This window comes from Pleurodeles waltl, chromosome 7 (genome assembly GCF_031143425.1).
Source record: "Pleurodeles waltl isolate 20211129_DDA chromosome 7, aPleWal1.hap1.20221129, whole genome shotgun sequence".
Lineage (NCBI taxonomy): Eukaryota > Metazoa > Chordata > Amphibia > Caudata > Salamandridae > Pleurodeles > Pleurodeles waltl.
Genome location: NC_090446.1, coordinates 1,194,300,695 through 1,194,877,410, shown reverse-complemented (window position 1 = coordinate 1,194,877,410; position 576,716 = coordinate 1,194,300,695). Strand labels below are relative to the sequence as shown.

The window sequence follows — 576,716 nt, the reverse complement described above, 5'->3', positions numbered from 1 at the left end:
ATCCAGGATATTCAGGCTACTGATGTTTCAGCCTCTAGCCTGGATTTCTGTGAGATTGACCCTGAGGGTGTTGGGCCTCCTGCATCTTGCTTTGCGACACATGCCTGTTGGCATATGCAGGCTCTGCAGTGGGACCAGAAGTCACAGTGGGAGCAGCATCAGGGGAAACCTCTACAACATGGTCCAGATTTCGGAGGGAGCTGCAAAAGACTTGCAGTGGTGGTTCACAAACCACATTGGGCCAGTGGCAGACCTCTCTCTCTTCCCCAACCAGAGCTGACTGTAGTGACAGATGCATCACTCCTGGGTTGGGGTGACCATCAGGGGGAAGTCAAAATCAGAGAACTCTGGTCTCTGGCGGAATCTGGGCTCCACATCAATCTATTGTAACTTTCAGAAATACAGCTGCTGTGTGCATGAGGGAGCATGCAAAGCTTCTACCTGCGCTGTGTGCATGAGGAAGCATGTGTGCAGCAGCTACTTCCTCTGTGCTGTGTGCGTGAGGGAGCATGCACAGCTGCTACCTGCACTGCATGTGTGTGAGGAAGCATGTGAAGCAGCCACCCGTGTAGTACTTGTGCTGTGCGTGAGAGCATGCACAGTAGCTACCTGTGTTGTACCTGTGCTGTGTGTATAAGGAAGCTTAAGCCGCTGATAGGTATTATACGTGTGTTGTGTGCTTGAGAAGCATGCACAGCTGCTACCCTTGCTGTGCATGCATGAGGAAGCATGCTTGGGTGTTAACTGAGTTATACCTGTGCTGTATGTGTGAGGAACCATACATCTGAGGTCTACCGGCTCTATATGCCTAGAATACACATGTAGTTTTGTGTGTGTAACTTAAACTGCTACCACGTTCCCCGTATCTGATATTTGGGTGAGGGAATCTTGCACTGCTGCTGTCCGTGCTGTGCCTGTGTTCTGCCTTACTGCAGGTTGGTAAACTAGTCCCACCATGTTAAAACAAAAGCAGGTTATCACTGTCAGTTCGTGCCTAAATTGTCTCCTTAGGCGAGCTGTTGGAATAGTAAATGTGGTTGTTTTAAACAGTGCACTTTTTTTTATTCGGATGCGTTGAAAAAGAGGATTTGACAAGACATACAAGGAAAAAAACACTGGTGATGGCAACAGCAATTTATTTTTATTTTCCAGAGGTTTCCTTGAAAACATTTTATTGTGCAGACCCTGATGCACAGAGAGCAGACCTGGGAGATTTACCATCTGAGTATTGTGTGTCTGATGTCTCCTCAGCGGTCAGACCACAGGACTGTAGTAGTCAGTGCAGGGAAGCGCACGTTCCTCCAGAGACGATCCAATAATGAGCTTTCAGGGAAAGGTCTCTAATACTATTAGTGCTGTGGGTTTAGATCAAAACTGCACAAACGGGATTGCTCTGGAAATGGTCTCTCTGAAATCCTTTCAGAAGTGGATTGCCTGGACCTAGGAGCTGCAGAGTGAAAAACCCTTTGTTCCCGAGGGTGGAGGGCACCTCTTCCAGCTCCCTTGCAAGGTCGTCTGTTATTCAGCGTGTGTTCCCTGAGCTCCTCTGTCACCCGCTTACATTAGGGCTCAAGCTGTCACTGGCTGCCGGTAATTTTAGGCAGGAGGGTGGCAGATGGGACACATGCACACAAACACGTTCATTCATTCACACACACATCCATTCACAACACTTGTTTCCAAATATTCAAACATACATGCATGCACGAAACAATAATAAAAAAACACACACTTACCTGTGGCTCTGCCTTGGAGGTCCCAGGTGGGTTGGGACTGCTGCCTTCACTCACTGGCTGACCTAGGATGCACCAATGAGGGAAGGCAGCAGTCCCAACTTCGTCACAAAGTGGGATGGGTCAATGAGACTGCTGACCCCCACCCCACTCTGTGACGAAGTGTCACTGATTGACACGCCGCCCGGGCACGTGAGGGCTTAAAACATAAGTGCCCAGGGTGGGGGCAATGAGGGAAATCCCTTGTCCCCGAAGGGGAGGTCCTCGAGGACCTTGCTAAGCTGTGGAGGTCACACCTACAGGAGCTCAGCAAAGTTCAGCTCAGGCAGCTAGGAGCCTGCTTGCCTAACTCTTGGCTGCCTGACCTGAAAGTGAGGAGTTTCTGTCAAGTTGACCTTTGCTCAGCTTGATAGACACTCTTGTTGAAGAACAAAAGGTAAGGGGGAGTGGACCCTCAGCCCCAATGGACCGGTCGTGGCTGCAAGCGTCTGTCGTGTGGTGCCACTATCTTTTGCTGAAGGCAAACACAGATGTCCATCTTTAACTGACCCTCCCACTACTTTCTTTTACCAGTTGGGTACTAATGGTGCATTCCGTCAATGCAATGCAACAGTCCTTTTTGTTGGTGCAATTTCTGCGGTCAGAAACAATCCCTACTTACCTCGTACATTTATTCATTCTTTTTAGGTCCCTGGGTATCTCTGAAAGTGTCTCTTACCAGTCCGAGTCCCCTTTAATCACTACCAGATGCCCACACTTGCCCCTGTGTGCCACCTGCAAACTGCAAGCACTCTTTTATTATAGATACCACCGCAAGTTTACAGGGTTAGACATGGAGGTCGGACCTTTTCAGTCAAGGCCTCAGCCTTTTGAAATTTAGTGGCACGTTTAGTTTGAGCTTCATAGGCACCCTCCTGATGTACAAAGTTATAGAAAACTTGGCTTATCAGTTTGTTACGAATCACAGAGAAGTTTACGCATCACAGAGAAGTTTACGCATCACAGAGAAGTTTGCACTCATTTGTTTTCTCTTTAGCACCAGTGGGTGGTAAACGTGGACTGTATAAGTTTAATTAAAATAATCTTTCATTCCATCATGGTTGCTCTAGTAATGTTTTCAGTGCTGCGACCTCCTTCAGGTCAAAAAGGTCAGGTCTGGGGTAGTCCATATACCTTGGACCTCTGCTGAATTAAGTGAGAGCTTATTTAGTGTGTCTGTCTCCTAGGTCAAGGTAGTGCTATATTGTCAGCTCAAGCACCACCAGCGTGTGGAGGGGCTAAATTGCCAATGCTTTCAGCAAATGCCATTCAGCTGCTAGAGAATTTTGTCAGCAAAATTTAAGTTATCTTAGGAAGCAAAAAGCTTTGCACCCTATCATCCTGTCTCATTCAAAGTGGAATTCTGCCATTCTACATGCTTGTTCTCCAACATAGGTTGCCATGCAAATTAAATATGTGTGTTATGAAGGGCCACTTCTTTGTTCAGTTTTTCATCTGGAGTGATTAAACTTTAGCATCTAAACTTCCACTAACTATGGTTAAAGTTCAAATTAATCCCAACATTTTGATTCTGGTCGATTTTGGTAGGGTGTGTAAAATGAGTTTGTAGAAGTTGGGGGAGATAGCGCAAAAGAAAATGTTCTCAGACAAGTTCCTAGTTGTTTCCGATTCTCAAATGGGTTTGCCGTCTTAGGAGAGAGGCATAGTTTAAAGTATGTGGAAATATTATCCCCTAAGCCTTCACCAGCCACTTTCAGGATGAGGTGATTGAGGGCATAGAAGGACGCAAAAATCCAGGTTTAGACTTGATCGCTGGGCCACTGTCTGGGGGCATTGTGGTATGTTCCTATAGAATACTGTGAAGCTACTGTTGCTGATTAGGACATACTATAGGCTGGGCTAGTAATGAACTTTAATAGATTTGGAAAAGATTTCTGAATATGCATGGTTTTTTGCAATGTTCTCAATTCCAAATTAGAGATCCTTATAGAGTGAGAGTTCTGTAATCTTACTGCTCTTTACTGATGGAGAGTTAGACCTTTAGATTCCTTCCCTTTTGAACAACCTCAAGCATTATTCTTGACCTGGAAAACGTCAAAGCTTTTGCATCACTGGTAGGGGGCGCAGGCTTTGTAATGATGCCAAAAGCAGTGTCAGATGACATCACCAAAGGCATATTGCGCCCACCGCAGCGCAGTTCCTTTTTTTTTTTGCAGCTTTGGCACAGACTTGGAGCTACGATCTTTCTGAGCAACGTTTTCACATAAAACAATTTATCTGTGCAGTACAATTTCTCCACCTAATAAATCAGCAGTTAAACCCTGTAGGGACTGCAAGGGACAGATGTCTATTACGAACGTCCATTCTGACTCTGGTGCCTCAGTTCAGACCACGTTTCTCACACCTACGAATCCTGTTGCAGTATGCTCCCGAAGGCCATAAAAGAACAGGCAGTAAAACTCCTTTTGGCCAGAGATGAACAACAGAATTGGCTACATTAAAGACCTTGCATCAAGTCACCTTCCTTGCCTTCTTCTGGGGGAGAAGGGAGAAGCACAAAAAGCATGCCAAAGGTAAGGCACCTAATTTCCCCTCCAGTCCCTCAAGACTTTAATCATTGGAACTAGAGCTGGTTGACATGTAGCCAGTTGTTCCTCCTCTAAGCGGCCTTGCTCTGGCGACTCCACTGGAACTGGCCCTGGAGCAGCCTCAACCTACTTTGGCACTGATAATTTCAAACCCCTTCGTACCCCGAGTCCCTGATGTCGGCTCCAGCCTTCCCTGAGTTTACAGCTCCCAGCTCAGATCCAGAAGCGTTATTAAAAGCTATGTGTTTCATTTTTGCCAGAACATAAATGCCATACTGTGTTCCTTCGGGCTCCTTGGCTCCGTACGGCTTCCAGTTGCTCATGCCTGTGTGGCCCTGGCACCATTCTGTACCGTCCCATCTAAACCTTTGTCAACTCTACACTGCTACAACCTGGTACTCTGTTACATGACACCGCCACCTTTAACACCAGGGAAGGCTCTATTTCCACTGGCTTCTCCTCCACCTACAGCTTTGGAACTAACCCAATGGCACCATTTCCCAAAGTTATTTTTATAACCGACTCAGATCCCCTGAATCTTTACTTTTTTGGGGATACTGCTTGTGATGGAAATCAAGGGCAAGACTTTCAAGGTATGTCTTCTGTGAGTGGTTTGGACACTTCTCTGGGGTTAGCTATGAATTTGCCAACTCGTCCACCAACCCCTGAAGTGATCTCGTTCCACAAGGTAATGCAAAAGGCTGCTGTGGTGTTGGATCTACAACTACCAATAATCAACTGTAACACTAATGTCCTTTCAGAGGCCCTCTTGCCATCAGTACCAACCGTGGAACCTTTGCTCGCCTTCAAGGATGCAATCCTGAATCCAGTCATGGCGGCATGGTAGAAATCATCTTCTGCCTAGTGGTAAATAGACTGGTGGCACGTCGGTATATCCCCTGCTCTGGGTGACTCTCCCTTTCTTTCAACACACCCTTTGCCTGAGAATCTAGTGATACAAGCCTTCAGCTCATTATATTAGTTATTGGGAACCTTCCTCACAGTGTCTTCTGAGAGAGACTCAAAGCACCTGGAGGTTTGGAGGAAGAAGCCTTTCTTAACCTCTTAGCTGCTGGGCCTTTTCCCCCCAGTGCTGAGCCCTTTTTTGGCTATTTGTGGTAGTTTGCACTTAGGCCTTCATAACTTTTTGTCCACATAAGCTATCCACGCCAAATTTGCGTCCTTCTTTTCCAACATCCTAGGGATTCTAATGGTACCCAGAGTTTGTGGTTTCCCCTGGAGGAGACCAAGAAAATAGCCAAAATACAGTGAAAATTTCGTTTTTTCCAAAAAAATGGGAAAAAGGGCTGCCGAAGAAGGCTTGTGGTTTTTCCCCTGAAAATGCCATCAACAAAGGGTTTCTGGTGCTGAAATCACTATCTTCCCACCTTTCAGGAACGGGCAGACTTGAATCAGAAAACCACATTTTTCAACACAAATTTGGCATTTTACTGGGACATACCCCATTTTTACTATTTTTGGTTCTTTCAGCCTCCTTCCAGTTAGTGACAGGAATGGGTGTGAAACCAATGCTGGATCCCGGAAAGCTAAACATTTCTGAAAACTAGACAAAATTCTGAATTCAGCAAGGGGTCATTTGTGTAGATCCTACAAGGTTTCCCTACAGAAAATAACAGCTGAAATAAAAAATATTGAAATTGAGCTGAAAACAACAGCCATTTTTCTTTATGTTTTACTCTATAACTTTTTTCTGCGATGTCAGATTTCTGAAAGCAATATACCGTTTTGTCTGCTGGACTCTTCTGGTTGCGGGGATATAAAGGGCTTGTAGGTTCATCAAGAACCCTAGGTACCCAGAGCCAATAAATGAGTTGCACCCTGCAGTTGGTTTTCATTCTATACTGGGTATACAGCAATTCATTTGCTGAAATGTGAATAGTGAAAAAGAGGTATCAAGAAAACCTTTGCATTTCCAAAATGGGATCAAGATAAGGTTTTGAGGAGCAGTGGTTATTTGCACATCTCTGAATTCCGAGGTGCCCATACTAGCATGTGAATTGCAGGGCATTTCTCAAATAGACGTCTTTTTTACACACTCTCTTATATTTGGAAGGAAAAAATTTAGAGAAAGATAAGGGGCAATAACACTTGTTTTGCTATTCTATGTTCCCCCAAGTCTCCCGATAAAAATGATACCTCACTTGTGTGGGTAAGCCTAGTGCCCGCGACAGGAAATGCCCCAAAACACAACGTGAACACATCCTATTTTTTGATAGAAAAAACAGCTGTTTTTTCCAAAGTGCCTACCTGTAGATTTTGGCCTCTAGCTCAGCCGGCACATAGTGAAACCTACCAAACATGTGCATTTTTGAAAACTAGAGACCTAGGGGAATCCAAGATGGGGTGACTTGTGGGGCTCTGACCAAGTTATGTTACCCAGAATCCTTTGCAAACCTCAAAAAGTGGCTAAAAAAAAAAGTTTTCCTCACATTTCGGTGACTGAAAGTTCTGGAATCTGAGAGGCGCCACAAATTTTCTTCCACCCAGCGTTCCCCCAAGTCTCCCGATAAAAATGATACCTCACTTGTGTGGGTAGGCCTAGCGCCCGCGGCAGGAAATGCCCCAAAACACAACCGTGGACACATCCCATTTTTTGACAAAATACAGAGCTGTTTTTTGCAAAGTGCCTACCTGTAGATTTTGGCCTCTAGCTCAGCCGGCACATAGGGAAACCTACCAAACCTGTGCATTTTTGAAAACTAGAGACCTAGGGGAATCCTTGATGGGGTGACTTGTGGGGCTCTGACCAAGTTATGTTACCCAGAATCCTTTGCAAACCTCAAAAAGTGGCTAAAAAAAAGTTTTCCTCACATTTCGGTGACAGAAAGTTCTGGAATCTGAGAGGAGCCACAAATTTCCTTCCACCCAGCGTTCCCCCAAGTCTCCCGATAAAAATGATACCTCACTTGTGTGGGTAGGCCTAGCGCCCGCGGCAGGAAATGCCCCAAAACACAACCGTGGACACATCCCATTTTTTGACAAAATACAGAGCTGTGTTTTGCAAAGTGCCTACCTGTAGATTTTGGCCTCTAGCTCAGCCGGCACATAGGGAAACCTACCAAACCTGTGCATTTTTTAAAACTAGAGACCTAGGGGAATCCAAGATGGGGTGACTTGTGGGGCTCTGACCAGGTTCTGTTACCCAGAATCCTTTGCAAACCTCAAAAAGTGGATAAAAACAAGTTTTCCTCACATTTCGGTGACAGAAAGTTCTGGAATCTGAGAGGAGCCACAAATTTCCTTCCACCCATCGTTCCCCCAAGTCTCCCGATAAAAATGATACCTCACTTGTGTGGGTAGGCCTAGCGCCCGCAACAGGAAATGCCCCAAAACACAACGTGGACACATCACATTTTTTCATAGAAAACAGTGCCTACCTGTGGATTTTAGCCTCTAGCTCAGCCGGCAACTGGGGAAACCTAGGAAACTAGCGCATTTTTGAAACTAGAAACCCAGGGGAATCCAAGATGAGGTGACTTGTGGGGCTCTGACCAGGTTCTGTTACCCAGAATCCTTTGCAAACCTCAAAATGTGGCTAAAATAACACGTTTTCCTCACATTTCGGTGACAGAAAGTTCTGGAATCTGAGAGGAGCCACAAATTTCCTTCTATCCAGCGTTCCCCCAAGTCTCCCGATAAAAATGATACCTCACTTGTGTGGGTAGGCCTAGCGCCCGCAACAGGAAATGCCCCAAAACACAACGTGGACACATCACATTTTTTCATAGAAAACAGTGCCTACCTGTGGATTTTGGCCTCTAGCTCAGCCGGCAACTGGGGAAACCTAGCAAACCAGCGCATTTTTGAAAACTAGAAACCCAGGGGAATCCAAGATGAGGTGACTTGTGGCGCTCTGACCAGGTTCTGTTACCCAGAATCCTTTGCAAACCTCAAAATGTGGCTAAAATAACACGTTTTCCTCACATTTCGGTGACAGAAAGTTCTGGAATCTGAGAGGAGCCACAAATTTCCTTCCACCCAGCGTTCCCCCAAGTCTCCCGATAAATATGATACCTCACTTGTGTGGTTAGGCCTGGTGCCCGCGACAGGAATAGATCACACAACGGTCAATGTTGGTCCTTACGTGAGGCAGCTGTTGACCCTGGGGTGATCCATTCCTGACACAGGCACTAGGTGTAGGCACTCAAGTGGGGTAGTGTTTTTATCAGGACAGGTGAGGAGTCACTGGGTGGTAGGAATGTTGTGGATCCCAGCATATTCCTGTAGTTTGTGTGACAGAAATGCGAGAAAAATTGAGGTTTTTTTCAACATTTCAGCTTTGCAGGGTATTCTGGGTAAGAAAACTTTGGGGAATCCACACAAGTCACACCTCTGTGGACTCCCCCGATTGTCTAGTTTCCAGAAATGTTTGGGTTTAGTGTGTTTCTCTATATGGCCGCCGAATCCAGGACCAAAAACACAGGTGCCTGCCTTACAAAACCAGTTTGTTTTGCCATAGAAAATGTTGATGTCTCCACAATATGATTTGGGTGGTGGAATTTGGGGCTGAACTAAATTGGGGAGCTCCCAAGAGAGCACTCTCTCTCGCTCTCTCTCTCTCTGCTTGCCGCCGCATTCACCTGCTCTCTGGGTTGGCCTAACCCACTATTACCCAGTTGCACGAACAGCTTGCGAAGGGACAGCAGGACTGTCCTCATCACCTCCCTCATAATGTACTGGAAGAGGAGTTATCGAATGGGACTCCTCTGACTGAAAAATCACTCCCAGAGTCTGCACCATTGTCCTATCCCTCAGATGCTGTCCAGTATCTGATGTCTCAGCCTCTGATCCTATGTCAGAGCGGTCCTCTATAACCCGAGTGCAGGCAGCAGTCATCCATCAAGATGCCATCTCTGCTATTGGCTAAACTGTTGCTCTAAAACACTAGCCTACGTAGACAGTCACAAAATCGATGGTGTGTGTGAGATACGTGCAACAGTAGAGGCCACCTTACCTGCGCTTCTTCCCTCAATCAGCACATACTTTCAAGACACTCAAAAAACACCTTGTCACATACCATTCGTCACAGTCTTTAGCACCTCCTGCGCCCAGTCCAACAATCATTATTGGTGCTCCCACTCCCTCCTCCTCGGATTCCCTCATTACCACCCAGCAAAAGTGCCCTTCATCTCTCCATAGCCGCCCTCCACCCCGCACATACATTTCATTGGTATTATAGCGCAGGTAATGGCTGACTTTACTAATGTACTCAGCTATTTACATAAAATACAGATTTGCTCTTTGCAGTAGGCATATAAACCTTCTGCGCTTCTTTATGGCACTAAAACTGACACTGGACAAGTCGGACCCTTTTCCCCCCAGGGAAACCACACACATATTGACAAAAGTGATATATATATGACAGCCAACCACCTGGAACTCAACTGAAGCAAAACCGAAATAATCCTCTTTGGCCCACACAAAAACACCTGGGACCCCTCATGGTGGCCCACCACGCTAGGCCCTGCACCCACCCCCGCCAACCACGCACGCAACCTCAGCATCATCCTAGACTCCTCCCTCTCGATGACCCAACAAATCAACGCTCTCACCTCCTCATGCTTCAACACACTCCGTATACTGAAAAAAACATTCAAATGGATCCCCACAGAGACCAGAAAAACTGTCACTCACGCACTCATCAGCAGCAGGCTTGATTACGGAAACGCCCTCTACGCCGGCACCACTCTAAAACTCAAGCGCAAGCTACACGCATCCAGAACTCAGCAGCACGACTCATCCTCGACCTCCCCCGACACAAACACATCTCTCCACACCTCAAATCCCTCCACTGGCTCCCCATTGACAAAAGGATCACCTTCAAGATCCTCATCCTCGCACACAAATCACTCCACAACACAGGCCCTGCCTACCTCAACGAGAGTCACCTTCCACACCCCCACACGAAACTTCCGCTCAGCTGACCTCTCTCTCGCCTCTGTCCCCCGCATCAAACACACCACCACCGGGGGCAGATCCTTCTCCTACCTTGCACCCAAAACCTGGAACGCCCTCCCAACCCACCTTCGCAAGACCCAAAACCTATTTCTTTTCAGGAAGGGCCTCAAAACCTGGCTTTTCGAACAGTGAACCTCCCAGCCCCTTTCCCTCCCTCCATCCCCCCCCAGCGCCTTGAGACCCTCACGGGTGAGTAGCGCGCTTTATAAATCTCTTTGATTGATTGATTGATATATATAGATCTACCTCTATATATATCTATCTACATAGATATATCTATAGATATATCCATGTACATAGATATATCTATCTACATAGATATATATATATATAGATCTATATATAGATCTATTTTTTTTTAGTTGTTGTATGGTTTCCTTGGGGCCAAAATGGCCCCCAGGGAAACCCTACAACATCTAAAAACAATATTGCCCCCACAGGGGGTCGCCCTGCCCACGTGCGACCCCCCTGTCCTTTTATTTTATTTTTTTATTTTATTTTTTGGAGAAAAAAAAAATTCCCCTGGGGGGGGGTGCGATCGGGGGCCAGGAAACAGTTTCAGAAGGCCTCGTAAGAAAGGGGAGACTCTCCCCTTTCTTACGAGGCCTTCCCGAACGTGGGGAAGGCCGTTTTCCCCATCGAAGCAGGAAGCGGCCGCAAGGCTGCTTCCTGCTTCGATGGGGAAAACAACTTTGTAACGTCAGCGCGCCTCGCTGATGGCCAGAAAGCCTCCTGTTACATTATCAAATCTGGTCCGGACACAGTGGATTCTGCTACCTGAGTTATTGGCACTTCCATCTCTATCTAGAATCATGCCTAGCTCCAAACTTTGAACTTTTCTTCTGACATCTAGACCAATCGGATAGACCTATCTACCTTTTGATGGGTTGCAGCTGTTTGGCAATAAATGCTGATTCCGCATATGAGCTCCCCAAATACAGCTAGCATCCCCCTCCAGAAATTATCACCAATTTCAGCATTTCTGTAGCTTCTCAAGGATAGATTCTCCTTTCAACTGTAATAGCAATACCAGCCACAGTTGAACCCTCTGTTTTGACAATGCCAGAGGAAGGAGCTGTGAATCTGTCCAGCAGCCCTGCTCCTCCTCCTCCTCCTTCCTTGCACCACCACGAAAATAAACCTTGTTTCCTCCCCCCAATAACTCTTGTCCTACTTTCTCCTGGCATGGAAGATCATACTTTTGGACCAGTGGGTCCTCCAAATTTTAGAAAGAGCTTACAACCTTCTCTTCCTTTAGGCCCCACCCTCTATCTTCTGTCTGCCCTCCTCCAGACCATCTGACCATTCTATAGCAAGAGGTGGTGGTACTGCTACAGAAAGTATCAGTGGAGTTAGTGCCGTAAAAGAAAACAGGTCAGGGATTGTATGCATGTTACTTCCTGGAGCCCAAGAAGGATGGCAATCTATGGCCGATCCTGGATGTCAGAAAATTTAACATCTTCCTCAAGAAGGAAAAGTTCAGTAAGCTGACTGGTCTTACTGGCTTTGGAGCTTGGAGACTGGATGGTGTCCTTCAACCTGTAGGATGCATCCTTCCACATCCCTATCCAGTGGTTGCATTGGAAGTACTTGCTGTTTGGGGTGGGTTGTACACACACAATTTACAGTACTAGCTTTTGACTTGACATTGGCGACTCAAGTCTTCACAAAGGTGATGGCAGTGGTGGCCTATTTTAGAAGATTAAGCACTCCCATCTTTCTGTACCGGGATGACTGGGTAATCACAACTGGATTGCCAGAGGTGGTTTTGCGCCATCAGCAGTCAACAGTATCCATGCTGTTCGACCTGGGCTTTTTGATCAACGAGTCCAAATCCCACCTGCAGGCCTTCCAGTGACTTCTGTTCATCAGGTCAGTATTGGACATCACCCTGCTCTCTGCCTTCCCTCCACCCCATAGGATTACTGACTTCCATATTTCCAGAAAGGTGTGCGAGTCCCCAGTCCTGAAGGTCCTCAGATTCCTTGGTCTGCTGACTTCCGGCCCTATGGTGGTGCCTCCACAGGCAGTGGCTACAGTGCGAGGGAGACCTGTTGGACTCCATTGTAATCTCCCTGAGCACTGTTGTGGACGTGGTTTGGTGGTGGAACGAAGTGAATGTGAGCTGCGGGGTGTCCTTTACTCCTCCCTCCAACAGTGACTATTGTACTGATAGATATTTCCACTTGAGGGTGGAGAGCCCACCTGGAGATCTAGAGATCAGAGGCCTCTCGACTCTGGAAAAACAGGTTCTTCACATTAGCCAATTGTAACTGCGGATAATTTGTCTGTCTCTCAAAGCCCTTCTCTCCTCCACCCAAGGTTAGTCCTGCCAGATCCTGACTGGCAATACTATAGTGATATGGTAATTCAACAAGCAAAGGGAAATAGAGTCTCGCCTCCTGTTAGACCTGGCATCTTTTAGCGTGTTTCCCAGGACTTTTTGCCTCCTGGCCCCCTGTTTTTATGGTATGCTGGGTTCTGTTTTCGCTGGTTTATTGTCTCTGCACACTTTACCACTGCTGACCAGTGCTAAAGTGCAAGTGCACTGCTAATTTGCCTTTCCATGACTGGCATACTTGATTTACTAGCAAGTCCCTAGTAAAGTGCCCTAGATGTGCCCAGGGCCTGTAAATCAAATGCTCATAGTGGGCCTCCAGCAATAATTATGCCACCCACATGAACAGCCCTGTAAGCATGTCTCAGACCTGCCACTGCATTGTCTGTGTGTGCAGTTTTAAACTGCCAATGCGACCTGTTACGTGTACCCACTTGCCAGGCTAAAACCATCCCTTTTACTACATATAAGTCACCCCTAAGGTAGGCCCAAGGCAGCCCCAAGGGCAGGGTGCAGTGTGCCTAAAATGTAGGACATGTACTGGTGTGTTTTATATGTCCTGATAGTGAAATACTGCTAAATTTGTTTTTCACTATTGCAAGGCCAATGTCTCCCAAAGATTAAAATGGGGGCTGCCTTTAAATATCCTTTAAGTGCAATTTCCCATTGGGAGCAGATAGCGATTTGGAGTTTGTGGTCTCTGAATTCACAAATTTAAAAATACATCTTTTGGTAAAGTTGGGTTTTAGATTGTCTGTTTGAAAATGCCACTTTTAGAAAGTGGGTATTTTCTTGCTTAACAATTCTGTGCCTCTGCCTGCCTGTGGAATCCACGTCTAGGTCAGACTGACAGTTGAGCTGTTTGTGAATTACCTCTAGACAGTGACACAAAGGAAGCTGAGGTGTGGCCTGCATATCCTGAGAGAGAAGCTGACATCTGCATGTGAAAGGGATGTGCCTGTCCTCAGACAGTGCAGTCCCCAAACCCCTGGAGTGTGTCTGGAGCCACGCCTAGGTAAGATAGGATCTTGGTAGGACTTTCCTTTGAAGTTTGCCTACTTCAAAGGCAGAAATGAGTAAAAGTAGTGGACCCAAAAACCAAGTCTTTTAGAACGCTTCTGGATCAAGAGGAACCTCTGCCAAGAGGAACAGCTGTGAGGAGGAGGACTGCCCCCTTTGCTAAGTGTGCTTTGCTGGGTTGGCTTGCAGCTGTTGCTTCTGCCCAAGAGAGAGGACAAAAACTGGGCTTTGCTGTGTGTCCTGCTTGTGACGTTTCTCCAAGGGCTTGGACTGAGCTTGCCTCCTCTTAAGAAGTCTCAGGGACAGCAAAGACTTCACCTGCCAGCACCTGGATACTCCTGCTGAGGACCCTGACATGCCAAGTTCCTGGGCCCTTGGGAGTGAAAGCTGGCCTGAAAACCAAGAAAAACCAGGCACACTGACTCCGGACGACTACCAGAACCAGCTCCGCTGTACGAGACTGCGCTGCTGCCTGCAACCCGAACCATGGTCCCCACTGGAGTGCCACAACCCCAACCGATGCTGCAGACCTGAAACTGCTACAGGCCCGCTGGATGCCCGTGACATCGTCAGTCCTGAGAACCATGTCACCAACGTCTGTGACACCTGACTCTGCCAAAGCAAAGCGCCTGTAGCCCCGTGGCATGACCACGACCTCTAGAGGTCGCCCCACCGCATCTTGACCTGCTGGATTCATCGACCCTACCGGATTCATCGACCCTGACGGATCGTAAGGAACTGACGCCTCACCCCAACGCCACATAACCTCCTCTGTTCTGCAGTAAGGAACTGGCGCTGTACCGGATCCACCTCCCCAACTCCGTGCTCCTGCCTGTTTTCCTTATTATAAAGGCACTGTACCTGGGGGTCCATGTGACTCTGTGACTGATGCTACCCTCCCCGTGAGTAGGTCGGACTTTTGGGAATGACTCTGTCAACGAAGTTGTGATAGCACCAGTTGAAGCTATTGTGTTTTTAAGTGTTTTTATTGGGATGTAATCTTTTAAAATTCATATCTTTGCTTATGTATTTTGCATTTGTGTCGTTATGGTCTTGTTTCATTTAGAGAAATATTGGCTATTTTTCTAAACTGGTGTGGTGATTTTACTGTGTTATTGTTTGTGTTTGTACAAATACTTTACACATTGCCCCTAAGACAAGCCTGACTGCTTGTGCCAAACTACCGAGGGGGTGAGCAGGGGTTATATGAGCTGTTTATCTCCCTTACCCTGACTAGAGTGAGGGTCCATACTTGGACAGGGTGCAAACTGACTGCCAACTAGAGACCCCATTCCTAACACTGAGAAAAAAGAATCCTTTCAAGATGGTTCATTCTCTGCATCAAGATATTCTACAATTTGGCCACAGAGGGCCTCCAGAAGGGATCAGAGCCCATCCCACCCAGCCCACACCAGTTCTGCTCTCACCCCAGGGTTCTTATCTCAGACATCTGCAAGGAGGCGACATGGGTGTCCCTACACACCTCCATTAAGCTTTACTGCCTTCTTTTCAGGGTGCGTAGGGATAATCACTTTGTCATATTTATCTGTTTGAAAGATTTCCTTGTTTAACCATCCATCAACCCTCCTCCCAGGGCAAGGTGTTGCTCTGAATCTGTTCAACAGGTGAGAAATCTTCGGGTGCAAATATCGAGCAAAAGTTTTAAAAAAAAATACCTAACTACAATAACTATCTTTCTGATAGATACTCTGTCTTCCTGCAGATTCCTGTTGATGCTCCAGTTGATGCCTGGGGTTTTTCTACAGGTGAGCAATCTGTAGCTAGATAAAGGGTCCACCAGAAAAACTGTTACTGAAGGTAAGTAACATTTTCTTATGGTGTATGGAACATTGGTTGAGGTGTGCCTAGTGATCAGTCGTGATTCTGTCCACAGTAAAAATTACTTCTTTATGAATTAAGCAGCTCTAGATTAGATACCCGTAGCCTGACAGCGAAAATAAATGTGACCGAAGAGCAACTTAGTTAGAGAAGAGACACATACGTAGATGTATTACAACAGTGCAAAGTCAAACTGTAGTTCATTATCACTGTAGTACGCACTTAGCATGAAAAAAAACAGTTTTTTACCTCACTGTTAGAAATTGTCTCTAGTTGGCAGAGGTATGCACCTTGTCCAAGTAGGGACCACAATCCTAGTCAGGGTAAGTCATCTACATGCAATAAATTAACCTGTGCTCACCCTATGGTAGCTTGGCACATAGCAGGCAGGCTTAATTTAGAGGCAATGTGTAAAGTATTTGTGCAATGTTTAAAACAGTGAAAACACCAAGCAAAATATACCACACCTGTTTAGAAGAATAAAGCTTAATTTAATTAACAACACAAGACCAAAATGACAAAATTCCAATAAGCAGAAGTCAAGATATTAATTTTTAAAGACTAAAATGCAGTATAGTGCTTAAAAGGATAAAAGGCCACCAGGGCTATCTGGTCGCACTAGACATGGTGAAATCTGAAAAGTCAGGCCAGCCGCGATAGAGCACAGGTCGTACACAGATACCAACCTTACGCGCTGAAAAGTGTCTTGTTGCACTGTTGACGGGCCAAATGCGCAAAGCAGAGGAGGCGATGTGTCGCGTTGTTCCTGCTGGATGTAGGCGATGAATCAGTTCTGAGCCGCGCAATCAGATATGCTTTTTTTCTGTTCCTTAGCGATGTGTTGTTGTCAAGCTGCGCAGTCTGCGATGTTATTTCTTTGTCCTCAGCAGCGATGCACCAGCATTGAGGGGGAGGTGCTTCGGTTCCGACCGGCGCATCAACAGAGATGCATGGATTTTGCAGTCCTTCCAGGGGCCCGGGACTTGCAGCAAGCAGAGTCCAGGTACTATTGCAGGATGAAGTGAAGTATTTTATGTCCCTGAGACTTCAGAACAGGAGGCAAGCCAGAAAGCCCTTTAAGTCGCTTTAGTTCTGGGGATGTAACAATGTGGGCAAGGAGAAGCTGGCAGCAAGGCACAGAAGAGCAGGAGCTCAGCAAAGTCCAGAAGGGTCCAGCAGAGTGACAGTCCCTTCAGCAGCACAGCAGTCCTCCTTCCTGGCAGAATGTCCTCATGTCCAATAGTGTAGTGAGTTGGTGGGATCAGAAGTCCATTTCTTATACCCAGTGGTGACTTTGAAGTGGGGGAGAGGCCCTTGAAGTGCACAGTGTCCCTGTTCTTTCTGCCATAGCTCCAGACTCACTAACAGGGGGTTATGCAACCCTTTTTGTGGGATCAGGACACTGCCCATTCAGGTGTAACTGTCTGTTCCACCCTCCCATCCTGCCAAAGGTGGGCCATCAGGATGTTGATGGTCCATCAGTCACACCTATGCTCCCTTTGTGTGTGGCTATCTGGAGAAAATGCGCAAGAGCCCAGCTGTCACCCACCCAGACGTGTATTCAGAGATGGACAGAAGGCACTAGATGATTTAAGATAGGAAAATGCCATCTTTCTAAAAGTGGCATCTTCACAATTTCAATTTAAAATCCAACTTTACCATCCATTGTGATTCCAGAGACACCAAGCTTGAGGGTCCAGCTTTTGACAATTGGAAGTTACACGGATAAAATGTAATAAGGCAATCCCAATGGTAACCTGTGGGAGATATAGGCCTTGCAGGAGTGAAAAACAAATGTAAGACTTCATCACTACCTGGGTACATAATACTTAAAAGTAGATGTCCAACTTTTTAAATACACTGCACCCTGCCTTTGGGACTGTCCAGGGCCTAGCTTAGGGGTGACGTATGCACTAAAAGAGAAGGTTCAGGCCTGGCAAGAGGTTTAACTTGCCAGGTCGACATAGCATTTGAAAACTGCACACACAGGCTCTGCAATGGCAGGCCTGAGTCATGTTTAAAGGGCTATTGAAATGGAAGGCACAATCAGTGCTGCAGTTCCACTAGTAGCATTCATTTACAGGCACTGGGCACAAGTAGTGCACTTTACTAGGGACTAGTAAGTTAGTTAAATGTACCAATTGTGGGTAAGCCAGTTTTACCATGTTTTAAGTAGAGAGCGCCTGCACTTTAACACTGGTTAGCAGTTGTAAAGTGCCCAGAGTCTTAAGGCCAGCAAAACAAAATAAGCAAAACAGGAGGTCAGATGGCAAAAAGTTAGAGGAACAACACCAAGTATGCTAGCTCAACCATCACACATTGCATATTACAATTATTTTACATGTGGAGACATTTCTTGTATTGATCACAAGGCCTCTTAAGTATGATTATATCATACTGCACAATTTTAACCCCTTGCCTCCTGATTTTGCTTGAACATATTTTTAAAAATAAGTACAGATAATAAAATGCAATGGCATATACCTATATGTGCATAGCTGTATAATGTAATATGCTATTACTAATATTGGAGGAGGGGCACTATGAGCCACTTTATTCTACATTGTCTTCTGTGATGTTTTTTCTGTGCTTTCCAGTAGTGGTTACCCGTGTTTCCTCCATTGTGCTCTATAAAAATTAGGAGATTAGTCTCTTGCCATACTTTTAAAGAATTTGGCTTGTATATCTTTCCTTCCCTAGTTGATTTCTATTATCAATCCTTCTTTATTGCTCCTAACTTCACTCTCTGTACCTTGTCCTTACTCTTACAGGTAAATTTGTATCCTTTTCATCACCTTTTTGCCCGTCTCATTTCCCAGCACACAAGCTGCGCTTTCCAACAGTCCAGTACCACTCCTTGTCCAGGTTGTGCATGGATGGAGGATATGTTTGCTCCTCAGTAACATTTGATAACAGACATAAATAGTTACACACCTCCCTGCTTTTCTGTTATTTAGACAAATAACAAAGATTCACTGAATGAAGATTTTCTACTTAAGACAACTCAAGAAGTTCACCCTTCACACCGAGGAGAGAAGATAGGTATTGCACGCACCACATGTCCTCCCAGAATAAGACTAATAAACACATATAGTGTGGTGGGAAATAGGGTTATTACAAAACAAAAGGTTTGTTAAAAACGTGTAAATGGAAAATATGACTATAATGGCTCAAACCGTCTTATGACAAATCAACATGTTTCTGCCTTCACTAGGAGCCTATATAGGTCTGGGGCATTCTTCCGTCGACACGTTTTTAACTTTATACACCAACACCGCCAATAAAGGTAGTATTTGAAAGCCAGGGTAAGTAACATTAAGCATCGATTAATACCAAGCAAGTGGATGATTATTTATTTGAAAGCAGTGCACAAAATATGATCTTGACTGGAATAGGTGGGAATTTCTGAATGCATTTTACTTTTGTGTTATTTTTAGCATTAACTCTTCTTGTGCATTTACCTTCTTAAGGGAAAGAACGACCTTAGCTCAATGTATTTAAATTAAATATGGTCACTGTGGTCATTTTACCATATGTCTAGACTTGTTTAAGCACCATCTGTTCCAAGCTTCATTTTGACATGCAGTCAGTAGGAATGAAAGCCGAAGTTGGCGATCATGGTGCTGTATCATGAACATATTCTACTTCTGCACGCAGGCACAGAATGGGTTCATGCAACTGTTTTCACTCAAACTGGGCTGTCTGTGGCATACACTAGGAATCACTGAACAGTGGCTGCTTCTTGTTTCTGTGCTACGCGGTTTGCAATTCATACACTATCTTATATATTTACTGAATTGATGTATGCACTGTAAGCAGCATAGTTACTGCAAAACTGTCACATGCACCCATTATGGGGCTGTGAATTGTTGCTGATGATGTTTGATATAGCCCCTGTCCTTATGTATGAGGAAATGCAGCTCTAATATGTATGCTTTTCACCCCATCACAATGTAAAGCTATGAACAGGCTTGTTTGGTGCAGCGTTTAACTGGAGGACACCAATAGGCACACTGATCTCTGTTGCCACAACCTTGGTACTTGAGCTTTCAGAAAGCAACGCTCCCTCTCACTCTCCATGAAGGAAGATGACACCAAGGTGGTGCCTTTTGTCCTGGACCTGCTTATTGTTCAGCTACAAACCTTCTAGCCACTATACAGCACTGTGCAGTGAACAGTGAGCTGGATCCACATTAGTAAGCCATGCTTCCAAGATGGAGTGAAAGTAGGTCCAGGGACTCCATGTATCCATGCACTTTGTGGATGGCCAAAGGGCATATTACGCAACTTACCATGACCAAACTGGGTTATAGAAAAGTGAATAGATTTAGAGACTGCCTATAATCTATAGTACTTTGATACCAGAGGGGACTGAGGTTGTAAATGTGCAGCAAAATCCAGTGTTTTCTAGTTAATACTGAAAAGCAGAAATCACCTTTAGTGGTGTTGTATACATATTTATCATAATATTTGGCAAACAAACGCATTTGGTCAGCTCTTTTCCACCATTAGTCTGCTCAGGCGCCATTCACATGTTGCTTCCACCCACCACAGGATACAGCAGTCAGCCTGCTTCAACCATTGGGTCTCATAAACATCCATCTAAAAAGAAGTACACTTCAGTGCCAAGACGTGTGGGCCAATTCTGCTGTCATTTCTACTTTCGTTTTTTCTTAATAAACACATTTTACTTTTTTTTATTTATGCCAACAATACACACCATGCTCAATACATCTTCTAAAATACATCCTATATCTGGGAGGCAAGGGTTATAACGCCTATCAATAATATGCAAATGCATTATATTATTTAGGCACTGAACATAGTGTACTAGTCCCACGGTTATCCCCTAACCTTTATATGTTTGTGCTGGTACTACATTGCTCATTTTTTGGCGCTTCTGCCTTAGCACAAAGATCCATAGCGCTCTCACATTTATTTAAAGGTGGTGCCATCACGAGAGCATTCCATTGCCCACTATTGATTCTATCCTCTCCGCTCTCTCCTAATTCATCCATAATAAACAGCAGTGCATTTCTCGAAGTGGGTTCAGAGGGTTGTCTTTCCATCTTTAATTCAGTTCATTTGTTCTTTGCTCTGTAGTGGCAGTCCAGAAGTCTTTGTGACCTATTGTTAGCAATTCCTTAAAATGCTCTTGGTTACTTTGTGTATTATCCCAAATGTTTTTTTTAATGCTTGAGGGACATCACAAAAGTAAACTGATTCATAATCCAATAAATTCTGTATCCCGTAGATGCATTGTATATAGAATGCAATAATTTCTCTTTTTTTTTTTTTGTAACATACATTTGACGTTTTGAATGTTTACGGATCTCAAAAAGCAAGGATGAAATTTTGGCTTCACCATTGATTAAGTTATTTATGGGAAGGTTCTTTTTTACTTTTTCTGCAAACGTGCATGCCACCTTTAGACATGCTTTTTTAATTTATATTATTTTGAATCCCTATTACATAGATTTGCAAAAAAACATAAACAATAACAATACAGGCTTGCAAACCTCAGTATTTTGGCTTTGCCATTGCTTGTTTTAATTGGTAATCGGTGCTTATACAGTTAGCCAGATAGCAATTGTTAAAAAAATAGCCAAAAGTTTTAGTGCTAAGCTTTGCACTTTTGATTATTATTATTAATAATTAGCTGTTTACAGAAGGATTGAACCAGCGTGGACTGTCTAATTCATATACTGAGGAATTCCACAAATGGCTAAGAGCCTAAAACTGCAGGTGCGTGGCAGTGAAAGCGTCTTCAACTATGGTGGAGCGGTGCTTCCATCAGCCCATTTCTTGCACTTTAATATGACAAGGGGCCTCCTGGCCGTGGCTCTTTCAAAAATCCTAGCACTCTCTCTCCTGTTCCCTCCTTCAAACACACGCATCCACAACATATACTCTTTCTTTCTCATTTTCTGTGACTGACAGTAGGTGCATTCAGAACATTGATTAGTACCAAAGCGGCCTCCAGCAAGGCGCACAGAGGTTGGCCAATAAGCTGACGCTAGGCTGTCAGTGAGTTTGGGCATTTATATGGTCTGGCTTGACAGTGCAGCTGTTGCCAAACATTTATGTGAGCATTACTAGAGAGGGGCTTTGGATCCACCCACATGTTGGGAGCCAGAAGTACCTGTTTTGATTGGGTAGTAGTGGTGTGCTTCCACAGAAAAATGTTCGTCCTCCACACAGCTCCGATCATTTTATTTATCCAGCAGCTGTGGATAATTAGCACAGCATGGTAAGGGTGTGTGTTATAGTTACCTTAGGGTACGAGTTATAGATTAACAAGACATAGTAAGTGACCAAGGACACTGGACACTAGTCACGATGGGTTCCCTAGCTACATGATGGCTTACCTGAATATAGGGATGTTTGGTATCAAACATCTCAGATTAATAAACCCTCACTGATGCCAGTGAGGGATTTATTAATAACAACACCCAGAGGGCATCTTAGAGGTGCCCCCTGAAAACCTACCAGCTACTAGTGGGTTGACTGGCTAGTCAGGACACCCACTATAAATGGGTTTCAACCCCCCCCCAAGGTGAGAGCCAGCGCTTTGGAGGGCCAGAGACAAAAGCCTGCACTGGGCAGGGGTGTTATTACCTCACCAAGGCAGGATGGACATTCCAGGCTGGGAAGCTTCAAAGGCCTAGCTGCCATTGTAATGCGACCCTGGTTTGTCCAGATGGTGGAGATGACCAACCCCCCTATCTTGACCCCACTTGTGGTGGCAGCACAGGCGAGAAAGATAGGCGGGCGGATTAGAAGGTACTCCCACTTCACTCCAGTCCCACCCCTAAGGTGGACTAGCTGAAGTGGACACAACTTTCTAAATTCCTCCATATTGTTTGGAAGGGATTAGACCACTAGGGTTAGGGTTATGCCCACTTCCCTGCGGAAGTGGTCATAGAAAGGGTGTGGTCACCCTAAAGGTGGGCAGTCCATTGGCTACTGCCTGGCACTCCCTATAATGCCCCTAATTTGAGTATTTAGGTGGCGCCACTGAACCCTAGAACTCAGACCCTAAGAAGCAAAGGACAAAGAAGATTCACACCTGTAGAAGAGGAAAGGAAGCAGCAGCTGACTTGGAACCAGACCCACTGGTCTGCCTGCTGATCTTGATGGACTGTGCCCAAAAATACAACTCATCCTTCAGCTGAGCTTCCAAGAAACCCAGGAGGGACTGCCTGCCTTCTATAAAGACTCAAGACTCCAGTGAGCAGTGGCTCTGCTTTGCAACAAAGTCTCAAGAAAGGACTCTGCAGCTGCCAGAACAGTAAAGACCCGACACCCGATGTAACTGCTGCACCCGACGTTCGCTACCCAAGGTGAAGCCAACTAACGGTGCCAGCAAAGTTCCCAGTTGCCCAGAATCCGAGCCCAGTGGGGTCTCTCCCATCTTGAACTCCCCCAAGTCCCCTGCAGCCCCTGCATGAAGGCCCCCTCTCCTCTCTCTCTCATATCCGCAGCCTTGTGGTGAGAGAAAGCCCGACCCCTTCAGCAGCTACTGCACCCGTTGCCCCGAACCCATCTGAGGTGGGTCACTGGTGCCAAAGACGTTCCCCGGCTCCCCTGAGCTTGAGTCCAACCCAGGTCCCTACCACTGGACTCGCTGATGACACCTGCAGCCTCAACATGCAGGACTCCCTGACCGTGTGTGCTCCCGTACGAAGAAACCCAAGCCTAAGGACACCCCTGCATCTGTCGCCCCTGGGCCCTGGAGAAAAGGACAAAGGGTGCACCTGTGGCCCCAAGCATCCTAACTCTACAACCTACCTGTTTGTTGTCCCCGACTGGCTTCCTAGCCAGAACCTGCAGCCTGTCTTCATGAGGATCAAACTCCCATAGGAAACCATTGGGCACCTGACGCCTTACTGCACGCAGCCGCCCTAGTGCTGCCGGGAGTGACCTGCTGGTGTGGTTCTGATCCGTACGCAATACTTACCTCAAATCCCTGAGATTGGCCTTGTGAGTCGTTGTTAACCCTGTGTTTGCTGAAATTGTTTTTCTCCATAGGTTAACATTGAAGAATTCTGAGATTTGCACTGTGTTGATTTTTTAATCTGAAAAGTATTTATGGTTGAAAAAGTGCTTACCTGATTATGCAGTTCTTGGGTATGAAGCATACATAAAAAGAAGTATTATTTTTCTAAATTGGTCTCAGATTTATTCTTTGAGTGTATGTCTCATTTATTGCTTCTGTGAGTACAACAAATGCTTAGCACTACCCTCTGATAAGCCTAACTGCTCACCCACTCTACCAAAAAATAGAGCATTGTTCCTATCTACTTTTGCCTCTGTAAGCCAACTTGAGATCTGCTGGACTCTCTGTACAGTGTACTTCTTTTTAGTGTATCATATAGAGAGTCAGCGTCCTACATTCCCCAATTAAAATAAAATTAATTAATTGAAAAAATTGTGGGGTCTCCTCCAGATGCATGGTACATGTAAGCAATGTAAAAAAATGTGTGACACAAGCATGCGTTGTAACATTGTAGAACCACTCAGAGCGATTATAAGAAGCATCAGTTAAAAAAAAAATCTCCTTTATAGAACAGACTCTGCATGATTTAAAAGGAAAGGTGGTATAATAATCCAGGATTTGTAAAGTGCGGCAAATTACCCATGAGGGTCTCAAGGCTATGAATTGTAGACATGGAGATTACGTGATTTGCCCAGAATCACAGTGTGTTGAGTGGACGCCGAGACTCGAACCTGGTTCTCACTGGTTCCGAAGTCTGCAACTCAGGCTATTGTGCCACTATACCACCAATAGACCGAGGCCAGTAAAGAGTTCAGCATTTGGAAACCCGGAGAGTGACACAGTGGATCTCTGCAGCAGCAGAACAGATTTGATACCTGCTCAATACCTACTACGCTTGGAGCATTAGATGCAGAGGTGCAAAACTCTTGTTCCTCAGTATACTGCCATTCACTACCTCAGAGGATTCTGGGTGTTCAAGAGGTGCTTAATCTTTTTGAAAAAGGGTACCACTTACCTCATTCCCTGTCTGTGATCGTTCTTGGCAATGCACCTGTAATACTCTAAATAGGATGGGCACCACAAAAAGTGCCCAACCTCCCCAAAGGGAATGGAGAGTTTTCTACCTGCGTGGAGGAAAAATGGGATACGTTCTCCCTAAATCATACAAGAGATCCACAAAAGCAGGTATCCCCCACCTAACACCACTACAGGAAGAGGTTTGGCCCTGTAGTCCCATAGTTGTCAAGGGTATATTAACCGCCCTTGTACCTATTTGGTCCCACCTGCCCCGGCTCTTCTTGGGAGCTAAACTTTCTCCCACACCCTGTTGTGGTATGACAGTGTACCACTGCGGATACTACTTGACAGACATTTGAGTAAAGCACTGAGATTGGGTGAGTATAGCACATACTTTGCATGCCTAAGGATTAGCATGCAGCTGTGGGAAAAGTTTCACAGGTAGTCATTTAGAGTGATATATTGTTTTTTCTCATCCTGATGAATCCCCTGGACCTGTTAGTAGGCCAATAGGTGTAGGTCAAAAACATGTTGACGTTTTAAGGGTCATAACCTATGCCTATTCACCCCGCTAATAAAGGGATACCTGGATGTGGATGAGACATTTTTAATTATTTATGCCCCTGAACACAAGTATATTCAAAGTGCTCCCTCGATCATGATTGAGTCCATCCTGGCTTTTAGGGGATGAGGTGAACCCGATGATGAACCATGCCACCACTACTGTAGGTGAGGTTTACATATAAAAGAATACCATCTTTCTTGGGTGGCAGCCACTAACCATATGCACTCCAAGTAGTGATTGTGGATCGTCTTTGGCAAACCTCGGATCTTCTTGACAACGAGAGGCAGTCACTTGTGCTGCCTCCAAGATCAGAGACCTGACTTTCAGGTGCAACAAAATACTGGTATTCGAAGACCTCACTAGGTTTGGCTAGAACAGGAAGCAAGAGTTCTAACTCTTGAAGAAAACTTGCTTGCAGTAGCTCATGAAGGTTTGTTTGTTATCTAGTTAAGCTTTGGTTGGCATTTAAGGGGATGCACCTTTATGGACCTCTAGGTGGCGAGGAACGTTGTGTACAGCAAGGGCTTGCGGCTTGATAGGATGAATAAAGAATGAATTCTGGGAACACTTGTCACGATTGCAATCTAGCAACTGGCAGAGCTGCCTAGTTCCGTCTAACGTGGGAGATGTTCCAAGAATTTGACTATGGATTCCTAGGCTGTAACTTTTTTTTCTCCTGATGCCATTCCTTTATCTCACTCTCCCTCACAGTAAATGTTTCTGCTTTTTTATTTTATTTGTGGAAAATACATTTTTGAACCAGGGATTGGCTCATTCCCCTTGGAATGTTATATTTCAAATAAAGGCGTGTATTGTGCTGATAATGTGTTTCTTGCTTTCCGAATGCCAAGTAAAGATTTATCCAAAATGGTTCTCTAGCTTTCACTACCATTTTCTTGATGGTTGAGGATACCCCTAACCTCTACATTGCTGTGGAGCATTTAGAGCAATAAACACACCGTAAACACATTAGAATAATTCACAAGTGCCCCTTCAGAATAGCCTACAAAACCTATTGCCTTTTAACCAGTGTTTTTAGTAGTGAAAATGCACTTTTGGGCTACAAAGATCCTCCAAAAGTGGCTTGGTTAGGCAGTGGTTTGCCTTCTGCACTTTAGAGCATGTGGCTGTAGCATGCAGAGCCACAGCCAAAGCCCTTTCCCTGCAGACCTAGGAGGCACGAGACAAGGGCAAGGGTGACTAATGGCTGCGTTGTGAGCCCAAAGCTACTGGGCATGACAAAAGACTATGGACATCAAAACATGGTACATAGCCTGCTGGGCACAACCATACACAGTGGGTGCTTGTGGGAGAGGAAATATACGCAGATCATGGCTAAAGGGCATGCTGCTCACCCAGAGTTTGTTGGTCCTATTATCTTGTGTTCGAATTTTGTTCAGCATTAGTGTGGCCTCGCAAATTAAGGTATATCGATACCCAAAGTATGATTTCTGATTGTTATATTGGCTCATCAGGAGTGTGGTGTGCCTAATATGCTGGTTTTCTTTTTATGTTTGGTAGTGTGCGAGTTATAATGGTTGGTGTTTGTTTGATGTATTCAAGAAGCTGTGGAAACTAGTTTGATATGTTCCCGAGCAGGAAGGGAAAAAAATACATCAATTGTGTCCATTTAAGTCTTTTCCCTCTGTGTCCTGGGATCAGGTCCGTACTTCGACAGAAAATGGGCCTGGGCACCAAAATGAAAGTGGCCCCTGTTAGTGACTCAAAGTTTTGAACTTCTAAAGACATGCTGTGTAGATATTTTGCAAAGTAGAAGAGAATGCATTAATTTGTGTTTGCTGCAAACAAGGTTTGTGGCGATTATCAGGGAGACCAACAATAAAAACCGGCCCACCAGACCACTAAACAGGCCCATAAACACCCAAAGAAACGGCACACACTGACCAGTTAGGCCAGCCCGTATGGCACTGCCTGATTCCCCTATAGTCCAGTCCAACACTGCCTGGAACAATCTTACTGTTAGACCCAAAACCTAGCACCAAGTATATGTGGGACAGGCTTCTATCATTAGGGCAGAGGGCGCAGGGAGTTTAGGGTACATGAACACACATAATGTGAGATATTTGGGTTACATGGACAGAAAGTGTAAGGAGCTCACTGTCAGGAAAGACATAAGCCTCCAGCCTCCCTAATCTTTGTCCATAGTTGGCCCTAAAGCCTATTGGTCTTAGAGGTGATTTGACTCAGTTATGTGCACTCACTCTCTGTACTGCACTGCAGTTCCTCTTTTTCTGATAGAGACTTGTAGCTGCATATTTATCACCTTTTGAATATTCCGTAGGCATCAGACTGCATCTGGAAACTTTTCAGCAGTGCTTCTGCATGCTGGTAGGTGGCACTGTGCTGCCCTGCACTGATGCTGTTCTGGCCCGGAAATGATCTGCAGAGCCTGGAGTCTATGTAGGCACCACTCCTGTGTGCTGTCAGTTTCTGTCTTTCTATGCCTCCTAATGTGAATCCGGAGCGCCGCCTCTTCTCTCAGACACTTTACTTCAATATTTTTCCAAATTTCAAAACGTGTGCACGGGGTGTCTCCCCTTAAAATGGCAGGTTGTAAGCACTGTATGGAATTTTGCAAGCATATGTCTGTGACAGGTGTGTCTGTGGTTTCTGGGATTGAGTCAAGACTCCAAGGTCTGCAGTGACTGCACACCATCTGGGACTGCAAAGTGAAACTAAGGAGACTCCTCATCAGAAATCACTCCTTGAGTTGCAGTACAAGGTTAAGTCCTGGCCCTGTCCCGGCTCCAGGGGTTGCCGAAGTCACTTGCAAAGCCAGTCTTTGACACAATCCAAATTGTCAAGTAAGTCTAAAAGAAACATAAGGACTGAAAAGCAGGACTTGGTCCCCTCTTGCTGCTCGCATTCGCATCAAGCAGGTGCATGGGCGGCGCCATGGATCTAGATCCTGCTCCCAGAGTTGTCCGACTTCAGAGCCAATCCCCCAACTGGTTCCACCGCAACCTGAGTTGCTGCGGCCATCTGCCACTCAACAACAGACTGAAGAGTGGCCTTGCTCTTGCTTTTCAATACCTCCCCTGAAACAGGCCTTCTCTCACCCCCTGGACCAGCCATAGAGGAGTTTGCTTCCTATGCCATGGTAATGGTTAGGGCGGCTGAAGTCCTTGACCTCTAACTCCCCACCTTGGAGGTAAAGACAGACTTATTAACAGAAATTCTCCAGTCGTGGCAGACATTTTCTGAGAGTCTCCTGCCATTTAATAATGTCCTAACAGACACCTTATTGGGTTCCTGGGCTAAACCTTGCTCTGATCCACAGGTCAACCACCAATTTGCGCAACCCCATCTCCCTGCCGTGGGTGATCCCACTTTTCTATCTCAGCACCCCTTTGCTAAACGTTTGGTGGTGCAAGCGTCTGCAGGCAAGACCAAGACCAGCACATTACCAGCTACTCCCCAAGACAGAAAGTCAAAACATTTTGAACTCTTTTGCAAATTAGCATTTTCCTACATCGGCTTGATGCACTGGTCAGTGCATGCCAGCTGCTTTTTGGGGCACTTTTCACATGCCCTTTGTGACTCTGTGGCTCAAGTCCTTGCAGGTGTCCATTTGAGATCTCTGATCTGTCCTTGCTAAGGTCATTCAGGACAGCCGGGATCCTGCCAAGTTAACAATTTTCTTTAGCTTGGACACCACTGAATGCATTGTTTGGGCCAGGAGTTCCAGTGTTGCCATTCACCGCCACACCTCGCTGCGGTCCACTGTTTTTCAGGCAATGTCCAGTCATCCCTTGTTTATATGCCGTTCGATGGGACTCACCTGTTTAGGGAGAAGCCAGACTCAGCTGTTGAGCGGTTCAAGGAGAAGAGCATCACAGGCACGCTCCCAGTGCTTATCTGCCCCACCTTGCAGGCCACATCAGCCCAACCTCTCCATTTGTGGTTTCGACAAAGGTAACCCATACTGCCAGACAATCTGACCCTAGCATGATGCCCAACAACTCTCCAATTGCGGCTGTGGTGCCCATCGTCCCCCCGGCCAAGGTCAACAGCCTGTCCATTCTAATACCCTACTCCTCCACTGCCCCACCTGAAAACCTTTTAGCATGCCCTTAGTGGAGCACGGCCACCTAGTAGGTGGCAAAATCCGACAGTTCCAGCTGAACTGACAGAACATAACATCTGACAGATGGGTCCTGGAAATTGTTCAGAAGGGCTATGCCTTCCTCTTCCTTTCTGCCCGCTACACCTTCCAGTGCTTCCCCAATGACTGAAAGGGGACCATCTTTAATTTTGCAGCAGGAAGTGCAAGTCCTTCTGGTGAAAGGGGCTATTGAGAGGGTGGCTGCCCCAGAAGTAGGATGTGGTTTTTATTTCCGCTACTTTCTGGTGCCCAAAAAGAACAGAAGTCTCTGGCCTATTTTAGACCTGCGCCTTCTCAGCGCCTTCCTCCAGAAGGAAAAATTCAAAATGCTCACACTGGCAGGTTCATTGAGTACCAGATAGACTAGGTCATCCATTGGTGCCTAGTGGATCACAAGTGGCAATAACACCTGGTGGTGGCGCAGGGTCTCTTTCAAAAATTAGAAGAACCTTGACTCAATCAGTGCACCATCGCACAGAACGTGCAATTTCAGCACTTGTCCATGTTGGAGTTTCAAAGTATTTCTTACTCTGAGACGTTCCTTGAATGGAACTCTGGATTCCTGCATGCCTTTCCACATATACCACTCCTGCCCTGAGTTCTCCAGAAGATCAAGACCAACCAGGTCCAATCGATCGTAGTGGCCCCTAATTGGGCACAGAGAGTACGGTAGCCACAACTCCTGCTTGAGCATTTGTCCTCTGATCAGGCTGCCCCTTAGGGAGGACCTGCTGTTGCAGCAGTAGGCAGGGTTCTGCACCCAAGAATTTGCAATCTCCACCTTCACGCTTAGAGATTCAGCAGCAACAGCTTAACATCTTTGACCTTCCTCCGGAGGTGGTTGATGGGCTTGGCCGTCAAGCGTCCCTTGACTAAATCACTATAGTGCTGTCATTGTGACAGATTTGTGGCTTAGTACGGTATTCAGAAGATTGATCCCTTAAGGCCAAGTTATCTGACATTTTATTATGTGTGTTGTCCTGAGCACAGATAAAGGGTATCTTTTGTCTCTTGTGGATTTTTACAGTTGCCTGACCAGCCCTCCTTGTTTATGTCTCCCATTGTTAGGAGATTTTCGAAAAGGTTACATTTGTTTCTTCTGCTTTTGTAATGCGAGAGCGACCTTAACTTGCTCCCCTTCATCTTACTAATATACACTCCATTTGAGCTGCTTCACAGCTGTCTCTTGCGGCTTCTCACCCTTAATACAGTGTTCCTCATCACCACAACATTGGAGTGGCTTATGAGGGGGATTCAAGCACTCTGTGTCAACCTGCCCTACACCACCTTCTTCCCAGGCAAACAGGTTCTGTAGAGCTGGGCATCCTTTCTGACAAAAGATGTGACAGCGGTCAGTGTTGATCAAACCATCACCCTGCTGGCGTTCTATGCTCCGCCTCACCCCTCTACGCAGGAAGAGAAGCTCCATGTGCAGAACTTATACAGTAATCTACCAAAGACCACCAGGTGGACGATCAGCTGCTTGTGGGGTTCAGTGGAGTGAGAAAAGGTAAGGCTGTGAAGAAGAAAACCATCACCTGCTGAAATGCTATATATTCAGATCTGGTACGCTTTCCCCAAATGCAGCCTCTGGAGGACTGTGCTCATTCTGCCTGAGCTAAAGATGCTACCCTTGTGTTAGCATTCAGAGTCCCTGTCCTAGACGTTTGCCAGGCTGCTACGTGGGCACTCCTCCATACTTTTGCGAAGCACTATTGTCTGGACGGTCAGGTCTGCTGAGAATGGCAGTTTGCTTGCTCTGTTCTGCAGGACTTTATAATATGAGTCCATTCAAAGCACACCTCCAGTTAGGTACTGCCTTGGTATCTTTTCAAAGGGTGAGGAATCTGCCGCTAGAATTCTCCATCAGAAACGTTACTTATTTTAGATAACGCTTTTTTCTAGTAAAGACGGTATCTAGCCACACATTCCGCACTGACCCTACCATCCTCCCTGTTCTGTGATTGCACTCTATCCACTAATAAGTTTAGGAATCTTCACACTGGTCACGCCAATTTGCTTCTGAGGATCTGCGTCTGGGGCATGGACAGTCTTGAAAGTAACTGACGTCAGCACGCATAAGTGGCACCTGTGTAGGCTCCACACTTCATTTCTGGAGTGGATCGGTGTCCATGCTTCACCGACTGGCACGCAGAGGTACCCTTGAGAGGTTTCCATATCCAATCTGACATGTGGGGAATATTCAAAAGGGACATAAGTTTGTAGTGGTCCGAAGAGGAGCGAGCGTTAATGTACTATGTTAAAACTTCAAGTGCTAATGAGACTAATTTGACTTACGCAACTATCCAAAATGAATGAAAATTACAGGGGGACAATGTGTTAGTAGCTAAATGAATGCAACACTGATGGGTCATTCTGGGGCCATATATTGGACATATGCTGCAGCGAAGACAGGAGCTCTGCGCCTCTTTCTGAATGTAATTGCTCTGCCTGAATTGCGTACATTAACTTGCAACTCTTCGACTCTTCTAGTAGAGGTAAGAGCTAGAGAAACCACATCTCCGTGTCTCCTAGCTGTGCATCCTGCAGTATGCTCTTGGCGGATGGTGACGGGGTATATTTGCACCCTTTAGATACCGATACTACTCAGTGACGTAATTATTAGGTGCAGTAAATAACTGGTCGTCCGAGTTTAATCTTGGAAATTGAGGTTTAGCATGCAGAACCCATATGAATAAGCATTTACCATGCATTATCCCTCCCCTGCCCCATCCCAGAATCACCCCGTATAAACTGCATTGACTGCTGTAAAGCCCGCTGAAGGTGTGGTAATTCGAGTTACCTACACATGCCTACATTTTCTTGGCATATTTGGTCAGTTTCGAATTACACATGCACAAGCAGGCAGCATGAGTTCATGCAAAACATGCACATTGCTTCGATCTGCGCCTGCGTGGCGTGTTCATTGCGCGGCCCCAGGAGTTTACAAAGTGAGACCGCAGACCTGGCCTTCCACCCCAAATTGTTCAACCACTGTAATTAAAGGTTCCTCGTTTCCCCTCTTTTGTACTGAGCTCCGCTGCCAAAAATCACAGCCCGTCCTCTTACTTTTGGTCACAAATCAGTAGATTAAAATCGGTAAATTGAACGATAATCCGACAACGAGATGCAGTGCTCTCCCCGGGCCTCCAGCTCGTCCACACTGGTTTTACGTTGAGAAGGGGTAACACCCCACTGAGCGACCGCCTGGACTTTGTTTGCTTTAACACTTTAGCGCTTTTGGCTCGTTCAGTACAAAAGCGGCCTTGGCAGAGCTCATCCTCACTTAACCTGCCAGTGAACATGGGAACCCATCAGGCCTTCTGATACGATTAACTCGCAGCTAGCCCCATTGAAAGCCTCCTACAGTCGCGGGCTAGTTATCATGCAAAGAAACCAGGAGGCTCTTTCTCCCCGTAATGCCGGAGGAGTGGCGCACTACAGGGCTAAGTAGCTCACGGGGAGAGGGGGAAGGAACAAGGCACGCTCGTCGGCCCTGGGAAACTCATCCTCCAAATCCCCGGGCTCCAGGGTGCACATTCATTGCGGGCTTCGGGGGCAACTGCCAATCAAGACGCTTCTCTTCTCGGCATTAAGCAGGCGATCTCCAGGGCAGCCTTATTGTAGGGACATGGATAACCCTAGCCCCACGCTGACAGGCACATTTTGGGCCTTTCTTATCCTGACAAAGGACGGGAGGAGGGTGGAAGAGGCGAAGAAGGAAGGAGCAATGTTGGTGGGGGATGCGCACGAAAAACGTCCCATTCAGCACTGAAGACAAAACTTCGCGCTTCAGATCTTAGAACATGCTAAAGTTAAAGGGGATCCTCGGGAGTAACTATCTGCAAGCAACCACAACTCCAGGTGTGTACATTTAGGAGCGGGTGTAGCGTTACGGCCTGAGCTGTCGACTTTGGCACTGGGGAACCAAGTTCGAGTCTAGGCGTTGGCTCAATATCCTGTGATTTTGGGCAAATCACCTAATACTGTGGGGTCGAGTTCACGCCATATAACCACCCCCCCCCCCAAAAAAAAATACATTTAACCCAAAAATACCTCACGAGAAATGCAATGCAGTACTGTGTCCATGGCGTTTTCTGCATAATTATGGATTTCCACATAATCCATCACCTGCTGCATAATCTTCAGATTTTAACAAAAAATGTTGCTCTTCAAAAGTAACAAATGTTCCTGTACAGTGCTTATTGGCTGCATTTAGTTGTTAAAGGCACTGAGATGACATTTTTGCCCAGACAGTATTACCATGAAACAAATGACCAAATAATTAAGTAGTATTCTTACAAAATGTACCGCATTATGCCACATAATTAGCTGTTTATTTCTGCATAACTTTGTCAACCCCGCTGCATAATTTAGTCATCTCCTTGCTTTCCATTGTTGGCTTTTTTGACAACCTTATTTGTTTGCACCTTATTCAATGGCTTCCCCCCCCCCTTCTTGTTTTTGTCCCTCCCCTGAGCATAGCTTTTTTTTGCCATCCTTGGAATTGAATTACTTTTTATCCTTCCACAGGATCACATCAGGATTTTTTTTTTTTCTTTTGCTGCCTGCACTGTGAGTAAAGGAATATGTGTTTTCTATCGCCCTCTCTTTCCTGTCTGTACTTCCCTGCACTCACATCACCGCCCCCTGTTGCTCCCACAGAGCTCCTTTATTGCTTTTCCTGCCCTTACCCGTCCTACTCAGCTTTGACTTTTTTTTTTTTTTAGACAGACAAACAACCCGTACCCTGCCCTTCTGTTGCTGCCCTCCCCCGTAGTCTATTTTTTCTGCTTTTCATACCTTTTTGCAGGGCCCACTGCCAACTTGGGTGTGTGTATGTGTGTGTATATATATATATCATAGTGGGGTCGCTATAGTTAGGACCATGTTTCTGTAGAAAAAGTGTTTTTTGACTTGCCTATATTTTCGGCACCGTTCAACAAATCTTCCCAAAATTTCCCCCCCAAAAAAGTGTCCTGGTGATTCTTGTTGCGCACAGAAAGTTTCAGAGTGATCTGTCAAGCGGGGACTGAGAAAAAGGTGGGGCGGGAGTGGTCGAAAAAGTTGCATTTGCCTTGTTAATTCCCATAGGGCCTTTGACCAAGGCTACAGCCTGAACCACTGAATGGAATTACACCAAATTTGGCAGAAAGCTAGCATTGAGTATGCAGATTACGCTTTCGCATATTTGGTGTAAATCTGTTCCGTAGTTTTGAGAAATTTAATTAAATCCAAATTTGTACATCTCTGGCCATGAAACCTTTGCGAATAATGACAAGCTGGTGCAGGGAAATGCACAGCTCTAATTGGCTGCCAACATTTCTACCAGGAAGTGTTAGCAACCATCTTGGGACTCGGCTTCAGCCGATTCCTTAATTTTTTTAAATAAAAAACGAAAAGGGGCATGGTAGACTTTTTTTTTAAATTGTGGCAACCTAAAAAACACAAGCACATGCTCCCACGCTTGTTTATTCTGAAGCCCCTGGGTGGGCCAATTCCTGGGGGGCATTGCTATTTTAAATGGTGGGGCAAGCTGGCAGCCCCTGCATTCCCTGGGGCCACCACATCCCTGGGGCTTTGTAGTGATAGTGTGCAGCCACCTTGCAGTCCTGGGGACCGCCACCTCCCCTGGGCATTTTGGTAATTGTGTGCAGGGAGGCCACGCCCCCGACAGCCCAGGGAACCACCACCACCCCGAGGCATTCATGTAATTGTGTGTGGGGGCCCACTCATCCCTCCTGCATCCCAGGGGACCACCACCTCCCCAGGCAAAGATTAAAAAAAGAAAAGGAGGTCCATTTTGGAGCCCGGAGGACCACCACCTCCCCAGGGCTATTTTAGTAGGAGGGGTGCCATGTGGCCCCCCCCTTGAGGAGCCCCTGATGGCTCTGGGGACCGCCACACCCCAGGGCCAGCTCCTGATATGTCCCAGGGTGCCCATGCACAAGACATAGCTGTTTGCTGTGGCTTGGCGGAAGCCACAGCAAACACTCTGTCAAACAGCACTCCCTCGCTGCGAGCAGAGATTTCCTTTGTCTCCTTGCCTATGGAGATGCAGTTAGGGAGACAAAGGAAATAATTGCTCTCACAGAGAGGGAGCTGCTTTAGCATGGCGGGTGCACGAGTTATAGTTACCCTAGGGTGTGAGTTACAGTTAATTAAAATAATTCTAACAGCTGAATCTCTCTGGTTTTGTACGAGTAAATTCAGAGCCTAACTATAACATCCATGTAACCTTTGTTTTTTTTTATTGAATTTCTAAGTTTTTTTAAATTCTCTTTATTCTCTTTGCTAACTATAACATCTCCATAACCTTAGGTCTTTTCAGTGAATATTTATACACAATAGTTCATATATTATAATAGTTTTATATATATATATATATATATATATATATATATATGTGTGTGTGTGTGTACACCTCTATACTCTGTAGACAAAATGCTGTCATATAAAAATAGTTACAGTCATTCCCAAAAACATGCTATCATTATGATCTAGTACTTTAATACCCTTGAAATGCACTAGTTATGGTTAGCTACTGTTCATGACACCAGTGTTGTCAGAAATCAAATCAACGTAATCAGTGGTGAGGCACGGATGTAGAATTGCTGCTTACAAGGGAGACCTCAACTTAGTGCCTTACTACTCCTAAAAAGAACATGGATTCTAACTAGTAAATTGTGCAGAGAAATTAAGAGGCATGGGGAAGTCAGTGAGTTGTGCATGCTCTGTATACATTTGACCAACTCAGTTGTATGAGGTTGATAATAATTTGGGGTACGCATCCTTTCCTAACCTGAAGATAGAATGTTGCATATCTTTCAGAAATTTTGGTCATCTCATCAGGTTTTGTTCACTTTTATTCGGAATTAATTTTGCGTTACCGGAGCTTTCCGATCTCTTTGGTCACCTTGAGTATGATGCAAAGTGTGTTGTGGGAGGGGTGTGGCAACATCTGGCAGTGGTGGACTCTGACTTTTCACACTTTTTCATATTTGAGCCTAGTCAGGAAACCTGTCTGCACAAAACACTGATGTTAAAAGCTATTATCGGTAGTAACTGACGACAAGTAATCAATATTCGCATTATATTGTTGAAAGTGGCGATACAGGCTTGTCACCTCGTATGGCTGAGAGCAAATCATGCAGTTCCTACAACAATAAGGGGCCAGAATGTTATAACATTGATCTTTAGTTTAACCCTCCACCACCTTTTATTAATACTAATTCCTTTAAATTCGGTAATATTGACATGGTGTTTTTTGGTTGCGATCCTTTTGATACTGCCAGCAATTTTAATATACTAGTTAATGTGATAAATATTAAAAAGGTTGTTACATTTTAACCCATACATGGTTTTGTCTTCTATCTATACAAAAGTTTAAACAATTGAGCATCTGATAAGGATCAATCAGAAAGCGGATAGAGAGGCCAATGGTGTGCCTGCTTGCCCCATCCCATCGCAGTTGAAACCGAACCTGGAACTATTTATTTACGTATTTTATTGGAAAAAGTGGATGAAGTGCAAATCTCACCTGTAGCGACAGCAAAGCTCTTAAAAAATTACAGTGAAAGTACACAGTTATTAGTTAACGCCAAAGAGAAAAAAAGACTGCCCACTGCGTAATTGTGCAAAGATGCATAATAACTCTCTGAGCCGTTGTCAGGAAGGGACAAGCTAACTATGGACTAAATTGAGAGTGAACAAGTGCATTTTAGTTTTGTCTGAAAAAGTAGCAAAGATTACACATAAAACCCAGAGATTCAAACGGCTCCAAAACCAAGGACTTTCTACAGAAACGTAATCTCCGAGTGACAAATGGTTGCGCACTCCCTAAGTGATTCATCGACTCCATTAGAAAGAGGGCTTCATTGAAAGAGCTCACCATCTCCCAAGCATCAAGGCTTCTTTAAGAATGGAACCAACATTTAACGCAATTCAAATATATAGCGATGTGAAGATAAAATTGGTGCAGTGTCATTGAACTCTCCTCGCTCCAGCTCCCAAAGATACTGCCAAGTGAAATAAATAATTCCAAAACAAATACATAGGGAAACATATAAGGAGGGCATTTGCTCCATCAGTATGGGATGAAACGAGTACCTGATTTTAAATCTGTCAATGGAATTAAAGGTATTCTCTGCCACAAGAAGTATAGCTGATAAAAGGCAAACTAGGTTCTTGTGGTTGGGCAAGTTTGAAAATAAAGATGAAGCTGAGAAATCCAGTCTAGACCGAAACAGCTACAGCAAACGGATAGTATTGAGTAAGTACATCAAATATATTAGCTGAAAAAAGAGCACAATTTAAGTTTACCTTCACTAGAGTCATTCAAAGTCAGTAACGGAAAAGCAACCCCTAGGGTGGTGAGCTTCTTCAGTGATGGGACTTTAAGGAATAACTACTTAATCATGATCTTGGTGAATAGGAATACCCACTCAAACAGCCAGCTCTCCTAGTAGTTTCATGTACATATTCAAATTGTGCTCACAGGATAGTCTCTTGAATCTCACGTTCGATAATTAATTAAGACATCATGGGACATTCACAAAAAGATTTTCAAAGAGGACATTCTGCTTGAAGAACTCCTATGAGCTCGCCTCCAAAACTAGTACATACTATATTTCTTCTCCATTGATAATTTTTTTCACAATATCTTTTTCAGAAGGGAAATGTATCCACTAAAAACAACAGGTTTTAACACTTGTAGGGACTTCCACATGCAGTGGTCTGTGACAGACCCCCACATGGTACGTCTCTAGTGTCTTCACAAGACTATTGGTCTTGTGGGGAAGTGTTCCTGCATGAATCCCAAGGCAATCCCGGACCACAAAGCCAGCCTCTGTCACTGAACACCGCCAAAAGGTGCTTAACAACTGTGCCTGATTAACGTCTAGGACGTAGACCTGTTTCCGCTCTCAAGGTCCTTACCGCGAAAGATCTTCCTCACACTCTAGGTAAGACCAAGTTGAAGAAAAAACATAAGAAAGCAAAGAAGGATTCTTTCACATCCCACCACTCTCAACCAGAGAAATTGTGGAGTGTCAGGGTGTCTCTCTGCCTGTGACAGACCCCCACATGGTATGTCTCTAGTGTCTAGTGTCTTCACAAGACTATTGGTCTTGTGGGGCAGTGTTCCTGCATGAATCCCAAAGCCATCCCGGACCACAAAGCCAGCCTCTGTCACTGAACACAGTCAAAAGGTGCGTAAGAATTGTGCCTGATTAACGTCTAGGATGTAGACCTGTTTCCGCTCTCAAGGTCTTTACTGTGAAGGATCTTCCTCACACTCTAGGTAAGACCACGTTGAAGAAAAACATAAGAAAGCAAAGCAGGATTCTTTCACAAACCATCATTCTCAACCAGAGAGATTGTGGAATGTCAAGGTGTCTCTCTGCCTCAGTACCAGTCTCCTACTGAGGATCCAATTCCACAAGTTGTACCAATGCACCACAAGTTTTCAGATCCACCACCGACACCACAACAAATAGAGGCTTTCAAGGGGGGGCCGTGTTGCAGATTTTCGGTACCCTTTCAATGCCATCTGGCATGCTTTTCAGCCCTAGTGATCCAAGGAGGCCACCAGGTGGGCAGGTTTTAAAACCTTATAAGGACAGTAACAAGCAAATGTCTGAGTCACATCTACCTCAAGTTTTCCTGTGGTGCCTGGGGTTGATCCATAAGTCGTAAGGCCTGCACTGACTCTTCTTCGAAGAATCTGCCGCCGCCATATCCCACCACTCTCTTGTAATTTATACCTTATTTAATATTGTATTGTATTAGAGTATAGTAATGTGTAGATAGTAAAGTGCCACTGCGCCTGCTGTACCATTCAAATCATGACAACAATTGTGACTGCCTGTTTTATAGCAAAATATAGCACTATTTGGTGTTTAGAGGAGCTTGACAACTTTTGGCCCTAGTTGCACCGTTTAAATCATGGCCTTAATACCTGCAAGATAACTGCCCTTGTGACTGCCTGTCTAGAAGTAAAATGTATTAATAATTTAAATATAGTGGGGTTCTTAGAGGGTTTGGGCATGGTGCCACTGCACCTGCTGCACCATTCACATCATGACCCCAATGCCTGCAAGGTAACTACACTTGATACTGCCTGTTTAGTAGTAAAACATAGCAATATTTAGTGTTTAGAGGAGTTCTGACAACATTTTGGGCCTGGTGCCACTGCACCTGCTCCACCATTCAAATCATGACCCTAGTACCTACAAGATACCTGCACTTGAGTCTGCCTGTTTAGTAGTAAAAGATTGCAATATTTGGTGATAAGATGAGTTCTGACAACTTTTGGACCCAGCACCACTGCACCCGATGCACCATTCAAATCTTGACCCTAATGCCTGCAAGATAACTGGACTTGTAACTGCCAGTGTAGTTGTAAAATATATCAATAAGTGTTTAGTGAGGGACATAGAGCTTTTGTTCCTGGCGCCGCTGCACCATTGAAATCATGACCCTAGTGCCTGCTAGATAGTTGCACTTATGACAGCCTGTTTAGTAGTAAAATTGAGAAATAATCTGTGTTTAGAGGGGTTCTGACACCCTGTGGTCCTGGTGCCGCTGCACCAGTCAAATCATGACCCTAATGCTTTCAAGGAGACTGCACTTGTGACTGCCTATTTAGTAGTAAAATATAGCAGTACTTAGGGTTCAGAGATGTTCTGAAAACATTTGGCCCTGCTGCCACTGCACCTGCTGCACTATTCAAACCATGACTCTAGTGCCTACAAGATAACTGCCCTTGTGACTACCTGTTATTAAGTCAGTGAGAGAATAACAATTCCAAATAAAACGTTGCCCAGTTATACCAATGACTTTTCTAGAATAATGACTGAGTGGTAATTTAAGGAACAAACACACAAATAATTTTAATGTGTACAACTGTTATTCATCAGAAATGTAGTTATCAAGTAATGAAACGCACAACATAATGAGCCCACTCCCTGCTTACCTTACATCTGCACTCGATACTCCATTGCAAGATGGCCAACATGTTTACACATATTTCAACGCAAATTGACTTGCATTCGGTTCACCAGGTAAGTAAAGGGCAAAGTAAGGGCGGGTTCTTAGTCCCTTTAAAGAATTTTCTTTAGTTACATAAGACTTCACAAGCACAGCACAAGCGCTGTGCAGGCGAAACCTAAAAAGGGCTTATGCCAAGATCCTACTACAAGAGTTGGAACAATGGGTCTCAGATAAAAGGATGATCCCCCACCCCAATTTGCTGCATTTATTGATTTCTCTACAGTTTGATTGTGGGAACAAGGGAAGGCTGTGGCTCAAGCTCCATAAGTTGGGGGGGGGGGGGTCCAGCCACCCTACTTGATGCCATTATTAGCCTCTACTCCAACATATGGGTAAGAGTGCGGATTACAACCAATTGGGTAACAACAGACAAGATCCTGACATCGAGGGGGGTTAAACAAGAGTACATCTGGGCTCCCCTCTTCTTTAGTTTGTACCTTGCAGATATCAATAATCAACTAGCTACTGTGCGTTTCCACCAAATTAGCAGGGGCCAAGATCCACCTGCTTCAGTGCGCCGACAATGCTGCTATTTTTGATCAAACTAACATAGGCTTTTGGCGTTTTTTAAAATGCCCTGAATGAGTACTGTCAAATGAATAACATTGAAATTAACAGCAGAAAAAGCGAGTATCTTAGTAACAATATCAGAAAAAGGTCATGGCACCTGGGCAGCAAAAAACGGGAAATGAATAACATTAAAATTAACAGCAGAAAAACAAGTATTTTAGGAACAATAGCAGAAAAAGGTCATGGCACCTGGGCGGCAAAAACTGGGAATAACATCAACTATCAAATACATGGGGGTACATTTTAACAGCCATGAGGACCATCTGGCCTCCTAGAAGCAAGCTGCTGTAGCGCTAAAAGTTACGTTTTGTAAACTGATGCTCAGGATGAATGGAACATAGGTATAGGAACTGTGCCAAGTGATAAACTCCAAATTAATGCCAACTTTATTGTATGGGGCCTTTACATTTAAAGATCACCGAGAGGTTTGGCTAGATCGAGCCCAGAATTGCTGTTATCTCTTAGTCTTCTTGCTTCTCAACTGTGCACCATCAGCATGCCTGCGCCTTGAATTCAACCTGCCCAGACAAAGTTTAATATTAAAACCTCGCTTTATTGTTTACTGTGCAAAGGCAAAGAACACCGAGATTGGCACAATGAAGCACCTGATCTGGCAGTCAATTTCAAGTGATCACCCGAAGTGGCATCAATATCTTATATATGCAGTAAATACAAGGAACAGAAGAAATCTGGGACAGTAATATACCAGCTAAACTCACGTCCAGAGTTTTGTCAAAGGAAGTTAGATTAATTTCTAGATTAATAGATATGGAAGCCATCTGTGCTATTGTTCGATCAGGATCCTATTCTCTCAGTACATCAAAACTGGAGTTTCCGGGTCTTTAGATCTGCCCTGGAAAATGTCACTGAAGCAAAGTTTGTTGTACCTAAGGTTTTGCGTGATTCCACTGAAAGAATATCAGTGCGGGCGAATTAAAGGCACAATGGGACTCCCTTGCTGACTCTGTGGTGTGCAGTCAGTCTCTTTACTGCACATAATCTGTATCTGCGCCCCTCAGATGCCACTTAGAAGGGATTGGCTGCAGCCAATTTTCATGCTATTAAATTTGAGAACGTGTAAAGTCGCTGCCTACCCATCAGGGAAATTCTTGCAGTTGTCAGCCGCAATTTTAAATTTACGTGACAGGCAGTTAAGCAACTGAATGATAAATCCCTGTAAGCAGGTAAAGGCGGTCAGCGATGATAAAGACTCAGGCTGCTAGTGGATATTGGTGTATTAATCCATTTATTAATCAATGAAGAAAACACTATTGGCTATTAATTTCGCATCACGTATTACAATTGATATTTGTTAGAAATGGGGTCTTTGGTTGACAGTCAGGTTACCCCCTGTTCAAGCAAGGACCCTCACTCTAGTCAGGGTAGAAGAGAATCACCCTCAGCCAAACCCTGCTTACCCCCTTAGAAGCTTGGCAAAGCAGAAGGCTTAACTTCAGAGTGCTAGGTGTAAAGTATTTGTGCCAACACACGCAGTAACTCAAGGAAAACACTACAAAATGACACATAGGAAATATTTATCTAAACAAAACAAGACCAAAACAACAAAACTCCGACATACACAAGTCAAGTTATGAATTTTTAAAGATTAAACTCAAAAATAGAACTTAGAAACACAAAATGCTTTGATGAGGTGTCGTCATGACAGTCGTTCCCAACAAGCTGACACCAGCGGCGCCGGACACGGAGTCGTGTAGACCCCCAAGTACAGTACCTTTGGTGAAGAGTGAAAACAAGTCGATGCACGAAGTCGGGGATCGCGGCATCTGTGCGAAACGTTGAATCCGCGCACTTCGAGCAGCGTCGGTCACAACGTGGTGCGGCGACTTCCACGGAGTCGCAGACTTTAGCAGGGCTGCATCGATGTCGGGCCTGCAATGGTCGTTGCGTTCTAGCGAAGATCACGGAGTCGGTTGCAGGTGGCGTCACTGGATTCAGCAGCGGTGTCAGTCCGAAGTCACTTTCCTTGGATTTCCACGAGCTTTCCTTTTAAGGGCCCAGGGACTGGATTGGGCACCACTTGTCAGAGCAGGAGTCTCTCCAGAGACTCCAGGTGCTGGCAGAAAGAAGTCTTTGCTGTCCCTGAGACTTCAAACAACAGGAGGCAAGCTCTCAATCAAGCCCTTGGAGATTTCTTCACAAGATGGAAGGCACACAAAGTCCAGTCTTTGCCCTCTTACTCTGGTAGAAGCAGCAACTGCAGGATAGCTCCACAAAACACAGTCACAAGCAATTTCCCCTTTGAAGTAGGCCTACTTCAAAGTAAAGTCTCTTTTGAATGTGAAATCCTGCCTTGCCCAGGCTAGGCCCCAGACACTCACCAGGGGGTCGGAGACTGCATTGTGTGAGGACAGGCACAACCCTTTCAGGTGTAAGTGACCACTCCTCCCCTCCCTCCTAGCACAGATGGCTCATCAGGAAATACAGACTACACCCCAGCTCCCTTTGTGTCACTGTCTAGTGTGAGGTGCAACCAGCCCAACTTTCAAACTGACCCAGACAGGGAATCCACAAACAGGCAGAGTCACAGAAATGGTATAATCAAGAAAATGCTCACTTTCTAAAAGTGGCATTTTCAAACACACAATCTTAAAATCAACTTTACTAAAAGATGTATTTTTAAATTGTGAGCTCCGAGACCCCAAACTCCACATGTCTATCCGCTCCCAAAGGGAATCTGCACCTTAATCAAATTTAAAGGTAGCCCCCATGTAACCTGTGAGAGGGACAGGCCTTGCAACAGTGAAAAACGAATTTAGCAATATTTCACTGTCAGCACATATAAAACACATTACTATATATCTTACCTTAACAATACACTGCACCCTGCCCTTTGGGCTACCTAGGGCCTACCTCAGGGGTGTCTGACGTGTGAGAAAAGGGAAGGTTTAGACCTGGCAAGTGGGTACACTTGCCAAGTCGAATTTACAGTTAAAACTACACACACAGACACTGCAGTGGTTGGTCTGAGACATGATTACAGAGCTACTTATGTGGGTGGCACAACCAGTGCGGCAGGCTCACTAGTAGCATTTGACTTACAGGCCCTGGCACCTCTAGTGCACTTTACTAGAGACTTACTAGTAAACCAAATATGCCAATCATGAATAAACCAATCAACCATACAATTTACACAGAGAGCATATGCACTTTAGCACTGGTTAGCAGTGGTAAAGTGCTCAGAGTTCAAAAGCCAACAGCAACAGGTCAGAAAAAATAGGAGGCAGGAGGCAAAAAGATTGGGGATGACCCTGCATAAGCAAAAAAGTCCAACACGACCCCCTACCAGCCTAAAGCCAGGGGAGAACAATCAATACCTTGATGTAATACCCTGATTGGGGCGATAGAACAAGGACCCAGGCCCACAACAGCAGGGGCATGTTCTACTCCTTCCTGACTCCCGTTGAATCCCTCTGTCCATACTCTCAGGGCCCACCAAGATAACCCATGGGGAACCCTTCTCCACATCTGCAGACACCATCTGTGCAGCACCTAACTTTACTTTGCTCACAGATGTATCCCAATGGGCAGATAGTACCTCCAGGGCCAACACAGTGGTGTTGCCCACTCCACCCCCGGGGGGTGACTCCCCCCCCCCCAGGGGCACCTCTGTCCACTAGGACAGCAAGCCACAGTGACCCCTGACAACTGTCAGGGATGAGAGCCCGTCCTCAGGCCTCTCCAACCACTGTGACTGTGGAGAGTGCGGGGCGGTAGCCCCAGGTGCCTGGTACCCTTTCACCACTCTCCCTTCCACCAAGTCAGGGATGACAACCTGACCCTGGTCCTCCCCTCTGGGACTCTGTACCCTCCCTCCAGGAGCGGCACCCCCAGAGACAAAAATTGTCAGGGTGCTTATAGGAGCAGTTCTGCACAATTCTTACACCAGTGCAGGGCTGTTAACCTGCAACTGGTCCTCCAACCTGGGGTCCGTACCTTCAGGTTAGACCAGGGCCAGGGGTGAGGCTGCCCTCCCCCTTCCCTCTCTTCTGAGGTCAAGCACCCCCCAACTAGGAGTGCACCCCCCCACCCCCCAGAAGACAACATGGTAGGGGCACTGTTGGCAGTAGCCCCTTCCTCCAGATCAGGGGGGACACCCTGAACCTGGCCTTCCAATCCAGGGTCTGTACCCTTACATTGCATTGGGGTCCGGGGTGAGTCTCTCTCTCCCCTTCACCTACTCTCAGGGTTCTGCACCCCCCCCTCAGGGAGAGTACCCCTTGAAATCACACCGGGGGAGGGGTGATTGGGAAAACCGACCCCCCTTTCAGGTCAGGGTTTACCCCCTGCACCTGATCCTCCAGTCCATGGTCTGTACCCTCAGACTGGACCACTGCCTGGCAACGCAGGACTTCCTGGGGGGCATACCTACCCCCTACCAGGTCAGAGTTTACCCTCTGAACCTGGTCATCCAACCCAGAGTCACCACCCTGCGGTTGAACCACTGCCTGGCGCACCAGGACTTTCTTAGGAGCACTCCTACCCCCCATCAGGTCAGAGTTTACCCCCTGAACCTGATCATTCAACCCAGTGTCACCACCCTGCGGTTGAACCATTGCCTGGCACACCAGGACTTCCAGGGGGGTACACTTACCCCCCCCCCTCAAGGGACCCACTGTCCCCAAGGGCCACACAGGAGTCTGGCTGGTGCAGGTCTCCTGACCTCTGCCCATCTGACAGAGTCTGGATTCCCCCCACCCCAGAAATGGTCTCACCAAGGTCATTCCTGGGGGGCTCTGCTCTCAGAGCTGACCCATGACCCTCCAGGCTCTCCACTGGGGTCCGCAACCCCCTCTCAACCCTCTGTCTGGACTTCTGCACCCCCTCACTAGGAGTGGTACTGCCAGACACCAGAACTGGTGGGACCCTGGCTACAGCCACTGTGGGGTCTCCCTCAACAGATGGCCTTACGGTAGAGGTTAGGCTCCCCTCCTGGTGTTCCCTAATGGAACCCTCCAGGACCTGGGACCGGATCTCGGGCACCTTGGGCCTCAGCCCATCCCCATTCCCGCTCCTCTGTGACTGGACATGGGGTCCCTCACCCATCCCACTACACTGGGAGCTACCTGGGACACTACAATCCTTCCCTACCTCACCTAGTTGGGAAATACCTAGACCACTCGTCTCAGGAGCACCCCCAAATGCCTCTTCAGACTATCTGGTACTCACCCAGACGTCTGCTTCCAGTGTAAGTTCCCTGGGGTCAGATAACTCACACTTCACCTGGTGTTGGCGTAGCTCTGGAAAATAAGGACTAGACATATGCGCTCCAGCAATTACATCCCTCAGCCCCTCACATGAATTAACCAAAGTACCCTTCACCCAACTATCCAGTGACTCTGCTTTGAAAAAGCACCCCACATCACCCTCCTGAGACTGGTGAGACAGTACCTGACTGTCCCTGACACTCAACCCACACTCTTCTGGGATGTCTTCATACTCCAGAACCAGGACTTCTACCTGGGGGGAACCCCTCTCCCTGTCACTCTCACCTAGAGTCAGTAGAGTGTCCCTCTCACTAGTAGGAATATGACTCCCCGTACCAGTTCCCCAATCCACCTCAGGGACTCTGCGCATAACTGGAGCTACCTCATACCCCTGAACCTGTCGTAGTTTGGACTCTTGCTCTAGGCAAGCCTGCTGGTTAAAGGATGACAGTACTTTTGTTTGTAGCGACTATGTCTATCCTACAAGTCGCAACTGTTGTCCCAACCTTACCCGCTCACTAGCAGCACCGCACCAAAAACACAATAGTAAAAACGTGATTTGTGGCAGCCTTTACTCATGGACTCGAGAATAAGACATCTCAGGGAGTGTTGTGGTTAAACAGAGATTACCCCTTTCTCACAGATATATCATGTCTCATACAAACACAGGCAATGACAAAGATGCAGTAAAGTTTAAATAGTTTTTATTTAACACAACTGCAATTTGCGATATGTTGCATGGGCTGCAATGATTAGGATAATGAATAATGCAAGAAAAAGAATTGTAAAGACGAGTCATTATTACAAAGACCCCCACCATCTTGCAATGCATGTAAAAGACATACGAGATGTAATATGCCCTAATACCCTAATGTGATAGGCCTAACCTCCTACCTAAAGGAGGGCTGGGTTTGCTAAACCTAATCTGCCAATGCCATGTCCATGAGAGGAGCCCCCAACCCTCGTTACCTTGGAATGAGGTCTCTATCTCAGACTCCGCAGGGACACGAAGACTGGGTCAGCGTCAAGACGACGTGCAGCATCGATATCAGCGATGGTGGCGATGCCCTCTGGTCGGAATCCCTCTGATTATCTGTCTAAAGTGCGATGTATTTATACAGATCTACCAGGACCCCTGACGTAGGTGTGTTCCCAAACAATAGATAACAGACATGCTTGGGACGGCAATTATTATAAACAATCCCTCGAAACTATAGAGAGGGAAAATCCCTAAGTGTGAACACTTCCTGTTTGTTTGTCTTTATTGCTTGATATTGACGCCTTAGCGCGGTGGCACTGATAATGCAAAGCATAACAAGTGGCCTAACTATTAACAAGGCAGCCATCTTAGATGAATTAAATAATTAAATGGGCTAAGACAGAGCAAGCTAAGTAGGTTAAAAGTCAGTAGGTGACAGGGGCACGAGTCTGCAAGCCAGAGGCTAAGCTAACTCCTGTTATCCCATTAAAACAAAATAGGATTTACTACAAACCTCCTGGTGTGTGTTAACTCCCTCCTTCAAGTAGGGCACCACATCTCTGGGCATGTGCAATTCTTCAGCAGCACTGGATATAAGAATTTTGCTGCCACCATCTGAACTGGACTCAGCCCTCATGGCTTCCAGTTTCAGCTCTTGAGTTGCCAACCTGTCTTTTGTCAGGGCTAAGGCTCTCTTCTCCTCAGCCCTCTCAAGCTCTGCTTCTAGCTCTTCCAGACTCCGGATTCGAGCTAGGAGCCAATCATCTCTTTCTTTTCCCTCCTCAGGGCCTCTGCCCTCCTCCTCAGAGTAGTTCTCCTCCTCAGACTCATTTGGTGGTGTTGCCTGACAACGTTTCAACTAGTACTGAAACAGGGCTGACTCAAGATCCTCCCTTCTGAATTTCTTGTTCACAGCCAGTCCCCTTTCCATGCCGAATGCTTTAAGCTGCCACTTTTTATACATAAATAAGTGCCAGAAAATGACTTCCATTCTGCAAAGGCTTCACAACCAAAAACCAGAGTCCAAAAATATTAGCAATATTTCCAGGAGGACATCAGAGAAAAAAAAGCAGAATCACAAGACAAGAAGTATGTGGTCACGTAGTGGTCTGAACTCAAACAGTAGTGTACACTTAATCACTGTATGTCGAGTACAAATACAAGTGCAAATCCCAACCACTGATCACCAATGTTAGAAATGGGGTCTTTGGTTGACAGTCAGGTTACCCCCTGTTCAAGCAAGGACCCTCACTCCAGTCAGGGTAAAAGAGAATCACCCTTAGCTAACCCCTGCTTACCCCCTTGGTAGCTTGGCAGAGCAGTAGGCTTAACTTCAGAGTGCTAGGTGTAAAGTATTTGTGCCAACACACACAGTAACTCAATGAAAACACTACAAAATGACACAACTCCAGTTTAGAAAAATAGGAAATATTTATCTAAACAAACCAAGACCAAAATTACAAAAATCCAACATTCACAAGTCAAGGTATGAATTTTTAAAGATTAAACTCAAAAATAGCGCTTAGAAACACAAAATGCTTCGATGAGGTGTTAACGCGGGGTTGTGACGTAGTCATTCCCAATAAGCCGACACCAGCGGCGCCGGACATGTAGTCGCGTAGACCCCCAAGTACAGTACCTTTGGTGAAGAGTGAAAACAAGTCAATGCGCGAAGTCGGGGATCGCGGCGTCTGTGCGAAACGTTGAACCTACGCACTTCGAGCGGCGTCGGTCACGACGTGGTGCATCGACTTCCACGGAGTCGTGGACTTCAGTGGGGCTGCAGCGATGTCGGGCCTGCAAAGTTCGTGGCGTTCCAGCGAAGATCACGGAGTCGGTTGCAGGTGGCGTCACTGGATTCAGCAGCGGTGTCAGTCCGAAGTCGTCCGAAGTAGATTTCCTTGGATTTCCACCAGCTTTTCTTTCAAGGACCCAGGCACTGGATAGGGCACCACTTGTCAGAGCAGGAGTCTCTCCAGAGACTCCAGGTGCTGGCAGAAAGAAGTCTGTGCTGTTCCTGAGACTTCAAACAACAGGAGGCAAGCTCTAAATCAAGCCCTTGGAGATTTCTTCACAAGATGGAAGGCACACAAAGTCCAGTCTTTGCCCTCTTACTCTGGCAGAAGCAGCAACTGCAGGATAGCTCCACAAAACACAGTCAGAGGCAGGGCAGCACTTCTCCTCAGCTCTGCAGCTCTTCTCCAGGCAGAGGTTCCTTTTGTTTCCAGAAGTGTTCTAAAGCCTGTGCTTTTGGGTGCCCTTCTTATATCCAGTTTCTCCTTTGAAGTAGGCCTACTTTAAAGAAAAGTCTCTTTTGAATGTGAAATCCTGCCTTGCCCAGGCTAGGCCCCAGACACTCACCACGTGGTCGGAGACTGCATTGTGTGAGGACAGGCACAGCCCTTTCAGGTGTAAGTGACCACTCCTCCCCTCCCTCCTAGCACAGATGGCTCATCAGGAAATGCAGACTACACCCCAGCTCCCTTTGTGTCACTGTCTAGTGTGAGGTGCAACCAGCCCAACTGTCAAACTGACCCAGACAGGGAATCCACAAACAGGCAGAGTCACAGAAAGGATTAAGCAAGAAAATGCCTACTTTCTAAAAGTGGCATTTTTAAACGCACAATCTTAAAATCAACTTTACTAAAAGATGTATTTTTAAATTGTGAGCTCAGAGACCCCAAACTCCACATGTCCATCCACTCCCAAAGGGAATCTACACTTTAATCATATTTAAAGGTAGCCCCCATATTAACCTATGAGAGGGACAGGCCTTGCAACAGTGAAAAACGAATTTAGCAATATTTCACTGTCAGGACATATAAAACACATTACTATATGTCCTACCTTAACCTTACACTGCACCCTGCCCTTGGGCCTACCTTAGGGGTGTCTGACATGTAAGAAAAGGGAAGGTTGAGACCTGGCAAGTTGGGTACACTTGCCAAGTCGAATTTACAGTTAAAACTGCACACACAGACACTGCAGTGGCAGGTCTGAGACATGATTACTTAGCTACTTATGTGGGTGGCACAACTAGTGCTGCAGACCCACTAGTAGCATTTGACTTACAGGCCCTGGCACCTCTAGTGCACTTTACTAGGGAATTACTAGTAAACCAAATATGCCAGTCATGGATAAACCAATCAACCATACATTTTACACAGAGAGCATATGCACTTAAGCACTGGTTAGCAGTGGTAAAGTGCTCAGAGTTCAAAAGCCAACAGCAACAGGTCAGAAAAATAGGAGGCAGGAGGCAAAAAGATTGGGGATGACCCTGCATAAGCAAAAAAGTCCAACAATATTTATTTGTAGATTCTTTAACTTATCTACTGTGTTTTGGGCACAAGCACTGGATACGCAAGTTAAAAACATATGCTTCTTATCGGACTCCCTTGAGTTTCTGTTAATATACCTAAATGAGGGATAGTAATCGGTTATGGAGGTGAGCACAAAAGAGCCCTAGCCAATCCATACATTTGATGGAACTGTGCACATTGCTGGTGCAGTCAGTCACTTAAAAGATACACGTTTTCTAAACACTTAATAGAGTCTCATGTTACATATTATGCATCTGCCAAGTTATTTGTTGCTAAAATTATTGCAACTTCTATCTATATATGGAAATGAGATAATTTGCTACTTTTAAAAGTTTTTACCTCTTTTGTGAAGGTTGTAATTAAGTGATGCAAATAAAGATTATTTACTCTTACTCTTGTTATCCAAATTGTGTCCCATGATATGTAACGTGTGTGAAGTCTAACATGCAGATCAGGGATCCTATGAAACGCAGGAGTCAGGAGAACACACGCCACCAATGCTGCAACCCTCACCTATGCTACCTGTGACAGGACATTCTAAGAAAAATGTACAATGTTTCTGAAGTCAGAAATCTGTCCACTGCTTAATAAGCATTGGCAAAGCCAGTCAGTCTCTCCTTTGGGACCTTTTGGCCTTTACAAGGAACTTGGCTAAAAAGACGTAAAAAATGCTTTTGATGCAGCTGAAAAACCAGAAGAAACGCAGCTGCTTCATTTTGAAGGCACATAAATGGAAGCAACAGGGAGGACCCAGGGGCAGAAGTAGCGCTGGGGACTCAGGGATGGAAGGAACATGAGGAGGAAGCAACACGGAGCGTATGGATCGTTGGAAGGGACCAAATGTGTGACAACAACAGCGTGCATCTGATGGGGAGAAGCACACAAGCAAGAAGGCAATACAGGGATGTGGGAGAGAAGCACAAGGGAGAAAGAGGAACACAGAAGCACAGGGGAGGTGGGGGAGAAGTATACAAGAGAGACAGCCGAAAAACAAATAAATTCTCATGCAGTCATTAAACAAAAAGAAAAGAGAAGCACCAGAAAAGTTAGCAGTGGAAGGACACAAGTAATGAATGCATCCATGCTCTATGGGAGCCACGAATACAAGAAGGGGAAGGAGAGCCCACACATGCTACCGAATGTGAAGCAAGCAAATGAGAGTAACAGTAAAGCCAACCAGTGGTAAGCAATGGACGGGCTCACTGTAAGCTAACAACACATTCCATAACAGACAGCTCATGCACTGTCTAATAGGCGAGACCTAAACATGTGTTTAGTTCTCATCTTTTAGTTTTACCAACACGCAGGCATGTTAAGTTACAGAATAGCCACCGGTTACATAGTGGTACAAATGTGAGAAACAATACATGTTTGAATGCACGTTTTAGTACACTTAGAACATGCCAGTTTTAAAAATGTAAATGTTTTGTTTGGGTCGTGCACAATGAAAAGGGCAGATCTTGTTTTAAGAAATCGTATGCAATTTACATTTTGTTTAATTTTTTGGAAGATTACCACCTTCTCTGGGTACCATTTTGAGCACCGTTTTATTATGAGAAAAGGATGGCATGTATTCATTTCATATGGGTTATCATGGAAGGAAAATTATTTGACACGCTCACACAGCATAATACCTTTCACTGATTAATTCATTATGAATATATTTAATATTATCGGTCATTTTTGGAATACACCTCTCTTCATTTTGTACTTTGGTATTACTGCCCGGCCTGTTGAAACCGACCGTGAGACGCGTGCGAGTGGACCAATACTATGGCCCTGTTGCTGTCCTCTGATGGTGTGCCAGACACAGGTACTCCAGCTCTCTGCGCGCTATCAGATGTTTTTATGTGTATTGGTAAAGCCGGAAATCCCCACTGGGACTAACGATCTCTTTGGTGGTGACATTTGGCGAACACACTTCGTTCATTAAATGCTGCATATTAACTCCCCCTCCTCTGTGGCTTTTCTGCACTGGTGGTTGAAGAACAGATTCAGAAAGCAGCAAGAAGTACCTCTCACTCCATGTCTGAAATGAAATGGATCTGTGGAGTATTGTGTCTAAATGGTTTGTTTTGAGGAAAACACTATTGAAGATAGGCATCCATCTTGTTTATTTACTTAGCCAGTTGTGAACACCCTCTGAATTAAATAATTTAAATTATTTTGTATTGAGGAACACCTCATTGAAACTCTGATGTAATTCGGCTTACATCTTCAAATAAATCCCTCTGAATATCTTATCATAGACATTACCTTCTTATATAAGTTCACAGCACTGTACAGACTAATTTTTACAAAATTACAAAAAAACATTCTATCAGTTTTTAGGTTCTAAGTTCTAATACTAGAGAAAACTCATTAAAGATACCATGAACCTCGACATACGTATTTATTGTGATCAAGTAATGTAGTAAGATCTATTTAATCATCTTCAAATAACAGTCAAACAATTTATCCTAATTGAGAGCGTCTTATATGGGTATCTGTTCTACATATTTGTTTCAGCACTCAACCTCCAGTAATCATGTAACTCTATGTACTTTGCAACTTATTTCATTATTCAAAAATCTGTACACATAGAAGCGATAGTCCTTAGTTAATATTACACTGACCTTTACGTCTAACCTGACACAGTCTTTACAAGTATGTTTGCAGCAGAAAAAAAACACGATTCCCAAGAAACTTCTGTTCTTCACCTCCCACCCCACTGTTTTCCTACATGTGTATTTATTCAATATGTGTGTTGAGCGGGCATCCTACTAGATGACCCTTTGGAGAGATGGTAAAATTAAAACATAAAGACAATAGAGAATGTGTCTAACGGATTAGCAAACAATAAAGAGATGTTGGAGATTGTATTTAGGCACAACGTCAATATACATTAGGGAACGCAGAAGAGATGGGCGACAACCATGCTTACCACTCAGTACACGTTGACCACAAACATATAGGTATACCCAACTCACCCACTGGATCAGGCTAAGGCAGGAGGAGCAAACTAGCCAAGTTCATTCCACCCTATTCACAACTGGTGGTTGTCCCTGAGTAGGGCGCTTGAAGCTATCTGCTTTCTACAAGACTAACTTTAAACAAGACAAGCCTCCTGATAGCCTAATAATCAGAAAAATAAGAGAATTGGGAGACGTAAGAGAGTCTCTTTCTCAGTGAGACCTGCTGACAACAAAACGATTATTTAATTCTCCTTCAGGTCTTTAGGTTGTCTTTCTGAGTCGACCAATAAGTGCTGACTCAGGTGCAAACAGGGTTTTGGGGCCACTTCGGCATTACATATGTTGTGCAGAAATTGTGCACTGACGCAGCAGTTTCTTCTCACATGAATTTACCATGATAATACCAAACATGATTTGGGTTAAGAAAAATCTTAAGATTGAAAGTTTTACATCCTTGGAATAGTAAAAAGCATGCATTATTATTGTGTTGACCTGCAAAACGTGTAATTGTGAGGTAATACCTTACCAAAGAAGAAACGCATCCTGTAGTATCTTCTTTTCCCTGGGCGATATTACTGCACCAAAGGACTAGCCAACTGGGAATGATGGTCTAAATGTCTCCCACATTAACATTAACAGCCAATAACTCACAATGAATCACACACCTGCACTGGTTGGCAGAAAGATCGCAAGGCTGTCCGTCACCCACCTCCTCATCACATATCTGCTTTGAAAACCCACACTGGGGTAGGCAGCTGCTTCTGGTAGCCAGTAATGGACAAATGTGCAAAAATGGAGCAAATCATTTTTAACGTCTGGGGCTACCGCAGGAAGTAAAGCAGAGTCTGGGGCCATTGGTGGGGTTCCTTTCACATCTCAGAAAATGGAACTGCACTGTCAAATGATAATGCTTTGAAATGTGGTATGCCACAATGTTAGGTGCTGTATGCTTGACAGATGTACTTGCCTGTAATCTTCGTGGGTGTTTTTTCTCACAATTTCTTATTGAAATTTTTATAACATTACAAAAATATTCAGGCACAATTACAAGTCAGTCCAGATAAATAATATTATGTTAATAAAAGTAATATGAAATAAAACAGAAGAAACTGAAGAAAATGAAAGAGTAAATGAGGATCACTAATAACCAAACAACAAAGTAATATAGTACCATATTCAAACATTGGTAAAATAGGTAGCATAGCAATAGGAAAATATATATATTCGTAAGTAATGTAAAAACATATACATCCAAAGCTAGATTTCTAATGTAAACCCGTATTTATCCTAAATAAAATAATAAAACAAAAGGGAGAAAGAGAGAATTGTGTCTAATTAACATGAATCTATGAAGGGAATCCATATATAGTTAAATTAAATCAATTGTCATTCAATTTATAAATAATTTTTTTTAATGTACCCACTTCAAACATATCTGCAAGCCAGGACTAAAGGCTCAGAACAACCTTGGATCTAAAACGTAGAATATTAATTCTTGCTAAACTGAGTGCAGTGGATAACCACTTAAAAGCGTGAGCAGACATAGGTGGCAATTCTGAAATATCATGTAAGAGTGGCAAACGATTTGAAAGAGAAACATTAATAACAGTTTGTTTTTAAATAATTTTCAATTTGAAGCCAGAATGTACGAATATTGGGACATTCCCATACTTAAATGAACAATATGAATATCACCACCTGAGGTTCTACATCGCCAACAAAGGGAGTGTGGACTTAATTTAGCTGAATATAATTTAGAAGGGGACCAAGGCCAGTGATGTAATATTTTGAAATAGTTGAATTTAAGGCCAGAGTCCCTTAGTTCTTTATAGCAACTCTCTAGGATTGTATGCCAGTCCTCTTCATCAAAGACCACATTCAAACGTGTAGACCACCATGATTTTAGATTACAAGAAGTTTCAGTAGAAAATTAGTAGTTGAATAGAATGATTAATAAACTGGACACTGTTCCCTTAAAAGACTTCCAAGTATGAATACATGTGTATACCATGTGATTGGTGAATGGGATAATACATCAGGAGTCTTTGTCAAGCTTGAAGTGAGGGCTGAGAGTAGTTGAGGGTAGTTATGGAAGGAAGAAGACAGTATTTCATATTCCTGTTGTAAACTGGAAAAACGTATAACAGAATGGGATGCTGTAAACACATCTGATATCCGAATAATTTTGTGTTTAATCCAAAGGGGCCAGTTGAGTTCAGATCCCCTCAACTTAATATCTGCATTATCCCATATTGGTGCTTCATAGTGCAGGTGAGGGTGATTATTTGTGAGTTTGTGTGCTTTTTGCAAGCTAGTTGTGAGGTGTAAATAATAGGATTAGTAGAATTCTTATATTTTACTGTTTTAGTGTAATAGATTGCTAGGTCCAAATCGGATTGAAGAATGGATCGTTCCATCGTAACCCATAGCGGTGTGTTCCTATGATTTGGTAGCATATAAATATAATGTGCTAAACATTGTGCAGTTCAATAATATTCGAAGTGAGGAAATCATAGACCTCCCTTTTCAGATGTAGAATGCAATTTGGAACTGTTTAAATTAGGCCTGTCACCGCCCCATACAAAACGGAAAATCATGGATGTCAGTGATTTAAATAAAGATGGGTCTCCTAATAGAAAGTGGAACCATACTGAAAACATAATTGAATTTAGGAGTTGTGATTATTTTTATGATCTGTATTCTACCCTATAAGGATAAGTTTAGAAGTGTTAAGCGTTGAAAGTCTCTTTTAGTTTGGTAATTTCTTGGGTTTAAATTATCTGCAACCATATCCTTGAGACCACAATAAAAAATAAAAAAACACGCTATTTTAATTTCAAGTCCACATTTGAAAGAAAGTCAGTCGATAATAGCTATAGTATTAACCGGGGTTATAGGTAGGGCTTCTCATTTATACCAATACATTTTGTAACCGGAGAATATGTTTAATTGTGAGATTAATGTATTTGCGGATGATTTAGGATGTGATAGGGTAAGGAGTATATTGCCCATGTAGTAAAAAGTTTTGATTTCTCCAGCTATAGTGTTTGTGCCTTTGATGTCATTATTAGATCTTATGATGATAGCTAGATGTTCAAAAGCTAATGAAAATAATAATGGAGAAAGAGGGCAACCTTGTCAAGTTTTGCGTTGAATGTTGAAATATGATGATTTGAATCCGCCACAAGATACGGAGGCAGAGGGTGAGTGATACATACCACTTGTTAATGTGTGGAAATCCCTACGGAAACCCATCCTTTACATCCTGCAAAATGAGTATCCCCATTCTACTCTGTCAAAAACGTTTTTTAGCATCTAAAGAACGAAAAATATTTTCCGCTCTACCGTTTCGTAACTGCAACAATAAGCGTGAGATGGTGCAAAGGTGTTTAATGGAAGATCGACCAGGGACAAAGCCAACTTGGGGAGGATATATAAAAGAGGGGATTACTGAGCCCAAACGCTGTGCCAGTATTTTAGGCAGAATTTTGATATTCAAATTAATTAATGAGATTGGTCTGTAACTTGAGCATTCCAAGGGGTCTTTGCCCAGTTTAGGGAATACAGTGATCCGAGCTCATGAAAAATCGTGAGGTAAGTGTCCCAATTTCAAAGCTTCATTAAATACTGACAGTGGGTCTATATGCATTTTAGTGATTTTATAAAAGTCAGTCGGAAGTTAATCTTCACCCGGTAGCTAAAGAGTCAATTGCTTTTAGTGTCTCATCACTAGTAATCTCCCCTCTAATTTTTGTTTCTGTTCTAATGTCAATTTCGGGAGATTAAGGTTGGAAAAGAAGATGTTTTCTTCCAAGTGATCCGAGCAATCAATGGAAGTGTATAAAGTCTCATAAAACGTTTGAAATCTAGAAAGAATCTCTGAAGGGAGTGTTAGTAAAGTACCGTCGGAGTGTCTAATAGCGGGAATTGTTCTTGAACCTTCATGTTGTCTTAATTGATAGGCTAGTAATCTCCCAGCTTTTTCCTACTGCCCATGATGACTGATGAATTGGGAATAAACATTTTTCTGTGTAAGAAGTATAACCGTTATTAAGCTAAATTTTTATAGATCATTTCTGCAAGAGTATTTGGATTGTGTTTGAGAATGGATTGAGGTGAGATGTATGATTTCTTTTTCTAATGCAACTCAAGTAACATTTGTACGTTTTTAGCAAGTGAAGTGTCCCTCATTATACCTCTTCCTAATGCTGCTTTTCCTGCACCCCAAAATACATGTGTATAGGACACCGAGTGTTCATTCGCTTTCAGAAATTGTTCCATGTATGAAAATAATATTTGCTTCTCCTGTGGTGTTTTAAATGAAGAGAGATTAAGTCTCCTCTGAGGTTTTGGAGTTCGTAAGAGTTCTAAATCAATACTAACATAAATAAGATTGTGATCTGATATACTACAAGGGATAATCTGTGCATCAGTCACCAGTTGCAAAACAGAAAACGGCAAGAAGTAGTCAATTCTTGTGTGAATAGCATGAGGACAGGAGCCTAAAAGTGTAATCTCTCTCAATTGCATGGTTCTTGCAAGCAATAGTCATTAATTAAATATTTCAACATATGCCTGTCTTTGTCGTGTTGTGTGTCTGGTTTACCAGATCTGTCAATAAATAGATCGCATGAAATATCGCCATCTCCTCTATCACTACACACGTGTTTCTGAATATTGTTAATAACTTACTGAGTTGGGATATAAAAGTAAGTTTGGAATCTGTAGAGGGGTATATTGATCCCACTTTCAGAAATACATTGCGTATTTGGAGTTTAACAAAGAAATAATGCCCCTCTTTATCCTACCAGTTTTGTAGTATTTTATAGGAGAGGTGTTTATTGAAGAGAATTGCAACTCTACTTTTTCTAGATATCATGTTTGAATCATTAGGGGGTAGGGAGTTAATACTCGCATGAATGACCTGACCCACCCAATCACGTTTTGATTTTTCACGAGGGTGTCTCTTGTAATAACATTTTTTGTAAAATCATGAACATTTAAGGAGATTATTTTCAAAGGTTTCGTTGACGTGGGTCACATACAGGAGATATGATAATAATAGAATAATATATAGAATGAAATTATATGTGGAAATACACTAATATAATGTTACTATGAATATAAAATAAGTTTAAAGCAGCAATACTCAATGTTGAAGTGATTTAAAAGGAAGAAAAAAATTATGTAAACCTTATACTATAATAGAGAAAGATTAAGAAAACAATGATAAAGAATAAGTTCAACAACAATTGTTCAGACTAAGTAGTACAACCTTCAAATTCGTAAGCTTTCAAAACATTTAACTGGGGTAGAGTGCGTGAGGTAGTCTTCACGTGCAGTTCCGAACCAACTTCCCGATCAGCATGTACCATGTTTTTCACTAGAGGTATTATGTGTGAAACATTTACCCAGTACTTGCAAAGTTCAGATTTTTCTTCACTTTCTTTGAGAAACTCTACAAACTTGGTTTTCTGATTTTAAACTGAGTGCATTGAACATTGCCTGGCTTTGCATTATGCCTTTTAAATGAAGTGCACCCTGTGGCTTGCTCACTTCTGAGATAAGATATGCAAAACATAATTTGTCATTCTTGTTCCAGAAAGCATTCCAACACAATGTTTCTATAGCTTTGAATATGAAGAGCATATCTTGTAGCAAACAAACATAATGAGTTCCGCTTAATACTGACTTGACAGTTTTGCTTCCAAAGATTTCATCCTCGGTAAGTGTATCATCTGTGCCACATCCACTGAGATAACTTCCTACACACCCCAACACAACTTTTGTCATGTGGAAAACGCCCATCACTGGATAAAGAAATTCTACTGGATTGCTCATAAAAATGTCAGCTACAATACGGAAAACACATTAATCAGAGAAAATTTGCAGGATAGGCTGGTCTTCAAGATGAGCATGCACATTTTTTAAATTTTTTAGAGCTGTGTATACAGTTGCATAGTTTGTGACTGGAGGTGGCTCCAGTCAACCTTATTCAGTGGGACAGTATTCTGGGAGATCAGAGCATGAATTCCAGCCCACGAAGTAACTGGCTTTTCTTCATCCTTTAGTCCGCAGCAAATACATGATATGATAAATTCAGTTAAATCAGCTTTGCAGACCGCAGCATCAGGTAGAAGAATATCCATGTCCTCAGCCAATTTGAAGCTTTCCAGTAGACTGAGACGTATTGATGGCTTGTAGTGATTTCACACACGTTGGCAAGGCAGTTGGGTCATAAGTTGGCAGCTTTGTTTGTTTATGGCTACAACTGACACAGCTTGTTTTCCAGCAGCTACTTTATTGGTACAGTCTTCAAAAAGCACCATGGCAGTATCATGTGTGCTGGGTGTTCCAGACAAATTAGTGCTGTAGTTGTAAATCCTTTCCTGGTAAATTGACTTAGAAGTGGTGTGCTGACGGATTCGCAAGGTTTTACAGCATGAGCTGCTAACAAGTTCCTGCTCCGTACTATGTCATTATAACTTATTGATACACCAATCCTATTCACTGACGTGATTAGCTCTCTACTTTTCCACCATTCATAGATTGTGTGGGCAGTCATCATGTGTAGCAGAGTTTTCTTTTTGCCGTGATGTAATTCATAAAACATTATGTGGAAAAGACAGAACAGTTTCACAGCCTAAGCTTGTCCGTTCATGGGATTATCTTCCACTTCTTCACTTATATCTTCAAAGCCATCATCAGTGTTGTCGGCTTCTGTTCCAAACTCAAGAACTTTAGTTTGTAACAGTTTTGCTTTGCTGATATTAAATAATGATGTAAAAATGTTACGACCGCATTAGGCATTCTTATTGTCCCCCATGATTTGCGGAACTCTGGGGCATCACATTTGTCATTAAGTCCAAAATCTTAATCTTTCAGGATGTTTCTTTAAATGGTGCCTGCTGATTTTACTGTTTCCTGTGATGTTATTTTGGCAGCAGGAACTTCAGGAGTCAAATCAGCTGCGAACACCATAAGTGCTCATTCTTTTTGTTAGATTGACAAAAACGTATTCTGTCATTGTACATTCTCACCAGAACAATCGCAATTTCATTATTATGGATCACTACAGTTTCATCAATGTTGACCATTATTTCTCTGATGTCACTGAGTGTAAACCCGTAGCCATCACTCAAGAGTGGCTTTAAAACCTAATTTGCTTTTCCAAAGAGTTCAAACTTAACTGAAGGCTGCTGGTTACACTGATGCAGTGAGCACATTGTACATTCATATTTTTGAATGTATGTATGCATGCATGCAGTTCGGGTGGGGATACAAATCCAATGCAGGTACAGTCATATCGCTGTTTAGGTCAGCTACTCAGCTAAAAAGAAACTTCATCTTGAAAGAAACTAGCTTCAGATAAAAACATGTTTGCTCTTTGAGACTTACATACTCTGTACTTTGTTCTTTCGTCTATCCCTTTGGCCCTTGTTCTGGCTAAACCACAGATAACACAATGAAGATTCTCTGCTTTCTGATCAGTTGTTGGAGGTGGATGAGGGGGTATCCATTGATCCTCTAAGTGGATGGGTATTGGGTTTGGTTGTCGTTGCTTTCTCAGAAGACTCCTATTCTTGTTGTGATTCACTAGTTTCTGCAATTTTTTGTTTTTTGACCATTTTTTTCCATGCTTGTTTTCTTTGTGTACGACTTGTAGCACTTGTTGTTACAATGATAAAATATTTGCTCCTCTTCACCCATGAGTTTCAATCTTTTGTGAACTTCATCTTGTATTTCTGCATCATCTCAAACTCTCTTCTGTCCAGCCGCAGTTGAGGTTTGCTTTTCTTTAACATTAGTTTGGCATATGACACATTTTTCTTTGTTGAAGGAGTCCTCAGTCTTTGTAGTTAGCAACACTGTGTCAGGAGGTAAAGATCCTCTGCTACCACCTGCTTCGCTCATGTTTACGAATTTGAATCAACAGAAAACCTGAAACAAAAACAATATTAAAATAAATTACCAATATGACTGCTAAAACATATCATTGAAGTGCCGCAATTTTGGAAAATGGCAGAAGGGTTGCTCTGAGGAGTTATTTTCTGTCTCTATAAGACTACTTGAAAACCTGTGTTTTGACACCAAAGTGAAGTATATAGGTCTCATGGTTCCTGAAAGGGAAAGATCCGGAACAACGCATCCGGAACCACGCCTGCGTTGTTCATGCAAGTGGAACAACGCTTCCCTGAATAACGCAGGGCTTTTTCTCTGCCTTAACCACGCATGTGCTGAACAACACACATGCGTGGTTAAGGCAGAGAAAAAGGAAGATCCATCGGGAGAGGACGCGGTCAGGTAAATGGGGCTGGTGCAGGGTTGGGGGTGGTTTTTAGGGGTGAGGGCTGGGGGTGAGGGGGTTGGGGTGTTTAGGGTATTTTTTTAAGGGGTCGGTACTATGGTTTTTAGGGCGGGTGGAGGGATCAGGATTATTTTGTTTTTTGGGGGAGGGGTGAGGGGTCGGGTAATTTTGTATATAGGGGTTGGGGGTGTCGGGTTTTTAGGGGTGGGGTAATTGTGTATTTAGGGCGGGTTGGGTTTTTAGGAGCGGGTGGGGGTCAGGGTAATTTTGTATTTGGGCATGGGGTAATTATGTTTTTAGGGCGGGTGGGGGGTGGGTTTTTAGGGGTGGGGTCAGGGTAATTTTGTATTTCCAGGTTTTTAAAAATCGCTGTAAAGGCATGTGTGGCAACAACCTAGTCGTCATTTCAACCTTGTTTTTCTGGCATGTGTGGTTGCCACATGCGTGGTTCCATCATACAACCTTCCTGAAATATTACATCATCACTGCAACACATCCACCATTTTTTTAAATGTGGCCCAGAACAAATCGGCCCGGATTAGCAATGTCTAAAGCTAAATTACTTCTCTAATGATACAAAAACTCATACTAAAAATGAAAGTCTCTTGACAACAATTTTGTGTGTGGAGGTATATCCAGGGAGCAGGACTATATGTGTTTAGGAAGGCTGGAAGAGGATATTATTAAAAATGTGACCATGCATTAGAGTTCCCTGGATGTTCCAGTGTTATTCATGTGTATGGTTACTTGGCTTTTAACCCCCTAAGTGTGTCTGTCGGCCACTGGTTGATTCTTGTGAGGAGTATAAAGGAACCTCTGGTGCTTTGCCACCAGATGGATTCCTTTATTTTATTTTATCTATGCTCCAGATGAGCAACCCAAGGCTTTTTTTTTCTTTAATGACTCTGAGCGTGCAGGGCGCCCGGATGTCATTACTGGTAAGTGAAAGTAAAACAAGCTAATGGAATCATTTTACTTCACTGCTCCAGTACTCAAGGGGCATATCTCAGCCCCCCAAGCCCTGATGGAGGAGAGAGGTTCCTAAGAAGGGATCCACCTACTAGACACCAGGGATATTGGGGATTGGTCCCATAGGCTTGGGCTGACACCTCAAGTCCCCCAACAAAATGTGTCTTTCTGCCCCCCAACTCCCCTTCTTCCTGAGGGTGGATGGGAGTTATGATCACCAGGGTAGATTTACTTACAAAACATAGAAACCACAGTAGACACCCAGGAATTCAGAATGGCACCAAAACAAACAAAAGGAGGGGGGTGTCTTACCTGGAATTCAGCCATACCCCAGCTCCAGAAGGGGTGACAATCTGCCGCCCCCAGAGGGGTGTGGGGTTCACTCCTAATTAACCCAAGGGGTGGCAGAAAGCCCACTGGGCACCAGGGAGTTCAAAATGGAGCCAAAACAAAATGAGGGGAGAGACCTACACTGGCATCGAGCCATACCCCTGCAGCCAGATAGGAGGTTTGTCCCAATTGTGAAGGTTGACCAAAGTCTGCCCCGACACCAGCGATTTAGCATTGGGGCAAAAGAAAGGGGTTCAGGCATTGCACTCTGGCGACACCCCCACCCCAAAAAGGCCAAATCCATTTTCTGTCCCTCTATGGGTATGGGTGTTTGCCCCCAGTTTTCTCCAGGAGGGGGCAGAAAGCCCTGTGTGCACTAGGAAATACAAATGGTGCCGAAATAAACTAAAGGATGGGGCAGCCTAACCTGACATTGAGCTATACCCTTTCCCCAGAAAGGATAATAGTGTCTTTCTGGCCCATGGGGCAGATTGGAGGTTTGTTCCAGTTGAGGAGGTTGCCTGGCAGAGAGCCCACTGGCATCAAGCATTTTGCATTTGGGGCAAAAGCAAGGGGTGCGGGCATAACATTCGGGCATTGGCTTCTCCCTAAATGGGACAAATCAGTCTTTCTAGCCCCGTCGGCACACAGGAGGGTTGCCACCAATTTGGTCCTGGGGCAGGGGGTGGAGGAGGAACGAAGCCCACTGTATGGCAGGAATATATTTTTGTATATACAATAATGAGATGAGGTGCGTATAAGCCATCCTAACATCAGGCCCCACCCTCAACCCTAAAACCTTCAGTCTTTCTGCTCCCCTGTGGACTATAATATCCCAACCCCAATGGCAAGTGAGAGGAGGTTTGATTCTGTTGGGTCTATTTTTACATATGGTCCAGGAGAGTGGGGCCAAATCCCAATGGCTTCCCAATTGCCATGGTGGTGAAGGCTGCACTTTTTAGGCTTTGGTAGGGTGCCACCTGGGGACACCTACAAGACCAAGACATTTCTGAAATTAGACACTACAGGGAGTCCAGAGTGGTGTTCTTTGTGTGGATCCCACAACATTTTCTTACACACAGTGCCCTGCAAACTCAAACTTTGCTTTAAAGTCACACATTTTCCCTATAATAATGTGATGTAAACAAAATTCCTACCACCTAGTGTCCTCCCACTTGTCCTGATAAAAACTTTACCCCGCTTTAGTGGTTGGGCCCAGTGCCTTCGACAAGAATAGCTCAAACCAATATTCCTTGCAGGGGACTTCCATTGACCTTGGCTTGATTTGTTCCTGCTGTGGGCCTTAGGCCAAACCATGCAAGTGGGGTTGTTGATAGGTTTGTATGGTTGGCGCCACAGCACGGCCCCAAAAATCACAGCTACTCTTGCCACTTATCTCTCAACGTAATGCTTTAGGGCTTTTTGTGTAGCGGTCTCTTGAACTACCCACACAAGCAGGATACTGTTCTTATCAGGAAACATGTGGGAACTCAAGGTGGTAGGAAATGTGTGGCTCATCACAGATTCCAGACCTTTGTGTCACAGAAATGTGGGGAAAATATGTGTTTTTTGACAAAGATTGAGGTTTGCAAGGGCTTCTGGGTAACATTACCTAGTAAGAGCTGTGCAAGTAACCCAACCCTGGATTGCCCAGGTGTCTAGCTTTTACAAATGTACATGTCTGCTAAGTTTCTTTCAGGTGTCTGCTGAACTAGGTCCCAAAATCCTCAGCTTCCAATGTAAGTAAAAAGGTTCAGTTTTTAGTTGAAAAATGTGATACATGTTCGATGGCATATGTTGCTGCAGATACACATGTTTAGCACAGTCCGCTGCCTGGTGTTGGGCTCGGAGTATTACAAGTTGTTTTTCTTCGAAGAAGTCTTTTTTGGTCACGGGACCGAAGGACTCCTCCTTCTTCGGCTCCATTGCGCATGGGCGTCGACTCCATCTTAGATTGTTTTTTTCCGCTGTCGGGTTCGGACGTATTCCTTTTCGCTCCGTGTTTCGGTTCGGAAAGTTAGTCAGAATCTCGGAAGAAAGCGTCGGTATTGTTCCGTTCGGTATCGGGATAGTTAGGTACATCGACACCGATCATCGGAAGACTTTGGGGTAGTTTCGATCCCCCATCGGGGCCTGGTCGGCCCGACCGCGTGCGACATCGAAGCCGATGGAACGGACCCCGTTTCGTTTCTGCCCAAAATGTCACAGTAAGTATCCTTATACAGATCAGCACTTGGTCTGTAACTTGTGCTTGTCCCCCGAGCACAAGGAGGATACCTGTGAGGCCTGTCGAGCCTTCCGGTCCAGAAAAACACTCCGGGACCGAAGAGCCAGGCGTCTTCAAATGGCTTCTACGCCGACAAAACAACGTTTCGACGAGGAAGAGGAAACATTCTCGGTTCCGGAATCAGAATCCGGAGACTCCGACGTCGAAGAACAGCTACAAACAGTGAGTAAGACGTCGAAAAGTAAAACCATTGAGAAGACAAAAGCCCAGGGGACGCCACTGCCAACAGGCCATGGCTCGACCCATTAAACCGGCGAGCCGCCGAAGGCGCCGAAAAAGGGCACGCCCATAGCGAAGACACCCGACTCCGGTCGAGGGACCGCCATGGAGCAACCTCGGAGCCGAGATAGCGGCGCCGAGAGGCAAAAGCAAGATGCCGGCACCGAAAAACATCGGCATCGAGACACACTGCCGAAAGCCACAAAAATCCTGTCGGCGCCGAAGCCGAAAAAAGATCTCTCGGCGCCGAAAAGTTCCACAACTTCATCCTACACAGAGGAACAAGGAATAAGTGGCCAGATGCACAGATTTGGACAAGAGCTCCAAAGTGTAGAATCGGACTACACACAAAAGAGACTGTACATCCAGCAAGACACAGGGAAGATATTAACCCTTCACCCAATAATGAGGAAAAGAAGGATCGGACTTCCAAAGGATGACGCACAACCACAAGCCAAAGTGGTTAAAAAAGTCACGCCTCCGCCCTCTCCACCACAGGCATCGCCGGCACAAACACCGCCACAAATGCACTCACCAGCGCAAACTACCATAAGTCATGACGATCAGGATCAAGACGCTTGGGACCTGTATGACACCCCAGTGCCGGACAATGATCCCGATTCATACCCCACAAAGCCGTCACCGCCAGAGGACAGTACCTCATACTCGCAACTGGTGGCTAGGGCAGCAGAATTCCACAATGTCCAACTGCATTCCGATCCTATAGAGGATGATTTTTTATTTAACACCCTCTCGGCTACACACAGCCAATATCAATGTCTCCCAATGCTACCAGGGATGTTACGGCACGCAAAACAAATTTTTGAAGAGCCCGTAAAATCAAGAGCCATCACCCCAAGGGTGGATAAGAAATACAAACCACCACCCACAGACCCAGTGTTTATTACTTCGCAGTTACCACCTGACTCCGTGGTAGTAGGGGCAGCTCGCAAGAGAGGAAATTCCCATACATCTGGCGACGCCCCACCTCCGGACAAAGAAAGCCGAAAATTTGATGCGGCAGGAAAAAGAGTAGCATCACAGGCAGCCAACCAGTGGCGCATCGCAAATTCACAAGCGCTGCTGGCCAGATATGACCGCGCACACTGGGACGAGATGCAACTTCTCGTAGACCATCTTCCCCAGGAATACCAAAAAAGGGCGCAGCAAATAGTTGAAGAGGGACAAACGATCTCAAACAATCAAATCCGCTCTTCACTGGACGCAGCCGATACTGCAGCAAGAACAGTCAACACTGCTGTCACCATAAGGAGACACGCTTGGCTACGCACTTCAGGCTTCAAACCTGAAATCCAGCAGGCTGTCCTTAATATGCCCTTCAACGAGAAACAACTTTTTGGCCCTGAAGTGGACACAGCCATTGAAAAACTTAAAAAGGACACAGACACGGCCAAAGCCATGGGCGCACTCTACTCCCCGCAGAGCAGAGGCTCTTTTAGAAAAACACCATTTAGAGGGGGGTTTCGTGGCCAACCCACAGACACCACCAGCCAACAAACAAGAACCACACCATATCAGGGTTCATTCCAAAGGGGAGGTTTCAGGGGATATAGAGGGGGTCAATTCTCAAGGAGTAGGGGAAGATTCCAAACTCCAAAAACACCTCCACCTAAACAGTGACTTTCAAGTCACACAACCCCTTCACTCAACACCAGTGGGGGGAAGACTAAGCCAATTCTACCAATCTTGGCAACAGATTACAACAGACAATTGGGTATTAGCAATAATCCAACATGGATATTGCATAAAATTCCACACATTCCCACCAAACATCCCTCCAAAAACACGCAAAATGTCACCACAACATTTAGAACTTTTAGGACTAGAAGTTCAAGCACTACTGCAAAAGGATGCAATAGAGCTAGTACCAGTACAACAAAAAAACACAGGAGTTTACTCCCTGTACTTTCTAATTCCAAAAAAAGACAAAACATTAAGACCAATATTAGATCTCAGGACACTAAATACCTACATCATATCAGACCACTTCCACATGGTCACACTACAAGACATCATTCCACTGCTCAAACAGCAGGATTACATGACCACATTAGACCTAAAAGATGCGTACTTTCATATACCGATACACCCTTCTCACAGAAAGTACCTAAGGTTCGTATTCAAAGGAATACATTACCAATTCAAAGTCTTACCATTCGGAATAACAACTGCACCAAGAGTGTTCACAAAATGTCTAGCAGTAGTAGCAGCACATATCAGAAGACAACAGATACACGTGTTTCCCTACCTGGACGATTGGCTAATCAAGACCAATACAGTAAAGAAGTGCACAAACGACACCACATATGTCATACAAACCCTTCACAAACTGGGTTTCTCCATCAACTATACAAAATCACACCTGGAACCGTGTCAGACACAACAATATCTAGGAGCAACCATCAACACATTAAAAGGAATTGCCACTCCAAGTCCACAAAGAGTGCAAGCATTCCACAAAGTAATAAGTGCTATGTTTCCAAACCAAAAAATACAAGCAAAATTGGTGCTAAAACTTCTAGGCATGATGTCATCATGCATAGCCATTGTCCCAAACGCAAGACTACACATGCGACCCTTACAACAGTGCCTAGCATCACAATGGTCACAGGCACAGGGTCAACTTCAAGATCTGGTGTTGGTAGACCGCCAAACATACCTCTCGCTTCTATGGTGGAACAGCAACAATTTAAACAAAGGGCGGACATTTCAGGACCCAGTGCCTCAATACGTTATAACAACAGATGCTTCCATGACAGGGTGGGGAGCACACCTCAATCACCACAGCATTCAAGGACAATGGGATGTACACCAAACAAAATTTCATATCAATTACCTAGAACTGTTAGTAGTATTTCTAGCGTTAAAAGCCTTTCAACCCATAATAACACACAAATACATTCTTGTCAAAACAGACAACATGACAACAATGTATTATTTAAACAAACAAGGAGGAACACACTCAACACAATTGTGCCTCCTAACACAAAAAATATGGCAGTGGGCGATTCACAACAACATTCGCCTAATAGCACAATTTATTCCAGGGATCCAAAACCAACTAGCAGACAACCTTTCGCGACACCACCAACAAGTCCACGAATGGGAAATTCACCCCCAAATTCTGAACAAATACTTTCAAATTTGGGGAACACCCCAGATAGATTTGTTCGCAACAAAACAAAACGCAAAATGCCAAAACTTCGCATCCAGGTACCCACACCGCGAATCACAAGGCAATGCTCTATGGATGAGTTGGTCAGGGATATTTGCATACGCTTTTCCCCCTCTCCCTCTCCTTCCATATCTAGTAAACAAGTTGAGTCAAAACCAACTCAAACTCATACTAATAGCACCCACATGGGCAAGACAACCTTGGTACACAACTCTACTAGACTTTTCACTAGTACCGCATGTCAAACTACCCAACAGACCAGATCTGTTAACACAACACAAACAACAGATCAGGCATCCAAACCCAGCATCATTGAATCTAGCAATTTGGCTCCTGAAATCCTAGAATTCGGACACTTAGACCTCACACAAGAATGTATGGAGGTCATAAAACAAGCTAGAAAAGCTTCCACTAGACACTGCTATGCATCTAAGTGGAAAAGATGTGTTTGCTATTGCCATACCAATCAAATCCAACCATTGCATGCCTCTACAAAGGACATAGTGTGATACTTACTACATTTGCAAAAAGCAAACCTCGCTTTTTCATCTATAAAAATACACCTCGCAGCAATATCTGCTTACCTACAAACTACTCATTCATCGTCTCTATTTAGAATACCAGTTATTAAAGCATTCATGGAAGGGCTAAAAAGAATTATACCACCAAGAACACCACCAGTTCCTTCATGGAACCTTAACATCGTCTTAACAAGACTCATGGGTCCACCTTTCGAACCCATGCATTCCTGTGAAATGCAATATCTAACGTGGAAAGTCGCATTTCTCATTGCAATCACATCCCTCAGAAGAGTAAGTGAAATACAGGCATTTACCATACAAGAACCATTTATTCAAATACACAAAAATAAAATAGTTCTAAGAACAAATCCAAAATTTCTACCAAAAGTCATCTCACCATTCCATTTAAATCAAACAGTAGAATTACCAGTGTTCTTCCCACAGCCAGATTCCGTGGCTGAAAGGGCACTACATACATTAGACATCAAAAGAGCACTAATGTACTACATTGACAGAACAAAGCTAATCAGCAAAACAAAACAACTGTTCATAGCTTTTCAAAAACCACACATAGGAAATCCAATCTCTAAACAAGGCATTGCTAGATGGATAGTCAGATGTATTCAAACATGCTATCTTAAAGCCAAGAGAGAATTGCCTATTACACCAAAGGCACACTCAACCAGAAAGAAAGGTGCTACAATGGCCTTTCTAGGAAACATTCCTATGAGCGAAATATGTAAGGCTGCAACCTGGTCTACGCCTCATACATTTACTAAACACTACTGTGTAGACGTACTAAATGCACAACAAGCTACAGTGGGCCAAGCTGTACTAAGAACATTATTCCAAACTACTTCAACTCCTACAGGCTAAACCACCGCTTTTAGGGGAGGTAACTGCTTTATAGTCTATGCTAAACATGTGTATCTGCAGCAACATATGCCATCGAACTGAAAATGTCACTTACCCAGTGTACATCTGTTCGTGGCATTAGTCGCTGCAGATTCACATGTGCCCTCCCGCCTCCCCGGGAAGCCTGTAGCCGTTTAGAAGTAAATCTTAAATCTTAAACATTTGTACATTTGTAAATAATTATTATAAACCTTTTATGTACATACGTATTCACTCCATTGCATGGGCACTATTTATAGCAAACAACTCCATCCTCACCCTCTGCGGGGAAAACAATCTAAGATGGAGTCGACGCCCATGCGCAATGGAGCCGAAGAAGGAGGAGTCCTTCGGTCCCGTGACCAAAAAAGACTTCTTCGAAGAAAAACAACTTGTAATACTCCGAGCCCAACACCAGGCAGCGGACTGTGCTAAACATGTGAATCTGCAGCGACTAATGCCACGAACAGATGTACACTGGGTAAGTGACATTTTCAACATGTTGCATTTTGGGTTGTTTCCTAAAAAAGGTTCAGTTTTTAGTTGAAAAATGTGATACATACATGCTGCACTTTGGGTTGTTTCCTGTTGTGGGCACCAGACCTTACCCACACAAGTGAGCTACTATTTTTTATCAGGAGCGTTGGGGTTATCCTAGGTGGTAGGAAATTTGTGGCTCCCCGCATATCCCAAAAGTTTTCCTCTTAGAACTGTGAGGAAAAGGTGTGTTTTTAGCCAAAGTTTGAGGTTTGCAGGGGCTTATGGGTGAGGAAACCTGGTGAGAGCCACACAAGCCACAACACCCTGGAATCCACCAGGTGCCTAGTTTTCAAAAGTGTACAAATTTCAGATTTGCTAGGTTTCCCTTGAAGCAGGCTGAGCCAGGGCCCAAAATCGACAGCTAGCGACACTGTAAAAAAAAAAAAAAAGTCAGTGTTTTTGTGGAAAATGTGATTTTCCCATGTTGTGTTCTGTCGCTGGCAGTAGGCCTACCCACACAAGTGTGGTAGCGTTTTTATCAGGAGGGGTGGGGGACTCCTGGGTGGTAGGAAATTTGTGACTTTCTGCAGATTCCAGACATTTTCCGCACATAAAACAGGTGTGTTTTTAGAGAACTTTTGAGGTTTGCAAAGGCCTGTGGGTGAGGACAGCATTTGAGAGCTGTGCAAGTCACCCCACCCTGGAATCCACTAGGTATCTACTTTTCAAAAATGTACTGGTTTGCTAGATTTCTCTAGGTGTATGCTGGGCTAATGACCACAATCCACAGCCACCAACACTGCGAAAAAAGGGTCAATTTTCACTGATAAAATGTGAATTGTTCTAGTTGCATTTTGGGCTATTTTCTGTTGTGGACACTAGACTTACCCACACAAGTGAGGTAGAATGTTTATGGCGAGAGTTGCAGGGTAGCCTGGTTGGTAGTAAATTTGTGGTTTCCTTCAAAATTCAGAAGTTTTCCTGGTTAGACAACGTTTGAGGTTTGCTAAGGCCCCTGTGAGTGAGGAAATTGTGTGGCAGTCATGCAAGTCATCCTACCCTGGATTCTCCTAGGTTCTAGATTCTAAAAGTGTGCAAGTGTGCTAGGTTGCCCCAGGTGCCGACTGAGTTAGGGCCAAAAAACCACAGCTACTGACATGCAAGAAAAGGGTCATTTATCAGTGGAAAAATGTGATGTGTGCATGTTGCGTTTTGTGCCCTTTAATGGTGCAGGCACTAGGCCTACCCACACAAATGAGGTAACAGTTTTATTGTAAGACGTGTGGGAACACAGAATAGTTGAATATTTGTTATTTGCAGTTGGTTTTCTCTGCATTTGTTCCTTCCAAATTTAAGCCATTGTGAAAGAAAGAAGTCATTTTAGAAAATGCCCTGTGAGTGACTTGCTAGTATGGGTACCCACAAATTCAGAGATATACAAATAGCAACTGCCACTAAACTCCATATCTTATGCCCATTTCAGAAAAACGTAGGTTACTTTGATACCTATTTTTTACTATATATATTTTACCATATGAATTTCGCACTACTCTGTCCACAATGAATCCCGTTTTAAGGTGCAGCTCATTTGTTGGCTCACAAACCCTATATATTGCTGAAACCAGAAGGGTATAGTGGACATAATGATATATAGTTTCTCTAAATAGGCCATTGTGACAAAAAGTTACAGATGAAAATACCACAAATGTCAATTATTTCCTGTTCATTTTCAATATGGGTTTGTTTCAACAGTTAATTTCTTTGGGAAAACCTTGAGGGATCACCACACATGATTCTTGCTAAATTCTGAATTTTATCTGCTTTTCAGTTCAGAAATATATAGCCTTCCTGGATTAACCATGAGTTTCACATCAGTTTCCACCACAAAATGGAAGTAGGTTGAAAGCACAAAAAAGAGGTAAAATAGCTATTTGAAACATACCAGTTTTTTTCTGTTGTAGCTCTGCCTGTTCCTGAAAGCAGGGAAGATGGTGTCTATGATGCAGAAATCCTTTCATTGATGCCATTTTAGTGACAAAACAGACACCTGAATTGCCCCAAAAACCTCACAATTTAGCTATATTTTGGCTATTTTCATGGTTTCCCTCCCGAGTAATCCACAAACCTTGAGTACCTTTAGAATGCTTATGATGATGGGGGAAAGGGGCAGAAATTTGGCATTGGTATCTTATGTAGTAAAGAAAAATCTAAAGAGGCCTAAGTGCAAAAATGGCTCAGCACTGGTGTGAAAAAGCCTCAGAAGTTAAGTGGTTTACATAGCTTCATCCCATGTCCGTTTATTTCTTGGACTTTTGCAGCACTCTGTCATAAGTTTAATGAAGACAGTAGTGCATTTCCCCTTTTTAAGTACATTGCTTACCATGTTGAGTCTAACAATTAGCTCACTCGTCTTCACAGCCTGATTTCACAGTTGCCATCTCCGGTTCTTCAGGATTTTCTCCATTCCAGTAAATCTAACATTTTTATTGTGTTCATGGTATTGCAGGAAATGTTTCACCAATGGCACATTGGTGTCCAATTTGTGGATGTTCCTGCAGTGTTCCTGGATACAATCCTTTAGCTGGCTGTTGCACTGCACACTTGTATTTTGTGGCAAGAGAATTGGATCATATAGATTAAGTGTGCACTGTTGCAGTTTTGCAATTAACCCATTCTTAGATTTTGTGTTTGTAACCATTGGTAAAGGCAATGTCCTTTACTTTATTCTCTCCCAGTTTGCAAATGGAGAAACTGTGGCATGTATAATAGCCTCTGGATTTGTCCAGAGCATTTGTGTTTGGGTTCCATTGTCTCTAAAGAAAGATGCACTCAGCTGTTGTCTAAGGTTAGTTCCATGTCTGAAGCCAACTTGGGGATATGAACTGATTCCATCTTGTATTGCAGTGTGAAAGCTTAATGAGTGCCAATCAATTCACAATATTCCCTTTAATTAGTGACAGCCATGATTGAAATTCGTGATAAACTTGATTGGTTCTTCGGTTGGTGGGATTTCATGGTGTATTGTTTTCTGGAATAGTGTGGTTTGGTCCATCTTAGGTACTTCTGCCATTGCCTTTTGCAATAGCTGTGGATTATAACCTCCATTCTCAAGCTGTTATCATAAAAGTATAAATTACAGTAATTTGTCAATTTAACATTTTTTTCTCATGCATACAATTAGAATCTTTTTACTAGTGTGTCACAGTACACCATCTCAAGCTCTCAACACTAGTTCAGTGAATCACAAGAGTGCCACTCACCTTTTACAATAGATACATTAACTGTGATTCTTGGGGCTTGACATACTGTCTGAATCGTTATCATTGACAGCCTTGAAAAAGCCCAAGGCCTGCGCTTCAACAAAGGACAAAGCATGTGCTGGCATTCCTTCTGTTCACTACTAAGCTATCATCAACATAGACAAAGATGGAATTTAAAACTCAAGCATTAAATGCTGTTTACACTAACTTTGTGTGAAAGGTATCTGTATTAAGATTGTCTAATGGTTTACAGAGGTTTAAATGAACAACTATGTGCAACTTAAAAATCAAGTTAAAGCAATCCTACTTATAGATACATTTACTGTGTATTAGGCCTCACCATCTCCCTAGAGTGCAATATTTCACCACCATATGATTAGAATTACAAAAGAAACTTCTAGTGATATAGAGGCTGCCGGGCCTTAACATATAAGAGAGCCCATTGACTAAGAGAGAAGGTATGTTACCGGTCTGTTGGCATATATACAGGGTAGATGAGATGTTGCTTTAGCATTGGCACCCCATCATGCTCTTGACCTCAAAAGGTTTTCTCTATGCAATAAACTGGTGCTTTGGATCAGAGAACCATGTGCTTGTGATAAGCAATTCATTGATGCTTGGATTGGAGGATGAAGGTAGTCTTTGTACTGGAACTCTGGTTTCCCTACCACATTTCCCATCTCAACCCTAAGCATGGCCTAATGTGGTTGCGGACTCCAGTGTTTCTCACTTAGCGAAATGACTCATGAACTCTGAAGCTGTGAGCAGGAACTCTTTACTTTGCTGTGTTCCCTCAGAGAACGACCGGACTACAACTCTCAATCCTGTAGGACTCTCCAAGCTTCTCAACAGTGCACCAAGGGCCATATTATGTATATGGCGCACTTTTCCCATTTGCGCCATGCCACACCTTTCAAAAGGTGCACCGGCTGTGAACAGGGACAGTGTGCCATATTAGAAAGAATGTGCTGCCCCCAAGGCAGCCACAAACTCATGCTGCCCTGAGGGCAGCACATTCAAGTGACATACAGAGCAGCTGTTTCAAAGCTGCTCAGTTTTTCTCAGTGCAGACGGTATGCCGCCTTCATTTTGGAGAGGGCAGGGAAATCGCCTTGCACGCAAGTCAGTGAATGCCTGCACCAGTCTGAAGGGGGATGTCTGCGGGGTCCATGGGACCAGCTTCCTTCCCCTCTCCAGAGGGCTGCCTTTAGGAAGTGCACTGAAAGTGTGTCACCTTTTTGTGGCGCACTTTCAGTGCACCTCTTAAGGGCATGTTTGCCTCTGCACCCACATCCCTAATATGATGCAGGTGCAGAAGCAAAGTGATTCCCTCATTTGCATGGGTCCATGCTCCCATGTGAATGAAGGGACGCCCACTCATAATAGCTCTGGTGCTAAATGCGCACAGGCGCTATCAGTTTTACAGAAGGGAGGCACAAGCATCTGCAGCCACTTCTGTAATACCGTTGTGCCCCAGTGACGCACAGAGCTGGCACTCATACCTGTTGCGCCCTCAGACACAATGTGTAAACCGGCCCTAGGTGCTTACATCTGAGTCGTTCATTTATCAGAAGGCGGGTCATGAGAGGCCCAGGCCAAGTGAAGCAGCAAATACTTGGAAGCAAAGATGACAGTTTGTATCCAAGCTATCATGAGAGCAGAGCATAAGGTGACAGAAGAGGGGAGAGCTAGTTCACACCCAACCATCAAGCAGTGACTTGTGAAGTGGACCACAAGTATCACTAAAAGAAAGTGGAGAGAAGAAAAAACTGAGACCCTCCTCCTCCCTCACTCTCAGGAATGATGAGGTAAAGAAGGCCAGCCAAAAGAACAAGAGAAGGTACTGCTTCCTGAAAGGTCACAGGTGCTAAACCTTTATTCCTTCCCCACTCTTACTGTTACAGAAGGCATTACTAGTTGACTGTAAAAGAGGATGCCCACAGACCTGTGAAAAGCAGGCCCATAGGAAGGGCGAACCTCAGTGACATGGCCAGTGTAAACAGGAAGGAGAAAGTAAGGATGACCAAAGGAGCCAAAATATGCAATCTCGTCAAAGCTGACAGTGTCAGCTCTGCAAATTGTCAGTATTCTACTGATTTTATGGCAAATTTACACTCTACAAACTCGTATGAATCATTCTACTGCTTTCACAGGCAATATGCATTGAACCCTGTAACATTGTCCTTCATGGCATTAAATATGTATTTAATATTCCAATTTATGTACTTCAGAAACAAATAAATATACCGGACTTCAAACAAGTGGACATAACTTCTGGACCTGAAGAAATGGGCATATGGTCACCTTAAAAACCCCCAAACTGTACATGGTTCCGATATTCAGTTGCATTTCTTTCCAGATTCTTGGTTCCAAGCAATGCCTAGCAGCTTGCAACTTCTTACTGCTGAAAATATTCATTAGAGAAAGGTGCTTGAGAGAAGAGTCCTTATAAGGCAATATGAAGGCATCAACTCCGTGGGAAACAAAGGTCCAGGTTTAAATTATACAATAAATGGCTCAGACAGGCTATTTTGAGGGTAATCCCCTTGTTTAAGGCCAGTCGGCCTAAGCTGCCTCTTACTGTTGATACATGATCCATTTTTTTCAGTCTAATCACGATTCTTACTGCTGTATTTTGAAAGCTTGTCACCTTCCCCAAAGGTGTTATTAGGCGGACCCATATCGATGGTAGTACAATAGTCAAAGTGGCAAAGAACACAAGGGCAACCAACTTAGTTAAACTTCTCCACAGGGGCAAACTGCTTTAAGAGATTTCAAAATACTAAAGCCTGTAGACCAAACATTTTGTACTTGGAGAAGAAGAGTTAAATGCTGGTCAAAGATAACCCCCATTGTTTTTTTTTACTTTTGAGATTTTCACTAACAATCAAGACTTCTTTCTTGTCCCCGATCAAATGATGAAACGTGTTTGCCCAGTGTCGTCCTTGATGGTGCTCATTGTTTTCACCTTGCATTGATAAATTGTTGCCAGCAATATACGTGTGTTGGGGGGCGGGTCGGGACTTCTTTTGTTATCCACCAGTAGAGTCTGTGATACAGAGGCAGCAGCCCCACACTGGTATGTTAGTTAGCCTCAGTCCAGCAATGTATGATGGTGCCTTATGTGAACGTACTTAGTGCTCAGCCTCTGTAGCAAGACTGCCAACAAGATTACCATGTAGGTTTAGCTGTTCTTTTATCCCCAGGTTGACACCTGTCAATAGAGAAATAATTTAAGCCATGAATGCATCTCTGTAAGGCCACCATAGATGCACTGTGGCCACTGTGAGTGTGGGAAGCACTTTAAAGACTGGCGAGGCTGGACCTAAAATATTTAACAAAGTAGACCCATTTTAATACATACTGAGCCAATGCTAGGATTTAAAAGAAAGTCATATTTTTCTGAAACTGTTCCTAAATTTGACTAGGTAGCCTGGGCGTTGGACTGCTTTAAGGAACACCTTTATTGTTAAAACTAACTCCCAAAGGTTTGGAGCCTACTCAAAAAAAAAATCTTTGTTAATTTGTAGGCCCACCCTAATAACCAACTCCTTATCAGACTGTGGAAGCCTACTCTAAAGCAACCCCTTGTTCAGTTGTGAGCCCACCGTGTGCGAATTGCATTCAGTCGACTGACACCTTCTTGTTTTCAGGCCAATAGGAAAAAGAAAGTTGATGGAAAGTGAGAAGAACTCTCCACCGAAGTGTGAAATGGTGGAAATCTTTCAGGCCGAAGAAAATGGCGCGATGCAGATGAGCGATGGACGAATGGGATTTTCAAGGGGGCCGTAATAAATCTCCAGGCAGAAGTGAGTTCATGCAAATGCCGTCTTTCCTTGATCCCCTCCCAACAGAAGCGGCCTGACCTCGCGGGGTGTGTTGTCATACTGCGAGTTTTCATTTTTTAATAAATGAGTAAGTTGATGGCGACCAGAGAGTGGGCGACCAGCGACTCGGAAAAGAGCACCGGGTGGCGAGTATGATTAATAAACGCTTCTCCGGGTTACACTATCGAAACCGCAGCGCTGGAAACGCATCTGCGGCCGTGCTGGCAGGCAGTCAGAGGCGCGCCCCGAGGAAGGCGCACAGCCGCGCGCTTGAGCCCTCAGAGGCGCGCCCCGAGGAAGGCGCACAGCCGCGCGCTTGAGCCCTCAGAGGCGCGCCCCGAGGAAGGCGCACAGCCGCGCGCTTGAGCCCTCAGAGGCGCGCCCCGAGGAAGGCGCACAGCCGCGCGCTTGAGCCCTCAGAGGCGCGCCCCGAGGAAGGCGCACAGCCGCGCGCTTGAGCCCTCAGAGGCGCGCCCCGAGGAAGGCGCACAGCCGCGCGCTTGAGCCCTTAGAGGCGCGCCCCGGAGCCCTCAGAGGCGCGCCCCGAGGAAGGCGCACAGCCGCGCGCTTGAGCCCTCCAGCGATCGCAGAGGATACTGCGAGGATTACCCTGTGAAAACATTACCACAGCTGCAGATTAGGGGAGAGGAGAAGTTTTAACACGACGCGTTAAATCTCGGGCGCTCTAGTCCATTTGCAGTCGGTTCGGTTCTGTTTATTAATCGAAAAGGTCAGTCGTACCCATGTGGAATGCGTACAAAGAAATAGGTCGAATTTATTGCCAACCACTGACCTTAAAAGCTCGTATTCCCGCGGAAGTTGAGAAAACTTTGGATAACCTATGCCTTTGAAAGGTCGCGGAGTACTGCTGGTGTTTGTGATGGACTACACCTGTTCCATCTTTTCCCAAATCCTTGATGGTGTAGACCTCCACCGAGCAGTATCAAAGTTAAGGCCTCTTGATTCACCTTCTGACCGGCACACCGGCTACTTCGTTTTTGGTGGCAAATTGGGCCTTCAGATCCTTCTGTACTCTGCTAGGTACCTTGGTTGGGCTGTCTGGGGAGTGGTGTAAAGCTTCAGCCAGACACAGTGCTAGAGATTTACTACACACATAGTGAATTTCCGCTGTCTAATTGGTCATTTCTTACAAAGGCACCGCATTTTAATTTAAAAAAACGTAAAATTACAGCACAGAAAAGTGAATGGTAATCGTGTTGGTCTTAAGTCTTTAACACTGAACGTTCAAAACAACTTTAGATTTAGGGTCATTTGCGTGTTTCTTATTACTTTATGTTCTCTTTAGGGACTAAACATAGGAGAAGAGACCATTACTTTCTCCATGTTGGTGTTCGGGAGTCCCGAGGCTTGAGCATCACATTGCTCTGTCCGATTGCGGTTACCACCTGGGGCCAGCCATCCTGAGTTATGAAGGAGTCAAAGGGACCTGTTCAGCACCAAACAACAGTGTTCCTTGCAGCCTGTTTTCATGAGCTATGGGGCATGGGCTCATTTGGCAGGGGCAGTTGGAGGCCCTTGCGTGCCACGTGGATGCTCTTTTGAAGGCAGGGCCGAAGGTTATGCTATGCTATGCCAGATAGAGTAAGGATAGTGTTGGGGAGGGCTCCTCTTTGTCTTTACATTCCTTGCTAATACCAAGTTCCTGTGAAGGAACATTTTTCTTCTGTATTTTGCCAGCAATCGTGTAGTAATTTCAGTTAATGCTATATTTGTAGCTATTGTACTTCCAGGTATGTTTTTTTTTTAAACCAAAGCCCTAAAAAGGTTAAAAGGAACTGACACGGAAATCCATTCCATAATATTGCCCTGTAAAGGCTGCCAGCAAAAAAAACAGAGTAATTATCCAATGCAACAGTTGAATTTAAAAGCGTAGCTGTGACACAGGACTAGTATTTGGCAAGTATTGAGAAAGGCGAAAGCCGAAACGTGTCTACGTACATTAAAACTATAGAAATTACTGCCCGTGAGTGCTCTGTGTTTGTCCTTGTTGGATTTTGAAACGTATATATGTGTGTGTGTGTGTGTGTGTGTGTGTATATAACTTGCACCCTCATCATGCATTGCTAATTACCCCAGATATTACGTCACTCATGACATCATTGATAGTATCACTGTAACATTTACAGTAAAATTATTGATGAAAAAACTATGCATGGTGAGGGCGCGAGTTATACTTACCTTAGGGCACGAGTTATAGTTACTTGAAATAACAAGAACAGCTGAATTTCAATGGTTTTGTGGATGTAAAATCTGAACCTAACTATAAAGTCCCTGTAACCTTTGTTTTTTAGGGGGTGGGGAGATATATATATATATATATTTTTTTCCCATATATTTGTAGCATCTTCAATGAATTTCGTTTGATATATGTGGATTTGTGTATATACATGCACTTGCTGGAAAACTTGGATTAGTAGACATATTTTGATATATTTCTATATCACTCTTTTGTTCTTTTTCTTTTTTTAGTTTTTATTAAGGTTGCACTTTTTCACTAGTTATTTTTATAAATCATGGCCGTAATTTTATACTTTGACATCCCAATGGTTAGCAACATGTATCAGCGAAATGTGGATCAGTTTATGACTTATTTATATTTTGAGGGACTCTTTTAGATAAATTGCTGCTATTGAACAGTGTGTTCTACTATCACTATTTATGTAGATAAATTAAGCACTAGCACTTTAATTGTGACTGATAGACTATTTTTGATAGTATTTGATAACATTGAGTCTTAGGTTTGAACATTTCTTATTACCAATTATAATGTATTGTTATATATGATTTGACCCAATCATGCTTTAATATGTATGACCATGGTTATAAATATTTTATAAGTGGTTTAAGTGCTTTTCTTCTTAAACAAATGTCGCCTCAATCACATTCAGGTGATTCCAAAGCAGTTTTGTTAACCGTTTGTGTGTTTTACCAATGTCAGTATTGACGTTTTAGGATGTCCGCCACATTATTTTCACTAGTGTATCATTACAATAAGTGAAGGACTTCGACTGTATTTATAGATGGGTAAAAGATGTCTGCCATTGTCTAGTAGAAGGCGGTAGCCGAAACGCGTAGACATTTTTGTGGGGAGACAACGTTGTAGTGATTATCACAAATAAAGCAGCTGAATTTTATTTGCTGAAATGTGGTCTTCTCTGCCGTGTTTGGACCTGTACTTTGACGTGGTGGGTGCAGCCGTTGGATGAGTATCTTCTCATCTTTTGCGGATATTTATATATATATATATATATATATATATATATATATCTTAGGTTGAGGAGTCCATAACATGTAATGCTACGAACACAGCAGCGTTTGGAAACGTGCACTCTAATGCGATGATACTGTCCTCATAGATTTACAACAGGTTTAATCCAGTGCAGACATGCAGAAAAACAAAACCCTATGTGTTTTGGTGTCTGACACGCCTTGGTCCCATGTGGGTGAATCTTGTTACTCACACCATTTAAAGCATACACATACATCGAGAAAAACAAAGGGTGAGGCATACACAGTTTACAACTGAATGAAGTTGGCTATGCTAGAACACATAAATCATGAGTAACAGCCTTACGTTAAAGGGTATACTGGCACAATCGGACAAGATCATAGCTGAAAATAACAGTCTCATCTAAAAATAAAAAAAACTCACAACTAATAGATTTTTCTCATCTTTAGATTATTACATTTTATTGTGCATATTATCACATAGTCTGACCCCTGTATTCCCAATGCATCTTGTGGTCCCACATCTTACACTAATTCCCTGGAATGCTATGTCTCGCATACATGTTATTTGAGAAAGTTAAATAGTGTTACAGCGCCAAAATGCACATAATTTATCAGCATTGCCTACATGTGCTGGCTGTAGTGACTTGTGTCCCATCCTGCAAATTCCGCCCAAGTGGGCCAACACCTGTCAATTAACTAAGACTCATTTAATATCAATGGACTGTTTCCCAACTCTAGTCAATCTTCATCTGGTCATCAAACATAGTGCCCAAGTGGGCAATGGCTCCCATCACACATCACTCTGCACATATATTGGGACTGCTAAGGTAAAAATTACCTGCGGGTTATGAGCAATTTTTGTTAACCCTATGTCATAAATGGGCACTTTGCTAAGTATGTGTTAACATTGTATCTCTCAAAACTGTCCACAAGGTTGACCTCCATCAATCACATCCCCATAAAGAAAAGAAAAATGAGAATATAGGGTATAGAAAGAAGAAAAAAAGAAACACAATAGAAAAATCTCAGCTTGTTCGTCTTAATCTGTTACTCGGACTCAAAAGAAGCTAAGCAGAAGAAATGAATCCAGCCCCACAGGCAACCATTGACAGCATTAGATGCAGCTAAGACATTAACAATAAGAGAAAACACAATATTAAAAAACAATATTAAAACCAAGATACTATGACATTGACATACATCATCCGAAACACTTTGAATTCTTCATTAGAGACAGAACATTGAAAATGTGTATTCTCATCACCCAAATGTATAAACATTTGCTCATCAGAGTTGGGGGTACCTGGGTATCTAATCCAGCATATACTTGGATTCCAGCTGTCTTGCATATACTTTTGCCACCTCTCATGGAAATACGCATTTTATCTAGGGTAAATAACCATTGTAAGTCTCTATTTTCTTTGTGTTTGTTCGCAAAATGACACCCCACTGGATATTGTTTAACTCCATTCTTTATTGCTCTCATATGCTCTAGCACCGCTTCTTCACTGGGTGTTTGGTGCTCCCTATGTAAAGTTTTTCACATGTTCAAATCAGGGTGTATACACAGAAATCAGACTGGCATGTGAGGTGTTTTTCAATGTGATTGTGTGTATTACTATGTGGGGAAAAGTATTGCTTGACATTGTTATTATAGTTACATGCTTTACAATTTCTATAGGTGTAAAGCCCTCCAAATGCACCTAGTTTGTTGCTTGTTTCGGTAGCCTCATTATTGCAGAGCGTGTCTTTCAGTACAATAGTCAATGTGGGAAAGAAAACAAGGGGCAACCACTTGGCCAAACGTCTCCTCAGGGACACGTTTATTGTTTAAGTGTGTTTCTTACTTACCTTGATATATTACTAATTATAACAATAAATCTGGTCACGGTGGGACTCTCAGAGCTGGGTGCAAGATTTAGGAGATTAGAGTGTCTCCCTGCAGGTGCTGTGTACTTTTTTTTAGTGCAGTCTTGAGCACTAACTCACTGTAAGCCCATTCTCTAAATCTCAATGTAATCACCTTGCGTTCTTCTTGAAAAACAGTATCCGAGCTGTAATTCCTGTGAACCTGCAGGTTTTCCCCTTACAGAATGCTGCATGTAACAGTGTATTGCCTGCCATACTTTTCGTATGGAGTTTGGGTAACAGTTTATTACCATCCACCAATACCTTGACATCTAAGAATTCTGAACTTGTCTTGCTGATGTTACCCCCAGATCTTAGACTGTATGTGTTGTCATTCAGTTTGGCAATACAATTTGATACCTGTTCTGCCTCTCCTTTCCAGATCAGAAACAGGTTGTCCATCTAAGGTATCCACAACACCACATTAGACTTCCATACCATCAATGCCTCGGACACCTGCTGCTTCCACCACCCCAGCGTAAGGTTGGCGTATTTGAGAGCAAAACAGGTGCCCATAGCCATACCCTGTGTTTGTCTGTACCATTTGTTATCGAAAACAAAAAAGTTGTTCTCCAGGCAAAATGCTACCATGTCGAGTATCATTTCCGTGTGGAATAAAAGTGATAAGGAGCATGCCCTCAAAAAATGTCTACATGCCTGTATTCCATCACTGTGCCTAATGCTCGTTTAAAGGGTACTCGTGTCTAGAGTAATCAGTAAATGCTTTACTCTCTATTTCTGCCCCGGGTAGGTGGTGGTTCCTGGGGTTCTCTTGGGCCACAAAAGGTGGTCCGCGCAGCCCCCCTCCATTTTACTTTTAAAGCCCCGGGTAGGTGGTGGTCGTCCCCGAAGCTTCTTAGATCCTTTGGAGGGGGGTCCGCATGGCCCCTCTCCTATTTCGTTATAAAACCTTGGAGAGTTTGTTGTCCCCAGGGCTCCAAGTAGCCACTGGAGAGGTGGTGTCCACGTCCGTGGCTCCCTTAAAACATGTTAAATGAGCCCTTGGGAAGTGGTGGTCGCCGGGGCTCTTAGGAGCTACAAGAAGGGTGGCCCATGCGGCCCCCATCCATTTGGGTTTAAGCTGCATGCCCCGGCACCTGTCTCACATGGGTGTACGTTTAAGCACGGGAAACCATGCTTGTTTTTTTTACAGAGAATTGTGGATCCTTCACGAATTTCACCACAAAAAATTTAATACAGTGCTTTTTTGCCCTGGGGGGAACCCCAGCACCAGGGTTAGGGGGAGTCATGGTATTCCTACCCTGCCCCCTTTATGTTGTACTTATTTTTTGGACTTGTCTAAGTCAGTCGTAAAATGGCTGCCAACACTTCCTGGTTGAAGTGTTTGCAGCCAATCAGATCTCAGCATGAGATCTATGGGCTATCGTTCTGGTGGTCGCCAGTATATAGTTAGGACCTAGTTTCCATAGGAAAATCGTTTTTTTGTTTTGCTAATAACTTTGGAACTGTTTGACAAATCTTCACAAAGTTTTGAAACCTAGTTTGCAACTCACTTCAGCTGCTGTTTGGAAAGTTTTAGGGTGATTCATCAAGGGGAGGGGGGGAGTCTCAAAACATGTTTTCCCCATGCAATTTCCCATAGGATTTTTTTAACATGAATACAGCCCGAACTGTTGAACAGAATTACGCTAGGCAGCCTAAAATAAATAATGTGACAAAAGGCCAAGCCAGTGGTAAGCAATAGACGGAATGCATTTCTAGGTCAGCTTCCAGTATGTCCCCTAAATGACTATGCAACCAGTAGTCTGGTAGGCTTTAACTTTACAAGGGTTAGGCACCCCTGCTTATCTGGCTCACAAACTTACCATCTTCTGTGATTATTGCCACAACTAGGACACCATCAATCTGAAGACAATGAAGTGTGAAAAAGCAAGGGAACAGGCCTTCTGTAGGAAAACACAATGGGGTGGCATTAGCTGCATTGTGTCCTTAAGTGAACATATTCTGCATTTTTTTCCAAAATGTCCTGACCCCTTATCTACATTGACGAACTGGGTACTGTTTACAATGTCCTCTAAATCATGGGGGATACATTAGGGCCACTGGAATTATGCAATTTTGCGCTTGCTGTGTTTCTGCAAAATTATGTACTTGCCGATATTGCCTCATAATGCATCAACTGCTGTAAAATCTGCTGATTTTAACAAAAAAAAAATCTATCTCACACAAATCAATTGTTACTAAAAACGCAACAACATCGTATTGCCACGCAGTGGAAGGTCCATTGCAAAGGTTAATTTCCTCTTTCTGTTGCTTCTTGATGTAGTTGGGCGTTGTGCTGGTATTAATGATGTGAAACCTTTACCAAGACGGTGTTACCCTGTGTAAAAAGAAAGAAATAATACCATCACAAAATGTGCCTCATTACGCTGCATAATTTAGTCAACCCGTTTGTATAATTTGGTCCTTCCCTGCCACATAATTTCAGTGGCCCTGGTTATAAGTGGTGCACTTTCATCTAGTTTGTGGCACTCTGTATGACATGTGTAGGTAAGACATGAAGTACTGCAGTGTGGGCTGTGTCAGACTTTTAAGCAGGCTTCGAGTAACAGACTGAAATCGTTTTCATTGTTTTTCTCCTCTTTTTTAAGAACAAAAATCTGTTTCTCTGCGCTATGCCACCAGCAATCGTATTTTCGTTACCCGGTTCTCTTCCTGTAGTTTTGGTGCATGTGCTCTTGCTACCCGAGTATGATTTCTCATGGCAATTTTTTTATTTATTGACTTGGCCATTGAAGAAATATGCGTTAGCCGATCTCACTTGCTCTACTATTTCCTTTGGCCTTTTTCAAGAGGCCTTGTGGTTTATTAACATCTGTAAAGTGTACTAATAACTTACAAAATATTTAGTTGCTATTTTTCCAGAGTGTTTGTGCACTGGCTGGGATCCCTTGCCAAAGGGTGAGGTGACCAGGTTGCTAAAAATATTGTTCCTCTTCGAATTATTCATTAAAGCAGTTATTTTCTTCAGCGTGCCAAAGTGCTGTATATGTGTCACGCAGAGAACACGGAAGCAGTTATATTACAGCGAGCGCTGTGGGTAAAGGCTTTATATATGACCAGGTTACAGCGTATGATCAGAGTTTGGCCAGTGACTTTCTCAGTTGGCATTTGTTAGTGTTGCTGGCTGGCTCAGGAATGCAGCGGGCAGCAGTTTAGGCACCACATTGCGAGAACGCCACACTATAGTGTGTAAAGTTGTACACTCTTCTGTGGGAAGATAAGGTTTTGTGTATGCAGCATGGATATTATTTTAAGGATGCGTTTCCTGGCTACTCACACGCACCTCCTAAGGCTTCGGGTAATTAATTTGACTTCGGATGGCTCTTCTTCCAAGAACCCCAGAAGAAAAACATGGTTGCATTAGAAAGGCTTTTTTTCTCAGTTTATCTTTTTTATGTAAACAATGTTTTTTTTTTTTCTACAGGTAAGAAAATATTTGTTATTAATCACCCCTCTAATTTTAGACAAAAGAAGAGTTAAACAGGCGCAGATTGAAGAATTCGATAAGAGGATTTACAACATTTCTCCATGATTTACCAATATAGGTTTACTTATGTTGGGCAAGATTCCGTAGTCCTTATCATCAGTGTCTTGTATCCGTCTTAGCTATTGAGTGGTTGGACACAGGAGAAAAACAGATGGCCCCAAACTTTGACTTAGAGTTCCATAATTATATGTACAGACAGAATGGAGGTGGGCGAGACACTGAAAGGTAGAGTCTGAAGTATGGCTCAGCTTAAAGACCGTTTGCAACCTCGAGCCCATAACGAGCCGAGCTTTCATGTGTCTTTTGTCTTCCACCCTTCCTCTACTCAGGATGGGGCATTATGGCCAAAGGTGCTACTTTGGAACTGTGGAACCAAGTTTATGTTTGGGCATCTTGCTCACCAACTTTTAGTTCTGGAAAATCACTTAATCTCCTCATGCCTATAAAAATGGAATGTGACCTTGTGTAATCAATCAATCATAGCATTTGTAAAGCGCCCTACTCATATGTGAGGGTCTCAAGGTGCTGAGGAGTGGAGGTGCTGCTACTGCTCGAACAGCCAGGTCTTAAGGTCTCCTGAAGGTAAGTATGTCCTGTGTCTGTCGCAGGTGGATAGGAAATCCACGTCTTGGCGGTGAGGTGGGAGAACGTGTTATGTAGCTGGTGCTCATGTAAAGTGCTCCAGTATCTTCAGGTCGACTTCGCCCTACATAAAAACGACAGAAATATGCACAAAGAGATAAAAACAAACAAAACATGAACATAAAGGAAAGGCAAATAGATACCTAGTTAGTTGCGGATTTGTACAAAGTAAACCAGGAACCCTAGATAAATTCCAATTTTCTTGCTTAAATTGTGGGTCTTGGGTAAATATTTTATTTAATCAAAATTTATTTTTCTTCATTATCGTTAATGAAAGCACTTTCAAATGTGTAAGTTCAGAATATCAGTTGTACAAAAACCTGTTGTCTTTGACTTAATAGACTATAATGTTGCTATATAAACTGTCTTGCCTCTTAGTTCACTAATGGTTCATGTTTAAATGCTATTATTTTTAATAAGTACTTCTTATTAAAGAAATACTTATTTAAATTTTAAGATGCTCAATCATATTTTACGTGATGTTTGTTATGTGGTTTTCATAGCAAACATTTTCAGGGCTCAGCTCATGCATGGCCTATAAGAGCCAAGCCAGACCCCTGGCTCTCCTCTCCCTGTTAATTTGTTGGCTCGCCTACCTCTAGTACGGACTAGAGAGCAACATGAGCAAATATAAACTTTTTGCATTGCCCTCTTTAATATATTTGGCTATAGACGTGAAAAACATGAGGTATTTAAAAAGGCAATTTACTGTCAGGTAGGTGTACTATACCCACTATCTGCCTGCTATTATCAGATGAAGAGGCTTGTGGATTGGAAGTGTGATCAAGCAGCCTGAGTGGTTACTTAATCTCATTATTTCAATTCCTTTAACATTAGAGCAGGCCGAGTTCAGAGAGGGTCTGCTGAGATAAAGCTAGGGTTTCATCTGTTAAAATAAGAAGTGATTTGGTTTAAAGGAAAACAGTGTCCAATATAGATTTCAGCAGCATGCCACGTTAATAATAATTACTCATTCAATAACAACAAAACGTCATTATGTTGAGCCTCCTGGATTCAGTGAGACAATTTCACTGAATCAAATCTTGGATAATAATTCCTTCTTGAAATTCAACTTTTAAATTGATGTTGCCAGATGTTTCAAACAAATAATGTACTTAGGAAGGCAAGAATGTCTCAATACGTTAAAAGATAAATATGATATAGCAAGGAAGGCAGGAACTGATGTATACAAGCTGCTCTAATAATAGGACCTCAAGTGCTAAAACAGTTGTCTGTTGACTTGAGCTCTACTCCTGGACTCTGACAACTGAGGCAAAATGTTGTGTTAACATTTTAAGTTTCCAATTGACCGAAGTCCAATCATAATACAAAAGTAACACGTTCTTCATCCATAATGGCCCCCTAAGCAATATGTCTGCTTTTTCCTCAATGAATGAAGGCATTTGCAATGATGTAGCTTTAGGTGGGCATTTATTGCATACAGTATGCCCTGTTTGTGTGAAAGTTCTGAAGATTATTTTTTGGCAGAGATAGTCTGGCCAAGCTGCATATAAGTGAAAGAAGAGCTTAAATCTTACAAGCAACACTAGTTGCAAAAGCATATTCGGAGGCCTTGTAAGAGTAAACTCAAGACAAACAAATTAATGCAGGAGCTCAGTCAATCCACAATGCATTGGAATAGTGAATGCACAAAAAAAGGTAATCATTTATGATTAAAAAATGGAGATGCTTTCTTTAAATACATGTTTGGCCATCCATTAGCCACAATGTTCACATGATACATGCAAACATACTTTAAACTTGCAACATTTAGTCCACTTTTTGTACATAAAAATACATTGCAATTCATTTCGGAATTCGGTGCTTTTTAGAACGAGCTGGCCTAACGACGCACAATATAAGTTGTAGGGTATGTGAGATCCCTATTAAGGTAATATTAAGACACATGGGCCATCATTATAAGTGGCCTGATAATTCTGACAGGAGTTACCAGCCCCATCTGAATTATAAATTTTGTGAGAACACCGTAGTTCTGTGGTGTTTCCTCTGGATAAGTTGGCTTTTGCAAGTGGACAAATACACTGGGTGGAAAACTGAGGGAAAACATGCGAAAATCGGCACAGTTAGTCTGATTTCTGCAACTAATTTCCCCATACCTCATAATTCCCATTATTCCCTCACCCCCGGAAATCCCAGGACCACCCTTCTCGTGCAAGGAAAAATTATGGCCACTCACAGTAAGGGCTTATATGTGCTAGTTGATAAGAAGATGTTGCTTGACACTCAACCTAATTTTATAGCTTTCACAAGCTACTGCATCAATGTACTATACAGGATTAGACGACTGCTGGAGGATAACATAGTGCAGCTATTGGAAGAGGATTGTGGTTGCCAAACTAGGTTACTGCAGCTCTCTTTTTGATGGTGCATCAAAGTCTGCTGTTGGGTAACTGTGTGTGTCACAAAACTCTACTACCAGGAAACTGTATGTGTCACAAAACTTTACTACCAGGGAGACTGTAGGTCTTTCTAAGACAGATCACTTCTCCCAGATGCTCCAGGAGATGCTTTTGCTACTAGCCCAGCCGAGAATTTATTTTAAGATTCCTGTCCCACAAATCTATCTATGTTGAAACTCCTATGTTCTCTTTGTGCCTGATTATTCGAGAGTTCTTCGATCAATGTGCAAAATACTGCTCAGATCACATAAGTGTCGGCGAGCTAGAGCTGGTGACAGAAACTTTCAGATCAGAGTGACTTCCATCTGAAAACTGGCTCCGTAGCTTTACAATTATCCTCGTTGTAAAATCCTTTCTGTTCTAAGTGCGGGAGACTTGCTTCCTTTTGGGTCTCACCTTTGTGCCCCTGGTTTTCTTAACTTGATGATCATCATCATATAGCAGATATGATATGTACACATACATTGAGCAACCGCATTACCCAGTCACTCCCCAGTGTCTGTTGGTCATAACACCATACCTTGTCGCTTTCTTCACTCAACAAGTTCAAAATTGTTAGAAAAGCGCCCCTGTACTTTCATGAATTTTCATACACTTACCCTGCGTCACCAATAATGTAGATCGTTTTTTGTGTTAAAATGCACTGAATCCTGCTTCTAGTGTGAATTTATGGTTTTTGGAAAGTGCCAAACTGAGAGAGCACTGGTCTGACAGGCTAAAGCAGACTATGACCCTCAGTACGAGTGGCCTCTTCGTTCTGATGGGTCAGGTAACATTACCACCCCATCAGAAGTACGAGATCTGTGGCGTTTCCCCGGATCGCTTTATTTTTGCTTCATTTTAGTTATCAGCTGCCGGAATCTCTGTGTGAAAATCCTGGGGAAACTGAGTAATTGCAGGGGAAATCGGAACCTGGAATTACTGATTCCTTTGGTAATTTCTTGCTTATACTGCCCTGGAAACCTCAGGCCATTTTCCAGGCCACTCACAGTAAGAGTCGAAGTGGGTATTCAGTCCTCGATGACTGTGATGAAAACGCCAACAAAGAGATGGCAATGTGTCGCATTAGTGATGGAGGTTTTTTTTTTTTTCTCAACAAAGCTGTTGTCTAAGTGAACTTGCATTTTCTAACTTGCATCACATTGGCTGATGAATTTTCATACTCGTCACCCTGTGTTACGAGTAAAAGGCTTGACCTGGTGGGAAAAGGCTTTGAAACCCTTACCAAATTTTGAACTACTACACCTTCCTCAAATTTAGATACCCCCTTCCACCTTATTAACAGGGCTTCTGGACTGAAAATATACCTGATAGGCCGTGATAACGACTCATGCCTGGTGTTCCAGCGCCTGTTTTTCCAAGATTGCGGGAACACTGGACTCAATTTTACAATCAAGGAATTCTGGTCGTTAATATCACATGAGGGTTTGGCTGCAATAGCAGAGCCAAGCCTTATCCCCCGGCCCATGTCTTCGTGTTTCTCTGGCAATGCACCAACATTACAGCATGGAAACAGCCACCCTACAATTCATAAATGATGCTCTCTTAACCACAGATTAAGATACTGATACTTCTGGACCTATTAGCCCCCTTCAACGCTACGGACTATCCCATCCTCATTTACAACCTGAAGTCTCAGGTTCGGTTCACTGGCAGTGTTCTATACTGGTTCTCCTACCTCCTCAAGTGACATCAACTCCTCCACACCAGTTTGTTCATATCAGCACCTCAAGATCCTATAAGCTCTCTGTATCTTGATGAGTCTCCCAGCGGCCCAGTCTGTCTCTTGTCCTACTTAACTTATAAATGTTGCCCTTGGAATTATAGTCACAGGCAGTGGCAAAACAGTTACCAAAATGCTGACTACACACAACCATACAAGAAAGTCTCTGCTGCTCCCGGTATCCAACACCTCGAGCATTACTTACACCTGATCCACTCCAGGATGTACAACACATACCTAATACTCAACCTCACCAAAAACTGATTTCTTAGGTTCTCCAAGAACAATAAACAGGAACAACTCCAAACGTTGCTGAACAACATGAATTGGGACGGATTCAACCCCCCACTATCACCCTATGCAAAGTTACTCAGATTTACCCTTAACACAGACCTTAACCCAGAGGAAACGTTGCTAGGAATACCAAGATGGCTGGTGCCAGCACTTTCTACTAAAGAAAAGGAAAATGTTTTCCGTAGAAATACTTTGCGAACATTTCATTTTTGGCCCCCCGACTGCCCCTCCCACTAACCTGCTGCCCTTCCCACCTTGCCCACAGACATTTCATGACGTACAACCGCAACACTTTTTAAGCTCTGCACTGCAAGAAGCAAAAGGTCCATCGGTGTAATAAATGCAGGACAGAGTCCACATATCGTGCAAAGTGACTTCAGAATTGCTGTCCAGGCCCTTCTCCTCCTGTATCTGTGCCACACCATGGTCTTCCAGGCATCACACCGAGGCCCACTTCAAAGACATTACCATTGGCCATCGCCCTTTACGAAGGGCCTGAAGAAATTCAACCTATCGAACTATTCCCCTTATCGTTTTGCACCAACTTCAAGACTAGCTGCATTATATTCAATTAATCCATCCCCTACAAAACAGTTAAAAGGAAATGCACGCGATCTCAATGAGCATGCACTCACGTAACAAACCACAACTAATCCACCAGGAAGAAACAACATTTTAGAGTGTATGCGCTGCATAAATTTACAATTACATTTACAAAGCAATAATGATCATCATTTAATACCTATCTGGCTGGCAAGGCTACCATCTCTGGTGGCATCTCAACATACCCTCAGCCAGGATGCTCAACCCGGCTAAAGAAGATAAGTAAAGTGTAAAAAATAAATAAATAAAAAAAGTGCTTCTCCATCCACATCCCCAGGACCTGGAACAACACAACTTGTCCACCAGGACAACTGAGCTGATCCTTCAATTAAGGAAACAGATGAAAACCTGCTGTTAAAGGTACTCGACTTGATACTGTAGAAAGTCATCTTCCCCCTCCGAATTCAGCAGCCATTTCACCTGCCCCGGAAACACGCTGTGATTGTATTTGCCTTTTATATTAGTGTTTTGCTTTAACTCAGAGATCTCGCTATTGCTACTTAAACATAGTTTGCACTGTGCTTTAGTGATGGGGAGAGGGTCTTTGAAATGCAACATATTACGTAGTGTTGGGCTTTTTATAGGAGGGCTTAGTGTCTGCTTTAAATGGTAGGACTTGGTGGTGCATTTTCAAGGATGAAGCTTGGTGTTGCGCATTAATGCAAGGATGGGGTAGATCCTTATTACTTTGCTACATTTCATCCCTCTTTCTTTGTCTATGTTTCTGTGTGTACTTGCTCTCTGTCATGTCACTCAGTCGGTCTCCATTGTTTTGTCAGAGTGTAGTCTTTTATTCTCTCTTGTATTTGGTTTTGTCTATCGCTGTGTATGTGTTACTATGAAGTGACTGCCTCTCTCTTTGTGGCAACTGCCCTCTGTCTCGTTTTCTCTTTGAGTTTGTCTGTGCATGTCTGACACTATTTCATTCTTTGAGCTGTTAACATTTGTAAAGAATTCAGGTGAGGGCAGACAGATGAGGGCGGACAGATGTACAAACCACATCTCTGTGGAACCCGTGTGATAAAAAGCGAGTCACAAGGAAATAAATATGAATTGTATTTTGAGCCCCTTTGGACTGGAAATTGAATTTGTCACTACGGTAACAGCGCCTGGGAATGAGCTAGAAAAGCATATGAAGTCACCTCGGAAAGACGGAAAAAGGAAGCCTTTTCACAGAATTCCTGCTTCACACTTCATGTGATGTGGTTGCATGTATAAACCTTTCCATTATCATATGCTTCCTAAGGCAAACTGCAAACTCTTGGCAGACAAACAATCAAAGTAAGTAGCCAGATCTAACAGTACAACAGTCCCGGCGTTCTCGGAGGCCTTTCTGTGAGCAAAGGGGTGATTCAGGCTTAAACAAAACTGTGCATCCAAGTCCAAAGTCTCAGTGAGATGTACTAGGAAGTGAATTCAAGTCTCAGAAGTAGACTGTTCAAATGTCGATACAAACCACAGAGCTGAAGAGCGGTAGAAGGTCAGTTCAACCCACAAAAATCTACCAATTGAAAGTCATTTCGGTGAAGTGTTGATGAATTTGAACCTATGAGGAGGAAATCAAAGGAGAACTACAGTTGCAAAGAGTGACTGACTCAGTGATAAACACCAACTAATGGGTCAATTCAAACCTTACAGTTAGACTGATTGGAGACTTATTAAAACCTTTGTGTGAGGTTAACTGAACACCGACTCCAGCCAAACAGCAATAATGATGCAGAAGACTTCTGCAAGCGAAAGTGATTTAAAGTTAAACACTGACCGAAGGGCAGAGTGCCTATGACAGTCCAATTCAACCTTTGAACGATAATGATGGTAGGTTCATTTGCAGTGTCAGAGTGAGTGAAAATGGAGTGAAGACCAGTTTTGTTGTGTAGATAATCTGAAAGTCAAATCCATCCTCAAATTGACTATAGTGCATATGTGACCTCTAACGTCATAGTAAGAGTGAATCAAAATCAACTTAAAGCACTACTGTTTGCAAAGGCAACTTAACCTCGCAGTGAAAGTGATGCAAGGGTAATTGTTATTATCAGAGAACCACATCCAACTTAAAAGGAGGTGTAGTTTAAAGCTCAAGTATAACTCTAGAGTGAGGATGATGGAAGTTGAAATAAACCTCCATAGGAAGTATAATCTGAAGATTAAGGGGGTCATTCTGACCCTGGCGGCCGGTGACCGCCAGGGTCGCCGACCACGGGAGCACCGCCAACAGGCTGGCGGTGCTCCCAAGGGCATTCTGACCGCGGCGGTTCAGCCGCGGCCAGAAAGGGTAAACCGGCGGTCTCCCGCCGGTTTACCACTGCCCTACAGAATCCTCCATGGCGGCGGAGCGCGCTCCGCCGCCATGGGGATTCTGACACCCCCTACCGCCATGGATGGCGGTAGGGGGTGCCGCGGGGCCCCTGGGGGCCCCTGCAGTGCCCATGCCCATGGGCACGGGCACTGCAGGGGCCCCCGTAAGAGGGCCCCACAAAGTATTTCAGTGTCTGCAATGCAGACACTGAAATATGCGACGGGTGCAAACTGCACCCGTCGCACATACCCACTCCGCCGGCTCCATTCGGAGCCGGCTTCCTCGTGGGGAGGGGTTTCCCGCTGGGCTGGCGGGCGGCCTCCTGGCGGTCGCCCGCCAGCCCAGCGGGAAAGCCTGAATGGCCTCCGCGGAGCGGCCATATGGCGGTTCCTGCCAGGCGGGCGGTGACCGCCGCCCGCCGGCCTCGGAATCAGGCCCAAAGTGTACTTTGAGTGCAAGGGTGTTCTAAGGTATGCTCCAGCTTTTCAGCACTGTGTTACTTATGATTAATTCCATCCTGTGAGTGAGAATGAATTATAGATCAATTCCTGCTTCAGAAAGCATGATTAAATTCCAGATCAGTACCAATCTACGAATGGGATTTATTTAAAGGGAAACAAACCTTAAGGCTAGAGTAATACTAAGGACAATTCCAACCTCATTGTTTGAGTGATAAGAAAGCACATTTCCCCATCAGAACAAAGGTGATCGAAAGGTAGACCATGAACCTCAATGAAAAGGTGTTGAATAAAAGGTCAAAGTCAACCTCCAGTTAAGCAACTTCATTGTGAGAAGGATTGGAACCCATTTCTCAACTACAAGCTCAGAGCAAGGATGATAAAAAAAAAAATCAGGGAAACCAGGCAAGAGGACTTCATGATAAGGCAATTCCACCACAGCAGAGGAGTTAATCCTCCACTTGGGTGAATGACAAGGGCCCTTTTTTTAGATTCTCCCATGCCAGCCTTCTTCTGGGTCTGATTATTAGGTTTAAAGGTTTAAAGATAATGCAGTCATTTCCAAAGTGCACAACAAATCCATCGAGAAAAATAGCCTTCTCCTTTTTGACAGCTAGCTTCTCTGTGCCTGTGGGAAAATCTCCAGTTTGGTCATTTTTCAGGTATCAGACGTAGTTTCATGGACATCAGTTTGTCGGACGATCAAGCATCTGATCTTTCTACAAAATTGGCTTTGCAGAACTACGCTTGCAAGATCCTAAAATGTGCAAGAAAAATGAAAGATTGGAAGATCCTTCATAGTTTAGGGGCACAATGTGAACAGCTCTTGTTCTTTTTTTAAGTGACACTAAAACATTTGTGACATAATGGTACATCTAAAGCACACCAGAGACAGAATGATGACTACAAACACTTTGGGGTCTGCCCGGTGTTGTGAGACTTTAACCTTATGGGAGATGTTTTGTGTGTGAATTCACTGATTTATTGAATGTAGACAATGGTACAGGTATACCATGGGCGGTCAAATCTTTCACCTTTTGCAACAGTGAAAATGTGATATATGTGATAACACAGCTTTATAAATTCTTATACATAGGTATGACTATACATAAGATACATAGCCATATCAATGAGCAATGGCGCACCAGTTGTATGAGGAGCTCTATAAAAAGGACCAAACATTAGCTTGAAAAACACCACACAGTAGATGACGTCAAATGGGTGATTTTAGAAAGTGCTACAAAAATCAAACTAATATTACCCACAGTATAGAATTACTGTTGTTTGCCAATGACAACAAACAAGAAACGGGACAAATCTGGCTTAATGATGGGAACCGTGCTGAAAAAAACAGACAGCCTGGCACCAGCTGTCTCTTCCAAAGAAAGTGAAACCGTTTCTTCCAGGAAGTGACTTCAGAACTGCTGTTCAAACCTGCCTGTTCTTGCATCTAGATGGTGGTAATCAAGGGCGTCTCCTCCGTAATAGCGGGGGAGCGTTCTCACCTCCCCAACTCAGTGACAAATAATTATTTGTCACTGTCTGACTAAGCCATGGGAGTCTAGGGCAGGTCACTGTCTGACTCAGCCATGGGAGTCTAGGGCAGGGCGGGACAATGGCAGGGAGGAAGAGTGGCGCCCATGTGTAAGTGGGCATGTCAGTTTGGCGTGCCATCTTAAGCCGGCCAAACTGACATGTGCACTCATATTTCCTTTTACGCAGCCGGGTTGGAGAAATGGCACAGTCTCCCTATGCCTGAGAGAGGGTCAAACCAGCCAACTCAGGCCAAGCCCGTGCTGCTCTTATGCTTGCTTTAGCATGAGAATAGCATCTGGATTGGGAGCCTGTTTTGTGCCCCAGTGCCAGGATTCTGGAGGAGAGTAGCGTCACTGAAGCGGCAACAGGTACGTTTTATTTTTTTATTATTTTTACACTCCTTGCCGGGGGGAGGGGGGGTGGGGAGGTCAGAGGTGATTGCTGCATCTGTACCAGACTCTATGTGGGGCTCTGTATTGCCCGCGCCAGTCAGGGCTGCTCACAGCATACCTCACACCGAGAGAAGACTGGCACCCTGCACCCACTCTGATGCCCCCCCCCGGGGGGTGAGAAACCATGTCAGAGGGCTGCCACTGAAGTGTGGGAGCATACCAAACAAGCGCCCCCCTGCACTGCTGATCTGGTGGCGTGGCCGAGCTGCCAGCTGTGATCTCTGGCGTAGCCTGACTGTCGCACGAATGATCTGGCCTTGAGACACCTGCAGGGCGTGGCGCTGGTGATTCCTGGGCATAACATCTACACGCTAACACAGACTCAGAACCAGAGTCTCAAAACAGTCTACATCCACACCGTGTCTGCCCACCCCCCAACATCCAACTGTGTGGACCTGGGCCCCACGAGGTTGCACACCAGGGCCTCACTCACAGACACTGGGCTCAAAGAGTTTCTGTTTCTCCGACATCAGATTAGATTGCTTGACCTGAAGTTCTAGCGTAACAGGTGGAAGGCCAATTTGCTAGAAAACAAACCTAGTTGCTTCCTCTAGAGACACTCCAAATATCACAGGCCCAACATCCAAATCCTGAGCCTGGCCAGACCATCACTCTCTCCATATAAACTGCAGCTTATCGAACAGACGCCACCTCACGCCCAGTGACACGCTGTTTGATTTGACCCTAATAAGTGCACTCCTGGCTTCGCACAGTGCAGAATGTGAATTGGCACATGAGAAGAGATGCAACAACTTCCATCATAACCAGATGATTTTTATGACTTGTCAGTAAGTGCCCCTCTGCCCTGAGCCTGTGGACTAATATAATATCACGCCCCACTGCTTTCCCTGGTGACAGCCTTGTCACCACGACACTGGGGTTGTGCCCCACAATCTCATAATACATGATGGGGCATACTAAAATTACCAAATGGCCTTGTTGTTTGGCACCAGGAGAACACGCCAAAGCAATTCAGAAGCCTCCTCTTCTCTACTACTGAAGAATGCTTTCCACTCAGAAACATGGACCCCTCTAATGACAAACCAGACATAATCCTACAGGAAATCCGCAAATCCAGATCTGCAATAGAACAGCGAATTGGCACACTTTTCCACGGACCAGGGCCTGCTACAGGTTGACCACCGGAAGCCCTCAGAGAAGATATGCATTGCAGAATCCACGTTGGCCCCCAGTCGGAAACAAGTGACTGCGCTGGAGGGGAGGGCGGATGATGCAAGAATGTGCGAAGTGGGTATGCCAGAGGGGTCAGAGGGCACCAACCCTACGCATTTTACCGAACACTGGTTCCAGACGGCCATAGCCCCTCAAGGACTTTTGGCCATGTTTGTAGTGGAATGTGTCCACAGGGCACAGACCAGAGGGCCCTCCCCGGGAGCACCCGTACGCCTGATGCTTGCATGCATCTTCAACTATAGGAATTGTGATATGTTACTACAGAAGGCCAGAGAAAAAGCTCCTAACACCATGGACATTGCCAATCTCCTTGTTCCCCGACTGCACTCTTGAGATGCAGCGCCATCGAACTTCCTTTCAAGCAGTTAAACAACAATTGCATACTGATGGACTTTATGTGCTGATCTACCCAGTCAAATTGAAACTAATGCACAACCAGACGACTCTGTTTTTCGACTCACTGGAGGCTATGTGGGACTGGCTGGAACAGAAATATCCTAGTGCACGTCCCCCTCGTTAAATCATTCACAGAGGAACACACAGAACCTACCCCGATGTCTTGATCATGAAAAGGCCGACGCGGCGCCCTCCAGATTGATGCCTACTCCACAACAAGTGCTGAACGGACAGAGGGCGGTCCTGGATGACCTCACAGTGCAGTCAACCCTCTTCTAGTTCTTTGACAAGTGCTGCTTCAGACTCAGACTCTAATACCAGTATAGCTCTTTTCCTATCAGTGACACCACAAAGTGATTTGACCTGACGTACAGTCTAATGGTGAAGTGAATGGTTTGGGTCAGTTGGGGGTGTAGGTAAGCCTTCCTCATTTGTTCCTCACGCCTTTTTCTTCCCCCTATTCCTAGCACTCTATTTTCCCCCCTCCACACCCCTTCCATCTAACCAATCCTATTCTACCTCCTCCCACCTTCCTTTTATCTCCCGACCTTCATCTTCCCTTTCTCTCGTTACTCCCTGGAAATGCGAAGATTAGAAAACTCTGTTGTTAAATGTACCTCTACCTCCGTTTCCTATTGCTGTTGATTTCTCACACTGAGAGTAGGTCAGATGTCAGCCAACATACCTGCTATTCAGTCATTCGTCGGCACTCAAGCCTCTTCGTGTGGGATACTCTTTTTGAGGCAGTTGCAAGTACATGCATAGATATGTTCCCTTTTAGTGGATTCTTTCCAGTGATTATGACACATATATATTAGGCTTCCTTATGACATGGTCCAACTCGAAATGTTTCACTTTGAGAATGCTAGTACGAGGTAGTTGGTCCCCCCTCATAAGCGATTGCACCATTTCTTGTATTGATTATGTTTGTTGTTTGTTTATGTTGTTTTGGTCGAATGTGAAGTTTCCGTTGTACCCAGTATTTGATCTTACTTTTACTGACTGCTGTCTGCCGTCCCCTGTATGCCATACTATTGCAACCATAGGTGGGAATGCCCTGGTAGACGATAAGTATAGATTATTGCTATGCCTACAACACCTCTGTTTTATAAATTGCTGACATGGAACGTCAGGAGTCACTCCACAACCACCACAGATTCTTGTCGCAGTTACACCAATGTAAAGCCAACATAGTCTAGATGCAAGAGATGCACTCAACAGCTGCAGAAGCCAATAAACTGTGCAACAAATGGAGAGGTCAACTGTTTGCCCCTACATATTCTGGGGGTGCCCGGGGCGCTGCCATATGGTTGCATGCTGGCGTCCCATTTGCGGCACAAGAAACAAAAATGGATGTTATGTTTTTGTTAAGGGCTTGCTTGATGGGGAATCAGTAGTACTGGGCAATGTATCTGCCCCCAGTACTGACCAGGATGTTTTCCTCCTGTACATTTCTACATTGGTGGCTGAGTGGGCACATCTACCTTGGGTGATAGGAGGTAATGGATACGGACTTGGAATGCCTGCATCCTCCCTTACCAGGTACTGGGGTAGTTAAATACTTGAAGGCCCTCTCCGGCTGGGTGTCCACTTGGTTGCTGACTGATGTAAGGAGAGCACGCAGTCATGTTATGAGGGAATACTCAATCTTTTCCCCACACACACCTTGCACACTAGGCTAGACTACTTTTATTGTAGTCCACACATGGCCCACAAGTTTATCAACACCACATAACTGGATAAAACTCATTTAGACCATAATCCCCTAGAGACGGTTCTGTCCTGGGGTCGGGTTCTGACTCCAGTCTCCACATGGCGACTGCAGCCAACTCAATTGGAAGACATAGTATTCCGATCACACTGTAGGTACTGAAATTGATACCTATTTCACTGAGAATGAGAGTACATCCTCTACTCCACTTGTAGAATGGGAAGCTTTCAAAGTGGTAATTCATGGAGTCTCCAGAGCCACGGTCTCTGGGGCCCAACAGACCATCCTACATGAGCTGGGTGACACAGAGGACCAACTGGGAGCACTGAAACGCACACTTCTGAGTGATCCATCTTGCTTGGCAGGACGCCAGGGTGTACCACGCTGAGCTGCTAAAACATCTGAGTATCTTGGATTATCAAGAATACTCCCAATGTCTACACTCATTCAGCCGAAGCACTGCTTGCCGAAATGATCTTTCCTCCACTTTTCCCTACCCTGATCCTATCGAACGTGACACCATCTGGCACCACATAGGCGGAAATCAATTAAGCATTCCGCTCGTATTACACTGAACTTTACAAGGTATGCACAGCCCAATCACCTCCTATTAGACAAGACTTCCTCAGTGGTCTGCACCTCCCCAAAATATCCTCCTCCACTAGTAAATCATTAGATGTCCCACTAATACCCACTGAACTAAAATAACCTATTGCAGATTTGGCATGTAACAAGGCACCCAGACTCTACAGGCTGCCCGCCGAATTTAACCCACTTTTACACCCCTGCTAATCTGCAGTTGGAGAAACTCTATGCAGCCTCTCTAAAAGCGGGGGCTCTACCCTCCCCCTGCACCAGGCTGGCGCTGTTCACTTCTTTACTTAAACCAGGACGTACTCTGTCTGACCTCTCCTCATACTGACCACTGGCTATAAAATCCTCAGTAGAGTATTGGCAACACAGCTACTACCTTTACTTCCTGAGTTGATTTACACAGACTAATGCAGTTTTGTTCCTTGTCAGAGTGCCTCCCTGAATATTCATAGACTATACCAGATTATGGAAATTACACAGGATACATTTCCAACCGCCAGTTGCCTTTCCTTGGACCTTTAACAGGCCTTCGATTCACTAGACTTGGCATATATGTTCTCAGCCTTCAAAGCATAGAACCTACTCCACTCTTTAATTTACTGGATCAAACTGCTCTATGCTGCTCCCACAGCAAGAGCAAAAACGAGTACACACATCTCGGATCAGTACAATTACCGGGGCACCCGTCAGGGATGCATGTTAATTCCACTGCTTTTCATGCTAGCAATGGAACTTTTGCTCAAATGGTTAGGAAAAAGTCCACACCTTGGGCTATCCTGAATGGTCCTCATGCATATGCTGTGTCTCTTTATGCGGACAACATGCTCTTCTACACCAGGGATTTTCAAGGTTTCCTCAAAACAATTTCTCAGTTATTGCGCTTATTCAGAGACGTCTTGCCTGTGTGTTAACTCCTCCAAATCCTATGCATTTTTTTTCATGAAGTCGTAACTTGGGGCACAGTCACCATGAGAAAACGGATTATACCAGTAGCACACACTACGTTTCGCTATCTCAGAATGCAAGTTTACAGGATGTCGAGAGACCTACTAAAGCTATAACTAACTGACGCACTCAGGTGAAATTCTGAGTTGATCTTCCATTGTCCATTCCGGGCCGGCTAGCATTGTCCAAAAGGGTCATGCTGTCAAAAATGATTGTCCTATTTTGTCAACGTGCCCATCATAATCCCCAGTGTGGTCTTCTTGACTCATATGGGGCCGGGTGGCGCCAGGTTCGCCTTTCAGAATTACAATTACCAGCAGTGAGCAGCAACGTAGGGGCTCCGGTTTTCCATTCCTACTCCTTTTGGCCCAACTACAATGGCTCTCTCATTGCCTCTCCGGGCTCCATCTGACACTATCACATACACCCAAAGTATTCCACTATGGGCATACCCACCTTTTCGGTGCTCTTACTTCCTGTAAGCTGGAACTATGGGAGAAGAGAGGGCTCAGCGTGGTTGGTGACCTGTTTGATGATGGTCGACTAATATTACATCACGATTTCATAAACATGTATGACCGTCATGGAGTTCATTTTGTGACACATGCCAATATATTATACTACATTCATAAGCACTGGGCACCATCGAGAGAGGAACCTGCCACACACCCGTTTATTCATGCAGTGCATGAGATGGGAGCTGGTAGACACTTAATCAAATGGTTATACAAATGCCTTTGGACCCACCTGTATATCTCACTTGTCCCCTTTACGCACACAATGGGAAACTGAAATGGACCGCTTTCTCAGTGATAAAGAATGGACTTCCGTGGTTGAATCCCCTAGTACGATCCCTCGAAACAATAGGTTTAAATGTATCCAGTTTATGCTCCTCCATAGAACATATCTGACGCTGCTTAGACTGCACAGAATATTTCCTAGGGCTCCAGCAGCATGTCTATGGTGCCAAGTTAGGGAAGCTTCCTTAATACATATGCTATGTTCTTGCCCATCATTAAGCACATACTGGTCTCGGGACCGAACTTCCCCCAGATCCTTGGAGAACACAACACACTGGGACACGCTGGAACACTTCATATTGGGCCTCAATCCCAAGCCTAAGACACTAAGAGTGACAAAACGGTTTGTGGACCTGGCACTACTCCTGGCCAAGAGACAGATAACAAGACACTGGAAATCCCCTACTGCACCCCTAGCAGCAGCTTGGAGGGATGAGGTGTTGTGATGGGCCTCAGCCAAAAACCAATCACTCTGCTAAGAAGAATACTGAGGACTCTGTAAGCACCCCATTGCAAGGTCCTGGGATACCTTGTTAGAGCAATTCAAAGTGCAAGAGGGAGATGAGGATTGACCTCTCCATGTCTGGAATTCACCAATGGCTCGGGACGACCTTCCCTGCTGTAGATGACTCAGGTGCTCTCATTTCTAGCATACAATTACCTACCACAATCACTTTGCCATTTATCCTCTAGGAGAGAAAGAATAGCGAGCTTACAGAACTGGGGAGGCACTAAATTACATCAATGGGGGACTACACAGTCAGAGTATTTTTGTTCATAGTTCTAACTTCTTACCTTTTTAACAGAATTGTTCTCATTATTTTAATGGTTGTGTACGTGTTAGGATATAATGTCACTATCTAACTGATCAATCAATCCTCCTTTGCTTCACCTGATACATAATTCCAATGATCTAGGAACTGCAATGTTCACTACTTGTAGCATAATACTGTTACTTTAATGCTCAGATGAGAGATCACAGCCTCAAAGGTCATATATGTAGCTGTATCATATGCTCATCACTTTCACTGATTACAATAAAATTTGTTATTAAAAAAATACAAAGCCATCACAAACCGCCCCGCTTATCTTGCAGGCAAGCTCATTATCTCTTGTGTTTCTTTGTGCACCAGTAGCCAGGAGACCATCAGACTTCAGAGTAAAAAGTGTGAAAAAAACAAAACCAAGGCAGCAGGCCCGTATGTCCTTTCCATCTATGCAACAAAGATCTGGTACAACATCCTCTACTTCATCACATTGCAATCTACTCCAATTGAGGAAAGAGTTACAGACACACCTCTTTAAAGAACACTACATCGTAATGCATTAACAGTCCAGAAGCCAACTACCTCTCTTATGACTCCCAGACTTTGTTTGGCTTTGGTCTGTACAGCGCTCCACAGCCTTTTGAGTAGGATTGTGCTTTAAAAATAACACATACATACATACATACTACTACAGCCTAAGAAAGAGGTTGATCCAAAGGTCTGTTCAAGATCTGTCAGATGGTGGGAGGTGGATAGACGTCTTTAACCTAAGTGAGTAGATGATGCAGAGGTTAACCTCAACCTCAGACAAGGGACATTTGAAAGGCCAACTCTGATATATCCGCAAAGGTGATTAAAAAGCTAACTCTGTACTAAAAATGAAAGTAATTAAAATTCAGTTTAAACCTCCGACCTAAAATGATTCAGAGTTTAACTCTTTCCTCTGAAAAAGTGTCTTAGGATCTAAACATTATCTTCATGAACAGGTTGATTGTAAAGATCCGTCCAACGTCAACAGAAGAAAACCCAAAGAACTTCATAATGGAAAATAATCAGAAGTTTTACTTTAATTACTGAGATGTAAGTTTGAACATCTAGCACTTTTGTCACAGCTCTCAACCCGCCCTTCTTTCCTTTTTCTGACAGGATCCTACTGTTTATTTGGCACTTAATGATACCCACCCCTAGGACCCTTGTGATACTCCTTTAATGGCCTGCCAGCTGATTCACAGGCTCTGGTCAGCTAGGAAGATAGGTAGTGTCTCTGCTTTAATCTTAAGCAAGTAACATATGTTGTCAGCTTACTGGGAGGCTTCTTAGTTGGTAGCTTTCTGTAAGAAATTGGGGGTACAAGCTTTCCCTGAGTGTGAAGCCTATCAACTGCGTCTCCTGTGCAAAACCCATACATTCACCAATAGATGGCCCCCGCTCATAGTTTTTGATTGTCTACATCTTGAGGTGTTACCAACTTCCATTGTCCAAATATGAGTAATGATCTAGATCTGGAGATGTCTAGCTAGAGTCTGGAATACACAAGCATGTCTTCCTTGTTTGTCCAGAAAAGAGACCATAGAAATTGTCTGTCTCTCAAGAAGTTGTTACCTAAAATGTCAAAGAAAATTATTTACTGATAAGGAGATGGACCCCTTTCCAGCATCTCTAGCCATTGTATGTAATGTGTTCCTGTGAACAATACTTTGGGAAATTACACCCCGTATAGCTGTATGAATATAAGGACTGCTTACTGGACTTCAGAGCCGTGTGCTGCCCATTTCCCAACTGCTGCAACCAAGCTGGGATTAAGATCTGCCTCTGGATCTTGACGTGAAGTACCTGCCTGCATGAAGTACTTGTCTGTAGCTTTGAAGCACCACCCAGCAAAAGGAAGACACAGGAACCACAACTGGCCGTGCCATACAAGTTATAGTGTGGATGCTGAAGACGGGATAGCATGATTCGTAGGCCTGGCTGCATAGAAAGTTACATTACCAACACTCCTTGCTCCATCCACAAAGGCAAGAACTTGTGTCTTCAGTTTGCATCATGCTTCTATGCTGCTCCATCACACACTGCTTCAGAGCAGACACCAGTGCACAGGTCAGGTGCTAACTGATGAGTGCACACAGTCGCAGTTGTAATGTGGAAATTGGATTCAGGTGCCACTTCGCAGAAAATCATTGGTGACCAACACTTAAGGGTGTCCAAACACAGACCAGCCACATTAATTGGAGGACAGACCTAAAAAAAACAGTGACGATGAAGTGCATGTGAGCTATCCTTAATGATTCTGCTTTGTTGTACACTCGGTCTGAACCAGTGAATATTCATCCTTATAAGGCTTAATCGTCCGTCTGCAGGGCATGTCTTCGGACTGTTTTGTCATGGTTTGGGTTAATTAGTCTGACTGTATAATATGCGGGTTCTCAAGTTACCAAAATCCAGTTCATAATTCTAGGTGTAATGGAAATTGTGTTCTTTGGCCTAGGAGTCACCATTGTTTCTTGAGACATGGTAGGTGGGCATGAAGCAGGAATAGATTTTCAGACTGGCTAGTCAAGATGCGAGCATGGAGGACAAGTTTGAAAGTGATGGTTCCAGCAATGCATTTCTCATGAATCAGTGGAGTTGAGGATTGAAACTGTTATGAGAAACAAGAATTTTAGGTTCTCACGAGAACACTTGTTTTCATCAGCCATCTTGGAAATGGAGTACAGACTTCATGCAAACTTTGTCATATTGCTATGCAAGCCAGAGTATATGTGCTGCTACAACCTACACTTGAAGATACTTCCAGATAATGCTAACCATTGTTTCTGAAGCCAATTCCAAGAAAGACTCACATGATCACGGCTATGCAAAAAAAAAAAAAAAAAAGGAAGTTACACCAGTAAACTCAGTTCATGTGGGCATACATCTTAAGCTATTTAGAAATGAGTAGAAGTCGATTAAACTCATAGCTTACCTTAGAATTCTTAAATCTAAGTTGCAGAGGTTTTGTGGTGAATAGCTACCACAAAACTCAAAATTGGTCTTCAAATAATGATCTTAAAGAAAGCAAATATATTAATGTACTTGTACCAGTCAGAGCATTCTTGAAATGTTTAAATATTTTAAATAGTCTTGCTTTGGTTGAATTGTATTTGCCCAAAGAATGTAAAAATTGGAAAGTAAGGTACTGAAGTATGATATGCGAAGCAGATATATGCCTATAGATACCCTGGGTGAATTGCTATTTCTTTAGTAAGCCTTCCCAGTTGTCTTGACACTTTTTTGGTGAGTTAGTAATCTGCTTTTAACAAGAAGATGAAAGTTAAATAACTACACTAAATGTGAGACTGCTAGATGTATTTTGTATATAGTTAAAGGGCACCAAGTATTGAGAACCTAAGAGAGTGTATTATATAGAGTTAATTAATACATTATCATTTATGTTACTTAGAAGTATTATCTCAAGGTCATGACATATTTTGAAGTAAGGAAAGCCTATGAAAATCAGGTGAAATTGGAAAGAGCTGAATCCAGTGTCTCCATTTCTCTTTATTTTTCCATTCCCTTTATTATGGGGCTTACAGCTTGACCTTAACATTGTTTTAACGTGGCAGGTTGAGAAGAGAGCACAGGCAAGCCCATCACTGCTACCTGATTTGGGATACAAGATTAGTCCTTTCTGACAGTATCCATTGAGTCCAGAGACGCCTGCGGGAACAGGAGAGATTTGTTTTGACTGCCCACTGATTTTGAATATTGACGGCCCCCTGCTAAAATCCCAGGGTCCAGTCCCACTGTACGAGCAGCCCCCACCAAAACAGTGACTAGGATATGAAAGATTCTAAGTAAAACTCTGATCCCTAGATGGTGTGATATTGACCAGAAAGTCATCCTGGTATGTCTAACTGTAACTCTTGTTTGTCCAGGGCACCTCTAACGATCCAGAAAGCCGTGCCTGCGGCTAGTGGTTTTTGTGAAACCGATTTTTCGTTGTTTACAGTGCCCATAAACCTTGACTATTTGTTGCCCAGAAAGCTGTAATCTGAAACCCAGCTAGTTGATTTCATGGTGCCAACAAGATTCAGGACTGTGTTGTTCCTATGCCCAAGTGGCCCGAACATACTGTTTGGAGTCATGTACAAAACGTTTTAATGTTTATTTTGTCCTTTTGACAAGTAAGCATCTGCAGAACAAAGCCTTTAGATGCCAGAGTGTAGACCCACTGCTGTTGGAAAGAGGACTACCTGCTGCTAGAATGAGAAAAGCATCTATTTGTGTAATTTGTCCAAAAAGGTACACAGTGTTTATTAAGGGAAACTTCTACTGTATGGTCGAGCTCTTTCATTACTGACAGTGGTCTCAATATTAAAACTTGTACACATTTCCAGAATGTAATAATTTTTTGCCTATTTATAATACACCCAGAATTCCTTTACTATACGCAAATATATGCAGAAGAATAGAAGCAAGATTGCTAATTTTATTTGGAAAAACAAACCGTATAATGAAAACTATTTGCAACTTAAGTAAGACAGATGTTGCTCATGGTTTGCTGATAAATCAGTGTGCAGTTTGTTTACTTTCAAAATAAAAAAGTACTCAAATAACTTTGCAACTTGAAAAAAATTGACTGTTACCATTTTGCTAAATTACTGCACAATTTGTAAGATATCATTTAGTGAAATGTGTTAGATGCATGACAGTATGTTAAAGAAAATTACTCTCCCACCTGTTTTGGTAAGGTGTAGTCCCTTACTCCTGTCCTTGTTAGGAGTAGATTTCTAGCCTTTTGCAGGGTGAGAAGTGGCTGAAGAGTTTTTGGGTAATACTTTTAATTATGGGGGAGGTAAATTATGATCCTCCAACGTGAGGAGAGAGATACATTTTCTAAGGGTGGAGGTTACGTTCTCAAAGTACCATCAATCATACACTAGTTGGTGTCCTCACTCCCTGTTTTTTCATCAGGCATTCCTAGTTTATCACTGCCTGCAACAGAATTGCTATGATTTCTTTTGTTAGTCCCTCACCCACTCTAGTAGTGGCATGCTTCATCATCGGGTCTCATCCTGGTCCCTAAAAACCAGGATGGGCTCAACCATATTCCAAAGAGCCCTTCAGATATTTGATAGCGGGAGGCTGGAGGGGGTTCTTAAGGATTAAAAATACCATGAGTGTACCAGGTTTCCCCTTTATTGGTGGTTGTTTGGGTATGTTTAAAAGTAAAAACTGGGATAATTGGGGAGTAATGGTGGTTACCCTACTCTCTTGGCAACATGTTTTAGCTCTTAAAGGGTGGCTACTAAGGGTCCTAGGCTTTTAATAGACATACCTCAGATTGTTTTGCTCTCTTCTCTGTCACTTTTAGACGGGGGACAGACAAACATATAATACGTATACATGTAAAAGCAGGCTTTCTAACCTGTGTACTGGGATAATCTCCACTCTTTGTTCCATAAGCAAGTATCTCTTTAGACAGCATGGTAGGAGGAGGGGGCGTGCCCCTGTAGTCACATTCATCCAGGGTGTCAAGATGCCCATGTATCTACTTTGGCCTCACTCCTGCTGCCTCCGTCCTTGGGTCGGGAAGAAGTTAGCAGGAGTGAGGCCACAGTAGGTACACTGGCAGTACTCTTACCCATGTAAGTTTGTGGGTGGACACAAACACGAAGGGGATTTCATCCCTTGTAGATAACCCTTTTAGCTGACGTTCAGCACCCTGAATATATTTGCTCCAAAAATCTTCATACAGGTAACTCATTTTGACTGCAAACCCAACTTCTATGGCATTTTAAATGTGGCAATTTACATTGATTAACTATAAATAAATTATAAATATCCAGTGAATGGCATAGCACCGGCTATATGCTCACAATGTTGGTAATCAAGGGAACTGTGGTGTGGTGAGATTAAGTGATCTGCCGAAAAACTAATGCTAGACGGTCAAGTTGACAAAGTCTCACTGGAGCAATCTCCTTGATCCTCAAGTTGACAAATTAAGCACTGGACTGCATAAAGAATCAAAATATATCTACAGTAACATCTGGTGAATTGTAGTGAATGTTGAAAAGTATGTTTTCCAGAGCTATTCGTAAGATGCTTGCTGAGAAACTAAAGTAAAAAAAAGTGAGCAATCTCACACTTAGATCAAATGTGTATCCTGAACGGTTTCATACTTGCAGCATTAGCATTATCTGAAACCCAGCCACAACAGAGTTCATTCATAAGAAGAGCCTCAGAATATTTAAATATTTGACATGGCTGTAGTGCTGGCATGTTCCTAGGGCAGCATAAGCAGAAAGGTGGCACAAACAGAATTCATACCCTGACCTAACATGGCATCTGGCACAATCAAGAGGTTATTATCAAAGCTATGATATGAGAAAGTAGCCATAATTTGTTGCCTAAATGAATACATGAGGATTTTTCCGTTAACCAGAGTGCCTAGGGACTCGGGCATTTTATGGTTAGGTTTATTGGTACTAGACAACAAAGCTGGGAAACCTCTTGCCGGAATCTTTTATTTATTTGTTTATTTTCTTTCAAAAGGGGTCCACTGAGTCTTTCCCAGATTGCAGTTGTGTGTAATTGGAAGACTGTGTCATGCTTTTGACTGTTCATAGTCTAGTTTTTTTTTCAGCTGGGTGCACCTTCTGATTCTATGGCCTCACGTTGTGATCGGGGGACTGCAGGGGATCTCAGGTGTTCTGTTTGTCAGACACGCTGCTTAACCCTTTTGGATGTTTGTCCTTTCAGCTCTCTCATCACAGATTGTAATGAGTTAGAGGACTAACGGCCATTCCCAAAGTCCTCATCTCCTAACAAGTCGAATGTCTTTTAAATTCTTTGATAAATCCCACAGAGAGAGTTCTAGCCTTATGCTCCATGTTGAAATGTAGCCACTGGAAGGTGATTTACCACTGTAATAGCTGTAAGTGTTTGATATCCTTTGACACTCCTCACCCTGATGACCACTTTTAGGATGCTTCTTGCAAGTCGGTACAGTCATGGGAGACACTAAGGGGGTTATTACAACTTTGGAGGAGGTGTTAATCCGTCCCAAAAGTGACTGTAAAGTGACGGATATACCACCAGCCGTATTACGAGTCCATTATATCCTATGCAACTCGTAATACGGCTGGTGGTATATCCGTCACTTTTGGGACAGATTAACACCTCCTCCAAAGTTGTAATAACCCCCTAAGCCCCCAGATTGGTCTTCAAAGTTGCAGTTATTTTTCTGTGAGCCACAATCATGTACATAAAGGAGGCTGAGTCATAGTAGAAGCCCAGTCAAGAATCGGTTGAATCTTGTTCAGGCTTCCATTCCTCCTTGCTCACCCCCAGTTAACTGAGAGGCAAGGCCCACTGAAAAGCCTGTGTCTGCCCCCTCGCTGTATACACAGAGATATTTAAGGCATGGGCAAAGTGGGCTCTGATCCAGGACCCCAGCCTTTCAAGGTGGCGGGTTGATAGAGCCAGCTCTGTTCTGCAGAGTGTCTTGCCCTGATGACCTCGAATCATTCTTAAACAGATTACTTTAAATACCATTTTCCTTGAATTTATTTTTAATGTGGATGATGTGTGACCGTCTATTACAGGCATTTAGCAGAGCAATGCTGTGTTTGTTTCATGCAACATTCATAAAAAATATTGTAGATCAAAACAGAAAGTTGAGTGATGAGAGGGTGTCACAGAGAATATTTGCAGTCATATTAGGGAGCTGCTACTATGTTACAATATTGAAGAAAACACCTCACTATCTGTAAACACATTTAGAATTTAGACAAATGTGTCTGCGCACTTTCAGTGACTTAGCCATAGAGGGCATGAAAGAGCTGGCATTGGATCATAAACTCAAAGTTGTTCTGAACAGGGCCCCCCAAAATACGTTTGGCCTTCGGCCCCTAAAATCCTCAAGATGTCCCTGTGTAAGTGGCTGAACCTGATGCATGTCACACATGTCCCATTGTAATTTATAAGCCTATTACTGTACCAACTAATTGGGACCATATTAAACATACGCTGCCCATGCAGCGGGAACGACTTTCAGTGGTAAATCAATCGGCCGATGGAAGCAAAGCAGAAATCTTCTGACACTTACCCAAGAGGGGCTTGTCAAGGCGAGACATATTTATGTCAGATTTCCGGACTGCCTTTTCAAAGGCACTTGAACTCCTTCCAGGCTTTAAGCTCGCTCCGGTTCCCAGGGGTTCTCTTCAGCACAATAAGCAGATATTTCACAGTAAATATTGGCGTGTCAAAAATACAGGCTCCGGCCATCATAGCCTGGAAGGCAACAACTGCATCTTTGTGCGCGCCGAATGAAGGATGGCCCTACCTCTCTAATCCGGCCGTGCTGTTTCCCGGATATCTGAGCACCCCAGACCCATCTCACGAGCTTCTTCGCACCGCGCTTTCTCACGTCCAGAGTGCGCGCCTTTGAAGCCACCGCCATTGTGCGCCTTGGTAATGACATTGGGAGCTTGTTATAAGCTAGAATGCAGGACCCTCTGCACTGGAGGGTCCTAAGGGGCAAATGTCTGTGGGAAAAATGCTCTGTTTTGTTTTAAATACCCCTTCTCTGATCTTTTGAAATTTCACCGCTGTCCGGCGGTTTAACTTTCCTGGCGTTTCCCATCCTACGCTCGAGAATCACACATGGCCCACCTCCCTCCTGTAGTTGAATGGAAATGGAAATATATGAAAAGGCGCGTGTGGACGCTGCGGTCTAAAAAACACAAATAAACAAGGCGAGAAAGGCAAATGTTATTGTGTTGCCCCGTTTTCACCGAACAACTCGGCGTTTACCTATGAGATTATGCTTAACGTAACCTTTAACCAAATCAGTGACGTCACATCTGCGAACTCGGGCATTTTCACGTATGTTGATGACAGCACGCATGTTTGGAACAGTTAAGGAGTGAATCAGCGTGTGCATCTTCTTCGCCAAGGCCTCACTTCGGTTTGCAAGACGGGGATTTGTGAATATTCGTCCTGCCGTTCATCCTTGGCTTGCGTGCACGCAGCCGCTGCAGCCCGCTAGTCTCGGAAGGAGGTCCCTTCTCCGTCCAGGTGGCTGGGTGTAAATGTACTCCTGCATTACTAATGGAACTATATTCCGTCCTATACTCTATATTTTTTAAAGAATCAAATGACGCTGACAGACGTTGCTGAACATCAGATGGAACAGTCCGACCCAAACATGTCCACAGGGTAGTCAATACCACGACAAATTCAGTCACCATTACTTGCTGTTTACGTGATGGCCCTGCTAGAATAAAACAAGCTATGGCAAAACAATGTTTCGCCTTTGCGAATTTTTGTGAGTTTGTCAATGTTTAGTTAAACATGTTACACAGCAGTGGGAGCTCCTGTACAAATTGGCATAAAATCTTTTTTTTATTTAAAAGCGCTATGACGGACCATCGTGGACCGCGTTTAACTTTAAGCCACAGCAGCTCACGCCGCTGTGCAGCATGTTCTTTCTGCGAAGGTGTTCCTGTGAAGTGTAAGTGGTGCTCATGTAAAGCACTCCAATACCTTTGGGTCGAGTTTGCGCTATATTGCGTCATTATCTAAGTAGGACTATTTTACTGCATGTTGTCATGGTATTATAGATTGCACTTGTGTGATTAGTATCTTGAGGGTTTCACGAAAAAAGATTTTCAAACTACTTTTATGTGAAATTCGCGTTTATAAATCTTGTCAAAAGCTGACCACCATGTAATATAAGCTGGTGCAAAATTTATAACTCAGGGATGTGTTCAAGGCAGTGAGTGATACTGCAACAGTTTTCAGAGTGGGGAGTGCTAGCTATGATATCACCTAACTTGCTTTGTAAGGCAAGCATCTCTTTATTTGCATGTACCAGCAGATCTCTGGAATACTGTGACCTTCTCCACTCTCCTGTACCCTAGAACGAGTAAAACTGGTGAAAATAACAAAATACTGGAAACAGGCAGAAAGGAATAGCAGCAACACAAAAGGATGATGGACGGAGTGCTGAAACTTTTCAAACACTCACCCCCAGTCACAGATCTCGGTTAAATCCATTGCTCATTTGCTCACAATGCCACCTCAGTTCAGACCCAGCCATATGCAAATCCGTCTTGACCCTGTTCCCCGTGGCAATAGTCCAGCCCAATCTGCCAAGCCAGGTCCTCCCTGGACCGGAAACAAGCATCCTGGGACCAGTTTCAGGGTATCACCCTTCATCAGCCAGGCTAGCTTCATTCCACTGGCACAGTAAGCAGGGGACCCACGTCTGGGCATACCCTTCCCATTTAAGGCAACTTTAGCAACACAAAAGGGTGATGGGCAGAGTGCTGAAACTTTTCGAACACTCGCCACCAGTCACATATCTGGGTTAAATCCAGGAATAGTAAACATAGCAACCCATGCCGAAAGAATTAGCAGCACTTTTCACACAAAGTTGCCTGACATGACACAGTTTGTAGGCCTCGTTATTGGTAATCCTCGACCTGAAGTTCATGAGCGGTATCTGTGGGAGCTTCATCACCCTTCGCACCCCTACTTCCAGATTTCTCCTATCTTGTGAGTTGCCTTTTGTCTCCCTTGCTTTTGTCATCTTGTTTATGAGAAATGCTAGTACAACGACGGTGACAATGCATTTTTACACGTCTATTACCACAGCTTGAAATACTCTTGAACCCATGACGCACGGGGTGGCTCTTTGGAGTTGATTGAAGGCAACTTCCCCTCTCTCTCCAGTCATAGAGCACCAGCGGGCCATTAGCGTCTCTGTGTGGCATCAGTGGCCTCTGCTTATTTAGCACTTGTGGTGCCTTAATTTTTTTTCTTTGTAAACTCGTTGGCTGTTCTCGGGGTGTAATACTTTGGTGAATTTTTGCCTACTACATGTGAACGTCGTGACTATGCTAAGAATTCGTCTTAATTGTCTGTTGCTTTTAAAGTCTGTATCAGCACTTCTACTGGCACTCAGCTGCGATCTTGTATGTGTTGTTTCAGAATCAACTACTGCACTAAAGACGGGGCGAAATAACATTTTGTCTTGCGTTTTGTCTTGTGGGAGAGTGGGAGGAGGATAGGAGTGCAGCTGGAGTGCTCATATGTAAATTTAAAAAAGTACCTTCACAGTGAAGTAGCCAGTGGAAGGCGACTGGCCAATAGCGAATGGCAGTGACCCGGAAGGAGTACTTGGTCTAGAATCCACCCAACGGCATGGATGGCAAAGCAGAGAGAAGGAAGTGAAAGCAGACAAAGTGCTGGCCAATCAGAAGGATGTAAAATAAAGCAACGTTGCACTAAGCCAATGGTAAAGAAGGGGTGGGTCCTAAGCGTGCAGGCAAAACCTAAAAAGGCTCTCTGTAAAACCCTTGGTTTCTTCTTGGTTGTAAACTTGCTGTTTATCAAACCTCTAAAATGCAGCAAATCTACACACATACAGAAGCTTTGTGGCCATAATAATATATGTCTGTTGAAGAAATGTTTTTACTTTTTATTTGCTCCAAGAAAAAGGCCTCTTATAAGCTGTCGGTAATTCCTGATGTGTCCTACCATACAAGTGTCAGTTAACGATTTGGGGCGAGGTTCTGCTCTAGCCAAGATTAATAGATGTTCAGGAAACTTGCATCTTCGCATTTTACCCTGATTTGTTTTACCTATGAAAGCAGGCATGATACATGGGGAGGGGGGAAATGTCATAAATGTGAGGAAAATCTGCGGAAATAGGTGCCCCAACCGTTGATTGTGTGGTAATACGTGACTGAAGAATTCCATCACCTGGCAGTATCTGTAATTCTGAGTGCGGTATTACTATTACTACTTTTGTTTTCCTTATCACCTGTTAATGGGGGCTTAAGACTGGAGTCAACCCACCTGTGGCTTACAGTTTGCACACATACTCTTCACTATTACGTAGCCGGCCTGCTATATGCGTCCACAGCTGTGTTTCACCAAAGCGTATCTTTTCTAGGGCTGTGCAAACTCCGTGAAATTTGCTTCCGCCTATTTACGCGAAATGCATATTTGACATTTAGCCCTAAAGTTTAGTGCACAATGCATCCTCGTATCAGTTTTTAATGCAACCATGCATATTGTGTTAAAATTAGTGGAAAAATGAAAAGCACCTTGAACAACAGCCAGTTGTGTTCTGTTGTTCCTATGTTTGCAGTGTATTTTTAGTGAAAATGGCACATTTGCCTGAATGTTTACCTCAAATGGTGCTTAATTATATGCCATGGCACAGTGGCATCATTTCAGGAATTTCATGTAGCGCGAATTAAGCTTAGTAGGATGACACCTGCATGGTCCTTTATCTCTGTTCATTTTCGGCATTGGGCCCTGAAGGCCTGTCAGAAATGTTGACTGAAATGAGAAGAAACCGGTTTAGAAGCGTATTTACGGTTTCTTCCTGTCCTCCCTCCTCTCTAGAGCCTCTGCACATGACATGTCACTAGATCTTATAATTTATAGAAAACTCCATAGTTCAGAATTCGCCTGAATTTTAGCTCCAAGCACTACTCTTGAAATGCATTGGCAGCACTCGTCAGGCAGTAAGCTGGCCCTAGCTCATCTCTGTCCATATTCTAAAACTCGTCACGTGAAGGACCTGCATTAGATTATTTGCCATTAAGGGAGCAAACTTCGTATGTACCAGCTACTTCATCCTGTTCAAGCAGAAGATGTCTTTCAGCAAAACATTTATTGAGTGAACCAGTCTTCCTGTGGGTGAAAATTATACAGATTTTTGTAAAACTATTTTTTAAGAAATGTTGCAAATTTGGCATAACACGTAATTTGGGAATTTTGCAAACTTTGTCTGGCAAATTTAAATGTGACCGTGAGTGACCGTGAGCCTCTAAGTGATGGGTTGTTGGTAATGTCTTTTTGCACTCATATCCTGGCTGGAAGTAGGTGTCAAAGTTGGGTAAAGGGGTGGGATGACCTTTTTTTAAACGAGAGGGTGCGCAGCATTAAAATCTTTGAAGACCACTGTTTTACGCCAAGTACCAAGAGGAACCCAGTAGGCTCTCTCCCCAGCTTGAAATAAGTCTACTTTTCACCCCTCACTTCCGTAGTAATTGTGAAGAGCGAAAGAAAACAAGCCTTGTGTCAAGAGATTCGAGCCAGCAGGGGGCGTATTTCCCATTCTTGCATCGCCACAGGACTTCTCATAGCCCCAAAGTGCGATGTGTTAAGATGCATACGGAAGACCGAAGCACTTAACACAGAGGTCGTTTAATCCCACAGAGGCAATATGTTGCTGTGCTGCTGAGTGAAAAGCAAGAGCGATTTTCCAGAACCCCTCTCCATGCCAAGTTTTAGATGAGGTGCAAGGAAGGGAAGAGAGACAAGGAGATGCCGAGGCCGCTCATTTGCAGGCAGAGGTTTCATGGCTATGACTAAGATTTCGACTATCTAGATCCGCCTACAAAATATGCTTACTCGATCCTGATGTGATCTCGATAGGGCGGTAATGTCATTAATGTAAACGAAATACGATTTGACTGGTCATCCAAGCATAGGTGTGATTCCCAAACTTAACCATGAATATCCTGAATGACTCCGATTTGGTGTAGTTTTTATTTTCTATTCTAAAACACACTGTAAGCAATTGTGCAGAAAGCAAGTAGATGCATATAGTTTTGTCGGGCTTTGCTCTGTTTGGGGGTTTTATAGAGGGCCATTAGTCACATTCTGGCCACTTCAAAATTCTAGGTAGGACTACAGCTGCTCAGCAATAGAGAGAAATCGACCAGAGGTAAGTAGAATCCAAATGGGTGTGAGGCGTGTTTCCATCTGTTACATCTTTCATTGCATTTCTTCATTCATAAGAACAGTCATTAGAATTATGCGGTTGGGAGGGTTAAAGTATACAGCAGGAATTGTGCACCTCGGAGAGGTAAATTATTCAATGTACTGCAGCAAATTTTTCAGCAGTATTATTTGATTATTTTGTCAATTTTAGGCCTTGCCTAGGAGATAGTTAAAATGTCTGTTGGCGAAAATACCTGTTAGCTATAGTGAGCTTACAGCCAACCCATTGCTTACCATTGGTTACATTTACTGTCTGTTTCATTTGGTTGAAATTAATTGGCTAGCTTGTGTGGGTTTTCCTCCCTTTTCTGGTGTTTGTCCCTCTACTGAGCTTGTATGCATTACTTGTGTCCTGCCACTACTTGCTTTTCAAGCACTACTTTTTTCTTTTGGGTTAGGAACTCCATGAGAGTGCGTGTTCTTTCCAGCTGGCTCCCTCACATACTTTTCTGCTGAGTGTTCTTTTCAGCTGTCTCCTTCGTGTACTTCTATTGCACCGCTCCATCTTGCTGTGCCCTGGAGAGGAAAACATCTGTGATAAATGCCTCTGTTCTTGTTTTGAAATACTTTTGCTTCAGGTAAACTTCCCTACGACGTCCTACCCTGCACTCGAGAATCAAACCCCGTCCACCTCTGTGGTGTGTTAGAATGGAAATGGAAAATAAGGAAATGTAACACGTTGATGCTGGTTTCAAAAACATATATAAGCCAACGTGCCTGTGCCATACAGCCGCCAAAGGTCATGTAGAGTGAAGGTGGTGCATAAGTTCCCCAGAGCCCTAAGGGAGCGAGGCTTGGACATCGGGGCCCGGGAGGTGGTATCTACCCCTTGGTCCACAGCTAAATCAAAGTCCCCACCCAGCAGGACGCACTCTTTATCAAAACTATCAATGTGCGAGTGGACATCATGGAAGAATTCAGAAGCGTCAATGTTAAGGGCATTCACATTTACAAGTAGGACCTCACAGCTATCCAAACACCCCACAACCATCACGTATCTACAATTGTTATCCACTTGGGTCAACATTAGTTTGAACAGAAGATACACCCCCCAAGAATATGAGCTGTAACTGGCAAAGTATTGATGTGTGTGCCATGCACCTGCAAAGGAGGGTGCCGCACCGGCAGTGAGATGCGCTTCCTGCAGGAAAGCGATCTGCACCAATCTTCACACCATGCCTGTGAAGATACTGTAGCACCATTTTACCTTTCCGGGGTTATTAAGTCCACGTATACTCCAAGAGAGAAATGTGAGACCCAGTGTGTTTTTCGTCACTGGAGCGCCAGCCCTAGAGAACGGAATCTGTGCAGGCATATGTATATAGGGTAGATGTGTATCGAATCTGCATTGCATAACTAAACAGCATTACAACACATAGCCCACGTAAATGAAACAACCTACCCGCCACCCACACCCGGCCCAAACATGCCAAGCAAATCCCATAATACCCTAAATCCAGGCCATTGCAATAAAATAACAATAACATGATATCAACCGTGGGAGCATGACGACGCAGCCGCAGAGCACTCCCAATTGTAAAAGGGATTGATTGTATGACATAGGGGAATACAACCCAACTTAAAGAGAGAACATGAATAATAAACAGTAGGTCAGCACACAAGCAACCCTTTTTTGTAGGTATTGCAGGAGCACCCATTCTGTCCACTTGACCGTGGTCACGATCCAGGCAACCTCACCTAATCTGGCAGAAATAGTTCCATGCTCGAAGCAGGCCCAGCATCCTGATCGGTGTGTCCCTGCAGAGAGACGCCAGGTGACCCACCCGGCTGAGGGTGATGTTTGCAGAACTTCATGGCATCACCAGGGGTGTCAAAGTATCGAGCTTTACCGTTCACCTCCACCCAGCCGGATAGATCATTCCATAGCGTATGCCTAGGGAACAGAGTGCTGCCATGACCTTGGCAAATTTCCATCTGGCTTCCTGCACCGTGGGCGTGAAACCGGGGTAGAGGGACATAACTGCTCCCTGATACTGTAAGGGACCTTTCTCCTTAGCAAGGCGTAAGGCGGTGTCTTGGTCTCTATAGTTCAATAGGCGGGCAAAAATCAAACGGGCAGGTGCCCCATGGGAGGCCTAGGGCCCAGCAGTCGATGTGCCTTCTCCTCATGAAAGTTGAGGTGAAGTCTTGGCACCGCAGTAGATCCACCAGCAGGTTCTCAACAAACAAATCTAAGCGGCCAGTGTTGGTGGACTCCGCTATTCCGGCTATGTGTAAGTTGTTACGCCGCCCCCTGGCCTCCGAATCTTCATTCTTTATCGCCACTATCTTTAACCGCCCCTCGACCTTCTCAAGGCGTTTTCTGAGCGTCGCTGTGTCATCTTTGATGGTGGAGATTCGACCCTCCACTCCCTCCAGACGCGAATGGTACTTGTCCAATCTGCTACTCATGTTGTCTAGTCTGGAGGTCAGCCAGCAAGAAAGTTGGTATTTGTGGGACCTCACTGCAGGCTGATGTGTGACTACACCGGTCACTCCATCGTGTGTCCAAAAAGAGTGGGGGGGTACAGGCCTACCCCACGCCATCCTGTGGACTCCCCCGGGGCCGTCCAGGTCCGCATCACAAAACAGCGGAACTTGCCCCCGAGTCTGTGGTCACGGAAAGGGCCGCTCCAGGCCTAACTGCTACGCGGCCGGACTGTCAATTGTCTGGGGGGGGCACTGGAGACGTTCCCCTCGGTGTTGCTCTGGGCTTGAGGGGGAGGTTACAGCTATCGGCCGATACCGGCAGAACCGCACCACCCAGTGGCCCACCCACCTCAGGCTCACCTGAGGCCCCTGTTGCCTCGGCGCCTCCAAGGAGCGCTGCCGTTCAAGCGTGGGCCACAGCAACAGCCTTGCCCGCGCGCAGCGATGTCAGCCGCCACACCCCCGTGATCACCCCCCCCCCCCCTTCTCACCGTTCCGACATGTGCGCTGGGCGGCCTCTGGGTCCCAGGTGCACTCCCCAACTCGATTCTTGGGAGCCTCCTCAGGAGCTTCAAAGCCACCCAGCCATGCTGGTCGGCGGCTCACCCACGCATCCTGGTTATGATTCTAATTAAAATGACCCGTATTCATTGTATGGACTAATGAACATGTTGAATGCAAGACTGTAGATGACCTTATGTCGCTGTAATGCTCATGTTTTTATACCCTTATTTTCAGATTCATAGTACTTGTGCAGAGCTCTTGAAGTGGGTGCTTATTTTTAATATAAAGTGCTGAGCTCGATAAAAAGAATACTAATCATGTCCAGTCTCTATCCTGATGATACTAAGGGCCAGATGTACGAAAGGATTTTACCCATTCTGTGTCTATGGGAAAAAGCTTTCGTACATATGGCCCTAAGTTCCTTCAGTACTGGTTTTAAAGTGCATTCAACTTTATCTGATATTCTGGGCCTTTATGAATGACATTAAGCTTGACATCACCATTAACCAAGCCAATGTCATACCATTTGACTCAGACTTAAACTCAGAGTTATTAAAATACCTAGGTAACAGCACACATCTTTAAAATAGTTATGAGAACTGATTTATCACATTAGTTCAGACGTGGTTTTCAGCAATTTATTTGAGAGTGTTGCAATGCATATGTTATTTTTATCTCCATAATTGTGTTAAGCCAGATGCCACCACCTTGTGACTTTTGGTCTTTGGGAGTAGTTAGGTCTTACTTACCAGACAGTTTTTAGCTGTCTCGTTGTGTAAGACCATACCAGAAAATTGCATTGTCCTTACAAGTCTGTCCATCACTTAGAACAGATTGGCTTTATTGTCACTGCAATTTCATTGCTTTATACTTGGTGGCTTGCTTTCCCATTCTTGTGCTTGTCCCTCCACTGGAGCATAGCCTCTTTACCATCCTCTTGATTGACTGACTTCTGCCCTTCCACTCCTTACATAACAAAACTACTTTGTTTTCTACAGCTCTCTGAGAATGTGCTTTTTAGCTCTCTCCTTTATCTACTGCTTCCCCTTATAAACAGTTGTCTTCCCATGTGTGCTCTGTGTTGCTCCCTCACCTCTAGATCCCTCCAAACCGATACAGTGCTTTTTCTACCCCCCTTGGCTTTTTCTTTTTTAAAATATTTTTCTTCCACAGCCACAAGCACCTTTTTGACAACCTTTTTTGAGGTCTACTCCTGGTGTGTAGGTATGTCACCTAAGAAACCAGTTGGTTTCAAGCCACATGGAGCCTGTCACAGGCAGATGTTTATGACATAGCCCCACTTGATGTGTTTGTGGTGCTTGGAGTGGGACTATGACTCCAAGGCCTGTGAAGGCTGCCATGCCATGCACCTCAAGGTGCTGAAGGAGCTCTCCCTTAAGCTCCTTGCTGCCATACATTAGTCAACTCCATGACGTTCGAGGTCCCATTCATACAGAAGGTCTCAGGACTGTTTGCGGAAATCATCCCGACGGTCGTCGTCACACTGGAAATTGTTTGGTAAGTCCCACAAACAAAAGAAGGCCAAGAAGTCAGAGAGATCATCGACTTCACCAAGTCTGTCAAAGTCTTCTGACGAGGCGCGGGACTGTCGGCATTCCAGGCCCAGCGAGTCGGCGGAACCTGAATCTGGTGCATTCTGTGCCTCCTAAATTTCCCCAGAGCCGGAGCAACCCCTGCCCAGCTGAAATAATTTTACATTTTGTGAGCCTCACATTAGAGTAGCCTGCCCCTCAGGTAGCGCCTTTGGGCCCCAGTGGTGCAGGAGGGACCGCTCTAGGATCCATTCCGGCAGGTTCGCCCTCGGCACTAGTCAGGTCCCATGGATCCCTTGCTGGATCCGGAGCGAAGCCTTTGGCGAGATTGAGACCTTCCTTGATGCCCGCTCCACTGCCAACACCCCTGCACCACCGACAACTCTTGGCAGAGCTGCTCCCATCGTTATTCCTAACTCTGACATGGAGCTGGGGGAGACAGTGCCTTATTTATTTGATAGACCTGAAGAGGGACACAAATGACTTATGGTTACTAGTTCCATGAGGAAAAGCAGAAACAGGACAACTGGTAGGAGGAGCTGGAAGAGGCCAGTGGACTAGACATCTCACCTAAAGCTAACCTGTTCTCTTCTCCTGCCATGGCTACAGAGGAGGGAGCCTCTTTTACTATAGCTGTGCATAGGGCACCTGAGATCTTGGACCTTAAGTTGCCCACAGTGGCAGTCAAGACAAATGTCTTTACAGAGGTGCTTCAACCAGTAGTCTGCTTTCCATACCCCTTTTACTATTCAATTAAGACCTTACATATGTCCTACTTGGTGCGTGGTCCAAGTTGATATGCCTTTTGATGGCTCTTGCCTCTTTGGCGAGAAGACAGACTCCGCACTAGAGTGGTTTGAGGACGGCAGAGCTACAACGAGGTCCTGGGGCTTGTCTATGGCCCCAATCCACCTTTCACCCCTTTTGTGGCTGCGGAAGGGGTCTCCAGCCATGCCCTTACTCTCCCAGCCACCATGGCCAACAGACATACCAGCCTTTACATGGCCGAGTTTGCGGGTCCCACAGACAGCGTGGGACAGGTGGCCAGTCGTTGAGTCAGTCCCCCACTCCTCTGGCAGCAGCTGCCTCAAAGCCTCTTTAGTTTGCCCTCTGACCACCATGGATGTCAGGTGGGAGACAGGATTTGCCGTCACCTGCCCCGCTGGCGGTCAGGGACATCAGGCGCTGGGTCCTCCAGATCGTTTAAAGGGGTTACACCCTCCACTTTGTGACTACCCCACCACCCAGGCAGGCCACCCACATACAATTAGCTGACGGAAGACCATCTCTCTTTTCTCCACCAAGAATTGCTGGCCGCCTTGGACACGGGAGCAGTAGAGAGGGTGCCTGCATCAGAAGCAGGTTATGGTTGTTTTTCCAGCTATTATATGGAAAAATTCAAAACACACACCCTCTGTGTACAACGTGTAGTGTCTGCCCTCTGACCTGGAGACTGGATGGTAGCGTTGGACTTGCAGGATGCATATTTCCACATCCCTTTCCTGTCTGCCCACAAATGTTACCTGCAGTTCACGGTGGGCCTGAAGCATTTTCAGTTTGCTGTGCTCCCCTTCGGCCTTACCAGTGCTCCTAGGGTGTTCACAAAAGTGATGGCGGTCGTTGTAGCTCATCTGCAGAGGTTAGGGATTCCAGTCTCCCCCTGCCTCGACAATTGACTGTTTAAGATGGGCTCGCACTAGGCACTTATCTCCCACCTTCAGACTATGCAAACCTCCTGCATTCTCTGGGGTTCACTATCTATGTGCTAAAGTCACACCTGATTCCCTCTCACATGCTCCTTATCATTAGAGCTGTTCTGGATATAGTGCAGATTCAGGCCTATCCTTCCGAGTGACGAGTCCAGGATATTCAGGCTATGATTTTGATGTTTCAGGCTCCGTCCTGGATTTTCGTGACACTGAGTCTGAGGTTGTTAGGCCTCATGGCCCCTGTATCCTGCTTATTTCTCATGCCAGATGGCATATGCAGGATCTGCAGTGTGACCTGAAGGCCCAGTGGACACAGCACCAGAGAAATCTCTGTACCATGGTCAGATCTCAGAGGGAACTGCAAAAGATCTACAGTGGTGGCTAATGAACCATGATTGGGTCAGCGGCAGAACTCTCTCTCTTACCCAAACGGAGCTGACTGTAGTGATAGGTGCATCAGCCCTGGACTGGGGTGTCGACCTGGGAAAGGTGAAGATCAGAAGCCTCTGGTCTCTGGTTGAGTTTGAGCTTCTCATCAACCTGTTGGAGCTCTGGGCGATTCGCTTGGCACTGAAAGCCTTTTTTCCTTCGATCAGAGGAAGACTGGTGCAGATATTCATGGACAACACCACTGCCATGTGGAATTGCAACAAACATGGCGGGTGGGGTCGTGGACCCTTTGTCAAGAGGCCCTGCGTCTCTGGACATGGCTCGAATGTCAGGGCACTTCCTTGGTGGCTTTCCCAACACCAGAACAGACAAACACAGCCACAGATGCCTACCAAATTGCGAATGGCATCTCCATCTGGAGGTGGTGCATGGTGTGTTTCAGTAGCCTTGGTTAGATCTGTTCTCCACTTCCGAGAACACGTAAAGTCAGCAGTTTTGCGCTCTGGATTTCCAAGGCGACTCTCACTCAGAGATATTTTTCATCTCAAGTAGCGCTCCAACTTTCTGTTCGCATTTCCGCCAATACTACTACTGCCCATAGTGCTCACGAAGATCGGGAATAACTAGGCCCAAGTCATTGTTGTGGTTTTGGATTGGGCATGGAGAATCTGGTATTGATCTATTGAGCATGACCATTGTTCCTCCAGTCAGGCTGCCTCTTCAAGGTGATCTCCTGTTGCAGCAATAGGGGAGGGCACTCCATCCGAACCTGTGCACTTTTGATCTTCATGCGTGAAGACTGAGCGGTGAGAGTTGACAGCTCTTTACCTTCCTCTCAAAGTTTGTAATGTTATTCTGGCAGCTGGACACCCTCCAGAAAGTCAGCCAGCCGTTGCGACAAGTTTGTGTTATGGTGTGCCTCCCACAGCTTGACCCCCTTCCTGCATCCCTTTCTTAAGTTCTATTGTTTGTATTATCTGAGGCCCAGCAGGGCTCTACTCTGGGCACATTTAAGGGTCAACATCACCATGCATACTTTCCTTGCTCCACTTCATCCCTCCAAAGAAGAGGAGAGACTGGATCCAGAAAGTGTTGTCGTTCAGCCTGGACTACACAAGAGAATTCCGGGTTGACGATGAACACTTGTGGGAGCAAATAAAGGGAAGGCAATAGTGAAGAGAACCATCTCATTATGGATTGTCCTGTGCAGTAAGATCTGCAATGAATTGCCAAGAAGAATGCTTCTGAGGGCTTGCAGGCTCACTTCACCAGAACCAAGACTGCAACCATTGCGTTAGCATGTGGCTTCCGAGTCCTGGGTATCTGCAAGGCAGCAACGCAAGCATCATTGCACATGTTCACCAAACACTACTGCTTGGACAGTGAGGTCCATCATGATGGGCACTTTTCCCGTTTGGCTCTGCTTGACTTTCTATTCTGATCGGTTTTGCAGTCCCACCTCCAGGGAAGTATTGCATGGGTATCTAATCTAAGGTAAGGAATTTGCGACTAGAAGTCTCTATCAGATGAGCAAGTTACTTACCTTTGTGAACGCTTTATTTGATAGGGACTCTATCTAGCTATAGGTTCCTTACCGATCCTCCCCACTCTGTGAAAGAATTATGTTGTAGGGAACACCCTTTCAAGGGCCTTAGTCTGCCACACCAGTGGTCAGTGCTCATTGTGGCCCATGCTCATGGAGTGGAAAGTTGTGAAAGAAATAGATGTCAACACTCCAAAGTGGCGCCTATATAGGTACCGGACACATCACTTCTGATGATGCCACGTGGAGCCAAACGCCATCATTTACTGGCATGCAGGGGTGCTGCTTGAAAATACTCTTGTTCCAGTCAGATTCCTGGGGATAATTCTATGGTAAGGATTCTGCAACTAGATAATCTCTACCAGTTAAAGTGTTGCCGAAGGTCAGTAAGTTACTTGTCGTGCACGTATGTATGGTGACACATACGTGCATTTGCCAAAATGCATTCACATGCTTGTGGAGTGACACAACTGCATCATTACACCATTTTAATGTTGTGATTTGCAATGCTGCGCAACATTGGCAAAAGCATTGTCAATGCCAATAGGTCACAATGGTGTGACCTCTTCGCATTACCAGTGCGTTTTTTGTTTTGCCGACAGCCTGCTCCATTGAGGCTCATGCCTTAAGTTTTGGTAAGTGGTGGAAGCAAGCTCCAGTTCTTTTTTTAGTACTCAAGACTGCCCTGTCACCTGAGAATTTTCATGTTTGTGTGTTAAAGGCTGTTCTGCTGCCAGTAGCATGCTCCACCAACAACCTACACATGCTGTCAAGTGCAGGAATTTTCCCTTATGTGATAGACGGGGGCTGTAGTTCGGCAGGAGATTGTTTTTTGGGGTTTTTTTCATCGCTTCCCCCATGATGGCTTTGGTGCAGTTTGCTCATGGACTTATGGGATTGGCTCATATTTTTCGGATGGTTAAATAAAAAGGAAATCCAAAGTTTTAATTTATATCTGTCATGTATTTCATTTTAGGCACAGCTCTGCTGCCGATTCTCTGGTCTCTTGCCACATTGCTTTTTCCTGGACGTGGGTATTTTCATTGTAGCTTTTTAGAGTTGCTCTTAAGGTGGTTCAATACGAACTCCTTTCTGACCAACCTACTTGATTTACAAAGAGAGACTGGACGCTCTGAGTCTTCCTCAGATAATGAAAATGTTTTGAGTGTACATAGGAAAACACTACGAACAGTTTCTATGGATAAAAGCAAACATTCAGTCCTAAATTTGGCATTCAGAAACACGGAATATAGCTTTGGCTTCTCTGTTGCAGCACCTGTGGAAAGGTGTATTGCTGAACAGCAAGGGAAGTCTCAGGCTCTAGCGCAGCTTTATAGATGAAAGGGTTTAGAGCGTGCACCACAAGAGGTTGATCTGGGGCAGAATAATTAATGTGTAATAGGAAGCATATGGAGATGTGTCATACTTTAAGGCAGCAGGTTCTTTGGGGCAGCACGTACTTCATATCCTTAGGTTTTCTCTCTGTGTGCTGTTAGAATCAGTGCGAGTTCCCTCAACTAGAAAGAGAAGGTTTTGGGTGAAGAGTTTCTTAATTCTTTTTTTTTCATCTTTGTCTTCAAGATAATCCAATCCATTAACCCTCTAGCCATCTTCCGATTCATTTCCCATTCCTGCTTAGGACAATTAAGACTTTGGGCCTGATTCTAACTTTGGAGGACGGTGTTAAACCGTCCCAAAAGTGGCGGATATACCACCTACCGTATTACGAGTCCATTATATCCTATGGAACTCGTAATACGGTAGGTGGTATATCCGCCACTTTTGGGACGGTTTAACACCGTCCTCCAAAGTTAGAATCAGGCCCTTTGTGTCACTGGGCCAGAAATTCATGAACAAATCAAATAAGATTAAATTAATATCACAGTTTCACACACTGGCTTTCACATAAACCCTTGAAATAAACCAATTGATGGCTGTCATCTTGTTTAAGAGAGGAAATACCCAAAACGTATCTCAATGTAGAGTGTGAAACCAAAGAGGTTATGCTAGAAGTTCCTCCATTCAACCATTTTTCCTTCTAAGAAAACTGGGTGGCAGACTTGCTCTATTTTGGTCCAGTGGATGATTGCAACAGACCCGAGTGCAGTTCAGGCCGTTGGACCAAGCATACAGAAGAGAGTTGTGCTATCTCCAGTTAAAATAGCTTCACCTTGTCCTTGTATGTAAGCAATTTGTTGATCAAGGAGTGAGATATTTGCTTGTTTTTGGTCAGAAAAGTCTGCAAAGATTTTAGTCTGTGATATATAAGAAGTTTATGCTGGTGTTCCTGTCATTTCACAATAGAAGGGATTAATTGTCTGAAGGGCTTTGTCTTTCAAGGGGATTGGGTGGTAAAGAATGCTTTCTTGTTGGTACCGGTACAGCTCCTGCGCACGCAGTTTGGATACCAATCTCTCCATTGTATGTTTTATACCTTGTGATAAACCAAAATAAATCACTTCTATCGCTCTGACAGGAAATACTGTTCTTGTGTTTTATGGTAGACCCAGTATTGGCTTTGTGTGCTTTTACAGTCAAAAGTTCAGAGATAAAGTAAATGACTCAAACTGTGTTAAAAATGAAGTTACTCTCCCTCAGATGGTAGCTTGCATTGTAGATTTACTCTCAACTTTCAGTTAGGCTATCTTTTGACCAGCATTGCTTGATACAGCAATTAAACAGCTAAAATGGTGCACCTCAGGAAGTGCCTCCATTACTCAGGATCCATCTCCTTTTTGGAAGGTGCAAAGAAGGAATTGCTATGGCGGCTGCCCCTAGTACAGAATTAGAATGGAAGATCTATTTTTTTAGATAGGCCATAGAGATCATATTCGAGTCAAACAAAACCAAGGCCAGCTTGAGAATTAGGCTTTGCAAGATGCAGAAAGTAATCAACAAAAGAAAGTCAACAGCATATAAACCTAGAGCTTCGCACAGGTTCATGTGCCTTAAAATGTTTGACAGAGACAAGTTGAAGTTTGTTATGTGTTGTTCCACAGGGACATTTTGTCCACCGACCATTATGTAAATAAGTTAGGTGATTGGGGGTTAAATGCTTTCGCAGGTTTGGTGATGGAGTTTTTATATTTTTGCCTAGGCAACAGATTAACAAATCCAGGTAGAATATCTTTTGTACAGTGCAGTTGCTGATTGGTACTCCACATTCCTTGAGACAGGAGTGAATCCCTCTGAATCAGAGATGGACAGTGTGGCTAGGTTGTGCTTTTTATCCTTTCTCCGTGGCCCATAGGACTCTGAGAGGAGGGACAGAGCTGTAGTAGAGCTAATGACTCCTTTGGGCCAGCAGAGGTTTGGTACTCTCAATTTCTAGAGATTTTCCTACAGTGATTACTATATGTTTACCATTGTTAAACCTGTTGTAACATTTAAAAACTGATCTTTCAAGGGCACCTGATGCTGCTAGTTTGGAAGACTTCAGGGTGCATTTTGGAGTCCTAAGTCTTTTGGAAGTAGCATTATCAGTTATAAGGGATTCTTAGGCTCAGTCTACTCAGTCAGAATAGAGATACATGTGACAATCATGAGTTGGCTTGTACCTGAATAGACAACTTGATCCTGTATGAACATTTCCAGTTGATATGATAAACTTTGTCATTGATCCTTTGGAAGAAGGTAAGGGGAAGTCAGTTGATATTTATACATCAACATTTATTGGTCCATGCATTGGTAGATGGAGATACTCTTGGTATGTGCTTTCTGGAGAACTGTGGGGTTGAATGAAGGTTTCTTGGAGACCTAAGTATTTACATTTGTGGGATATCTCCTTAGTTACTAACCATTTTGCCTTGAACTCACCGACTTTAACATTTATCTGATTGCTTGTAAAGTTGAGTACACTGCTGTACCATATGTCATTTCTTAAAGTTTTGAATTTGAAGGAACTTAATGGGGACACTAGATCATTTACTCTGTCTACTACTGTTTTGTACCCGTGTTTTCGACATATTGCACATTTATGTCTTGTTCAATGTCTGCAGTGTTATGACCAACAGACTGTTGCTTTTAAACCGTTTACAGCTTACAATTTATTTTAATCGTTATTGTATTACCAGTTTCAATTCCCACTTTCTCATTCAGTTCTTACATAGCAGCTTGGTACACTGAGTACAGTACTGCCTTACTTCACAGGTACATTTGGTGGTTGTTGCCGGTAATACCGGATTGGGAATGGTGGCAAATCATTGCTAATGCTTTTCAGTAGTGGATGATTGTCCTCTAGGGGTGGCAATTCGTGCAATAAACAGGTACTTATGTTGTCAGGGTGATAATAGGCTTAACAGGCGGCTCCTGCTTGTGGGGAGAAAGTAGCTTACACCTTTTAGGCAATTGCTGGATAGTTCTAATGAAACAACAACATTATAAACTTTATTTAGGGCTGTCATTTATGGAGGTGAAACACCTATGTATTGACCACCTGCTTGGGGTGTCCAAAAATAAACATTGGACAGTTAACTACCTCAATCTGAGCTTTTCAAAATTAACATAACATTGAATGCACTGGTTCCTTTATTTGTTATCCAATTCTTACATAGTGCTGCCTCTGTTGCAAGAGCTTATGCAGATGATCTGCTTCACAGAATCTTAACCCATTATCGTATTAACTGTGTAGAACATGTCCAGGACAATTTAACTTTTATGGTCATTTTGTTTATAACAAGAGACAATTGCAATCACAAATAAATTCCCTGCTGAGCTGGTATTCTAGCTGTACCACTGAAATTCCAAATAATCTATTGGGATTTTCACCATTCTTCTGGGTGAAATATGATGATTTTCTTCTTAATGCTCTTCCTCTGCCTTATCCCTCGTCCCATGTTTTATGTGGACACTTCTTTGGTTCTTACTGACCTCTGGCTCTGCTGAGTAAGAGAATTGGGAGGGGAGTGAAGACAGGAGAAGGTCAGAACAGTAAAGACAACAGAATAGCAAAAGAGGGTACAGTTAAAAAAAAAAAAAAAAGGGTGGTAGATCTAGAGACTTGAGAGAGATGAAAGGTATAGAGAAATGTAAGGCAAAAAGAGAAAGGCAGAATAGCCAAACAAAGACACAGAGAGGTGAAAAGAGGAAAGGGTAGCTAGCTAAGGAAAGAGTGGCAGAAAGGTAGGAAAGGTTTTACAATGAGCTAAAGATAGTATGAAAGAAATGAAGACGGAATGGTGTGGATGTAAAGAGAGTAGTGAGAAAGAAAGAAAGATTGGGCTAAGATAGAGTGTGAAGGGAAAAGAGATGAAGTAGAGGGATGGAGGTGAGGTATAGAAAAAAGGTGTGTGTTACAGTAGTGGAGAGAACATTGACTAGGTAGAGAGTTAAGTTGGGAAAGATAAAGACAAGGGAGGTAGAAAGATGTACAGAGCAATGTAGGGAGAAAGAAGTGAGGAAGATAAGTGAGTTGAAACAACGGATAGGCGCAGAGATGTGAGAGAAAGAAGAGGTAGTCATAGAAGCAATAGATGCAGCAGAAAATGAGTTATATAGTGAGTCAGGTGAGGTATAGGGAACGGTGACAGAAGAGATATGGAAGTGTGGAAGATAGGATGAGTTGAACTAGAACGGAGGGGCAGAAAGAGAGCAAAGATAATCATAGAAAGGGGTAGGCAAAGAGGTAGCAAGTGAGGTAGAGGGAGCGGGGAGGTTGAGGGATGGTGGTAAGATACGGTAAGAAACAAATGAGGAGGTAGCCTGATAAAATAAATAGTGAGAGAGAGTTGGGATAGGGAAAGATGACAGTTAGAGAGAGAAATGAGTTAGAGAGTAGTTAGACTGAGAGATGTGGAGATAGATGAGGCACAGAGAGAGGGAATGAGAAGGCCCGAGGAGCTTGAGAGATGTGAAGTAGAGGGAGGAGAGTTTCAAGTCAGCATTTAGGTGCAGAAAAAAGGGTGAAGTAAAAAGAGATTTGAGTTGCAGTGAGGGGATAGAGTGCTAGAGATGTAAGTAGGACCACAGAAAGTGTCGAGGTCATGAGAACAATGGGGTATAAACAGGTCTGTTGAGGAATAATTGATATAGAGAGAGTGGCAAGGTACATAGGAATGTAGAGATGGATAGAAAGAGAGGTAATGAAAGAGGGGTTTTCGGTACCAATGAGTAAGACATAGTTTTTTGATTTCACTGCCATCCACTGCCTGATAGCACAAATGTTTAGGACACCATAAAGCTGTGAAGTAGTCATACCTGGCTGCCAAATTTAAAAAATGCATTTGTGCGCATTATTAATTTCCCTGGACATCTTAGACAGTGGTCCACATATGAAGGAAAACTTTGAAGAACCTGGGGAAAGCATGGGTTAGTATACCAACACACAACAAAGTACTACATATTTGACCCTCTACACACAGAATATGTATTGTAAGCCTCCACATGTCTGAAGTAAGTGCCGTTGATCACAGTCCTATGAAGAGGAAATAGTGTGCGCTCCTTTGCAAGTTTAAGCCATCTATCCTACAGAATGTTATCTGTCATAATCTGGGTCAGGGGGATCTATGATACAAGAATTTGGAGCAAGGCTAGTAAGAATGATACAAAAATGAGAAACCCAGAAGAGTACCTAAAATGTATCCTGTTATGATGAAACCCAGTAATGTGCTGCTTGTTCTGATGAAAATGTTTTAATTCTCACCAGAGCACCAATATAGTAATGGATTGAACTGATTTTATGCGTGTAATACATTTTTCAGTTGTTCCTTTGTATGTTTTCACTTAGAAAGGTTATCAGGTCAGTGATTATGATCACATCGCCAACCACACTATTATTGATCATTATTGTCTTGGGTTTGCGTGCTTAAAATCGGCTTCATGTGAACCTGGATAATCTAACATGCAAATATAATTTTCTACCATATTCTATATTGTCCCACCAAATTTTCTATGGTCAGTTCTTTTGCAGAGCTGCCCTGTATAAATATTGTAAATAACAGTAAAAAAAACAAATTTTGGTGATCTTTTTGCATCATATTCTAGGCTGACAATAAGCATCAAACAAGTAGAAGCAGCTTTGCTCGGAATGTAAAATTATCAGACTTTAGTTCCATGTACCACACTGATCTATGATACCAGAGTTTTACTGAGACTCTATTAATTTCCGACATTATGAGAATGATCTTTGACCACAGAAGCCCCAGCATTAAAACATAGGTCAAGAGCAATCAAGTAATATCAATGAAGAATGGATTTAAACCAAAAGATTGTTAAATCAGCAGGCATTGGGGCTTCCAGAAGAATGTCTTTGACCTTGTGCCAAATATTCCCTGAATAATCAACCTGTGAACCTTTCTTTATTGTTCTTAACTAGAACGTTGTCTTTACAGAAAAACAAAACCACAAAATTACCATTGGCTAACTGAATTAACATTGTCCACTTTGCTGTTTGTTTCAGGCATGCTAGTTGTGATCGTCTTACTTCTAATTGCAATTGTGGTAGTAGCTGTCTGGCCGACATCTTAACCGGTGATGGAGAACTCTACAGAGGTCCTGTCTCACAGCCAAGGAGCACCATAATCTGTCCTAAAAGAAGACCTGTCAACATCAGACGTCTGCATTACCAGAAACTCAAACCTAGTGGCACCTGATCCTTCCAGCCTTATTACACACTTGCGGAGAACACAGAGGCTATCTGGGAAGCTTGATTGATCATCACGGAGAATAAGCCAAACACAGTTATGCACTGAAGGTGTTTTAACCATTTTCCATGGCTGATGATGGGAATTCTCCAATTCATTAAATCACTATTTTAATCACATGTTCACTTTCACCCTTCCCTGCATATTTTTGACCTGGCCTTTTGCGTCTTAGATTTATAAGTATTCTCACCTGTTTTTTAACAATTGAGTAGTTGGTATGCAGGGTTTTCTTTCTTTACTTATTGCAATTGAATCAGCTATTTGGGATTGTGAAACATCTCCTTACTTGCCATAAGATAATGCCAGTTTCCTAGTCGTGCGCATTACTTGCCACCTACTGTCAGATGGTGCTTCTCAATGCTTGTTCATAGTATGTTGTTTCCTATAAGCCTCACTGTTGCCAATGTTGCACATCCTTTCCAAGGCCCCTAGACCACATTTTTGAGGCTTTCCCACCTCACATGGGAAATCCCAATGCCATCCTGTCAGGAACTATTAGCAAGAGTTTGCATTTAGTCGTGTCACATTAACATGAAAATGTGTTGATTTATGACTGAGACAGAGCAATTTTGAAGTGTAAAAACTATGTGCAGAGCGATTGACTTTATGCTATTCAAGCGCAAATCCACACGTGGTACTGAAGCCACATTAACCATGATTAAAACAGGACATGTTACCATTGTGTAAAGCTGAGTGCTCCTTCCTTCCAAATGGCCCCTGATTAAGATTCAAACATTGCCGGACAGATTTTGAACATGAACTCTGCCATTTATTCCGTAGGGTATGTGCTCCTGCTTAGCAGAAATTAACTTGATGCATTATTGAGAGATGCCATTGTTGATCACTCCAGGCTTAACATGAACAACAAAGCTAGGAAGGTGCAGGGTAGTGAACAGAGGACTGCTGAGAAGAGTTGCCTACTTGACCTTTCGATAAAAGCTGCTTTTGACAGTATCCCCGATCCTTTCTTTCATCTCCTTATGTTTTATGTGTTTTGGAAGGGTACTTTTTAGATAGATTTCTACTCCTTCCTGAGCAGGCTGTCTCATCATGTATGTCTTCTATGATATAGGACTCTCTTTGCCAAAACTTTTCAGGTTGCTGTCATTGCTTACATCAGGCTTAATGGAACCTCTGCTCGCCTGTGTAGATTGTTATAGTAGGTTAACTGATTGTAGTTCCTGTGTGAGGAATCCTGTCCTCTTCGCCCCCACACATAAAACCCTGTCACCATTGCCTTTGCCAACTGTGTTCGATCATTGAGTCTGTAGACTGAATTGAGTTGGGAACTGAAGTACCTCTGTGAGAGGGTCCAGGTTTTCTTTTGATCATTTTAATTGAGTTTAGAGCAGCTTGTATCTTATGTGAGTGGTCTTTACTGTGAGTTTCCATTGCAGCCAGTTAAACTCTTTGGATGACCTAACAGGTGGGTGGAGGATTTAATGAATGGTCCTGGAACTGACCCAATTTGAACATTCAGTCTTGAGGTTGGATATTCAGACTTGTGCTGTCCCACGCTGAGTCTCACCAGTCTGTCTTCCCCCGTAATTTCCTGAAGGAGCCCCACTAACAGCAACATTCCATTGTTTACTCTTTTGGAGCTGACAGGTGGCCAGAACAAATTGTATTTTGAAAATGTGTGCCAAGGCTGAATCACAACTGTTCATTGTGGCAGTATTTACCCTTGACAAAGTTTTCAGAAATCATTCAAAGTGCCAACTAAAGTTTCAGGTGATACAAGGCAATAATAAATAAAAATGTATCTCTACTTGGAACTCTACGAGTTTGTCCTTATGTTTTTTATTGGTGATTTGATGCATTCTCTAAAACCTCCATACTTATTATTAGCTACTTAACTAAAAGAGGGGACAGTGACTTGTAACTGTGCCCTAATTAAGCCAAAGCCACCTCATGATCGCTCTTACAAGACTGTGACCAACATGAAAATGTCCGGCATTTCCACACCAAAGAGGGATCACAGTCTCACCCACCTGGACCACTTTCACTGGGTTCATATCTGAGAAGGAGTAACGTTGGGAATGATAGGCCCTGCGGCCCCTGCCCCACCCCCCACAAACACATTTATTAGGATAATCACACAATACACACTCAAAAGACTGTTCTTATCTTTTTCTAATGATGACTTATCTGCCATTCAACTTCTGTTCTTCGGTTTGTCTACTGACGCTGAGAATGTCAGTTGAGCCTCATTCTTGATTGTCCAAATAAACAGCGATTCCTCCCAGTGGCCACTGTGGCACGCTGCATAGAATAGTTTACTTGAAAGGTTTTGAGTGCCTCTTTAGAGGACCTCAGAGGGAGGAAAATCCCATTAACTGGAGAAAAAAAAACTCCTTGGCAATCTTATAGCTCTGAAATGAAGAATAAGATTACAAGTAAAGAATTCAGCAAAGCACCAAATTTCTCCTGACATCAGGAATGAAACAAGAGCAAAGCAAGAATCAAGGTGAAGCAATGTATATCCTGAATGTAAGATAATGCAGGAACTGACATCACAAGAAAACCTGCAAACTCCATCATAGATTGAGAATTTCAAATTATGTTCTATGGTCAGTCACCCATCTTGAGGAGGATGGGTTATAAGGCTTTGCCCATTTTCAGAAATTTGTGTCATTCGTTGGCTAATTGAAGACGTCTGAGTTTGAGACCATAGGTTCCACGCTGGAGTCTAGGACCCACTGCCATTACCTTTCATGCATGGTGCTCCAAACAACTCACCCCCTTCTGGGTGATCACAAACATGGAGATGCCGAACACGCATGTGAGGCTTCTATTCAAACCATCAGTGAATTATTAAAGGAGCAATTGAAGACAACATTGAAACATCCAAGAGTCACACATTTCCTGGACTTCATGCATAACTGCTAGAGGTTCAGATGGAAAACCATTAATAAGGATCAGGAATAAATGGTCAGATGAATGAAAAACAGAATGAATCTTCATAGTATGAGACTTCTTCAAAAGAAAAAAGACCAAAGGTTTGATTTGATGAGTTAACACACTAGTCACTAGTACTTTTTTTTTTGTTTTGTTTGGTAAGCAGCCAGTGGGTGACTGTTACTGCTGGTATAGCCAAAGTAGAAAAAGGTAATGTAATACTGGCTGGCGGCGAGTTCTTCATTGATTTGTACAGCAGCAGAAGCAGTTCTTGTACTGTGATGGTGGTCAATGCTAAAAAGCAGCTTTTCTGTACCAAAACAAATTCTTAACAGTAAAAACCGTCATGGTTTTGATCTGCTGGGGTACAAAGCGGGCTTGCACCTGAAAAGCAAGTTGTTTCATTTGAATTTACCTGCTGCCTTTGTGGTATCATGTGATCCTGGCACTTTAGAGTCTCGAAACTAATCAGCAATGTCTGAAATGTTTAGGTGTCCCACAATTCTTATGCATCACTAGTGTTTGTAGTTAGGGCCTCTATGGGATCTTTATAAGCTGAGATTTAAAATCTCCCAGTCATGCTTGAGTTTTTCTTTGCTGGAGGGTAGCTGTGGTTTTGGGGACTGCTTTGGATAGGAATCTTCAGGAGGACTAGGAAGTTCAATATGGGGCATTCAGAGTTCATGATCACTGTACATGTATCTTGTGGACTTCAACTCCAATACAGGGACAGGCCAAAGAGAGGCTTTGGTGTCTACAGATAATCATGCAGCACAGATGTTAGTGTAACAAGCTCCAGCTACGTGCCAGACAGAAGGACTGTGTTGCAGTACAGATGGCAAGAGAGAGAGGAGGGACGTATCAGCCTATCATTGTCTTCAGCATTTCGTGGCTAGTCATTGTTCCTTGGGGCACCTCGGGCTTGTCGTTTGACGTAGATCTGCTTACGTCAGGTCAAGGGTGCTTCTGTTCTACTGACAGTACTCCAGACAAGAAGTCTTGAAACTTCGACCTGTCTGTGAGGTTACCTGCACAGAGTCAAATCATCAGGAATACTCTAAAAGACAAGTGTATCTATCCAAAATATAGGTTGTAGTCTTCTGCTTAGTCTTTTGGTGCCAGGTATGGTTTCAGCTACCAGCCAGTAAGGACCTTAATTTGAAACCCTTGCCATTTAGCATCTGTGGAAAGGGGGCATTTTTAATGCCCCCATAAGCAGTGGAAACTGGCTCGGTCCCAAAGCCCAATATTGCAACAACTCTTTACAAAGTCATAAGATGCTGACCTTAGACAAAGGACAAACGAGTCAGGTCAAGCATGCTAGCCCTCTAGTAGTGAATTTCAGTACTGCAAGTATGCATCCTTCAAGTAGAAATGCTATGCATACTATATCTTACAATCACTATGGCTGAAGAAGATGCATCAGTCACGGGGACAGCTTGCAATTTACCCAGTAAGCTACCACTAAACAGCTAGTTTTTCCCATACATAGACAAGGGAGATTGTCCCCTTGAGATTGAACCATGGGCACTCTGGGTGTCAATGTCCTCCCTTCCAGTCAGAGGCTAGAGCTTAGCTGGCAAGCAAGGACCTAGGCGGTTAGAGGCAATCAGATAAAATAACTCCTAAGGGGAATTGTTAAGGCTAAAAAGGAAAAAAACACTATACAGGAAATCTGCAGCATTAAAAACTGCACTGTAGTCTTTAAGGATCACCTATTCAGAGCCCCATCTCCAGAGATGCTTAGAGTTATTAAAACTTGATTTGTGTGTTGTGATTTTAGTTAAGTAAAGTGATTTATTTTATAATACATTTCTCCTTTTGGACATTGTTGAACTATCACCTGGAATGATCTGTCCATGCTATGTGATGGAACTGGATTGAGGGGTCAAAACATAAGCATGGAGACCTGTCCAGTTCTGAAGTAAGACGTCATCACAGGTGTGTGCATCAGTTTTGGGTAGCTCATTGTACCAACCTCACACATCAGCCACATCATTGAGAAGTTGTGAGAACAGCATGAGAGCTCTCTTCCTTTGGATGGTTTATTTTCTACACAGTGTGGCCAGTGGCGTAGCGTGGGTTGTCAGCACCCGGGGCAAGGCAAGTAATTTGCGCCCCCTAACCCGTGGATTTTAGCACTCGCGAGTGCGAGCGCCCCCCCCCTCCCCCAGATGTTGCGGCCGGCCCCCCCTGCACCTCCCACGCTACGCCACAGTGTGGCCATAGTCAATGTTTAGAACAACTGCCAACTAGACACGTTATAGTTTCATTTACCAGTGTTATTCATGTTTACCTGGAATCTTATAATTTCAAATTCAGTTTCGAGCCTTGAGACTCAATATATATATTGATACATTCTTCTTTAATATATTTGGATATTATGATTCCTTACATTTCTTTATTTCTGGTGGTGGCTTTTATTACTTATTATATCACCACTGTGTTGATAAAGTGAACCTTGTGTTAAAATGCAAGCAGCCACCACCAACTTTTCTGCAGATGCCTGGTAAACTATCCATCGGGTGGAGTGAATGGTTCACGGCATTTGGTGCCTCTCAGTGAGCAATCAATGGACTTAAATGTGTGGCTCATAGAAAGCATTGGATTTTGGTGCATTATTTGGCATCTAAATATTCGAGCACAAGAGGATGTTGGAGAAACATTTTTCCAACCTAGTGTTCAGAGAACACATTTGTTTCTCATAAGAACAGTCTCCTTTTGAATCAGTTGATATGTACATTGCTGCATCAAGGAACTTCACAGAACAACTGATTAACGATCAGTTGGTAACCAGGTGCTGCAAAACCACAATGCAGGAGAAACTTCTTACCTGCAAGAATATGTCATGGGAATAGCCTGTCAACATAGGCAACAGTTTCGAAAGTTATAAAGAATCTACCCAAATAATGTTAAGTGGCAAATTTACAGCCAAACATGAGAGGACGAGAATCAATAGTAATGACTTCTTTCAGGTGTTCAAAATGTCATGTTTCCTCCTTCAAGCTTTGCCCTTGCTTAGGGAAAGAGTGTGATACGTGTTGGCCAATTTGCCAATGTACAAAATGAAAGGTGGTAAAGTGAATACAGTAGTGGATGAGTCAGACCTAGCCATAGTAATTAGAATGTGATGTTGTGTATTAGACTGCATGATTGAATGAAAGCTTTCTAAAGTGTGTGGCTACTCCACAGAATGTGCCAGAGAGGAGGACGTACAAGTGTCTAAAGATCCCATAGCAAGTGGAGGTGTGCCTTTACCACTTTTGACCGATACAGGTTCTAAAAAATCACCATAATATCCAGATAAGCATTAGACGAAAGAGGTCTTTCACATAACTTGTTCCCACAGGATGTCAATTCTGGAGGATATAATGGTACTACAGTAGATTTGGAAGGTTATTTTGAGCCACAATTTAATTTACAGAGGGTGTGCACTGTTTAATAAAGTGTATGTCCTGGTATGTGGACCAGATATTTTTGGGTGGCATCGAGGATGTCTGCATCTAGTTCTAAGGCTGGAGTGTCGTTAAGTATTGCGGGTGGAAGACGTGGGTGAGGAGTGTAAAGGTGCAAGATTGGGAGATGTTCTACAAAGAAATAGGAGATATCTGATGATTGGTTGGGAGAATGATTTTCACCGTGTGATAAGGGTGAAAGAAGGCTGTTAAACCTGTTAAGCATATGTTGAGATATGTGCCAATGAGTGTTCAGAAAGAGTTGAGTGAATTTCTGAGCATATTATGTGTCAAAGCGGTCATTGTGGTTATTTCCAATCCTTGCAACCATAGGAAAAACAATGAGTTGAGGATGTGTATTAATCTGTGGAGTCTCAACAAAGTGATGTGGATGGATGGCAATCTCTTGTCAAAGATAGATGAAATGGTGCTACTGTGGGGAGCCTGATCACTTTTCAGAACTCTATCTGCATACCATCGGGTGCTGTTGGCTGAGGAATCAAGGCACCTTAAAGCTTTTGTGATGCCAGATGTTGTCTTTCAATTCTGCAGAATGCTGTTTTACCTTACATCAGCTGCTGCTATGTTTCAGGGTTTGGCATCGATCAGGGATGTGTTGCAAGGGCTGGATGGTCTGCTGGGTTTTCAAGATGCCATTCTTGTATATGGTGGGAGTGGGAGTCAGCACAATAAGAGACTGGATGCAGCCTTGCAAGCTTTAAGAAAAGAGGCTTACGACCAACAAAAGACAAATGCTCTTTTGGTCCCTAGAGGTGGAATATCTGGGACATGTGATTTCTGGTGTGCGCACTGTATCATGACATGGGATATTGAAATCTATTTGAAATGTAACAATGCCTGTGATTCACTTTGTTTGCTATTTCCGAATTCTGTGCCACGTTTATAGAAAACCTTTGCTGCCACTGTTAACCTGTTGCAGCATTTGCTCAAAAAATGTTATGTTTATTTGGGCAACAGAGTGAGAAGGATCTTTTGTACAAAATAGGAAGTGTTTACTCAATGCACCTTTACTTGGCCCTCATGTACCAGGTAACATGGTGTATATAACTGTTAATGCAAGCAATGTCCGCCTATCCCAGGAAACAGTTAGCAAAGAACTCATACTGGCTTTTGCCTCATGCATGTAAAGACCACATGAATGTCAATATTCTGTCATTGAGTGGGAAATGTTAGCTTGCACATGGGCATTTAAAAAAGGTCTTATTTTTTAGGGGACTTCTTTTGTCATCAGCTCCAAAGACAAACCTCTGGTGCCACTTCTGAATGGGAGTATTGTCAATTTGAGCTGTCATTGCTTGATTTATAAGGTTAAGTTCTAAATTGGCAGAGCACCATTTTTAGGGTGAGCAAAGAACAGGCAATATAAAAAGAAGGCTGATTGTTTTTCTTGTCCATCTGGAGTTGAGGAGGAAGGAGACGATGATGAACAGTAGGATGTTGAATGTTTGGAGGTGAGTGTAAGCCGACCAGCTGGCAAGTGTGTTGCTGAAGTGGAGTAGAGAAAGGAAATACTTGAAGATGGTGTCTTGGTTAAGCTTCCAGAGTATGTCACGAGATACTGGCCCAGAGAGGAAAATTTGGCAGTGGAGTTACAAGTGTACAATAAGGTGCCATTAGAGTTTTCTCTAGAGGATACATTGATTTTCCAGGATGATAAGTTGATGCCACTGTGCTGTTGCAGAAGTAGACTATAAAATATTAGTCATGAAGGCATAACATTGAAAAAAACAGATTTAGAGAAGAATTTTTGTTGTCTGCTATGGATAGGGATGTGGAGATGTTTGTTGAAAGATGTCACTTGTTCCTAGAGTGGCAAAGGCCTTAAGTGCACAACACCACCCATAACCGTTTTGGGATCTCCTGAGAGGGTATGGGAGAATCTCTGTATTGATTTGTGGGTCTTTTTAATTATATACCCACTAATCAAAGGTTTTGCTGGATTGCATGTCCAAGTGGGCTGCAATGAGATTTGTGCGATTGCCAGATATCAAGGAGTGTTATTGTTTTCATGATGGACATATTTGCTAAAGAGCTTGTATCCAACAGCATGGTGCAGTTCATTTTTTTAACGATGAGGTAATTTTTCAATGGAGCTGGTATCAAGCATTAAGAAATGCAGCCTGACGATCATCAAGGGAATGGGGTTGCTAAGGAATGAATAGAGCTGTGGGGTAATCTGTTACAAGGGCTGTACTTTCTGGAGCCGATGTGGAAAATGCTGACCGTTCAGTGTTGTGGGCATACCTTAATACTCCCCATAGTGTTACTGGTGGGACGCCTTTTAAGGCTTTTAGAGATTCGACTCCACAGGATTTGCTACGTCCTGCTCGGTTTAAGAACGGGAGGGAGAATGTGCATGCACCTGGTGGTCCTTGTCAAAAGAGATTTCTTAGACTATGAGGGCTAGAATTGAGAGCAGTCAAAAGAAAAGTGAGAAGAGATATGATTGTATCAAAGTCGAAGTTTTGTAGGTTTGGACTTGATTCGGATTAAGTTACTAAAGTCGAAGGTACAAAACGGGTTGACAAAGTTTGGTCCTTGTTTGTAGTGAATGTGGTCATCAAGTGTTCCAGTGTGGTAAAGCTTTCCAGTGGCAAGTGGTGGAACTGGGAATGTGTGGTCAGCGTTGAAGGGAGTGTAAACAGTGGCTCTTTGTTGAAAGGGAGCAAGGAGGGAAGAGTGGGGAAAGCATCTGTTGGCAAGAAATGTTTGGAGTTGGGTAATAAATTTCGTGTGGCACGTCAAGTGTAGCTGTGGGATGCCAAAAATGTGTGAAGGTTTTGTGTTAGACTACAGGCAGTGCCTTCTCCCTTATTCTCACATGTTTTACCTCATTTGGTTTTGAGAGTGCACATGACGTTTTTACATCTTATATAATATATCATGTTTTACTTTCTCTTTGTTTTGTCTTTCTTTTTATTACACTTCTTTTCTTCTTTCTGTGTTAACTGCTGCTATTTGTTGTTTGAGTTTCTGCTTTGTGTTTGTGGAAACAAGGTGGTGTGTTATGTTATATTCTATGTTAATGCTCTCCTCCTGACTCATGTGTACTAGAACAGTGATTCCCAACCTGTAGTCCGGGGACCCCTGGGGGTCCGCGAAGCCTCCTCAGGGGGTCTGCGAATTCTTAGAAAATTAAAATTACATTATCAGATTAGGTCCCCAGCTTTCAGTAATGACTCAGTTGGGGGTCCCCGGATTCTAATAATGATTCAGTGATGGTCTGCTGGTTCCAGTAATGATAAAGTGGGGGTCCGCAGAAGTTAAAAGATTGAGGACCACTGTTCTAGAACATAGAATGTGGGGATGGCTGGGCTCAAGGAGATCATTGGGAGCTGTAGTGGATGTTGGTGGGCACTAATCTATCTCATACGTTCACCTGCCTTCTTTCATTCTGAATAAACCTCTGCTCTGACTTTGACTGAAGTCAAGCCTCGTGTTTTGCTGCGACCTAATAGATACACGTGATAGGTTGGTTGTATGCATTTATCTCCAAAAGATACATATTGTAAATAAGAGTCAAAACAAAATATAATGTTTACAAGAGTTTATTCAAGTGGTCTGTGAATTTAAGTCTACCTGGTGCTCAACAGTTAACACATTCCTTCTCGTTTAATTACAGTCTTCTAATTATACAGCCTCTTCAACTGGAAAACGAAAACAAAATAAGAAAATCCACAACTTTTCACATGTCATTAAATATATTCATTTATAATAACCATAATATATTAGTATGCATTGTAAAGAAACGTTGCAAAAACCCAATAACAAAACAAAACTATGCAGTGGGTAAAACTACATGTTTAGAGGTCAATATATTACCCTAAGTCACAGGTTTTGGCAGACCAGTGCGGAGGAAAGTCCTGAAAGGTGAAAAGTGTCTCTCCAGGTCTACTTAAGTTTAAAAGCCAAGATTAGATTGGCTAAATGAATACAGCTGAAGGTTTAAGATCAGAAGGTGATGTTTTTCACAGAAAACAAATTCAGTTTAAAGGAGTGGGACTCTGAAGCAGACTGGCCTTTCAGAGTCACCAGCCTATTGAACAAGTCTTTCTCTTTTCACTGTATGGCATCTGGTCTCTTTTAGGACAGTAATAATTTCTATAGGGTTGAGAATAGCAAGTCATGAGGGAGGCATGAAGCCAAGTAGTGATGATATTGCTTCAAAAAATTCAGCACGATTGAAATCTGTAACCATTAATGCTGATTGTGACTTCATGAATCTTTTTGAAAGTTTGGTTCTCAGTGTCACTCTTCGGCCTTCGAGGCTGGCTGGGAGTGAGACAATGTGAAGCCAATGAGCCTGGCTAACAAGTAAGCCTTTTTGAGTGAGGTCTTATGGAAACTGGAAGCTATTAAAGGAGTTACCAGCAAGACTGGATGTAAAATGTTGTTGAAGTCATGGGTTCCCCAAACCATGAATGTGTACGAAGCTGCTAATGCCTGAAACTCCACTTACATTTTTGTCACAACTGCCTCTTGATTTAAATGAAGCCATTGATACTTTAGACAAAACCAATGAATTTGGATGAATTGAGGCAGCACTGAAGTTTATGTGACCATTCAGAGTAGCTTGTCAATAATCAGGAAGCAATGAAGTTATTACCATTGAGTCTGGCCTTGTCTAAGATGGATAGGTAGTAATGACTTTGAAACCTCTGGCCCCATTGACAATTGTGAATAAATGAGATGCCATGAATGATCTGGTATCATTTATATTGATTGTATTTTAAAATGCAACATAATTGAAGTCTTGGTGCCAAGGGACAAGAAGTTTGCAGTTAAGGGAGACCCACATCTATGTGGTAAGATGGACTTTTATGCTGTACAAACCTTGACCTATCAATTATCCAAGAAAAATACCTTGATGAATCTCAGTGTTTCTGTTATGATGAGTAACATATTCTTGATTATCATTGTGAGCGCGGCCAAGTTTCAAGCCTCAAAATGGGCACATGGCTATTCGACTATAACGTGCTTCAGCAAAGCACTTCAAGCAGTCACTCACCCGGCAAATAATTTGAAGTGCAGGATAGAAGACTATTATAAATGTTGGCAGGAAACAATTTCAACTTGGAATTGAAAAAACTAACTGGAGAAGAAGACAATCGACATGAGCTGCATAAATGCAGATCTTGAAGGTTCTATATGATTTCTGTGAGTCACTCTGGATTCTGAATTTAATGCTTCATAACAAAACCATACAGTTCTAACCGAATGTTTCATATGGTAAAGAAAACAGAGTCTTCGGGCACCTGTGTAAAAAAGTGTACCAGGGACCTCAGGAGCGCTGATAGCAGTGTACAGGTGAAGGGAAGCTTAAAGAAGGAAGAGTATCCGCTTGCCAGAGTCTCTCCACACAGTGCATACGTATCAGCATCACATTAAGGTGTGCCATCTCGCTGCCAGCTTGACCTTTTGAAGCATTTTTTCTCATATGGATGGTAGGGTGTCTTCTTAACATGCACTGCTTCTTTGAACTACTGCAACGTTAGGACCTAACACTGACTAAGTAAGCTGAAGTCGCTTTGGTTGTGACATAAAGTTACCAAATTGCACCCTGGAACCTCTTGTCAGAAAAAGCTCGCTGGGGTAAGTGCTGTGTTCTCTTGCACAGCTCCTTAGCACCACGTAAAGTCTCGCTGCCATGTGGTGTGTCTCTTCAGGCTGCCATTGAAGAAGAATGTATTTATAGACCTACATATTATGAGAATGATGGTTTGTGGCCATTCAAGTTAATTCGAAAATTCATAACATGAACATGTTTCGTGACCAGACAAGGTAATTATTTTTGTGTGTGTCCTGTTAAGTCGCAGGAGAACATCAACAGAGATGTAGCTTGCCTTTCTAATAGAGAGTTCCCCTGTGCTTCAAAATCTGCTGTCGTCCTTGTTTCACAGAGCTACAGCGTATTCATGCCAGTCCTTCAAGAATCACAGGATTTTGAAGGGTGTTACTTGTTATTTGAAATGCTCGATTTTAAGTTTATATCAAAACTGATGTAAAAAGAGGGTCATTAAGTAGTCAAAAGGCCGTACATTCCAAATAATGGCCTGTAGACAGTCTTAATTGGACCAACCCAACCCCACCCCTGCCGTGTTGACGCCTCCTCTTTTACAACCATATACCGTGACTTTCGGTTTTATGACAGGTGAGGTCATTCTGTAAATACAATAAATAGGTGCACAGGTTGCCAAACGTTGTAAAATGTCATTAAAAAAACGTGTTTCCAAATTTCCTTACAGGGCAAGCGTCAGAAATGATTTGCAGTGAAGATCATGACTTTTTAAGCCAAGTTCACATATAGTATTTCAGCATCTCAGTCATTCACTTCCATGTGCTCTCAAAAATATCAACAACCACTCATTTTCTCCTTTGATGGACACAGTGCCTAGAAGTGTGCTAGCTAACTGTCAGTGGACATCTGCATAAGAGTGTGATGTTACTTTAAGGAGACAACCATTCCATCCCTTACTGGTGGGGGCATCACGTTGATGAAGTAGTACAAATGTTCTCAGGTATCCACAGTTAAAAGGCTGAAAGCCTCCAGGGAAGTTTTGGATGTTCCATACAGTCCGAAGCTCCTCAAAGGCTGGCATTGTTGGGACATAGACCTTCTGCAGTGTATAGGCTTTGGGAGGTCTCCTGATTTCCTTGTAGCACGATTCATCTCTGCGGTATGGCACAGTTTATCTCTGAGGAGGACACCTATAGATGTCCTCCTCTGAGATCTGATATGAGTCTGCCCACGCTGAATGAATCAAACCGTCATGAAGGCGCAGATCCTCATGTCCTGTTTCCTGTTACATATCTGTGCCAATGGACTCTCCAACTTCAGTATTCCTGCTGGTGCCAGAAGATGAAAAAGGAGAGGCTGGCTAGAAAATTATAATTTTTTCTTATCTAGCAAAGACGTGATTTAATCTGAGAAAGAGGAGGATATGCTTGGAGGACGAAGAGGCAGCACGTGCACAGCACAAGCAAGTTGTTTGTTCTTCTCCAAATTTTGCAAATAAAAAAGTGCACAAGATAAAACTCGATAATAAAGCATTGCATAAACCGGTTTATTTGTGCACATGCTAAATGGGTTATTGTTACTCGTGATTACTGCTATATTGTGGTTGTCACTACCTAGGTATTTCTTTCAATACCAGAAGCATCCCAACACAGAGGTTACATTTATCCAGGAGGACTTAAAAAGGCCAACCTTTAAGCAGTATCTACTCAAAACTTCTGCGGAATTGTGGGTTTATTAAGAAAATGGGACAATGGAGAGGACCAATTGCCACTCGTAGAAAGAGTCTGGTATTTGTTGCAGATCCTATCACATCTCTCAGTTATTGAGGCACGATGACTTTCCTGCTGAAAAAATAATAAATTAGAAAGATGCATTTAAACGAGGACAAAGTTCAAACGAGTTGTGGGTGAAGGCCTTCCTCAAATACGAATGGCTAATAACTGCAAAGTGTTATTACTCAAGGTACCAGTAAAAGAACTGGGCAAGACATTCAAGTCAGTGGAGGTTAAAAATAGTTAATGGCAATGATGTCCAGGCATGGCTCCCAGTTCTGTGATGTGCCAGGCGTGTTTGTGACTGAAGACCCCAGGCACTAAGTGCCGAGCAAGGCTGCCCCTCACAGCCGAGGCAGGGTTTTCAATCATAATCACTCGAATGGCATCCCAACTACAGCATCCCTAGCACTGGTCTCACATATGGTTCCAGACAGGCAGTTCTAGGGAGTCATTGCTTCCATGCAGACAAGCTCACCCCACAGGGTGGATTGTCATTCATGGTTCAAGACAGGAAATCTCTGGGAGTGTGTTCCAGACAGTGTTATCACTCATGGCTTCCACTAGGGTTGTCTCTCTGAGTTCGAAGCAGGCGTTACCAGACTTAGACATCACATACGGTACAAACACGAGTCCCAAGAACTGATATCATTTATGGCCTTTGCGAGTTTCAGGCAGGGATCATTAGGAAATGATGGTCCATGAGCTGCCCATGCAGGGAACATGAGGATATGCAGTCGATTGAGGGCCTCGTTGTGGGGTGCTATGCAGAGCTTGAACTCATAGCCCAGGCAGAAGGGACAAGATAATGTTGTAGATAATGTTGTCAATTATGGCTCTAGATAGGAAATTACAAACGGAAACATCACTCATGTCCCAGGATGAAAGTCCCAACCAGTACTATCATGGAAACCACCCTGATAGGGAGGATAAAGAAGTATCTTCACTCCCGGCACTATCCACGAAGCCAAAGGCATCAATAAAGGCCACTTGGAGAAAGTTTTAGGCAGAACCTTGTGCCATGGTTTGCCGCTATTACAAAGCAAAATTGGAAATCCACTGATGGCTCGCCAATAAGGAATATGGGATCACGAGGAGCTTTTGAGTAAACAAAGAGACTTCAAATAAAACATTGACAGAACCAAGCCTTCCATCTCCTAGCTCATGCACCATTCATCCCCAACTTAAAACAAACATTGCAAATCCCGATGTTGGACTGGGGAATACTTGTTACGTCCTGAAAAAAACATGAAGGCAAAGGAAGATGAGATGCTAGGGAGCCTACTTACGCCAGATGACCGTTGTTGGCGAACAAGGATGCATTTAAATTGGATTAAAATGAGATTAGGGGACCAAGTAGTTTTCTCCTGTGCTGCCATACAGTGATTATATACAGAGAAGATGTGATACAAGGAAACAGATAAACACAAATCCGATACAGCCCTAAATATACTGTCAGTGGAGTTCGGCAAGGTCAATATTATGAATTACGGAGCAAAAAACAAGTAATCAGAAAAAGGTTAGTTTATATTGGCCATACTTAACATATTAGCGTTCTTTTGTACAGATTAAGCTTTTTCTCTCTCTAGGCTTCACACCCAGCAGTCTTTTGACATACAGCACTACCACCTGACAGTTCGGGAATCTCTTTCTCAGCTGTCGACAGCTCTTGATGAAGGAACCAGCCGGTGAAGAGTAGCCGGGGACATGGTTGGCTTCAGAGGGTCCATTGTCATGTCTTTCCATCAGAGTCCATTGTACGTCTCGCCATTTGTAACGCTTGTGTGAAATATTTCTAATATTAGGTGCAAACTTGGCAGTCCCGTAAAAGTGCCCTCCCTCACCCAACCCAATCCCTCCCGCCACCCCTCCCTTCCCCCGAAACAAACGAACTGCAGAGTGAGGTCCATCTCCCTTCACAAAGTTCCTAAATCGAATCCTATCTGCTCCAGATTCTACACAAAGCAGCATGCACAGTCTGGTTCTTGCGCTCTCTTTCTGAATGACTTCATTTTAGGCCTTCTTGCACTTCCCTTTTTTTTCCCGCTGCTGGAATTTCCTCAGCCGCCGAGCCCACGTATCCCGCCACTGTATCACCAGGCTGGTCTTATCTGCAACAATCCCGTTCTGATCAGGTGAGTCCTCGTCGTTGCCCAAAAGCAAGTACTTCTTCATGGGTTTCACCTTGGGACATTTGCAAGCGATGTCCTTGGATCGGATCCACAGAATCTGGTCACCGCGCCGTATCCGGTTTGTCCCTTGCTTGTAGACGGAGATGATATTGACAGTAAACTTCCACCATTCTCCAGCCTTGTCAGCTTTTAGTATGTGGATCTGCACAGCTGGAAAAGTTGAACGAGAAACAAAGAGGGTGAGTGAACAAGAGTAGGTTGCTTTCATGCAAAAAAACATATCCTTTCTTACTTGAATACCAACGAGGAAAACCAGGATGCTTTCTTCCCTGCATAATCCATGTTTGCATCACAGAATTTATTAATGGGAACCAAATTGTGATAATAGGTTCTTTGTAGCTGGTGGCATACTTCTGAATAAGAAAGTTCTGGCTGAGTTCCTATATCCTGTATTTGCATGCCTTAGTAAAGCTTTCTTTTCGTATCCAATTTACCTTCCAGCAAGGAATAAGTGAGCTGATTCCTGGGATTCTACAATTTTACTGTAGCATGTTTGGCACAAATGGATTTCTGTATCAGTATTAACATACTTTAGTGAATTCTGGGGTCCTAGACCCTTTGTATCAATGCAGCCGCATGAATGAGAGGTACTACTCGTTTAACCTTCAATTCCTCCTGTATATGTATAGAAGAGTTATAAGAAATTGAGGACATAGATTCCTGGTATCTGTATACTCGCGTGCCTGAGAGGTGCAAGATGTGCCTTTTGTTTCCTTATGATACCATGTGTTATTAGGATATACTGTTGTGACGTTTATCATATATGGCCCTAAATAGGAAAACCCAAACAACAACATCACTCGTGTCCCAAGATGAGAGTTCCAACCAGTGGTATGATGTAAGCCTCCCTGACAGGTAGGATAAAGAAGTATCATCACTCGTGGCATTTTCCACGAAGCCACAGGCATCACTATAGGGCAGTGGGAGAAACCATGTGCCATGGTTTGCTTCTATTACAAAGCAAAATTTAAAATCCAATGATGAATGTACAAGAAGGAATATGGAATCACGGGGAGCTTGAGAATTAAACACACACGCACACGCCCATCCACCCACCCCCAAAAGTGTCCCCCTGCCCACCGGGTGTGTATATATATCTGTGTGGTTAGTTATGTCATAGTTTCCATAGGAAGAGAATTGTTTGTTCCGTTAATATTTTTGCGTTGTTTGTCAAATCTTCACAAAACTTTTTTTTTAAGTATATCCAACTCTTCCCCTTCCTGGAAAGTCTTGGTGTGATCTGTCAAGCAGGGGACCAAAAAAAGGGGGAGAGGTGAGGGTATGATCACAAAACACATTTTCCCTGTGCAATTTCCAATATGAATTTTGTGAAGTGATACAGAAAAAACAGTCCGTAATGTCACTAATGATGTCAATCAATATGTCATGAGTGTTGTAACATGTGAGGTCATAAGTGGTGCATGGCGGTGCCGAAAGTTAGAGTTACCTCAGTAAGCTGTTGAATTTCAGAAGTTTTTTAGTTTTTAAACTAAACTAGTTTTTATATTAATACAAGATCGAACTATAATGTCACTTAAACCTCTCGTTTTTTTCAGTGTATATATGCATGTATATAGAAAATGGTACAAACCTTTTAAGCAACTGTTTGTACTCTGCTTAGAAAGGACGCCGCTGCTTGTGTATGTGTGAGAGGCAATGCGGCCTGCTCTTGATCAGCCAGTCATCGAGGTAGGGTAAAAATGTGGATTTCCCCCTACGAGCTTGGATGGAGGCTTGGTGGCCTCTGAAGGCTTTTGTCGGTGTCATTAGGGCTCGATGCCTGACTAATGGGAGCGGTACTCTGCCTTAGTGTGAAGTGTAATCGTTTTGGGAATGACCACTTAAATACCTGTGTCCAGGCAAAACAAAATAAAACAAATAATGCTCTTCCTGTGGAAGCTTTGACCTAACTATAACTACAGCCACTGTGTACATTATATTTACACACACACACACATATAAATATGTGTGTGTGTTCACACACCCAGGTGTGTGAAGAGTACAGTACATTATGCCTATCTGTATGAGGAATAGACTGTTGGAACCCATCTATGAGTCTTCATGACATGGTAGTGAAAATAAATGTGTACTGAGGTCAACTTCCTGCTTATTACCACAGTACAGCAAAAGGGCCAGAAAACTATTTTACTGCCTCACAGATTGGATATATAACAATTATCTTACACAAAGAAACGGTGCTCCAAATATTTATATAGCTTGAGAGTGATTTTACCTTGCTGCAGAAATTAGCCCCTTGCATTCGGATTTCGATTTAATACGTGTTAAAAGACATACACATAAAAAACACCATGACATAAACTATATGTGTAGATGTGCAAAGTATAATTTTTGTTTATTACCGTTGAGGGAGTAGAGGGGTATCATGTCTCAGTCTAGGTTTGGCGTCTCGTGATTCATGGTCCCTCCCTACACTCAATAATGGTAAGTAATTGCACATTACACTCTGCGCATCTGCATGTATAATATATATATGGAGGTGTGTGTGTGTGTGTGTGTGTGTGTGTGTGTGTGTATGTATATATATATATATATATATATATATATATATATAGAGAGAGAGAGAGAGAGAGAGAGAGAGAGAGAGGGAGAGAGGTGTGTGTACATATATATATGTGTGTGTGTGTGTGTATACATACATATATATATATATATTTTTATATATATATATATTTATATATATATATATATATATATATCATAACATGCCTGAGAGGACATTAGGTTCCTTGTATCTGTACAGTTGATTGTTTTATACTAACAGATTATTGGGGCTGGACTCCCTGTGTACATATAGTAACATGCCTTAAAGGGACAAACTAGTCACATCTGACTTCTGTATATATGCAGTAGTATGCTGAGTGGAACAGACTCTTGCAGTTTGGATCCCATGTTCATGTACCAACATCCCTGACATGGACAGGCTCGGATCTTTGCAGCTGTTTAAAGTAGCATGCCAAGAGGGACGGGCTCTTCGTATCTGGAGTTCATGTATATGTAGTAGTATGCATGTGCATGACAGGCTGTTGAGACCTACATTTCCTGTTTATGTACAATATCATGCCTGATAGAAAAGGAACAATCTGTTGGGGCTCGCATGTGTATTGCAGCATGTCTGAGATGCAGGTGAATAACAAACACCCCTTCTTTATAAAAAACAAAAAAAACAACAAAAAAAAGCCACTGTAGTGAGCGTGGGAAGAACAGATACTTCCTCGGGATGCATGGTTTCACTTACTCCCCAGTACTCTAGACACTAGCAGCAGGCCATTACCCATCCTTTAAAGATAATGGCTACAGACATTGGCAGGCGGCACCCCTCGGTCATTTAAACAATGATTTCCCCTAGGAAGGGCCTTGCAATTTTTGCTTCACTGAACTGCTGAGACGGGCATACTGTTGGTATATGGACTGCCTGTTTTTTTAGCTTTTTGTGATATAAACATAAGTAAACAAACGGCCAACAAAGTACAAGCCAAAAATAGTTTTAAGTTCTTTGGTTTTTATAATAGATAGCAGTGTTATTCCACTCTGGCATTTCTCCTGCGGCCTGTAGACAAGGGACTACTTTCAGTTTAGGATAAGCTGCCATAACCCAACCATGCCACAATGGCCCCATTCCAGTCATCGCCTCCTGCAGTGTGGTGCTGGTTTGTATCTTTTTACGTGGGGTGATTCTGGCCTCCAATCTATCCTTGCTGGGAGAAGTGTAGGTTTACCGGTTCTAGTTGAGAAAAATACTGGGCACATACAGTCTCCGTGTGCAGTTCCCCAAACTGCATTAGCAGTCCCACATTATATCACTTACTTTCAAAAATCATAAATCAAATCCCTCCTCAAATAAGTTCAGTATGACACATGTTTTGACACTTGTGGGTTTTGTGCTCTTTTCTCATCCTCTGTCTAGTTCTCCCTAATGTTTGCATCCATGTCTTGCTGAGACTTTGGTTAACTTTATACGGAAAAAAGAAATGCACTGGCGAGGTCTGCCATGCCCTATGCAGGTTGGGTCACTCTGGCGTATCTGGCAATCAGGCGATGCCTAATGGGCTGGTCTGATAGGTCAATATGTGGGCCAGTTTTGGGCTATTTTTAGGCCTGCTTTATGGTCAGCTGGGCCGTATTTTACTGTTGATTTCCCTGATATTAAAACAAACATTGTCTGCTGCAAGCTTAAATCCATGAAATCTTCCATAACTTGGATAATACATTCAGTGTGTCTTTACAACAAAACTTCCCCATTTTGAAAAACGGGGCCACTTTTTTAGCTATATAATCCATTAATGGGGGCTACTTTTGTGTTGGTACCCGGGCTTATATTATATCCAGGTCCTACCTTGGCTATAAGGCCAGTATCATTCAGGGATGCCATAATGGCCATGTGTGCTATTACTTTTCCCACCTCAGTCACTGGTAAAAGGCTGAGGGCGCGCAGAGAAATGCCAATTTTCACCTCCCTGAATAGAATCATTGAGAATGCGTGGCTTGCTAATAATAGCGCTGTCCGACCCACATCTCCAAAAAAAAAATCTTTCTTAATAGCGGGGACAGTCACAGTGAAGCAACAGGAAAATGTAAGGGTTAAATGCGCAAACACTAGCGACGTCACGGACCAAAGACGGGTTACAAGCTCATTTCACGGACGGCAACGGACAGGTGGTCACCCTAGCTAAAAATGAAACATCATCTTATCCTGCCCGGTATTGCGCGCTCGAAGGCGCTCGACTGGGGCTAGAAGTTTGGCACCGCTCACGGTGGCACGTAGAAGAGCAGCGCCCCCGCACAGGCCCGCGGCAGCCGTGACGCTAGGTGGTTATTAACGTAGCTGACATTTCCGCTGTCACGTGACCCACAAGTAGCTCATTTGGACTCAAGCGAAATGACCCTGAAATCTGGGGCGCAATCCGGTGCCAGAAATGTACGGAACGATTATCCGCTCTCCTCGTGCAAAAATTGCCGGCAATTATAAGGCAACCCAAGCCTGCCGGGCCTTGACAGCCGTCAGGGTATCAGGTGCCAAGACTTGGCACGGCGGCCTGGAGAGCTGGCAGCACTGTCAGGGCCCTTAACAGCACCTCCTGAGGAACGGCTCTTGAGGCTGACACCTGGGGACCGAGGTTCCGGGGAGAGGGGTGGTCCGGAGGCACTTCAGTGCTCACTGGAGAGGAGTTTAGCGATGTCACCAGTACACTGAAATCCCCATCGGTCTGGGGCAGAGTCAGTATGACACGTGGGCAGCTCACACTGCCCCAGCCGACAGGTCTTTCAGAGGTAAGGCTTCTTATTTATCAACAAGCCCATGTACCACGGTCTGTTTCGGGACATCATTTTACCAGGGAAAGAGAATGCATTGGGGAAATCTAGCGTTTTTTTTGTAGTAATGTTTTAAAGGTACCCAATGAAACGCTTCGATCCAAGCATCATTTATCTGACGGAAAGCTAAAGGGAGTTGGCCCGCAGATGACTATCTCTGTATCTCTCTGTCTGTGAAAAACATGTCATAGATGCTTCCATTTAAAGCAAAAATCCGAGCTCTGACCCCTTTGTTCCCCTTCGCTCGACACCCAGTGGACGCATGTGTCAAAAAGACAAACTTTGGAGACAAACTCTTACTTTAAATCTTTTGACCTGCCTTGTACCCCTGACAAAATGCCCCAAATCAAGTGAGTGCAGCACCCATATTTTGTTTTTGTTTTTGTATTAATGGAGTGAGTGGGGATAGGGCAGTGCGACTGGTGCAGCCGCACATTGGCGCTGACGTTGGTGAGGAGGCGCTGTGTTTAAAAATAATATGGGTTTAAAAGTAAGTGAATTTCCTCGTGCGTCCAACAGTTTCAGGCAACAATAAAAATGTAAAGTTCACTGGTGATAAATGTTATTGCTGGTGAGAGATTGGAATTTTGTCTAGTGGCAGTTTTCACTCATCATAAAGTAGCACAGAGGGATGATGTGCCTGCTGCAAAGAATGTGTACCATGTAGATCGCAGAACTAAGAACTATGAGTAGCGCTTTAAAAAAAAAAAAGAAATGTGTGTCATAGAAGGGAGGGCACTGTTGAAGAGTGGTGTGTGGGAATTTATGGAGAAGGAGGTCATTGGAGGGGCGCCAAAAAAGACTTTCCCACTGGGCGCTACCACCGCTAAAGCTGGCCCTGAGTGAGGACACAAGACTGAAGCAAGTGGCCAACACAGCTATGAGCTTCTCATTCAGTGAGTTTTATGTTCCTCGTGTGTTTTTTAATTGCTTTATGCTCTGCCTTGTGAAAGCTAGCCACTTTGTAGCACGAAGGTTGTGATAATGAATAATTAGAGAAATCCAAAACCCATTATAGAGGTTTTCACAGTCCGATGTAGTAACAAGCATTGGCAAAGCCGATAGATCTCTCCTTTGGGACGCATTGGGTGTGTCAATGGTTTTTAGCCATGCTTTTTAGCATGGCTAAATAAAGGGGAAAAAGCCTATGGCCATGTCACCAAGATGTGGCCCCTTTTTGTATTTCCTTTTTATTTGCTGATCAAAGTTGATCAGCAAATAAATAGAAAAAAATGTGTGAAAGCGTTTTTTTTCTTTTAAAGGGACTGGGTGAAGCAACATGTGGTGCAACATGAGTGAAAGCAACCTAGGGGTCAAAAGTGACACAAGGTGTGGGAAAGCAACACTAAAAGTGAACTTGGAGGGAAGCAACATGGAGGGCGCAGGGGTGAAGGGAAGCAAACTGGCAAGAGCAATGTGGAGCTGGGGGGAGAAGTAGACCAGGATAAACATATCACGGAGGGAAGCAGATGAGAAGCACATGGGCAACAGACAGCAAAATGGAGCGCGGAACTGGGAAGAGAAGTACACAAACTGGAAGGCTGGAAACAGCGTGCACTCTCTTGGAAAGATTAAACAAAAAGAAAGAAGTAGTGCTTGAAAAGCAAGCAGTGGATGGGCACAAGTAATGCATCTATGCTCCAGGGGAGGGACAAAAAGAAGAAGAGGAATTAAAGCTCACATAAGGTAACAAATAAGAAGCACTCAATTAACAGTAACAAAGCTAAGTTATGGTAAGCAGTGGACGGATTCCAAGACTACTGTAAGGTAAAAAAAATGTCTTGCACAAGACAGCGCATGTACTTTCTAGTAGGTAAATAAAAAAAATGCTTTTGTGTGTTAAATTCTAGAGTATCATGTTCACTATATAGTAAACATAATTAACAGGCTTGTTAAAAGAAAAATAGAAAAATCACTATTTTTTTTACATTTCTAAATTTGCCAACATTGTTTCTGAAAAAGGGATGATTTTTCAGTTTCCATAGCAACTAATTAGAAGGATGCCGCTGTAACTAGAAATTACATCAAGTGCTTGTAGGCCTCCTTATCACACGAAATCATATCACATGAAATTCCATTAACATTAGCAGAATTTAGTGTGGAATTAAAACCAGATTACATCATGAGACACAAATGGGCGACTATGGCGCCTCGTGGAGAACCTAAAGCATACTAAAACGTATATTCACACGTGAAATCTATAACTGCCATACTATCAGACTGCTAGCTCCATAGTGGCTGTTAAGGAATGTATGTCAAGATAGTATGCAGCATTTGGAGGAATGCTGGCCATTCTCTTCATGCTGTGGGAGCTGGCTCTCAGGTGGCTGCTCTGACATGATGTGCTAGCAGCCTCAGGGAGAGTTCAGTCTATGGCTGTGAAAGCGAGGTAGGTCTCACACACAGGTTTTATGTTATGGTTGCTTTGAAGCACCATTCTATTCTGTACACAAGCTGTCAATGGCTTTCAGGTTGGACAGATTCTGGGAGATGTACAGGAAGCGGGACCTGCATCCCAATATGGCTGTCTTGTTGCTGTACAAATCTAAACTGTTGTCTATAAGCACTTATAATAATACCCATAACCTTTAAGTTCATGTGAAAAGGGTTAGGTGAGACGTTAAGCATTCGGACGATTTAATAACATGGGCTGCAATCATGGACGTCAATTCACCGAAATGCCAGGGGTAGCAGAAGTGACATCACACCCTTTGACCTCCACTTTCACTCACACACATACAAACACACAAATTCACACTTACATATACTCTCTTTCTCAAATAAACATACTCTCGCCCGCAATCATGCACACAACTACGTTTAAAAGCATTTTTTACTTACCTCATCTGGCATGGAAGGGGATATTCCAGCCAACTGTACTCCTTTCTTACTACACCAGTAGTGAATAGTACATTATTAATCACTATTAATTGTGATTAAAAAATTGACAGAAAACAAAGAGTGAAGCCCCAACTGACATCCATAAGGATGAGCTGCCCCTGGGTTCCTGGCACTGAATTTGCCGACTCTGAGGCCATGGGTCGGAAAGGCAGTGCTAGAGGTAGCAAAGGGCAAGCGACCCCCAAAACGACATCCATGCGGTGGTGTAAGCGCTTTCCAAGGGGCGCAGGCCTCCCTGAGGGGACAGGAAGCGGAGCCAGCGTGGGGAGAGTAGTGGGCCTATGGCGAGTCGACCCGGTCCGATGTGGTCTATCAGAAATGAGTAGTTTCACCGCAGTGCTACGCCCTTCAGGTGGGAGAGGAGAGCGACCACAACTTGGCCTTTACTAATTGTTATCGGTGAAGCCACGGAGGATATTTTGAGGGCCACCTGGTATTGGAAGCTGAACAAGTGTACACAGTGACACGGTCTGAGTCGTGTTACACGGGGCACATCAAGAAGGGGAATGAAGGTAACCTGACTGAGTTTAAAAATGTTGAAATGGTGCAGAGCAACGTAAAGCTGGGATAGGGAGACTGTATGCACGTCTGTATTACTTGCAGCTATTTGTGCATTCCAAGAAGGATGTCGTCGCCTGTATGTTCCTTTTCATGTTGGGGAAAGTCAATAAAAAAGAGGTTTAAGCTATGCATAATTCCAAAGAAACTTTGGAATCCTAGTTCGGAGCCCCCAGTCCCCCCCACTACATTATTTTATGCTGGATCGGGCATACTGAATCTCCAAGCCAGATTTGTCTGCGAGGCCTAGCTTATTTCAAACATGCATACAGCTCAATTCACAAACCTACAAGGAGCCATGGAAGAGCGAGCTATGGTGCTCTGAGCCAGTAGCACAGAGGGATAATGTGCCTGCTGCAAAGAACGTGTACCATGCGAGCTGAGTGAACTGTGACTGGTGCTTTAAACACATGAGATGTATGTCAGAGAGGGACTATGGAGAGATGAAAGGCACTGTTGTGCTAGCAAAAGCACTCTCCCAGCCGCACAGTACCTGTGTGAGGCAAGAGCCACTCTTTGCAGCAGGGGAGGGCCACATTATGCAGTAGGGTTGAGCAAATTGTGCAGTGGGAAAAGGCAAATTATGCAGCTTTGTCATTTTTACACTTGCTAACGCTGCCTGGACATTGGTTGCACCCTATTGGTACCGGTTTAACACCCATCTATAGTAATAAGCAACAGAAAGGTGACCAGTTAAGCTTTGCAGAGGGCCTTCCACTGCGCAGCAACATATGTTGCTGCGTTGTAATAACTTTTGAGTTAAAAACAATTTTTTTTTTTTTGCTAAAATCTGCAGATAATGCGCAGATGATGGATTCTATGGTAAAAGCAGCAAAATCATAATTATGAGAAAAACGACGCGGCAGCACATTTGCATAATTCCAGAGGCCCTGTAATACCTGTGGCAGTGCTGACTGGTCTGAACTTCACTCCAGCAGAAGTGGTCAGAGCAGGAAACGCCCATAGTGGAACATAGTGTTCAGCTCTGCAGTAAAGGTCTCTGGCATTGGAGACCTCAGAGCACAGCCTGGAAGGTCAGAGGCATGGGCAAATTGGGCTATTGCCCGGGGCCCCTAGGTGGCCCCAGGCAACGTGAACTTTCTCTATAGTTATTTTCTGTGTATATTTGTATATTAACCCTTAATGTGTAATTCAATTCTGTTAGGGAATATAGGGGTTTAAAGTTACAAAAATGGTCAATAAAAATCAAAGTTACTCTGAACACGGCCCCCAAAATATTTCTTGTCCGGGGCACCCAACATCCTTAAAATGACACCGAGGAAGACTGACATCACAGGCACACGTCTGTTACACTGACGCCATGCTAAACCGTGAATAGTGATTAGTGACGGTGATGGCAAAAATTACCAATCCACCACCTCAAGCATTGGTTTACAACGGCTATGCTTCGTAACTGAACACGCTGCGTGCACAAAGAGCATACCTCTCTTGCCTTAATGATGTTTGTAGTCCAGAGCATTGTTTGAAACAGAGTGAAGGAGACGGCCTCTGTCTGTAGGGTGACCAGATTTTGAGCAAAAACAGGGACAGGCCAGACATAAAAGAAGGACTAAAGAGTTTACTCTCACTTTTATATTTGGCCTGTCCCATTTTTTGTCGTATCTTTGTGTGTGCGCGTGTGTGTGCATGTGTGTGTATGTATATATATATATATATATATATATATATATATATATATATACAGGGAGTGCAGAATTATTAGGCAAATTAGTATTTTGACCACATCATCCTCTTTATGCATGTTGTCTTACTCCAAGCTGTATAGGCTCGAAAGCCTACTACCAATTAAGCATATTAGGTGATGTGCATCTCTGTAATGAGAAGGGGTGTGGTCTAATGACATCAACACCCTATATCAGGTGTGCATAATTATTAGGCAACTTAACAAAAAACAAATATATACCCATTTCAATTATTTATTATTACCAGTGAAACCAATATAACATCTCAACATTCACAAATATACATTTCTGACATTCAAAAATAAAACAAAAACAAATCAGTGACCAATATAGCCACCTTTCTTTGCAAGGACACTCAAAAGCCTGCCATCCATGGATTCTGTCAGTGTTTTGATCTGTTCACCATCAACATTGCGTGCAGCAGCAACCACAGCCTCCCAGACACTGTTCAGAGAGGTGTACTGTTTTCCCTCCTTGTACATCTCACATTTGATGATGGACCACAGGTTCTCAATGGGGTTCAGATCAGGTGAACAAGGAGGCCATGTCATTAGATTTCCTTCTTTTATACCCTTTCTTGCCAGCCACGCTGTGGAGTACTTGGACGCGTGTGATGGAGCATTGTCCTGCATGAAAATCATGTTTTTCTTGAAGGATGCAGACCTCTTCCTGTACCACTGCTTGAAGAAGGTGTCTTCCAGGAACTGGCAGTAGGACTGGGAGTTGAGCTTGACTCCATCCTCAACCCGAAAAGGCCCCACAAGCTCATCTTTGATGATACCAGCCCAAACCAGTACTCCACCTCCACCTTGCTGGCGTCTGAGTCGGACTGGAGCTCTCTGCCCTTTACCAATCCAGCCACGGGCCCATCCATCTGGCCCATCAAGAGTCACTCTCATTTCATCAGTCCATAAAACCTTAGAAAAATCAGTCTTGAGATATTTCTTGGCCCAGTCTTGACGTTTCAGCTTGTGTGTCTTGTTCAGTGGTGGTCGTCTTTCAGCCTTTCTTACCTTGGCCATGTCTCTGAGTATTGCACACCTTGTGCTTTTGGGCACTCCAGTGATGTTGCAGCTCTGAAATATGGCCAAACTGGTGGCAAGTGGCATCGTGGCAGCTGCACGCTTGACTTTTCTCAGTTCATGGGCAGTTATTTTGCGCCTTGGTTTTTCCACACGCTTCTTGCGACCCTGTTGACTATTTTGAATGAAACGCTTGATTGTTCGATGATCACGCTTCAGAAGCTTTGCAATTTTAAGAGTGCTGCATCCCTCTGCAAGATATCTCACTATTTTTGACTTTTCTGAGCCTGTCAAGTCCTTCTTTTGACCCATTTTGCCAAAGGAAAGGAAGTTGCCTAATAATTATGCACACCTGATATAGGGTGTTGATGTCATTAGACCACACCCCTTCTCATTACAGAGATGCACATCACCTAATATGCTTAATTGGTAGTAGGCTTTCGAGCCTATACAGCTTGGAGTGAGACAACATGCATAAAGAGGATGATGTGGTCAAAATACTAATTTGCCTAATAATTCTGCACTCCCTGTACACACACATTCACAAGACTACTTATATAAAATTAGCTATGGCTTGACCTCCCACCCTGCACCCCCAACCCATCCCCACCCACCTCTCTCTGCTCCCCACTCCCTCTGTCTGCTGGGAGCAGACAAGAGACTGTGTTGCCTGACAATAACAGATAAATTACTTTAATTGTTTCATACTTTGTAGGGGTCTTTAATTTATGCTTCCCTAGATGATTTGACCTTAGTCCCAAAAACCGGGACATTTATTTAATGATCTGACCTTTGTCCCAAAAACCAGGACATTTACTTCAAATTAAGAGAAGCGTCGGGACACTGGGACAATCCTCTAAAAAACGGGACTGTCCAGGGAAATCCGGGACGCTTGGTCACCCTATGTGTCTGTCACCCTGTCCTGTTCACCTCTGGTTTTCCTTACAGGATTCTGTCACTGAAGGCTCCGGATCATTATAGCAGTGGCTTCTGAGACCTCTACTCCCCTCCTTCTTCAAAATGCCTTGATCATTTATATTATGTGCTACTCATGGTTTTCAGTAGTCTTGCCATTTACAATAAGTTCTAAAAGCATTGGCAAGGACAACAGAGCTCGCTCGTGCGATCTATTGGCAAGGCCAACCGCAGAAACACAGTTTAAAAAAAAAAAATTTGAGAAGAGGAAGTAGGGGACAGAATCAACATGGAGGGAGGGGGACAAGCAATGGAGGGGAGGGCAGATAGAGAGAAAAAGCAACGGGAAGGGAAGGTGGCTGGGGAAAGCTTGACAGAGGGGGTGAGCAGCACAAGGGCAAGAGAGATGAACACAGAGAACTGGCAGGGGAGAGAAGGCCACAATGAAACGAAAGAGCACGCGGGTAGAGAAGAGCAGCACACTGACGCGAGAGATCAACATTGATTATGGATTGGGGAGAGAACCACATGAGGGAGACAGCTGAAAAACATGTTCACTATCATGGAATGCTTAATGGCAAAAAAAGTAATGCCTGAAAAGTGAGCACTGGAAGGACACAAATAATGCGTCCATGCTCCAGTGGCGGGACAAACGCTTAAAGAGGTACTAAAGCCAGGGCATGCTATCAAATAACAAGTAAGCAAACGAGAGTACAATAAAGCCAACCAATGGCAAGCAATGGATGGGCTCTAAGCCCACTGTAAGCTAACAATATGTCTCGCAAACAGACCACGCATGTGTGTCTAGTAGCAGGACCTAAAAATAATCCAAGGTTTCATGTTTTTATCAAATCAGATAATCAGCGCGTTCAAACTGGTTTCAACTGGCCAGTCCATGTTTGGTTGAATTGAGAGAAGGGGATGGTAGTCCTGATGACCTAGGGAAAATATTTATAACACACTGTCCTCAATTAGACGGCATCTGACAATGCGTGTGGAGGTGCACCAGCTGGTAGAAGACTCGAGATTAATCCAGCAAGCCGATGACACTGAAAGACCAGCTGGGATGGTGTAAAGTCAATCCACATATAAGAAGAACTACCTTTTCATCATCTTGGATGGAACGTGCACCCCTGGTGGTGTTTATGAGAATTTGGGTCCTGAAGGAGATAACTTAGCCCACCCCAGCAAACAAGGCTTATAAAAGTCGAGTGATGGAAGTTGGACTGGCTTTGAAGGGCAGCCATTTGTAGTTAGAAGTGGAAGTGATAGAGTAGACATCCATGAGTTGCCTAGTGCAAATCATCCTTTAGAGTTTGTGGCCCATTGAGATATCTCCGGACGTATTATTGAATATAATGCTCTGGCTCTCACAACCTATTGACTTTTACAGAGGTTCATCCTCATAACTTCAAACATCGCTGTTGTCATGTTTCTTCCTCCTTTTGGCGACCTGACAGTTGCGACCCCCCAGGAATGGCGTGCTCTGGCTATGACGTGGCCTCCAGATGTTCTGGACCTAGCCATGGGTCAGGGAGTCTCCGGTTCCAGCGATCAACTTGGGATCCTGCACATGGCGCAAGAGTGAGAGAAGTGCGTAATGATATCCTAGTTTTGTGTCTCGCTAAACAAACAGCCAGAGGGCCTCGATACTATCTTGAGGACTTGGACTGCATATAAAATAAAACGCTTGAAGCACTAGACAGTAAATTATGAGATGTGGAAATTGATATGATGCATGTGGCTAAACAATAATTCAATATTGTTTTTGGAGCAAATCCAGAGATATGACAAGGACATTAAATGTGTCTTTTTTTTTGCTTTCTTCTTGAACTGCTAGTACATACATGATTAAGCAAGAGGCATACTCGATGTAAGCAAGAATAGAACACTGGATACGTTCATTAATATATAGAACTATCTCTGAAAAGCAACTGAAAACCCCTTAACTTCTTTCTGGGGGACTCGTAATGTGTTAGAAAATAAAAACCTATGATCAGAAAGCAAATTAGGGGTCCACTTTGACCTCCGTTGTGGAATCTATGCAGTTTGGGCCAATCGCACTAGCGCTTCTAGTGTTAGAAACCAAGCCCGACATGTTGTCCAGAGTGCATAGTGAAGAATTGTGGTCAGCCTAAAAAAGCCCTCCAATTTAGAATGGATGCCAGGTATGAAAGGTGTTTTTTGAGGCCAGTAAGGGTAGCTGCCTTACTCATCTTTGATTCCAGGGTCATACCCCTCTGACACAACCCTGTATGAGGGCTGCGATGCTTGCAATCACCGGGACATTTTGGGATATTTCTATGGAGAGAGGAAAGGGGTGCTTCCGAGGCACGACAAAACACAATACACCAGTTTGTGAATGAGTTTTAGGGTCTAGCGAAGGGTTTACTTAACGTCTAGTACTTCGACTGGGAACTGAAGCAACAACAAATAACTATGTAGAAAACAGGGTTTCCATAGGTCTGTGTGATTAAACCACCCTGAATTAAAACTTATTCATAGACTTGCTCTATGTTTCAATCTTAATTTTTGCAGCACCTGTAAGGGTGTTTTTTCTTGGTCATTGGTGAGACAAAAAGGGATGGTGAAGGCTCACCCCAGTGTTTATAAGAGGACACAACAAGTACCTGATATCTCCCATCGCCCACCTTTCTTGCATGGTGTTAACATCTCTTCTCCCCATCTGCCCTACTCCCTCTGCTGGTATCTGTGTAGCGCCAGGAGCAGGCTAGTGCCTCACTGGCCCTTCAGAATGCCTCAGCATTGAACAATGTGGTCCTTCGGCCAAGTTCTGGGGACCTTCTCTGCTGTAAGATCCAAACTGTTGGTGCCTGTCACAATAGGGAAGGAGGTGCACATCACAGAGGCACTGTCTCTGACCTGTGAGCTGACGTTTGTTTGCAGGAGGGAAAATCGCTATCTACTTATGCATTATATAGGAGAATGAAAAACTGAGCCAAGCCTGGAGACACTAACCCACAAGTGCACTGCTGCTGCATGCATAGGACAGGACCACTCTCTTGGGAGATCCCTTATGACTTCTTAACATCATTTTAATTGCATCACAGCTCCGTTTAAATCGCATTACTAGACCTGCTATTTGCGGCAGATGCACCGGCCCCCCATGTTGTTGTGAGAGGGCAGAACGTGACTGCCAACGTGTGGCACCGGCCATGATTTACTTTCTTTTTTCTGAACATGCCTTTGAGTGATCTTGAATGAAGAATGAGCCAATACTGTGTGACGGGTGGTGAGGCTCAGCGTTGTCACTGCTACTATTAAACACTGAAATACAGAGAGCCTTGGGCTATTCTTTGGCTGGTTAAGAGACACGCTGACCCATGCCCAGCAGACGAGCGAACCTCCCAGTCACATCCCAAACTGCACTCAAGTGGTCAATGATGCATCTCTAACCCTCAGTTCACTTTGTTATTTGTCTTCTGAAAGCCACTTCCAGGCCTGCTGGAAGCTTCTCGAGTAATAAACCCGTGGGCGTTTTCCTCTTGCAGCTAGAGCAATTCCTTGCAGGCCAATATTTCCAGCTGGTAGACCAGGTCTCACTGTCAGCCAAGCTGGCTACTACAATTTGTGTTGGAGAGAATAAGTGGCTCTCCCCTTAACAAGCGTCAGATGCAGCAGGACGCAGCTGCAGGCATAGTCTGTCCGCATATCACGCACCTGCATATGGCGCTGGTTCAGAATGCTCTTCATTGGCTGCCAGTCAAGCTACGAAGGCAATTTCAATTATGAAGCATTGTTCCAGAGCCCCTGTGTGTTTGAGGATCCCTCCCCCCGTATCTGAAGGACAAGCAGTGTCCTTATAGGACTCAACGCTCTTTAATCCATCGACAGTTAATGTCCAATGAAAATGTAAAGTCTCAGATATAAACCCCCTTTCAAGCAATATGTCCCTGAGATGCGATGCGAGAAATGAGTGTCCTTCTACCATTTAGGAAAGGTTTAGCACATGCCTCCTCTTTGGGGTTTCTTTGGCTAAGGCATGAAACCAGTTCTCGTCGGTGACGTGTCTGCATTTGTCACCATGGTACTCTAGATGCACGTTAATCTATATGAGGTCTGCCTATGTGTGTTATTGCATGTTTTGTTAGCGAAGCTTCTAGGTTGTGCTTACATCACACTGTTGCCTACACAGCTCTAAAATGATGGGCCTTACAGTTTCGGAATGTTATAGGTGTTTGGAAAATACAGATTTTCAATTGCCTCCTTAGGGAGATGGTTGAACAAAAATTATGCTTGATAGGGCAAAGTAAGAGAGGGAGAAAGATAACTTTAGAGTGTTAATATTTGGGATTCAAAGACAAGAGAATGTCAGAATGTGAGCTCCAGACCATGAAAGGAGAAAAACATTTCAGATTTTGGGTTCTGGAACTTGAGTGAAAAGAGAGACAACTTCCTAGTTTGGGTTCCAAAGAATGTAAACTTTTCGTTCCCAGAATTTGAAAAAAAAAAGCTGCAACTTAAGCAATCAGAACAGTACTCACAAATGGCATTGATCCCTCTCTGTATCATAATGAGCTGGATTTTATCTCATGGAAAATAGGACTCTACGACAAATGGCTTGGTGAGTAAGATGGGGGAACATGAAATCAACTCTGAGCACCCTGGATACAAGGTTCTTACAAAGATTAGGTGGTAATCAAGCCAAAGCATTCTACAGCTGCTGGAGATATGCCAAAAGAAACTGAGGGAGACAATACCCTCCAGTACAAGTTCAGGGCTAAGGACTGATCTCTGTGCCAACAGTGATTGGAATTCAAAGCTGTGTTATAATTATCACCCTCCCGCAGTTTTGCCCTGTTATATTGCAGCAGTTCAAACCTGCTGAAAGTTATTGTAGAAGAAAGGCTCAGCAAAATGTAGAATATTGTGTATTAAGAAACAATTCTGTGTATTATGCTTCTTTTTATGTTGAAAACTTGTAGTAGGAAGTATTTACCACGTCTATTAAGTACCTCAACTTTGGGTTATGGTACTTAGCGAGCGTGGTAAACACCCCTCCGTATTTTGTCAACCTTGGAATGAGGGCCAAAATCAGGTCTTTTGGCAGTAGTTAAACTCCTTCAAACAGGGGTGTTAGCAGGAATGCACTAGCGTTATGTAAGCAACAGGAAGTCATTTTCACAAGCTTCCTTAGATGCTGACACTGATCACTGTAGTTATTTTTTTTCAGAAATAGAGATACATGGTCTATGAAAGAGGGATACATGGTCTCGGTGTGAAAGAGTTCATAATGTAGAGTTTGAGACTGCACTAAAGATGTGGCCTACAGATCTGAATACAGTCCCCTAGGTTAGGCCTAAGCCTAGACACATTCTTTCATGCTTTACATGCTTTCTCACTTCTAAACTGCTTATGCAGATGATGTGTGACCCATTTAACCAACCTGCAAACATAAGGCCTTTCAGAGGCACCTGCCAGTTGTGAGCCTCCCAATGCCCCTATAGGCCAGTTAGCCTCTGCCCATCATGAAGATACATCTGCACAGCCCTCCTGGAGACCTCTGTTCTCCCTACCCTCAGACAACTCTGCAGCCCGTGTGTGCTTTCCCATTGCCTGTTGGAGTCTTTTCCTTTGGTCTTCCCACCCAAACTACCCAAGTCGATCTTGAGGCTTTCCATTATCACTCAATGTAGGATAATGTTTCACATCTTTGGAAATTATGGACATCTATTCTGTGTAGGTACTGAAACTTGAAATGGCCTGCCTGCTTCTCAGACAACTCCTTCCAGCTCTCACTCCCTCTTTTTCTCCCACTCAGTTATCACTTCTTACCTAGATATGATCTCTTTCCCTGCCCATTTCAATAAGGCACTTGCACTAGCGGCATAGTGACAACCTTCAATATAATAACAACGTTTTCAGTATAGCACCTCGTAAAGCGCTTCTGCTGCCTCTAAGTACCGTAAATAAGAGGTCTTTCCTGGAAAGGATAGCATGCCTTGCCGAAATTAAAATGTAACTGCATGTTTCAGCTGGAAACGTTCAACTCACGTAGCCATCCTGCTGGATCTCCCTGCAGTCAGAATGCACGATGACCAGACTTTCAAGCCAGCATCTCCAGACTGCTGTGCTACAAGAATCTACAGCGAAGCTGCGTTGCCCATTCTCATGCAATGAACTCTCCCTCCATCCTGCAAAAACTCTCCAGTATTATTTAGTACCAAGGAGCAAGATTTGAGGCTACAGGAAGAAGTAGCATAAAAAAATCAGTTCTTACGATAATCTTCAACCACACGCAATCCCTCTGCAGCCCTTTACTGAAGGATTGCACCTCAGTGGCAGGCCAGAACCAAAAACTGTGGGTGGTTACGTTCTACTTAAGTGTTGTATTGTGCTGTAACATTTATATAGTACTTATTACCCCAGTGTGGGTCACTGAAGTGCTTGCCTGGATGGGTAGCATGCTGCACCACATAGGGTATATGGTTGGAAGTGTGTTGTCTTTGTTTTGATCATTCATGCAAAGTGTTTCCGATGACCACCGAAGTGTGTTTATCGTGTTTAGGAACACAGTGCTTAGCAGTGGATAAAAAAGTGTGACAGGTGCACTGATTGTGATTTTCAGAAAGCTTTGAGTAGCTCTGCGGGTCCCTATGTTGTATGGTCTTATTATCACAGTCCACTTAGCTGTACTGGAGTGTCCATTCTCAAATATTTTGTTTAAAGTTTATGATGCTGAGCAGGCTTAGGTTGGAGGGAGAAACTGTTGAGAGATCTGCTGGAATACGCTTTGTTAATATCCACCTATATCTGGTTGTCATTTTGAGATGTCTAGAAGCTTGTTGGGACCTGCAGTGGCAGACTAAAAAAAAGTCCTTCATTGGTCAGCGGCATGTGGCAGATTTCTTCAAATTATTCCATGGCTGTTCAGTTAGTGATGGATGGTTTAATTGCTGTGTACTGGTGTAGTACTAGGAGATGGACACGATCCCTAGCAGTTTTATCTTATGTGAGTTCAAGAGTGTCAAGTGGTAAAAGGAATTGTAATGCAACATGTATGAGCTACAATTGATGTTGTGGAATGTTACGGTATTATAAATAGTGTAGGAGGATTTTTAATTGTATTTTAACTAAATGTGTGTGTAGCACTTACTACTCATGGTGGGGCATTGAAGCACTTTATGGCAGGCAGCACACGCCTATGAAACTCACGGTAAGCATTTTTTTTCAAGTGGTTACTGTTAGGTCTTGTGCTCTTAAGGAAACCATTTCATGCCTTTTCTCCAGTTTCTATGTGGTAGATTAAATTAATAGGAGTTACCTGTAATATTTAGTGGGTACATGAATTCATGCAAATGGTTAGCTGTTTTAGTAAATGAGCTGGCTGCAGTAGACTAGATGTTGTTCAGTTTCAGGGATACAACTTTTTAGGGAGAGGTTGTGATTTTTAAATGGGGTGTGGGCATTTTGCAGCGATGCAATTGTATGGATTACGGAAGACACACATGTGATTTAGAGTAGTCTATGCTCAGAGAGAGGAGGTTTGCAAAGGATGGAAAGTAAGGGGAGGTTCATGTGAAAGACAATAGGAGGCAAGAGTTTTAGGTTTTTCAGTCAAGGTCCATTTTCATCAGAATACAAATGAGACTGCATGCAACAATCTGAGGATGCAAAACTGTGGAAAGAAACATCACCAGCACATGAGATAGTTCTATACCAGGTACCCCTGATTAGCACCACAATCAGGCTAACAGTCTGTCCCTCGAAAGACAACAGCTAAACCATCACCCAGCAAGAACAGCTGACCTACTCAAGGGCCAGATGCACAAAGTAATGACCAGAAGCATATTAAAAAAAAATACAAAACGGTCTCAGGGCCAGCGACAACCCCCACAATTATAGCAAAACCAGAAAGTACCCAAGTACCCATATTTTATTTTCAATATCTCCAAACAAAAGCTTAGAATAATATCACAATCTACAGATGGTGTTTAATTCCACATGGTTTAATCATCCCGAAACACACATTTCTCAAAGACTTTCAGCAATCCAAATCGCCCCCTCTTAAGTGTTGGAAAAAGACAGACATCGTTTTTTATTTTTGGAAAGGGGAGGGTTGTGTTTTTTTATTCCATTCCTTTCAAAACAGTCAGTTCAGGTTTCCACGTGGAATGCTTCAACACATCTGCTTATAAAAACATATTTTGACATTCTGCCCGTCCTTGCCAAGATATCTATCAACAAAAGGGCCACAGGAAAAAAAAAGAAAAAATGAAGAAACTTTTTTCCCAAAAAGAGTGAAGCCAGAAAATGATGTCACCTTGCATAAATAACTACATGCCCCCAAAGATTTTTTTATTTCTCTGGTATTGCAGAGTGGAGACGCGGGGAGGGGGTGGGTCAGTCTTTAGGGAACGTATGGCATTTCATGATAGACCTGTTCTTTGAAAGCCTTATAAGACTTATCCAAAATTTGCCACGTGTCCGGACAGGCCAGTGGACTTGAAGCATGGTCGCTCACAAATCAGACGAGAAAGCAGAAGCATGGTTAGTCATAAGTCAGGCAAGAAAGCTCCTGACCTGTTGGGATATCTCCCCGTTTTCCGCATTTTGATAAAAGTCAATCCACATATTTTTGTCAGACTCCTTTCTATCCTGTTTTATTATTTATTCCAGTAATTGTATAGTGTGGTCCTCACCACAGGCATAGTGCAGCACTTTACAGGTATGAGTAATGGGATACATCATAATGTAATTATACTGTAGGTACCAATGGGGGGGTCATAGCGGACTTCACAAGATGTACCTAAAGGTGCAATCCTAGAATGAAAATGGGGTAACAATACAAGTGGAATATAAAGATGTAGGCTTTAGTGCCATACAAAAGGTGAGCACTTTCAGGGCTTGTTTAGTGTATCCAATCGTTACACAATTCAAGCAGCCATGAAGAACATGTGAAGACCTAAGGATGGCAGAAATGTGGTCAGATTCATTTTGTTACAACCACTGCTTGTGCTTGTCCTCAATGGAGGTTAGAGGCTGTATTCTTATGTGGGCATCTAGTAGAAATCCAAGGATTTTTACTGCAAATGAAAACACTAGATGCAATATTAGGGCTTTAATGGAGTAGAGACAATCTATTATGAGTGGGGGGCAGTTGATCCAGGGTGCAAGAAGATAAATTTGGTCTTCAACATGTTTAGTTTCAGTTAACGATGGACAATTAAACCCTCTATTGTGTGCTTCGTGTTCCGAAATACAGTCATAAAACAAGACCCTCAAGTACAGCCGGGTGTCATCTGCATGTTGTTGCGTGTTCAGGTTCTATTAAACCACGAAGGGGGCAGCAGCTCCATGTGCATTTTACACAGCATGCAGTACTATACTAGAACCCTGGGGTACTCTTCACTAGACAACATGCGGATGGGCAAACTGACAGCTTCTGTTTTCACAAATTGTGGTTGCTTGCTGAGGGATGAGGAGAGCAAGTTCAGAACAGTCTCACTGCATCCCATCCAGTGCCATGGAGACTACCCACTTCCCAAAACATATTTTCAGTAGGATAAACTAAAAACCCTGACACTTCTAGCTGCCTATAGTATCGACTGCTAATGTAGCGTTTTTCCTTCTAGTTACAGGCAACATCTCACAGAAGGATCTGATACACCTTATGAGTTTACCAGCGTCTGTTGTCATCATTTTAATAATGCAGCTGGTGGGACGGTCGATTTCACTCCCTATTTGTATCTGGAAGCATCACACACATTTGTGTCTACCATTTTCTTGAATTTAGCCACTCGTTACATTTTTAGATGACTATTTTCCTGTTAACTGATAGTCATAAGAGACACTTCAAGACTGCATAGTTAGTTCTGATTTATCTGCTCCCGAACAGGATGTGTGCACTGTTTCTAGTGTCCAACATAAGAGGGCCCATCAACCCTCTGTGGTACAGACGCCACTGGTGTGGCACCCACCATCTTTAACAGCTTGGTCGGCATCCAAACCATCTGCATTTCCAAGTGGCCAGGGATTTCGCAGAAGCCCATTTCACAGTGGGCACAGCATGGCATCCTTTTTATGATGGATAAAGGTCTTCAGACTATTATGGTGAGGTGCAAGAGACCGGGGCAGCTTTTTTGGATGATTGACCAGGCTTGGATGTGAGGCTCTTAGAATGTAGAACTTCTACGTAATTGCATAACCAATTTGGGTGGTGTGCGTGTTTGAGTAAAATTGATTCCCAGGGATGCGGTCAAGATAGAGTATGCCCCCATAAGAAGGTTGGTGCTGCTGCGTTGTTTCATGCATGCCTGTTTGTGCTCTGTGACCTCTTGCAACTGTCACTTGTGTCTTCAGGGGCTGCTTCTTAAAAAGGCATACTCTAAAATATAGCAACAAAGTAGTGATTTCTTATGGCCTTAAAAACAACAAGCTAGAAGAATATAACCAAAGCAGAGAATTTAGTGTGTGCAGTAGGGTGGTTTTCATTAATTCTGTATGTTGTCATGAAGCTAGGCCTAGAATACACCGGAAGCTTGGAGATGGTTAATTGATTATATAGTATTTACCATTGTATTTCTCCATCTTAGGAAAATGTTAAGAAACACTTGGTATAACATGCTATGAATTTCCCAGCCCAAAAGCTCGGGCATGATCTATAAAGATAAAAGGGAATCATTGAAGAATTCTCAAAATATATATTTCTTTTAATAAGAAATTTGAAAATGCCAGAATCCCTCGTGAGGAAGGGAGTAGTTTCACCAAATAACTGGCAGTCTTGAAACCTTCATTAACATGCATGAAGTTGGAGACAGAATTCTAGGACGTCTATTTTAGTCTAGTTGTGTGAGAATAATTGTACATTGATGGGCTATAAGAGATCATCATTTATCAGTAAACATTATGTTGCTTGATTCTAAGATACCTTAATGCGGAGAAGTGGAATTGTTAAAAACCTCTCCAAATTGATAAATTACAATTTTTAATGCTTTACTAAGAACTGTATTAGTTATTAATATTCTGCATTTGGTGATACTACACATCACAGAAGTATAAGTGTGTTCATATGATTTTTACATATGCAGACTGAACTATCCAGGCAGTGGCTCTGGTTCCACAGAGGCGGTGGTGCGGTCACCAGGCCCAGTATCAGCTTTACTCTTTATGAAAAGTCCTCAGATCTAGCACAGCGGGAGGATTCATCTGTTTAATGGAAGTCCTCAAGATGGCATTGGCAGGGCCACAGCAGCCTCGAGTGTTTACTGGACTGAGGAGTCAGAAGAAAGAAGATGTAACAAATTAGTTTTTCCTTCTTGTGCCTGCCATAGAAGAGCAACGCCTTTTTCCTGAGGAGGAGGGCGTGGTTAACCTTATATCCATTCTTAACCAACATGGTAGTCATTCCAGTTTAAGTTGCCTTTTCCTGTGACGCCATTTCCTGACTAACTTGTATATAATGAGGTTTCAGTCTGACAAGTAGAGCCACAATGCTTTTGAATCGCCCTTTTTCGTTGCATTCATTGCCCACCTTAGATGTTTTTGTCCCTGATTTTTGTTCTTTCTGTTGGATTCTCCTGCTTGGAAGACTATGTGCTGGATTCCATCTCTACTCTGTCTCAGGATAGGTTTAGTGTCTTTCTTTCCTACTTCTGTAAACCTCGTCATCTTCAACAAGAACCTTTAGTATTTCCAAGGAGATTTTTTCCTGTCCTTTATGGCTTTTCCTCCTAACCAGGACTCTCTTAGGAGTCACATTTTTCTGAGACATAAAGATAGGACTGAGCGAGACCTTCAATGTGCCTTGCTCATCACACTGACTTAGATTACTTGGCTATGGATTGCATACTCATATCTATTTTTGATAATCACTGTCTATATTCCAGCCCCCAGTTGGCAAATTCACAAACTCTGACAAACCTCTATCCTGGCCCAGTAACATTAATTCCTCTTTGAACCAATAACCACATTCAACTATTGTTCCTGTACCATCCTTTAAAATCTAAAATCCTGGTGCTATGAAATCAAATGTGAATCTTATGGTTTCTATATGTGCAAGAAAGCCGGGTACTGGATCTGAGATGAAAGGTTAGGGCTGCAAAGCCTCCTTAGCTCTCCTCTGTAGCTTGGCTAAGCAAATAAGACCTAGATCACTAGATTTGGCGTGAAGTTTAAATAAGATGCCGTACAGCACAATCATTACTCTAACAAGTATGGAAGTCTAATCAGAGAAAGAGATCGCACTTTCATAAACGTAGGCCCTCGTTGCGAGCGGGTGGAATATCCCTACCCATGGATTTACTGATCGCAGGGGTACGAGAAACCCCAGCGGAAGGGAAAATACAGCCCTTTAAGTTCCGGACCCTGAAGGTCCACAAAGGAATAGGTTAATTGGTAATTCTGGGTCCCATCTCCCCTGCAATTCTTCATTTTAGCCTAGAATTTCACTCAGAGAGTTTGGTTTCGAATATACGTTGGAACAACACATGCTGGAACCACACATGCCTGAACAATCCAGTCGGAACAACGACCCCCTTGTGACCACTAATACCTTTACCACAAATGCCTTAACAACGATTTTTCGTTGTAAAGGCATGCCTGGTAGAGGCATGCGTGGAACGGCAGGCATGGTTCCAGCATGCGACCCCCCTTGACCTCCCACCCCTGCCCCTAAAACTACCTCGACCCCTATCCCCACCCCTAATACCTAGAACTACCCCAATCCTCCACCCCTCCCCTAAAACTACTCCGACCGCCCCACCCTGCCCCTAAAAACTAAAATTACCCCACCCCGCCCCTGAAACTACAGGGACCCCCCCATCCCCACCACTAAAACCTAAACTACCCCACCCCCCTGCCCCTAAAACTGCCCCGACCCCCCCACCCTGCCCCTAAAACCACCCCAACCCCCCCACCCCACCCCTAAAACTACCATGATCACCACCCCTAAAACCTAAAACTACCCGACCCACCCCTAAAACCTAAACTACCCCATACCCCTTTCCCCCTTTAAAAACTAAAATTACCCCAACCCCTGCCCCTAAAACCACCCAACCCCTCACTCCGCCTTTAAAAACTAAAATGACTTTGAACCCCTCACTCCACCCCTAAAATTAGCACGACCTCGCCCCTCAAACCGAAAACTACCCCAAACCCCCACCCCCATACCTAAACTACCCCACACCCCTGACCCTAAAACTACCCCAACCTTCCACCCGCCCCTAAAACTACCCGACCCCACTCCACCCCTAAAAACTAAAATTACCCCGACCCCCCCACTCCACCCCTAAAACTACTGCGACCCCCCATCTCCGCCCCTAAAACCTAAAACTACCCCAAACCCCCACCCCTAAAACCTAAACTACCCCAACCCACCATCCCCACCCCTAAAACTACCCTGACCCCCCCACCCTGCCCCTAAAACCTAAGACTATCCTGACCCCCACTCCCGCCCCTAAAAACTAAAATTACACAGACCCCCACCCCTGCTCCTAAAACTGCTGCGACCTCCCCGCCCGTGCCCCTAGAACCATCTGACCCTGCCCCTAAAACCTAAACTACCCCAACCCCCACCCCGTCCCTAAAAACTAAAATTACCCCGACCCCCCAACCCATCCCTAAAACTACTGCGACCCCCATCCTCTCCCCTAAAATCTAAAACTACCCTGACCCCCCCACCCCGCCCCTAAAAACTAAAATTATCCCGACCCCGCCCCTAAAACTACTGCGACCCCCACCCCGTCCCTAAAACTACCCCAACCCCACACCCCTGTCCCTAAAAACTAAAATTACCGCAACCCCACACACCACCCCTAAAACCTAAAACTACCCCAGCCCCTAAAACCTAAATGACCCCAACCCTTCCCCTAAAACTACTGCAACCCCCACCCGCCCCTAAAACTATCCGAACCCCCAAACCTCCCTAAAAGCTAAAATTCCCCCGACCCCCACCACTAAAAGTACCGCGACCCTAAAAACTAAAACTACCCCGACCCCCCACCCTACCCCTAAAACCTAAACTACCCCAACCCCCACCCCTAAAACTACTGTAACCCCCACCCCACCACTAACAACTAAAATTATCCAGACCCCCGCCGCTAAAACTACCGCGACCCCCACCCCATCCCTAAAACTACTGCGACCCCCACCCTGTCCCTAAAACTACCCCAACCCCACACCCCATCCCTAAAAACTAAAATTACCGCAACCCCACACCCCACCCTTAAAACCTAAAACTACCCTGACCCCTAAAACCTAAACGACCCCAACCCACCCCTAAAACTACTGCAACCCCCACCCTGCCTCTAAAACCTAAAACTACCCGAACATCCCAAACCTCCTTAAAACTAAAATTACCCAGACCCCCACCTCCGCCCCTAAAACTACTGCGACCCCCCCCACCCCACCTCTAAAAACTAAAATTACCTAACCCCCACCCCTAAAACCTAAAACTACAGTGACCCCCCCACCCCGCCCCTAAAACCTAAACTACCCCAACCCCCATCCTGCCCCTAAAACTACTGCAACCCCCACCCCGCCTCTAAACCCTGAAACTACCCAGACCCCCACCCCCAAAAACTAAAAAATTAGCCTGCCCCCACCCCAACCCCTAAAACTACTGCGACCCCCACCCCTGCTCCCTCAAAACTAAAATTACCCTGACACCCCCACCCTGCCCCTAAAACTACCCAGACCTCCACCCTGCCACTAAAACCTAAAACTACCCAGACCCCCACCCCGCCCCTAAAACTACCCAGACCCCCACCCCACCCCTAAAAACTAAAACTACCCCGACCCCCACTCCCGCCATTAAAAACTAAAATTACCCTGACCCCCGCCCCTTAAACTACCCTCCAACCCTACCCCAGCCCCACTTACCTTACCGTGTCCTCTCCGATCCTGAGTCTGTTTTCCTCTGCCTTAACCACGCATGTTCATTGTTCAGGACATGCATGGTTAAGGCAGAGAAAAACATGGCTGTTGTTCACGAAAGCGTTGTTCCGCTTTCGTGGACAACGCACCTCGTTGTTCCCGAGTTGTTCTTTAGGCTGCTTCCCTTTGGTTTCTTTTAGCAGTGGAAATTTCTTGGTGAAAGTAAACGAATTCACGGTATTCCCAGTTAGCTGTTGTTACCAACTCCATCGGAATTCAGTGGCAACTTGTATTGAGGAACGCACCATCATATTACTATAAAAATGAAAAACAATGGTTGCAGTCTCAAGTCTCTAGTCCTAACTTCTCACATTATTTTTCAAAAAAACATGTAGGTCAGGGCCCTGCTCAACTCTTTAGCTGTCTTCTTTTGTTGTTTTTTTTTTTTAGAATAAATCCTCTCATATAAAATAATGGGCCATTGTTATTGTAAGAGTCCAGCTGCCATGGAAAACCTCGAAGCTATGCAGAATGCTGATAATCATTAATAACGAAATCTATAGAGGTGCCATGGAAGTGTTGCAGATAGAAGACCCAGTGATCAAGGTCAAAGGGTCACATTACTAAGCCAGACTACTAAGAAAAACTCCATATCTGCTTATTTTAAGATATGGGCATTGCATAAAGTTTAGTGTTCCCTAGTTCCTACTGGGTTCCGAGGGTTGTATAATTCATGGTTGTGTATAATTAACAGTCAGGGGCGCTGAGAAAGGAGGCTGGGCTACCACTGAGGATGTGTATTCCCAATCAATATGAAGCTGTTATTTGGAACCCCGGGTCATGTTTGGACGATAACACAGTTTCGCTGGTTGGAGTATCTCCTCCCTGGACTTTGGGTCCAGGAGCTCTCTACCTAGGGCACAAGGGCTACTCCATTGCTGGACTTGTAAAAATACCATGAAGGATCCCTAGTGCGGCTTCTGGCATCCAGTCCGAAGGATGTTGAGGTGTGCTAAAACCCATTGCACTCAGAAACTGGGTAAATACCAGAGAGTGTTTGACAAAGATTGGGCCCATAATTAAAAAAAAATAATAACCGGTCACGTCTATGATCAGGCAATAATCATCTGCTCTCCCACAGTAGTTGGAAAGCTTTCATTTTACTTTACTGCATAAAGATATGTGAAAAATGGCTAAACATATGTTCGCAGTTCTGTGGGAAATTCAAGAAAAAGCTGCAGAAATAATGGCGGAAGATAAATGTTAATGTTTGTTAGGCCAATGCCGAAAGCAATAAAAAGCGCAGATCGCACATTTTCAACAAGACTCAGCTAATTGCACATCTCTTTTCAACCACATTTGGAGGTCCTGGCGTGAAGGTTCCATCTCCCTTGCACATTCCCGGGGCACATCTCTCAGCAGCCTTTCTCTCTGCGCATGCTTCACCCACTCGTCTTGGATGGCAGTCACAAAGGGCATGATTTATATGCTAGCGGTATGTACACTCTGTTGCAACAGCGACGGAGTATACTTACCGCCAATATAATGGTCCTCTCGCCAAATCTATATGTGGGGGGACCTTAGTTTGGCCCCAGAAGTGACCACTCCATCACCACCATAGCGAAGCCTCTCCGATGGCCGGACAGGGTAAGCGCCGTCAGATAAATGAGCATATGTCCACCCACCCAATCAGGATGGGCAGATACATAGCCATGTTTTTTTACTGTCCGCCACCGCCAGACAAACCCTTGCGGTGAGGAACAGTACAATGCAAATAATGCTCCCCTCACCAGAGGAAATGACTCACGTGGCGAGGGGAGCATTACTTTTTTATTTTAAAAAGAAAATCCTAAAACGGGATTTTATTTTCTGAAAATAACAAAAGAAAACTGTTTGGGGCAGGACCGCATCATGGTGGCGCAGCCCTGCACCAGACAGCGATAAACATTCGTAGAACTGCCTGATGGCGGTTCCTGCCCAGTGTTTAATTTGTGCTTGTTGTTTCCGGTGCTGAACACCGGCACTTATTTGTGAGGGCCTGGGCTTATTCTTATGCCTCAAGCATTTGTTGCGAGCAAAAGACATATTCGAATGACAAGGAAGAGAAAAACTAAAAAGCGTCATAAAGGGGGAAAGTAGAAAGTTGCAGGATGAGCTGAAGGGGCAGGGATTGGCCGTAAATGGATTGAAGAGGCCCGAGATGGCTTCAGGATTAAGCTGCCTCAGTATTCAGTGCTGGCAAATTTAATTACAGCAGTCTCGTGTTTAAGAGAAGGGCTTTGAGCACCTCTTTATTTACAAATTAAGCACTGTATCCCAATACACTATAAATGACCGCCTGCTTGGCGGTCATTTATACATTTGGCGGGCGGTCCCTCCTCAATGGGACAAAGTCATTTACTCCGTCCCGATGGAGGGACTTCTGGCTGTCCGCCAAAACTCAAGTCAGGCTCTAAGTAACTGAGCGGTGGGCTGGGCAGGTTCCCTTCGTAACCTCGCTATACAGAGTCCTATTGCCCGGCCTGGAGCTCCACTGCTGACAGTGAATGAGCACCTCAGTCAGTGTCAGTGCCCGCAGCACCTATAAACTTTGTTTATATGAACCGCTGCAGCTCAGCCTCCTTTAGCCCCAGTAATTCTGAGTTTTTGATGATTCTGAATTCTCTCTCTCCTCATAAATTCAGACAGAGACCGAAAATATTCAGGTAATTAAAAAAATCTCTGCATCATTTACAAAATGCCAAACAGTTGCTAAGAAATGAGAAATATGCCAGAAACTAATAACGAATGTTCTAATGATTTTTCCCCATTCATTTGTGTATTAAGTGCTATATAAAACGAGACCTTTCACGTTCATGGACGGAAATCTGTTTCTACCGTGGGAAAGACACAAGTAACCCATAACATCACTACTGTGGCAGCGAAGAACCCTTTCCTCCGCAAACGTCTGCGAGCAGCATCACTTTTTTGGTTAACAACAAATTCCCACAAAATTGCAAGGTATACAGAAACAAACAAATTATAATACATCTTTGAAAATAACAATAAATAAAGTAAAAAGGCGAGACAGCATCTTTTAAATGAAAACTAGCCTAGACTCAGTCGTTCTTGCAGAAAAAAAAGTTCAGAGAAGTGAAATATTAAAAACAAAATTGTGCCAGAAACGTAATTGTATGTATTTAATTCTCCTCATGCCTCTGCGTATAGATTTGCCCTGGCTTCTGATAAGGTGGTTTTACAACCAAGAAGAGGACCCCCGAGCCCTTCAATGCATTCCTAAGCGGCATAGCACGATGGCTTGCAGCTTAGGCATGCCTACGTAGAGATGGTCAGATGCATTCAAGAGAGTGCAATTCAGAACAAGTGCAGAAGCCTTGTAAGAGAGGTGGGAGCCGGGGTTACACGCAAAGCTCTGCTGGTGGGCACAAAAATCAACAGGTGCAGTACGGGAGACAAGGTCTGGAAGGTCTCCAGAAAGAAGAGGAGAAATGGGGCTATCAAAGCGGTTGACCTCATAAAGAGTAGACAGTCACTAACTTTTACCAGATTCCACCTAACAGCCATCATCATCCGCTGCGTTGTGGGTACAAACGGACTGCCTGACCCTTCCACCCTGTTCCATCTGCAACTGGCACACTGAGCACACAAAGGCACTCTAAGGACACATGCTGCACTCTATAAACCTTCCAAAGAAATCATGACAGTCTTAGGGAGAGCAAGGCGAATTCCGGGGATCCGAGGGAGGTGTGGAACAAGGAGAAAGCAGGCTCGTATATTGCATACTTCAAGTTTGAAATATTGTGTTTGGTTCTGGAGACCGTGTTTTGTGTTCAGTTATGGATTTAACAGGTCAAGCATTATGTTTGCCAATATAGGCCTTCATTCTCTTCCTTTGGGTGCAACCTAAACCATCTCCTGCTTTCGGTGCTTATCCTCATTTTTATTCACTTGTGTGTCTCTTCATTCATTCCCTTTCCTGGTGGCAGTCTAGCCTTTCTTCTTGCCCATCTTGTGGGGGTCTCTTATTCCCTGCCTTGGACGCCTCTGATTAGTTCCCTCGTCTTTAATCATTCTTCTTCACTTTCGTTTGGAACCTCTCCTTCTACTCCATCTCCTTGGGTGTTTTGCCTTTGTTACCACATCCTGGTGTAACTCCATCTTTTCCTTTCCATGGTGGTCTTTTCTCCTCTTACCATGAGTTCCTTTGTTATATTCCCTATTCTTTGTGTGTCGAATTCATTTCCACCTGTAGTTGTGAGAATGCATGAGTAGGTTATGCAGAGGGGTATTAACCCCTGCATCCTTGCATAGCTATGAAAAGAACAGGCCTCACTTGCATTATCCATTTTTGGTGATACCTCACACATTACAGCAGCCAAGCAAGTGGCGGAAAAAGATGAGTGACTTCAAAGCATAGCAGTGCCTCTTTTGGGAGAGGTTCTGGGAGGGGTTTGGAGGGGGAGCGCGGCGAGGAAAGAGTAAAAGAAAAAAAGAGGCTCCAGTATTGCTTGTTGTGTGCTTGCGAGAGTCCAAGCTGAGAGATAATTTGCATTTCAAGGAGATCTGGCGAAGTGACAGGCCTCTAAGGCTTAATGAGATGCAGAACCCACAAAGCTAGAACATCTACCCTGCTGATCATTTAATTACAGGTCATCTATGAAACAGGATGTCCGTTGTTGGAGACAGGGCCGAACTGTCAATGGGCGAGGACTGGCTCATTCAGTCCACATCTGCCGACATCCGTTCCGCCAGTTCTAGGTTGAATTTTTCCAAACAGCAAGAACTGAAAGACCAGGGCGGGGACCTTAAGACTCTGAATCTCGATGGGGAAGGCCGGAAGATACCAATGTAAGAGCCAAATTACCATTTAATCTTACTGAACCCACTCCACAATATGTGGACAGTCCCTACACTAATTAATTTGCAGAAAAGACACAAGATTGTGACCTGTGAAATCAGCTAATCGAATATCATCAACAAGTTCCCTTACGGAGACATCATTTTATATGTTTCGTTTCACTTACCGTGGGACCTAACAGCGAAAGAGTTTCCTTATATAACAATATTTTATAGATTATTCCAAAAGATTGTACACAGCTTATTGTTACAGACTGTATACAATGTTAACCAAAAATAAATTATAAGAAGACAGGCATAGCACTTTTCAAATTAAATAAATTGCAGCCTTCCTTAGATGGAAACTAAACAGCAGGCACGGATATAGAATAGACCCATACCCCAGTACACGGATGAGGGGCCTCTTCTGCTGCATTTAGGCAGTCAGTAGTCAATTAAGATCTCAGTACTCACCCAAGCCACCAACCCCTATCAAATTTGTTTGGCAGCCTTTCTCAGTAGATGAACACCAATCCATATCAGACTTCCATATCTATATTAGAGTGATCAACAGCCCTCCACTGATGGGCAGTATAACATCTCACAACTGTCGGGCCTACATCACAGAAATGTCCCGTATATTTAGCAGGCGGATCAGCACTCCAAATCCCCAATAGCATGAGTTTCTTCTTACCGCCTATGAGGAATTTTGTCACTTGCAATAGACAACATTAAATCCCTTATTCATGAAAACATCAATGTAACAGGGAAGAAGGTTCCCACCTGCCCACACCCACTAAGGCACATATTACATTGTGTCCTACCTAATAACAGCATTTTAGTTCTTGCTGAATATATGCTAGACAGACTCTTCACGTGGACCAACAGGAACCCAGCCATGATAACCTTGTTTTAGTACTGAAGAGCTTCCTCCCAATCAGTATCGTTTCACCTTCTTCAAAAGACTTTTCTTCACTGCTAACTATCTTTTGGCTTATTTTCATGTATGGTGCATAGATAGGAATGTGACGGGCTGCAGAGGGGTGTAGGACGTTTGGCACTGGATGGGTCTGACCAGGAAGAGTAGACGCCACTTCCACGGGACCCATCTACCCACTTCTTGTTGTTGTGTTAGGAATGATTTAAATGTGTTCCGCAGTCCTAAGATCATTGCTGAATTAGACTGAGAACATGCACAGGAGAACTTCTCCTAAACAGAACCTTCGCTGAAGGAATAAGAGGCAGAGAGATGTTCAGGGCCTGTACCACTTTCAGATCATGTTCTATAAACAGGGCAGTCCAAGCCACAAGCCTTTGCCTTGCAGAATGGACCACACCTCAAATACTCCTGGATTAAGATAGTTCCTTTTTCTGCAGAGCAACTTAAAGGCACCTTTGTTAAGCAGAAATACTTTGGAGTCTTATTCAGCTGGTGATTAGTGAAGCAGATGAGAATAGCTATGCGAGATATTCAGAGATACAGCATTGACCGCGTAAACAATTACGAGTATGTTTAAATTGCACTTTACAGTTAATGGTTAAGCAAAGTTAATACTGCTTGTGTTTGTCTCGGGTGTACAGCTCTAGAAAGGATCAGGGCCCCAACATCTTTGGGTGGAGTCCTTCCAGCCAATGTGTTTGTTCTTGTGGAATGCTCCAGCCATATTGTGGCGGGACCTTCTACTCCTGTAGTCTGAACATTGGCACTGGGTGTTCACAGCGCATTAGACCCTGTGGAGACAAGACAAACCAACAATTCGAACGGCGTGCCCCTAGGTTTGTACCCAAACTGCTTACTAGAGGCTGCATCTTGAGTTAGGCTAAATTATATGACTTTCACTGGCAAGTTTCACATAAGGTAAGGTAGTGAAATGCCTGCCCTGGAGTTGTATGTTTTGAAGGAATGCCTCAGTTCTGTGGTGCTTCACCCAGAGATCTCACATGCTACAAGCAGGGAAAGTCTTTGGGTGAAATACCTTCAAAAACCATGGGGAAATTGGAGTGAAACCCCGATTCCCACGTTTTTTTTTCACCAAACACTTGTAAGCCATGTAATCCCCCCCTTTACAGAATTCCAGCGAAGCCCGGGTACCAGTCACCCAGGGGGAGGTAAATAAGAGGAATATTACGAGTCACTCATAATGCGGCCTTTGTGTTTTACGACCTGGAGACTCTCAAACCCTAGTTCAGTGTATTGATAACACATCCCTGACCTTACCTATGCACTGTCAAGGTCCAAAATCAGTGTATATTGCAGTCATATTTCGCTATTTTTTAAAGAATTTTACTGACCCAAGTCCCAGCCACTGGGGTGCTCTGCGTCGAGACCCATTGCCCTTAAATTCAACTAAGCAATTAGAGTGGCGCTTTTGAGATTCGACCCGTAGAAGCAGAGTAGGAATGGGCCAAAAAATAAAAGTGGCCCCTGTTGGCGAACCAGACTGCTAAAATAGTGGTTCACATTGCAGATCAGGGCAGTTTTAAACTTGTAAAAGCATACTGTCTGAATATTATACAAGGTACGGGAGACGGCATGCATTTGTGTTTGGTGTAGGCAGTGTTTGTTGTAAAAACCGCACCAGCTGACAATGAAAACAGGCCCACAAACTCACAAAAGAAACCACCTACACACTGAGCCCATCTACCACTGCCTTATTGCCTTATTTATTGCCTTATGGACCAGTCCAACCCTGAGTAGAAGCTGCCTACATGCTTCACCCTCCAGAACAAAGGTGGTGCCTCCCAGAGACCCCTAACCGCAGGGTATCAGTCACTCCCAGCTCTGACCATCAGGAACCATGGGAGCAAGGTTTACAAAATTATTTGTAGGGCCTTGGTTACATAAACTAATTTTGAATATTAATTTGAGAATAAATATAGGTGCGGGAGTCGAGCAGGCTAATCAACTTGTGAAAGGTGTTTCATCGCCAATCCCCCCTCTGGGCGCACACTGCCCACACAGCTCAGTCAATGCCATCTCTCCTCCCTGACACTTCTACTCACCAGTGGTAGCTGCGAATCTTTGAATGTGGTGGGCATAACACGTGCCCTGAGTTCCAGTGAGTCAGTCTTAGGGTGCTGAGAGGGCACTCTTAAGATATCTTATTCCAGTACTTTCAAGGTGTACTAATAAAGCATGACTCTCCCCAGAAGTTTGGGGTTCACCCCATATGTGGAAGATTACATCCAGCATGCCAGAACCTGCAGAGCACTTGCAAGTGTAACATACACATACTCACATATGCTTGCTTTTACACACACACACTCCCACTCACATATACATTTGCGTTCGCATATACACGCACAGTCACACACATTGACTGTCACATGCTCGTTCACACACACACTTGCTCTAACATATATTCACTCTCTCACACATACGTTGAATCATACACTCTCTCTCATGTATATTTGCTCTCTTCACACTCACCTCAGCACCACACGTTTTGTTACTCCCTCCCTCACTCTGTTACTCATTTTCTGTCACTCACACTCCTATGTTGTTCAATCCGCTTAAGTTGGATTAAAAAAGCTTACACTACTGTTGCCCCTGCTACACCTGTCATGCATGATAGTGAAGCTTTGTAAAAAAAAAAGTTGTTAATAAACTATTTAAAAGTAAAAACAAATGGCATTTTTAGTGCTTTCTTTCATGCATGGTTTAAATTAAATAGTTCACTTCCATCTAATAGATGAATAGAATGTATATTTGATTTAACATGCAGTTCAAACAGTCGCCAAAATGGAAATAGAGTAGACCACTTTGTTAAAATTACAAAAAATAGATTAATAGTGACTCCTTCACGCCTCCCTGGTTTTCAGCTAGGAACACTGTGAATGTTGGGATTAGCAGCCCCTATTTACAATGTTAAGACAAAACTACAAGCCCTAGAATGAAGTACTTTGGTGCTGAAAAGCCAGACCTGGCAGGAGGTGTCAAACAAGACTATGGGCCACTTGGCAACTTCCCAAAGGTTCAAACAGGCTTTGGCAAAGCCAATAGGCCACATCCATGCAAGTGATATTGGTTTTGTCAATGTATTTTAGCCATGTTGTACAGAAGCGTACATCATGGCTAAACAGTAGTGGTGTGGAGTGGAGACGAGTTGAGTGGCGTAGAGTTGAGTGGATTGGAGTAGAGTAGAATGGGATGACATAGACTAGAGTACCATAGAGTATAGTGGAGTGGCGAGTGGAGTGGCTTAGAGGAGAGTGGAGTGACGCAGAGTAGAGTTGTGGAGTGGAGTAGACTGGAGGGAGGTGGTGTAGAATTAAGTGGCATAGAGTAGAGTGGATTGGATTGGAGGGGCATAGAATACAGTGGCAGAGAGTGGCATTGTGAGTAGTAGAGTGCCATCGACTGGAGTGCTATAGAGTAGAAAGGAGTGGCATAGAGCAGAGTGACGTGATGTAGAGTAGCACGGCATAGTAGAGTGTCACAGAATAGAGTGGCATGAAGTAGATTAGAGTGGCATTGAGTGAAATGGTATGGTGTAGAGTAGAGTGGAATGAAGCAACGTAGAGTAGAGTTAGTAAGAGTAGGGTGGATTGGTGTGGAATAAAGCGGCTAAGGGTGGAGTGGGATAGCACAGAGTAGTGTGGAGAAGCGAAGAGTAGAGTGGCATAGAGTAGTACAGTTCTGGGAGTGAGTAATTTAAACATGGATCTGAATTTCAAATCAACACAAATGTATGAGGTATAAAGGGGAATGGAGAAAGCAGCACGAGAAGTGGAAACAGAGAAAGAGTCCTGAAACATTTACAAATAAAGTGAAGAAATACAACAAATTTCAAAAAGATGTATATAAAAGTACACCAGTGAAAGAAATCGTAGCTCAATCAGTGCAATTAGTGGTTGGACACTAATCAAGAGGAAACAATCTTTGCTTGGTCCATGTTCCACCGAAAAAAAGAAAGGAAGCCACGTCCTGGCATGTGCTAACCAATTAGGAGGCAGCAAAGAAAAGTGGCAATGAAGCCAACAAATGGTAAGCAATATGTGGGCTGCAAGCACTTTATTGTAAACAATACCCCTCGCATGCAAGAGTGCATCAATGCGCTGTTGCAGGGGAGCCCTAAAAAGCAGAATTCAGATAGTGAGGTTATTCACTGTGGTTGCGAGGACTGAGATTGCATTTATTGAGCAGATATTAGTATTCCCGTGCAAATGGGCAAATATTTACACTCTCTAGTAACAATACAATTTGTCACCCATGTCAGAACCAAGATAGGGACCTGTTGCTTTCAGTGCACAATAACCAAGAGGTGCGAGGCCTCAAAGCACCCTGGAGGCACCAGTGCGGTCTGACTGCATTCATCAAGAACCAAGATAGTGGACATTTTTTCTCCCTGCTGGCTCCTTACCGTGAGCTCCCCGAAGCCTAGGGACCCTAGCTTCACCAGAAAAGCTTAAAAGCAACAGGACATCAAAGTAATACCAAGAGATAGCTTATTTTAAAAGCCGTTGAATTGTTTTTACCAATTGCAAGGTTTCAAGAGCATTAAAAGCCAAAGATATGACGAAAGGTTGAGCCCTGAGGCTCATAAATCCAAGGTCTATAAACTCCCATCCTAAGGAAACTCGGCCTCAACGACGACTTCATTCCTTAATATAGAAGCCAGATAGAGACCCACTTTTGAATCATCATTTACATTCTCTAACACATCTGGAAAGTTAGGTTCTCGTAATCTGGAAGTTATTGAAATATAGTTGGTGATGTTTCATTTATGCATGCATTTGTATTTATTATAACTGTATGGGGCTGCTGTTAAACACTAAGATGTCCAGGTGTACAAACGCTGAAGCATAATGCCTGCCACAACTGCAGACATCTTAGAAGTTGGTGGCCTTGGCCACGATGGCAGTTTAGAGGCCGGACAGCCAACAACCCTATTTATCCTTTATATCCGTTTGCTCTAAGTGTCTGCTGGTCACTCAGCCTCTTATGTTTTTCAGGTCCCTTCCATGAGTTCTAACTGTAACTTTTGACTTAGACTTCTACTTCTAAAGGTCCTTTTTGGTTTCTTTGATTCATGGACTTGAAATTGACTTTTAAGTCTTGCAGCGGATTTTCATCCATTTGAAGGGTCTAAGTGAATTCATCTGTTCTTTTGAATTGAATTTTAATGGCATTGCATGTTATTTCGTTATTGTGTTCACGGTATTCCTTACTGAATATCTGCTTCTCACACACCGTACGAAGGAGCTCTGTGCATCCCTTCCTTTTAATGCCTTATATTTCCTCCGTCCTTTTCATCTCCTCTTCTAATTTCAGTGTTGCTGTCTCCTTCCAGCCCCTTCCTTTGGAGGTGCCTTTTCCTCTATGTTTTCAATATGTGTTTTGACTCCCTCTCTCTCCCCTTTCCTTTTATTTGTTCCCCCGTGCCTTACACTTAGATACCCCCGCCCCGTTAACTAGGCCTTTCCTTGTATTTGTTGCCTTCTACTTCCCTCCTGTGCCTCCTTTCCCTTCTTATGTATCTGTCATTTCTTCTCTTTTCCATGGGTGTGTCCTTACCTTATCCTTCCACTGGGTGTCTTTCATTTCCCTTCCCTTGTGGTAACTCTTTTTTCTTAACTTTACTTTGGAGTGTCTTTATTCTCTTTTCTATGGCTCTCTTTCCTTGAACTTTTCTTTTCTGCCCACTTCATTCTATAGCTTGCTTTCCTTTTCCTCCTGGTGTTTGCTTTTCTTCTTTCTTTACCTGCCCCTTTTTCTAGGTGTGTTTGTTTCCGTCTCTTCCCAGCCTGGGAGCCATAATGCTATTGTGGTGTGAACCTGTAAAACATAAAGCACGCCTATAACTATGAGTCACACTATACTGCCAACTCTACACTCTTTAGGTTGATTCTTTATAAAGAGTAAAAATAGAAATTAAAGGCTTAATGGCTTCCCAAGCATCAGCTGTATGCTTCAAAATAGCTTGTACTGCTCTTACCTTTGCTTTAACTCGTCTTTGAGAGCTGGAAGCTTGCGCTGCTGTTTCTTATACTGTATTTTAGGTGTGTGGGTGTAATGGAACCTTGCAGTGCCGTGCCCTGCTATACCTCGTCAATAAGCATGAAGGATATGTGCACCGTTGCTTCCCGCCTGCATCTGTTGTGTATTTCAAAGAAGCTTGCACTGTTTTTGTCTTTGCTTTAACTCTTCTTAGAGACCTGGAAGCTTGCACTCCTGTTCCTCATAACATGTTTTATGTGGGTGCGTTAGGGAACCTTGCACTGCCGTGACCTGCTATACCTCGTCAATAAGCATGAGGGATATGTGCACCGTTGCTTCCCCACCTGCATCTGTTGTGTATTTCTAAGAAGCTTGCACTGTTTTTATCTGTGCTTTAACTCTTCTTTGAGAGCTACAAGCTTGCACTGCTGCTTCTTATACTGTATTTCATATGTGTGTGTGCAAGGGAACCTTGCACTGCCGTGCCCTGCTATACCTCGTCAATGAGCATGAGGGATATGTGCACCATTGCTTTCCCACCTGCATCTGTTGTGTATTTCAGAGAGGCCTGCACTGCTTTTACCTGTGCTTTATCTCTTCTTTGAGTGCTGGAAGCTTGCGCTGCTGTTTCCTATACTTTATTTTAAGTGTGTGTGTAATGGAACCTTGCGCTGCCGTGCCCTACTATACCTCGTCAATAAGTATGAGGGATATGTGCACCGTTGCTTCCCCACCTCATCCGTTGTGTATTTCTAAGTAGCTTGCACTGTTTTTGCCTGTTCTTAAGCTTCTCTTTGACAGGTAGAAGCTTGCACAGCTGTTTCCTGTACTGTATTTTACGTGTGTGTATAAGGGAACCTTGCACTGCCAATCCTTGCTATACCTCGTCAATGAGTATGAGGCATATGTGCTCTTTTCCTTTCCCAGCTGCATCTGCTGTGCATTTACAGAGTAGCTTGCACTGTTTTTGTCTGTGCTTTATCTCGTCTTTGACAGCTAGAAGCTTGTGCTGCTTTTTCTTAAACACTATTTTGTGTGTGTGTGTGTGTGTGTGTGTAAGGGAACCTTGCATACACACACACACACACACACCATGCTATACCTTGTTGATGAGTGTGAGGGATATGTGCTCCTTTGGTTCCCCAGCTGTTTCTGTTGTGTATTTCTAAGAAGCTTGCACTGTTTTTGTCTGTGCTTTAACTCTTCTTTGAGAGCTAGAAGCATGTACTGCTGTTTCTTATACTGTATTTCATATGTGTGTGTAAGAGAACCTTGCACTAATGGGTGGTGCTATGCCTTGTCGATGAGTGTGAGGGATATGTACTCCGTTGCTTCCCTAGCTACATCTGTTGTGTATTTCAGAGTAGTTTGCACTGTTTTTGCCTGTATTTTACCTCCTGCTTGACAGCTAGAAGTTTGCACTATACTGTATTTTTGTGTGCGAGTGCGTGTGTGTGACATCCTTGCACTGCTGTGCCCTGTTATACCTTGTCGATGAGTGTGAGGATATGTGCTCCCTTGCTTCCCCAGCTGCATCGATTGTGTATTTCCAAGAAGCTTGCACTGTTTTTGTCTGTGCTTTAGGTCTTTTGTGAGAGCTGGAAGCTTGCACTGTTGCTTCTTTAAGTTCACCTGTTTTATGTCTAAGCGACCTTTGCAGTTCTACAGCTAGACGCTGGTATACATGGGCGGAACTGCACCTCTTCTGCTTTACCTCGTCTGGAAGTTGCCACTACGGTTTCTCATACTGCACTGCAGGAGTTGTAAGGGAAGCTTGTTCTACCTGGCTCATGGGCATAAGGGAACACTTGCACATCTGTATCTCAACCAACACACGCAGTGTAACTGCTTGCATATGAATGCATTAGGCGGAATGTGGAATTTTCAGCATTTACAGCCACTAAATGCATGTAACATATTTCCTATCATTTTTGGTGTGACCTTTATAAATTTTCATGGCATAGGACACGCTAGGCTAGTTTCATCAGTGTTCAAAACCACCCGGTGGATATCTGAACCAAGGTGCACTGACACCCTCATTGAGTTACAAGGAAGACTTTCCAACGGTTTCCTGATCTGCTTGCTCTCGGAGATGGAATATGTTCAGAAAACACCTAAGTTTATCAGGGGTAGGAGCCGGAGTCACAGCCAGATCAGACTCTGTAGCTTGTTTCCGAACCACTTGACCACGTTCTTCTTCAGCACCTTTGGCTAGTGTCACCTTATGGACGGACTTTGAGACTTTTTTTTAAACAACTTTCAATTTACTACCCATGTTCGGTAAATTCAGGCCCTCGGGATGAGAAACAAATGTATTTGTATATTAGACTTTCAGAAATGTGGGACACAAAACAGTTGAACACTCAGGTTGCCAGGCATCCTCGAGCCAAATATTACCAATGAGAAAGCATTAGTAAGCACTGATGAAGCTACTTTAGGCTGGTGTATCTGGATTTTTTTTTTTGTATCTTGCAACAATGTTGTTAAAACTTTGTAAGGGTGGCTTGGTAGATGTGTAGCGGATGGACGGATAATATTATAATAAGCCATACACATATATTACTTGACATTGTAAGTTTCATTGTCATACATACCTAATAAAAAAAATAAATCCCCTTTCACAATTGGCATTCTTGCTCCAACTTGGAAACTCAAAGCAGTGCACTGAGCATTGTCTCTTCCTTTCCTTGCCCTTTCGCTCCTCTTTTTATGTGTGCACCTTTGTGGCTAGACAGGGACCTCTGGCGACCAGGAGAAATGGGAGCGGGCAAAGTAGCACAAAGAGGTGAACCAGAGGGAGAAGAAAGGGAGAAGTAGAGACATGTCACAGAGAGATGTAAGGTAAACAGAGAAAGACGAAGAAATGTGAGGCCATACAGAAAGATAAAAGTAGAAAAGGTAAGCGGTAGGTGGAGATGTAGGTGGGGCTGTACAGTACAGGAAAGCAGTGGAGAGAGAGCTAGTGATACGTAGAAAGAAGTGTCGCGGCAGAGAAGGATGGGGTACACTGAGGGGTCAGCTATAGAGACTGGTAAGGCAGAAAGAGAAGTGAGTGCAAGGAGGATCAGCTGGAGAGTGGAAGACACGGACGGGTAAATAGTTGAAATAGTGAGAGACATATAGAGAGATGCAAACTATATAGAGTGATGACGTAGTGCAAGAGGCAAAATGTAAAGTCAGGTATTGAAAGACAGGTGCGATAAAGAGAGGTAGAGAGTGGTGAGGTTGGGTGGTAGAAATAGAGAGGGGAGGCAGATTAAGAAAGAAGAGATGGTGAGCTGAAAAAGAGAGATGGGGTAATGACAGAGGTAGATACAGAGAAACAGAGGTATCAAGAAAATAGTAAGGTATTGAAAGAGGTGATGTGGAAGAAACAGTTGGAAACAAAGGGGAGTTTAAGAGGCTAGGGTGTGAATGAAGGGAAATAATGGTGAAGTAATGTGAGGGGTTAGGTAGTGAGAGAGAAAGAGAAAGTAAGCAAGTTAGGGTAAAGAGAGTTCAAGTATTGCTAGAGATGTGAGTTACAGAGAGAAATGAGTTTGAGAGATGTGTGTTAGCAAGTGGTGAGGTATCTGGGTGAGAGTAAGAGGTGTTGTTTGGAGAGATATAAAGAGGGGAGGTAAAGAAAGGTGAGATTGAGAAAAAGATGAAGTAGTTGGAAGAAGCTACAGGGATGTGAGATGGAAACAGAGCAGTGAGGTTCAGCGAGAAAGGAGAAGTACAGAGAGCAAAGCTAGAGTGGGAGAGATAAGTATAGGGAGAAGGGAGTTTGTGTGATAAGCAGTAAAAAGGAGTGAGGAAAAGAGTAGAGTATTGGATGAGAAGTACACAGAAGTGAGGTTGAAAGTGTACTGACAGACATAGAGGTAGGGGTATGTACGCTGAGATGTCTTGCTAGGTATTGAAGGAGAAAAAGAGGTAGAGGTGAGGTAGAAGAGAGGTGAATCAAGGAGAGAGGTATGAGAAAGAGGTACCGTAGTACATCCAGTTAGAGGGTGGTAAAGAGGGCAGGGTGACCAGATTTTGAGAAGCAAATCTGGGACAGGCCAGACATAAAAGTAGGACTAAAGCCTTTAGTCTTACTTCTATATCTGGCCTGTCTCATTTTTTGTATAGCCTTGCAAATATGTGCACATATATACACACGCGCGCACACACACAATAGGCTTGTTAACATGTGTGTATGTTTATATATGTATATATTGTATAAAGTACACCCACACACACACACACACACTAGGGTTGTGACTCTTTATGTATATGTATACTTTTCATGACCTCCTTTATCCTCAGCTCTCCCTGTCTCCCCTCCACTGGGAATACTGGGCTGCCTGCCAGAAACAGATAAATGACTTAAAGCATTTCAGTCTTCAGAGGCGCCTCTGAACTGAGCATATAACTTTCAATTCTGCTTTGCAGAATTGCCTCACCTTTGTCCCAAAAACCGTGGCATTTAGTTAAAAGTAAGAAAAGTGTTGGAGACAGTCCTCCTGAAAACCGGGACTGTCCGGTGAAATCCGGGATGTCTGGTCACTCTAATAGAGAAAGTCAGAGATAAGGGTAGGTAAGTGAGACAGAGAGAGAAGGGCATGGGTTTAGTGATTGCTGGGTTAGAGACAGATGAAATACAATAATATAAAGGAGGAGAGATGAAGTAAATGAAGGTAAAGGTGAAAGACAGCAGAGGTGTGCGTGTGTACATATATATGCAGAAAGAGGGGCCATAGTAGACAGGAGGACATAAGAGTACGGCAGAGGGAGGAATACAGAGATAAGTAAACAGGGGAGAGCAACATATGGCGAGAGATAGGGCAGAGCCATTCATGGGTAGAGTGGAGGTAGGCAGCGGCGAAGTACGGGTAGGCAGTGGTGATGCAGGTATGATGGGGGGACAGAGCACGGTGCAGAAGCGAGAGGTTGGCTGAGAGAACGAGATCGAGGGGGAGAGATGGTTTTCTGACTTTCCCCATCACTTTACCAGGGGGCACCTTCAGGTATTGCCCATGCTGTTTCACATAACGGGCCCTCTTGAAATGGCCCTGATGCCCCAGTCAGCCTCTGCGCGTGCGCGCTCTGGAAGGGGCGGGGGCAGCCGCACTCACCATAATCCTTCCTGCAGTATTTCTTCATGTTGATCTTCAGCTTGCCCTTGGACGCCTTGCAGTACGAGTCACAGTCTGCGGGGTGGGTGGGAGTGGAGGAGAGAAAGGAGAACAGAAACAAATTAGCATTCCGCCCTGTTTACATTTTATTTCTTCCTTCCTTATAAAGCGGGCGAGAGCAGGACTGGACCCAAGGCTCGTTCCGACTGAGCGGCGTGCCGCCTGTGATATCCATCTGCCTGGGCCCAATTGTGTCCCGCCCTGACCTAGTGTCTGTTTGGGCCTTCTGAAAAGTGCTTCCTTTCTAAGGAAGCCTGTATCACAAAGCCGCCCTGCCCCCACCGCCCACAAAGACCCCATGAATCCTGTCGCTGTCTGTGGGCCACCCTCGCCTCTCCCCCGCTCATTGTGCCACCCAAGTCTTCTCGGAGGCCTATGCCTTGCCCCCACCCTCTGTTTTTTACAATGAGGAGGGGAGCCTGTCTTGAAAAGCTGATAGAGGCCTCATTGTCAGCCCCCAACCCGGGCCTTGGCATTCATTGCAGGGGGATTCGGACAAGGGTCAGTTCCACACAAAAGGGTCATGGAGGAAATTAGCAATCCATGAAGCATTAGCACAGTCGCTTTTGGTGACCACTCCGCCAGAGTGTGCAAATAGAAGGTCCCCCGCTAAGAACATTGCTTTTTTTAATATGGCACAGCCTGACATCCCCAACGCGAATTCCCGGGTACCTACATTGTCTTCTGTCCACTGGGCACGTTGTTGATTCTCATGCTCTTACCAAGTGGTGGGCAAGCAGCCCTCCTAACCTTTATATGCCCACTCCTTCCCCCGGTGAACAGCAGTACTAGGCTGTTTACTTAACTGAGCAGTTAACTGAAGTAAATGTAACGCAAATAAGTTTAGGAACACCTTTTTTTAAAAACATCTAGCAACAAACGTACAAATATAACATATCTTTGTTTTAAAGTGTATTTCATTAACATGCAGAAGCTTCTAACCTTAGTACATCAGATGTTATCACTGCAATGAGGAGCATGTTTTATAAGTGATAGTTTTCAAACATGAACTTAGAACCATTCATGCTGCCCCCCCCCCTCCCCCCACCTTCTTCCTGGCAACAATGCTGTTAGTGAACCAAGAGGCAAATGAGTTATCATTTCCCCCGTCTGGGTGGGCTGTGTTGTTGTTATGCATGAAACAATGTTATAGTTTATTAAATCAAACACAAGAGAAGGTTTTGCGCAGTGCACACTCCAAAGTCATATTTTACAAGTTGCTCTCCTATGTGATAATTAAGAAAAAAAGAGGCTAAATAAAATAAAACAATTGCCTAGGTTGACACGATTTGATCAAGTGGTAAAGTCAGGGTTGATCCCAGGTTTGCGGGTTTCACATTGTGCAATTCAGCCAATATATAGGTATTTCTTTTCTCTATTGTTGGATATCATAAGTTAATGCTTTGTCTTTAATTCCTGGTGCATGAGGTTGGGCCAAGGATGTCAGACAGAAGCCACATGAAAGCTTGGTTCATTTCGGGTTCTAGAATCCAAGAGAACCTCAAGCTAATTAAAAGCCAAGCATGTAGCAGGAGCTTGGCTCAAGCTTTCAGTGGCATGTCCACCTCTATCACATAATGACAAGGTGATAAAGCCATTGGAAGAATATGATTTGACCATCATCAAACAGTTTGGTGAAGTAGGAGTGCCAACACCACAGTGTTAGAAACAGCTACTCCTACCAAAGAAATGCCTCAATGCTGTGGAACCTGCCCAGACTTTAAATAAAGAGGTTAAAATTAGCATATTTTGTCAAAATTAGGGTAAGACGGAAAGCTTCATAGTGCTACGGCTAAAACATTACTACTGTCCCATATTTAGTTGTGGAGGTTGCATGTTTATGTCTGCCCACCTCAGTGAATTGCACACCTTGTTGGAGCATCTTTGAATGAAACCCTCAAAATAACTCTGACTCACTATCCACACCATGTACATGCTTTGTGTCCCTCATTCCTATGTTAGACCCTCTCCTCCGCACCCCTACATTGCTGACATCAGTGCAGCCCTCTGTCACCACACAGGCCATACTTTTTGACAACAAACTGAAAACACAGCATAAGAAATATCTCAAACCAATTTATAGAAACAGAATAAAGTTTAATGAATACATTGATGCCATGGTACTAGAACGAAAAAAATCCATCAGTAGTACTGGAAATGTTACATTTGTAATGTTTTAGGTAAAAATAGCTGCAAAAATCGACATATGTGGTTGTTTGGTCTCACTGAACCAAGGTAAAGTCATAAGTTCAGGCCAACCATGATGGATGAAGGAACCAGGTTAGCACGCTAAAGAAATACCTTCTCAAATCTGGCACAAAGAGTTCTGTTTGGGTTGAAGGAGGCCGCAAGAAGGAGGTTTTCGACATCAAGAGCAGGTCAACTGGAACTTCCCATTGGCAGTCATAATGGGTAGTCAATCTTCAGTGCAAAGAGGTCACTTTGCGGTCAGGAAGAGGTTTGCACCTCTTGGGGATTAGGACTCAGTTTAGCAGAGGCCAGCAGCAGGGTTCAGGCAGTCCACTTGGTGCAGGTCGGCTGGGCATTTACAGTGTGTCCTCTGGAAGTTTAGTGTCTCCCTGCAACTCACAAAGGAGGTCAGCCATCCAATCTTGGAGTCACTGTGGGTAGCCTGGGATCATGCCAAGACGGCCCAATCTCCCTTCAGACAGCAAGGCAGTCCTTCAAGCAGCAGGGCAGTCCTTCTGGCAGTAGGGCGGCCCTTCTTCATGTTCTTCCACAGATACAGAAGTGTTGAGATGAGTGATTCTGAAGGTCCTCTTTTTACACATGGTGCTAGTCTATGTGTGTAGTATTCCCCTGACCTAATGTTTTGCCTACACTAATGACCGAGCTGACAAAAATCTCTGGAATGCACTTCTTAGTTCAAAGAAGACATTTATTATTACTTCAGCACGGTCAAAAGCACATGTTTAAAAATAGTCACAGCAATGAAAGGAAATGATATATCAAAAATGATTCTCAACTGCAATGTACACAGTAAATACATGTGATTATATTATAGCATAATTGCAAAGCAAAGAATAAAGTACAAATTAATCACCATAGGGCCTGCCAAGCTCATCTTTCTCATGCCAGCAAGAAGATGACCCCGTTCAACTGCGAGAAAGAGATATCCACCCTCACGGGACAAGTGTCAGGCATTTGACGTACAATCCTGACCGAGGTCTTGGAAATTCCCGCACTACTGAGCAGGGCCACCCTTTTATATCTTTAAAGAACAGAAAGGGATTCCTAGAGGAAACCCCTCCCATGAAAGAGAAATATTCAAATGTGCTGGCTATTGTAGGTCAGAGTTGGAAGAAAAACATTGAAAACTGGCCAAATTCTCAAGGCTCTCCTCCCAAGGCAGCACCGTTCCCTGCACTGTGCTTTCTTATCATGTTGACTGACTAACTGTTGGTGAGAAAAATACAAAAAAACAAGTTCAGTTTACCATGTGGAAAAACACAGCTCAACTGCAATGTCTGATGCCATGATAAAGTCAATAGGCAGCTAAACTGAATACAAAATGTAATCTGCAACTGGTGAACACTGAGCAACTAACATGCAAAGTGGTGCAACACAAAGTCAGTGGTCAAAAACCTCTATTTTCATTACACCTAACCCCAGGACCCAAAACAATGTTCTGGTCAGTTCTTCCTCTTCCTCTTCACCTGGTCCTGGCTCCAAACTGTCTCGGTGATAAAGGCAAGGACTGGCCTGGTGTCAGGTTCCTATGTGTGTAATGCAGGCAGCACCCTTTGAAATGTAATACAGGCAGGGACCAGCTCCTCCCCAGCCATCCTGTCAGGAAGACCCTCTCCCCTCAAACCTACGTTTGCTTTGTCTCACTGTTTGGAAGCAATACACAATCCCCAACAGCAGAGCCATTCACAGTCATGTGACCCAGAACACTGGCAGAAAGGCACAGATGGGTGGGACAAGAAAATGTCAGCTTTCTAAAAGTGACATTTTCAAAACTGCAACTTAAAATCCGACTTCACAATGAAAGATAATTTTAGCTTACAATTAATTTAAATGTGAACATAATTTCTCTGGGGGGCGTCACCAACAAGATGTTGTGTCAGGGGTTGTGTCAGGGGTGCCGCGGCTCTCCCTGGAGGTCATGTACCACCGCTACTCTGGCTGCAGGCCCTTGCCTGGGAGGTACTTGTGGGGGCTCTATGGCGAAGGGGGTCAGTGGGAGCCCTTCTGCTTGCTTCTGCCTCCGCCGGGGCCATGAAGACACGTGGGTCCCCTTTGGACCTGGCTGTGCCCTGGTGAACCGGGTGGGGGAGACTTTTTGACGTCCTGTCCTGGTAATTTGGGACAGCAAAGGACCAAGACTGCCTCCTCTTGAATGGTGGTGAGTGTGGGAGATGCTGGGAGAGCAGGGGCCTACCTGACTGACCTCACCCTATCCTGGGGTCTAGGGAACTGATCTGGAGACCTCCTGGCTGACCAAGGGGGCGTGGACTGGATTAGCCCTGCTTTGCAACTTCGTGACAAGTGTATCCCTGCACCTGCATTTGTAATTGCGATCATCCTGCTTATTGCGCTTTACGTCGCTGCACTGAGGTCAGGGGCCTGGAACCGTGGACTTGACACCCAGGGCCTTGGGTGGACCCATAGGAAACTCTCCCCTCGCCTCATGGTTTCGTTGCCAACAAGGTTGGCCTGCATTGGGAATTTGGCCTCACGTATAGTGCTGTTGTAGACTGGGCGCTGGCACTGCCCTTGAAGAACTACATGGACATACCCATAGCGCTGTTGTTGAGGTTAATGCCACAGTTTTGTTCCTGATTGTGTGACCTTTGTGATCTGGAATGCTGGTCTTGAGCGCCTGTGAGGATCTTGCATTGGCGCCCTACGTCGCGCCACCTGGAAGGTCGGGCACCACTGGCTGTGCAGAAAGTGGTGTGAATGCACAGATCAGATTGAACACATTGGATCGAGGTGGGTGGGGCCCGCTGTAAACCAGGGAATCCCTGTTGCCTCTTGCTGTGAGGTGGGTAAAGACAGGCAGCCCAGGGGTACCAGCAGACAAAAATGGACCCATATACTGCTCAGGGTGTGGGTGGTGGCCCACTGAAGGATGCTGTGAGGGGTCATGAGATTGGGGCGAGCCCACTGGGACCCAGATACTGGCCGCGATCGAGGCCTCCAGCCTGGCAGTGCAGTCCAAGATCGAGACTATGGTCACTGATGTGAACTTTCTGAAGGCTGACCTATGAAAGGTAGCAGAAGGAACCGTGGAAACAGAGGCTAAGGTCACAGAGCTAGGGGAAGAAGTCTCCGCATTGAAGACTGTGGCCACTGCCCTTGAAGTCCATTCCAGTAAACTAGAGTCACGAATGGAGGGTACAGAGGGGAGATCTTTCAGATGCAACCTATGGTTTGTGGGATTTCCTGAAGGGGTAGAAGCTGGCGCCCCTGAAAATTTCCTTGAGGAATGGATCAAAACAACACTCCTGCATGCCAATCAGAATTTTTGTAATGGAGAGGGCACATAGGCTGCTAACTCTGCCATCTAAACTGGGAGCTCCACCTGAGTACATTAGAGCTGTGCAACTCCAAACCCAGTCCTTCACTGGTGTGAAGCAGAAATTAAGATTGATGGCTCTGAAATATATGCTGCTCTACCCTGCCAAGCTGAAGGTGACACAAGATGGAAGTTTTCACTTCTTTATGTCACCCGACAAGACCTGGGACTGGTTATAGGTCCGTGGTGAGGACCGGCCCTCAGCATCATCTTTGGAATAAGATTTGGTGTGGGGGAGGCCCGAGCCCACGCCAAGGAGGAGAAGCAGACGCAGATACCGCTCGATGTCCAGTGCCAAAGTGGTGGTGCAGTCGGGTGGTACCCTGAGCCTGGAGATGCAACAACAGGAACAAGAGGCGGCCAGAGCCTTGGTAGAAGTCCTGGACCTGTGGGATGAATATGGTCACCCAAGTGGCGATTCCACTGGGTCTTAGTGAGTATGTATAATTGCCCTCACTTCTGAAGGTGATGAAGACATCTTCCTGCCTGCAGATGCAACAGAATGGACAAAACGCACACACGGGTGGGGTGAGTCCCGAGGCAGGGGAGAAGTCGGACTGTCCCTCCTGCAGGAATGATGAAAGTGCTCTGGCATGAACCTACTGCTATAAGACTGAGTGGGATAATAATTGTGGCTGGCACTGTTTGTAGGGGCACGGACACTAACTAATTGAGAGGCCTCGTCCCCTTCCCCCTTTCCCCTTTTCACTCCATTGTCTTTACCTCTACATTCTTTCTTCCTTGTTCTAGTTCTTCTTCTGTCTCTTATTACTTTGGTGGGTTGTCCGGTTCACTCAGAGTACGAGTGCCTTGGGGTACACGGGTGCAGAATTGCGGTCTGATCCCACCTTGTGCGGGACCCTGGCTGTACTCTGCCCCCTGACTATCATCCTAGCCTATACCCAACACTGGGTGCCTGCACACTCTATAGATCCGCAGTGAGTGTTGTTTGGGATGGTGGGACGTATACTATCATTGGGTAGGAACTAGTTAGTTATAGCGGTGTTGTGGGTAGCTGAATGTTACTTCTGTTTCCAGTTAATGTTAGCACAGCGTCTACTGTGGTAAGGATTGATGCATGGATTGGGGGGCAAGCGGGTGGGCGCAGGGTTGAGAGGGGGCAGAAGAATGCCTGATGGATGACTTTGTGAAATTGCTCACATGGAATGTGCAGGGTTGAACTCCTTTGTGAAGCGTTATAGAAACTGTACATATCTTAGAAGGTTAGGAGTACACATCGCCCTTCTGCAGGAGACCCACTCACTGGAGGCAGAAGCCCAGAAGCTTCCTAAAAAGAGGTGGGGACAATTGTATTCCTCCACCTACTCCTCCTCTGCTAAAGGAATGTCTGTATGGGTAGCACCAGGAACCCCGTTTCAGCTGCTGAGTCAAATAACCTACGTGGCAGGCCGTTATGTGCTTATTCATAGTCAGCTCAATGGCCGTGAGCTCTGTCTTTTAAATGTATATGCGCCCAATACGGGTGATGGCGAGTTTTAAGAGGCCCTGGAGTCTAAATTACTACCATATGCCGGGACTCCCATAAGCTGGGCAGGGGATTTTAATTGCGTACTGAATGGCAGACTGGATCGCCACCCACCACGGATGGGCACTAAACTCTGCATGGTGGCTAGTCTACGGGAGACTATGGATAGACTACAATTGTTAGATATATGGAGAGAACTTCACCATATGGATAGGGTTTTCTCCTGCTATACCCCTACCCACGGGGCTTACAGTCGCCTAGACCGTTTCCTAGTAACTAATGATGGTGATCTCAATGTCTAGTCAGTGAGTTATCAGGTGTGATTCTTGTTGGAACATGCCCCCGCTGTTGCTGGAATGTGGTATGTAGTGCTGAGGACCTCACATTATACTCGGGCCGCTGCGTCCTGAGGTGCTTGGAGACCATGAATATGCTGCTGTCAAAAGCCATTCACAGCTATTTTGCCACCAATTGGAATTCTTCCCAGACGCGTTGCACTGAATCGGGGGCTTTCAAAGTAGTAGTTTGGGGCGAGAGCATAGGCAAGGTTTATGGTATATGGAAAAAATTGGAGCGCAACCTGCAGGAGAGCGAGGAGTCACCTGCTGCCCTGCAGCTTAGAGAGGGGGATCTGGATGAGACAGAAGCAGTGGGGGCACACAGACGGGTGGCAGCTACATGGCATAGGCTGGACTGTTATGTTTGTAAAGACTACCATCAATGTCTACACTGAGACGGTGATAAATCCGGCCGCATATTAGTGTGGCTGCTCAAAAGAGAACCGCCGCCACCACTCATTCTGGGACTCCTCCACCCTGATGGTACGCTGACAGCTGCCCAAGCAGCAATCAATTTAACACTTTATGATTAAGTCAGTTTATTCTGGTCTGGCGGTTCCGGAGCTGGCTGTGGCGGATACTTTCGTGGACATTATTACCCTACTTTACCTTACAGTGGCACAGGGAGATGGGCTAGGGGTCCATATCGCTTTAGGGAAGTTTCAGGGTGCCCTCAAAGGCATTGTTAGAGGAAAGTGTCTGGGGCCTGATGTCTCCCGTTGAATATTTCCAGACCTACTGGGTCTCCCGGCCCTCCTCGAGACCCTTAGTGAGGCACACGGAGCTGGCATGTTGCCATCTCAGATGTGTGAGGCCCTCATCATCATGCTCCCCAAGCCAGATAAGGACCCCACCAACCCGGGATCATACCAGCCCATGTTCATGTTTAAAGTGGATGTTAAATTGCTGGCAAAAGTGCTGGCGGTGCGCTTGGGCTATGTGGTCACAAACCTAGTGCAGGAAGACCAGTGCGGGTATACGCCAGCTAGAGGGACACATCTGAATTTGAGCCTTCTCTGCATGCAACTCGAGACACTGGTCTGAGGGCAGTGCTGATAGCGCTTGACATCGAAAAAGCCTTCAACTCCCTGTCCTGGCACTAATTGTGGGACGTTTTCCGGGGCATAGGGGTGAGTGAGGGCTTTTGGACATTGGTGCAGCTGCTATGCACCAAACCGACTGCATACTTTTGTACTGGAAGGGAAGTCTCTGAGATGTTCTGTATTGGCAGAGGCGCTTGCCAGGGTTGCCCAATGTCACCGCTCCTGTTTGCTCTTGCTGTGGAGCCCCTTGCCATCTACCTCTACTGAGCTGAAGTAGCGGGGACATGAGTGGGTGACACCACGCACATCGTGCCCCTCTATGCAGACAATGCATTGACATATATGTGACGGAGCCAGAACATTTGGTCCCGCGCCTTCTGTAGCTGATGGGGCGTTTTGGAGTAGCATCAGGACTCTGGATTAACCACCATGAGACAGTGCTGTTCCCCTGGCGGCACTGGCTCGACTGGGTGCCCGTGACATCCCCAATGTGGGACTGTCATGGGAGACCAGCAGCTTCCGCTACCTCGGGATGCAGATAGTACGACACCCATCTAGGATATGATTTCAATATAGGAAAGGTGTTCGACGGCCTAGTTGCTTTGGTGTCGTTTTGGACCGCCATGCCGCTGTCGGTCATGGGGAAAGTGGACCTTAGCAAGATGGTCTTGTTGCCTTGCTGCTTACATACGATGCAGAACTCATTTTTGCATGCTACCCTCCTCGCTGTTCCGGAAGATTAGTGGGCTCTTAGTGGCACTAGTGTGGGTGGGCAAAAGAAACAGAGTTTGTCTTGACCTCCTTAAATTGGACCCTAGTTGGCGGGGTCTTGGTCTTCCAGATCTTAGGCTCTACTATTGGGCGGGTTTTCTGTAGTACGCAGCTCTGTGGTGTGGCGACGTGGCCAACTGGGAAAAGAGACTGCTCTTGGGCTCTGTTGACATAGAGGAGCTCCCTAAGACGCTTACGAGCAGGAGCACACTGCCTGCGGAGGACCCTTTTGTGGCCACAGAGGTGGTGCAAGCATGGGAGAGAGCAGTGCAACAAGTATTGCGTCAGGTGCGCTTTTCCAAAACTCCTTCATATTTGGTGGTTGTGCTCATTCATCTATATCCGTGAATCAATTAATCTTTCCAGATGGTTAAGTGGGGGATGCCAGAGAACAGGAGACTTTTACTTCAATGGAATTTTTGTGACTAGGTAAGACATGGAAACTCATTTTGGTGTCAACAAGATGCAGTTCTTACAAAATGCCAGTATATCACGTACGACCTGAGCCATCTGGTTGTCAATCCCAGAAGAGCCGAGGGAGACTCGGGTGTTACAGATGTTATTGGATCCTGGGTGGCCCCAACGGTATTACCTTCCAGCTGTGCGCAGCCCCAAAAAATGACAGGACTACAGATACGGCCCCTCAGCGAGCCTGGTGGGAAGGAGACCTGGAGACACTGCTTACGGATGGTGAAGGGGCAAGGGTCCTGGCGCAGGTACAGAAGGTGTCTAGTAACGTCAGATTTAAATTAACACAATTCTACTGTGTGTATAAAGCCTACTTGAAGCTGCAATGCCTGCATAGGATCTACCCAGAGAGGTCTGCGGGCTGTGCTAGTGATGGTGCACGACAAGCAGATTTTGGGCATGTTGCGTGGTCTTGTGCGCTGTTGCAGCCTTTCTGGAGTGTAGTGCTCTGCAAGGTACACACAGTAACCTGGGTGTGAGTGGATCTTGGACCCAGACATTGCCTCCTTTCGATTCCTGCCGCTACCATGGAAAGGGAAAAATTAGCAGAATAAGTTTGCACAGCATAGTTTTCTTTTTGGCCGAAGACGTATTGTCATATACTGGGCTAGCCCGACACCCTCTGACCAGAGCAAAATAGGCGTCCGATTTCCTTGAATGGGCAATAGCTGAGGAGTGTAGAATCCAAAGAGTCTACACTGACGGCAATGCACAGCGTGATCTCGAGTTCTGGAGTAGTATGATTGGTGGCTTGCAAGGCCGTGGTATGGATGGGGATGCACCTTTGAATGACAGTTTAACCAGGGACGGGGCTGCAGATCTGTCTAGGATGTCGAACAATCAGGCACAGTAGTCCTCCACCTGTGCACACACATATCAACTCCTTGGGTCCTTACTTGGTGGGAACCATAATAGCGATGCTGGGGCTTGTGCCCGGATTGCACAGATGATGACAAATTATTGGGCATGCTATTGGACGCAGTACTCAATTATAGTATCTAACCCCTTGGGCACGGGTGAGCTGGCCTGCTATTTCCCCCCCTGCACCCACTATAAGTGTGTAATAAATATTTTGTACTGGTACCTCTTCTTCCTGTTACCTGTCCCCTGTTACCTGTCCCCCGGTGTTGTAGCTGCGCTCTTGTTTTATAAATTCTCTGTTTACTTTATCTAGACCAACTATAGACATATGACCAGTGGCTTCCATGGACGCACTATTGAAGCTGTATATTCTACTGCATGAAACTGTGATATATGACCTGTACACTGTTAAACTCAGAAAAAAAATCTTTAAAAACACATAATTTCTTTGCTTTCAATCTGGTTAGCACTTATTAAGTGTAATAAGGTGACCCAGTGTTAGTCTGTGGGAGAGTTAAGCCTAACAACAGTGAAACACAACTTTAGGGGTTTGTAAGGACATGTAAAACTTAAGCACACGTCCTAATTTTTTAAATACCATACATTCTCCCCTTTAATTCTTTAGGGTATACCTTATTGCGGACTTTTAAGTATTAAAAAAAAGGTTTTAGGCCTGGCAGAAGGTTTATTTTGCCAGAATGAAATGACAGTTAAAAACTGTGCTACAGGTTTCAGTAGCAGGCCTCAGACATGTTCTGCAGTATTACTTTAGTGGGTGGCAAAATGATTGTTGCTCCCCATTAGAAGCATTTAATTGACAGGCCCTGGGTACACACAGCACCATATGCTTTTCAGTTAAACATAAATTAAACATGCCAATTAGGTAAAGGCCAATTTTACTATGTTTTAAGTAGCAAGCACAATCACTTTAGTACTGGTTAGCAGGGAAAAGTGCACAGAGTCCTAAATGCCAACACAAATTGGTTCAGTAAGGGAAGGCAAAAAACGGTGGCGACCTTGCAGGAAGGGCCACGTTCAACATGACCCCACTGTAGCCAAAGCTAGAGGAGACTAATGAACACCTTGATGGGCTTTCCTGCTCAGGCGATAGAACGTGAACAATGGCTATCTTCTGCCATTGTCAGTTTGATGGACTTTTAAACTAGTTGGATACCTCTGTCAACACTCTCCTGGGCCACTGGGCTCCTGAGCCTCTGTGAGGTTCCTAACCTTAGTTTGCTCACAGATACATAGTAGTAGGCAGACAGTACCACCATGGCCAACAAAGTGATGTGGTCCATTCATGCACCCTTGGTTCAGACTTCTACCCCCAACCCAAGGAAAGCTCTGCCTATAATGGCAACAACCAACAGAGGCCTTTGGCAGCTGTCAGTGTCAAGAGCCAGGCCCTGGGCCATCTACTGCCAGGTGGAGGCTTCCATCAGGGGTCTTGGGCAGGCCTCACTTCTAACCTGGGGACTGGCAAGGAGTTCTCAACTTTCTTCTAAGGCTTCCCTGACCTCTGAGGTTTCTTAGATTGGAGGGCAACAGCCCTGGATATTAGGCACCGTACTTCAACTCTCCTCCCCGAAAGCTCAGGGGTGGTATCCTGAAACTAGCCTCAGCCCAGGGTCTGTACCCTGGGGCTGAACAGGTGCCTGACCAGGCAGGTCTTCCAGGGGTACCCTCCACCCCCTTTGAGGGTGACACTCTCTGCGTCATGCAGGGGTCTTCCTGGTGTAGATAGCTAGCCCTCTGTCTCTGTGACAGCACAGGAAATACCCCTGGGCTCGGCTCTCCTGTGTCATTCTGGGGGTTCTCATCTGTCAGACCTAGCAACCCCTGATCTACAGTGTAGACTGTCTACACCTTCTGCCCCTCTATCTCACCCTCCGTACTTTCCGTTTGGGAGTAGTATCCCCAGAAACTGGAGCTTTTAGGGTGTCATAGACAGCCAAACCTCCCACCTCCACTGACACAGATGGTAACTCATTTCCAAAAACTCAGGGCATCTGGGGACTGGATTTGACCCTCCTCTGATTCACCTCCCAACCCCATTCCAGGGATACCAGAGCCATCAGCATACAAAGTCCTGTTCCTGGGACTGGGGCTACCCTACTCACTTGTCCAGTGTTCTCACGTAGGGAAATCAGCCTTTCTATCACCATAGTCTGGCTGGCACCACTATCCCTCAGAGCAGTGACAAGGATTCCATTTAGTATGATCTGATTGAAGTGACAACTCCCATGCTCGGGGATCGCAAGCACACTGCCTGAATGTACCTTCAACTAAGGGAGAGCAGAACATGCTCTCCTCTCTGCACCTGGAGATTACCTCAGCTTAGGTTCACATATGCCACCCTGGTAGAGTTACCACCAGTAGGTGTTTTTTTAGTCCAGACAGAGTCCCCCTGCTTGTGTCCTAACTGAGGACAATCAAAGCACCAGGGTTGAAAATGTGGTGCCCTGGGCCACCACCCACCAGAGCGTCCCCCTTGTTTCTCAGAAGGGGCAAGGAGCCTTTTCCCTGTACTCTACTCTGGGACCTGTCAGTGTCACCTTGCACCTCCCTCCCACTCTGATGAGGAGAACTTGAACCACACTTATTGGGGTCACTCCCAAGTACCTTCTTTCGGACCATGGTGCTGAGCCAGTGGTTTGTTTCTTTTGCAAGCTTGGCGCAGCTCTGGAAAACAACTACTTAATATGTGCTCTCATGCAGTCAGACAGTGGCGGCCCGTCCTTTAGGGCGGAGGGGCCACGCCCCCCCACCCCATGAAGAGTGTCTGTCAGGCTGAACAAAGGTCAGCCTGACAGACACTCTCCATGTTCAGCTCAGGCAGCCAGGAGCAGACATGCGCGATTTGCGCAGACTCCTGGCTGCCTGAGCTGAACTTTGCTGGGCTGATGAGATCACGACCCCTATGGGCGTGACCTCCTCGGCCCAGCAAAGGTGCCTCGAGGCCCTCCCCTGGGTGACGAGGAAAGCGTCACCCATTGACACTCTCCCTGGGCGCTTCAGGTTTAAGCCCTGAAGCGCCCAGGGAGAGTGTCAATCAGTGACACTTCGTCACAGAGTGGGGTGGGGTCAGCAGTCTCACTGACCCCATCCCACTCTGTGATGAGGCTGGGACTGCTGCCTTCCCTCATTGGCTGACCTAAGGTCAGCCAATAAGGGAAGGCAGCAGTCCCAACCCTCCTGGGACCTGGAGGCTAAAGGTAAGTGTGTGTGTGTGTGTGTGTGTGTGTGTGTGTGTGTGTGTATATATATGTATGTGTGTTATGTTTTAAATTGAATGTTTGGTGCGCGCGTGCATGTTTGAGTGTTATGAGTGTTGTTAATGGATGTGAGTGTGTGCGTGCGTGTGTGTGTGTGAAAGAATGAATGTGTGCGATCTTGGAAAATGAATGTTTGTGCGTGCATGTATGTTTGAATGGAATGAGTGTTGTTAATGGATGAGCGTGCATGCGTGTCTGTGTGTGAAAGAATGAGCCTGTGTGTGTGTGTTTGTGTGTGTGTTTGTGTGTGTGCCCCGCCCGCCCCCCTCCCAAAGCTGCTGGCCGCCACTGCAGTCAGATTGTACAGCTCGAACTGTAGCATTTAACATACAGGCCATAAGAACATATAGTACCACATACTAGGCACTTACAAATAAATTAAATGTACCAATGAGGTGTAGACCCATATGAAACCATGTCACAAAAGGGAGAAAGCAGGAACCCGCACTAGTGAGATAAAAGGGGAGGGAGTGTCTGTTAGTGGCATCAAGTGGATTGAAGACTGTGCAGCTTTGGTATTCAACGCGCTGATATTTATTAGCACTGCAGCAGGCTTCTGTGCAGTGCTTTTGGCACCGCCACTCATTTTATAAATTAAGTACTGGTTAATGGGCAAGTTTTGCTCCTTTAATTTCCAAACTCATTTTATGCACATCAAGAGTCCTGGCCTCGGTATAGCCTCTGTGTTTTGCTATGGTCAACAACGTGGTTTGCTTGCACAAACATGTTCCTAAAATCCACGTTTTCCGTGGTTGGCTTTGTGTACCGTACTATACAAAATCAGACACTGACATACCTTTCAGTTTATCTGTTGTTTACCTCCCAGTGCCTGAAAACAACTTTAGAGACTTCAAGATGACAAATGTAATGCTCCTCTTGGATTCAACATCATTTAATTATGCCTCACGGTTTTATGATATTTATCTTTTTCAGACTTCCATCTGTATTTATCAACGCTTTCTTTTTGTTAATTTTACGGATCATCTACGGATGATCGGCCGTTTCGAGTGACTTGTCACCACAGATACTCATCATCATCTCTACGCATACAGCAATGCAATAACTGTCATCCCGTATAGTACATCCCCATGTCAGGGTTGGAGTTTTGTAAACACCCAGTGATAATCAATAAACATTTAATTACGCAAATATTTTTCTCATGCATTAGTAACTACGCTTCTGTTTCAAGTTTTGAATTAAGTTTTGTGTTATCTTTATAACTAAGCTTGTATTATGGGCCAAAAGGCACCTTACATTCAGATGAATCATATACCATCATGCATCATGAAATGACAACATATTTATGATTTATTTGTATTGTCATTTGGTTTCTGGGATTAGCACTTTCCCCTTGGCTCCCAACAGCTTTACTGCACAATCAGCGCCTCATCTGAAACAAGCAAGTCTGTGCAAGCTACGACATCTATACGACGTTACTTATGTCTCGAACCAATGAGAGTCCGGCGTCCACCCTGAAGAATTTCAGGTTCGGCCATGAACTCAGAGAGGAGGGTCAGATGCTAGGATCAGACCACAATACCTACTCTGAATACAAATTCCCACATTTGTATTTAAACCTTTTATCCTAAAGATGAGACAATAACCTCTAAACGTTTGTTAACACTGTCTCCCTATATGTAATAGTGTGTGAAAACAGAGAGTTATTTCCCATCCTTTTTGTTTTTTGGAATAAGGTAGGGCAGTATGTTCGTTATATCCTTCCATTATTCACACTTTTACATCTTAACAATCACTTCTGTGCAACGCTTCACTTGGGTACCAAATTGACCAGTGACTGGATACATTGACCTTAACTGTATTTTCTGTGTTTAGGTCTCAATGATTTGGCATCCTTAAGAACCAAAAATATATTTATTATGACTAACAATTGTTTTTCATCCTACATTGCAACAGGTTTTATATACCAATAGAGTAAGGCCAGCAGTAGGAATCCAAAGTACTGAAAAAGGCTATCATTCCAAGATGTGCTTCATCTATGGCCAAAACATGTTGACACATCTTGATTGATGCAGGAATAATTGGGATTCTCTGCATCATGATAGGGTTTTAATTTTATCAATGACCTTTATGAAATGAATTCACCAGAGTGATTATTTAAATAATTGTAATTGCTTTCTAATGCAAGGGCTCCCAACACACACTATAACTTCTCCGCAAACTCCTAGTCTCGGTTCTATTGAGCCCATCCTGGGACCCGATTCTACCCGGGGTGAAGGAGGGAACCATATAATGAAGCATGCCACTATTGGTGGGTGAGGGTTCCATGTCCTAAAACAGATACCCTCTTTCAGTAATATGTAGATGGCATAAAAAGGCCTACTAGGTCATTTCACTATATTGTATTGGTGTGCACTCTGGTGGGAAGATGTATAGATTGCACCATAATCTCCTTTCACTTCTTCTGTGTTTTTTATATGCAGTCTTGGCAATAACCATTGCAAAAATCCTTGGCAAAGTCAGTAAGTCTTCATTAGCAAAGACAAAATGTGATATATTTTGTCATTGCCAATGCTTGTTTAGCTCCAAATGAGGTCAGTCTGCACACCTGATCACCAGACTGTCAAGAATGACAGTGTTGGTAGTCTCTCTTAATACAACTTTCTTTCAGTTTTATCTATATATGAAATCACTACAGAAGGGGGAGAATATAGTTTTCTGTCTATATTTATGTGTAAAAATCAGTAAGAAAAATGGAGTGTTTCATACTGTTTACAAAGTCCATCTATCACCACATGTACAACATGTATATAAAGGTATCGGATGCCCCATTTTGAAATTCGATATTAGTATTATTGGTGATATGTCGAACCTGAATTCTATCATGTTACTAAATAGAGTATAAAGATTCAAGATTACTTGTGGTTTGTAAACAGATGGTGGCAGTAAAAGAATATACATTGTATTTCTGGGAGAACATGCAGAATAACTCTGATAGTATGCTTAGAAAAGCTGATTTGTGTGCAAATATGCGGAATGTGTATGTCCCGAGGAAGGTGGATATAAAGAATCTGTGTCAACTGGTTAGCAGGGGATTGGTGTGTACACTGTGCATGTATATTTGATAAACTATTTTATCACAAATGTCTCACTGATGTTTTACCACAGAGTTTAAATAATCAATGTGGATATTGTTTTGAAATTACTGTGTTTCTTGTGGGGATAATGAATGTTCTTCACAATAAATACATGTGTATTTTTTATGTAAAAAACTGTAAAAAATAAAAGAGGAACTATATAACATATTAATAATCAAAAACAATAATACTTCTGATTTAAAACATGGGTTATATGGTATTTTTTATGCATACACAGTACATACTATAATTAATTAGTAGAATTTAATTGGAGTTAAGAGGAGTGTCTTTGTTGTTGGTGAAAGAACCTTGTCCTGTCCCCTTTATTATCCTATTTGGTATTTGCAGAGCACAAACCAAGCTAGAGATCAGCAGAGCTCAATCTGAAAGTCAGAGCGGCATATATGAATGTTAAAATAAGTTCTGTCTGAAGGAGCCCGTCTGCAGGCAGACTCTGGTGGAAGGATCTTCTTTGTTACACCTACGTCAAGCATCCACCAACCACCACACAATTCTGGTTCTACTACTGTGGCTGTCACTGGCGTTAACAGTGAGGAAGAACAATATACAGCCAAAAATACAACCAGCCAAGATGCTTTCCCACCTACCAGTCCAGCTTCTCTGTCTATCCAGGCAGAAGCACCCTTCTCAGTCTTCTTGCATCAACCATAATAATATTTGAATAATGGAGCTGAAGCTGTACGTGAAGTGGTTTGGGCAGAGTGTACCACAATGTGAAAATCCAACAGTGAATAAATCAAAGAATATCAAGACCAAATATCCCTCACGGTTCTTGACAGTAGATCTCAAACAGTTCTTTAACAGAGATGGGTGACAATGGGGTAATGACGGAGCTGCTGTATCCTAAATAGGAAGAGTTTTAATAATCTGAATTTTGCAGTTCTCTCCAGGGTGCTTGAGTGTAGTCTGTGGGTTATCTAGATGAACAGCACCTTACAGTTCTATCACAGGTGCTGAACAAAGCCTCTGTAAGGATTACAGACCTTGTATTTTAAAAGTACTATAATGTCTTATAGAAACCACGACTGAAGAAGGGGCTACTGTGCCTAACGTGCAGCATGCATTCCAAGACGTTGTTTTGCAGATCAGAGCAGTCTCCTCAGAAGGACGTGTACTTATCCAGGAACAGTGTTCCTGGGTCTTAGATCAGTGCAGGCATGTACTGCACTAGAAACGCAGTCCTAAGCTCTTGTCTCATGAGCCATGTTTCCTACTGTTTCTCTAGCTGGCTGGATCCATTCAAAGACTGAAGGGAAGGCTCGTCAGCCCACTGGACTATTGCTTCCTCCAAACAGAGAGCTCTAGGCGGCAGAAGGACGTGTTGCATGACAATGTGTTCAGGTTATTTGAAGGTAGGCTGACAGGCTTTGATGGGCTCTTCATCCTGCTTTCTGGTCGGTGACAGAACACATCATAGTCCTGCCCGCAGGTTCTTTTAGATCCAGAAGTGAGGTAGAGTAAAGCCTGTAGCTTTCAGGCAGTACAATTCTTAGTAAAGAGGGGACCAGCATTTTTGCTATTTGCAGTAACTTCACAAGACCAGTGCCTTAAATTCTAGGCTGCATGCCTGTTGGCTCACTCAATCAGACACAGCAGTCTATTCTAATTATGTAATGAGTATGGCCATCCTCATTTGCAAGGGCTTCCAGTGACGAACAGACACATCCATATGCTATAAAGAGGACATATTTGTGGTTCTCCAAGGTACGCTCATGAGCCGCTCCTCTACCCTAGCCTGTATATATGGGCCCAATGTACATTGCCCTGACCTTTACCTAGAACTTTGGCAATAGATCTGAAATGTCAGGCCGAAGACTATCTTGGGTGCTGGGGTTGATAGTAATGTGGTGCTTTTCCGTGCCTTTGATAGATCTAGTGATGCCAGAAGACCACACCCACACGCAATGGTTCAATTACACCTCATAATGATCTGTAGAGACACTGAAAAAAGAGAGGGAACCTACAAAGGAACCACACACAAGGCGCGGTCCAGAATACACTATTGGTTGGCCACAAAAGATGTGGTCCCCTGGTTGACATCTATTGAGCACCTCCCTGGGACACCCTCAGACTATGCATCGGTCCTTCTTAAGGTGGCACTCCCTCTCATGCAAGCGGGTACATACCAGTTGCCTTCCTCTCGTTGCCTCAGGGACCCTATATTTCATGCTGAAGTCTGCTCCAGCATTTTGGAATATTTCTCCCACAACTCTCAACCCGGGACCTCTACTTCTGCACTGTGGGAGTCATTCAAGGCGGTTATATGGGGAGTACACATCGCCAAACAGGATAGGGTACTGGCAGTGATACGAGCTCAACTGGCTAAACTTGAGTCAGAAATCCAAACTCTTAAGCTGGCCTTCTCTGAATGTGGTGACTAGCATTCTGGTCTCCATTAGGCAGAAGCTAATCAAATACCATGAGGAGGCAGCCCGTTAAAAGCACTATCCATACAAAGACTCGCTAGTGCAGCGATACAGAGAGGGGGACAGAGTGGAAATGTACTGGCAAGAATGTTCCACCAGCCCTTGGCCAGTGACTATGTCACAGAATTACTTGATGACTGGCAAACCTTGCACTCTGACCCGGAGGGCATTGAGCGCATCATGACTACCTTGTGAACTGACCTCTTTAGCTCTACCAAGCCTAACAACCCAGCACAATTAAGTGACTACCTAGACTTTAACTTCTCTGGCTCAAGAATGCCTATTGGCAATACTTTGGTATCCCCTTCACTGCCAAGAAATAGTTCAGACAATCCGAAGAATGCATGGTAACAGGGCTCTGGGACTGGATGGCTTGACTGTTGCCTTCTATAAGGAGTATGTACAAATCCTTGCCCCTTACCTCTTGGCTGTCTTTGATGAGACTCTCCAGTTGGGATGCCTCCCCCTTACATGGGAGATGTTGATCTTTACCATTTTGAAACCGAGGAAACCACCCAATATATATGCGATGCCTATTTTCCCCGTCAGTGATTAATGTGGATAATAAGATCCTATCCAAACTGCTTATGACCTGGTTGACACCTCTTATGCCTTACATTGTACGCCCTCATCAATCGGGGTTTGTGCCTGATTGTAACATCTCACATAACTTGTGCACAATGTTTTCACTCATGCAGCCCTTAGATCCTCAGCTAAAGGCTGCAGAGACATTTGCTTGATGCCACAAAGGCGTTGGACTCCCTAAAGTGGCACTTCCGACTCCCATTGTTACGGAGACTAGGCATCAGTCCCTGTTTTATTAATTTATAAAACTCCTCTATGAGTCACCACACTCTAGGCTGTGAATCAATGGTGCGGTTACGGCTCCAGCAAGGTTGTCCCCTCTCACTTTGCTCTGGAGTCGTTGGCGGCCCGCCTATACCAACACCACTCCAATAGGGGCCTTGCCTTTCAGAATAGGGTTATTCTAGTCCAGTATTCTAGTCTCCATGCATGTGGGTGGTGTTACTGTATATCTGTGGAACCTTCAAATCAACATATCCCCTCTAGTACTCAAGGTTGTTCATTTTGGTAGCCTCTCTGGCATCCAAGTAAACTGCTCAAAGTCTGTCTTCTTTCCCCTCATATCCGTGACAGACAGGTTCACCTCAGAAATAACCTGCTTCAGTGGACCTCTGTTTGGGAATATGGCTCAGTAGAAACATTGATGATTTGTGGAGGGCTAATTATGGCATCTTGATTACCTGAATGGAGGACCAAATACCGACTTGGACTAAATTGACACTTTCCATGGTAGGGCGAATAGCCATTGCCAAAATGCTTATCCTCCCCAAATTTTGATATCTCTCCTAACATATTTTCTCCAGAAACTCTGTATACATCTTGTCACCCGGGCTTAGGCTGGCAAACAGCCAAGGCTCTCTTGGAATACTCTGACCCTCCTTCTTGAGCAAGATGCCCTCTGCCCCCCGACATGGAGCTATATGATTATGTACTTCACGCACTACTGGATCGGTCCACCACCCTTCCAGCCACCTTTAGCTGTCGAGGTGGATGGTGCATCCCCCGGCCCTCTGGCGGCACTTCTTTAAGGGTCGCTCTGTGGGCTGAAACTGATTTGGCATTCATGCTCACTTATACCACTTGTACTCACCTAGCATCCCTCTGAGAGGCTACCTACTGCTCCCGACGTCCACAAACGATTGACTTTTCTGGCAACTAGCCCACCTGTGGCTCTTCATGATGGGTGATCTATATCCGATGGGACATTTTCAATGTATCTGTGACCTCCAACAGCATACTCTGCTTGACAGCTTCACATACTTTCGGCTCTGGGAGGCGCTCCACATATTGCATGATATATTCCCCTTAGAACTCCTTTATTCCTTAAGCTAGGCTTGTTCCTGACCAGTACATCTTCTCAAAAACTGATTATACAACTAGACAGTAATATGCAGGACAAGTCACCCATATCCACACCTTGTGCCCGCCTTGGTTGGGAAGTTGATTTAGATAACCCCCTGACTGCTGCACAATTGAAATACTGCTGTGAACTGTCGGAAGCACTCTCTCCCACTTACAGACTGTGCTTGGTCAACATTAAATTTCCGCACAGATTGTATTGGACTCCTAACCAGATGCATCACATGGACCTTACAGCTGATGCACGCTGTTGCAGATGTCGGCAAGACAATGCATAATTTCTCCACTTGGCAAGAGAATGCTCGGCGGTAGCCCAATTTTGGTCTTCCGTATATGAGACTATCACTTTGGTCACTGACTGTTGTCCCTAAAATTTCCCACTGGTAGCTATCCTGGGATATGTAAAGGATGTTCCAATGTTAGTCCAATGCCTGACAGCAATGCTACTATTCACAGTGAAGTGCAGAATTGCAATTCACTGGGGCTTTTGCCCTGCGCCCCAAATCGACAACTGGTTGCAGGATGTAATGAACTGCCCAGAACAGCTTACAGCACACTGGCAGTTGATGCCCCTGGGATCCAGGACTGGCCCCTTTTGTTTCCTACCTGGCATCATTTAAAGTCTTGATGGATACTCAAGATACCTCAAGTTTCCATCCCAGAGAGGGATCTTCCTCACGATGGTCATCATCTCTACCAAGTTAAGCACCTGCCTACTCGCTGGGGCTATTCCCCAGTAGCTTCAGGACCTAACGGACATAAGATGCATGTTGCTTTATTTCTGGTGTCCCCTTGCACATTTGATTGGTTGAACCATCCAGAGGTTGTATTGTGTCTTGTGACTGTCGGCAAGCTTCTCCTGTAGTACACCAGCTTTTCACATTACTTAACTGGTTTTGTCTTTGTGCCTTTGTTATATGGTTGTAGCTTATATGTCTCGAATTACTTATTAAGCTTAGACAAATAGACAAATAAAATAAAGAGGGGACCAGCATTTAAATGCACAAACAGTGTGAATGTGCATCTCTGTTTGAAGCCTTACACAGCACGCAGTGTTAGTGAGAACCTGCTATTGGGAGCGGAGGGTGAGCTGCTTGCTGTCTATCTCAGCCGATCGTTTATGGGCAGGGTCAGCTATCCCTAAAAAAACAAAATATCATGAGTGGAAACAAACTATTAGGTAAAGACACAGTAGTTGGGATAGTAGTACAAACATAATTTATGGACCCTCCAGGCCTACCCATAGAAGGCAACAGAAGATGCAGGGGTCCATGGATCTGCGGGTCACCAATAGGTTGCCAGGGAGGAAGACAAGGTAATGTCCTCAGCCCCTCCAGCTAAAATGCTGGTCACTTGGCAGCCCTGCAGCTCACCCCTGTTGCCCAATGGAGTCAAATAAAAGTAGTACCAAATGTCATGCAAAATAGTTGACACCAACCATACTACAAGTCGCTAACTGGAAAGATTACCTTCCGGTGAGACATGATAGAACTTGTATTTCCAACAGACTTTGAATGAATCTCTTTGGCTGCATATCGGAATTACAAAAATGCTTCTGGAAACAGCGATAAAGTATAAATTAGGACCTTTCACCTCATTCATATACCTTATGATGAGGGCCCATTGGATTCTGATGGAAGCATCTATGTTCTACTCCTGGATGGAACAAATCATTGCATGTCATTTGTTCTTGTGACAATGGCCTGCCTTACACCCATGGCAAGGACCCACCAAACGTCATCACACTTTGGTGCACAGATCTACACCCTTACACTTACTTCAATTAAGTATCATATTTTATTAGTTTCATGTGAAAGAGCCTACCATCCTAGCCCAAAAGCATGATGCCTTGGACATCGTCAGTCTCTGGTATGTGAACACACTGACTTAAACCCTTACTGCAATGTCAATCGAAACAAAGCCACACTGTGACGACAATGTCTACTATGTACTCTGGAAATTATCCAAGGCAAGCTTGATATGTGGCTGAAACAAACATCTTGATCTCCAAACTTGGGCTGTGTTGTCAGCTGAGTTTCACTGTGCCTGTTCACTAGAACTGGTCTAACAACTGAAAGATTCTTGTTTCTCTTTCACAAAAATATATAACATGTTTAAAAGTAACACACTCTACAGTAGACATCTCTGCTGCTAGTGTTGTAACAGGTAGTAGTATTCTCAAACTAAATGGTAATTATTTGATTATCTTTTGAAAGACAAAAGGCAGAGTATGCCCTTCTGTCTGCACACAGGTTTTTGAAGGTGGTGCTTTAGCCCACTGAACCAGGTTACCAGCTCACTTGATCATTACACTGACTGGCATGATTTCTTCACACAGCTTTGGGCATGAGGCTCAGTCAAGTCAGGATCATGACCACAGAAATGAAGAGGAATGTAGATGCAATTTCATGGACAAGAAGAAGCAACGGGTTACAAGATTAAGATGCAGGCATGATGTCTGCCAACTCCATTCCTTTGCCTGGGAGGAGACCCTGGCTCAGAAGCTAAGTTCTGGGTTAAATCATGTAGAGATGAGGCCTGAGATTCTCCTGCACTTCTTATAGCCTATGCTTCAACTGTCATGGTCGGTGCCCAAGGAAGCTTGAAATTCTGTAATATGAAGAACAGAGGTGGTGTAGCTGATGAGTAAAGTGTAAGATATGTCAGAAGATGTGGCGATGTAAAAGGCGAAAGAGACCTGCAGAGTCAAAACCGCTCAACTTACCCTTGAGTTGCTGGTAACAATACAATTAATACAACTATGAGAACGCATGGCAGCAGTATTGAAAAGGAAAGCAGGTTCTAATTCCACCCTGCTTGTTTGACTTAGCTTTAGTGTATGAACCAGACTGGTATAACAATTGATGTAGCAGACATTTTAGTATTGTCCGTCGTGCCACATTAATCATCTATGAGTGAAATTTTATGCATTATGTTAATCAAAGTACTAATAGTTTGATTGGAAGGTGATGCACTGAGAAGCCATATTAGTGTGCATTCACGCTAGACTACCTGATGAAACCCATGTAGTATAGATGTTAAATTACATATTTGAAGAAATAATTTGTCATTATGTTATATTTTAGAGTATGATCTAATAGTTTGCATTAATATATTACATTATGATGAGAAATGTTTTAAATTTGCCTGCAAAAGTACAGAAATTGAGTTCTAACATTAATAGAAATGTATTAATCGAGTATTTTCTATTTAAAAGGTACTGTAACATGAATGCTAATGGAAGTTTATCAACGTTGAATTCGTACTTTGCATGTTATGCATGTTTTATTTGTATTAATGTGATGTTTTAATTCACTTGCATCAGTCTAAGTGAGGCCTGTTAGGCCCTGTGTTTATGATTATGCAGACAATGTCTAGTCAACTTGCTAATGTGAATCTTTCTTCCAGATGTCATTCTCATGAGAATGCTAGCTCGGTAATAGATGCCTATTGTTTTACACGTAGTTAGCCTGGGAAGTTGTCCTTGAAGAAAGAACATTTAGGACTGTGAGCTTGCAATATATACAATTGTTACAATCTCACGTGGAAGAGTACAGATGGAAAATGTTCTCATGTCAAAACTGAGAACCTTCACCAATGTTTCAGTTTGAGTCGCATGATCCTTTTTTATTGGATGTTACACCTTCCACATCAAGTTGAACAATGAACTGATGAATCACCTTGCCCTGTGAACTTTAATTTGCCGTTCCCCAGCTGGACTTTGGTCAGAATCAGAAAAACCTGATGTAGGAGAGGAGCTGTCCTTTTCCAGCTGTCTGCCCCATCCTATTCTGCTTGCTGAGGTGTATTGTCCTCTCTACCCTTGCCCCTTTGAAATGCCTTGCTAAGATTTAAAGATTTTTCCCTTCACCCAAAGAAGAAGACTCTTGACTGAGCTTCTAAAATGCTGACGCCTTCCCGTTTTACTTCTCTTTTGCCTACTTTAGAGACCTGTTGCCCAATATTTCCTTTTTTCTAAATTATTTTTGTCTGCTTGTGTTCCGCCCAGAATGTTAATCCCTAATTGGCTAATCTGTGGGGTTTGCCCCTTGGCCAACCAGCTGTACTCAAATGATTTAAACTCCCCAAATGCTTATTAAATCTGAGCAATGCTTGTTTTCTGTATATCAAGAACCCTTCTGATGTTTTGTATTGTATTTGTGGAGTGCTTAGTTCGTTTAATGCTAGTTTGCCTGAACCTGTTTTGTTGCCTTGGTCAACCCTTTGTGATTCTGTATCTTTATAACTTTGTCTTGAGAGTTGTCTACATGACTTTGAGTCTAAGCTTGTAATAAAATCCCTTAACTTTATTCCTGACTGGAGTTTTTCTTGTGGAGCCACATTGGTCATACTGTGTAGTTGAATTGGTTTGTATTGGAATTTGATGACTTATTCTCCACACCCTTATGCTGGGTCCAAAAATTAATTGACCTTGTCAGGCGTTGATTCTTGCGAAGGAAGAAATGTGCCAACAAATCCCTTACAAAGTGTGTGCAGGACATGTCTGGCACTGCCAACCAAACCAAACCAAAGTTTCTGCCCGCCAGCCCAGCGGGAAAGTGGCAGCAGCATTGTCAGCAGTTCATAATCGAGCCGGTGGCAATGCTGCCGCCCACAGGGGGCAACAGCACCCTCATAATATGCACTGTCTGCATAGCAGACAGTGCATATTATGAGGGTGCTGGAAACGGGCCCCCTGCACCTGTTCTCTGCCAACCTTTTCATGGCAGTGAATGGTGAAACCGCCATGAAAAGGCTGGTGGAGAACCAAGTTGTAATCAGCAGGGTGTTGCTGAGTTCAGCGCCACCCTGACTGATTCCAACCTGCACCACCGTCAGCCCATCAGTAACATTGTTCCCAGGGAGACAGCGGTCGTCTGGAATTCCAACCGCTAAACTCTTAATTTGGCGGTCAGACCGCCACTGCGAGTCTGGCGGAGTATTGCCAAACTCGTAATGGTGCCCCAGACCCGTCCCTTGCTTCTGAATAGAGTTCGAGGCCCTCCACCACCCACAGGCACTCGCCTGCGCCTCATCCCTGGTGTCTAGTAGTAGGCATATCTTCTATATATTGTATTTTGTATTCTGTTTTGTATTCTGTTTTCCCTGTACTGTTGTGCTAATTTTTTGACCCACTGACCTTTCGCATGTCACTCATGCCACTTCTCCTGCACTCAAGCCAACAAACACCACAACAACACCAAACACCCCAACCACCTCACCTGCATCCTCCTCAACACCCGCTCTGTCCACAAGCATGCTATCGAGCTTTGGGACCTACTCACGACAGCCTCTCCTGACATTCGCCTTCCTCACTGAAACATGGATGAACCCCTCATCGGATCCCAACATCGCCATAGCCATCCCGGAGGGATACAAAATCACCAGAAGAGACCGTATCAACAAACCAGGAGGGGGAATCACCATAATACACAGAAATTCCATCAGGATTTCCACCAACACCAATGACACCCTGGAGGCCGCAGAGCACCTACACTTTCAGATACACATCAACGCCAACACCACCTTGAGAGGAACCCTTGTCTACAGACCACCAGGCCCCCGCCCCCTATTCTGTGATGCCATTGCCGACGCTATCAGTTCCCACGCCCTCGCCTCCACTGACTACCTGCTCCTCGACGACCTAAATTTCCACCTGGAGAACGCCAGCGACTGCAACTCCATTGCCCTGCTGGACAACCTCGCAAACCTCAGCCTCAAGCAACTGGTCACCTCGCCCACCCACTCAGCCGGACACATGCTTGACGCCATATTCTCCTCCAGCAGCCACATCGCCTGCACTCACACCACCGAACTCCATTGGACTGACCACCACTGCGTCCACTTCTCCTTCCTGAAGCCTGCCACCAAGAACATCTTATCCCTCACCGCAAGTGGAACAAGATCTCCAACCTCGCCCAATCTACACCACCCATTACCAACGACCCCAATGCCGCCGCCCTCAACCTCAAACGATGGCTCGACGAGTGCGCAAAGTCCCTCGCTCCACTCGAAAAAAACAGCAATACCCGCACCAACAAGACAGCTCCCTGGTTCACCGCAGAACTTCAGACCTCCAAACGAGATTGCAGGAAAACTGAGAAAGCCTGGCGCCAAGAACCATCAGTGAGCAACTTCTCCGCCCTCAAATCAGCCATGCGCAAACACCACCAGCTCATCTGGAACACCAAAAGATCCTTCTACAAAGAACGCATAGACAACAATGCACACAACAGCAAGTAACTTTTCACCATCATCAAAGAACTCACCAAACCCAAATCCTGCGCTCACAAGACCTCTGCAACTCCCTCTCCAGCTACTTCCACCGCAAGATCGCAGACATACACAAAAGCTTCATAACACCGCCACCCACCATCACCACCACCGACCTAGCCACACAGCACCCTGCCGCACCAACGTACTGAGCACCTGGACCCACGCCAACGATGAAGAAACTAGCAAAACCAAGAGCTCCATCCACTCAGGCTCTCCAACAGACTCCTGCCCCCACCACGTCTTCAACTAAGGCCAGCCAAATCATTGCTCCCCAGCTCCGGTCCGTCATCAACATCTCCTTCGAGACCGTCACCTTCCCAGATATTTGGAAACATGCTGAAGTCAAAGCCTTGCTCAAAAAACCCAAAGCAGACCCCAACGACCTCACAAACTACCGACCTATCTCTCTACTCCCCTTCCCCGCGAAGGTCATAGAGAAGATAGTCAACAAACTGTCCCGCTTCCTGGAGTACAACAACATACTTGACGTCTCCCAGTCTGGATTCCTCAAAAACCACAGCACTGAGACCGCCCTCATCGCCTTCACTGACGACATCAGGACCAGACATGACAACGGTGAAACCGTTGCCCTCATCTTTCTCGACCTCTCCGCAGCCTTCGACACCGTATGCCACCAAATCCTTCGCTCACACCTCTTCGACGCCAGAATTCGCCACAAAGCCCTGGACTGGCTCACCTCCTTCCTCTCCGAAAGAACCCAAAGAGTTTGCCTCCCTCCATTCCGGTCTAAAGCCACCAAGACCATATGTGGAGTCCCCCAAGGATCCTCACTCAGCCTCACCCTCTTCAATATCTACATGGCTCCGCTTGCCAGCATCGTCCGCCCCCACGGCTTCAACATAATTTCCTGCGCTGACAACACCCAGCTCATCCTCTCCCTCACGAGGAACCCCTCTACCGCCAAGAACAACCTCCACGCCGAACTCCTCGCTATCGCTAACTGGATGATAGCAAGCCACCTCAAACTGAGCAAGAACCGAGATCATCATCTTCGGACCCAACAAGACAGCATGCAACAACTCATGGTGGCCTGCCACCCTAGGACCACCACCGACACCCACCACCCACGCACGCAATCTCGGCTTCATACTAGACTCGCCTCTTTCCATGACTCACCAAGTCAACGCCATATCATCCTCTTGCTTCAACACCCTATGCATGCTACGCAAGACCTTCAAGTGGATTCCGATAGAAACCAGAAGAACGGTCACCCACGCCCTCATCAGCAGAAGACTGGACTACGGTAACCCCCTCTACACGGGGACCACAGCCAAGCTTCAGAGAAGACTCCAGCGCATCCAGAACGCCACTGCACGTCTCATCCTCAACCTCCCTCGCCACGAGCACATCTCCGCCCACCTCAGATCCCTACACTGGCTGCCCATCAACAAAAGGATCGTCTTCAAAATCCTAATCCACGCTCACAAAGCCCTCCACGACACCGGACCGGCTTACCTCAACGAAGGACTTAACTTCCACATCCTGACCCGCCAGCTCCGCTCCGCCGACCTCGCCCTTGCAACAGTCCCCCGCATCCAACGTACCACCTCCAGCGGCAGATCCTTCTCCCACCTCGCCTCCAAAACCTGGAACTCCCTCCCCACCAACCTACGCAAGAACTCCTAGCCTTCAGAAAGCGCCTCAAAATGTGGCTCTTCAAGCAGTAGCACCCTCCCCCCAGCGCCTTGAGACCCTACCAGGTGAGTAGCGTGCTTTTATTGATTGATTGACTGGGGAGAAGGGTTGACCAAAAATTAAATAAGAAATTCCCTTATGGAAACAAGTATTAAAAGTTGATATGTATGGAAAATCCCCGTGCTCAAACACCAATGTGTAGGGCGATAAGCGCTCATTTGTCAATTTCTTACGGTCACCTTTCCCATGATGCTGCCTGAGAGCGCATAAGGAGCAGACAAGGCCTGCAAGGCGCATTCATCAGGTGGTTCGTCTATGTTAAGACTGCTTCAGGCCCGCTTCAGCGGAATTATTATATTTTACGAGTGTGGTGCCAGGTCGGAACAGGCTGGCACAGTGCCCGTTCTGTGAGGGAGCGCAAGGCCGCCGCCCCAGGGGGCGGAAGACGGCGCGCGCGGTACGCACGCGCGGGTATGTCGACCATTAACCCTCAGGCCCTGCAACAAGGAAGCGCGAGCGAGACCGCAGGGGCTGCGCTTTATTCTGCTTGAGCAAGATTGATTGAGAAACAAATTGGCGTAAATAAAGCATGTAATTAGATTAGGATGAATGCTGGGGGGCCTTCTGCCTGCAGCGGTCTGGGGGTGTGCCCAGGCGGCAGACTGCGGTCTGTTACTACGTGACTTTTTGCTAGTTGTTATAGAAAAACGAGCCACAGAGATGAATTACGTATTTAACATGCGTATGTGTATATTCGGTAATTAAAGACAAGCGGTATCAGAGTTGCGTTGCCTTCTTTCTGGCGTGATGCCTTATGTTGGGTAATCTTTGGTAAAACCTATACACAAAAACGAAAGACTTGAGTAGCGAGCGCTGTTACAAATTGTATTATTGTTTATATTGTACCGTTTACTCGGCTTTTTATTCAAACCTTCCCGACAACGTGTTATTTGGTGGGAGTTTTTAGGGAAAACCTAATTTGTCCCATATGAGGGTTTCTGACTCCGCACTGACTGGCATGCTTTGTGATCTTGGGCGAAGCTCTTCGGTTCCCTATTACCCAATAGAAAAGTTCATGGGCCCGCTGAAACCCTTACAAGTCTATTGTGAAGAAGAAATCCATAGCTTCACAGGCGGGAGGCCGAGTGAAATAGGTCAGTGGCATTAGTGCACAACTCGTAGGCCAGAAGTTCACATCTCCCGAGGGAGCCATCTCCAATTTTAATCCATCCGAAATCTATGGAGCAAACATTTATTGTCACCATAATCGCTTATAATATTTTGCACTACGTGATAGCTGTGAGTTAAACACTCCAGAGGTCCATATGTCACTTGCATGTCCTTTTGTGAATCACACCTCCTGCGCAGCCAGTTGTTCTTCGATGCTGTTATAATTGGCACCGTTGAGCTGTGTAACAATCACACCGGTTATGTACACTACTACAAAGGCCAAACTGCAGTAGTAAGCAGCATATACGAAACTAGTTATTATTATTGTCTGTGTCTTATTATTGTCTGTGTCGTTTTAAACATTCATTTTGCTAAAAGTGTATTTGCTGTGTGCCTCCAAAGCTGCTGCTTTTATGCGGGTGCTCAATAGTCCTAAAAAGGTCCTTCGAAAACTAATTTGAATTTTTTATATGGTTTTATATAAAAACCGTCCGATCGTAAACTTTCACTCAGACACAGCATTGTGTAGTGTTCAGTGTGTCTCCTCTGGTGCTCTCCTGTGAGGACTACACATCTCTGTGCCAATGACTTTTCTGCAAAGTGGCAGAGGCTCTCTGCAAAGGGGAAGGATGGGAACAAGGGCCTGTTAATGGCCTGTGTTTTGTGCCTCAAACTCCTGGTGGATGTCCACCTTCTCTCTTCCACTCTTCTGCTATATGGCCTTTGCCACCTCTGTTATGAGCAGCTCACCAAGGTTGTATTGTTTTTGAATGAAAGGAGGAAATGTGAGTTACATAAAGTGGGCTGAAGTACAGGCTTCTCTTTTTTGAGAAGCTCTATAACAGCGGATAGGCTGTAGAAATAAAGGAGATCTACTACTTCAGCAATTGGCGGCTTAATTTGGAAACCTAATTTCTAGTATAATGTAGGTAGATTTCAAACACTTTCTAATTTATTTCTTCATAGTTTACATTTACATGTGAATGAGGACATTGTGCCATATTTCACAAATGTCTGCATTCTCTTACTCACCTTGACTTAAAAGTACTGGCCAAGATGCTACAACACTGGCCAGGTGACAACCCTCATCGCTTCTTCTTTGAAGCCAGTTCTCTTCTTCACTGGAGAACGGCTCTGGTGGCCTTTGCATATTACTTGGTACCAGACACAGCAAGGACTCTCCAATTTGGGATGACTGAGCAGTTAGGACGGGGATGCTTATCCCTAACCTCTAGCCCTCCCCTGCATTTCTGTGTCAGAAGGTGTGAGATTTGGGAATCACATGGGCACCCAGTGGTGTGATTCATCTTCTTCTGCCCCATGCCTGAATTTGCCAGGCACACAGGACAGGAAGTGAATGGCAGGAACTTTGCATCATGTGCTGTTTGGAATTGTCAAAGGAAAAGGTTATGTAGACCAATGCCATCTTAGCCTCAGTCTATTCCTTCCAGTGATTCTAGGCTAGCAGGATGGCCATTCCCTGGGAATAAGAATGAGCTGCTTACTTGTGGTTTTGGAATTACAGGGCTTTTGGGATTGCAGGTCGTTTTTGGCAGGACAGCGGGCCATAGCAGCAGTTAAGTAGAGTTTGTCCTCCCACATTCACATGAAGGCAGCTCTGAGGTTGGCTGGCATCAGTGTTTCATTCCGTGAGGACTTTAACACTGAGTTAGGGGTGAAGGCTAACCATTCAGACAGAACTGTAGGACATGTGGCCGTTATCACTTGGTGTCCTGCCAAGGGAAAGACTCCCAGTAACTTGATGATTGGGAACAGTGGGTCCATGACAGGCTGGGCAGATGCCATGGGCCATCCCTTGGGATGCAGGTGTTTTCACATGCATGGTTTCATGAATGATTTGGAACGGAGTACTGTGTAATTCAAACATGCCCAAAAAAGTGTATATATAGCACAGAGCAAAGCTTTTTTTAGATGAAGAAAATCGTGAATGTTTAAAATGTTTTTGAGTTGTTTTTAAAAATTGTAATTTGAATAACTAAACCTATACAAGATGCCTGGTGTCGAACATGGTTACTGTTTAGGCAATTTTACTTATTCCATTGCCTACAAGTAGGGATTAACCATGCTCTGAAAGTAAAGCTGCATGGAATTCCACAGTAGCTTTTAGTTGTCAGTTGTTGGGATAAGGAGGTTCCATGAATGGTTTTCGAAATGTGCAACACTGCCGAAGTGCGTCTCTGGTATGTTTTGATCTGCTTTGTCCTTGACATACACAACCAATGTGTATGTGCTTTGATCTGCTGTTATGATTTGCAAACTACAGCGGGGCTCTGTAAGCCAGAGGGACCTCATGTAACCTTTCATAGTATGACTACTGTCAGTTTTCCATGTTACCCAGACAAGCAGTGATATCAGCATTCAGTTCGAAGCAGCAGGACACACCCTTTTCCTGTCGGTGGTGGAGGGTGAGTGGCCAACTTGCATAGCCTCTGCCGTATTTGGCAACTAGATTGATTGCAACATTGCATGTGCGTGGATACCACACATTGTGTGGTGGTGTATATGCATAGCTGGATGTATCAGGAGCGTCAATGCAATGGATGACTGTGGGCGCAGCAGAATCTATTTTGGAATCTCCACTGTTGAGGTGACGTCCAAGATTAAGATATTTGTGTATTAGAGGGCTGAAGACAATGGTCTCCTTAGAAGCATGGCGCAGACGTTTTGCCATGTGCTGCTCCTTTGTCCCTTTCAGTTGTCACCTCAATCAGTTTGGTAGGTGGTGTGAGATGAATGGAGACAGTGGTCTCTCTAGAAGTGCAGGGCTAGTCTTTTGCCATTTCCTGTTCTTTTGTTACTCTAGAGGCGATTCTTCCACAAGGCTGACGAGTGTAAAGTGTGAAGGCTTCCCTCCTTTTTGTATCTTTTTTTGGGTCTCAGAGTAGGAGATTCCCAGCCTATAACCTTCTTCCTGCTGACATGAGAATACAAAGACTGTGCTCGTAGAACCTATACTCGTTGTCTGGAAATAGGGCATAAGAAGCATTCTGAAACATCAAGTCATTGTTCCAACCCTTCTCAATCACCGTAGCTAGACAACAGCCCGCAAGGTAAAGGAGAAATGTCTGAGATCCAGAGCTGATGTCACTGACTGCCAGCTTCCCAGCTAGTTGAGGGCACATCACCTGGGAAGCTAGTTGGATGGCTCCAGTGGTGCTTGTGTGTGGTGTGATACCATGCTCCCCACCAGCAGGGACTGGGGTTGCCTCAGTTTCCATGGGCAAGGACGTGGCGGTTGTTTTACCTGTTGGTGGTCACGTTGACTCACGCCCCCCAACCAAATGAATGCATTACCTGCACACAGCTCATTGCCCGACATACAGCACCCTACCATCCTTCTCACCAGCTCCTTAGGTCTGTGTAACCCTTCAGCTCATCAGCAGGGCACATCACTGGGCCACTGTAGAGGAGGCAATGCAACAAAGCCCGAGGAAGCTGCTCTTCCCCATTTTCTTCCTCCTCGCTTCACACCACCTGTCATGACTGGGCAGGAATTCCATAGGATGAGCTTTACTCTGTTTGAAGCCTCACCCCCTCCATTTGCATCACGCGCAGCGGTCTTGTGGCGTGATGAAGGAATGTGGATGGCCCCTAAACGTGAAAGAATGTCTTGTCTGAAGCAGAGGCCTAACCGCCAGAAAAAGGTTAAGGGACCAAGACAGCGCTGCTGATCTGAGGGCTGTTGATGAAGGTCAGTCCATGGTCCAAAGAGAGCTTATGCTCATTAGGATGGTAAAGCAAACCAAAGGACACTAAAGCCGGAGAAGTAGGTGCCCTTTATCGCTCATGATAAAGTCTGACACCGTAGATTTTTGAATTTATCAGGCATGGTAAGTTGCACCTTTTCTGAGATTTGGGTGAATAAAATGTAGATTTTTGTGGGCATAGTAAAAAAATCTTCATGTTACAGTAAATATAATTTTGTTTTTTTCCTATTTGCTCCAGGTTGGCCTGTCAAAATGTAATGAAGGGAGAGGTATTTAATGCACCAGGTAGTTACCGGGTGCGGTAAATACCACCCAACTTGGAATACTGGCCCCTGCCCCAACACAGGTTTGTGCAGCAATCAGAAAACTCCGACCAAGTCAGAATCAGGGTCCTATAATGACCAAGGCCCGTGTTAAACGAAAAGAAGTTGGCTGAACACAGCCTACTTCCTCAGTAATGGATCCCATAAGCAGGACCAGCTTTTTGTTCTTTTGAACATTTTTCAAGTATGTGTCCCATTTGAATTATGAATTTAATATACAATACGCTGTATATATTGTAATTGGTTTTTCTTTGACCTGTTTGAGCTCAGGCTGTATCCCGTCCATGTCATGCTATGCTTCCAGTCACTGGATTGTATTTCTTACATTCATGTGCTATCTCTCCACCACTGAGCCTACTTAGCTTTGCCCACCTCTTAGCCTATGCACTACCTCCCCACTGTGAGTCCTAGTGATGCCTCCCCACCTTTGAACCTCTGACCTCTGAGCGGGCGTTCTCTCTCTTCATCAATGAGCCTTTCCCTTACTTCTCCATCCCAGAGCATTGGTTTACTTCTCTACACTAGATCCTGTTTGCTACCTGCCCATCTCTGAGCCTATAAGCTGCCTCATACTGTGAGTGTGCACAGAAGATCCCAGTCACTTAGCGTGTGTGCTACTTGTCCACATCTGAGTTTATGTGCTGTTTCCCTACACTTGTGCCTGTGTGCTAATTGCCGGTCACTGAGCCTACGTGCTACATACCCACGCCTGAGCTGACGTGCTACGTGCCCAACCTTGACTCTGAGTGCTACTTGCCCTGTGTGGTACTTGCCCACACCCTGTGCCTGCGTGCTTCTTGTCTACTCTTGAGTCTGTGCAACTTGACGACCTAGGTCCCATGTGCTACCTACCCACCCATAATCCTATTTGCTACACACCCACCATTAGCATTTGGGTTATGTATGATGAATGAAGAGTCAAGAAAACTACAGATAAGTTTACTGTTTAACCAGCACATAAACTCCACCCTATGCCATTCCTTTCACATCATATTTCCAGTCATTGGTGTTGCCATTTTACCCATTAACCTTAGTCATTCCCAGTGTCCAATCTCAATATGGCTGTCATGTCACACAATATGTATTAAATTATGTATTGTCTGTCCCGTTTTCCAAACTTTTCTTCACGTTTTATTCACTGCCAGTACAATCCTACCAAAATTTTGTATTTTAGGTGTTTGTTCCAGTTCTCTTTGTGAAAGCCTTCATAGATGAAGGCAGTACACTACTACTGCTTTTGGCCAGAGGGAAAGAAAGAGTATTGCATTTTACAATCTGACTTTACCAAGAAAGTCCCCGGACAAGAGATTGGATGAATCAGGATATCCACACACTAAAAATAAGCAAGATCGTGTAGTGTAAGAGGAGCAATGTACGCATAATCTTCTTACCACGGAGAGTGCGAATGGAGCGAGCATTCCGCCGGCAGTGGCAAAAGTAAGGCTGACTGCATGAATCGGCTGATCTGGCATTGCACACTCAGCAAGGACATTCTCTGGTGGTTTAGTGCCAGCCAACATTGTGCACATGATAGCTGTCTCAGTTTATAGGCAAAAACGTAGGTCCTTCCACCCCCAACTAAAGCAAGAACTGAGAAGGCAGCCCTTTTTCAGGTCATGTCGGAAAAGAAGGTGCTGTTTACCCCTGCAACTCAAGAAGTGTGCACCTATACAAATGGAGTCCGATTAATTAATTTATCTAAATGCAGAGGTTGAGTGTTTTCCTTACTTTGAGTTTAGGGGGAACGGGGCGCATGTGGTTGGAACCCTGCCTCCCATATTGCTCTTGGGAGTGGAGATTGGTCAGCTCAGAGGAGCAGGGGGTTTCCCTCCTCAATTCACTAGAATACCAGGAAGCTTGCACATGCTGGTTTTTGCACTGCCAGTTGGAAGTGCTCTCTGCCAGCTGGAAGGTGGTAAAGCACTCTTTACTGTGAGGAATAAAATCTCCTCTTGCATGATCAGCTACAGTTGTATGCCTGAGTGGGAGCTGGATGCCAGGCTGAGAAGGCAGGTTTGCTAGCATAGGACAGTAAGTTAGCCATTCACCAAAGAAATCCCACGTTCTTCAGAGATGAGGCTTGTGACAACAGAGGCTTCTTGTGACTGTCTCGAAAATGCTTTTCTTTTGTAGGACAACTTTTATTCCTGTGAGCTGTTTCCACAGGCACATACAAGAGATGACCGATCTCTTTGGGGAGTTTGACACACTTTGTCTAAAAGAAGGGGAGAGTCGTTGGCAGTGAGAAGATTCTGCCTCTCCTGGGTGAGTTTATCAGATAAACCCTTTTTCCTTAAATCCTGGGGACAATGAGGAATCGGTTTATGTGCAGTGCTGAAGGTTCGAATTGAGAATTAGCTGCATTCTCCGGTACATTTCAACCCAGGTAGGACAATGTAATCTCTGCCCCCTGCTTATATTCCTTCGAATGGCTCTTTTATTCGGGATTCCTTTTGTATTAATAAATAGTATTTTTGGCCTTTGTTGAAATCCATGGGCGTGGTTCCTTTTATGCCTAAAATTAAAAGTGTCGCTTTTCACCCGATCTCAGAGTAATATGTGAATATTGTCAATTGCACCAAATGTTGTTAAACTTACTGTTGGAGGTACTCAGCCTAAATATGTCTAGCCTCCTAGCCCCTTCTAAAGTGAAAATATGAAAAAAAAGTACATTTTAATACACTCGATGCTAACATATTGCTTTAAATAATTAGAACAAATTGGTAATATTGGGCCAAATGTATGAAACTGTTCTCCTGTCTGCATGCCTATGACTCACAAAATTAATGTTTGGTACCACAAAACATAAAATTGCAATGCACAGTGGGTACCTGTGAGTCAGAATTGTCTCATTCTCATTGTGAATCGGTAAGTGGAGGCGCTGTGAAAGAAGATTCATTCTTCTGAATCGAAATACCACTTATCAATGGTTTGCAAGCAGAATTGCAGTCACAGACCATTGATAACATGTTGACTTCCGGAAGGGATGGAATCCTCTTGGAAAGTGGAAGCTGTCCCCATCGGGCAACTTCCATCTTCTGAATGTTGCCGGCTTTAGAGGGAGCAGATAGCAAGCTCACATAGTGCCATTTACAGAATACCATCTTTATTATTTGCACTCAAAAAATAAAGTAGCTATTTTGTGAATGCAATTGAAGAGTTGGAGGTCTGCTGTCCCTCAGAGGCTTCCATCCCTGCACTCGAACCCTGTTCGATGGGATTCACAAGCAGAATCCTGTATCAATATCAATGAGGCGGGGCTCTGAAAATGCTTCTGAATGAATACGTTGCACCGAGGGACTTGTATATCTATTGCAGTGCAAAATGAAGATCGTGTTGCAAAGTAGTTGGTGTGCAAACAAAATCTGCTATGCAGCCTTGCCTCCGATACGAAACCCCAGTCCTAGTCACAAAAATGTAGCAATTGTGAGAATCACCTTTGTCAAAATACTGATTGCTGTAAAGTAATTTGATGAATTTTACACATATGACTTTGATGAAAACTTGTAGCATCCCTCAGCAACTACCCTCCCTGTGATTTTATTTTCATTTTTTGCCCTTTGCAAGTTCTGGTAAAAAGTTTGTATGTTAACTGATGGTCTCTGACTGGCTTGGACCACTGAAGTAGCAGCTCATGTGCTATGATGTGGAGTTAGACTTTCTGTGGTTATGGAGGACCCAAAATGAGCTGCTTTTCATCCTCCAGGAGTAATCCCTCAAACTCAATATGGGATGACAGCCAGGTTGGTGGCAGTTTCAATTAGTGTCAAGATGCAGCCCTTTTTACTACCCACTATTAAAATCTAAGTAATTGCATGCAACATTTTGGAGTTGAGTGCATGTGTTTTTGTGTGGCAAGACTGGATGCATGCATGCCTTTCATTTTAGATAGTTGGGTTAGAACCTGGTGGCTGTGCTTCCTCACCTGAGACACCCCTTCTCCTTGTGTGCATTTCCCCATGCATACCTACCCTACTACATGGCCCGGTGCATGTCGCTCTGTCCAGATATCCTCAAAGAGGCCACCTAGCTACCTGCTCTGCCAGTGATGGAACACATAAAATGGAATTCTTTTTAACATTTTGGCTTGGGAGATGGAATAGAACACCTAGCTGTAGGCCAAATGAATCAAATATATTCTCCTAATAATTATTTCATAGGAAAAGCCAGGTAAAAAACCGCCCCTTACCTAGATATCGCTGCTGCTTTTTTAATCAAGCAAGCACCTCAGTTGATTTGGACTGGACCCTTGTCCTGCTCCCCAAAAAATAAAATACGGGACTGATGATTAAGTACTTAAAAGCAATATCAAACCTAGGGGCATATTTATACTCTGTTTGCGCCGAATGTGCGTCAAAAATTTTGACGCACATTCAGCGCAAACTTTGCCTCATATTTATACTTTGACGCCCGACCCCGCGGATGTCAAAATTCCTCCATGTGCGTCATTTTTTGGATGCGGGAAACTGCCTTGCGTTAATGACATGCAAGGTAGGCGTTCCCGCCCAAAAAATGACTTTAAGGCCTATGCGCCTTATTTATACTCCTGCGTCATTTTGACGCACAGGAAGAGGCGGGCCTTAAAAACCGGCGCCCAGCCTGATGTGCGCCGTTTTTTTAACGCCTGGGTGAGGGCAGGCGTTAAGGGACCTGTGGGCTCACTTCCATGATCTCTGACCATGGTAGCAGTCCACAGGTGCCCTTCCCTGCCCCCAGGGACACCCCTTGCCACCCTCGCCCCCCCGGAGGACACCCATGGATGGGGGGACCCATCGCAGGTAAGTACAGGTAAGTTCAGGTAAGTGTAATAATTTTTTTTTAAAGTGGCATAGGGGAGCCTATTTTGAGCCCCCCTACATGCCACTGTTCCCAATGGCCATGCCAGAGGTCCCCTGGGCATGGCAAGGGGGCATGACTCCGGTCTTTGCTAAGACAGTAGTCATTTCAATGGGGGTTGTGCGCCAAAAAATGGCGCAAGTCCGGTTAGAGCCATGATTTTTTACTCAAACCTCACTTGCACCATTTTTCGATGCACAACCCCCATTTTTCCCTACGCCGGTGCTGCCTGGTTAGTCATTTTTTTTTACTCTGACCAGCCCGCAGCGCCAGCTAACATCAATCCTTAAATATGGTGCCCGCATGGCGTGTAGGAATGGCGTTAGCCGGCGGTAAAATTTTTGACGCAAACCAGCGCCAGCACTGGTTTGCGTCAAAAAGTATAAATATGGGCCCTAGTGTTACCGGTAATTCCACGTTGTTGAAGGAGACGCTGATTATACACACCAATGCCCAACATAGCTGAGATCAAGCTGGAAGACGTGTGCATGAAGGCACTGGCAAATGTGCCTGCTTGCTCAACATATGCTTTAAGGAGCTGATGCTGTCCAGCACAAGGAACAAGAATCAGTTCTGGACCACCAGAGATCATGGACAACTGATGACTACAAAGACCAAAGTGCACATGACTAACTCGCAAGTTGTGATTCTGCCTAGTAAAGTTACTCCCCACACTGAAATAAGATAATTCCTTGGCAAAGCCCCAATCCTACTCCATAGCTCCTCTTCTGCCTGTGCCAGACCAGTCAGATTCGTAAAGATACATGACATATCCTCATTGGCTGATGGTAAAAGCAAGCACAGACGTAATCCCAAAAAATCCAAGATTTCCCTAACTTGGTCTCCATATGATAATATTGCTCCAAAAAAGAGGAGGTGGTAGTAGGCTTCTTAGACTATGGTATGTCCTATTATATAAAATCTCTTTGGGGTTGTATCTCAGCAAGCATTACTGCGAAGACATTGCAGCTTTCGCTATGAATTATTAATCACTTGTTATATTAAAGACACATTAATTTTAAAAGAAAAATAGTTTACTGGATTTATTTAGGTCGATTTTTTAGAGTGCAATGACTGTTGTGTTATATCAGCTCTTTTCAACATCCAGTTATTAAGCCTTAATTGCTTGACCATAGCTACCATCAGTGATCCAAAGAATCTAAGAGTGTCTCGGCTGACCTTTACAAACAACAGTGCCTGAAGTGCTAAACTTAGAATAGTGCAGATCTTACCAGCTTTTATAGGGCCCAGTATTTTCTGCGTGCCCAGGAACTGGTAAAAAGAGTCAGATGGTCTGTTTTTGTTGTTAGTATGTTGGCTGGATTAGGGTACTAGTTCATGGACAGACTAGTGACCTATAGATAATAACAGTTTAACATAAAGTTGTAAAAATGTATCCTTCTCCTTAAAGACAATTAATGGCTTGATATTACCTCTTCTGAGATACCCTAGCTGTAGCTTGTAACCACGGCCAAGGAGGGCGCCTTCTCAGACTCTCAAAAACAAGTCAGAGGAAAAAGGTTTCTTCCACATTATGAAATAGATTCTTTCTGGCAATGGTTCTGTGGCAATTAATAGCCTTATTTAAAGTTTGGCGGACAGGGTAGTCCAACATAAATGGGGCGAAATACTCTGTCTAGCAAACTGTCTCTCCGCCCGCTCTGTTATGAGTTTGGTGAACTGCCACGCTTCCCAAAGCAAAATCTCCACTGTCTCTGCTGGTGGCAACAATGAACTGACAGCCCATCATATATTGGGGCGTCAGTATATAGACATTAGACTATGGTGGACGTTCGTATGTCTTTTTCCCTGTTTGAGACTGTAATGAAATGCTTGGAAAAAATAAAAATTACCCCTACACCCTGGAAGAAAACTCCCAAGGTGTCAGCCACACTAGTTGTTTTTCTTCAAAATTAAACTTCCGCATTGAGAGTTTATTTTTGAATAACAAAAAACTTTGCTGAGCAGTATAATCACAACAGCAGTGGTCAGCAAAGCTAGAGTGCCTTCAGAGGAGCAGCTGTTCAGAAGGCAGAGATTTGTACCAGGGATGCAGGAATCTTTAAATATGGTGGACCGTCAACTGCCATTGTGGGGAAGGTTATGACTTCAGCCACCATAGCAGGATGGCACTCCACCCAGCAAACACTAGTTAAGGCTGTAAGACTGAAAGAGGAAATGCATTAACAGAGTACATTTCCTCACAGATACTAGCTGTGTTTTCCAGTATTATTTTGTTCAACCCAGAAATAAACCAAGATACCCAGGGACATATGAGGTCCATTGGTCATCTCGCCATCTCCTACAAGGGAAATCTGTGTGACACACCTATACCCATACGCCACCTTGCAGTGAGGCTGGGTTTCTTCAGCCCAGCCCTTCTGGCCTTAATTTTGTTCTCTTCAAGAAGGCTGGTGCCATAACCCTCTTCAAACTTTCATTTTAGTACTTACCTATACCCCATATAGGTAAGTATAGAATTTCTATAATTAACTCCACATCTATGTACCATGACAACATATATATTGAAATGGTACTTAGATGTGAGGTTAAGCATAGTAACTATATAGTTACCCATATGTAGCTAACTTTGTGATATTGTGGTAGTTGATATTCTGGCTGATATTTTAGTAGCATAATATTTTTGCACCCGATCTTCTGACATACATTCTACAGGCCAACAAACTTTATACCCCTTTGCCATTATGCATTTCCAACTTTCGACCATCCCATTCTACATTCATTAACTAAGTTATCTCTTCCTATGTCCTTGTGTCCTTCCTCAACATTATCCTAACAGATAACTTGGCACCCTTCACAAACACTGGACATATAGAATCTGCCTCAAGAAACCTCATTTTTCTGATTTACAATTACCACTTACAGTCCTACCACCCACCTTCCCCTTCTGAGGAAAGTAGAAGGCATTCAGCATCTCACTTCAGCAGCTTACTGGAAGCCAGTTTTACTAGGTCCAGTTTGTTTGCTTCCTTGGCACTGCACTAAAACAGCAACTATCAGGGCAGAGAGTTTACAAAGCAGTGACGACTTAGATTGCTGCCACCTTGTTTTCCTAGACCCAGCACACACCAACACACCACTGACTACTGCGCCCTCCTTGCAGCCTTCTTGACACTCATGGGCATCGCCAAGATCATCCTGGGCTGGCTCTGCTTCTTTCTCTCAATCAGACATCAATTTATGCAAATGGGATCATAAAAATCAGTCACCTCTAGTTACAGGTCCTTCCTGTCTATCAACAACACCTGCTTCACCATCTAACGCTTTGTCCTGTGCCACATAGATGGTGGCAACGTCCTGCTCACCGGCCTATTGGACACCATCATGGCCCTGCTGAAAGCAATCCGCAAACTACCACATCATGTCCTGTTAAAAGAACTATATTGGTTCTCTCAACCAGACCACAACAAATTCAAATCATCCTCTACAACCTTCCCCTCTCGAATATAAAACAAAAGACCACCGAGTAGAGAAGGTTCTGTGCTATGAGGACTTTGCACTACTCACAGCTCATACAATTCAAGACTAGAGATCCAAGGGAACCAAAATAAAAGAAACCTCAAACAAGTTTTCATCACCTACAACCCAAAGCCTTGGAATTAGCAACCCTGAATCTGAGGCACTCTCCCTGCAACGCTTCAAGAAATAACTTAAACCTTACTCTTAAATGATAACTTGCCCCTGCATCCCAGAATATCCCTTAGCAGGACCAAACATTTGTGATATTCAAAACCCCTGAACCTTCATAAACATCATTATATCCACCCTGTAACCTCACCCAATTGGTTCATATCTGTTACAGGTCAAAGTACACAGCTGGTCTCAGGCCTGGGCATTGCTGTTTAACTAGCCTCAGTCAAATATAATTTATAGGTGACAAATATAGAGATTTTCCAGCTTGCTGTCCCACCTCTGCCTAGTTAGGATATCAGGAAATATGCTGACGTATTGGATTGTTTTTATTTTTGTATTGTTAGTGTTGTAAATATGCCAAGTAGCTGTACTGCGAACTGCTTGCACTTTCTTCTGCTAGCTCTTCTGCATGCCCCCAAGACCTCTGCCTGAGCCTCCCCTTGTCTTTCTAGATCATTAGCAGGCTGCATGTTTGAAGAACACCTCATAAGAGTGGGCCAGCAGGGATATCCTCAGGAACCAATCAGTTCCCACCTCATTCCACTTCCTGTCTCTTGTCTGACTTCTTTATCTGAGCAATTCCAGCAGCCAGGCCTTTTGAGACTTCACTGAGGACACAGCAGTGAAAAGATGGCTGGTTGCCCGTTCCAAATTCATGCCTTGTGTCTCTTTAAATACTTCCTACTTACTTAAGAAATTGGGTTGGTGAATTGTTTCATTTTGTATTTTTTATTTATTTGTGTCCTTGTCTACCTCATCCCTGTTACAATTAATAATCAATTCTGAGAGACGGGGCGGCTCCCGATGCACAAACAAGGATGCCATATTGCATGGAGGGAGTGTAGTGCATTTTGGGTTCAAAAGTGGATGTTTGTACTTTTTTTCTCTGCCTAGCTAACTGAGATGGGCATATCAATTCTTAGAATGTGCAATGTAGTTTTATTTGCTGTCTTCCAATCACCATCGGACTCTTATGCCATTCACATTTTTCATCCTCCCACTACAAGAGACTTCATGGAACAGTAGTTCAGCCCAGTTTTAGGCTAACTTCATTGTGAGTGATGACATTCTGTCCTTTTCCAAGAGTATAATCACAGAGAAAGTAATTCCTTTAAGTGATAAATACTACTATGGCAATGTGTGCTTTTTGAGGCAAAAAAAGTAGATTTTACATTTAGCTATATTTTTTGTTAGATTGATGAAAGCCTGGCAGCTTCCCAAACCACAAAGCTTTGCAAAAACTGCGACAAAACAAACTCCCAAACAACAAAGCTTTGCAAAAACCTTGACAAAACAAAACGCGCATTCTCAAAGCCAAAAGGCTGCCTGCCAATGCCCAACCTATTGCCTTTGCCAATGCCTATTTATTTCTTGCTCTTTCCTTGCCAATTAGCATACCAGCAAGACGGCTCAGAGAATGAAGTGCTCGCTAATAACCTCGAATCCTGTTAGCGCTAGCTCAGCCTTTTGTCCTGCAGAGGACGATAGGATGATAAATTGAGTACTATTGAAATGGGTAGTACTAATACCCACAATGTATAGTACTTACAAAAAGAAAAAGTGCAGTATCAAGCTCTTTAAAAACCTTTTAGGTAGGCATATCACACGTATCCAACCTCCCCACCTCAAAATGCAGTGCATCATTTCTCCACTAATATGGCTGAAGATTCACATTTATTTTTTGTGACTTATTTTGCATTTGGCAAGTAAGCCTATTGCTGGTGAAGAGGCAGCATAGTGACACAAGATAACTTCCTGAACAAAATAGTTGTTAATTTGTGCCACTTTCAGGAATTACACTGCAGCCTGGTACAGTCTGTCCTTGTTGATTCTTTACTATAAGAAGTCCTGGCCTCCCTTGTCCCATGGCAGAGCCTTTGTCTGTGGTCAAAATGGAGACACGCAAAGCAAAAAAAATAATCTTAAAACAGATGCCTTTCCTACCAAGACAGAATAATCCTGCTTGTGGACATGTTATGTAAGGGCTATCACCTGTTCTATACAGATGTCCTTTCTAGTGGATCAGCACTCCTACATCAGAGTCCTCAGAAAGGAAATGCACAGAAGCCAGTTCAGGTGACTTTCCCTGCAGTTATGTCTGGAGCTCTTACTCCCTGCTCCCCACTTTAGAGTAGTGTTGTGATGCACTATATTTTCAGAATAGAGATGCCAAACTGATATTTTGCCCCAAAATTATATGAAATGTCAGAAAAATTACTAAAATGTATGTGTAAATTACATTAATTGCACTTTTGGTTATCTTGAGTGAAAGTTGAACGTAAATGCAATTACAACTATGACATGAAGTCACTATATATTGGCAAGAGGACTGGTTCATGGAGAAAACGTCTCTCGCAACACATTTTCTGCTCAAGCCAGTCCTCTGCAGCAAACAACTGGCGAAAGTTCACAGTGACTTAACTTCTGACATTTCATAACGTGAAATTGTGCAAAAATACAGAAACAGCGCAAGCATAATGGAAAATTTCAAACAGCCCTTTCTGAGAATGATTGTCTTGTATTGTATTGTAGCAATTACATAGCGCTTACTACTCTTATGTGGGGCGCTAAAGCACAGGCCTTCAGGAGTAGCACACAACACCATGCAGGGTGCCTGGTTGGAAGGATGTTGTTTTTGTTTTGATCCTATGTGGAAAATGTTTCCATATTACGCGTGATGACCACCGAGGTGTGGTAATCATGTTATGGGATGCACTGCCTGGTGATGAACAGAAGGTGCTTTGACATACAGTAACTCTGGCATAAGAATAAGGTTTGGGAAACAGGAAAGATTGCCAGTGGGTTGATTGTTGGGGAGCAGGAGCATTAGAGTGTTCAAACTCTTAGGTTCTCCTGTAATGTATTTCTGCCATGGTGAAGGCCGGCTGCTTTTGGATCACAGTCATTTGTTCCTGACCTCATACAATGGACAGTACCAACTAGGATGTGAGCAGCCAAACAAAAGGTATCCCCATCCAATTATTTTCTTTTCATTGTTTTTATTTAAGTGAATGCACTGTTGCTCTTACTATAATATTTTGCACCTTCTTTCCCAGTACTGCACGTATTTGAAGAAAAATGTGGTTCCTTGTATTTACTGTTACTTTATCTAACTCTGTTGTCGCCAGCCCTTTCTGCAATACGAGCTACTTATGTTAAATGAAAACATCCTGAGTTACTATTATTAGTGTTGTAATAGTGACCGCTATGGGCAAGATTACATTTGTGGCCACCCCATGCAAGATTATCAGGAGTGATCACCTCAGTGCATCAGCCAGGGTTGCCAGCAGTAATGTTAAAAAGGCTCAGTCAGTTTTGAATGCTCTCTACGTGGCTAATAAGTAAAAGTCGTGCAATCCCCCTGACACCAAGCTAATGATATTAATAATAAGTTTCCCCAATGCCTCACGATTTATCCTCAAACATCAGCTATACATAGATTTGGAAGCTCTCCTTTTTTTCAAAACTTCAATTTATGTTTGATTCTGAAAATACTAACATTTTTTACTTGAATACACGCTCTCAGTTTTGGTTTATTGATTTGTTGCGTACATTGTGCTGAAGCTGTTGGACACAGTTGCAGTCCACATGGGTGGTATTGGTCATAACATTTGTGATCTGTCAGTTCAATTTTTTTCTTTTTTGGGGGGGATTGGTATATTTGGTTGACTTTATAGATAATGGATGCACATATGGAAAATTGCAGCAAAATCGCTAAATGTATGATATGCATATCTCAAAATTTATGGGCGAGTCCACTGGGGCATAATATAGCCTTCTAGCCTGCTGTAGTGGGCTATACCAGGCATTAAAGGTCTGCTCCAGCATTAAATGCCCTTGCCGAAGGCGAGGGATTTAACAAGGGAGTGAGACTTTAATGCTGATACAGCACAGTTATGGAGGGCTATAAGGCTATTAGAACATTTTGCCACTAGAGGGCAGAATGTTCTAATAAATCAAATAAAGGCCTCATGGAGACCAAGGGGACTGAAATCCCCTTGGGCACCATGAGGCTATTGTTTCCAGAACATTCCAATGTTCTATTGTGTTTTAGAAAAATGGTTTAATTGTGAATGCATACATGTAATATAAAATGTGCATATCTGATGATGGAATGAATTTGTGAGGTAAGCCCTCTGAAGCAAAATAAGTTTCGACAGGATAACACATGAAATAGTTGTGAAACTGAAGCAGTATGTTGGCTGTGTATGAGAAGGAGACCACTATTAGGGGTATATGCCTTATGTTTAAGTTAGTGACAAGTTATGGTAAGATGGCCACCACGTTTAGGTTTTCAGGTCTTTTGTTTACTTTTTGAATTTTTGAATTTGTGTACCATGGATATGTTATCTACTGTGGGCAGACTGATGCCCGTAACCGTGATCAAGGTCCAGCAAGGACTGAAAGACACTGGGAAGCACTTAGCTAAATAAATACAATCTGTGCACACAGAAGCTGTGTGTGTGTGTGTGTGTGTGTGTATATATATATATATATATATATATATATATATATATATATATATATATATATATATATATATGATAATTCAACCAAGCAAATGCTTCTAATTTAGTAGGCTAAGCTGCACACAGGAGAGCTACTTATAGGAAGATGGATAGTTACCAGTAGCTTACGAGGTATTCGTGGAAGAAGCTTGATCGAAACATGGTCAGAATGTGCTCCGACTGGCAAGGCCTGTTCCTCATAGAAATGTGGTTGTTTTGAGTCTAGGTTGCTATGGGATCAAAGCTGTACCTCCAACCTCCTGTCTGTACAACTGGAAGCACTTGGAGTTAGAATCAGGCCACTATGTGGAAACCTTCCATGATCCTGCGTGCAACAGGCAGACGTAACCAATGTCAGGCCTTATCATGCACAATACCTAGTCTAGAAGTTGAAAGGGGTGATGAGTGGGGCGGAGGACACTCTTCTTACTTACAACAGGTCCACGTATGACCAGAAACCCCCTGGTCAGATAGAGAGGTTTGCTGGATGGGTTGAGAAGCAGTCTCAAGTGTGGTTGACTTTGTCTGTAGGTTATCAGAGTCCAGTTCTGAGCCTGGGCGCAGCAGGATTAAAACCCTGCTGGAGAACCTAAGGGGGTGACTCAATCCCTGTGGAAGTTGGAGCCACAGTTAAGCTCTTACATACAATATTTTCATAGACTGCATGTGTAACCCTCACTTATATATTAGATTTGCCGTTTGTATTTCCTCGGACTGAATCTATTCTCTACTGAGGCCCCATACCTATTGTGCAGTGCAATAAGGCAATGCAATAAAGCATTTGTTCCTATTGTGGACAACGCCTAACCCCGATTCAGGGTTTCTAATACCTTCACATTTCATACATATACATCCTCATCAACTATATAGCTAATTAAATCGTAATTTACCCATTGAGCTTTTCTAAGTAGTTTGATTAATCAATAACTTCAAAATCATGCAGATGTAAATATTGCAAATGTAAACACTCAGCATTCGTCAACACAATGCTTGTTCTAACCATATACTTTAGTGATGCGGAGCATTTTATTTTTCCATTCTCTGTGTCACCGCCAAGCTTATGTCAGATTTCACAAACTTGTTCTTTGCCCCTTAGTTTAAATCTCCCATGTAATTAAGCCAATACTATGCCAACTGTGAACGCATGAACAGCCACAACGTGCCCCTTCCCAAAAACATCTGGAACTTTCCCAAGTAACACATTCCACCTCTCTTCATCTGACGCAGCTAAACATGGGTAGATGCTTATAGCTCACAATGAATGGAGATCACTGGGGTGGAAGTCAAACACCCAAGGTTTTTCTGAATGCCAATCTTTTGAAAAGATCTATGGAAGTGATGCCTCAGGTTCAGCTCAATGGGACCCCAGGCTTAGGACAGCGATAGTCATTCCTCTGAAGGCTCTCAAATTAAGGCAAGTGACCACTTCCCACCACATATGAAGTCAATACACAACGGCTCTACCTTTTTTATTTTGCCTTTCACCTTCTGTAAGAGTTAAAACAACCTCAGCTGGCACTGCATAGTGACTGTACTAAAATCTACTCATTAAACCCACATTTTGCTTCCCAGAGACTTGAAACTCTAGTTGTTTTTACCCATGTGCATCACTTTTGTTTTTACTTCTATTCTCTGGCTCTTTCGTGAATAACATTTTTTCAAACAACCGTAGCAAATTAGCAGCATGCACAATATAGACACCATTATGGTTTGCACACATTATCTTCTGTTAATTTAAACATGGGTGAAAATCAGCTAAATATAATTTGCATCCATCAATAAATAAGCTTTTTTAAAATAAGGTGCTCAAACCTGTCTGTGCATATTTTGCTCAGTGAAAAAATTAGGATGCTACTAGTATATTTAAGTATTTATTTGACTGATTAATATACACAAACGTGATGTGTTCAATGCACTTAGTAGCCTTGTCCAATTAAACAATCACAGAGAAAATCTTGCACTGTGATAATGGCACATGTGCTTATTTAGGCTTCATAAAGAAGTTTCATTACTTTTTTTTAACCATTTGTCCTAGAGCCGGTGTTATCTGTCTTGCCAGACTCCTATAGTAAAAATACATTCATACATACATAAATTGAGAGGCTTTGAGTCACCCCTCTTCATCCATTGGTGTGTTCCAAGATAATTCACATTTTGCTACCGACCACCACAGCACTTCTGCTTTGGTGGTGTTGTACTGAGAATGACAGTATATTGTCTCATAACGCGCATGTGAACGTTAAGTGCCACAGCTGGTGGGCAAATAATTTGACTTGCAAGTGTTTTTTTCATAGGGTCCCCAACCTTTTCTTTAGTAAGAGCTACTTATGTTCATTGAAAACCATCCAAACCTAATATAATTAGTGTTGTGATAGTGACCACATCTGACAAAACCGCCTTAGTGACCACCATATGAAAGATCACCAGCAGTGGTCACCTCACTGCATCATGCACGGTTGCCAGCAGTAATGTAAAAACATTATTTGTCATTGTGGAATGCCTCAATGTGTAATGCACAACAGCCATAACACCATTGCCCGTGCACCAAGATAGTAATGTAATACGTAATCGTAGTCTCCCCAATGTCGCATGATTTATCACTTAGATACCCACTTTATATATATTTTAGAAGATCAAGTACCTTTTCTCCAAATATTAGTTTGTCGGTTATGAAAATGCTCAATTTTTCATCTTGAATACTTGCCTTTGAGTATTGGCATATATGTTAATTAAACTAAGCAAATGCTTCTAATTTAGTATGCTGGGTTGCACCCTGGAGAGCTATTCACAGGTAGCTGGAGAGCTTCCAGTAGCTCAAGAGGTACTCGTTACAAGAATAAAAAGCTAAAAAGGATGAAGATGAGAGCCTATTCTTTATCCTTTTTGATTTTTTTCATCCTTTTTATGCTTAAACTACATTTTAAGATTAGAGTAATTAAAAAACAGCTGTACATTTTTTGAACCGGAAAGAATCATGCATTCCTGTTATGTGCTATAAAACTAAAGATGGTTTCTATAACTGTCCTTAAGTACACTTGCTTGCCATGATGCACCCGTACTCTTCCATTAAAATTATATGTAATGATTACTGTTAAATAGATTTTTTATTGCAAGAACATAGCTGCCATATTTAGGTAGCAGCATTGTTTCCTGTTTTCATCTTTTCTTCTGTGACATATGTAGGCAATTCAAAAATGAAAAATAATGTAACCATAGTGCCAGCTTGTCAAGGCCATCTCTGTTGGCGTTGCCAGTGCTTTTTTAACTTCCCATGCTGCTGTATGTAGAGCTTTTAGCCTTCAAGTCATGATTGAGATCATGGAGAAATACTCAAATTAAGAACTGATTTCTGTTTTTTTCTGTTTTCAAAAAATAAACACAGCCAGGAAAACAGTTTTTTTCTGTATGTACGCATATCTAAAGAAAATCAGTAAAAACAGGAAACAGGTACCTTAACTACTACGTTTTTTTGTCCCTGTTTCCAAACTAAACCATTAAACCTAGGCTTTGTACATTCAGGTTTATAAGCTTTTCAATGTCCTTTGGAGAAACACTAAAACTAAGGTAGCAAAGGAGACTTCAGGCCTTATTTAGAGTTTAGCAGGCAAGTTACTCTATTACAATTCTGCTGCATTTACAGTGCCTTAAACTATAATGCAGTGGTAATACAGCAGACAGAGCACCACCCTCATGTTTTTTCATAGAGTACCTTCTCCTCCAAACTCTAGATAAGCCCTTTAAATCTGATTAAAGTTAATAGAGGTGGTTGGAAGCTGGTTTGTAAAATTTTATCCTGTGTGTCTAACATCCTTTAAGAAACAGGATATGACTAAAACATCTCAAATACAGTTGCTTTGGATCCGGAACCTACTGGGGGAATACCGAAATAGGTTGTTACACATATTTGGTATATAAGTCTTTTTGGTGAATACAATCTAATGAAAAGGTAACAATGACTGTTTGTGTCATGGGGGCATCTCATGTTACATCTATGAAGTCATGCAACTCTCATAACCCCATACATGCTGGAGACATTGTTGGAAAGCAGGGGTGTTACGCACATCTGTCAGTGCTTGTTAATACCATATTGAGAAAGACATATCTAAATTAAACTAATCAATTAGTAATAAAGTAATCAACAAAATACAAATCCAGAGGACCCACTGAACATATTGATTGGTTCACTAACTGACCGATATGGCTCAGATGTAATTACTTATACTTTTTGTTGCAGGTACTAGAATATGGAGTAGGCAAATGTGAAAAAACGATCCTAGGTCACTGCAGTAAGGGCGGTCTAACGCAAGTTAACTCTTTCAATGGAGAACATTTCAGCAGCATTCATGAATGAATTACAGAAGTAAGTAGAGTTTAGTTATTACATGTATGGATTATTTATTTATCAGAGGCCTTTATACTGAATAAACCGAACACGATGACTGCTACACTTTCTAGCATTTCCCTTGTTCGTCTACCTCTAAGACCTAAAAAGGTGTCTAGAAGGATGTACAGATCTAGTTCTTGGTTAATTAGTTGTACTATGGAGCAGTTTCAACCGTACTTATTCTGTTTTGATAATCAATTTATGTTGGTTATCAGTGGACTAAAAGGGCAGTTACTGGCAGGTGCTGAATATCTGCTCTTCTTTCAACTACAGGCGCTTCTTAGAACGGGTGCAGCTCTTTTAATGGGAGAGTAGTGACACTTCTTAGCAACAACGAACAGTGGGGCAGCGACCACCTACACTTCCATTGTTCCATTTAAGGCACTGTGGCTTCTCATGGGACCACTGTAGCCTCAATTATCTCAGGTTTGGATCAGAAGCCAGCAGATAAACCGGTTAGTGGCCATAGAAGCCACGAGACTCCAGCGAGAGGAAGGTGTGCTGGGCTTTCATAAAGAGAGCCGAGGGCTAGGAAATATGATCTGGTAGTTGGTGCAGGAGTATTGAGACTTGGACTCTAAAATGTCTCCCTCTCCACAACACATGCCTCTTGATGCAGGAGTGTAGGGAAGGTGGTATTTGGAGTCAAATCCTTTCTTTGTTGTGTGTACGTTGATATTTTTGTACTTGTAGGTGTGTGGAGTGATCTTATGCGGGATGTGTATTTTAAGATACTCAAAGTTGAATGCAGCCATCACTGGAGCCAGTGAAGGCTTTTCAGCACACTCTAGCATCTTCTAGCCACATGTGCTCTATCAATGAGCAGCATTTGGTCTTGGAGCACGAGATATATCACTTAGTACAAATCTTGACCAAAAAACGCATAAGTCTCATCATGGTCACCTTCACGCTTGAAAGAATAGGTTGTTGCTATCCATCTAAGAGTCATTTTTATGTTATGTTTGTTTATTTTTCTTGCTGTATTATTTTCAAATGGAATTCTCGATGAACATGAGAAAATATATTTAGAAATTAATGGTATTATATCGCTGGGTAGGTTTTTTTAACACCTGGGATTCACGGGAAACCTCCTTTAAATGTGCTCCCAATCATGTCTAGTTTTGATTTTAGAAATCCATCACGTTGGCATGCTGGCCCATGAACGGCAGTGGGCTGTCCCATCTACACAGTTGTGTCACTAAGATGTTGTTCTATTTCACTTATGGTGGAAGGTACTTACCTGCTGGTTCCTCAGCACTGCTGGCTGCCGTAGTGGGCGGAGCAACCGGAATTTCTGCAAAGGGTGACAGGGAGGCAAGAGAAAGAAGAGAAAAGAAAAAATTAAGACTATAATTTTTTTTAGAGGCATGTGCGATCAGGATGGGCACATTTTTCAAAACTATTTTGTCTGCGCATTTCTGGAAATTCTTGTTGCTCCTATCCAGTGAGTAATAAACCCAAACACAGAGCACTGACCAGGGGTCGTGAACATAATGGCCTCCTGGTCAGTTGCAGTAATTATTGGAACCCACAATGGCCTTGATAAACAAAAAATAAAGAAATCTGATTTGTCCATCTTGGAGGAGGCTCAAAAAGTGATAACATATGCGATAACAAGATATAAAGATGTATACAAACCATCATATCTGAACCTTATCAGGTGTGCATGCACTTCCAGAGACACAAGCAAACCTGTGCAAGGGGCAGTTTTGTAAATATTTACTGAAAGATGGCGGGATTGGGACATGTTATTCCAAGTGTCCCATCACTTCTTAGTCACTTCTGCCCCAGTGCAGTTCTACACACTTCATACATGTAAAGATGCCTGGTATACATGTTCAACGCATACAGGCAGCAGTGTTGACTTTGGTGTGGTACTGGGAAACAGATTTTCACTTTTAAGTAGCATATGTACTATTTCACTAAATTAAAATGTTAAGACCTTCAAGAGTCTAACAAAACATTTTTCGAATATAAATGAAATTAGAAGGTATGCCCCGGTAAGTATGCTTCCAATTCTCCATCGTTCCTTTTCTGTATTGTGTGTGTGTTGCGGAGGGGGGCAATTCAGAATCCATTCAGTGGACCAAACCGACTCTTGAGTATTCATGAGAAGGCCAGTAGGTGAACACTGTGCTCCCAGCACTCCCACATTCTGCAGGTGTCCTTTGTGGATAAGTGGCAAGCACAATATGCACGTGTTTATAGTTGAAACGCAGTTGTGTATTCCTGCACTAACTTTAGTGAATTTGCTCCCTTGGCTACTGTGATGGTTGAAACCCTACTTGCTCCCTGACTTTGTCGCTGATTTCTCACTGTTATGTTCTTTCAAGGCATAGCAAAAGGGATGTACCGCCAATGTATTTTTTTCTCTAAATCCGAGTCTCACCTTTGGACGACAAGTTTTTATTTAAGGAAATGCCAATTGACTTGGTTTCCGTTTTGGAATAATCACATATTATATATATTACAATATAATATGAAAATATTATAAAAGAACGTGTATAGTGCTCAATATCACACCTCTGGAGTTTATTAGCACTGTAAATAATGGGAGCCACTATTACTCAATTACATGGTACTCAGTTTACTGGCCTCAGATGGATGGAAGGCTAATGGCTTTGCCAAAATTGCATATTTCAGAGGCAAGCATTACATTCACTTAGTCGACCTGGAGCTGGTGCCTAATGTTGTTGTTTTTTTCTTGATGACTAATTGTGGCAATCGGTTTCAGATGATCTTTCTAGCTGAGAATCAGAATTTCCCTTATATATCTAAATGGTCATCTGTAAATGTCAACAAATCCACATCTTGCCTCTGATGCCAGCACAAACCATTTCAAAGCTGTTACCTATAATTTCCGGGGTTGGCTTCCTGCTTCCCTCAAATCCTAGCCAGTCCTGACAGGTGTTGATAATTTAAAGACATGCTGACATTTCCAGCTTCCTTATTTTGGTGGAGAAGATGCCTCAGAACCCGTGACCGTGACAGATTATCACATCTTTCTTAGTCCCACTGCTATTTTAGAGGGTTTATCGTGTTTTAGGAGAAATATCTCTGTCAAAACTAGTTCAGTGGTGCCTTAAGGCCCACTAGAATTACAGAAAGCTGGACATATATTGAATCGCAGTGAGAAAGATAGACAATGTCTTAGTAAGCTCAAAAAAGCATCTTTTAAGGACGACACATAAACAAGACACTTCCTTAATACATTATGCAAAGTCTGCAGAACTGTTATTAAGTTTAGGATCAATTGCACATTTGCATCAGTTTTACTATTTGCCTCTGCCACTCTCTGTCCATCCTAACATTTGCTGTTCACGTTGTCTAATCCATCCCTGAAGCTGCCACAATCCTGCCCTCCACTCGCGTCAAGCAAAGAAAATCTTTCCCTGTAGAGAATCTGAACATATCTTAGTCTTGTCTCTTGTCCTACTGAAGCTTGTAAACGCTTTTCTGCAGTCTGATTTCTTTATCCTGCTTCCAGTCATGTAAATATCATAAAGCCAGCAAGCAGTTCTTGTCTCCTCCTCAACTCTCTCGTAGTTTTAGGTCTGACTTGATAGTCAGCTGTTGCCTGACATTATGTGATCAACAGAAAGGGAGCTTTAAAGAACACTAATGAGAGAGGGCTTCGTCTCTCTCCAAATGCTGAGTTTCTTTTGTAAAGATTTTGAGTGGGCAGAAGTTTACTTTCACAGAAAATGACAGCTAGTATTCAGCGGCGTCTGCCGCATAATGCAAAGGGGGAGAGGGGGGTAGGGAGATGTGGTACAAATAAAAAAATAAAAATAAAAGAATTTACCTCGAGTCCTTTCTGCTGCCTGCCGCCTCGCGCTCCTCTTCTTCTGGTGTCCCAGCATTCACTGCTGGGACACCAGCACAGGCTCCCCAGCAATCCTGGCACTGCTGGGCTGGAGAAACCTAAGTGTGCATGTGTGGTTTGCCGGCCTCGGACGGCTGGCCAAATACACATGCGCACTTGGGTGCACTCTCCCCTCACCCCCCCACCTCCTGTGGCCCATCCCCGCCCCTCCCTGCACTGCATCTCTGTGCCAGAAGCAGACAAATAAAACAATTTATTGTTTTATTTGTCTGCTTTCTGGCACAGCCAGTGGGGCGACGTCCCTTCGCCATAGAGAAGGAGCCGCCCCTGCTTGTATTTCACTTTTTGCCTAGTGAAAAATCTGTGTTCAATCGGAGATGGTTATTCTGACATAGTTTATCAAGACTAAACGCCTGATCTGTAAATTGTTATGAGAAAGGAAGTGGACGTATTTATTGTAAAAAGTATGTTTAACATATGTTTAAAACCAATAGGCATTTAAGGTTGGATTGTCACTACACTGTGGTCAAAAGTTGTAGACCAGTATTTTGTTACAGGGGACCTCACAGATTACCCACATAGGCTATGGGTTTGATGTTGGATAACTATGTGAGAAACCCTCAGGATACAAGATTTCACTGTGAGGTTTGATTTGATTGTATAAAGATACGTGATGTCCAGATGAGGTTTCAAAAGATACTTTTTGTACAAAGATAATAAAACAACACTCAGCCAATTGCTGTGTAATTCAGCTTGGTAACTGGAAGGGAGCACATTCCTTTTTGGTCACGTATGATGACTTATTGAGTGCCTAAATGTATCACTGACGGAAGAGGTGCTTTCAGTTACAAGCAGATGTAGTGACACTGCCAATGCTTGTTTAGGTCTGCCATGACAGCTCAGCGGTCTGCTTGACCTGTTGTTACCTATTCTTTAGATGATAAATGCAGTGGACTTTGGCTCTACCTAGAGGACTATTACTGTTGCACCTTCTGCTTTTGACTCTTTGATATATAATTCTGTCTTCTGCGGACGGCTTGTAATGTATTGCACGATGGAATTTTTTTCCATCTCAAAAGGATACTCAAACATCACACACAGAATTCTTTATTTAATATCTTCATTATCTCTAAAAAGCAATCCTTTTTGTAATTGTTCTGTATTGCAGACGGCTTTTTATAGTGTTTGTCATAACTTTAATGTAAGCTCTTACCACCATCTTTTCTACAACGAGTACACCACCATGACCGTTTCTTCCATTACCAGCACCAACATTATCACAGTATTTCTGCATGCCTGTAGTTGCATGCTTTACCACATGAAGAAAACCCATTGGTGTTGCCAGCAGTCTTTTTCTGCTTTTATGTTCTCTTTATTCTCCTCTAAACTCAGCTCCCTACTAAAACCAAACAGTGCGCTCTTTTAGACGCTTCTGTCTTGAAATCATCGAGTTTATCCTGTCTTGGTGCTTCTCGTGTATGTCCCCATGATTTGTGTGCTTGTGGCTCAAACACCGCTCTTAGCCAATCTCATCCATATTGGTAATCACCTTCCCTGGGCCTGACCATCTGCATAATCTGAAGATGGTTCCCAAATCTCCTTTTGATTAGTACCTGCTCTCCATCTCTTTGCTGTCTTCACTCCAGTTTTGTGTGTTCACACCTGCTCTATAACCTATTACTTTCTAATATTTAAGCCTTTCTTTATTTCTCATCTTCTTCTGCCTTCCCCTTCTCCATGCCTATGCACAATTTGAGCATCACCTTTCATCCCCTTTCCTTTTTAGGGTCGAGCCTGCGTCGATATCGCAGCGAGACGCTTTAGGTATTAGAAAAGGGCTCGGAGCCCTGTCGACGTCACATCAGTGTTTTTCATTGGTTCGTGGGCTTGCCTATTAAAATCTGCTTGCTTTCATTAGTCGAAGGCATGCATACGTCATGCCTTTTCCGGTGGCTAGCCCTCCTCGAGCGCATCGACCAAGTACAGAAAACATGCGAGGCTCGCTGTTTTCTGTCCGCCTCGTGGACTATTTTTTCTCTATTTTCCTAGCACGATTTCGCTTGGCAGAAGTCGATCGCTTGACACAGTTAATTGCACTTTTTCGGGTTACGTACATAAATGCACTTTTGCCGATAGGTGAAAAGTCGGGTTAGGAGTTTACAACGCTATCAGCTCTAACATGAGTAAACGCGAGACCTGTTGCATTGCAAATGCTTGTTCTCTTTTGATATCTCGATTCCCCTGACTACAGATTGCAAGAATGGAAATTTCACAGTATCAGTTTTTTCCTCCCTATTGAAACTGATCATCTTGTCTCGCTAGCACTTCTTCTCTTATGTGTCGACAACGGTAATGCTCTCCTAGGTCTTCTTGCCCACTGTCTTCATCCCCACCAAGCCCCTGAAAATCTACAAAATTCATCCGTGCTCCCTTAAAACAATATTCTTAATTTCTCTCACTTTTCCTTCTTTCTCCCTCAGCTTTACTGGATTCCTCTCTCTTGGCATGTCTGCTTCTGATACCTTTGCATCATCTTTAAATGCGTGCGTGGCCTTGCTCCAGCCCTCTTCATCCCCCTTCTATGGAATTCCGGTCATAAGCTTTTCTCCACGCTTGCCTTCTTCTATAAGAGGATAAACCCCAAATCTCTTTTCCATCTCTTCCTCCCCTCACCTCTTTATCAAGCAGACATTTGATCAACCCTTATGGAATGGTTTCGGTTCTCAGATAAGGATGGCCTAAAGTGCAATAAATAAATACATTGAAAGAGATGGTGTGCACCAGCTACCGTGCAAAAGGTGGCTGCTGGTCACCAACAAACTCCTGAAGACATCTACTAATTCAGTATGTTGACAAAATGTTTTGAATTAACCCATAAACTCGGGAAAAGCAAGCATTGGTTACATGGAACATTTCACACGTCTTTTTCTGCTAAAACAATAAACGTGTGTTATGCCCCCTTTTCACTGAAATGAGGGAGCAGCCGCTTTCGTCTGATCTGAGTGTGTAGTCTCAGCTCCTCCAAGAAAACTAGTTTGTGCAACCTGAAGCAGCAGTCAGTGTGCGGCTTTGTCAAACCTGTTGCTCGCATAAGGGCAAGGTCAGCTATACTGAGTACAGTGACACATTAACATTTCCAGGAGCGGTTTACAATGAGCAACAGATTCCAGAATATATCGTTTGTTATTACACTCTCTGCCAAGAATTGAATCCAAGAGTTTAAATCCATCATTTAGTAACAAATACATCATTTTAAGGCTGCTCTTGCTCTGGCTTTTGTCATTTGTGGAACTGACAATGAAAACAACTTCAAATCTGTGATATCCCCATATCAAGTTAGATGGTCAAACCTGCAGTTTTTTGTTGGGGCAGTTTAAAGCTTTAGATCTACAATGTTGACAATGAATGGGTAAGAGCATCTGCACATGTTATCTAGATGGAGATGATAGTTCTACTGATGTATTTAGGCCGAGATGTACGACCTCAAGGAGAAACTTGAATATAGGCTGTCTAGCCTCTACACAAATACGTCAAATGCACCCACAACATTGCCAAATGAAGGAGAAGTAATATGTGGTCACGTGGTAATAGTTGCAGAGATATCCCCCTTTCACACCCATTTCACATGTAATACCATTTACAATGTAGCAGAACAAACTTTTCCAAAGATATAATACATCTAACTAGATATCTGATTGACAGACTTCATGTGGATTAGCAAAGAATTTCTTCAAATTTAAGACTGGAGAGATGGAAATGTGCTACTTTCAGTTTAAACTCCCATAGAATATCTCCCATCATCGACTTCTCTGGGTCATGGAATTATTTCGCCGAATTTGGTAGAAACTCAGAGATTACTCAAAACAGGCACCTTTTCAAAAAAAGGTTCACTGAATTTGAGAAAAACAGCAAAAACGTGACACATATGCCAACTATCACAATTTATTTTTTAAGATTTGTTTCCCAACAAACTATTCTATTGTTAGGCTACCTTGGCAGTGGTTTCTGAGAAACGTCTACAATAATGTACACCAAATTAAAAAGAAACGTATTTCTTGGTGAAATGCTGGCTTTCAATACCAGTGCAAATTGGTCCTGTAATTTGTAAAATTATAATTGTCTCGTCCAGTTATACAGACGTGTTTATCTCACAAATAGTTGGTACAGGGCAGCGCTCAATATGTAAAAAAAACAAAAAGGTGCCAGAGCCCTCCTAAGGAGGCGACTGCAACATGCACCACCCATTGTCCTTGCCAGAGCTGCCAATGACTGTACTAACCCAACAACTAACCATCAAACACATACAAGTGTGATGATTATGGCTATTCCAGGCCCCCAAAGTTATAACAATGGCTTGGCTGCCGGGTATTAGTTATATGTAAAGTATATTGAACTAATAAACAGCTGTTGTCGTGCCCATCTCGAAATTAGATAAACCGCCCCACCATGTGGCAGACTGTCATAAGTACTGGTGTGTGCTGGTGCTGAGCACCAGAAACCACCGGCTCAAATTAAGCAGTGGTGTAGAGGTTGTGGGTGTTTTTAGAAGTTTTCATAATTTTCTCATTGGAGAAGATTAGTCTGTGCTCGGATTTATAGTAAGGGACTTGGTTTGGTCAGGAGCTGTAGAAGCAAGAACACAGATGTCAGCAGCAGAGAGGCCTCCGCAGAAACAGGGCACCACCGTCGCTTTTCCTTGCTGCAGGTACCGCTTGTATAGAATCAGCCGCTGCTCCATGAAACACAACTGAGAGGCATGGTCTGGAGAATTAGATTCTCCTATTCTTTCTCCGTAGAATGTAAGTGCTGCTGTACGGGGGGGGGGGGGGGGGGGTGTGGAAGGGACGAAATGGTGCCAAACCAGTATATGAGGGACATTGTGCATACTTGCCAAAATATGCTTTCCTGAGACATTGGCCCTCATTCTGACCCTGGCGGTTCCCTACCGCCAGGGCCAACGGGGGCGGGAGCACCGCCGACAGGCCGGCGGTGCTCCCTTGGTCATTCTGACCGCGGCGCTTTGGCCGCGGTCAGAATGGGAAAACCGGCGGTCTCCCGCCGGTTTTCCCCTGACCCTTAGAATCCTCCAAGGCGGCGCAGCTCGCTGCGCCGCCGAGGGGATTCTGACCCCCCCTACCGCCATCCTGTTCATGGCGGGCACGGCAGGGGCCCCCTAACAGGGCCCAACTAGGCTTTTCAGTGTCTGCGATGCAGACATTGAAAAGCGCGACGGGTGCTGCTGCACCCGTCGCACGCCTTCCACTCCGCCGGCTCGATTCCGAGCCGGCTTCCTTGTGGAAGGTGCTTTCCCGCTGGGCCGGCGGGCGATCTGAATCAGATCGCCCGCCGGCCCAGCGGGAATGTCAGAATACCCCTCGCGGTCAATTGACCGCGGGGCGGTATTCAGGCGGATTCCGACGGGCGGGCGGCAACCGCCGCCCGCCTAGGTCGGAATGACCACCATTGTGTCCTAAGAAATACACAATTTACTAAGGCATTTCTCAAATAAATTAAGCATTGTGTATATTGCTATAACGTTGTGCAAACATGCTTAGATGATGTGATGTGCAGGGTCATAGTGCAATCTGTGTAATGTGTCCTCTATTTGGACATTTAGTTGAATTGTGCAGTTCGTGCTTTGCTAGGGTATTGTGCAAAAGGAGTAATGGAATTTGCTGGGTAATATGGAAACTGAGCAGATGTGTTGTACTATTGCCGTATGCCGACATATGAAGAGATACCTTATGGCGGTATAATTAAATTATTGGTGCATTGAGTAATCTGGGCTCCAGATGTTTTACCCAAGGCACAGTGCAAACTGAGTGGTAATTACTTCTTAGAGGCTTCGTGCAGACAGGAACATCTCTGCTTTTGCTGAAGCCTTGTGCAAACTGCACAATTTGTGATTTTCTTAGAGCATTGTGCTAAGTGGCAATTGAATGCTTTACTGTGCAGGTGTGAAGTTTGGGCAAAGTGCCCTTTACCTGGGCACTTTGCAAGCGATGCTGTGTGTACCTTAGGTAGGGGGGTTACATTGAACTGTATCTTCTTTTTGGGGCTCTGCACAGACTGTGCAGCCCGAGCTTTGCAGGGGTCACCACAGAGACCAAGTAGCAAATACAAAACCGGCGCACTGTGCAAACCATGTAATAAGAGGTCTACCCTTGAGTAGTTCAAAGAAAGCTCCCTTGTTCCACTACTAAACAACCCCCCTGTGATATACTCAGCTATGACGCTGGCACAACTGTTTCTTAATCCAGAGGCTTAACCTTTTGTGTAAAATATGTTCCCTAACCTAGATTACTCCCAAATGAATCCATATTCTCTTCCCTAATGGTATCCGTTGTCAAGATCCAGGGCTTTTATACAATGTGACCTGAAGTGCCTGCAGCACATTATGTCTGATGCGAAGGAAAGCACAAGAAAGAAGCACCTGGGCTTTAGTGAGTCACCCTTCCAGTGAGACAGTGTGTGTGTGTTACATCCGGGTATTTCGTTGCCGGGGTGCTGGACGCTTTAACGAGTCGTTGTACAAACCCGGAAGTGTGCGGCTGACAGAGGCATGGTGTGATCTGATCATGTGTGCTTCGTGAGGGCTTTAGGTCAAACTGCACACTTGTGCTTTACTGGGGTCTTGTGAACTCAGGCTAACATGTATTGCTTTACTAGGGCATTGGGCAGAGTGAAAATGTATACCTTCCTGGGCAGGGGCGTTGTGCGCAGTGGACAAACCCCGCTTTTTGCATCCTTGTGCAAACGTAGATATGTGTGCCTCCCTGGGGGATTTTTGGTTTATTGTCAGAATATGACTCTCTGCCACCTTTTAGTATAATCCTAAAAATCATGTTGAAAAATAGTTTTGGTGCCACAGTAGAATTTATTTTCACTTTAAGGCCAGGGTGTGACCCACGACTGGGCTGCAGAATGCTGGGCAGTAATACCTCTGCATGCCTATGGACCTCCCAGGTACAGTCTTCCTGCCAAAGTCATTCCTTGGTGACTGCCAAGGCTTTCACGCCTTTCCTCCTACACGAAACATCTCATCCTGGCAGGATCTTCTTTCTGCCAGCTGAGGTGTCTCTGTATGCTTAAAGTGCCAAAACACCCTCTGGCCACGATGCCGTACAATGAGACTTTTTTGTGTTCTGCAAAAGGCTCTGGCCATTACCTGATTAAACCAGAATCATGAAACATTGGACAAGGTCATCCCAAATCTCCTCAGAGGTGGCGAATTCTGCACCAGCATCGGCACCGGAGCCAGGTTTTGAGTGTGAATATGGCCAAGATTGTGGCAAGCTCCCAATCTCACACCAGGAAGATGCTGGAGCAACTCCATTTTAACCACCTTGGGTTTCAGACACTTATTTAAAATTAGAACTAAGGCAGTAGTCGGGATATGAAAACTGGGGACATGATTTAAGGGCGACATCAATTTCCGTTCCGGACCAATTATGCTCAACACTGATAGTTTCGTACAGTAACCTACCACATTCAGCAAACTTGTGGGTCAAGGATAGTCCCTGAAAAAATGGTACTCTGCCTGGAAAATGGGGGATCTATGTTACAGCTGTGCCAAATGGAGGGTCAGGAGCTTACCGGAGGCCCTGTATGGGCAGAAGGAGGAGAGCAGTTTGTGTTTGCAAGCTGGATGTTCTGAGATACCGCATTCAGCATTGGCATTTGTGTCATCTGGACCTTTCTGAGGTGTCTGCGCCCTGAGTGATTTTCCGCACCCAGAGGGATGTTCCACGAGCTGTCAGTGGTGTGAAATGGGAATGGAGGTGGCAGGATCAGGTAGGACAGTGCTGAGATAAATATGTCAAACATGGGCTTCTTCAACATTTGCCAAGCAGTCCCTATGCGTTCCAGATTGGGGGTGTGATGTGAGTTGGATGAACTTCTGAGCCATAATCAGAGCTGGGGAAAGGCATATTTAACGCATTGGTCCCTATGGGCTTCTGTGTTTGGCCATTGTCCAAAAAGCAGGTAATAGGTCCCCAGAGCACAAAGAGAAGGGGTATATTTTTGAAAGGAGCTATAGGATGAAGATAGGGGAGAGACGAAGAAAGAGAGCGAGACCGCGGATTAACAGGATGTTGTCCCTTTTCTTTATTTTCAGTGATTCTCTGTCCTAAGTTTGTCTCCTGTCCAAGTGTTCGTGTTTCTCTGTCTAAATATTTGGGTTTCACTTTCTCCAGGTGTGTTTTTTCTCCGTCCATGTAGACATGCTTTCTTGTCCCCTGATGCCGGTGTTCATGTATTCTTATTCTAGTGTCTGAACCTCTCTTTTTCTTCATCCAAAGTCTCCTGAGTCAAATTGTGAATCTCACTCTCTAAGCATCAGAGTCTCACTGTCTAATATTTAGGATGATGTCTTCAAACTCCATTATCATCATTTCACAGACCTGTGTCCATCTAACTCTATTCCGGCGTCTATTTCCCCTGTCCCAGTGCCCAGGTTTTCCTGTCTGTGCTTCTCTATCTGTGACTATACATTTCAGGTATCCATACCTGTACCCTGTCACCACATAGGGTTTCCCTGACCCTGTGGTCATGTTTACATATGGACTGGGTATCATGTCTCACTGTCCCAGTGCCGTGTCTCCCGATCCTAGTGCTCTAGTGCCCATGTCCCTATGCCCCAGAGTCCATGTTCCCCTTGTCCCAGTATCTACTCTGCCTGCCCCAACATTCATATTGGCCTGTCCCAATGTGCAAACATTCACGTGTCATCATCCGAATCTCCCTGCCCTGGTATTTATATCTTACACTGTAATAATATTTTCCATGACTGCTCTCCCAGTGTGTATGTCTCCCTGCCCCAATGCCTCTGTACACTTATAGAAGCAAGGAGTAGGTCCTCTACTAGCTCCAAGAAAAACTTCTACTTCATCAACTCCTCAAACATACAGCAGTAAGCATTGTGCATTGCCGAAGGAGCCGCTCTCATCTACGCTCAGAGCTCCAAAGTACCTCCCTAAGATTGCCCATCCATGAGCATGCCATTCAAGGAAGACCCAATCACAGAGCTGATCAATAAGCCTGCATTTTACGTTTTTTTATACTAAATTTCTGATGTCAGATGACTGAGATGCTGGTGTTCTTTTGACATCTTATCTTATGGTATTATAAACTCATCATGACAGACTCATTCTTTTGTCAACATTTTGGTCCTTGCTGCTTCTCCAGCTCGGATTTCAGTGGTAGGCTTACAATCCAAATTTCATATTTTAGTTATGACATATTATGGTCTTGTAAGGGAATAAACAATTTGTAAACATATATATTTAAAAAACCGTGTACCTGATATATTGTCCACAAGTCTTGCATGGTGAGGCTGTGAGAGTGTCCTATCATTTTGGCAATAATTGTAGAAATCACAAGTCCACGCTGTCAGTATTAACATGACAAAAATGTATTTGAAGATCTGCCTCACTTGAGGCACACACATAAAAGACACCTGTGATTGCCGCTGGGCATGCTCTGCCTGTCTGAATTTATTCTGTGGATTCCTTAGACATGACTGAAGTGCACAAAGGATTGCGATCCCTTATGGAAACAGGTGTTAAACTAACAGGTACTTTGCTATTACAGCTCTGAATGTGGAATTGCATTCGAATTAATTCACGTGCCGACGATTATCAAACTTAGAAATTATGATGATGAAGTTAGAAGATTAAATTATAATAACCACATTGACTGTAATGAAACAGTAAATACAATGTAGATAAAAAGGCTACTTAGGCTCTGCCCCATTGAAGGTTGGTACCTGAAAGATATCTGTGATTGCTGATTTATTTGAGTGCGGATATGGCTTGTGTTTTCCAAAAAAAGACGTTTCTGTTGGTGTTCTAAACAAGTACACAAGTTAGTTGTAAGACATGCTGTATCTTGTATTAGTAAGTGCTGAATGTGTTAGGAGATTAGTGGGTGATAATTTTGGGTTAATTTGCACCATGCAACAGATTTCAAAAAGATTGGTCAACATACTTATGCAGGGGGCAATGGGCGATCGGCTTTGCTGGTAGCCCTTGGCACATCGATTGCAAGTGATGCCAGTCACGCCATCTTTACAGGGGCATTGGCCCGTGGTCTGATTACAGGTTTTGCCAGCCGCACCCACGGGGTGACAATCACATGCTGCGGGGGGAACAGACAACAGAAGGGTAAGAGAAAAACAGCAAACAAGAATAAAAAAGTACATTAACCATCTTTAAGGAGACTTTGTGAGAGGGAAACATCATAGGACAGAAATCACAAGATCTACACAGGTAAAAGCAGGACAGATCTCAGAGAGGGGGAGGCCAAGGCAGTATTAGGATCATCGGATGTATATATAAATTGCCACTGATACCGTCAATGTACTGCATTTCTCAATGACTGATTATGTTACTCTAGAATAAAAATACCTCCAACTCCTTGTAACCCGGAAATGGCAAGTCTTAGAGGAGTACTGAGTAGAATTATGCTTATCTGCTAGGAAGCACCATGAGTAGGCTGGCTTGACGTAGGACTTGTATACTGCCTATGGTCACCAGAAGTAGGTCCTGCCTTAAATGTACTGGTCGCGGATTCTGGCTATAGATCAACTGCAATGCCTGTCGGATCTCAGCTGTAAGTGACCTCAGTTGTGTAGCTGGCATTCCATGGTAATGGTGAGGTCTATGGCATGACGCCCAGGACAAGGAGACGGTTGTCTTCTTTCCCTTCACTATCTCCAGAAAGTATAAGCCTGTGACTATTGTTCACAGAAACATTGAAGGCCTAATGTCCCTATTAAATCACAGTATTAATTCCAAGGTGACTTGCATTTTCCTCATTACATATGTTTAAGAGTAATTTACTACTTGCAAGGCACGGGCACCTCTCACAATCCACTTTCACATGCTCCACCTCTCCCAAATCATGCTGTCATGTCCCCAAAATGATTGTGTTAGAGTCCAGGTCTCCCAAAAATTCTTGTTGCAGGTTCCCTGCTGCCTATCCCCAAACCCTGTTCTAATTTTCAAAGTCATTGATGACCCCACTGTCAAGATAACTATCTCCCCCAATTCAAAAAATCAGAAATATACTTTCTACATCTGGAGTAAATTTCTGACTTATAGGGGATTCATGAACGCCTCCAGGAGTAGTCCTGGAAATAAACCTGGTCCTATATTTCTAGGAGTACTACACTTTGACAAATATGTACTGCTTGATTCTCACTGGGTGTCATTTGGAAATTTTCATGTGTATATTTAAAAAAAAAAATTCTCTTCTTCAATTTATTTGGTCTCGCCAACAAGCAGCTTTTAGTTGTCTGTGGTAGAAAGACTCTTGGCGACAATACCTAAAACTTACAGTGAGCTTTGAGCCAGCCCATTGGTTACCACTGGTTGGCTTTCTAGTCACTTTCATTTATATGCTTTTTATTCAAGGACTTTCCTTCTTCTTCTTGTATTTGTCCCTCTCCTGGAACATAGCTTCTTTACCATCCTTTTAATTGGGTGACTTGTATCCTCCACTACTCACATTCAGTGAAGTATTTTTTTTAATTTTTCTTGCATCACTCTATAAGAGCACATCTATTTTCTTGCCCCCTACCACTTCAAATACCACTACTTGTGTGCTTGCTGTTGATTCCTCCTTTCCCAACCAGCAGCTTGTCCATTGCTTATCCAACCCTGTTTTGAAATGTTTTATTTATTTTTTTATACTTTCCCTCTTCAGATTCATCTGTTGCTCTCCCACCTACTTCATCTTGCATCCCTGTTACCACTCCCCCTCCAGTCCATCCAACCCTCCCACTGATGTCCATGAAGAAAGTTTCATTTTATATTTTTTTGAGGTCTTGGCAGCTGCAATTTACTACAAAGTAAGCAAAATGATGCGTGTGTCATGCGATATGTACACACATACATGGTCACACATGCATATGTCATCACATTAGGCCCCTATAGCATCATGTCACGCATGTGTACCCGTTTTCCCTTTTTAGGGCTGAGTGCACAAGCGCTCTGGCCTGTTGTAATCTCTCTGTGGGGTTTTAACCATGCCTACTCTTGCTATTCGTTTTTTGTTGTCCATGCTTCATTTTTATTGGTGCATTTTGTGAAATGTCCCTACTTTGTGTGCTGAGTTTCTCCCAGGCGATTTCACTAAGTGAACATTTTTGTTGGCCATTGCACTACGTCATGCTTCCTCCTGTTACAGCGTTTGATGGCCCCTCCTCCGGTTTGCCTGTCATCCCGGCCGCAATCCTTTGTAAACATTCATGCAGGGAGCCAATAACTCTTGCGCTCACACTCATGGCAGCCGTGGCGCTTAGAATTGACTTGCATAGGTCAACTATTTTACTTTTCATTTTCAATTTATGTGGCAAGAAAGGTCCAATTAGGAATTTGCAACGCTAATAGCTCTAACTCGATCAAACGCGAGACCCATTGTATTGCACATGCGTGTTTTTTATTTTGCTGATTTTGCACAGCATCAGCAAAAAACATTGTTGATAGTTGAAAAGGCGAGATGTACTGGCTTTGCGAATGTTCATACTTTTTCTGATTCCCCCACAACCAATGAAATTTTGGGGTCTTTTCTACCCATTCTGTCCCTGGACACATTATTATCCCAAATTGTTTTAGGAGCCACTTTACAAGTATTTGAAAGGAGCGGCAATGGCAATGCAACATGTTTTGAATAACCCCAAACTTGAAGCTTCAGGTGTTGCATGGATTTTTCCTGCCTAACACCCGCCCAGCAGTATTAATTACTAACTATTGAAAATCAGTCATAACGTGTAAGCTTTCCACTGTTGTGTGATGTATAATTCCAAAATTCGACTTATGGTTTTTAGAATTGCAAATGCATTTTTGCACAACTAAATTACAATTGGGTGCAAGGGTGTAGCTATCAGCAATGCTGGAGGTGCAGTAGCACCAGGGTCCCCTGGACTGAGGGCCTCAGCGCACCCCAGCTGTATTGAGTGTTTTACTACTAAACCAGGAAGGGGGGGCATTTTTTTCTTGCTTGCATTAAGGCGCTATGTCACTGCTTTGGTGCCGAAAAACTTTCATAGGTATGCATCAAGATACAACTCGTTTTGTGGTACGTGTTATAACAGTGGTTCCCAACCTTTCGACTTCTGTGGACCCCCCCCCTTTATCATTACTGGAATCTGGGGACCCCCACTAAATCATTATTGGAATCCGAGGACCCCCCAATGAGTCATTACTGAAAGCTGGGGACCTAATCTGTTAATTTGATTTCATTTTCTAAGCCGTCGCAGACCCCCTGAGGAGGCTTTGCGGACCCATAGGGGTCCCTGGAACACAGGTTGGGAACCACTGTGTTATAACATTTATTTATATGGCTGGTCAGTCCGTGAAATTATCGGTTACTGCAATGTAACATGCTAGGGCGAGGCCCCAAGAACACAAGTGCTGCCCAGCAGTGGTTATTGCCCAGTTCTTGAATTGGGCACTCGCCAATGTCATCTCCCTCTTATCAGCTGAAGATTACAACCCCTGGAAGGTCTTTCTAAGGGCCTTATCTGTGGGCTGCTGTCATGGTCTTGGAGCGCTGTGACCTGAAAAAGGGGAGGGGAAGATAAGGCCTGAGGTCCGTATGTGCATCCTTAAGTAGCTTTTTATTTTGTTTTATAGCACTACTCCTACCAAACCTGAGGCGTCAGAGCACTTTACATGACACACAAGTTATACAGAGGGAATGAATCTCACGTGTGTAAATCAGTTTATAGGAAATATTAAACGAAACAGTGAGGATTACTGGTCTCTGATCTGCAAGGCACACGTTCTTTGCAGCAGGCGTATTAGCCCTCTGCGCTACTTTACAGTGAGCCCAAACTGTAGAACTGCCACTGTACAGCACTTAGATTTCTCGCCAGCAGAAACATTAATCACCTGCGTTGCCATTTTTATTGTTGCCTAAAAACTTTCAAGGAAACAGCAGGTGCTTCTAAAACCAAGAGTAAATTCTGAACACAGCGCCTCTTCCAAGGTCAGCGCCGGGTGCGGCTGCACCTGTCGCACTGCCCTAAAGCCAGCCCTGGTAATATTCATGTCAATTTGTTGGCAGCCAGTTTATTTTTTGAGCACAACACTGAGCCAGAAAAAGATTCAATTTACACATATTTCGCACACTACCCTACACATCTTTTTTTTTTTTTTTTTTTTACCAAATTCAGAGACATGGGTACATGTTGCTGAAAGTGCTGATTTGCGAAAATGGCGGAACTTAGCTAATTTGCAAACCATTGTCTTGACTTCCTTGAAACACACCAAATCCCAAAAGTCCTGTAGGTGAGTATACCAGTATTTGAAAAAGAGTACCCCTTCATTCATAAGCGGAATCACAATAATTACCACCTTTCATTAGCGCCCAGAGGCCAGCCAAAATGATACAGTGTGCTGTAGACGGTGTAACAATTATTACCAATAATTATTGTGTGCACTGTGATGTCTGCTTGTCAGCTACAGTGACTTCAACCAACAGCTGACGGCCATTTTAAATCTGGCGTTCTGTAGAAGAGAGACATCTCGTGTAGAATAGTCGACAGTCACAGAGAGAGCGTGCCGTAGTTAGCGAGCAAGGAAAGGTAACACCAGACAACCTCAGTGACGCTGCGAGGAAAACCTGGAAAAACATCCTCTTGTGAAACGCAGCCAATACAAATATTTTCCAGCCCTTCACAACGCAAACACAGAAGTGGAGAGTATGCACATTTTCATTGGAACACAGTTGTACTACAGTGCTAGAAATAGAAAAAAATGTACTCCGGATCCCATTAATTGGGGATGAAGGTATGGCAGCGGAAAGGACACAAGTGTAGGAATCATAAAAAGCAGCATGTGTGAGAGTGTAAATACATGAGGCAGGTAGATATTGGGGAAAGTTAACAACAATCGTCACTACTTTACCACTTTTTTTTTTTTAACTCTTCCACAAAGAAATCGCCAACAAGGATAAACGTGGGAGTAAATCTGTTCTGGCTTACTTCAATGGTCGCAAACAGACTGCATTTTTAAAATATCTTATAGGGTCAAGGCACCTGCTGTCGCGATGTTTGCGTGCCTTGCGTCTTTCAGGAGATAATAATAATACTAATAGTAAGATAACTCTTGTGGTTAATGCACTTCCTGCAGTGATCTGCGTTTTGTCTATTCGCAGTTTTGACTGTCGAGGTAGCATAGAGGGTTAAAGGGCCTGCTACAAAGCACATTGTGTAACACACAGGTCGCAGATTTCTATCTTATGTAAATAGGTAAAGGGATTACTGCTTTTGACCCAGAAAGCCTTCTGTTACTTGCAATTCATACATTGCAATTTGTCTGCTGTAGCACAGTGAGATAAGAACCGACATCAAGGAGCTGCATGCAAACTGCAAGGCATATGTTTGGACCGTTGTTGTTTTTTTCTCAATCTGTTGTTATTCTAAGGCTGCTAAAAAGGGTTCCTTTGGGTAATAGTAAAGGGCCTGATTTAGATTTCAGCGGACGGGTTACTTTGTCAAAACGGTGACGGATCTCCCATCCACTGAAATATAAATCCCGTAGGAAATAATGGGATTTATATTTCGGTGGATGGGATATCTGTCACCGTTATGACGGAGTAAGCTGACAGCCAAAATCTAAATCAGGTCCAAAATCTTGTTAGTACAGAAAACTCCAATCACCTTGTTAAATCCTGACTTTGTGTTTATCCATTTCATGCACTATTAACACATAATGGCCACCACAATAGCCACTATGGCCCTCATTATAACTGCTGTGGTCTTTTCCCAAGACCACCGCAGCCACGGCTGCCGGAAGACCGCCAGTGCTGGCGGTCTTCAGACCGCTGTATTATGACTGCCACTGGATATCCACACTGCGGCGGTCGGATATCCGGTGGCATTCACTACGGTGGTCGGCGGCACTTAGGCGGTCCCACTGACGACACTAGCACACAAGAAAAAGACCGCCCACAGAATTACGACCAATAATTCTGTGTGGTGGTATTTTTCTGGCATGGCGATGTTGGAGGTGGGAGCGCCGGGTCCCTTCTTCTTACGGAGGAGCACCTTGTTGGACGAGGTAAGTGTCGTCTGCAAGGGGAGGAGGGCGGGGTGTGTGAATGGGTTTGTGTGAGTGTGTGTATGCGAGTGTGTGCGTGCAGGTGCGTGTATGTTTGTATGTGTATATGGTGTGTGTGTGTGTGCGGTGAGGTACGATTGGGGGTTGTGAGAAGATGAGTGGGGGGGTGGGAGTTGTGTATGTATGTATGTAGTTGAAGGGGTTGGGGGATGGAAAGTGTATGTGTGTGTGTGATGTGTATGGGTATGTAAGCATGTCTATGGGGGTGAATGTTGTGAGTGGGGGTGTGATTGTGTGTGTGTGGGTGCATGCGTGTGTGTGTGCGGAGGTGTTTGGGGGGGGTAACCCGGTGACAAGAACGCAAGTTCCTGTTGTCGTGATACCTTTCGACCAGCATTTTGTGGTGGTGAGACCACCAGGAAAATGCTGGCAGTGTTCCTAATAAGAATAACCTCAGCGGTTATCCGACTCCCCCTGTGCTGCAGGTGAAAACCTCCAGCCTGGCGGGCCGCAGTAAAGCAGTGGGACAGGTGGAGACGCGGTGGTTTGGGAGTGGCCAAACTGCCACAGTCGTAATATAGCAGTCTGCACCGCTGGTCCCGCAGTGGTGCAACCGCCACAGCAGGGCCAGGGTCATAATGAGGGCCTATGTGATTCTTATACTTTGTAACCCTCATTTACTTATCTTATATTTCCTACAGGCTGATTTTCACACTTTTATGATTTATTGTCTCCGTATAATGTGTGTGTGTGTGTGATGTGAAGAGCTCTGATACAGTAAGTGCTATTTAAATCATTATTTGTATAATTACTCAGACAGATACATCTGACCCTCGCATAGTGCATGTATGGTGCATACATAGAGGGGTTGAACAAAGTAAAAAACCAATCTCCAGATCACTGTTACTCTTAAGTACTTGTCAGCTGGAGGCCTTTGTTTCCCTCCATTGCATTGGCATCTAGGTGTTAGATTCGAGATCGCTCCCAGCTAGGATGATATGAACTAAAGAAGGGCTGATGGCCTTTCAAAACAGGCCTTTGTTTTCGGTCCAGCTGGAAAGAACTGAAAATAAGAAAGCCCCTCACCGCCTGCAGGTTGCTGTTCCAAATGGAAAGCAGACAATGTGCAGGCGCTGCTAAATGTGTCCCATTGTTGGCAAATAACACACAGACAAATTCAGCATATTTCAGTGAAGCCAGTCAAGATCCTGGATCCAGCTCAACAATAGCTACCTGATCCGATTTGATTCCCCTCATTTCTTGCACTGATTGTTTTGTACTTTGCTTCAACCCAAGATAAAGTGCCAGCGTTGTTTATAATATATCAAAGCACAGACTCAAAGCGAAGCTACCTATAGAATAAACATTGTGCAGATATTTTCAAGTAGTCACCAAATATGATGACAAAATACGAGTCCCTTAGGCACACACTCACAACATCTACGCAGGATCCGTCTCAGACAGAAAACAGGCCTGGGCACCAAAATAAAAGTAAAGCCCATTAACGATTCAGATATCTATAAAAGTGGCCCACATATTCAAATCGGGCAGTTTTGAACTTGTACACATTCTATGCATAGATGTTTTTCAAAGTATGGGAAACGGATGTATTTGTGCTTGCAGCAGGTCATGTTTGTGGTTAAACATTGGAAATTAACAGAGAGACCATAAAACAGGCCAAGAAACGGGCCAAGAAACTGACCCATGCTCTCACCTGTCAAAATAGCACTTTTGGCTCTGCCTGTAGGTCAGGCAGACCCGCTCCTGTCTGTGGGCAGGGGGACAACTTGCAATGGAAGCCGCATGGAGAATGCGTGTTATGTGGTGCAGGTTCCATTCTCAGGGGTGGACTGCAGCACAGTCGCCGGCCACCCTTCACCTCAGACATCTGTAGCTTAAGTGATTTTTTGGCCAGGCCCCACTTCCGCTGGGAGGGCAGTACGCAGATTTGGGCAGAACGTGTGTGTCATGTGACTGAGAACAGGAACCTCTGAGGATTATGTTTTCATTTTCCGGACCCAGTTGGGGTGTGAAAGCTGTTAACAGATCCTGCCGCCAAGAACATGTGTTCTCGACGTGTTTAACGAGAGATGCGAATCAACGGGAACAAGATTGCCTGGAATTAAGGGACATTTTTAGGTCGGTGCTAGAGAAACCGCTCTAGCTTTCCTCACTAGCTTCATGCAATAAAAATACATGCACATACATACATACATACATGGCCTAGAAACAGATTTGACTGGCACATAAAAAATATATAACAGGAGACAGGTTTCAGAGTTAGAGGAAGGCGAAGTGCCGAAACGCGATGCACGTTTGTTTGAGGGCACAATACATTACTGATTGAATATAAGATGTACGGATACCAATATATATAGGGGTTTAGGTCAGCCTTTTGAGCCATTGGTTGGTTCAACTGTCATTCACAGCTTGCTGCTTCTCACCAACGCATATGTTTTGAGTCACTACCTTTGGATCTCAATCACTTTGAGTGACAGCTTTTCCCCTAATCACATTTACACATTTTCCTAAAAAGACGTGCACATCTGTGTGAAGTCTGGTGGGTTAATGTCATTGCTTTTTTGTTTCCATTTTCATCCTATTTAAAAAAAATAATAATCGTGCGTCTGTGAGAAAGTAGCCTCTTTCTAGCCTTGTTACCCCCACCTTTGGCCTGTTTGTGAGTATATGTCAGGGTGTTTTCAATGTCTCACTGGGATCCTGCTAGCCAGGGCCCAGTGCTCATAGTGAAAACCATATGTTTTCAGTATGTTTGTTATGTGTCACTGGGACCCTGCTGGCCAGGACCCCAGTGCTCATAAGTTTGTGACCTATAGGTATATGTTCCCTGTGTGATGCCTAACTGTCTCACTGATGCTCTGCTAACCAGAACCTCAGTGGTTATGCTCTCTCTTTACAAATTGTCACTAACAGGCTAGTGACTAATTTCACCAATTCACATTGGCATACTGGAACACCCTTATAATTCCCCAGTATATGGTACTGAGGTACCCAGGGTATTGGGGTTCCAGGAGATCCCTATGGGCTGCAGCATTTCTTTTGCCACCCATAGGGAGCTCTGACAATTCTTACACAGGCCTGCCACTGCAGCCTGAGTGAAATAACGTCCACGTTATTTCACAGCCATTTACCACTGCACTTAACTTATAAGTCACCTATATGTCTAACCTTTACCTGGTAAAGGTTGGGTGCTAAGTTACTTAGTGTGTGGGCACCCTGGCACTAGCCAAGGTGCCCCCACATCGTTCAGGGCAAATTCCCCGGACCTTGTGAGTGCGGGGACACCATTACACGCGTGCACTATACATAGGTCACTCCCTATGTATAGCGTCACAATGGTAACTCCGAACATGGCCATGTAACATGTCTAAGATCATGGAATTGTCACCCCAATGCCATTCTGGCATTGGGGAGACAATTCCATGATTCCCTGAGTCTCTAGCACAGACTGCCAAACTGCCAAACTACCTTTCCCGGGGTTTCACTGCAGCTGCTGCCAACCCCTCAGACAGGTTTCTGCCCTCCTGGGGTCCAGCCAGGCTTGGCCATGGAAGGCAGAACAAAGGACTTCCTCAGAGAGAGGGTGTTACACTCTCTACCTTTGGAAAAAGGTGTCAGGGCTGGGGAGGAGTAGCCTCCCCCAGCCTCTGGAAATGCTTTGATGGGCACAGATGGTGCCCATCTCTGCATAAGCCAGTCTACACCGGTTCAGGGATCCCCCAGCCCTGCTCTGGCGCGAAACTGGACAAAGGAAAGGGGAGTGACCACTCCCCTCACCTGCACCTCCCAGGGGAGGTGCCCAGAGCTTCTCCAGTGTGCTCCAGACCTCTGCCATCTTGGAAACAGAAGTGCTGCTGGCACACTGGACTGCTCTGAGTGGCCACTGCCAGCAGGTGACGTCAGAGACTCCTTCTGATAGGCTCTTACCTGTGTTGCTATCCTATCCTCCTTCCTATGTAGCCAAACCTCCTTTTCTGGCTATTTAGGGTCTCTGCTTTGGGGAGTTCTTTAGATAACGAATGCAAGAGCTCATCAGAGTTCCTCTGCATCTCTCTCTTCACCTTCTGCCAAGGAATCGACCGCTGACTGCTCAGGACGCCTGCAAAACTGCAACAAAGTAGCAAAGACGACTACTGCAACCTTGTATCGCTGATCCTGACGCCTTCTCGACTGTTTTCCTGGTGGTGCATGCTGTGGGGGTAGTCTGCCTCCTCTCTGCACTAGAAGCTCTGAAGAAATCTCCCGTGGGTCGACGGAATCTTCCCCCTGCAACCGCAGGCAACAAAAGACTGCATCACCGGTCCTCTGGGTCCCCTCTCAGCATGACGAGCGTGGTCCCTGGAACTCAGCAACTCTGTCCAAGTGACTCCCACAGTCCAGTGACTCTTCAGTCCAAGTTTGGTGGAGGTAAGTCCTTGCAGCCCCACGCTAGACTGCATTGCTGAGTACCGCGTGATTTGCAGCTGCTCCGGCTCCTGTGCACTCTTCCAGGATTTCCTTTGTGCACAGCCAAGCCTGGGTCCGCGACACTCTAACCTGCAGTGCACAACCTCCTGAGTTGTCCTCCGGCGTCGTGGGATCTCCTTTTGTGACTTTGGGTGAGCTCCGGTTCACTCTTCTTAGTAGTGCCTGTTCCGGCACTTCTGTGGGTGCTGCCTGCTCCTGTGAGGGCTCCCTGTCTGGCTGGGCGCCCCCTCTGTCTCCTCACGCAAGTGGCGACATCCTGGTCCCTCCTGGGCCACAGCAGCATCCAAAAACCCTAACCACGACCTTTGCAGCTAGCAAGGCTTGTTTGTGGTCTTTCTGCGTGGGAACACCTCTGCAAGCTTCTTCACGACATGGGACATCCATCCTCCAAAGGGGAAGTTCCTAGTCCTCTTCGTTCTTGCAGAATCCACTCCACAGCTTCTACCATCCGGTGGCAGCTTCTTTGCACCCTCAGCTGGCATTTCCTGGGCATCTGCCCAATCTCGACTTTGTCGCGACTCTTGGACTTGGTCCCCTTGTTCCACAGGTACTCTCATCCGGAAATCCACTTTGGTTGCATTGCTGGTGTTGGTCTTCCTTGCAGAATTCCCCTATCACGACTTCTGTGCTCTCTGGGGAATATAGGTGCACTTTACACCTACTTTTCAGGGTCTTGGGGTGGGCTATTTTCCTAACCCTCACTGTTTTCTTACAGTCCCAGCGACCCTCTACAAGCTCACATAGGTTTGGGGTCCATACGTTATTCGCATTCCACTTTTGGAGTATATGGTTTGTGTTGCCCCTATACCTATGTGCTCTCATTGCAATCTATTGTGACTGTACAATGCTTGCATTACTTTCTATTGCTATTACTGCATATTTTTGGTATTGTGTACATATATCTTGTGTATATTTGCTATCCTCATACTGAGGGTACTCACTGAGATACTTTTGGCATATTGTCATAAAAATAAAGTACCTTTATTTTTAGTATATCTGTGTATTGTGTTTTCTTATGATATTGTGCATATGACACCAGTGGTATAGTAGGAGCTTTGCATGTCTCCTAGTTCAGCCTAAGCTGCTCAGCTATAGCTACCTTCTATCAGCCTAAGCTGCTAGAAACACCTCTTCTACACTAATAAGGGATAACTGGACCTGGTGCAGAGTGTAAGTACCCCTTGGTACCCACTACAAACCAGGCCCGCCTCCTACAGCGTCTAAACCATGTCTTCAGGGAACAGTAACTGAAAGCCAATGTTACGTTTTTTGAGCCATTAAGAATCATATTTCCCTGTGATGTACATTAAAACTCAAAGGGTCCTCTATACCAATCCTAAGTACTACCTCTTGCTTGGAGGCACGCACGACATGATTCTATTAAATTTATAATCCATGGTAAAGTTATTTTAAATGTAGAATCTTTATTATAAGCATAAGGCTGCCACATGTAAATTGTGGCATCTTTCCCCTTTTTTATGTGTAACATATGCTTGAAATACAAAATAAAAAGTGACCAGCTTGCCAAGGCTAGACATAAGTGCTTTGCTGATGCTTGTTCTGGTTTGATAACAGAGCAGTCATTCAGGTCATTTGGATTAAAGGTACTGTCTGGAATTGGACTTCTCTAAAAAAGTTTTAATGTCCCTGGATGGCCTCCAATGATGTCAATACTGAGTTGCTCCTGACAGACAGACCTCCAGCATGTAAACATTGCCAGGCCAACGGCAGCTCAGCCTTAGCAATCTACTTCTGACCTCCCAAATACACCACTGGATTTGCCTATACCTCCCAGGAGCATTGACCATTCCTAGCACCTACTTGCTGGTTTTTGCCCAGTCCCACCTGCCTCTAGGTGGGTCATTGCTTCTAAGTATGTCCTCACCAGAGCTTTTAAGTTTATGGTCAATCGAGTTCCTATGCGTGTGATCATCAAACCTCCTGTGTTAGAACTTCTAGGTATGTGGTCACCAGAGCTCCTAGATGAGTATTCTCTAGAGCTCTTATGTGTTTGGTCACCAGAGCTCATCTTTTGTGTGGGTATCAGAGCTCCAAGATGTGTGATCACTAGAAATTCTAAGTGTGGGATCACTAGAGCTCCAAACTGTGTTATCACCAGAACTATGAAGTGAGTAGTCATGCAAGCTCTTTTGCTTGTTATCATCAGATCTCCTAGTTGTGTGGTCACTAGAACTCTTAAGTGTATGGTCATCAGACCTCGTATGTGTGTGATATCAGAGCTCCGATCTGTGTGGTCATGACAGCTCTTAAGTATTTGGTCACTTGAGCTCATAAGTGTGTCGTCACTCCTAAGCGTGTTGACATCAGAGCTCCTATGTGTGTGGTCATCAGAGCTCCTATGTGTGTAGTCATTAGAGCTCCTTTATGTGTGGTCATCAGAACCCCTAGATGTCTGGTCGCTAGAGCTTCAAAGTGTGTGGTCACCAGAGATCCGAGGTGTGTGATCATAAGAGCTCTTATGTGTTGATTGGAATTATGTAGTGTGTTGAGCAGTTTGCTCCTGTTGTTCCTTGTAAGGGTATCCAGCCACAGGTACTGCAGCATGACAAGGAGGTATCAATTTTTCATATAGCATTTATAGTTTTGTCCTGCATCACTCTCATAGAGAGCCTCTATCGTTTACTTCAGTTTTTGAATCTCGTAATCCACTGCTATAACTTAACAACAGTTGATAACTAAACTGTTTACCGACTCTTGTGATGTCATAAAGGTCGTCCAGGCCAGGCTGACACGCCTTCCTGGGAGATAGTCAGAACAGTGCTGCTTGTCTGACTTGACTGAAAGCAGAAAGCAAAGCTACAGGAAGATGAAGGAAGGCAGGGAAGGTGGTGGGCATTGATCAAGGATGGCAGATACGTTTTTTTAATCTTTGGGACAGGGATACATAACAGAGGCCATGTTACGTATGTCTCCCTCCCCCATTATTTCTCTGCCACTAAATATCAGTTAAAAGCAGGGGCAGATAGCTTTGGGGACCATACATACATAACATTATAGATGGGTAAAAGTGAATTACAGTGATGTTTTTCACCTCTTGGGTCCTGAGTGACATCATACACGAATTGAGCTTCACTGTTGTTATCTACTTGATGTCACTCAGAACACGTCAGTGAAAAAAATCCCAGTAATTGACTGTTACCCATCTATAATTCTATATCTCTAAGTTCAGAACTGTTATGATTGCCATTGTCTAACAAATAGCTCATAGCAATCCATAACACAGTTAATAGAAATATACATGTTTTGGGGAATCCTGCTTGCTATTTAATTTAAGATTTGAGCATAATACATTAAGTATATGCAGAATGGCATGTATCGGAGTCAGTCTGCTGCCACGTAAAGGAGTGTTGAGTGGGACCCACTGGGTATTGCTTTTAAAACAAGCCAGGGTAAGAAGACTCTTGTACATTAAGAGATGTCCAGCTGGGCATCTGTTGTGGTGCAGCATCCCCTCGTGAACATACACGACGTAGATGCTGCGCCCCAGTATGTGTACAATAGCCTGTGTTGCCACGTGTATAGTTGTATAGTACACATACGGTGCAGCAGAATGCCAGTATTCGAATCAGACACGTACACATTGTAAACTTTGAAGGAATTTATTTTCTCCTGCACATACTAGCCTAGTGGAAACATTGGCTGTTGAACATTTGCATCAAAATGGATAGTGCTACAGTTTTATTTTGCTGTTTAGCATGGGTCTCGCCAGTTAAATCCCAGCCCTCCCAGCCACTGGTGTGTCTGTCCATTTTGCATGACTCTCCTGGAGATCACTGTCCTGCTCAGTTTTACAATTGTCTGGTGCCCAGCAGCTCAAGCACACCAGCCCTGACAATGATGGGAACTTTTTTCAGATGGATGTGCAGTTGTTATAACCTCCCACCTAAAAAAATAAATTAGGCCACGCTCTAGGGATGGGGTCCCCGGGGCTGAGATTGGCCTGGGGAGGAGGGCCGTGGCCCCCCCCAAAAATGTAATATTCAGGCCCGGGTATGGGGTCCCCAGGGCCAAGATCGTCCTGGAGAGGGAGGCCATGCACCCCTCCCCTGAAAAAATTTAATGTTTTGGCTGGGCTATAAGGGGTACGGTCTCCAGGGCTGAGATCAGCCTGGGAAGGGGGGCCACACGGTCCCCCCTTCCCAAAAAAATGTTTAGGCTGGGCGTCGGGGATGGGATCTCTGGGACCGAGATCGGCCTGGGGAATGAGGGCCATGTGGGTTTCGGTTAGTATAGGGGTTGGCCGCAGGGACTGGCCACAGGTCAGGCCCTGTGGCCAACACCCGCTGTGCACAGCCAAAGGCAATGCACAGCGTTGGGTGGTTATAGGGGTTGGCTGCAGGCCAGATCCTGTGGCCAACCCCCGCTGTGCTCAGCATGGGGTTGGGTCTTTATAAGGGTTGGCTCCACGTCTCTGTAACCTTTGGTTTTTAAGTGAATTTCTTAGTTTTATTAAATCTATTTCCTAACTTTTCAGTAAAATTATATATGTGTGTGTTTGTTTGTATATTACCTAGTCGCCACTTGGTATTTATTATTAGGACCTAGTTTCTATATAAAAAGCATTTTTTCACTTGTTTATAGCTGTGGGGCTTCTCGAGGAATCCTCACGAAACTTACCAAAAAGATTTGCCTGTCCCGTCAGCTGCTGCCTGGAAAGTTTCGGGGTGATCCGTCTGGGGGCAGGGGATGCAAAAACTACTGGATGGAATTACACCAAATTTGGTAGGAAGGTAGGTTGTGGTCCAGAAAGAGTGCTTTTTTGTTTTGGTGTAATTTCGTTCAGTAATTTTAGAGAAATTAATGAAAGCCCAAATTTGTATATCTAAAGACACAATGGATTTGTGACCCCTCCTGATCTCATGCAGAGATCTGATTGGCTGATAACACTTCAACAAGGGAAGTCGTTGTAAGTCTTGTCAGCCATCTGGGGACTCCGCTGAAGCTGAGTCCCAAAATAAAAGTAAAAAATAAAGAAAAGAGGCCAGGGTACGAACACCATGCCCCCATAGCTCTGGTGGTGGGGTTCAAAAGGGATCCCCCCGGACTAAAATGCATTTTTTAAAATTTTACAAGCAGAGTCACAGTAGATCCGCGATGCCACTCATAAAATAATTTTAAAAAAGAAGCGCGATCTTCAGAAATTCGTTAGTGTAATGCCCCTGGGTGGACCAAGTCCTGGGGGATTTAAAAAAAAAAGTGAGCGGGCCTCCTGGGCCCCTCCTGATGCCCCAGGAAGAGCCACCTTCACGGGGCTTATATATTTGTATGTGGGTGTGCCTGTGGCCCCCCTGCTGCCCTGGGACGGCCCCCTCCCCAGGGCTTTGTTTTGATATGTGGGGGGATGCTCGCCCCCTCCCACTGCCCTGGACACTGCCACTTCCCCAGGGCTTATGAGTTATATGTGGGGGGCCTGTATCCCCCCACTGCCCTGGGGACCCCCACCTCTCCAGGGCTTTGTTTTGATATGCGGGGGCGCTCTGTTCCCTCCCGCTCCCCTGGGGACCACCACCTCCCCGGAGCATTTATGTAATATAATGGGGGGGTCAGTGGCCCCCTTGCTGCCCCAGGGGCTAATCTTCAAAAAAAGAAAAGGGGTCCTTATGGTACCCCCACGCTCTGGGGACCACCACCTCCCCGGTGCTAAGTCCTTGATGAAGGGGGGGCTACACGGCCTCCCTCTTGGAGCCGCAGATGGCCCTGGGGCCAGCTCCTTCTATGTCCTGGGGTGCCCACCTCCGGGGGCATAGCTGTTTGACAGCAGGACCTTTATAGTAGGTCCCGCTGTCAAGCAGCAGAGCTTTCATCTCTGTCCCCTGCACGTGTGCAGGGGACAGAGATGAAATCCTTCAGCAAGTACCGGCCTGCTGTCAAAGCAGCTCCATGCTTCCTGAAGCAGTGGCACCGCAGGCAAAGCCTTAAGGGCTTTTCATTAAAATCAAAAAATAATATATATAAAAATAAATAAATAAATAACTAAATAAATACATAGGGACCCTGGGGAAGCCTTTGAGGGTGCCCTTGCGGTCCCAGAAAGCCCATAAAGGGCTTAAAAAAACACAACCCCCATAGCTCAGTGTGAAGGTTACAGACCTTGGCACTGAGTTTTGGGGGTTCGAGTCCAGCTGGACTAATTTTCCTTTTTATTTTTTTTAAATAAAAAAAATGTTTAAAAAAAAAAATAAACACATTTTTTTATTTACGTTGAACACAAATATCTCATTCCAAGTATATGAGATATTAAAGTCTAAAAAAACTCTATCTCTTTCCCTCTCACTTTCTTTGTCTCTTTCAATCAATTTCTCACAGTCAGACACTTAGGCACCCACTAACAGACCCACTCAGACACTCATGCTCCCACTCATGGACCCACTCAGACACTGACACACTCACTCACTCACAGACCCATTGATACACTCATGCACCCACTCATAAACCAATGCACACACTGACGCACCAATTAACACACTGTTGTATGCGCCCTCACATGCAGACAATCTGACAGCCACTCTCACCCTAAGATACATCCTCTCACACCTATTCTCACACCCAGATATGCTGCGGTCCACTCCTGCGTCGCATTGCCAAAGTATTATGCACATCGTGGTTTTGGATGGTTAGAGGGTGTAGACTGCAGGCCCGTTCTTGCGGGCAACCTCCCCTGGGCGCGGGTAAAGGCTTTGCACGGTGCAGGGTTGGGTGCTTATAGGGGGTTGGCCTCAGGACCTGGACGAAGGCTGTGCGCGTCAGCGGTTGGATTAACGTTTAGTAATTTAAATTACTATACATTAAAAAAAAACATAGAAATTCACTGAAAAAAACAAAGGTTACAGGGACGTTATAGTTAGAAACTAGAATTAAAAAAAACATAGAAATTCATTTGAAAAAACTCCACTCGCCATGCACTGCTAACTACCTCACAAATAACTGCAATCGTGCCATCATTCATAACATCATTGATAATATCAATGTAATATTTGCAGTAAAAAAAAGTACGACAAAACTGCGCATGGTGGGGGCGTGAGTTATAGTTACCTTAGGGCACGAGTTATACTTACTTGAGGTAGCTTTAACTATAACTAGTGAATTTCTATGGTTTGTTATGGTTAAAATGTGAGCCTAACTATAATGTCCCTGTAACCTTTGCTTATATATATATCTGATACTTTGTAATTCTCAGCACTACGTTATTAAATGCATTTTCCTTGCAAGTTTTGGAGTGCTGTTCCCTTATTTCAAGACAAGTGGGGAACAGAGAAGAATATAAATATATATTATACCCAGTGATGGTCACCACTAGGTAATTATAATTATGATTTGTTTTTGCATAGGAAAAGCATTTTTTGGGTTGTTTATAACTTTAACTCTGTTTGACACATCTTCACAAAACTTCCCAAATAAAAAGTCTCATCCACCTCAGATCCTTGCTGGAATATTTCGGGGTGATACATCAAGGGGGGGGGGGGCCGAGAAAAAGGGGGTGTCCCAATATGCATTTTCCCTATTTATTTTTCCATAGTAAATTTAGACACAGCTACTCCCCAAACAACTGAATGGATGTACACCAAATATGGCAGAAAGCTTGATCTTGGTCCAGAAAGTGTGCTTTGATGTAAATGTGTTAACAAGTGTTTGATAAATAAAGCCTCAAAAATGTTGTATATATCGTGCCACAGAGGATCCACAGAGCCAACAGATCTCAAGATGAGATGTGATTGGCTGCCACCACATTAACAACGATGTAGTGACAGCCAGCGCAGGACTCGGAACCAAAATATATATATTTTTTAATTTTGCTGCACACTTGTAAAGGATCTGTGCTTTAAAAAAATAAACTCTGGGTGCACCAGGGCCCTGGGGGGGGAGGCTAAATATGTTTAATTGAGGAGGAGGGTGTGCTGCCTTCCTCCTCAAGCCTCCTTGAGGCTCATGGACCCCATCCCTGAATACGTATAATTAAATGGAAGGGCATGTGTGGCCCCCATCTTGAAGCCTCTTGGAGGACCTGGGGCCCCATCCCCAGGACAGGCAAATATAATTAAAGGGGAGAAGGGGGCGCATTACCCCCACTCCCCAAGCCTTAATCTGGCCCCGGGGACCCCATCCCCTTGGGCCGACACATATAATTAAAAGCGAGGGAGGGAAGTGTGCAGCCCTCCTTCCCTGAGCCATATTCAGGACCCAGGGTCCTATCCCTCGGGGTGATACATATATTTAAAAGAGAAGGAGGTGCACAGCCCCCCTCCCCTAGCATTCTGGAGACCCCAGAGACCCCATCCACAGGACCATCTTTAAAATCATGGGGAGAGAGGCAGCCCCCTCTCCAAGCCTCTTTGAAGGCCCGGGGACCCCATCCTCCGGTGTCAGCTCTATAGTTGTGTCCTGGGGAGGCCACCCCCAGGACACTGTTTCCTTGCCAGCAAGAGCAAGGGCAGGGAAAAAAACACGTGCTTCCACCTGGCGGGCTGCAAAAACGCTGCAGCCAGACGGGAGCACACATTTTTTCCCCTGCCTGTGCTCTTGTGGCCAGGGAAACAGAATTGCTCCCACCCAGGAGGAGCAGATAAAGAAACGTGTGCCCACTGTGCTGAGCAAAGCCGGCTCCAGCTGCACCTTGGATGGGTATATGTGGGGAGCAAGTGGAGCCACGGGGTCCCTGGGGTTACTCCCACAGCTCCCAATGTTGTGTGTTGTGGGTGCCCCCAGTGAGCCACGGGGCACCCACAAAAGTCCCCCGGGATAGGGTCCCAAGGGCCAGTATTGGCTCAGGGAGGGGCCACAAGCCTCCTCCCCATAATTAAAAAAAAATCTGAATTTTGCTGGTGCCCATCAACACTCAGGGTGAGTGCTAGCAAGGGGTCCACAGGTGCTCTTAGGCTTCCCTGCGGCCAACAACAAAAATTAAGCATCTGGGTGCCCTGAGTGGGCACTGGGACCCCCAAAATAAAATTACAAAAAAAATGAATAATGAATGAGCAGGAGGAGCTGCTCATTATTATTCACTACTTCTTGAAATATTGCCCCATAATGCCCATGTTAGGGCTCTTTAAACTTCTTTTCTGGAGCTTTGTCATGTCCCTAGATGGTGCAGGGTCACCACCAAGCATTTATTAATGTTGTGTGGGGCTACACTAGTGGAGAACCTCCTCCACCCACAGCAACATTAAAAAAATGAAATAATTAATGGCCTGATTTAGATCTTGGTGGGGGGGAATACTCGTTCACAGATGTGACGAATATCCCGGCCACTGTATTATGATCCCATTATATCCTAGGAGATTGTAATACGGCGGATGGGATATCCGTTATATTTGTGACGGAGTATTCCATCCGCTAGTTCCAAATCAGGCCCTAAGTGTCCTGGATCATTAAGTCCATGACCCCAAGGCAGCTTACCATTTTCTTTAAAGCACTCACAGTAGGAGCACTGTGCTCTTTAGCTAGAAGGCAGAGGCTTGTTGTGGTGGGTTCTAGGGCTGCACTTTGTGGCTTGGCAAATGTTAAAAAAGACTCAAAGACATGTGGGTGGCTTTTTTTTTTACTAACCCTTATTACTTTTTGATGACAATCATTTTTAGTAAACAGTGCACTGTGTGACTTATTAAATTATATATTATATATTTCATTCTAATTATTGGTCTTTTTTTTAACAAACACAATACATGTGCATTATATATGTTGATATTCTAACCCCTTCATAAAGACTTTTTACATTTTGGTGTTCTGATCCATTGACAAAGTCAGGAGGTGTGCCATACATAAAATGATGCACAAGCCCAGTGCTCAACCACCTATTAACCATGGTTTGAGCACAAGGGGGTAGGGTGCTGAGCACCAGTGGGGTTTGGGCACAGGGCCTGAAGCCAACTCCATGCTGCACATGGCCGAAAGGCATGTGTGTCTTGGTGCTGGCTGCCAGCAAGGGGTTGAGGGCAGGGCTAGGCCCTGACACCAACCCCCATGTGTGGCATGGGGTTGGCTTTACCTATGGCAATAAAATACTGCTTTACGTTAAAAGAACACTAGAGATCCACTGGAAAAAAACAAAGGTTAATGGGATGTTTTAGTTAGGTGAAAATGTCAGTTAAAACATACCATTTTAAATAAAACCACTTAAATTCACCAGTTATAGTTATCTCAAGAACTGTAGCTCGAGCCCTAAAGTATACTATATAAGAAACTATACCTTTCCCTTGCCATGTACTGCTAATTACCTCTCATATTACATCACTCGTTATATATTCTTTGGCATCACTGATAACATGACTGCAACATCTAAAATTACATCATTGATGACAACATTGTGCATGGTGGGGACGCGGGTTATAACTACTTTAGGGCTTGAGTGCATGGGAATGCATATTTTTTCTAACCCTCTTCCTCCTGTACTGCTTTCCCTCTCACATCCCTACCATGCACTCTCTGTGTACCCTTCAACTCAAGGTCATCTTTTGCTTCCCTCCCATACCCCATCCTGCTCAGCCTTTTTGGTCTTTTTAAATGTTTTTCTTTTTTTTAACCCCCTCCTACATTCCCCTCTCCACCCTGCTCCCTTTTATTTGTGCGACTCAACAACATTCTTTTATGAGGGTGCAACATGTGCAGTTTGCTGCTAGGCCACTGCTTTTTGAAAAATACGTTTTCCTGTTTCAATTTTTTTTACTGCTCAATGATTGGCACTGCTACCTTGGGATGATAAAAAAAATAATAAAATACCAGCCTCATCATGCCTAATAAACATGTAGGTATAAAGATGCATGCATGTTAATATATATCAGAATGCTGGGCCACTGCAACGTCATGATGCAAGTTGATGCATGCACGTCATCGTGCTTGTTTCTTTACTTCCAGATGCTGAAACAATTTTGTTATATGGAAGCTAAACTTATTGCCTTTGATTGTTAATCCTTGTACCTGGAGGAAGCAAGGACGGTGACACCAGGGCCACGGTGGTGTGCGTGAGCAGCTGCACCTGCGCTGCATTGGCGGGAGGTTGTGTGTCCAACAGGTTTCAGGCAACAATAAAAATGTAAAGATAACGCTTGCAGTTGCTATTGCTGGAGAGAGCTCAGAGTTTTGTCCACTGGCAGTTTTAACTCATCATAAACTAGTGCAGAGGGTTGAGATGCCTGCTACAAAGAACGGGTGTCCCATGGAGGCCACAGAACTGTATTTATCTGTAAAGCTCAGTGGTTTACTTGTTAGTCACAGAGATCCTTTTGTAACTTGCAGTTCATAAGTTACAATCCTAAAATAGTGAACTGTCATCAAAGAGCTGCATGCAAACTGCATGGTACAGATTAGGAAAGTTTTTTTTCCCCTCCAGTCTTTCATTATCCTAATGTTGCTAGAAAAAAGGGTTGCTTTGAATAGAAATACATTCTTATTAATAAAGCCAACCCCAATCACTATGATATGTTTTAAATCCTAAATGTGTGCTTCTTCAGATGAAACACTCAACGTATCCTGCCTACTAATAAGGATGACATGTGAGTCATACGCCTTGCAGTCCTCATTGTCTTATGTAACATTTTCTATAGACTGAGCAACGCACGTATGATTCATTGTCTCTGTATAGTTTTTGTGTGATGTACAGGTCTCAGACACCCTACACTAGTATGAATAGCGCTAGAAAACAAATGAAATGCAGGAGCTATGAAGATATGAGGGATACTCTTGGAATTTGGTAGTAAGGGAATCCATGGCGAATGAGGCCATTGGAGGGGTGAAAAAGATTGTTGCCTTGGTTGCCACCGGTGCTAATACCGGGCTAGGGTGACATAGTGCATTTCTCTGGTAAAATCAAGTAGATGTCTCAGTTTAGAACGGGACGCAGTCAGAGAACGCTGGCCCCTTCATCTCCCTCTTCCAATCACAAAGAGGGCTGTTTGGGTAAGGAGTCTATTAGAAAGACAAACAGTCAAGTCTGTCTTTTTTATGCATATTGTGCATCCCAAAGGAGGCCACTACTCTGTCTTGAGGGAACGGGCACAGAACGGAGCAATGTCTAATAGCCTGAAAACAAATTTATGGATTCTCTTTGGAGACTTTTCCTATTGAGTCTCTCCCGGTATCCTAGTGATGTTCCAAACAATTAAGTTTAAACAATTGACACCGTTTTATTTCTCCAGAGCATTTCAAATGTTTACGGTATTCACTGGAAGGTGTTCTAAAGCGGAAGTAACATAGGTAGTTTCACAAACAGAAAAAAGTAAAGTAGTCTTTAAAGGCCCACCCCTCCTAATACATATATTGTCCAATTCATGACTTAATAAATGTTTTTCTACTTGCTGGTAGATACAGAAAGTACTATCTCTTGCCAGCTTGTGGCTTCATTCCATTTTCCTATCTAACATTTCATTCCTCGTAGAGGTTTCCATTTTTTAGTTCAATCCCTTGTCATTTCCCTGATTGATTTTGGTAAATCAGTTTTGTTGGGTTTGCCTAAGTCCACCCTTGCTTCCTTGTGGGCAGTATTTCATAGTGCTGCCAGGTTTGTTGCTTGTTCATATTGTTTGGACCAAATTCCCCCTCCATCAGAAACACCACTGGCTGTAGCTATCTGCTCAGGTCAAATGTAAGGGGCGTGCTCTGCGCATTTGGTTGTGTATACTAATGTTCCTTCCTTGCTGGCCGCCAAATTCAAAAGCTCTGGTGGTGCAAGAGGTTTGCAGAACCGAATTATTTTAAATTATATTATGGATTTTTAAAGATATACAACATAGTGTGTTCACGTGCTGGGGAACTAGCTCAAGTGTAACAAATATAAAGAAGTGTAATTTAAATAACCATGTTTTAAGTTGCTTTCTGAACAAGGTGAGGTTTGAAGTAGACCTGATAAACACAGAAAGGAAGTTCCAGAATTTGGTGACTAAAAAGGAAAAGCAGTGGCCACCCATGCAGGACCATTTTGTGCTATGTACACATACTAAGAAGGCAGCTAGTAGAGCATAAGGTATGATGGTTTATATAGTCAAAGCGTATGCTGAAGATAGAGGGGACTGGTGTTGTTGATGGCTCTGTAGTCCAAGCAAAGAGGTATGAAGATTGAGCACTTCTTAATAGGAAGCCAATGCAGATCTTTAAGCCTAGATGTTACTGATGTGTGATAGGTGCAATATTAAGTATAAGTCTGACTGCTGCATTTTGTACCACCTTAAGTTGGGTAATTAGGTCGTTAGGTATGCAGGAGGTAAAGAGAGTTGTTGTAGTGAAGCCTAGAGGTACTCGGGGCTTGAATGTGGGTCTTACATGTTGGATGAGGAACATAGGGAAGGATCTTTCTGAGCATCCCGAAAAGGTCAGGTTGCTACCTGATCATCTTGCTTGATGAAAAGAAGTGTATTGTCAATGAGGATGCCAAGCTTTCTAGCCTATTTTACAAGTATTGGAGTTGGGCAAAGTTCTGAACTCCACTGATTTGGTGAATATGATATCAATGAGTTTCCAAAGATGAGAAAGTCTTCATTTTTTACAACTTATAATTAGTTTTCCCACATGTAGGTGGCCTTTCCAGTCATAAAAACCCAACATTTAGTTTGGGTGACTGTCAGGTTCTCGGAGCTGATGCTCTGCGTGTCGTTAGTGTGCAACATGATGTCGAATAGAAAAATTTGACGTTGTGTTGTCTACTGACTACAAGCAAACAAGAGATGCAAGAGGGGAGATTTTAAAGAGGGTTGGGCTATATGAGCAGCCTTGCGGAATGCTTCAGAAGAAAGGTGTAGGTTTCGAGCGAAAAGGAAGGGGTGAACTAGATTGAGGGGCTGATTACGAGTTTGGCAGCAGACAGTGCGCATTCTGACGGTTCTGTGCGGGGGGCCCTGCACTTGTTCTCTGCCAGCCTTTTCATGGAGGTTGAACCGCCATGAAAAGGCTGGCAGAGAACATGGGTGTAGTCAGCATGGCAGTGCCACCATGCTGATTACAACCGCGACCACCGTCATCCCATCGGGATCAAAGATCCTGGCGGAGATAGCAGTCTTTTGGCGGTCTGACCGTCAGGATCATAATGTGGCAGTTGGACCGCCATAGCTGCAGCAGTCCGACTGCCATTGTGAGTCTGGCGGTCTTGTGATCGCCAGACTCGTAATCGGGCCCTGAGTTTTTGAGGACAGAAAAGAGCACATCCATTATCAGGTTTGAAAATTCTCGAGATAAGAATGGTAGTAGACTCCATGTTGAATGTTGCTGATAGGTCAACCTGGATCAGGTTTTTCTTAAAAGGGGGATAATGAGTTCATGTTTCCAAATGTCGGTGGCTGGTGCAGATTGAGCTGTACGAGTTTAGGACTTTTCACTATCAGAATATCACCAATGCGTACAGTCTGTCAGGGAGTTCCCTTCATTGTAATCCCAATCAGTGGTGTTTGTCTTCAAACTATTCTCTTAGACCCTTGAAACCCTCTGTATTTTTTTAACTCATGCCACACTTCTCCCAGAACTCTTTTCTTCTTACAGAAAGAACAGCACACAATTCAGACATGGACTTAGTCCTTGACTCAAAAATTAGCCAGTGACTGTTGTTCTTGTTGCAGCCATTCTCCCGTTTTCTCGTTTTTGCTTTTCATTTTAACAATTTTTTATGGGAATGTCCTAGTAAGGCACCTAGCATCGCTTTTTTTTTTTAAGTGATGTTGCTAACTTTTGCCCCCGATTTCAGTTTTTTATAACTTGGGGTGGAACAAATGCCTGCTTCACTCCTAACAGATTTTTAACTTTCCCTGTCTGCGTTTGCGGGAGAGTGCTGGAGAGGAAGCCATCAATAGGGAGGAAGCAGAGGTGAGAGGACCGCAACCAGCTATTAGAGGCTGTTTGGGTCTCAGGTTGAAGGAAACTAGGACATCTAAATGCTACTTCTTCAGAACTGTGCTTGCCAGCTGAAATTGACTATGTTTCTCTGCAGGTTTTTGATGAATATTCCACATTGAAAAAAATCACCAGAAACATGACACTCTTGCCATGGGCTTGGTTTTAATTAAATCTGATTGTAATGCTTCTTTTCTGTTCCATTTGCCATGGGATGTGCTGTATCCAAAGTTTTATTGCTGTTTGGACTTGCCAGATTTGTAACAATCTGGGGCTGTATTATCAAAAGTGCACAAGGGGTGCAACGGGCATGTATGCCCACTTTTTGTACCCCCAGGCACTTTAATATTACAGTAGGAGCCACAGATGCTTTTATAATACAAATCAAGCTGCTGCTAAATGTATGCCAGTGTGATCTCAATGGCAGCACACAAAGGTGAGAACTCAGTGCGCCGCCCCCATGGTGCCTCTGGGGAAGAGAGCATGGGAAGTCGCATCTCTGCTGGGAGCAGCGCATTCATTGTGATGAGATGCACTGACCCATCTGTGCCGCCTCAACCAATTAAAGGTGCCACAGAGACCAGGCCAGGGTAGTGAATCTGTAATATCAGTCCTGGTGCACTTGGGATATTTCAAAATTATATAAGAAGAATTAACAATTTTAATAAACATAGGCCCTCATTCCGACCCTGGCGGTTTCAAACTGCCAGGGTGGAGGGCAGAGGAAGCACCTCCAACAGGCTGGCGGTGCTTCCTGGGCCATTCTGACGGTCAGAAAAGGGGAACCGGCGGTTTCCCGCCGGTTTTCCCCTGGCCCAGGGAATCCTCCATGGCGGCGCTGCTTGCAGCGCCGTCATGGGGATTCCGACCCCCTTCCCGCCAGCCTGTTCCTGGCGGTTTACACCGCCAGGAAGAGGCTGGCGGGAACGGGTGTCGTGGGGCCCCTGCTTAGCAGACAGAGAAAATCCATTCGGAGCCGGCTTCCTCTTTGCAGGGGCTTTCCCGCTGGGCCGGCGGGCAATCTTTTGGAGATCGCCCGCCGGCCCAGCGGGAAAGTTGAAATGACCCCCGCGGTCATTTGACCGCGGTGCGGTCTTTGGGCTGTTTCCGCCCGGCGGGCAGCGCCCGCCGCCCGCCGGGGTCGGAATGACCCCCATAATCTAAAATATTGTGTTAATTGTTGCCAGTAAGTTTAATGCTGATCCTTTCACTTCTGCTATATTGTACAGGTACAGGTTTATTATCAGGACCCAAATCTCTACAAGCTTTTGTTCAGCTTTTCATCCTATTGGAGGTAGAGGTTGAATAATGCTAGGAGGAACCTGAGGCTTGAAGGAGAGCAGAAAAGCTTTCAGTTGGTGACCCTTCTCAGACTGCTTCTGGCGAGGAAAAAGATCACCTACAACCTGTCAAGGTATTTTCAATGTTTTCACAGACTTATATCTTTCATCACATAAGTTTAAAATGAAAGTTCTCCGCCAGCCTTTTCACTGGGGCAAATGGTGAGGGTGGCCATGGCGTCACGGCATGCTGCACGTGGCATCTTGAAGAATATGGTGGCAGCATTCCAAAAAAGTTTTAAAGCATCCAAGATAACCCTGCCACAATGCTCTTTGCTTTACAAAAACACAGTCAGCTAAAACATATTAAACTTATTGGTAAATATCCACCATTCATGTCTCAGTCAAGATAAACACACAACGCTCGATCAAATATTGCCCCTAAGAAACACCTATTATTCCCAACACCTTGAAAACAGAAAAATATGGTCAAACATAAAAATGTCAGACCTCCAAAATAGGGTATCACCATTCCCGAACCCTCTCTCACTCAAGAGATTATGCCTATAATGCATTAAAAACATCAAGAAAGAACCCCTTAAAATGTTCTGCTTTAGAAACACCGACCTAATCTAAACATGAATCCTACTTCCTAAAAAAGACTCATTTTCTCTTGAGAATCCTAGCCAAACAAAACTGTAATATAGCTACTCAAAATAAAATCACAAAACTCCTAATTCTTTAAAAAGAACAAACAAAAAGGAAAAATTACACTGAGGAAAACGCTGTCTCTTTAAATGAAGCATTATGATTGGCAACAGTAGCAAGCCTCCGATTGCTGTAGAAAACTGTATTTCTACTTGGGACTTGCACAATTATAATCTCCAGCCCTAGAATGTTTTTATAACCTTATTTTCCTTTTTTCATAACATGTGTGATCATATATAGAATTCGCTGTGCAAATATACAACCTCTCATAACTTGCATATCTAGGTTACATGTTGTTATCAGATGAAAAGACTTGTCAAGGCACCACTAAAGCGAGAATTCTCACCCCCCACGTATTACCCAGTATCATTCACATAACAAAGATCAGCTGAACAATGGTGTCTCATGTGGCTACGCTCCCTCTCATTTATAGAATATTCCCTCTTTCCAGCATGCTCTCTCAGGTCGTCGGTGCTGGGGGTCTGATTGCTTCTTCCTCCCTCTGGTGCTTGAATAATGACAGCAAGAAATCTGAGCACACATTACGCTAAATCGTTATCCCACCTTTAATAGGTTTCTCTTCTGAAGGCCCTATTTTGCATGCACACTATTGAATTAACCCACCTAACCTAATTGAATTTTCTGTGCCTTTTATTGGGATGCCGTGTATAAGGATCTCTCATGTACATGAGGCCTGTGCATCTACCCTGCTCTTTCTCTAAGCCTCGCCTGAGATAGCGTATGCGCTGTTGCTTGTGAGACAATTTGTTTACTAAAAACGGTTCAGAGCTGCCCACTGCTTAGCATTCGTTGGCTTCACTGTCACTCTTATTAACTGCCTACTACTTGGCCAGTGCATATCTTGTTCACTTCCTCTTCTTTTGTTTCTCCCTTCCATGGATCATGTACCAAGTCTGATTGCTTCATTTTGATTGGCGTCCTTCCTCTGCTTATGCTGTGATTGAGGTACTATTTTTCTGTCTTCTTCCACTGTCATTGTTGCTTATTCCCTGTCCCACGCCCATGTTGCTTCTCCCCTCCCGCCCTTCCTTTGTCCGTGTTGCTCCTTCCATTCCACCTTCCCTTTGTCCCTACTGCTACTTCCATCCCACCCTGCCTTTGCCCGTATTGCTTCTTCCCTCCCACCCTCCCTTTTTTCGCATTGCTTCTTCCCTCCCACCATCCTTCTGTCCATATTGTTTCTTAGTTGCCCGTGTTGCTTCTTCCCTCCCGTTGGCTTGGCAGGTATGCATATGTTAGGGGGGTACACGGCAGCTTGACTGGTAAAGGTATTGTGTGATTCATCTCCATATTGTGTGTGAGCAGGGCACATCATATACAGTAAATCTGCAGACAACTTTTTACATTTGAGGATCTGCCAAGAGCTAGCCTCAGAATTCTATGGAGAGTCGTGTAGCTTCCATTTAAAATCCTAAAATATGATACCTAAAATCCAGCCTCTCATGAAACACTATTAGTGTGAGACATGCTTCCTGCAATTCCTTGTCAATATTTTCTAAGTATTTGCTGGTCACTTTCCCATTTTTTTGTTTAATTTCTGACTCCAGGAATTGAGTCCATTGATGCCTTATATGAAAGGACGATTTTATATATATACCTAGTCAGCTATGTTTGAGCATGCCAAGTTTCATGAACACACGTCCACGGAAAAAAAGAGGGGTGGGGGTGAAAAATAGAAGTAATTTTGCCAAAATCCAAAAGGTTTAATAATTTAACATGTCTTGACAAAAACATAGATCTTTACTCAGAAAGCATTTTTTTATCTGATGTAAATTTGTTCAATTCGTTTTGAGATATTGGTGTTTAAAAAAAATTCCAAAGTGAGCTAAAGAGTTATTACTATGGTATATCTATGCTGTTTTAACTTGTGCGTTATGACTTGCAAATCCTCCCAGTCATATACTGAGTCAGCTTCAACTGATGAGTTTTACATTGTGGAAAACAAACAATTTCCGGGGTGGTGGCGGGAGGACCATAAAGGTGACGAATCCAAGGGCAGTGGTCAAGGTCACCTACTCCAAACTACATTTCTCTCTAACATTTACCATAATCTGTCAACTTGCTAAATGCTCTGCTAAAGTAAGTAGAATTTGGTGTTGTAAAATTCCACAAATTCACAATCTTTGAGTCACAATTTATGAATTACATCAGAAAACTTCACTTTTTGCAGTCATAAATTAGACAGACTGTCAAATACAAAACGTTTTGCGAATTGGGCCTTAAAAGTGTATCCTCTGTACATGCTACAAAGGTCGAGTATTTCACCACTCCATAATAATTAATATTAATAACCAATGCATCTTACAAGGCACATTTTACTAACTGCTCCTCGTAAGTGCTAATTTTATTACAAGAGGGGGGTCGTATTATGCAATCTCATTTATACGGTTTATCTACACAGCGGTTGTGTGCCGGAACAACGCAGGTCTTTAGCACGCCTGCCTTAAGAACGCGGCCGAAACCACGAATGCGTCACTGCAACGCATTCTTTTACCACTTAAGTCATTACAACGACTTGCCTTGGGGAAAGCGATGGATTTTGGAATAGTATAATTTACTATTCCAACTCCAGTCAGTGCCACAGTAGGGTAAGTGTTGGACTCAAAGTCCAACATCAGTCGAACAACACTTTCCCTAAGGCAAGTCATTTTAATGACTTGAGTGGTAAAGGAATGTGTTGTAAAGACGCATTTGTGTTCAGGCCGCGTTGTAAAGGCACAACGTGACTCGAGCTGCGTTGTTAAGGCTGTTCCTCTACACCACTATTTAAAGAACAACAATTCCCATAATCCTGTTCTCCCAAACAGGAAATGACAACTAACACAACAACTAAGCTCACTGTATAAATAGAGCAGGCTTAGTGGACATCAACTCTTTTCTTGCTGCTGATATATATTGGCTTTTGTCCTACTGTTCAGTTTGAGTGTTTGTTAAAGGCTGGGGAGGAGCATGGATTTTTGCTGTTCTGTGGTGCTGCTGCTGCATAGGTTTGAATGCCTTACTAGAAGAGGTGAGGTGTTGAATCTTGGGTGCATTGCTACTTCATTGCCAGCGGAGTTAAGGAGGTTTGCTTCCGCTATTAATATCAGTTTCAGCTGGGGTGGGAAACTCGATGTCACGCTAGAAATGCATTAAAATACCAGAGGAATGTGCAGACAAAGCTTTATTTACTTAGTTCTTTATTGTTGCAGTTAAAATATCCAGTCTGTTGCAGCCTAAAGGTTAGGTGCTTAGGCTCACGCCATGGAAGGGAGGGATAGAGTCATGGAGGTTAAACATGTATATGTCTCATTTGCAGTTGCAGTCAAAATAGCTGAAATCATTTTTCTTGGTCTTGGGGTCTGACATGTTAAGGTTTCAAACTGGTTATGGAAGCATTTGAGTTTCCACCCAAGAGGTTTTGGGGATTATACATGTCCTTAACTCAGGCTACATTAAAAAAAAAGATAAAACAATTGCATGATCGTGTTTTGAATGTATTAATTGTTCTAAGTCATTGTAAATATATTTAAGAGGTTTTGTTCCCCAGGTGGTTGGGGTTACTGCTGTTTAACCCTTGTGGGGGTTCAATTTCCTCCGTCGGGGGGTAAGGAATTACACAAAATATGAAATGAAGGCGGTATTGAGAGGCTAATGAATATGAGGAGGACATTTTTTTAAAGGAATCTCGAGGAGTTTTTGGACACTTCAATGTCTACTTCAATTTCTAAAGCGGTGTCATCTTCCTTTAAAAGCATGGCTTCGGCTATTTTTCAGTCTGAGACATCCTCTATATCTAACTCATTAACTGTACCCGGGTGCAAAATATTTTCAACAAGCAAGCATATGATGGTGCAACATGAATGCAGGGGCAGGAACCTGGTGGTGGTTTAATTCTGCATGGTGAAATGGATGTAAGCTCCTTATGGTGTGCTGCTTATATGAATCCAGGTGGAGATCAAACTAAAACACCTTTTGAAGTCCCAAATGACTTGTGAATCGATGATTTTTATGACATGCAAGATCATGATGTTGTAGCAAATTTGATGAAGAAAGCAAAGGTAGATAAACTACAGGATTGAATATTGCTTGCAAAGGGTGATCTAATGTTTGACCCTGATTTGATACAATATCCAAACTGTGTGAAATGATTTCCACTGCCTTTCTTAGAGGATTATACTAAGATCAGGATAAAACGCCTATGGATGGAGCAACTAGGTCAAAAAACTGGGCAGAATTCCTCAGACCAACCATTTCTGAGAAGGCAGCTATAATGCGAGTATTGGATTAGGAATTATGTTTCTTAGCAGAAGGGGTAAGTACCACAGGAAAGGGGTGGACAAGATAAAATGCTTGATATCTTGTGCCCTCTTGCCAGGATTCTCTGTTCTGCTGAACAAATAAAAAACACAGGGTGGGCATCCGACCCTCAGCTAGTTTCTAAACGGGTCCAGAGTGCCATTTGTTTTCTGGGGAACACTAATGCAGGGCTATATTTTGAAAAATGGAAAGGCGATCTCCTAAGAACAGACCCTAAATTGGGGAACGTGGCAGGATCTGAAGTTCAATTATCTGCTTAAGAGTCCCTCTTTGGGGATTAATTCCTAAAATAGATTGGAAGGTATGTGCAGACTTTTCCTTCCTTGCACAAGGCATATTCCATACTAATGAGAATATTTAGTTGGGATTCCTCCATAGCTGGCAGATATACAGGTCGTTTAGCTGGATGTTTGGGCTCCTTAAGCCACTACTATAGCTGCCAGTTCAACTACTGGAGGCATGTGCACTTCCTACAAAGAAAAAGGAGGGAACGCTTTGGCAACTTCGGAGGACAAACAAGGGAGGGGAAACCCAAGGTAAGAGTTCTTTTCCCTCCACTATCAAAACTTGGGGTGCGGTGAGATCTTCAAGTCCTTAATGCACACAAATTGTTTAGCGCTTCTTACAGGCTACTTTGCAATACAAAGTCTGGCAACAGCTAAAGTAAAATGTGTAGTACTCCTCAGTACGGACAATCTAACTGTTGCCTTATACATCAACATAATAGGTGGCAAGGTCACAACCATTGGCAAGGTTAGCCAAGGCTTTGGGTGGTGTTTGTTTCCAACAGGGAATTTCCTTGAAGGGGGAGTATCTTCCTAGACAATCCAACATGGTGGCAGATTGATACTCACTGAGTCTTCATGACAGCAGCAAGCGGAGTTTAGATGTGCAAGTTTTCAGGGAGTTACGCACAGTCTGGAGCCATTGATATAGATTTCTTTGCGTCTAGGTTGACAGTACAGTTAAAGAATGTTTTCAGTTGGAGACCAGATCCTGAAGCTTTGGCTGCAGATGCTTTTCTCCTAGATTAGTCAAAGAGATTCATTATGCGTCTCCTCCCAGGCAGTCAGTGGTGGTTACACCACTGTGGAGGTGCCAGCCTTGGCTCCCACCTCTTTTGGAATTATCAGGGGCTTGCCCAGTTCTACTAACCAGGTTCAGTTTTCCCACAAATTGAGGAACTCTTATGGGGAGGATCACAGTCTTGTCAAGCAAGGCAGGTTAAGTCTGGTGGTTTGGAATCTTTCAGGGCATTCACAGATGTGGCAGGGTTTTTGGAGACAGTTTCAGGATACAGCAGAACCTCCTGAGCTAAGGGCACTCTCATGCTCAAGGCATACAAATCATTCTGGGAATCATGGAGTTATCTGGTGTGTGGAAGGAGGTATGGGTCATTTTTCAGCAGATGTCATAAAGGTTTTTAATTTTCTGGCATTGCTGCTGGTTAGTTAGAAATCTTACAGAAACATGAATCGGTGTAGGTCGGCAATGTTGGCAGGGCATGAAAAGGTGGATGGTAAACCAGTCGGGGAGCATCTACTGGTGTGTAGATTGATGAAAGGAGTGAGATATGGAATAATCCTAAACTCAGATATTCCACTGTGAGGGCTGTGAATCCAGTACATAATTTGTCCAGTCATGGTGTGATAATGATGCTTTAGACTCTAAATAATTCTCTCAGCCAAACTGTTGACACTGTTATCTTTAGTGTCCTTTAAAAGGGTGTCAGTGCTATGAACATCTCTGAGGTAGATTTTATATAGTAGGTGTTAATTTCAACATAAGGCATACAAAGAACGCTTCTACTTATGTGGAGTTTCCAGGTATCCCATCGCATCCAAAGCTGTGTGTGGCAAGATGTCTTAAGCACTATGTGAATGCCACAAAAGATGGGAGGACCTCAGCCTCACAGTTGTTTATATATCTGCATAGGCCCTTTGCTCCAGTTGCATCAACTAATATGAGTTAAGGGGTAGACCCTACTCATTTTGGGGCTCATTGAGCTAGGGGAGCTCTGGTCTTCAAAGCGTTTTGGGCCAGAGCTAGATTGGGGAATGTCCTTAAGTTTGCAGATTGGCCTAGTGTATGAATATTAGAACACACAGCAATGACAGTATCTAATATGCCGTGAACATGCATAATATGAGCCTCGTCCTGTAATACATTTGCAGGTTCTCCTAACCAGTTATGAAAAAGAGCCCTGATTTAATTAAAGAAAACGAGGGGAGTTATTTCCCACCACTATAAATCTCCCGACCTGGAAATGACGTTTGATACATCTTTTGATTATTTCTAGTGCCAGTCTCATATAGTCAAGTAGCAAGCTTGACTGACAGGGCCTGGAATTTGCGAGGGTGACTGATGTATGGATTTTGGATAAACATATCAAATGGAGACTGAACACTGACAGAAAGACCTCATATGGCTATTTGTGTAATTTTTGTCTGATGTTTAAATTTACACACAGGTTTTGAACTGTGTGGGCGCATCAAGAGAAGAGATGATGCTCATGGCCCATCTTACAACGTGGACTTAATTACTGTACTAATTGTCATTTTCTGTTTAAGAAAACAGGATTATGGGAACTGTAGTTATTTAAAAGCCCGGGTAAAGAAACAGTACGAAAACAGACTGCATAATAATCGCCTCCTTGTTTTTTGAAAATCAGGACACTCCTTCACAACTGGCTGGTAGAACCTGCAACAGTAACTCTACTCAGTATTACTGACGTGGGAATGCTCGAGGCTGAGTGGACCAGCCAGGATCTGGAGGTATATCCGTCAAGTTAAACACATACACATACCGCTACGTTGGGTGTGTTAGCCAACTGAGCTATCTTACCTTGGGGGCCTGGGCATGAGTATTACCTTTTGATGGTAACACAGTTTGCAGTACATGTTCTCCCATACAATGATAAAATGTTACCAACAGGAGGTCCACTTTAAATGCACCAAAGGCCCATGTAGAGGGCAGCGCACCCACCCATCCCCTGAAACCACTGTCTCTGGATGCGCTACCTCTCTGCCCTTGACAGGTACTTGCCATAGCGTGCCTGGGTATGTTATTTTTTCTTAAACGATGAGCTGGCACCCGGCTCACCCACCAGCCTCACAGAAAAGTCAAAACTGTCAAAACAACAGCGCGTGTTTCGATTTTTTCCCCTCCTTCCTAACTCACAAGAATGTTAGTGCCTGATTAAATCAGCCCTTTATGCGCTCTGGGGTTTCATTTCTGTTTTTCCTCCATAAAAATGGTTGAAAAGCCAGTGACAGCTGCTGGTGCCTTTGTTAAGGCACGCGAAAACTACACAAAAAAAATAAAGCTGTAGAGCTCCAAGTAACCTGATTTAAATTTTTCCTAAAGAAAGAATAGATTGTTAAAGTAATCCTCCGAACTGACACATTGATTTATGTCTGAGCTAGAAGGGAGTCCCACCTTTGACAGCCATAACCACATCCAGAGATATTGTAAAATGAGGGCGACCACCTGGCTCCATGTCATTAGAGACAAGGTTTCGAATTATGTGCTTTCCAGTGACATCTTGGTGAATTCTGGGTATTGTAGTTTTGGTTTGTGTAATTAGTTCTAACTAAACTAAGACACCTGATAACAACTGTCGGAGAAAAAGCCGGGAACTGGAAACAGTGTCAATGATGACATGTAGTCAGGTGCTCATTCGATGTAAAATCTTGGGGTCCCTGCTCAGCTATTTTCAGACTGGTTACTGTTCTATGGCTCAGTTCTCATAGGAAACAATATGCGAATGATTTGCAATGAGAGTTCGGCATCCAAGACAACTCTGAGTGTGTCCAGTGTGCTGAAAATCTTTGTCTACGACGGTACCCCAAAGGCACTGTAGAAAGAAGACGCCGATTTTAGAGAGTCAAATGTTGTCACAGGGGTACTTAATACTTAGCATCCCAACAAGTTCTTAATTCTTCCTGGTGTTATTTTGTGAAGTCTAAATCTAGTCAAAACGAAACTAGTGAAATTGGTAAAAGTCATTTTAACGCGTTTTCAACAGGATGCTCTTGCAATGTTATGTTTCTTGCAGGACAATAGAGTCTCCTGGTATCCAGTGGCAGCTACTCCCAATCAAGGGTGGTGGAGTGGAGGGTTTAAAAAAAAAAAACGTACCAGCCACTCCCAATCCCAGCCTCCTCCATCACTCCTCTCTTCCCAGCAGTCACTGGGGCATAGGCTGCCAATCCAGATGTTGTTCTCTTGCTATACCTGGCATGAGAGCAGCACTGAGATTGGCCTGAGCGGGCTGATTTGAAGCTGAGGCACAGGGAGCCTGTGCCATTTCTCCAACCTGGCTGTGTAACACAGCTGGGTTGCAGAAAGGTAAGTGCACATGTTGGTTTGGCCATCCTAAGACGGCCGGACAAACCAACTTGCGCATTCAACAGTGCCCACCACTCCTCCTTCCTATGACCCGGCCCGCCCCGCCCTAGACTTGCATGGCCCAGTCACACAGTGACAAATAAGATGATAATAAATCATTTTATTATCATTTTATTTGTCACTGCCTGTCTGAGCAAGGGGTTAACGATCCTCCGCTATTACGAAGGAGCCGCCCCTGCTGGTATCCCCTGGTTGGACCAGGGGCAAACGTAGGCTACCGGGGCCACATGACTTGGAAATGTTCCTGGTAAAAAAAAGTTCCAGTTCCTCAGGGCAAGCGGGATAGCAGTTTGGATAAAATTAGATGAACTCAAAATCCTAAAATGGCTGTAAATTTAACTGCTGTCATGGCGAAAAAATACCAGAACGTCTGCCTGTTGGCTTTCTGCTTTCCAGTAGAGTTTCTTGCCGGATAACTGAAATTATCGTAAAAGGGTAAGAGGTGCATAACTAAATACAATTATGCCCAACTCCCAATATGCTGAATAATTTCCAACCTGTTCAAAACTAATGGAAGCTCACACACTGAAAAGCATGTGGTCTGGCTGCGTAACACAGCATCTCCATTCTGTTCTCACTGCAGCGTATATTATTATCTACTTACATCAGCACCACTCAGGGTGTACAGTCCTTGGCAACCCAAAATGGTTTTTTTCCCTGCGCCCTCTCTGGGGCCCTTTGGTCCATACCATTTTCCTCCTTTCTTTCTAGGTACAGCTTGCACACTTCTAGGAAGGTGGCAAGACTTGTAAACAGGCCAGTGTGGCAGAAAAGCCAATAGGCGTTGGTAAGCCAGTCACATACAAGGTGTCACCAGCGGGACCGTGGCAGTCAGTCACGTCACATGATTGAATTCCCATAACATGTTAGACTGTGAGAGACATCAGCCCGATCATAACCTGTGAGGCCTGTTCACCTCTGTCCTCCACGCAGAACTTGGCATAATTGCTATGACGTCACACTGCAGAGCCTCTGTCTACAAAGACTTTAAGACAGAGTTCGTGTTTTGTGAATGGACTTTCCCATTTCCTGTTGGTGAGGTGGGTGCAGCACCAATGGCGAGCTCGGAAGCTTTTCCCTGCGTTTCATTACTGAGGCAGCTGGCCCCATTGGCTCTCTCAGGAGAAGTTGTGTAAAGCACTGGCGTTCTGGCATTTTGCAGATTTAAGCGTTATCCACCTAGAATGTGTGCAAGCATGTTTACAATTTAGCAGCCAACTTTCCATAGCCTTTGTGACCACACTTTTTTCTAACCTGGATAAGAATAGCAAATCATCCAGTCTTAGAAAATGATAAATCTGAATTTTCTGCACTCTCGGGTGGTAATGAAGCCTTGTCTCTTCAAGGAGTTCATCTCTAAATAAAGAGGTCTACTGCACCCCAGCCTTGGACAGTGCAAGAAGATAGCCCTATATGCAGTTTGCACTTGCATCCCCCCCCCCCATCCCTCTGATCCCACCCTATATAATACTCTGTTGCTTTACAGGGACGTTTCGCTATACAAGCATATAAAGTGAAGAAAAGTGTTTGAGGACTCACTCTAACTTACACTTTTGCAAGGCTTCGCAACAGTGCTTAATTTGTGCTTGTTGTTTCCGGTGCTGAGCATCGGCACTTATATTTGAGGGCCGACACTTATTCTTTTGCCCCAAGCATTTACTGCACATATGTGAACGATAAAGGAAGAGAAAATGTCACAATGGGAGAAAGCAGAAAGCTGCAAAAGTGAGCTGAAGGGGCAGGAAATCGCATTAAATGGGTTCAAGAGGCCCGAGATGGCTTCAGTATGACACTGCCTCAGTATTCCATGTTCCCACATTTAATTGCAGCAGCCGCGTGTTTAAGAGGAGGGCTTTGAGTACCGGCACGTATTTATTTACAAATTAAGCACTGCTTTGCTCTCTTTCAAGACTTTTTCTCCCCTCTGCTTCCAGGAGACAGGCATTAACTGCAGCTGTGGTTGTGACACTGGCGCCTACGGTGTCTCAGGCAACCTCGCCAAATCTTATTGTGCACACCCTGCTTTCAGCCCTACTCACACGTGTAGCTGACCACAGTTAGTGGGTAAAGTAACCACTCTAGAAGTAAGTATCAAAACGGTAAACATGAATGTACAGGGTATTTCAAACCCTCGCGTTTGCTGTCATCATCTGTGATCCACAGAAAATAACTCGACTAACGGAAGACTTTACTGCAGAATCGCGTCCTGGCAGAGGCCGAGGCACATTTTCTCCAATGAACATCCACTTTTAGTCTGAGTAATACCAAGCAAAACATCCGAATATTGCCAGGAACTACAGCTGAGAAAACAATATTTCTAATAATAAGTTGATAAATCACAGACAAGTTTTCTTCTGATTAGAGTCACAGACAGCGGACACGTGTTGAAAGCACAGAGACTTGGAGGCAGCTGATTCTAAACAATATCAATGCTATAGTGAGCACAGTAAATCTGGTGAGACATATCCACTGAAATGTGAAATAGTAAAGGTACCTTCTAATTAAAACGTTTCAGAGCACACCGTCATTTTCAGAGCATAGTTACACTCGAAGAATCAAGGCAAACGCAAGAAGGATGTATGCAGATTTCTGAGAGGAGCCTCCCATTGGTGCTGGTCTCCCACTAGCCCCGCCCTCTTTCATGCCATTCAGACCCTGCTTCATGCAGCAGTCGAACAGATTCCGGTTTGCAGTCGCACGACAGAAGGTGCTTCCAAGCTTTCTGCTAGTTATGTGGTATTTTCTATAACTTTTTTACACATTTTTACTAGCTTTTGAGAATTCTAGGGTTAATTTCCTAACTGAAACCTATAAGGAGGGTTGACAGGGGAAACGTTTCACTGCTTTACTTCCTCAGATCACTTTTGTTGTGGGTGATTCTTTCCTGAGGCGCGCCAGGCCTTTGTTAAATGTGGAATTAGAAGATGTATGTAGGTTTCGGTAACGCTGAACATATTTGCTGGGATCTCCAGAGAGAAAGACGAGTGAGTACCATAAATGCGTTGCAGATGGTTTCATGCTTTCTCTGCTGGGAAGAAAATTGAAATCTTCTCTCAGTGCAGTGCTTATGCACAGCACAGGGAATTGTCAGGCCTGGGAGGACCAAGTGCGTCCGTCTGAATGACTGGCAGGGCGGGGCAGAGCGAATGAGCGCCGTCCTCCCCATCCCCAGCTGGAGGGTAATGCAGAACATCCAGGTGGATCCGTACACTATACCTTTCCTTACACTATACCTTCCGTACACTTTACCTTGCCTTTAGTTTAATAGAAACCAAGAAGCATAGCACGGGGCCTACATGGTAAGTTATGACCGTCAGCTATTTACAATTCTATTTTGCAGGCCTCCTCCTCTCGCACAGCTGTACCCCAAGACAAAATAAGAGCACCACTCTGGTCACTCACATATGATAACAAAATGTTTGCCAATTATGACCACAACAAATAGTTTAGTCATCCACGCCGTGCTCAGTGTATCTTAATCCAGACTCATGATAGCCAGCTCATTCCGTACAGTTGCAGAATCAAAGAAAAAACTTTTAAGTCCCTTCGAAATGCTTGCAGCTGAGGGCCTAAATGGGACAAGCTTGCTCACAGGTGGAGCAATATGTAGTCCAGCTTGGTTGGTTCAGGGTATGATTGGGGGGTTGGGGTGTTAGTTTCAGATTTCCTGACAATCACACTGGCACATGATGCTAAAATGCATTATACGACAAGAAAGGCGCACGAGAGGAGCTTGAGAGGCAGAGGAGAAGGAGAGACTGCGGTATACTAAGTGAGAGAAACCGCATTATTTTGTTACAAACATTGTTAAAGTCTTTCCAAACAGAGAGTGGGAAAGAGTGTGTATGCGTTTTAGTCTGCCTGTGTAAAAATTTCTAGTGGAAACCGGCAGACATCTCACCATACCCGACCGAAAGCACCTGCACTCAACTATTTTTCACAAAATATATTTATTAGGGGGTGTAACACCCCACACACACACCCTGAAGCTACGCCCCTGGGATGATTATATAAATTAGACGTACATACTCGATCTACTGTGTGGGTGAGCAGTTCTGCGTAGCAGGCACCCTCGGTGACGTGCATTCGGGTTACAAGCTTTACTCCGCCCAGTTTAGAGCTACGCCGAAGATGGATGGAACAGGAGGCTGCAGACATTACACAGAAGCCATCATGGCGCGGCCACAGACCTTGTCAAGTTCCCGTAGAGAGAGGCCGGATAGGTGAGCCCCGGCTTCTCACACCTGCCTGGGCGCACTGGAATGCCGTCCCCTCCCCTCGCCTTTCTTTCCCAAGGTGTAAGGCTGTTTGTGCCCGGATTAAATGTTCTCATGTTCATTTCTGGTTTTGTTCCCTAAAGCCCGTGCCATCTGAGTGCAAACGTATCAGCGCCCTTGTGTTTTCCAAAGGGCCGACCTTTGTTGTCCACTCACTAAAGCTGGCCGATCCAGCCCAGTGTCTGCAGGTATGCACACCTGTGAGGGGGTGGGGCAGCTTAGCATGTTTTTGATCTGCAATCCTGCCTATGATCTGGCTGGAACATAACATTCCTCTCGCAGGCTGGCCTTTCTTCCTCTGCTTAGGCTGCCTTTCCTCAGGTGCTTGTTTGTTTTCACTTGGTACCTCCTGTGACACGTGTGCTGATCTCCCAACAAGCCTTGCCCTCCCCCCGGAGGGTCTGATAGTGAGGGTTAGTGAAATGGCACTTCGGCCACGTGGGGAGGCCAAGCATTCCACGTTCATTTGACTGCACCAGCTACAAATTAGGCAAAAGGCAGGGGGGAAACATATAATTCGGAGTAAATTATAAAATGGAAACAAGAATTATTTTGATACCCACCAGATAGCTCAGTTGGTTGAGCATCTTCTGCTGAGATCTATTTGAAACTGACAGGTTGCAGGGTAGAAGTACAATAACTCCATACAGTCTTTCAATCTTCTGATGTTGATGTATTGTTGACTATTGTGTTTGTATAGCAATAAAACCTGTTATTTAAAGATATATGATCTGCACGCTTGTGCTGTCAAACGCTATACAAATATTGCTATATTATTTTTTTATTCTTCTTCTCGTTGTTATCTTTATTATGTCCCAGGGAGAGCCCCTGGGGCCGGGGAGATCTAGCACTACATCTCTATGTCAGTTAAAAAATGTCAAGTCTCCCTAAAGATTGTTTCAAAGAATTTGAATCCCATGTAGACAGGGTAAAACACATCCTCTATCATCTGAACAATGAGGTGGGAACAAGACTCCCATCTGCAGATAAAGCAGGGGCTACCTTTTTGAGAGCACTTCGCCTCTCCACCAAAATGAAAACTTATTCCCAGCTCACACAGGCGTGTGCCCCACAAAGGACCCAAATTAATCAATAAATACATAAATAAATAAATGATACATGGCAGCCTGTGATCATTTTATAAAAACCTGTCTAATTTTCCTGCTACAGTCTCGTTGAGACATTTCTAATTACTGTAATGTAAAAAGTTATTACAGTTGAGTTGTGACATCACAATGCCAGCTACTGTTTGAATTAAGTATGGGATAACTTATACTAGACTATTTTTCCCTTAGATTTTACAGTAATTAGCTGATCAGGAGACGTTTGGAGCAGTCGGGTAAATTATAGCTGAACAACATGGATTTGAAAGTGACTAAGCAATTATTTTGCAAATTAACATAAGGTACATATTGACGTGCTTAGTGTCATGTCCCAGCTTTCGTACTTATTCCAGTTACTTGCAGTTATATGAAGGAAAAAAGGACCAAAGAATTCAGAACAGGGTTGGGTAGGCAACCATACATTGTAAAATGCTGTCTTCAAAATATTAGCGGAACATTCCAAATCCGAAGTTGTGTGACCTTCTGGAGGAACCCGGTCTTTGCCTTCTTCCATAGCTCCTGTGCGAGTTTTAATATCCTTTTGTATATGGTAGTGAGCACCTTATCTCATAAACTGTATATTCCTAAGATCCCACTCATGCCCATTTCTTGAGGCGTGTATGTTTTGGGGAGACGTTACTGGTCGGCTCACCAAAAATTTACCTTATTGTTTGCATGTTAGCGGACTGTTCTGAAATAAACGACTGTTGTCTTCCATCAGTGGCCCTGGAGGCCTAGCCCCACATCTTACCACGTGACCCGCACACGAAGCCGGTGGGGCCCGAACTCCGTGCTTAGCAGGCACCCAGTTCAAGAAATACTACACTATATATTATTGTTGGATGGGTCGAATAATCTACATTTTCCAGCCATTGTTACCCGTAGCAGATCAGAACATTGGTCGATCATGTTTTACTGAAAGCCTCCTTAACACCAATGGTCTGATCGTCAGGGGAACTGATAATTTAAATGTCGTTATGTGTTAGGAGGCCGGGTGAAGGGCCCTGCAGTGCATGCGTTTCTTTGGAAAGTTTCAAGAGAACACACATCAGTAGAAAGAATAGCTACACCCGTGTTCAAGATACATCATTTTTCTGTTTCTATTCTTTTTGTTTTTCTGGCTCTTAGTAAGTGCTTGTTCTCAATGAAGGTGGGTTTTAATTAGAATTTTTTGTTGAGTTGAGATTTGAAGAGACTGGCCCAACTGGAAATCGGGAAGACTACAGATAGGCCAGTGCCCCGGAAGGACTGGTGGGACAGAGTCACTCACATATGAGTCAGAGCTTCAGCTGCCTTACATGTGACTTACAGTTCCCCAGCATCGACCTCTCCCCGGATTCACAATTTCCCTAAAGATGTCTTTGCTACAAATGTGGTGGAGGCGTGTGGCAGAAAGTTCCTTCAAAGAGTAGCCAATAGGGGCAGATAACCTACCTATTCTGTTAAGTGATGTAACAAACACTGTAAAAATATCCTGCAGCATAATATTACAATTTCTGTACACAGAAGGAATGCATGGTCTTGTGCAATATTCAGTGGTGGTCACCAGGCCTACCTTTGCACGCCTTCCTGTGTGTGATGGGCTTGGTCATGTCTCGGTAGTAGCCCTCCTTGCAGTAGTGGCAGTGCCGGCCCGCCGTATTGTGCCGGCAGTTTAGGCACACGCCACCGCTTTTGCGCCCCGACAGCTTGAAGAGTTCCATGTTGAAGCGGCAGCGCCGGGCGTGGAGGTTGCAGTTGCACGCTGTAGGGAGAAAAGCAGAACATATTAGTGGGAGCATGCGCAATAGAGGGAGGCCTGCCTAAATTATAGGTTGCATTGCTGTCAACCACGAGAAGGTCAACTTCAACCTCATTAGTAGTATTGCAAGTAATAATAGCAGTAATAATAATCACAAAACATGATACACCAATATTAATCATCATTATTGAAATATTAATAATTATAAAATAAACAATACAATCAATAATTTGTTATTAATTCGGTTCCTACTAGTATTAAAAATAATACTATTAATTATAATAATAAAACCAGATGTTAGAAAATGCTTATTAAAGGCCCTTAAAGCCCCTTACTAGATATTGCAAGACTTCAAGTCAAAGACAGAATTTGCACCAATTTAGAGATGACTGGCACATTCTTTTTAACATACAGTAGTTGGTATTTCATTCGTATTATATCTTCACCCTGTCCCTCTGTCCTCCAGCCTATTCAACACCTGTATCCTCCTCATACTTTGGAAGCATTTATTCCTGTTGCAAATATATAGAATGCAAGTATTGTCAGTACTGCAAACATTAAACAAACCAATATATTGCATGAGTTTTCGCTGAGGCATTGTTTAAAATCTAAATGTACTTTCGGACCAAAGCTGGATGTATTTTGAAATCTGAGAGAACATGCAAATGGCTGCTCTGCTCTCGTAAAATAAAATCAAGGAGCCAAGAAGCTCACCCTGAGAAGCCAGATGTAGCAGTCAGTGCCATGGAGAGTCTCCTCTCAGCTGATGTCCTGAACTGGTGAAGAAGAAGAAACTGTCCCGCTGCCTGTGCCCGGATACCTCCCATCTATCCTCAGTCTGCCTGACGTCCCCGCAGCATTCATTATTGGGGATCACACCACACTGCTGTAAGCCAGCCTTACTGAATCAGCAAGCTGCCTCCTTCTCCGAACTGGAAACATGTTAACGTTGCTACAAAAATGTTGTACAAACATACCCCCTCTCTTACCCCCTACAGAAGTACCCTGCTTCAGGCTGTTGCCACCAGGCTGCCTGGCTTCCAACAAAAATATGGTTTTGTTGAAATGGTTGATCCTGATATTTAAAGCTGTCATGTAACCTCTCAATTGTCTATGGTCCCACTCACAAGCTATCATGGGACAGTAAAACCTACTAGCTGTCAACCTTTGCACCACCGTATCGAGGTTCCATTTCTTCAGCGTCAAAGCCCCAACTATTAGAACTATCTTCCCGCTGACCCGCGAGCAATCTCATAACTCCATTCGTTCAAGACTGCAATCAAAGCCCCTTCTCCTACTAAAACACTATAAAGGTTAGCAACCCCCTGCCGCCTTCTTCCCCATGCGACTCCCTGTCTCTTCTGTATACCGATTACTATAAACCTATGTTCGTGTGACATATCGTACATTTGAGTGACATATCATAGAATCCATTAAATCAGCCACTGCTTTTTATTTCCATCCACCCAGATATGTTCCTACGTATCTTTCTTTAGATACAACTCTTCCAGTCCAAATGATATGATTGCCAAAATTGATGCACATAAAACATACATGTTGTGTAAAGTGGAAACCAAACCCTTCCTATCATGGCAACACAACTGCATCCCTTCATCAAATGATGACCACCAATGTTCAAGATAAGCACAAACCCTTACCTCAGACATATACCCACTTTTTAGCTTTAGTTAATGCAAACAGATGATATTTATCATTAATTTGGTTCTTGTGTCCTGATCAGTAGCGTCTCACGGGGTGCGGAATAGACTTGGTGGCGCGGTGGGGAGGGGGAATAAAAACACTTACCTTCTCTCGCCACCACTCCTCTCCGTCTTCGCCGGATGCTGCAGGCACAGCCTGCCCTGCAGCCAATCCTAACACTGCTCAGAGCAGCGCCAGGATTGGCTGGGGGGACCCAGCCAGAGTACTCCCAGGCAGACTGGGAGCCTGTGCAGGCTCTCTCCAGCCCAGCAACTTCGTTACTGGGCTGGAGAGAGACCTGTGCGCATGTGTGTTTGGCCGGCCCGAGACGGTCGGCCAAACACACATGCGCTCTGAGGGGTAGTGCACTTCTCTTCACACCATGGCCCCGCCCCCTTTACCAGAAAACGATCATTAACAAAGTCTATGATCGTTTTCTAGTAAAGTTTTGCAGCTGCCGCTGCTGGCAGGAACTCAATGCTCCTCCACCCAAACGGAGGAGCTACCCCTGGTCCTGATGCAAAACGTGGCCATTTTTATGGGTAAGTTTACACTACAGCAGCTTTGGTTGTGTTTCATTCAGTGGTGAAATCCCTCCTGGAGGGCTTCCTGGTGTACAGATGATCAAAGAGAGTATATATTTTCTATTGCCTGTGGTATTATGTTGAGTCATTTGTTTGATTCTTCTTGGATTTTCCCTGGTGTAGTGAATCGTTTCCACTGGCATGGACAGTGATTTGTTGTATTTGAATTCAACCTCTTAAATTATAGCATTTATTCTTCAGCTTGTTTTTCCAATTCCTGCAGCTCTGAAGATATTTTTAAAGGGATCATCCAATTAACAAATAATATATTGTTATATGTAATAAATCCGGGATCACCAGAGGTCACCAACCATAAGGATTCCAGGATGTACCTTAGTTTAAAGATGTCTTTCTGGCTCGTGAGACCTACTGTGATCGGTTCAGCCTCCGTCTTTGCAATTAGGTACTGATTGGTGCTTCCGAAGACCTACAGATGTTCGCCCTGTAGAGCTCCCAAGCTCGGCACATGACTGCTTCTGTTCCACATGCCACATTTCCCTCTGGTTCCAGCTACCCCACGGACAGAGGTTACTGGGACATACTTTTTGAACAATAGCTCATAGGGCAGGAACTGGGGAAATCTGACATTCGGGACACTCAGTGGGCGCTGTCTCCAAAGATGTGATGGTCAGCCCATCCCTAGTGTTCAAAACAAATGATCAGCGTGCGGTTCTTGCAGCATGGCATTATTTAGTTTCCCTTGCCTGTGCACCGTGATCGTGCCTCACTGCTATGGATTACTTCCATTTGCCACATCTTTCTGGGAATTTCCTCACAAGAGGCGTTGCCAGAGGACATATGTTTCCTGTTGGTCACACGCTGGCGCTGACCTCTGGATGTTTGAAAACATTGTTTCATTACATCGGCCGTTATGAGCTTGGAAAGGAACGAACTTCTCACATTCTTTGCGCCTGGAATCTTCAGTGAAAATTTAGACCAGTGCGTAAATGATACATTTCATCACTTATTTTTTTTTTTTTTTGGGGTGTGTAGAAGAGTCTTAGGGAGAGTTTTATAGAGGAAATGTAACCAACATTTTTTTTGTTTCTTCTCTTTCCTGCCTGTTCCGAAGCAGTTGTATTTGGAGGGATGGAAGGCCCTCTGGTCTCCTGGAGAGGGATGGTGGAGAGTTGTTTTTTCAGTTTTATTTTTTGTGCTGAATCTGGGTGAGGCTGGGTCCAGCCCAGGTTGATACGAATCAGAATTTCTTGGGGTCTGGCGACCTGTGTGAAACGAATTGCTTTTCTGTGACCTGATGTGCGAAGAAAGATGCCACCTAAAAGGTAGAGAGTGGAAAGACCACAGTCTAGGCTTGGGCTAGGACCATGCTGTCCCTCATCGCCCTCTCCATGCAACACTCTTTTTAATGTTGCAATAGCCTACTGCTTCGCAGGGTCGAATGTCTCCAGCCTTACTCTGTCTGGGCACTGTAGTTGCCCAAGGTAAAACTGGATGTCCAGCAGAATCCCCGGAGAAAGTGGGGTGCTCAATTTAGATTTGTTGCAAGCGTTCTGCCTTTGTGAACGGAGCCTTACTTAGAGCACCTACATGCAAACTAATCCATTAGGAGCACCAAATACATGTCTTAATTCTTTAAATTGCCTTGTTTCACAAAGCTGTCTGGCGGGAACATTGCTAAGATGCAGCCAAGAAGAGGGGTTATTTTCTCCTCTCCTCTTTTCTACTCTGACTTGGTTGTGTATAAAATTGTCACATTACACTGCTGGGCACTGCTCGCTCTGATCTCAGTATTTTCCAGAGTATCATGAGTAAAGCAGGTACTGGTAAGTTACTTAAGAAACAAGGGGTATGTACTCGTGTGAAAGGCACACTGCTGAGAAGGATGCGGTTACCACAGGGCAGGTATCAGGCAATATCAATGCAAATAGAGCCATACACAAACATCAAGCCCTTAGCAGGCCAAGTGCTCTTCATCCCTTTCTTTACTGCGTAGGGCAACTGCTGCCAATGTAGAAACCGTAATTACAACATACAAGTTCTGCGTAGGAGTTAGAAACTCACATAAACTGAGATCTACATACAAAACCACTATGTTAAACACATGGCATTAATCCAGCAAAACCCAGCTACTGTTCAACAAAAATGGAAAGTCAGGTAACAAACGAAAATCTGTTTCCAATAATTAATGATCCTTCACCTGTTAGCCTTTCAATATCAATCAGTTGCAAAGCTAATAGGTCTTGCGTATGTAAGAGCTAATGGGTTTGCCAATGTATTTTAGCCATATTGTATAGCAGTACACTACTGTTCAGCATGGCTAAAAGTTAGTTGTGTGGGGTAAAGTGGCATAGAATACAGTGGCTTAGAGGAGAGTGGAGTATCAAAGAGTAAAGTGTAGTGGCTTAGAGTGGAGTGATGTAGAGAAGAGTGGCATGGAGTAGAGTAGAGTGGCGTAGAGTAGAGCACCATAGAGAAGAGTGTCATAGATTGGAGTGATGTGGAGGAGAGTGAAATGGCATAGAGTGTAGTGGTGTAAAGAGGAACGGCATAGAATGGTATAGAGTGGCATAGAGAGTGGCATGAAGTAAAGTACAGTGACATAGAGTGTCATGGAGTGTCATTGTGTAGAGTGGAGTAGCACAAAATAGAGTGTTGTAGAGTATAAAGGCTTAGAGTATAGTAAAGTGGAGTGGAGTACAGTGCTATCACATAGAGAGGCATTGAGTGGAGTGGCGTAGAGTGGAGTGGCATAGATTGAAGTGGTGCAGAGTGGAGTAGTGTAGAGTAATATGGCATGGGGTGATGTAGAGCCCAGTGGCACAGAGTGGAGTAGAGTAGAGTGGCGGGGAGTAGAATGGCATGGAGGTGAATGGTATAGAGTGCTGTGAAGTGGTGTAAGGAGGAGTGGAGTAGCGTGGAGTAGCAGAGAGTTGACTGGAGTGGTTTGGAGTAGAGTGTGAAATGACGCAGAGTGGCATAAAGTGGAGTGGCATACAGTGGTGTGGCATAGAGCTGAAGTGGCGTAGAGTGGAGTAGCAGAGAGTTGAGTGGAGTGGTGTGGAGTAGAGTGACATGATGTAGAGTAGCAAAGAATGCCTTGAAATGATGTAGAGGAGAGTGGAGTGGGATAGAGTAGAGTGGCATAGAGTAGAGTAGAGTAGAGTGGAGTAGAGTGGTGTTGAGTGGAGTGGTGTAGAGTGACATGGAATGGAACAGAGTGGCATAGAGATGAGTAGAGTGGGGTGGCGTATAGTAGAGTGAAGTGATGTAGAGTAAGAATCTGCCATGTACATAAAAGGAAGTTATACTAATAAAAAATAAATGGGGAATGTAGAAAAAAAGATAAACCACAGGATGCGGGCAACAGTAAAACAAAAGAAAAACGTGCACTTGCAAGGACTGTTTAAAGGATCTGTAATGTACATAAAAAGAAATTATACTAGTTAAAAAAATTAAACGTAAAGAGGACAAATATGCAGACATGTGCTGCCTTTGGTTGCACAAAAAACGTTTGAAAATAGAGAAATACACAGGCATAAAGAAATAAAGGAGCAATTTAGAAAAAAGCTAAAACTCAGGTTGTGGGTGATGTGCACTTGCAAGGACTGTTTAACGTTAAAGAAAAAAGTATCTCCCACGAGGAAAGCAGTGGAAGGACATAAGTAGTTGGGCCATGCGCCATGGGAGGGTTCAGCAGACAAAAAAAGAAGTCAAGTTATCACTCTCTGACCAAATTTAAGCAGGCATGTGAGTGTGATAATGAAGCCAACCAATGGTTAGCAGGTTGCAGGCTGCAGGCTCACTGAAAATAAACAAAATTTATTGAACAGACAGTGCATGAGCTGCCTAGGTGAGACCTAAAAATAAAGCTCTTTGCTCCCAAATTTTCTGCAGTGAACTGTCAGATTACTTTGTTCAGAAAACTACTCCTATTAGAACAGCCCTCTTACGAATCTTTTCAGCTTTTACTCTACCCTTTGTTTTACAGCTTACCTTGCAATACATGTTGGGATCTCCCCTGGTCCTATTCCTGTTAAATGCCTGCATCTTTTTCAGAACCTTCTCGCTCTGGCTTTGCTGGAGAGGATTACATCATTTATCTGCCCTGGGCAGGTTCAAAATATGTTCAAAGAAGGTACAATAATGCCTCTACTAAAAAAAAAAGCCTGACCTTGCCTGCCTTTAGCCTAACATCAATCTACTGTCCAATTATTCTACTCTCAGCTGTGGCTAAGATTCTTGAATCCTGTGTTACGAATCAGGTCTGATCCTTTTTTTGAAGTCAATGCCCTAAGATAATCATCATGCAAAAGCTGGATTTTCTTCCCACTGTACAACTTGCCATTAGTGGTAGATGATCTACATCAGGCAGCGGATAATGGCAATTCAAGCACCCTTACTTTTCTTGTCTGCTGCTTTTGACACCATTGACCAGAAGATCCTCATAAGCCACCTACAGTCGGCTGGTTTCAATGATAATGTGCTAGGTTGGTTGATTTCCTTCATAAATGGACGGACATAACTGTTGATGCTTGGGCGCCTTCTGTCTGTTCTTGCAGAGACCCTCAAAAGTCTACACTTCCCTCTACTTGGTCAATCTTTACCTAAAAACTCATGCTGCTGTTGTTCGCCCCTATGGGATAAGTGTCTACTCGTATGCAGACAACTCATAGTTAATTTGTAGACTCAGCATCTCTTTAAATGACTGATGCATCCTTCAAGGTTTTTTATCAGTGAGTAATTGCGGCTGAAACTCTGTACAGATAAAACAGAAATTTTAATTACGGATAGCAGTTCCAGTCTTTGGCAGCCTTCCTTTTGTCCAGATGACTTTGGCACCTGCCCCTAGACTAATAAAAGAGTTGAGAATTTAGATGTCAAGATAGACGCAGTGCTCCAGATAGGCACTCAAGTCTCATATGTAGTCTCATCCAGTATGTTCTTTATGAGATGATTGCATCCAGTGCTATCCTTACTCCTATTAGACTGCAGCCTTTTGTTGCAGCGTAGATATGTCAAAGGCTTGAGCACTGTAATAGCTTGTTGCAAAGGTACCATTGCTGTCTCTTCTGCAAATGGTCCAAAGCCAGGCTGCGAATGTGGTAATGATTGCTCCCCATTTTACCCACGCCCAGCTTCTCTTACATGTTCTATGTTAGCTACCCATTTAGCCGTGTTTTATTTTCAAGGGCTTTGTCTGTCCTAGATCCTTCCATCTTGAATATAATTCCTGTTTCCCTACAATGCTTGTCAAACTGCCTCTCATTTCGAAAAGCTATTTAAATCTGGTTGGATGCACGTTTTTTCTTTCTACTAATCAGCTAGTCCTCCAATCCAGCGCCAAGAGACCCTCAGATGCAAGTACACTCAACCAAACTCTAAAACAAGCAATGGCAAACAGGCATGAAAGGGAAAAAGCAGTAACAAAACAACTCATATACCATTCACCAGGTAGAATAAGAATCTGTCACCGATGTGGAGAGTAAGCAGTTCCACTGGTGATCAGTTTTATGAAGCCAGAACCGACGCCCAGGCACTCCATTGTGCAAGGGGTCATTCGGAGTGAAAAAAAATCAAAATCCCAAACAGAATCTCTGCAATGGAAACTGTGTCTGAAATAGGATGAGTAGATGCTGAGTTAAAAAAGATATGAAACTGACTCTTGTGATCAGAGACTATCTTGACGTGAATACTGTTACTAGGCAAGATGGATAAAAAAAGAATAAGGACAAATGCATCAACTTTGCTCATACTTGCACACTATCACTGTTCCCTGAAAGAGTTGGAAATAGAGCCTGATAGGTCAAATCCCGGCTTCTCTAAGAAGGGAATATGGCAACTCAAAGGAGGGATTGGTAGACTCACATGTCATTTGGACATGAACAATATAAGGGAGGAGTCAATAAGCATCAGTCTTGGTAAGTAAGGCTAAGAGTGAACATTATTTTAATGTAATTAAGAACACATGCATTGCAAAAATCTATTCAACATTTGAGTAATGACCAGTCACTTGGACCCTCATTACGAGTGCCCTGTTAATTCTGATGGGCCAGTTGATATACATTAGTGGGCCCATTGGAATGATAAGGTCTGCAGAAATACTGCAGGCCTGTCTTATTTCCCCTCAAGCTTTCAGCGGTAAACAAATATTCAACTCATTCTGAGTGAAACAGTGAATTGGACTCATAGTTACTGATTCACCTAAAAATTTCCCATTTCTCAGTGAAACCTCCGGGTTCCAGTCAAAATACCTGCTAAGTATGATTCTTACTTCTGGTCCCAAGCGATGTATTCTTTGAAAAAAACAAATAAACTGGTAATTTTCTGTTTCCCAAGTAAATAGAGGACACACTTTTGAGGATGAGTATATAACTTGAAAAATGTAAGGGGTTATTCACTTTGTGCACCTACGTCACCTATCTGAATTTGGAGTTGACATCTAACTACTGATCGATGAAGTGAGGATCTGTGGAAATCTCTGACGGTAAATCCCAATTACTGATGGAGAAATCTGCACAGGTGGGAGAATTTCCAAGCTGTAGTGAAGGCTTATGGGTGAGAAAAGGGAAAATGTGGGTATATTAAGAATATTGTGAACACCAACAATTATGTAACTTTAGGGGTACTCACAAATATTCCCACTGTTTTTAAATCTCATTTCCACACATTAATCTGTTCTGGAAATAGGTTGCAGTCAGTATGTAAAAAGGTGGAAACATTCCCCAGTACCGCCTGAGTAGGGGTAATCATTATGGCTTCCTCCATATAGTAAACATTTACCATATGCAGGAATACAATAAAGCGCTATATGTGTAGATCCGCATTTTGGCCACACTGAACTCCTACAGATCGTTGCCAAATATAAATGTGTGAATTTAACCAATTTCCGAGCTTACTCTAGGGGTTTTTTGTAACTCCTTTAAACATTGGAAATCTCAGAAAATCTCTAGGGGCATAGATAGCTACAATATGTGCATTCATAGATTTTCTGATTAATTTGTGAATGTGACCTTTAGTATCTAAGATCTACAATTGTACATGTGTACGGTTTTAGAAGGTAGTTAGTCAAATTAATTGTGCTTGAGTAATCTAAACAATAAATACTTTAAGTTAAATCGGAGGAAAGAAGACCCCCCCGCCCTCTCACACACAACCTCCGCACTCTAACACAGGTAGGAATTCATGCATACTTTAACAGAACAATGTGGCATTATGATTCAACCTCTATTTCTTTGGCAGCCCCCTAATCGCTTATCATTTTTTTGCTCAGTTATATAATGCTTCCACTTTCTCTCTGATCCAAAATATTTTTCTGTAGTGCTTGCCAACGAATGAAGTTTGTGAAGTTTTGTTTCCTACAAGTCAACCATTATTTTTCCCAAATATCGGTACAGGGCTTGTAATCTCAAACCTATCCTCCTCAAACATTATGGGTGCACAAACTTGATGGGGCTTCACTACGTCCCACTTCTTATCCCTCATCTCTTGTAAAAAAAAAAATAAGGCTGTGTTTTGTTTAGAACACACTAAAATGTGTACTTGGTCCTATGTGCGGATTCTGGCTTGCTTGGCACGTGGGATTCCTGGTGGCAATCGAAGCACTATATTTGTCTATCTGGCAGTCACCGCACCATACACATAGTTCACTACTCAGTCCCATGAAAGGACCTTTTCTTCTGTTGTTCAATATTAACAATTATTAAACAAGACTTTATTCAGTTCTATTCAAGTCTGGCTACACTCCCAATTAGATCAATACCCAACTTGGGGCCACATTTATTACACTCTCACGCAGCGCAGCAAGCCACCTTGCTGCGCTGCGTGAAAGGCAAAGGGCAGGAATGAACCATATTTAACATCATACTGCCCATTTCTGTCCTTACCTTCTGCAGGCATAGTTTTGGTTGCCTAGCGCCAACACAGTCACCTTTGCGTGGTGGTGCAGTGGTACCTGCCTTGGAGGCAGGATTGTTTTTGTGCAGGATGGGGCACCTTACTGCACAAAAACAACCCTCAGAGGCATTTTCCTCTTTCTAAGTATGATGCAGAATGCAGCACACTTAGAAAGACGAAACAATGAGGAGAAATAAAGATATTTCTCCTTGTTGAACGTCCCCTGGGAAAGCGTAGCATTGTGACGCATTCCCAGGTATACTAGTATTGTTAATCTGGGAATGCGCCAGAATCCATGAGTGGATGCATGGTAACACCCACACTTCACCCACAGAATGCTTCCCTGCGGCAGAGTAACACAACGCAGTGATTTGCGCTGCTCTGCGTTACTCTAGATTAATCAAGCCATGCAGGGACACACAAGGTGGCCTTTTGTGGCTTGATAAATCTGAATTAGTAGTTGCGTCCTCCTTGTGTCCCCTTTTGTGGTGCATGGGCAATGCTGCTGAATGATAAATATGCCCCATGATGTCCACAAGCCACCTTGTCTGCAGTGAACCTGTCAAAGACTTGCTGCAGTGAAGATCTCTCTTGTTTCCTTCCTGATTGCTTGAAGAAAGGGCACAAGTAGGCATGGTGCCACCCTGCACTTAAGATACAGGTGAAAAGTGTCACATGCCTCCTTAAGATAGTCCCAGTTAAGAGAAAAAAGCCACAAAGGACAGAAATTACTTGGCAACATGGATAATCTTGATAGAATATGAAGAGCGGTACAGAGTTGGGAAGCAAGACACCTGAACGACCCGGTGCGCAGCAGACAAAGGTCTAGCTGGCATAAACGTCCAGGGTGAAGCTTCCAACAGTGAAAAACAGATGCAGAAAAAAGGAGCAACATTTCTAAGGTGGGCTGATGAACACAACGAAAGATAGAGGAATAAAAAGCATTGCAACACATCCTACTGCAATCCAGGAAATGGCTCAACATGAAAAGGGTTGAACACCATCTTGGATATGGAAGTTGAGGCAAGAAAAAGTGGTAAGACAACTTTCCTGGTTAGGAATGAATATAACTTTAACTTCATCAATCATCACAGAAAAATGGGGTTGTCTTTGAATGGCAAGCATAAGAAATGTGATCGAATATTTGATATCCTTTCCTTCATCCATCTGGTGGCTGTGATCCTACTTACCATTGTACTAATTACACTGACCTCTAAGTCCAAAATCAAGGACCTTGGTCAGCACAGTCTGACACTAGGAGCAAGGCTAGTGTGGCAGCAAACATGCCCGTGCCAGGCTATCGTCCTGGGTGAAGCAGATGAGAAACGTATGGAAGCAGAGGCCCAAGCCTCCACTAATGCTGAACCAAAGCTGCTCTCAGGTGAGTTCTATCAGGGGGTGTAACACAATCAAATCCCAGACTTTGAGAGCGCTATGGAACAATTCAAATTGTAGAAATGTGGTGGGCAAATACGGATAACATACTACAACATCTCAAAATAATAGCAAACATCTCTAGGCTTCTAAAACGGAAGAGCTGAAGAGGGTTCTTTCTTGCCTGCTACCAATTGGATACGGAATGGTGGAGTTGGAACAGCTGGAACGTGAACATCTGCAAAGAACAGAATGAAATGTCCAGAGTATTCCCAAACATCCCTGGTTGCTGCTCTTCTATGCGCGATATTCACATTTTGGCCTTGCTAAGTAAAACCAACACGTATTTAGCGCCGTCTGGAGGCGCACGACCGATGATGTGATAGGATGTCCCTGCTGCGTTAGGCTTGTGCGCAATGGATTTGGCAAGAGACTTCTGTTTCCACTGCCTTAGACAGAAGGTGTGCTGGCATGAAAGGTGTTTTTTCACTATTGACGAAATCACTGAAAAAGGCACTTTAAAGAATGCTGAAAATGTGCTTTACACTTTATTTCATGCTCTGAACTCAGATAAGCAGCATCTGAAGATTTGTGGAGAGGTTTAGGTTGGGAGAACATAGCTTAAATGCAGATTTTGTTTTTTTAATTATTCACTCTGTTAAAAGCGACTAGTGTACTATGTTTATATCAAGATATGTATAAGTATACATTAATAGTTGTACTTTGGACACAATTCTCTCAAATTGTATGTTTCATATTACACTTATTATTGCGCATAAAACGTCCTCTCAAGAGTCCAAACTGACTTCTGGGCTGACATGGTTGACCCACCAACAATAACATCCAACCATGTGTATAGAATATCCTTAATGAATGTGTATGAAGAAAATTTACATTATGAGAAATTTGAATGGTGGTTTGCTTTGCATTTCTTGGTCATTCTGAGTAGTAGTATTTTAGATTTTGGTTGCTGGAAGAGACGAGACGACCTGCCTGTTTTAGGAGATTAATGCCTATTGGGCTGATGACTTTAATGTGTCTAGATTCTCAAGACCATCCACCCTATACTGCAGGCATAATTTTCATAGCGCTCGGTCGTTTCGATTGCTGTCCACCTCCTAGAGCAATGTGTTCCAAGAGAATCCAGCCCCACAATAAGAACAGATTAGACATCCCAGGCATTTCCCGCTCCTTGGCCTTGAATGGGTTGGAGCCACTGGCAGGCTGCTAGTGGGGGAAGTGGGGCCTAATTCCACTGATGTCAGTGTCACTCTTGGGCTAGTGTCGCACCCCGTCGATCAATAGAACCGACTGAGGTACTGTAGACTGCAGTTTTAATGTCTGGGGCATCTGGCTAGGGCTCCGTTAACTTTCTTTAATGTATAAATCCTGTCACCATAAATAAGTTTGTCAGCCTATCTATTTACTGGTCGTTGCTAAAGATACAAAACTTTATGTAGATCAGAATAATGCATTGCTTTGTATGTCCACTGACAAAGGTCTGGTGAAAATAACATCCGTACAGTACCTTTACCACACCAATCCTGGTAAAGGATCTATACAATCACCTTATGGCCACAGTGCATCAGCACCAGCTGTATATAATCTATACTGCACAAGCTGTGATAGTGTTTATGTGGTAAAGAACACAGCCCTCACTGAGACATTCACTTTCAAATATGCTGCAGAACATTGACAGGAATCTCCAGCTCACAATAGCAATGCAGGCCAGGTAGGTCACAGTATTTCCTACCGGAGAGTCTATATGTTATTTTTTCCTGCTGTGCCCCAGCTGCATTTAATCTTTTATAAATGCGCCGCAGCTCTCTGATATCCTGCCAAAAAACTAAGGCAATACAATTGAGCTGACAACAAAATCACCTAATACATTCTGATGTTCAATTGAATAATAAAAAAAAAATATATTAAATGAAATCCAGACTGTTCATGAATAGTACGCAGAACATGACCTTTTTTCTTCTTCTTCAAAGTATATAATTGTTCCATATTTGTTCAATATCATCTTGTAACTCTCAGTTAATGAATATCTCGCTCCTGCCCTGCAAATGTGAAAATCATTTTTTATTTGTAGCTCTGGCGACCCGCAATTCACTGATGCTCTAAGACATGGGTACTCACAAACTTTTTCTCGGGGGCCAAAATTGCAGTATGGTTTGCGGCCGAGGGCCGCACTGAAGTGACAGCGGGGGCGGGGCTTAGAGGGGGCGGGGCTTAGAGGGGGAACAACCACCCCACCCCCTTTTTCAAAACAATGCCCCTACCCCAGTAACACACACAGCGCGCACACATACAGCGCCATCTGCTCTCACCCCTACCCCAGTAACACACACAGCGCGCACACACACAGCGCCATCTGCTCTCACCCCTACCCCAGTAACACACACAGCGCCATCTGCTCTCACCCCTACCCCAGTAACACACACTGCGCCATCTGCACACAGCGCCATCTGCTCCCACCCCTACCCCAGTAACACACACAGCGCCATCTGCTCTCACCCCTACCCCAGTAACACACACTGCGCCATCTGCACACAGCGCCATCTGCTCCCACCCCTACCCCAGTAACACACACAGCGCCATCTGCACACAGCGCCATCTGCTCTCACCCCTACCCCAGTAACACACACTGCGCCATCTGCACACAGCGCCATCTGCTCCCACCCCTACTCCAGTAACACACACAGCGCCATCTGCACACAGCGCCATCTGCTCTCACCCCTACCCCAGTAACACACACAGCGCCATCTGCACACAGCGCCATCTGCTCTCACCCCTACCCCAGTAACACACACTGCGCCATCTGCACACAGCGCCATCTGCTCCCACCCCTACCCCAGTAACACACACAGCGCCATCTGCACACAGCGCCATCTGCTCTCACCCCTACCCCAGTAACACACACAGCGCCATCTGCTCTCACCCCTACCCCAGTAACACACACTGCACCATCTGCACACAGCGCCATCTGCTCTCACCCCTACCCCAGTAACACACACAGCGCCATCTGCTCTCACCCCTACCCCAGTAACACACACTGCGCCATCTGCACACAGCGCCATCTGCTCCCACCCCTACCCCAGTAACACACACAGCGCCATCTGCTCTCACCCCTACCCCAGTAACACACACTGCGCCATCTGCTCCCACCCCTATCCCAGTAACACACACAGCGCCATCTGCACACAGCGCCATCTGCTCTCACCCCTACCCCAGTAACACACACTGCGCCATCTGCACACAGCGCCATCTGCTCCCACCCCTACCCCAGTAACACACACAGCGCCATTTGCACACAGCGCCATCTGCTCTCACCCCTACCCCAGTAACACACACAGCACCATCTGCTCTCACCCCTACACCAGTAACACACACTGCGCCATCTGCACACAGCGCCATCTGCTCCCACCCCTACCCCAGTAACACACACAGCGCCATCTGCTCTCACCCCTACCCCAGTAACACACACTGCGCCATCTGCACACAGCGCCATCTGCTCCCACCCCAGTAACACACACAGCGCCATCTGCTCTCACCCCTACCCCAGTAACACACACTGCGCCATCTGCACACAGCGCCATCTGCTCCCACCCCTACCCCAGTAACACACACAGCGCCATCTGCTCTTACCCCTACCCCAGTAACACACACTGCGCCATCTGCACACAGCGCCATCTGCTCCCACCCCTACCCCAGTAACACACACAGCGCCATCTGCACACAGCGCCATCTGCTCTCACCCCTACCCCAGTAACACACACAGCACCATCTGCTCTCACCCCTACACCAGTAACACACACTGCGCCATCTGCACACAGCGCCATCTGCTCCCACCCCTACCCCAGTAACACACACAGCGCCATCTGCTCTCACCCCTACCCCAGTAACACACACAGCGCCATCTGCTCTCACCCCTACCCCAGTAACACACACTGCACCATCTGCACACAGCGCCATCTGCTCTCACCCCTACCCCAGTAACACACACTGCGCCATCTGCACACAGCGCCATCTGCTCTCACCCCTACCCCAGTAACACACACTGCGCCATCTGCACACAGCGCCATCTGCTCCCACCCCTACCCCAGTAACACACACAGTGCCATCTGCTCTCACCCCTACCCCAGTAACACACACTGCGCCATCTGCACATAGCGCCATCTGCTCTCACCCCACCCCAGTAACACACACACACAGCGCACACACACAGCGCCATCTGCTCTCACCCCTACCCCAGTAACACACACAGCGCGCACACACACAGCGCCATCTGCTCTCACCCCTACCCCAGTAACACACACAGCGCGCACACACACAGCGCCATCTGCTCTCACCCCTACCCCAGTAACACACACACACAGCGCACACACACAGCGCAATCTGCTCTCACGCCTACCCCAGGAACACACACTACATTAAAAACAAATAAATAAATAACCAAAGAGCCTTACCTGACTCAAAGCACTGTAAAGATGCCACAAATGTGGAACAGCAGGCAGGCAGGCGGGCAGCAGACGTGGAGACAACCAAAGCCCCATAAAAGTTAGCTGCAAGCGCTGACTTTTATGGGGCTTTGGCTTCCAGGATCGTCAGGGCAACGCCATAAACAATGGCCGCCGTATGTAAACATAGAGGAGGGCCTCTTCTATGTTTACATACTGCTGCCATTATGATGTGGCGTTTGGTGTGCGTCTCGCGGCCCGCCAAGCTAGGTCCGTGGGGCCGCTGGCGGCCCGCGGGCCGTACTTTGAGTACCGTTGCTCTAAGAGGTGTGGATACGGGCCCCAGAAGACACTGGAGAGAAAGTGATTCTAAGGAGACACAGGAAGAGTCTTGGGAGACCCGGACACTGACAGAGAGAGGCATGGAAGGTCACTGTGGAGACAGGGACCATGCAAAACACATACCCCATGGGACTGAGTCACAAAATAATGTAAAAATCTATACCCATAGGCTTATGCCTACGTTTCAGTGTAGATCCTATCCTTAAAAGGACTGCAGGAGTATTCCTGTAAAGCAATAAGAGATGAGCATTGTGAAAGTACTCATATACATTAGCAATCACGCACGAGTAATTGCACACGCTTTGCCATCACGCAGATGTAATTGATTACTAAAGTTGCATTTGCTCATTATTATATTTTTTTCTCCATGGGGAAATCATTTTTCCCCTTGGAAAATATAATTTCCCTGTACTTGCACCCACTTGCAGGTATTCCCTCCACATTTATTCCATGAACAGATAATAGCCCTGCAACTATCCACAGTAAATCTCCCATTGCATCTGTGGTGGGACTTGGCAATGGAAAGCTTTATGAATACCTACAAATCCACGTCTGTGTGTACTCGTGAAATGCTCACAGTATCGCTGCACTAGAATGCCACTCCCTAACCCTGCAGCATACTTATAAAACTAGATGATACTGGTGTAATGTCAAATATGTGTAAATCAATTCACTTGTGGACATTTTAATAGGTAAATCAAGTCGTTTACATGCGTAAATGAAATTCGCTGCACAAATAGCTTTGTGACTTCAGTTCCAGGAGACACATAAGCGCAACAAGGCTCTGGGCCATGTATGGAAGCAGTGGAAGTCACGGACAAAGCATTGTCGCCAATCTACATGGGTCAGCGGTGAAAGTCACAGATAATGCGGTGTGGCGAATGTACATGGGTCAGCAGGAGGGTGAGCCACAAATGGAAAGTTATCCTCAAAAAGTCTGTTGTGATACAAGGGTGTAGCAATGGTAGACATGTGCTAAACGTGTAGAAAGGAACTTCACTTGTATAATTGTAGGACACGTGTTCACACCCAACGCGTCTCTTGGATCGATTAATAGATGTTTGTAGTTACCCGACTCAATGATACTTGTTTTATCTATCTCAGAAAAATAAAAGGCTGACTTTTCTTGCTAGGATTCAAGCCTGTAGCCATAGGTCTCTACAGTGGATGCATTAGTCCACTGATCCGCCAAGCTTTCTTACCAGCTTCTTAGCAATGTTGTCTTGCTTTTGCTGCAAACCCCAATGTTGTGGAGTGCAGAAAACCCTAAACTATAATATATCAATGTTATTTACCAACAATTAAGGATTGTTTTGTCAATTTAAACTCAAGGAACCCTCTGCAAATTCTCAAGGTCTCTCCACTCTGATTGATCTATGCAAATCGTATACAGTGTAGAAATCCAGAGGACATAAACCTACATTTACACTTCAGCAATAAAAGGTCTACATAATTTTATTTTGGCTATGCATCTCAAATGTTATAACACCTATAACATTTTTAAATTAATGTTGTTTGTGTATAAAGAGAGAATTATTCTCTCCAAAATTAAGTCAAAGTGTATTATAAATGTATTTAAATGCTTTCTATTTTGTTTGCTGACAATGTTTGAATACAAAGAAAATAACTAAAGCATGAAGGCTCATGGTTTGAAAGGGATGGATTTTTTTAAATATTTAATATCCATTGACAAAAATGCTTTTTAAAGCTATCAGAATAAATTTGGAAAAAGTTGTATTTATTTATTTTATGTCTTTATTCAGCACATACAAGAGACCATCAAAGCACTTTACAAAGGGAAATAGAATAAAATGATAACCACAATAATATACTCTACAGTATTATTTCTATATTCATAAGCATGACAAAATTAACCTGTCTGCTATGAAGGAGATGCTTGTGTGGCCGACACCTTACACAGCGTCATTGTGCAAAAACGCCCTGCAATCTGCCTGCAAAATTCAAGAACATTACAATGCAGAATGTTTGCACTCCAGTTGCTCATTAGAACTCTGTGGTGAAGCTGCAGTAGAACACCATGTGCATTAAGTGATAGGCTGTTTGCTTGTGTGGGAAGTACATATTTTACTCCTCTGCATACCAGACGTTTTTGACATTGATAAAAAAAGATATTTCAGAATTTATAGAAAATATATCTTCATTTTAGCTTTCTAGAGCTCTAACCATATTTTCTGTGCCAAAATTAACTTCCTCATTTCATTAATTCTGAAGGAAATGCTTTCTGTTTTACAACTTTGATTCTATCAACATAGTGTTCAGGTGTCCCACACTTTATTTATACATACTGAATGTTAGCGATCTAGTTGTTAATTAGAACACTGTGGTTAAGCCGCAGTAGCGCACTGGGGGATCAACTGACAAACTGCTGCTGCTGTTGAAAGTACATGTGTTACTCAGAATATCATATTTTATTCTGACATGGCTGAGAAAGATAGTATGAATTTATACAAAATGTGTTCACATTTTAGCTTCTGGGGCACCTTCCATAAACGTTAAGAGAAAATCATGAGAGGAAACAGTTTTCTCTCAAACATAGTTTATCAAATCCCAGCAGAGGGTCAGCATTTTGCTCAGGGTAAAATCACCTGAGAACTCACCAGAATACCTAAACTGAGAAGAAGACTACCAACAAATAATTTATATTCTGAATAAAATCTGTTATTACCCTTCATATGTACTCCTTTTGGTCACCCTTAAAACCTGGTATTCACTGCATTTCAATAAAGACTGTGTCCTCGAGTCCTATAATGGCTGTCGCAACATGTTGTCCATGTTATGGGCATCCAATCAAGGTGAGCACCCCCCATGTACCCTGGGGGTCAGGATTTGCTCCCCTATATTTTTTCAATTCATTTTTAGGATTCAGGGACTGTATCCAAGTCCCGTAATATCTGGCACAGTATATTTCTTATGTTCTGGCCAGCAATCAGGATCAACTAATCCCCTTTAAACTGGCCAGTGAAAGCATATATAGACACTAATGGTCCAGATATACCTAACTTTTTTAATGCTTCATGCCCAGCAGGAAAGCCTTTTTAATGGCCAGTTTCTCAAAACCGGCTGAACAGGTCTACATAAAATCACAAGAAGCACTCTTTCTGAGTAGAGTTCTAACCTTTTACCAAATTTGGTATAATTCAGTTCAGCCATTTTCTTTATCGGACAGCAACATTTCCTATGGGAATTAACATAGGAAAATGCACTTTTGGGAGCCCCCTATTTCGTGGCCCCTGGTTCATGGATTAGCATGAACATTTCCATTGAGGATCCAAGGTGGATGAACTTCCTTTGGAAAGTTTTGGGCAGATTCAGCAAAAGGTGCCAAAGTTACCAGCACAAAAGAACGCTGCTTCCTATGGAGACTTTGACTGCCACTGCTATATATTAACTAAAAAAAAACAAAGGTTAAAGTGATGCTATAGTCAGAAAAAATGCATGAACTTACATGTAAAAAATTGACATTCACTGAAAACCACAAAAGTTAAAGGGACATTATAGTTAGGTGAAATGTCAGTCATATTGTTATGTTTTAAACCCATAAAACAGTTAAATTCACCAGTTATAGCTCAGTGAGCTACCTATAACTGGAACCCTGCCATGAACTGCTTATGACCTCACATATTACATCACTCACTACATGTTCACTGATGTCACCGTATAAAATGTTATCCTTTGAGGGTCAAGGACCCCATAATCACAACACCTCCCAACAATACCAGATGCAACATAACAGTAAGACGGTATCATTTTAAATAAGGCAGGCCTGTTGACTTTGTCAAAAGGTCACTACATGAATAAATCAACCACATCTCATAATTTACCATTAAAACTGATGGCATTAATAACCATAATCCAATACATTCATTATTAGTACATACTTTGAAATGTTTATTAATCTTAGTAGTCACTAAAATATTTTTAAATAATATTTTATTTAGAGCGCTTTTAATCCAAACAACCATAAACATGAGTTTGAGTCTTTCTTTAACACTTTTCAGGCCACATAATGCAGCCATAGAACCAACCATAAGGGATCTCTGCTCTCCAGCTCAGGGTACAGGAGGTACAGGGTAAAGGTCTACATCATTCAGTATCCCAGGGGATCTTATATTGGCCCCAAAGGGGTGTGGTCCCCAGGACGAATACTTGGCATAGGAAGGGGGCCTGGCACCAACCCCGTCACCATTATAATCTTTTTAAAAATACACTTCTAGTCCTGGGGTCTAAAATTGACTTGGGGAGGAGGGCTGACACATGCTCACCCCATTCGGTATAAAAAACTAGAATACCCCATTGGCCCTACCCCAATGGCCATGGCTCACCCTGGGGGAATTTAATGAAAAGGGGCATTCTGGCCTTCTTTAAAACTTTTTTTAAGGTGGGCATTCGATACTTCCATGTGACCACAACACCAAAACATTTTTTTTATGTAGGTTTCAGGCGGGAAATTGGAAATTGCATGGCAAAACTTGTTCCCCCCTCCACTTGACGGATCACCCTGAAACTGACTTGGCTGAACTTTCTTTTAGAAAGTTTTGTATAAATTCATCAATTGGCACCAAAGGTATTAACAAAACTGAAAACAATCCTTTTTAATTTCTGATGTAACTATAACTAGACAGTGCACTGGGTAATTAAGATATTAAGATAGATACATATATATATGTGTGTGTGTATTAAATGCTTAAAATGTTTAAACCTATATATATTTCAAAAGTCTAAATTGGCCTTTCTATGTATGTGTGTGTATATATATATATAAAAATGTACAAATGGCAAAAGACTTTGTCACTATCTAGCTCGGCGAGGATAGCACTGTGCTGATCCTATGCTTAAAAACTTTGCTAGATAAGCAGACATTTGAGGTGAGCAAATCTAGAGTGTTGCTGGTGTTGCAGAGTCCTCCTTACTAGAGCAGCTCTCCACCTAAATTGGGAACGTCCCAGAGTTCTCCTTTGTTTTTTGCATAATTTATGCGTCACTCTAACCCTGAAAGGGACTTTGTTTGACTTATACTGGGTGCTCCCTTGTGTCTGGACAAAGCTATACCCCTCTGAAGAGCTCTAATGAGAGCGAAACACGTGTCAGGGGTTGCTTTACTCATTCCATGTTGGCTTGGACGGTATTTGACCAGTTCAAAGCTGTAATACTGTGCCTGGAGTGGTAAATGGCTTTTGTCATTTTACAGCTTGGCGAGGATGACACTATGCCAATCCTATGCTTAAAGAATTTGCTGTACAAATGGCAAAAGACTTTGTCACTATCTAGCTCGGCGAGGATAGCACTGTGCTGATCCTATGCTTAAAAACTTTGCTAGATAAGCAGACATTTAAGGTGAGCAAATCTAGAGTGTTGCTGGTGTTGCAGAGTCCTCCTTACTAGAGCAGCTCTCCACCTAAATTGGGAGCTTCCCAGAGTTCTCCTTTGTTTTTTGCATAATTTATGCGTCACTCTAACCCTGAAAGGGCCTTTGTTTGACTTATACTGGGTGCTCCCTTGTGTCTGGACAAAGCTATACCCCTCTGAAGAGCTCTAATGAGAGCGAAACACGTGTCAGGGGTTGCTTTACTCATTCCAGGTTGGCTTGGACGGTATTTGACCAGTCCAAAGCTGTAATACTGTGCCTGGAGTGGTAAATGGCTTTTGTCATTTTACAGCTTGGCGAGGATGACACTATGTCAATCCTATGCTTAAAGAATTTGCTGTACAAATGGCAAAATACCTTGTCACTATCTAGCTCGGCGAGGATAGCACTGTGCTGATCCTATGCTTAAAAACTTTGCTAGATAAGCAGACGTTTGAGGTGAGCAAATCTAGAGTGTTGCTGGTGTTGCAGCGTCCTCCTTACTAGAGCAGCTCTCCACCTAAATTGGGAACTTCCCAGAGTTCTCCTTTGTTTTTTGCATAATTTATGCGTCACTCTAACCCTGAAAGGGCCTTTGTTTGACTTATACTGGGTGCTCCCTTGTGTCTGGACAAAGCTATACCCCTCTGAAGAGCTCTAATGAGAGCGAAACACGTGTCAGGGGTTGCTTTACTCATTCCAGGTTGGCTTGGACGGTATTTGACCAGTCCAAAGCTGTAATACTGTGCCTGGAGTGGTAAATGGCTTTTGTCATTTTACAGCTTGGCGAGGATGACACTATGTCAATCCTATGCTTAAAGAATTTGCTGTACAAATGGCAAAAGACTTTGGCCCATATTTATACTTTTCGACGCACAACTGCACCAACGCAGTTGTGCGTCAAAAAACTTAACGCCGGCTAACGCCATTCTGAAGCGCCATGCGGGCGCCGTATTTATTCAATGACGTTAGCCGGCGTTAGCCGGCGGAGCTGCCTGGTGTGCGTAAAAAAAAAAGACTTACACCAGGCAGCGCTGGCGTAGGGGAAAATGGAGCTTGGGCGTCAAAAAATGGGGCAAGTCAGGCTGAGGCAAAATTTTTGCCTCAACCCGATTTGCGCCATTTTTTTTGACTCCCAACCCCCATTCAAATGACTCCTGTCTTAGCAAAGACAGGAGTCATGCCCCCTAGCCCAATGGCCATGCCCAGGGGACTTATGTCCCCTGGGCATGGTCATTGGGCATAGTGGCATGTAGGGGGGCACAAATCAGGCCCCCCTATGCCACAAAAAAAATATATACTAGGGTGGCAGGGGGTGTCCCTGGGGGCATGGGAGGGCACCTCTGGGCTCCTTCCGAGCCCACAGGTCCCTTAACGCCTGCCCTGACCAGGCGCTAAAAAATGACGCAAAAGCGGCTGGACGTCATTTTTTTGGACCCGCCCACTCCCGGGCGTCATTTTTGCCCGGGAGTATAAATACGGCGCACATGCCTCAGAGTCATTTTTTAGACGGGAACGCCTACCTTGCATATCATTAACGCAAGGAAGGTGTCCACGCTAAAAAATGACGCAAACTCCATGAACTTTGGCGCTAGATGCGTCTAACGCCAAAGTATAAATATGGAGTTCGTTTTGCGTCGAATTTGCGTAAAAAAAACCGACGCAAATCCGGCGCAAACAGAGTATAAATATGGCCCTCTGTCACTATCTAGCTCGGCGAGGATAGCACTGTGCTGATCCTATGCTTAAAACTTTGCTAGATAAGCAGACATTTGAGGTGAGCAAATCTAGAGTGTTGCTGGTGTTGCAGAGTCCTCCTTACTAGAGCAGCTCTTCACCTAAATTGGGAACTTCCCAGAGTTCTCCTTTGTTTTTTGCATAATTTATGCGTCACTCTAACCCTGAAAGAGCCTTTGTTTGATATATATATATATATATATATATATATATATATATCCAGATTGAAAACGTTTTAGCAGACAACACTGCTTTGCAATGAAAGGTGGTTGAACAAATTCATGTGTGTGTAAGTATCTTATTGTTTTATTCTGTGTTGCCTCCTGGTAAATTCAGTAACTGTGGTGGTGGGTCACAAGTGGGGCCCAGGACAAATAGAGGTGGGGCCTGGGAGCCCTTTCTCTAGAGACACCAGTAAATGAGCTCCTCAGAATGCCAAATAGGCAATTGGAAGTCTGGGCTAAATGTCTTGAGAAAGACATGAGAAGTAACTGGAATACATGCCCTACTTTCGATTCCAACCTACAAATATGCTACGAATACAATAGGCATGTGGAAGCATTGTATTATTTCAGTGTAATCTTGAGTATGGATACTGCTTATAAGCCTACCTGTAGCTCATAGAGTGCCTGGGTGTCTGTTATTTACACTATGATGTAGTTTTCTCACTGAAAAAGGTAATCCTTCCTTGCAGTGCTTTAAATGGGCCGGTACTGTCCGGTACTGAGTACCGGCACTTTTTTATTTTGAGAGGGTGAGTACCGGCACATCTCAGGAAAAACGTAATACTTTTAATTGGAGAGTACCGGCACTTCTCAGAAACAAGCAGGTACTCTGGTACAGAGTACCGGCACTTTATTTTTTCCATTTCAAGCACTGCTTCCTTGTGATTAGTAAATACGGCTGACACTGGATCTGTTGTTTTTTCATGAAATAATGTTATAAACATTTTCCGCTGTGCTTTGAAAGTGGATGGATGGTGGCAATATTTTCTTTATTCCATCAAATTATCAAGGGGGCAGGCATGCACTGCCCATTGGGTGAAAAGGGCTTCAGCCCACTCCTTGTGTGTTTTAGCCTGAGCTTCTGTAGCCTCTTGGACGTGCACAGTTGTGTGCTGGGGTGCCCTGGAGATGGGGCCTTAATGAGAACTTCTTACAAAGTGTTTTGCAGTTCACCCAGAGGTTGAGATGCATAAAAACGTATGGGAACTGTGTTAAAGTAATCAGTGGGAAATGTATTATTTTATGTTAGGAAAGCTCAATAGGTTTATGTGATCATTACTGTGTGTTCAACCAGTCACAGAAATGAATATGAGTTGGTGTACAGAGGAATAATGACATGTATTTATAGTGCTATGAGATCCCATCCTGCGACTAAAAGAAATATGACTAGGCAACTCATTAGTTAAAAATTGTATAACACACACTAGGCTGCTACAAAATGTAGAAAGAGATTTAGACTGAGATTTACTAACACTTTGCAGTGATCACCTCAGAGCATCAGACAGGGTTGCAAGCAGTAATGTAACAAGGCTTTTCAACACAGTTGCGTAACGGAAAATGAGGGGGGCTCTCCTACAGAATGTGATGAGGGGACAGAGTCCCGCATATCTCACATTAACTATTTGGCCTTGGTCAGAATGGGCCCCCTGAAGGGTGGAAGGCCTCTTGAAGCGTCGGGGGCCCTCCCCCAGCACTGCAGGGCTTCAGGGGCAGGGGTATTACATCCCTGCTTACTCTTGGAATCCACCTACATGAGTTATACTTTACAGAAATAGCTGCAATGCCCCTGATATCAAGGTACTAATATTAGTAATATCGCACAAAATATCCCTCAACTATCAGCTTTAAATATATTTTTGAAATCCATTTTCTCCAAATGTCAGCATATGAGATCTGAAAATGCACACATTTTCATTTAAAATACATACTTTTTAATTTGGGCATACATTTGTTATTTCATCCAAAAACTCGGGTTTTCGGGTGAAATTCGAATTTAATAGGTGGGTTGTGCACAGAAGAGCTACTTCCCAGTAGCTGGACAGATACCAGTGGCTCCAGAGATGGCCATTGGAGACGTCTGCGTAATTCATCTAGCAGGCTAGCGCCAAGCGTGCAGTCTATTCTGCTCCCACCATGCTGACCACCGAGACGTTTGGCCTGCCAGGGAAACTTCCCACTGACCATCCAAGCCCGTCCGCCTCGAGCGGCCCAATCCCCCAAGACACTGTAGCTTGAGGAGGGCACAGAGAAAGTGAGTTCGGAAAAGAAGAAACATCTAGAAATACTGGAACCTGCCAGAAACTCTGATCATCAAAGCCTCAGTGGTATCTGAAAATGTTTGTAAAAGCTAATCGGAACCTGAAAAACGCCTGCAAGAAAATGTCTGAGGCATGTTGGCTGCTTACAAAGTGCTCTTATCAAAGGGATTGTGAAATCCCAGCCTGTATTCTCCCTCGCTTGCACTGAATAACAAAATGTCCTGACAGGTATTCAAAACATCTTGTCCAAAGGAATTATTATCAACGTGAAGACTGTTCCAAAAGAAATACTGCGGGGGGTCCCGGAAAGCTGCGCTCCACCTGGCCGACGGTGAAAAAAATAGAAATAGTCTGCGCCGCGCTTTGAAACTGTCATGTTTTCAATTTGTTTGCAGCCCAACAATGGCGGAGATGATCTCGAGGGCACGCCTCGGCAGGAAGGAGGGGTGGGTGCAGCAATGCAAACCTGGGGGTCTGCGGTGGTGGTGGAGGGGGGGAGTTGGGGGCAGGGGGTCGGAAAGCCAAACTGCGGAAAAAACAGAAAGCGGAGAGGAAATAACCGCACAATAGATAAACACGGCCGTATTTCGAATACAGTGAGACACAGGGCAAACCTGGACTGCTTATTTGTGCCAATATGTATTACCCGTGTGTGCACGACAGACTGTTTAATAATGGCCACGGACTATTTTCAAGAATTTCTTTATCATTTACCGCATCAATTTTTATATTTCATTAACATACTGCTATCTCAGCTCCATTACTTGGGGATATATTTTTGGTATCACATTTGTCACCAAACTTGAAACGTACTCTAATCATAATTCTAGCCAAAAATATAACTACGATAATTGTGTTTATTGTATTATACAAGTAAAACATAAATATCCTTGCCATAAGCCTAATACCATGCCTAAACAAGTTGAACCTTTAATTTGTAATTAAACTGACCAAATATCAGTTTAAACAAGCATTGGTAAAGCTAACAAGTCTTACATTTTAAACCCATTAGCCGACCTTTTGGCTTGGTCAATACTTGTTTTCAATGTTGTACAGCATTTCTAAAAAAAAAAAAAAAGCTAAAATGCTGCTTGATAGTATATGCACGTGCATACCTTATGACGCTGCTGTGGCCTTATAGCCTTTGTGTAATATACTCTTCCAAGATGGCAGATGGCCATCTTCGAGGGGTTAATTAAAAAACGCAAGAAGATGTGCACAAAAGCATATTTTAAAGAAATGAGTAGCCCAGTATTAAATTGAAGCTGACAAGCCCATTGCAAAAGTGAAAAAATGGTAGGGCAGGGGGAGCGACTGAGGAGTGAGTGAGCAAATGAACGTCTCTGAGTGGCAAGCATCTGCTTGACCCAAAAAAAGAGCTTTTGAAAGAAAAAGGTGTGAAAAATCAGAGAGTAGGGAGGGATGCAGTAGATGAGGTGATGTTGGGGATAAGTAGGCGAGGGGAAGCAGCACATGAATGAGAGATCAAGAAAGAACATTCACTCCCATGGAGGGCTGAAAGAAAACAAAAGATGTTCCATTAATGTAAGCAGGTGAGGGATGCAAGTCATCATATCAAAATGATGGCAAAGAAGCTATGCTCAAAAGAAGTGACAAACCAGAAGAGGAAGAAAAAACATAAAATCAGAAGCAATCACATGAGGTAGACCAGAAAGTCATCCCATTAGGAGCAGTGGACTGACCCAAAGCCCAACCTATGTATTGGTCTTGTTCACAATAAGTCGTTCAGCAATAGACAGCTAAAAAACATCTACAGATGACTAATAAAATAACTGGAAATTACTATAAGCCTAATGATAACTCTAGCCTACTGTTAAATATCTAATGGTATTTCATTATATTAATGACTTTTTATTTCTAAAATAAGAGTAAAGTATCCTATACGTAAAGCTTTCCAAAGTTTAACATTTCATTGTATTAATTAAATTTACATTAACTGAATTCTTAGAAGAGGTAATGGTGCCTTAGGTAATGGCAAACAAAGGTAACGTACTGATGAGGTAAATATGACGAGGTAAAGGCAAGACATGGTCATATACTCATCGTAATAGGATATTCCTCTTTACAATGTACTGTTTGCCACAAATGTTCCTGAAAGTGTGCCACCCTGGTGATATCAAAACAGTGTCTATTTGGTAGTTTTGGATTGTGAACTATGAGGGTTGTTTTTTTTCCCCCTGGGCCTCTGTTTGTTTGTCGCAGTCTGATCCTGACAACCTGTGAAAGAAGGGGCAATATAAAACTTGTAGGTGACACAGCCAAGAGCCACCACTGTCAACTATTTTCATACTCAGACTTCTTGTCCTGATCCCTCATGGTTCTCCATCAAAACTCCATGACTTTGCCATTGACTTTGCCATTATTCCGTTGCCCTATCGTTCTCCGCCAAACAACCACTACTTTGCCCTTGGCTCCATCCAGTAATTGTTGCAACCCCGTGACCTTATTTTGTCATTCTGATGCATCTTCTCTGTTGCAGGTTTTTGCGGTATCAGCAAAGCAGTACACTGTTCCTAGAAAATGTTCAGCTCATATACTGCATGTTACTCTTGTGATATACAAATATATACCTAGAGCTCTTCTCTCAACTCCTCCTCCTACAATATTTGTATCCTGAGCTATTTCAACTCTGTCATATTTCCTCTTCTCACTTCTCTCCTATCCAAAGTGAAGTCCTTGCATCTTTCTTCATATAATTTAATTTCCAGTGCAGGCTAGACACCACTTTAAAAGTTATCCTGTGGGTGGTAGATAATCTTTCTTATTTCATTTGGAGATGTGGCATTCAGAACTGTAACCTATGCCCCAGCCTAGCCCTAAAGAAATGGATGTAGTCATGCAGATATGGCCTTCAGAGACATACATAATTTTCTAGGCTGGGCCTACAGAGCAGGACACAGTGATTCAGAAGTGGTAGACAATACTTCAGGCTAAGCCTATAGAGCTGAACAAATTTTCCAGATGTGGTCAAAACTCTATAAATACTGCATACAGGACTTATAGAACTGGACACAGTGCTCAAGATGTGGTCATCAGAACTAGAAACAATACTTCAGGTGAGGCTTACAAAGGTGGGCACAGTGCTTCATTAGTAGTCTTCAGAATGCCAAGCAATTCTCCATAATGAGCCACTAAGCTGGACTTGGGGCAACATTTATCAATGTAGTCACAATCTTCAGGTCATGCATGTAGTGCAGGGATCAATATAATGTATGTTTTCAATTATTATAACGCACATTCCTTTTCCTGATGCATACACCTGTCCTTAAGCACCCCAACATTTCTTGATTTCTCCCATTCCTTTCTCACACAGTTTAGAAACTTTAAGTTCGAAAATCCAATGCGCCTTATTGATGTTGTCATCTCCTATCGCCCCACACTATAAAGCTCTTGAGGTTTTCTCTGCACTTAGCTGCATGGACTTTATTTGCAAACGCTCTGATCAGATTTTTTTAATTTGATCCTTATTTTTCCACTTCTTTCAGAGTTTCCATTCTGCTGTATTACAGTGCCATCTCAGGCATGCCATTCGTAAACCTCATCCTCAACACTGATCCTTGTGCCAAGTGTGCACACTGTTCGCCAATGCTCCTCTCTGAACTCTATGCCCGAGCGTACACATCGGCTACCTAAGTCAGTTCACCAGTGTGGGACCTACACCAAAGTTGAACTTAACTTGCCCCGGAGAAGGACCACCGGTTCATTGGGATTCTGTTTGCTGGGATAAAATCTGTAGTTATGGGAACGCAGCATTTGCCAAATCTACTGTATAATCTTCAAATTTTCCACCTCATATGGAGAAAAGTTTACTATGAACGCTGCCTTTGAATTGCAATTTAGCTCCAGCCGCTTCACCCAAGCTAACTTGCTCAATTTCCCCCATAATTTCAACGCTATAGTTTATCATTCTACCAGGTTAAAATTGCTCGCAGATGGTGTTGATATCCTTAACGTACATAATTTCCGATGCACCAGAGAAAGTACTCTTGTATTTTGTCTACAACATGAAACGATTCGCAAATGTCTTTGATTACATTTTTAGCATGGTGTTAATGTTTAAACTTGAAAATAAAAGAACAGAAGAAAAACAAAGATGTTGAGGTATTTTTCTGGTCTTGTTAATACTCCATATATTGAACCGTTGTCATAGTTATTGCTTATTTAAATTCTTTATAACACATTTTAAAATAATGTATTTCACTCTGGATGCCAGTTCGTGCTTATATTCCAGTATTCCCATAGCAACACGCATTTAAAGAGTGCAATTACAATTTAACAGCACCCCAATCATGTTACATCTTTTTCAGGGTGTAATGCATGAATCTTAAAGTGCTGCAAAAGAGACACTTACATATTAACTTTGCAATGTATTTGTTGTTAGTCAGGTCTGCTACTTCCAGAAAAGAGGTGTGCCCGGTGCCTCCAAGGCAGGTATGAACATAGAATTTAGGCCCTACATTGAGCGAAAGGAGAAACAAAAACCACACACACACACAGACTCTCTCTCTTTCTCTCTCTCTCTCTATCTCTCTCTCTCTCTGCACCTCTTAATAAAAGAAGTGACAACATGATAGCTTGTGCTGCAGTGAGTGCAACATTTCAACTATTTTACATGAAATGATTTACACAGGGAGGTAGAGACAACAATATTTTTCAAATGGTGTTCCATTCCCTCAAGCAAGACTACACAATTAGTTATTGGTGAATTCCATTTTAAAGTGCCTGGAGAATATGCATACCTTTCTTATTTAAACGATTTAAAAACACATTGACAAGCCTTGTGCTCCAAAATCTCTGTTTTATAACTAACAGCTACACAATGATGCCAACAAATATGCTGCGTTATTTTGCTTTAATTCCACAGTAAACTGCATAATTGCCAATGTCATCAATGGGGAATACAGCCCACACTGATGCATCAATTGATCCTACGTTGTAGCAGAATAAGGGCCTGATGCACAAAACACAGGTTGCAAAATTAATGGTCACAAATTGTGTCCAGAAATTTTAAGACCAGTGTGGACATTTTCGAACCAACCTATGTGATACTAGGTTGGTTCACAAAATTCTCATTCGTAATGGGTCACAATCCGATCTACCTCAAAAATATCAATAGTGTAGGTTGCAAATTGTAACACGCCAATCGGATGGCATAACACGAATGGTATCCTGCTGGAGTCAGCAGCCCACCACATCTGTGATTGTATGTAAATAAAGAAGACTTTTTTATGCAGCCTTTTTTCCTTGAAAGAAACAGGGCAGCATTCCATTCCCAAAGGGGATGGGATGCATCTTGGGAATCTGTAAATATTGAATATTTTGTCACTGAATTACGTGTGCAAAACATTGATACACTCATACCAACCTGCAGGTAGGAACATATATAAAGCACATGTATTGTCTTTAAGAAAAATGTACACTAAGTATAATGAGATGTATAGTTCATTAATTGACATAGTTCAATATTTAATAAAAGTGATAGTCATTAAAAAAAGAATACAACTTTATTTAAAAAACAACTTACCTTAAGGGGCTCTGCGCTCCAGCTGAAGAGCCTGGAGCTCCATCTGGGAGTGCTTTAAAAATATGGTAATATGGTAATGACCCAGGAGACTTACTTTTCTTACTAATTTAATTAATGTAGCTAGGGGGCAGCTGCACACCCTGCACCCCCACAACATAAAAAACATAAATGATTGGCAGTGCCCTTCCACTTCTAGAGACACCACCAGACTTGAAGAAATATTGTTAAAAAGTCTGCACAAGGCATGATGGGGTGCTCATTGCAAGGAGCATTGAAAAATAAATGATCAGCTCCTGGCGCTCATTTATTATTCATATGTATTTTTGTAATTTTTATTTTGAGTGTCCAGGTGCTCACCCTGGACACCCAGATCTTTAATTTTTGTTGAGGGCTGTAGGGAGAGCCCCTCCAAGCCTCCTGCCAGCACCCATCCTTTTTTTAATTATTAGGGATGTGGGTGCACCCCCTGCCCAAGCTAATTGTGGCCATGGGAACCCCATCCCCTGGGGTATAACTACATACAAAGGGGAGTGCAGCATGTGCCCCCCCCCGGCCTTTATAGATCCTAAAGACCTAATTCCCCAAGACAATATGCATTTATAAGGGGAGAGGGATGCATGCTCCCCTCCCTGAATCTTTACAGGGCCGGGGGGTCCTATCCTCCAGGGTCATTATTATGGGGAGTGGAGCAAACAGCCTCCTTCTCTGATCATTTTCAGTGACTGGGGACCCACCCCTCCACCCCAGCACCATATTCATATTCAAGCATATCTATCTATCTATCTATCTCCTATTGGGGTCGCAACTAGGTAGTTATAGTTAGAACCTAGTTTCCCTAGAAAAAGTGTTTTTTGACTTGCCTATATCTTTGCGGCCCTTTAATGGATCTCCATGAAACTTTCCATAAAAATTCAACATTCAATTAAGCTTCTGTATGGAAAGTTTTGGGGTGATCTGTCAAGCGGGGCTGTGAAAAAGGAGGGGGCCCAAAACATGTTTTCCCCAAGCTAATTTCCACAGGGATTTTGAACACAACTACAGCCCCAACCGATGGATGGCTTTGCATCAAATTTGACAGGAAGCTAGCTAGCTCTTGGTCCAGAAAGAACCCTTTTTGTTATTTGGTGTAAATCCATTCAGTAGTTTTTTAGATAATAAAGAAAAATAAAATGTGTATAAATAGGGACGCGAATGCTCTGCAAACACTTCCGATCTCGTGCTGAGACCAGGAAGTGTTAGCAGCCATTTTGAGACTCGGCTTCAGCCAAGTCTAAAAAAGCAAAAAACAAATGAGAAGGGGATAGGGTACTGTAAAAATTGCAGCGATTCTGCGAATTTCTCTGTAATTTAGGAAACAAAAGCAAGTGCGGTCTCCCACGCTTTCTTTTTTGTTTGCCCCTGGGTGGGACAGGTCCTGGGGGCATACCATAAAAATAGGAGGGGGGCATTCGGGGCACCCCCTCCTAGTGCTTACAAAAGCTCTGGGGACCACCACCTCCCTGGGGCAAATCTCTTTAAATAAATGCGGGGTGGGCCAGCGCGGCTTCCTTGCAGTCTTGGGGACGACACATCCCCAGGGCACTTAAAAATGTGTATCTGGCCGGGCCTGCTGAGACCACCCCCACTGCAGGGACAGCCACCTCCCTGGGGCAAAGCTCACTAAAATAATGTGGGGGGCCCGCGTGCCCCCCTGTAGCCCCGGGGACCGCCACCTCCCTGGGGCACTTAAAAATATGTATGCGGGTGGATCGGCTGGGCCTATTAAAATAATGATGGGGGGCACACAGCCTCACGGAGCGCCACCTCCCTGGGGTGATCTATTCAAATTAAAGAGGGGGCCACATGTCCCTTGCAGCCCCTGGGCCTGCCACCTCACCGAGGCTGAAATAAATTAATGTAGGGGGTCCGTTGCAGACCTGCAGCCCCTGTGACCACCAACTCCCCAGGGCTAAATGTTACTATGGTGTGCGGCCCTGTGGCCCCTCTCGTGTAGCCATAGATGGCCCTGGGTACTGCCACCCCCAAGGGCCAGCTCCTGCTACCTCCAGAGGTGTCTAACCTCTGGAGGTATCTGTTTGCTTTTACTTGGTGGGGCCTGGCAGCTCCCACCAAGCAAAAGCAAACATAACTCTGCTTTCTGCAAGCGGGAGCTGTCAACAGATATGCGTGCAGGGAAACAGATGAAAACTTTGCTCCCGCAAGCAGGGAGCTGCTATTTCAAGCAGTACCTTGCTTGCGGGAGCAATTCGTACTCCCGCAATACATGGACAGCCGGCTAGGACTGCAGGGGCCTTCAGGCTCCAGACATGGTCCTGTCACTCTTTTCCTCTCTCTTCCATCCCATAAAAGGATGGAAAAGAGATATATATATATATATATATATATATATATATATATATATATATATATATATATTATTGCAATGGTCTATCCATGCAGTACCTTAAAAGTGTCAGACTGGCAAGATGCTCTGTTGCCAATGTTATAGTTCTGCTTTGAGGCACAGCAGAATAGAGTCTCTTGTGGCCCACTGGTAAAGCTCTTGGACTCTGTAGGTTGAAAGTTCAACTCCTGGTATTTCATGATAGTTTGTCTGTTTATTTACTAACGTTTTGAATGTTAAACATTCCTAGTGATGAAATTTGTGTCTTCTTTTTGGCAAAATCTTTGTGTTGAATGTCATAGTTATGCCTGTAAACTGCATAGCAAGGAGCCTCCTGGGGTTGGTGAGGGCTTTGGTGGTTACAGAGGCCAACCCCTGCTGCACACTGTCTTTGGCCGTGCTTGGCACGGGGTTGGGTGGTTATAGGGGCCTGGCTGTAGGTCCTGCGGTCAGCCGCTGACTCGCAATGACAAAGGCCTTGCACATAGGTGGTTGGATTAATATATAGTCATTAAAATTCATTTATGTTTAAAAAAAATCGAAATTCACTGAAAAAAACAAAGGTTACAGGGAAATTATAGTTAGGTAACAGAATAAAAAAAAAAACAATAGACAACTTAAAAAGCCAAATGTTACAAGCACATTATAGTTAGGTTCTGAATTTACTTGCACAAAACCATAGCAATTCAGCACTTATAGTTATTTTAAGTAACTATAAGTCGTGCCCTCGCCATGCACTGCTCACTACCACAGATATTACAGCACTCATGACAACCTCTAAAACGTCATTAAAAATATAAATGAAACATTAGCAGTCAAATTATTGAAGAAAAAAACTATGCATGGCAGGGGCCAGAATTATAGTTACCTTAGGCCTCGAGTTATTGTTACTTGAAATAACTCTAACAATAACTGCTGAATTTTAATGTTTTTTGTGCGAGTAAATTCAGAACCTAACTGACGTCCCTGTAACCTTTGGTTTATATATATATATAGATAGCTGGCACACTAAAGGGCTAATTGACCAAAATGAATATCTTTATCTCAAAGTTTTGTTTCCTAGAATCCCTTGTATTTACTTTCTACCAAAGATCCATAAAAATACAAAACATCCTCCTGGTCGACCTATTGTGAGTATGAACTCATCCCTATTAGAAAATACCTCCCATTTCTTGGACCTTTTCCTATGTCCTTTTGTCACCGAATTGCCGTCTTATCTTCGAGACACCAATGACTTTCTTGCTAAGATTCATAATGTTCCATGGCAACCCAACTATCTATTGGTAACCATGGATGTGACTGCATTATACACTTCCATTAAGCATGAATTTGGCATTCAAGCATGTTGTCACTTCTTGGGCACTCGTAAAATTGAATTTCTTCAACATACTAACATGCTAATTAGCATGTTAAGATTTTGCCTCACCCACAACGCCTTTCTATTTGACAATCAACATTACTTGCAGAAACAAGGGACTGCAATGGGAGCTTCATTTGCTCCCACGTACGCCAACCTTTACATGGGCTGGTGGGAAAAGGAGATAGCTTGGTCTGACTCTAATGGCAAATACATGGAACAAGTGATACTATGGGTCAGATATATTGATGATCTCTTTCTTATCTGGGATGGTGACGAGATTTCTCTCAAACAATATGTTGATATCTTGAACAACAATGAGCTGAACATTCACTTAGACTTGAAATATAGTGCACAAACTATAGAATTTCTTGATGTCCAGATCTCTATTGAAAAAGATGTCTTACAGACAACCATTTTTCGTAAACCAACAGCCTGTAATTCAATCTTGCATGGCAATAGTGGTCATCCAAAAGCTTTGAAATGGAGTATTCCATATAGTCAATTTCTACGGGCTCGTAGAATCTGTTCTAATGATGAGTGCTTCAAGATTGAAATCATGACGATGACACAGAGATTTTTAGAGAGAGGATATCCTTTGAAGATCCTTAAAGATGCACACTTGAGGGTTTTGAATATGTCTCGAGAAAAATTGCTTTTCAAGCCTGATAATATTCATAATCAAGATCACAATAAGGTATCATCACCTAGACTATTCCTAGAGTTTAATTCTCAACATTCGCATTTAAATAATATCATACAGAAAAATTGGCATGTTTTGAGACATGATTCTGCCATCAAGGACAGTATAGGTCCACATCCATGTATCACATATTGCAAAACTCAATCTTTGGGTAACCATCTTACCAGAAGCCTATTTCAGAGTCCCAAAACTAATATGTCATGGTTGGCCAAAAAAAGCTTGGGCTTTTGGAAATGTGGACATTGCAAATCATGTTTGTATGCACAGAATACTCAGACATACACCACGTTCGAAGGAAAAATTTGTGACATAACTGAACGTATCACATGCGAAACTGAATACGTTGTATATGTCATTGAATGTGGGTGTCGCAAGAAATATGTGGGCAGTACCATTCATAAACTGAAAATCAGGTTCCTGCAACATCTCAGAGCCATTAAGAATCATGATCCATCCTATCCTTTAGCTAAACACTTTTGGGATGTACATGAAGGTAACTGTAGTTCCCTAGCATTTTATGGTGTTAAAACCATTGCGGTCCATCCCCGAGGAGGCAATAGAATTGCACATTTGAGACAAATGGAGTCCAAAACTATTTTACTTTTAGGTACAGAACACCCTTGGGGTCACAACTTGGACGCAGAGCTTCATGTACATCTGTAAGTTTTTAGATTTTCCCATACAGAGATATATACATTTTTTTACATTTTTTTACATTTTCTCACACATAGATTTTGTCCAAATAGAAAACATGAAATGAAATTGATGACTTTTTTAGAGCAATTCGTACTCCCGCAATACATGGACAGCCGGCTAGGACTGCAGGGGCCTTCAGGCTCCAGACATGGTCCTGTCACTCTTTTCCTCTCTCTTCCATCCCATAAAAGGATGGAAAAGAGAGATATATATATATATATATATATATATATATATATATTATTGCAATGGTCTATCCATGCAGTACCTTAAAAGTGTCAGACTGGCAAGATGCTCTGTTGCCAATGTTATAGTTCTGCTTTGAGGCACAGCAGAATAGAGTCTCTTGTGGCCCACTGGTAAAGCTCTTGGACTCTGTAGGTTGAAAGTTCAACTCCTGGTATTTCATGATAGTTTGTCTGTTTATTTACTAACGTTTTGAATGTTAAACATTCCTAGTGATGAAATTTGTGTCTTCTTTTTGGCAAAATCTTTGTGTTGAATGTCATAGTTATGCCTGTAAACTGCATAGCAAGGAGCCTCCTGGGGTTGGTGAGGGCTTTGGTGGTTACAGAGGCCAACCCCTGCTGCACACTGTCTTTGGCCGTGCTTGGCACGGGGTTGGGTGGTTATAGGGGCCTGGCTGTAGGTCCTGCGGTCAGCCGCTGACTCGCAATGACAAAGGCCTTGCACATAGGTGGTTGGATTAATATATAGTCATTAAAATTCATTTATGTTTAAAAAAAATCGAAATTCACTGAAAAAAACAAAGGTTACAGGGAAATTATAGTTAGGTAACAGAATAAAAAAAAAAACAATAGACAACTTAAAAAGCCAAATGTTACAAGCACATTATAGTTAGGTTCTGAATTTACTTGCACAAAACCATAGCAATTCAGCACTTATAGTTATTTTAAGTAACTATAAGTCGTGCCCTCGCCATGCACTGCTCACTACCACAGATATTACAGCACTCATGACAACCTCTAAAACGTCATTAAAAATATAAATGAAACATTAGCAGTCAAATTATTGAAGAAAAAAACTATGCATGGCAGGGGCCAGAATTATAGTTACCTTAGGCCTCGAGTTATTGTTACTTGAAATAACTCTAACAATAACTGCTGAATTTTAATGTTTTTTGTGCGAGTAAATTCAGAACCTAACTGACGTCCCTGTAACCTTTGGTTTATATATATATATAGATAGCTGGCACACTAAAGGGCTAATTGACCAAAATGAATATCTTTATCTCAAAGTTTTGTTTCCTAGAATCCCTTGTATTTACTTTCTACCAAAGATCCATAAAAATACAAAACATCCTCCTGGTCGACCTATTGTGAGTATGAACTCATCCCTATTAGAAAATACCTCCCGTTTCTTGGACCTTTTCCTATGTCCTTTTGTCACCGAATTGCCGTCTTATCTTCGAGACACCAATGACTTTCTTGCTAAGATTCATAATGTTCCATGGCAACCCAACTATCTATTGGTAACCATGGATGTGACTGCATTATACACTTCCATTAAGCATGAATTTGGCATTCAAGCATGTTGTCACTTCTTGGGCACTCGTAAAATTGAATTTCTTCAACATACTAACATGCTAATTAGCATGTTAAGATTTTGCCTCACCCACAACGCCTTTCTATTTGACAATCAACATTACTTGCAGAAACAAGGGACTGCAATGGGAGCTTCATTTGCTCCCACGTACGCCAACCTTTACATGGGCTGGTGGGAAAAGGAGATAGCTTGGTCTGACTCTAATGGCAAATACATGGAACAAGTGATACTATGGGTCAGATATATTGATGATCTCTTTCTTATCTGGGATGGTGACGAGATTTCTCTCAAACAATATGTTGATATCTTGAACAACAATGAGCTGAACATTCACTTAGACTTGAAATATAGTGCACAAACTATAGAATTTCTTGATGTCCAGATCTCTATTGAAAAAGATGTCTTACAGACAACCATTTTTCGTAAACCAACAGCCTGTAATTCAATCTTGCATGGCAATAGTGGTCATCCAAAAGCTTTGAAATGGAGTATTCCATATAGTCAATTTCTACGGGCTCGTAGAATCTGTTCTAATGATGAGTGCTTCAAGATTGAAATCATGACGATGACACAGAGATTTTTAGAGAGAGGATATCCTTTGAAGATCCTTAAAGATGCACACTTGAGGGTTTTGAATATGTCTCGAGAAAAATTGCTTTTCAAGCCTGATAATATTCATAATCAAGATCACAATAAGGTATCATCACCTAGACTATTCCTAGAGTTTAATTCTCAACATTCGCATTTAAATAATATCATACAGAAAAATTGGCATGTTTTGAGACATGATTCTGCCATCAAGGACAGTATAGGTCCACATCCATGTATCACATATTGCAAAACTCAATCTTTGGGTAACCATCTTACCAGAAGCCTATTTCAGAGTCCCAAAACTAATATGTCATGGTTGGCCAAAAAAAGCTTGGGCTTTTGGAAATGTGGACATTGCAAATCATGTTTGTATGCACAGAATACTCAGACATACACCACGTTCGAAGGAAAAATTTGTGACATAACTGAACGTATCACATGCGAAACTGAATACGTTGTATATGTCATTGAATGTGGGTGTCGCAAGAAATATGTGGGCAGTACCATTCATAAACTGAAAATCAGGTTCCTGCAACATCTCAGAGCCATTAAGAATCATGATCCATCCTATCCTTTAGCTAAACACTTTTGGGATGTACATGAAGGTAACTGTAGTTCCCTAGCATTTTATGGTGTTAAAACCATTGCGGTCCATCCCCGAGGAGGCAATAGAATTGCACATTTGAGACAAATGGAGTCCAAAACTATTTTACTTTTAGGTACAGAACACCCTTGGGGTCACAACTTGGACGCAGAGCTTCATGTACATCTGTAAGTTTTTAGATTTTCCCATACAGAGATATATACATTTTTTTACATTTTTTTACATTTTCTCACACATAGATTTTGTCCAAATAGAAAACATGAAATGAAATTGATGACTTTTTTAGAATATTGTGTTTTGTTAGGATCCTTACTGATTGATTCTATCATTATTGTTATTACTATTAGTATTAGCATTTGCCGGATTGATATTTAGTGTATTTTGGTAATAATTTTTTATTAATAATTTATTCACTTTTAGGGTGTTATACTCATCTATTTTATTCCTATACTGTTGCATAGGTCCTTGGGGAGGATAGCGGCGCACATATACATTCTCCTGTTGCTGAATTTGTGGGGTCTATTTACAATTTCCTAATCGATAACAATTTGACCTATGATATGGATCTATTAATTAATCTCTTCAGATTCCTTTTAGAATATATTAATTTATAGGACTATGACTAATTTAATGAATTATGATGATGAATATCCATTTATTTATTTATTCCACGTTGAAATCGCTTTTACCTGTATTTTATTTTGCATTTTCAGAATTGACTGAATTTACTCTATTTATTTGTCATCATTTGTCATCTATTTATAGCCTTTATATGAAGTGGATGTATTGCAATCAATTGGCAGTACATATATTTATATATATTTATATATTTATATTATTAATTAATTGCATTTATATATCAGGCTTTTAAAATTAAAACTAAAATCAAAATCAAAATTAAAATTATTAGGTATAAGTGGGTAATATGTGGACATCAAAAGTAAAAGGAAAAAGGAAAAATGAAAATTGAGAAAGAGAAGAGAGAAAAAAACAGCATACATGGGATTTGTTTTGTATTCAAGAATTGTAGACTGTGATTACAATTAATTAATTTTTTTGTGTTCACAGGTGACCAGACTATATTTGTGATAATGTATTATAATATGAGAGAAATATATAATGTCACATTTTTAGTTCATAGTTTATTTCAAAACATGCACAGGATTAGGAGTTTCTTATTTTTAAGTTAAAATTGTGACGTTATAAAATGGCCGCTCCATTTGCACTTCTCTTGAGCTATGCAATGAACATCAAAGAAGGACTATATGGTTTAAATAGTTGAGTGTAAAATGTCTGCCTATGTCCTGTTGAAGGCCTCGGCCGAAACGCGTAGACATTTGGTTGGGACAGCGTGTGTGTCTTTTGAATGGTGAGCACATTGTCGACCGTTTTTTTGTGCTTTTTGTACCAACTTTTGCTGGTGTGATTTACCTGCAATCTAATCTTTTTTCAATAAACAGCAGCCGATGAACCTATCGAGAATAAGTGGTTTTCTGAGTATTTTACCAGCTGGTATTGAATGATGTGCAGCCCTTGGTGTGCGATTTAAATACACCATTTTTCTGGATATATATATATATATATATATATATATATATATATATATATATATATAATAATACATATATACACATTAATTCACCAGTAATGTACACACAAATTTCTCTCCCCCCTCCAAAAAAAAAAAAAAACTGATCTGGGTATCCTGCATACACAATCATTTGCTTCTTTGCTGAGAATGCCCTGGACACTGCTGACTATATTCAGTTTTTCAGCTGGACTTTTACAGACCTACTGAGGGCACATCTTTGTTACACGAGTGCCAGGTTGGGGAGTGCTCCAAAGCTGACCCAGCTCTGACCTGGTAAAAAGACACAGTTTTACTGTAACAAACCATGTCTGGCTTCGGGACTGCCACTCCTCGAACGCTAAACCCTTGTCAGTTTAAGTTTGATATCTTAATGCTCTCCGTGTGTCTGTGAATATGATGTGTTAATACCATTTTTTGGGGAAAAAACGTTGTAATTCGCAAGGAATGCTTTGGCTTTTTGGCCGACCTGTGAGCTCTTAAGCTTATTGTTCTCTAGGCTCCCTTAGTGTCAGGGTGTCCCTCTGTCATCTCCATAAAGCAACGCTTCAAAAAAGCTATAAGGGCTGGGATGGAATCAGTCAGATTGCCACCAGTCCGGTAGGCTTAGTCACTCAGGCAAGCTGGTACCCTGACATGCCACTCACTCTGCCCCGGCCCTTCTGGCCATTCAGGAGAAGCGTTATTTTCCTGTTTTTTCTCACACACGTTTAATCTCTGGAAACAGAGTACAGAGAGAGTGTAGAAAATATCAAAACCGCACGTGTGCGACAGGAGTGATAAAGTGTTTGTTGTTATTGGGTATGCTTTATTGGTTTCTGGAAAGAGGCCTGTTCCAAACCGAAAAACGAGCCGTTGGTAAATTATACACATGACCTTAGAATATTGTCTTCCAGCTCAGGAATGTTTTTTGCTTTACCTGCACGGTTTAAATTATTGACTATCGGGGATTAAGGTCACATTAAGATTTTACAATATTATGGGCCGTATTTATACTCCGTTTGCGCCGAATTTGCGTCGTTTTTTTCGACGCAAATTCGACGCTAAACTAACGCCAACTAACGCCATATTTATACTATGGCGTTAGAGGCGAATAGCGCCAAAGTTCCCGGAATGTGCGTCATTTTTTAGCGTGAACCCCTTCCTTGCGTTAATGATATGCAAGGGAGGCGTTCCCGTCTAAAAAATGACTCCCAGGCCTTTACGTGGTATTTATACTCCCGGGCAAAAGAGACGCCCGGGAGTGGGCGTGGCTAAAAACGGCGCATTTGCGCCGCTTTTTAACGCCTGGGTCAGGCATGGCGTTAAGGGACAAGTGGGCTCAAAATGAGCCCAGAGTGCCCTCCCCTGCCCCCAGGGACCCCCCCTGCCACCCTTGCCCACCCCAGGAGGACACCCAAGGCTGGAGGGACCCACCCCAGGGACATTCAGGTAAGTATTTTTTTATTTTTTTTTAATGATTTTTTTTGGCATAGGGGGGCCTGATTTGTGCCCCCCTACATGCCACTATGCCCAATGACCATGCCCAGGGGACAGAAGTCCCCTGGGCATGGCCATTGGGCAAGGGGGCATGACTCCTATCTTTACAATGATAGGAGTCATGTTGATGGGGGATGGGCGTCGAAAATAAATGGCGCAAGTCGGGTTACGACGATTTTTTCGACGTAACCTGACTTGCCCCATTTTAAGACGCCCATGCGCCATTTTCCCCCTACGCCGGCGCTGCCTGGTGTACGTGGTTTTTCTCGCGCACACCAGGCAGCGCCGGTCTGCTTGCGCCGGCTAACGCCATTCAATAAATACGGCGCCCGCATGGCGCTTCAGAATGGCGTTAGCCGGCGCAAAACTTTTTGACGCTAAACTGCGTTAGCGCAGTTTAGCGTCAAAAAGTATAAATATGGGCCTATATCTTTAGGGCTTCTTTTTGCAGAATCGGGAGCCTCAACTCAGGGCAATAACAGTATGAGCCAGGGTGTTTGCACGATTTAATGCTTCACAATAATAAAAGGAAATAACAGCAGAGTAAGTGCAATGAAACGTTCTTCCTGTAGTAGGTAACAAGTATTGGCAAACCAATAGGTTTTGCCTTCGAGACTTACTGGCTTTGCCAATGCCTTCTGGAGATGCTGGTTAGCATCGGCAAAGAGCATTATAGCAGGGCAAATGGAAAGCAAAAGGAAACAAGCATTTGCAATGCAACAGGTCTTGCGTTTGCTCATGTTAGAGCTGATAGCGTTGTAAACTCCTAACCCGACTTTTCACCTATCGGCAAAAGTGCATTTATGTACATAACCCGAAAAAGTGCAATTAACTGTGTAAAGCGCTCGACTTCTGCCAAGCGAAATCGCGCTAGTAAAATAGAGAAAAAGCAGTCCACGTGCCGACAGAAAACAGCGAGCCTCGCATGTTTTTTGTACTTGGTCGATGCGCTCGAGGAGGGCTAGCCACCGGAAAAGGCATGACGTATGCATGCCCTCGACTAATGAAAGCAAGCAGATTTTAATAGGCAAGCCCACGAACCAATAAAAAACACTGACGTGACGTCGACAGGGCTCCGAACCCTTTTCTAATACCTAAAGCGTCTTGCTGTGATACGCATGCGCGAGCGCATGCAACGCAGGCTCGACCCTAAAAACAGTTGTGATTATATAGTTGCCAGTGGCCTCTGCATTTTCTAGCCACGCGCATTTGTGATGACATATGCGTGCTCATGCCTCATCAAAATTTTGTGGCCCTCATTGTTTTTTATTTACCAATACGAGATGGATTGATATATTTTTTTTAAATGCCTTTTTTTTTAAGAAGAGGGGCGGGCAGCAGTTTGCTGCCTGGTCTGACAAAAATAATTATAAAAAACACAAGATGCAAGGAGTGTGGAGGGGGGCGGGTGTGGAGGAGCAGGTCGGGAGAGTGTGTGGGAGGGTTAAAGTAAAAGTCAAGGTGGAAGGGTGAGGTGGAGAAAAACAGCATATGAGGAAGGGAGTGACACGGGGGTTAGAAGATGAAGCACTTCTGGAAAAGAAAAACATTGCGGGGAGGAGAGAAGCACCCAAGGGAGTGCGCAACACTGAGCGCAGGTGGTGGGGGTGGAGCAAACAGACGACTGCGAGCAACTCAGAGTGCGGGGGTAGGGGGAGAGAGGCACATAAGGGAGGGTAGTTGGAAACACATGCACTCTCATAGAGTGTTTAGACAAAAGGAAAGAAAAAGTTCCCAAGAGGGAGCAGTGAAAGGATAGACGGCAGCCAGTAAAAAATATGGCAAGGAGACTATTTTCAAGTGGAGGGACAAACACAAGATGAACAAACTGGGACAAGGTTAAACATTAAGGCCCGTATTTATACTCCGTTTGCGCCGAATTAGCGTCGTTTTTTTCGACGCAAATTCGGCGCAAAACTAACGCCATATTTATACTTTGGCGTTAGACGCGTCTAGCGCCAAAGTATGGGCAAATAGCGTCATTTTTTGGCGTGAACGCCTTCCTTGCGTTAATGAGATGCAAAGAAGGCGTTCCCGTCTAAAAAAATGACGGCGACGCAAATGCATCGTATTTATACTCCCGGGCAAAAGTCACGCCCGGGAGGTGGCGGGTCAAAAAAACCCGCATTTGCGCCACTATTTAACGCCTGGGTCAGGGTAGGCGTTAAGGGGCCTGTGGGCTCAAAATGAGCCCACAGGTGCCCTCCCCTGCCCCCAGGGACCCCCCCTGCCACCCCTGCCCACCCCAGGAGGACACCCAAGGATGGAGGGACCCACCCCAGGGACATTCAGGTAAGTTCAGGTAAGTATAATTGTTTATATTTTTTATTTTTTTTTGGGTGGCATAGGGGGGCCTTATTTGTGCCCCCCTACATTCCACTATGCCCAATGACCATGCCCAGGGGACATAAGTCCCCTGGGCATGGCCATTGGGCAAGGGGGCATGACTCCTGTCTTTACTAAGACAGGAGTCATTTAAATGGCGTCTGGGCGTCGAAAATAATGGCGCAAATCGGGTTGAGGCGATTTTTTTGCCTCAACCTGACTTGCCCCATTCTAAGACGCCCTAACGCCATTTTCCCCCTACGCCGGCGCTGCCTGGTCTACGTGGTTTTTTTCCACGCACACCAGGCAGCGCCGGTCTGCTAGCGCCGGCTAACGCCATTCCATAAATACGGCGCCCGCATGGCGCTTCAGAATGGCGTTAGACGGCGCTAAATTTTTTGACGCTAAACTGCGTTAGCGCAGTTTAGCGTCAAAAAGTATAAATATGGGCCTAAATAAGAAACAAGGAAATGAGAGTGATAATAAAGCTAACCAATGGTAAACAGTGGGAGGCTGTAAGCCCCTGTAAGTTGGTATGCAACAGGCCTTTCACCACCAGTCAGCTTGCGATGTCTGGTAGGTGAGACCCAAAAATATGAAAGCAGAAGCACAATTAGCACAATTAATTAAAACCATTTTTAGGTTTGGGCTCAGCTAAGACCTTTTCATTTTATTAAAATTATTTGTGTAATATAATTATTTGTAGGGACGTTCAGCCAACCTTCTTCATCCATTGGTGAGTGATTGTGTCAGTCACATTTTTCTGGCATGCTCTACAGCATACGCCATGTGGTAGTGGATCAGCCCCCTTCAGCCACTGGCAAATGTAACTGTGAGTGATGGAATTCTTCATTTCATAAGGGAAGAATCCACACAAAGTAGGTCCCTTAAGTACCAAGGACTACTATGCAATATGTGCTTTTTGAGACCAAAACAATATTTTTGCTTTTAGTTAATGTTTTTTTTCAGATTGGTGAGGGCTCAATAGCCATGACAAACCAAAACAACCCTTGATAAAGTCAAAGGCTTGCAGCCAATGCCGGAAATAATGGCTTTGCCAGTGCTTGTTTTACGCTCATCCCATGATCTAAAGGAGGGCTCTAGGACCTAATTCCGAAGTGCTGGGTATCACTAAGTGCAAAATACCCTGCTGTAAATAATGTTTGCACCAAACTTATAACTCATGGTCAAAAAATTGGGGCATAGGCTATGCAAATTGTTTTGTGTCTCATGTTGCCAACATTATTAATCCTAGCGCAGAGTTTTGCACGTGCAATTCACACTATATAGGACCTAATAGTGATGGCATGAACAAAACAAAGGAGAGGGTGATAATGGTACTCATCTCTTAAAGAGAGCAAGTGCACAGATCTGCACAAATACTTGTTGTACATGACTTTGCATGTTGAACCCACCTCAGAGTGAATTCTTCAGCATTCAAGCTCTCGATTCGCTGGTACACAGTGCATTAACCATCTAAGGATGAAAATTTGAGTTAATGCTGCTGTTTTTAGGTCTCGCTTACTGCAAGTGCTGTATGCCGAGAGGGATATTGTTAACTATAAAGCTCTCGGAGCCCGCCACTGCTTGCCATTTGTTTGCATCTTTATCACTATTGTTTGCTGCCTCCTGCTGGTGCAGCGTGAGCCAGTCATCGCTCCTTGTTCTTTTTGTGGAGGATGCACCAATCACAGAATAATTGTTGGCTGCCCCCGCTATGATTGAGGTATCATTTCTTCTTCCCTTCCTTTCCAACTTCTTGTGTTGCTTCTTCCCCTAATGTCTAGCTCCACAACATTACTACCACCTTACTCCATCTCCTTTGTCCCCAACCAGTACGATAGATGTTGCTCCCTCACTCACTAACCTCTCACAGTCTAAAACACATTGATTTGTAAACAAACCAGGTATCGCAGAAGTGTTGTACAATCTATCAAGCTCCTGTATTGGATCAAATTCCTCAGATGTTTACATAGATCGTGGTTGAGATAGTTGGTAACATATTGAAATATAATAGCATTTATATAGCACAAGGCTTTGAAGTGCTAAAAAGAACCTCAGGGTCAACTCGAGCAACTTTTGATGCCACTCCACTCCACTCAATGCCACTCCTCCACTCAATGTCACTCCACTCCACAAAATGTCACTTCACTTGGTGCCAGACCACTCAATGCCACCTCACTCAATTCCACACCACTGTATTCCACGTCACTCACTCTAGTCCACTCCACTCAGAGCCACTTCACTCCACTCAATGCCACATCTCTCTACTCAACTCAGTGCCACTCCACGCCCCTCCAGTCCACTTCACTCTATTCCATTCCCCTCCACTCAATGCCATTCCACTCCAATCCACTCAATGTCACTCCACTCCTTTACATTCAATGCCACTCAATTTCACACCACTATATTCCAGGCCAATTCACTCCAGTCCAGTCGAGTCCACTCCGTGCCACCACCTCCAGTCAAGGCCACACCACTCCACTCAGTGGCACTCCTCTCTATTTCACTTAACTCAATGCCACTCCACCTCACTCAATGCCACTCCACGCCACTCCACTCCATACCATTGCATTCCTTTCAATGCCATTCCACTCCACTCCATTCCATTCACTGCCACTCCACCTAACTCCACTCGATTCCACTCATGCCACTCCACTAAATGCCTTCCATTCCAGTCAGTGCCTCTCCATTCCATTCCACTCCACTTCATCCCATGCCACTCCACACCATGCCACTCCACTCAGCCACTCCAATCCACTCCTCTCAGAGCCACTGCACACCACTCTAGCCCATGCTGCTCCACTCTACGCCACTCCGATCCACTCCAGCAAAGCCAGTAGAACTCATATGTAGAGGAGAACTATTGGCCTTGCCAATGCTAGTTCAAATCAAGGACCCTGCAGTGGGCATATTAATCGAGTCAGTTATTTGACTAGCTGCTGCCTCCCCTCATTGCTTTCCAGCACTTGAATCTATGTAAACCACCAACAGATTATCCCAGATCCCTGACAGCATGAACAACAAAGAGCGACAATGTTTACAGCATACATGGATTTCATGTCTGCATACAGGGCGTACACAGTGTGGGATCCCAAATCCGTCTACAATGTGTAAATCATAAACTCAGACCTGTGTACAATGTGTGTACCCAACCCAAAATCACAGTTCAGGAATGGGTATCACACACCCACCTATGATCTTTACACAATGTTAGGATCCTATGTCTGTCTATAACAAGTACACCCAAATGCAGCAACAATTTCCACAATGTGTGGGCATCCTACTTTTATCTAAAACATGTGCATCATACTGGGGTCTCACAAAGTGCACGCTGTGTGGGATTACCATGCCTGTCCATAAAGCTTACACACGAGGAGATCACTCGTCTTCTTACAATGTATATGCCATGCTTGTATCCTACATTTTTCAACAATGTCCACACTATGTGGGCATCCCATGCATGCCTACAACGTATTCAATTGATTGATTGATTGATTGATTGGGTAGAGATCTATTAGGTCTCTAGTCTAGCCAATATTAAGAGGTTCATATTCCTCAAGCTGCTATTGTGTCAATCACGGTCTGAAAAGCAGCAATTACTGACGCCCGGACTCCAGTCAGCAAACAACTTCAGCTTCTAGCAACGTGTATCATAGAACATGACTCTCCTGACAGTACTTGGGCACAACAGGTAGTGGTTTGATGGATGTGATGGTTTAGTAGGCTTCTAGTAATCATTTTCATCTGAATAGAGTGAGGCTTGGGTCTGCTGGGTTATACTCTTAAAACACCCATTAAGAAACAGATCGCCTTTCACTATAAGTAACAGATCTCATTGTGTTTGATTGTGAGCATCAACAGGGGACGAAGCCCATTCTTACCCCTTTATTTTTCATCGCCTACAGCAGGAACACACGTTTATAAGGTCAACATGCACAGCTTTATAATTTCCAAGATGAAAATGTAGTCAGCCCAGTTTAAAGCGCTCTGTGTTGCAACACGTTAGAAGAGGCACTGTACAATTAGAGGGCCACGGCCACATTTCTGATTTAGCAATTGCATCATGAACCAATGAATTTCGAGCACTAGGAGCCACGAAGCTAATAAAAGGTCATTTGTGCTCCTGCTGGTGACTTTTTTGAACATCCGGCAAGCTTCCATGTCTTACTGTCACTGGGCATACTTGCAGCACTAAAGTCATTTTTAGGTCTCGCTTGAGATACCTCATGTGCTGTCGCTTGCAAGACATTTTGTTAGCTTACAGAGGCTTAGAGCAGACCAATTGCTTACCACTAGTTGGCTTCATCATCACTCTCGTTTCCTTGCTTCTCTTTCATCAGAGCGTGCCAGCTTAACTTCCTCTTGGTGTGTTTGTCTCTTCCCTGGAGCTGGTCCCCCAAGTATTACTTCCCTTTGGCACCAGTTATAGAAAAATAGCCAATATTTATCTATTTAAAACAAGACTAAAACGAGAACAATCCAACATACAGTAATAAAGACATGGATTTTGCAAGAATTAACTTAAAAATACAGTTCCTTGAAGTTGATAGTGCCATCTGGGGCTATCACAATACACCATTGTCAATATACAGAGGGGATAGATTTATATATTACAAATGAAAACATCAATTAATCATTGTAGACAATTATTGTCTTTTTTATTTTTAATAATTATTAATGTTTTTGTGTCTCCCTGTTAGACTCATATCAAAAGGTGGAATTGCATGATGAACACAACTGTACACATAACTACATCACTCTATTCCCGACATTATACAAATTAACAAATACCCAATGAACTAACAAACGTTCTAAAACCACACAATTAAAATGAATGAAAATAAAGAAAAATGATTTTTAGCACTGAAATCAGTCTTTTTTAAGTAAGTTGCTGAACCTTCTTCCGGCAAGCAGTCCTATACCATGAGGTAATGGTATTTGGTATCATTTTCTTTAGGGGTATTTCCTCCCAATGATTATACACAATACCATTTCATTTCCATTGTTCCATTGCTCCAAAATTTCAATAACACTCCTCCAAAAAATGGTCAAATTTCAAGAACATTCCTCCAAAAAATGGTCGACCCATTTTGGCCTTTCAAGTTCTGGCCTCCTCAGGACATCAGACACAGTGCCTTATTTTTGTGTATAGTGGCCTTTCGGGGAGCTATTTTTCATGATAAAGATTGCTGTTCATTTTGTATCATCCTTCTGTTATGAGGCAATGCTCAGTCTTCACTCCTGAAACGACAGCCAACGCGTAAAAAGCGCTGTCCTAATCTCGGAATTCATGCCTCCCTGTCTGGGGCTATAACGGTGTGCTGAACAACAAATCCAACAGTTCAGTCCAGCTGCGGCATTGTGGACCAGCTACGGTGTCGGGAAGACTTACAAACAGTGCCGGTAAATGTAGGGCATCGTGATCCTCACGATGAGATCTGAAATGCGGCGTCACTGATGTTACAGGCGTCGGTTCCAGAGATCGGTGTGGGGGTCGTCGGGCCCTTGAAGTCACACGCATTGTAGATTGAACTCTGGGCTGATGACGAAGTCAGGAGTGCTGGCGTGGAAGGCGTTGGGGCTGTGATGTGAAGCGGGACGATGTCACGGGCAGTGCCCACAGGTCACGATGCAGGCAGTGGCTCGGTGACAGCGTCCTGCAGCGTCGGTGAGATCAGGGCTGTAGTGTGAAGTGGGATGGTGCAATGTGTGGTGTCTCCAGGGCACAGTCCAGGCAGCAGCGGCGTTGTTGTTGAAGTGCTGTCGTCGGTAGGCCCAAGATGGTGGTGCGGTACAGGGTGGGCGCCGTGCAGCACCCATAGATCACAGTGTAGACAGGGGTGTCTTTTGATGACACTGGAGTCAATGACACTGGCGTTGGTGGCCCGGGGCTGCGGTGTCGGACGGGACAGTGCTTTGTGTGCCTCACGAGCGGTGTCCACAGGCCACGGTGCAGGCAGCAACACCGGCATCAGCGGGGAGCGTCGTCGTCGGGGTTGCCAAGGCTGCTGTGTGAGCAAGGCGATGCGTAGTGTGGAGCCTACAGGCTACGGTGCAAGCAGCGGCTCGGTGGTGGTGGCGGCAGGGAGACCAGGTTTGCGGTGCAGCGTCGGGCACAGCTCCCTGTGGCGTCGTCGGGTAACAAGCAGACAGCGGCAGCGTTGGCCGCGACGCTGTGGTTTTTCTTCTGTTGCAGCACAAAAAACACAGTTCCCAGTGCTGTAGGCAGATGAAGCTGAAGTCTTTGATATCCCTGAGACTTTCAACTGGAGGCAAGCTCTACTCCAAGCCCTTGGAGAAACTTCACAAGCAGGATACCCAGCAAAGTCCAGTCTTTGCCCTCTTTAAGGAAGAAGCAGCAACTGTAGGCCACCCCAGCAAAGCACACACAGCAAAGGGGCAGTACTCCTTCTCCAGCTCTTCTCCTTGGCAGAGGTTCCTTTTGATCCAGAAGTGTTCTAAAAGTCTTGGGTTTTGGGTCCATGACTTATACCCAGTTCTACCTTTGAAGTAGGCAAACTTCAAAGAACAGTCTCTGTTGTTGATAAGATCCTGCCTTGCCCAGGCCTGGCCCCAGACACACACCAGGGGTCAGAGAGTCCATTGTATGAGGGCAGGCACAGCCCTTTCAGGTGTAAGTGACCACTCTTCCCTCCACTCTAGCCCAGAAGTCCCATCAGGATATGCAGGACACACCCTAGCTCCCTTTGTCTCACTGTCTAGTTGGGATTCACAAACAGCCCAACTGCCAGTCCAACTTAGAGGTGGAATATACAAACAGGCAGAGGCACAGAATGGTTAAGCAAGAAAATGCCCACTTTCTAAAAGTGGCATTTTCAAACTGACAATCTAAAAACCAACTTTACCAAAAGATGTATTTTTAAATTGAGAGTTACAATACCCCAAATTCCATATCTCTATCTACTCCTAATGGGAACCTGCACTTCAAATAAATTGAGGGCAGTCCCTGTGTTAGCCTTTGAGAGAGATAGGCCTTGCAACAGTGAATATCAAATTTGGCAGTATTTCACTGTCTGGACATGTACAACACAACAGCACATGTCCTACCTTTAACATACACTGCACCCTGCACTTGGGGCTACCTAGGGCCTACCTTAGGGTGCCTTACATGTACACAAAATGAAGGTTTGGGCCTGGCAAGTGGATACACTTGCAAGGTTGAATTGACAGTTTAAAACTGCATCCACAGACATTGCAGTGGCACGTCTGAGACATGTCCACAGGGCTACTCATGTGGGTGACACAATCAGTGCCGCCGGCCCACTAGTAGCATTTGATTTATAGGCCCTGCTCATGCATAGTGCACTTTACTAGGAACTTAATGAGAAAATCAAATATGCCAATAATGGATAAAGCAGTCACCAATACAATTTACATAAGAGCACTTGCACTTTAGCACTGATCAGCAGTGGTAAAATGCTCAGAGACAATAAACCAGCAAAAGCAAAGTCCAGCATACCATAAAAACAGGAGGTCAGAAGGCAAAAAGACAGGGAAAACACACCAAACGATGCCCCTGTCTAACAGCTAGAAATACTTTTTTTGTTAAAATCTACAAATTATGCATCAGATGATGGAATTCGTGGCAATTGCAACAAATCCATTATACAGAAAAAATCATGGCGACAGAATTACCTAAGTCCATTGGCCTAGGCAACCGTCATTCATCACTGCCAGCATCACACTCAATGGATACTTAATGGATATGCATAATAGACATTATGACAGTGGGAAAATTTACTAAGCAAACTAACACTGGAGGGAATATGATCTTTGGCTGGGCAATCTACTGAGCAAATCGGCCCTAGTGATGAAATTTAGTCCATGTCAGACCAACTTACTGAGCCAACCTGACTAGAATGGAACTATGATCTATCACTGTAGCCAGTCTAGTGAGCTAACTGTCCCAGCGAGAAACTATGATCCATTCCTGTAGCCAATCTACCGATCCAACCAACTCAAGAAGTGGGAATCTAGGCAATCCATTGCGCTCACCCAGGCACATCGAGGGAAGATGATTTATCTCTGTATCTATTATACTGAGCCAACTATCCACCGAGGTAATATGATCTACTGCTGTGTAGCCAATCTACTGATCCAACAAACCCTGTCAAGGGAATATGATCTGTGGCTGTGTAATGCACGGGGCTAACCAGTCCTGATGGGAATGTGACCTATAGCTGTCACTCTACTGAGCCAACTGGCCATAGTGAGGGAAAATGATCTAGGAATGGGTAACCTACTGTGCAAAGGAGTCCGTGAGAGGGAGTATGACCTATTGCTCAAGTCAAACTATGGAGCCATTCAGCCCTAGTTAGAGAATATGAACTATTGCTGGCAATCCACTTAGAAAACCACTCCAAGAGGTAATATAATCTATGGCTGTGTAAACTAATGAGCTGACCAGGAAGTACAGTCTAATAATATATGGAGGCGCATGTTATAGTTCACTGAACTATAACCAGGGCCACTGGAAATATGCGATTTTGCTGGCACAGCATTTTCCGCATAATAATGGACTAGCTGGATCAGCCACATTATCCATCACACTCCACAAAATGTGAAGACTTCAACAAAAACAAATGTCTCTAGCTCAGATGGATTAAAAGTTACTGAAAACAATGTAATTGTGTTGCTGCACAGTGAGAGACCCTCCACAGAGGTTGGCTAGTAATCTTTCTGTTTCCTATTGATGTATTTGGCTGTCAAATGATACTAATGAGGTGAAATCTTTTCCCAGATAGTGTTAACATGTTGACAAATCACAGAATTATGAAGTAATACCATCACAAAATGTTCTACAGTATGTACTGCATTATGCCACATAATTTGGCTTTTCTTCCCACACAATTTGGTCAGCTTTGGCGCATACTTTGGTCCTCCTCTACTGCATAACGTCCGTTGTCCTCACTATAATTGACATATTTCACTGGTTTTGCGGATTTTGAACATTAGCATGTTTCTCATTCGAACACATACCTGGAACAATGTTTTTCAGTAAATTAATGTTTTATTTTTAGCATAAGTTAGGTTGGCTCTTAGCACCTAAGCTAACAATAACATCACTTTAACATTTGTTTTTTTCAGTGTAGACACACCCACATGTGCGCAAACACACACACACACACACACACACACACACACACATATATGCACTGAAAAAAAAACAAAGGTTAAAGTCACGTTATAGTTAGATGTAATAAAAATATTTGTTTCCTTTTTTTTGTAAACTTAGAATTTCATTTAAAAAACCAAAGGTTGAAGTGACGTTATAGTTAGGTGAATTTTTCAGTGACAACATTAACGTTTTGAACTAAAAAACACACAGAAATTCACCAGCTATAGTTAGCAGCACTAATTATAACTTGTGCCCCACAGTGCACAAGTTATATGATCTTGCATATGACATCACTAATGACATGCTCTATGACATCATTTATAACATCACTGATGACATCTCAAATTACATCATTGATGACATCACTATGATATTCTGGCATTAGAGTAGAATCTCCACTCTGAGTTATTAGATTTTCCAGTAAAAGAGAGACATATTAAATTCCTCTTGAGGGCTGATGAACTCATGCTCCAGCAATATATCAGATTCCCACAGTATGGCCATTTGGCTCAGTAGTCAGTAGTTTGGCTCCAGTGATAGATTATATTCCTCTCTAGGGCTGGTTGGCTCAGTAAATTGACAGCTATAAATCATAATCCCTCGCTTGGCTCAGTAGATTGGCTACATCATACTCCCTTGCTATGGCTGGTAGGCACAACAGATTGCACAGACATATCCCACAGTGCCTCATGGACTAGCTACAACAGTAGATTGACAGCCAAAGCTCATGATCCCTAGCTAAAACAGCCTGCTCCGAAGACAAGCTACATCAATAGATCATGTTCCCTTACTAGTACTGGTTGGCTCAGTAGATTTGCTATATTAATATACTGTACTTCCTTAATACAGCTGGTCAGCTCAGTAGTTTACACAGCCATAGATTATATTACCTCTTGGAGTGGTTGTCTAAATGGATTGCCAACTATAGTTTAGATTACATGTCTCATAGGATGGCTGGGAGGAATCAAACCCAGGGAAGACCCTAGCAGAACCGGTTTTAGGGTGAGACAAAGGGGTGTCCCCCACCTATAAACTGGACTGGGATTGAAAGTAGCACTCCAGAACATGAAAGTGAGCAAGACTTAGGACCTGGGCTGTAACAGCGGAAACGCCACGGACAGCTGGAAGGACAAGCCCCTTGATTAACTGAGGACTCTGTCTGCAGCTGACCTCAGGACTAGTTTGTCTCTCTAGAGTCATCAAAGCTCGCCCCCTTACACCCACTGAGGACTAGTTGGGTGAAGACCTTGACATCTATGCCCCAGCAGGATGCGAGGAGCATCTGGAGCCAGGCACAGGAGACAGCTGTCTCAAGGAGCCACTGAAATCAGCTTCCTGCAAGGTGCATCCTCTTGAGGCGAGAAACCCTAATGCATCTATTCTTGCCGGCTCAAGCTCACTACCAGGAGTAAAGTAAGGCCAGGATCATTGAACTCGACCCAAGAGGGCTTGAGATATTCACCTGTAAAGATTTTGACCTTGCAAGGAATAAAGCATGTGGCACTTTGTGGCAACTTCTAAAATTATCCCTAGGGTAGTCCAGTGCTCGGAGGAAGGTGGTGGGGTGTGCCTGGGACTCCAGCCCGTGGGCCAACATAAAATTTAAAATGGGCCTGGGGCCCTGAAGACAAATAGCAGTATTCGTTTTTTTTCTAATCCATCCTACCCACTTTTCCGCACTGTGTGATCCTGGGAATATTAATTATTAACCTTGTGCCTCATTTTCGGATGTTGGAGATTCCCACTCTCCAAGAAAAGCTTTTTCAGACTTTTTCTACCAGTGACATCTGGTTACCGTTGTTCGGTCTTTTCTGCTCTCTTCCTTTTTCAGCACTCGGGGGCGTCCAATGGGGGGGCCCGCGGAGAGAGAGACTCGTTCTAGTCTCTCCGCGGGTCTTTTCGGGACGACAGGAAGTGGCGCGGGTGCGTCAGGATTGGCGGACAGGTAAGTGGGGGTGGGAGTTAGGATGGGTTTAAAAGGGGGTAGAAGGGTGGGGTCGGCCTCTTTCCAGGCCGACCATTGAGGGAGGAAGTTTTTGACCACCCACCCGCCCTGCACAAAGGGTAGGTAACAAGGAGAGGGTTGTTAAGGGTAAGGCGTGATTAGGTAGGTAGGGTTAGGTTTTGACGTCAGTTAGGACAGGTGCGGAGCACAAGGGTTGGCAGGAAATGGGGGAGGGGGGAGAGCCAGATGCGGGCTTGTTCCCCCCTTCCAAGGGGAAAAATGAGGTGAAGGATCAGAATGGGGGGGAGGATTGTTTACAAACAAGGAGGGCATGGAAGGAAGAGGGGAGTGTCTAGCAGAGGGGATTGGAAGAAAGCTATTAGAAGAGAAGGAAGGGCATGAGGAAGCTTTTAAGTTGAAAGTTGGGCGAGAGGGATTTCATACAGTTCAAAGTTGTTGTTGTTTATGTTAAATCCTGTCCTAAATAAATGACCTTTTGCACTAGAGATGAGTGTCAATGTATGTTTGTCCCGAAAGCAGCATGTAGAGTTCACTAATTCACCAAAAACACCCTAAATACATTTATAATTTTAAAAAGGTGGACAGTCATGTTTTGTGATTGCTATTGCTCCGGACAAATGACCGAGTATTCTTAGAAGTGATTTTTTTGTTGCAGAGGTTTTTTTTCACAGACGCTAATTGATGTAAAAAAAATGCCCCTCCTTGACATAGAAAAGGATGTGGTCTGAGCAGCACCTGTGTGTTCGCTTGTCAGGCTTTAACTTCCAAAGGTTGCTACAGACCTGTAACCTGGCAGAAGAAACAGACCCGCACCAAGCCTGCCCCGGATGAGGCTGGCTCCCATAGCGACGTCTGTACGTAGTGATGTTGAAGTGCCCAACTGCCCATTGAAAGACTGCAGCAAGACGTGTGACTCTTTCCTTGGGGAAGCGCCATGTTGCCCTTAGATTGTCCAAGAACAACATGGGACCTGGCCTCGTCCGACAGGCTGGCTGGGTTATCTAAACATGGATCCTGGGTCTGCACAGCTGCTGGTCCGGAGATCCCGCGAGATTCTCGGGCAGTGTGTGTTTGCCTGCTTGCTGTAAGAGGACGTGGGCCCAGGGTGCAAGGAAACATACGACATTAACCCCCACCTTCCTGCTTTCTGCTGATTAATTGGTTCTTCGAGGGCTATCAGTGGTAAAGGAAGGTAGCGCCTCACTAGAGGTTTCGGATTGCAGTGAAATTAGTCAGCCTTACTAATGTTTCGATTGGGTGCGGGCATACCTCATAGCACCTGCGGCAAAGTGTGTTGCTTTATCTCACCGGTTTGTTGCTTTTGTATCACTGGTTTGTTGCTTTATTGATATAAAGAAATAAAGCTACCTGCCCAGCGGACACAGGAAGTGGACTGGTAAGGACCGGGCAGGGCGGACTAAGGTCTGCCAAGGTGCACTGCTGCACAAGGGAATCAGGATGTTTTCAAATTCTCCTCTTTAATATACTTCTGTAAGGCTGCCAGTAGTAGGGAAGGCTCAGTCACATTTTAAATACATGCAACTGAGCCCTCCTAGTCTTTCGTGAGCAAAGTCACTTTCCTCTGCTCAGCTCTCATTAGAATCTTAGATATACTTCGACCTGTTAAATGAAACCTGAAGCTGGTTCTGACCAGGCTGGTGTTAGCATTAGGCAGGCCCCTTACTTTCTGTGTGTTTACCTTTTTGACTACCCAATGACCACCATATCTATATGTCAATTTTGTGTATTTATTGCCTCTGCCTTACTTCACATGTTTTCTCACACTAGCGAAGGCGATACCTGTCCATTTTAAAAGAAGTCCAAATAAAATGTTAATTCCGTTATCTGCCCTATGCTACCCTGTGCAGACACTGATCCTGCCCAGATTAGACATGAATCCACTCTACGGGGTTCAACCTATTGTAGCCCTGCAAACCTCAGGCACCTACCGTTAAAATGAAGTTATTTTGTCCCATTCTTAAAATAATGTCTACCCATTGAAGCATGGTTATCTTATAGTCATACCTTAAATGTAAAGTCTCCCAGCTCAACTTTCCAGTGTACCTGGCTAGTAAACTCCCTATCCCAGAAGTTCCTGGGAATTGTAAATTCGCCATCACAGAAGGTTCCCAGGAACTGGAGAGTAAAGAGGAACTATGCATGGTGACCCTAACTAATGAGAGCAAGGCTGGGCGAAATATCCTGGTGTTTTCTCGCTGAAGGAGATTGTGTGTGTGTAAACATGGCTGGTAATCTTTGAATGGTTTACCAGTGCTTAATTACTGACTTACCGCTGACACTGTTAGAAGCAAAGAATCAACCGTCTTGGAGATGTAAACTAATAATAGGTATTGGTAAGCCATTGACAGATGGTCGCCAATGAAAGCAGTGGCCATAGGAAGCACACCGCAGCAGGAGTGTGTGGTGAGCTGTCGAGCTGTCGCAGAACACTGGCAAAGTTAAACATCAAGATGTGAAATGTAAAGCAAGCATTGGCAAGACAAATTGGCCTGGCACTGAGGTCAACTATTCTTTGGAAGGATGTGAACATCAACATAGTTAAAAGGCTGTCACTCACCTTCAGGTGAGCCAGTGACTGTGGAGGACTGACCTATTGCCCCAAGCTGTATGCTGCAGTGGGTGGAAGAAAATATAAATAATAACAACAGAAAAATGGATGAGGACCTCAGACCAAAAAGCTCCTCTTCGTTTAGATATGATTTTTTTTAAACGTGATTCTACTGCAACAACTTTCTGTAGTCAGGGTTTAAAAAGGCAGAAGCCTCTACTTTTGGTCCACAGTAGCAATACGAATTTAAGTGCAATTTTACCAGTTCTAGCCCTTCATGGAATACTTTGCACCTTCTTTTTCAAGAGACAACAAACAATGATTCATCGCTCATGCCATTGCAATTCACTTCCTCCTGAACTTGGTAGCACTCCTTCTCTCATCATCATCTTCCAAAAGGACTGGAAAGCTTCTTGGTTAAGAGACACCACACATGCTGGCCTTAAGTCCTCATAAGACACCAATGCATCAGTTAAAATAGATATAAGGTAGAACACATGTTTGTGCATTGGCCACTCTGCAGAAAAGACGTGATTTTCAACTGACCAGGCCTGCCAAACTAGGCTCAGTATGGAAATATCCTTCCTAGTTAAGCTTCACAAAGCAACACACTTCCACTAATGAACACATTTTGTTTGAGAGGGGGGCACTGCTACTCACATTTAATTCGGAATAGTGCTAATTAGTGCTGGTGTTTACACGAGATGGGCCCAAGCATTTGTTTTTTAGGACATCCATGCACTCTACCACTCATCTTTACACTCATCATTCCATTAATCCATCCACTGACTCATTCTTTTATTCATCCTCTACACAGCCACAATAAAAGACAAACAAACTCAACAACATATCCAAGATCCATTAAAAAAATGTAAGTAGAAAAATGAAAACATGCTGCCACCTAAATACAGTGGGGATAAGCTTGCCAATAGAAAAACGAAACATAGCAGCGAAGACAACCTTACAAAATTATTGGAAATAGTCTATCATTATTGAATTAATGTGTTGGCCATCTTGGAATGGTAAAATAAAGATACTCTATGGACAACAGCATTCCATATTGGTCACCTGGTTTAGAAAAAGTGGCCATGTGGCGAACTGCAAATGAAATGTGTGCCAAGGGTGCGACCTGTTAGCGCCGCAAGTGACCCGTTAGCACTGCCTAGGGAGCTGTAGTATCTGCTTGACGAAAATTAAACTAAAAAGAGGAGAAGCTAAGAAATGAAAGAAGAACTGTAAAGGGAGAAATATTTAAACTAAAGGACTGCCCAAGCAGCCCTGACACTGATGCACCTGAATTTTTGGGTGGCTGTGCATGTGATCAGAAAAGGACATCATTCGCAAGGCTTGAAAGCCAATGACTGATGTGGACTGAACCATCACCCTTGTTCAGTAAGTACACTCTCATGGATGGAAGTAGAGTGCAAATGACACTCAGACAAATGACGGAAGAGATCTGACTCAAAGGCCCTCTATAAAAGTATATGAATATAGATTTTTATCTATGGATGTATGTATAATTTCATGATTTTATATTACAAGAGCCTGGCAGATGGCTAAACCTGTCAGGCCTTCCAAAGAGATTCTAGCAGTAAGTATTACAGTACAAATCTTCCATCCATAGGGATAGTCAGAGGGATGTAGACAACACCGAAATCCTTCTCCACAAAGATAGCCTCTGATATTTAAAAATATCTATTTGTAGGCTTTAATGCAGAGAAACAACAATCCACCAATAAATGCCTATTGACTTATACATATCATTTTCACAATCACAATTGTTTACTAAATAAACAGATCAGACCCATTGCATAAGAAATATCTTTTCCTAACAAAGCAGCCAGGCCGATAGCTGTTATTGATTTGTCGCCACAACCAACTCAGACCTGTTGTATTGGTTGTAAGCCTTCCCACAAGGCAACCAGAAGGTATATCATATTAAATTTACAAATATGTACAAAACTACAGTTGTCCAAAAATATATAAGCCCTAATAATACAGCCTTATAAGGGTTACCATAATGCAACCATTAAACATTTTTAATATAAACAGATTAAGTCTAATGAATCTGACATAACTTTTCCCAGTGGACCAGTAAGGCATATTGCCTTTACCTTTGGCTTGATACTATATGCAACACAGGCGTACAGAAGTACACATAAACTGGCAACCATCAGGTATACAATTTTAAAATTACTAAGACAATGTTGCGCCGCGTGGTGCGGCGCGAGCCGAGCATTCGCCTCGCGCCGCGCAGCGCGTTCTCAGGACGCGGCGCGCCCCGAGTCTTCTTTGTACAGCGCGAGGCCCCAGATATTATTTTGGGCCTCGCTCTGCCTTCTGTGGTGTCCCTGTTCTCCCCTGACCCCTCCTTACCTGTTTCTTTTTCTTTCTTCTTCTTCTTTTTCTTCTTTACTTTTTCGAGGCATTTTCTGTCCTTTCTTTATGTCTTTCCCCCTTCCCATGTTACCTTTTTCTTCCCAGCATTCCTTGGTCCCTATTTTCTATGGTTCCTGTTCTATTCTATCCTATGTACTTTTTCCCTATCTAAAATGGTGTCTTTTTACTTCCTGTTGGTCACTTCCTGTTTCTTGGTATATAAGGGCTCTGTTTTCTCCCTTTCCTTGCGCTGCATCACTTTCTGCTCAGATTGTGTCTTCGCTCCTGATTCTTAGCCTTCGGTTCTCAATCTTTTCAATTTTGCATTTACCTGCATTTTGTTCCTGTTTGATTCCTGGTTTTGTTTTCGTTTCAGGAATCCATTTTTTGGAGGTTTTTTCCCCTTTATTGGGGTTTTTTCCCTCTGGCACTAATTCTAAAGGGCACGGTCTGTTCTTGGCGTTTCCACTGCCTGCAGCACCGTGGCTACTAGAAAGAGTCGCCCCTTTCTGGGCCAAAGCCGAACCCTCAAGACCTACGCCACTAGATCTGCGGTTTCCAGGCGCCAGCAGCACGTGAGTCGTGACAGAATGCAGCGCCAAACCATTCCGACATCTTCTGATACTATGGATGACACAGTGGCGGCGGCTGCAGATCCTGATTCATCTTTTTTGACTACTATTCAACAACAAGCTCAGGAATTGCAACAATTGCGCAACGAGAATGCGGTCTTACGACAGGCTTTGGCCTTCCGCAGTGGCGATGTTCCGACTATCTCTGCCTCAACGCCTCGCTTCTCTGGTGAACCAACTAAACTGCGTGAATTCCTGGATGCATTAACGGTTTACTTCGCCTTCAGACCTAGCCAATTCTCTCATGACAGGACAAAGGTGGGATATCTTATTAGTGCATTATCCGGTCCTGCCTTGGCCTGGGCAACCCCGATGGTGTCATCCAACGATCCAGTATTGTCGGACTATTCTGCCTTCGTGACCCGCTTCAAACAGATGTTTAGTCGCCCAGGATTGGAAGCCTCGGCAGAGGAAGCATTATGTGATATCCAGCAAGGTTCCCAGGATGTCCTCCGATATATTACACGTTTCCGTCAATTAGCGGCAGAGACCACTTGGGTGGAGCGTACCCTGGTAACTTTGTTTCGCAGAGGACTTAAGGAAGAAATTAAGGATGAATTAGTACATTCCACCAGAGTTGAAGATCTTCGTGGCCTTATGGATCAAGCACTTTCCATCGAGTATCGTCTCCAAGAACGACGAATGGAGAAGAGAAGGAGTAGAGGAGCGTCTCAGCCAAGCTCTTCACGGATGTATCCACCTCATCCTGAGGAATCTCGTCCTCCTGCTAAAGATATAGAAGGGGAACCCATGCAAGTGGATACTGCTCGAGGGCCACTCTCTGCTAGTGAGAAGGAAGACAGACGGAAGAAGGGATTGTGCCTCTACTGTGGTTCTGCTGGTCACCTGCTTCGTACATGTCCTGTACGTCCACCTAGACCCTTGGGAAACGCCACCTCCCGTCCTCTGTAAGAAGGGAGGGGACGGGATCATCGGCTATACCTTCTATCAGCTCATTCAACGACAATACAACTTACTTGTTCGTGTTACCAGTCATATTACAACTACCTGATGGCCGCCAAGAAAGAACTATGGCATTATTGGATTGTGGTGCTAGTGGTATATACATGGATAAGACATGGGCCACTAATCTGCAAATTCCCACTCAACCCAAAGACATTCCTGAACAAGTACACACCGTGGATGGATCTTTAATATCCTCAGGTCCAGTCGATACTACGACCTTGATGTTAAATTTACAGTTTGGTAATCATCAAGAACACCTCTCTTTTGATCTCATTTCATCTCCCAACCATACCATTATTCTCGGAATTCCATGGTTTACTAGACATAACCCATATGTGAACTGGGTAACCCGGACAATTTCTTTATCCTCACAGTTTTGTCAAGAAAATTGCTTTGCTTCCGATAAATATTGGTCACCAAACAGATTAACACCTATGAAGAGTACTACGGAGTATTCCATCAACACTGTCCAAGGGGTTCCTGAACATTATTTAGAGTTCCAAGACGTGTTTCAAAAACCATCCAGACCTGTATTACCTCCACATCGAGAGTACGATTGTGCTATTCCTTTGGAACCTGGAACAGTCGTTCCCTTTGGGAGGATGTATTCTCTCACGGAACCTGAAAGGGAAGTTCTTAAGGAGTATCTGGAGGAAAATGTACAGGGTGGTCTCATTGTTCCATCATCTTCTCCAGCAGGGGCTCCTCTCTTTTTTGTACCTAAGAAGACCAAAGATCTTCGTCCTTGCATAGACTTTCGAGGCCTAAACAAGATAACTATAAAGGATCGTTATCCTTTGCCCCTCATTAAGGATATTTTAGAGGCAGTCAAAGGGGCTCAACGTTTTACCAAGTTGGATCTTCGGGGAGCTTACCACCTTTTACGTATAAAAGAAGGAGACGAGTGGAAAACAGCATTCAGGACACCGTTCGGTCATTTTGAATATAAAGTCATGCCCTTTGGTCTTACGAACGCTCCTGCTATATTTCAAAGGTTTATGGACTCAATATTTTCCGATCTCTTGAACCAGACACTCGTAATCTACTTGGACGACATCCTTATTTTTTCCAGACACCCCGAACTCCATTCTTCTCATGTGAAACAAGTCCTTCACAGACTCCGAGCACATCAACTATTCTGCAAACCCGAAAAGTGTGAGTTCGATAAGACGGAAGTCAAATATCTGGGTTAACATTTAAGTTCCACCGGCATAGCTATGGACCTAGAAAAGGTACAAGCAATTCTAGAGTGGCCTTCTCCCTCTTCTATCAAAGAAACACAATGTTTCCTAGGATTAGCAAATTTTTACCGACAGTTCATTCAAGACTTTGCTAAACAGACCAGCCATATAACACATACCTTAAAGAAGGAAAATCTAAAACAGCGGTTTGTCTGGACCAAGGCGGCTGAAACAGCTTTTCAAGAATTAAAGAAGGCATTCACTCAAGCTCCCATCTTGAGACATCCAGATACCAATAAACAGTTTATCGTAGTTACCGATGCTTCCGAAAAAGCTATTGGAGCAGTCTTGCTTCAACTTCAAGAAGATGATGGTCTTGAACATCCTGTTTTCTATTTGTCCCATATTCTCTCTTCAGCTGAACAACATTACTCTGTACTAGAAAGAGAGTTGTTAGCTCTGAAGACAGCCTGCATCGAATGGAGACAGTTTCTGATGGGATCCAAGGAGCCTTTCGAGGCGAGAACAGATCACCGTAATCTGCAATGTCTACGTAATTTTGTATGCCAAAATAGTCGCCAGGCGCGTTGGGCCTTTTTCTTTAGTCAGTATGACTTTTACATCACCTATATTCCTGGATCTCAAAACATTCTGGCTGATGCTCTGTCTCGACGCTATCCAGATTGTACTCCTTCCCCATCTCAGTTTCTACTGGAGCCTAGTAAGATCATTGGAGTTGCTCAATCTTTTCTGGATGAGGTACAACTGGAGTATTCCAGCCTGTCTAATAGCGAAATAGAGAAATTAAGAACCTTTTTATGCAAGAAAGAAGGATTCTTTTTTCATCAGAAGCTGTTATTCCTCCCTACTAACAGAGTGCGAGACAAAGCATTACAGATGTGCCATGATTCACCGGTTGCTGGACATAGAGGTATTAAGGCCACACAAGAACTTCTTTCGCGATCTTTCTGGTGGCCTACCTGGAAATCAGATGTCGAAAGATATGTTCAGGCTTGTCCCATATGTGCCCAAGTCAAGATTCCCCGTAGCAGACCTGCAGGATTACTACAGCCTTTGCCAGTTCCACCAACGCCATGGCATACTATTTCCACTGACTTTATGTGTTCACTTCCGCCATCAGCTGGAAACCAGGTTATCATGGTCACTGTTGATTCTTTCACTAAGATGGCCCACTTTACTGCTCTAAAGAAATTACCAACATCCCAAGAATTGAGCCAGATATTTATCGACCATATTTTCCGTCTCCATGGACTTCCACATACCATTGTGTCTGACAGGGGTCTCCAGTATATTTCCCGGTTTTGGAAACATTTTTGCAAGACACTGAATATCAATATAGCACTATCATCCGGTTTCCATCCTCAGACCAATGGACAAACTGAGCGTTTGAATCAAGGACTAGAACAATACCTTCGTTGTTTTTGTAATTCCACCCAAAGCAACTGGAACACTTATCTTCCTATTGCTGAATATTCCTACAACAATTCTGTCCATAGTGCCTCCAAGGTCACTCCCTTTTTCTGTTCCTATGGCTATCATCCGACCTCTTTTCCTACTGCTCCTCAATCTACCTCTCCTCTGCCTGCCATTACATCTTTTTCCAAACGTCTCCTGCAACTCCATAAGCTCATTAGATCTAATTTATTGCACACTAAGAGGTATATGAAGAAGATCGCTGATAAGAAACGTGGACCCACTCCTGATTATCACCCTCAGGATAAAGTCTGGCTTTCTTCCAAATTCTTGCCCTCTCGTCTTTCTCTGAATAAATTCACGCCTCGCTATTATGGGCCTTTTCGTATTCTTCAGTTGCTCAATCCTGTCACTGTTCGTCTTCGCTTGCCTCATACTTGGAAAATTCATCCGGTCTTTCATGTATCCCAACTCAAACCTTATGTCCCTGATCCTTTCTCTCGTCAGTTTCCTTGTCCTCCTCCTGTGTTGGTGAATGATGTCCCTGAATATGAGGTTCAAGAAATTTGTGACTCTCGCCTTTTTCACCGGCGTCTTCAGTATTTGATTCACTGGAAGGGTTATCCTCTTAGTGAATGCTCTTGGGAAGATGCTTCTTCTGTTCACGCCCCTCTTTTGATTTCTCGTTTTCATCGTTTGTTTCCCTTCAAACCTGGACCTTCGGGGGGGGGACCTACTGTTGCGCCGCGTGGTGCGGCGCGAGCCGAGCACTCGGCTCGCGCCGCGCAGCGCGTTCTCAGGACGCGGCGCGCCCCGAGTCTTCTTTGTACAGCGCGAGGCCCCAGATATTATTTTGGGCCTCGCTCTGCCTTCTGTGGTGTCCCTGTTCTCCCCTGACCCCTCCTTACCTGTTTCTTTTTCTTTCTTCTTCTTCTTTTTCTTCTTTACTTTTTCGAGGCATTTTCTGTCCTTTCTTTATGTCTTTCCCCCTTCCCATGTTACCTTTTTCTTCCCAGCATTCCTTGGTCCCTATTTTCTATGGTTCCTGTTCTATTCTATCCTATGTACTTTTTCCCTATCTAAAATGGTGTCTTTTTACTTCCTGTTGGTCACTTCCTGTTTCTTGGTATATAAGGGCTCTGTTTTCTCCCTTTCCTTGCGCTGCATCACTTTCTGCTCAGATTGTGTCTTCGCTCCTGATTCTTAGCCTTCGGTTCTGAATCTTTTCAATTTTGCATTTACCTGCATTTTGTTCCTGTTTGATTCCTGGTTTTGTTTTCGTTTCAGGAATCCATTTTTTGGAGGTTTTTTCCCCTTTATTGGGGTTTTTTCCCTCTGGCACTAATTCTAAAGGGCACGGTCTGTTCTTGGCGTTTCCACTGCCTGCAGCACCGTGGCTACTAGAAAGAGTCGCCCCTTTCTGGGCCAAAGCCGAACCCTCAAGACCTACGCCACTAGATCTGCGGTTTCCAGGCGCCAGCAGCACGTGAGTCGTGACAGACAAATACATTTACAATTGGCAAACAATATATGGCCTCTCTCCATAGATCCTAACAAGAATCATCACAGTGAATTTCGACTCCCAGGATTTGTCAAAGTGTATTTCCTCCCGCCCCTCCCTCGCCTTCCTTACTTAACCAATGAGGCCCCTTGCCTCACCTCGAGCCTTCTCGTCCCCTTTTGAAAAGTCTCCCCACCACAAGCCCCTCCTGTTTTCTTTTGTCTCCCATTAGACTTACCTCTCTTTCTCCTCCACGGTGGAGCTTCGTATTTTCCATTGTGGCAGGCTGCGTTGCTTTTGGCAGCGATCCCTTGCCTGGCAGCGTCTCAGTGAGGTGTGCACTGCTCCCTCGACTGACACGGCTTTTGGGTTGGTCTGACAGATTCGTACGGCTCTCTTACTGCTAGGGCTGTGCTTCCGGGACAACGGCTTGCGAAGCAGCTTGCGTCCCCGGCGGCTTGCGGATCAACATGTGGAGGTTAAGAGAGGGCTTTCGACCCGCTTTTTCTATCTTTTGTGTTTTGCCCTGTTTGGAGGACCTTTGTTGGCCTCATTTTCATTGGTGTTTTTAGGGAGGTTCTCCCCCCTATATTAGGCTCCCACTTTGGTTTCTAGGGGCATTTTATGGTGTGGATCATGGCGAAACAGCAGGGTACTAAGCAGAGGCAAATTTTGTGGTCCTCTTCGTCCTCAGATGGGGAAGACATTCCTGTTTCCCTGAAAACAACCCATATGGCAGGGGTGTGGTGGACGGACCTGCGACTCTCATGTCTTGGGAGAAGGTTTGAGACATGATAGAAGTGGCTGAGTCCAGGGCCCTCCATGCTGGGGCTGCCGGACCTGGGCACCCATCTAGGTCTCAAGGCATCTTTGGCTGCTGGTAGCTCCTCTTCCTTGGAGGGTGAAGCTCCTTCTACTTCCTCTGGTGGGACGTGTGTGTCCTGTGAGGTACTTTGGGACATATTGCCTCATGTAAGGGACAATCTGGGTTTCCCGTCCTTTCCGCCGGCTGAGGCAGAGTCCCATTTGTTTCCTCAGTATGGAACCCCTTCTCGTTTTGCAATGCCTTTCCAGGGACCAGTTAAAAATATGGCTTTCCGTGAATGGAAGGAGGTGGACAAAGCCCAGGTTGCACGTTTTCTTCAGAAATTATATTTGCTGGACAGGGAGGATGCGCTGCCTCCTTCCGTTAAGCTGGAGTCCATGCTAGCTACGTTAATTGGTGAAACAGCGGTCAACCCGGAGGACTGTGCTCCTACTAATGCCACTGATCATAAGGTTGACTCTAAGTTGAAAAGGGCTTTTTTGGCTGTAAATTTGGCTCTAAGGGATGGTATCTTTTCTGCATCTTCTGCGCAGTCTTTGATTTAGGACTTTGGCAAGCTTGCAGTGGCAGTGCAGGAGGGGTCTGTACGTTCTGAATTATTGACTGTTATGGAGCAGCAAGCTTGATTAATGGCGGACATGTCCTTTGATATTGTCTGCACCTCGGCTATGGCTTCTGAGGCCTTGACTGCGGCCAGGAGGTCTCTCTGGTTGCAGCAGTGGAAGGTGGACCTGGAGAGAAGGCTGCACTTCTGAGACTTTGTTTTGAGGGTCAGGCGCTGTATGGGGATCATTTGCCGGCCATGATTTCTAAAACTTTTAAAGAACGGAAACATGCTTTACCTTATAAAGGGGGTGCCTCTTCTAGCAATAGGTGGAAGAAACATCCAAGGTGTTCTCCCAAGTTTGATCTAAGGTCCTCTTCGTTCAGAAACGTAGATTTCTGCCCCACTTTTCTCCTAAGCAGTCTATTCCATCCACGAAAGGGGCCTCTAAGAAGGGTTCCTGACAATCACAGTCATTGGGACGATTGGCCAGTTGGGGGAAGGCTACAGCATTTTCTGTCCGTTTGGTGAGAGGATATCACAGATCTCTGGGTGCTGAACATTGTGGAGTATGGCTACTCCATAGAGTTCGATCTTGTTCCTCCAGATACTGGGGTTCATCAGACGCCCTTGCCGGTGGTAGGCGGAAGTAGATCGGCCCTGCTCAATGGGGTCCAGGACTTGCTTTTATAGGGTGCCATCTCCAGGGTGCCTCTGGGGGAACGCAGAAGAGGGGCCTATTCCATCCTGTTCCTTGTTCAGAAGGTGCCAGGGTTTTTTTGTGCCGTCTTGGATCTCAAATCTCAAATGGGTGAATTCTTGGATAAAGACTGTATGTTTCAGAATGTTGATTATACAGGCGACTCTTCCTCTGATTGGCGCAGGTTTTTTTTGGGGTTCTTTGGATCTGCAGGATGCTTACCTCCATGTCCCTGTCGCACAGTCCTCTCGGAAGTTCCTGCGGTTTGCAATTGGAACAGACCATTTCCAGTTCTGTGTTCTTCCTTTTGGCCACAAATCCTCTTCCAGGGTGTTCACAAAGGTGCTGGCTCCTCTGATGGCTCTTCTTCATTCAGAGGGAGTGTTCGTGCATCCTTAATTGGACGATCTTTTGGTGCAGGCTCCCAGCGAGGTCCAGTTGTCGGTGCATGTAGCAAGAGTCTTGCAGGTCCTCCAGGGTCACAGATTGTTAATAAATTGGGAGGAATCAGATTTGGAGCCCTCCCAGGACTTGGTGTTCATCGGGGCTCAGTTTCTAACTCCTCAGGTATTTGTGACTGTATCAGCGAGAAGGTTACAGTGCCTCGAGGAGCAGGTGGGTGCTGTGTTGGCTCAGGTAGCTCCCAGGGCTCTCCAATGGTTACGTCTGCAGGGTCACTTGGCTTCAGTGGTGTTTCTGGTTCCTTGGGCCAGATTTCATCTACATTGTCTGGTCAACTGGATTCTCTCTCATTGGTCTCCGGATCCTTGCAATCTTCAGGCGAGGATTCCTGTGTTGGGGCCCATTCGCAGGGAGTTGGATTAGTAGCTGGTGCCCACTCATCTCCGGCTGGGAGTTACTCTGTCCCCTTCAGTTCCTGTGGGGTTGACAACTGATGCCAGTCTCTCCGGGCGGTGGGCTTGGCTGGGTTTGGAGCAGGTATGGGGTTTTGGTCTCTCCGACTGTCAGAAAGGTCCTCGAATTGGAGGGAGTTAAAAGCTGTTCTTCTGGCTCTGGTGCATTTTCAGGTGCTCCTGAAGGGGGAAGCAGTGTTAGAGCAGACAGACAACTTGGTAGCCAAATCATACATCAACAGACAAGGAGGAACCAGGTCCAGAACCCTGAATCTGATTGCGAAGGACATTTTTTTGTAGGCTCAAGGCTCTGTTCTGTCTCTTCGAGCCCTCTACATTTCTGGTGTAGACAATGTTCAGGCAGATCTGTTGAGCAGGGTCATTCCTTCGTCCAAGGATTTTTCCCTTCGACTGTCTCTATTCAGACTGCTGGTGCGGAGGTGGGGTTGTCTGGTTGCGTCTTCGGGGAATGCGACAGTGGTGATGTTCTGCCCCCGGTTTCGGTGTCCTCTGGCTTGGGCGGTGGATGGACTGACTTGTCGGTGGCCACAGGGTCTTCTTTATGCATTCCCCCCCTTTCTGTTGATCCGCTCTTTGATGGTAAAAGTCTGGAGGGTGGGGGCTTGGGTGCTTTTGATCGTGCCCCGTTGGCCTCAGGTGAATTGGTTCCCTTTGCTCCAGCTGTTGTCCAGAGAGCCAGAGTGGGTTCTTCCACCCCTCTCCTCTGATGGCTTGGAGGTTGAATGGCAAGGTTTGATGGTGCTGGGGGTGCCTGGTCCTTTGGCAATGTCCTTGCAGGCTGCTAGGCGTAAGTCCACTTTGCATTCCTATGATCGTCAGTGGAAGGTATTTTACGCCTGGTCTTTGTGACAGCAGGTTGTTTCTACTGTGGCCTCCCTGTTTTTGGTGATGCCGTTTTTGCAGGATGGGACCCACATGTGTTTGTCTGTGGCTACTTTGCGGGTGCAATGGGCTGCGATCGAGGCCTTTTGAGGTCCTTGGCAGAATTTAAAGGATGAGGGGACTTTGATGCCTACATTTTTTCAAGGGTTGGTGAACTTATTTCCTAGGCCTGTGCGTTAGTTTCCCAGTTGGAATCTCCAGTTGGTGTTGGATGTCATGTCGGGCCCACCCCTGGGGCCTCTGGAAGACATTGATTTGAAGCATTTGACTTTCAAGACCTGTTTTGTGGTTGCTATTACTTCTGGCAGGCATTTGGGGGAGTTGGGTGCTTTGTCCTGCAAATTTGCTTTTTGCAAGATTTTTCCAGATCGGGTTGTTCATGTTCCGGTTCCCTCCTTTATCCCTAAGGTGATTTCGGCTTTTCATGCCTGCCAGGAGATGATCCTACCTGCTTTTTATCCGGCCTCTTCCTCAGAGGAGGCAGTCAGGTTGCATTATCTGGATGTGCTTTGGACTTTGTTGCAGTACCATCAGGTGGTAGCTGAATTTCGGAAAGGAGATTCCTTGTTTGTGAATTTTGGTCCTGCTAGGAAAGGGGGAAAGCTTTCTACTGCTTCTTTGAATCAATGGATCTGGTCAATGGTGTTGCTGGCCTCTGCTTTGAAAGGGGTGATGCCTCCTCCTGGGATTCAGGGTCATTCCACTCACGGTATGACAGCTAAAGTGTCTGTATTACAAGGTGCATCGGTGGTGGAGATTTGTAGGTCTGCTACTTGGGCCACTCCCTCCACTTTTATTCAGCACTATAGGATTAATGAATTAGGGCATCTGGAGTCAGTTTTGGGGCACAGGGTGTTATCCTCTATGATGAAATAGGGGTGTTTTTGTTGTGTCCTGCCTAGTTGTGATTAATGTTTCTTTCTGTATTTCAACTCAGTTGTCGGTCTCCCGATTACTTGCTATGTTTCATTGGTTAAGTAAGGAAGGCTAGAGAGGGATGGGAGGTAATGTGTCCATTACTTACCATTAATGGCATTACTCCTAGTCCAACTCCCTCGCCTTCATTACAGTTCCCTCCTGCCCTCCCGGTACAGGTCAACTTAGTTGCTTTTGTTTCTGTACAGGAGGGGGTTGGGGAGTGGGGACTTTTTAAAAGGGGAAGGAAGGGGTCTAGGTGAGGCAAGGGGCCTCATTAGTTAAGTAAGGAAGGCAAGGGAGTAGGACTAGGAGTAATGACATTAACAGTAAGTAATGGATGCATGACCAACACAAAAACCCTTGCCGAATTTGGTAGTCTGTGAGATTACATAGAATAAATTACCTGTCTAGCCCTGTTACATAATGTGGTAATAATCCACTGTTAGAGGCCTATTGGTTTTCACAATAAATACGCCAGGCCTACTGCTTTTGTCATAGCTTTTGATAATGAACTCACCAGACTTATTACCCAGTACACCCATCAAGCCTATCGTTGTAATCCTTGGCTTGTCACCACCACTACCTACTGTACTGAGCGTAAGCTTTCCTCAAGGTAGCCATCAGGCATGCAGTCATTTAAATGCAAATGTATGCAAAATTACAGTTGGCTAATCAAAATACTATTAATCCTAAAACGGCTTACCCAGGATTCCCACAGTGCAAATCTTCTATATGCATTATTTGTTAGAAGGGGTAGCAAATGAGAAAATCCTTGCCTACTAAGGTAATTCCAAGTAACAAAAACACATCTGTAGTCATGAATTCAGAGTAATACCAATCCACCCTTAAATGCCTATTGATTTTAACATATACTTTTCACAATGAATGTGTCAGTCCTAGTGCCTACAATGTAACTTTTCATAATAAACAATCAGGACTTTAACCTTTATCATTGGCTTGTCACCACAGACCTACTGTGTGAGGCATAAGCTTTACCAAAAGGCAATCATCAAGTATACTGTAATAACATTACAAATATGTACAACATTACAGTTGTCAAAACAGTAAAAAACCACTTTTAATAGAACCTGTTAAGGATTAACATATCGTAAATTTCCTTTACCTGTGGTTTGTTCAGCCACATTGCCAACACCAAAATCTGTGCCTGCTACAATTCTGCGTAACAAAATATCTGTCAACAGGCTTTAGCACAGTTTAATAACAATTCACAGTTAAATCCTATTGCCTTTAACACATGCTTTTCACAATAACAATATAAAACTGAAAAAAATAGCTAATTAAAACAAGTATATTTCCCTTTTCTAAACATCATTATTAGGAAAATATTTTCAATGTGTCGGAAAATGCAAATACATATTGATGCTTCATTTAGTTGTGTGAGTAGGCTGCTTGCAGACAACCCTCGGGTGCAAGTCTACGGCAACAAAATTATGCGTGGAAGTACATATTTTGTGTTGATTTCCATGCATACTCCTAGTTTGTTTGAATTCCCTAACATTTGGAAATGGACCAGTGGTCATAGCAGGAAACCTCTGATAGACAGATTTCTGAGTTTTTCTCCTTTTCTGATTTATTTGAGAGTCAGGCCCACAATTTTCTTCGCCTGCAAGAAAGCTCACTCTTTCTTCTCAAAATCCACTTCGTTGTGATAATACTTGTGATATTTTTAAGGTGCTATTCACACACTTAAATATTTCACCAGTCTTTCCACAGTGCAATGTGGTAACAGTGGTTCAATTTAATCACATCTAAGTTATTATGCAGCACAGTTTACTTATATTTTAGTTAACTCAGTAGTAAAATACCTACTCAGTTAGTACTGCAGATTTCCTGACATATGCTTCAATATTCTAACAACTGGTTGTCTAAGACCCAGGAGCACACCATGCTTCCCTTGGAATTTCACTGCAATGATACATAAGTGCTCCTGAATGGAAGGAATACTTTTCTTTGCTAAATTGCTAAAGGGGTAGATCTTAGCCAATGAAAGAAAAAAACTAGTTATCATTGATTTAAGCAAAAATTAAACCTGTTATTCAATTGAGACAATGCATCTTATAATGCGTTGTATATACATGTGTAATATTATTTTCACATTGTTTATTTTAGTATTTCATGTAATATTTAATATAATTATGAAACCCGTGTTTTACCTTGCACTGCTTAGGGTGTGTGTCCTTTTAATTTCATTAGTTGCACATCTCCCCCCATTAATAAGTGTAAGCCATATTGCAATGACTAGCTGTGTGGCGCTTCTGTTGATTAGCTGGGTGTCACCTACTGTTACCTACATGTATCCTTCCATTGATTATGTATATCACCTTCCATTGGTTTGTGGTGTGTCACTTTCAACTGAGTGAATATACCACCACTTTTACTTATCTCTCACTTTGAATAATTGAAATTGATTGTGTGTCACCTTCCATGGGTTTGTTGTAAGCCACTGTTCACTGACTGGCTATATTGCCAATTCCATTGGCTAGCTATGTGTCATCTTCAGTTACTTATATGTCTCCTTCCTTTGATTATATATGTCACCTCCCACCGGTTTGTTGTATGTTACCTCCCACTGATTGTCTATCAAAGCACTTCTATTGGTTAGTTATGTGTGACCTTAAGTTACCTATGAGTTACCTTCCGATGACTGGATTTAGCACCCGTTTTTTTAGTCGATTATGTGTACCTTTATTCGCCTATTTTCTCCTTCTATTGTTAATGTGGGTCTCATCGTCTATTGGTCTGAGGCATATCACATCTGTTGACTAAGTATGTCACTCCTTCTAAGTTGTGGCCTACAGACAGCTTTTGGCTATCTGTTGTTGAAGATCTTTTGTGGACAATATCAATGCTTACAGTGGATTTTGGGTCAGTCCCTTGTGTTTCCATTGGCTGTCTTTTTTATAAATATAATTTGCTTGCTTCTCCATGTGAAGAGCTTTACGGAAAAGTGAAGGGACAACACTGACATAAATATTGTTTGTCCAGGCTGCCACAAAGCTGATGAAATGCTCAAACATGTTTTCTTCTTTCGCCCAGGCTATGAGAGGCCAAGGAAACATTTGATTGTTCCAGCCTGTAGGCAACTTGGAATCAGACAATGCGCTGGGGCTCTCACATTGCTGTGCACAGAGACCACTTAGATGTATGTCCATGCTTTTGCCAAATTCCTACATCAAAGCTGGTCCATAAGAGCAAACATTATGACCCAGCTATAATAAGCCCTGTCGCTCAAGTTGTGACCTATCCTGTATACACACCTATATAGGTAGTTTTGATTTATTCCGTAGCTTAACTCCCCAGCCTTTTTGATCACTGCCAGGGGAAGTCACCTGTGATGGCTCCCTTCTGCCATGTATGACACGATGAGGGGCACATTTTATTTATGTTTTATTACAGTGATAAGGTAATCAGTGGTGGTGCATTTTAATCTCATTTGTAGCACTTTTATGACTCTGGCACTCCCACTGATAATATGGTTTTAATATTATGTACATATTATGGAGTTTTAATATGCCTCATCATTTGCTGTAGACCGTACTATGACCATTAATATTTTCTTAATGTTTATGTAAAATGTGTTGGATTTGTAACCCGTATTGGTTTCTATCTGTACTTGTACTTTTGTGTTTTTTACTGAAATAAGGTTTACGATGATGGTGATTTGCTTGCTTCTTTTTCTATGGCTTTCCTTCCTCTTCTTGTCTTTGCCCATGCCTGGGTTTTGGTTCTTCACCCTATTTTTGATTGTGGATAACTTTTATCCTTTAACTGATTACACTCATAGAACTAATTTAATTTCTATTCTTCCAGCACTTCGTGTGAGTTCAACGTTGTTTTTGCGTTCTCTCTTGTGTGCTGCTTTCCCTCTGAAATCTCCTGCTCAGCACTCTGCATGTTAATTCCCCTCTCAGTTTGTTTGTTGCAGTTCTGGTGCCTCCCCTGTGATCTCCCTGTTACTCTTCCTCTTTCCTTTGCTGCTCTCGACTCCTTGCCATGCTTTCTGCTTTTTGATGTTTTTTTAATTTCCACACCTAGTGCCTTCGTTGCTACTCTCCACTGCTCCTATCTCTCGCTTAGCCCCTGTGCTGTTCCACTATTGCTTTCTTTCCCTTGTTAGTGAGCCTGGGAGCTTCAGATGGATGCTGGACTGCTCCTTTATATGAATAATGTGCTTAGGCACTTTTTTAATTTACTGTTCCACGATGGACGTCGGTCAACTTGGAATGGTAAATAAAACAAAAACAAAATGCCCACCACATCATGATGCATGCGCAAGCCTCCATGGTAACATTGTAGTCACCATAGCATCATGATGCTTATATGTTCATATTCATGTATCCATCATGGTACTTTTTTTTGCTGATGGTGCTCAGCATCGCCAATAAACATTTTTAGGTCTGACGTTAGCCAAAAACCTTTTGATTTTACTAAATATATATGTATAATGCACTTACTTATAGGGGTTTTCAGCCAGTCCTGGCTCATCCATTGGTCTGTTTTTGTGACATTTGCATATTTCTTCCACTCAGTACACCCAGTGTTTGGGAAGATTCTGTCCGCTTCCCCAACAATACGTTTTGCAAAAACCACAACAAAGCAAATCAAGCATTGACAAAGCCAAAAGACTGGCAGGCAACCCCAGACCTATTGGCTTTGCTAGAGCTTATTTTTGTTGTTGGCTATTGGAAATGCCAAAAGGGAAGATCTATTGGCTTTGCCAATGCTTGGTTAGCTATATGTCACTTTCAGTTATTACTGTATCTCCATCCATTGATTATCTGTATCTCCTTCCACTGATTATCTCTGTCTCCTTCAATTGGTTTGCTTTGTGTCACTTTCCACTGGCTGGCTTTAACATCCATTACATGGTGTAGTTATGTCTCACCTTCAGTTATCTATGTATCCCCTTCCATTAGTTGTCAGTGTATCGCCTAGGGCTTCAAGTGGGCCGGGTCCCACTGGGTATCCGACACAGTAGTAATTGAAAATAAACATTGAAACAGGTCCGTATTAACCCCTAAATCTGTGTCCTTAACTTTAATGGCTAAAAATTTATCGATTTCTGAAAAATGAACGGAAAAAAGGTAAGGTAATCCATATCAGTGATTTAGCTTCCTGTTTATATTTCACATATTTTATTCAACCTTGTATTCCCTATGAATGTTAGCTACTACCAGGACGTTGCGTTTCTGTATTTTCTTGGCGCAGAATATTACTTTTGTATAGTGCATACTTTGAACTGAGTCGCCTTCAGGTGTTTATAAAGGGCCAAGATTAAGAGCTCTGAAGCAGAGGCTGAAGGCACAAGCTTCTCACACTGCGGGTCAGTGGGTCTAAAAGGTGCTCGGAATACCTGGTCCTCCAATCCTTGGCCTCTCTGCTGAGTGCACAAAGCATTGGTCATGTGTTCTTCTTGCAATTGTGATTCAGTGCAAATGTTGATGAAGGAGGTGCACAGCTGTCAAAAATACTGACAATGAGAAAGTAAGAGAGCATGCAGTGGTTACAGGTGAGTGGGTCTGGTTTGGGGGTGGTGAAGTGGACAAGATGCAAGCAAGGAAGAGCATTCAGGAAAGAGTGATAAGGAAAGCGATGAGGTGTGACATATGCACAATAAAGGGATGTGGTGGATAAAAGGGTGTAGATGTCTAGCACAGAGTGAACATATGGGGAGCGATTGAGACACTCTTAAGACCTCTGCACCTTTCATAGCCTCCGTCATGTGTAATTCAGTGACTCACAACTTCATATTTGAAACATTTGCAATATTATTTTTAAAAAATCGTTGTTGTTACTCATATATCTTAAACGCCGCGCAACCACTATCAAAAACTGCTGGAAAAAACAATTGTCTTGCATGGTTTTTAACTGTGTCAGTTGTGTTATTTATCTGCATGCAACAACAGAAGGCTCAGAGCAACCGAAATACCAATCAGGCGGCACACTATGGGAATCACAAACACTCTTTATTACACAGGAACGCCCCTTGAACAACCCCCTCCCCCGCCCTCACTCGTTTGCCATCTCACTTAAAGCCCTGGTGTGCCTTATTAGTATGTAGTGTGTCACCATCCACTGCCTGCCCATTTCATTGGTTATGTGTTACCTTCCATTATGGATGTGTTTAGTTCCATTGCGTTTGTGTGGTGCACTTTCATTTGAATATTTGTGTGTGGCCTTCCATTAGTTTACTGTGCGTCGCTTTCCACTGACCCGGCATCTCACCCCTCGTAGCTGCCGGGTATGTAATTGTAACTGTATTTATATAGCGCCTACTACCCACCGAAGAAGCGTCAGAGCGCTTTTCGGCGAGTAGTACGCTACCCCAAAAGGATTAGTGGGATGTGCCACCCTCCAGTGGTTATCTGCCTGTCACTAGTCACTTGGTAGACGCTAGTCACATTTGAGTAGCCAAGGAACTCCCGCCGTTGGTTAGCTGGATGTCTCCGTCCATTTGGTTAAGCTGTGCGTCCGTCACCTTCCATCGCCTGGCAGCGTTACTGGGCCTAGGCGCAGCTTTAATAAGGCCTCACGGTGATTTATGGGGGAGTAAAAACACTAACTGATTTTTCAATAAAGTTTATAGAGCATGAAAACGCGTACGGTGGAACTCGAAGCGAGGGGGTCGCCCTCCCCTTTGCAGGACTAGTCTTTCCGCCCTGGCATAGTGAAAGGCGCTCGCTTCCAGTTTCTGCAACTCGACGCTTTTTCTACTGTGGGCTCGTGACGGGGCGCTTCAATGCGCCGGTGCACTTCAATGGCGCACGCCAGCAGGCCGCCTCTCTTTAACCAGATTGGAATCCATGAGCTCAGAGGAGCAGAGAGCTCTGCGTCCCACTCCCACCCACGTGAATTCTGGGCAAAAACAGGAGGTCCACTGGAAAAATAATGTTACTCGTATGGGAGGCTCCATCCAGGTCCCCGGGGTCATTGCCACATGCCAGTGGTGATAGGAACAGCGCTCTAGCAAAATCCGTCATGAAATTCAAGACGATGTTAGGCAGATACATAAGGAAACAGTGCGAGAGCAAAGAAACTGCAAAATACACTATAGGATTTAAATCTTTTCACTATGAGAGAGCGTAGCCTAAATAATATATATTATAGATGTGAAACACTTACATTTGACAATGCAATATTAATAATTAATGATTGAATTGTATTAATAAAAATGGTGATTTACTCATTTATGAACACTAATGCTGAATTAATAATACTAATCCTTCGATTATATGTACTCGTATATCTTAAGTTAGCGTAAGTCAAGCAAAGCTGTGTAGCTCTCATACTAAAGCGTATTCTTCTGTCTCTTCAGTGTGCGGACTTGCAAACGACCATGACCCAGCTATTGTTCTTTCTGTATTTGTTAGTAACATGAAGGAATTTTCTCATCCGCATGCTAGCAGCTTTTAGTTTAAAACTATGTGCTTCGAAACATTAATGGACACTTCCAAGGACAATGAGACGAGGGGAAGAGAACTTTTAACCAGAGACGTGTGCCAAGATGGTGAAGTAACCCCAGATATGCCACCTACGAAGTGTCGATTATGAAGACCAATTAGAAGACAAGCTAATACCAAGAAATAACAAATGCATTACTTAATGTATAATTTGATTGGTTACCAGTAGTGGGGTGTAGTTATTAACCAATAGAATTTTGGGGGAATGTATTACGAAAAGGGGATAAAAACTCATGACACAAGAAACGAGGGGCATTAGGTAGGGAATGATATCGATTGCATCCAGAAACTCTGTCACTCTATTTGGTGACTTTGAGACTTAGACAAAATCATTTTAGCCCATAGACTGCCCTATTACACTTTCCTCCTTATGAGGAAAGTGTCCCTTGCCTCTAATTTAGATAGATTGACGGTGAATTAACTGATGTCCTGAAGACGAAGACTGATCCTGTATGCTGACCTATCTCGAGGAGGGTAATTATATTGCTAACGGAAATCTATTTGCCTTTTCTTTCTAGGTACCAACTGCTGTATGTTTTGATTAGAGACCTTAGTTAGATGTTTTCCAAATTGATGTTCAAATTGTTTTGCATGAAGCCCAACATGCTAATGCTAATCAGAGGTTAGACGAGGTATCCATTTGACTGACAAACTAACGTGACTGACGTGATGCTATGCTGAACTAGTATCTTAGAATATTCGATGTATTGTGATCTGGTTATACCCATCTGATTATCTATGTTTCTGATTTTTGCATTATTGAAAGCTTATTATGGTTGTCATCTTGTAACTGTGTTTATATGCTTCTTAACTTTGAGATTGATGCATTTGCTATTAGATTGTAATCAATAGGGAATAAAACTCATAAAACTTCATTAAGGTGTGGTTATTCATGACTGAAAGGTCATGATTGCGTCAAATGTTTATTAAATGTCTGGAGCGGGATATATTTTGGTGATAAGTATTGGCAATGTTATTGACATATTAATTGGTGTTTTGATCAGTTATCTCGTCCTACGGTGTCTCACCACTGGGCCCAAAGATTCATTGGCCTAAAACGAGTCCTGATGTGTATAAAGTAACATAGACGGACGCGTTATCAGTTCTGGTAGCAGAGCGACGGTTTGGCCCTTGGGGGCCCTAGTACGGAGTTTCATTGTTTAATTTGTTTTCTTGTGATAATACAATTTGGAAAAATGATGAGTTGCTAGATTCGCCATGGCTTTTCCCGGGATCTCGGAGCCTGCCTAAATGAGTTGGGAATGTTCTCGGCGCCATAGTATGTGTGGTTAGGGTCGTTGCGCTTATTAAATCTTATGCACTTCGCAGGTGATTGTGAATATTTGAGTGCGATTAGGCCAAATAAGTGTTGTTTAGAAGGAGTGGGCGTACTCCACAGCATGAGAGTAGGGAAGTCGGCGTACTTCATGTGAATGCAGCGCTTGTTGCTCAAAATTATCCACGTGGTTGGTTGTTGTATACGGGCCTATTGAGGTCTAAGACTCCGGAGTATGATGTTAAATTGGTTTATGTTGTAATCTGTGTGGTTTAGTAGGTCAATCGGGCGTGGTTGACAAGTCAAGTTTCGAGTTGTGATGCATATGTGAAACCTTCGATGGAGATTTGACAAGTTCTAAAGTGCACTAGAAGGAGTCATTGACAAGTCGAGAGTAGGATTTGCAGGTCAAATTCTGCTTGCGTACGAGGCAACTAAGAAGGAGAGAGTAGCGGCCGAGGCTTCAAGTGAAATCTCTGTAAAGTTCTGAAGTGAATGTATTATCCTTCCTGTAGTAAGCCAGCAGATTTGTGTTGTCATTTAAGTGCTAGCAATAATTCGCATTTGTTTGTATGAGTTGTAAGGAGTTAGCGAGGTGTGGACAAGCCGCAAGACTTTGTCAGCTGCAGTGTGTATGAGTGTGGCGTCAGTGGTGCCGCGCTGGGATAGGTCAGATGCCAAGAGGGGTCGCGCACGGATTGGCTGCCGTTCATGAGAGGCAATAGGGTGAGCAAAGGGCAGGTGAAGAGTGTCCTGGGAACTAAGCCGTTTCCTGATTAAATATAAAATAAAATGAATTTTGTTAAGGCATTCAAAAGCGCTTTGAAAGGAGATGTGTATATTGTTGCAACTGATGGGGAACCTACACCACCTGAGGGTACACCAGTTTACACGGTTATGGAAGAAAAGGGTGTTGCACCGTGTTTATGGATAAAACAATGGTGCAAATTAACCGAGAAAGAGGGGTGTCTAGCGTTTCCGGAACATGGAACATTTAATCAAAAGGTGTTAGAAAATCTGAGGTGGATGTTAAGTACGCAGAAACCACCTCCAAGACCGGCACAATATGAGGCTTTGGCAATTTGGGACCTGATGGCTCTTAAACATAGACAAGAAAGATTTCACAGAAGATTGACAAGGGCAGAAAAATCCTATGCAGAGGCTAGGTGGGATAATGAAAATAAAATGTGGAGACGAGGAATAGTGGACGGGTTAAAGTTGTTTCCGGCAATAACACAGGGAGAAGAGACACAGGGAAAGAAAGCTTCTTGCAAAACTGACAAAGATTCAGGTAAACTCAAAGAGAATAATAGATCCTGGGAAGAAGAGGATGATTCAGATGATGAGGCGTTTATGGATAGATTGTTACATGATCGTCCGCCACCATACGCGGTGAACGACAGTGCTCCAAGTACTAGCTTGGATCCTGGGAACCAGACGAAGGAGAAGGGTGTTACTGATACAGTGCAGACTAGCGATACAGCTTTGATACAGAATGGTGTCAGTGTACCCACTGCACCAGACTTGCCGATACGGTTACAGCCTCCACCACAGATAAAAAGAATTTACCCCGATGTTCCAGTACTCAAGACTACTACGAACTTGGTGGTGCCGCCAGACCCGAAATATACAAAGCCAAGGTTAATACAGATTGAGTCAACTCCACAGTTAGTGTCACAACCGCCACAACTGATACCTGGGTATAACCCAGTAGCGGGTCCTTTGAAAGAACCTGCACCAGGATTATTAGAGCAGACCTATGGTGTTGAAGCTCCAAGAAGCTTGGGATCAGGTCAGACACCTGCAGCTATATCACTACCTATTACTGTTGGTCCCCCAGTACCATTATATGCACAGGAGAAAACAGGGACATGCGAACAGGGAGTTATGACTAATGAAATGATAAGAGGAGGGCCTATTAGAACTCCACAAATAATGGCCCAGGGAGGACAGGTTTGTGAACAATCAAGACCCTTAATGGACCTCAGTCCAATAGGGGCACCTCTTGAGGCAATGCGACAAGCAGGGTTGGGAGTCCTGACTCCCCAAACTATGAGTACAAATACCTCATACACTCCAATGATACATGCAGGGAACATTTCACTGCAGGGCTTTACAGTACAACAGCTAAATGAGTGGTTAGAGAAAACTTGCACAAAAGACTACAGTCGAACCAGAAAAGGAAAAACAAGATGAATACCTAAATCTAATACGACTAGGAGCAGAAGCTGCTGAATTGGTGGATGGAACAATAGGAATAAATAGGTTGGAGTCTTACACTGAGGCAGAATAAAGGTACTTATGCCCTAAAATTACCAAAGAGGTAGGCAAAGTACACCAGAAATTAACAAATTTGGCAGACAAATACAATATCAACATTGGAAACACGAAACATTTGAAACGAAGTTACAGATTAGATTTTGACACGAAGGATTTTGAACACATGAGATCCGCAGGCATGAGAACACATTTGAAAGAGTTGCTGCAAAGCGCACAAATTTGGGGAGCACTAGAGAAATGGGAAGGCCGATGGGTAAAGAAAAGAGATAAGGGAAAAAGAGATAGTCCGGGATCTAATGAAACAACAGTCACACCTAATTTAGACACTGTGAAAATTCTACCTATGAGAGAAACAGCTGGTGGTGTTTTGGTGCATGTGCCTTGGTCCAGGGGAGACATTTTGTCTTTTACGAATGATTATCCTAGGTTAAGGGAAAAACCGATCGAGTGGTATCAACAGACAGATAGATTCGTGAAGCTTGCAAAATGTCTCTGGGAAGACTTAAATACTTTGTTTGAGATTATTGTTCCGCCAGACTTGTGGCTCGAGTGTAAGAGAGGGGTAGATTGGCCCACAAAAGAACCAGCAAGGGATAAAGTGACTGGAGCACCTTCTGAAGAGGTGATGAAATATTATCATAAAGTAATTGAGTTTTTGAAACAAAAGGTGTCGCCGAAGGTGACTGATTGGCAGAAAATCGACCGGACCTCTCAAGAGGTTACAGAGTCAATACATGCATATTATGAAAGGTTACATTACAGTGGTACTGAAACAATTGAACCGAAGGACATGAATCATCTTGTGTTCAGATTCGTCAAAGGGCTGAGACCGGAAGTCAGCCAAATGATTAAAAATCATTTGATTTGTTGGCAAGCTAAACCGATTGATGAAGTATTACAGTACGCGAAATACTGTAGTGACGAAATTGAATTGAAGCAGAAAAAGTTGAAGGAGAAAGTGATGGTGATGCAGATAAGGGCTGCACAGGCTGGAATATAGGGAAATGGTGTTCAGCAAATGATACAGCAACAACCGCATTTGAATGGTGTGTTTCAGGCACAGCCGAGGGGTAGAGGTCGAGGGTTTGTAAACCGTGGTTCGGACATGAATAATGCTGTTATTCAAAATGATGGTCAAGGAATGAAAAAGATGTCACCATGTCATGCGTGCGGGGGCGTGGGACATTGGAAACGGGATTGTCCGAATATAATGCAGGATGGTACGGTTCAGCAGAGTATTAATGCCGGTACACTACAAAATTTACGAGGTCCAAGATTGAGACACCAGAATCAGAACTATCAAAATAATTTGGTGCAAATGTCAGGGGTGCAACCCATGCAGCAAATGCAAATGCCGCGTTTCCAAACTGTGCCAGTACAACCAATACAACAGCAGATCCCTATGGTGCCTATACTGCAAATGCAGTTACCCCTAGCTCCGATAGGACAGCAACAGGTGACGCTTCCTCAGCAGGTCACAGGTCAGGTAACAAATCAAAATAACACTGTACAACAATTCCCATTGCGAGGTGAAAATGATATGAATGAGGATTGGTCAGATGACAGCTCAGACAGCTCAGACAGTGAAGAGTGCAGACTCGCAGCATCCCTAGAGGTAGACCAGAGGGGTCCATATGTGGAGGGAAAAGTAATGGGCTACAAAGTATAATTTTTAGTTGATACGGGAGCTACACGCTCTACGGTTCGCAGTGCAGAGGTACCAAGATTACCTCTCTCAGGGCGCACCATACGAGTGGTTGGTGTGGCTAACCAGTACCTGACTAATCCAATCACTGACCCAGTGCAGGTTGAAATTGGAAATTTCCAGGGCCTGCATAGATTTGTTGTATGTGACTCAAGCCCAGTATCCTTATTAGGAAGAGACCTATTGTGCAAAACCAAATGTTCGATTACCTGTTCCAATGGTGGAATAGAGGTACAGACAAACAGTGATGATGAGGCAGATGAGGGTCAACTTATAGAAGAAGGAGGAGAGATGAATGAAGATTACCCTCTAATTACTCTATTCCCAGTGTTTACCCTGATCGATCTACCTGCTGATCTGCAAGGATCAGTAACAGAGAAAGTGTGGGATTTGACTGGAAAGGAGGTTGGATTAATAAAGGGAGTAGGTCCAGTCAAAGTGCAGATAAAGCAGGATGCAGTGTTCCCACAAGTACCACAATATCACATGACTCAGGATGTCCTTATTGAAGTGACACAGATAATTGCGGATTTTCTCAGACAGGGAGTTTTGAAAGAGGTCCTGAGCAGTCCATGTAACTCTCCTATTATGGGTTTGAGAAAGCCCTGTGGGAAAGTTCGAATTGTGCAGGATTTGAGAAAAATAAACGAAATTGTGATAAAATGCTGCCCTGTGGTTCCTAACCCAGCGGTAATAATGTTCCAGGTTCCTTGTGATGCTGAATGGTTTACCGTAGTAGACCTATCACAAGCGTTTTTCTCGATACCACTTCACGAAGACAGCCAGTTTTTGTTCAGTTTCAAATTCCTGGATAAGGTATACAGTTGGTGCAGAATTCCTCAGGGGTTTTCTGAGTCACCATCCATCTTCAATCAGATATTGAAGAAGGATCTGGAACCTCTCGTGCTTCCTTACAATTCGACTCTTGTACAGTACATTGATGATTTGTTGATTGCATCCAAAACCAGAGACAGCTGCAAATATGATACCATTGCATTATTGAATCATTTAGGGAAAAACGGACATAAGGTGTCACCTAAAAAGCTGCAGTACTGTCAAAAAGAAGTGAAGTATTTGGGGCATCTGATTGAGAAAGGGTCCCGAAGAATATCAAAAGAGAGAATAACAGCTGTTTTACAAATGAATCCTCCGACAACAAAGAGAGATGTCAGGATGTTCTTGGGAATGGTGGGCTACTGTCGCCAGTGGATACCCAACTTCTCGATTATTTCAAAACCATTAATAAAAATGACAGGAAAAGAAGTTAAGGATGAACCATACACAATCACATTGACAAAAGAAGAGCTTGAGTCATTTTTTGAGCTGAAGGAGTGCATGTGCAGGGCTCCAGCGTTAGGAATGCCTGATTATGAGAAACCATTTCTGTTGTTCTGTCATGAACGTGATGCATGTTCTTTGTCTGTTTTAACACAGGTCCATGGAGATGCAAATCGCCCTGTAGCATATTTTTCAGCTACTTTGGACCCTGTCGCAGCAGCCTTACCGGGTTGTTTGCGAGCAGTCGCAGCAGTTGGTCAAAGCCTTTCACAATGCGAGGGCATAGTCATGGGATACCTTTTGACAGTTTTGGTTCCACATTCTGTTGAAATTCTGCTGACACGAACTAAGACACAACATATGACAAATGCACGACTTACCAAATATGAGACAATTATTCTGGGGTCACCCAATGTTACATTGAAAAGGTGCACTGTGCTGAACCCGCCAACTCTACTTCCCAATGAGAATACAGAAATAAAAGATGGGGAAGAGTTTGAGCATGATTGTCTGGAGGTGACTGAGCTTAGTACCAAATCTCGCTCAGATATACAGGATACCCAGTTAAAGGAAAACAAATGCATTATGTTCGTTGATGAGTCCTGCTTAAGAGATTCAACAGGAACATTGAGAGCTGGTTATGCAGTACGTACCATATCTGGCATAATCGAGGCCTCTTGGCTTGAGAAAGTGTTTTCTGCAGAGGTGGCAGAGTTAATAGCTCTCACAAAAGCCTGCCATGCTGCTGTAAATCTGAAAGTCACAATCTATACAGACAGCAGATACGGATTTGGAATTGTACACGATTTTGGTCAACTCTGGTTACAGAGGGCGTTTATGACATCCTCTGGCTCACCAGTGAAAAATGGAGAACAAATAAGAGATTTGTTACATGCGATTCAGTTGCCTCTTGAAATTGCTGTGGTGAAGTGCAGTGCCCACACCAGATCACAAGACTTTGTGTCAATGGGGAATGGTTATGCAGACCAAGTTGCCAGATTTTGTGCATTAAACTGTATATCTTTTAAGGAGCAGTGGGAACTGTTGCCACAACCTGAGAATGACACAACCTTAAGCCTAGCATTACAAGTAGTTGATACCTTTGACGAATTAAAGACATTACAAAGTCACGTTGGTAAAGAAGAAAAACAGTGTGTACAAAGAGCGGATGATATTTGGGTGTCAGGAGAAGGAAAACTGGTTTTGCCAAACAGTCTTCTATCGCAATTTGCCCGACTGTACCATGGGCAGGCACATTTAGGAAGAGATGCCATGATCAGATCCTTTAAGATTGATTGGTTCAATCCAAAATTTAGACATTTAGAAATTACTTGTCACAGGTGCGTCATTTGTCAACAGATGAACGCTGGAAAAGGAACCGTGGTAACTTTGAGCCACATTGGGAGAGCTGGTGGTCCATTTAATAAAATACAAATGTATTTCATTGAAATGCCTGTTTGCGGAGGTTTGAGGTACGTGTTGGTGATTGTGTGTGTTTTTAGTCATTGGATTGAGGCATATCCCACACGTAGGAATGACAGTCTTACGGTTGCAAAACTACTACTCAGAGAATTAATACCCAGGTTCGGGTTTCCGGTTTCTATAGAATCAGATAGGGGAAGACACTTCGACAATGAGGTAATTAAACTTCTGTGTGCCGCACTCAACATTGAACAAAAGCTGCATTGTAGCTATCGCCCTGAAGCCTCAGGACTAGTCGAGCAGATGAATGGTACCCTGAAATCAAGAATAGCAAAAATGTGTGCAGCAACAAACATGAAGTGGCCGGATGCATTACCTCTAGTGCTGATGTCTATGAGAAACACGCCAGATAAGAAAACAGGATTGTCCCCACATGAAATCCTCATGGGCAGAGCAATGAGGTTACCGGCGGTACCTGCAAATGCACTAGTGAATATTACAGGTGATATGGTGTTGGATTACTGCAAAAGTTTGGCTCACGTGATTCGCTCTTTCTCTCACCAGGTGGAAGCTAACACGTTACCACCAATCGGCGAACCAGGACACTCTCTGCAAGCTGGAGATTGGGTGGTTGTCAAGAAGCACGTGAGGAAATCGTGTCTTGAGCCGCGTTGGAAAGGGCCATATCAAGTAATACTAACAACCACTACTGCTGTAAAGTGTGCCGGGGTTCCCAACTGGATACATGCCAGCCATACAAAAAGGGTACCGTGTCCTGTTGAAGAGGAACTTGAAAATTCCGGTACAGCAACTTCAAGAGGAGAAGTCTCAGAGTCAGAGATCAGTCAAGAAAGATCTGAGACTACAGGAGAGCCCGCTGAGAACAGCCGTGTCCCTCAAACTATCAGTGAGTTCGAGAGAGGTGACGGAGTGCCAATCTCAGTGGAGGCCGCAGGAGAACAAAGACAAGGAGAGGTTCTCCCAGAAGCAAACGATTACAATTCAGAGTCTGAATACAGTGTCGAACAAGAAGGAGAGAGAGACGGAGAAGTGGTAAATTTGAATCAGGACGAATCAGAATCTCCTGAACAAATTCCAAGCCTATCAGGAGAAAACACCATATCACAAAAGGAGGGTGCCGTCCAAGGTACTGAAGGGAAACGCCGAAACAAGACGAACAGAGGTGACAATTGGCCAGACAAATCACACCTTAGAATAAGAGAAATAGCAAATGAGACAATAATAGAGGAAAGTGATACCTCACAAGCAGACGATCTGAGTGAAGGAGAACAACAAGGAGAACGAAAATTAAAAAGAAAGAGAATAGCAAACAGAAGATATACAGGTCCTGAATGGGCATATGCTACAACCTCTGAATGGCAACAAGAATTCTTAGCGTTCTGTTTTGATCGAGAAATACCAGGCCAGTACTACGGTACCTGAAGAATATACCACTAGAAAACTGAGATAAAGATTGAAATTGTGAAAGCTGAAAAATAATAATAAAGAGTCCTAAGAAAAAAAAAAAATACCGGAAAGTGACATTAAACCTGGATTTGACTTATAGAAACCTGATTACGATAAGCTGCTAACCTGAATTGACGAAAAGGGTCCTGGAGTGAGTGAAGACGCTGTAAAATACGCAGAACGAGTTTGCTGCTCAGAGTTGATTGTTGATCTGCTATTCTGATTCTATACAAACATGGCTTATAGTAACAAAGGAAGTAAAGTGTGTGGTTGGTTAGGACTTATGATAGGTGTTGTATGCACAATAATAATTGTGGGAGTGATTGTGGGAATGCCATGGAGAGACAGTGAAACTATTAATGCAACTTTAAAACCTGAGACTACCACTACAACTAATAAACTATCACCATGGGAGAAATTTGAGCAAGACGCAAGACATCTGCATGAGGGAACTAATACAAAAGGGGAACTTTCTACTAATGTTTTCTATCGCTTACTAAATGAGTATGTGGAAACTATGGATGCGAAAGACTGTTATGTATGTACTAAAATTCCTTCATCTGTGCAGGAGGGAGTTACTTATCATAGCCTCCCTCTTACGTACGGGATCAGCTGTAGCTTGCTACTAACAAGATTTTATGATCAAGAGCATGTGCAATATTTTTATTCAAATTTAGATGTTGTGTTTTCTTTTGTGCCTGTTATTGAATTCTTAAATAAGCTAGCTAAAGAGTATGATATAAAATTAGTTAGAGGATTCTTTGAGCCAACACTAACATTTGGAACTGCTTATGCACACCGCAACAATTTAACATGCTTACTGTCTCCTGTGGAGAAAAGCTTTTTAGATCATACAGATGATAGACGCAAAGCATTAAAAGAAAGATTAGAAAAAGGTTTAGAAAAACGCACTTATGCAAATGATTATGCTTATACTGCAATTAAAACACAAGGCAAGTTAGCTATAGATGCATTACACGTAGGTAGACTCTGTATATATAGACCGAAATCTGATCAAGATAATTTGTTTGTGGGAACGAGTGAATGTAGGCATGTGTTTCTGTTTCAGAGCAAATGGACCTTTATGTTAAATGAACAAGACCCAGCGATTCCTGGAATCTATTACATCTGTGGGTTAAATGCATATTACCGTCTCCCTAAGGGATGGTATGGGACATGTTATTTGGGAATAGTATTCCCAAAGATTTACCAAATTGATGACTTGAAACAAATACCTAAAACGTCTGAATTACAACATGCCAGACAAAAACGAGAATCAGTGGCGGCTGTCATTGGTGACATATTTGGAGCTATAATCCCTTCAGTGGGGGTTATCCTAAATTCTATGAAAATTCAAAAGTTGTCTACTATTGTGGATAACATGCTGACAAATTTTACAGGGGCCATACTTCTGATGGACACTGAACTTGCTGCAGAAAGAGCTATGACTTCAAAATAGGCTTGCTTTAGACATTCTTTTAGCAAAGAGTGGAGGTGTGTGCAAAATGCTTGGTGAATGCCATTGCTGCTCATATATACCTGATAACAGTAAGAAAATTAGAAAAATGCTTACTAACCTGACTAGAGATAGAACAGATTTGAAGGATCTAAAAGAGCCTGGTGTTTGGGAGAAATTTGGAAAAGGAATTGCCCGAGTGGGAAGCTGGTTTACCAACATTTGGAATGGGGTACTTGCAAAAATTATGATGGGATTATTAATTGTTCTGATTTGTTTATTGGGATTTTGGGGAATATGCAAAATTAATAATAAAGTGAAAAGAAATTGGACTAAAAGAACCAAAAGAAATGAAGAAAGTGAAAGAGAGAAAATGTTCAATGAAATGTGGGAAAGCTCACATAAAGGGCAAGATGTTGAAATGCGCATTATGCGCAAGGTGAAAAACTGAAGATCAAGGATGGTGTGATGACGAGCGTCATCAGAGGAGGGACTGAGAGAGCGTAGCCTAAATAATATATATTATAGACGTGAAACACTTACATTTGACAATGCAATATTAATAATTAATGATTGAATTGTATTAATAAAAATGGTGATTTACTCATTTATGAACACTAATGCTGAATTAATAATAATAATCCTTCGATTATATGTACTCGTATATCTTAAGTTAGCGTAAGTCAAGCAAAGCTGTGTAGCTCTCATACTAAAGCGTATTCTTCTGTCTCTTCAGTGTGCGGACTTGCAAACGACCATGACCCAGCTATTGTTCTTTCTGTATTTGTTAGTAACATGAAGGAATTTTCTCATCCGCATGCTAGCAGCTTTTAGTATAAAACTATGTGCTTCGACACTTCCAAGGACAATGAGACGAGGGGAAGAGAACTTTTAAGCTGAGACGTGTGCCAAGATGGTGAAGTAACCCCGGATATGCCACCTACGAAGTGTCGATTATGAAGACCAATTAGAAGACAAGCTAATACCAAGAAATGACAAATGCATTACTTAATGTATAATTTGATTGGTTACCAGTAGTGGGGTGTAGTTATTAAGCAATAGAATTTTGGGGGAATGTATTACGAAAAGGGGATAAAAACTCATGACACGAGAGACGAGGGGCATTAGGTAGGGAATGATATCGATTGCATCCAGAAACTCTGTCACTCTATTTGGTGACTTTGAGACTTAGACAAAATCATTTTAGCCCATAGACTGCCCTATTACACTTTCCTCCTTATGAGGAAAGTGTCCCTTGCCTCTAATTTAGATAGATTGACGGTGAATTAACTGATGTCCTGAAGACGAAAACTGATCCTGTATGCTGACCTATCTCGAGGAGGGTAATTATATTGCTAACGGAAATCTATTTGCCTTTTCTTTCTAGGTACCAACTGCTGTATGTTTTGATTAGAGACCTTAGTTAGATGTTTTCCAAATTGGTGTTCAAATTGTTTTGCATGAAGCCCAACATGCTAATGCTAATCAGAGGTTAGACGAGGTATCCATTTGACTGACAAACTAACGTGACTGACGTGATGCTATGCTGAACTAGTATCTTAGAATATTCGATGTATTGTGATCTGGTTATACCCATCTGATTATCTATGTTTCTGATTTTTGCATTATTGAAAGCTTATTATGGTTGTCATCTTGTAACTGTGTTTATATGCTTCTTAACTTTGAGATTGATGCATTTGCTATTAGATTGTAATCAATAGGGAATAAACTCATAAAACTTCATTAAGGTGTGGTTATTCATGACTGAAAGGTCATGATTGCGTCAAATGTTTATTAAATGTCTGGAGCGGGATATATTTTGGTGATAAGTATTGGCAATGTTATTGACATATTAATTGGTGTTTTGATCAGTTATCTCGTCCTACGGTGTCTCACCACTGGGCCCAAAGATTCATTGGCCTAAAACGAGTCCTGATGTGTATAAAGTAACATAGACGGACGCGTTATCAACTACATAGGATTGTTTTGTAGGCAGAGATGGACGGAACAGTCTAATTAATTTCAGTCACCGCTAGTCAATCCGGGGTCCTTTCCAGACCATGATTTTTTAGCTCCTCTGTGCCATTACAGATATGGAGCGTTGCATGTTTCAATACAGATCACATAAATATTGATCTGTACATATATTAGGAAGAATAGATTTACTATTCTAAATCCACATCAAGTTAACTTGACAATATCGTGAAAGTAGTTTAGGCGGATGCGCGTGTAGGTCAATGCTTAACACTCAAACTTTTGGTACTACACCACAGGGACCAGCTATATGCAGATCAGGTATGGCCCATCCCCAAAAGGGTCAGTCCAGTCTGAAGTGCTTGGCCATAGCCTCTCTGAACAGCAACAAAAATTAACACAGACCAATTTGGGACATATCATTGTGGCGCAGTGTGAATCCTACGGCACAGCAAGCTCTAAGTACCAATAGTGAGCTGGAGTCTTGGTGAATCGTCTAATCAAGGCAGGCTGTATCAAGAGGTCAACAATAATAATGTATTTCTTATATAGCACTCATACCACACCTGTCATTTGTAAGAGGTTTAGATTCCAAGGCCCAGATTTATCATTATTTGACGCAGTGCAACGCAGCAAGACAACTTGTTGCGCTGTTCTACTACAGATGGAGAGGGTAGGAATGTGCCATATCTAAGAGATATGGTGCATCCCTGCTCTCTCTCTAAGCTGGGATATTGTGTGCTGCTTAGCGCCAATGCAAGCACCCTTGCACTATCGTGCAAGGGTGCCTGTTTTCCAGGCAGGATTGTTTTAGTGCAGGAAGGGGCACCTTCCTGCACTAAAACAGTCCTTAGAAGCGTTTTGCTGTTTCTCAGTGCGCTTCAGTATGCAGCATACTTAGAAAGTGGAAACAACGTGGAGAAATAAAGATATTTTTGCTCTTTGCGCCTCTATCAGGAAAGCGTAGGATTTTCATACGTTCCCAGGTTTACCAGTCTTGGTGAATCTGGGAATGTGCCAAAAACATGGGTGGGTGCTTGGGGTCACCCACGCTCCACCCATGTAACGCCTTGCCAGTGCAGAGTAACGGAAGGCAGCGACTTGCACCGCCTTGCGTTACTCGAGATTTACAAAGCAACGCAGGGCCAAGCAAGGTGGCCTTGTGTGGCTTGGTAAATCTGACTTAAGGTGACACAAGGGTAACGCAATTCTTTGATAAATCTGGGCCTAAATATTAGTATTACACAATGTAATGGTTATTAATTTAACAACCTCAGACAGCTGGAAGACTAAATGTAAGGGCTTGGAGTTTGGCAGAGCTGGTGGGATGCTGTAAGCCTGTGATCCTCTGCCTCGCCTGCGGATCCCTCTCTCTGATTAGAGTTGGTAACCCCTGACTCAGTGATCTGTCTGTCACAGGACCACTGGCTCAAGGTGAGGCCATGATTATCCCATTCTATCGAGGGAGAGAAGATGGTCACTTATTTTTCCTTCCTGTATGCAAAGTATGGCAGAAACAGGCAGGGACGATGTCACATGACCCCATGTAAAGGGAAAAAGCTTCAAGCATATTGGGGACAATTACTTGTGGTTCAGAGAAAACAAACTCCTACTTTGGGAGTTTGTTTCTGAACAAAAAAAGTTCACCAGGCTGGTGCAGAACGTTTCAATGGTGTGAAGGTTGCCACTCTGGTTTCCTTAATAGCAGAGAAATCCCCACCAGGCAAGTGGGGCTTTCTATGTGTGTTGGGCAGTCCTCCTCCAGGGGATCAGAGACATCCTTCTGATGATCTGGCTTACCAAAGGCTAAATAAGGCCCAAAAACTGCTTTCCCAGGATTCAGACTTCTGACCTTCAGGCTACTGCACACGTCAACAGCGAGCTTTTAAACCGCTGCGCCATCATGCTAGCAAGGTGCCACAGTAGGTTAAGTGTTCTCTGTTGGGTGGGTTCTTAGAAGGTTCCCTATCCAATCAGCGAGCCCAGCTTTGTATCCTTGCCCATTGTGTTACTACTATGCTTAATTATGTTTCACAATGAGTAAAACGCAGAGCAACGGAAGAAGTTTGAGGTGATAGACATGCTGTCCTGTGGCCTTTGAACTGGTTGGTTAGTGTGTGCTTCAGAGGGGGCCCTTGGCTACCTACGGAAATGTGCGCCTGTGTTAAGTAATTCACCCAGGCTGATTTTACTCTGACTAGTAACTTGAAAAAGCAGCCCGGCTAAAAAAGTGACATTTTTCAAACAACAGTAGTGTAGTTTTGCACTTGAACCAATATGAAGCCTGTATTGAAATGATTATATAAAGTATCTTGTGTTAGATTCAAACTGTGAAGCCCATTTCCGAGAGATTGGTGTGTGCGGACGGGAGCCTGATCACGGATCAGAGGCGTCAGATCCTGATCGACTGCTGTGGTTTTAGGCTGGAGGTGACAACTTTTTGCAACTCTTTCCTTTTTGGTAGCTTGTAATCTTCATCGATAGCTAGACTATTCTCGCAATTTATGTGTATTACACCCACGTAAAAATCCTAAGTGTCTGTTTGTAAATCAACCACTAGATTAATAATTCAAGCAGGTAATAAATCTGTGTTTAACCACAGGTGGTGTTTCTTGTTTTTGAAGTCCAAGTTTACTTATTGATTTTATGAGACAGCAAACAGCAATCTACAGCATTGCAGCCCTGCAGTATCACTACATAAAACATACATGGATATGACACTATAAGTTATGCTCAGCTGGAGGTCTGATCAATCCATTTAATATTTTGGAGCTATCACAATTTCTCATCCACCGAGCAAAATGGCTTTTTATAAATGGGGGTATAATGAAAGGAGTCGATATCTATAGATAGAAGGGCTACAGAAAGGGTCAAAGAAGGGAAAGGGGGACAGGCGACCCAGAAGTCCATACAAGCAACATGCAATTAGTTATGCAATGTAAACAGTGTTCACTTCAGTGAGTCCTTTTTTGCTTTCTCATCACCGCGATGGGGCAAGTGGGAAAGGGCTACCTTTCCATGGGTTTGGTAGTCACGTGGTTCTGGATAGGGATTCACAAAGGAGTATAGTTTGGGCCTCGTAAACTGTCAAAACTTCTTTAAAAAAAAAACAGAATCCATGCGTGATAAATGAGACCACCACTGTCAATTGCAAGAAATAAGGTGTGTGAAGTGTGTATTGGAGGAAAAAGCACTCCCAAGTTACTTAGACTCGTGGCAAGAGAGAAAGACAAGAGACACATCCTGCTTCAGAGTTCTTGTCAGATATTTCTGCCCCAAAACAAGCCATTTGAGAGAAAATTAGATGCTTCGGTAGGTGTAAAAATGACACTCAAACATGATAGTAGAATCTCAGTAATTGGGAACTACACAAGACTATGTGCACATAATAAAAATTACAAACACAACTAATTCTGACCAAACAATGCTTCGTGACTCTAAATGATCAATTAATGTTCTTCCACATTGATAAAAGAACTGATAGCGTAAAGTAGAACTCAATCAAGCGTTTTCTGAGTACCACGCTCAAGAGCATCTGTAGGGGCTCCACCAGTCCAAAATGGTAATCTCTCTTCTTATGCCCAAAATTATGGGATATCTGAAGCCAGCACTGAGAGCAGAGCTCACCCTCCTCCACTCAGCAAACTCTTGAGTATGATTGTTCAAGTATGTATCTGATTAACCACAATCAATACAGATAATGCCATCCAGTCCCTCATGGAGTACAGGCCATAGTGCACGGCTTCTCCACGAACTCCAGCATGAAATACCATTTAGCTGAAAACCCTTACTCAACTGCTGAACATTTAACGAGAACTAAGGTACTCTGAAGTGAAAGATAAATCAAGGTAGATCCAGACCTGGTGTCCAACAATGTATCAACTGTAAAATTAAAATGCGTAATGCTCGAGTACAGGTACTCGCCACAGCAATGTTTTGTGCTCATTTCAGCCTTTCACCATATGTGCCCGTATCTGAGACAAGATGAGATACACCTTGGAACCCAAGAAGTGATTTTTAAAAATCCAGCTGGCTCAACCGAATCTGGGTACATCGTTGTTAATCATGAAGGCCAGTCTCTCATGAGCTCATCTATACACATGATAGTATTCTTGGTGAGAATTTAGGCATGTGATCGATACAGAAACATTTGCCATAAGCTTGTATGCAGTGTTTAATTTGTAAATAAATAAGTGCTGTTGCTCTCGTCAGGAGGCCACTGCAGCTTGCACCATATATTGCCGCAATGACAGCAACAACACAACTACTAACCATCACACTCCTACATGTGTCACAATTCGGACTATCCCAGGCCCTCAAAGCTATAAGAATGGCTTGAGCTGCAGGTATTATTCATTTTTAATGTATTTTGAATTAATAATTAACTTGTTGTGGTCATCTCTAAATTAGCCCCATCTTGTAGCAGACTGTCACAAGCACCGGTGTTGACAATTAAGTGCTGGTGCCAAGCACTGGAAACCACCTGGTCAAATTAAGCACTGCTAAGATGTGCATTCTGCCTTGTCCCTGCAAGCTAGTTTCTCTTGCCCTGTTGGGGGATTCCTTTGCCGGTCTGCTGTGTGACTAACAGACTATTATTTTTTTGCAGTAAATACTTTTCAGACTCAGTACATACATGAGACAAGGTACAATGTAGAAGCGATGCTTCAGCATTTGGCAAAAAACAACTGGAGCACCAAGCCTAAAATTTAGAACAAACTGTGACTGATGGGGAGGGTGGATGTGTGGAACGGTTTAGACAAAATATGGTATGCTGTATATACCTCCACGATCATCAGGAGTACCAGTAATACATTTTTCTTCAAAGAGGGTAAAATTGTAAGTTTAAAAGAATAATGAGTTTAACTAGAAAACTGAGGCCAATATTTATACTTTTTTAGCGCCCCATTTGCATCATTTTATGATGCAAAAGCGGCGCAAACTTACAAAATACAATTGTATTTTGTAAGTTTGCGCCGCTTTTACATCAAATAGTGGTGCAAATGCGGCGCTAAAAAAGTATAAATATGGGCCTGAGAGTACTGGAACTGTGAAAACTTTTCTTTTTACATGGGACAATTTGACAGTAAAATCAAAAGTAGTGGAACAAAGATCCTGTTATTTTCTGCTCACTTCATCTTCTGATAAATGCTCACTGAATACTATTTCTGCGCGCCAATTACTATCAGGTGATCTCACCCGCAGCATTCACGCCATCAGCTTGAGACATATGGCAGAGAAAGACCCCCTGACTCCCTAATGCAAGCAGTGGCCTATAAGCCTCACATTGATCTCTGCAAGCGGTCTTCAACCAGCTGAGTTGCCATACAAATCAAGAGACCAGGAAATCACACCAAAAACCTCGACTCCCTCCCATCTTCAACAAATGACATCAGCCTTCCAAGACATGGCGAAAATAAGATGTGATATAAACAAATTAGATGACAGTAACCTTTCTATTACCTACAGATAAGGGAGTGCTAACAATTTACATGAGGGCCACAAACATGGAATGCAAATTAACCAAATTATAGTAACAAGTATAAGATACCGGAGACAAAAAACAAATAAAAATGCAGCAGGCAGAAATGTCATCAGAGACGGATCTTAGACAAGTGAATTGACAGTTGCCGAAGGTGCTATCGAGCCCCTGCATCCATACAGAAACACACTCGAACCAAAGACATCTGTGCTTGTAATGTTATAAAGCTGATCCCGCAAAACCATAGGCACCCATTTTAAGAGTACTATCCAGTCAAATATGAGAAACGTTACATAAATTCAATGGCCTTTCCCTTTTGTTTGATAATACTAAGGGCCTCATTTACAAGCTCCTTGTGTTGCTGCTGCATCATTTTCTTTTGATGCAGCGGCGGCGCTAGCAGTGCACTACATTGCTCCATATTTACAAACTGACGCATTGGGCTCAATGCGTCAGTTTGTAAAGCCTTGCGTCACATTATACCTGCGCCAGGTATAATATAGGCAGGGTAGGCGTTCCCACGGAAAAAGTCACATAAAACTGCTCAGACCAGGCATAAAACGGACGCAGGACTTTTTCCAATTAAACTCTCCTCGCATTGCTGGAGTTGCGTCAGTTTAATGATGCAACTCTAACAATGCGTCGCTTTAGAGCCAACAGATGATCAGACGTTCTGACACATCTGTGAAAACATGCGCCATGAAGCTCCATATTGTAAATTCAGCACATCCACAGCGTCCTTAGGGGATGTGCGGCAAGCGCAAGAAATCTGACACATTGATGACGATGCAGAAGTTTATTGTAATTGAAGCCCTAAGTATTTAAGACTTGAATGTGGAAGTTCAAAACAGGCCTTACTTCCAGTGAAGATAACTGCATTTGACAGTTCTCTCAGGTTTCTAAAGCCTTTCAAGGCCTGGTGTATGTACACCTGTGAAATAACATTCTGAAAGATCAGATTCATTGATGGAGAGATACATTAGAATCCATGGTCTGTGCCACAGGTTGTGTGTCCTGTATGGAAGGCCTCTGCCTCAAAAAGGCTGAAACATCTGGTTCATCGCCGTTATGACACACCAGCCCCCTAAATGATGTTGGCAGAGCTGGGGAAGAGTCATTCACATACACGTCTAAACCTTCACTTTTGCGCCACTCCCAGGCCTTTTGGTCTTTCGGGGGCACCGTCATTGTCCGTGTGAGATATCCCAGCAAGAGCTTTATGTGTTTTCATCTGCAGTCTCAGGCAACTCTCACGTACCACCCCCCCCGCCCCCACACAAATCCAAACGCCCCCCCAACCCATCTCTGGCTGCTGCTTATTGACCAACAACGACTCACGCTAGTTAGAAATGGACTGGTGGGGGGTGAATTGGACAGGGTACTGAAAGGCCCAAGGAGTCTGTCTTCTGAAAGTAAGGAGGGAATCTGGAAGCTATGAGTGACGGGCTGGGACAAAACCTAGAGGCTTTACAGGGTGGAATGGCAGAGGCACCCTGACACAAAGAAGACAATTAGCTCTGGAATCGACCAACTCCAGCGGACCCCGAGGAGGGTCCGGGAAACCCGCAGCGATGAATGACTTCCGCCAGGTTCAGAATGGTCCATTATATCCTCTGAGCAAGAGAAGTCCTCATTCACCTGCACCTCCGGCCCCACCGACTGCTGTGTATGCGGAGGAAACCACGATGCCCCTTCACCCTTCCAGTGACCAAGAATGGAGTCACCGGTGGGTGGCTAATGCCTTTTTGTATCCGGCATCGGGTGGTGAAAGGGGAGGGGGCAAAGGCCACGAGAGCTGGAACAGAAACTGGAACAACGAGGTAGGTCGGAAAGTAATTGATCTCACTACGAAGCCACTGGCGTAGGCTCTCATTGTAGATTCTGCTGCTACTTTAAAAAACACCGAGTTCTGTTTTAAAAGACGACCATGTTAAAAATCGTTTCCTTTTTCACAGGGGCCATTCATCACAGGGCTTTGTTGGTGGAGGGGTGAGGGAGGGCTCCATGTCATGTGCTCTGATTGGGATGGAAAAGGTGTGTGGGGGAGGGGTGTCAGTCCAAGACACAAGGCAAAAAAAGTATATTCATTCCAAGAGTTAAGGCTTGTTTAATCGAAGGTCATATTTTTAAACACGTGAACCAAAATTACGGATTCGCACAGCCTGCTTGCTCCCTGGCCCGAATGTGGACGCCTTGTATTTTCTGCGTTCAGACATATCACAAAATTAAGATAGGCCTATAAGCAACCAGCTAAATTGGCCTTGCCAATACTTGTAGCAGTAACAATTCTTATTACAACTGAAGATGTTCCCATAAATATGAGAATGATGAAACATTGCCAAGGTCTATGGACGGCAGAGGGGTCTTTGGAGTGTTTCAGATCCTCCTGTTTCCCCCTCACACCATTTTTCTCTGCAATCTCCCTGTCAGACACTTGTGATATTTCCCCCCTTCATCTTTCTGCATGTCTCATGCCTCATCGTCTTCATCTCAGTCTTCTTTCTGACCTCCTATTTGGTGTTTCCTTTGATCATCTTTTCTTCACCACGCCCCCTCTCTCAGACACACACGCTCAATCCACCTGTAAACAAAGCATTTTATTTTCCCTGGGCACTGTCAGTATTTCAACAGCTGTGTATACCCCCTTCACACACTTTCACATACAACAGTAATTATAAAAGGCACATATGGGAGCATAGGATGGTGTGCGGTGCAGAGTGGCCAAGGATTGGATGTGCTTGTAGTCTGAACATCATTATGACCCACTGACCAGCTCTCACTACCCCAGCCACAGTTCCAGAGCTCTCAATTGTGCACTGTCCTGACATCCACCCACACCCTGAACTCACCCAGAGGTGACTAAGTTTACAGAACATACAAGTTAAATGTTCAAAAAAGAAACACAGCGCCTAATAAACCAAATACTCAAGTGAAACGTAATGGGGACTGCATCACTGGCAAGGTTTACCTGGCAGGACCTGTCCCACTTAAAGCCCCATCTGAGTCCCATGTTCAGTGATTCCCAACCTGTGGTCCGGGGACCCCTGGGGGTCTGTGAAACCTACTCAGGGGGTCAGCATTGACTTAGAAAATTAAATAATAACTGATTCATAAAGTCTATATATATATATATATATATATATATATATATATATATGCTAAATGTATAATTTCAAAGTTTAAAATGTTCTGTAAATGTGAAGAAATTTGAAATCGGAGGCTAAAATGTAAGTTAGTATCCTCAGATTGACTTGTGAGAGCAGTGCAAGTGCATCATACAGAATAGAGTATGGAAGATGAGTGGCCTCAATTGAATTTAGAAACGATCTAAACCCTTCTATTAAATTACAGTTTTGATTTTTGTTATATTTGTGAATTTAATAAATTATTTCATACTTTGTGCATTTGTTTGATGAATGCTTCTTCATTGTTTGTGTACCGTTTAGCGGTTCAAACAATTGAAAATCCTAAGGCCCGGTTCCCTGGCTTCCAGTAATAACTCAGTGGGGTTCCCCAATAAAATACTAATTCAGTGGGAGTCCCGGGGTTCCAGTAATGATTAAGTAGGGCTCCTCAGAAGTCAAAAGGTTAAGAACCACTGACCTACATAGTGTTGCATCTGAGTTCAAAGGAAGAAATTCTTCTTGCTACCACATTAGTGTGTAATTTGCATAGCATGCTAATTCTACCACTCCATCACATCTGTATGTGTGCTTAATGTACGACATCATTCTTAACAGTAGGAATGCATGAACTGTGCATGTGCAAATCTGCAGGTCCATCATTGCGAGCCAATGGATAGGAGGTTGTTAGTGGCAGAGCCAGCACAGAAATCAATATTTTCCTGTATGTTACCTGTTAAATCCCCTTTACGAAATAAACAGTACTCCTACATTCTGACACTTTCAAATTCTCAAATTGTGGGTACTGCCAACCAAGTGACAGAACTTGAAACTTCTGTCACCATGTGCATCATTTGTTAGGATGCTCTCTTTTCCTGCACGTGTGTACATACACCTTCGCAATTCTCCTTTTTCCACTCATTTTTGTGGATCACAAAATACTTCTCTCACACTGAACAACTTCTTATGTCTTATCAAATACCTGCATTTCTTTTCATATTTCTGCTGCCTCTTGTCCACTATTCATGCTTATGCTCCAATCCTCAGGCTTTACGCCATGCATATTGTGTGTTTACTATGTGCAGTAGCTTCTCCAGGTAACCTCTGTGCTTCTTATTTAGAGAACAGTCAACTGGTGCACATGTATGTTCTGTGAGATGGAAGCCACCTGGCATGTATGCAGAGTGTGAGTGACTTTATACTGAAAGGACACACCGAATTTAGTCAAGAAGTGGATTTAGAGGTTTGGCACCCGGGCATGGTACCAAGCACCCCTACAGTTAGACAGAAAGGCATACTCTTCAAGGTCAGTGGTTGCTGCTGTCAAATAAAAGTGGTGGGTTAGTGCAGGAGAGAACAAAAAAAAACAAAAACGAAAGAATACTTAAATCCCAGGTGCCACCTCAGTGCTTTTCTGCTCCTGTCCTGAAAGTCCATAGGCCGGTGCACAGGCTCCCAGACTCCCGACGCAATCCAGATGCTGCTGTCACTGGTAATACTATATTCCACCATGAGAGAAGCACAGGGATTGGTCTTAGCAGGCTGGTTTGGTGCACTCTCAGGGACTGGGAGCCCGTGCCTGCGTAACACAGCTCAGGTTGGATAAATCTAAGTGTGCATGTAGGTTTAGTCATCCTAAGACAGCAGCCAAACCAACATGCACACTTGCAGTGCCCACCACTCCTCCTCTCTGCTGCAGCTGCTGTCCATCAGGATGGCCCCACCCCTCCCTAAGACTTGGCTCTCTCAGCTTGGATGGTAGCCTGCAGGATGAAAAGTAAAATGATAGTAAAATTGTTGTATTATCATTTTATTTTTTATGTTTGAATCTGCTGGCTCTCAGCAGTGGGGTGACGCTCTTCTGCCCTAACAGTAGAGCCACCGCTGTTCAGAGGCCATCCCCCTCCCATGAGGATCTCACTCACACTGGCCTAAAGCAAGCTATGTGAGTAACAAAGGGGAGGGCGATAGTTCCTGGATGCACAACTAGATTTTCTTGGGTTCTGATGGCTTGTTAGAAGGAGATCCGTTAGTCTAGGGAAGGCGCACCAAGCATCTAAGAGTGGCGGGCCTTGGGAGGATCAAACCCTCTCTTTCAATGATGACTTCATTGCACAATTAGTTTAAGTCCCTCTCCCAATGTGGACGAAGTTGTTAAAATCTGCTAGTGCACTGTGGGTCTGAATCCTTCTCTTCTTCTGGACATGTTGGGTTTATCTGTTGGAACTACCAAGTACATACACCAATTATTAGTACATTATTAAATATGTAAGCAATGATGATTCTCAGGCTGAGGGTCTTGAGCAGCTTTGAGAGAATGAAGCAATTGAAATAAATTTACCAGATTCATCATTGTCCTCAAGAACTTCCAGAGGGCTTTTCGGTACATTTCTAGAATTCTACTTGGCGCTCCCAGCCAATCTGGACGCTGCTTTGAGCAGGGAAGGCTGGGAGCCTGTGCCTGCCTGCAGCGACAGAGGAGATGAGCAGCGCGACGGAAGAGGTAATTGTTTGTTTATTTTATTTTTTTACTTAAAATGTTATTCCCTTCCCCCCACCCCCATCGCCACCCCACCCCTTCCACTCGACTGGTTCTACTGTACAAATCTAGACTGACAGGTTTTTGAGACATGATCGTGATTGTTGTTGGATAGTCCATTGACTGTGATCTTGGCCCATGAAGTGAAAGTAGAAATATATGTCACTTTGGACTGCTTGAGCTTTTGAACTAAATAACTCTTAGTACTGTATGACATATCACTCTCTTCCCCCTTATCAAAGCACCAGGGCTAAAGTATGGGTTAAATAACACTGCAGAGAGAGACCACCCTGTTATTGCATGGTGATCACAGATTCTTCATTAATAAACACTACCCTTGCGCTTCTTACAAAGCACAAACAATTCTGTACTAAAACCCATTAAAGGTAAATAGCACATGCATCCCCATTTGCATGTCAGGATGTAAATCATTTGAGAAATACAAATTGTTAAACACCACCTTCTTATTCTAAAAAATTCTAGGAATCCATCACAAATAGCAACAAAGGTAAATACCAATATCCTTCCTTGCATCAGCTCTAAATTATATGCTAACTAGTACTACAATGAATGCTATTGATTCATAAAACACGTTCTCAATAGCACAGGGGTGAAAAAGTCTCCCATTTATAATACAAGGGCCCTCACTGACAGTGCCTGAAAATGTGTTCGATGAACAATAATCAGAATACAGAACATGTATTGCATCTGCTTGTTTGGAGTATTACAGTGCTACTGAAACAATGTAATACCAATCATCTTGGAAATGATCCTTTCTGCAGGGTTATCCCCAAATGTTTCGCCCTTCTCCTCCTTTTTTTATGACCCCCTTTTTGTTGGATTTAGGACTCTGGGCACTTTACCACCACTAATCAGTGTTAAAGTGCATGTACTCTCTCCCCTCAAATTTGGTATAGTTGGTTTATACCTCTTTGGCTTATTTAATTTACCTATAAGTCCATTGTAAAGTGGCATACCCAGGGCCCATAAATTAAATGCTACTAGTGGGGATACAGCAGAGATTGCGCAACCCACAGAAGTATCCTTTCAAACTTGTCCCAGGCCTGCCACTGCAGCGCCTGTGTGTGCAGTTTACTACCACATTGACTCGTCAAGTTAACCTATTTACTAAGACCTAAACTCCCCTTTTATTACAGCTAAGTCACCAGTAAGCAAGGCCTTATTTTGTTTTTTAGTGCTGCTCCTCTCATAGGTTTGCATTGGGAATTCCCTCATATATGTCTAAGTGGTAATTTCTGATCTGTGAGGAGTAGCGTGGGCATGTTTGGTATGTTTGGAATGGTAGTGAGAAATCCTGTTTACGGGTGTAGGTGGATTGTACATTGCTATTTCAGAAATGCCTCTTTTAGAAAGTGCGAAAATAACAGATGATGGACGGAATGCATTCAAAATCAACCATTCACCCCCCCAGTCACAGATCTGGGTTTAATCCATCAGTTTTTTCTGCCTACCATGCAATGCCATTCTAGTTCAGTCCCAGCCATATGCAAATCAGTCTTGACCCTGTTCCCCCTGGACCAGAAAAAAGCATCCTGGGACAAGTGGGGATTTCTCTGTGTTTATAACTCTGGTGCTCTGCAGCCTAACTCCAATCCACGTCTAGGGCAGAGTGATAGCTCCATTTTGTGCACACTCTCCACACAGCCATTCATCAGGGAGGGTTAGATGTGACAGGTTTACATCTGCATTCATCTACATACTGATAATCTTCTTGGGCTGGGAGAAAGGGAGGGTCGTTCACACTGTACACTTAAATAGGATCTGTCCTGCCCTCACACAAAGGGCTTGTTTACCCTCTACTGATGTTTGGAGCCAGAGTGGGGGGAGAAGGGAAATTCTTGGAACTGGTCAGATCTGGCTGGAACCTTTTCCCACCTTCTAGAAGTTAGGCACCTGGAGTATAAGTACATGGGCTCTTGTCCCATGATTTGTAGAGCACTTCTGGAACTGGGACCGAACCTCTGTTAGAAGAACTGCTGCGCTGCTCAAAGGACTCCTCTGGACTGCTCTTCTGCTGTTGCCCTGCTGCCTGCTACTTGCTGGGTGGCCAAAACTGACTCACTGAATTGCTTTTCTGTTTGTTTCCCAGCTGCTTCCGTACTCTGTTCTGCCAAGGCACTGTGGTGTTGCCAGGAGGAATTGCCACTGGAGTTACTTGCTTTGTTGCACTGACCTGCTACCTACTAGGTTACTAGAAGGAATGCCACTTTGTTTAACAGTAATCATACGTGCTGGCCTGCAGACTCCTTTGGCCCTTGGTGCTCTCCTGGGGCTTATGGCTGCCCCAGAATAAGCCATGGGACACTGAGTCCAGCCTTCCGCGTTATTTTGAATTAGCGCATGGCAAGTGCCTTATTCTTGTTTAGCGCTGGGTGTGCACCTTTTCCCCTCCAGCACGTGGAGTGCTTTGCTGTCATCCCCCAGAGCAGTGTTTGCCTCAAGCGCTTTGTGCCTCCCAAGTGCTACCCTCTACAAAGTGGGAGAGACACCAGCACTTCCCGAGGGGTGCAGGGAAGTCTGCCGACTGATGGTTTGCCTGGAGCAACATGAACTGCACTGTGATACCAGCATGAAGTGCCGAGTGCCTCTCAGCTGTTTCCCCCCAGAAAGAGCCAGTGCCGTTGCATTGCTGCCCCAAGGGAAACACCTCTCTGCGGAGTCGTTTCTTCCTGACCGGAAGAGGCACACCAATGTACCCACGGCAGCCTGACTGCCGCCGCAAGGAGTGCCGAGGGTGAGCCGGATCCCAGGGGAAGTTTTGTAGTCATACTGCGCTACCTTAGCGGGTGGCCCAATTAGAGGAGAAAACCCACCCTGGAGCAAGCCGATACACTGTGCGGGAACCTCACAGACGCAGGAGGTACTTTCCCTTCTCGTGTTGCGGAACGTACCTTGGGGGCATTGGTCTCTGCTACAAAAAGGGGAAAAACCTTGATGGAGGCCTCCCATCAAAGCCTGGCAGGTGTAGGAGCTTTGCATAGGGAACTACCGTAAAGAGCCTAAGACGGGAGCGGGCCCACCTGCACTCCGCTCCTTAGGCTCTGAATATATTCTTTCTACCAGACATGAAAATCTACTGTATTTGATCTAGAAGGCATGTAGGTGTCCTGGCATCTGATAATATGTCTATGGTGATTTGTATGCTGTCACTTCCGAGATGCCTTACGTATGCCATTATGATTCATGTACCTTTTTGCTTCCATAGTCTGAGGCATTGCATGACCTAGGTAATTATTGCCCCTTTGGATGCATATTATCTTAATAATGCATACTATGTTCTGTCTTTAACTAGATTACATACCTAGGAAGGTACCAATGTGGTACCAGCCTTTAGAATTGAAAGGTGCTTCTGTCCCCAAGGCTTCTTTGATTCATCCAAGGTTCCAATTTACAGTTACCTACATTTAAAAGTACTTATGTGCTACATGTATGGTTAGTAACACCAGCATATTTCCCTAATGCATTTGTAACCTGCCTCCTAGTACGGTTTATAAAAATGAAATATGAATATATAGGTCCTCTGTATCCAATAAAAAATAGGCACGCTCACTCAGGTTGCAAGTGACCACAAGCAGTTGTGATCAAGGCTGCAGAGTCAGCCGAAATGTGTCAGTTTTGGAGTAAATCCTTATAGTCACTTGCAACCCGAGTGAGCGTGCTTATTTTTTTGGGTAAAGAGAACATTAACTCGCTAGTGCCCTCCGCGGGCTCACGTTCCAACCCCCACGGGTAGCAAGTCTGTTTCTGGAGCACTGTCTGCCTGGATATGGATGAATATATATATATATATATATATATATATATATATATATATATATATATATATATATATTTAATTTGATTTCCCGCCGTGTTCAGGCTGGCGGTTACGAGTTTCCTAACTATACCATCCCTATTACCTTTGGTTTTTTCAGTGAATATGGTTATGAAACCCCATTTCCAACAACAATTAATCAAACTGCGACAGTAACCACCGGTAAAAAGCTGGGAGCTACTACCCAGCACATAAATGTGGAGTCTTGTGGTAAATATTGCTACTGAAAGTTATTTTGCATGCATGCGGCAAAGGCCTAATTGCTGCTCGAGAATGCATCAAAATAATTGTTTCATTACAGTATTGCTCAATTCAGCACATCATCCTAAATGAGATCTTAGCTCTAAGTCTATCCTAATTGTGACAAGTTACATCTAACCTTAGCCTTGGAATATACCACCAGCTGTATATCAGCACTGGAGATAGGCGCCCCTCCAGCATTAACACGCTACCTCTGAATTAATCGCACAACCTGGGTGCTCAAAACAATATTCCTTTTCATAACACAGGCTAAAAGTCCATACAAAATAGCACTGAGGTTAATTGGCACATTCCAAATGCCTACTGAGTGGCTTTAGAGTCTAGCAGCAGCATTGTCCCTTCCAATAGGATACTCTTTCTCAATCTGTCTAAAGTGTCTGTGCAGCCAACTACTGTGTCCTCCTCTCCTAACCCAGCACCAGCACTGTTACTAGTAGTAAAAAAAACTTGCACTGCAGTCGCTAGTGTTGAACTGAAATTGCATTTAAATAGTGCTTACTACCCCTAACGAGACATTGAAGTGTTTTACGGTGAATACCGGAATAGGGGAGCCCCATATAGGAGTCCATAGTTGGACATCAGCCCATTGATTAATCGGTTTAGTCTGGCATGCTAATGTAAATCATTCCATGCATTTACTTCAGTTCTTTGTGGTACATTAGTTACTTAGGTGCGATCATTGGAGATTGCTATGAGAGAAGCAAATGGTTTTTAAAAAGCTTTAAGACAGACAAGCATATGCTTTAGAGTAGTTTATGTACAGAAGAGGCATGTAGGAGGGAAGCAGAGATGCATTCAAAATAAACAAAGGAGAGAAAATGTAATACAGAGTAATTTTTCCATGCAAAATGTTAGGGAATGTAGCGGGTGGAGATTTTTTGCGACAGCATGCAATCTGTGGAGTTAACCTTGTTTAAAGAAACAGCTTTAAATTCTGATATAAACTAATCTGGCTTTTTAAAGGCATGGCAAATACTTGCCTTGCTGCAAAAAACAAGACTGATGCTTGCTGAGACACGTTTACCAGCGACTGTGAAGCAGTGCGACATTTAAGCACATCCTAGTACCTATAATCAGACAGCACCCCCAGGGTATGTAATTTAAGCAAATACTCTTATTCAAAGAAAGACTCCTATGTGTACCTACTACAGCAGTATATTCAATATCATAAAGTACTGATGCAGTTTATGCAAATCATTTTACAGCATACATATACTACACATATAATATAAATGCATGCATAACCAGGGCCACTGAAATTATTTGATTCTTCAGCTGTAGCTTTTTTCGCATAGTTATGGTTTCACCTCATTTTCCGCATAATCCATCACCTACTGCATAATATGTAGATTAAAAAAAAAAAATTCTAGTCAAGCAGATCAACAGTTACTAAAAACGTGGCAAGAGGAGTTCCTGTGCAGTGGGATGCCCCTTGCAAAAGTTGATCAGTCATCTTTCAGTTACTTATTGCTGCATATAGTTGTTAAACAGTTACTGTTCTGAAATTGCTACACAGACTGCATTACCATGAGTAACAAGCATTTGCAATGCAACGGGTCTCGCGTTTGCTCATGTTAGAGCTGATAGCGTTGTAAACTCCTAACCCGACTTTTCACCTATCGGCAAAAGTGCATTTATGTACATAACCCGAAAAAGTGCAATTAACTGTGTAAAGTGCTCAACTTCTGCCAAGCGAAATCGCGCTAGTAAAATAGAGAAAAAGTAGTCCACGAGCCGGACAGAAAACAGCGAGCCTCGCATGTTTTCTGTACTTGGTCGATGCGCTCGAGGAGGGCTAGCCACCGGAAAAGGCATGACATGTGCACGCCTTCAACTAATGAAAGCAAGCGGATTTTAATAGGCAAGGCCACGAACCAATGAAAAACACTGATGTGATGTCGACAGGGCTCCGAGTCCTTTTCTAATAACTAAAGCGTCTTGCTGCGATACGCATGCGCGAGCGCATGCAACGCAGGCTCGACCCTAAAAATGAGATAATACTTTCACAAAGTGTGTGTAGACCAGCACCTGTAGCACATGCTGAACCGTTTCAAGGCAGGGTCACAGGCAGGAGCTCGATAATCAAATCAAATCATTAGCATTTATAAAGCGCGCTACTCACCCGTGCGGGTCTCAAGGCGCTAGGGACAAAGGGGGTGGTTATCGCTGCTCGAACAGCCAGGTCTTTAGGAGTCTCCGGAAAGCGGAGTGGTCCTGGGTGGTCCTGAGGCTGGTGGGCAGGGAGTTCCAGGTCTTGGCCGCCAGGAAGGAGAAAGATCTCCCACTCGCCGTGGAGCGTCGGATGCGAGGGACGGCGGCAAGTGCGAGGCCAGAGGAGCGGAGGGGGCGGGTGGGGACGTAGAAGTTGAGGCGTCTGTTGAGGTATTCCGGTCCCTTGTCGTGGAGGGCTTTGTGTGCGTGGGTGAGAAGTCGGAAGGTGATCCTTTTGCTGACTGGGAGCCAATGCAGGTGTCTCAGGTGTGCGGAGATGTGGCTGCTGCGGGGTACGTCGAGGATGAGGCGGGCCGAGGCGTTTTGAATGCGTTGTAGGCGATTTTGGAGTTTGGCTGTGGTCCCGGCGTAGAGGGTGTTGCCGTAGTCCAGGCGGCTCGTGACGAGGGCGTGGGTCACGGTTTTTCTGGTGTCGGCGGGGATCCAGCGGAAGATCTTGCAGAGCATGCGGAGGGTGAGGAAGCAGGCGGAGGACACGGCGTTGACTTGCTTGGTCATGGTGAGAAGAGGGTCCAAGATGAAGCCGAGGTTGCGGGCGTGGTCTGCGGGGGTCGGTGCGGTGCCGAGGGCCGTGGGCCACCAGGAGTCGTCCCAGGCGGACGGGGTGTTGCCGAGGATGAGGACTTCAGTTTTTTCAGAGTTCAGCTTTAGGCGGCTGAGCCTCATCCAATCTGCGACGTCCTTCATACCCTCTTGTAGGTTGGTCTTGGCGCTGGCGGGGTCCTTGGTGAGGGAGAGTATAAGTTGGGTGTCGTCGGCGTAGGAGGTGATGATGATGTCGTGCTTGCGTACGATGTTGGCGAGGGGGCTCATGTAGACATTGAAGAGTGTCGGGCTGAGTGATGAGCCTTGAGGTACGCCGCAGATGATCTCAGTGGGTTCTGAGCGAAACGGAGGGAGGTAGACTCTTTGGGAGCGGTTTGCGAGGAAGGAGGCGATCCAGTCCAGGGCCTGGTCTTGGATCCCGGTGGAGCAGAGGCAGGTGATTGGGGTGCGGTGACAGACGGTGTCAAAGGCAGCCGAGAGGTCGAGAAGAATGAGGGCGACTGTTTCACCGTTGTCCATCAGGGTTCTGATGTCGTCTGTGACTGAGATGAGGGCGGTTTCAGTGCTGTGGTTGGTTCGGAATCCGGTCTGTGAGGGGTCGAGCAGGTTGTTGTCTTCCAGGAAGGTGGTCAGCTGTTTGTTGACGGTCTTCTCTATTACTTTGGCTGGGAAAGGCAGAAGGGAGATGGGGCGGAAGTTTTTCAGGTCGCTCGGGTCAGCCGTAGGTTTCTTTAGTAGGGCGTTGACTTCGGCGTGTTTCCAGCATTCGGGGAAGGTAGCAGAAGAAAAAGAAGAGTTGATGATGGTCTGGAGGTGCGGGGCGATGATGTCGTCGGCTTTGTTAAAGATGAAGTGCGGGCAGGGGTCCGAAGGGGCGCCGGAGTGGATAGAGTTCATGATGGATTTGGTTTCTTCCGTGCTGATGTGGGTCCAGTTGTTGAGGGTGATGGTCGGGGATGTGGGTTCTGTGGTGTTTGGTTGGGTCTGGTGTCCGAAGCTGTCGTGGAGGTTGCTGATCTTGCGATGGAAGAAAGTGGCGAGGGATTCGCATAGATCCTGTGAGGGCGTGACGGCGTTGGCGTTGGCGCTGGGATTGGAGAACTCCTTGATGATGCTGAAGAGTTCTCTGCTGTTGTGGCTGTTTTTGTCCAGTCTGTCGGTGAAAAAATTCCTTTTGGCAGCGCGGATCAGGTGGTGGTGTTCTTGAGGGCGGTCATGTGGTCAGCGGTGCGGTCCTTGCGCCAGGCTTTCTCAAGTGCGCGACAAGTTTTCTTTGATTCTTTGAGGGTGTCAGAGAACCAGAGGGGTTTCTTGGTGTTGTTCTGTCGCTGCGAGCGTTTGAGGGGAGCAAGGTTGTCTGCGCAGTTGGAGATCCAGTTTGTGAGGTTGAGGGCTGCGTCGTTGGGGTCGGCAGTGAGGGTGGGTTGGTTGGCGGCGAGTGCGGAGAAGAGTTGCTCTTCAGGGATCTTGTTCCACTGTCAGCGAGGGATGGGTTGAGTGCGGAGGTGGCGGGTCTCGCGTCGGAATGTGAAGTGGACGCAGCTGTGGTCGGTCCAATGTAGGGCGGAGGCGTGGCTGAAGAAGACGTGTTTGCTGGCGGAGAAGATAGGGTCGAGTGTGTGTCCGGCGATGTGGGTGGCAGTGTAAAGTATTTGTGCAATAAATAATGCAAAAAACACAGTGAAAACACCACAAAAGTACACCACACAGGTTTAGAAAAATATATGATATTTATCTACTTAAATTAAGGTCAAAAACGGTAAAGATTCAATAAGCACCAGTTAAAATATCACTTTTGCAAGATTAAAAAGAGTCTTAAATCTCAAAAAATCAACAGTTGTCTCTTGTTTGCACAAAGTTCCTGGTTTGCATCAAAATTATTATGCACGGAGACCACAGAGGAGGAGATGAGTGGAAAAATAAGGTGTGTGTCTGATTTTTGCAAGGCAGCACAGATGACACGTTGTTTCTTATCACGCTGCAAGGGGCTTTGCATCGATTTCCGGTGCGCAGTCTTGGTTCCTCACTGCGATGCATGGATCTTTTGACGTCTAGAGACGATGCGTGGAAATCCTGGGCATGTGGGACGAAGTCACAGGCTTTGCATCAATCGGGTAGGCGATATGTCAGATTTTCTGTTGCACAGCAGGCGCTGCGTCGATTCTTCACTCAGGAGGTCAGGCTGCGTCATTGCGGCTCGGCTGTGCGGCGATCCGGTAGGACTGTGCATCAAATTTCCGGTCGCAGCACAGGTGCTGCGTCGATCTTTCTTGGGAAGTCGGGCTGCGTCGTTCCGGTTTGACTGTGCGGTGATTTTCTCGTCACCAGACAGGCTGTGCGTCGTTTCCGGCAGGCTGTGCGTTGCTTTTTGGCGCACAAGGAATTTCCTTGAAGAGATTAAGTCTTTTTGGCCTTGAGACTTCAGAAAACAGGAGGCGAGCTCAATCCAAGCCCTTGGAGAGCACTTCTCAGCAAAGTCAGAGGCCAGCAAGGCAACACCATGGCAGCAGTCCTTCACAGCAAAGGAGTCCACGTGAGTCCTTTGGGCAGCCAGACAGTTCCTTTTGACAGGTTGCAGGTTCAGGTCCAGAAGTGTCTGATTTGGTGGGATCATAGACCTAGTTTATATACCCCAAAATGCCTTTGAAGTGGGAGAGACTTCAAAGAGTAGTTTTGAAGTGCAAAAGGTCCCCTTTCAGTACAGGTTTGTCTGCCAGGGTCCCAGTAGGGGGTTGGCAGTCCATTCAGGCCCCTCCACTCTTCCATCCCAGGAAGCCCCATTCAGCATGCAGATGAGTGCAGGTGTGACTGAGTATCCTGTGTTTGTGGTTATCCGGGTGAAATGCACAAGGAAGCTGTCAACCAGCCCAGCTCAGACGTTGATTGGAGACAGGCTATGAGGCACAGCTGGATTTTAAGTGCAGAGAAATGCTCACTTTCTAAAAGTGGCATTTCTGAAATATTAATATAAAATCCAACCTCACCAATAAGAAGGATTTTCTATTATCATTCTGGCCATCCTAAACATGACATGTTTACATCTTTCTGATCAAAATCTACCACTCAAACAGTATATGAGGGTAGCCCTAATGCTAGCCTATGAAAGGAGCAGGCCTCACAGTAGCGGAAAACGAATTTGGGAGTTTTCCACTACCAGGACATATAAAACACACAGGCATATGACCTCCCTTTTATCTATAAAGAACCCTGCCCTAGGAGTTACCTAGGGCCTACCTTAGGGGTGGCTTATATGTAGAAAAAGGGGCGTTTAGGGCTTGGTAAGTACTTTTAAATACAAAGTCAAAGTGGCAGTGAAACTCCACACACAGGCTGTGCAATGGCAGGACTGACACATGGTTAAGTGGCTACTTATGTGGGTGGCACAATGAGTGCTGTAGGCCCACTAGTAGCATTTAATTTACAGGACCTCGGCACATGCAGTGTACTTTACTAGGGACTTACAGGTAACTCAAATATGCCAATTGGGAATGAACGAATGTTACCATGTTTAAGGGAGACAGCATATGCACTGTAGCATTGGTTAGCTGTGGCAAAGTGTGCAGAGTTCTAAAACCAGCAAAAACAGTGTCAGAAAAGTGGAGGGGGCAGGCAAAAAGTTGGGGGATGACCACCCTAAGGCTGTCAGGTCTAACAAACCTGTTTGTCTTTTGTGTAGTGAAAGGTTTTATGCTGAACTTCACAACACAACAAAGGTACAACATGGACATTAGCAGTGCAGCTTTACCCAATGCAAAGAATAAATAAATGTCAGGTGGAAGTAGAAGGTGGAACATCATATGATTCTCTCACTCATACTAAACAGGTACAACTCAGGTAGCTAACAGTGAAGGTGCAGTAAGAGAAGTTAAAGGACGGTTGCATACTCTCCTTAAACAGACAAACAAACAAGAAGCACAGCGCACCTGGACGAAAGAACCAAACCTCCAACTACTACCATACATTCAGATACTCATATAGGATGCTGAAAGCCACCTACCAGGTGTGGTGTGCTTCTATTACTGTTTACTGGTTTGTCAGTCTCTTAGTTATAGGTTCCCTAGTTTTGGTAATGTTATGTCCTTATGACAACATTTTTTTCCCTCTTTGTTAAACTCTCACACCTATATTTAAATTGTGTTAATGGTCTTCTTGCCACAAGATTAAAATTTGAGCAACAAACTCTGCTTCTCTTTGCCATCAATATGTATTTGTGCTCAAATAGTGCCCACATGGGAACAGGAGCATCCTCAGCGCCACAGGCTCCTCACAAAACATAGTATGGAAAAGTCCCTGTTCATAGGTCATGCTATGAAAGTGCACTCTATATATGCCTTTTTAGTTCATAAGCAGTGTAGACATCTTCAATCATCCGTGGAAAAACTCCTTCATAGAACAGGTACAGCACATCTTTGGCAGAAACAGTGCAAGCTTCCTGCCTTCAGATGACAGGGCAGCAGTAGCTTTCGCTTTGTCACAGGACACATGCAAATTAGGCAGCAGCAGCGAAAGGTTTGCGTCTTCACAGAATTGGTGCAGGATGGCAGTAGCAAAGCCAACATCCGACTCTCAGACAAGGCAGCAAGTTCAATCTTCCATTCCCAGCAGAACGGGTGCAGCAGGGCAGGGGTACAAACTTTCACCAGTCACAGAACATGCACAGTAAAGCCATACGTGGCATGCAACTAAGAGACAGATCCCTAGAGCAGGTACCTAACTCACAGAGAGGAACGTATAGCTGTGTATATGTCTGTTCCAACACTATTCCCACTTACGTGATATACATCACCACCATCCGGAAAATCCCACGCTTTCCACGTAGTGAGATGCAGCGCTACATCGTAGATCATTGCTATTTGAAGCAGGCCAGCCTTACCCTAAGTAACTGTGCTCTACCCAGGCACACAGGCGGCAACCTCTTGGTAAAGGTTTTGAATGAGCGCCCACCTGGTGCTCTGAAACCCCAGCCTCGGTGCTGCACCTCTTCAAAATGTTAAGAGCTGGCAGGTGTAGGGCCTCTCCCGCTGCAGCGCCTAGCGGCGTGCAGGAGCTGACCGGAGGAAGAGAGTCCGCAGGAATGATTTCCATCTCTTGCTTACTTTGGCACTTCAGCTTATAAATTAAGAAGGTTCTATTTAATGGGCCCAGAGAACGTGAGAGAGAATATGTATATAGTCGTGGGGTATGTTCTTTTGGTGTTGCCATTTATGTGTGCAGTGGGAGCTTGCACCCTGCCCTTCCTCTTGTGCACTCTGCTCCCTCTTGAACAATCTGTTCTCTCCTTCCTTTCGCCCTTTCGCTCTGCTCTCACTCTTACTTTATGTATTTTTGCAGTATTATATAGCGCAGACAAAGCTAGTGGGCATTACAGTGCTATATAGTGCCAACGTGAAAAACGAGTAAGGTAAATCCAGTGATAAAACAATGCAAACATAACACATGGAGAAACTGGGGGATAAGGGAGAAAATTAAAAAGTTGGGTAAGCTCATGATAGGAAAAAAGCTTGCACGTCTCCATTTCACCTGCCCCGATAGTACCTTCCCCTCTGCCTTGCACCCATCCCTCTCCCCTGCACTCTGCCTTCCCCTTACAACCTGCTCCCCTGCACCATACCTGCCCGCCCCTTACACACCCTTGTCCTCAGCTTGCACCCTGCTCTCCCCCGTGCAGTCCTTGCTCTCCTCCTTGCACCTGTGCTTCCCCTTGCACCCATGCTTCTCTCCCTTACCTCTGCTATCCCCTTCCACCTGTGCTTCCCCTGCACCCATGCTTCTCTCTTACTCTCCGCTATCCCCTTGCACCTGTGCTTCCCCTGCACCCATGCTTCTCTCTTACTCTCCACTACCTCACTTGCACCTGTGCTTTCCCTGCACCAATGCTTCTCTCTTACTCTCCGCTATCCCCCTTGCACGTGTGCATCCCCTGCACCCATGCTTCTCTCTTACTCTCCGCTATCCCAGTTGCACTTGTGCTTCCCCTGCACCCATGTGTCTCTCTTACTCTCCGCTATCCCCCTTGCACATGTGCTTCTCCTGCACCCATGTTTCTCTCTTACTCTCCGCTATCCACCTTGCACGTGTGCATCCCCTGCACCCATGCTTCTCTCTTACTCTCCGCTATCCCCTTGCACCTGTGCTTCCCCTGCACCCGTGCTTCTCTCTTACTCTCCACTACCTCCCTTGCACCTGTGCTTCCCCTGCACCAATGCTTCTCTCTTACTCTCCGCTATCCCCCTTGCACCTGTGCTTCCCCTTGCACCCATGCTTCTCTCCCTTACCTCCGCTATCCCCTTCCACCTGTGCTTCCCCTGCACCCATGCTTCTCTCCCTTACCTCCGCTATCCCCTTCCACCTGTGCTTCCCCTGCACCCATGCTTCTCTCTTACTCTCCGCTATCCCCTTGCACCTGTGCTTCCCCTGCACCCATGCTTCTCTCTTACTCTCCGCTATCCCCCTTGCACGTGTGCATCCCCTGCACCCATGCTTCTCTCTTACTCTCCGCTATCCCCTTGCACCTGTGCTTCCCCTGCACCCGTGCTTCTCTCTTACTCTCCACTACCTCCCTTGCACCTGTGCTTCCCCTGCACCAATGCTTCTCTCTTACTCTCCGCTATCCCAGTTGCACTTGTGCTTCCCCTGCACCCATGCTTCTCTCTTACTCTCCGCTATCCCCTTGCACATGTGCTTCCCCTGCACCCATGCTTCTCTCTTACTCTCCACTACCTCCCTTGCACCTGTGCTTCCCCTGCACCAATGCTTCTCTCTTACTCTCCGCTATCCCAGTTGCACTTGTGCTTCCCCTGCACCCATGCGTCTCTCTTACTCTCCGCTATCCCCCTTGCACATGTGCTTCTCCTGCACCCATGCTTCTCTCTTACTCTCCGCTATCCCCCTTGCACGTGTGCATCCCCTGCACCCATGCTTCTCTCTTACTCTCCGCTATCCCAGTTGCACTTGTGCTTCCCCTGCACCCATGCGTCTCTCTTACTCTCCACTATCCCAGTTGCACTTGTGCTTCCCCTGCACCCATGCGTCTCTCTTACTCTCCGCTATCCCCCTTGCACATGTGCTTCCCCTGCACCCATGCTTCTCTCTTACTCTCCGTTATCCCCCTTGCACCTGTACTTCCCCTGTAGCCATGCTTCTCTCTTACTCTCCGCCACCAATCTTGCACCTGTGCTTCCCCTGCACCCATGCTTCTCTCTTACTCTCCACTATCCCCCTTGCACCTGTGCTTTGCCTGCACCCATGCTTCCCTCCCTTACACCCCGCTCTCCCCCTTGCACTCTGTGTTCCATCTTTCACCCTGCTCTTCCTCCGTTTGCAGTCCACTCACCCTTCACCCTGCTCTCCTCCGTACAGTCCTTGCTCTCCTCCTTGCACCTGTGCTTCCCCTTGCACCTATGCTTCTCTCCCTTATAGCCGCCCTCCCCTTGCACTGTGTTTACTCTTTGAGCACTGCACACTCCGCATGCTCCATCTTTCACCCTGCTCTTCCTTTATGTGCAGTCTGCACCCCCTTGCACCCTGCTCTCCTCCGTGCAGTCCCTCCTCTCCTCCTGGTATCTATGCCTTACCTTGCACCCATGTTTCTCTCTTACTCTCCACTATCCCCCTCGTACCTGAGCTTCCCCCACACCCATGCTTCTCTCTTACTCTCCGCTACCCCCTTGCACCTAGGCTTCCCCTGCACCCATGCTTCTCTCTTACTCTCCACTATCCCCCTTGCACCTAGGCTTACCCTGAACCCATGCTTCTCTCCCTTACACTCTGCTGTCGCCTTTGCACTCTGTGTTTTCTCTTTGAACCTCGAGCACCATTTGCATTCTGAACTCCCCCTTGATAAGACAGTGTTGGTTTTGTGTAGCAGAAATGTGGTTACTGAACGTCGACGAGATAGAACACAGGGAAACATGAGCAGGAGGGTAAGCTTCCCCAACAGGCAGTAGGATGTATACTGACACACAGGCCGGGCAGGTCCTGCTGAGAAGCACCACCGCAGAGCCATTAAATAAGCCGCTCCAAACTGAGACTGGTATTACTGTGTCACGACAGGTAGTTCGGTGGTGTTAAGAAGTGCCATCACTGCCCCATTACATACCGCTCGTCCCTGATGACCAGTGCCCGCACTGTCCCTTTAAAGGTACAAGGGTAATTTGGAGTACTGCCAGCACTGTCTACTTGAAAAATAGAAAAAAACCTGCCACGTGCCGGCACTGTACATTTGATAGTATAGTGACCCGTCTGAGAAGTGGCATTTCCGCCCCATTAAATGTACAGCAGGCTGGATGATTACTGTGTGGAGGACTCCGCCCCGCTTGGTGTGTTTCTTTCATTCTGTTAAGGGTGGATGCTAATTAAAAATGGAGGCGGTGCTGGAGATGGAAGGTGTTTCTGATGGGAAACAGGTGAAGTGTGGTGTACAACGCTGAGTGCGGACACGTGGTGGCTCAAGGGGACCAGAGAAGAGCTGGCGGTAGAGTTAGGTTGGGTGGTCCAGACACCCACCCATTCCCTTTCTCATGTGATTCACAGACACTTGTACTTCACATTATTTTTTGGCGCAAGGAAGGGGGCGGCTCATGGCGGCGGAAATCATTATGGGATGACTGTTATCGGAGGGAACATTTTTAAATACTAACCTTTCCATTAACAAATTAATGTTCTAAGGTATATCAGTCAGGTTGGTGCAGTAAAAAATAACCAAGACCACATCTACCAGAATGCATTGTGTCTTTGGAGAAAAGCCCAGGACCAGCAAACCGTGTCACTGATAACATTGAGTCATCTGGTAAATTTAGCCTCAAGTGTTCTTCACATTTAAGGAAGAGATATTATCTTCTGCTTTTGTGGCGAGAGAAGCAACACAGTCATACAAAACAGATTAATCTGAGTGCCTTAAATAGCATCTCAGCCGGTCGCATAGTGCTCGTGAAAGTTAAACCAGCAATGCATGTTGGAAGCCAAAAATACATAATTCGAAGCCAAAAACATTGTACTAGACACACTCTTCTGATCCATATCATCTCTAATTATTACAGGGTTATTTGGAGCAGAACCTAGGTCTAGAATCTGTGCCACTTGGCCTTAGTCTCAATTGTTTTTGAAAGGTGGGGGTTCAAGTTCAGTCCAAAGATTGAAAAAGCCTAATTGAACTTTGGAGAAACCAGGTGACCCCACAGTTAGAAGGTAGGGCTTGGCATGCTCTCCTAGCCGCTTGCTGGCTCAAGGGTCTTATAAGGTCTGGAGAGAGAAGATTCCTATACCGAGTGCATAGAGCATCAAGGAATGACTACGGTCCACGATCTCTCACTAGGGTAAAGCTTCCTATTGTCTGGGATACAGTGGGTGCACATGCATCTTCCATGACATGTTATGATTATCGTTATTTGAGCATGATCAAGAGCTAGGGACACTGTACTTTTTAGCATCTCTTGTCTGATTAGGTAGGATATGCACAATACGGAGGTGGACATAATCTTTCATCACAAGGCATACTGTGACATAACAATTGATATACTATTTCAAGAGGAGATCTATCATAACATCACAGTGTGCTCCGTACATCTTCTATTATCGTGTCAATAAACTGAAAGTGGTATTAGTTGCGAAATGACAGTACTACATAACACATAACTTCTGATTAGCTAGAGAAATAGGATGTCTGTAATAATATAATATAACAGGCTTTGTTTTATAACACCTGTTATAATATCTGAAATCACTAAGGCCCTCATTGCGGCTTTGGCGGTCTTTTTCAAAGACCACTAAAGCCGCTGCAGCCAACAGACCATCTTCTGACCGCCATATTAGGAGTTGTTGGAGGACTCCAGCCCATTTATGGGCAGAAATCCGATTCCGTCAGTCTGGCTGAAGGAGTTGAAGAGGCGGGTGCATCGCCAGCACCGCCAAGCCAGCAAGACTCCGCCTGCTATATCACAAGTCGTATTACGGTTTGGCAGAGTCTTGCTGGCTGTGCAAAACCTCCAGGACCCATCCCCTCCCGGACGACCAGCTCGCCGGAAAAGGTAAGGTGATCGTCCGAAAGGGGGGGGGAGAGAAGGTTGGGTGCACGTGTGTGGTGTGTGCATGTATGTGTGCCAATGTGGGTGTCTGATGCGTGTATGTGTGTGCGAATGGTGGTGTCTGAATGCGTGTATGTGTGTGAATGGGGATGTATGAGTGCGTGTTTGTTAGCGAGTGAGTGGAGGTGTCTGTGTGAAAGTCTGCAAGTGAGTGGGGGTGCATGTGGGCAAGTGTATGTATGCAGTGCAATGGGGGTGTGAATGTTAGTGGAGGGAGGTGCATATGTGTGAGTGGGGGTGTGTGTGTGTCAGTTTGAGAGCGGATGGGGGTGTTGGGATGGATGTGTAAGGTTGGGGGTGTTTGAAAGGGTGTGGACGGGGTGTTTGTAACTGTGTGGACGAGTGTAGGGGGTGCATGGAGGGATGGAGGGGTGGGGACATGTGTGCATGTGTGTACCAGGGACAGGAATGGGGATATCTGTCGCTGGGTGCATGACCGCCTGTGTTTTCGTGGCGGGGTGACTGCCATGGAAATCCTGCAGTCTGCATCCTTGGAATCTGTCCGGCAGGCTGAGGCCTGCCACGAGGCTAGAGGTGCTCACCGTCGGCCACGTCGGTGCGACTGCACCGACGGGCCAGGCGGCGTTGTGGCAGTTTGGCTTCTTTCAAACCCCACAACTTGTAATGTGGCAGTCTTTACCACCGGGTCTGAAGCGGTAAGACCACCACAGCAAGGCTGGCAATCTGATGACCGCCAGACTCATAATGAGGGCCTAAATATCTGTAATAATATGGCCGACTGTGTCATAAAGTATTTATTAACTGATTATTAACTTTCAAAGGAGAATATATTTAATTGGGAGACATATTGTTTCTTTTAGCATCTTTTGTCTGATTGATTAGTTTAAGAGAAGACCTATAATAAGTTAGAAGTATGCTTTACAGTACAACCTCACCTTTATCAGATTAACTAACACAAAATGATAGTTTTAGTGATTTGTCCTGTGGCTTATGTATATGATTAACCAGTACTCCAGAATACCTTTAATAAATAGGCAAATCGTAACTTATGCAATAGAACAAATTATCTATTCAATTAGCACAAAATTATATAAACTGGAGTGTGAGTATCAATAATTACAAGGTTGTGAATGTATTTTTCAGTTTCACACTGATTTAATTGCACATTTACACACTGCCATGTTGAGTAACTTGCAGGCACTTTGACTACCGATGTTATACTAAAGTGCGCAAGTTCTCTTGTCTCCAACATTCACATCTATCTCTACACCTGGCACTGAAAAAGGGAGAATTCTCAATTTAGCTAGCTCAGCATTTGAAATCTCAACTTCTGTATCTTTCCTCAATGTATTTTTTTCATTGCACAAAAACAGACCCCTGTTAGTATCGTTATCTAAACTTTTAGTTTTGTTGTCTTGTGTTGTGCTGCTTCCGTTGTCTCTGTGAACAAAGGGTACAACAGTTGGGAAAATCTGGTGAGGAGTCAGCATTAGATGCCCACTTGCTTGGCGAGGTAAAGCTCTGTCTAGGCTTCTATAACCCTATATTTTGGCTTATTTTTGTATAACATGTTTTAGACTTTAAGCGATCTCGAAACAATTTATTACGTTTACAAAGTGATATCTTCTATATATGTAGGTTGTATCCTGTAAAATTAATTAATTGATGATAACCCCCCAGCAAAAATAGGATATATTTATTAACAAGACAAACTAACTCTTATAACGCTTATCTCATTATTAATTAGCACAGGGGAGTTATATTTAATACAAATGTAGTGTGTTAATAATACTGCTTCTAATCAAATTAGGTAGTCCAATCAGATATCTTTAAAAATTAAAATTAACTGAAGAGAATGCACTGGATGAGTCTTTGATATAAGCCCGGGGTCTTCTTGTCCATCACTGATGATGGAACAGAAAGGCATCCTTGGAAAAACACAGCATGTGCATTCATAAAATGGTGGCTATTTGCGCCTCATCCATCCTTTGGAGGCAACCAATGGCAGACTGCCATCTGCGAGGCGCCTCCCAAGCAATGTCCTACACATCGGTCTGGGCTTTCCTTCTCTCCCTTTCTCTACTGATCACTTAGTTTTGTGCTGAGTGCTTTTCTTAATATCTTGTTCTTGTCGTCACATTTTTAAATGGATGTACTTGATTTGTCCTGTATTTATTAAACTACTTAAAAATATTGAACTTGACCTTTCTTTACCCTTCCCTGCGCACAGAGGTTGCAGCAATGTCTACAAAGATCTCAGTGTAGCAGCTTTGCTGACCTCACCCATGGACTTGGCTATAAACATGCAGAGAGTATACAAGTTACCCTGTAAAACTGTGCAAGAACAACACTGCATTGGGAAAGGCCTATAAAACGCAGGCATGGGGGTTTATTAAATACAAACACTTGGAGAGCGTACGCGCCTTCCTATAAATGACCATTAACGAACGTCGCTCTCATGCCATGTGGAGTTTATCTACACAACGCCCGGGACCGCTCCTCTGGGCCAGGGTCAGAACAGGTCCACAGGGAGGGCCGTTTATACCAACGCAGTCCGGTGAAAAGCTTGGATTGGCGGCTAAGCATGGGGATTCTGCTGCCAGCCCCGGCGGTGGGCCGCAGCACCTGCATCGCTGGGAATGGTTCAGCCCACATGCGTGCAAGCTTCAGGGGAAACCAGGAGATTTACCGACAACCCATTGCCCTTGAAATACGGCAGTGTCTGGTTTGGGTTTGTTATGTGAGGCTCAACTTCCCCTACGACTAAGTTTGACCAAGTTTGATTGTCCAGCCGCTTGTGCCATTCCTTTAAACATACAGCATATTGTGTCATCAGTACAGGAGCCTGATGTCAGACCGTAAAATCCACGAAGAAACCCGACTTCACACTGAGAGACTCATTACAAGTGCCCAGTAATCCTGACTGCAAGATCTACAGGGACACTGCAGGCCTGGTGTTATTCATTTGGACCGTTCACTGAGGGGAATGTCCAGATGAAACTCAAACCGGAATTGGAGAGAAACATGGTAAATCTGGTACATAACGCCAATCTCTGCATGTTTTCCCCTAACAATTTATAATTCTCAGTAATGCACCCCATCCCCCATCGGAATTATTGATGTCCACAGTAATGGAGTTCTGAGGGTGTGTCCGGCTAACTTATAATTAGTCCCTTAGAATTCACTCCAAGGACTTGATGTCACACTGCAACATCAATCTAGGTTTCATGAAACAATGATGTTTTTTCGTTGCAATTCCATACATCCACAGAAACAGAGGTGCATTCCCATGCTATGCATTTGCGTTCAGGTGGGCACTCTCCTCACCCTAGCATTTCAAGACTCCTTCTGGTATCCCTGCAAGATATTACTCTTTGCAATGTATTTGCTTTGTAACTAAGCTTTTTTATGAGGGCAGTTTGCAGTGTTTTCTCTGCTTCTTAACCCTCTGAATACGTGGCCAAAACAGCACTGACATATCTTTGAAGGTAAACAGTGCCCCATTGTATGTCACCAGAATGGAAGAAACCCTTCTCTTGAAAATATTATATAATAAATTGAATACCATTACTTATCACAGGCAAATGCACATACTCAATTTTCATTATTTTCTAGTGTTGATTATCTACCATCACAGCAATATCTGAATCTCGGGAAAAAGTTGAAAGTGACGTACAAAGTCTACACCTGACCATTGCCACACCAGACTGGGCTGCTGCACAGAAACGACTGGCATGTTAGGGATCTTCTGATAGCTGTTTGCAATGATGCAGGCACTGCACCGCTTGATTAGGTGGTGCAGGTTAATCCTTATGGCAAGCCACCATAAGAAAAAAAAATTGTTGATATGTACATGGAGTTTTAGACAGTATTGAATAATCTGCCTCGTTACATTGGTCCTTAGACCAAACTGCATATAATCTGCATTATTACTCATACCACAGCTCTTCTTATGTCATGGGACTGGGTACAAGAAATGGTTCTAGGACAGATACCAGAGGTGGTCCATGTAGAATAACACCTGTACTTAACCAGAGAGAATAGTGCACGCTGTGCTTGTAGGGCTTTACAGTATGGAGACGCAGTCCAGTGAGATGCCGACAGCATTCTTGTGCTCTGAGGCATTACCAATTGTAAAAAAATTGAGAATTGATTCAGGGAGTTGGATGTGAAGTGGCATGATGTTGATTACAAACAATACATGACAGCCTGGTTCCTGTGCAAGAACACATAGGAGCAAGACAGCTTTTGAAGAATACTGAGAACTTGATGGGAAGCTGGCTCTACCAACAACATGGTGGCTGTTTGTTTACATTCTAACTGAGGCTGTTCAGAGGTCCACTGTTCCACTAGGGAGCATGTTCAGAACCGTGGATAGCGATCTGTATATAAGCAATACATAAAGGCCTTGATTCTGCCTTTGCTTTTCCTATCTGTGCCCTATAAGGCACACCATCTTCTTGGAATAAGAGTCATCTTTTTGTCAGGTTCCATAGTGTGTAAGGAGAGTACTTTTGGAGAAGAAATGTGGGATTTGTATTGTGCTGCCAGGTAAAGGTTTTGTTGAAGTTTAGGGCCTACTCTTGGGTTCATGGCTCCTGAGTAACCAGGTTCAGTTTCAATGAGTATTAGCTTCACAGAGAATAAATGACGATGTGTCAGTACTATAAATCTGAGCTATCTCACGTGCAACTTATCACAATGCATTCAACGCCCACTCTAGAAATGTTTCGTTTTTGGGGAATTTGAGGCTGCACGGAACAGTTTGGATGCACTGTGTATTGGGGCAATACTTAAGAAAAAGCCATACCTGAGCAAATAATGCTGTAGTAGTGCATAGAAGGCAGCATTGAGGCATAATATACCTGAATATAAAGCTATAGTTAGAAATTGCAAGTAAGTTGGACATATGTGGTAGCAATACTGTATTTGAGTTGCTGCCTAGAAATTTGAGGATGTGCCTGTGCATATAATGCTTGTGCATGAGTATATGATGGGGCTACCTGTACATGTGACACCTGTACCTGGACACTTACAGCTATCCCCAGGCTTTTGAAGCTGTAACTGTGTACTTGAGCCTGTAATTGGGCATATGATGGCTGTGTCACTGGTCTGTAATGGCTGTGATCAAGGGCTATCATGGTTGCATCCTAGTTAGTTCTTGTTATGTTATTGGTTTCAACCAATCAATCAAATGGTATTTAAAAAGTGCCGCTTGTCACCCGAGCGGGTATCCTGGTGCTGTGCTGCTGCCTCAGTCAAAGAGCCAGGTTTTAAGCCTCTTCCTGAAGTGGGTCAGCAAGAGTGAGGTGCGAAGGTAGAGGGGGAGGGTGTTCCAGGACCTGACTGCGAGGAAGAATAAGGAACGACTTCCGGTGCGGATATGTCTGATGCATGGTAGCCAAGCAAGGGCTAGATGAGCTGAGGTTCCTCGTAGGTAGATGGAATCTCAGGTGGTGGTTCATGTAGATGGGTCCTTGATCATGGAGGGATTTGTAGGCATGGGTCAGGAGCTTGAATTGACATCTTTTATGGAGGGAACCCAGTGGAGGTCTTTCAGGTCCTGGGTGATATGGGTCCTCTTAGGCAGGTTGACGATCAGTCTGGCTGCTGAGTTCTGGATTGTCTGGAGTCTTCTCATAAGTTCGATGGAGGTGCGGGCATAGAATGTGTTGCCGAAGTCCAGTCTGCTTGTGATGAGAGCCTGTGTCACCATTTTCCTGGTATTGACTGGGAGCCACTTAAAGACTGCGGAGCCGGCGGAGGGTACAGAAGCAGGACGAGGCAACTACATTGACCTGGCATTTCATGAAGAGTTTGCTGTCCAAAATGATGCTGAGGTTGCGGGTGTGGTCTTTTGGAGTGGGGGTGGGTCCGAGTTCTGATGGACACCAGGAGCCATTACAGAGGGAGGTGTATCTGGCAAAGATCAGTACTTTGGTTTTGTCTGTGTTGAGCTTCAGGCAGTGGTTCTTCATCCAGGTTGAGAAGCTCTTCCTGCAGTTTTGGAAGCTGGTCTTCATTGTGGTGGGGTCAGCTGAGAGGATTAGCTTGGTGTCGTTGGCATAGGAGACTATGTTGATGTTGTGAGTTCTGATGAGGTCCTTGAGAGGATTCATGTATATATGGACGAGAGTGGGACTGAGGGAGGAACATCGAGGGATGCTGCAGATTGTGTGCTTGTGTTGTGATGTGAAGGGAGGGTGCCAGATTCTCTGGGTCTGTCCCAAGAGAAAGAATGCTATCTATTTGAGCGCCTCGTCTGTGATTCTGATCTATCTCAGACGGTGGATGAGTGTGTGGTGGGAGACAGTGTCGAAGGTTGTGGAGAAGTTGAGCAGGATCAGGGCTGAAGATTCTCCTCTGTCGAGCAGGGTGTGAATGTCATCCATTGTGGTGATGAGGGCTGTCGCGGTGCTGTGGTTGGCTCTGAAACCCGATTGTGAAGGGTCCAGTAGATTGGTTTCAAAGTTCATGTGATACTATCATGGTCGAGGGCATCTTATGTCACTTCCACTGGAAATTTGGTTATTGAAGTTCATGCTTTCCCTGTCTCAGAAATATGTCAGAGGTGTGGTGAAGGGACTTGGGATGGCGGTCTTGTATTGTACATTTGTTGTTTCGGAGGAAAGGCTTGCTTCTGTGACGTACAGCACTATGCGCAGGCCCCATGTACTGTTGTTCAACCGCATCTGCCTGAGAGACACCTGGTGTTTCTTTTGGTGGCTTTCACTTTATTATGTGGCATTGCCTGTGCTGGGGAGAGTACTTTGACGTTTCGGCTGGGATCTTTCAAGGTATGGGCCTGATGGAGACACTTCCATTAATGTGAGGGTGAAGTTGTGCCCTTTGGGGCATCTTGTGTCTGTGGTGTGGAACCTTCTTATGGGTGGTTATCTACAATGTTGCAGATTTCAGAAAACGTCCGGTAAATGACTATGTTACTCTGGAACATCTATAGCCACACTCTGATGTGTGCTATTTTTGGTGTAATATATGATTGTATGATACTAATGTGTTTGATGATATCAAATGTCATCAAGCCGCACATATTAGAGCCCCACAAGTTGTGACCCACTTGTTTAGGCAAATTTCATGAGCCCACCATAGCTGAGTATTCCCACTGAGTCCAATTTAACTATGGAAGCCCACATCTGAGATTTCCACTAAATCCTGTATTCTCTATCTAAAGCTTCTGTTTCTGGCATCTGCTCATCAAGTTCCTGTGGTCAGCGTTTTTGGTTTTTCCTGTATCAAATATCACTAAAAAGTCTATGCAGGCTTCCCAGAAAATGCCTTGCAGCTATAATGGGCTATCAACATCGTCTCTATCAACATTCCACTCTAGAATCATGAGACATCACTGGGGGGGAATACACTTATCAAGAACCGAGTAACATAACATCACCTAACCCAGCCACTTATAGTCAACAACAAAGTGTTATGGTTTATGTCTAAGTGGTATAATGGGCTACGCAGTGGCTATAATGTGACATGTTAGGCACTAAGTAAGACATTCGTCACTAACGAGTACCTAAAATGAGAAGCGAATTGTGCAATCTATCCCTTGAGATTTCCTTATGTGCCTCATTGTAGTGCCTTCCTTGGAGGCCACATTCTAAGCACTTCTAGAAAGGGGAAGTCATGCTAGTCCATGCACCACTCGTTCCACTTCAATGACACACTCAACCTCTCCCCATGTAAAGACTTTCCTCGTTTTTTTATTTGTGTCCACCTGTCCAGGACCCAACTCATCTGGCAGGCAGGAGCACAGCCGTTCTCTTCTGAAAATAAATCCAACTACTTTGGTCTTTAATAGTCTCACAATTAGTTTCTGTTTCTTTCCTTTTCTTATCCTACATCTTTTTGATTGTTTCTCCGTGTGTTTAATTCTTGTTACTTTCTGCTCTTTCCTAACACCATTTATTTTCTCTTGTTTATATTTGCTCTATTGCTTTCTATTTCCTCCTACTTTTTTCATGCTTTCCGTTTTCCAATGCTTTTAGTTGTCTTCTTTTAGTTCTCTTTTTTTGTAAATTTACCTTCCATAACCCTTTTTAGTTCACTTTGGTCCTATGTCTTTTTTGCTTCCATTTTTATGTGTTCTTTAGTTTCCTTTTGCTAACCTTCTTACCTTGTCTTTTCTTACTCCCATAAATATTCACTGTACTTTACCCACTTTTCTTTCTTTGCCTTTCATTAATGTTTTCCATTTTAGCCAACTTAATATGCTATTAAAATTCTCCTTTTTGATTCAAATTGTTTTTATGTTTATTGTCCTTATGTTTTTGCTCTTTTCCTGTTTCTCTTTTTCCATGTCCTTAATTGTCTACCACTGTGGCATCTGGACTGTGGCTACTTTCAGTAAGTGTTGCTAATGTCTTATATGAAATGTTGCAGCAGGAGCAAGGTGAAATACATTTTCTGCTTGTGTCTGTTACAGAAATCTCAATGCAACTTACAGATCACACATTTAAAACCAGGCAGGCCTGACTTCTGCTTTTATCCTTTTGTGAGTTATAAAATATTTGTTTTTACATGGTCGTCTTGTCATCATGCCACAGTACTGTGCAACGATAACAATATCACAGGAGTGCTGTGGCAGGGGTTGCATCAGAGGCGTCAGAGCCTGCCAGCTGAAGGCCTAGTCATGCCTATGAACAGTAGAACCACCAGTTTGCTACCTCTCGTTGGCTGATTTGCAGCAAGACTCCCTCCGAAGGTTACAAAGGGCCAGGGGATGAAGTGGGATCCTTTCTGTATTGGGGCCTCTCCCGCGGCAAATACCTTTGATCCTGGTGGGTTGCCTGCCAAAAACTGCTTTCTGGAGGCAGGGGCTGGTAGCGGGGGCCCAGCTGGCAAAGAATTGGGTGGTTGTGGGCTGGCCCATCCTCCTATGTAAGGTGGAGGGCCAATGGTTGGTCGTCCGCTTTTGCCACTGACCCACAGCCACCGACCTGCCTGATGGCTGCCAGCGGCAGGTCTATTCTTCCCACCTACCCAGTACTTTGAGTTGAGAGTTCTGAGGTTGGGTATATTAAATTATTTTGTCAATATTGTGGTATGTCTCATTTCTTGCAGTTGCACATTGTCATATTTAGGTTGTGGTGGGCTCACGGCCGCTAGTGAGATTTTAGATTACCTTGGTATCTCTTCTCAAAAATAATTTCACATGATTGGCTATTTTCATCTGAGCCCCAAAGAGGAGCATATGGAGTCTTATAAACAGATGCTGCTGTGGCTGTTTCTGGCCTCCGTTTGACTGTTTGCTCCATTATTTGCACTCCTTGGGGTGGTGAGGGATGCAGTCTGCACCAAGGGATCAAGTGTTGGCCTAGTTGCCCACCTCATCTCTTTATTGGGTGCTAGGAGGTCCTCCAGGGAATTCCTCTGGCATGGTTGTTTTAATCCACATTTCAGCAAATCTGATACCCTTCAGACCACGAGGGCACAAAAATGTACATTGGAACTGTAGGGGTGCTAAGGATTTAATCAGTGCTTAACCTGTAAAAGAATAAGTGACGAGGCACAACCTGTTCTCAGAAGCCTGTCAGCTCCACAGCCGAATAGTAGATTTGCAAAATACCAAGCCTATATATTCTTGATTCCACCTCATGCTTCTTTCTTGCATCAAACACTCCTGCGGCCCCTTTATCTCACTCTTGGTGGTTCGTTTTCATCCTCCATGCATGCTTGCCACTATTTTCCATCTTTTTCTTCCTTTCTCCTTTTTCTGCCTTTCTCGCCGTGGTTCTGGCTGAAAGTCTGAAGATTAAAAATCAGTGTAGGCCCCCTAAAAATAATGCCAGTTAGACCCACCTGCTTCTGTTGCCTCAAATTAATCAACCCAGCTACTTTATATGGGGACCAATCATGATGTCAAAATGTATAGTTTCATGAATGATTTATTGTTTGTCAAATGTTCCATTTCGTTAAGCAAAATGGCTGTTCAGTAAATGTTGCCTGAGACCTTTAGCTCTAAGCAAAAAACTTTGTCTCAGGTCAGTTTTTTGCCTAGTTTGTTATTACCCGGGGCCCTTCGTGATGTTTCCTGGTTCCCCTACATATGAGCCATGGAGCTCCGGATTAGATCACTTTTTCTAACATACACCTATGCAATGTTGAACTGCACGTGCTGGCAGCATGAGGCATCAGTAGCACGTGGTGGGGGGGGAGGGGTGGCAGTCAAGCTGTACACTCGGCATCTGCAGAGATGGTTCCCACACCAGAGGAGAATAGAGAGTGGACAAGTAGTCATGCAACATCTGGGGCATACAGTGCTTTACAGGCTGATCTTCTGCTGCTGAACTACTGAACGTTGACCTGTCGCAAGTGAGGCGACTGGACTAGCTGATGCTTGCCTGAGGCTATGTCACCGTGGCCAGGACAGGGGTGTAGAATCCCCTGCTGCACAGACAAGCCTTGATACTACCCTGCCTACATGCACCATGGCACACCACCCAGACAGGTCGTTCATTCACAGAGACAAGGCTAGGTTGACCAAGCTAGTGAGTTGGTTTGTTGCCTACGCCATGGCAGACTACTGTCACTGATCCCAAATTACTCTGCAGTGCACTGAGATATGACAAATTAATGTGACTCTCACTAAATCAAGTTCATCACTGGGCTGGGACGGCACCATGCTTCCTGGAGGCAGGATTGGTAGACTCTGGCTGCTTAGTGAGAAATGTGTGACCTTCCTAACCAGACAGCAGCCCGGACCTTGCAAAGTTCATCTTGTCTCTAATCACAGGACTTTCGACTTGCATTTCAGAGTGAACCAGCATAAGTAGGCTCTCTGCTGTTGTAGAACTCTGCACTGTCCCGTGCTCGTGCAGAGTATGTAGGAAGAAAGGTTCTTGGTGGAGGCCACTGAGCTGTGCTCAAGGGGGGGGGGGCGTCAAAGGAGGCGTGTCCTAGTCTCATGCGCATTCTCTGCTGCCATGGTGTGTTCCTTTAAGTCATATGAAATATTGAGCATTGACCACTCTCCTGATAGATGTAAATCCCAATATTACAGTTAACTGACCAAATTCTGCCCTTATCATCAAAATGTATTATTTGTGAGGAGAAGCTGAATATGAGAAGTGCATTCAGCTTTACTGTTGCACTTTTTTGTGTGAATTACTTAGTGTATCTGATTCAGCTCCATTTACTTCACCAAGCCATGCTTTCTATTACACTGAACGCTGTAACCTGTTGCTCTGTGAAATGGCAGCAGGCGTCTTCAGACTCCAAGGTAACCCAACGCTCATCAACCTCCTCCCCCCCCCCCCCCCCCAAAAAAAAAACAGCAAAGGAACCCATCACCGGACCACCAGCTGCCATGCACGGGCCATCAAGAAAGGCAGTCGGGGGGGGGGGGGGGGGAGAGGGGGGGCGCATGGTGCACTGACTCGGGTCCCGGGCGCGTATTCTTTCTTTTTCATTTTGTACAAATGAGCACTGAACACAGCTTCCTTTTTCTGCTGCCAGTTTTTGAAATATTAATATAGTGCCTTTCGTTTTTGGTCACGTTAGAGAAAATTGTGCAGCAGTTTCTCCGGCCTTGGGCATTTTTTTGGGTTAATATGCTCATAACTCAAGTCCATCGGATGTCTAAACGTTGAATGACCCAGGCTCAGGACCCTTAAGGGGAGCAGTAATACCGCACCCCATTTCTGCCTCTGTTGAATCACAATGAGGTGGCAGTCTCCCAAATAACCCACCCCATCTGTGCTCCGCACACCGGCCCACACGCCCCGACAACCTGCTTCCAATATAAAAATAATATCGCCTCCCAACCCCGCGCCTGCCAGCGAGATGGTCCCCCCTTCCCTGCTTTGAAGTGCCGCAATTTAATTTGAAAAGCCTCGGCAATCATGTTTCCATCTTGTACATTAACCAGATCCGTATTGTGGAAGGGAGAGGGGCGGGCGGCACGTGGAAAATAAGAAAGAGCAAACTTGCGTTGTTTGTGACCAAAGGTGGTGGGAATGGAAAAAAGAAGAGGATAAAAATTGAAACAGCTGGCGTGCTGGTTCGTGGAGACTGACAAGTATGTGCTGGCGTCAGGCCGCTCTGTAGCGCCCAGAGTTGGTTAAGGGTCCGGATATCCATAATGAAGGTTAAACTAAACTTTGAACCTAGTCGTGTACATTAGAGTGTGTAGTTGATTTGCAGCGATGACCATTACAGTACTTTGGAACGATGGCGCTGATTACCCCGTCTGCCCTATTACAAGTGTGTGATATCATATGGCACTGAGTTAGAGTCTGGCGGACAGGTACTCCATCACAAAGGTGAAGGACATCCCCTCCACTGTATTACAAGCGTACTATATCCAAAGTCACTTGTAATCCAGTGGACAGGATATCTCTCATTTAGTGACAAAGGGCCACATGTACGAAGCTTTTTGCACCTCGCAAACAGCAAATTTAGCTGTTTGCGATGTGCAAAAAGCAAATCGCAATGCACAAACCCCATTTTGCGATTCGGTAACCTGGCTACCGAATCGCAAAACGGGATTGCGAGTCGCAATTAGGAAGGGGTGTTCCCTTCCTAATTGCGAGTTGCAGTGCAATGTAGGATTGGTTTGTGACCGCGAACGCGGTAGCAAACCAATCGCATTTAGCACCCATTTCAAATGGGTGGTAACCCATTCGCAAAAGGGAAGGGGTCCCTAAGGGACCCCTTCCCCGTTGTAAATGGCACTGCAAACATTTTTTCTTAGCAGGGAGTGGTCCTATGGACCACTGCCTGCTCTGAAAAAATGAAACAAAATCGTTTCATTTTTCGTTTTTGTAATGCATCTCGTTTTCCTTTAAGGAAAACGGGCTGCATTACAAAAAAAAAAAAATGCTTTATTAAAAAGCAGTCACAGACATGGTGGTCTGCTGTCCGCAGCAGGCCACCATCCCTGTGAGGGCTGCCATTCTCAAGGGCGTCGCTAATTGAGACCCACCTGATGATTATTCAGGAGGTGGGCATTTGCGACCCCCTTGCGAATCGCAGATGGTGTCAGGGACACCATCCAACATTCTGAATTGCGACTCGCAAATTGCAAGTCGGTCTGACTCGCAATTTGCAGGTCGCAATTCTGAATGTTGCTACATGTTGCCCAAAATCTTCTATCTGTCAAACTCTAATTCAGGCCCTACATCACCAAAGATTTTTGTGTCAAGGAATAATGGTTCTAGTTGCTTATTAGTGACAGGTAAAGGTTAGGAGGTGGTTGAGAGAAAATCATTATTCAATCTACAGTATAAAACGTTCATTTGCAGAGACGGGCAGGCCTGGTCTGTAAGAAAAAAAAAATTGGCCATAGTTTATAATATTATTGATCATAGTGTTAAGGTTGTTTTTAAAACTCCCAAGTTTACCAAGTACGGTAACTAAGGCACAGAGAGGCAGGCTGATTTCTCAAGGATGATACAATGGGCCTGATTCACAAATGGACTTACGTCTTTGTAATACTACGGGTGCGGAGTCTCTGCACTAGTGGTGGAATCTCCGCAGTGGGGGCAGAATATCCGCACTGTGCACTGCAGTGCAGAGATTCCACCCTGAGTGCAGAGATTCTGCCCAGAGTGCTGAGACTCCGCACTCATAACTTTACGAGTCTAAGTCCCTTTGTGAATCAGGCCCAACGTTTTCAAGCGGATACGCACAGATTCGAACTCCGGTGACTAGATTAGCAGTTGGCAAATTAGGCACTGGACCACATCTTGTACTGTGAATTAGCAGATTTCTTGATTGGCGTGCTGTTTCTAGAATACATCTATCAATGGTACAGCAGGTGCAACAGGAAAGCAGTACACACCACCTGTAGGCTGCAAATTCACACAAAATGCAAGAGACCATTGATGGCGTTCTGTCACCTTATTCAGGGCCTTCAGGCTCTAGTTTAACTTTGGTTTTCAGTGAGTAGCTACCTATGCCAATAAAGATTGTACCTTTTATTACCAATTCCAGCAGAGAGAAAAAGGATGGAATTGGGATAACATTAACTCAGTTCCCTGCTTCTAGAGCTCTACTGGATGGCAGTGGATGGTTTGTGGGAATAATAAGGAAATGTCTGAGGATTGTGCTGAACAAAGGATACATGACACCTGTTAGACCTGTCAGCTCTTGGTGTGTTTTCCCCTGTATTTTTGACTTCTGACCTCCTTTTATGATCCTGTGCTGAACTTTGGTTTTGCTGGCATTAGGACTCTAGGCTCTTTACCACTGCTGACAAGTGCTACAGTGCAAGTGCTCTCTGTCTAAATTGGGTTGGTGATTGGTTTTCTCCATGACTGGCATATTTGATTTATTAGTAGGTCCCTAGTAATGTGCATTAGAAGTGCCCAGGGCCTGTAAATCAAATGTTACTAAAAGGCCTGCAGCACTGATTGTGCCACCCACATTAGTAGCCCTGTAAACATGTCTCAGACTTGCCACTGCAGTGTGTGTGTGTGCAGTTTTAAGCTGCCAGTTTGACCTGGCGCCCACTTGCCAGGCCCAAACCTTCCCTTTCACTATATGTAAGTCACCCCTAAGGCAGGCCCAAGGCAGCTCCATGGGCATGGTGCAGTGTATTTAAAAGGTTGGGCATGTACTAGTGTGTTTTACATGTCCTGATAGTGAAATACTGCTAAAATGCGTTTTTCACTATTGCAAGGCCTATCTCTCCCACAGGGGAACATGGGGTTTGTCTTGAAATATCTTTTAAGTGCAATTTCCCATTGGGAGAAGCTAGTGATGTGGAGTTTGGGGTCTCTGAATTCACAATTTAAAAATACATCTTTTAGTGAAGTTGGTTTTTAGTTTGTAAGTTTGAAAATAGCACCTTTAAAAAGTGGGCATTTTTGTGCTTAACCATTCTCTGCCTCTGCCTGGTTGCTGAATACATGTCTGGGTCAGAGTGACAGTTGGGCTGTTTGTGAATTCACTCTGGACAGTCACACAAAGGGAGTTGAGGTGTGTCTTGCACATCCTGATGGGTCTTCCTAGGCTAGAGTGGAGGGAGGAGCTGACCTGCACCTGAATAGGGCTGTGTCTGTCCTTACATAAAGCAGTCCCCAACCCCCTGGAGTGTGTCTGGGGCCAGGATAGGAAAAGGCAGGGTCTTGTGCACTACAAAGACTTTCCTTTGAGGTTTTCCTACTTTAAAGGCAGAAATTAGTATAAGTATTGGACTGCTGACCCCACAACTTCAGAACACATCTGGACTGAGGACATTCTGCCAGGAATAACAGCTGGATGCTGTAGGAGGAACTGACACTCTGCTTGTTGCTTTGCTGTGCTGGCCTGCTGCTTGCTGCTTCTGTCCTGGGAGTGAAAGAACTGGGCTGGGCTTGGCTTTCTACATCCTGCTTTCAAAGGTTCTCCAAGGGCTTGAACTGAGCATGTCTCCTGTTGTGAAGTCTCAGGGACATCAAAGACGTCATCTGCCAGTGCCTGGGCTCTTCTGCTGAGAATCCTAACTTGTCAAGTAGGGCCAAATACTGTCCTTGGGCCCTTGGAAGTGAAAGCTGGTGACCTGAAGTAAAAGTCACGCACTAAGTCCATTGCGGCAGCAACACCTGCACTGTGGCTGAAAAATCGATGCAGCACCTGTCTCACGGCTTTGAAATCAACAAATTGCCTGCTTCAGCGGTGATCCATCATTGCTGTGTGTCTGGATTTTCCACGCGTCATCCCTGGGCATAATTTTCTTCATTGACGCTGCACCACAGTAAGGAATTGACCCATCACCAGTCTGGCGGGAAAAGAATCCATGCATCGCCCGTCCGGCGGAAAAAGAATCAACACATCACAAACCCGGCGGAAAAAGAATCCACACATTGCCCATCCATTGGGGAAATAATTGATGCATCGCTTGCTTTTTAGACGCATCACCTCATTTGCAGCTCGCATCATTTTTGTTTTTGAACCATCCAAGGTACTGTGTTATAAGGATACAACCACTGATTTTTCAGGATTAAGGGCCAGATGTATCATAGTACCGTTTTGCTTTTCCTAAATACTGAATTTTAGGAAATCGCTATTTGAGATATGCAAAATGGTATGTATGAAAATAGCAAATCCCAAATAGCGATTTCTTAAAATTCGCAATCGCTATTAGGGTATAGGGCTCCATTCATCCCTATGGGCCTGAAGGCCTATAGGTGCGAATGATCTTGCATTTCTTAATTTGCGAACTCCAGTTACAAATTTGCAACTTAGGTAATGCAAATCCATGGGTGCTGGGGGCCTAAGGTCCCCTTTGATGCACCCCCCAAAAAACATTGTACACATGTAAAGAGGTACAATGAAGGTGTTAGAGAGATACATCTAAGAGACTGTAGGTCTACATTATAGAGACTAGAGAGAAGCACTGATGATATCAGAGAGCGATCATCGATACAAGTGGAATGTATCAAAGATGTTATTGTAGATGGGAGAATCAACAGTAGATGAAAATATCATTCAAAACACTTGATTACATCATAATAAATAAACTGAAGACAGCAGATGATATATTTACAATGTTAGAGAGATACGTCATCAATATTAGATGGACACAAAAGTGCTAACTGATGATAAATCATAAAAGAACAAAAACGTAAAATATGCTAAGTCCATTGACGACAGTCCAGATAGATACACAAATTACAGTGCATGGTTGCATTTTGGATATTTGATGGGTAAACTGGCAACTGCAGTTCTGATACTCCTGCGGCCAGAAGTAAATTAATTGTAAATGTTGTTTTTCTGAGTCACTGGTCTGTACTGAGGGAGACTCCCTTCTCTATATAACTTCTTAACGAAACACCTGGATTTAGGTCATCATGAGTGCTTCAATTAGAGCACTAGTAGACTCAGGGGCATAACCCTTATGTGAAAATATCAATCTAGGATGTGAGATTACTTCAAGATCAATGTATTTTAGCAAGAAAAGAGTAAGAATTTAGGATAAGATTCACAAGTTTTCAATATTATACATGACTGGTTTGCAACAACCTTTTACAGATATTATTTTTGATAGTATTTCTGTGATTATTATGGGGTAATCTAAATCAGAGGACATGGGTAAATGCAAACTAATCCAATATTCACAGACTTGCCCATTTCTTCTGCACTTTGAAGAATCACTTAGAGTTTGTTAAGCCATTTGCACTTATTTTACGATTCTGGTAATTGCTTTACTACTACAGGTAATTACAATGTTATACTGAATTTAGAATTAAACGGAGAATAACACGCAAAAAAAGCTTTTTTTTTTTTTACATGTTCTTCCACATTTAAAAGTGTACAGGTAACACCGGCTGTTTGCGGTTGCTAACAGGCAGAGACTGCCTACGCAGGAAGGCGGTATTATCATTTTTCATTAAATTTAAAAAAATTATGTTTCATGTATGGAAATTCACTTCTCACAAAAGCAGTACAATTTATTTGCACCTTCCAACAATCTTTAAATGAGTGGCTGAGTTGGACAATCAAACGTTATCAAAGTGCAAAGAAACAATCCAGTTTGTGCAGTCAGTAAATATATTTATTTATAGAAGTAGTCCTCCTCAGGGATGTAGCTTGGTCAGTATGATTGGCAGGGTGTGAGCTTCAGATTTCCAGACAATCACGCTGGCACATGATGTTAAAATACATTATACACAAGCAAGGCACAGTAGTGGGGGTTAAGAGGCACAGGAAAGCGACAGGAATGCGGATTGGTAGGTGTACTAAGTGAGAGAAAGCATGTATATTTTGTAAAATAACCAACATTTTTTAAGTCTTTCCAAAAAGAGCAAGGGAGAGAGTGTGTGTGCGTGTTTTTTCTGTGTGTGTAAAAATCCCTGGTGAAATTCGACAGACACCTCCCTATACCTGACTGAAGGCACCTGCACCCAACTATTTATCACAGAATACATTTACTAGGGGGGATGTAACACTCCACACAACTCCCTCTGAAGCTACGCCCCTGGTCCCCCTTAAACCTTTTCAAAAGAGGTGCACTTTCAGGATCTCTCAGTGCTTTCTTTTACTCCAAAATGAGCAAAAAGACTTGATGTGCTTCATGCTCACACATTTTAAGGATGACTACTTTGGTGTTCATTATCGAGGTACACTGGATTTCGACTAAGGTGTGCAACCCCTCTGGTCAGGAGCGCATGTGTGTGTGTGTGGACGCGTGAGTGCGGGTGTGTGTGTATGCGTGCGTGTGTGTGTATATTCACTTAAAAAACCACAAAGGTTACAGGGACATTATAGTTAGGCTCACATTTTAAATGTACAAAACCACAGAAATTCAGCAGTTATAGTTAGAGTTATTTCAAGTAACCTCCCCGTTTTGGTGTAATTACGCCCAGTGGTTCTGTCTACAGTTGTGTTCAAAACTACTCTGGGAGTTAACATGGGAAATGCACTTTTTTTCACCCACCCTTTTTTTTGGCTCCTGCTTGACAGATCACCCTGAAACTTCCTATGTACAATAAGATTCTTGGGCACACTTTTGTTTGGAAAATTTTGTGAATATTCGTCAAACTGTGCCAAAGATATAGGGAAGCCAAAAAGTGCTTTTTCTATGGAAACTAGGCCCTAACTATAACTGGCAACCGGCAGTAGTATATATATATATATATATATATATATATCTGTCAAGCAAGGGCCGAGAAAAAAGGCGTCCCCAAAACATGTTTCCCCCATTCATTTTTCCATGGGAAAATTGATAGCACCTACAGCCAAAACGGTTGAATGGAGTTACACCAAAGTTGGCATAAAACAAGATCTTGCCCAGAAATCATGCTTTTTATGATTTGGTGTAATTCCGTTCAGTAGTTAAAAACTTTTGACTGGACCACAAGGACTGAATGGACTTCTACTAATGAAAGATACTGACCACTCTTACAAACGTATTGTTAAGGTCTCTTCACAATTGAACAAGCACAAATACCCACTACCTGAAGACATGATTAGGACCACAAGGACAGACTAATAGGTATTACCTACAATCCATGTGAGACGAACAACGCTATTCTTGATGTACAAACCAACAAAGCCTTGAAAAAGCTCTAGGCCTACACGCCAATTAGGGGCGAAACACGTGTTGGCTGGTCTAAGTTATCGGCTGCCGCACGGTTAAATAGAGACTTTGATTTGTTTTCAGCTGCATTAAAATAAATATATGTGATTATTAGTACGTAATCTCTCACCAATATTTTACTCCAGGAATATAAAACATCATGTTTATTATTATTATTGAGCACTGCTTATTCTACCTTACTTAAATATATTTCATAGTTGTGGGCATAGGGGTTTTGCCCTCATAGGATAAGCAATCAATACTGCCAGCGAGCCAATACTAGTCAGCAGAACTCCAGAACTATTACCCCTCTCCTTGATAACTGCACGTTATATTCCTGTTCGCAGGCTGTTTGGCTGTGCCAATTCCTCTAGGTATTACCTTTTTGATATTACAATTGAAAAAACCTAAGAAAGGGTGCATTTTAAAACTGTGCACAAGCACTGTTTCTACCTGATACTAAGGTTAAACCAACAATCAGAATGAGGTTGTAAAAGTATGGCACTAGTTTTCTACTTCATTGCTTTTTCAAATCCCAGATAATGATCTAACACACTCAAGAGGTTGTTCTTTCTTCATCTTATCTTGGAAGGATGTCAGATTAGAGTATACATAAATAAACAAATAAATAAATAAACTGTTGACTTCTTTACACTTTCGGCCACTGCTTACAATCCACACGTCTTTTGCTTTTATTTTTTGTTGGGGATATTCATGCATTCCAACATCATGTACTGATTTCTCCTCCAATTATTGATAGTCCTTTATAATATTGCACAAAATATATAATTGACATTCACAGCCCTAACCCTCACTTGGAGTATATATGGTATTTAAGTGCAGTACACCTATTTATTATAATATTCACAGTGCCAAAGCACATATACACCTTCATTGCAAAATGCACACTACTACCATCCATTGCTCTCATTGCTGGCAATTTTTGCACACAATATGCACATTTTGAGGAATATGCTCAGTACTTTAGTATAGTGTAGCTTTCGAATGCTACATGGCAAATACCTATCTGGTATGTATAACGGTACATTACTGTAGTCGCACTATTATATTACAATATATCCATTTAGTACAATAATCCACACTTAAATGCCCAGATGAGACCAGTAAAGTGTATATAGCTTTGAAACGTCAGTGATACACCTTAGGTTCCCCTTGATTGGTTCAATATGAAGTTCTGTTAACAGGTTGGTGGATTACAGAAAAATATGAATGGTGCAACTATCTTTGGTGTATCAGTAATTTTATGATCGATTGTATATCTGCACTCTATCTGAGCACTGTGCCGTCTGCACTATGATCCTATATGTGAAATGCTGGGACTTTTTAATGCAAAATGTATTCTATGAAATAAGGGGCTTGTGTATACATTTACTTGTGATGTCTTGATATATACATGGAATAGTATATACCGGTGGAATATTGACTATAGGAACTGGTTTTTAATTAAATCCATTAGACACTTGTTACATATTTTATTGATTTACTATGGCCTCAATTAGGTATAAGGGCGAGTCCTAGTGTCCCAATACTGCTAAAGTGCAGTATACCCAGAAGAGCAATTGTTCTCCCACTGAGGTATAGTTTTATTATATAATGCACGTAAACAAGTCTCTAAACATTTAGTACAAAATTACCATAGCTAAAGTACAGATAAAGCACATCATTTTCCTATTCGTTACAGTATGCCGACTGCTAAATGCAATATATCCATTTAGCATAATATTGTAAACTTAACAATAGTCCCTTTGCTTCGATTCAATACAATCAGGACATTGAATTGCATTGTACTTGTATGTGCATAGCGCTTTTCTTAGGCCAAAAGAGATCCACTGCTTCTGTATATAATACAGATTAATTACTTTATGTCTATTTTGTAAGTGTAGTATAGTAACTCCTATGTGAATCCTTGCTCTCTATATTGGTACAGGAGGCTCGCTCATCCCCAGACACCTGGGACACCCAACCCCTCATCTGCTGGAGAGCTAGTCTGGGCAACCAGCCCATGTTTTGGCACCCTGGTGCAGAAGACCTCCAAAAAACATCCCCAAAGGGCCACAATCACTTAGTGCCAATTGCACATGAATAAAAGATGGGTAAAGGACCACAAAAGGGGCTGACCAAACCCTCCACAAAACTGCAGAATCCTTAACAATTGCGGCAAGAACGCCATGTGACGTCCACATGATACTAGTGTTCTCTGCGCCTAACTTCATGTGAGATTCCAAGGAGATCAAAGGTGTCCCTGCCAACCATCCACTCACCCTGCCCCAATACAACAAGAGACGTAACATGTCAACATAGCATCAAACAAAAACATTGCATCTACCTGCAAAGAAAAAATGAGTTAGAGACAACTGCAGCTCCCATGCTTGACGTTAAGAACATGACAAAGCATAACGCAAAAAACTTACACCAGATCAAATCTCCTAATTACAGTGATGTAGAAACTTACACCAGATCAAATCTCCTAATTACAGTGATGTAGAAACTTACATCAGATCAAATCTCCTAATTACAGTGATGTAGAAACTTGCACCAAATCAAATCTCCTAGTTACAGGGAGGGGTGGGTGTGTAAAGAAGAGATCCCCTTGTCACTCAGTGGCATCTGCGAACGCTGCAGGTCTTGCGCCAGCTGTGAGGACGATCTTCACATCCAGGACAGCAAGTACAAAGGGTCAAAGCCCTGCCACACCCATCTTTTGATACCCAAGGCCCTACAGCCATGCCCACCACCACCTCCAGCCTCCACGAGATATTCCTGTGGTGTAGGCTCCAGATACGAGAAGATGGTGGGTTGAGTCCAATGTAGGGGCATCACCTACTGGCCCACCATCTTGATCAAATCAGCCCCACTGTGTCCTTAATAATGTCCACTCTCTCTCTTCATTATGGAGGAAAGCCGTAGGGCATTCGCCTGCACCCACTAGAAACCTCAGTCCACTGTCTCAGTATGAATCAACTTCCCCCAGATGCCCAATTGTAATCAGATCCTACTTGTTGTAGTCAGCATGTCAAAACACAAGGGCAGATTAACTAAGAAATCTGAGTCCTTGAGATGGTGGTTTGGGGTTTTTGTACTCTGCTTGAGAGAAATCTAATTGTTTTTAGCCTTCTAGCACTTTGAGCAACTTTGTCACACAAAGTGCTTGTGGTCTAAATTGTGACACCTGTGCAAAGCCATGTTTGCACAGGTGTCACAATTACGAGTGGGTCGGACTTTTTGGAGCCCCCAGGTTTTACCCCAGGTTAATCCTGCCAATATTTACGGAGTGAAAAGTCCCCGTAAATTCTGGAACACACAGATTTTGGTGTTGAAAGCTGAGGCGTAGCTTCAGGGGGGTTGTTTGGCATGCTACCCCCCCCAATACATGTATTTTTTTATAAACAATTGGATGACCGGTGCTTTCAGTCGGGTATGGTGTGGTGTCTGTCGGGTTTCACCAGGAATTTTTACACACAGAGACAAAAACGCTGAGTGTTTAATTTGTAAAAATAATATGCGCCATGGCACTCGTCAGGAGGCCACTGCAGCTTGCACCAAACATTGCCCATGCCATGCTGCCAGTGACAGTGCCAACACAACTACTAACGATCACGCTCTGACAAGTGTGACAATTCAGACTATTCGAGGCCTCAAAGCTATAGCCATGGCTTGGGCGGACCATGGGCGGAAGATAATAGGCATTTCTAATGTATATTGATTTAATAATTAACTGTTGCTCTGGCAATTTCTAAATTAGCCAGACAGCTTGTGGCAGACTGTCACAAGCGATGGTGTTCACAATTTAGTGCTGGTGCCGAGCACCAGAAACCACTGACTCAGATTAAGCACTGAAAACACCCACATACTCTATCCCTCTCTCTGTTTCAAAAGACTTCAAAAATGTTGGTAATTTCACAAAATAATGTACATTCTATCACTTAGTGCACCTACCAATCCGCAGCCCTCTCCCTTTCCACTGCCTCCTTAGCCCCTCTCGTGCGCTCTGCTTGTGGTATAATGTACTTCACATCATGTGCCAGCGTGATTGTCGGGAAATCTGAAGCTCTCTAAACCCCCAATCTTACTGATCCCTGGCTGAAAGCACCAAAATCTGTATATGATTACCCCCGGCAAAGGGGGAACTTATAATAGGTGCCATTTATCGAACCTGTTAAATTGCGAAACCCAGGATATTGCCATTTAAAAGGTGCAATAAACCACATATTTTCTCCGAGGCATTGGTAATCGAGGCCATTGTGTTTTACCATTTCATTCTTTTAACTGTGTACCATGCTCAAGTGCTGTGCTATGTTAAATTAACCATTAATTGTCTTCATAAACTTAATTAAACTTTAAGCTCACTTGGCCTGCTCAATTTATAGGCCCAGCGTAATTACTAGTGGATAGAATTAATTCAAGCATCCCACCCAGCATTTTGGGGTTTTCTTAAACTAATGTTCATGTTGGTTCTGCTTGGTGTGGTGCAAGAAAAATAACAAGTTCTGTTTGCTGCAGGGGGTGACAAAGTGGACTTAATTCATCCTGAAGTTACCAAAGTGTTAAAAAACAATTGCTTTTAAAAGGGCCTTCTATGAAGTTTCTACTCTCTTCTTTCTCTGAAGATTATGCCTGATTTCCCACTTACTAGGAAGCACTTAAAATCACAGGTCTGGCCCTCTTCTCTGGCCCCAAATTCTCCCTTGTTTTATTGATTAGCTTTCGATTATTACCTATTTTAATTACTATTTTCCTAATGTATTCTCATGAATGTGACTTTTATAAGCCATGTTTAAAGTAGGGACACGCAAAGTTGAAAAGATTTCTCTTAAGACCTTCACAACGTTCTACGGAGAATTTTGCAAGGTATGAAGTTTTACGATTTCTGCACATTTGCATGCAACAATTTATACTGTGAAGGGTAAGCTTGCAGAAAAAAATGCATATATTTTCGATATTAGCTGGATTTGATTAGGGTGAAAATTATTTAGTCACGCGCTGGAAAGGGTTGCACTAGTGAAGGTAAAATTAAATCGGAACCTTTGCAAACCTCATGAATGTTGAAGATCTGGAAATTCACAAGAAATGCTGGCCTAAAAAATCTCCAGTTTTTGGTAAGGGATAACCAAGTCCTATTCAGATGGTGCAATACACATACTCCGTCCCACGACTAAAGAAAAGAGTGGGCACACTTACTACAGTGCACCAGCTGCCACTTACAGTGTATATCTACTCAGTAAAATGCCCCGTAGCAGCTGTAATACAGTATACAGTGATTCAGTAACATATGCTATTCGTGCTACTTAAACTCAGTATTTGCAGAGTATGGGCCTGATGTAGAATTTGGCGGAGGGGCTACTCGGTCACAAGCGTGACGGACATCCCGTCAATCGTATTACAAGTTCCGTAGGCTATAATGGAATTGTAATACAGGAAACAGGATATCCTTCACGTTTGTGATGGAGTACACTACCCCCCCCCCCAAACTCTAAATCAGGCCCTATGTATGATATATCCACAGCTAGACTATCTACAAAAGATTAAATACACTATACCAAGAGTTGCAGTACAGTACATGTAGATTAATTACAATCCGCCCCCTGCTGGAGTTCCCTACATACCCACATACTACATTACTCCAATTACTAAAGCGTATACACCTTTCATTGCAATATCCCCACTGATAGAGTACAGTGCAATACGTCCTATATATCCACTACTGAAGTACAGGAAACTCTTGCAGGGCCCAGAGCTCTTTGCTGATTCACATTCAAAGCACACTACCAGATTGTAGGTACATTATTTACCACTCAACACAGCATACCGACTGCTAAATGAGTATAGATTACTTCCGAGCCCTCATGGTAGCTCAACTTGCACAAATCTTTGCCTCCATTTTTAAACTGCCCCACACCATGAACTCGACCACAGCAACACAGTCACGGGTTATCTGATGGCATAGTGCCTCCTCCTCCGAATGAAGAAACCATACATACTCATTGAGTCTGTCCTGCTCCACAGGCAAACTGTCGAGTTTTCACACACACACACACACACACACAGACCTGCACACACAATCATGCCCCATTAAGTATTTTCGTCACTCAAATACACTGTTGTAGTTTAGTGATGGAGGTCCCTAATCAGAAATCGTTTAGTACACCTCGGTGACTCTTAAGAGTGCAAAACGTTTCCTCTGTGTTTGCAAATGCCAGCTCTAATTGGGACCTGCAGATATTTGCCATCATATTCGGCACGTCCACCAGCAGAAACTCCACCAGATGACTGGATCCTCTGCAGTCGCCAATGCTGATTGCAAGCAAGGGGCAATCTGTGCTCCCACAATATAGCAAGTTTAATATTTGTAATGGATTCCCCAGTGAAACTGCACACATAAAATTATCATCTAAAAAGATGTATGTAGTTCTGCAGTTGATGTGGAGTTATGGCCCAACACATGTTGTTTGAAAGCATTTCATTTCATGGAGACGAAAAGAGATCTTGTGCAAAGGCACATATCCTCTAGCCCATCCACAGGCATCTAGTTCAGACCGAATGACACATACTAGAGGATCTTCGGAGCTGTCATTTTCCTATGAATGCTGATAAAGACTTGAGAATGTTGAAAAATGCAGAAATCTATGTAGGAGTAGTCTGTGACTGCTTAGATTTCACCTACTTAGACTGCATTATCTTGGACCAGCCTCAATAGCGTTGGGACACAATGTTATGGACAAAATATCAACAGAACATATTGACAGATAGGTAAGTCTAGATTTTCTGTACCTAACCCTGCATATATCTACCTAGGCAATACATTTATCTTTAAGGTATGTACATCTAGAGTTGTGAATAGTAAATCTGTACTTTCCAGTTATACACTTACCTCTTGATGTTTTGTCCCTCAATATTCTGCACTTGATATTCTCATACAATGATATTTTGGGGGTCAATATTCAGTAGTACATCTCTGTGTGCTACGATTCCCATATCTGCCAAAATGATGAGTTCTTAGTAATGTTCAGGCCATATGTATGCATTAAAATAGGATGCCTATGTGGACATGCTCTTTCAGTCTCAATTGAAATGCAATGTAGATTTGTATAGCGCAGCTTATCACCAATGAGGGTCTCAAGGTGCTGTCCCTGGGCACGGGGAGATTAAGTGATTTGTCCATAATCACAGGATGTTGCGCCGAGGCTCGAACCAGGATCTCTAACTTCCGAGGTGGTCGCTCTGACCACTACGCTACATCTTCTCCATTGAGCCTCAACTATCTACTCTTAAAAATGTTTTCACTTATACATGCTGCCTGACCACAACATACAATTGACAACTTACAATTTAATGCACTCACCTACACTCAAGTCTAAACTCATCAGTACTGTATATTAATTCATTTTCAGTCTGGCCCACACACTTATTGATATTTTTTTTACATATACACTCATAGAGCACACAAATAAAGTGACTTGCCTATATTGTCATTACATATGTACTCGCTGACTCTCTGTTGAACCTTTAGAAACTGTGCACACCCTTAGTAACCTGCTCTCACTGACCATCACTGAGCCCTTCTCTTGGGGCAAAAGCTCACCTACTCACAATTACTGACACATTTTAAGTGTTTTTTTCAGCCACAAAAAATGGGTCTGGGCTCACAAAACATAAATAATGTACGTCCGGTCATTTATTAATTTCCAACTCCCTTTTTTGGGGCACACACTTCCACAATTCAGCACAAACTAACCCCATTGATTCTATTTTAATCAATCTGGATTATTATAACGCTGCTTACTTGAAACTGCCAAAAGAGCAAATATAAAATCCACATCCCAGTGCCCAGATTTATCATGGAATTTAAAAACTCTTGTAAACTCCAAACCCCTGATTACGAGAAGAGGGAGTGGAAAATAACTTTTACTACATTTTACTTCAAGCTCAAGGGCCCTTTGTCAACAGGGCCACAACTTCTGTGAAAAAGTTCACACAACGCAAAACACAAATTCTCAACTACACACAAAATCCTGATTCAGACCGTTTGGGAGGCATTTGCCAATAATGTATGTAACATGAAGCTTGGAACGTACTAACTCAGAAGGACCGTCTCAGAGTCAGAAAGTGAGAAAGGAAGACTGTTCTTCTGTTTGGACGTATCTTAATAAACTCGTCTACATGGATCTGGTGTGGCTAGACTCCTCCTGGCCTGACCCACCATAATTGTACCATCTGAAAGTGACATTTGTTTAACATAAATGTATGTTTTCTTATTTATTCATGTACGATTCTATACATATTATGACACTTCACCGAGTCCCAGTGCCAGATTTCTGCAATCTAAAGAGACCCTTCTGTGCCCCGTTGCACCTTTAAGTCGAAGTAAGAAAATATCCATGTTATGTGTTAAGCATCAAAAATTGAAGGTGTCTAAATGCTCTGTGCAATAGTGGAAGGTCGATCCGGACTTTGCAGTCCATCCAGGGACATTTTAAGGATTTGGGGGGTCCTGGGCCAAACGGATTTTGAGGGCTCCTGTTCAGAACAGATTTGAATTTATGATACAATACCAGCTCTTTCACGCAGTCTTTGGCCAGGGCACGAATAGTGCACAGGCACACTTGTCCACATTGTAAATGTGTTTAAATCTATCATTAAGGGAGAGCGATTTGTACTTTAATATTTAATACAGCAGCAGCTCACTAATATTACTGCAAATAATCTCTGTGATGCCATCCCATTTCTCATGTGTGAGGTCCTGTTTTGATCTATATGAAAGTTTTATGGATGTTGCATGAAGCTTAAACATAGCATTTAACTGCAAAATGGCCCTGGTAGACTTACACATCACCCACATGAAAAATAAATTAAAGGAAACGATATCTAAAACAATTAGTTTAAGAATTACTCAAGGTCAACAGGGTAAGACTCTCTGCAAAACAGAGGTGGCTCTATCTGGGGGAGGGGGCTGGGGCCCTGGCGCCCTGGCCCAGAGCCAACTTTGCTCATGCCTTAACACATCTGAGCCCATCACACCCAAGAATGTGCCCCTGCTGAGGACTTTCAGCATCTGGGCCCATCTAGAAGGACGCCGTCTCAAATCTATAACTCACCTTTGTGGAAAACAGAGGCTTCGTATGTATACGGTATGATAAACCAATCTAAGGGCCTTACAATGTAGCCCCTTATTATTGGGATTTTGAGGCAGCTTCTACAGTATAGGTGTAGGGTGAATGAGGGTGATAGACCCAACCTTAACTTGGCCATATATTTCATGAACTCTGCAATCAAACAATAATTTGATAGTTCAATAGAAAGGGAACTGAAATAACATATTTTTCAGCCCACATCAGTGTTTGCTCTCCTTTCTAGATGCTCATGGCCAAGAAGGTATTAGGCACCAAACAACACTTGTTGTACTACTGCAGCCTGCGACTACCTAATTATTTGGATGCTACATGGACAATTAGGGGTGCTGCTGGGCACTGGTGGTTTTGATTAAACCATCTAGAATCATTTTTTTTGTAACATTGATGAGTAGTATGTTATATTTTTGGGATTATTTTATAAAATAGTATGCAAAACTCATAGAAACGAATTCAGACTTTAAGGGACCATCCACCCATTTTTGGCGGGCGTCCTGCATCCACCACACTCAATATGCCATCAATGTCTTCTCTGGAGAAGCTTCCATGCCTAAAATGTGTATGACCAGCTTAGCCAGGGAAGCTTCCACCCAGCAGATGTGGAGGCTGTAGAGGTTCTGCATGAAAGTGATGTAGAGGAATATGGGTAAGTGCCAAGGGGTACCCCACGTTTAATGGGCACCAGAGGTGATATGTGAGGTATGGTGTGCTACGAATAATGTAACTGACAATAGCTAAATATATATGTCTGGAGTGTCATAAAGTCTAACTGGCCCATTTTATTTTTGGGATAGACAGGACTTATGATGATGCAACTATTACATAAGTTGTGTAATTGTCTCTGCACAAAAACATATTTTACAAGCATTGTTTTGGGGGGGGGGGGTTTATCGAAGTCTATGTTTTATTATTCTGTGGAATAACAAGTAGCTGTTTTTCCATTACTGAAGTTCCAAAATTAATTAATAAATGCTACAAAATCAGTGAAAGGTACCCTTATAAATTGTTCTTCCCATAGATTGGTCTATGGTTCCTCACTACAGTGTATCGGGTCAAAAGATCATTCCCAAAAAATAACAAATTATTAGCAGTTAGCGTTTTGTTTTCAAATTCTGAAATATTGACTTGTGATCATTAGTGATTTTTTTCAATCTGCATTTAAGGAACGCCAGCTCAAATGACTGACCTTCAGAAAAAGTTATTTTGTTAAGTATTCGGCTAAAACCAAATGTCTTAATATTGGCCAAATGTCTTAATATTGGCCGACTTTGACTGTACTTACCCTAAAAGACTGTTGCCAGACAAACATCAGCACGCCCCTACGCTGATGTTGTACTGTGCTGGTTTCTTGAAAATCTTCCTTAAAAACGTGGTATTGGAAATTGGTCACCAGTTGTATAGGGTTAAACGATGAAGATTGCAGTTTTGATCCAAGGAGGGATCCAGAGTGCCTTTTGCACTTTTGATATAACTCTTTCCAGAAAAGATACCATATTAAATGCTAAGATGGCAGGGACATCAATACAATACTGAAATCTTAGTGCTAAAGTAAATAACTAATTATTAAAGACTGTTTCTTCTTGAAAATGGATGTTGATATGATGAGTATTAACGGCGGTGGGCTGATTGCCTTATACTTAGCTTTACAATTTTAAAGATTTTCATGTGTTTATCTCACATTGCATCATTTTTTAGGATTATACTAACACTATTTTCCGAGAAAGTTCTTATCCTGTAAGTTTAGGTTTGTTGCTTTTCCCTCCTGTCACATTTACTTCGCACTCACTGAGCCTGTATTCAACCGACCCTCCAACTCAACACACAGTATCAGTAAACCTGAAGTAACTTACACCCTACATGGTATGTATGAGTAAAGTATGTACTCACTCAAGCTGTTGCTAAGTCTTTAGCTAATTCACACTCCAATGGAGTTTGCTCCACCCATCCCCTCCATGTGCCTTACCATACCACCCCTTCAGGTAATCTGCTGTTTACAACACTATTGGGGAGACTGTATTCAACAAATCTGTACTTTCCGATGTCATTGGACTCTGTAGTCACCAACACCCTGGCTGGCTCTACACTTTCCCAAATCCTAGATTGGTCTTTACGCACCTTCTCAGAGCCCCCCTGAGTTGTCACCCACAGCTGGTAAATTATCACCTATTCCCTACATATTTAGTCTGTTCTCAATAACCTTCTGTGAATACTGAAAAATTAGTGTTTGTTTCCTCATGCCCTCAAAGTGTGTACTCATCCTTACCACTGATGTGTCTGTACTCATCCATAACCTGTAAGTCTATGCTCACTCTCACTCTTGGAATCAGCGCCCATCCCGCAGCGTAACAGTGTGGGGTGGGCTCAGCAGATAGACTGAATGAGTTTTGTTTTTCAACCACAACCTTAAGGTATGTACTAACACACACACTTGATGAGTCTAAATTCACTCACGCTCTCAGTTATTTTGTACTTGCCACATACTATCAAGTCCGTACTGGTCCATGGAGATTAGAGTAACCATCAATACCAGATCATCAATGCCTCCACTTACCCATACTCTTGGGTTCACCTCGGCCTACCTTACAATTATCACATTTTCAATTACTGTGTAGTGATCCATTCTCCCAATGAACCCAACTTCTTGCACATTATCACATTCCCGATGAAGCTGTACTTGCCACACTCTCAAAGAATCCACCTTCACACATCATCATTGAACCTGTGTTCATCCATTCTCAAATAGGCCACTTTTGTGCCGGATGGCCACTAAGTTTGTACTCACCAACACACTCGTTGGCCTCCCTGGCGGTGGCCCTCTGCCAAGGCCGGTCGTAGTGGAAGGGCTTACAGCGGTCACACTCAGGCCCCGCTGTATTGTGCTTGCACTCGCACACTAGGCTGTCATCGCGGTCCCTCACGCACCGTGAGGCGTGACCGTTGCACTTGCAGCGGCCCCCCACCTGCAGGTCTGACACGGCATAGAAGTATGAGTCCCGGGCTAGTGCAGAGTCATCCTCGTTCTCATCTCCAAAGGTGTGAAGACGGCTGAAGACCACCTTAATGTCCGTGGCCGTCACCCAGTCCTGGAGAACGGGTGAGTTGTCAAAGTCATGGGCAGTAGGTCGCCCGTCGAGGGTGCTAAAGGCGATGAGGCCTCCAGAGAGTGGGTGCATGTCTGTGTGCGAGTCAGTACAGATGGCCTCCTGCTCGTTCTGCTTGGTGATGGCTGCCTTGTTGGGTTTGTTGAACATCTTGCGACACTGTGTCGAATAGAACTGGAAGGGCACCCAAGACTTGCCGTAGTCCATTGACTTGAAGATGGCCATGGATTCGGGCCTAGGAGAGCAGAACTGGAGGCTGACGTAGGTGACCTCAAACTTCTTTCCAAGGGATAGTGTCAACGTGACATTCTGAGGGTATTGGACGTAGTTCTCCGACTGCCAGCAAGTTAGGTTGTGGGGGTTGTTGAGGTCAGTCAGAAAGGAGGCTGGGTGGGCCTTGCGTGGGTCTGTGGCATTGCAGAGGTGGCAGTTCCTCGAGCGCTCGTCGCCTTTCTCGGCCACCACGCAGAAGCGAGCAGGGGGGCGGCCACAGACGCTGGACACCCGCACTTCCTTACCGAAGGCTGAGTTGACGAAGTCTGGGATGCAGCGGCGAGGGTTGCCGTTCTCGTCATAGCAGGGGTCAGGCTGCGCCGTCTGGACCGAAAACATGCTCATGCCATAGCCCCCTCGCACCCCTTCCGCCATCCAGGACACCGCTCCCAGGACCAGCAGCACCTCCCAGACCTTCCAGAACATGGTGACCGCGCCGTCCTCTCGTCGTGGTGCCCACCGGAGAACCTGGCTGCTGAGAAACCCGAAAAAGCAAGTTTTATTAAAATCTCCTCAAATAAAACATTATTAAAACAATGTCGGTGCTATACGAGTCAAATAGTGGAAACGCGCGCAGTGTAGTTGCAAAACCTACATTTAAGGCATCATGTACACACCACGAGAGATTTTATCGGGCTGCAGAACTGGGGCAGAAGTGGAAGCCACGCCCACATTTTAGCTTCAGCGGTTGCAAGCAAAACCTGTCACTATCCATATAGGAGTCAATTTTTCGGTAGCATTGACAGCCACCTTTCAAAAATAAAAAAAAACGGGTCGCATATAACCCTGTTTAGTGTTCATCGGTGTGACGCATCTCACTTGCATTAGGCTATAGGTGCAAGAAGCGCCCAGTACCTTAATCTTGGTTAATATGGGGGGCTAAAGTCAATTTGAGTGAAATTAATTGCAGCAGAGAGCATAGAAGACTTATTCCTTGGCAACCACTTCTCCTCGCCTCCAACAGGCATGTATATGAGGTTTTCGCCCCCAGGTGAAGAACAAGCAAAACATAAAGACATTCAATAACAGCCCATCAAAAGAAAGGCACTCAGAGACTATGCTTGCAATTCGTACCAAACGTGAAAGATGAAAACAAAAATGTTTAAACATGCGGCGTGGCTGGGAATCCTCGGATAACTTAAATAGCTGTTTTATCAGCAGCGAAAAATAAGCACTTGTCTACATAAACACAGACCTGAAGCGCAGGCGGCCCGGCCCCTTCACTGTGGGAAAACTTAGCTTCAGTGGGTACTCCTGGCAGAGACAGCCCGGGTACTTGTGACTGCCCACTTTTATATCACGCTCATGGGTGGTGTTCGGCCTTTTTAAAGTGATCCTCACAGGCAAATCATGGATCTGAGGTGCAGAAAGGGAGAGGTAAAGAGAAAGCGAGAGAGAGCAAGGGGTGTGCCCAGGATCCCACGAAGCGTGCTCAAGCGTGGTAGCCGGTATTTTTTGTTATAAAACGTGTCAGCCTCGAAGGGTTTTATTATTCTGGGAACACGGAAGCCAGAGATTCCCTGAATCCTGTTATCAGGCGTCAAAACTACACACTCCTTCTATCCCCAGTCCTGTACGTCAGGTGAGTCGCCCCCGCTCCAAATCCCCTTCAAGGAAACAGTGTAAATCCTGGGACAATCATTTCACTTTCTCAAGTTCCTGTTACCAGGTGACCCCAGTCCCCAACACCTAATAAAACGCCACATGTGTGCCACTAAGTGACCCCTCCTTCCCCCACCGGGGTGTCATTACACGATCACGCTTACCCATATCCGGGTCAACAGGTGATACCATTCTCTAACAACCCACCCCCCCTTCTTTCAATAATTGTTATTCCTGGGGGAAAAAAAGATTTTGTGGTGCCTCTACAAACCTCACCACTCCTCTGAAATGGACATTTGTCATTGGGTACAAAAGACAGCACTTCACTTGTGCCCGATCCCCCCGCCCATCCTGCCCTCCCTCCCCCCCCCCCCCCCCTCAAACAAAAATGTGTTATTATTGGGGCAAGAGCCCCAGAATGTGTCACGTCTATGTCACCTCCCACCCAGGGACAATAATTAATCCCAACTCGCCATGCCCCCGCCCTCTTCGCCCTCCGCGTCCCCAGGGGGGTGCCGGTGGGTGGAGGGGTGTAGAGGGAGCTCACTCACAGCAGTTATCCAAGGTTTATACTCACGCAGTCACGAGTAGGAATGAGCTAAAACGAAGAAAAAAGCGCACGCAAAGTCCCCGCTGCTCCCCTAAACGTTGCACGCAGTCCCCAGCGCTGCTGCCCCGGCTCGTCTATTAAAACGGGGACGGCAAACGTAGCTACTTACCTGCTCTGTGGGCGCTTTAAGATGAAAGGTGCTGTCCACCAATATTCCCAAAAAAACAGAGGATTCCGGTGCTCACGCCGTGCTGCAGGTGGTGGCGGACCTCACAGACCCCAGGGAAGCCCCATCCCGACCCCAACGCGCACGTGTCGTCCTGAGAAGGAGCCCAGTACCACAGCGTGTCCTCCGTGGCGGCTTCGATGGCGTGTCCTCAGAAAGGAGCGCGGGCTGCGCGTGGGTCCTCAAAAGTCAGCCAGGATGAGTGCGTGTCCACGCTGGACAACTCGGAGTGTGAGTGAGTGCCCCAGTGGACAGCTCGGAGTGAGAGTGCGTGTCCACGCTGGACAACTCGGAGTGTGAGTGCGTGTCCCAGTGGACAGTCCGGAGTGAGAGTGCGTGTCCTCATAGGACAGCCAGGACGAGAGTGCGTTTTCTCATAAAAGAGCCCGGTATGAGTAGGCGTCCTCAGAAGGCACCTTTACGTGAGTGCGAGACCTCCGAAGACAGCCCCGTTCGAGTGCGTGTCCTAGGATGACAGCCCGGACTGGAAGCGTGTCTTCAGAGTGAGCCCGGTTTGAGAGTGCCGCCTCCCCTTCTCCCTCAGCCCAGAGAGTGGGGGTGTGTGTCCTCTGCCGGCGGGAGGGAGCCCTCCTCTCAGCGCAGACTGTGAGTGACGGCTCAGCCCCTGGCTGGGTGAGGTCAGTGAGAGAGACGCACAGCCATGGGCGCAGACGGGGCAGCTCTCAGCCGCTGGGACCAGGCAGAGGGCATGAGTGGGAGGCCGCGGGAGACGGGGAGCGGGGCCTTGGGAAAGGCTGAGGATGGACAAGACAAGCAGGGGCGAAGGGAAAGCCAGAGCGAGGGGCAGGCAGAGAGGACGAGGAAACAAGGTGAGGAAGGGGAAGAGGGAGAGAGAGAGAGTGCAATTAGGCAGGGAAGAAAGAAGGGGAGGGGATGACGTAGAGTGTTGCAGGGGAGAGGATGATGAAGTGAAGGGAAGTAGGCAGGAAGAAAGATGAGCGCCAGAGGAGGGAGCAGGTGATGGGGTGAGGAGCAAACGAGGGAGGGAGCCCCTGTAGGGGGAATGGAGCGAGACAAAGGTTTGGGAAGGGGATGGAGAAATGAAGTGAGCGAGGGAATGAGAGCTAAAGAAGGGAAGGATAGAGGGATGGAGTGAAACGGGTGTGAGAGAAATAAGAGAGGATGGTGGGAGATGGTAGTAAGGGAATGGGGGAAAGGAATGCACTGATGAGAAAGGGAGGTGTTTAAAACTGATGATGGAGGGGAGAAGAGAAAGTGGAGAGCGGTAGAAAGTGTTACCGGTGGAGAAAACCAGGGGGGGTTGGGTGGGGGAACCGGAGGGTGAGTGTAGGGAGGTAAAGTGCCAGGTATTGGGGAGAGAGAATGAAGAGGGGAAAAGAAAGAGAGAAGGGAGTGTAGGGAAAGGAAGAAAGAGGGGTGGTGGAAATGGCAAGAGAGGAGAAACAGGCAGGTGAGAGGAAGGCCACGTGACCAATGAGACAGAAGGTGAGAGAATGTGGGAAAGAAGGAGAGGGACGGGAAAGCAGGAGGGAAGAAGAGAAAGGAACTAAAATCAAACAAATGGATGAAAATGTAGACAAAGAGAGGTGTGGGCCAGGGAGAGGGCACGCGAGTCAATGGAAAGGAGGAAGAGGTTGTGGGTGCTGGGTGGAGTAAACAGTGACGAGGGACGGGAGTGTGTCTCCTTGGTGGCGCATGGAATGGTCTCCTTCAGGGCACAAGACTAGGTACGGTAACCAGCACCCGCCGCTGGATTCACCACTAATCTTGGGTCCCAGAGCAGTGTGCTGCCCGGCGTATAGCGCTTCGACGTCTCATCTGGGGTGGTAAACGCTATATAAATACAATTACAATACATTATGGAGCAAGAGAGCGTACCCAAGAGGGAGAGAGAGAAAGAATAGAGGGAAACAGACATAGGCTCACAGAAAAGAGCAGAGAGGGAGAGAGGGGAGACAGAGCGAGACATACACAAGTGGGGAAGGGGTGATAGTTAAACAGAGAGACAGAGAAATAGAATGATCTAGACAGGCAAATTGATAGAGACAGGCCGGTAACAGAGGAAGGGAGAGGCGGACAAAAAGAGAGAAACATGAAAACCGAAATAAGAGACACAGGCCGAGAGATTTAGAGAGCGAGACTGACAGGGAAACTCACACACAGCAGACGACAGGGGTAGACAGAGAGAAGGTTCTGGCCCGGCAACAGGGAATTGACAGCGCCACTAAAAGTATTACCCCAACTCAAGATGGCGTCACCCATGAGCTGCTTTAAGAGACTGCGGCTCGCGGACAAAATTCAGCGGGTACAGGTGGTGGCTGGTGCTTAAGCCGGTTTAAGTGAAGGAGTGTGCGCAGGACAGGAGGGAACACTCAACCCCAGTCAGTTCTAACTGTGGGCCAAAGCGTGTGTTGAGTGTCTGCCTTGGGGTCTGGCACTTGGGCCCTGTGCTGGCAGGACCAGTTCATTTTCAACACAGCGATTGTAACATGGAACTTGTGAGGCAGTAAGCAGTGTTTTCTGAAGTTATTTATACTGGATTATTGTAATAATTACCTTCGTGCATGTCAGTTAATTAGGATATATCATCCAAAAGCCGTGCATTCTTGGAGTGAATACATCTTCACTCGCATGCACTTTAAATATTTATATGATCGGATACATTTGTAACAGTTGTTTATATAGCCTGAACCATGCCACAAGATGGACGTCGAAGCGCTTTACAACGTATCAGAAAAATGCAACAAGAAAACAGAGATAACAGTAAATAACATGAGTATAATATTAACTAGTTAATTGAGGGTTACGTTGCTCTCACAAAGGAAACGCAATTGCTGAATCACAAGCAAGTGCTGCACCTTTAGGCTAAACTTCGAAACTTTAATTTTGCCTTATAATTTAAAGTTGGAGAGTTTAATCCGCCAATACGGGGACACTTGTAAGGGCGGAAATCCCATACGTGAATTGCCCCATGAAGATTCCCATAGGACCCACTATAGCACCTAGAGTCGAACCACCTTATTTTATCGGTTTGCGGTTGGGATTCACAACTCATGCCCCCTTGAAACAAACCGTATTCTCGCTCCGCAGCCGGAGGTTTGGGGGAGGGGGTGAGGGGGTACAGGCGATGTACTTCCTCGTCGACGTTAAGCAGGTGGGCGGAGGGAGGGTCCCCCTAATTTCACTCAGCCCCCCTCCCTGCAGGAGACTCACCGTCCCCCATTGTCAGGGTCCTGAATGGGGGTTATCAGCAGGGTCCGGCCGCTTTTAGGAAGGCACGTCTCCTGGACCGCCCCCATTGTACGATGCCGGTCTCATAGAGCGCTCTTCCGCCTCTTTAGAGCGCTCCCTGAATGCCCAGAAACGATCTAAGCCGAGTGAATAATGCATCCCAGCTGAGCACGTCTCCTCTTCGCTCCTCGCATATGTGAGCGCACGCACACACTCGCAAACATACATGTGCTTAGGCGTTTATCCCAAGGCTGGGCGAACATGCAACATTTGCCTGAAGGTGAGACCAGGAAAATGTCAGATTGACTAATCATATAGCAGATAAAACACACTTTAAGCGTTAATTAGAAGATTGCGTATTTTAGAGTCCCAAAGGAGTTAAAGGGTTGCGAAATGCTTAAACTGAGTTTGTAAGGGCCGTTTCTAAAAGTCAGCTCTCAGCGCTTAGAAACGTCGAGAGTGTGCTACGAAGCGCGTATCAGCCAACGCATCGCTGTTATTATTACTAGTATGAAGCTTTCCCTGAACTTCCTTGCGCCGAGGCGCTTTCAGGTCCACAAGTAAGACCTGTTTATTGCTTCCTCTGGGTGGTTTATCGCAGCAGAAGACGAGGCATGTGTCACACTTGACTTTCGTTTCGAGCGACAGAGAAGTACAATAAAACGCTCTGGACTCGCAGAGAAAGCCCACCCTTCGTTAGAAATGAAGTGAATTTGAGGAGAAGCGAAATAGGTGGAAGGTAGAGACCCCCTAATTAAAAAAGTATACCCTGATTGGTGCGTTTTTTTATAAAAAAAACAAAAGTTTTCTCCCTATAAATAAAGTGGTGCGACGCGTGTGTACAGTCAGCGGAGCGAAAACACAGATGCGTCGTGCGAGAGGAATGAATCGATCTAAAGATTAGAGAGCTTTGAAAATACCCTTTAACACAAATTGCGGTTTGCTTCCTCTCAAGCTCTTCCTGTTTCCCCGCAATAATTCGATTTATTCTCAAGGCTAAATTAGGCAATGCTATACTTCAGCTGTGAAATATCCTAAAACTATTATCAGGAATCTCGCGGGAATGTTTTGTTTTCTACACATGAAAGTGTTTAAATCTCTGCCCAAGGTGCGGGCCCCTTGCTTATTTTTTTGCGTGTTTGGGCGGAACGGTCCATTTCGATTGCGCCTCTGAAGCGTTTTGCAGCACCTTCTTCAAAGCGCGGGACAAAGCGCTCTGACTCTTTCTTGCAGTCCCTATTTTGAGGGGGGGACAGGGTCAAGCGACCTTGGGAATTATTTTCACCGGCGGCCGCCCTGGGCTGTGGTGATCTGCCTGTTACTGTTGGGTTAAGTGGGGTTTGGCGGGCAGAGCTGTCCAGCCTGAGGCGCGTATGTCCCTCGGTGGCCTGGACTATGGAGGCGAGTTATGCATGCCCAGGACACGGTAGTTTCGTCTCAGACCCTCACTATTATCAGGCACACGTTTGCATCACACGCACAGCCCCATACAGCAACAGCCCATGCCACAGAGACGCACAGGCACACATGACACACAACCACGTAAAACACACGGGCACGAATGCGCACAGGCACGCCACAAAAACAGACATGCACGCCCACACACAGGCGCACAATACATAGAATCAAACATCCAAGCACACACGGACACAAACCACCAAGAAATACACCTCAAACAATGACAGCTCCTTGAAGGGAGACACACGCCGCAGGTGCACGCAGATACACCACAAAGACACACACACGGACACAAACTATGCAGGAGCACCCACGCATGCAGAAGACGCATTTCTCATATAAACGCACTGTAGGCATTGACAACAACTTAAATACACAGGGATACAACAGGTGCACACATATACGGTATACCACAAAGACAAACACGAACACAACAAAATTTGGCGCCCACCTCACGGGATCTAAGCACGCACCAGGTACAGACACGCAGAGCTCGCTCACGCACTTTCAACATGTCGACGTAGACTCATCACAAGGGCTTACGTGCACCCGCAGACTCATCATACACTCACGTATCATACTGCACAGTGAATGAAAATACACAAGTGCCCTGGCGCACATCTAAACATTCACTCATCCACGCAGAGGGACCCATGTGCAGGTACTTGAAAACACAGTCACTAGTAATCCCATATTAATTGTGTCTAGGTATACAAATACAGCGCGCACTGACACCCATACCCGCACATACACTTCCATATATGAGGGCAGGCACATGGGGCCATATGACTTTTATGAGGCAACCACACGTACACAGCTACCACAGAGGGCCACGGTCATGTTTACACAATCACGTTGGTCCATACACACTGACACAAATATCACACTGCCCCTTCCCTGCAAAAGAGACACAACTTCCTTGTAAAGGCCCTCCCTGGGCCTCACCGCTGTGCCCCCTGGGAGGAGAGGGACCAGGGACACACAGCCCCGCCGAGTCCTGCGCAGAGCTGTGCCGAGGACCCCTGCACAGGCCTGCACTTGGATAAAGTGACCCCGCACCTGGGCCCGCCACCTCTGTCACCCGCATGGCGGGGGTGGGTGTGTGTGTGTGTCTGGGAGGTGAGGCGTTGAATGGCAGCCAGTGGGGAAGCACAGATGTTTCCATCAGATCACACATCTCTGCAAGGCCCCTCTCCCCATAACCAGTTCTGCGCAATTCCCAGGTTGCCAGGTCACTCCCAAGAAACAGAACCTAAAGAGACGGGAACAACAACCTAAACATAACGACCAGAGCAGCCGACTTAGGAGCTGGGGAACTAGGTTCCAGTCTCAGCGTCGGCTCAACATCCTGTGATTCTGGGCAAATCACTTACTCCCCCCGCCTACCAGAAATGAATGTGTCCTTGTGTGACGTAACTGGTGCTGTTGTAAAAGCCTCCAATACCTTCGGTTCCGGTTCGCGCTATATAAAACCGCAAAAAAAAAAAAAAAAAAAAAAAAACACAGCAGGCACATCCCTGGTCTCACGGCCCATCGGCCCGGCCGCTTCCCTACCCTGCAGTAGCCATTCAAGGGGTGCGGACCCCATTCATCGCCCACTTCCTTGTGGACCCCTCCCAGCCCTGCCGGTAAGAGGGGTCCTGTTCCCCGTGCCCAGGGCACCGGCGAGAGGGCACGAGCATTCCCTGGGTGAGCCCAGGCCTTTCACGGAAACGCTATCATTGCATCCATGCAGCTTAACGCAAGAAAATACAGCAATCCAAATAAATATGTATAAAATAGTTGTTTTCAGCTTCTCGAAGGGCAATTTCCTCTTACTACTCATTGAGGGTATTAAGGATAATTCAGGAATAATCCCTATCTATGTGAAAACATATGCAGGGGGGTGACAAAAAAGGACGAGCGAGGGCGGTAAAGATGTAATAATTTTTTTTGTGAACGTCATCCTCAGTTCCGCACACCCGGGATTGTTTTTTAATACAGTATTAAAAGTTTACTATTTCGTGATTTTTTTTTTTATATATTCCGTGATCTAAGTTTAAACCTTTCCGCCTGAAATGATGTCAAATGTCTCTTAGTTTCCTTTGGGCAGGTAAGCTTTTTACCGATGCGTAGACTAAAGAAAGGTTGATGAATAAATTTAATTTTTCAGAGAGATTTTGCAAAATGTCCTTTAAGTCAAATCTTTCTACCAGGAATGATTTCATAGTTATAAAGATGAGATTTATTCAATAAAGTTGCTGGCGGAATATGTGCTGTGGGTGTTCAATTCCAATATAAAGTAATTGTTTTTAATGCCGAGAGTGGAGGGCGAGAAACGATCTGAGGCCCATATTTATACTTTGTTAGCGCCGCATTTGCACCGCTTTTTGACGCAAAAAAAACGCAAACTTACAAAATACATTTGTATTTTGTAAGTTTGCTCTACCTTTGCGTCAAAAAATAACGCAAACATGGCGCTAAAATAGTATAAATATGGGCCTGAGTTGTATTTTGTTGAGCTATTTTTAGTTTGTGATTGTTTGCGTTTTCTTAGCTGACATACAACTGATCAAAACTAGGCGTAAACAACTCCGATATCAGCATTTAACAGGAAAAAATAAAGTCGCTGTGCTCGACGCACATTAAGTGAGATGACTTCGAATTAGGTGAGGACACCTTTCATATATACATTATGTATTCCATATAGCGCCCACTATGCTGCCTTTCTGCAAGTTCAGAGCCCATGGCACAATGGAACTGAGGGCGTGTTTAACAAAGTAAATGGAGCCTCAACAAGAAAACTCACAAAAGCGCCATCAGCGTGTAGGTATGTTTTAGAAAATTGGAGATCGAAGTATTACTATCAATTTGGCCCCGCAGCGCTGTTTTTTCGCATGCACGTATAAACAAACACTTTAAGCTTGAAGCGTTTTCGTAGTGAGAGTTTTCGTGGTTTGTGCGTGCTTTTTCGCCTAATATTTAATGCCCCTTTTTAATCAGACAGCTGCAGTTTTGGTCAGTGGTTGCTTTATTGGGACTCGCAGGAGCGGTTAATTGTGGCTCCCGTGCAGACGTGCCACTGTTGCTGTGTTAATCACCGCCTCTATAAACACGCCGGGCATTAACGAGCGTTAAAGCCCCTGGGGCTCCCGTGTCTAGGCTGTTTGGACAGTGCGCCGGAGGAACTCTGTAATCTGCGGCTCTGCGTGCTTACAGTGGGTTTCAAGGGCCCTCTGGGGGCTGATCGGAGATAAGGCCGAGCTCCACTTCAGCACATGCTGGTGCCATTAAAAGCCCATTTGCTGTCCCCGAGGATGAAAGTGACCCGGGGTGAGCCGCTCGCTCCGGTGAAAGGAAATGTGACATTTTCGACACCTCACGCCACACCTCCCAGATAACATCCTCTGCTGGGTCCTTAACCCTCTTTTCCCACCGCAGCTGGGAGCTCCCCTTACGTGAGTGGGTCTCGAGGGAGGGGGCGCTCCAGGGAGAAGGTTGGTTGTCTGTGTTTCCGTAAACTGCTCAGCCAGGCCCCCACCTCCTCCTCTCCCACCAAAACTGTGTTTTTGATATTTTAAATGGCTCGCCACCCGCCTGGATAAAATGCAGACCTGCGAGTAATTCCTGCACGGGCGCAGAGGAGGAGACACATGCCAAGCCGGCAGGGTCTTCCTTAAAGACGGCCTGTTTTTTTTCGAGCCTTCAGGCAGTGTTTATTGTTTTAACACTGATCATCTGTAGCAAATGTTTGTTGTGTGAGGCAGAGGGGCAGAGCGAGCCGGCGGCCAGGTGTATTGGTCGGGGTTTAGAGGAGGAGGGGAGAATGCTGTAGGATAGAACTCTGTAATTGTCTATAATCGCTACCAATTCCTAGTTCAAAAACACACGCTTGACACAATATCACTGAGTGGTAGTGGTAGGGGTCTGTTCAGATCCCCGAATTGGCAAGGCCACCCACCAGTGTTTTAGCCAGGGCCACTGGAATTATGTGACAGGGGAGCACCAAATTATGCAGCAAGGTCGACTAAATTATGCGCCAAGAAAAGGCAAATTATGCAGCATAAAGCAGCACAGTTTTTGGTAGTGTTGCTTAATTTATTTTATTTTTTACCATGGTAGTAATGTCTGGGCAAAAACGTCAACTCATTAGTACCAGTTTACCAACCAAATACAGACATAAGCAACCAATTACCCTTTGTGAAGGGCCTTTAACTCCGTGCGGACACATGTTGCCTCGTTTTTAGTAACTATTGATCTGTATGAGCTAGAAATATTTTTTTGTTAAAATGTGCAGATTTCGCAGCAGATTGATTATGTGTCAAATCCTTAATCACGTGAAAAAAGCAGCAGCAGCAGAACCACATAATTCCAGTGTTCCTGATCATAGCTGAGACTTCATGTGCTTCTTACCTACCAGGATGAATGGCTACTGGGTATGAGATGGAAAGCTGGGCATCCTCGAACGCTACCCCACCCCACCACATGGCTGAGCATTCAAGGTCTACCTAATCCACAGTGCTCCAGGAAACTAGCCAATAAGTCTTATCTATAAGACCTCTTGGCTCTGCCAATGCTTTATTAGACGTGCTGCAGCGTGGCTAAATAAATAAATAAATAAATGAATAATATGACGTGGCTGCCATTTCTGTTTTTGAGGCACTTGCAAGTGTTCTAAAAGAATACAGTACCTACAAAAGGGCACAGTTTATTTTACTTATCGATCTGAAATGGATTAATAAATAAAAAAAAAAAAAAAAGTAGCACAAAAGCAATCTTAAAACAAAAATAAATGACTGAACGGTTTGCAGAAGCAGGAGCGGTTGGGAGTGGATGGGATGAAGCAACATGGAGGGTGGTGGTGAGAAGCAACACAAGAAGGAGAACACGGGTGAAATCGAACAATGCAGAGCATGGGAGTGAGAAGTAACACAAATGCATCACAATCCAATTGGGAGAGAGAAGCTCTTGGGTGAGCAAAAGAAAAATGGAAAAGACAGAAAAGTATATGAGGGAGACAGCTGGAAAACACATGCACTATCATGGGATGCTTAAACAAAAGAAACAAACACTGGCAAAGCCAATATGTCTTGGCTATGCGAGAGCTATTGGCATTAGAATGTTTTTTTATCCATGTTGGTCACCAGTGTGGCGGCTGTTCAGCATAGCTAAAAATTAGTGGGATGGGGTGAGTGGAGTGGGGTATATTGGAGTGGGGTAGATTGGGAATGAGTGGAATGGGTAGAGTTGGGTAGATTGGAGTAGGAAAAATTGGGGTAAAGGGGTCTGGGGTAGAGTGGAGTGGGGCAGATTGGGGTGGAGTGGAGTAGATTGAGGTCGATTGTATGGGTAGAGTTGGGTAAATTGGGGTGGAATTGAGTGGGCTAGATTGGAGATAAGTGTGGCAGATTAGAGTGGCGTACATTGGGTTTGATTGTAGTGGAAAAGGCTAAATTGGAGTGGGGTAGATTGGAGTTGAGTAGAGTGAGGTGGAGTAGATTGGAGATGAGTAGGGTATATTAGCGTTGAGTGGGGTAGATAAGATTGGGGTAGATTGGAGGGGGAAGTGGGGTAGATTAGGGAGGGCTAGATTGGAGTGGGATAGAATGGAGTAGATTGTGGTAGAGAGGGGTGGAGCAGGATAGACTGGAGTGGAGTGTGGTAGATTGAGTTAGATTGAAGTTGGGTAAATTGGGATAGATTGGACTGGAGTGGGTTAGATTGGGATAGATTGGAGTGCAGTGGAGTGAGGTATATTGGACGAGATTGAGATGGAGTGGGGTGAATTGGGGTGGAGTCGGGTAGATTGTGGTAGCTTGGAGTGGAGTGGGGTAGACTGGGGTGGGTTAGGGTAGATTGGAGTGGAGTAGATGGGGTAGAGTGGAATGGGGTGGAGTCGACTGAGGTACAGTGGAGTGGGGTAGCTTGGAATGGAGTAGGGTAGATTAGGGTAGAGTGGAGTGGGGGAGATAGGGAGAGATCGGAGTGGAGTTGGGAAGACTGTTGTGGAGTGGGGTAGATTGGGGTGGAGTGGGGTAGATTGGGGTAGATTTCAGCGGAGTGGAGTACATTGGAGTGGAGGGGTAGAGTGGAGTTGGGTCGAGTGGACTGGGGTAGATCGGACTGGAGTTGAGTGGAGTAGATTGCAGTCAAGTGGAGTGGGGTAGATTGGGTGGACTGGGTTAGGGTAGATTTGGGGTAGATTGGAGTGGGGTAGATAGGAGTGGGGGGAGTAGAGTGGAGTGGGTTGATTAGGGTAAATTAGGGCAGAATGGAGTAGGGTAGATTAGGTTCAAGTGGAATTGAGTGGGATAAAGTGGAGTAGATTGGAGTGGGGGTAGATTGAGGTAGGTTGGGGTGGAATAGGGTAGATTGAAGAGGAGTGAATTGGCAAAGACTAGATTGGAGTGGAGACTGGAGTGGGGTAGATTGGAGTGCAGTGGGGTAGATTGGGGTGGATTGGAATGGAGCGTGGTAGATTGGGATACGTTTGAGAGGAGTAGATTTGGAGTGCAGTGGGGTAGATTGGAGTGGGTTGGGGTAGATTGGAGTGGAGTGGTTTGGGGTGGATTGGGATAGATTAGAGTGGAGTCAGATAGCTTGAGGCTCGATTGGAGAGAAGTGGGGTAGACAGTAGTAGATTGGAGTGGAGTGGGGTTGATTGGGGTGGAATGAGGTGGATTGGGGTAGATTGAATTACAGTGGATTGGGGTAGATTGGAGTGGAGTGGAAGAGACTGGAGTTCATTGGAGTGGAGTTGGGTAGATTGGAGTAGATTGGAGTGGGGTAGGTTTAGAGTGGAGTGGGGTAGATTGGAGTAGATTGATTGGAATAGGGTAGATTGGGGTAAATTGAGTGGAGCAGGGTAGATTGCAGTGGAGTGGAGTGGAGTAGACTGGAGTGAAATTAAGTATATTGGAGTGGGGTTGATTGGAGTAGAGTGGGGTAGATTGGGGGAGGAGAGGTGTGGAGTAGATTGGTGTGAAGTGGTGTAGATTGTAGTGGAGCGGGCTAGATTGGAGTGGGGCAGTCTGGGTAGATATGAGTGGAGTGGGGTAGACTGGAGTAAATGGGAGTGGGGTGGATTCGGTAGATTGAAGTGGAATGGAAGGATGTAGAATGGAGGGGGGTAGAGTGGAGGGGCATGGAGTGGAATGCCATAGAGTGGAGTGGATTGGCATAGACTAGAGTGGCGTGCAGTAGAGTGGATTGGCATAGAGTGTCTTAGATTGGAGAGGTGTAGAGTTGGGTAGTATGTGGCAGAGTGGAGTGTCGTAGAGTGGAGTGGAGTGATGTGGAATGCCAGAGAGTGCTGTAGAGTGAAGTGGTGTAGAGTAGAGTGGCGTAGTGTGGAGTATGCATGGTGTAGTAGCGCACTGCCATTACAATTGAAATGACCCTTACATTTGCACAGATATACAGTTTTACTGCACACAAACGGTAATGTGCGGAAATATTATCACCTAGTGTACTGATGTGTTTTGATCATATTCAAACATTCTTTCCATGACACCTCAGAATTTGCTTGATTTGTACTTTCCTAATTCTGATATATTCTGAAATATCAGCACCGTTCATTTACACATTTACATTTTGTTGTATGCTGTAAAAAAACCTTTTCCGTCACAGGAAGATTGTCACATAAATTCTCTCACATTGAGGTCAGAGAAAGAAAAGTGAACACCAAGCTCCCTCGGAAGACTTTGCCTGACTTTTGAGCTCTGTCATAGAATGCACAGTAAATGTGACAAGATAAGAACAATATTTACAGGTCTATTTACAGAAAGTGAGTTTGTGAAAGAATACAGTAAACAGGGTATGCTCCACAGGAGGGATGAACTTAAGCTCGTCAGCCTAAAACAAATAAAGCCAGCAAATAGAAATCAAGCAACTGTGAGTTACAAACCACAAAGCCAATGGTAAGAAATGGGCAGAACGCATTCCCAGGGAGGTTTTCAGAATGCCCTCAAGAGTGCGCTGTCTGGTAGGCTTCGACTTAAAACGTAGTCCTAAAAGTCAGCAGAGGAAGCATAGAAGCTAGCCAATCAAAGGAAAGGTAAAGAGGTTATGCTCCATGGTAGGGGCAAGCACAAGTTGGACAGGATGAAACAAGGAAAGCTATCCTTTAGACAACAAATAAATAGGAGTGACAGTCAAACCAACCAATAGTAAGCAGTGGGTAGGCTGCAAGCACATGTATGGTCTTGGTAAGTCCTCAATATATCTTTTGCAACCAGACAGCTTGCACAGCCTGGTAGGCGCTACCTAAAAAGTGGCTTCATGGGCTCATCATTTTCCACATTAATCCGTTTGTCCACTCAAAATATACTTGATCATCTGTTCCATAATTTGCAAATATTAATAAAAAAAGTTTTGAGAGCAAAGGGATGAAGCTATTAAAATTGCCACGCATAAGGCCCAACGCTGCCCGTAAAAATATGCGAAAGTTAGCTGATCCCCTTCAGCTGTTGATTGTTATAAACAGGCATTTAAACATTGGGAGAGGAGCTGTTGATAGTTATATACAGGCATTTAAACACTGGAAGAGGGTCTTGTTGCTGTAGAAGGAAACAACCTCTTAGAACCAGATTTACAAAGTATTTTATGGTCGCGAGCCTTTTGTTTCAGAGTTTGCAAGGTAAAAATGATTTTAGCAATGTACTAACCCCATTTTAGAAATGGATAAGGAATAATTGAAAGAAACAACCAAAATAATGGTTGTAACCATTGAAAACTTACAACCCCCCAAGCTGTGGTGGTAACCTATTCACACAAGGGTAGACGGCCCAGTGGGTCTCTTCTCCTTGTGAATGTTAAAATAAAGTTTGAAAAACGTTTGTTGGGTCCTGGGACCACTGCCAACCCTTAAACTTTTGTTTAAAAAAAAAACTTTTCTGTTTAAACATAGTCCTGCATTTCTTTCTTTTGTTTTGTAAAGTGTACTTTATTGAAAATGAGTCACAAACATGGTGGCTTGCTGACCCTACTATGCCACTCTCCCTTTGATTGTGACCAATTGATTCATAAATTGCAACCTACATAGTGAGTATTAATTATGTAGATTGGATTGCCACTCAAGCCAATTCTGTTTTTTTTATGAACCAATCTAATAGTGCATAGGTCGATTCATAAAAATATTTACGGGTCGCAAAAATACTGGTTGCAAACTCCATCCGGTATTTTGCGACCAGTAAATAGTTCCGCTGGTCCTTCAATACTTAAATGTAATTCAAACAAGATGAGAAGAATAATTCCTTCATCATTTTTTTTGTTACACTGTTAACAGTGTCATGTTCACATCACAGAAATCGTTATCAGAATGAGTACTCCCATTTTAGAAGAATTTAAACTTGTTGCACCATGTGTTAAGATTCCATGCTTTCTTGAATTGTAAACTACCTAGTGGTCAGATATGTTCAGAGACGTTTTAAGGCATGTGCAAAGTGGACTCTGGCCCAGGGCCCCGGCCTTTCCGGGGCCCCCATGATGGTGCCAGCTCTGTTATACAGTAGTTGGCCATGTTGAGCTTGAATAATTCTTAAACAGATTAGGCGATGAGTCAGGTTCTGTTACAGACTTTTTGCAGAGAAATCTGTTTATGTGTGGCACAACACCTATAAAAACGTTTCTTTTAGATCAAAACAGAACCTCACATATGAGAAATGGGAGGGTGTCACAGAGATTATTTGCAGTAATATTCACAATCTGCTGCTGTGTTATAATATTGAAAACACACATCACTATCCCTGAATATTATATTAGATATAAACACATTTGAAAATTAGACAAGTGTGCCTCTGCACTTTCAGTGACCTGACCAAAGAGGGCATGAATGACTGAAATTGGATCATAAATTCAAAGCTGTTCCAAACAGGGGCTCCCAAAATACATTTGGCCCAGGGCCCCCAAAATTCTTAAGATGTCCCTCAATATGTTCATAAGAAATAGGGAATATACTTTTTCATTTATTTTGAAAGTAAGTAAGTACATTTTTTTATTTGCATAGTCATTTAAAACCAGTGCAATACAAGCAAATGTAAAAACAAGGTAAAATACATTATGATAATCGCAGTTTAAAAGATACTTGTTGCAATGTCAGCTCAGCTCAGAAAGTCAAAGTTGCATGAGTTGGTTAGTGCATGAACCTGTGTCTAAGCAACATGAAGTAATATACCCTTATAAGTGACAATTCCAATTTCCCAGTAACCCACACTTTCGTATGTAAAAAGGCTGTCAAGGGGCAAAATGTAAAGGAATTTCCTAATGGTATGCCCCAAAATACATACCCAAAGTACAGTGCTTAACCAAATGAAGGTTGTAGGTCTCTCACTTCCATAGCAGCTGCAGATTCAGGGGATACTGAATGTGGGTTAGCTCTCTGCAGTCTCTTCTCTGCCAGGACAAGCATTTACCAGCCTGCAATTAAGCAATGGATCCTCTGATTTGAAGCAATCCAGCACTGCCTGTCTCTGGGTGCAAACTCCTCTTTGGCTGACTAATCCTTTCTTCATTTAGTTTGTTAAATGTACAAAGCAGATGCAGCAGGTTCTCCGTACCTTTGCAGCACAAGTATGAACAGGCTGAAGTATGCCACTGTAACAGGGTGGCGCAATGAGGACAAATAGCCAGTGGTCAGATGCGGTAGGAACTTTTATTAGGTATAGGAAATGTGCAGGAAGTTTTAGTTTTTCTCCTTGTGGTTGGTTAACAGTTCTTCTGAGCGTCTCCTCTTCATCTTCTCTTCTAGGGCTCCCGGGAGGCGCATGCGGGAAAAAGAGTGAAATAGATACAGGTAAGTGGTTTGTCCTCTGCTTAACTCCATTTCTTCCCCTCCCCCTTTCTTTTCCCAATCCCGGTCCTGCCTTCTTGCTGTTCCTCCGTTTCCTGTACTCGCTGACTCCTCTTTCGTTTCTTCTTTTCCTTTCTGGTTTTACTGTAGGTTTTCTCTCTATAGGGGTTTCTCTTGGGTTTTCTTTACTTCCCCACAGTTTGTTTTTGTTTTTCCATTTTCATCACAGAGTCATTCTAGTCGCCCTGTACCCTTTTCCTCTCTCTCGCCTATGTGACTGCTTTCCTTCTCCTCATGGGTGTCTTTTTCCCCTTGTTCGTGAAGGGATGTCTTTACTGTGACCCTGCTTCTCCCTTTTGCCTCACTAGTGTCTGCATATTACCGCTCATATACCTTCCTGGTCTGTTTATGTCCCCTGATGTGGTCACCAGGATCAAAGAAAATACACAAATTTAACCTAAGTAAACAACCCTGAAACAACACAATACCAAACAAACAATACCTTCTCCTCCCCTTCCCTCACTACGCTGACTCGTATTTCCTTCCTTCCCTCCCCACTCCCCTTTACTTATGAGAGCCACACACCTGAAGAGGCCACGCTTTTCCCCAAGTGTGGCCGGAGCTTGCGCTGGGCGCCTCCTGCGCCGCTGGCTCGAGTATTCCAGTTGTGGGGAGAGTCTCCTTTTGGGTCACCCGTCGGAAGCTTACTGCTTGAGCTATTTTTCTAAATTTGTAAAAGTCCTGCTAGGGCCTTGTGTTAGTCCCTGTTAGCATTTATTTTAGAGTTTAAAAGTTTTGTAAAAGTTTGAATTAAGTTCTAGAGATAGTTTTAGATTCTTAAAAAGTATTCCAACTTTTAGAAACATAGGTGGTCATTACAACCCTGGTGGTCGGTGACCGCCAGGGTTAAAGTGGCGTTCGTACCGCCAACAGGCTGGCGGTACGAAAACCCATATTTTGACCGCGGCGTTGCACCGCCGGGGCCGGCGGTATTCCGCCATTTTAGTCCCGGCGGTGATAATCCACCAGGGCAGCGCTGCAAGCAGCGCTGCCCTGGGGATTATGACTCCCCTACCGCCAGCCTGTTTCTGGCGGTTTGCACCGCCAGGAAGAGGCTGGCAGTAAGGGGACTCAGGGGGCCCCTGGGGGCCCCTGCACTGCCCATGCCCCCAGGCAGAGCCCCGTCGCGCATTTCACTGCCCGAATTTCGGGCAGTGAAATGCGCGACGGGTGCTACTGCACCCGCTGCACATCAGCATTGCCGCCGGCTCAATTACGAGCCGGCGGCAATGTTGATGTGACTTTTCCGCCGGGCCAGCGGACGGTAACTCTGTTACCATCCGCTGGCCCAGCGGCAAAGTCAAAATACGGAGCCAGCCATACCGACAGCACTGGCCGTATTCTGGCTCCCGCAACCTCGGCGGTCTGCAAGGCAGACCGCCGAGGTTGTAATGACCCCCATAATGTCTGCTGCAGAAGAGATAGTGATGGAACTCAAAGTCACCCCTTACCTGCATCTTAGGATGTCAGAGTTAAGGTCTCTCTGCAAAATCAAAAAGATAAAAACTGGTTCAAACCCTACCAAAGTACAGCTCCAGGAGGTTTTGGCAGAGTTTGCTAAAAACAACTCCTCTGATGATGGCCTCACAGAGGGGGACACTAGTGATGTGGAGGATCTCCCACCTCCAGTCCTAGATAGGGAGCACAGGGTTGCTCCAACCCTGACTCCAGAAGTGATAGTCAGAGATGTTGCTTCTCTCACAGGAGAGTCCAACAGCTCTAGAAGCATTGAGAGCAGTCTCAATGAAGATGACCTCCTGCTAGCCAGGATGGCCAAAAGATTGGCTTTGGAGAGATAGCTCCTAGCCATAGAAAGGGAAAGACAAGAGATGGGCTTAGGTCCCATCAATGGTGGCAGCAACTTAAATAGGGTCAGAGATTCTCCTGACATGCTAAAAATCACCAAAGGGATTGTAACTAAATATGAAGATTGTGATGACATCACCAAATGGTTCACAGCTTTTGAGAGGGCTTGTGCAACCAGAAAAGTAAACAGATCTCACTGGGGTGCTCTCCTTTGGGAAATGTTCACTGGAAAGTGTAGGGATAGACTCCTCACACTCTCTGGAAAAGATGCAGAATCCTATCATCTCATGAAGGCTACCCTGATTGAGGGCTTTGGATTCTCAACTGAGGAGTACAGGATTAGGTTCTGGGGGGCTCAAAAATCCTCGAGCCAGACCTGGGTTGATTTTGTTGACTTCTCAGTCAAAATACTGGACGTTTGGATTAATGGCAGTGGTGTAAATGATTATGATGGGCTGTAAAATCTGTTTATGAAAGAACACCTTTTAAGTAATTGTTTCAATGATAAACTGCATCAGCATCTGGTAGACCTAGGACCAATTTCCCCCCAAGAATTGGGAAAGAAGGTGGACCATTGGGTCAAGACAGGGTGACCAAGACTTGCACAGGGGTGACCAAAAGAAGGGGTCACAAAGACTCCCCAGGGGAAGAGTGTTGAAACATCCAAGGGTAAAAATAAAGAGTCTTCTACAGGGCCCCAAAAACCTGCTCAGGAGGGAGGGTCCAAAGCCTCTTCACAACCCCAATTTTGGGTACAGGGGTAAAAACTTTGATCCCAAAAAGGCCTGGTGTCGTAGATGTGATCAGCAGGGACACCAAACTGGAGACAAGGCCTGTCCCAAGAAAGGCTCCACTTCAAACTCTACTCCAGTTAGCACTGGAATAGCCAGTATCCAGGTGGGATCAACAGTGTGCCCAGAGCAAATCAGGGTTCACACTGAAGCTACATTAGTTTCTGAGGGTGGGGTGGACTTAGCCACACTGGCTGCCTGGCCCCCTAATATGCAAAAATACAGGCAGCAGCTCTTAATTAATGGAAATAGTGTAGAAGGCCTGAGGGATACAGGTGCCAGTGTCACCATGGTGATAGAGAAACTGGTTTCCTCAGGACAATACCTGACTGGACAAACTTGTCCAGTCACCAACGCTGACAATCAGACTAAAGTACATCCCATGGCTATGGTAACTTTAGAATGGGGAGGGGTCAATGGCCTGAAACAGGTGGTAGTCTCCTCCAATATCCCAGTAGACTATTTGCTTGGAAATGACCTGGAGTCCTCAGCATGGGCTGAGGTAGAACTCAAAACCCATGCAGCCATGCTGGGTATCCCTGAACTGGTGTGTGTCAAGACAAGGGCACAGTGCAAGGCTCAGGGTGAAAAAGTGGTGTTGGATCCTGGAATAATGGCCCAATCCTCCAAGTCAAAAGGAAAGAAGACTGGGGAACCAGCTTCAACACAACAAAAGAAAAAGAACCTCTCTTCCCAGGAAGAAGTTCTGCCCTCTGAGGGAACTGAGCCCATGGAGTTGGAACCTTATCAGGTTGAACTCTTAGGTCCAGGGGGACCCACAAGGGAACAGTTGTGTAAGGGGCAAGAAACCTGTCCCTCTCTTGAAAGGCCTTGGGCAGCAAGCTGCTGAAGAGACCAAAGGAAAAATCACTGGAACACATAGAGTCTATGGGGAAGATGGACTCCTCTACACTGAGGCAAGAGATCCCAAACCTGATGCCACTAGGAGAGTGGTAGTGCCTCAGGAGTTTAGGAAGTTCATTCTGACCTTAGCTCATGATATTCCACTTGCTGGGCATTTGGGACAAACCAAGACTTGGGAAAGGTTAGTCAACCATTTCTATTGGCCCAACATGTCCCAGAAAGTAAAGGAGTTTTGTGTCTCCTGTGCCACCTGTCAAGCCAGTGGTAAGACAGGTGGCCCTCCAAAGGCCCCCCTCATTCCACTTCCAGTGGTGGGTGTCCCCTTTGAAAGAGTGGGTGTGGACATAGTGGGTCCACTTGAACCACCCACAGCTTCAGGGAACCAATACATACTAGTAGTAGCGGATCATGCTACTAGATACCCTGAAGCAATTCCCCTTAGGTCCACTACTGCCCCTGCAGTAGCTAAAGCACTCATTGGTATCGTTACCAGAGTGGGATTTCCTAAGGAGGTGGTGTCTGACAGGGGTAGCAACTTCATGTCAGCATACCTGAAGCACATGTGGAATGAGTGTGGGGTGACCTACAAATTCACCACACCATACCATCCACAAACCAATGGCCTTGTGGAAAGATTCAAAAGACACTGAAGGGCATGATCACAGGGCTCCCTGAAAAACTCAAAAGGAGATGGGATGTCCTCTTGCCATGTCTGCTTTTCGCCTACAGAGAGGTGCCTCAGAAGGGAGTAGGGTTTTCCCCCTTTGAACTTCTGTTTGGCCATCCTGTAAAGGGACCAATCGCTCTTGTAAAAGAAGGCTGGGAGAGACCTCTTCATGAGCCTAAACAAGATATAGTGGACTATGTACTAGGCCTACGTTCCAGAATGGCAGAGTACATGGAAAAGGCGAGCAAAAACCTTGGGGCCAGCCATCAACTCCAGAAGATGTGGTATGACAAAAAAGGCTGCTATGGTTGAGTTTCAGCCAGGGCAGAAAGTCTGAGATCTGGAGCCTGTGGCTCCCAGGGCACTTCAGGACAGATGGAGTGGCCCTTACCCAGTGCTAGAAAGAAAGAGTCTACCTGGTAGACCTAGGCACTAGCAGGACCCCCAAAAGGGTGATCCATGTGAACCGCCTCAAACTCTTTCATGACAGGGCAGATGTGAACCTGTTGATGGTTACAGATGAGGACCAGGAAGCTGAGAGTGAACCTCTCCCTGATCTCCTCTCCACTGACCCTAAAGATGGCTCAGTAGATGGAGTGATCTATTCAGACACCCTCTCTGGCCAACAGCAAGCTGACTGTAGGAAAGTCTTACAACAGTTTGCTGAGCTCTTTTCCCTAACCCCTGGTCAGACACACCTGTGTACCCATGATGTGGACACAGGAGACAGCATGCCTGTCAAAAACAACATTTTCAGACAGTCTGACCAAGTTAAGGAAAGCATCAAAGTGGAAGTCCACAAGATGCTGGAATTGGGAGTCATTGAGCACTCTGACAGCCCCTGGGCTAGCCCAGTGGTCTTAGTCCCCAAACCTCACACAAAAGACAGTAAGAGAGAGATGAGGTTTTCTGTGGACTACAGAGGTCTTAATTCTGTCACCAAGACAGATGCCCATCCCATTCCAAGGGCAGATGAGTTAATTGACAAACTAGGTGCTGCCAGATACTTAAGTACCTTTGACTTGACAGCAGGGTACTGGCAAATCAAAATGACACCAGGAGCAAAAGAAAAGACAGAATTCTCCACACCTGATGGGCATTATCAGTTTACTGTAATGCCCTTTGGTTTAAAGAATGCCCCTGCCACCTTCCAAGGGTTGGTGAATCAAGCCCTTGCTGGCTTGGAGTCCTTTAGTGCAGCTTATCTTGACGATATTGCTGTCTTTAGCTCCAGCTGGCAGGATCACCTGGTCCACCTGAAGAAGGTTTTGAAGGCCATGCAAGCAGCAGGCCTCTCTATCAAGGCATGCAAATGTCAGATAGGGCAGGGAACTGTGGTTTACTTGGGACACCTTGTAGGTGGAGGCCAAGTTCAGCCACTCCAACCCAAGATGCAGACTATTCTGGACTGGGTAATTCCAAAAACCCAGAGTCAAGTCAGGGCATTCCTTGGCTTGACTGGCTACTACAGGAGGTTTGTGAAGGGATATGGATCAATAGTGACACCCCTCACAGAACTTACCTCCAAGAAAATGCCTAAGAAGGTAAACTGGACTATAGAATGCCAACAGGCCTTTCACCCTGAAACAAGCTATGTGCACAGCACCAGTTCTAAAAGCTCCAGATTACTCCAAGCAGTTCATTGTGCAGACTGATGCCTCTGAACATGGGGTAGGGGCAGTTTTGTCCCAAACAAATGATGATGGCCTTGAGCAGCCTGTTGCTTTCATTAGCAGGAGGTTACTCCCCAGGGAGCAGCGTTGGAGTGCCATTGAGAGGGAGGCCTTTGCTGTGGTTTGGTCCCTGAAGAAGCTGAGACCATACCTCTTTGGTACTCACTTTGCAGTTCAAACTGACCACAGACCTCTCAGATGGCTAATGCAAATGAAAGGTGAAAATCCAAAACTGTTGAGGTGGTCCATCTCCCTACAGGGAATGGACTTTAGAGTGGAACACAGACCTGGGACTGCCCATGCCAATGCAGATGGCCTTTCCAGGTTCTTCCACTTAGAAAATGAAGACTCTCTTGGGAAAGGTTAGTCTCATCCTCTTTCGTTTGGGGGGGGGAGGGTTGTGTAAGGAAATGCCTCCTTGGCATGGTTACCCCCTGACTTTTTGCCTTTGCTGATGCCAAGTTATGATTTGAAAGTGTGCTGAGGCCTGCTAACCAGGCCCCAGCACCAGTGTTCTTTCCCTAACCTGTACCTTTGTCTCCACAATTGGCACACCCTGGCATGTCTTATGCCACCCTGGGGACCCCTCACTCAGCACAGACAAACTGCTTGCCACCTTGTGTGTACTGGTGGGGAGAAAATGACTAAGTCGACATGGCACTCCCCTCAGGGTGCCATGCCAACCTCACACTGCCTATGGCATAGATAAGTCACCCCTCTAGCAGGCCTTACAGCCCTAAGGCAGGGTGCACTATACCATAGGTGAGGGCATAGGTGCATAAGCACTATGCCCCTACAGTGTCTAAGCAAAACCTTAGACATTGTAAGTGCAGGGTAGCCATAAGAGTATATGGTCTGGGAGTCTGTTAAACATGAACTCCACAGCACCATAATGGCTACACTGAAAACTGGGAAGTTTGGTATCAAACTTCTCAGCACAATAAATGCACAATGATGCCAGTGTACATTTTATTGTGAAATACACCCAGAGGGCATCTTAGAGATGCCCCCTGAAAACACACCGACTTCCAGTGTGGGCTGACTAGTTTTACCAGCCTGCCACACACCAGACATGTTGCTGGCCACATGGGGAGAGAGCCTTTGTCACTCTGTAGCCAGGAACAAAGCCTGTACTGGGTGGAGGTGCTTCTCACCTCCCCCTGCAGGAACTGTAACACCTGGCGGTGAGCCTCAAAGGCTCACCCGCTTTGTTACAGCGCCACAGGGCATCCCAGCCAGTGGAGATGCCCGCCCCTCCGGCCACAGCCCCCACTTTTGGCGGCAATGCCGGAGGAGATAATGAGAAAAACAAGGAGGAGTCACTGGCCAGTCAGGACAACCCCTAAGGTGTCCTGAGGTGACTCTGACTGGATGTGACCCCCTCCCCACCGGGAGGAGGCACAAAGAGGGTGTAGCCACCCTCAAGGACAGTAGCCATTGGCTACTGCACTCCCAGACCTAAACACACCCCTAAATTCAGTATTTAGGGGCTCCCCAGAACCTAGGAAACTAAATTCCTGCAACCTGAAGACGAAGAAGGACTGCTGACCTGAAGCCCTGCAGAGAAGACGGAGACACCAACTGCTTTGGCCCCAGCCCTACCGGCCTGTCTCCCCACTTCGAGAAAAACTGCAACAGCGACGCGTCCCCCAGGGTCCAGTGACCTCTGAAGCCTCAGAGGACTACCCTGCATCTAAAAGGACCAAGAACTCCAGAGGACAGCTGCCCTGTTCCACAAAGACTGAAACTTGCAACAAAGAAACAACTTTTAAAGACCACACGTTTCCCGCCGGAAGCGTGAGACTTTCCAATCTGCACCCGACGCCCCCGGCTCGACCTGCGGAAAACCAACACTACAGGGAGGACTCCCCGGCGACTGCGAGCCCGTGAGTAACCAGAGTTGACCCCCCTGAGCCCCCAGAGCGACGCCTGCAGAGGGAATCCAGAGGCTCCCCCTGACCACGACTGCCTGCTTCAAAGAACCCGACGCCTGGTAAACAGACTGCACCCGCAGCCCCCTGGACCTGAAGGATCCGACCTCCAGTGCAGGAGCGACCCCCAGGCGGTCCTCTTCCTAGCCCAGGTGGTGGCTAACCTGAGGAGCCCCCTCCCCTTGCCTGCCTGCATCGCTGAAGAGACCCCTGGGTCTCCCATTGAAACCTATTGCAAACCTGACGCCTGTTTGCACTCTGCACCCGGCCGCCCCTGTGCCGCTGAGGGTGTACTTTCTGTGCTGACTTGTGTCCCCCCCGGTGCCCTACAAAACCCCCCTGGTCTGCCCTCTGAGGTCGCGGGTACTTACCTGCTGGCAGACTAGAACCGGGGCACCCCTATCTCCATTGAAGCCTATGCGTTTTGGGCACCACTTTGACCTCTGCACCTGACCGGCCCTGAGCTGCTGGTGTGGTAACTTTGAGGTTGCCCTGAACCCCCAACGGTGGGCTACTTTGAACCCTGTAAGTGCTTTACTTACCTGCGAAACTAACCAATACTTACCTCCCCCAGGAACTGTTGAATTTTGCAGTGTCCAGTTTTAAAATAGCTTATTGCCATTTTTGCCAAACTGTACACGCTATTGTGATGATTCAAAGTTCCTAAGATACCTGAGTGAAATACCTTTCATTTAAAGTATTGTTTGTAAATCTTGAACCTGTGGTTCTTAAAATAAACTAAGAAAATATATTTTTCTATATAAAAACCTATTGGCCTGGAATTGTCTTTGAGTGTGTGTTCCTCATTTATTGCCTGTGTGTGTACAACAAATGCTTAACACGACCCTCTGATAAGCCTACTGCTCGACCACACTACCACAAAATAGAGCATTAGAATTATCTCTTTTTGCCACTATCTTACCTCTAAGGGGAACCCTTGGACTCTGTGCATGCTATTTCTTACTTTGAAATTGTACATACAGTACCAGCTTCCTACACTCACCACCACCTTCTTTGTCTTCTCCGTCTTCCTTCACAGTTCCCCAGCTCCGTGTTTGCCACTCATCCGCCCGCTCTCATCTGAGCCTTCCCCGTTATGAAGCCGGGTGACGGCGCAAAACTGCACACTCTGTTCCTCGTTTCTCGGACGTAGACGGGGATTGGCTGATGTATGCTGCACTTCCGGGTCGGAAGTGGCAGTGGAATCCACTCCCTCTGAACATGGCGGGTCCACTTGCGGTTGCAGCGGCCTGTAACAGCCCTCTTTTCCAAGGTGGAAGATACAGCACAGACAGGAGTATACCCAGGCGATGTTGTAGAAATGTCTCCTTTAGGACTCTGGAGAAGCCTAGGCTGAAGTATTTTGAGGGTGAGTGTATGATACCCATTCAATCAATCAATCAAACAATTTTATAGAGCGCGCTACTCACCTGTGAGGGTCTCAAGGCGCTGGGGGGGGTCAAGGGGGAGGGCAAGTAGGGTCACTGTTCGAACAACCATGTCTTGAGGTTCTTTCTGAAGAGCAGAAGGTCTTTGGTTTTGCGGAGGTTGGTGCGGAGGGAGTTCCAGGTTTTGGGTGTGAGGTAGGAGAAGCACCTGCATCCTGTGGTGATGCGTTGGATGCGGGGGACTGTGGCTAGGGCGGGGTCGGCTGATCGGAAGTTGCAGGTGGGAGTGTGGAAGTTCACTCTGTCGTTGAGGTAGGTTGGGCCGGTGTTGTGGAGGGATTTGTGTGCGTGGATGAGGATCTTGAATGTGATTCTCTTGTCTAAGGGGAGCCAGTGAAGGGATTTGAGGTGTGGTGAGATTTGTTCGTGGTGGGGGAGGCCAAGGACGAGGCGTGCGGCTGTGTTCTGGATTCTCTTGAGTTTGCTTTTGAGTTTGAGTGTGGTGCCGGCATACAGGGCATTACCGTAGTCTAGTCTGCTGTTGATGAGTGCATGGGTTACTGTCTTCCTGGTCTCTGGGGGAATCCATTTGAAGGATTTGTTTTAGAGTGCGGAGTGTGTGGAAGCAGGAGGAGGTTAGAGCATTAATTTGCTGTGTCATGGAGAGGGAGGGGTCCAGGATGATGCTGAGGTTGCGTGCATGGTTTGCGGGGGTGGGTGCGGGGCCTAGGGTGGTGGGCCGCCAGGAGTCGTCCCATATGGTTTTGTTGGTGCCGAAGAGGATGATCTCGGTTTTGTTGGATTGCCAAACAAGGCGTGGCTTCGGCTCGAGAATGTTACTTTATCTTCTACCAGTGAGAGGCTTTTGATTGATTTCTAAACTAGTTTTTAAAGGCTGCAAAGCTAGTTGGGGTGTCCCAAAGCTGAGACACCCGATATTTATGATGGAGCCCTGGAGAAAGCTACTGGTAGGCAATATATTCCTATGCTGTAGCTCAAGCCAGAGAAGATGGTTCTAGGTGTTATGAGCCGTGTTCCTGATCTTGTGCCAGCATGTGATGAATGCTCCTTGCCAGGGGCTTAAGCCAAACTCCAGCCCGGTCTATGCTGCTGAAGAGCGGTTAGGGATGTTGAACATAATTCTGTAAACCTTAACTAACGTTTTGTCTAGAACTCTGATGTCTCTACCTCTCATGGCTTCACTTCCGTAGGTAAGAGTTGGTAGTATTTTGGTTTGAGCTACCCGAAGAAAAGATGACTTTGAAGGCATCATGGTGCAGGTCATGACTTACAACTTTGTTGTGTAGACAGAACTCATACTACTGTGCCAATGATATAATAAAAACAATCTCAGTATTGATGCACATGTAGTGTTCAGTTTGTGAATAATATCCCTCACAGCCTTTGTGCGCTGCATCGTACATACAGTCTACACTACTGTGCAGTGTATTTAATGGATGGCTTGCAGACAGGTCACTGGCATACTACTCATAAGGTACTTAATCTGTGTCTTAGGACATAGCCAGCAGATCTGCCTTTTTGCAGAGGCCTTCATTAGTTATCAGTGGATGACATTATTTCAAGCATTCAAACCATATTTTCTGTATTCATTCAGTGAGATGCCCTAGCGGCAATGGCTGTGTCCACACGACAGGATCAGGTTGCTTGTGTTCCAGTCCGCAGGGGACAAAGCCTACCGGATTGTCCCGGACTACTTCTATTGAAGCACATCCAAAGCTAACTTGCAATGGTTATCCCCAGTCTATAGTGAAAGAGTGACAAAACAATGGACTGGAATATGAATAATTCCCCATGGCTTATTTCAAGCCTTCCACACAGGGTATTAACTGACATATGATTGCATAAAATATAATCAATTACATGATTTGTCATGTTATGTGCTAGGTCATGAGCAACATATCTTGAGACTTATTACTGCGTAGTTATCTATGTCAAATTTCAGGCAGTTCACTTTTTAACATTGTTACCATAACCTTTCCTCGAATTAGATTTTTAGAGAACGCATGAGTTTAATAAACACCGATTAGTGTATGAGCATAGTTGAGAACCATAATGTTCAAAATAGTTTTCATTGATTTTGAAGGATTACATAATAATATCCTTTCACCATGCCCTGGCTGCGTATATCCAGTGCAACAGTGCATCATACACACAGGATTTGGCCAGTGAACATGCTCTGTGCATAGGAGACATGGCTCCTGGCTAGAGCGATCCCCTGTTCGGATTGTCCACAAGTGTTCACTGTAGACCATGCACTACATGCAGTGCATCCTACCATCATTCATGCATGTCTGGTATGCAGATATGGAACTGCTGCATAGGGTGTGAACCTGGCATAGTGTGGTATTCCCACCTACTAGAATAAAGCACCTTTTGGAAGCTAGCATGTTTGCCAACAAGAATATCATCTGATCCTTCTTAAATCTCCTCATACACGACTACATTGGGGGGTGGGGGTGGAGGCAACCCAGTCAAATCAAACCAACTATGTAGATTGTGGGAGTCTTTTTAAGAGGACCAGGGCAGACACTAGCGTTTGATTGTATAAATCAAAGCCTTTTATTGCTGGTGTCCTGGGACTAAACCGTACCTTTAAACCCAAAACCGAGCACTAAGGGCAAACTTTTAGCACTTGACTCTTAGGGTAACACAGTTGAGTAGTCCCACAGAGATGTTGACTTACACGGGGATGTGGTGTGGAGATATAGGCTTCAAATTCAACAACTCAACCAGTACAGTTTAATATTTCAAAATCTAGTCACAACGTAGTCTTTTCACAAGAGGAACTAATTTATTTCACCACACACAACATACTACTGTGCATAACATTTTAAGAGGCAACACATTTTACTCTATATTCTTGTAATTCTCAATGGTTATTGAGGATACATCCTAGGCTGTTCTCACGGGGAACCTCTATCTGTACCCTTAATGCAAAAAGTCAGATCTTCCTTGTGATATCAGTAACATTCTGTGCCCTTGGGAAACCAGTCTGGTGGGACCAGCACTTGCAAGTACTCCCTCTATACATTTATGGGCTTTAGCCCTCTTGCTCTGTATTTTACCAGGGGTGCACATTACCTTAATGCCTGTTATTGATTGTTTGATTGAGCAGGCATCAGCTTCAGGGTTTTTTGGTCAGTGGGGCAGTGCCGTTCCAGGGGAGGGTACACTATGGATTTTGGTCTAGATTCCTCTAGTGCTACAACACTTTATGGTGCTCAGCTTCACAACAGACCTCAAGTAGAATTGAGTCCCATGGCACCCTCAGATTGTGTGGATGCGCAGTTTGGCCCACACTTCAAGACACCTCATGGCTCTCATGCCTCATACTTGCAAAGTGAGAAGAGTCTCCCTTGAGCAAGGGTATGTGCAATGCCCCTTTTGATCTTGTGGTCAGCTCTGTCCCTCGAAGAAGGGTCCAGGCAGGCCCTCTTTTTAGTCTTGGGCGAAGGTTTCCAGGTTTCTGGTCTTGACCCTGGCAAGGGTTGTTGGCAGTGACTATCACAACCCTGGAGCTCAAAGACCTTATTATCAGCACTAGTGTGGAGACTATAAATTATATTATGGAAGGCCCCCTAGCTGAAAGTATGTGCCCCAACTTTACACCAAAGTTGAAGACTGTAGCTGTGTATTCCAATAGCCTGTTCTGTGGCCACTTTGGAACAGTTTCTGGCTTCTTTCTTATTGCATTCAGATTGGCACAGCCTTGGTCTTTGTTGTAAGTGCTAGCACAAAGAAGGGTTGCAGCTGGGGGTATCCTGCACAGTCCCAAAATAAGGGTACATAAGAAATCGATGCTTCCCACTTAACTGCTAACCTGTGGCGGTAAGCTCTTCCAGTGAACAATGGGCCAGGAAAGCGCAGGGGGAAATGTCTTAAACTTTTAAGCAGCCCTCTGTCTCCCCTCCTCACAAAGTCTCGCCCGCTACAAAGGATATTTAGAGTATCCTAGCAGAGTCTTGCAATTCACATTGCTTTTTATGGCTCCTGCAACATGCATCTTAGCTATCCGCAATACCAGTGCAGGAAAATAGCATCTATTCTCCTCGGACTATGAAGCAGCTCGAACTAGAACAAAGTGATGACATTTAGGTCCCACTTATATATGATATTTTCAGACAGTAGATGTGGATCCACTGTCTGGGTTTAAAAAATGAAGTGTCCTGGTTCCTATTCTGCGGCATAGACAGGTTCTTTGTGCAAGGTGATGACTTTTCATAGTAGGTAGATACGATGTTGGTTCCCGGCAGGAGTACTCTCATCAAGACCATAATACGTGTGTAGCTCTAGCCTTCCAGGATGGGCCACTGAAAGGAAACCAAAGGACATAGGTGCTCCCAAGAAACTTTCCTTTTACTGACAGGTATCTCTGCTAACTCACCCCCATTGGCTCACCATTAACCAAATGGTAGTGCTGATGAAGGACTAATCAGCAATGCCTTGCTTAAGAAGTCACATAGAATTTCTCAAGGCAATGCTATCATAAAATGTGTCACATTACGTAGGATATTTTGCCTTTTCCTGCTGCATAATTCAGGCAATCCTGCCATATGATTTGGCCCTCCCTTGCCGCATAATTCCAGTGGTTTTTGGTACAACTTCCTTTTTCATTTCTTGCACCTTCATAGTTTGTCTTTGCTTCTGTTCCTTCCATTTTTTTAATGAATATAGCTGCCAAACCAATTCAATAATAAGGTATCAAATAAAAAATAGATCCCAAAATTGGATTGTGGGGATTTAACATAAACGATGCACACACTTGGAATTCTAAATCTTAGCCAGTTTTGATATGGTTATGCAAACGTCTGTGTAGATTCATCAAATGGTGCTTACGTTATTAGTAATACAAAAAATACATTTGTATAGGAGAGACTGGCTGAACCACGAATACAGAATTGCTATGGTGACTAAACCAAAGGTTAAAGTGGAGTTATTAGTTAGAAAAGTAGTAAGATTTTAACATGTTAAAAAAAATGAAAACCAGAGACATTGACAATTACACATAGCTGACATAATTATAACTTGCACCGCCATAGATTTCATCTCTCATTAGTGTTGTAATATGTAAGATTATAAGCACACCATCACAACATACAAGTTGTACCTATGGCTTTTATGTATCACAGGAAATTTTCTTTTTTTGTTTGTTTTTAAATGGCAGTGACAATTACCCTGAATTTTTAAGACTTTTTTTTCTGTAAGTTAAAATGTTACTGTCTTCCTCACTTGTACGTCCTCTGTAACCTTTGTTTTTTTCAGTAAATTTCTATTTTTTAATACGTTTGCAACAAATCCTCATTGTGAAGCGAGGGGTTAGTCGCAAGCAAACGTATTATAACACAAAATAATAAAAAAATGAGGTGTGAGCCATTTATAGAAATGCAATCAGAGAGATTAAGGCAGACAGGAATGAGACTGAGAAGAAGTTTCACTCAGAAATAGAAGGCATGCAGAGGATAGAAGGCGAGGAGAGGATCACTCTAAAGAAAGAAGTTAATTGGCAGTAAGTCAAGGGCACTTTTTTCAAGCAGGATTGTAGGAGTATAGTGGGAAAGGCATTCGGAGATAGGCAGCAGTCTGAGGATGTAAGCTGTAGAAAGAAACAGCATTATAAATAGTGCTCCATGTCCAGGGCAGAAATATTAAACATGCAAGCCTGTGTGTACAGATCATGTAAACATTAAGAGCCCGATCCTGTTATGTGCCAAGTCTAGGATAGCCGCTTTAAACATAGTTTGGAGTATCCCAAGCTTGTTTCAGGGTGTGTACACTTCACAAGGGGAGGTGGCACAGGTGCCTTCTTTAGGAAAAGACATATGAGAGCATCTTGCCAATTTGCAGTTACATTTACACTTTGTTTTAAATCCTAATCCCAATCTAGGCAGTTTCTAAGGCTCAGCAGAGTAACCACATATATGAAACCTACCTGGCACTAACATCCCAAGTGTATCTTCTGCGTGTTTGTGTATAACCCAGTGTGAAACATGCATTATGGGGGTCATTACAACCCTGGCGGACGGTGTTAAAGCGGCGGTAAGACCGCCAACAGGCTGGCGGTCTTTTTTTGAGTATTATGACCATGGTGGTTACCGCAATGGTCATCCGCCGCTTCACCGTTCCGCGCGCTGGGCTGGAGACCTGGGTCTCCAGCCCGGCGGCCGTCACAATACCGCCGCCGGTATTTTGACCCGGCTTACCGCCGTGGATTTCAGCAGTAGGAACCGCCATGAAATCCATGGTGGTAAGTACTATCAGTGCCAGGGAATTCCTTCCCTGGAACTGATAGGGGTCTCCCCCACCCCTCACCCCCACCCCGACTCCCTCCCCTACACCCCCCACCACCCCTGCAACCCCCCAAAGGTGGCAGGGCCCCCCTCCCCACCCCGACCCCCAACATCATATAACTCACACACACACGACACGCACGCAGGCACCACCAACACACATACACGCACACACACCAACATACATGTCTACATCCCCACACTCAGTCAGACACGCACACCCATATACAGACATACACGCACTCACACCCCCCTCTACATACACAGACGCACACCCCCATGCACCCACACAACACACAACAGCCCCCAACCCCCCTCCCCTAACGGACGATCGACTTACCTTGTCTGTCGATCCTCCGGGAGGGGACGGGAGCCATGGGGGCTGGACACCACACCGCCAACAGAACACCACCACGCCAAATCACAGGACATGATTCGCTGGGCGGTGTTCTGTTGGCGTGGCGGTGGAGGAGGAGCAACCTCCACTTCCCCGCCGCCCGCCAGTATGGCTGTTGGCGGCTCTCCGTCGTAAACAGGACGGAGAGCAGCCAACAGTCATAATACGCAGAGCGGCAAACCGCCACTACTGGCGGTCTTCCGCACGGCGGTCCCTCGGCGGTTTTGTAAAAAGACCGCCGAGGTTGTAATGACCTCTTATATGTATAATTGAATGAAGGCCCGTGGGTTTTATTTTGGAAGTCCCTGACCTGTGCCTGTGCACATGATAGGGGTGAGGTTATTTTCCCAGACAGTAGTAGTGTATTATTGGCATTCCTGGAGCAAGATGGTGGAGACCTAGAGAATGAAGTGGGCGGGGAAAGAGGAGACAGGGCTCCTATAGAAATTAAATTAAACCCTTTTACTAAGAAGGGCTGCTCATAAGCCTTCCTGTAGCACTGCCCCTTGGTAGATGGTGGGGCTGAATGGTGGAACCACAGTCTCTGTTAAGGGTGAGAAGGGTGCTTTAGATGAGGCCGGCCTCTTGTCTCTTTTCCTGATCAGTGTATGAGTGTTGAGTGACTGTTGATATCCGTATGCTGAAAGTGCACTTCTCTTTTTTATCTTAATTTTATAAACTTGAAACATATAATGACATATAGCATAGTCCATGTGTGGTCACAATATGGAATCCGACTTACAATACACACAGTTGCAATTACTAGATACAGTCCCCAACATTTCCAATCCCCAAGCACCACAATGATCCCAACATATTATCAACCTTCTACCCCATGAGTACAATAGAACTATAGTTGCTGAGAATTAAACACATATGTCTTACTCGCATTCCACAATAAGAAATTGAAGAGCAGAGCCCATACATCTTTTAGTCTAGCAGAGCCTGGAAGTAGTTCAGAATACAGTTCCAATTGTTCATTGCAATAAATCAAAGCTGACAACAATCTCTTGTGTGTGTGGGGGCGAACCCACTTCCCCAGCATCTGGCTACTTCCCTTTTAGCCCAAAGCAATGCCAATACTATGAACTTCCGAATTGTGTATCGGATTCATTTGACCGATTTAAGCAGTACAATATGATTTGTCTTGTTAATATGAGTGTGTCACCTATTGCCAGAATGCATGCACTTTAGGTCAGGACCATAATGCACTTAAGAACTCAGCGTATAACTCATGACATCTTGCGCATCTTGAACCTGAGCATAGCCACCATTGGCATAGCGATCTTATTGTGTAATAGTTTGTGGCCTCTAAAAAAGGAGTGATCCTTCCCACGTGTATCCTATACTGCGTGCTGTTTTCAGCTCTGGCAGTTAGTTGGCCGCACCTAAATGCCTGTGGGCATTTGTTGTGCCCTTTACATTTTTTATCTAAACTAATCTTTTGTGACAATGTACCAGTTTCTGAAGAACAGTACCCCACAATATATCTGAGATTAGAAATGGTTTCTCGGAGTTCTATCTTTCTTCCATCTGTCTTTAGAAATGCAAGTGTCTCTTAAAAAAGCCATTTCCTGTATTGACCCATACAGAGGCGCTGTGATTTTGTTTAGGAGACTTGGCTGTTGTAAGTAGCTCTAATGGATTAAAAGTCAGGGATCCTGCAAAAATGTCAATGTGGGGTTCTTACTTGCCAATTTAAGCCTTTAGCAGAGCAAGATATCCAGAAGAGCTTAGTCTGTCATCGAAGAAATCCTTTCTATTGGTATGAATGATTCTTCAATGTACAGTTCCCCCATTTAGTGAGTCCTCATGTACTCAGTTGCAATATAACCTTTTCTTCGTTAGTCAAGGCAATCTGTGGATAATGCGTCAACGACCTGTTAGATGAGCCCAGTATAGCCTCACCTGACTTAGAAAGTCAATGAAGGGAGTTTGATCCACTCGGTATCTGGCCGTCTAACCTCTAGATGGCTCTGCCTTAGTTTTCCCTTATAATTATCTCCTTGTTTTGACATAACCAAACACCCAGGTATCTAATTTTTTTCCTGAAATCTTTTTATTGTTATTTCAGCTATATCATAGCATTTTGACTTTTCATCAACATTAATACAGCAGACATTCATAATTGTTAGGCATACTGCGTAGTTGTAAGAATGAACAGCAGGCATCGAGACATACTTAATGATGACAATCAGAGCTCTGGATGTAGCTCTCAAACATGCTTTGCTAAATCTTACATTCATTAGGGTATGCCTACATTTAGTACAGATGATCCATGCAAGGAAGGATTGGGTCTCTGGTGCGAAATACAGAGCAATAGATGCCACGGCACCCCCCTAGCCCTTACGCAAAGGTCTATGCACTTTTACAGAGATACATATATAAGTACTGGTTCTGGAGTTAACAACAAATAACGATAGTAACATTCTTAAACAATGGAGTGCTATATCTTCAAATGGTTGATAATTGTATAATTGTACCTTCATGTGTGTGAAGGCCCCTCAATGTCTCATGTGCGCGCTAACATGTGTTGGGACCATGCTTAAGCACTAGATGCCTAATGCCTATGTTAACCATGCCTACACCATTGACATGAAAGCATAACAAGCGATAAGCGCTCAGGCGAACACCATCATGCGTTTCTATTTTTGATTGGGCGCAAGTCCATCTCGATTACTAGTCTGACTCCTCCAAACCTGAGCCTGCGCCTGGGTTTTGTAAGTGCGCCAACATCACCTCCAAGCTGTCTGATAATGGATATTTGCGCAGCCCAAGTGCATCTTCCCGCCTCAATGCCACCCCTTCCGCACCCGCCCAAATCGCAAACGATTGCTTCCAAGCCAGATCAGTAGGTGCCTCTGCAGACTTCCATCTGCGGGTAATCAGCCTTCTAGCCTTCACTAAGCCCAAGTCTAAATATCTTGTGGTAGCCTTGTGGCATGTACTCCTAGGGAGTAGACCCAGCATGCAGACCTCCCATGTAAACGATACTGTACATATCGTGCATGCTGATAAACAGTCAACTACGGCTGTCCAGTAACAGTGTAAGGAGGGGCAGGACCATAACATGTGGACCATATCTGCATTAAGGTGTTGACAGCGGGGGCAAGCTGCATCGCAACGGGAGAAGTATCTGTTAATGTGAGCTGACGTAAGATATGCCCTGTGGATGATATAGAATTGTATAAATCGAAATCTGGAGTTGCGAGGTACATTAGTGTGGCTAGAGAGAACAGAGTTCCACTGCGAGTCTGTGAAAGGGGTAGCCGATTCGTTTTCCCAGGCAGCACGCAGTGTGGTGTTCTCTTGGGTCGTGTGCATTCCCAGCGCATTCGTGAACCACCTGATCAGGTGTCGTCCCTGCCCCATCACTTGTATGTATTGCATTAGTAGATGGGTCGGAGGAGCAGTCGACAGGTCTCCCCATTTAGTTGATAAAGATCGCAACAGCGAATTAGACAGCAGGAACTGTCCCGCAGGGAGGCCCGCTTCCTGGACCAGATCCGGGAACGAGATCAGCCTACCTTCGTTGTACAGATCGCCCAATGTGCACAGCTCCGCCGCATGCCACTCACGTAATTCAGCTCCCGACGTGACTTTGGAGCCACGAGGAGTACCCAGCAGAGCCAAGGCAGGGGCAAACAGAACAGTCTCCCTCGTGAGGCACAGGGACCTTCGATAGCAGCTGTGGGCCACCTCAAGGAAAATCTGCTCCAGCGCTGCCGAGCGTGTGAGAGGGTGAAACAAATGTGCCACCTGCATAAGGGACCAGGGGCCCACAGTGGTTGCCGTATCAGGAAGATGAAGGCCTTCTAACCATTTGGACACCCACTGGAGCTGGGAAGCTAAGTAATAATGTTCCAGATTAGGGGCCGATAGACCACCCCGCTCCAGTGGCATGTAGAGTTTCCTAAGAGCGACTCTGCAGCGCCCCTTATTCCATATAAATTCTCTCAGCTTGGGTTCCAGGTCCCTGAAAAAACTGACCGGTATGTAGTGTGGGAGGTTGGAAAAATAGTATAATAAGCGTGGTAGAACAATCATTTTCAGTAATGCAATCCTACCCGCCACCGACAGTGGCAGCGTTTGCCAGAAGGCCATTTAGGACCTAATGGAGGACACCACCCTCTTAAGGTTCCCGTCAAATAAGTCTTCTTTATGGTGGTAAATATGAATGCCTAGATATCTAAACATGTGGGGTTGCCAAGGAACAGCAATTCCAGAGAGGCGCAGTTCTGGGTTTGGGTGTGTAGGATCAAAGGGGAAGAGGCATGACTTAGACCAATTAACCCTTAGTCCAGAGAGCGAGGCAAACTGCTGCAGAAATGTCTTGACCTCTGAAGGAACCCCCGCAACGTCTCTAAAATACAGTAAGAGGTCGTCGGCATATAACGATACCGTGTGCAGGCCATCTCCTAGGGTAATTCCCCAACAGGAGCCCCGATCACGTAGTACCACAGCCAAGGGCTCCATGGCAAGGGAAAACAGCAACGGAGAAAGGGGACAACCCTGCCTCGTGCCTCTGCGCACGTCTATCGATTCCGAAATATTCCCCCCCACCTTGACCCGGACCTGAAGATTAGTGTATAGTAGTCTAACCATGCAAAGAAAGTGGGGCCCGATGCCAAACCGCTCAATGACCTCAAAAAAGAATGACCACTCTAAGGAATAAAAAGCTTTCTCGAGGTTGAGGACCAGGCACCCCGCCAATGGCCAGTCCCGCCTCGAATAGTGCATAACACGGAACAGCCACCTAATGTTGTGTGATGTATCTCGCGCAGGCACAAATCCGTTCTGATCCATGTGTACCAGGTCCGGCACCATGGGCGCCAGATATGACGCTAGGGTCTTGGCCAATATTTTATAGTCTGTGGTGAGCATTGCCAATGGACGGTATGAGCCCAGCTCCGTCGGGTCTTTGCCTGGTTTGGGAAGGGATACTAGCATCGCCTCATTCTGGGATGCCGACAAACATCCTCTCTGCACAGATTCTTTGTATATGCGGAGGAGTTGGGACGCAAGGATCGAGGAGAATGCCTTGTAAAAATCAGCTGGTAGACCGTCGGGCTTGGTGTCCTACCCGCGGATAGCTCATGAATACTAGCTTGGATCTCAGTGAGTTCAAGAGGCTCCTCCAATGCATTCCTCTGGGCAGCCGTCAGGCGAGGGAGCGCAGCCTCCGAAAGGAATTATGCACAGGCCCGTCGATGGGGAGACGCAGCCGAGACATATAGAGTCTTATAGTGCTGCGTGAACACGGAGTGTATTTCCGAGGGTGTATGAAATAGGTTTTCAGCCTCCGAAGGAACCTTCACGATTGGGCCATGGTCTTGTTCGCTCCTTGTCAGCCAAGCCAGGAGCCTGCCCGATTTATCTGCGTAGGCATGTGTACGCGCCGAATGAGCGGCATAGTTTAAGCGACGTAACCGCTGAAGAAGAGGTAAGCACTCTGCCCGAACCTTTGATAACAGAGGTATCTCGGTGGGACTTCGGGCAATTTCCCGTTCAGGGCACAGCAGGCTCCGCTCCATGTGGGCGAGTTCGCGCTCCACCGAGCGACGCAGATTCCATTGCGTCCCCTTACAATGGCCCCTAATAAAAACCTTAAAGGTGTCCCACTCCAGCAGGACTGAAGAGGCAGTACCTTCATTATACTCAAAGTATTCAGGAATTGCCACAGCTATCGATGCTTTGAATGCTGCTCAGGTCTAAGTTTCCAAGTGGGGACAGCTGGAGGGGAAATATCCCAACCCGAGCGCACAAGTTGTGGGTTGTGGTTGGAATGCGTGCCACCCAGATAGTCCGTGTCTATGACTGTAGAGTATAAATTCTGTGTACAGAGTATTCTGTCAAGGCGCACATGTAGGGAATGCGGGGCAGAGTAATATGAGTAAATTCTATCTGTGGCGTTACAATGTCGCCATATATCGAGCAGGCGCCAGTTTTTGGTCCAGGTGGCCAACACACGCGCAGCTGACACAAAGGGCGATGTAGGCAGTGGGGGAAGGAGCGGTCCAAGTCTGTATCCAGCACGCTGTTAAAGTCTCCTCCCAGTAACCAAGGATAATCACTCCACCCCAACAGCTGATTAGACAAAGTGTGTAGGAAAGAGGCCTGATCCACATTCGGGCGTATATGGAGCCCAGCACTGTGGGCCGGCCCGCAAGTCGCCCCTGCACCAATGCAAATCTCCCCTGAGCATCTATGATTTGGTCTTCTGCTACAAAGGGGACGCCCGGCCTGACCCAGACCAGGGCACCCCTGGCATAAGTAGAGTGACCCATTGTGTATAATTGACCTCTCCAACGCCGCTGCAAGCGGGGGATCTCCGGGAGCGCCAAATGAGTTTCTTGCAGAAAGGCGATGTGTACCGAGTGTCTTTTAAGGTATGAGTATATGGAATACCTAGGTTTAGGTGTTTGTATGCCGCGCACATTCCATGTAAGAGCGATGTATGAGTTCATGGTAGTGTTTGGTTGGTGAGGCTGTGAGCTATCTGCTCGGCCCATAAGCGCAAGGTTGTACATACAATGGCGGGGCTCCAACACCCTGTCAGGCATCTTGCGTATAGACTCCAAATCAACAATAACAAACCAAATACCATCAGAGCAGAGGAACAACCGGTTTCTGCCCAAACCAATTAACCCATGAGGTCAACAAAATAGTTATACCTATTATTTCTCCACTAGTAGGAGAGTGGGATAGGCCGTATGACGTAAGAATGAGCGTGTAGTAAGTTGTGCACCCCGGCTTGTGTGAATAACGGAGTGTGGGGCCAGTGGCGAGCAATGCCCATGGACAGCTGGAGCACCAGCGCAAGCTGCACAGCCTACCCACCGATCGCCCCGTGAGCCTACAGGTGTGCCCCTAGGTGACATATACAATATTACATGGCGCCTCCATAGTCAAGACGCGCAGCGCATACTGAGGAAAAGATTGTAAGACCACTGGGCCGCCCAGAAAGGCGTCAAATGGTTTTAGAACAAGTCATCTGCTGTGCCAGGGGTCACCCCAAGCACCTCGGGGAACTCAACTCAGAGAGCTGGTCCGGTGTAGTAGGTCGGTCACTGGGAGGTTGAGAAATTTCGGTTTCTGCTTCCAATGACATTGGAGAGGCATTAATGGCCGCTGCCGACTGCAGTGCTTCATGGCGCTCCTGGATAATTTGTTACAGATCAGGAGCATGTTTCGCATTCTCGGTGGTCGCACCACCTACTTTGCGGCCGGGTCTCTCATGGGTGCGCCTACTCCTTGATGCAGGTGGGTTTCCCTCCATTTCCTGGCCCTTGATACGGCCTGTTGACTTCAGCCATTCCCACGCCGCTTCAGGCATGGCAAAGAAGTGGGATTTGTTCTCAGTTATGATGCATAGTTTGGCCAGGAATAAAAGAGAGTACTCAAGGTGCAGTGTCCGGAGCTTGCATTTCAAGAGTAAGTAGGAGGCACGATCTCTCTGCACCGCCATTGTGTAGTCTGGGAACAGCATTATCTGCGCATCATCGACTCGAGGTGGTGGGGATGATCTCATAGACCTGAGAATAATATCCCTGTCTGCATAATGAAGCAAACGGATTATAAAGGGGTGGGGGCCACTTCCCGGAGGTCTTGTTTGTGTATGAATCCTATGCGCTCGCTCCACTGAGAAGAAAGGAGTCAGGGTTCCCTCCGGTACTAATCCCTGGAGCCAGGCTTCAGAGTAGGCCACAGCATCGCGACCCACCACGCCTTCTAGAAGGCCAACCACCCGTATGTTGTTTCTTCAGGTGCGGCCTTCCGCATCCTCAACACAACGCTCCAACTCTCCGATGCGGGCCAGTGCGTCTCCCATTTTGGTCTCTAGGCGGGATGTCACAGGTGCCAGTTCGTCTATCCTCGCCTCAATTGTGCCTGTTTTGTCCACCAAGTTGCGGTGATCTGCGTGCAGCAAAATGAGGTCACTGGCCACCTTTTCTATTTTGGCTTCCAGGGATGTGCAGGCCTGTTCCAGCGAATCACTGATGCGTTTCACCGCAGCCAGTACGGCATCAAGCTTTTGGCTGTCTTGCGTTACAGTGTCCTGCGACGGTTTAGCACCGGTTCCAGAGCGGAGGCAGCCAGTCCCCGCTGTGTCTGGGATCTTTAGGGACGACAACGGGCGTCTCACCACCAACCAGGTGGCACACGTGGGTTCCGTCACGCGGGGGCCCACCAGTGCACCCAGCCAGATCAGGAGGACTAAGTAGGGAAGCCCAATTTAGTGAATGCTTCAGTCGTACAGCAGGTCAGGCCCACTAAGTCAAATTCCGGCATCTTCCCAATTGGCTAAGCCGAACGGCCCAGTCTCTCACCACTCAGTCCAGCAAGGGCCAGCTCCTCGCCGCTGGCACAGAAATCAGCAGCGGACCACCACGAAGTCACTCCAGCTGCCAGTTGCACCGGTGCTCCGTCAATCCAAGTAGGGCTGGGCCTGCTTGCATGCGCCCCCAGAATGGCGCAGCGCAGCAGCACGAGCAGCCCAGCCGGCAGTGCCCTTGCAGGTTCTTCCCCCTGCTGTCCTCCATGCTTCAGATGATAAGTATTCTGTCCCCTGGGCGCCCCGGACCAGCCTGTGGCCAAGCGCACCCAGAGCCGCACCTCTTCCAATCAGCGCGGAGGCAAGCCCAGGCCCCCCAGCAACTCCAGCAGCACCACGCCAGGGAGCCCGGCACCCCGCCCTGACACGTCTTAAGGTGCACCAGGCCCGCTGCGGCTCACCTGGCGCGGGCGGATGCCCCGCCGGTGCCACTCCACAGGCTCCAGTAACCGGTCCGCCCCGGCACGGTGACGCACATTCCGCCGGCGCAGTGCCCTCCACGTGCTTCGACCTCACAGGCCACGGCCCTCCACCGCACGCAGCCTGCTCTGGCCCGGTGTGACCCCAGAGACCATGATCAGGAGCCACCACAGCCCAGAGCGACCTAGCACCGCGGTGCGCCAGTTAAAAAGGCGCCACTGGCCCCGCGTGCACTAGATGTTGCAGGATAATCCGGGGTTAGGACACGGAGCTCTATCGGCTCGGGTCCGCCATCTTGGCCATGCCCCCCACACCCAGGTATCTAATTACGCATGAGCACCATTCCAATGGAAATGATGACATAAACGCCAGAGTGTGGGTTGTAAGCAGGAATATAACAGATTTCCTCCAAATTGACTGTCAGATCCGAAAGTGCCCTAAATCTAATAAGCACTCTGAATAGAAGACTAACATGTGACCCTCTCATACAAAGTCATGTCATCTGCATATAATAATTTCATCATAGACCTTACATGGAATCTGAGGGCATATTCTTAATGCTGTTGACGTAGTTTAAAAGCAAGTGGTTCAAGGACCAGCACAAAGAAAATCGAGTATAGTGCATGCCCCTGGTGGGGGCCTCTGGCAACTGAAATCGGATCTGACATTTGACTATTAATGCAAAACCTTGCTGAGGCTGAATTGTATAGTAATTTTATCCAAAGCATGATATTTGATGGGAAGCCCATATCGGATACAGTGTTAAATCAGTACTTCCATTCTGTGAGTCAAACAGCTTTGTAGCATCAACACTGCAACCACAATGAAACAGGGGTTCATTTGATGTAGGATAACAAAAAGAAAGTGCACAGATTATGCAACATTGATCTCCCACAAAAACCCTCCCTGGTTCCGCAGTACCAGTCCAGGCAGCAAGAGCAGTAACCTATTGGCAATACATTATCGAGTAGTTCAGTATCACAGTTAATTAATGATAGTGGCCTACATGAGCTGCAACTCTCCGGGGGATTGCCCAGCTTTAGTAGAGTGACAAGCAAAGCATCCCTAATTGAGGGGGGGGGGCGTTTTTTGATGCTACTTCCTAAAACCCCAACAGTAAGTTGGGGCAAGTATGTCACTGAATTCTTAATTAAATTCAATTTAAGTAATGAGTTGCTCGAGGAACATCCTTTGGATGGCTACCAGTCATGCAATAGCAGTATCCTCTAGACACTGATTCAGCTGCACTGGGCTGCCAGGGTGCCCAGAGACACGGAGGTCTGTGTAAATGGTCTTAAACTTCTTCATTATCGCTTCAGCTTTAAATTTAGTAGAGTCAGTACCATCTCTAACGTTGGTAATTGTATCAGCTGCCCAGGGCCCTTTTAATTTGTTGGCTAAAGTTCTGCCAGGGTGATCACCCTCACTAAAACCACATGCATGAGCCTATTTGCCCTGATGGTGGCATTCTCTTTCGACTATTTCATTGCACTCAATTATTTTAAGCAATTTTCCCCCTCTAATATCTAACTCCTGCCATTTAATTTGGTTTCTACATTTTGTATTTCCCACTAAAGCCTAGCTAGGTGATCGCTCAATGACATCAGTATCCCTAATTGCTTGGCGATGCAGTGCCCCATATCACTACTTTAAAGGCTTTCCAATCTGAAGCTCCACCATGCACCTGATTCTCAGTGGTGCACTGTTTTCTTCCTGGTATCTTTGCTCTGCACATCTCCGATCCACCCGCTCTATCCTTTGGTGGGGTCCATGGGAAGCACAGGATTCTGGGACCTTCCTGCTAGAGCCTGAGCACCTTTAACTTAATCTGATGGCTGTCCTCCATCTTGTAGCCCATCGAAGCCACAGATTGCTGTTCAATCCTCCTCGGGCACAGCAGTGTAGGAAGTGATCTAGGCCACTCACTTTGCCGAACCCTGGGATAGCATGAACAGGCCACTTGAGCCTGGATGTTGCAGCAAATGAGTGGATGAAGAAAGATATTGCTCACTGACTTCCAGAGTTCGCTTACAGATAAGCCACCTTGCAGCCGGCTCTCTGGTACCCAAAAATTCACATCTCTGTGTGTCTCTGTTTTGGGTGCTCCTGACTGCCGACCACAATGCTTTGAAGAGCATCACTGTGTATGCAGAAGAGCCCGGAGACCATGAACGTCAATGCAACAAAATGCCTGGGGTAGCGGAAGTGACATCACATGCCCTTTGATCTTCAATTCGCCCTCACACACACATGCTTACACATACACACATTTACACTTACACACATACTCCCTCACAAATAAACACACATTCACCCGCAAGCACGCACACAGCATACACTTAAAAGCACTTTTTTTCATACCTCAGCGGCCAGGGAAGGACATATTCCAACTAATTGTTATCCCTTTTTATAACACTAACAGTGAAAATTGAAACATTATTCACTTTTAGTGTAATAAAAAAGTTGAGAGAAAACAGAGAGTTAAGCTCCAAATGACATCCCTAAGGACGAAATGCCACTGTGTTCCTGGGTGGTTTTGCCACCTTTGAGGACAGAGTTAGCAAAGACAGTGCCAGGGGTCGCAACTGCGTAAATGACGTCCATGCCGGAGACTCACATGAAAAAGGAAACCACCCGAACGAGTTCTGTATATTTAAGAGATAGTAAGGAGCAGTTCACTGCACGCAGCTAGATGGTTTTATTTCTTTTTGGGCTTCTGTTGAGCATTTAATTCATTTTAGGACATACAGCATCGCACATTTCTTTGGTGTTTTTGTTTTAGTTTTAGTTCAGACTGCTGCATTCCACCTGCATACACTGGAAGCATTTCTAAGAACAGACATATTGATAAATACTCGTTTCAATTATTGAATTACACGTTTGTAGAACACTGAATTTTGCCCTGTGGACCACTTCAGGGCTTTGCATCTAAAGTAAAGATTGTGTAATGACTGTAGCTACCACTGGACAGATGCACGAACTACATAAATGCCGTGACTGTACAACAACACAAACAGGCCTCTCCACATATAGGCAGAAAGTCATGAGCGCCTCCTTCACAAGCGCCTACTTGGGTAGCTCCACTGCTGCTGGTACTGGGCAGGACTTGACTCACATAGACATAGCTGAAGGGGAAGCCGAGCAGAGCAACCAAATAAATCCACATATTGTGAGCTCAAGTGAGTATGGTCCATCAAAAACAACCCAGACACATGTACAATTCAAGAGATAGAGGGACGAGTGTACATGTGAAGGATGCTGACACGGGGCTGTATGATTTAATAATGACCCCTATTTTGATTGCAAATTTACAGATATGCTATTTTAAGCCCACAGGTTAGATTTCCAGCAGGACCAACTCGGCCATAGATCATCTCGCGAGCAACAGAGTGGCTACCATTAATTTGGCTGATAAAGACGACCTTTACTTAAGTTCAAGTTCACATTTAATTTTCCCTGTGCTATATGCAATGGCCAATATTAAACTCTTAAATCTGTTTTTCATTGTGCGAAAAAACAAAAGTAGGGCTCTGCTCTGTAACTGTTCAGCTGCTGCCCAGGGCTCCTCCTGTCAGCCAGGATCTAAACCTGTCAGCCTTTCCATGAACCTGTGGACGTGAATTCCCTTCAGCCTGGCAGGGGGCGCACAGTGCATCAGAACCCACACAAGTGCTCCCATTGGCAGCAACAGGCGTATGCCAACAATTCCTACACTGTGAGAAATAAAACAAGCATTTTCAATGCAATGGGTCTCGTGTTTGCTCGAGGTAGAGCTATTAGCTTTGTATATTTATAACTGGACCTTTCTTGCCACATAAATTGAAAATGAAAAGTAAAAGAGTTGACATAAGCAAGCCGATTCAAAGTGCTGCTGTGAGTGCGAAGAGAGAGACAAAGGGAAAAAGAAGTTCGCTCGCACTCAAAGTTATTGGCAAAAGTGCAATTATCCATGTAACAGGGTCGATGGCCAAGGAGGTAACAAAACGTCCTAAGGAGGAACAAACATAAATCATTTACCATTGCTAACAAAGCGTTTTTGAAAGGCAAGCCCATGAACCAACGATAGTGATGGGCGCGTGGTGGGCGTGGTTAAAAGCACAGATACATACCAACACGTTGTAAAAGCAGTGCTTTTCCCGTCCATGCTGAAAACTGGATGCAATGAGAAAATGAAATTTTTTAATCTGTCTTCAGCATCGATATTGTAAAAGTAACCTATTTATGTTTAACTTCAATAATTGATTTATCAGACTAAAATATAGCACATGCTGGATTCTTGTGTACATCTGCAGATGTTCCCGCCCCAGCTCCACATACATTTAGTTTCCAAGATGTGTTTTGAATAATGTAGCACCAACCACACAACAAGAAATTAGCTTTTCATTGTGATGGGTCATGCTCCAAGTGCATATCTGGATTTCTAGATTACACGTCAGCTACAGCACCTGCCCAATAGAATGGCTGGTAAACCTGAGCTCACTGTGTTAGTGCTTCTGTGAGGATGCTGATGTCCTGGGGACATCACAGTGACACTTGGCATGCAGTGGGAGAATTCGGGGTTAGGTGTAGCCAGGAGACTCAGCTATCCCTCTCGCGACCTTCTTACACAATGTTAGATGTCAGTGACAGCATGCTACTTGTAATCTCGACTGTCCCTTTTACTCACTGGTAACTGGTGACGACCAGCTCTTTTTAATGGAGCACCCTACAACCCCACTAATATTCTAGATATGCGCACCTCAAATGCCCAAGATGAGCAGATATAGAGTGTCAGTGATGTTGAGGAGTGCTCCATATAAAGGAGCTGCTGTACACCGAAAACCTGAGGACAACCCACAACTCTTCTGATTTGCACAAGTTATGCTAGAGTCTTAGCTTGAGTGGGCACTGCTTGGATTTATACTGGGTGCTCCCTTGTGTCTGGACTAAGCTGTCTTTCCTCCGGGTTGGCTGGAATAGTATTTTATCAACGCAAGCTCTAATACTGTGTCTGCAATGGTAAGATGTATTTGTCATTTTTTGGTTCAGCGTGGCCTAGTAGGGGTCAGCCAGGCCCTTCAGCCAACCCTCAATGGGTGGTCCATCCTACTTACTTTAACTTTGATTGCTTGGTGAGTCCTTTTGAAACCATCCCATGTGAGTTAGGGGTTCTGGGGATGGTATACCTGGCCAATTTTTATTCTTTTCAATCCCTTTTCTGGGGTTCGAAGTCAGAACAACTAAGGGCCTGATTTAGATCTTGGTGGTTGCATAGTTAGCCTCATCGGCGGTGGACCTGAGAAGCCCACTAAGTCAATGATCTTCCCCCTGCCGTATTTAGATGTATTTGCGGCTGAAACAAAGATCGTCACGACTGAGTGCTCTACCTTGCTGTCAGACAGGCGGGTTCCCTGGCCAAAGTTTGGTGATGGAGGGAGGACATTGCTGCACCCAATGAACATCCGACAATACCAGTGGCTGTGGAAAAGAGGTAAGTCACACACACTCTACCCTTAACATATGTGTGTCCATGCATCACACATGACACAACACACCACATACACACTGTTATCCATTGCCATTACACCACAACACCTACATGCTGCAAGCACACATACACGTACATCCATCACACAGCATACACACAGTAGTGACACTGCACTCACACATGATACAACCACAACTAACACACTAATCTACACAAATGCATGCACACAGAAGCACAACTTCATGCATAATGACAGCGACCGCCACACAACAACATGCACCTGCGTTCTGCATGCAGCAACACAACACAACATACGCAACAACATCAACACCATATGCAGGTGGCACACGCACTAACACAATCACATCACCCACTGCACATCTTTCCATCTCACCCTGCCAATCTCATCGCACACACATATATTTGTACTGACCCCCACACACAACTCAAGCACAACATGACAGGTACATGTCTCCTTGCAATGTGCACACATCAGCACAGTTGACAAGTGTGAATGTACCATCATTGTGGTGCCAGCATCCATTTGGCAATGAATACTGATGCCATAATGCCAATTGTGTGTGTGTTCGATATGTGTTGTGTACCAGTGTGTCCCAACCCGTGTCTGTCCCACCCGCGTCGGTGGTGCATGCCACAGTAATTTAAAAAGATTACTGTGACAGGTACATGTCTGCACTGGTCCCATGTCCAGGTGCAGTGACACCCCAAAGTACACAACCAATGTGGGTTGCCTAACTTTGTGTCCAGCGATGTGGGCGGGGGCCGTGTTTTTTCTGGGTACCTGTGTCAGCAGCGACGAAGGGTTCTGCCCAGTCATGTCCAGCCGGAAACAGAAGTTGAATCAGAAGAAAAGGTGAGTTTTCACTCCCTTTTACCTAATCCGCGAATTAAGAAGTGGAGGTTGGACTGACACTTTTTGCTTCGAGGTATGGCACACTGAAATCTGCTTGGTGGTAAATGTGACTGGAGTCCCGCCGTCAGCCACTCTTTCCTGTGGGGCTGTGGTGGCAGATGAGATTACTTGACGGCATCAGCAGGACTCAGGCGGGTTAAAGTCTATTGGACCGCCTGCATCTAGATATGTCGGGCGGACCATTATGGCGACGGGCGGACTGTCATGACGGCAGGCGGGTTTTCAGTCAGAAAACCGACTGCGGTATTGTTAAGGCCAACAACTATATCAGTCCCTAAGTCCTGGAATGTCAGGAGTATCAGATTTTTCTCTGTGCTGCCAGCCAGTCAGAGAGCTTTCGGTTCCCTTAAACTGGCTTTGGATTCTACAAAACTGAAATGGTTGTTGAGAGAAAAAGGTCCCTTGTCCAATCAGGTGTGAATAATATTTTAATTTTAGGCTCGCAGGAGGAATTCGAACGCAGGTGTGCTGACCTTCCAGATTAACAATCCAAATATTGACTTCTTCATGCTCATACCCAAACACTTTTTAAATCCTATATCCATGAAAACTATTGAAGGGATTTGCACTAAACTCAGCAAAGGCATTTCCTTAAGTTCAATTCTAGTTACGTGCCAAGTTTGGTGTAATTGCGTTTAGCTGTTTTTGTCTGTATTAAGAAGTAAAGAATCTTATATACATTAAAATGGAAAATGGCACTTTTAGGGCAGCCCTTTTTTGTCCCTTGCTTTACAGATCTGCACGAAACGTGCCGTCAAGAACTTTATTTAGATTTACTTTTATCTTGGGAACTTTTGTGCAGATTCAGCGATTGGCGTGAAAATTAAGAAAACAAAATATACTTTTTTAATGGAAGCTCTGACCTAACCATAACTACACAGGCACTATCGCCACCTGTATAATACATAAATGTATATTGATTAGTGTTGTTTGATTAATCTGTATGGAATTTAGCAGACATTTATCATGTTCGGCTCACTCTTAGGCCCATATTTATACTTTTTTTGCACCACATTTGCGTCACTTTTTGACGCGAAATCGGTGCAAACTTACAAAATACAATTATATTTTGTAAATTTGCGCCCCTTTTGCGCAAACAATGACGCAAATGTGGCGCAAAACAGTATAAATATGGATCTTAGTATTTTCTAATTTGTGCTTATTCATGAAGGAGGACCAGTTAAAAAGTGGGTTCAGAAAAATGATCATTTAGTAATAACCATGATGCAGTTTATTCAATCCGCATGAAATTTGCAAAAGCTTTACCATGTTTAGTTTTCTGCTGGTATGTCAGGTTTAATGCAGATCAATTAAAGAGGAGTACATTTAAGCGTGCGGTCAGAAATCTTTGATATCCTAATACCTTTGGCACGTTATCACAGATCTGCACAAATGTGGCAGACCCTTATGTTTACCTTGCTCTTGATATATTAAGCTTGATGCAAATCCTTCTAGAAAGGTTAGAGGTAAATGGAGTGGGTTAAAAAAGTGTCCATTTGCTATTAACTTTGCTGCTGGTTAATAGTACTATTTTCCAGGCTTTAAGCAACTTAAGACAGTAAAGGAATGTCAAGTTCCAGGCAGATCTGACAAGGGGGCCAAAGTTAAATGAGGTCCAAAAATATTTGATCTCCTAATAAATATGTTGGCATATTAGAGACCTGTGTGACATTTGGCAGACCCTTAGCATATTTATCTTACTCTTGGTATATAGAGCTGCATGAAAATCCTGAAAAAGGGGCACATTTAGTTGAGGGCGGGGGGGAATAAAATACTCACCTACTCATAATGTTGATGCTAGATAATGCATCTGCAATGTATTAGAAAGGCTGCAAGCAAGTTATACCCAGTGGAGGAATGTGACGTTTCAAGATCAGATAGGGGAGCAAAAGTAATGGGATGGACAAAGGTAAAGGAGCCATTCACAGTGGGGATTGGCTAGGCCCTTTGGGTCACCTGAAGGGCTGAAGACTGTGCACCTCAGATGTTGGCCAGTCTCTGTGAGACACCTGTGGGGCTAAGGGCCATGTGCAGTGAGACATGGAATGGGGCTTAGCCTTTAGCCAGGTCTTGCATCCATCCCGCTGCAGTAGCACAGGTTGGCCGTAGGGCCTTGCATGTGCTAATAACATTGCCACTGATTAATGAATCTGTAGGGTATTTAACAGGCTGTTAGCAAGTTAAACCCAGTGAAGAATTCTCAATCTCAGATTTCAGTTTGATCCATTCAGTTTTTCCTTCTGTAGTAGAGCTCAAAGATTCCTTCGTGAGTTAAAATGGAAATGCTGCTTTGTTGACCACCTCAATAGGTACTCCCTCTTGACAGATTTGCATGAATCTCAAAATATCAAGAATAAACTAAACATGAAAAGGGTATGCCAAGTGCTATGCAGATCCATAAAACTATGCCAAAATATGTTAGCAAATAAATCATTTTTTGACCCTCATTTAACTTTGTCCCCCATGTCAGATCTGCATGAACCCTGCTATTCCTGCACTAGATCAAGGTGAAAGCAGCATGCAAGTTTCAAGCATATTCATCAAATGGCAACAACGTTATTAGTTCATGAAATTGTTTGTGCCCCATACCCTTTTTACCCTTGGCCCACTTGATGGATCTAACCAAACTTGCCATACCCACAGAAGTCTAAATATGCTGAATGTATGCCACATGTCATGATTTTGTCAAAGTACAATACAGTAGCGTGTAGTTATAGTTAGGTCCAAGTTTTTATAGGAAATGTGTTTTTTGTTTTGATAATGACTTTAGAGCCGTTTGACGGATCTGAACACAACTTTCCAAAAGAAAATTCACCCACTTCGCCTGCTTCCTCAAACATTTTGTGCCAGTGTGTCAAGCACGGGCCACGCAAAGGATGTACGATCCCAAAACATTGATTTCCCATGTTAATTCCCATCAGAAACGTTCTTCTCCGATACAGAAAAAACAGCTGAACGGAATTGCGCCAAATTTGGCAGAAAATTAGAATTTACTTAATTTGATGTAAATCACTTCAGCTGTTTCTGAGAAATTTGTATTTAAAGAGGAGCTCAGCTTGGGCTTCAGGGTTTAACACGTTAGGTATATCTGGATTATTGGTCGTTCAGGACTGCTGTTATAATTAAATGTTGACATATGTTTCAAAACCGAACAAAACGCTGAAACTCACCAGTTATAATTTACTAAACTAGCTGTAACGTGTGCCTAGCTATGCACTCCTTATAATCTCACATATTACATCACTCATGGCATGTTAAATGCAATCATTGTTGACATCACTGATGACATAATTGATTACATAACCAATAAAATTGTGCATTCATTGTGACACTGTTTTTAGTGAATCCTATTTTGTTTTAATGGGATAACAGGAGAGATTTGTTTATAATAATTGCCGTCCCAAGCATGTCTGTTATCTATTGTTTGGGAACACATCTACATCAGGGGTCCTGGTAGATCTGTATAAATACATCGCACTTTAGACAGATAATCAGAGGGATTCCGACCAGAGGGCATCGCCACCATCGCTGATATCGATGCTGCATGTCGTCTTGACGCTGACCCAGTCTTCGTGTCCCTGCGGAGTCTGAGATAGAGACCTCATTCCAAGGTAACGAGGGTTGGGGGCTCCTCTCATGGACGTGGCATTGGCAGATTAGGTTTAGAAAACCCAGCTCTCCTTTAGGTAGGAGGTTAGGCCTTTCACATTAGGGTATTAGGGCATATTACATCTTGTATGTCTTTTCTATGCATTGCAAGATGGTGGGGGTCTGTGTAATAATGACTCTCATCTTCACAATTCTGTTTCTTGCACTGTTCATTATCCTACTCATTGCAGCCCATGCAACATATCGCAAATTGCAGTTGTGTTAAATAAAAACTATTGAAACTTTACTGCATCTTCATTATTGCCTGTGTTTGGTTGAGACAAAATGTATCTGTGAGAAAGGGGTAATCTCTGCTTAACCACGACACTACCTGACATGTCTTACTCTCGAGTCCATGCGTAAAGGCTGCCGCAAATCATCTTTTACTATTGAGTTTGGTGAGGTGCTGCTAGTGAGACGGAAGTGTTGGGACGACAGCTGCGACTTGTTGTAGGATAGGCATAGTCGCCTACAAACAAAAGTACTGTCATCCTTAAACCAGCAGTCTTGCCTAGAGCAAGAGTCCAAACTATGACATGTTCTTCAGGCAATTTTCTATTCACCTTAATGGGATTACCCTCTTAAAGACCTTACATGGTCGACGTACCCCGCAACAGCCACATCTCCGCACACCTGAGACACCTGCATTGGCTCCCAGTCAGCAAAAGGATCACCTTCCGACTTCTCACCCACGCACACAAAGCCCTCCACGACAAGGGACCGGAATACCTCAACAGACGGCTCAACTTCTACGTCCCCACCCGCCCCCTCCGCTCCTCTGGCCTCGCACTCGCCGCCGTCCCTCGCATCCGACGCTCTACGGCGGGTGGGAGATCTTTCTCCTTCCTGGCGGCCAAGACCTGGAACTCCCTCCCCACCAGCCTCAGGACCACCCAGGACCACTCCGCTTTCCGGAGACTCCTAAAGACCTGGCTGTTCGAGCAGCGATAACCACCCCCTTTGTCCCTAGCGCCTTGAGACCCGCACGGGTGAGTAGCGCGCTTTATAAATGCTAATGATTTGATTTGATTTGGCCCACAATTTTAAGTCAATAGGTTGACAGGTATACAGTTACCACTTAAAAGTCAACTTCTGTCAGGCCCTATTGACAACCCTTCATAGTAAAATACGCTAAGCACATTTCTGAGACGAGCATAATGGCAAACAACCTTAGAGCCATGCTTACAACACTACTGTGAGATAAACTACCTCTAAGTGGGACATCTCTACACGAGCTTTGGCTTACCTCTGCACCCCACATCAGGTAAAGTCAGCCTTTACCTTGTTTAACAAGCAGTAATATTTCCACCTCAAACTTTAGTGATTTGTAAACAGTGCAATATAAATTCACCATACAAACACACACACACACACACACATATTCGTCATGAAAAAACAAAAGTTAAAGGGAAATTGTAGATAGGTGTTGAAATATAATAAAACTAGCATTTAAAAAACACAAAACACTGAAATTCACTAGGAATAGTTTACTGAGCCAATTATATTGGGTGCGCCCGCCATGCACTACTTATGACGTCATATAATACATCACATCATGACTTGTTAAATGACAGTGTTGAGGACATCCATTGGTGCAAAAAATAATTGTACTCCCTTTGGGACCCATCCTCACAAGATCCAAAGGCTGGACGCACCTCTACCCTGCCCCTTATGGCTTATTGTTTTTTTTTAACATCAGGACGGAGTCTCCATGTCCTGTAATGACGGTTGCAACATTTTTGTTGATTTTGTGGTCAGCTAATCAAATTCTTTGGTGCTTCGGATGGGTCGGCACTTCCACGGGATCAACCGTTCAGATACCACTAACGTTTTAACCTTAATTTCTCAAAAACAGCTGAACAGATTTGCACCAAATCACAAAAAGCACACTTTGGGAGTAAAGATCTAGCTTCCCACCATATTTGGTGTAATTCTGTTCAGTTTTTTCTCAACTGCTTCTTAAAATTCCTATGGGAGATTGCATGGGGAAAACATGTTTTAGGACCCTTTGTTTTGTCAGGCCCTGCTTGACTGATCACCTGGAAACTTTCCAGGAATGAGCTGAGGTGGAACATTTTTAGAAAGTTTCATGACTATTCATCAGACAGCGCCAAAGTTATTAGCAGAACAAAAAACTCTTTTGCTATGGAAACTTTGACTTAACTATATATGAATGTTCACTGAAAAAACAAACGTTGAAGTAATGTTATAATTAGTAGGGGTGGGCGTAATGTTTAATTGGGATTTTGGTCACTCTGTGTCACTCTTTAATGTGGAGTGCCGGCCAAATACCACCAATCGCTGCATAGGGTAATTTTTCTCCCACGAGGCTACAGAAAATGCAAGCTGCCGAGTGCAAGCAAGATTTGGCGTCCCTCAGCACGATTTTCTAGCGCAGGTGCTCGCGGGTGGTCAGAGGGCTCCCGCTTGAGTAGATTTGCTGCTGCTTGAGTAGATTTTCTACTCGAGTGGCAGCAAAATTAACTTGAATGGCCACACGCTCTCGCGCAACGGATGGTGCTGTTCCTACTGATTTTTCTGGTGTTAAATTGCAACTCAAGCAGAGCGAGCTGCGCATTTTCCACCCAGTGACAGAACTCTATGGGATCTTGCAGAGTTTTTATGTAACTATGCGGAATTCCATGGAGTGAAACTCCACGAGTTACGCCCACCCCTAATAGGTGAAAATTTCAGTGACACATAACGAATTAAAAGAAATCCACTGAAATTCACCAGTTATAGTGATCTTTAGTAATTATAAGTCATGCCCTAAAGTAACTGTAACTCGCGCCCTCACTATGCCAAGTCTTGTCATCAATGATGTAATTTCAGATGTTTCAATCAAGTTATCAATAATGTCATAGATGAGGTCATGAGTGATGTAATATGTGGGATAATTAGCAGTGTATGGTGGGGGCACGAGTTATAGTTACTAGAAATAACTGGTGAATTTCAGTGTTTGTTTGAGCTTTAAATTTTATCTTGTCACTGAAAATTTCACCTAACTGCAACATTACTTTAACCTTTGATTTTCTCAGTGAATTTCTTGTTTTTTTATGTAAGTAATATTTTATCACCAATCATAAAGTCAACTTCATGTTGCGCTTGGCCTTTGTCCATGCATGGCGTGGGGTTGGCCGCAAGAGTAGGCTCTGCGTATAACCTCCTGTGTATAGCCAACAACCTTTCGTGCACAGCCTTTGGCCATGCACAGTGTGGGGTTGATGGCTGGGCCTGGGCTGTAGTCAGGCCCTGCATCCAACATCTCACAAGCAGCCAACCCTACACCACAGACGGCCTCCTGGCATATGCAGCATGCGGTTGGTCTTGGAGGTCCTGTCTGCACTCAGGCAGACTTACTGACTTTGTCAAAGAATCTCAATACCAAAAGATAAAAACTGGGCATATTGGCTTTTTCAAGGGATGGGCATATCAAAATATATAAAGCAGATTTATCAGCTTTCTCCAAAAATCACCAATATTAATAAACACATGTATATTTCAGTAATTCAGACAATACAATGTTTAATAATAGTGGATATTATAAAAACAGTTAAGCACATTTTAACAAGAAATAAATCAACATGTCTGTGAGTCTTTCTTTTAACATTGTTTTTATTATTGCACTTTGTGGTCTGAAAAATGTTAAAAGAAACACTCAGACATATTGTACTTTTGTATAAAACCAATATGTCTGTGAGTCTTTCTTTTAACATTTTTCATACCATAAGATACAATAATTCAAACATCCACAAGAGGGCCTTGCATTAAAGCTGAAGAACACTGAGCCCCTGCAAGGAGCGTTTTTTTAAAAATATGGTAAGTTCTCCCAGGGTTATGGATTTAATGACCCATGAGACTTACTATTTTTTTTATGTTGCTAGGAGCTGCTGCACTCTCTGCAGCCCTCATTTTTTAAAACATGTTTTATTAGGTTTTGAAAAACTTCCTCTTTACACTCTGTTCATCTTAATCAAGCAATTCCATGTTACATCAAATGACTAAGCAAAGGTGGCAAGAGTAACTCTTCAATAGCAACATCAACAAATACCTAACCTGCCACCCCCGACGAGTTGTGATGTCATTGTGTCCATAGTCGTAGTAGTAGTAGTAGTAGTAGTAGTAGTAGAGCGTCAGTATCACCAGTCAATAATGAGTGTCCACTGAAGTCCAGTTGCCTTCCGCAGAGGAGGGGTGCCCAGCTAAGCGGAGGAGTCCCACCCCAAATGACTAGGCACCTGGGTCTGTTGCACGGCCTGTGCTGTATGCCCACTGGTGACTCAGAAGTTGAACTGGGTTCTGGTGCCCTAAGACCATCCACAAGTGCCTCCTGGGCACAAACCATGTCCAGTATACCAATTCCATGCTTTGCCTCCCTCATCAGTATTCTACCCTCGCAGCCTACCCATTTTTCATTTTCCTGCGCCATGCAGATACACGGGGCCCTCTGGGAGATTTCCAATTTCTCATAATCACCCCCAGTTTGGCTAGTATGAAAGTCAGGTCTTGAAATTTACTTGTAGCCTTGGTTTTAGGGGTGAAGGGAACCAGCCCAGGAGACAGAGGCCAGGGGTGAAGAGAACCTCCCTTTCTACAATTGCTGCTATTGTCCTTGTAATCTCATTACAATGAACATGTACAGGCAGACAGGACCATCACATATGTAGGAGATCTGACCTAACCTCCGCACATCTTGGACAGGCTGCATCAGCCACCTGTAAGGTATCTACTAATATGATCCAGCATGAGGCACGCTCTAAGGAGAAAGTAAACGTTGATCAATTTAAAACGGGCATTCCAAGAGACCTTCGGGATCCTATCCAGGATAGTGTCCCAGTCTTTCTCTGACACAGGGATTCCCATATCTACCTCCCAGCTGATCCTCAACCGCTCCAAGGGTCAGTACAAGTCCGACCTTATATAAACACATGACAGCCTTGATAGTCCCCAATGATAGAACTATGTATGGGCAGCTACTGAATGTATGTGGTACGATTGTGCCCACGCCCCAGTGTTTGTGGTGGTTCCATTGTGACTGCCTTGTGAAGAAAGAAGTGGCCCCTAGAGGAGATGAACCTCTCAGTGAAATTCCTCCAACTGCAACAGTTCCACCATACGATAGATGTCCCCGACTGTAGATACCCCTCCTGCCACCCAGTCTTCCAGCCCCACCCCCGCATGGTAGTTCAGTCAACTTGGTGATGGGCAAGTCTAGGCAATATGGAATTCTATGCATTTTTTGTAGGCAGTGGTACCAGCATTTGGTGATCACCCTCAACTCCTTGGTGTCTTAAGCCGGGGAGCACTTCACTCGCAGCAGGACTTTGTTAAGATCTGAGAGTCTTGGGAGAAAAGGTCTCAGGGTTTTGCCTGAGGTACACCTGCTCACCACCCACTGTACAAATTACTGGCGCTGGGCGGCGAGGTATAGGCCTTGAGGTCAAGTACCACTAGGCACCCAGCTGTTGTCAGATGTTTTAAAGTGGACAGGGTCACCCTCCTGCAACTCGATCCCCAGATGACAGCCGTGAGCAAGGAGTTGAGCTTCCTGAACATTACCTAAGGAATTCAGATAGGTAGTGCCCCAAAGAAGTGCAGAAGTCGAGGGAGCACAACCATTTTTACCAGCGCTATCTTCCCCATCACTGATATTGACAGGGTTTTTTTCAGAATTCCATGTGGGATCTGAGTGACCTGATTGCTAGGTCCATCTTCCCTTCCAGTATATCAGACCTGGCATGATAGATCGTGACCCCCAGATAATACAGTAATCTAGATTCCCAGTGTAACAGCTCCAGCCCTGCCAGGGAAGGGCTCTCAGGAAAGGTCGGGGACAGTTGCAATTTCTGCCAGTTTACCTGTAGGCCTGATATAGAGCTAAACTGTGCCAGCATTGATCTAGCTCCGGTTAGATCTCCTAGTATGTTCTGCAGGAAGACCAGTAGGTCATCCGCATCTAGGGCTATCCTATGTCAATGTCCACTAATGTGCAGCCCCTGATATTTTTTTTCTGATCTCGCATAGGCAGCCAGGGGCTTCATGAACAGCTCGAAAAGCAGCAGTGATAGGGGACATCCCTGCTGTGACCCGGGTCCCACCATGTAGGCCTCAGAGATGGTTCAGACCCGAGCTATCTGGTCCTTGAAGAGCAGTTTGGGCCAAGCAACAAAACCCTCACTGTGCTGCATGTGCAACATTACTTCATACAGGTATCCCCACTTCAAGCTGTCTAAAGCCTTTTCTATATCCACGGCATAAATTGCTGCATCCTCAATATTGCAGTCTCAAGCCTCCAATAGTTACACTAAGTGTCTGATGTTGAGTGCAATACTGCGACTGGGTACAAAACCTGCCTGGTCAGGGTGGATTAACTTGGTCATATACTGAAGGAATCTCATTGCTAAGATTATGCTCAAGAACTTGTAATCGACGTTTAACAACGAAAGTGGCTTATTTATACCTGATGGTCATGAGCAGGTTTTCCCAGCTTTAGTAGGGGGGCTATTAGAGCCTCTCTAGAGGCGACTTGTAAACATCCAGAATCCTTGGCACCCCCGTAGAATGGCAACAGTTTGGGGGTCAACTCATCGGCATAGGTCATATAGAATTGAGCAGGGAATCCGTCTGTCCTGGGCATCTTACCATGCACCAGACTTGATAGCCACCTTCACCTCTTGGGGAGTGATGTCTTTGCCAAGATCCTCTGCCTCTTCTGCTGTGAGACACGAGAGGGGCAATAGTGTCAGGTAATCCCAGATCACCTCCCTGTTGTGTTGTGTGGTGCTCTTGTAGAGTTCTGAGTAAAACTGATAGTAGTGTGTGTTAATTCCCATCAGACTATATATATGGTCCCCCTCATTAGTTTCCAGTTCTATCATAGGTGACCCACACTTAGCTGGGTTAGTCAACCAGGCCAGCAGGGTTCCAGAGCAGTCATGCTCAGTGTATGTGCGGTCCATGTAGCCTCTAAAATCGAAGCAACGCAACCTCTCTGTGTGAGTCACCATCACCTCCTTCTTATCTAGTAGGGCTTGTTGGTTATCCAAGCGGGCGGGTCTTTGAATTGCCATTTCACAGAGCTTGCACTCCACTTCCGATACTTCCTGTAGCAGCAGGCCCCTAATGCCTATTGATGTTGCCATGCATTGCCCCCTAAGCACCGTCTTGAAGGCATCCCACTCAATTTGGGGGATGGCAGCTGTCCAATTATTTTCTATAAAGTACTGCCCTATGTAGCTATGAGGGGGGTGTGATCCCCCTGAGGACCCGAGGATCGGGCTCACAATTAAACTCCCCTCCCATGATGTCTGGGTATGTGGTTGGGTATGTGAGATGGGGGCCAAGTGTCCTGACATGCCCGTTAAAAACATGCCCTGGTCCATGTTGGGTTGGGTTCACTATGAATATGTCCTGATCACTGCCTAGCGGCTCTTCAGGTCAATGAAGTCACATGTGTGTTGAAAAGATATTCCCTCCCGGATCTAGATCAGCACACCCTGGCATATGCCAAGTAGGTGGTGTAACAGGCCTGACCTCTCCAGCAACATTGCAATGCCAACCCCATTTTGGCTGTTAAGTGGGTTTCTTACAAGAGAGCTATTTGAATGCCTCTTCTATTCAAATATGAGAACATCATATGCCTTTTGGACGTGGAGTGCATTACGTAGATGTTCCATGTTAGGAATTTATAAGTCTCGGGTGCAGCATTTGGACATTATGAACAAATGGGTAGTCCCTTCTGGTCGTGCTCTCCCCCCATCATAGTCAGCCAGCATTCCCACAAGGCCTGTGGGCAAATATTTCATTGTGTCACAAGTCATGTGTCCCCTAAATACAAATCCATAACAATCAACCTTACTCCCCTTCCCTAGGATGAGCGGGTCAAGACCCCCCACCCAAACAGCTATGTAAACTATTGCTACTCATGGAGTATCCACAAGTCTTACTTGTATAGGGGTGAAGCCAGGGAGACATCCTGGTCACAGCCCCCCGTCATCCAGTGGAGGTGACGAAATGCAGTCCCAATACCCAGGAAGAGTGATAATGTTGATATTGACATCGTCCCACCCTCAGCAGATGCCCAGAGTCAAAGGGATGAACCACAAATAATACCCTGAATGTTACCAACTTGTGGGCTGTGTCATATGAATTCATCTGACATCCCTGGTGTGACTTTCGGCAAGATCACACTGTAGTTCCATGATACACCAGAGTCGCTGTCAAAGTACAATTCATGTGTGGCCCTGCCATTCATCGTTGATGAAGGCTCTGTCTAGTGTCACTCAAAGATGCCACTGCCTTTATCGTCTACTGTTTTTCCTTTTGGGCCTCGACCTGTGACTGGGCAGCAATACTGCAAGGTCTATTCCTGCAACTAGGGTGGGGCCACTGAGGGCGCCCATCCTGAGGCTCAAGACTGGTTCCTGGCTGAGGGTACTGTTTGAGCCATTCCCATACTTCTTGTGGGAACTGAAAACATCTGATTCTGTCAGGTTTAACCACTTGGAATTTCGCTGAGAATAACATCACATATCTGAGTCCCAGTTGTCTTAGCTTGTTTTTGGCTTCCAGGAATGTGGACCATCACCATGCATTTCTCATGAGGTGTCTGTGAAGATTCTAACTCTGCTATTCTCCACCAGGATATCTCCCCTCTGGCGTGCCTGGGCCAGAATATCATCACAGTCCTTGTAGTACAGTAATCGCTCTGTAACTGGTCCTAGTGGGGCTCCTGCGAAGGCGGACTTGCAGGCATTCTAAGGGCCCATTCTAGTACACAGAATAAAGACAGGCCCTCCTGTGCAACGTTGTTTCAGATCCATTTCTCTAAGTAGGCCAGCATATGGTCTCCTTCTAACCATTTAGGTAGGCCCACTAACCGTATATTATTTCGTCATGAGTTATATTTGGCGTCTTCTGCATGGAGTTCAAGATTTTTGTTCCCATGGCAACAAGTCTCCCATTTATCGAAGCGAGGGTAGGGAGACCTTGGCAAGATTCTGTTTAGCAGTGGTGACTCTATCAGCCAGGCAGCGGTGATCATCTCGTAGTAGTCCCAAATCTGCCCATAAAGTGTAAATTTTTGTTTCTTATATCTTGTGGGAGGCGGTTATGGCAAAACATCCTGGAAGGGAGGGGCTTCCCGATGGTGCAGGTTGTAGATGTCAGTCCTCCGGCGTCTTTCGGGGACTCCACAAGGGTCTCCCTCAGAGGGTTCTCCTTTTCCTTGTCTTTCTGTGTTGTCGCCTGGCCCGTGTCAGGTTGAGGGGTTCGGAGATCCTTTATCAGCAGAGAGACCTTAAGATTTACATCAGGACCTGGGCCCGAGCCAAGCAGTTAGGAAAGAGACTCCACCAAGCTGAGCCATCCTGGCCAAGTCACACTTTCTCCCCGTCCAGCAGCCACCAACCGGGAGACAGCCCGTGACTTCAAGCAAGCAGGTATGATGCAGCAGTGTGGCAACTAGGAGTCCTCAAGCAAAGTCTGTCATAATGGTTGAGCACAGGGCCATCTGTTAGGTTGTCGTTGTTTATAGTCACCCTCAGAGGCAACTGGTCATGTGGCATCCCCAGATGCTCCTGCCAATGACCCCGCCAGAAGCCAAGGCCCTCCACTGCTACGCAGATCTCAAGAAGGTTCTGTACTAATCCCCACCAGAGTGAAGTGTGCCTAGCAGTGCAAGATCACAGACATGAGAGTATCTTATTTGTCCTACAGGCAATAGCAACAATCTCAACCCTGGTGTTGTTTGGCCCAAGGGCCTTTTACTGAGCCGGGAGCCAGGCCGGTCATGTCCCAAGTCTCACCAGACTCAGGCCCTCATTCTGACCCTGGCGGTCGGCGGAGAGACGGCGGTCGGACCGCGAACAGACCGGCGGTATTAAAAATGGCATTCTGACCGCGGCGGTCCCCGCCGCGACCGACCGCTACTTCTCCACTCCGACCGCCACGGCGGTCATGACCGCGGGGCTGGAGTTTGCGCACTCCGGCCCGGCGGTCGTCCCAAGACCGCCAAGGGTATTATGACCCTGCCTACCGCCGCGGTTTCTTGCGGGCGGGAACCGCCGTGCGAACCATGGCGGTAAGCACTATCGGGGCCAGGGAATTCCTTCCCTGGCACTGATAGGGGTCTCCCCCACCCCCCACTACCCACCCGAGTCCTCCCCCCACACCCTCCACCCCCCTGCCACCCCCCAGAGGTGGTACGAACCCCCTCCCCACCCCCACCCCGACATGCACATACATGTACCCCGACATGCACACACCCCCAACATGCACATATACACACCCCCTACACACACATACACAACGGGGACACATACCCGCACACATACATGCCGACATGCGCACCTGCCGAACAGCACACATTACCCATAGACACAGCACCACCCCCCGCCCGCATACACGCACTCACACACCCCCTCTACACACTCACACGCACACCCCCATGCACGCCCACATCACACAACACCCCCCCACCCCCTCCCCTCACGGACGATCAACTTACCTTGTGCGTTGGTCCTCCGGGAGGCGATGGGAGCCATAGGGACGTGACCGCCAACAGAAGACCGCCAACAGAAGACCGCCACACAGAAATGTGGGTCGTAATTCTGTGGGCGGTGTTCTGCTGGCGTGGCGGTGGAGGTTGACCAGTCTCCACTTTCCCGCCGACCGCCAGTGTGGCTGCTGGCGGTTTTCCGGCGGAACGCTCCCAGCGGTCAGAATGCGCACAGCGGCACACCGCCGCGGTCGGCGGTCTTCACCGCGGCGGTAACTCAGCGGTCTTGCGAAAAGACCGCCAAGGTCAGAATGAGGGCCTCAGTCTCCAAAATAGTGCTATCCTTTGGCCGCCACAAGAATGGCCCCCAAAGCAATCTCCAAAGGACGGCACTCACCTGGGGCCTCATTGTCAGCAGTGGTCTTCCTATAAAATGGCTGGGCCCATCCCCACCAATTCTGCGGGACAGAAGGTTCCGACTCCTCCCCGAGCTGTGGAACTCACCTCACTGGAAAGTAGAGGCCAGGCCCGCAAGGCGGCGATCTGTTCCCCAGTCAGGATGCAGGTTCAGCTCCAGGAGCAATGTGAGTGTCTCACCACTAATTGCGGTCCAGGGCTCCACAGCCACCAGTCTTGCAGCCTGAGTGGTACCCCAGGCAGCACACTCACCTACTCGTCGGCTCCCTCAGGGACTCACCCAGGTTGCTTGGGTCCCCTGGGAGATCAGCACTTTCCCTCAGTTGGTTATCCCACTTGTCAGTACAAGATGGACAGGTTAGTGCCCAGCCAAGGCCCGCATCCCACTTGCCAGTACAAGATGGACAGGTTAGTGCCCAGTCAAGGCCCGCACTCGGCCCACAGCCTTATGATGACACCATCTTGAAGTCTCGACCTCGCCGCCTCGGAATCACTCAGCAAAACAGTATCCAAGCCCAATTTTTAAAAAAAGGAGCGTTCTGATTGGCCTAGTGAACATTTTTTCTCCTTGGGTCAATTTATTCCCGTTGGAGCCAGACTACCCTAAGGATGAGTGGTCTGATTGGTTGCCAGCAACATGAGAAAAATGTTGCTGACAGGCATTTTAGGATTTGGGGATTTATGGCCAGATGTACGACCCTCAGTGTTTGTGACTCGAAATTTACAATTTTTAGCGACTCGCAAATTGGGAGTCGCAAACACTGATGTACAACAGTGTCTGAGACACTGTGATTCCAAAATGGATTGCAAGGGACCTGCCTCACTAATATTCATGAGGCAGGTTGCAATTTGCGACCCATTGGAAATGGCCTGCAGTCACAGGGATGGTGGCCTGAAGGGGTCAGCAGACCACTATGTCTGTGACAGATTTTTGAATAAAGCAGTTTTTTTTAAAAAAAAGCATCCCGTTTTCCTCAAAGGAAAATGGGATGCATTTAAAAAATTAAAAATAAAGGTATTTTTTTCATTGATTTCGTGTGGGTAGTGGTTTGTGAGACCACTGCCTGCTCTGACAAAATGTTGGTGTCCCCACTCACAAAGAGGAAAGGGGCCCTTGGAGACCCCTTCCCGTTTGCACATGTGTTACCACCTACTCACGTTGTTAGTAAAGTATAAATGTTTTGCAACCTCATTACCGGTCGCAAAACATTCATACATGCCATTGCAAGGGATGCCCTTTACACACCTTTTCCTAATAGCAACTCTCAAACCCTATTTTACGCCTCAGTAATAGATTATCGACTCGCAAAATAGGGTTGGTACATAGCAAAATCTATTTTACCGGTCCTGTTTGTGACCGGTAACATGCTTTGTACATCTGGCCCTAAGTTCCCTTTCCTGAAGTTTACAAAAAAAAAATATATATGGGGGGCCACCAAAAATTTTTTGTTTTTGCTGCGAACCCACAGGACACTCACGGGATTGCTGCAAAATAAAAAGAGAAAGAAACCGTCGGCTGACATGTTCTTATAAATATATATTAGGAGGGGGGCGTGAGTAGGGGCCCCTCCCTGAGTCCATTTTGAGCCCAGGGACCCCATCCCGAGGGCAAAGTATGTCAAATAAGGGGAAGGGGCCACGCGGCCTCATCCATGACCCTCTGGAGGCCCTGAGGACCCCATCCCAAAACCAATAACAAAGGGGAGGGTGGCCATGCAACCCCCCCTCTCCAAGCCTAAATAGGCCTCAAGGACCCTATCCCCTGAGGCCAAAGTGAATAAAAAAGGGTAGGGGCCACACGCCCACAATCCCTGAGTCTTGAAGGGCTCTGGGGACTCCATCCTCTGTGGTCGGCTCAGTGAGAGTGCCCCAGTGAACCCACCTCCTGGACTCAGTAGTTTCCCTGCCCTTGCTCCCACCCAGTGTAAGCATTTTTAAATCTCCCATGAAATGGGAGCAAACATGCAAGTCTGCTCCCACTGGCACCAGCTGAGAGCAGAATTCTGTACTGTTTTCCTTCCCGCACTCCTGTGGGTAGGGAAACAGAACACATAGCTGGTCATGACATTGGCAGTCAGCTGACTGCCACGCAGGCGATGGCGTTAGTACTGTCACCAGGCTGGCAGTAATGACCGCCAAGTTATAACCATGGCGGTGATCCCTCCCATAGACAGCCAATGTACCACCCCAACCGCCAGTGTGGTATGACCACTGAACACGGCGGTAGCCATCTTCAGGCAGGCGGAAGACAAGGATCTGCCCACCATATTATGACATAGCAGAGTGCCAGGATTTCTGGGGCGTTAGCAACACCACCAAAAGCCTGGCGGAAACGCATCATATAAAAGGAGACACTCATCTCCATGGACACAAAGGAGTCCGCGGCCGCCATGGAACCAGAACTGGAAGTCTTCCCGATGCTGTACCACATGATGTCAGTCCAGGAGCACCAACGCATACGAAGACGGTTAGTACAGCCGCCTAGCACACAAAAGAGGGAGGGAAGAGTGACACACATTCACGCACAACACACACCACAAACACACCACACACCCAGAACAATCTGCAGAGTAAACAACAGCAACATCAACCAAAAGTAAAGAAAGCCAGGACACATACCTTAGGTCCTACCTCTATATTTCGCTGGACCAGCACCCACAACAATTGAGGCAACTGAATACAAAGGGCCATTGTCCAGTCCAATGTCAGCCATTAGCCACAGGGCAATGTGCAAGGCCCACCTTCACTCCTGACAGCCCAGTCACTCCACTGGGCATGGGCATCATGGTGATGGTAGGTAGGCACCTCAGGTGGTGGGGGTTGGAGGTGTGGGGGATTGTTTTATTTTTTCTTGGTAGGGGGGTCCCTGGGCTTGGGTTTGGGAGGGGGTGGCTCCTCGCCCTTCTGTCTTGGGGGCAGAGGAGTGGCCTTGGAACGGGCCGGAGTGCCTCCCTTCTTCACCTTAGTGGCAGGAGTACTCTTAAGGGGAGGAACAGGAGTCGATGTGGAGATGGAGGTACTAGGCTGGGGGGGTGGGACTTTTCTCTTATTGGCAGGAGGGGAGTGTGGGAGGGAAGAGGTAAAGCATCTTAGGACCAGTGGGGAGGGCTGTGGGAGGAGGGATGGGAGTGGAGGTAGAGGGTGTGGTTGTTGGAGGTGTAGGTGTGCTTTGCTTTGGGTGCAGGTGCATGGACAGTGTGAGTCTTGAATGGCTATTGGGGGTCTGAGTGGGAGCGTTTGTGTGTCTTTGGAGGTGGGCAGACAGGGTGGGGGAGGACAAATAGGACGTGTGGGTGGATGTTGTGGTGGTGTCTGTAAGTGAGGGGGGTGTGCTGCATGAGGTAGTGATGGTGGTGACTGAGCATGTGGTGTGTGGGGTGCATGACTGCTGGTCTGCTGTTGTGGTGACTGTGGGCAAATCTCAACAGGTGACAGGATCTGGGTCTGTTGATTCTGTGCATGCAGATGTGAGTGCTGATGTGACTGTGAGGGAGGAGGAGAGGGGAGAAAGTGGAGGTAGTGGCTGATATTGTGTGTGCATCTGTGTGTTGGCTGTGTGTGTGCTTGTGGACTGAAGTGTGGTGCCTGTGTTTGTCTGTGCGAGTCCTGTCTGTTGTTTTGGTTGCATGCTTATCAGAATGTGTACATGGGATGGGTTGGGGAAGAGGAGACAGGGACTGGAAAGAGGTAGTTGGAAGGGGGGCGGAAGAAACAGGGACCCTGGATGCTGTCAGAGAGGAGGCCAGAGTCTGAAACAATCTCTCTAGGGCCGCCAAGCCACTGTGAATGCCATCCAGGTAGGCATTGCATTGCTGCATCTGGGATGCCAGCCCCTGGATGGCATTCACTATGGTTGACTGCCCTACAGGGATGAATCTCAGGAGGTCAATAGCCTCCTCACTGAGGGCAGCAGGGCTGATGGCAGCAGGGCTGAGGTGCCTGGGGCGAAGGAGACGCCCACCTCCTGGGTGAGCGGACACGGGCAACTTGGTGGGGGGCATAGGGGAGGGCAGTGCTGGTATGGGGTGGCAGAAGATGAAGTGGCTGGGGTGGTACCAGAGGGGTCTGCCACCACCAGGAAACTTCCATCGGAGGAGGAATCAGAGTCAGTTGTATCAGCTCCAGTCCCACCGTAGTGCTCCCCTAGCCCTCCAACCCACTTGTCCCCTCAGCGTCAGTGAACTCTGCTTCCTGGGTCCTGTGGGCTGCAGCTCCCTCACTCACCAGTGCCCCTGCTCCTTCACCAGATGATGCTAATGCACACATGGACAGGATGACAAAAGGAGAGGGGGAGAGAGAGAAAGGGAGCCAGGGTCAATCACAGCATCAACATCACAGATGGCATACACATCACAGTCACTCACTGGGACTAAGAATGGGCAGTATGGACCACAGTGGCATACCATTGCCTAGGAACTACAGCAGGTAGGACCCAAACACTACCATTTGCACACGTACTGGGACCAACTAAGCCTTCTCTGCCATGGCAAGCTAGCTACCTAGCAATACCAAATATGCATATCACCCTACATACCACAGCAGGACCAAGCAGGAATGTATAAACCAGCATATTGGGGTATCCACTGACTAGAACCCTGCACCCAAATCCCATGCCATTCAACAAATAATGAATATCACACACACTATTCTCACCCCCTTATGGCTGCTGTGCTACCCTCAAGCGCCGATCCTGCTCTGGGTAGGCCACCGCCAGTATGAGGGCCATTAGGGGGGTCAGGGTCCGATGGGTACCCCTCCCTTGTTAGGAGGCTGTCTCCAGCTGGGCCTCTGCGGTCTTCGGGCCCGGCTTCTCAGGTCCTCCCACCGTTTCCTGCAGTGGGTGCTCCACCAACGATGGACCCCCCAGGGTCTGTATGTCAATGGCGATGGCATGCCACAACCCCTTCTTCTGATTGGTGCTGACCTGCAGAGGGGGACACAGACAGAAGCACACCATGAACCAGACAATCCAGCCTTTAACACATACTGCATTTGCCCCTCATCAAACACACACATGACCAGTACCTCTGCATTAACAGTGCCTGCAGCCATACCCCCCAAATGACACACTGTTAGCACACACATACATCTACATGCAGCCATGTCGCATGCAACGTACCCATGATGTACTCACCTGTTGGTCTGGAGGCCCATACAACTTCCCGTACAGGGGTAGGACCCCATCCACGAGCCTCTCCAACTCCTCCGACATGAAGGCTGGGACCCTTTCCCCTGTTGCACGGGCCATGGCAGGTTCCAGACACAGGTCACAGCAGCACAAGCAGTGGAGATATCGCCAGTGGAAAGTCAGGAATCAAGTGAAGTGGTAGAAAGAAAATGGCGGTCACAGCCGCAGCAGTGAACACCATCACCGCCGGCGTTGACCATCATTGGTTCATGTACTCCTTAGAGCCCATGTTGGCCAATGAGTAATTGCACAGCGGTGCAGACTGCCTTCCGCCATGACGCCTGACGCCGGCGGAGTGAGGTCACTTCCACCTGTCCCTGCATACAGGACAGGCGGTTGCCATTTCCTACTGCTAGTACTCATGTATTGATAAAATGTGCATCATTGGTGTCAACTATCCACACCTAGACAATTTTAGTGTCCAACATACATACATGCTCTGTGTACTCTGATGTTGTGTGTCCATAGGTCCTGTTGTCACACCCATTTTACTTTTGGCTCACTTAGGTACCAACTAATGTGGGGGAATAGGAGGAGGAGGCAAGCATCTGTTTACAGACCCCTTGTGGACTTGGCTACGCTGGAGGACAGCTACATCATACTCACCTATCGTCTGGACAGGACCACAGTCATAGAGCTGTCTGTGCAATTGGAGCCTGATGTGCAACCTGCTGTCCGTAGCACAACAGTAATTCCCCTCTTGTGCAGGTACTATCAATGCTCCATTTCCTGGAAACAGGTTCTTTTTAGGTGACTGTGGGCTTGGCTGCAGGAAAGTCGCAGCCAGTGTTCTTGATTGTGCTTGGAAGGGTTTTGGCTGCTAAATCGCATTCTCCCAGATTGATGATTTGCCCACTGTGAAGGCTGGATTCTACGCAATGGGACACATACCACATGTGATTGGGGCCATTGACGAGAGCCAGATTGTCTTAGTCCCTCCCAGGGCTAATTAACAGGTTTTTAGGAATAGGAGAGTTTCTACTCTCTCAGTGTCCAAATGGTGTGCCTTGCTGACCAGTACATCTCCCATGTCACTGCCATGTATCCTGGATCAGTGCATGATGCCTTTGTCTTGAGAAATAGCAGTGTCCCACAGCTGATGGCATGACTACAGAAGAATACAGTGTGGCTTATAGGTGAGCTTGATTGCCCACCCAATGAATGTCAGTGTATGCCTACAGGAGTCATACCCCATGCCTTTATGCATGGCTAATGTGTGTCCCTCACTTTTTCCAGGTGACTCCGGCTACCCAAACCTGTGCTGGCTGTTGACCACTGTTAGGAATCCAAGAACAGGGGCTGAGAATAGGTACAATGATGCTCATGGGCATACCAGGAGGATTGTGGAATGCACCTTCGGTCTCCTGAAGGCCAGGTTCAAGTGCTTCCATTTGATAGGTGGATATCTATTCTACTCCCCTGAGAAGGTCTGCCAGATTGTGGTGGTCTGCTGAATGCTGCACAATTTGGCCCTCAGGCGCCATGTGCCCTATCTGCAGGAGGATGGGGGTGACAATGCACCTGTGGCAGCAGTGGACACTGAGGACAGTAAAGAGGAGGATGTAGACAACAGGACACATATCATTCAGCAGTACTTCAAAGGACACTGAGGTAAGACGGTTGATCTTTACATTTCTCCATTTAAGTGATGTGCTGTGTGGCTGTCGTATAATGCCAGTCACTACCTTTGCATCCCAATTAACTGTCATCTATGCCTTTCCTTATTGCAGATGTTGGTGTGGTTACAGTACTGGTGTACTGATGTGATGTGTACAGACTGCTGAGGCACATTTGTAGGATGGATTCACACATTACAGCACATTTGCACAGGATTATGCAGTTCAATACAATTCAATACATTGCACATTTCTTTCTGATAGAGCACTATTACTCAAGTTGTGTCCAAGGGTGTTTATTTGTAAATAGGTTATTCAATGCAAAGTGCAATAGAGTGGGGTGATGTTTGGGAAAAGTCCTGTGTAGTGGGCCAGTCTGATTGTAGCACAGCTCCAGTGTCCAAGGGGCCATAGGAAGAGGGGCAATAGCAGTCCAAAGTGAACAAGGTGACACAGTGAAACACAAGGGGGACATTTAGGAGGGGCTCATTTCCTGGCAGTGGTCTTGGCAACTGTCCCTGGTGTCTGTCTCGGTTGCAGGGAGCGTTTGCGGGGTGGTTCACCTTCTGCAGGGAAAGGGATGCTGGGGGCCTGTGAGTCCTGTGGCAGGGTCTCCTGCCCACTGGCTGCAGCAGATGTGAAGGGCTGGTCAGTACACTGGCTAGTGGTAGGGGCCTAGTGATGTGCTGTGTTCTCCCGCATGATGTTCGCCATGTCACCCAGCACCCCTGCAATGGAGCCCATGGTGGTATTCAAGGGCTGCAATTGTTGCATGACCTCCTGCTGGTGTTTCCCCTGTAGCCACTGGTTCTCCTGCATGATGTTGAGCACCTGACCCATCCTGTCCTGGGATTGTTGGTATGCTCCCAGGACATTTGTGAGTACCTCCTGGGCAGTTGGTTCCCTGGACCCGTCCTCCCCCTTGCGCACAGCTGTCCTCTCACTGTCCCTGGCCCCCGTGCCTGTGTCCCCTGAACCATGTGCCCATTCCCACTGACACCAGGACCCTCATTGTCTTGCCTGTGTGGTGTGGACTCGGGTCCCTGTACAGGTGGGCACACTACTGATTGATGTGTCCTGGGAACAGAGGTTTGGGGGTGGTGGCTGGCTGCTGTGGTGTTTGAGTCTGAGGGGGGGCCCTGTGGTGGACTGGCTGTGGGATGTGGTAGCCGACTGAGCTGTGTTCCCAGACGGGCCAAGGAGTTCATCCAGATCGAGACCTCCAGAGTTGCTGTCATCACTGAGGGCATCTTCTGGTGGGGGACTGGGTAGCTCTGGCACCTCCTTGCCTCTGGCATTGGCTGGGGCACCTGTGGGGATGTAAGTGATGTGCTAGCTTACTTATCTGTGACATATTCCACATTTCTAGCTTTCTCAATGATATTGGTGTTGTCCTCCCACCTTTGGTAGTGTATGGTGATGTATTGAGGGATTGGTAGTTCTCCATGCTGTGCATGAATTGGTGGTGGATATGCATGCAGAGCTGTGAGAGATGTGCTTGCAGTAGATATGGCATGTAGAGCTTGACATTGAGGTGTGGTAATTGGGATAGTGCACTGTGTGGGATGGAGTTGGGTGAAGGGAGTCAGGCTGAGGGACTGAGATGGCATGCAGGTATGGGGGGGATGGTAGGTTGTTAATGGTGACTCACCAGTGTCCAGTCCTCCGGCCACTCCACTGAGTCCCTGAAGATGCAGTATTGCCAAGACTTGCTCCTCCCAGGCTGTCTGCTCTGGGGGAGGAGGTGGGGGTCCACCGCCAGTCCTCCTGATGGTGAGCTGGTGCCTTGCTGCAATGGAACGCACCATCCCCCGTAGGTATTTCCACCTTTTCCGAATGTCGTCCTTTGTGCATGATGTTGTCCCACGCCGTTCACCCTGTCCACGATTCTCCGCCATAGCTCCATCTTCCTGGCAATGGAGATCTGCTGTACCTGTGCTCCAAACAGCTGTGGCTCTACCCTGACTATTTCCTCCACCATGACCCGCATCTCCTCATCAGTGAAACAGGGGTGCCTTTGTGGGGACATAGGTGTTGTGTGGTGTCTGTGTTGTGCAGAGGGTGATGTGTGGGGTGTGGTGCATGATGGATGTATGGGTAGTTGTGGTATGTGTGTGCAGTTGTCTCTGGGATTGACCTGGCAAGGTGTAGCGGTCTTCTTGTGTTTGCAAAGGTTTGCAGTTGTTGTGGGGGTGCGTTTTATAGTGCTGGTGGTGGGTGTGTCCGGTGTGTGTATTTGTGTCAGTTTTTTTTTTGTTTGTTCTGGCCAATGTTGTCTTGTTTTGTTTTTTGGTGGCCATTCCCACCTTGGCGGTGTGCACCGTCAATGGTTTACCGCCATTGAATGTCTGCTGTGGGGATTCATGGGTCATTATTAGGGGGCATTGTTTTGGTGGCGTAACGGCATGGGTGCTAGTTCCAACAGTTTATCGCGTTTATTGGGTCTGGCGGATTTGTAGTTGTGGCTGGTTTTGTGTCTGTATGTCATTATCTGGTGGACAGATTTCGCCTACGCAGCGGTTTGTTGGCGGCAGTCACTGTGTCGGTATTCAGTATTTACCGCCAATGCCATAATAAGGGCCACATTTCTCCTGCCCGGAAGGAGCCAGCAGAAAACAGCTGCTCCCTCTGCTAGGCAGGGAGCCAGCTGGGGACACAAAGGATCTGAGGCTCTCCCCATGGCACCCAATGTGGTGGTTGGTGGGTGGCCCAGGTGGGCATCCACCTATATTTTAGACATCCCATGTTTTGACCCCCTGATAGGGTCCATTGGGCTCGAAGGCCAATCCTATGCAGCGCACTCCAAAAGCTGTGCACATCATCGGGTTGACAGCCTATTGTGGGTTGGCCACAGGGCCTGGCAGCAGGCAATGCCCTATGGCTAACCCTCAATGGCCAAAGGCTGAGCCCTGCAGCCAACCTCTCAGTGTGGGGTTGGCTGCATATGGGGGATGGCCTTTAGTATGGTAACAAAATATTACTTTATGTTAAAAATAAAAATTCACTGAAAAAAACAAAGGTTAAAGTAACGTTATAGTTAGGTGAAATGCTCAGTAACAATGTAACGTTTAAAATAAACAAACAGAAATTCACCAGTTATAGTTTTCTCAAGTAACTATAGCTCATGCCCTAAGGTGACTATGGTGGTCATTACGACCTCGGCGGTAAAAGGCGCTTACCGCCAGACAGAAGACCGCCATAACACCGTCGCGGTCGCGGTAAACCGCCCGGTCATTCTGACCCACAACAGGCAAACCGCCAAAATACCGACATCCACAAAAGTCCGCCACACCAAAGGTCAGCGATAAACTGGCGATGACAAAACCTCCACCGTCACGCCAACAGAAAAACGCCCATGCCATTACGACCCACGAATCCATGCGGTGGTCTTTCAACGCGGTATTCTATTGGCGGTACACACCGCCGCGGTCGAAATACACATACTCGTTCAAAACACTACCACATTGGACAATTCGAAATACACACACCTGATACACATACACACACCACTCCCACACACCCAATACAATATAAAACACACACCCACATCACCCACAAACCCCTACGAATAGAAATTCTGAGAGAAGGCGAGAGAGAGACACCACAGTCAACTACCAAGCATCCACAGGCACACAATACCAATAATCACAGAACTTCCACGCACCTCACACAACACACCACTAAATAGCACCCCACCTATCACTACACACTCCACCCCACACATCATCCACACCACCCCATGGCACCTCAAAGACACCCCAGGTTCTCAGATGCTGAACTCAGGGTCATGGTGGAGGAAATCGTACGAGTAGAGCCCCAGCTGTTCGGGACACAGGTGCAGCACACCACCATTGCCAGGAAGATGGAGCTATGGAGCAGAATAGTTGACAGGGTCAACGCTGTGGGACAGCACCCAAGAAATAGGGACGACATCAGGAAGCGGTGGAACGACCTACGGGGGAAGGTGCGTTCCATGGTATGAAGGCACAACATCGTGGTACAGCGGACTGGCGGCGGACCCCCACCTCCTCCCCCAGAATTTACAACATGGGAGGAGCAAGTCTTGAACATCCTGCATCCTGAGGGCCTCGCAGGAGTCGGTGGAGGAATGGACTCTGGTAAGTCTCATCTTCACTACTTAATCCCCCCCACCCCACCTGCATGCCAACTCATACCCCCACCCTCACCCTCAACCCCATCACAACTACCCCTTGCAAATGTCTCACCATCACAACCCACCCATCCCAAAACTTAGCCCTGCATGCGGCCCCAAAGCATGGACAGCCATCACCAAAGCATGCCCAATGCACATACCCATCACCCCCCCCCAAAACACCGTCACAACAGCCCCCACAAAGGAATGCCAGCACTGGGGTACACGGGCACCCACCCATTGCACGCCATTGGCACACACAGAAGCAATAACCATACTTTTATACCCCTGCAGGACCCGAACGCCAGGTCACCGCGCAGGAGGGTCCACAAATGTACACTCCACCCCCAGAAGAGGCCCACAGTGATGACAGCAGCTCTGTCTCCCTGGATCTAGATGACCAGCCCGGTCCATCGGGGATCTCAGTACAGTCGGTTCCCCTCAGACTGGCACAGGCCACAGCAGACCTTCCCCCCTCTGGGAACACCAGCACAGCACCCACCCAGCGGGCCCATACCTCTGTCCCCAGGACACGTCAATCAGCGGTGTGTCCACCACTACAGGGAACCCAGGCTAACCCACCACCCCAACAACAACAGGGACCTGGGGGCAGTGGTAGTGGGCACACGGTCCAGGGGACGGAGGCCCAGGGAAACAGGGGAACTGGGAGGGCTGCTGTGCGACAGGGGGGGGACAGGCCAAGGGAACCCACTCTCCACGAGGCCCTCTCCTCCATCATGGGAGCATACCACCGCTCCCAGGAGACGATGGCGACGGTCCTGGCCAGGTTTCAGGAAATCCAGCTTCTGCAGGAGCAACAGTATATGGGGTTCAGGGAGGAACTAAGAAACATCAGTTCCGCCATGGGTACCATCGTAGTGGCCCTGAATGAGTTAATCACAACATTGCAGACCACTGTGGCACCTCAAAGGGCCCCTGACACTAGCATGGACCAAGAACTGGCTACCACCTCCGCCGGCACTAGTGGACAGGAGGCCCCGACACAAGACCAACAGGCCACCAGAACCCCACCCCCTGCAGAAGGAGAACCACCCCGCAAGCGGGCCCTGAGATCCAGGAAGAAGACAGAGTAACATGTCAAGACCCCCGCCAGAAAAGGATACCGTCCTGATTGTCATCCCACTGTCCCACATTGTCACCCTGTCCAACCTTAAACTGCCCCTGCTCCACTTCCCACAGGCATTTGAACAATGCACCTGTGAACCTGATAGTCTGGACTCTGCCATGGACAATCCTCCACCATCATCCCTCACCGATTTGCAACCACCCATCCAAATTAGAGCACTTGAATAAACACACTTATTGCACATAAACAATCTGGAGTCTGTCTGTGATTTTAACAAATGTATTAGACATGACAGTGCCAAAATTGTTATTCACATTGTGATGCCAACAAACCGCTGTCACACAGCTGTAGTCCATGGGGAAACAAAGCAGATGTCATGCAGTGGGGCCCACAGCTATGAAAACGGAAGGGAAAGTCACAACACAGTTACCATACACTGGGGGAAAAAGTCAGACAGTAGAGAAGTAGGAGTCTTTAAGTAAATGTAATATGCCGGTGTGTACTCTTACCTGTGTGTCACTGAAAATATTGCTCTATTACTGTGTTCCTGTTGTCTATGTCGTCCTCTTCGGCTTCCTCTTCTTCACTCTCCACAGGCTCCACAGCTGCTACAACACCACCATCTGGACCATCCTCCTGCAGAAAAGGCACCTGGCGGCGCAAAGCCAGGTTGTGAAGCATACAGCAGGCCACGATGATCTGGCACACCTTCTTTGGTGAGTACATTAGGGATCCACCTGTCATATGGAGGCACCTGAACCTGGCCTTCAGGAGGCCAAAGGTGCGTTCGATCACCCTCCTAGTCCGCCCATGGGCCTCATTGTAGCGTTCCTCTGCCCTGGTCCTGGGATTCCTCACTGGGGTCAGTAGCCAGGACAGGTTGGGGTAACCAGAGTCCCCTAATAGCCACACCCGGTGCCTCTGGAGTTGACCCATCACATACGGGATGCTGCTATTCCGCAGGATGTAGGCGTCATGCACTGAGCCAGGGAACTTGGCATTAACATGGGAGATGTACTGGTCTGCCAAACAGACCATCTGTACATTCATCGAATGATAACTTTTCCTGTTCCTGTACACCTGTTCACTCCTGCTGGGGGGGACCAAAGCCACATGTGTCCCATCAATGGCACCTATGATGTTGGGGATATGTCCAAGGGCATAGAAATCAACCTTCACTGCAGGCAAATCCCCCACCTCAGGGAAAACGATGTAGCTCCGCATGTGTTTCAGCAGGGCAGACAACACTCTGGCCAACACCTTGGAAAACATAGGTTGAGACATCCCTGATGATATGGCCACTGTTGTTTGAAATGACCCACTTGCTAAGAAATGGAGTACTGACGGCACCTGCACTAGAGGGGGGACCCCTGTGTATTGGCGGATGGGTGACATCAGGTCTGCTTCCAGCTGGGCACACAGTTCCTGTATAGTCGCTCGGTCAAGCCTGTATGTCAGTATGACATGTCTTTCCTCCATTGTCGACAGGTCCACCAGCGGTCTGTACACGGGAAGATTCCTCCATCTCCTCGCATTGCCCAGTGGACGGTGCCTAGGAAAGACAACAGCGAGCACAGAGTCAATCAACCCACAGGTACGTTCCCACAGCTTGCACACAACACAATTCACTATGCATTGAATGGTTTGTATGAGTGTTGAGGAAAGGCCTAGGTATGTGTGACGCAGTAGAAATGAAGCCATGTGGGCCCTTGAAATGGCGGCTGCCTGACCTGTGAAGTGTGACAGTGGGATGTGAGGTCAATGCGCTGGCGTGGCACACCGTGGCGGTAGGCGGTCGAAGACCGCGGCGCAAAGCCGCATTGGTTAACATAGAACCCTATGGGTTTCACGAGCCAATGAGGATGTGCGCCGGCGGTCGCGGTACGCACCGCTGCGTTACGCACCGCCGCGGGCGTGACCGCCATTTTCTATCTACTTAATCACTCGATACCTGATCTTCCACAGGAGAGGACCTACACTGCAAGTGCTGCTGTGACCTCGGTCTGGAAGAGACAATGGCTGCTGCGACTGGGGAAAGGGCCCCTGCCTTCACTTCTGAAGAATTGGAGAAACTCGTGGATGGGGTCCTCCCCCAGTAGGCGCTACTCTACGGTCCTCCAGACCAACAGGTAAGTACACTGGGACCATGCTTTGTGGGCAATGTCTGGGTTGAGTCGGGTGGATGAAAGATGGTGGGGAGGGGAGCGATTGAGGCATGCATCAGACGACAGATGAGAGCATTGGCCACATGGCAAGGGTGGGGATGGGGGGCCACTCACATCAAGCATGCAGAAGGTGATGATTTTTTTCTCCCCCTGTACATGTCACATAGGTCAGCGCCCACCAGAAAATCGCTATTTGGCGTGCCATCGCCAAGGACGTCCGGACCCTGGGGGTCCACAACAGACGGGGCACCCACTGCCGGAAGAGGTGGGAGGACATCCGACGCGGGAGCAGGAAGACGGCGGAGTCTCTGCTGGGGATGGCCTCCCAACGTAGGAGGGGTGCCAGTCGTCAATTGACCCTCCTGATGTCCCGGATCCTGGCGGTGGCCTACCCCGATTTGGATGGGCGCGTGAGGACATCACAGCAGACACAAGGGGGTGAGTACACTCTCATTCTGGTGACTTTGCGCGCAGTGGAGGTGTCTGGGTGGGGGAGGTGGGCTGTGGGTATCTCTAGGCCAGGGCGATTTCTGTAGGCTAGGCCCCTCCGTAAGGCATGGCCCTGTGCCCCGCCCCCCACCTCTGTAGGGTGCCAAGTACAGCTATTCATGGCCCTGTGTCATCTATGTGTGCAGTTGTCGTCCATAGGCTTGTAGGCCATGTCCCACTGATTGAGTAGTGGACCCCAAGTGCGCAGCGTAGTGCAGGGGGCTTCTGTGTCTGTCCTCTCCGCCAACGGTAGCGGTAATCCATGCACTCAACATGTCTTTCTTTCTCCCCCCCCCTTTTTTGTGGTCTTCCTGTTCATGTGTGCATTAGCATCATCAGGCGGAGGAGAAGTGGCATCGGAGCACGAGGGAGCTGCATCCCATGCCATGCAACAGACTCTGAGTACACCAGTGGGACGGAGGGCGAGGGGAGCTCCACAGCGGGGACTCGTGCTGATGTCAGTGGCAGCGACTCGTCCTCTGAAGGGAGCTCCCTTGTGGTGGCGGCAACATCCGTGCCCCCCGCAACATCAGGTACAGCCGCCACCCAGCGCACCAGCACCGCCCTCCCAGCAGCCCCTCAGCGTTTGCCCCGTGCCCGCTCACCCAGGAAGGGGGGCATCTCCTTCGCCCCAGGCACCTCAGGCCCTGCCCCTGTCACCCCTGCTGCCCTCAGTGAGGAGGTCATTGACCTCCTGAGGACCATCATTGTTGGGCAGTCTACCCTTTTGAATGCCATCCAGGGTGTAGAAAGGGAGGTGCACCGGAGTAATGCATACCTGGAGGGCATTCATTTGGGTCAGGCTGCCCATCAGCGATCGTTCAACGCTCTGGCCTCAGCACTGACGGCAGCAATTGTCCCTGTCTCTAGCCTCCCCCCTCCAACTTCCTCCACCCAGACCCAATCCCCTGTACCTCTGCCTATCCCAGACACACCTACAGACCAGCCTGCACACACCTCAACACCCAAGGGAAGCTCATCCAGACATAAGTACCACACATCACACAAGCATTCACACAAGCAACATCCACATGCAGACACACCAACACCCACTGCCTCCACTGTGTCCCCCTCCTCCTCGTCTCCCTCCTCCCTCCCTGTGACGTCTCCACTCACACTTGCATGCACAACATCTTCAGCCACTACGTCCATCACCAGCACACCCACCAGAACACTCCGCACACGTGCAGTCACCACCCCCACTACCATTTACACGTCCCCTATGTCCTCTCCCAGTGAGTCTGTCACCCCCTCTTCCAAACCACCCAACAGCCATCCACTTCACGACAGCCTCCAGCCCAAGCATCCAAAGACACCAGACTTCACACTCCTACAACCACATCCTCTTCCTCCACTCCCATATCCACTACACCCAGCCGTCCCTCTCTTTCCAAATTGATTTTCCTTTCCAAACTTGACCTCTTTCCAACACCTCCCCCACCCCGTCCATCTCATAAGACTGCAATCAGCACCTCAGCCACCACCAAACCAGGACCTATCAAGACTGTTGTCCAAGGACTGTGGAGTCCCCCACCCTCAAGGGCAACTAGTTCTGCTAGGAGCCAAGGCACGGCCAGCCCACCCCCGGAAAAACACCCAAAGATTACCAGTGCCCGGCGCGAGAGGCCAAGGATACCAGGGACCAAAATCCCTACCCTGGCTCCGGCTGGAAGTGGGGTGCCACCTGGCACACCGCCAAAGGTGGGAAAGGGCCACAGACGACCAGGGAAGGGTGGGAAGGGCAGCACGCCCGACAAGTCCGGCAGCAGGCCAGCTGCCCAGGAGGGCCGCACCAGCCCCATCCCAGGTGTGCAGGAGGACACCCAGAGGCCCGGTACGGCAGCCAAGGAGGGCCCCGCCAGCCACAGCCCAGCTGCCCAGGAGGGCCCCGCCAGCCACAGCCCAGCTGGGCAATGAAGGAGCGCCAGCCACAGCCCAGCTGGGCAATGAAGGAGCGCCAGCCACAGCCCAGCTGGGCAATGAAGGAGCGCCAACTCAAGCACCGCTGAACATGGCAAGGACTGCCAAGGCAAGCACCGCTGAACAGGGCAAGGACCGCCAAGGCAAGCACCACTGAACAGGGCAAGCACCGCTGAACATGGCAAGGACTGCCAAGGCAAGCACCGCTGAACAGGGCAAGGACCGCCAAGGCAAGCACCGCTGAACAGGGCAAGCACCGCTGAACAGGGCAAGGACCGCCAAGGCAAGCACCGCTGAACAGGGCAAGCACCGCTGAACAGGGCAAGCACCGCTGAACATGGCAAGGACTGCCAAGGCAAGCACCGCTGAACAGGGCAAGGACCGCCAAGGCAAGCACCGCTGAACAGGGCAAGCACCGCTGAACAGGGCAAGGACCGCCAAGGCAAGCACCGCTGAACAGGGCAAGAACCGCCAAGGCAAGCACCGCTGAACAGGGCAAGCACCGCTGAACAGGGCAAGGACCGCTGAACATGGCAAGGACTGCCAAGGCAAGCACCGCTGAACAGGGCAAGGACCGCCAAGGCAAGCACCGCTGAACAGGGCAAGGACCGCTGAACAAGGCAAGGACCCCCAAGGCAAGCACCGCTGAACAGGGCAAGGACCACCAAGGTAAGCACCGCTGAACAGGGCAAGCACCGCTGAAAAGGGCAAGGACCGCTGAACAGGGCAAGGACCGCCAAGGCAAGCACCGCTGAACAAGGCAAGGACCGCCAAGGCAAGCACCGCTGAACAGGGCAAGCACCGCTGAACTGGGCCCTTCATCTCAAGCACCGCTCCGCTGGGCACCGCCGTCTCATGCACCGCTGAACAGGGCCCTTCATCTCAAGCACAGCTGCACTGGGCCCTTCATCTCAAGCACTGCTTCACTGGGCCCTTCATCTCAAGCACCGCTGCACTGGGCCCTTCATCTCAAGCACCGCTCCGCTGGGCCCTTCATGTCAAGCACCGCTGCACTGGGCCCTTCATCTCAAGCACCGCTCCGCTGGGCACCACCGTCTCAAGCACCGCTGAACAGGGCACCGCCGTCTCAAGCACCGCTGCACTGGGCCCTTCATCTCAAGCACCGCTGCACTGGGCCCTTCATCTCAAGCACCGCTCCGCTGGGCACCGCCGTCTCAAGCACCGCTGAACAGGGCACCGCCGTCTCAAGCACCGCTGAACTGGGCCCTTCATCTCAAGCACCGCTGAACAGGGCACCGCCGTCTCAAGCACCGCTGAACTGGGCCCTTCATCTCAAGCACCGCTGGCCCATTGGCGGAAGGGGCATTGCCGCATCTGTGTCGGGCAGGGCTGCACAAAGCACTCTGGGCACCAGGCCCCCTCCAGAACCAGTGGACACTGTCATCCACTTGAGAGACTGTGGCTTTGCACTCCCCAGGATGTAACAGTGGGCAAACCACCCACTGTATGGACTTGAGAGACTGTGGCTTTGCACTCCCCAGGATGGTACAGTGGGCAAACCACCCACTGTATGGACTTGAGAGACTGTGGCTTTGCACTCCCCAGGATGGGACAGTGGCCATGGAGGCCCCTCGTGGATCTGGCGTCGTGTACTCATGTGGCTGAGGTGCCCCCCCTTCCCTTCCCCCTCAGGTGCCTGTAGTTTTTCTATCTGATGTCCCTGCAGTGTTCCCTCCGTTGGTGTCAGGTATCCTGTGTGGGCCTTGCCCATGTGATTTGGGCTCAGTGGTCCACGGACAATGAGTGCTAAAATTATTGGACTTTTAATATTTATGTATATATTAGTTTTAAATGTGTGATATTTTTATATGCCGATAATACAATATATTCGACTGTTTATGATCATTTCATTTTGTCTTTGCATTCTTCCGGGGGGTTTGGGGGTTGTAACAGTGATGTATTGCTATGCATTGATGTGTGTGTTGTAGTGGGTGAGGGTGGTGGTGGGTGTGTAGCGTATGTGTGCCCGTAATATTCTCTCCTCCCCCCTCCCCTGTGTCGTAGGTGCAGTACTCACCGTAGTCTTCTGCGCCGGCGTTCGTGCTCCTGGTAGAGGAGCAGGAATACAATAGCTGGTAGGATGTGTAGTTCGGGTTCCATGCTGTCCAGATTCCTCGCGGGGTGTATGGAGGTGAGCGTTTTCCATTTGAAATGTCTGTTTCCGCTGTGTTTTTATCGGCGGGGCTACCGCCCCGGAAAAGGTGGCGGATTGGTGGGTTGTGATAGGGTGGGCGGTACATTGACTCCCGCCTGTCTGTTGGCGGTGACCGCCACGCTGTTTGTTTGTCCCGCCGTGGCGGTCGGAGTGTTAATGTGGCGGTCTCTGTTGGCGGTTTCCGCCAGGGTCAGAATTCCACTTTTTAAACCGCCAGCCTGTTGGCGGGTTAGCTGCCGCTTTAACACCGACCGCCAGGGTTGGAATGACCCCCTATATGTCTTGCCCTCACCATACCCTGCCAATTACCTCACATATTACATCACTCATGACATTGTTTATGACTTCTTTGATAATATCACTGCAACATTTGCAATGAAATTGTTGATGAGAAAAGTATACATGACGTGGGCGCACGTTATAGTTACTTTAGGCCACGAGTTATAGTTACTTGAGCTAACTATAGCAGGTGTATTTCTGTACTTACCTGTAGTGTTGTTGTTATTATAGTCTTATGTTTATGTTTATTTATGGAACATGTATGTATTCCACGGTCATTGTCGTAGTGATCTGGTTTTAGAACTTCAGTGGCGGTTTGTGCCAGCTGTTGTTCCGAGTGTCAGACGCTGCGTCGTGGTTTTCCTCTTTGGAGAAGAATAACTACTTACTTTGCATCAAGGCTGTTGCATCGTATTTCTTCCACCATGCACAGCGCCTTGCTAAATTACCTCAGGGCACAAGTTATAGTTACTTGAGATAACTATACCTGGTGAATTTCTGTGTTTGTTTAGTTTAAAACGTTACATTATTACTGAACATTTCACCTAACTATAACTTAACTTTAACCTTTGTATTTTAAAATGTAATTAGCACACACACATATAAATATATATTTCCAATGACGCCTCCAAACCAAACCCTTTCAGCTTCAAGAATCCAGATCTGGCTGAAGTTTTGGAAGCCAATCAGATCTCAGCAGGGTCTGCATCCCTAGTGATACAATTTTTTTGTTCTTCAATTACTTGAAAGCTACTGAACAGATTTACACCAAATCACAAAAAGGGCTCTTTCTAGACCAAGAGCTAGCTTTCTGCCAAATTTGGTGTAATTCAATCCAGCGGTTCAGGCTGTAGTTGTGTCTAAAATCCCTATGGGAAATTGGATAAGGAAAACTCCTTTTGAAACCCCACCCCCCATACTTTTTTCTCAGCCCCACTTGATGAATCACCCCGAAACATTCCAAACACCAGCAGAAATGAGTGGCAAACTAGTTTTGAATATTTTGTAAAGATTCGTCAGGCGGCGCCAAAGGTATTGGCAAAACAAAAAACGCTTTTCCTATGGAAACTAGTTCGTAATTATAACTACCTACTGGCAACCACCAGTAGGTAATGCATAAAGAGGGAACTCTGGGTACTTTTCAAGTTTTAAGTACAAAGCAGCTACTTTATATGGAGCACCCTACAACACCACCAACACACTGAATCTGCTCATTTCAAATGTCTGTTTGTCTAGCAGAGTTTTTAAGCATAGGATTAACACTGTGCCACTGACACCGAAATAGAAATCATAGGATTAGCTAGTGCTATCCACGCTGAGCTGAAAAATGGCAAAAGCCTTTTACCACTCAAGGAACAATATCACAGCTTTGTATTAGTACAATACCATCAAACCCAACTGGAAACAATAAAACCAACCCCTAACGTGTTTTAACCTTATTAGAGCTCTTCTGGGAGTTATAGCTGTCCAGACATAAGTAAGCACCCAAAATAAGTCAAGATAATACCCCTTCAGGCTTAGAGTGCTGCATAAATTGTTCAAAAAGGAAGCAGAGATCCCAGGATAGTTCCCAAGGTGTGGGCGGAGAGCAGCTCTTGTATATGATATATCCCTCGACACCTCCGACCCTGTGTTTCTGCTCAGCTCACATGTCTATTTTCCTAGCAAAGACTTTGGTGGCATCCTTTGCATATTTGGGGATATGTTTCTTAGCCACCTCCTGAGTTTGAAACAGACAGTTTCAAGTCTTAACATATGTAAGGCACACTTTCACCGCAAGGGGAGGCATGACATTATGGCCCTCATTCTGACCTTGGCGGGCGGCGGAGGCCGCCCGCCAAAGTCCCGCCGGCAGAATACCGCTGCGCGGTCAAAAGACCGCCGCGGTTATTCTGAGTTTCCCGCTGGGCTGGTGGGCGACCGCCAGAAGGCCGCCCGCCAGCCCAGCGGGAAACACCCTTCCATGAGGATGCCGGCTCCGAATGGAGCCGGCGGAGTGGAAGGGGTGCGACGGGTGCAGTTGCACCCGTCGCGATTTTCAGTGTCTGCAAGGCAGACACTGAAAATCTTTGTGGGGCCCCCAGGGACCCCACGACACCCCATACCGCCATCCTCTTCCTGGCGGCCAAAACCGCCAGGAACAGGATGGCGGTATGGGGCTCGGAATCCCCATGGCGGCGCAGCAAGCTGCGCCGCCATGGAGGATTCCCCAGGGCAGCGGGAAACCGGCGGTACACCACCGGTTTTCCATTTCTGACCGCGGCGGTGCCCCATGGGAGCACCGCCAGTCTGTTGGCGGTGCTCCCGCGGTCGTTGGCCCTGGCGGTTTTTACCGCTAGGGTCAGAATGACCCCCTATTTGTTGTTACCCAATTCAGTGCTCTCAACTTTATAAGGATGAATGACTATGTGGCTGCACTGGGATTCATACCTGAGAACTTGTGGTCAAAGATTCTTCCAGTTGATGCATTAGTCCACTGAGCGACCAGACTTCGAGATTCAGTGCTACATTGGTCCAAAGAGATGAGCCTTGGACGGAAAGAGACATTCTTCCAAATTTCTTGTTGTAATCAGTCATATGGACAGGAAGCTGTGATCGGCAGACCACAAACAGTTTGTTCAAATAGTGCAGTGCTCACCCTGTTTTTATTTAATGGATAGCCGTAACCAATCTGAGGCTCTTCTGTCATTCGGATCGGCTGGCCAAAGCTGTGTAATATTTACTACAGCAAGGCTCCTAACTCTTGTTTGGTATTTCTGAAATAAGCACCTTGCACCTTTACTTTTATCTACACTCTGAATGTTGCTAGTCCAAGGTTTTGCACTGTTTACATGTCCGTGTTTTAAGTGTTGTTTTTAATATTGCTATCTGTGGCTACTTCTATTTATGTTCGGATTTGTGGATTTAGGGGCAACGCGCGAAAAAATAAATGTGAATTCTGATGAACATGAAAGTGAGGAAGAGAGACTGAGACCTGTATTCTCCTGTGTGCCCTGAATGAGTGCACTAGACATGTATAGGCTTTCAGTTGGTCTGGGGTCCAAATAGGAGATGAAGCAAAATGACAGAAATACTAGTTAGGGATTCATCTCCTTTTGAGACAGATATCTACCCAAGGGAAATATGTAATCATAAAATATCATATATGTTTCAATTTGGCACACTTTAGAAAATTATTTGGTGGTTAGCAGACTTTCCACCTCCTGGTCGACTGGCCAGTAGGTCTTGCTGAACACAACTGTATAGGGGGTCTGCTAGTAAATTTGAAATAAATAGTATCTATCTATCTATCTATCTATCTATCTATCTATCTATCTATCTATCTATCTATCTATCTATCTATCTATCTATCTGTCTATCTATCTGTCCGCCAGTCCGACCGACAAAGAAACGTGCCAGTGTGGAACTTTTTTCTGGACATATAGGGGGTCATTCTGACTCCCGCCGGGCGCGGTCACCGCGCGCCCGGCGGGAGCCGCCAAAATACCGTACCGCGGTCGGAAGACCGCGGCGGGTATTTTGAGTTTTCCCCTGGGCTGGCGGGCGGCCTTCAAAAGGCCGCCCGCCAGCCTAGGGGAAAACGACCTTCCCACCATGAAGCCGGCTCGTAATCGAGCCGGCGGAGTGGGAAGGTGCGACGGGTGCTACTGCACCCGTCGCGTATTTCACTGTCTGCTATGCAGACAGTGAAATACAAGCGGGGCCCTCTTACGGGGGCCCCGCGACAACCCCCTACCGCCATCCTGTTCCTGGCAGGCGAACCGCCAGGAACAGGATGGCGGTAGGGGGTGTCAGAATCCCCAAGGCGGCGCAGCATGCTGCGCCGCCTTGGAGGATTATGACGGGCAGCGGAAAACCGGCGGGAGACCGCCGGTTTTCCTGCACTGACCGCGGCCAAAGCGCCGTGGTCAGAATGCCCTGCGGGGCACCGCCGGTCTGTCGGCGGTGCTCCCGCCGACCGTGGCCCCGGCGGTCTGAGACCGCCGGGGTCAGAATGACCCCCATATTGTCCTTCCGTGTATTAGTATTTTAGGTATGTTCAGGTCATCGACAGGTTTGGGATCAGCGCCTGCACAGGATCACAAGCAGCACAGGTGTCTTTTCAAAACGGACCCTAAAAGTTAAGACAAGTTGGGCCTCCTTTTGTTAAAATAAAATGTGATAAATATCAATCCTAGGCAACAGGGAACTTAACAGAATCTCGTATTTGTATATTTTAAACACGCAATGGACTTTATTATTGGATAAACACATAGGGGGTCATTGTGGTGGTCCCACTGCCAACAGGCTGGTGATGAAGATCGCCACATTATGAGTGTGGCGGGTTTGCCTCTGCCAACCCCGCCACATCTCCACTCATACCGCCAGAGTGGTCAGAACCGCTGGGCCGGAGATGAGCATCTCTGACCCGACGGTCCACAGAAGACCGCCTGCAGTATTAGGAGCCGGATTCTCACCATGGTTTCTGCAGTGGCAGCACCACCACGAAAACTATGGCAGAAAGGCTACCGATGACAGGGAATTTCTTCCATGTCACCGGTAGACAGCTCCCCCACACCCCCAGCAAGCACTAGACCCCCTCACCCCTGCTTTAGCCACATTGTCTCCCTCCCCCACCCCCTTCCGCCACATCGTCCCCGCCCCTTCCCCCTTCCCACATACGTGCACACATTCACAACAACATCCATACACTCAGTCACAACTCCATTCATACACTCACTCACAACTTCATTCATACACGCATTAATGCACGCATACTCACACCCATCCAAACATGCATACTCACTTCAACATACAGGCACACATACAATCATGCACACACACATTCATGCACACATGCAGACACCACACACTGATACATACAACACCCCCCACCCTCCCACCCACCTCCCCTGTCGGACGATCACCTTACCTGTTCCGGGGAGAAGGTCGTCTGGCAGGGAACGTGAAGGGCCGCTTCCACCGCCGGCAGAGCCCCGCCAGCAGGACACTGCCACGCCATATTATGACCCATAATATGGTGGGAAGTGTCCTACTAGCGGGCGGTGCAGGTTGTGGAACCACCAGAGTGCCTCCGCCTGCCAGCACGACTACTGCCAGATTTCCACCCAAAGTGTGACGGAAATCCAGAAGTACCCGTGATATGGTGGGTGGGAGACCACCAGCACTGACAGTCTCCTTGCGCCCTTGACTTTGGAGGTCTTCATGGAAGACCGAGAAAGTCATAATGAGGTCCATAATTGTTCCTGCTTGCATAAAAAGAAGACCTAAGATAAACTGTGATTTTTGATCCTTGCTGTAAATTTTTCCAAACATGACTCTGATCCTCTGCTTCTCTCACATTGGAATGTCAATGTGGAATGGGGTGCCAGATATTGATATACCTTAGTCCCCAGAGGTTGGGGATATGAGGTGTGTATATTTTCGCTGAATTTTGGAAACAAAGCATCTATATTCTTGACTGACAGATTTCTGGACAAGCTATTGCAGATATTTGGGATTTTCAGCAATACACAAACTTCTACTTCTGATAGGACCTTTGTGAATAGGGACCTGAGGTTTTTCAACTTTACACAACCCATACAAAGGATTGGTGAGGTACATACCTCTCTTCTATTGAAATGTATTTTTCTGAAAATTTCATAACATTTCTGGTCTCCTTGCATATAACCATGGGGGCAGATCCAGAAATTTACCCCCTGAGTGTCCTCGGTACAATGATATCAGGTTTCAAAAGGATGGATGTCCCTATTGAGCTAAGGCAATCACCTCACGGGTAAGTCATTTCAGAATGAACACTCACAAAAATGCCAGTTTTGGAAAGAGCACTTTAAGTGACAGATATAACTACATGCATGGTTAGACAGAATATTGGAAACAAAAATATCGTGGGACCAAATGTTGTGTCAGAATATCGAGGACAAAAATATTGTGAAAGTAACTTTCTATAGGTAAGCAAAGTTTTACTATATGTAACTCCACATATATGTACCTTGATGATATATGTGGAGTTCAGAACAGTAAATCTATACTTACCTATTTGCACTTACCTTCTTGATATTTTGTTCCTCGATATTTTTGGCACAATATTCTGTCCACACACTATTTTTGGTTCCGATATTCTGTCAGTAATCCAACTCCAGGAGTATTTAGTTTCTGCCTAGCTGAACTATTGAATCAGTGAATGGCCAGCTTCAGTCCCTCTGTATAGCGGGCAGGAAATTCCAAAGAAAATAAGCATCCTAAGATTTTCATTAACTTTCCCATACATTGACATTTCACTTCTGTTTCTTTTGCACATAAACATATCAGAGAAGGTTGTAAGATTTTTGTACCCTATGTCTGCTGACCTTGTAGATACCTAATGCATAGGTTTCATACTCAGCTTTTTGGTCACAAAAGGCACAAAAACATAAGCAGCAAATATTCACAAGGGGATGGTATATGTTAGACCTGTCAGCTCTTGTCATGGTTTTCCCTGTCTTTTTGCTTGTAACCTCCTGTTTTTGATACTGTCCTGGATTTTGTTTTTGCTGGCTTTAGGACTCTGGGCATTTTACCACTGCTGACCAGTGCAAGAGTGCTGGTGCTCCCTGTCTAAATTGTATTGGTGATTGTTTTACCCATGATTGGCATATTTGATTTACTATTAAGTCCCTAGTAAGGAGCTCTGTATGTGCCCACGACCTGTAAGTCAAATGCTACTAGTGGGCCTGCAGCACTGATTATGCCACCCACATGAGTATCCTTGTAAACATATATCTCAGACCTGCCACTGCAGTGTCTGTGTGGGCAGTTTTAAACTGCCACTTCGACCAGGCAAGAGCACCCACTTGCCAGGCCAAACATTCCCTTTTACTACATGTAAGTCACCCCAAAAATAGGCCGAAGGCAGACCCATGGACATGGTGAAGTGTATTTAAATGGTAGGACGCTAGGACATATACAGATGTGGTTTAGATGTCCTGATAGTGAAATACTGCTAAATGTGGGTTTCACTATTGCAAGAACTATCTCTTCCACAGAGTAATATAGGGCTTGCCTTGAAATATCTTTTAAGTGAAATTTCCCTTTGGGAGCAGAGAGAGATATGGAATTTGGGGTCTCTGAACTCACAATTTAAAAATATTTCATTTGGTAAAGTTGGTTTTTGGACTGTAAGTTTGAAAATGCCACTTTTTGAAAGAGTGCCAAAAACCAGCAAAAACATAATCCAGCACACAGTTAAAAATATCATTTGTGCGCTACATAGTAGTATCAATAAAATTGCACCTTGTCAATACAAGCTTTGTGATAATTGTAATGGAAAACATGCACCTCCTAAATGACAATGTATTACCACACCATGTTTTAGTAATATATTTGCAACAGTGCACTGCAAAATGTGCCAGTGGCTACATATCACACTTTTACCACTCTCTTGTTGAATGGATGTGGCTCATTTGCTAAAACTGTTCTTTGTGAAACACTTGGATTTTTCACATTCCCTATGACTTCAGTGATATAACATTGACAGCAACACCCCCACTCTTAAGAGTGTTCCAGCACCACTGCTATCACAATTCATATCTGTCACATTTGAAAACCTTGTCACACTGCCAGTCAAACTCCCAGCCTTTGCCACCACCCCCATTCCTGTTACACATTTAAGGGCCAGATCTACTAAACCTTTTATCAGCAGTAAACTATGTGATTCACTAAACTTGTTGGTTTGTAACTTCTAAAACATTTAGGGCCAAATGTACAAAACCTTTTTGAGGTTGCAGACAGGCCTATTCACAGAATCGGCCAGTTTGTGAATGAAAAATTGCATTTTTACATGTACCAAACTAAAATAACAATTCAGTAACCTGTTACTAAATCGCAATTTGGGTTTGCGATTCAGTACTAGGAAAGGGCATTTTAAGGGCGTCCCTTCCTGATATCAACTCGCATTGCTTTGTATGAATGTTTTGCGACATTAATGCGGTCGCAAAACATTCACATTTACCACTAATTTCAAATTGGTGGTAAACCATTCTCAAATGGAAAGGAGTGCCCAAGGGACCCCTTCCCCTTTGTGGATGTTGGTAAAAGCATTTTTAAGAGTATTCACTGGTCCTACAGACCAATGCCTACCCTTAAAAAAGGAAAAGAATCTTTTTTTTTTTTTTTTAAAGGCATTCCATTTTCCTTTAAGGAAAACAGGCTGCATTACAAAAAAAAGATTGATTCATTTAAAAACAATCACAGACATGGTGATCTGTTGATCCCAGCAGGCCACCATCCCTGAGATTTTTGCGATTACCAATGGGTCACACACCGCGACCTGCCTCATTAATATTCATGAGGTAGGTCTATTTGCGACCCACTGGGAATTGCAAATGAAACTCAAAAGATTTCATAATTTGAAATAGCGATTTCCTAATTTGCGATTTGCAGGAAATCGCAATTAGTAACTTGCTATTTCAAACATTAGTACCTGTGACCCTTAGTGCTGTGAACCAAACCCTTTTTAGGAGTGGTAAAACATTACAGACTCCTAAAATGGGTTTGGTTAATAAAATAGTTTAACAAATGGATTACAATTGCAAATTGGCAGGGGTGTATTGTCGGCGTCCCTTGCGATTCCTATCCATATGCAAAAATGGTCTTCAACTGTAATAGCAGTCACAAACCAATGAAAAATATCAACTGCTCGAACTTCGGGTGGTAACTCATTTGTAAAAGGGAAGTGGTCCCCTTAGGACTCCTCCCCTTTTGTGAATTTTGGAAAATGTTTCTGGAGAAATAGCAGTGGTCACTGAGACCACTGCCAAAACTCAGAGAAACTTTATAAAAAGAACATTTTTTTTAAGTAGCCCTTTTCCTTTAAGGAAATCGAGCTGGTTTAAAAAAAAAAAGCTTCTTTATTTAAATACAATTACTGGCATGTTGGTCTGCTGTCCCTTGCAGGCCACCATGCCTATGACTGAATCCAATCAGAATGTGTCACAATTTGTGACCTAATTAATGATTATTAATTAGGCAGATGGTGTCGAGACTCAATCAAATTGGAATTTTATGAACAGATCTAGAAGTTCATAGGTCTAGCCGCAAAATTCAATACTGGCAGCAAAAATATTGTCTGCAAATTGCAGCCCGCTTTTGTGACCCGTATAATGATACCTGTCACAATGACAGTCCTTGACACTCTCACTCTTCAGCCCACCTGTCACACTCCTGAACCCTGGCAAGCTCAGACTCCATCACCCTATCCACTCTGACACACTTCCATACCCTGCCACATTCCCAGGCACACTAGCAGTGTTTGTCAACCTCCCTATCCTTGACTCTTTCTTCTTCAGCCTCTAGCACATTCCCCATTCATTCACACTCTTTCTCAAATCTCAAAACTTGCCATCCTCCCTGTCTCTGCCACACCTCCATTCCATACCTCCCTTCATACCTGCCACAGCTATAGAGCCTGCTGCACTCCCAGTCCATGATATGTCAATTCCTCTGAGCCCCATTCACTTCCAGTTACAATCACCCTTGTCATCCTTGTCACATTCTCGTTCCACACCCGTCCTCGTCATCCCTGCCTCTCTCCCAGTTCGTGTCATCCTCTCCGTCCCTTTTACACTGTCGGGCCGTGTCACTTGCAGTTATCCCTGTCACATTTTCAGTCCCTGACACCCTCCACACACCTGTCTGTCTTCCAGTCCCTTTCACCCGCCTCATCCTTTTCACACTCTGAGTCCCCGTCAATTCCATTTCCCATGAGCCTTGACATCCGTGTTACATTCGCAGCCATGTCACCTTCATCTATCTCTCTTTACCCATCTCCACCCCAATCTCTCAGGCACTCTCCATCCCGGTCACTTTCCAGCCCCTTTCACCATCTCCCTCCCTGCCACACTCTCAAGCACTGTTACTTGCCCAGTCCCTGTCTGTTTCCCCATGTCTGCTACCCAGTCCAGTCCTGTCACACTTTCAGTCCCTGCCACATTCACAGTTCCTATCACCCTGTCCATCTCTGTCACATTTGTGTAACATGCTGCACTCTCAGTTACGCTGTTTGCGACTGCAAAATGGGCTGGTACGATGTACAAGTGCTATTTTGCGAGTCGTCAAAATTATTGACTTGCAAAATAGGGATTTTCGACTAGCAATTAGACAGGGGCGTCCTGAGGGCATCCCTTCCTAATTGAGAGTCATAGGGGGGGATGTATGATTGTTTTGTGACTGCAATTTCAAATTGGTAGTAACCCATTCGCAAACGGGAAGGCGTCCTCAGGGGAACCCTTCCCCTTTGTGAATGGATGCAAAAATATTTTTTCACAGTAGGCAGTGGTCCCATGGACCATGGACCACTGCCTGCTCTGAAAAAGTTAAAAGAAAACTTTTCATTTTTTGTTTGACCTGCATTTGTTTTCCTTCAAGGAAAACGGGCTGCATTTAAAAAAATTTTTTTTTACTTAAAGCAGTCACAGACACGGTGGGCAACTATCTCCAGCAGGCCACCATCCCTGTGAGTGCAGCCATTCCCTATGAGGGTCGCAAATTGTGACTTACTTCATGAATATTCATGAGGTAGGTCATTTGCGACCCCATTTTGAATTGCAAACAGTGTGAGGTACACTGTTGTACATTAGGTTTTGCGACTCGCAAATGAGTTGCAAATTGCGAGTCGCAAAACTCAGGGTCGTAAATCTGGCCCCCAGTCTTGGTGACACTTCCTATCTTGGTTGCACTGTAGGCCTCCAGAACCCTCCCCATCCCTATTACAAGTATTTCCCTGTCACACTCCCAATAGCTGCCACCAATCCCTGCCAACCTCTTCCATCCCTGCCCCGCAATCATTTCAGAGTAGCTGCGGTTCTAGATGATAAAAGTGATTAACAATAGATAAAATGAGTAATAGGAGCTTTTTGAGGGCGGGAGAATCATGAGCACGGACTAAGGTGTGTTGCTGCAAGTGGGATGGAAGTGAAGACAGAGAGTAGGACGATGGAGATGGAAGAGAGAGCAAGTGAGAGACCATTTATAATGCATCACTTGACTATTTACGACAATATAGCCCTGTAGTGTGTGATCTCAGGCACCTCACCAGGCCAGTTTTTATATTTTTACACCAATGAAGAATAGCACCTCATTTACTGGGTCAGATATTTCTGGGTTGGATTATGGATTTGCTACCTCTCTCCTTCCCCATTACATGGGCGGAATGGGGGCAGTAGGATTCTGCAATCTAATGCAAGTCCAGGAGTTACATTACATTACAGATCAAAATTGGCTGCACTCGCATACTCCATTCCCAGTTCTATCACTGAATAATGGAATGACAGCAACAGTCTCAAGGGGACTTGCAAGTGTTTAGAAGAGACTACCTCCATAACTTATGCATACATGCTCATGTTTCTTAGTCTGACAGCCCAAAGCATTCATAAGAAGATGTTAGATATTTATCGCTTCTAGACGCAGGTCAGTCCATTTCATATACATACATACATGATCTTCTCAAACTATAGTACGGGGTCTAAGAGCCCAGTCCTAAAGGAATCTTAAATCAGATCTTTCCTCTAATTGACTTCTACGCTTAAGAGTCTGCATATGTTTGCACGTGATATGTAAATGGGGCCTTCCTATGCCAGTTCTGGTCCAGCTCCTGTGCTTGTATCAATCTCATACTCCTGAATTTCACAGGACATTATAGTGGAAATCCTAGATTTCCACATCTTAGCTTTCCTCTGGACTAATGTGTCAGGCTCAGCGGTTAGTGCTTGCAAGCGCACGATGTATAGGTGTTGCCGCTTCTAAATCCTCCACATGATATGTAAGGTGTGGCGCTTCTAGACCTAGGCCAGTCCATATTTGGACCTTGGTCTGACAGTCCAATCCAAAAGAAATCCTAAACTGAAGTTTCTATACTTGAGTGTGTGTCTTACAAGTTTGAGAATGGTTGCACATGCTGTGTAAAGGGTGTTTTGTGCATACATACATGTTCACTGTTTCTGCAATAAGCGGAGATTTCCAGTGGACGAGCCTGCCAGACTTAATAGTTTTAGCATGCGTTCTCATGCTGTGAATGGAAAGGCTCAGTTGGAAGTACAGATGTTTGCTGGACGTACTTTAGATTTGAAGTTAGTCCTGTACAGTGCCTAAAATGTTCATGTGAGCAGGGGCACTGTGCTGCGTCCAGTGCACGGTTGTGATGAAGGTAGTGTTTTTAAGGTCACAAGGCTTAGTGCACTTAAGCTAAGACAATGTGGAAGGTTAATTGATGAAGCATTACACGTTGGCATTGTGAGGTCTGTGACATTGCTTTATGCAGGGTCTCTGTTGTAGTACATAGATTTCAATGACAAACACAAGAACTAGGTTTAATTGTTATTGCTATTTTTGTGCTAATCAATATCTGTGGGTCAAAAGTGAGTTTGGGGAGAATTGTGAGGTAGTCAGATATTGTTTTACTTGCTCTGGGCTATATGATGATGTGTGTTTTATATGTTCACATAGACGTAGCATCTATAAGCGAACATTAGAATCTTAAGCCAGGACCCAACTAGCCTGGGATCATTTAGAACTTGATAAAATGTAACCCTGACATAACGGGGGCAATTCCTGACACGCTGTGGGTATGTTGTAGGGCATCCAAGACATACCCCTGACTGACTATACTGCCCCTGGCTGAATGGTGGTAAATTATGTCATATTGCAAGGCTGGATCACAATTTGGTGCCCACTCCCGATTTAATGCCCGCTGTGGTATAATAGTGGCAATTCTTGGCACATCTGTGCCGCTATTAGCATAATACTAGCCATGGAGTAACAGTGGTATTTTGACATGTTACAAGATGCATTGCACAATGGTGCCCACTTGCAGCATAATTGTTGCCCTGACTTCATGAAAGGAATTATTGGTCTATTGTGGACATCCAGGGCAATTTGGTTTCCATTACTGATACACGCTGGCCATTGCGTAATGGTGGTAATTCTTCTCATATTACCCACGTCATGTGCCAGAATGGTACCTATCTCTGTAGACCGCTGACAGTTTCCTCGTGTTATAATTCTTGTCATAACATATCCATGTTATATGATTTTGCCTAGCCACAACATAATTATAGTAAACATATTAGACATGTAATAGACAAACCTTTCCTGTGATGAAGGTATGCATGGTAAGCAAAAGATGTCCACGTGTGAGATACTGATATCAGGGTTTCAGGACAAGATAGTTTTTTAAAGAAAATCCCAAACATGTATTTGGGAAATTTGAGTTCATTTATCCGAAATGTAAACATAGAGTTGGATGCAAAGTGAGTATATTTCCAGAAGCTAATATTTAAGAAAAAAATGACCGGAGATCATGAAGAGTTCTGCAGACTTATTAATGACTTTTTAAATGCATTCTATCACATTTATGTCAGGACTACATTGAATAAACATTTGATGAAATTGTGACTGCTATTTGACTCGTGAGCATGTATGATTTGTGGCAGTAGATCTGTTATGTGACATGATGGATCTAGCTCTGCTGTCTGTAGACTGAGATTATTAGTTCTGTGTAACTTTTATATTTTCCACACAGTCACTTCTTTGGCCCTCATTACACGTTAAAGGCTAAAGGTTGTCCCCTGTGCAAACAAGAGTTTAGGAAGGGATCGAAATTATGAGTTGTGTGCTAATTACACATTCTCACAGTTTTCCTTTTAACTTCCATCAAATCAAACCTGCTGAAATTTATTTGGGGAAAAGGCACAAAACATGTGGAAATTGTATACTAAATATTGATTTTGCCTGCAATGCTTCATTGTAAAGTTGAACACTTGCAATAAGAATTATTTGCCAATCATAGTAACTACCTCACCTTAGTGTAATGGTATTAACATGTAGTAAATACCCCACATTATTTAGCCTCAGTGGATCATTATCATATTGTATGACTGAGAACAAAGAGACAAGATGAAGAATAGAAGGGAGTGGTACGAAGACATGAAAGAAGATGCTATAGACTATTTAAAATGAATAAACATATGAAATCATAATTCCCGATCTTTTGAACTGACTTTAATACTCATTGGATTTTACCAAATTGTTAGTAGAACTGGTCTGAAGAATGCACAGTTGTCTCACAGTGGTTCAATCTATTCTGCTGGAAGATAAACCCCTAAAGCCCCTGATGAGAGCCAGGCTTGTTGGATCATGGTGAAGGTACTGGACTTTTTCATAAGTCCCCATCAAAAACGATGTGTTTTTTAGCAAATGTAGGTGGTGGAAATTAAGCTAATTGAGGGACTACCTACCCCCCAAACTGCCAGGATCATTTATTACTCACCCACTTCCCTCATTGTGCGCAATTTGTATGATGTAGTTTTTCTTTACCGGTGTCAGACATCTGGAGCTATCACTGTTCGATGCCATTTTGAAATTTCAACAGCCACAGCTACCCATCGTACACCATTCAGGAAAATGTTGCCGCCTCTGGCACAAAACCTCCCTCAACCACTGCATCACTACCTTGCTTCCCTGTCCCTACCTCACTTCCTACCAATCAATTCTTGATACCTCCTTGTTGCACCGTGCATGTTCTTGATCTAGCCATGACTTGTTTCCCTATCCATCACTCCTCCACCACTTCTTCCTCTACTTCAATGCAACGTCCATAAGACTATGTCGTCCTGTGATACTTCCCCAGCATGCAAGACCACAGGAGGCGGAGATCAATGCACACTGCTTATTTTATGCCGGTGGCTGCAATGGATGGACACCAGCACTTATTTTTGGGGACCAAAACTTATTTTCCACCATCAGATATCTTTAGACTTAGTTTGAGAGCAAGAACACAAAAGTCTGAATATGGGAAAGAAGAAGAAGAAAGAGAAAGATCAGTAGATATTGACTAAGGGACAAAGAAAGAATGATCGAGAATCTTCGTGGATAAGATAAAAAGATAAAGTGTAGGGTGGTGGAAGATGAAGGCATGAGTTGGGGGTCAATGCTAATCAGTCTCGGCATTTAGTTACCCCAGAATTGGGTAACACCATCAGACAGACAGACAGACAGACAGACACACACACACACACACACACACACACACACACACACACACACAGACACACACACACACACACACACACACACCCCTGCATTTCAGGAGCTGTAAATCGCTGCTGCCTTTTAACCTACCAGAATTCTACAGACATCCCACCAAAACCACAGAATTGTCTCTCTTTTGGTAGTCTTTTCTCCTACTTATTTGAAAATGCTTGATTTTGGCAGAAACTTCAGAATCTTTAGCTGAAACTAGATATTTTGAGTATATTTTCATTAATTTAAAAATGGCAGCAAAACTTTTACAGAATAGACTGAAAATTCAAGGCTCTCTGGTTACAATTTGCTGGGTTCTTGCAAAATATATGTGTGTGACTTCTTGTATACTAATTAGAATATCTGCAGAGGTTAGTAATTTCAGGAATCCCACAAATGTTTTGACAAATTGGAAACTTATTATTCTGCTCTGTTCCACATCACTGCATTCTGTGTACTGCTGTGGGCGTTGAGTAAACATGTGCAGTTTAATATATATACAAAACAATTCTAAAAACATCACTATGAGAGACGAATTTGAGTGTACCATGTAGCACACAGGACATGTACAAATGATTTTGGACTGGTGGTCCTAATCTTCAGGGAAATGGGCAATAGTCAATTTAAATGAAACTGGAAGGCAGATTGTAGTTAATATCTGAAAGGTGTTAGACAGAACATAGCATCTTACATCTAGCTGTGTTGTCTGTCCTTTTCTTGTACACTCCCCCAGTGCCAGCGTGAATTGTTTGTACTCATTCGTTGTAAGGCTGGTCAGGGAGCATGGAGGTAACAAGTGGTGTTTGGACAAGACACACATTGTTCAGCCCCTAAATAAAACTCTGGAGAGGTCAGCCCGCTCCATTCCATCACAGAGAGCTGAAAGTCTCCGGATGATGTGAGAAGCAGCCTCTTCGTCCCCTCCTCCTCCCACTTTTCATCGAGCCCAATAAAGAACACGAGGACAAAATAGCGCCAACGCAGTCAGACCCCCCCACGTTCTGCGTTATGCCATTCAGGCGCCATTGTTTCACCCAGACAAAGTTGTCTGGTGAGCTTTGTGTGTGTGATATTTAAATAATTAAATGCCTTTCAGATGGGGAATCGCGGCGGGACACAGGTCAAATCGCTTGGATTCCCATCTAATTTAGTTTGAATATTTAACGGTGGGTGTGACATGGAGATCCTGTTGGAATGAGGGATGGGGTGAAGGGTGGGGGGGAATAAAGGCCGGGAAAGGGACTATCAAACTGAGCAGCAGTGAAGAGCTCCTATGTTGTGGATCTGCAACCTATGTTAAGATTTAGTACTATTGTAGCGTCACTAATAGGAAGAGATGTTCCAACGTGTAAGGTTCATAGATGTTCACTGGGTGCAGGGATGACATGTTTGCAAATCAACTGTGTAAGATATCCAAAGGGAGCTGTGATTACAGAGCCAAAGTGATTCCATTCGGCATGTGCATTGACTCATCTATGACAGCTTCCAAGAAAGGCGGATGGATCTGTTGGAAAATTGAAGAGTTGTAGTGAGTTCAGTGACTTTGAAGGGCTCATAATCCTGGCAAATTGTGGTTCACCTTTTGGTCTCATGCCTGACTTGTGACTGACTCTCCTTCAGTTGCCATGGCCTCTCAGAAGCACTGTGCTGTCGGAAAATTATCTGATTTCACCAACATCTACTTCAGATGTGCTGGTGAGCGGAACAGGTTACATTCTTGGTTTAGGAGGCATCTCATAGAATGTGATTGCTTGGGTGCCACATCACTGTGCATTCACCTTGAGCTGGCAATGGTTTGCTAAGCCACACATCTCCGCATCCCCATTGGTTAATAGCGTGGTGTGGTACACCTGGAACCTTGGACATTCCTCTATTTGTAATCTGACAACATGCCAGGCTGCAAGTGGATATGTAATGCACTGAATTTTGTTTTTAACCCAAGTAAATCCATGGGCACGTGTTTTAAACATTTTGCAGCAGCCAGAGCCTAAAACAAAGTCCCAGTGAGAGCTTAAGCAAAGCATGGCGACTAGCAAACAGCTGAGCAAACACTGCCGACCCCCCGCAAAGAGGACTAGTTGACGGTGTGGGAGCACCATCCCCACACACTCCTTATTTAATCCCTTTAGAGTTCTCATGTGAAAGTGAGGGCAGTTCCCCATGCCACTGTAACTTGTAAGTCCTTTATCTGACTCTGACATAACATCACCTCTCCTGGAAATGCGTTGGAAAAACAAGCTCCACTTCCATATGCAAGAGAAGAAACACTCCCTGCCCTCAACAACTCAATCATAGCACAACCAGCAAAACACGCCAGCCTAAGTAACATCAGTCATTGACCGACAAGGAAATAAAAATATACCACTCACACAAGCGCACTCAAGGAACAGGGTCCTCTTTAGACATCTTCGTTTTTATTTGGAAGTTCAACTTCACAATCGATTTTTGTGAGCGGAGTGAAGCACATTACGTCATGAGGTGTGACACGTTTCAATGCCCTTTCTGGCTGCCGGAGACATTTGGCATAAACCTTGCACTGTCACGAGAGGCTAAGGTGACCCGCAGCGAATCGTTGTTTACCTCAAGACCTTTACTTGTGTTACCAGCTGTAGCTCGGGCGCCATGTCTCTTTTCGCGAAACAACAATGTGCTATCGTCGACGTCAACGCACAATGTCATATCCGTAGTTTTAAAACTACTTTCTTACTCCTTCCTGCTCGGCTTTCGCTCAAGTGGTAAAGCAGTTTATTGGCAACTACATTTTTCAAATTGCATAAGCACCTGATATGAATTACACTTTTTCTCAGCCTGACCTAATGTGTGCATTGTGGAGCACTGAATGTTTTCATTTGTAAGTATTTGCGCATGTGTAGTGTATTATAGGTGACTTACAGCCCGTGTGCAGAGCAATTCTTTCCGCCGTTCAACCTCTATTTCCTAAAAATAGATGTATAGTGTAGTTGACCATCTTCAACATATCAATAGTTGTGAAAAAAGATTGGTTAGTTTGGCTGCGCTGTGCATGCTATTCTAAGGAATTGTGATTAACTTTGCTGCTGGCAACAATTGCATTTTACACAGGCAAAGTTCATGAGCAGACACAATGCCTCGCATTTTAGCAGATTGGGTTCCTCTATGTATGTTCTCATTTTTTAATTCTTAATTTTGCACTGTGGAAACTGGCCCGCTTTCTTAAAGCAAAAATCCAATTTGCAAGGTACAATATTGACATTGTAAGTCTCCAATGGCCTGCGAACCTAACAGGCTGAGATTCCCTAGTCCTTGCAATAAGCAAGAAAATGTGTCAATAGTTTGCAACTGTTTATGTGGTCGCAAATCACAGAAAAATTATTGACTCAATCATTTAGTATCCATTTACAAACTGGAAACTGTTTACTGGAAAGAGCAGGCAACGTGCAAATGTCAACAGGGGCATCAGGGGAAGCAAACAGTGGCTCCTTGGCGTGGTGTATGCTCCCCAATATCTCTTCACATTGTGCCCCATCTTTTGTTATGACCCAGTCCATCTAACGGATAGGGGCCCCAGTAACTACACTTCATAAATGTGAGTGCGAAGACGGAGGTTTGCTGTCCCTTGCTGACCTCCATCTCTTCACAAGGATGCGCAGAAGAAATTCTTCCTTACAAACATTTCTGAGACAGGATTTCTGCGAATCCATGCAAAAAGCCTTTTTATGCTGTGTCGAGTTTTTTATATTCAGCACTGCGCAAACAAATGTTGTGACTGCTCCCACTGTGCAAATACAACATCTGTGATTTGACTCGAACATTCGTACATCTGGCCCTCTATCTCTCCATCAGTTCCTTTCATAGCTCTGAGATCAAGTCCATGCATAAACCCAGTTTGCCAAAAGTCATGGTTAGCATCAGTGCTGAAACATGACATCAATTTAATCTCAAAGATCAACCTAGGACTCAGTCACTTCAGGACAGAGCACACGTTTGCTAGCTTTCCTTTTAATTTGTAACCATGGCAAATGACACTATCCCAAAATATAAAAATATATAAGTACATTTTTGGTAATAGCATGCAGGGAGTGTTTTTTGTACTTATAAAGCGTAGATGGGGTTTATGTTTTTATTTGGATATCGGCTTTGCACCCCTGCACTTTACATAATAAAAGGTAAAATCAATAGATTAATGATGACAAATAAGTTTACAAGTGCAAACTGTGTTCAGCATTGTAAGCATCTTATTTAAAGTATAGAGCATCTAATTCGCTTAAAGTCACATATAGCTAAGCATCGATAATGTACTGCATTGAAAAGGATTAAGGTTTAGATTAACTGTAGGGGTAGGGAATGTATAAGGCGTTGTGTTTAGGGATAGAGTGCAGGGTTGGCGTCAGGGTAAGGATTATGGTTAGATTTAGGGTGTAGGTGTAAGGTTAGAATTGAACTGGAGTAATTTTGAGTGCTTTTCAACGTGTTGCCTTTTGTCTATGCTTTAAAATAGGTGGGCTGCTATAGAACCGAAAATCAAACTTTTAGCATGATCACTTGGCGAATTTCTGAGAAGCAGTTTCTTTACTAGCAGCAAGTAAAACATGTCATCATTACCAGTTATAGCATTGTTTTAATAATCAGGTTCTACCAGTAGTTGAAAATCAGTAGAACTGCAATAAAACGATAAAACAATGCAAATAATAAATAGTAATATAGAAGTAATAATTAAAAAATAACTAAGGATCACGTACAAAAAAATAAAACATTAGTGGTACTCAAAGTAACTTTTTAAAAACTATTCACAAAAATACTTATTGCATAAAAATAATAGTAATTCATTATTAAAAGTAAGACAAATCATTTATATAACTGTAATAACACATCTACCTATAATAAAATAATAAAAGCATTATAAAAGAATGATGAAAGCGTGAATAATGGTTAACTATTGCACCTGCCTCACAAGCCTTTCAGAGGCACTGTCCATGCATTTTATGTTCTCTTTAGAATAAGGGCTGCCCATCTAAATAGTTAGCTATCATATGCACACGATCCAAACTCTCTCTTTATTGCTTCACTAATAGCGGTTGATCATTTATTCGACCCCTGCAGCGATGAAAGACTGACTGAGCCGTCCAAGGTCTGACCTTTTGGCTACTTACCGATATCTGATGCAGACATCCATTCCATTCAGTTATCTTGTCAGCTACCATACACAAAATGGACTTCGAATTCATAACTCTGGTGTATAGATTGTTGTGTATGAAATAACTCTATTTTCTTGACTTGATCAGGACTAATGCATCTACTGCAGGAATCTATGTTTGACCTTGTGGTCACAGAGTTGAAACCTAGCAGGGCCATTTAACTTTTTAGCTTCAAAGTGCACGACTGCGAACTGGGAACAATAAAACATCTGTTGTTCAACTCCAAGAATTACACATCTTTTGTGAATACACACCTTGCAAATGCAGGTTAAGGTAATTTACTTTTAATCGAATGACATTATAGATGGCCCATTTCTTAGTAATGCACACTAACAATGCTCCTGCAAACATGTCATTTTGAAAAGATAAACATTTGAGGATCTGGTTGACTTTGGGGATCAAGTCTAAGTTAGTGAAAGACTTAAACGTTATCGTCCTCTGCTCTGGCAGCTAAAGGCTATTAGTTGCCTTGTCAGTCCAACAATGAGCTCCCATACAAGAAGCAGAAGACACTTAAATCTGAGAAAAGGCAATAACCACCACTAATGAGCAACAGTATTTGGTCAAGAAGGCTCTAAGAAACTGTTCCTGTAACTACATCTCTCATATTAACACTTCTCTCTTCCCTTTCAGCTTTATTTCTTTCTCTTGATCAACTCACCGAAACAAAGAATGCAAGCACACAACTGAAATGTATGTCCATTACCCACCTCTGTACTTCCTTCTCTGTCCATTGCTGCTCATCACTGGCCCTTCTCCGCTCCTTAGGATCTTCTCCCCTTGGTTTGTGGGGCTCGAGGACTTCCATTGAGTCACTCAACTTCCCACCAACATTTTCTGACTCTTTGTGCTGACCTCCTCCCTGTGGTATGGCCTGGTATGGCCTCTTGTCCAAGCTTCCAGCATTAACAAATAGTTCCTGGCCCTATGTGTTCATCTCTCTTTTTCTGTTCTGGTTGTAGTTAACCTTCTACATAAAATCACATAGAGGCTGGTGTTCGTAACACTTTTTCGGGTGAACTAAGGAAGTCTTTTCTAATATGACCGGGTTCACTTAACAAATACATTTTCCTGAGAAATTTGTGGTGTGCTCTCTTTGCAAGATGTCACACCACCGCTGTGGACTTCGCTCTCCTTTATCCCTAATCACACCTTAGGAATCTACTTGCAGATTGGTTGCTGGGTCATATACATTGGCGTTAAATGTCACCATGCCCTAAATGGTAGAACATTACCACACAGCTTTACCATGTGACTTAACAACACACATTGGGGTGTCCAATCACCTTGGGCACAATCCATTTAAGGGACCACAGTAAATGATAACATCATTGTATGACACCTCCATTTGACTCTGTTCCGGCAGGGTTGCCTTAAGCCATGCTCTGGCTCCTGTCATGACAAACACCACTCTCTCCATAAAGAAGGCACTCAACTTCAAAAACTACAGTAAACCTCCCTCATCTGCCTCCTTCATCTGCCTTTATCTCAAGTGAAGATGCTGGTAATATACTCAAACACCTGCCATTGTAATCTGCAGCTTCTACTGATGCATATCGTCTAAATTGTAAACAAAATATTGTAACAACTCTAAACACCTGCTACATTGCCTTTTCCCAGGTACAAGTTTTTCACAGGTGTTAGATAAATTACGTGATTCCCAATTCCCCACCTCTTGGCCGGCATTGGGAGTTGTTATGTTACGCAGTCATGCAACTAGTTTCATGTCGCCTGGTTGTTTCCTATATGTTCCCTTCTTCATTGTCAATATGAAGGACAGACTGGGCTTGTGGCATTGTAAAAGTGAAAGCTTTTGGGACAAGAGCTTTTATAAACTATGTTATACACTCAAACCACTGCTGAGGCTGTCTGCACCTGTGAACCGAATAACCCTCTAAGTTAAATATAATTACCTTGAGTTCTCCCTTTCAGGCCCCCTCATGAACACTAAGTAAGTCTGTGATATATAATATATAAATTTAGTGCATCTATATAGTGTATGTATCTTGTGCACTTCCATCCATGGTGAAAACAGTTTTGGAACTCACTAATACAGCAAATAATCATGTAGTCTTAGAGGACTGATCGTTGTCCTGTATGCACAATCCTCAAGTAATGTACAAGAGGTTAATGGGTTACAGGCTGCCAGATTTTCTGGTTGAGGTTGGTAAATTGGCTAAGCCTGCACTTTGCAAGAGGATTTGGCTGTATACTGGCAAATACCAGGCCGTATTTGCCTCTAAAGTTGTTCTAAACTTTTTAACCATTACTCTTATCCTCATCTATCTGGAGTAATCACCACAAGTGCTGTAAGACCCGCATGTTCTCATTGTATGCCTCCAGCTTGCATGTCGTTCTTCTCTTTAATAGCTGAAATTACTTCAAGACCTATTGGTTTTCATCTCTTCTTCATAATCTTTTTGTCGAATTTATATTAGTAAGACATTTTTTACATACATTCTCCTGTTTTCTAGTTCGTGTGTGCCTCCTTGTTTTTGTTGTTTCTATGTTTCTGCAGCAATACCTCACCTTGGAATATGAACGTTAGTATTAATTCATCACATTCATTCATTGCAGATTGAACCACATGCTTAATGCCCAGCCTGCCATGGACACACCTTTTAACCAGGAAGAAAAAGTAAGTGTGTGATCAGCTGCAAGGAACCCCCGCTTAAATGAAATAGTTCTCCATATGGGTCCTAGCTACCTATCTACAATCATCAATTAAAGTGACCTAATTCTAGGAGCCATTATATTAATTGAAACTGTTCCTTTCTAGAGATTAGTGTTTAGCTGTTTTTCAAGAGAATTTCGGCTCTGGATGTTCTGTACATTTATACAATGCATGTGTTATTTATGAAAGATGACTACATCAATTTTCAAATTTGTTATAATGTGTTTGATGGATTAGACTTCAGCGTAACTTCAAAGTACAACATGAACACATCTTTAATTCAACTTGCATCTCAATAATATTCAGGAGAAGAAATGGCCAATAGAAAAGCCAGGGATTGCCCACCTGGGTACTGCTGATGATAGGAGGCGAGGGTTGTGGCTACATCAGCCAAACACCATATCTGACTTGTGATGACTCTGCCCCTGCCCCAAAGGCATTTCAAAGGCAACAGTCATTTAGGAAGCTTCATGAATGCCCTACCTCCAGTCTGCCTCCCTTTCTTAAATAGATCCACAATATTGCAAGAATAAAATCCATAAAGGTATGTGTTTTGACTCACGCCTGACTGCCTCAGTGTAGAAGCAGACAGCAACACAAACATTCCACAGAAACACATTAAACTACATGAGACAATCAGACTCACATTCAAAACCGGTATCTTTCTTCAGCAAGACCAAACCCGCCATTTATCAGAGCGTTTTTCTGACCAACTGTTGTTTCTTTAACATCCTATTCAAAGAGATGCTCTCAAAACAACCAACATTTATGTATAGCTTTTAAATGCAATAATCCCAAATCCCTATTTTGAAATCCATCATTGTTTGTGTTTTTGAGAGAGGTGGAGATGACGCATGATACGGCCATTATTCCATGCCATAATTATCAAGCTAGATAAAATCTGAGGTGTTTGGGTGCAATACTTTTCTTCTAGCACACGTTTTTGGGTACATTCAATGCGTATTTAGGTACTTCGAGCACCAAATCAGCATGTTCTAGTATTTACTGGGCTTTTTCTCTTCCATTAAATATCGGCAGGTTTCACCTGCCAAAATGTATCCATGGGTTGCCCCCTTTAACAAAAAATTATTAATTCTAACATGTGCTGTAACAGGAGTTAAAGCATATATTGGAATGTATTGGCCCAATCGTAATGAGGGCCCTTTATTTTATAGATAAATATTTCAAGACACAAAGTATTAAATGCCTTTCATAAGCATGACTGTTTGCCATTTATGCTTAATAATGCCAGAGTGCACCCATCAATAATCACAATAAGATGTTCTTAATCTTCATTGTGATTGATCATATTAATTTCACATTACAAATCACTGCTGAGGGCTGTGATGGTTGTAACAGACCCCGAACTTGAGCATAGAATCACACCATAGGAGATACTGCTATTAACACCATTCCACCCACTGAGCACTGAAGGCAAAATATTTTAAATGAAAAAGGGCGAAACAGAAAAACAAACATAGGACCATTGGAACAGGAGGCCTATCTCACAAAATTATTAATGGGGATGCATGTGATTAATAATATATATAATATATATATATATATATATATATATATATATATATATATATATATATATATATATATATAAACATATGTTTATATTTATTACACAGTGGCTGTCGCTACTGTGTAGTTACAGTTACTATTGGGTTTCCATAGGAATTGGATTTTTTGGTTTTGGTTTGCTAATACCTTTGACACCATTTTACAAAACTTTTCAAAACAAAGGTTCATCCACTTCAGCTCCTTTTTGAAAAGTCGAGCAGTGTCCCAAAAATGCGATTTACCCAAGCAATTTCCCATAGGAACTTTAGGCAGTGCTGCAGCCAAAGCTGCAGAACACAATTGCACCAAATGTGTCCGAAAGCCAAATATTGATCCAGAAAGTTTGCTTTTTGTGATTTGGTGAAAATCTGTTCCGTAATTTTTGTGAAATTAAGGTACAAAACTCATAGATATCTAGGAATGCTATACTAGCACTGTACTACTGTGGAGTACCTTGGTACTGGAAGCTGGAAGCACATGATGTGATTGGCTGGCTGCAACATAAAGGGAATGTTGTGACCCCCATTTTAGGACACAGGGACTTTGTACCTGTGTCCTACAAAACAAACAAAGATACAGAATAAGGGAGCACAGTAGGAGTACCCTTAACCCCTGGTCAGAGGGCCCCCTCCCAGATCAAATTAAAAGTAATTTATTTGGCTGCCTGGTGCACTGTGTGTGGCCCTTGTGTAAATTTTATCGTAGTACAGCAAAACCATGGGGGTTGGCCAGCGACGGGTTCTTGGCCACCCACAGGGGTTTGGGCACAGAGCCTGAATGAATGAAGCAGGGTAGGCCTAGTTAAGTATGGCAATAAAATATTACTGACATTATAGTTAGGTGAATATGTAGGTTAAAATGTTACATTTTAAGCTCTAAAAACCACAGAAATTCACAAGTTGTAGTTACCTGAAGTAACTATAACTTGTGCCATTGCCATGCACTGCTTATGACCTAACATTTTACATTACTCATGACATGTTCGATTACATCATCAATAACATCAACGTAAAATTTGAAATTACATCATTGATGACAACACTGTGCATTGTAATGATGCATTATAGGTAATTCAGTTAACTATATATATATATGTATATATATATATATATATACATATGTATGTATATATACACGCACACACAAATATATGTGTGTGTGTATATATATATATATGTGTGTGTGTGTGTATAGATACATATATGTATATATATATATATATATATACATTTAAATGTTGTAAATACTCTTACAGATGAGATTACATATTACATATCACATTAACCTTACCATTTTGAAAGACTGTGAATGTGGTATTATTTGTTAGTTTGGTTTATTGGTTTGAGTATGTGTTGTTGTTTAATTACATTTTGCTTTAGGTATTGTTATTTATTGGTATAAATACTGTTAGGTCATCACCATTGCATTTGGTGTGCGAGTTATGGTTTGCTTGGCTTTCGCAAGAGTTATAGATTATGGTACTAACCATAACTTGTGTATTTTAGTGGTTTTTCGATGTTAATTCAACATCATAATTTGTACTTTAGCTATGGTTTTAAACGAATTTCTGAGGGTTTTATGTTGAGGAATTATAACCAAAGTTAACCATAACTTCACATTAATCTTTGATATGTTTCTGTGATTTTTGGAGATATTTTTAGTCTTATACCACATCGAACTGTCCACTGCAGCCAACCCCAACTGCACATAGCCTTTAGCCATGCCCAGTGGGGTTGGCCAAGTGCAGGTGTATTGCACCAAATTATGATTTAATTTTTTCACTGGATTTGCAAATCCTGAGACCCCAGGAAGGTCTGTGGGGTCCAGGAAGGGACTTGGATTTGCAAATCCAGCACAAAATTTGCAAATCCTGTGATAAAAATATTTATTTAGATATGGATCATAATGCCTGTGTCATATGACCTTTTTGTTTTGATTTTCCCATCACGGTGGCCAGCACACTATTCTGTTTAGTGACGACCCCAACAGAAATTTCTTTGTAAGTGCTAGCCAATAAGAACCCGGTGGATTTGTCACTCTGCAACGGATGAATGGAAAATAAACTGTAAGATGAATGGTGTGCTTTTATTTGTTTAACTGGATTTACACCAGTCCAGATATCTCTAAAATGTAACCTCTTCATCCTAAGGGGAGAACAGGTGTGATCAAACCCAGCTGCACATAGCTTTTAACCAAGCGCAGTAAAGGTTGGATGAACTACAAGACCTTCAGCCAAACTCTGAACCCATCCATCCGTTGACAACCAACTCTGTGCAAAACCTTTGACCATGCTCAGCAGGAGTTGGTGGGAGGACCTTACCATTGGCTAAGTGCTGCACCGAATGCTCTCTGGGTAACCAACCCACCCCTCTCTGCGCAAAAACTCAGCCCCAGTGTCCCCAGTACTCACGCTGCAGGGTCTATGTCAGGCATAATTGAACTGCAATTTAATTTTTATTGGTTTAACTTTATCAGCATTTTTTTTTACTTCAGGGGCTTTACCAGTCCTTCTGTGACCCCCTATCTGCATATCCACTCAGGAAAGGTTAGCAAACGCTGCCTATGTCTTTTTAGATTTTCTGTGTCACTTTTTCTCAGGATATAGGTTTCAGTGCCTGACATCCTGAAATGGCCATGGTAATAAAACTTCTCATTTGCTGCCAGCCTTTCAGATTGCACAGATCTACAGAACCTTCAAATAATCTGTGAAAATGCTTGCATCCAATTGGATTTGTTTTTTTTAACCTTATTTCCCTTTGAGGATTTAAAGGATCTTCTTCTGAGTTAGGTCATCAAATTGATCGTAAAGATCTAAAAAGATTATTTTCCACTAACCCTTCAAAGACTGCCCAGCACCTATTTTTAACACAAATTTCTCAAAAATACTGAACAGATTTACACCAAATTAATCTCTGAGAAAAGTTCTAGTTTCATTCCATGTTTGAAGTAATTCCATCCATGTGGTTTTTGCTATAACAGAGAGCAAAATGTCCTGTACGAATTACCAATAAAATGCAAAAATATTGACGCTCCTCCTAATGTTTCCACCTGAATGAAGCTTGGCACAGCAAAACTTTGGGATTTACACAATTTCTTTTGAAATGATTTATGCAGAATAATTACACAGTGTAAAAGTTAAAAGAAAACCACAAACTAAAGTTATGGTTATGGCCAGGGGCACAGCTTGATCAGTAAGATTAGGGGGTGTGAGCTTCACATTCCCCAACAATCACGCTGGCACATCATGGTAAAATACATTATTTGAGCAGCAGAGTGGGAGGGAGCTTAAGGGGCAGCAGGGAGGGATAGCAGCGCGGATTGAACGGGTTCTTTAAAAGACAATTTGTTGTAAAATGACCATTTTTAAGAACTTCAAAAAAGAGAGGAGAGTGAGTGTGTGTGTATGTTTTTGTCTGTGTGTGTGTGTAAAAATCCTAAATGAAATCAGACAGCCACAGCACCATACCACACTGAAAGCACAAGCACCCAACTATTTACTAGGGAATACATTTATTGGGTGAGTGTAACAACTCAGTTACACCCCTGGTTACGGCATTAAACAAAAACTGGAAATTGACCAGTTATGGTTAGCTACACAAATTGTAGCTTATGCTCCTACCTTGATGGGTTGGTGGTGGTTATAGTGGGGTAGGTGTGTGGAAGAGAGAGAAAGAAAGAGACAGAGAGAGAGAGAGAGATAGAGAGAGGGAGAGAGAGAGAGTGAGAGACTCACTCTCACCCCCTCATCTGGACAGTAGCTACAGAAACATGCAGATAGTCTGAGCTTGCTTCATAGATTGATCATCAAACATGGCGGCTGCCAAGTGACCCCAAGCCTCACTTTGCTTTTGGATATGCAATCTTTCTTTTATCATTAAAACTACGTGTTTCATAATCCCAAACATGTAAACGTCTGTTAGAAGAAAAAAAAAAGGATTGGATGAAGGTGTCACGCATGACATGGAGCCGCTTGACAGCTATGCTCATTAAATCTTGAGTTATTACTCCCACGGAGCCCGCATTAGAGTGCCTTGAGCCGCCAGTATCAGCGTTCACCATCACTGCCTTCCCCTGCGGGCCGCTAAGTACCAGACCTCTTTGTAAGTAAGTGCGAATATCTAGCGCGAGCATTTCGGACCTCCCACCTCCCCCTCCGGTTCACCGATCCTCTCACATTCTTTATAACCCCGCGAAGTAGAGCATCCTTTGCTGGCGCTCACCAAACACAAGCAAACAGTGTAATGCTTTAAATGTATACTCTCGAGAGCAGGACGGATCCCAGCAGGCTGACACCACAGGGCACACACGGGATGCCTAACGTGTTTCCAGCCCCGTGCACTGCATTCCTCTAAAGAGGAAATGTGTTCAAGCTTTCCCAAAAATAAATCTCAAGGTACATATGCACGGACCTGCTTGTCCGATTTCTCGAAATGACTTCTGCTCCCCCAAAGTGCATCATATTTATTTGCATTGGGTAAATTAATCTTTCAGGAGCATTATCCGACTTCGAGAGCTGTGCATTTTCGTCGGGTTTGTTTTTATTAGAAGAGATGTGTCAGACATAGTGCTTTATTTGAGTGGCCTGTCACTATTTATTTAATGGAGGAAAAATGAAGATTTATTAAAATAATTCTAAAACTAGATTGTTTCTGCCTATTCTGAAAGCAGGTATGTCTGTGAAATCCCCCACCCCGGATATCGCATTGCACAAGAACATGTTTTGTGTTCGTTTTAGGCATTCGTGTTGCTTTTATGCTTTTTCTAAAACTAGCAAACACTTTCAACAAAAACAAAAAATAGCAAGGCAACGGAAGCAAAATCTATTTGTTTTGTGCATCGTGTTAGATGTGATGACATAAACTGTTTTCCTGGCACCTCTTTGCAAATAAATACACAGGTTGTGAAGTGAAATGAGACGTTTCCTGAGATTCGGAAGACATCTGCCTAGACGTGCAATGCCCTACCGTAAAAAAGCCAGTGTCAGAACGTCATTGAACTTTTCTACAAAAACGGAGAAAAAAAAAGCGAATTCTATTGTGACAATTGTTTGAAATTGATCCATCCTTCCATGTCAGGGAGTTTTTGTGGGAGGTTTCAGCGTTTATTGTCCAGTCCTGAATTATTTAACACATTTTACTTTTTACAGAGAGTTCCTCCTTTGTAGAGTGACAAAGCAAAGATGTGTGTTTATTTTTAAATAAAAAGGCATACTTTATTTCAGTGAGTTTTATAAATAAAAGAAACTGATGCTTTGGGAGAAACGGCCTTGGGGTTAGGTAAATAACTTTTAAAGCTTGCATTTTCTTTCATATCTGTTTTTCAAGAACTGTGTCATCATGTTTTCCCAAGTCTACGTAGAGGGTTATATTCAAACTAGGTTTACAACATTCTGTGTTTTTAAACGACACCACAGCAGGTGCACATTATACGAAACGTATGTGTGTCTTTCTAAACCCTTCTTTCTATGCAAAACTGTTTACAAAAATGTTTACAATAACTTTTAAGAACCAACACGTTTTGCATCCGAACACATATGCCGTGGTTTGATGTGAACATTATTTTCATACATTTGTATAAGGAAGAGTCAAAATGTCCTTTGTTTCTGATTGTTCAACTATTCTATTCCATGAATGTTAGCAGCATTCTGTGAAGAACTGCGGTTTTGCGAACATTTACTGTCTATTGTCTTCAGTTTAATGCAGCCTTTACAAGTAGGATCGCTGTTACTCTCTGAAGCACAAAAGAAGCAGGGGATTTCAGAAAAAAAGGCTATAAATCGTAATAAATCATTTCAGAACCAGTAAAATCAGTGACAACACCATGGGTGATATGAATGGAAGAAACGTGCCCCTCTCTCAGCCTTCAAGTTTCATTAACTTTTTTTTTTTTTTTTTTAAGTTTAAGAAAGTTTTGAACCTTTATCTTTCAAAACAACTCATACAGCAGCATCAATCGTAAATGGCTTTTTGCTTTTGACAATCAGTTACGCAAAAAAATGAGCCCGCAAACATAGGTTTTACTTTTGTGTTTCGCTGGGCTCAGGCGAGTTGTGCGGAAGACCCCCAGTTTGGAAATAATCAGGGGCGATTTATTCCAGTGGAGTGACAGCTCTTTTGAAAGTGGCGGCCCAATGGGGTTTTCTGCCTTCCTAAAAGGCCTTTCTTCCAGATTTGGTTCAGATTAGTCCCTGGGAGATGAATGCCGCTATTATCCACCTCGCTTGCTATTTCAAAACGCCAAATTAATTACTAAGGATTGAGTCGGGGCGTCAGGCGCTTTTGGAATAAGTGATAGAAACATATTTTTGAGGCGAGAAAATATCAATTCCACATGTTAATCTAATATCCCGAAACCGGAAACTAAATTGGCTGTAGTTCACCGTTTTGTTTATTTGTATGCCTTAACAGAGGAGTACACACACCGTCTTTCTAAACAAGTTGAAGAAAGGCCATCATCTCCCTTTACAGCTCCTAGGCGAAATCAATGGCACTTTTACAAAAGCAGATATTAAAATACTTTCGAAGAGGCCGAGGAGGGAATGCTCGTACTCCTCACAAGACAGGATAGGAGTTGTTCAGTGAAAGATTGTGTAAAACGCTTTTTGGGCAAGAAAACGCCGTGGCTGATCAGGAAAGCAGTTCAAATGACACAGTTTCCGGTTCCGAATCACCCATTTCGAGAGGTCATTTGATGACAATCTCTACTTTAGTTCTGGGATATAAAATCATATACTCTTACGACCATCACCTGCCCCCACATTAATAACTCAGGAATAAGTCATAAAACTACATTTTACGCATGCATCCCAAAGAGAGCATCACAGTGCCTCTGCGGCACACCACAACTTCCAAGAGCAAGGGGGGTGGGGGTGCCACTGTCCCCACATGCTCCGGGTGCAGTAGACTGCACACATATATCTGTATTTGCATTGCGATCAAGACGTGCTTACCTTCCGCAGTGACCAGGCGCGCGGGGGAGCATGGGCTTATCCCTCTATTTCTGTTCCACAATGGCGGAATGATGATGGGGAGCCTGGTGGGAGGAAGGGGGAATAATTACCCTTTAAAATTCTCTCCCCCAAGTAGCCAACCAGCAGCAGGCTCTGGGTTTCACGCTCCATTCAAACTTCTCGCCCTGTACCTGCAGAGCTGGGAGGTGACATTATGCGCTTGGGACTGTGGGCTACTTGTTCCAGAGCTCAGGATGGGGGTTCCTGCCCCTTACATTTGCGCTGTTTCTCTGTAGCAATTTGCCTCTAAGAAGGGGAAGAAAATAGGGGAAGGGGGGATGCCGGGGGGAGAGACTGCTGAGGATTTCATGCCTCCGTGAGCTCCAAAGGAACCAAATGAGGAAAGCCTTTGCACAGCCAAAATGGAAACAGTGCTCCACCAGTCGCTACTGTTTGCCAGTTTTGTTTTCAAGGCAGAACTCATAATAGGCCGGGGGCTCCCACACAAACATACCTGGCAGGGTTTGCATGAGCAGCTTTGGAGGTTACAAAAATAGAGCGTTTCTAAAGGGAGAATGCATCTCGCAGCCTGGCGGTGAATGGCGAGGGGGGTCTGGTGTGCCTTCAGCCGGGCAAGAGGTGGAAACAGGCCGAGACTGTTCCCAGCGGGGAAGGCTTGTAGATGTCTCACAGACAGCAGCTCGCATGAAATAAAGAGAAAAGGAGCATTTAACGTTTCATTAGTGGCCAACAAACGGTGAAACAAGCTTATTTCGGGCAAAGGAACTGAGAGGATGTGCAAGCTTGCAGCGCTCCGGGACTCTGTGGAGGCCGGTGCTCGCCGTCGCTCTTCGGGAGACAGAGCCTCTAAGTCAGCCATGGGCTGAGTGCACCAGGGGTTTGCTACACAATAGGGTACGGTGAAACATGGTAAAAGTGCAATAAGGCAATTTACAATGGCAGTCTCTCTCTCTCTCCCTCTATCTCTCTCTTTCTCACTCTATCTCTCTCTCTCTTTCTCTCTCTCTCTCTCTCTCTCTCTCTCTCTCTCTCTCTCTATCTATATATATATATATATATATATATATATATATTTCTTCAACAAAATTAATCATCGCACTCCAGGAAGTTCTTATCTCAGCCTTTAATTATTATTCCATAAATCAGTGCTTCTACCACACAAAGCGTTTCAACCTAAACAGGTCTTGATCACAGGTAAACATTGTCTACTTCACCACACTTATATAGTTCCAAACCAATTAGCTAAAGTGTTGCATTGTGGGACATGTAGTTTTAAACAAAAGTCAAAATGTGTTCACATCTCATTATCAGTGATAGTGATGTGTGCATTATATTGTGTAACACAACAGCACATCCTCAACAATTACACACCTATTAGTCCTGAGTGACAACCTGACATTGTCCACATGCTAGGTCCTGTTGTGATAGCACAGATATATATGTATTGATGTGTCATGAAACGTAAAGACACCTTCTCTGCTAAATCTCTGTAATAGACACTTACACATTACCCACATTTAAAAGTAATGTTAGGTAAGTGGGATTCTAAGTAATCAGTGTGAGAAACATTCAAAGGTCACAATGTAAAGAGTCTCCTCAGATTAGGTTTGCCTCAACCATGGGCACCCCTGGAAGGCTGGGTCCTTGTGCCAAAATCCTCTTTGCATGTGCCTCAAATCATCTATGTGCACAGGACCTGTGGCTTGAAGTATATCAGGGACAACCAATAGCATAACACAGTGACATGAATATGTGGGTAATGTGTAAGTGCAAGTCATGAAAGCAATCACAGCTGTAACAGCATTTATCTCACATTAATATAAATGAGGTGTTAAGTACACACACAAAAATGGACACATGTCAATTATAATTCCTAATAAGGTAGGGCAATTTAAAACCCTCCATTTGTGGATGGATAAATAACTAACTTGCACACATCAAACACATATCCAACCTACATTCATAGGGAGAAGTGCTACCTAAATGATGTTGACATTGGCCAAGCCAAGATGAAATACTTACCATATGAAATATCACACAATGCAGTGGCTGCCACAATAAGATTCCATCGCACACATCTATACATTAAACTTTTCCACTTGTGTGCAACTCCAGCATTGGTTCCAAGGTCAGAACATACTGACCACATCAAACGGATCAGAAATCAGGGATGAAACAAACACAACTATAGTCATACATCACAAAGTATCCACTAACATCAAACTGTTAGAAAAGTAAGGGCAGGACTAATGTGTTCCAAACAAAGAAAATCTTTAATTTGGTATAAACAGATTGAAGAAATCAAAGGCCATAGCTGGTCCATATCAACATTGTGTGCACAATCACACTGCTGTGCCACCACACTTGTACATATTGACACTGCCAGGGAACCTTCGCCTAAGGGGGCATCCTTTGGGCAGAGCAGGCACCTCAAAGATCTCATTTGAGAGTGGGGTCTTTGGGTTTGGGATGGGTGGGTTTGGTGTGGGAAGCTGTGGGTTGGGAACAGGAAAGGCTGGACCTACGTTTAAGTGGGGGTTGGAAAGTGGAAGGGATGGAAAGACTATTTGTTGATGTACTTTGGGACCTGGAAGGGGTGGAAGGGTGGATAATAGAGGTGGTTCAGGAGGTGAAAGAGGTGGTCTGGGGTGTGGGAGGGGTAGGAACCTTCTTGGCAGTGGTGGTTGGAGGCTTGGGGAGGGTTTAGGGCCAGGGAAAAGGAAGGATCTTCAATAGGGTTCTTAGGAATGGGAATGGGAAGACAAATGGTTTTGGAGGGAGAGGGGATGATTGTGGCTGATGTGCTGGGGACTGTTGAGGGTGTAGGTGCATGTGTGTCAGGTGTATGTGCTGCAAGTATGGGTGTGTCTTGTATACATGGTGTTTGTTGGGTGCTTTATTGTGTGCACCTGTGTTTCCTAGGTGTGTACATAAGGTTGTTGCTGCAGTGTAAGTGCTGGGTGTGGGTGTTGTGAAGGATGTTGATGTGGTGGTGACAGTGGGTGTGGTTGTGAGTGGACGTGATGGTGAGTGAGGGGACGCATGTGGGTGTGGTGCTGTCTGTGCTGGCTGTGGATGTGGTGGTAGGGGTGTGGTGTGTGCATGTGTGTGTACTGTCTTCTGTGCTGTTTGGGCTGTGATGGGGGAGTTGTGTGACTATGTGGATATGGTGTTGTCAGTGGTGGTTCTGGATGCAATGGTGGTGTGGGTGTCTGTGGAGGTGGTGGTGGGTGCAGTGTCTGTATGTTTGAATGCAGGGCTGTTTTTGTGTGTGTTTGTGCTTATGTGTGGATGTGTTGCTTGGTACTGTATGAGTTGGTGTGTATAAATGTCTGTGTGTGCTTTGGACAGGTCTGGTAATAGTGTATTGGTATGGGGGAGGTGTAGAAGGAGGTAAACAGGGTTGGAGGGGGATGGGAAGCTGCACTGAGGGAGGAGGCCAGAACGTGAAAAAATCTCTGTAGGCCATACATTGCACTGTGAATGCCTTCCAGGTAGGGCACTCTCTGCTGCAGATGGCTGCCTTGCTCCTAGAATGCACTTGGGATGCCAGACTGACCCACAGAGATGGGTCTCAGGCGGTCAATAGCCTCCTCACTCTGTGCAGCGGGAGGGGGACATGGGCAGGGGCTGAGGTGCCTGGAGCAAATGAGATGGCTCCTCTCCTAGGAAAGCGGGCATGGTAAACTGGGTGGGGAGCAACAGGGAGGGTGGAGATGGAAGTGGTGGACGTGGTTGAAGTAGGAACAGATCCTGTGGAGTCCACCACCTCTGGGAAGTGTCCACTGGAGGTTGACTGTGATGATGTTGAACTTGTATCGTCTGTGGCACCCCTACTCCCTCTCAGCCACTGGGTCCCTCTGTGTCAGTAGGCTCATAACCGGAACCACTGTGGCCAGCTGCTCCACCAATGATGTTGGCCCTCTCTCCTTCACTTGCCCTGGATGAATGTGAAATGACACATGAAAAATGGTTGATTGCATTTGCATGAACACACCTGACCATCATATTGAAACACAAAACATTACAGAAGGGCACATCTTACTCCAGCTGCATGGTTCACTACATGGGCTTCAGCATCAGCCTGATCACGTTACTCACACTACATTAGCTCAAACAGTTGGTCATAGTGGTATCATAACCACAAAAGATCATATACCATGAATTAACTTGTCTACACTTCATATTCACTAATATTTACCCTCAATACTACCTCATATGTCCATTAATGAAAGCCGTACTGAAGTAGCCCTGCTCCATATCACATGTAGCATAGAAAATTAGGCTGCAGAGAATCATTGCCTAAACACTGGGAGATATATAATAATAATGCACATATGAAGAAGGTCCAAATGGCCATATGAACATCCCCAATCCTGCTTGGTACAAATAGCAAATGCACCTTTGAAGATTATTGTGTGTCAGTGAATATCTGTGACATGAAGAGGTGGACACACTTTACTTATAATGGGATGGCACATCATAGCATCATTTAGTTTTGAAAACACATTCAGCCTTGTAAAACTGGGTGCAGACACATATATGATCCCTACATTGCTACATCCCATTCCCTGATGCATGTCAACAGTCAACATAAACAAATCACATAGCTGACTACTTCCAGATCAATGGCATGGAAATCCACATTGTGAGAAATTACTGTAAGTCTACCTGTAATGTCCTTCATTGCTTCATCAATTGGACCAGACTAATGACATTGAGCAATGACTCAAGGTATGTATGACCCACCAACCAATGTTTACACACTCCTGTCTTTGGTAACACGTGAACTCTATACCCATCGCATATAACTATTTTCCAATACAGTTTGGCCTAAACACACATTTGTGATGGAATCAGACATCAACCTATGAAGACATGCAGATCATGTGTGAAACAATAGTGTAGACGATAGTACTAATGAGAAAGGTACACATGCAAACATGTGGGCACTAATAATGATGGCACCAGTGGTGTTTGCTATCTCTTTTAGCTGTACATTCCCCATTACCAAGAGGAAGGATTGCTCAGTGACTGCACCCAAAGTGCACTGTATGTTGTGTTACATGTAAGAGGGTCACCATCACATTAGACGCAGTAGTAAAATAGTATCACTCAACACACTGAAGGCAAGTGGCCTGTTGGGCATAATGTCACCCACAACATTAAACAACATGAGCTGATTAATCACTCCACTCAGCCATATGTCTGCTCAAGACAGGAAATTAGTAGTGGACTGAACTCTTCTGTGTTCCTGGTCACAGGAGCAATAGGCAAAGCACGACAGCATGCGCGTACTACCAGGCTTACACGAACAGTAACTATTCTTGTGAGTCGCACATGGGCCACCCCCAATATTGATAGTGAGGTGCCTGCCTGTAACACACAAAGTTGGCAATATAAGATGTATGACTCTGACCAGGACTCAACTCCTTGTAGCTGTTGTGAGTCCCTCAGCTGCCCGCCAAGCTCCAGGTAGGCCGCCGCCAGTATGCAGGTCATTAGGTGGGGTCAGGGTCCGGCGCATGCCCTGTCTATTTTGGGAGGATAGCCCCAGCTGGACCTCTGTGATCTTCCGGGTCAAGCATCTCAGGTCCTCCCACCTTTCCCGGCAATGGAGGCTGTGCTGGCAATAGACCCCCAGGATCCCCACCTTCTGAGTGCTGGCTCTCCAAGTGGCTTGCTTCTGATGGGTGTTGACCTGTATGGATGCAATAGATGAATAAACAGATCATAATTGCAATTTTTTAGGATATCTGTTTGGTTAACACACATTTTGTATACACCTAGCACAAGCATCCTTAAATTGTCAACACTCTACATGTGTAAATCTCACATACTGAAGAGTTCAGAGACAATTGTAGTCATCTTCTGACTATTCTCAACCCTGGGCATTTCATACACTGACTAAGCCAGCCAACTTACATCATGCAGCCCAGGGCCAACGAGCATGTACTGTGATGGGAACTCCTATGAAATACAACACAACATTGTAATGTTCTGAAGGGTAAACTACTTGTGCATGACTGCTTTTGACACTCTAAAGGATGCAATGTGCTCTGTCCCAATCCTGAAAGCACCAACTTACTCCAGGCAGTTTATTGTCCCAAAATATGTCTCAGAACTTGGGATAGGAGCAGGCCTAGCCCAAACTAATGGTGAGGGACATGACCAGAGTGTTGCTTTTATAAGCAGAAGACTACTCCCCGGGGAACAAAAATCAAGTGCCATAGAAAGGGAAGCCTTTGCTGTGGCCTGGGCCTTGAAGAAGCTGAGGCCATACTTGTTTGGCTCTCACTTCAAAGTTCAGACAGATCACAGGCCTCTCAGGTGGCTTCAACAAATGAAAGGTAAATACCCCGAACTGCTTAGGTGGTCTACATCTCTACAGGGACTGGACTTTAAAGTGGAACACAGACCTGGGACTGCCCATGCCAGTGCAGATGGCCTTTCCAGAGTCTTCCACTTAGAGGAGAAAGACTCCCCAGGGGAAGGGTAATGTCATCCCCTTTCGTTTGGAGGGGAAGAGGAGTAGTGTGAAAAAGGGCTTCTTTGGACATGGTAGCCCTCCACTTTTTGTCTGGAAAATGATGTGGTATTCTGGCTGGATAACTAATAGCTCACATCAGATCTGGCTCCAACTGACAGCACAAGTCCACTATTGTTTGCCTATTCAGATGGTAGAGCTGTATGAAATGGCGTTCCTCCATGGTCTAAAGGTCTGGCAGTGGACAGTAGACAGGAAGTTATCGTATCCTCCCTCTCCCATGGTACCTATGTGTGATAAGACATGATTTGTAACATTAGCCATTATGTCCACAGCAACATACATAATGCATGCCAACAATATCATGTGACAAATTATTTCTGACTGGATAGGCATGACACCCAGTATACATCACAGCTGACAATTACACAAGGGTCACATGTGACCCTCATGGTTTTCAAGACTTGTGTCCACAGCATAGATTTGGATGAAACTCAGATATGCTACATAATTGCCCCTCAAAATGTGACAATATATTCTGACTGCCAAAAAAAACGTTGGCGGTGATGGCCTGTACACTGCTGTTAAATGCCATCTGCGCCCTGCAACAAACTACAAGGGTGGTTGATTAGAGGGACCTACATGACAAGACAGAATAAGGATGTTTGTGATGCAACTAAACATATATTGTAGGTATGACGCAGTTTATAAAGTCAAATACAGTATTTCAGACTGCCAAAACGGCAGATGCCTGACCTATTCCACTGGACATCAGGAACCGCCTGTGACCGTCGGCGGAAGTTGTCAGGGTGGTAAGTGGTTGCAATTGTGGAGGGCACAGCCATAGGCTAACGATGTTGCCTGTGGTGGACATGGCTCAATGGCTGTGTCCTCGGGGGTGACAACCGCGTATGTAGTGGACGTGACTGCCTTGTTGTGCACATTCACTCACTTGACTCTTGACACTGCTGAGAGCAACACCTCAATGACCTGAGCTGCTGTGTGCTGCCTCTGGGAGCAACCATGCCACGCCCAGCAGGTGATAGGGCCCCTGCATTCTATGGACAGCTCTAAGGCTCACCAGAGGAGAAGATACGGATGTCATAGGCACAATTAGTACTGTTCGACATACTCCTTTCCCTCCTCACAGGCTTCAGTGTGGCCCTGGGTGCCAGTTAGACTTCTTGTGTGCCTGTTTTTGCAGTCTGTGTGGCATCAATGGGATGTAAATGGTGCAGGTATTGGTGGCCAGTACGGTATATTAAGCTCAGTCACACTGTTTTGTGTTAGGTTTTTGGGGTTCTAGATTCTCCTTGTGTTGAATGCACATAACTGGATAAGGAGACTTTACTGCAATCCACTGAAATCTTTTCCCTACGATGTTTGTAAATGCTAGACAACATGTAAGTGCATGACGTGAGCTGTGTATGTATTTTGTATGAGTCATTTGAAAATCTTGTAAGCAATGTGTATAGTACCACAGATCTTTCACCCCACATCGGGCCTTGCCAAACTGTAATCTGGAAGGCATATCCTGACTCACTCTGCCTTTCAGGTTGCCACACACACCACATGCCAAATTGCTGAAGGCCCTATTATGTACTGTCATGCATGGAAGTGATGGAAATAGAGTGTCATGCAGGTGCTGTATGCTCAGCCTGCAGAGACCAGGGCCTGTCATATGTATCTCCCAGTATGGGACATAGTCCAGGCTTTGGGTATGCAACTGTGGCACTCTGCCCACTCATTGCACAGCAGCAGATTTTGTCATGAGGCCAATATGAGGCTGTAGTGGAAAATCTGCCCTGAATGCCTCAGTCCATTGACCAGATTAGGAATGGGTACTGAGGTTAATCCATGAACTAATCCATATGTACATTTAGCATCATTGTCAATGTGTGTCTTTGACTCATGACAGGTCTCTTACTCCCACAGCTCTGTTGTCACCTTCACAGAAGTCATATTTTTTCTGTACAGGCTTACTGCACCAATGACAGTCCCACAATGCAGACAGTATGTTGATTCCTGGGAGGCCAAGACGTGACTCAGTACCTTGGTTACGCAGCAGAAATTATACTATAAATACCTTTGTATGTTGGATGATGCTATCTCTGTGGGATAGACACATATGTCCAAAGGAGTGTTCTGTAGTACAGGTATATACCACAGAACCCACCCTCTGAAGTGGCATGAGTCTGCATTTGATAGGCCACATAGCCACACATGCACAAGGAAGACACTTTCTGTACCCACCATGCCATTCATTGTCATTCAAGTGTGATGGTGAAGTCTGTACTATGGCAGTTGCCCGTAGGATCTGTATGCAGTGCGTCAATCTCACAGAACGTGAATGTGTTGGTCCAGTCAGGCCTCAGGAGCTTACCCTTCTAAAGTCACACGTGTGTAGTGTTTCACTGGGGCTCACATCACAGTACATGATGCAGAAGCATCAGCTACCCGATGTAAGTAGGCTTGCATAGTCAGTGTCAGCCATGAACACGGTAGTGGGTTAATCTGCAGATGGATACAAAAGTGCGTAGTCATGTCCCTGTACTTATTGGCTTGTGTTCTTTACACTTGTGGTGTGGTAACAAATGTAAAAATTCTAGCTTGTTGTTTCTGACGTGTGTGACTCAACCATTTCTGCGAAAACGTATGCTTGTAATCTCTTTATTTGTCTCTTGCATCCATGCTGGTCAACGTCCATCAGAAGAACGAGATATGGAGAGCCATCGCCCAGCAGGTGCAGACCCTGGGGGCCCACAGCCGGCGGAGAACCTACTTTCACAAGAGGTGGTAGGACCTGAGATACTGGGCCCGGAAGATCGCAAAGGTCCAGCTGGGGCTGTCTTCCCAGCGCGAGTGGGACGCACATTGGATCATGACCCCCCTAATGTCACGTATCCTGGTGGGGCGTACCCAGACCTTGATGGGCATTTGATAGGAGCACAACAGCCACAAGGGGGTGAGTACAGGGCATAACCCTGTCTGTACATTGCCATGTTCTGACATCTCTCACTGACTATTAGGGTTGTGCCTTGTGTGACACAGTAGATGAATGACTGTTTGTGTAAATATGTAATGTGGTGCATGGTGATGTGCCTTGCCTATTGCCCCAGGGGTCTAGGACACAACTGTGTACAATCCACAACCAATGTACTCTCCAGGGACAACATATGGCTATATACATTGATCAATCAAGTACTGTTTGTTGTTGTAGTGGTTGTAAATTCTATGCAATAGACCTGGTGCCTCCCTTCTGTCTGTAATGTGAAGATGGCCATCATACATGTGACAGAGCATACATTGTTATTTGGGTGCAGCTACAGATCAATAACTTCCCTTGGTAAGGGGGGAATGTGCATGGACTTGATGTGTGTGCCATCACTGTTGTCAACATTCCTTGTGTCTACATGTAGGCATGTGTCCCTTTGTATTTTGCCAAAATGTGTATGCTGATGTTTCATGCATGGTCTACCTGTGTTCATGGGTTGATTCCTATATTCCCTCACATATATGTGCATGCCAACCTGTGTTTGGAAATGGATCTTTGTAATGGGAGTACGTTTCATGTTGTGTCATCTGGCATGTATAACTGCAATAGCAATAAGGGACAAGACGTGCATGACTAGATTTTTTTGCCACAATGTGCATTTCCAGGCCATTGATGTGGCATCATGTAGCAAAGTGTACTACACATAGGTAATGGTAGCTTTTTTACCTGACTGTTCACTTGCATCAAGGAA

The 576,716-nt window shown here is 44.5% G+C and overlaps 2 protein-coding genes across 7 annotated transcripts in view; one reads left to right on the top strand and one right to left on the bottom strand.

The window, feature by feature from the left end:
- Positions 1-133,345, top strand: part of STX8 (syntaxin 8) — an 812,050-nt gene extending 678,705 nt beyond the window's left edge. The window contains exon 8 of the mRNA XM_069200320.1: positions 132,414-133,345. Coding sequence (XP_069056421.1) covers positions 132,414-132,481 — 68 coding nt within the window. The 3' untranslated portion in view covers positions 132,482-133,345. The remainder of the gene's footprint in view (positions 1-132,413) is intronic.
- Positions 133,346-142,563: 9,218 nt separating this feature from the next.
- NTN1 (netrin 1) lies at positions 142,564-566,756 on the bottom strand. Of its 6 annotated transcripts, none has more exons than XM_069200314.1 (7): positions 566,463-566,756; positions 451,957-453,023; positions 301,391-301,579; positions 258,344-258,493; positions 245,768-245,821; positions 192,657-192,731; positions 142,564-148,663 (listed from the first exon to the last, which is right to left on the bottom strand). In XM_069200314.1, the coding sequence occupies exons 1-7, from the start codon at positions 566,492-566,494 to the stop codon at positions 148,335-148,337; spliced, it is 1,896 nt and encodes a 631-aa protein (XP_069056415.1). In that variant the 5' UTR covers positions 566,495-566,756; the 3' UTR covers positions 142,564-148,334. The 6 variants fall into 6 exon arrangements, with proteins under 6 accessions (XP_069056415.1, XP_069056418.1, XP_069056416.1 ...); XM_069200317.1 differs by lacking the exon at positions 566,463-566,756 and adding an exon at positions 458,122-458,187; XM_069200315.1 differs by lacking the exon at positions 566,463-566,756 and adding an exon at positions 454,870-456,019.
- Between the last annotated feature and the right edge of the window lie 9,960 nt (positions 566,757-576,716).

Coding starts and splice junctions, on each gene's coding strand:
- NTN1 (XM_069200314.1), bottom strand. CDS start 566,494: ATGCTCCCCCGCGCGCCTGGTCACTGCGGAAG. Junction 258,494..301,390: donor ACACAGGAAGGCGTGCAAAG/GTAGGCCTGGTG, acceptor TTCCCCCCGCAG/CATGTGATTGTCACCCCGTG. Junction 245,822..258,343: donor GCCCATTGCCCCCTGCATAA/GTATGTTGACCA, acceptor CACCCTTTGCAG/AAATTCCGGTTGCTCCGCCC.